The sequence below is a fragment of the Oreochromis niloticus genome, linkage group LG19 (genome assembly GCF_001858045.2).
Source record: "Oreochromis niloticus isolate F11D_XX linkage group LG19, O_niloticus_UMD_NMBU, whole genome shotgun sequence".
Lineage (NCBI taxonomy): Eukaryota > Metazoa > Chordata > Actinopteri > Cichliformes > Cichlidae > Oreochromis > Oreochromis niloticus.
This window is the reverse complement of record NC_031983.2, coordinates 1,901,857-2,462,620: the sequence shown is the minus strand read 5'-3', so window position 1 is coordinate 2,462,620 and position 560,764 is coordinate 1,901,857. Positions and strand designations below refer to the sequence as shown.

Below are 560,764 nucleotides of genomic sequence, written 5' to 3'. Positions count from 1 at the left end.
CTTATCGTGGAAACCGTGGTTGTCATGGTCTGGTGACTGGTGTCCTCAACTAAAACACAGACCTCTGCAGCATTTAATGGTCACGATTCAGGCCTGGCTAACAGCGGTTCATGGGGTTTTGCTTCCCACTTGTCCTGTGAGTACTGCAAGTACTGCGAGTTGTAAACATTCAGTTTGCCACTTAACAGCTCCTGTCAATGTATTTCTCTCTTGTCATACGTTGACTGATACAAAGACTGGTCTCCCTGGTGCACGTCATTGTTCTTGTCAGCCTGTCAAACAGAATGCCACCAAAAAAAGCCACAGACTTAGAAAAAGGAAGTAAAAGAAACGAAAAAGTCATTGTTCTGGATCTAAATCTTTAAATTGCAGATATCACCAAACAACAGAAACCACTACTAGACAAAAATGGGGCAGATCACAGAGCTACAGAAACCTAAAAGATAGCCCTTTGTAGTGGCAAGTGGCAGATCTGGACCAGTGTTCCTGCATTAATGATGTTATTATAAGCAGCCTGGAGAACAAACCCAAGTCGTGTGCTAGCAACGTAGCTACAGAGGAGGGCAGGGATCTTACTGAAGCTGACAGATTCACTGGAACAACAAAATATTCTAACTTAGATATTTTCATAGAAAGCAAATAGCCAGTGAAGACACTGAAAGGCCTGTAACCCTCTGCCTCGAAGAAATAAAGGTGACGAAACCCCTGATAACAACGAATTTCCTTAAAACTAAAGTGCCCTTTGTCACCGGTTCTGTTCATAATTTTTATGGACAGGATTTCTAGGCGCAGCCAAGTGGCGGAGGGCTTTCGCTTCGGTGGCCTCAGAATCTCATCTCTGCTTTTTGCGGATGATGTGGTTCTGTTGGCTTCATCAGGTGAAGGCCTCCAGCTCGCACTGGAACGGTTCGCAGCCGAGTGTGAAGCAGCGAGAATGAGGATCAGCACCTCCAAATCTGAGGCCATGGTTCTCAGCCGGAAAAGGGTGGAGTGCCCACTCCGGGTCGGGGATGAGTTCCTGCCCCAAGTGGAGGAGTTCAAGTATCTCGGGGTCTTGTTCGCGAGTGATGGGAGAAGGGAGCCGGAGATCGACAGACGGATTGGTGCTGCGGCTGCAGTGATGCGGACGCTGCACCAGTCCGTCATGGTGAAGAGGGAGCTGAGTGTAAAAGCGAAGCCACCTATGGCCACGAGCTGTGGGTAGTGACCGAAAGAACGAGATCGCGGATACAAGCGGCAGAAATGAGCTTCCTCCGAAGGGTGGCTGGCCTCTCCCTTAGAGATAGGGTGAGAAGTTCGGCCATCCGGGAGGGGCTCAGAGTAGAGCCGCTGCTCCTCCACATCGAAAGGAGCCAGTTGAGGTGGTTCAGGCATCTGACAAGGATGCCTCCTGGGCGCCTCCTGGGTGAGGTGTTCCGGGCATGTCCCACCGGGAGGAGGCCCCGGGGCAGACCCAGGACACGCTGGAGAGATTATATCTCTCGGCTGGCCTGGGAACGCCTTGGTGTTCCCCCGGAAAAGCTGGAGGAGGTGGCTGGGGAGAGGGAGGTCTGGGCTTCTCTGCTTAGGCTGCTGCCCCCGCGACCCGGCCTCGGATAAAGCGGATGAAGATGGATGGATGGATGGATGGATGGATAAACTGGAATAAAACTAAAATGAACCAGTCTGTATATCAGTGAACACCTGGACAAGAAAAATCCAGAAATAGCAAGACAAGCACATATATTGAGAAGGTAAACAAAGTTCATCATGGACAGCATACTGCAAAAACACTCAATAAGGATCACCATGGTCAAGAGTTATGATCATCAAAGAAATCACTGAATCTGACAAATTTAATCAATGACAGTAAATTCAGGAACATTTACTGAAATAAAGGCTAAAACTCCTCACCAGCTGCATAAATTGTAAGTCCATATAAGTCCACGACTGCTGGCTAAAATAGTCTTAACCCTTTAAGACCTACCATAGAACCAAGTCCGCCAGAGCTTATCTTTATATTTTTACATACTGTAGTGCCATTTCGGGAGCATTTCAAGTTGCTATACATCAATACAACCCTTATAGCCCAAATTTTAATAATATGTGTGCATTAATTCCAAAGTAACTACATAAATTGCAAAAAAGTGCAATAAACTGCAGCTGAAATGACAGACCTAGTCGACCATACAGACAATACATACAATATACAAACTTACATTGGGGAGACAGGTCAGGCTAGGCAGCAAAAAAAGAGATAGACAGTGAAATATGTAACAGATAGGGGCAAAGTCGGGAGAAAAAAAATGGTTTCTGCCCATGATGACTTCCAACAAGTGAGTCATCATGAGGAGAAAACATGAGTGTCCTGAGTTCAGCCTGAGAAAGTGTCCTTTCGCCTGTTAGGCAAAGATCAACAGTCCGCAGCCAACACAGGTGGCCTTGAGGAATAGGGCAGAGAGTCTGTTCGTTCTCGTTATCATATCTCCTGGAAGATTGTTGTTGTACTCCTCGGTGTCATATATTTCTAATTAGAGAAATTTAAGTTTATCCCTCAAAACTGTAAATACAAAAAAGTTGCACAAAATAGTTTCCAACAACAGGAAATTTATTTTGAGTGTCTTCATAATTTTATTTTTGAGATACACCAATTTTTATGTACTGCAGGAAAAACGAAAATAAATATTATAATCCAAATTAGCAAAAAAACAGCATGTGCATCAAAATAAACTATTTCCAGCAGTGCAATTTGAGTTCTAAGCATCCCAGAAACTATTCAGAAAAGCATAAAGTCAAACATAACTTTTAAAAACACCAGTACAGGCTTATAAGGCCCCGAAGGTTAAAAAAACTACATTTTCCGCGAAAATGACTCACTTCCGGTTTCGGGCAAGTAATGGCGGACATGCGATAGTTCACGCTGATGTCTGTTCCAACGTAGGAAGTGTTTTGAACAGCTGATCGGATCGGCAAAGTGTGTTTCTGGAATATTATGTTTTTGTTGCTGCAAGTACATTTTATGCAATTTTTGCAAAGCTATATGTGGAAGGAAACCATGACCTAGGACAAGCTGATGGCATAAGATGTAAGTACAACTCCCCCAGTTTCATATGCAAAAAAATGTATTGGTTCTGGTTGGTTACGTGGTTCCGGTTCTACAGGGATTTAAAAATAGTTACGCAAAATGGTGCGTGCCCGCTCCGACCGGTTTTAAAGGGTTAATAGAAGGTACCTGTACCCATCAGGAAACAAGACACAGCTAACAGGCCTCCTGCTGAGGTTGTTTTGTTTTTGCTGTCTCTCCTCGCCAGGATGGTACTCGTTGTGTAGGGCTCTAGAGTGCGACCAAATTTTTCAATGGTGCGACTAAAAAAATTATTTGGTCGCACCGGTGCAACCAACTGTTCGGGTAACAAAAAAAAAAAAAAAAAAATCTCTGCAACTCTCCGTGTGGTCAACAACAGACACACATTATGCCCCTATCGTGGACTAAACCAATCAGAGATAGTCAGGGGTGGGACCTCTCTGATTGGCCATGGTCCAGTTGAAAGTGCAGGTGGATAGAGGGAGGTGAGTAGCTTGAATAAAGCGATATCAATTCATTAAATCCTGAATTGACTTTTAAATATAACTGTGTTTTGCCAGAAACGCCAGATTCTCAGATTAAAGCTCACAAAACTATTTCAACAACCACCAAACAGCAAATGAGAGCAGGCACACGGACTCCACACAAAGACGCAAACACAGAGCGGACCGACGCATCAGAATCAGCTTTGTCTTTCTCGGCTTTCTCACCCCACGGCCCGAACACGGACACGCTGTCAGAGCTTAGCGATTCTGATGCGTCGGGTCCGCGCTGTGTTTACATCTTTTTTGCGCTGACTCTGAGCTGCAGGTTTTGTCTCTCCAACCAAAATTTGCCGAGCCAGCAGCAAAAGAAGCAGCAAACTACGCTTCACATTTGATCAATGTCGTCATGAATTCCCTCTGACTTTTGCTGTTTTGCTTCCACCACGATAAAAATCACACTTCATGCACAGCTCTCTCTCTCTCTCTCTCTCTCTCTCCCTCTGTACATCAAGAACAGTTTCCCGTCTCAAATCTCTGTTTTCTGCATTATCCATTCGCTTATTTCCCACCAGTCTACCGTTGTTTACAGTGCTGTCGGCCGCTGTCTTTTTCTTTTCTTTTTCCTTTTTCACTTAAATGACCTCGGACAAGAAAGCCTAATTTCTGCTGTTCAATACTGAAGAAATTTAAACTTCTTAAAATTATGCAAAATTGCAGAATATTTTTAAGGTTATCTGCTATAAAACGCCAGACCAGGAAAATCTCCTTCATGTTTCTGTGTTTTATTCTCAGTTACTTTGACACAAAGGCATCTGCTGTGATGTTCACAATTCTGATGAAGTCTCACATGTATCAGTGCTGATAAATGATCAGAATTATAATATTTCTGACTGTCTGAGCCTAAATTGAATCGAATCAGGACTTTGAGAACCGGAATCGAATGGATTATAGAAATCAGTGATGATGCCCAGCCCTAGTGAGCAGCCTAGGCCTGACAGAAGTGGATGTAGCTGTGGGTAATAAGAAAAGATGAAAAGAACTATTGATAACTTTTGTGTTAAGTTAAGGACTGATCCGTCTGAAATTCATAGCCAGCTCTGACACAGTGCCATCAATCTTTGAATGCTGAAAAAGCAGCAGTGTATCCAGAAAACACATTATATGCTGCAATAAATGCACTGCCCAAGTGTCCCCTCTCCCCACTGCCTTTCAGCAGCAGGCAGCAGCAAACAGGTCGTCAGAGGAGCCGAGATGATGATTAAGTTTAACATTTTCTACAATATTGACAAAGCACTTTAAGCACAAGATTGTTAGTTAATCATTTAGAAATGAATATTGTCTGTATGGACTGCAATTTCCCCCCCAAAGAAAGTGCACAGGTAAAACTGCGGTGTTAAGCGATGCAGTTGAAAAATTTGAGTGCGCCTAACTTTTGTGCCGGTGCGCCCATGGCAAAAAGTTAGTCTAGAGCCCTGTTGTGGGTTCCCACATTTGGCCCACACACCTATCAGCAATCCACTCACCTGTGACTCATGACTTAGTCAGGCCTCCACTACTTAAGGTGGTGGCTAAGCTGAGTGTTTGCTGGATTGTTTTATACTCTAATTAGTGAAGCCCTGGCTCTTGTGACTGTAGCTCTGCTATTGCTCTCATTATTCTTATCTTTGGATTTCTAATGTAGTTCCTTCTAAGAATGTAAGTAATAAGAGTTGTGGTGTAAAGCTGAGACAGAGGCGGTCATGAGGGCACAGAGAAGGACTACCTCCCCTGCACCTCAATGATGCACTTGCATGCTAAGGCCCTGCATGTGTGGTGGTATGATGGAGCAGAAGGGAAGTAATTAGGGATGAGAAAGAAAGGACGGGGGGCAAAATACCGCCCCTCCTGGACCCAACTCCCCAGCTGACCCCAACAGGCACCGCTGTTCCCTGAAATCCAACTTGGGCAAGGAGTCCCAGCCCCATCCAGCCCAGGGCCCATGGCCGCAGCACCACTGAGCCCAAGGCGGAGTTGACATCCAGTCAACTCCCAGACTACATAAGACAATAGACACCCAAGTTGAGATCATCCTCCACATCTGGGGGGGGGGGGGGGGGGAAATAAAAACTGAGGATGGTAAAAATCTTGCCATCCCACCAATGCACCAAAGGCTCCTGGCCCAGATCCAGACCTCATGCATGGACTTAACCCCAGTGACACACCAACCAGGACCCAAGCCCCCGAGGCCCAGTCCGAACCCCAGCCTGTGGGTGGAGCATCCAGAACCACAAGCCTCCAAACTTAGCCAGATCATTTTCTACTTTCTTGTGTTCCACTTTAACTACTGAATACATGTGTTTACTTTTTTCTTTCTTATGTGATGAAAATGAAATATTGTACCTCTCATTACAGCTTTCCCTGCCTCCCAGAGAGCAGATGCTGATGTTCCAGGCAGGTCATTATAGCCTAAATAAGAAGCCCATTCTTTTTAGAAATATTTAACATTCTTCATCTTTAAGCATTATTATTTACTAGAGTTAAATGATTGCTGACAGCTATAGGGTGTATCTCAGTGTCTGAATTGTCGCTCAACAGTGAGCTGCTGACTAGGAAATAATCGCTCATGCTTCAGGCCTGGAAATCCATCAGTCTTTTTTTATTTTATTTTGGCAACTGGAATTCCCGATGTCAACCAGAGACAACCTTGCATTGAAGCTGGACAATCGCTTACTGGTTAAGTCCAGGAAGTCTTTACTGGGCGGCCATGTTGTTCTGGGGGAGTCTGCTGGGCGAGTTCTCTTGGAAGACGGGGACTTGTTCTTGGCTGGGGAAAAGGAACTCTGGGCTTTCTCCACGACTATAGCGTCAAAGCACCAGTCAGTGTATTCCTAGAGAGCGTCCAAATTCTCCTCACTGTCCTAAAGGGTGCTAGAAATGAGTATGTAGATATGTTTTGTTGTTCGTCAATTGTTTGGTGTAATTTAAGCTTCAAAATGAAATGAACTAAGTGTAAATAAATGTGCACTAGCTGTGATAACTTTGAGTCCTCTCCAGCATACACGACAACAGACTGACTCGGTCTTATTACCGTTTTATTTATGTTTTATTGCTGATTTGACAGCTGCTCTTCCAGCCAATTTTAAGCCAGTTTTGACAAAAATAACCTTTGAAACTGCTCCCATTAACTTAAATTGCAAATTTACAGACTTTGGAACTACAGGGTGGGCCATTTATATGGATGCACCGTAATAAAATGGGAATGGTTGGTGATATTAAAGTCCTGTTTGTGGCACATTAGTATATGTGAGGGGGCAAACTCCTCAAGATGGGTGGTGACCATGGTGGCCATTTAGAAGTCGGCCATCTTGGATACAACTTTTGTTTTTTCAATAGGAAGAGGGCCATGTGACACATCAAACTTATTGGTAATGTCACAAGAAAAACAATGGTGTGCTTGGTTTCAACGTAACTTTATTCTTTCATGAGTTATTTACAAGTTTCTGACCACTTATAAAATGTGTTCAATGTGCTGCCCATTGTGTTGGATTGTCAATGCAACCCTCTTCTCCCACTCTTCACACACTGATAGCAACGCCGCAGGAGAAATGCCAGCACAAGCATCCAGTATCCGTAGTTTCAGGTGCTGCACATCTCGTATCTTCACACCATAGACAATTGCCTTCAGATGACCCCAAAGATAAAAGTCTAAGGGGATCAGATCGGGAGACCTTGGGGGCCATTCAACTGGCCCACGACAACCAATCCACTTTCCAGGAAACTGTTCATCTAGGAATGCTCGGACCTGGCACCCATAATGTGGTGGTGCACCATCTTGCTGGAAAAACTCAGGGAACGTGCCAGCTTCAGTGCATAAAGAGGGAAACACATCATCATGTAGCAATTTCAAATATCCAGTGGCCTTGAGGTTTCCATTGATGAAGAATGGACCCACTATCGTTGTACCCCATATACCACACCAAACCATCACTTTTGTTGTTCCAACAGTCTTGGAGGGATCCATCCAATGTGGGTTAGTGTCAGACCAATAGCGGTGCTTTTGTTTGTTAACGTCACCATTCACATAAAAGTTTGCCTCATCACTGAACAAAATCTTCTGCGTGAACTGAGGGTCCTGTTCCAATTTTTGTTTTGCCCATTCTGCAAATTCTGTGCGCCAATCTGGGTCATCCTCGTTGAGATGCTGCAGTAGCTGGAGTTTGTAAGGGTGCCATTTGTGAGTAGCTAATATCTGCTGAAGGGATGTTCGACTAATGCCACTCTCCAGTGACATGCGGCGAGTGCTACGCTGTGGGCTCTTGCTGAATGAAGCTAGGACAGCCACTGATGTTTCTTCATCGGTGACAGTTTTCTTGCGTCCACATTTTGGCGAATCCAACACTGAACCAGTTTCACGAAACTTAGCAAGCAGTTTGCTAACTGTAGCATGGGAGATGGGTGATCTCGTAGGGTGTCTTACATTGAAATCTGCTGCAACGACCCGGTTACTGCTTTCACCAGATATCAACACAATTTCGATCCGCTCCTCATGTGTTAACCTCTTCGACATGTCAATGGCTGTGAACAAAGAGAAACTTGCAAATAACTCATGAAAGAATAAAGTTACGTTGAAACCAAGCACACCATTGTTTTTCTTGTGACATTACCAATAAGTTTGATGTGTCACATGGCCCTCTTCCTATTGAAAAAACAAAAGTTGTATCCAAGATGGCCGACTTCTAAATGGTCACCACCCATCTTGAGGAGTATGCCCTCTCACATATACTAAAGTGCCACAAACAGGACTTTAATATCACCAACCATTCCCATGTTATTACGGTGTATCCATATAAATGGCCCACCCTGTAAATCCTAAAGAAAGAAGAGCCTTCAGATTTTTTTTTTATCTTAAAAAAAGGATTTAGAATATGCTTTGACAGACAAGCAAAACTCAAAAGGTATATGATTAACCATAATGAGACGGTGCAGCTTCCAAATAAGATAAAATTAAGGTAGAGTTATGAAACAAGAATAAAACATTAAAAAATGCAAGCATTTCTACCTATTTCTACTAGGGCTGCCACGATTAGTTGACTATTAAAATCGTCGATGACTAATTTAATAGTCGACGCGTCGTTTGAAGCTTAGTATGATCCCAAAAGACGCAGGAATAAGTAGTAGGATTAAGCGTGTAATAACGGACTGAAACAGAAGATGGCAGCACTGCATGCACAAGGATGCCAGCTGCCGTTAAACCCCGAAGGAGAAGGAGCTGTGTCCCAGAATTCATAGCACGACCCATCGCGGCCCTGCTCAGTTTCCAACAATGGCGGCAGCTAGTTAGTTTTAATATCACTCTTATTATTCTTTCTGGGTCACAAAATAAATGTTTAACATATTTTCAGGCGAGAATGTAGCTGTGTAAACCTCAAATATCTGCTTAGTTTATCAAGACACCACATATTTTCAAAAGCGCTCCGACGTTTTCGAAGACGTCTGTTACCCACCAGCTCGATAGCCGGGGTTCAAGGCTCACTAGAGTCGGTGAGAACACCGGACTCCCGGCAAATCGTTTTCAAACCCACCGCCGTCTTTCGCTACTCAGGTTAAACATGATATATTAGTCACTTAGATAACTTAAAAATGATATTGTTTGGCTTTTTTTAGTATTTTATTTGTTCCTGAGTAAATCGGTTTGGCTGAGATTAAAGTTATAGTTTTTACACAGCTGAATAAACGTCAAGCAGACAACTGATTATCAGAAGTGTGAGATGCTCGAGAATATACTCCGGTGTCTTGTTATATTTTAGATAGCAAGGAGCAGACGGCTGAGTTTATTAAACTCCACCGAAACAATCTGCAAATTTCATTAAAATTTAATAAACTATCATCTTGTCTTTATTTTTTGCTGGCAAATACCTTAAACACTTAAAGCTGTAAGCTAATGATAGTTATATAAGAGCAGATGCTGCTGGTGCAATAAGCTGTATGTTTTACGTCCAATGGATGCATGATCTGATTAGTCGACTAATTGCAAAAATAATCGGTGATTAGTCGACTATCAAAATAATCGTTTGTGGCAGCCCTAATTTCTACCTGTATAGGCCATTTATTTCTATAAGATAAGACAACATACAGGACGACATAACATAAATGCAATTAAATGTAGTGTTCTTGATGCCAACCCAGGTTCTGACATTTGTTTAAAATTGCATGATTACAAAAACTGTGCTTTGGTTTAAAGAATCTAATTTCTCCTCATTATCTCCATTCTTGTAGCCTGGTATAGACTCATACTTAACACACAAGACTTGACACAACATGTCCATCACTGTGTAAGGTTAACATTGTTGTCCAATATTCTGCTTCCGGAAGTTTGAAAAATTCTCACACACAGCCTTGAAACCGAAATATAGGACAGATTTCAGAAGCTCTGCTACACGAGAAAAGTCAAATAGGAAAATGAGGAAAAACTTGCAGTGATTTATTGAAGCATGTCCGTGATTGATGGTGTTCCATTCTGTGTTTTGTGTCAAGGTATGCTTTTACTGCATTAGGAAGTGTGTGAAATCAGACGTTTTCTATTGTACGGTGGATCAAATTCTAGCACTACCTTTTTTGTGTTCATAATTCTGTCAATTCTGATAAGATCCCAAAGAGCCTCCATCGTGTTTCACACACGGCTGCAGATGTTCACTGTTGTACTTTTCTCTGGACCTCCTTTGTCCATTCTGCCGATGATTTGAATTTATCTCTCTGTCAGATTTGTTGCCACTGGTTTTTAGTCCATGTCTTGTGTAATTTGGTGTACCCCAGCCTTTCCTCCCTGTTTCCCCTTACTTAAGACTACCTTCTTGACAGCTGAGGCATCGGTGTGTACATTACATGGATCAACTGAAGGGTCAAATGCATGTCTCAGGTCCTGTGTCAGGTCTTTGCTGCATTTTTGGACCTTGGTTCAGACATAGTTTCAGACATAGTTCATTTACTTTTAGTTTCCTCAGACTTTTAAAAGACACACTGCACGCCATGCAGAGGTATGGCAAGTTTTTGGCTGAAAGCCCTTGGGTATCAGCGTGTTAGTGAACACCTTTTCAGTCATATTTGGCTTTTTTTGTAGATTCAACTCATGAAATGGGAACCAATCATGTATTTTTGTGAAATGTGCCTCAAGATATAAATGATTCTCTTTTATGTACAAGCCGTGTTTCATCTTTTGAATTAGGTGCCTTTTTTATAAGTACACATTGGTTCAGTAAATTTAATTTACTTTATACAGTAGCAATTTGCTTGTGTACTCTGTAAGAATGACACTTGGTTTTGCTAAATCATATCTGACATTCTTCCCTTGTGTCTGTCTGTGGTATAAAATCAGCTGGTTAACTGTCTAATATACTGGAGAAAAAGAAAAATCGCCAGCACAGATTCCACCTCCCCCAAGATGAATTCCCTTTTCCTTTTGCTTGGCTTATTATTGCGCCACTCTCAATACAATATGTCCTTATTGAAGCTTTCAGATGCAAATGAGAGCCCTGTCACCTTCTCTGTGTCCCGCTGACAGCTGTGAGGCCTGCTACCCAACCTCCTATAATTACTACTAATTGTTATTCCCCAAGCAGGCATCAGCATAGCACTTCAGAACACCCAGCACCCTGTTATTTGGACTGGGGTGCTGTGATGTGGTATTATGCTGTAGGTTTATGTCTCTACCCTGTTAACGATTGGTTTTGATTTTTTTCAAAGTAAATAAAGAAAAAAACGTGAGATGTGAAGTAACTTATTTAGTGAACAAAGGAGAGTTTAGAGCGATTCACAGAAAATTATTCAGCAAAGAATTAGATTAGATTAAATTAGACTACAGTAAGTCTACTCAATATGGTACTTGCAGCTGTTCTGCATTTGCTAGTTATGTTTCAAGGGACCTACTTTACTAATTTCTTGCACTATTAGAATAGCTTTGTATGATTGATAACTAAAAATAATCCCTGTTTATCTTAAACAACAGTCCCTCTGTTCATCCTCCGTCTGAAACAAGTCATTTTAGCTTCCTGTCCTCTTCTTGTATGCCAGCTTTATTTTGATTGGGTACCCCTTGTAAATGAAAGGTTTTGAACTATACATGAGTGGAGCTTTGTGCTAGATACAATCACATTTAGGATATCTGGTTTCATTGATATTATCAAGAAAAAAAGAGTAGAAAAAAATTGTCACAATGTTTGGCTCACAGGGATCATTTGTACACATACTGACCTCAGGCGACCTTAAGTGAGATTTTGGCCATGTTTAATACAGTCCCTATCAAATGTTTAGGACCACACCTCCAAAAATCCCATAAACCCCCCGAAAACAGAAATCAAAGTTCCAAACATGAACTCCGTAATGAGCAGCTCCACTGTTATTGTTGATCACTTCAAAAATTCATTGCGGCATGCTTGATGCAAGCGCTGAGATGAGTGGTAACAAGTGGTGAAGACGGCCGCATGAAGTGCATCTAATGTCTGGAATTGTCCATTTTTGTAAACTTCCCTTGCCATCCATCCCCAAAGGTTCTCAGCTGGATTTAGATCAGGGGAACAAGCAGGATGGTCCAGAAGAGTGATGATATTCTCCTGGAAGAAGTCCCTTGTCCTGCAGGCATTGGGTACTGTAGCGTTGTCCTCTTGATAAATCCAGTGGTTACCGCACAGACAAGGGCCCTCAGTCATGAGGGGTGCTCTCTGCATCATCTGGACATAGCCAGCAGCTGTTTGACGCCCCTGCACCTCCTGAAGCTCCGTCGTTCCATTGAAGGAAAAAGCACCCCAGACCATTATGGAGCCCCCTCCACTGTGGAGTGTAGAAAACATGTCAGGTGGGATCTGCTTGTCATGCCAGTAATGTTGGAAACCATCAGGACTATCCTCATCAGAGAATAAAACTTTCTTCCACCTTTCAGTGTCCCATGTTTGGTTCTCTCTTGCAAAGTCCAAACGGTCAGTTCTGTGGCGTTCAAGGAGACGAGGCCTTTGAAGATGTTTTTGTTTTTGAAGCCCTTCAGTCTCAGATGCCGTCTGATGGATATGGGGCTGCAGTCGGCACCAGTAACGGCCTTAATTTGGGTCTGTTCCATAACCCTCAGGATCATTTAAGAATTTCCAAATGTCTCACTGCGTCCCACCTCAGCAGTGATGGCGCGCTGCGAGAGACCCTGCATATGCAGTTCAACAACCCGACCACGTTCAAAAAGGGAACATTTTTTTGCCTTTGCCATCAGAACATCATGACAGTGTGCCAACCTGACAGAAAATGAAATGAATCCACATTTTTGCACAGATTTGGCCTTTTAAAGGCATGTGGTCCTAAATGTTAGTTTGAAATAGTTAAATGTTGTCATTGTGTTACTTAAATTTGTAAGCCTTGAATTCAAACTGTATGATCAAAGACATTCTTTGTTTCTATCCTCCTCCCCAGCCTGTTGAATGGTGAGGGGGGCTATAGTGTAACTGTAGGCACATCCTATGTGAGGGTTCTGCTTTCTTATTTAGTGAGGATGTTTTACTTCCTGCCCTTTATGGCCTCACCTGTGTTTGTATATGGTAAACCGTTAGAGGAAGGTAAGTCATATACAGGGGTGAGGGGAGATGACCCTTTGTGAGCAGCAGGAAGTCACACAAATGCACCCACATTCACACACACTCGCTCACGTCCACATACATACACATACATACATACATACACACACATGCTCGCACATGCATACACACACACACACTCAGTGTTTTTAACTTTTATGACACACCACATGGGGTTTACAATGGGGGTTGTGTCGTTTCAATAAAAAGGCTGCAAGCGGGCATTGGGGTCGGAGTCAGTTGAGACCGAGGGGAGAGGTGCTGCCGAGTGGGCTCCCTTTGCTAGCAAGTAAAACCGGTTAAAGCTGTTCGTCTTGCTTTGTTCACGGGAATAAGTCTTTGAACTAGCGGGCCTGCTGAAGCGCAGACCCAACACTAAGCTTTTGATCAGCTGTAAAACAGCCTGTTTCAGTTTAAGTGTTGTTTTCAATAAATTGCATGCTCAAAAAATTTTGTCTCTCACTCCCATTTCTTCTTGTTGCATGTTGAAGTTCTACTTGAAACCTTGTTAAGATCCAACCATGCAAAATCCAATTTTTTTTTGCCATTTTTCAAAAAGTCTTAAACTTTTGATCGGGACTCTATCTGCCATTGTAGCAGCATATATACGACAGAAAACATAATAGGACCACTTTTAGTGACGTGCTTACTGTTAATAAAGGAAATGATGTATAGAGATTGAAAATGTGATGTCATTCAGGGGTAAAACCGCAAAGGATTCTGGGAACTCGTGGCAAGAGGTACTAGCGCACGCAGGCTTTCAATTGAAATCAGTTACACAGCGATAAAAAGAAACCCAAAAAATGGCAAGAAGCTGTTGTATTATTAACTGCAATAGCCGGTCGCATGACAGCCACAGGAAGCCGACGGGTAAAGAGATCGGCTGTTATCGGATTACGTCGTTGAAGAGAAATTGTTCAGCCATGTTTCCGAAGTAACAAAGAGCCGACGGATGGCCTGGATTGCAGCCATTCAAAGACCAAATATAACGTCTCACATGTTAGTCTGCTCCAAGCATTTCCACAAAGTTAAGTGTTTTGTAGTAGTTAATACGTCATTTTTCATAACATAATTGGTGATATAGGTTACAAGCAAGTCTGGCGCTGAACAGAAATTGTGGCGCTATGCTCCTTTGTTTATTGTGCATAAATAGTGAATTGTCCTGACAGAATATTGTGTTTCGCTTCTGTTATTACCACGGTACATTGACAAAAACATATACTTTAATTCACAGGATAAAACAGTTTTTTTGTATCACTAATTGCCCAGTACGATTACAGCATACAATATTATTGTCACTGCTACATTTCTGTAATGCCTACCAGAAATTATTTCCACTACTAATTAATTACCGTTGAGCTCAAAGGTCCTATTAATAAACGGTTAACAACTGTGTATTTATGAAGACGATTTGTGAGACTGGTAAACTTACCTTTGTTCGTACGATGGTCTTTCGTTCTACACGGTGCATTTCAAGGTCCTGTACCCATCCGTCGATAAACTGTACCCGGGCTTGTTGCAGTGACCTGAAGTTATAAAACTTCATGAGTGTATGCACTCACTCCAAGAACCGTATAATTATAAATATGAGCGTGGTGAAAGTTGGGCAGCACGCTAACGTCTTTTGTCCACTCTGTGTGCTCATAAGGGTCTGACCCTCTCACTCCTTTGAATTTTTCCTCGTGTCTTTTCTTTGACTTTTCATCAAGTTTGTCTTTGTACGGACCGGCATTGTTCTCCTTAGTTTTTGTACATACCTTTTTTGGGGGACAAAGAAAAAGCAAGAAGGTATTGGAACCGGAGAATGAACGTTTTGTGGTGCTGCAAATGCTTGCGTTTGATGCATTGCTTTGATTGTTTTGCCACGAGCGATCGTGGCTCAAGAGTTGGGAGTTTGCCTTGTAATCGGAAGGTTGCCGGTTCGAGCCCCGGCTCGGACAGTCTCGGTCGTTGTGTCCTTGGGCAAGACACTTCACCCGTTGCCTACTGGTGGTGGTCAGAGGGCCCGGTGGCGCCAGTGTCCGGCAGCCTCGCCTCTGTCAGTGCGCCCCAGGGTGGCTGTGGCTACAACGTAGCTTGCCATCACCAGTGTGTGAATGTGTGCGTGAATGGGTGAATGACTGGATATGTAAAGCGCTTTGGGGTCCTTAGGGACCATAAAAGCGCTATATAAATACAGGCCATTTACCATTTACCATTTACCATTTACGAGTACCCGGCATGCAATGCGCGAAAGTCACGTGGTCTGTCAATCTCTATACTGAACAGTTACTTAGTAAGTGGTTTGAGCAAATCCAGGAGTGACATAATTGCTATTACTGTTGTAATTACTTAATGCTGACTGAAACCAATTCAGGTTGTATTTGACCCCATTTCAGTCCGTTTTTGGACTAGTGATCGATTCAGGAATAAAAAATATATAAATCATATTAGTGTTGTATGACAGCTTTCATTACGTGCAGCTTTCCTTCTAGATGCTGCACCTCATATGTGGGCAGAAATGTTAATTTTCTTCTCACTGTAGCCAAGCATTTCCTTATTTATTTGCTTGCTGGTCTTTTTTGCATTTAATGGAATTGAGGAACTTTATGACAGTGCTGCATGAGGTGAAAGTAGACAGATCGCTTTACTTTGGTATGTCTTCATTTATGTCTATTTTTAGATTTGACAGGTAAAGCAGTGCTTGCCTTGCTTGTCCTGGCAGAACACCACTGGTTTCTGTTTTCTGCTGTCTTCCTGTGGTCTTCTTTTCTGTTTTTTTTCCCACGTCCCGCAAACCAGTCGCAGCGATGACTGTCCCTCCCGGAGCCTGGCTCTGCTGGATGTTTCTTCCTGTTGAAAGGGAGATTTTTTTTCCCGCTATCACCAAGTGATTGCTCACAGGAGGCTGTCTGTTGCTCTGAATTTGCACTACGTTAATAAACTGAATTGAATAAAATTGTGTGTGTGTGTGTGTGTGTGTGTGTGTTTGTTAGCAGGATTTTCAGGGCTGTCAGTCCAGATAAACATAGATTTGACATGCACAGAGACAGACAGACAGCCACCATTCTGACACAGATAAACTGCTCTCTGTCTCCGTCTAATGCCCACAGGAAATGATGTGAGAAAACAACTGCAATGCAGCAAACAGCATCTGATTCATCTACATTATCTCCCACCTACACACACACACGCACGCATGCACGCACGCACACACACACACACACACACACACACACACACACACACACTTCGATCAGAGTAGCATGCACATATAATTAGTCTGGAGAAGAATATATACAGGACTTGGGGCACCAATGTTTGTTATTCACACAGTGAAAAAAACATACTATTGGATTTTTATGAATGGCTTTATTAAATAAAATAAAAAATATTTAATATACAATATTAATTAAATACTCTCGGCTGTGTAAAACATTTGCCTTCAAGATATTAAAAATTACACATTACAGCACATAAAAGTAAATAATATTTGTGTAGCAAATGAAAATAAGGTTTATAAGATTCAGTTTAAACACCTGCTCTTATCTGTCTGTTTATATATGTTCATAGTCAGAACCTCACATACATCATTTCTGTATCTCAGAAGTTTAACTGCTGAGCTTCTAAATTGCCAGAAATCCAAATGCACAGTTCTTCACGGTTAATGGTATTTTCCTTCAAAATGCATTGAAAAGTAATTAGAGTTAACTTCCAGTGCAGTTTAAAAAGGTAAAAGCTTTACAGTCAGCACTGTAGAGTTGTCAGATATGTTTCTCTCATTATAATCTGGATAACAATATTTTTAGTATTAGAAGAATTGCATTAAATTATCAAAAGTTCATTGGTGCTCAAAGATTTCTCTGGATGTTTACTTAATTAGTGCTGACTTTGTAGATTGTACAGGTGTCATACTCTCCCTAACCTCTGTCATGGTTCTATGTGGTTTCTTTTGTTAAGTATAAAAATGTAGTTTCTTTTTTCCTTCAGCACCCTCTGGGCACAGCGATCCTTTCTTGGCATTCCTGCTGGTAGTATGAAATAAAGCATCGGTTAGAATCAGAAACTAGTTGGGTGTATGGAAAGCCCGTAACTTACATGAAACAAAGTGAGTTTGAAAACTCTCTTTCACTGCCACAGTGTATCACAGGCATACGTCAGCCATTAAAATCAAGGAACTACTGCCGATGGATCCAGTTAGATAATTCAAATTCTTCTCACAATAATATTTTTTCAAAGGAAAAAAAAGCCATTTGGTGCCATATTTTATTTTTTTTAATTAAAAACAGGGTCTACTTTCCATTTCTGGTGTAAGTGATGCAACAGCAACAGTTGATCTAATGTCTTTAGAAGCATACTGTTGTTATTTTTGATGGTAACTAATGAAATATAATAACTGTCCAACCAACAAAGGTTGGGCTACAAGCCTACAGCTGTAAGGCAAGCCTTATTCCACCAGCAAGTCAAGTGTGCCACTAGGGGTGACAAGATTCTGGACAAAGTTTATTCCAACATCAAAATGGGCTACAGGGCCAGACCTTTGCCACATCTGGGTCAGTCTGACCACTTGTCACTGTTTCTAATCCCTGCATATGCCCCCCTCAAGAAAACTGCTCCTACCATCACAAAGAATATTACCATATGGCCAGAGGGTGCCTCTCAGCAGCTGCAAGACTGTTTTGACAGGACTAACTGGGATATCTTTGAACATCAGGACTTGGAAATGTTCACAGACTGTGTTCTCTGCTATATAAAACACTGCATAGACACTGTTACAGCAGTCAAATGTATCCGGGCTTATCCCAACCAAAAGCCCTGGATGACCCGGGAGGTCAGGCAGCTGCTGAAGGAGAGGAACATTGCATTCAGGTCTGGCAACAGGGATCAGTACACCGCAGCCCGATCCAACCTGAAGAGATGCATCAGAGAGGCGAAGGGGGACTATAGGAGGAGGATTGAGGACCATCTGGAGAGTAACACCAGCCGGCAGGTGTGGCAAGGCATCCAGCACCTAACCAACTATAAGATCAATCTTGGAGCTGCGGACGGTGACCTGGAGCTGGCGGAGGAACTAAATATCTTCTTTGCCCGCTTTGAGACCATGGTACCGGAGGTATTGGAGCCACAGCAGCAACACGCCACCCATAGCAGCACCACCCTCACCCTGGAAGAGCACGAGGTGAGGCGCATGCTGCAGGCTGTTAACTCGAGGAAGGTGGCGGGTCCTGATGGTGTGCCAGGTCGAATATTGAGGGATTGTGCAGAACAGCTGGCTGGGATCTTCACCAGGATCTTCAACAAATCCCTTGCACAGGCGACTGTCCCACTCTGCCTGAAGTCCTCCACCATAGTCCCCTTGCCTAAGAAGCCCCACATCACCGGCCTGAATGACTACAGACCGGTGGCACTCACCCCAGTGGTACTGAAATTCTTTGAGAAGCTGGTCCGCAGACACATCACAGCAGCCCTGCCCCGCAGCCTGGATCCACACCAGTTTGCCTACAGAGCAAACCGGTCCACGGAAGACGCTGTAGCCACAGCACTCCATGCTGCAGTAACACACCTGGAAGAGCATGGGAGCTATGTGCGGATGCTCTTCGTGGATTACTGCTCAGCTTTTAACACCATCCTCCCACACAAACTGGTGGCCAAGCTACAAGACCTGGGGCTTCCATACAGCACCTGCACGTGGATCTATAGCTTCCTCTCGGGCCGTAGACAGAGAGTCAGAGTTGGCCATCACACATCCTCAGCCCTGAGTCTCAGCACTGGCTCACCCCAGGGCTGTGTGCTCAGTCCACTGCTCTACTCTCTCTATACACACGACTGCACTCCTCGCCACCACAGCAACATCTTTGTGAAATTTGCAGACGACACCACAGTGGTGGGGCTCATTTCCAAGGGAGACGAGTCGACATACAGAGACGAGGTGGAGCAGCTGACGTCATGGTGTAAGGCCAATAACCTCCTCCTAAACACTTCAAAAACCAAAGAACTCATAATAGACTTCAGAAGGAAAAAGGCAGAGATCCAACCACTATTCATTAATGGGGCCTGTGTAGAAAGGGTGGCAAGCTTCCGCTTCCTGGGAGTCAACATAGAGGAGAACCTTTCCTGGAGTGTGAACACCTCCGAGCTGCTGAAAAAGGCCCAACAGAGACTGTACTTCCTGAGAATTCTCAGCAGGAATAACATCACACAGAGACTGCTGGTGTCCTTCTACAGAGCCACCATTGAGAGTGTTCTAACCTACTGCATATGCATTTGGTACACTAGCTGCACAGGAGCCCAGAGGAAAGCACTCCAAGGGATCATTAACACCGCCCAAAAGATCACTGGCTGCCCTCTCCCCACACTGGAAGTTCTACACAACATCCACTGTCTTAAAAAGGCCCAAAACATCATAAAAGACACCTCACACCCTGGCCACTCCCTGTTTGAACTGTTGCCCTCAGGCAGATGGTACAGGGCAATCAGCGTAAGGACAAATAGACTCAAACACAGCTTTTATCCAACTGCAATAGCACATCTGAATACTACAAAAAAATATCCATCACGCCACTCTTGTGTTAATCTATGCACAGTCTGAAGTATGTATGTGGGAATGTATGTGAATGTTTACCGTTACGTCTTATTAGTATTTGAAGTATTCTATCTATTTTATTTATTGAATTTTATTGTTTTTATTTATATTTTGATATTGCTAGGGATGATGCAATGATCGGGGATCATTCTTAATTTCGTTGTACCTGTGACAACGACGATAAAGTTCTGATTCTGATTCTGATGATCGTAATCCTGTTAAAATAAAATGGAGAAGCTTTGTGTCATCGTGGTTACAATAATGAACACATAAGGCTGTGGAGCAATACAGTTTGAATGAAAGTTTATCCTGTAGTTTGGATGAACAGCAGTCCTTCATGCTGATGTTTGATATTTTGTCAGTTCATTCAACTCAGCCTGCGTGATGTCACTGTGTTGCCTTAGCGCACACTTTTATTCCTGGAAGGTGATTTATTTTATTTTATTGTATTTTACCTTCTAGAATCTACCGGCTCTCGGGCAGTTGAAGCCTTTGTAGTAAATCCTGCTCCCCTGTGATTTGAAGATGTTTGGATACGGGAGCACCACTGAGATGCTTTTGATGGTCCTTAATAATGTAGTTCTTTATGTATTTGACATTGTAGATTTATTATTTAGAAACATAAAGTAGCTATTAGGAGACTGACTCTGAAAACAGTCCCAAGGATGCAGTTAAAACTGCACTTTGTATTAGTCTGACCCCCCTGCTACATTCTTTCTCTTTTTACAACGACGCTTCCCCAAATCCACTCATTACCACTCCTAACCCTCACCTTGTTTTTCATTTATTGAAAAGGACTTCCTTCAGCTCTGTTGCTTATAACTATGAATTATTTGTACTGGAGCTGTAAAAAAAAAAAAAATGTGTATGAACAGAACCCTTTAAATCTTGCGGTATATGTAAAATGGTTTTTATTCCATCATCGTGTGCCAAATTTTTCTTTGTGATTGAAAACATCACTCATTTGTAATTTTAGAGCACTGATTGTAAGAATTTTAATGCAGCCAAGTTCTAGTTGAAAATATAACCAGCGCTAACCTTGACCAATAATTTGTGCATCTGTTTAGAGTTTCAGATGGTGTGAATAGGTATTTCTATATTGCGTATCCAATTAGTCTGCATTTATGCAGTTGTTCAGTTTACTTGTGTTTTGTCCAGCACTTGAACAGACTCACCTCTTGACATACTTACCATCTAAAGATTGCAAAATGACTAAGGCTTTGGAATCACTTTGTTCCATGACTAATGGTGTAATTTAGCTCCATTGATGTGCAGTAGGAAAAGTCCTTTGAAGTAGAGTAGAGCAAGACACTGATGCAGCAACTCAAGCAGCCATCTTCAACATCAAAGAGAACAAATAGTTGCCATGGAGGTAAACATCATCCCTCCGTCTCTTTATTCCTTTGTCATTACTTCTTTCTGTGTACCGTCATTTACTGTTTGTACTGAAGCAATACCCGAAAGCCTTTTTGTGTGAATCTACTCTTCCTTTTCCACTGGACACTTTATTAGGTATACATTCCAAGTACTGGGATTGACCCCCTTCTACCTATAGAACTACCTAAATTGATCATGGCAACAAGGTGTGAAAACATTCCTCCAACATTTTGATCTACATTGAAATGACACAATTGTTGTATTTGAATACAGTGAATTTATTGTCATGTTCAAGAAGCCAGTTTCAGATTATTTGAGCTTTGTGACATTGTGATGTAATTCTGATAGCAGCAGCCATCAGAAGATGAGTACACTTTGGTAATAAAGGGATGGACATGGTCATACAATGGTGTTTAAACGATGCTCTCATGGTACTAGAGGGCCCAAAGTGTGCCAATAATATATCCTCCGCACCATTGCACCACTACAACCAGCCTGAACCGTTGATACCAGACAGGATGAACATTTGCATGTTTTTATCCTTTAAACCAAATTCTGATCTTATCATTAGAATATTGCAGCAGAAATCCAAAATCCAAAAATCCAAAACCACCAAAGTAAAGAAAAAACGGCGATAATTCCCCCTAAATGTTTGAAGCACAGTGCATACTCAGGCAGGTTGACAAACTTGGTGGAGCTGGAGGGGAGAGTGAAAAGCAGGTCCAATATTATCTCAAAGTCTCAAAATCAGCCAACCAGTGAAGCTGTTGAAGGACAGGAGAAATATATTCTACAGAAGCAGTTCTGGTAGTTACACGAGCAGCTGCATTTTGGACCAGTTGACGTCTATGGAGAAGTAACCAAGAAAAGACAGAATTACAACAATCAACACGGGGTGTAACCAGAGCACGTACAAAAATAACAATACCATGAGGTAAGTACCAGTCACTTTGGGGGGATGATGATACAACAGGGTAAAACAATCTTTTCTTTATTTTATTTTATTATCAGTATTTGCACAGGTTCTTCACCAACAGTCCAATCCCCACATCACCAATAACTGTCTACTATCTAAGACAGGGAAAAGTTCCATCCAAAAAAGTCAAACGAGAAAAAGTCAAAGCAATCAAACACCCCAAGACCTCAAGCAGCCATGACCCACAGTGAAGATCAAGCCTCAGTGCACACCAGCTGGTAGGACTAGAAAACATGCAGAAAGTCCTCCACCAGAGCCCAAAAGTCCTCCTCCAAGATCCAACAGAGGCTAGACAGTTCATCCCAGACCCACCCCACCAACACAAACAGGAAAAGGAGCCCAAAGGACCGCAGGATCCAAGGGACTGCTAATGGACCCAGAGCCTAGGAAGGACACTAGCCGGCACCACCACGGCAGTGAGGCACAACCCCAGCAGCACTGGTGATGTTATTATAATTACATTACTACCGGCAGTGAAATTCTTAGACTCAGAGGCTCCTTAGAACATAGAAAGGTAAAATTGCACACAAGGATCCACAGAGAAAAATAAAATACACTGTAAAAGCACTGTGGTTGTATGACATAAATTAGAGAATGATGAAATTTTGTTTTACAATGACAATTTTTAAACAATTACACACTTACTTCCTGTGCATCAACATTTAATTAAACTGAGGATACCGCCAACTTAGAGTCACTGTTACGTTCCCCTGAGGGGTCTAGGCGGTGAGGGGGAAGTAACAAAAAGTGTCCGGGTCAGAAAAAGGAGGCAAAAGGGTTAAATTAAAAAGTTTTATTAAAGTAGCTCAACTAAAAGAGACGGACAAGCCGCTATCACCATTTAAGGAAAACAAAACTCAAACGTTGGTCAATAAAGTAAAAAGTAAGTCAAAAAGAGAGCAGCTCACTAGCTGCAACCACTCAAAAACACAGCTCACTAGCTGCAACCACACTAATGGCACTCTGGCCCAGAGCTCACCTTTCCCTGGGCTTAAATACTTTTAATTACTGATGTGAGTCAGCTGTGTAAAAGAGAAAGGTGGCACCTCAGGCAGAAGAGATTGAAGGACACGTCCACACAGGCACCTTCAGGAGGAGGCCCTGCTAGGGCCGTAACACCCCCTCCCATAAATACAAACCCGTGGTTTGTCAAATGATTACGATAATCAAAACAATTAAGTCCATAACCGTTTCATCACCAAACTGCAGGCTTTCCACCTACCAAAGCCCATAGCAACGGTTAGGCATCGCCTGTGGAAGCTGCCAACCCCATCTCAATGGATTCAAAATACTGACTGAGGGTGGCCGCAGACCCTCAAAACAATGTCCCATGTGATAGCCAGGGCTTTTTTGAGCCATCACATGTGGAGAACACAGCAGGCAGTCAGAAGACCTTACTGGAAAAGTTTTCAGACGATTGCTCAGGTCACGGGTACAGGCATGTTTGTTAGTCAGGGGTGCAGGTCTGAGTGGTGGTGTTATACATGATCTGTCCACCTGCAGGTCATTTTGAGGAACTGGGACATTGTCAACCAGCAGCAGCTCAGGGCTAGTTGACCTCTTACACTGACTACAGGGCACTACTGAGCAATTGTGCTCCAAGTTTAGCCTTTTAGTAGGCCTGGCAACCTTATCAGTTTGAGAACCACGACTGACTTTTCTCAAAGCAGGCCCTTTTTGCTTTGAGAGTGCTTTCTGTTTGAGTTTCAGCTTCAAACAGTTAGCAACAAGGTGTCCAGGTTTGTGGCAGAAGAAACAAAGCTTCGTTTTGGGTCTCGAAACCACAACTTTTTCAGCCTTGTTAGCTGGCCCACTCTTACCTCTCCAAGATGTACTATGGCACAGAGGGGTATCACATTCTACAGCATTTATTTTATGAGTTAGGGTAAACTCATCTGCCAGTATGGCAGCCTGCTGTAATGTGGAAACCCTTTGTTCACTTAAATAAAGAGCAATACACTCAGGAACAGAGTTTTTAAAATCCTGCACAAGCATAAGCTCACGTAACGACCCCAAATTGTTAACCTGGCTTTCAGAGCACCACCTATCAAAAAGCTTTGCCTTCTCCCGAGCGAAGTCAAGGTAGGACTGACCCTGTGCCAACTCCAAACCTCGAAAATGCTGCCTATAGGCCTCAGGTACAAGTTCATAGGCTTGGAGGACAGCACTTAATCTTTTCATAAACTAGGCCGTCCTGCCTAGACAGACCAGAACAAGCTTCCTGAGCCTTACCCGTGAATTTACACAGCAACATCACCCCCCACACGTCTTCAGGCCACTGTAATGCAGTTGCTATGCTTTCAAACACACTGAAGAAGCTCTCAACACTGGATTCACAGAAAACGGGAACCAGGTGGACGTTATTGCTCACAAACGAGCCTCTGGACACCTGTTCACCAACAGATGTAGGCCCAGCGCTTGTCAGCTCCAGCTGATTCAACTTGAACGCCATTTCAGCCTGAAGAAAACCACCACACACCTGTGCCAATTCTCTCACAGGCTAGCCAACCATTAACTGATTAATGGTGAACTACACAACTTACTTTAACTGACCAACTTACCTCTTGCAGCATACACATTAAACAAATACTACTTACCCAGTTCCTAATAACACCAAACTATACCTACCTATCTTCTGGAGCGTGCTGGGCTCGAGGCGACTTGAAAGGCAAAGTTTCAGCGACTGGAGCCCTGAATTGCCTACCCCCAACAGGGAACTTATTCCCGCCCAGGATTACTCCGAAAATAAGAAAGACAAAACAACAAAAGAGTGCCCGATGGAAGAACTTAAAAAGCTCAGCTGGACACTCACCTAACTTAACTGGGAAGTTGTGGTTCTCAAAAGGTGACAAAGCAAGATAATCAAAAACCAAATCCAACTTGAAACTCCCTTTTCAAAGATCCCGGACGAGCCCCCACTTGTTACGTTCCCCTGAGGGGTCTAGGCGGTGAGGGGGAAGTAACAAAAAGTGTCCGGGTCAGAAAAAGGAGTCAAGGAGGCAAAAGGGTTAAATTAAAAAGTTTTATTAAAGTAGCTCAACTAAAAGAGATGGACAAGCCGCTATCACCATTTAAGGAAAACAAAACTCAAGCGTTGGTCAATAAAGTAAAAAGTAACAGTCACACTGAACACAAGTTGTCCTGGTGCTGCAGACACCTAAAGATGTTTGGACCCATGGAGACAGGAAAGTTATGCTTTAATCTCGATGCTTCCTATGCCCTTTAAGAGCCCGTTCTCACTCCCGAAGCGTAACATCCCGACATTTTGTCACATCCCGCGGCGTTCCTGAGGAGCGCGAAAGGTGACCTTCCACGTTGTTATGGCCCTAAACCTAACCTTATCCCTAAGCCTAACCATAACCTTATTTGTAACCTGAACCATAACCTTATGGCTAACCATAACCTTATTCCTAACCTTAACCATAACCGTGTCCCTACGCCTAAACCTAACCTTATCCCTAAACCTAACCATAACCGTATCCCTAAGCCTAAACCTAACCTTATCCCTAAACCTAACCATGACCTTATTCCTAACCTTAACCAGCACTTTAATGACGTGAAATAGTGTGTTCCCAAGTGATTTTAAGGGAAAAAGCGAAGATGTGTAGATTGAGTCCAAACGGTTCTCATGTCTCCGCAGTTTTCCGATGTCGTCACGTAGGAACGCGTTGGGTGCCCGAAAACGTAATATGTTGACGATTTGTCACTTAGCGTAAAATGTTACGCTTTGGGAGTGAGAACGTGATGCCTTTAAAGCATAGTGGTTCTGTTCAGCCTCTCCTTGATTGTCTCAGTGAGATCAGGGGGTAGATGGCGCTAAATTTTCCTGATTTTAATGAAAAAAGGACTGAGGTCATGCTTTTTAAATCCAGCTCCTCCAGCTGTGTCCCTGCCTTTGACCTTTCTGATTTGGCGTGAAAATGGATCCCAGCCTAAAACTTGACAAACATATTTCAGTTGAGGCGGCTGTCAAAAAATTAAGCCCTGTTAACCTAGACACTCTGATCCATGCATTTATCACCTCTCGTCTGGATTATTGTAATTCTCTGTTAATTGGAATTAGCCAGGCCTCCCTCTCACATCTACGGCTGGTACAAAACACTACTGGATGAATTTTAACTGGTACAAGTAAACGAGAGCACATAACCCCATTTTTACCCCCGCTGTCCCTTCATTGGCTTCCTGTAAAGGTTCGAATCCATTTTAAAATTCTTTTACTTGTTTTTAAGTCTCTTAATTGTCTCAGCCCTTCTTATTTGTCTGAGCTGCTTCACCCTTATATGCCATCATGTGCACTTAGAGCAGCTAACCAGGTGCTTTTGACTGCTCCTGGGGGTCAGGCAGCTCTTGCTGTTTTTAAATCTCATTTAAAAACACACCTTTTCTCCTTGGCTTTTAACCCAGTGTGAGTTGTAATATGTGTTAAACGTCTTACCCTTTGTATGTACTTGTTCTTCTTGTTCTCTTATTGTTATTTTCCTTTGTGCACAGCACTTTGATCAGGTGTTATGTTGTTTTAAATAAGAATAAGAATAAGAACAACTTTATTTATCCCAAGGGAAATTCTTTTGTCATGTACATGCTCAAAGCAGCAGGAGAGACAGAGGAACAGATGAAATAGATATAAGATATACAATATATACAATAAGAATAGTGTACAGTAATATACAGTAGGATAGAGTTATCCGATATTATGTCTTGCACTAACAAAGTAATATATATAACTATATCCTGGTGAATAAATAACTTAACTATCAGTGCAGGCGGTTCTAGAAAGTGACAAAGTATTGTGCAATAGAATAAAGGGAGTAGCAGCGTATGATGGGGGGATGAAAACAAATATTCAATAAGTACTCTTGGGTAATATTGCACGGTCTGGGAGGGAACAGAATAACATTGGTAATAGTCTCAGGGGAATCACCTACAGAGTGAGGAAGAGTTATACAGTCTTATTGCCACCAGTACAAAGGATTTCCTGCGGCGGTCAGTTCTGCATTTCGGGGCAATGAGTCTTTTGCTGCGTTTGCTCCGATGGTCCATCATGGGGGCGTGCATGGGGTGGGAGGGGTTGTCCATGATAGAAAGAAGCTTTTTTAGCATTCTCCTCTCAGACACCTCCTCCAGGTTCTCAAGTCTGACACCCAGGACAGAACCAGCCTTTCTAATCAGTTTGTTCAGCCTGTTGGCATCAGCTGTCTTCAGCTGTCTTAAAGTGCTTTAGAAATAAAGTGAAAGCTGAGTTCCCGCCCCACACCTTTTTCCTGATTGGTTCCCAGATGTTCTATACTCATAAAAAACATTCATAGCTTTTGTCCGATCACTTTTGCATGTCATATTATAATAAGTGAGTCAAATTTTAGATATGTATTTACAGCATAACAACAAAATTTAACAGTTTAATCTTTTAAATAAACATATGTGTGAAATTATTTTAAACTTGTGACTGTTTTGCAGTTTTTTGTGTGTAGAAAGAATACACTTTACACTTTCTATAATTCAAATGTAAAAAGTTATTTTTATACAAAGGTACATTTTTATTCTTGTAATGTTACACATATATTTTATTTTATACATATATTTAAAAATAACAGAAAAATTCAGTAAAACTTGTTACTTAAATGTGTGTTAAACGTGTTACAGATATTTTTATAGTGTACTGCAAAAATAGATTTAAAATGTTGACGTCACTTTATAACTGGGATGTTTTGTTAATGTTCTTGATGACTTGATATTAAATAGAAAAGCCAACATGGCTGATGACATGTGGAAGAGTAATTTGTATTGACACATCGATTGCCTTAGACAGAACAATAGGAAACTGATCAGCCTAAACCGTCAGTGTCATCTGTCGTATGTAGCCACGAGCCATTAATAAGAGTAACAATATTTTGACCCGGCGGCCTGCTTAGTCTGATTATCTGAAAATATTACAGTTTGATAAGATCAGCCAATTCCTTCTCCTTGTTTTGTCCACTTCAAGTGTTTTATCTTTTTCACACTCACACTTGTGTCAGTGGATGCATGGGTATAAGCAGCCATTGATGGACTTACACATATACATGCAACCTGAGTTTTACTTTTCCTGTTGTGTGTCTTACTTGGCAGGACATTGAGATAAGGACCAATGCAGGCCTGTACCTGCCCCAGATCAGCGACTTGTTGAACAGAGTTCCCCGGCAGATGCTGTTGCTGCTGAAGACCAATGACCTACTGCGAGGCATTGAGACCACGCTACAGACCAGGGCCTCATCCTCATCTTTCATCAACATGTCCCGCTGCTGCATACGAGCCATAGCCAGGTAAGAAATATACTTTCAGAAAGAGGTGACATAAGACATGACATAAGAATCTGTTAACATATCAAAGTCTTGGCTGGTCTGTGAGTTTTGACACGTTTCACTGGTAACATAGAATTCACATGAGCGACTGCTCTTTAGAGGTTACCTTGTTTTCAAAATGCAAACTTTTTGCTTTATGGTAGGTGGAAAAAGAATCAAATATAATAACCAGGGCATTTTGTTTGCCGTATGCATGTTGCAAACATAGGCAGGTTACTTTGAGTGAAAGTTTGACCATGACTTTGATTTCAGACTCTACCGTACATATAATGGAGGTGAATGAAATATTCTTTGTGCTCTTTGGAGCACTGAAAAAACCTTTTGAGAAAATGTGGTAAGTATCACCTGTTCTAATTGCATCAGTTTTTAAAAATTGAAATAGGACATCTAAGAACCAAATGGACTCTCCAATGTGGACAGCACATCTGAGTTTGTGCAGCTTAAATGAACAGAGGATAGTGAGGGAAAAGTAAAGGTCCACTTGGGCTGCAGGTTGGTTCCATTTAGATGAACAATGTCAAGAATCCAAATATTCAATACCAAGTTATCCATGACTAATGGTATTAGAACCTGGGCTTGAAGTGAAGGGCTTCATGGGCTGCTGATGAAAGTAAATTCTCATTTGTGTGTTCATTAACATCATACCATTGTCATCCAAAAACAAAGAAACAACAAAACTTTACAAATAAATTTGGTTTCTTTTGATCCCACCATATTCTGTTTGTGTGGCTATTTTGGCTCCATGGGTCACTCTAATAGTGTGGATGCCTCAAAAGGCATCCACACTATTGAGTTCCTGTTTCTCTTTATTCTTTATTCCACTATATTCTAGTTGCTTCCATACGTTTTTTGGCACTTAACTACTCTCTCAGTTTTCAGCCGATTTTCTCCGTTCAAACTCTAAACTGTTCTGCTCTTTCTGCTAATGCCGGCTATGACTTTTGGTGTTTATTACTATTATACTTTTTAAAATATTACACTTTTTTCCTTTAATTTGTCCCATTGAAATGAATGGGAAACTTCCCCAATTCTGCTAAAACTTGCTTGTTTTTGAAACCTAACTACTTCCTCATACTTTCACGTAGAAACTCCATTCAAACTTTAAAACGTTCTCAACTTATTGGGCTATTCCTGTATTATTCAGCTTTTTCAGATCTTCTACCATTTTAATCTTATCCCTCTTTAAGTTTTCAGTTGCAAAATTGTGATTTTTCAGAAAATACATGCGTTGTTATGGTTGCTATGCAATTAACTCAGAGTGAGCGCTGGTCCTTTCTGAAGTTTGTCTTCATGTCCCAACAACTTCTTGCCACTCGCTCAATTTTCACTCAATTTCCACAAATTATACATCAAAACGTAGGTATTTTTGCTGGCTTTCAGAAAATGTCACTATCACTGTTGTGGAAGTTACAGATTTTTATGAAATCGCCTCAGAGCAACACAAAGTCTTAAAACTCTCCATAGAAAGTCAATGGAGAGTCTGTTCAAAATCAGCGCTGGAATTCTCTAATGAGAGGCATTTTCAAATCGTCATATCTCCTTAACAAAGCAAAGTTAAGACATGAGGCTTGTGCCAATATATCTTCAGACACTGCTGACACTCACGGTTGGAGCAGTTTTTACAGTCATCTTACCGTTGAGCCATAAATTATGTTTGTTTGAGGGGTGGAAATCTGTCCTCCTCTCAGTTTTCAAACTCCGAAAATGAAGTTGTTTCTTCTCTCGTCATATCTCTACGACGGAGGTACAAAGAGCTATGAAAATCGCAATCAAAGTACACCAAAGTCCGCTGATTCACCCAGTACAAGAATTATGCTTCTATCCCACCTAGTTTTCGAGTTACACGACGTCTTGTAACTCCAAAAAACGGCGTTTGTCGCCTCTCACCGCGATCTAATTCTGACTGCTCATCAATCTGTTTTCCAGGCACCCGCTCCCTTTCCAGTTGGCGCAATTGGTAATGACACGGGTCTGCAGCTCAAAGGTCGTGGGTTCAATCCCACCTTGTTCAACATTTTTTTTTCACTACAAATTTATACGCTATCACAGACCTGTAATTTATATTGCTAATTCATTACAATTCTGCAAAGTTTTATGATTTTAGCAGCTTTTCTAATATGGACCTCAGATTCTTGTTAACGCTCCATGGCAGAAATACATACAAGTACACAGCCTGATGAAGCAGACAGAAGCAGTACCTCTGATTGGTGAATTTGAGCAGAACCAGGTTGTTCTGCCTCTTTTCAGCAGAAAGTTTGCGTTTTCACCTCTTATCAGCACAAATCTCAGCCTCTTCTGCTGTTTTTATCAGAATTTTCAGCTTTTTCACCTTTTTTCAGTTATGTGAGAACCAGTTTGGCTCAATGAGTAGCTGAAAAATTTCAGCCTCTTCTGCTCTTTCAGAAGAATTTCAGCTTTTTCACTTCTTTTCAGCACTATTTCAGTGTTTTCACCTGTTTCTAGCATACAGTTTTGCTTCTTCACCTCTTTTCACAACAATTCAGCTTCTTCGGTCCCTCCTGCATATTTTTTCTCTGATCATATCTCTTGTTGGGACAAGAACTGCTTTGGCTCAGTGAGATGAACAGCTACCGTGATTGCTTCTTTCCATCTTTTCTGCAGAAATTCTGCTGATTCACCTCTTTTCTGCAAATTTTTCAGCATTTTAGTAGCTTTTCTAATATGGACCTCACATTCTTGTTAACGCTCCATGGCAGAAATACATACAAGTACACAGCCTGATGAAGCAGACAGAAGCAGTACCTCTGATTGGTGAAATTGAGCAGAACCAGGTTGTTTTCCCTCTTTTCACCAAAAAGTTCAGTGTTTTCACCTCTTATCAGCACAAATCCCAGCCTCTTCTGCTGTTTTTATCAGAATTTTCAGCTTTTCACCTTTTTTCAGTTACGTGAGAACCACTTTGGCTCAATGAGTAGCTGAAAAAGTTCAGCCTCTTTCTGCTAATGTGTGCTATGACTTTTGGTGCTCATAACTTCTATACTTTTTGAGATATTCAGATTCTTCACCCCTTTTCACCAGAATTTTCATTTTTTTCACCACTTTTCAGCACAAATCCCAGCTTTTTCAGCTGTTTTCAGCAAAAACCTCTTTTCAGCAGAATTCTGCTCATTCACCTCTTTTCAGCACAACGTTCTGCTTCTTTACCTCTTTTCAGCAGAAATTCTGCTGATTGACCTCTTTTCAGCAGAATTTTCACCTCTTTTTAGCCAAAATTCTGCTGATTGACCCCTTCTGCAAAATTTTCAGCCTTTTCACCTCTTATCAGCACAAATCTCAGCTGTTTTCAGAAAAAACCTTTTTTGAGCAGAAATTCTGCTGATTCATCTCTTTTCAGCGCAACTTTCTGCTTCTTTACCTCTTTTCTGCAGAAATTCTGCTGATTCACCTCTTTTTTGCAGAATTTTCAGCCTTTTCACCTCTTATCAACACAATTCTCAGCAGCTTCTGCTCATTTCAGCAGAATTGTCAGTCTCTCCACCTCTTCTGTGGGCGAATGAGTTTGGCTCAGTGAGATGAGCCTTGAGACCAGGAGGGTCAGGTTCGAATCCTGCTCAGGGCAACATTTTTTTTTTTCACCACTTTTCAGCAAAATTTCTCCGTCTTTACCCCTTTTCAATAGAATTTTTTTTGCTTTTCACCACTTTTAAGCAAAAATCTCTGCTTCTTCACTTGTTTTCAGCAGAATCTTCAGTTTCTTCACCACCATACAACTTTTTGCAACTTTTCATCTTTTTTCAGCTTTTCAGCAGACCGCTTCAGCGTTGAGGCACCCACACAGCATTTTCGCAGGAAATGCAAATTTTTCTAGTCTTACATTTTGGTTTTAAGGTACAAGACTGTAAAAAATGATAAAAATGGTATTTAGGTTGAGACAAACTGATAAGTTGGTAACCTTGTTCTTTAATCACAAAGTATAATGCATATTAAATAATAATAAAGCTATGAATCAGTTATTTACACATATTTTACCATGTTTGGCAACAACATTTTAAAATGTATTTTTCTAACACTTTGAACAGGTTTTATGTACAGGGCACATTGATTCATTCTTCTGTAAGAAAGTGTTCACTATTCTCACAGTGTGGTAAACAGATGATGGCTCATGCCATTGTCTGTGATTTTGTGTGATCATTAGAAAATCATGAGAAATGGCTTTTGAGAGAAATCTTGATTTTATGACCCAGATTGTTCCAAAGCCATAACCACTTCCTCCGTCTTCTGCTTTGTCTGACAGGCACAAGAGGACTAAAGCTCAGAGCAGGAGAAGGCGTGTGCAGATCACGCTGGCCGAGTCTCTCAGCCTGTGGAAACTCTACATGTATGAACTGTTTCTGTGGCTGAAAGGATCCATGACTATTCTGATGTCATTACTACACTGAGACATATTTGGATGTCAACCTTTTTTTTAAATTCATCTTTTACCTCAAGTGTCCACTCATTAGTGTTCAGATAATGATTGTTACATCGTCATCTGTAATTTACTCAGTATGCTGTACGTTGCATTTTCAGCAGGTCACTATTGTTAGGAATTTTATGACATGAAATTTAAAAAAAATCTCCTGTAGGTTCTGTAGTGCAGAGATGGACCCTAAAACATGAGCTCGGTAGGGACTAACACATACAAAATACAAACGGATTAGTTATTAGTTAGTATTAATTAGTTGTTAAAGGTGCATTATCTAAAATTGATGGTCAATAGAGCTGGAAAAATAGTAACTCTTACCAACATCTTATAAAACTCACCTGCAGATATCTACTGAGCAGCTAGCCTAAATGCATGTTTGGCCAACAGCAAATTTGTGTGCATTGTTGTCATCTTTTTACATGGTGGCACATACCAAACATGACATCATCATGAGGGTGGGTGTGGCTTAGGAGGTAGAGCGGGTTTGTTTGTCAGTGGGAAGGCTGATGGTTTGATCCCCTCTGAGAGGCACGTGAGACAGTATTTGTGAGAGAGAACATCAGATAAATGTTGCTGTATTAACTTTTATTCCTCTTGTCTTCATTGCTTACCTCCACCTCTGCAGGCTTTCTTCCACCTGCCCCCCACTCTCAGTACAGATAAAAGTTTTATCCACACACATCATAGCCAGGAGGACTCCTGCCTGAGCTCATATCTTTACCTGCCCATCACCATTGCAACCAACAGCTGATCCCTGGCGTAGTTCCACCCCCACCTTGATCCCATCTGTCACTCCTATGCACACCTCACCGCTGCCTTGCTGTTCTCATTTATGTCCTGTACAGCCCTCACCTGCTGCTCTGCCACTCCTAATTTCCTCATATAATATCCCAGTTCCTCTCTTGGAATGCTGTTGGGCTGCCAAGCGGAATGACACCAAAAAAACCGACAGACATAGAAAAAGAAAATGAAGGAAATGAATCATGACCCCTAGATCATGTGTAAAACATTTACCGAAACAATGTTAGGGTCATATGATCCTGGTTTATATTTGAATATCATTTTAATGTAGGTCTGATGTAGTACAGTTACAGATTTCCTACATACCGTATGCAGTATTGTATGCATCTATCCCTCAGTCACTCGTTCAATAGAAATCACCTCACACTGTCCTAAACTCATTATTTACAAATGTTCTTGGCAAGAATATCAAAAGTGGACAAATAAATGATGTAAGTGATCATTCACCATGTTTTATCACAAACTGGTTGAATCCCATTAAAAAATAATTAGTCAAAAACATATTTTTCCTGTAAGCAGCATCTCTGAAATCATTAGACTAAAATTTTTCTAGATGACTTAAATGAAGCGTGCTGTCTATAATAACTCTTCTTAACAGATACTGTCCAAACAATAAAACACAACTCTTACCTCACACCTCAGTGTTGTCTCACTGTCCTCATACATGTCCTGCACCACCCTCACATATGTCTCTGCCGCTCCTGAGTTCCTAACGTAGTACCACAGTTACTTTCTAGGCACCCTATCATATGTTTTCTCTAGATCCATAAAAAGACTTCTTGCATTTCCTTCTGACCTTCTGTATACTTCTCTATTAACAAAAGTCCACTACCATCTCTCCTGGACATTTTTATACCTCCACAGGTCATCGGACTATTTGCCTTCCCACTCTGCTTCGTAGCTACCCTTACTTTGTCCTTTCAAATCATCACTTCCTGATTCTCTCTCGTGTTCTTCATTCATTTAGTCCCTCAGAGTATTCCTTTTACTCCTCAACAGTGTGTTACGAAGATGAAACACACGTGTTAGTACTCTGCTGTCTATCCTTACTCTTAACCCACATCACATCATTACAGCTTCCTCTCTCTGCCTAGCCAATCAGTACATGTCCTTTTCTCTGTCTGGGATCACATATAACTCTATATTCATACAACTATAAGCCTTTTCATTTCCAGTTTATTTCGCTGTAAAACCTTGCTCTTTGCTGGTCACCTAGCATCCCGCCACTCCTGTCTGCTTTCTCCATTTCCCTGATTATTCCACTTTTCTTTGGGAATACCTTTCTATACTTTCTCATTCCACCACAAGAGAGGTCTCCTTGTCTTCTTTCCTCTGTCCACGAGATACACTAAATACCTTCTTGACTGTTTCACTCACCACTTTGGCTCAACTTTCCCAGTCATCTGGTAACTCTTCCCTAAAACCCAGAACCTGTCTCAGCTCCTCCTGGATAATATTCTTCTTTCTTTGGTTACTGCCATTTAGTACTTGCCTTCCCACACACCACCAGAATACCCTAACCCAGGGGTCAGCAACCTTTAAGACCCAAAGAGCCATTTGTACCCGGTTTCCACGCAAAAGAAAACACTGGGAGCCGCAAATACTTTTTGACTTCTAAAATGAAGATAACACTGTATATATTGTTTTTTACCTTTGTGTGAACAACTAAGGTGTGCTGCTTATGAAATCCATGAAGTGCTACAGAGAAAATTACATTTTATTTATGTAATCAACACATTTTGAACTCTTAAAGAAATATAACAAAAGCAAAGACACCAAGCTGAACTAAAATGATCCATGTAGCAAACAAAAACTGTTGTCACCCGCCATCCTTATGTCGCCTTTGGGCTTTTGGAGCCTTGACCTGACTTTTAAAAAATAATTGGAAAAAAAGCTCTATGCTGCTGAAAAATGAAAAATAGATATTTGCAAAATTCTGCCTAAATATGTATTTTACCTGGTTAATGTGTGTGGCGGGGCGTGGTCTGCAGCGCTGCTGCAGGGGAGGCGGACGCACCTGAGCGGCGCCCGCAATCACGCCTCGCCGCCTTAAAGTCTGTGCTCTCTGTGCTGTTGTGTTGTTGTTGGTATATGTCGGGCTGTGAGCTAAAAAGCTACAGCCGGCTGTATGCGTACTGCAACCGTGAGTGAAAAGTGGTCAATAAAGAGATGCTGAAAAGCGCGTTCATGGAAACATCGTCGGGTCCAGTAGCGGTTTTAGATACGGGCGACACAGGCGGTTGCCCGGGGCGGCATCGTGATGGGGGGCGGCATCACGGGCATCGGCAAAAAAAAAAAAAAAAAAAAAAAATGCTCGTACTCATGCTGCCCCGACGGCAGTCAGCGCATATTGGGAATGTCATAGGCACCGATCGGTTTTCTATCGCCCATTTGCTGGGAGTAAGGGCGCCCTCCGTTTGCGAGGTGCGTCTGCTGCTTGCGGCACAGGGAGGAGAGGGCGGGGCGGCGGGGGATTCTCTGGCTGGCTGGAGCAGCATCTAATAACCAACTCGCAAAATAAAACAAAATAAAAACAAACCAACAAACACGAAAACACCAGACATTATGACACAGACTTATAATTTGCACCGATGTTTTTTCAAAATTCTATACACGAAAAGTGAGCGCGAGAGCCCTCGGTGCGCCTGCGCGCTGCTGAAGTCAAAGTAAACTTTATTGTCATCTCCGCTATATACAGTCCAGCATATAGAGACGAGACGACGAGGCTCCAGTTACAGCAGTGCAAATAAACGAACAATAAATATAGTAGAGTAAGAAAATAAATATACACTTTAGGACTCGGGGTAAAGGGATCAATAACCATTTAAAATGTATAATTTACAGTTTGATGATTTAAAGTCTCACACATAACCCGTCGAAAGGGGAGGAGGCCCGGCTGCTTTCAAATAGAGCACATTTCATTCATAATGTTGTAAATCCAAGCCCATTATGTATTCATGATTTGAATCCTGGGTTGTGCGAAATCCCAGAAATGCACCCTAGACAAAGTGAATCTGTGAACTAAGGTGTAGGTCTGTTAGGTTATGTTGTGGTGATCCTCTGGTTGAGGGATGGGTGTTCATACTGGAGTGCAAAATTAAAACCAATGGAAGATGGACAAGAAAAGTTCAAAGCCATCAGGTGCTCAGTTTAGAAAAAAGAGAAAAGAAGAGGAGAAGAAACGAACAAAAGGGAGAGGGAGTGTTCGCCCAGGGCGCCAAACAGGCTAGGACCGCCACTGGTCGGGTCTGCCGTGGTACAATGGGACTTCTGCTTCTGATACTCTGCGCACAGCGTCTGCAAATCGGGGCTGTACGAAGTCACTTTTATCTTTACGCAGGACTGTAAGCTGTCATCTGTGAGGCGTGAGCGGTGTTTGTCTTTAACATAGTTCACGTTGGAGAACAGCTGCTGACATTATGTGGATCCGAAGATCCATAATTGGCCTACCTGGGGTTGAAAGTCTCGATAAATGCATGGCGTTAACGGCTTCCGCGAGTGTGACTCTTATTTTGAGCGATGAAAAAATAATAGAATATAATTTTATTTTTATATTTCAATATCACAATAATCTTCCAATTTAGAACTACAAGTTATAAAAGAACTAACATAAATAAAATACACTTCAGCTAAATACTTTTAATTTATTTTCCCAAACCACGCGGAGCCACACTATAAGGACTAAAGAGCCGCATGCGGCTCCGGAGCCGCAGGTTGCCGACCCCTGCCCTAACCCATGTCTACCCAACATCTGCTCATAAACTCTGTCTACTAACATCTGCTCCAGTTACCCCTCTGGGACTTTACCAGTCCCATAGTACATTTAAAGCCCCTACTTTCACCTCCACATTCCTGCCTTGTCTTCTTTCTCACTGCCTCCAAGGCTTTCACCCTCTCCTTCTATGTCTGGGGCAACAGCACACAGTTTCCTTGGACAGCATGCTTGCCAACACACCGGAGGTTGTAGTTGTGTTAACCCAAGCTCTGACTGACCCAATACAGAAATCTCATTCTTGTTGATGTTTGATTTGGCAGAATCCCACTGCTGACACAACCCTCCCCTTTTATTTGGGCTTAGGACTGGTACTATATTTTACATACTGCACCTTTAAAACACACGGTTCTAACTCTGGATGGCAGAGTTTCCGAATGAATGTAAGAATATTTAGCTCTTTCATTACCGGTCATGTTATGAAATTCAGTAGTCCTGATGTTGAGACATCATAAGCTGCCTTTTAGCCATGGCTTGGCCATGAGACTCATAACTTGTTTCATAAATACCGTCAAATATTTCGGTCTAAAATTTCAAAAAGGTCTGCTGGATTGAAACAACCATGTAAAGGAAATGACGTCAGAATAATAAAACAGTGAAGCAGCCCAGTGCCACATCTTTAAACCTGCCACAGATACAAATGCTGTTGTTTCGTGCTATGTGCCAACAAAGTGATGAAGGCTGCTGAGAACTAGAAGAACAACCTGTATGAAGTTCAGTCATGACAGTATTTCTCTCTGACTGATATCCGACTAATTCATTCCTGCTCCTCTACCTCAGAAAGATGTTTCCATCAGAACACAGAGGTTTCTGCTGATGGTGAATGGATCTGATGGATAAATAGCTTATGATAGAATTATTGTATGGTGATCGACCATGTTTACCATTTCAGAGTACTGTTCATCTTAGGTCAAACACTAGGCACTCATCCCTCAAGCGCACCAGTTTGTGTCTGAGCTGACAGGTAACAACTACAGCAATGACAGAGACTGAACTCCTGAGCCTGAGTCCAGCTTCAGAGAAAGCTCGTTTCTGCCCTTGTATCAACAATCTCATTCCAAAGCTGGGTGAGGGTAGGGATGCAGACTGACTGGTAAATCAACAGCTTCAGTTCTGAAGAGCATAGCAAATTTACATAAAAATTATGATATTAATATCCATCCATCCATCCATCCATCCATTCGCTTCCGCTTATCCTTTTCAGGGTCACGGGGGGCGCTGGAGCCTATCCCAGCTGTCACAGGGTGAGAGGCGGGGTACACCCTGGACAGGTCGCCAGTCTGTCGCAGGGCCAACACACAGGGACAGACAACCATTCACACCTAGTGACAATTTCGATTATCCAATTAACCTATCCCCACAAGCTGCATGTCTTTGGACGGTGGGAGGAAGCCGAAGTACCCGGAGGGAACCCACGCAAACACGGGGAGAACATGCAAACTCCACACAGAAAGACCCCGGCCTGATATGATATTAATATTTATTCATAATTTTTAAGAAACCAGACACTGGATGGTTTACAACAGACAAGAACTCAATATCTGTTTCTGTGACATTCATGTCTTTTATTGTTTTTTGCAGAAGTTTTGCTTCATCTTATTCAGTGGATGACTTTTGATTTATAAGCAGAAAATATTATTTTAGCATTTGGCATTTAAAAAAACTGATGTTCATTAAAGTTTTTCTATTTTTATTGTCATCTTTACTTCTGGATCCAAGTCAAATAGAAAAGGCTTTGGGTGTAGTGGAAGTTCAATGACATCTTCACAGTTCACCACCGTGTTAGAGGACACAGGCCACAGTGTTTGTACTTTGCACTTCATAGAATTAGCATGTGCAAATAATGAGGAAATCCCACACATCTTTGTAAAACAGCTGGTAGGACGGAGATTATCTGAGACTTTACTGATTTTTCTATTTAATGATCCAGCACTGATCCTTGTGCCATGGCTTGAAGTAATTATCATTTTAGTTAATGACTGCTTATTGTTATGTTATTATTATTATCTATTGAGCACAGTGTTTACTTTATTTGTTTTTATTTTATTTTATTTTATTCCTGTTAAAAATTAAATGATTTTGTGTTTTAAAAAACAACACTGCACGTTTTGACTTTATTATAGAAATACAATAACCATAGTTAATAAAACGCAAAAACGATAAAAAATTATTTCACTACAACAAAGAATGAAATGATCATAATGAATATCATGTTTGTTTAAAACATGTTATAATTAGCAAGTGGACTGTTTTAAATCAAGACTGTTAACCTGGAAACTGGTCTTATTTTTTCTTTGGTTATATTTAGACTCAAAATATGTCTGATTGTAAAATTAATGTTGCATCCAAAAAGTACACAGTAATCAGAGGATGTTAAACTGTGACATCGATGGATGTTGATAACGTTTTATTAACAAGATGTTAACAAAATTTCCACTCAAAATTTTGTGGATGTTGACAGCCTCAAAATGAGAGCAGGCTGTGGGTGGCTTTAGCTCAGGAGCTAGCTCAGTTACATTAGCTCTACTGATTGGATGGTGGTAAATGGAACCTGGGGGTTCAATTCCTGGGTGCCTCAGTCTGCATGCTTAAGTATCTTTGGGAAAGATACCGAACCCCAAGTTGTTCTCCAAAGCATCCATCAGTGTTTGAATGTTAGACAGAACAAAGGACTTGCATGAAAGAGTGTGAACAGGTAGATGAGGCATGTTTTATAAAGTGCTTTGAGTGCTAAAGTAAAGTAGAAACGGACCATTTACCATTTACTCACTGATCAGTAACAAACTATAAAAAATAACTTCAGTGTTACAAGCTAAATAAAGGTAAAATGTAGTCGACTCTAGTTATCATATAAATATATATCATAATTTTTTTTGATTTAACCATTAATTTTACGTTTTATGATTGGTGATTATTATTTATTTTGATAATTATCTCCGGCTGTTACTCTTAAATTGAGTCATATCATGTGCAGTTGCCACCAATCAAATGAAAATATAAAACACATACCTGTATCCCACTAATCAGTGTTTCTGAAGGCCTGACACTGTAATTCCTGTTTAATTCCTTCGGTGCCACAGAATGTTGTTGTTACTGATAAATGGGTAACAGTCACACTTCATTATCTTGGACACCTACACTGTAGTGTGTTTCCATTCATTTATGCAACAGTGTCTGAAATAATCAGCTGGCAAAAACAAACAAAACAATAAATAAACACCAAGCTTTGGACAGGCAGAACACTTTATCTTCTACAGCTTTTTGAATGCTGTTCATATGTATTTAGGATTGGTGTGTGCTTAATGATAATGTCATGTTCAGTGGGTTTTGGCTGAGTTCTGAGCAGACAGACTGCTCCTGCATTTATCTTTATGCTTCCAGTGACACGGTCAGTGAATGGCAGCCATGCATAATCAATCCATCATTCAATAAATTAAGTACTGTACTTCTTCCTAAGGGGGAAATGGTATTGCAGCAGTAACAGACACTGTAGAAGCCATATGTTTGATGGATCTACTCTGTTTCTTTTTCTACCACACATTCATCTTTTTCATCAGGGGACTTTGACACAGGTAGAAACTCTTCATTACAGAACTCTAAAGGTTCAGTTTTGGAATATTACAAGACTAATTTAGGACAAATATGAGTTAATGAATTTAAGTAAATATAATAAATAAATATAAGCAAACTTGAACTGAAACATCTACATCAAGTAACCTGGCTAGCCAACCCCAGGTAAAACTGTGTTTAGTTTTGCAGTTTTCACACTGAAGGAAGAGTTACTAAAGGTTGTATCTATGAAAATCTTCGTCTAACCCCGCTGTTAGGTGATGTGTTTGTGTTCCTCAAGCTTGAGTCCTCTACCAGGAGGTCCTGCACTGTAAGAAAATATACACCATACATATTCAATAATCATCCAAACATCCAGAAATCCTGGACTGAAAGACAGCACACTAATCATGGCAGCACAGGAAGAAGCTCTGAGCACAAGATCCATAGAGGCTGGGGTCTATCACACCAGGCAAGACCCCAGGTGCAGGCTGTGTAAAGATGCCCCTGAGACAATCCAGCACATAATAGCAGGTTGCAAGATGCTAGCAGGCAGACATACATGGAACGCCATAACAAGGGCCGGCATTGTGTACAGGAACATCTGTGCCGAGTATGGCCTGGAAGTCCCAAGGTCAAAATGGGAGATGCCCCCCAAGGGTGGTGGAGAATGACCGAGCTAAGATCCTGTGGAACTTCCAGATACAGACAGACAAAATGGTGGTGGACAAAAAGAAGGAGACTGCCGTAGTGATAGATGTAGCGACAAGAAATGACAGCAACATCAGGAAGAAGGAACACGAGAAGCTGGAGAAATACCAAGGGCTCAGAGAAGAGCTCGAGGGTGGGGGGTTGAGGGTAACAGTTCATCACCTAATAAAGTTGTTCTCTAATACTTTAAGTGTCACCAGATTTTAATCATGCCTCACTCTCTGATACACCAGTTTCACCAATGTTTTACCAGTTTGTCAGCTGCTCTACCAGAGAAAACAAGACACTGGATTTGTTTTATGCAAGTGTCAAGGATTCATATATCACCAGTTCAAGACCACCTCTGGGAAAATCTGATCACAATCTTGTTTTTCTCTGGTCGGAATATGTTTATACTCCCAGCAGGAGAGGAGATCAGTGCCATGACTGAGTGTGTGACTGACTATCTTAACTTCTGTGTGGACAACATCATTCCCATCAGAACAGGAGTACACAGAAGCAACTTAAAGTCAAGATTAGAGACAGCAAGTGTGACGCCTACAAGTGTATGGTCACAATTGTAACTTTTTTGGTAAAACATTTATTAATGTAAAAGGCCTTATTTCATGGTGGTATTGCACTTTTAACTTAAAGTTGTGAAGAGGTAATTGTGTGGCGTCGCCACAAGGGGGAGATAGCTGTGAGTGCGATAGGCCATTGCAACGCTTCTGTGCCTCAGGCGAGGAAGAGCCTGCAGACCAAACGCAAGTCATGTCTCCTGTCTCTGCTTTTCTGGTTAGTAGTTCGAGTTTGGTAACTGCAACGCACATATAAAGGCAAGAAACCTTTTTCTGAGTTTAAAGACCGCGAATGTTGTGAGAGAGTGTGTTTTCACAGATTGAGAAAAAGCTAACCTTCAATTCAATTCAATTTTATTTATATAGCGCCAAATCACAACAAAAGTCGCCTCAAGGCGCTTTATATTGTACAGTAGATCGCACAATAATAAATACAGAGAAAAACCCAACAATCATATGACCCCCTATGAACAAGCACTTGGCGACAGTGGGAAGGAAAAACTCCCTTTTAACAGGAAGAAACCTCCGGCAGAACCAGGCTCAGGGAGGGGCGGGGCCATCTGCTGCGACCGGTTGGGGTGAGAGAAGGAAAACAGGATAAAGACATGCTGTGGAAGAGAGACAGAGATTAATAACAGATATGATTCGATGCAGAGAGGTCTATTAACACATAGTGAGTGAGAAAGGTGACTGGAAAGGAAAAACTCAGTGCATCATGGGAATCCCCGGCAGCCTACGTCTATTGCAGCATAACTAAGGGAGGATTCAGGGTCACCTGGTCCAGCCCTAACTATATGCTTTAGCAAAAAGGAAAGTTTTCTTTTCCTTCCTGCCATTTGTAATGGAAGCCGCCATTCCACTTGTAGCTTAAAGAGGTAGCTGGTCTTATTACGTTTTATTTCAAATGCAACTCCTAGACACATCTCTTTTATCCTCACGTTATTGGAAGTTACAGTTGATTAAGATTATTCCAACCTACCCAGTTATTATGTGTCAAATGTAAATAGTCTGATGTATACTGTTTTTTGGACAATTGCAAACTGTTTGTGAGGAATGGTGGAATATTTTTGTTTATTGTTTACAAATGTAATATATTGTTTAAATCTGTTAAGATATAAAGACTGTTTAATGGTCATATAAGCGGGTTAATCGCAGTGTTAATGGTACTGCACAGAAATGTTGTTGATGCTAAACAGCAGTAGAATTTGGTTACAGATTTATTGTAAATAAGGATACTGAAATACAATAATTATTTTGTAAGTTAATACTTGTGAGAGAACAAGGTAACCAAAAGGGTTTAACATATGGACCTGATTGAATGTGTGTTTGTTGTTAAAAGAGAAACGTGTGTTTAAATGAAAAGAAAAGAATGCTGTTTAATTCTGTTAATAAATCAGACGAGGAAGAGCCTGCAGACCGAACGCAACTCATATCTCCTATCTCTGCTTTTCTGTTAAAAAAACAGACCCCATAGAAGGCCTGTAACACAAGAACAAGCAAACTTGAGATTAACAGTATCAAAGGTGTTTGGTCAGGGATGAAGAAGATCACAGGCATCAAACACAGGAAGGATTTGATATAGGGGCCCGGTGGCGCCAGTGTCCGGCAGCCTCGCCTCTGTCAGCGCGCCCCAGGGTGGCTGTGGCTACAATGTAGCTTGCCATCACCAGTGTGTGAATGGGTGGATGACTGGTTGTGTAAAGCGCTTTGGGGTCCTTAGGGACTAGTAAAGCGCTATACAAATACAGGCCATTTACCATTTATATATGGAAGTGTGGACAAAGCCAATGAACTGAACACATTCTTCAATGGGCTGAGTTCGGGAATGAGCTCAGCTTTCATGTCACACCTCAGATGTTTTATCTGTCACCTCAGACAGACTGCTCTGCTTCTACAAGTTTGTCTTCAACTATATCAGGAGATGCTGCTGCCTCCCCTTCTCACTTGTCTGTCCCTGAAAGCAGGGGCGGATCTAGAGAAATTTTTTTAGGGTGGCATGAGGGTGGCAAAGAAATCAAATGGGGTGGCAAAATCAAAGCCTTTTTTTCCCAAACACACATGCAGGTGGTTACATATGGTTAAAATGATTCAAATGCAGTAAGTATACACGTTTTTCATATAAATATAGTCTATAACTTAATTATTGTCTGTAGCCCACATAATTAAACACTTTAGTTACATAAAACATGTGAGTTTTGATCTTATGTACTGTATAGCCTGTATAATAAATAAATATGTAGCCCAATAAGTATAAAATCCAGAAAGCTACACAACATGGGGCGGTTCATTTACAAACACAAGTCTAACTTAAGTTTCACTGTTTTTTGTTAGAAAACAATCACATTGTTACAGCTTAAATTACACAAAATGTCAGAAATCTGCACTGTCATGAACAAAAATTTAAACCTAATTTTTCATGATTTGTTGGATTAACCCACTGAGGTCTGAAATACAACCGGCCGTTTTTGACTCCTTTTGAGTTTACGTTTGTATTTCACCCTCAAATTGTTTCATTTTATTTTTCCCCCTTGCCTTGTTTGGTATCATTATTTTCAGCTCAACTGAATTTAGTTGTTATTTTCACTGACATACTGCATTAGTATTACTGATCTGAAATCACACAAAGAACTTAAAATCCTAGTAGTATTTTTGTACTGTAAAAAAAACCACAGACATGTTGAGAAAATTTTTATAACTTGAAATGCAAATATAAATTGTACATTTTGTAAACATATACAACTATTTCTCTAAAAATGCAGCCAATACACCTGCCGTTTTTTTTCATTTTGTACAACCATTTAAAAATACTACTAAAACTAAAATGAGAGAACAATCACACTGTAAACCCGGATAAGTTCAATACACTTAAATCGTTTGAGGAAACCGATTCCCTTCAAATGATTTGAGTAATCAACCCAAAACAAAAAATCAACTGATTTAGTCAAGTAAACTTAAAAGTAAAATTGTCACAATTTACTATATTGAGTCATCGCTACCTAAAGTGTTTAAGTATTCAATATTTCAAAAATAATTTGTTTAAGTACAGTTAACTTAATACTAATAGAAAAAACTAAATTGTTTAAGTGGTGCTAATATTACAAAACTCACTTTTTTGCGTAGTGTTTAATTAAAAGCGTCTTTTAATTAAATGTATTATTATTACTAAAACTTAATATGTCAAGGCAAACACACTCAAAACCAAAGACCACTAAAGTGTTTTTTGTTTTGTTTTTTACTTTATTTATAACAAAACAAGACTTTTGTTTTCCTTTGAACAGTATTCCAATTTTTACACATGGCGCTTCTAAGCAGACATTTCTTTCAGAAACAAACACAATATTTCAGTTGTTCCTAGCCACTTTTTGACAAGAATTTATTTGTGGTCTCTGAGGTAGTTTTTTTTGAACAGTAAGTTTTTTGTTTGCACAATTGGACTTCCAATAAAACATTTTCTGTTTAAAACAATCCTTTTAAACAGATAAAACTGTGTATCACAAGTAAAGAACTTTGGTGCAACACTCTGGGTAACAAGTTGTAACAGTAAAACTTATTTTCACAAATATTTTAACTTGGAAAAATAAAAACTATGGAATAAGGAATGGCCCCAGCGAGACAATGAAATTAAAGGAATAGTTCACTGATTTTACATAATAAGATATGTTCTTACCTTAGCTTTGACGAGTTGATGTGTACCAGTCTTGTCTTTGTGCGTGCCCTCAGTCATGCAAATGGAGCAAAGCCTCTCCCATATATTCCAAATACCTCCACTTTTTGCTCCTTTTAGAAGCTACCGAGCTCCCCCACGTTTTCCCTATTTATGTAAAATTACATGAAAAGTGACACTCTCCAAGTTTAGTTTAACTAAATTTAACGTGTGGATTTTCTAAGCCGATAAGAAGGGGTACTATATTACAAGGTGTAATAACACTGTAGGAGCACTTCTTCATCCCCCCAGTAACTCAGTCTATGCTCCAGAGTGCACTAGGGTTACTGCGCGCTTGTAATATAGTGCCCCTTTTTATCGGCTTAAAAAATCTATACGTTAAATTTAGTGAAACTAAACTTAGATAGTGTAACTTTTCATGTAATTTTACATAAATAGGGAAAACGTGGAGGAGCTCGGTAGCTTCTAAAAGGAGCAAAAAGTGGAGGTAGTTGGAATATATGGGAGAGCCTTTCTCTCGCACAAAGACAAGACAGGTATGCATCAACTCTTCAAAGCTAAGGTAAGAACATATCTCAGTATGTAAAATCAGTGAACTACTCCTTTAAGCCCTGGTTTTGCCATCCACTAAAAACAAAAAAAGACAATTACAAACACAATAATGACTTCCTGAACTTGAGAAAAAGCTGCTCAATGAAGAGTGAACATTCAGTGTATCTATGCACACATTGAAAGCTCATTTTTTAGCCTTTGGAGTTTTGGAGGAGGATCGTTTCGTCCCAGATTCAGCATAATCTGCTGGATAAACAGGAATGTATTCTTCATGCACTTTGGGTACTCCAAGTGGAGTGCATAAGTCAGTCCAAACAGGAGACACATTGCCAAAGGAAGACTGCAGATGGAATCCATTACCACATTGCCCTCTAGAAGGATCCCCAGCTGGGAGGGGTTCAGTTCTTGCTCTGGACTTCCGTTTTCACCATTGAAGATGATTCCTATTGGGATTTCAAGGTCACCATCAGCAGCATTCTACAGAGAGAGGAAAAAACACGAGTTTTTCTGAAACACGAGTCCCGTTTGCAGAGTTCAGTACGATGTACCGCACGGAGCAGCGAGGGCCGAGGACGAGACGCTGCTCAGCTCTGTATGGCGCTGCAGCGGCGCACATGTTAATAAAGTAAACTTTACGAGAGGCCGTACAGGTGCAGAGGAGCGGTGTTCAGCCCCTCGAGCCTCAGCGAGGGGCAGAGCGTCAGAGCGCGGCTGTGCAGAGAATAATGACAGGTTTATTTGTCCGTGTGAACGGCTGGAGGTGCCCGGCCGTGCTCTGGTCTTCCTCCTCTGACCGGGGCCGGAGTCCGGACCCGGGCTAACCCTGAACACGGTTTGGATGTGCTCACATCACACAATGGAACCGCGCGGTTTGGATGGACGAGGAAGATGCTAGAACCATTACGCATGAGCAGGGGTTAAGGCGGTGAGGGTTACAGCCTTAAAACATTTATAATAAATACTTTTCACTACTTTGCGGATTTCACTTATTGCGGGTTGTTTTTGGGACGTAACCCCCGCGGTAAACGAGGGTTCACTGTAGATTGAATTAGCGTGCACATTTGCGTAATGTAACATGCAACTATTTTTGCTTAAAGTTGAAATACAAAGATTTAACTCACCAGTTTGCGTGGAGGTTTGAGGAAAAGTACTCCCTATCGACTGTAGACTGAAACAAACATGTCCAATCCCAGGCAAAACCACCAAAAACGACTTGTCTTAATTTTTTCTGACAAACAAGTCCAGACGTCTCTTCGGTTCCAGTGCTGGGAAAAATATGGGAGGGGCAACAAAAACTTCAAAATAGTGAAAGTGCTTTCAACTAAACATAATCAGTAAACATCAAATTTACTTTTATTATTTGAGTGTTGAGTTTAAAACTTATTCTCTTTTAAAAAATTGAACTTAAACTATTTATTAGAATAAACTTAAAATAGAAAGGACCATGTTAAATGTATTCATTTTAGTGCATCACATGCAAAACAATATAGGTTAAGTGCAAAAAGCTTCCACCAATGAGTTCTGTCTGACACAGTTATATGATTTTAGTTTTACAAAGAAAATTAATTACCATCAGTGATTATAGCTAAACCATTTGAATGCAAATAACTTTTGGGATTACAGTGCAGGTGTCGCAATAAGATGCCCCACAAATGATGTGTGCCAGTAAAAAAAAAAGTTTTTCCACCAAAAGACAGAGGAGAACAGCACAGGGACAAACCTGCAGGCCTGACAACAGCAGGTGTATCACTCCGCTGGTTTTCTACTTAGTGACAATGTTTACATCGCAAATGTGCCGTTGTCACATTCATTAGTGCCCTCACTGACACACAAAACAAAACAACGACTACACAACAGAACAACTACACAAGACAACACAACACACTAAGTATACACTCCACACTAAACGTCACAAATCTCCCACATCTACAAACTCTCTCTCTCTCTCACTCGCTCGCTCTGTCTCGCTGCTGTTACCGTCACTCCCAAAACTCTCCCCTCTCCCTAAACAACCAAATAACCAAATCCCACATGTTGACTTTTTTTTAAATTGGTTGACATGGTACATTTTTCCACCGATGGGAAAGAGGTGGCTTCTTTTCCTTTCTTTACTGTTTTCGCGCTGTCCTTAGAAAACGCTTAAAATACACACATAAAAAACATGACGACAGTATTTAGAAAAAAGAATGGATTATATATATTATCATAACTCTGGATTTACTGGCCTGTAATTAAAATTTAAAAACTTTGAAGTCTGAACTTTCAATGTGGGCTGAAATAGAAACTCAGCATGTCTGCAGCTTGTTGCTGTGTCAGCTTAAAATAGTCATGTGATTTGGAGGTGCAGCGTGTCCGTGGACCACAGAGGGTTAATAACACTCACCTTCCTTCCATTTCCAGAGTGTAACATCCAACCAAATGTGTAAAATCCGAAATTTCCGTGGTGTTGTTCAAAATGTGTTCTGGCACAATCATAAGCATCGCTTGCTACTGAAAACAAGAAAAAAGCCGGTCCTGCTATGGGCTGAACCATTTGTCAATGGTGGAGGGGGGAACACTATGCAATATATTCAGTTTTAGCATTTATATTCACTGTTGACTGTAACTACGCTTGAACTGCTATCTTATTTTAATAAACAACACTGTCATATGCAAAACTGGGGTGGCACTTGGGGTGGCAAGGGATCATTTTAGGGTGGCACTTGCCACCCCATGCCACCCTTCTAGATCCGCCCCTGCCTGAAAGTCTTGTGAAGAGGTAGCTGGAGAGGCTGAACCAGAATCAGGCTGCAGGTCCAGATGGTGTCAGCCCCAGAGTCCTGAAAGCTCTGTGGGATTCTGCAGCACCTCTTCAATCTTAGCCTGACCCAGGAGCAGGTTCCAGTGTTGTGGAAGACTTCCTGCCTTGTTCTGTTACCAAAGAAATCTCACTCATCAGCCATCAATGACTATAGACCTGTTGCCCTAACAACCCACATCATGAAGGTCCTGGAGAGACTCACTTTGGCCCACCTGAGTAAGCAAACAAGAACATATCAGGAGCCCCTGCAGTTTGCTTATCGCTGTGGAGTTGGATATGAAGATGCCATCATGCACTTGCTTCAACAAACCCCACTGTCAAAGCAGGCAGCAGTGTGAGGATCATGCTCTTTGATTTCTCCAGTGCATTTGACACAATTCAGCCTGATTTACTTTGTAAAAAAAAACTCCAGAAGACACAGGTGGACCAAAGACCACAGTTTGTGAGCCTGAAGGATTGCGTGTACTGTACTCACGCCATTCCTTTTTCCTCTATACGCTTCAGACCTCCAGTACAAGTCAGAGACCTGTCATCTGCAGAAATATTCCGATGACTCTGCAGTCGTCGGGTGGATAAGAGATGGACAAGAAACTGAGTACAGAGAGCTGGTGGACTGCTTTGTGTCACGGTGTAGAAACAATCATCTAATCTTGAATGTGAACAAAACAAAGGAAAACAAAAACCCAGGGTATTTCCATCATGGGAGAAGAAGTGGATGTAGCTGAGGAGTATAAATACCTCGGTGTCTGCCTGGACAACACACTGGACTGGAGACTGAAAAGTGAAGCCACCTACGTGAAGGGTCAGAGCAGACTGTACTTCTTGAGGAAGCTTAGATCCCTCAAGGTTTACAAGGTTTCTTTTATCACCTGGTAGGGCAGCAGCACCAGAGCCAAAAAGGCTCAACAACCTGATGAGGAAGGCTGGTTCTGTTCTGGGGACTACTGTGGAACCCCTGGAGATGATACAGGAGATCGTTCCTGCCCACGGACATCAGCATCTACAACAACTGAAGGATCTTGGATAAAATGAGTTACTACAACATTTAATTTCCCTTTGGGATCAATAAAGTATTTTTGAATTAAAATTAAAATCAAAACAAAAGATTTAAATTAAAATCTTTTGGTTTTAGTTCATTTAAATTAAATAGACCTTTTATAATTATGTATATATGTATATATTACCCTAACCCTAATGGAAAAACAAGGTTTAAAATAAAAGTGAAATATCACAGACAGGTACAATTACACACGTCTGCTGTAAACTTCTAAGTGTAATCAATATTCCAGTGAGAAGAATTATAATTCATTGTCCTTATGCCAAAAAGGCAATTTGGTATTTAGGAACTGGTCCTCAGACTTCAGTGTTTCAGCTTGAGCTATCTGGGAAAACAAATTTGAACATTTAACCAAAGCAAAGTTTAGTTGTGTGTAAAATATATATATTGTAAGGTCGTAGGCAAAGGAACAGGTCAAACCAGGAGGACACGGCCAGCCCACTATCGTAAGCCCACTCATGACTTCCACAGTGTCAGTTCCAAGTGTTCTTTGGTCTGTCTGCCTTTCAAGCTCCACCAAGTTCTGAGTGTCCTGCAACATTAAGCTGTAATCAGTGTCATAATATAAACTGTATATAGTTAGGATATCACATCGCTAAAGGACACGTGGCTCCTAGCAGAGTATTAAAACCAACTATAGGTTTGGTTATATCACTGCTGGCATGTCTTCACAAAATGAAACAAAAACACTTTGAGTCTTTCTCTAATTTAGAAATTTACAGATATTTTGTTTTCGTGCAACCTGGACTTTATTTTTGTTTATCATGTTGAAATGGATATCCATGTGTGATTAAGCTAATAATAAAACAGCATAAATTTAATGAGACGTGAAGAAAAGTATCTTCATGTAGTTACTGATAAATCATGTTAAAGTACAAGAGAAATGTAAAGAAATAATTTTAAAATTTAAACTTTATTTTAGGCCGTGCTGCAGTGAGATCACAGAGGATGATAGGGTGCGGCTGGACATCAGGTGATTCTCTGCTCATTTTTCTTGTGTTGGATTATAAATAAAAGAAGATTTGGATTTCCGTTGTTTTCCTGCCTGATTACAAGTTTCTGAGGCAGCAGGATCAATAAGCTCTGCTTTGCCTGCTGCGTAATACTAAACAAAAAGCCGGTTCACACCTTGTTGTATTGGAAGTGCCTGGTCAAGAGCCAACAACCTTGTAAACCTTCCCTTTCACTCTTGTTGTTATCCTGCCATAAATCACCCTGACACAGCCCACACACTGTGACACAGAGTTTATGTCACACTACTTGGGCTGCTTTAACCTGTGTTCAGTTGCTGTGGCGCTGCCAGCCACCTCCAGCTCTTCCTTTCATATTATCTCTGACTTAATCAAATGTCATATCTGTTGTCACCTTAAGTCATACACATAACTTAAGGTGGAATGATTAGTTATTTGACAACATTTGTTTTGACTGTTTTGACCACCTCAAATGTCTGAAATGGAAGTTTTCAGACCGTTTTCTATCCCTCCACTGCAAACATGTCATGGTCTCATTTATATACAACAGACAACTGGATATAATTGTATAAGCTGCACCATCAGCTGACGTGTCCTGGCATTCAGCTGATCTTCCAAGACTGCATGACTGAACTAACGTTATATTGCTACAAGTTACAAGCTTCAAGCTACAAATAGTATCTCTCAGAGAGCTGGGAGAAAATGTGAAGAGCCCAAAACAACCTAAGATTCAATTTTATTTCAATTTTATTTATATAGCGCCAAATCACAACAAAAGTCGCCTCAAGGCGCTTTATATTGTACAGTAGATAGCACAATAATAAATACAGAGAAAAACCCAACAATCATATGACCCCCTATGAGCAAGCACTTTGGCGACAGTGGGAAGGAAAAACTCCCTTTTAACAGGAAGAAACCTCCGGCAGAACCAGGCTCAGGGAGGGGCGGCCATCTGCTGCGACCGGGATGCTTGAACATGTTGAAAATAAAAAGTCAGAGCTACTTGATACACAGTTTTCCAAAAGATCCAGTTGGCATAATGGTGCTATATAATATGTACTATATTTAACCCTTAACACTAATATTGGTGGTGTTTGTGATACCTGCAGAACACCACTAAGGTATATCCACACAATTTCCCCACACTTTGAATTAGCATGTGCTGTAAATGGATGACCTCTCATACTCCTTCAGAGCTCTTCCACCACGGCAGGGCTCGTCTCTGCTCTCTCTCTCTTTCCATGAAAGAAAGACAGAGCTGCTCTTATTAGCCATGGCATCCCTGGGTGGCTCTGTGTGATAGAGATGGATGGTCCTCCTGTGGCAACTACACACACACACACTATACAATATATCTAGTGCAGTCATGCTGGTCTTTATCTCTCACAGACAAACACACACACACACACACACACACACTGGCCTGAGAAAACAGTGTAATGCTAAACAGTGGTGAGATGAGCACCTCTGCATCTTTTGTGTGTACAAGTAATCTGTGTGATTCTGGGCGAATCTAGATTGACACATTTGGAGAAAATCTGACCCCTGACATGCAGAGGATATGCCAAAAAATCAACACACATTTGAATTCACCTCACAGGGCACTGCAAATGAGCACAGCCACTGGATGTTCAGTGTCTGGTCCAGAAACACTGTTTCTCTTTTGCACATTTTTAGAGTTATGCAGTTTGGCTGGGTGAACTGCCCAGACAGACAAATTATCAGCACACTGAGTAGTGAGTGTGTCTCTGAGACTGGCTGGTGCAGGGATTATACCCTGGGAAATGACAGGCTGATGTTCAAAGTGTGGCCTGAATTTCAGAGGAAAATAATTTATATATAAGTTAAAAGCCAGTTATTCCATCTTGTCTTTGTTTGGAGTCTTTAGAGAATAAAACAAACTGGTGTGATGTGCTGCTTTTGCTGGTCCCTGAGGTTCCTTATCAGATTCTGGGAGGGCTGTGATGTTTGATATCTGGCATGGTGGCGCAGTGGAAGTGTCATGTGTAAGATCTCCTGGTCGAGTGGGGACTTCCTGTGTTGAGTTTGCATGTTCTAACTGTACCTTTGTGGGTGTCTTCCAACTTCCTCCCACGGTCCAACAGGATGCAAATTAAGCCAAGGTGTGAATCAACGGGTGTATCCCAAAAGGTGGATTCTGTTCATCTGGACGTAACGTTTTCAGTGCGAGAAACGTTTCATCACTCATCCAGGTGACTTCTTCAGTCTCACCTGACTGCAGGTTTCCAACCTTATAAAGAGTACATTTGACTGAAACTAGCACCACTGAGGGAACAATGGTTTCAGTCATTAATATTACTATAACATTATAATATATATAATATAATATATAATAATATATTATATATAATATGTATAAAACTGAGATCATTTTAAATACTTTATATTGTGTTTAATGTCCAGCATCAGATTCTATAATCATGCTTGTAGTGGCTGTCCTGGGAGAATCTCTGAAAAAAATCAGCTCTTCATGAGCTCAGAAACACGGGTCTAGTATGGTAAAATATTAATAGCAAAAAAATCATCTCAATTAAAAGGCTTGAGCAGTGTGTGACATGGTTAACTGCTAATATCTACATGGGAGATTAAAAATATTAATGAAAAATGAAGATGAAGCAAAATAGCTTAAACATATTAGATCCGCTCATTCTCATAGATGCTAATCTGAAAGTGTTGCTGAGCCTGCACCTAGTCAGCCCGCCTGTTTTATTAGAACAGCCACAGTCTGAGCTGCAGTCCCCTCCATCACTGTCATGGCTTTCCTTGTAATGTACTAAAGGACTTATTAACAACTTTTTTACACTCCATCTTCTCTACATGACACATGTTGGCCAAGATGAAACTTACCCGTTACAGTTCTCAATCACTTACGGTCAGTTACTTGCTATTGCTAGCTCTGTTTCCATACAAACTGAAGGTTGTAATTTATCTCAGGGCAGTGAAAGCAGTGCAGCTTGCCTCCTATGTTGCTCGGCCATCAGATTGTGGTCAGACTAGTGGTTTACCCACAATGCCCATGCACAAACCACCCGCCTCTCAGCTTTCCCAGCTGCAGTCATTGTTAACAGAAGACAGACTCGCCCTCAGACACAGAGAGAGCTGCACAATGACTATATAAAAGATGTGGCTACCCTTCCTCCTATTGTACAAACTTAGAGCCAAAATTTCCCATTTGCAGGGGCTGCTATGTGGCACTGTTGGAACCAGAGTCTGCCCAAAAATGGGGTGGAGTCGCTGCATCACACTCCCACCCACACATCCATTGGACATGGCCACGGATCACTCCCAGTGTTCCCCACAGAGGAGCTCTTCTCTGAGCCCTTGGTATTTCTCCAGCTTCTTTTTCCTGATGTTGCTGTCACTCAGTTAAGCTACACATATGACTACGGCTGTCTTCTGCTTGCCCACCACCATTTTGTCTGTCTGTATCTGGAAGTCCCACAGGATCTTAGCTCGGTCATTCTCCACCACCCCCAGGGGGCGTCTCCCATTTTGACCTCGGGACTTCTAGGCCATACTCAGCACAGATGTTCCTGTACACTATGCTGGCCACTTGGTTATGGCGTTCCATGTATGCCCTGCCTGCTAGCATCTTGCACCCTGCTGTTATGTGCTGGATTGTCTCAGGGGCCTGCACCTGGGATCTTGCCTGGTGTGGTAGACCCCAGCCTCTATGGATCTTGTGTTTCAAACTTGTTCCTGTGCTGTCTTTCAGTCCAGCTTTTTCAAGCCATTTGTAGGATTACTGGATGTCAGCCACTGGTTCTTCTCCTTGCTCCTCTTCTTTCTTGGGTTTCTGCTACCTGAGATATTCACTATGCACATGGTCTATTATGGCCATCTTGTTAATGTACTCATGGATGTTCATTGTCTCATGCTCGATGGGGGTTCTGGCACTCACTAGTTCTCAGCCTCCTTCTTTTCGCTTAGCATACAACACTCAGGGTGCTGGATTTGGGGAGAAACCCTCCATGCATGGTAAGGAGCTTCCTTGTCTTGATGTCAGTGGCTTCTATCTCCTCATTTGGCCAATTTATAATCCCAGCAGGGTATCTGACTACTGGCAGGGCATAGATACTGATTGCCCCAAATCTTGTTCTTCCATACTTGTATCCTCCGCAGGACTTGCCTGACTCTATCCAGGTATTTGGTGATTGCAGATTTCCTAGCAGCCTCTTCATGATTCCCATTTGCCTGTAGGATTACCAGGTACTTGTAGCTGCCCTCAATGTCTGCAATATTGCCTTTTGGTAGTTATTCCCCTCAGTTCTGACTACCTTCCCTCTCTTTGTTACCATCCAACTACACTTCTCCAGTCCGAATGACGTTCCAATGTTGCTGTCGATCCTAGTGGTATGGATCAGTTAATTGATGATTCACTCTTGGCATACAGCTTGATGTCATCCATGTGGAGGAGGTTGCTGACGATTGCGCCATTCTGTCGTCGGTATCTGTAGCCAGTCTTGCCAATGATCTCAGTGAGGGAGTTCAGGCCCATGTAGGACAGCAGTGGGGACAGAGCATCTCCTTGGTTGAGGCTGCACTTAATGGCGACTTCTGCAATTGGCTTGAAGTTGGCTTTTAGTGTTGTTTGTGTCATGTGCATTGAATTTCTGATTAAGGCTCTTGGGGTCCCGTTAATCTTGTACAGTTCTAGGCATTTCTACACGGCAAACTTTTTTTGCCAGGCCCCCCTTTTTTACAAGAAAAATGTTCGCGCCCCCCCACACACACACACACAAACAAACACATCCTCCAAACACACACACCCACATTTTGTTTACAAACTCCATTGCGGTTTATTTCACACCTCAAACATTTAGTAAACAATTAAGCAAATACAAGTAAACAGCAATAAATTACAGGTAGTAATAAAATATACTACTAACTCTTTTACGCTACGTCCACACCTACACGGGTATTTTTGAAAACTCAGCTGTTTCTATGCGTTTGGGCTTTTCGTCAACACGTAAACGGCGTTGCGATTCACCGAAAACTGAGATTATTTAAAACTCCTTTTTTGTGTTTACGTGTGGACGAGGATTACAGAGTTCGTCACGCAACGACAAAGGTATGTGCCTCTTTTCACGTCACGCTGTGCGCCACGTTATTGTTTACATGAGATGAATTGCAGAATGGCAGATAGAGACAAAATACTGTTAATCTGACTATCTTCAGGTTTTACACGCTTACATATACACACGCAGGATCAGCCTGATATTATTTGTATCCCGCTGTAACTTTACTGCATAAAGAGCTAACATCTCCAAAATGTCAGGAGTAGTTAGTTATTACAAGAAGTGTTTGTGAACTAAAAATCAAGAATGTGGGATACTGTTTGTCCGTGATTTGGAGAGCCCAGCGCTGCTCCTGACGCAGGGAAACTAATTTTGCAGGGGAGACCTACCTTGGCACTTGTGCAGGTGAAGCCAAAGGGAAGATATGCTTCACCATATTTTCTAGTCTTTGGCTTGGAAGGAAGTTGGTTTGGAAACATATTTGGCGATGCTTCATCTCCTGCTTTGCGTTTATGTGGGAGCCCCGTCATAAACCTGTCCACAGTGTCCAAGCGCTCTTTTTTTTTTTTCTTTTCATAACGCGCCCCCCTGCAATGGCTCTGCGCCCCCCCTAGGGGGCAGGCCCCACACTTTGGGAACTTCTGTGTTAAACTGTCAAAAGCTCAAAGCTTCGACTGTGTCTCATTTTCTGCACTAAATTCTGTTGCCAATTTGCAATTTTAGCCTATAAATCAAAAATTACTCTTAACATAATATTGCACTGTCACTCTATTCTGAAGTTTGGCTATATTTTGCAGTGTATTTTCCATTTTCTTGCAGTCACTTACATGCTACCTTAAGGTGACTAAATGATACATATCTAAGGACCCAGCAATATCAACAGTTTCACCCAACACTGCCTGGCAGAGCACCTGCAGCTGTGCCCAAAGTCATTCATACTGTGTGTGCTTGAGCTTTTGAAGAAGCAATGAGTATATGATGTAAAGAGCCATGTGATCTCTCCTTCCTCTAGCATCTGCAGAGCATTTCAGTAAACTGGCTGAGTATTAGAATTTGTCTGATTCAGCACATTAACTATTCAGGGGATGAAAGGGAGAAATACTGAGAAAAAATGTATCATTTTGAAAGGGAGTGTAGATTTTAGTAATTAAAAAAAGGAAATGCCAGAAAGGTGAGAAAAAAACTCACCACTAATAAGATATTTTGCCAAATGAAGATGAAATTAATAAACTTCCTAATTTATGAAGAAGCAGAAAGTAAAAAAGATCTTACAAGGAGAGGCCTTTGGGGATTATAGGACATTTAAAAAGGGACAACAATGAATTTTTCACTTTTCAGAAGAGAAGGTGATGACTTTTATTAAATGTTAGCAACAACGAGAAAATCGGGTTCGAAAAACAGGCCATTTATAATTTGAACCAGGTGAAGGAGAACTGGCGAGGGAAATTGTGAAGCTGTATCTACCGAAAGATAACCAGTGTTGGGCAAGTTACTTTGAAATAGTAATTCAATTATAGTTACTAGTTACTTCTTCAAAAAAGTAACTGAGTTAGTAACTGAGTTACAATATTGTAAAAGTAATTAATTACTTGGAAAAGTAACTATTGCGTTACTTAAAAAAAAAAACAAAGAACGTTTAACCCTCTGGCGTCCAGGGTATAATTGGCCATTGTTTTTACTACTCTTGATTTTCTCTCCACATTTTACCTTTAAAAACTATTTGCTTTGCCTTGTTTGGTATCATTCTTTTTAGCACAACCTCGCGTGCCTGAATTTACAGTTATGTTCTCATTTTGTCATACTGTACAACCAGAATTGATCTAAAATCAGACAAAAAACATAAAATCAGAGTAGAAAAAGTTATATTTTTACTGTAACAACCATAAACATGTTTAATGAATCATATTTCATAACTTCAAATGCAAATATTAATTGTCAATTTTAAAATTCTATGCACAAGTTTTGCAAACAACAAAGTTATTTGCATCCCTTTACCTTTTACCCTTTTTTAAAATAACCATTTCAAACTATTTACAGAACAATCAGCTGTTCTTCAATAAGATGCCACAAATTATTTGTGCCACTCCAAAAAAATCATTTCTGTCCACTATAAAGGAGAACATCACAGCCTGATACCTGCAGGTCTGACAGCAGCAGGTGTATCACTGCTGTTTCTACCTGGAGACAGCAGTCGCCTCATTGTTCTGACACACAACACAAAACTATCCACAACACTAAACACTAACTACACAAGACAACACATTAACTACACACTCCAAACACGCTAAACGTCACAAATCTCACATCTCAAAACTCTCTCTCTCTTTTCCTGCTCTCTCTCTCTTTCTCTTTCTCTCTCTCTCCGTCACTCCTAAAACTTTTTTTTGTTTTGTTTTTTTGCTCATAAGCAGAGAGTGCTTGCTAGCGCTAATGTGGCGAAACTATTGAGGAAAAAACGCCGCGTATATCTTGTTTATCACGACTCTGGTTTTACGTGGCCTATCAACACAATTTAAAAACTGGCACCTTGTTGCTTTGTCTTTAAGTGGTCACGTGATTGACTTACCACGACTACTTTATTCTTCCTCAGTCAAACAGCAGCACTCGATTGTTTTGCCCCCTGAGCTCCAGGTGTTGTGCTAGACAGCGATCGTGATTACCGTCCGCAGGAGCGCGCAGCTGCTTAAAGCTGTAGCGTCCAGATTACTTACAGCTACTTCCGTGCAACTGATATAAGATGCGGTAAGCTGAACACAGCTTCAATCGTCTGTTTGTTGAAAAATAGTAACGGACCGCGTTTCCTTGTTAGTAACTGTAATGCCGTTGTAACGATAGGAGGTCGGGGGTTCGATTCCCCTGAACAGCTACCCTGAGGTACCCCTGAGCAAGGTACCGTCCCTACACACTGCTCCCCGGGCGCCCAAAGGCTGACCACTGCTTCACTGAGTGAATGGGTTAAATGCAGAAAGGAATTTCCCCACGGGGATCAATAAAGTACACTTTCTTTCTTTCTGAATAGTAATTAGTTAGATTACTCGTTACTGAAAAAAGTAACGCCGTTATTCCCATCACTGAAGATAACTAGTACCTAGCTCGCAGGTAGGCTAAATTCTTGTGGTCTATCCACACAGAAAATTGTTCTTTGGCCCCTCTCTATTTCTGTCTCTATTTCTCAAAAGCTAGCTGTATAGCAAGCAATAGCAAGCACACATTTCTCAGAGGCATCAAACTCAACAATGAACTGTTAATGTAGGTCTGGTTGTATCAAGAAAGGTGCTGACATAAATCTCCTTTTCAGGTCCTGAAACACTACCTTCAGTAGAAACTGGTAAATCCAAGCTCTGGAGCAACTTCAGGGTTGTAGGGGTTAGTCAGCTGCAGCTTTTACCTTTTACATATCAGTCTTCACCTGCCGACTCTCAAACACATGTCCCAGCCAGGTTACAGATTTTACATGTAACTCAAAGTTTTCCATTTGGTAGTTTTGCCAGTTTGTCGATCTGTATTTGGACGTATACTCAAGGAGTGCTGCTGTGACTTGGTGTTCTCTCTGTGGTAGAGTATCACTTCCTGTTCCTGTTTAAACACACAGTGGTGTTATTGTGTAGCTTATCTGTGTAGCAATTTAATTTAATTAAAACTTTAATTAAAACCTTATAGATATAACTTCTTATTTCATAGTGTAATCTTCATGTGCTTCATCCAAGCACTCTCTTGGATACTCTTGGAGGGGACACTCTCTAGCTGTCCCCAGCAAACTGTCCCGAGTGGCTGGGGAAACAGGATGGCTGAGTAAAATTATAATTCACGTTGACAGTAATGACACCTGGTCACGTCAATTGGAGGTCACTAAAATCAATATTGAAGGAGTGGCATGTTTAGCCGCATGTTCTCCTTAAATTGCTGTCTGTCTGAGTGGTGTCCAAACAACGATGTGGGCTTTATAGATAATTGGGAAACCCTCTGTAGGAAACCTGGTCTTGTTAGGAGAGACGGCATCCATCCCACTTTGGATGGAGCAGCTCTCATTTCTAGAAATCTGGCCAAATTTATTAAACCCCCCAAAATGTGACTATCCAGAGTTGGGACCAGGAAGCAGAGTTGCAGTCTTACACGCCTCTCTGCAGCTTCTCTCCTTCTGTTATCCCCCCAAAAAACCCATCTCCTTAGAGACTGTGTCAGCTCCCAAACAGACAAAAAATTATCAGAATCCTTGATGCGCAGGCCGAGGGTGTTTCTTCTTCACTCACTATGTGTTAATAGACCTCTCTGCACTGAATCATACTTGTTATTAATCTCTGTCTCTCTTCCACAGCAACCGGTTGCAGCAGATGGCCCCGCCCCTCCCTGAGCCTGGTTCTGCCGGAGGTTTCTTCCTGTTAAAAAGGAGTTTTTCCTTCCCACTGTCGCCAAAGTGCTTGCTCATAGGGGGTCATATGGTAACCTCAACAAACGGGTATACAACAAAAGCTATCCGGGACTGGGAGGAAGACGGTTCGTTGCCGAGCACCCCGGAGTTTCATTCGGACAGTTAATCCGACGAGGAGCTGGAGAGAGAAACTAAACTCATTATTCACAGTTTTTTGGGAGACTTTACTGGACTTTCTCAGCCTCAACGAAAGGAAACCAAAGCACTAAAAATGATGAAAAGAGTTGTTGCGGACGTATTAGAAAAGCACAGATATGCTTACAACGGAATGATTAATAAATTGTCATTGGATGAAAGAGAAGAAGATATGTCATTTGTAGCGAAGAGCCTCTTTGGAGACCACACGACCAACTGGGGTCGTATTGTCAGCTTTGTGGCCTTCGGGGCAGTGGTGTCTCAGCACCTGAAGGAAAAGGGCAGGGACAACTGCGTGGTGCTAGTGAGTCAAGAGATTTCTGCATACTTGCTGTCTGAACAGCGAGACTGGATTATCAAAAACAATGCATGGGATGGCTTTGTGGCGTTCGTTCGAGTAGCAGACCCTGAGTCGATAGTCAGGAACACACTCATGGCCTTTGCTGGATTTGCTTGTATTGGGGCAACACTGGCACTGTTGATCAGGTGAATTTGTTGGACACTGAGCAACCTCCTCTTTTTTTTCCCTTCCCCATTGGACATTCAAATAAATTGAATTGAATTGTTGGGTTTTTCTCTGTATGTGTTATTGTAGGGTCTACCTTACAATATAACGCAGACCCTACCTTATATCAAGGCAACTGTTGTTGTGCTTGTTGTGATTTGTTGTGATTTGGCGCTGTATAAAATTGAACTGAACTGAATTGATCTTAGCTCATTCTCTCAGGTCATTCTCAACTACTTGGGGTATATCCTATTTTGACCTTGGGACTTCTAGCAGACTGTGTAAAGATGCCCCTGAGATATTCCAGCACATAACAGTAAGCTTCAAGATGCTAGCAGGAATGCTATAACAAAGTGGCTGGCATAGTATACAACAACATATGTGACAAGTATGGCCTTGAAGTCCCACGGTCAAAATGGGATTCACTAAGATCCTGCGGGACTTCCAGATAAACATCGACAAACTTCTGATGACTAATCAACCAGACATAGCAGTGGTGGGCAAGCAAAGGAAGAAGACTTAGTGATATATGTATCTATATCAACTGACAGGAACATCAGGAAGAAGGAACACGAGAAGCTTGAGAAATTCCAAAGTATGATAATGGAACTAGAGAAGTTACAGAGTGTGAAAGCAACAGTAGCCCCTGTGGTGCAATGATTCCCAAACTGGGCGAATCCCAGGGACGACATCTGAGATCTTTGTCCAGAAGAGCACAGTCCTAGGAACACCAAAAATATTGTGCAGGATAAATCCTTTACAGCCTATTTTTATGTCACTGTTGTAAAGCTTGTGACTATAGGGTAAGGGTTGGAATTACCAAATATAAAAATGTCTTCGCGACAATTTTGCATTACAATGCCCTGGTTACTGCTAATGTACTGTTTTTATCAGGATGTACGCCTCTTCACTGAGACACTGATTATTGGTAATAATTTACAGATTACCAATAGATCAGTGTTATAGAGTGTCGCTGGTCATATATTTGTGGTGCAACAACAAAAGTTTATCTAGTACTTATTTAAGCTACAGATGTTAACAAAAGCAATCAGTTTATTCTAATGTCAGGTGGTCTTATGTTTTTATGATTGATCTGCTTACTGGGAAACAGAGCCTTTGTAAGGATGCATCTGCTTATTCTGAGATAGTGTGAGCATATCAAGGGCTAGTATGGGGCTTACCAGAGTTAATGAATATTGCTGTTTAACACTCTGTATTATGGACCAGTTCAGTCACTTGACATTGCTGGTCACTGGCATGTCAACTTTCTTTTGTCAGTATGTGCGTCACCCCCCCGACAGAGGTATGCAGCAAATAACCACATATCTACACACACATACACACACCCTCCTTGCTCCTTGTGGGCAGGCATGATTTATATACTCTGAGGTGAAGGAGATAACAAAGTAGTGTGAACAATAGAGCTCTGTTCACAATCACTCCCTGTTCCCCATCCTTAGTATATATGCTGTTAGAGGGCAGTAAAAAGCGCCGTTCTCTTTCTATTTATTTCACTTTATCTTTATCACCATCGCTATCCCTCAGTACTAGACCCTCTGCAGTTAAATGTCTTTCTTTCTGTCTGTCTGTTTTTCTTGCACTATAATTATTTTTTGCGAAGAAGATGAATAAGTCCCCCAGAGGGATCACCTTGAAACTCAACAGAACCCCTATATATCACTCATTTGAGCGATTTGCAGCGATTCTTGTATTCAGTATTTATGCAAAATGCAGAGAAACTTGTTGTTCTCACTCTATCACAGAGTTCAGACAAACACATTAATGTTCTGTGTACTGTACTGGGTGAAACAACGTATGCTACTCTTATTTTGTTCCCATTGTAAATTCAAATCTATATACAGCCAGTGCTGTTAAAATCAAAATGTGTCGTATGTTGAAGTATGTATGTTCTTCAGGGATCATGAATATGCTCACCAAATGAGCATGAGACTGAGGATGGCACAAAAAAAGATCATGAAGTATCTAAATCAGAGAATCTTTAACCTGAGGCCAGGTTACATCCATGTCACGTACCGAAGCTACCTCTCTCCAAACAAGCAGACATGGAGAGAAATACTCAAGGAACTAATAAACTGTAATTATAAAGAGAAACTATAAGAACTAAAAGGCTCAAGACACTAAGGAAAGAACCAAACATGATATGTTACAGTAAACAAAAATCCCGTCATGAAATTTGTATCATTCATCATCCCACTTAAGTGTTTAAAATATCAATTTTATTTTGAGTGAACTTTTGGGTGTAGACTTTGGCCATAGTGCATTTGCTCTAAACACTCAATTTCCAACAGTTTCTTCTACGATTTACTCCATCAAGAGAGAAGAGAGACTGTGGCCTTGAAGAGGGCAGGGGTGTGGTCTCTAGCTCTGCTGCAGTGGAGTGCAGTACCATTTCTGCAGAGAGTGTGGCGCAGGTGCTGTTTCAGGTCATCTCCCGAGTTGGCATCCCGAAAGCGATACTGACTGACCAGGGCACGCTGTTCATGTCTCGCACACTAAGAGAACTGTACAAATTATTCAGCATTAAATCTAAATCTTAAATCTAAATCTTAAATCAGCATTTTTCCCCTTTTCAACTGCTGTTATCAGGAAGCCACGGGGGGTGTTGGACCTAATTAAGGAAAACTGGGAGGAAGGTCCAAGCCCGGCAAAAAATGAGAGTCAGTACGTCATGGACCTGAGAGCAAAGTTGAAACTGCTTCTCTGGTGAGCCTGGTTAAGGAAAGAGATGAGTTGGGGTTGGAGGTGCCAAATTCATGCCTACCCCATGCCCCGGGTCGACAAGCTCCTGGACCGGTTAGGCACCACTCAATTTTTCATGACGCTGGATTTAACCAAGGGCTACTGACAGATTCCCTTATCTGCAGACTCCAAGAAAAACAACAGCCTTCTCCACTCTGTACGGTTTAACCAATTCGTCACACTTCTCTTCGGCTTGTTCGGAACCCCGGCCACGTTCCAGCACCTCATGGACCGGGTGCTGAACACTGCGTGGGTCCTGATCATTTCACAATAAGCATTCCTTATTTTATACTGTGAATTATTCTAATTCAAGAATATAAATAGAGTTCAGTCCCTAAAGAGTTTGTTAAAGTAGACTTTATTTATTTTTATCTTTATATATCTTTATTAATTTTTCTGTCTTTAGTACTTTTGTATGACTCCAAACTTTTTTGATCCAAAGTTTGGACTGACTCTTGTTCACCTCAAGTCTAAATTAAAAGTCAAAATTACTGTCTTTAACCAGTTTTGAATGTCTAAATTCCAACTGTTACTCTGCCCCGTCACACTGATGAAAAACAGAGCATGTACAAAGGTATCCATTATAAAACCTTTAATGCAACGGTTATTGCTTAGGTTGTTGTTCAGTGAGCTGCTGGTGTTGCTCACTCACGTTTCCAATGAATATAGATGTTTAACCCTTTCATGCATGAATTATGACAACCTCAATCTCAAACTCAAGTATTTTTATTCATCCTTAGGCATGAAAAAAGGTTTTTGAACTTGACATGTACTCTTCAAAGAGTTTTTACATGTCCACCTAGGTAGACAACATACATTTTGACTTATGAATTTGACAAACGAATAAATAATATACACTGTGTGTTGTGTTTATGTGCAAGTATACCATCAACACTGACACAAATACAAGACAACAGCCTTTGAATAGCTGTCCACTGTAGTGACCACTATGTGTGAAAAGGTTAAGAAACTGAAATTTGTGTAAAAACCCCACTACTCTTGTATGCCTTTTTAGCCTTTGGAGCGAGAGCAAGGAGTCAGAAAAGATCTTCCTGCTTCATATTCAATTCAATTCAATTCAATTCAATTTTACTGAAATGAGTTGAACACACATTCACACATTTTATTTACCAGTGTGTGTGAATGGGTGGATGACTGGATGTGTAAAGCGCTTTGGGGTCCTTAGGGACTAGTAAAGCGCTATACAAATACAGGCCATTTATAGGCCATTTATTTATATAGCGCCAAATCACAACAAAAGTCGCCTCAAGGTGCTTCATAGATACAGAGAAAAACCCAACAATCATATGACCCCCTGTGAGCAAGCACTTTAGCGACAGTGGGAAGGAAAAACTCCCTTTTAACAGGAAGAAACCTCCGGCAGAACCAGGCTCAGGGAGGGGCGGAGCCATCTGCTGCGACCGGTTGGGGTGAGATACAAAGCTTCATACAAAGCTTGAACTAAGGGGCTGCATAACGGGTCACTACAAGTAAGAAGTTTTTTGAATTTTAAATCACAAATTTTAAGTCAACAGAATCCCTGTGATCTACAGAATGATCACCCTCACAGGAAAGAATTAACAATGAATCAAATGACATTTAGAGATATTGTAAGATTTGTAACACATTATTGAAATAGTAATTATATTTTAATAAAAGAAGATGTACATAATTACAAGTAATTGAAATTTATCAAACTTTTTGTACACTTAATTCAGAATTTATTGCTTCATTGTTTGTGATTAAACATCGAAGGACCTTTCTTTGTAACGTGGGTGGTGAAAAGGTGCTAATAGCTGCTCCAGTTCAATACAAATGCTCTCTACAGGTGTTAGAAAAGCTGTAATGTGGTACAGCCAATAAACACAAGGGACTCCTCAGATGCAGTTTGAGTACTAAGAGGATCATTGGATTCTCTTTTCTGTGCAGTGTCAGAAGAATCAAGGTGTAAAGCAATCACTTATTGAAAAGGACAGATTAAGTGGGATTAAATCCTGTTACTATAAAATACAGGTCAAGTTTGGGTACAATTGCTTATTCATGGATATTTCTGTATTTAATGTAAATATATTATAAAAACACTATGAAACTAAGACACATTAAACTGTAAAGCAATGTACTAATTGTTACATTGTTACAGTCACTGCTCAGCATTTACTTTAAGTAATACATCATAAAGCAGAATTAGAAACATTTCTTATTGAAAATGTGCTGCCTCTGCTATGGTTGGGCAGTCAGCTAAACTCCTTCCCCCATATCAAGACTCTGACTACACGATTCCCGGTTCACAGGTTTATTGACACAGGGAAAGGTGAAACTGTAACAAACAGTACGAGGCATAATCACTGTACTTATTCACCATGTACATATATAACGATGAAAATATATTAACCCAGTTTTTTAATATAAGTCAACATGCAATGTTCATATGAATTACTTCCCTTTTTAACTCAAATACAAACATCAAATTATGATTTTAACAACTCTTGCTGTAATGAATGCCTCTAATTTGTTTGTCGTTCCCCTTTAACTAGCTCCATAAGCGTAAACTGCATAAGATTGGTTTTATCATTAAACTTACAGAAAAATGAACTTACTTGAAAGAAAATGGTCTATACATGCACATAAAACATAAAACAAGTCTATACATACCCACAATGCTACCAAAGGCATAGGATGTATGTGGATGCCACTGGATTTATCTGGCTAAGGCCACCATGCTGCACATGCCTCCTCCTTAATTCACAGACTTACTTCCTGTTTACTGACGACATCATGTCCTTTTACCGACTACAGGTTTTAAGGTGGCACTAGAGAGTTACAATTGCATATTTAAACATTTACCAAATCCAAGAAAACAGTCTGCCTCAAAATAACTTTTGATATCAGAACAGAAAATAAGAGCTAAAATGGATTGTAAACATGTCGATAAATTATAAAAACAAATGTTCCACTGAGTATATTTATTTTAAGTTGTCTGTTCATCTTTACAGTTTATTTGTGACAACATTTTTATTTATACATTTGTTGTGTATGTGACACTCTTTTTAAAAACATATACCTCATTGCAGTCATTTCCTTGTTTTGCTTTTTCCAGCTTGAAAATGATTTGGTTTGAGATGTTGCCTTCTTATACTGAACAGCATGAGCCCATAAGGAATACATGACAGTTACATACATCCTGAATTACAGTGGCTTGCAAAAGTATTCGGCCCCCTTGAACTTTTCCACATTTTGTCACATTAAAGCCACAAACATGAATCAATGTTATTGGAATTCCACGTGAAAGACCAATACAAAGTGGTGTACACGTGAGAAGTGGAACGGAAATCATACATGATTCCAAACATTTTTTACAAATAAATAACTGCAAAGTGGGGTGTGCGTAATTATTCAGCCCCCTGAGTCAATACTTTGTAGAACCACCTTTTGCTGCAATTACAGCTGCCAGTCTTTTAGGGTATGTCTCTACCAGCTTTGCACATCTACAGACTGAAATCCTTGCCCATTCTTCTTTGCAAAAAAGCTCCACAACTGCCCTGTGACGGCCTCAGAGGTTGTCTAAGAGAATACTGGGAGCAACAACACCATGAAGTCCAAAGAACACAGCAGACAGGTCAGGGATAAAGTTATTGAGAAATTTAAAGCAGGCTTAGGCTACAAAAAGATTTCCCAAGCCTTGAACATCCCACGGAGCACTGTTCAAGCCATCATTCAGAAATGGAAGGAGTATGGCACAACTGTAAACCTACCAAGACAAGGCCGTCCACCTAAACTCACAGGCCGAACAAGGAGAGCGCTGATCAGAAATGCAGCCAAGAGGCCCATGGTGACTCTGGACGAGCTGCAGAGATCTACAGCTCAGGTGGGGGAATCTGTCCATAGGGTAACTATTAGTCGTGCACTGCACAAAGTTGGCCTTTATGGAAGAGTGGCAAGAAGAAAGCCATTGTTAACAGAAAACCATAAGAAGTCCCGTTTGCAGTTTGCCACAAGCCATGTGGGGGACACAGCAAACATGTGGAAGAAGGTGCTCTGGTCAGATGAGACCAAAATGGAACTTTTTGGCCAAAATGCAAAACGCTATGTGTGGTGGAAAACTAACACTGCACATCACTCTGAACACACCATCCCCACTGTCAAATATGGTGGTGGCAGCATCATGCTCTGGGGGTGCTTCTCTTCAGCAGGGACAGGGAAGCTGGTCAGAGTTGATGGGAAGATGGATGGAGCCAAATACAGGGCAATCTTGGAAGAAAACCTCTTGGAGTCTGCAAAAGACTTGAGACTGGGGCGGAGGTTCACCTTCCAGCAGGACAACCACCCTAAACATAAAGCCAGGGCAACAATGGATCGGTTTAAAACAAAACATATCCATGTGTTAGAATGGCCCAGTCAAAGTCCAGATCTGAATCCAATCGAGAATCTGTGGCAAGATCTGAAAACTGCTGTTCACAAACGCTGTCCATCTAATCTGACTGAGCTGGAGCTGTTTTGCAAAGAAGAATGGGCAAGAATCAGTCTGTAGATGTGCAAAGCTGGTAGAGACAGACCCTAAAAGACTGGCAGCTGTAACTGCAGCAAAAGGTGGTTCTACAAAGTATTGACTCAGGGGGCTGAATAATTACGCACACCCCACTTTTCAGTTATTTATTTGTAAAAAATGTTTGGAATCATGTATGATTTTCGTTCCACTTCTCACGTGTACACCACTTTGTATTGGTCTTTCACGTGGAATTCCAATAAAATTGATTCATATTTGTGGCTGTAATGTGACAAAATGTGGGAAAGTTCAAGGGGGCCGAGTACTTTTGCAAGCCACTGTATGAACTTGATATGATGTTAACTGTTTGGATGCACTTGGGAAAACAGACACTATTTTATTGAATAAAATAGCCCTGATTGCATTAGCTGATTGCGCTGCTCGGTACATCCAGCCACATGAGGAAGAATCATTTTCTGGTGGATTATGAAGACAACACAAAACCACTTACTGCTTAAGAGACAGACAGTGAAATATCCTCAGTTTCTTAACATAAAACTCATTGTTAGAGCCAGGGGTTCTAGTCAGCTAACAGTAACTACTGTAAGACCGCAACCAACAAACCAACCCGATGAGGTCATGCCCTGTACTGGCACAATGTCAATAAACATGCTATAAAAACTTTAACTTTAAGCACTAATTGTCACAGCTGCGGCGGCAGGGGTGTGGAGTTATGAGATGCAGGCACTGGCTTTGATGCGATGAGTAAGCTTTAATTACACGTAGTGAAAATACAGACAGAAGCGGAGGTGGCGAGGACAGGAACTAAGAAATAACCTAAAGTGGGAAAATCTAACAAATGAATCTGAAACCTAAACTCACAGGATGACATGCAGTGAGAAACACTGGATGACTCACAGAGGAACACAGGAAGCTACGCGGAGGAAATACAGAAGCACCAGTGACGAGCACAAGACAATACACACTATCGATACACACAGGAGGGAGGAGTGAGGACGCAAACTGAATACACTGACATCAGACACGGACCTTCAAAGTAAAACTGACAGAGAACAGAGGGAACACATGGGCAGGGTGACTAGACACTAAACCAAGGAAGCACAGAAACCAAAACCAAAGAACTAGAAAGTCTTAACCAGAATAAGCCCGAAATCAAAAGATAATAATAATCAAAACAAAACCACTGAGTCCACAGACTCAGGACCATGACACTAACGTCTTAAATCCAGCTACGCAGACAGTGTTACACCTATGTCAGGTTTTGAGAGCTGCATGGGCCCAATGGTGTAAATTTGCCTTTATACATAAAAACAACTCACCTTGTCTCCATTATTAGAGGCTCATATCAGCCTATGCCCTGCAAAGTTGATTGTATGTGTAATTTCAACGAGAATAGGAGAAAAGTTCTTATCACTGTATCATTTTTATATTTAAAATAAAAAGACTGTTGAACAGTGAAACATCCATTATGCACAAAATTACTTAAACAGTACTTACTTGCTCTACCTTACCTGCAGTACAGTTTGTGTCTCCTTCCCTGTAAATTACCTGGAAACGATTAGATCACTCTAAAATAATTGTTGGTTTTTCCTTAAAATTACTTACACTATACCTCAAGTTACTAACATCATATTTAAAATCACCTTGATTTCTGTAAGATTAAGTCACCCCGCCATACGGTCCACTCCTGTGCCCCAAAAAGTACAGCTTCCCCACCATGTAAGATGGGGAAAATAGTAGATGTGTGTGTGTGTGTGTGTGTGTGTGTGTGTGTGTGTGTGTGTGTGTGTGTAGGTGGTTACATAGGCATTTAGTTTCAGCAATATTCTTCAATGAGGAGAAAAGAATGCTTTGCTAAAGTATCATGTTAAGAAATCATGTGATCAATACTATCCTACTTACTAATGTGAGGTTTGAGATGACCTTGTATCTTACCACACTCACTCCAAAGCTGTGGGACATCCAGGTACCTGATGTTTACACTGGTTATACCCATCATCATGCTGTGTTTTAAAAGCATGGGAACAATTAAGAGTGAGGCACCTGGAAGTGTTTAAGGTGAAATAAAGGCCATCGAGTGCCACAACAATCTTATTAGCAGGCATGTCAGCTGGCAAGATAACAGGAGAAACTAATCACTGTAAGGATCCAGTGCAACATTTTATTATGGCATAATTATAAGTTACTTTTCAAAAGATATGAATAGACATTTGTAGATGATTGGTAGGTGGTATTTAAAAAAAAAATGTTCTAACTTGTTCATAAGCCTTTATTAAACCTTGAAGTTGGCCATAAAACTGTGTTGGTAAATGGTTAACAAATAACTTGAAAGTAGTGATGGGATTTCCGGCTCTTTTTAGAGAACCGGCTCTTTTGGTTGGGCTCACTAAAAAGAGCTGGCTCTTTCGGCTCCCAACCGGCTCTTCAGGTTGTTTTGTTGCTGTAATTAATTTATTATCAACAACAATATAAAATTATGCGCAAAAGGAACTACTAATGTAAAAAAACCTGTGGTTTTATCTATATATGTTCACATATAAATATATACGGTGGCCCCTAGAGATAAAGCATGTACAAACTCCAAAAAGCACGTACAAATTCCAAAGCATGTACAAACTCCAGCTATACTTTTATTTATTCACTCCACATAAAATGTAATAAATAAATCATATAATACAAAAAGTAACTATTTACATTTCAACTTTTAAATATTTAAATTTTCAGCTTTTTCTTTTCAAACAAATTTAAAGTGAAACAACACAAAACACTGCAAACCACAACACAATTAAATATAAATTAAAATATGCAAAACAAAAAGAAGATGCACATTCTCTGTCATATGGGCCTGCATGAATAAACTTTCTGAATCCTTTATCATCCGCAACTGAAAATAGTTGTGGATGATTACTATACCTTTCTAATGTGTTGTTGTTGTCCCTGGCTCTCTTTCTCTCTCTTTCCCTCCCGCTCTGTTCCTGTGCTACTGCGAGTGTAACTACCGCCCCTCCCCCTTCTGCCCAGAGCAAAGCACAAGGCTCGCGTTCAGAGTGAAGCGAAAGAAAGGGCGAGAGAGAGGGTGAGAGAAAGAAAAAAAAACCACGGCTCCCAATAAGGAGCCGGCTCGCGTCGTTCACTTCAAAGAGTCGGCTCTGAGAGCTGTTTCGTTCACGACCGACACATCACTACTTGAAAGTCAGTCATAAACTGAATGACTAATGATGTATGTAACTGTCATGTAATATGATAACATCTAGTGATCTATTAATTGCTTTCCTTAAGTGCTTATTTACATTATACCTGCTTCCCTTAAGCAATATTATTAGAAGGCATAACATATATGTAACCCTACTCATGACTCTTGACAGCTTGGTGAGGTTTATAATGATTTTTTTTTTTTTTTTTTTACAAAAGAGCATATTTGTCTTGCACGGTTGGCGCATCTCTGACTAGACAGCTTCCCAGCCGACACCACACAGTCACTGAAAAAGGGGGGAGATGTGATTACTCAATGAGGTGCAGCAGCCCACTAGCACTGCCCCTCGAGCCTGGCGCACCATCCCTCCCCGAGCATGAGGCCTATTGACCGCCTTGAATTTAAAGGGCTGTAAAGCCAAATACAACCTGGTGATCTGGGCGTCGGCATCATTCACATGGTAGAGTCACTGCAGTGGGGTGTGGTCTGAGCAGAGGGTGAATGAGTGTTCGAGGAGGTAATCCTGAAGGGAAATGAGCTCACGAATACCACCTGACAGTGTTCCGCCCACTGGATTAGATCTGGGGCACCCTTTCAGGTAAAATCAGTCAAGCGGATGGTCATGCCTGGCTTTTTATAGCAGATAACCTTAAAATATTCTGCAGTAGATCAAAAACTGAAGAAAACCATGAATCAACATATGAACATTACCTGATGCTGCTGAAGTGAAGCAGAGCAAAGTTGCAGAGGTTTGATTACAGACACAGCTAAGAGCTTTGTAATTTGGCAGAATTTAAAAAGTTTAAATTTCTTCAGTATTGAACAGCAGACATTAGGCTTTCTTGTTGGAGGTCATTTGAAAAAAACACACAAAAAACATTGGCCAACAGCACTGAACACAAGACATAGACTGATGCTGATAATAAGCAAGCGAATAATGCAGAAAACAGATTTTTTGATGGTAGACTGATAAATTCATGATAATGTTTTTTAAACCCTATCAGGGTTTTTTTGTGTGTCTGTAATCAAACCATGGCAAATTGGTCCTGGGTGAGGGACCGGACAAAGAGCGATTCAGAAAACCCCTATGAGAAGACCATCGAAGGAACAGTTCACCCTGCCCAGGATAGGGTTACCAGAGCCTACCCTGGAGCCAGGCGCGGGGAGGGTGCCCGAGGGTGAGTGTCTGGTGGCTGGACCTTAGTCCATGGGGCCCGTCGGGGCACAACCCAAAAAATGGACATGGGCCCATCTTCCTGCAGGTCCACCAACCGCAGGAGGCGCCGTAGGGGTTGGGTGCATTGTAAACCGGATGACGCCCAGGAGGGAAGGTCCTGGGGGACTGATCCCCAGCTACCAAGACTGGCAATTGGGACATGAAATGCCTCCTCTCTGGTGGGGAAGAAGCCTGAGTTAGTGCGTGAGGTTGAGAGGTACCGGCTAGATATAGCGTGGCTCATCTTGACGCACGGCTTGGGCTCTGGAACCAGTCTCCTGGAGAGGGACTGGAATCTGTCTCAGTCTGGTGTTGCTCCTGGTGAGACGTGGCGGGTAGGGGTGGGTATCCTGGTATCCCCTCAGCTTGCTGCCTGTATGTTGGGTTTTCTCCCAGTGGACGAGAGGATTTGTTCCCTTTGCCTCCGGCTCGCGGAACGGGTCCTGACCTTCGTTTGCACTTATGGGCTGAGTGGCGGTTCAGAGTACCCAGCCTTCTTGGAGTCCCTGGGTGGGGTACTGGAGGGTGCTCCACCTGGGGACTCTGTTGTCAAACTGGGAGACTTCAATGCTCACGTGGGCAATGACAGCGAGACCTGGAGGGGCGTGATTGGGAGGAACGGCCTCCCGGATCTGAACCCGAGCGGTGTTTCGTTATTGGACTTCTGTGCAAACCACAGTTTGTCCATAATGAACACCATGTTCGAACATAAGAGTGTCCACAAGTCTACGTGGCACCAGGATGCTCCAGGCCACAGGTCGATGATCGATTTTGTAATCGTATCACCAGACCTTAGGCCATATGTTCTGGACACTCGTAAAGAGGGGTGCTGAGCTGTCAACTGAGAATGCTGGACAGACCTGGCGTGCCTAAACGTACAGTGAAGGTGTGCTGGGAACGCCTAACAGAGGCCCCGGTCTGCGAGATCTTCAATCCACACCTCTAGCAGAGCTTCAACAGCATTCCGAGGGCGACTGGGGACACTGAGTCTGAATGGACCATGCTGCTGCACTGAGCTGTGGCCTCAAGGTGGTTGGTGCCTGTCGTGGTGGTAACCCCCGAACCAAATGGTGGACACCAGAGGTGAGGGGAGCCACCAAGCTGAAGAAGGAGTCCTATCTGCCTTGGTTAGCCTGTGTGACTCCGGGGGCAGCTGATAGGTACCGACAGGCCAAGCGGAACGCGGCTCGGGCAGTGGCTTAAGCAAAAACTCGGGTGTAGGAGGAGTTTGGAGAGGCCATGGAAAAAGATTTTCGGACTGCCTGGAAGAGATTCAAACTGTCAGGCAACTCAGGAGGGAAAACCTGTGTGCTACCAGCACTGTGTAAAGTGCGGGTGGAGTACTGCTGACTTCGACTGAGAAAACTGTCGGCACATGTTCACTCTCACCTCTTCTGTGGAGGAAGGAGAGTCTGGGGACGAAGGGGATGACCCGCCAATCTCCAGGCGCGAGGTCACTGAGGCAGTTAAACAATTCCTTGGTGGCAGAGCCCCTGGGTTGGATGAGGTTGGCCCCGAGTTCCTGAAGGCTCTGGAAGTTGTAGGGCTGTCTTGGTTGACAGGCCTCTACAATGTTGCATGGAGATCAGGGGTAGTACCCCCGGATAGGATGTGTTCAAACTACATGGGAATCACACTCCTCAGCCTCCCTGGAAAGGTCTATGCCAGGTTGCTGGAAAGGAGAGTCCGTCCGTTAGTTGAACCTCAGATACAGGAGGAACAATGTGGTTTTTGTCCTGGTCATGGAACACTGGATCAGCTCTTTATCCTCTCAAGGATACTTGATCCTTATACAACCATTGCAAGAGCTTGGCCCGCATAGCCGGCAATAAGTTGGATTCGTTCCTGGTGGGTGATGGGCTCTGCCAGGGCTGCCCTTTGTCATCGATTCTGTTCAGAATTTTTATGGACACAGCTTCTTGGTGTAGCCAAGTGGCGTAAGGCTTTCACTTGGTTGGTCTCAGAATCGCATCTCTGTTTTTCACGGATGATGTGGTTCTGTTGGCTTCATCAGGTGATGGCCTCCAGGTCACCTTGGAACAGTTTGCAGCTGAGTGTGAAGTGGTGGGAATGAGAATCAGCACCTCCAAATCTGAGGCCATGGTTCTCAGCCGGAAAAGGGTGCAGTGCCCACTCCGGGTTTGGGATGAGTTCCTGCCCCAAGTGGAAGAGTTTAAGATCTTGAGGTCTTGCTCACGAGTGATGGGAGTAGGGAGCGGAAGATCAACAGATGGATTGGTGCTGCGGCTGCAGTGATGCGGACGCTGTACTGGTCTGTTGTGGTGAAGAGAGAGCTGAGTGTAAAAGCGAAGCTCTCAATTTACCGCTCGATCTATGTCCCTACCCTCACCTATGGTCACGAGCTGTGGGTAGTGACCAAAAGAACGAGATTGCGGATATTAGCGGCAGGGCTTCCTCTGAAGGGTGGCTGGCCTCTCCCTTAGAGATAGGGTGAGAAGTTTGGCCATCCTGGAGGGGAGCTCCAAACAAGCTGAACAGAAGATGAATTGGTACAAAGAGTATGGAGTGGAGAAAGCCATTTTTCCTGAACTGCAGACAAAGGAATCTGCCAGTATCCCTTGGTTAAATCCAGTGTTGTGAAAAACTGAGCCATAAACCCAGGGCATGGGATAAGCATCGAACTATGACTCCTTGTTCACTTTGTTATAGTCGACACAGAACCACATAGACCCATGCTTCTTTACCACATGAACTATGGGGCTACACCAAGCGCTGTGCGACTCTTCTATTAGACCCATTTTCAGCATTTCAGCCAATTCTCTCTGAACAGTTTGTGTCTTATGCTCAGCTAAGCTGTAGGGCCATGAACCCAGCATCACACCACCCCGTGTGTCAAAACGGTGCTCTATGAGATTGGTATGGCCGGGCAGGGGGGGAGAACACATCTGAAAACTGCTGTTGCAATGCAGCAACATCTGCTCTTTGGGCCTGTGTGAGATGGTCATCACAATGGAGGGAGGCGGAAATTGTTGAATTTGGCACCTCCAGCACCAACTCATCTCTTTCATTAACCACGCTCACCAGAGAAGCAGTTTCAGCCTCTCTCCATGCTTTAAGGAGGTTGAGGTTATATACCTGTGTGGGTCCTCCCCTGTCCGACTGTACCACTTCATAGTCTACATCCCCCACTCGCAGTGTGACCACGAAGGGTCAAGTGAGTAATACAAGCACTTTATCTCCTAGTGAAAACTACCTGAGTCTAACCCCTCTGTTGTACAGGCACTGCTGACGTTCCTGGGCCTGGAGCAAATTTTCTTGTGACAATCTCCCCAAAGTGTGCAGCTTTGCTCTCAGGCCCAGAACATATTGACTCTCATTTTAGCCGGGCTTGGACATGGCCTGGGGCACCTCCCACACTGCAAACAACAGAGGGTCTAACTAGTGATCACAATTGCATTCAGCTGGTGCCCACCAAAGCCTGGCGTATACCTCCATTGCACCTTAGTGGAATGCTGTACATCCCTCCTGGACTGGGGGAGTGTGACCTGAGACACCGGAGACACTCCTGTCTTAGGTGTCTTTACAGTATAATGTACCTTGATGGGACTTTTGTTGTGATTGGGTGCTATGCAAATAAGATTGAATTAAACTGAAATGATGAACAAGTCAAAAGTAAATGATAAGTATCTGACTTGTTTGTTGATTTATTTACCAATTAAGAGTACAAAATGATCAAGATCGTTTTACATCTTTGAGCAAATGATATTAAATGTATAATTGATCTAAAGTCAAAGAACATTTTTTAATACTGTGCTCATCAAACACTTGGGTTTTATGTCAAGTGTGTGAGACCTTCCAGGAAAGCTCCTGAAATGTAAATAAATGACAGCTAAAAACTTCATGTGTGTCCTGAAGTTTGTAGCTGTCATTTGCTTGTCTGGGCTAACAAGTTTGTTCTCCTGTCTGTCACAGTTTATGACCAGTGACATTAAATTAATTTAGTTAATGTTTCAAAATATATTGTGAAATATTATGAAATTATATGTGATTAATTTTGAAAGTGCAGAGCCAAACAAATTATTTAATATGATTTTGAAAAGTTTGATAGCATGTTTTTTATTCCTCAGTTTTCTTTGTATTTGTACTTTTTGTTTTTTTATTGAAAAATAAAAGGAACAAGAATGTCTGCAAATGACAAGAAATTTCAATACTTAAATGTATTTGAGCAGATTAAGTTTAAAGGTGTTTACAGATAATTTGCAACACTTGCTTCAAGGACTTTGAAGAAAACATGTTTAATGTAAGGAAAGAAAATAGTGGAGAGAAAATCACTTGTTTTGCTGATGTCTTCATCGAGGTTGTTATCAGATAGTGACATCATTCTATTTCTTCTTTGGAACCACAAGAGGTCACTTGCCAAAAAACTGTAGTCCTGTTGTTTTCAGAGCTTGAAAAAACTGCTCTGAGGAAAGCTGTGGACGGCCCATTCAGCTCCATTTCACTGTGTTACAGAAAGAAAAGGGAAGACCTTCAAAAGGGTTAAAAAGAACATCTGGGAACCTGTGTAAGATACAGTGTGATGAACTGAAATGTAGAACATGCTATCTAATACCAGAGCTTTGATGTAGTTTAGTGTGAATGAAAAACAATAAGGTAAGCAGCATATGTTTCCCTGAGTAACTTTATCCAGGAGGAAAGCAGGTGCTTCACTGTGTGTGTGTGTGTGTGTGTGTGTGTGTGCGTGTGTGTGGAGGCGGTTACACAGGGAGATTAAACAAATGTCCATGTCATGCCTACCTCTGTTTATTCAAACCTATTCATGTAACAATAATGCATGCTTTTGCAGGCAGGTCTTCCCACAGTTGAAATGATTAGAACTTGCTGTTCAACTCATTTTTGGCTGGTTTGCTTTGTATTTCTGATAGCATTTTAGTATTTTACATAAATGTCAAGGTCATTTTATTCTTGTAGTAAGATGAAGAAAGTAAAATATAAACAGTGGGTCTGTTTGCTGCACTGACAGTGTTGGATGTCCATGAGTCTTAACAGGAACACAAATTTTGTTAAACGTGTGTTTTCTCTCACCAAATATATGTGCTACCACAATTATCTGCAGCATGTTATTATAAAGGTGAAGAATTAATTTCCCTCAGTGAGCACTGCAAAAGATACTAACAGTGAAATATTTTATGAGGTGTCTGCAGGCATTTCAGCACCTTGGATAGCAGCACTGTTAGCCTGCTGCTGACAGGCTCCTCCTCTAATAAAGCTTCTCTTTTTGTGAAGGTCCTCTGATTTCAACTGCAAAGAAAAGCCACAATAAAGGGAGTTATAAAAAAAAAAAGGTGATTTAAAGAAAACTGAACACATTTTAATTTTTTTGTCACATATTCTTCAATTATGGTTAAAACAAAAACAATGTAATGCATAATCAGTCAGGTTATCAGTGTAATATCGATTACACTGTAAACACAGCACAAATCAATGGCCGGGTGCAGCTACACCTTACATCATGCTCTTCTCCTCATGTGGAGCCTGAAAGATCTGGTATGCTGCTGACCCACGGTGATAAAGTGAAGCACCACACCTCCTGACAAAGCCTATTAAGAGCCTAAAGCGCAAAAGACCATATTTAGAGGTGTGTGAGTGCGAAAGAGCGGGCCGTTATTAACCAGTATGCCTTTAAATGGCGTGTACTGGTGCTTAGGAGAGGGCGGACCTGGGTGGCGCGCGCGTGTGCGCCTTTCGCCTGCAGCCGCTGCAAGTGGCACCGAGCTAACAGCGGCTTTTGTGCCCATGATGCACCGTGGTCGTCGCACCTGTGAGGAAGGATAAAGCTGTCACTGTACCGTCTCTACATCAGCACCACCGGCGCCGGAAACACTGCTGCTTAAAAAACAACAACACAAGTCTGGACTAAAAAAGGAAAAAAGATCTCTGTGGAGTTGGATTTTAGCAGTTGGATACTCTTGGTTGTCTGTTTAACTAAGGTCAGTAACGTCGTCTGTGTAGTCTAGTCTGTCCATATCATTTATTCGTGTATGACTTGAACTGAGACAGGAGCATGTTCCAGGGAAAATATGGGGCAGAGGCGGATCGAGTTTCCACTCCTGACGGACAGGTACCACGGGACTAGCCACTTTTACGGGAGTTTCCCCCTCACTCACAATTTGTACGCACCGAAACGGCGAACGTGCCGAGTCTCCTTGAAGGAAAAGTCGCGTATGAGGGGCTGAAAATGAGAATTTCTGCCATGTTGTCTTCTAAATTGGTCTGATGAAACAGACGCACAGTGACAGGCGGGTGTAGAATTACCCCCCCCCCCCCCCCCCTTCCCTCGCTCTCTCGTTGTTTACAACAGAAATGCTCAATTTTCGTTTCATTATATTTCACACATACACAAATAAACATGCTCGTGTTGAATATGAAGCGTACCATAAACAAGGCTTTGAGGGAAACCTGCAGAACTCGTTTTTAAAATGATGAATAATAGACGAGGTGAACGCCAGGTGTCCAGTGTCCGCGCATTGTTCTTGTCTGCAGCTTTTATGCTGGAATGTCAAACACACTGCGACGCCCTTTAGGCCCGACAAACCCAGCCTACAATCTTTACATTTAGCTTCATGTCATTTCGTGTCATTTGAGCAGTTTGATTCATGACCTTCCGGAGATGGACAGCGCGCGGCGGCAGGCTGCACGCTTCTTCACCATGAAATAACCATCACATTCCTCAATCATCCCTTTTTCTGATTTTTTTTTAAAACTAAGCGCAACTCAACGGAATTCTTTAAAAGCCTTCACATTACTCTATCTAGATCAATAATAGCCGGTTAAACAAGATCCTTCAGTTTTAGCATTTGCTGGGAAAACGAACGTGCTCCGCTGAAATGGAGCATGGCGATTATATGTGAGGAAAATTTCATTTCCGTAAAAGGAGTTTTTGGATGATTTGGATTTTTCCCCTGTGGATCAAATGGCGTCCGCAGTAACAGCAGGGAGGTTTGCTGACTGCTCTGCTCCTCTCAGTAAACTGCATTTCATGGCGCCTTCAAGCTTACAACTTTTTTCATCTGCATCAATCCACATTTGGTGAAGGGGCCTGCTTTAACTGGGCCCGATTATAAGATCAGCTCGAATTCATTTAACAAAAACAACAAAATAAATAAATAAATAAATAAAATGTAATTTTAATTGGACAGTCTTTATTCCTCTTTTACACCATTTTTTTTTTACACTGCGGCAAATACAGGATGTCTCATTAACATCAAATCTGACTGTTTTCCACTGGAGAAAAACAAAAGGGCCCGTGCTTGTATAAAAATCCACCGTCTGCCGCAAAATAACAATCAAGGCCTCGATCTGACGCCGTCTAACATCTGCAGCTCTACTTCCAACCCATGAAAAAGAGTGAAAATGAGTTCAGGCGGATGGCAGTTAGACGTTTTTTTTTCTTCGCCGCTGCAGTGCATATTTCGATGTGTCGGATTTGTAGAGTTAATAGGATTAGATTATTTTACTTTGTGCTTTTATGCACGGGGAATTCCTAATCTGGATTTTTTTTAACGCTTCTTTGGATGGGCGTAACCCAAACCTAGAGAATGCGTCTGTTTCCCCTGCAAAGGGCCCAATGATGTCTCGTCACCTACACATTAAATGGCTAATAATCTCCGAGGCTGACAGTTCTAGAAAGAAAAAAGAAATTCTTTCGTTTGATTATTTTTTAAATATTCCTCGGCAGGTTGTGTTAAATCTGATGGTAAATGTGTGTTTATTATTAACATGTGATCGAGTGTTGGATTGATATATACTGAAAAACGCCTCAGAGTACCACGCGTGTTTGATGCAGAAATATAAAACACCCCCTCCGACTTAATTTTCCTTCATCCTAATTTAAGGTTAGGGTGGTGGTGTTAGTGTGTAGGGTGGGGTGGGGGTGATTCGGGTAATTTGGCTGTCCTTTTTCCCCCGTGGTTGGCATCCGATTAACTACGCTGACAAATCAAGTGTAAAAAGCCAAGGGCTCTCAAGGTACCACTAATCCCACTGGGCGGGGAGAGTCAAATAATACGCAGGATTCTGGAGAATGCTCTTTTCTTTAGTTTGGTCGTTTTCTGCATTTTTTCGTTGAGTGTGTCATAGTTGGGCCATAAAATTTCTAAATTTTTTAACAACTGATCATTTAAAATTGTATATGTCAGCCTGAAAATACAAGTTATTTCAAATGAAGGTTTTAGGCTTAATGATGGGCAATTCAATAACCGAGTTTTTGGATAATATGGAAAATATAAGGTGATTAAAATACCTTCAATCAAATGAAAAAAAGTCCTCAGCTATGAGGCTGTCTGGTGTTACGTAAACGGGTGGTGGCGGTGTGTGTGTGTGTGTGTGTGTGTGTAGCTGAGAGGTGTATATCTTTGGCTGTAGCGTACACGTGCAGTCGTTTATTCTTTTTATTCGAACGTGCACACTCGTGATTATACTTACAGAGTGTATGCGTGCCCTCGCGCGCTCGCGTGTTGCGTGTACTGGCGTTGGTAAAGTATAGACGTCTGTGGTGTCGTTGAGCACACGTGCACGAGGCTGTGGGAGTTTGTGGGGTGCTGGGTGCTCTCTGACTGGGTGATGTAATGCCGTGAAGGGTGCTGCAGCAGAAATCACGGAGCCCAGAGAAGGCGTGTCCTGCCTGCTGAGAAGCTGGATAACAACACGGTGCCCACGCACAACCGCTGCCAAATACACCCCCCTCCCGCTCGCTCCCTTCCTTTGCTCCTTAAACTCACACCCACCGTCCCTCAGCTTAGCTTTCTTTTTATGTTGCTGTTATTTAATTTAATGAACTTTTTGTTTATTTTAGTAGATTAAAAACGAACAATCTGCACTAATAAAATATGGAAGCTTTTTACAGGTCAGCAAAGAAAATAAGGAGACTCAATGCTGACTCATTTCATGCTGAAGGTTTTAGGATTAGATTTTAATAATAAATATATTTGGTTTCCACAACGTTCCTCTGTTGATACATTGAATTGTATGATAATTGTATGAATAAAAATATAAAACCAAAAAACAAATAAACAACAGAAAGAAAAAACCCCAACAATGTTTTCAGTCAAACTAATGACAATTTCCACCTTAAAAAGATGAAATGATAGACTTATTTTAGTCAACTTGTAATAGAGATTCTGCACATTTTGCCAGTACCTTGGTACATATGATGGATTGTTAGGTTGTCGTCATATGAGATTTTCTTGGCATGATTATCATGTCTGATAGAATTATCAAAAAACATATTATTACTGTCTAAAAAAATTGAACAATGATCATTTTACCATCTCTAAATCTCATCTGTAATTTCGTGTTTCATTTCATGCCAAAGGAATAAACACATGAGTACAGAGAAGTAAAGAGACATTCTGTTGAGGAACAAATACACGCTATCTCAGCAGCTTGTCCAGAGGTTTCAGTCCATCACAGCATATTGTCACATCCAGTCTGTGTAGAAGAACTGAGCCCAAATCCATCTGCCTAAAATGGTGGATCAGTGCTGCTCTGTGTACCAGGAAAGGTCTGTTACAGACTTGAAGTATGTGTTTGCAGTGTGATGAAGAATAGTGTTAGGGTGTTTCGTGAAATGCATGAGTGGGAATGGATGAGGTGGAACATCCCTCCCTCCTCCCTCTCTGTTTCCACTCATCTTTCCTTCTGCTGTCTCTCCTCCTCTCCGCTGTCAGCATGCATGTGCTGCTCAAATGATTTTGTACCACTGCAGCAATAAAGCCAGGCAAAGAAAATGGCACTTCTTTGAATCCGCTGTGAGATGCAAAATGGCCAGTGTCTCTGTACGTATCTGGAGGCTTTACTCTCAGTGAGATAAGCACGTCCCAAAAATCGGTAGCCTGCCCTCTGAGATATTATCGTTAAGCTATGGAGGACATTTTGTCTCTGCATCTGGACAGCATTACCGCATGCATGTGTGTTTTTGTGCAACGGGTTACGTTTGTGATCAGGGCACCTGCTGTAAAATTACTGGCAAGTAGCATCAATTTAAGCACAAGAGGCCAGCCGATTGGCTGCTTTCATCTGCATTTGTACTCACACACACACACACACACACACACACACACACGCTTCACTCCAGTCCGTGTGGCTCTTAATAGGATTCAGTGTGCTGCTGCCTTTTGTCAGTGAGTGTATGTGGACTCGTCCCTGTGGGGTTCGTCAAAGGAGCCTTTTACCGAGAACAATGATCCATGCCGTTTAGCCTTTTAACCCCCAACACTTCTCACACAGCAACAAAAGACACACACGTGTGCACATGCGTCGTGCTGAGTGTACCAATCCTGAAACCAAAACTGCAAACTTGCACCCTCAATTTCTTACTGCCTGATACCCATGTGGGGCTGATAATATTAATTACGACTACAACCACAGAACATTTAAAAATCAAGATTTTACTAATTTGAACATTCATAGGCGATTTCAAAGGATTTGAAATATACCTGCAGCCTGTGCTGCTAGCTGGAAGTTCCTGTTTTCAGTAAATCAGCTAAACACCTCACCATCCTGCAGGTCTTTGAAATTTTGATAAATTTTTTTGGGATGTGTATTAAAGTGATGCATAGTGTTTTGTAGGCCGCTCCTCCAATAATATAAAATGCTCATTCTTAGTATGTGAGTAAATGAAATGATAAAGTTTGCTTCTAAATGCAACATTTAATAATCATCTTTGGCATTACTGAAGAAGAGAACTGTTTCCAAGAGTGGAGCAGCTGATAATCAAGGGGTTAGCATAGCACAGTGAGATAGTGCAGGTGTACTAATTGGAAGGTTGGTATTTTAAATCCTGGCTGCCCTAGTCAGCATGCTGAAGTACCCTTGGGCAATCTACTGAACCCTGAACTGATCCCGACGGACTCGCTGGAGTATGAATGCGCGCTCTGGGCATTCACTTAGATGGAGAACGTGCTTGTGTGAATGAAACATGTTTTATAAAGTAGTCTGAGTGAAAGGTGCTGTAAAAGAACCAGCCCACTGTAGACATTGTGTGTGCTGATAGAGTCATATGACACAATCATCACACAACACGTAAAAAGTCTTACGAGGATCGTTGTGGAGGTTCAGGGGTCAGTGATATGATGATGCAAACCTGACATCCACGGCTGTCTCGGGCATCTGCCCTGATTTGGTTTTGAATTCTGTTATTTTTGCTAAACAGTCACTACAGAGACTCGCTGCATCAAAAATGGCTTAATTTGTGTCAGTAATGTCAATTTGGCCTTTTTTGGCTGCTTTACTTTCCTGGGTTACATCGAGCCGTATTACCATGGTAACCCAAGCAAACAACCAAGTAATGATCAACAACATAAAACAAAATGTTATGTGTGTCCGTGTAAAACAATATATTAAAACATTTCTTGATTTCATTTCTCAGTTTATACTTGAAAACTGTCCAGTGATATTAACATGACTGCATTTCATGTTTATACTACAGAGGTGAACATTCCTGTGGAAATGGTTTACATATCTCGTACCATTGGGCACATACTAAGGCTGTATGAGTAGTTGACACAGTTTAGCCCAGAAAACAATTTGCAGTAACATCTGGTTAAGAATTCATAATTAATTATGATACACAGAATAACAAGCCCACATTTCAAAAGAGCTGAAAAATGAGTGGTGCAGATTTTTCACCCAAAGAGTTGTCACATGACATCTTGCTAGAGCTCCCACCCCGAGACACAGCAAAGGATTCGGGTGGTGTTTCAATAAACTCACTGAGAGTGTAAATATTCAAAGGGCTGATCTACGGTTTCATTTTTAAAAAGATGATTTATTATTATTGTAGACCGTGCACAGAAGAAGCCTTGTGAAATACTCTGGTCGGCTGATCTTCATACATTTAATAATAATTATCACATACAACAACAAAATACATCAGTACTGTGTGTACAAATAAAAAAACCCACATCATTGCTGTAAGTGTCAGTATTACATTTATGTTAGAACACTGTTTGAGATCAAAGTCATGAAGGTAACATTTTTGTATAATTTTTGTCAGTTTGTGACACCAAATTAAAAGTCTTTGAACATACAACTATCATATGAAAATGTATCAAATTTCTTCATCATGATCAACTATGAAGCTCAACTGATCCTAATGCTGTGCATGAGAAAAAGGAAAAAAAAGTGCTTAATTTTAGTTATGTCTTATTTATAATGGGGTTTTACACACACACACACACACACACACACACAGAGAGAAAATGTAGCAGTTGGGAAGTAATATTGTGCTCAAATATATATTAGAAAAATTGTATGTACGACAGAATATTGGAAACATTGCCAATTCCAACACTAATATTAATGACTTTTAGGTGCTGTTAAATGGATTTTGTTTGATGCAGGCCTGTAACAATCCCTGCTAAATATTACCCTTATTATTATATAACAGAAAGCAGTGTGCATGAACAGATCCAGAAAAAGTAGAACTAAATGTTGATTATTCAAAGATATTGTTTTCAATTATCACTCAGGACTGGAGGACGTACTTGTTGCAGTGGAGATATGGATTATTATTATGTATCAGTTTACATGCAGTTCCTCCACGCTCAGGTTGGCCTGTGTTGTTTGATTTTATAATTTCACTGTAATTTATCTGCTCTTACCCATGTTCACAATTTCATGGCTCCATGTCGGAATATGTTGGGAAACTTTGAATTCCAGAAAGATTTATTCTACTGTGATGGTGAAAAAACTGGGACATGAACTGCTGGTGAATTAAATTTCCTTATTTCCTCATCTGATTCATTATGTGCACAAAAATTACTCAGATTACTTTAGTAAGGCACCAAAAATGTTTACACATTTTAGTATTTAGAAACTAAAAAATGCAGTACAGTAAAAGAGCCACACCTCTGTATATTTCACTGAGAAAAGAGGTACAAAGGGAAATGTCACTGCTCCAAAAAGTTAAAGGAACACTTTTTATTCAGAGTGTAGCATCAAGTCAACTAAACCTCTGTGATCTTGATCCAGTCGTTTACAGTGCATCCAGAAAGTATCCCAAAATGGATTCAATTCATTTTTCAACTTAAATTCTACACACAATAACCCATAATGACAAAGTGAAAAATGTTTGCATGAAATTTTTGCAAATGTATTAAAAACTAAAAGGAATAAAAATGCATGTACATAAATATTCAGTCTCTGTCCTGATCTCAGAATTGGAAGAGGAGGATGAAAGTAAGAAGCAGGATCTTAAAATTGACAAAAGGCACCTCAAGGACTCCCAGACCATGAGAAACAAAATTCTCTATCCTACTATTGCTATTTCCCTACTAGGGTGAAACCCCCTCAAAAAACCCAGTAGGGTAGAGAATTTTAGGCCAATCCCAGCAGGAACTGTGAGACTAGTCAGGGTCAAGAGAAAGATGAATGCAGGAATTTACAGAGACATTAACCACTCTGTTAATGTCCTTAAGATGCAAGGCCAGAGCCCAGGCTTGAACCTGATTGAACATCTCTGGAGAGATATGAAAATGGCTGCGCACCAATGCTCCCCATCCAACCTGGTGGAGCAGTTGAGGTTCTGCAAAGATGAGTGGGAGAACTTCCCAAAGACAGGTGTGCCAAGCTTTTAGCATCACACTCATGAAGGCTAGAATTGCTGTCAGAGGTGGTTCAACATAATATTTAGCAAAAGCTGTGAATACTTATGTACGTGTTACATTTTTGTTCTTTATTTTTAATACATTTGCAGGAATTTAAGCTGTTTTTTCACCTTCTCATTAAGGGCTATAATGCAAAGAATTTTGAGGTGAAAACAAATTGAATCCACTTTGGAATAAGGCTGTGACGTGACAAAATGTGAATACTTTCCAGATGCACTGCAGGTAACAGGTGTTGCTAATCAGTTTGAGGTGCCTTGGTGTTAATGAAACAACAGAGGAGCAACAAAGAGACAACCCCACAACAAGAATGGTTTTACAGGCGGGGGCCTCTTACAACAGGATTAGGATTGGTAGAGCCCTACAAAAGGACCTCTGTCAGGCCACAGGTGTGAAGGTCTCTGACCAAACAATCAGAAACAGACTTCATGAGGTTGGCCGAGGACCCACCGTCCTCTAGTGGGGCTTGTGATCACCGCCCCACATTGTGGAATATGATTGGGATTTGCCATAAATATCAGAATCAGCAGGTCTACCACAGGTTCACCTCAAGCACATGTGACAGACACGGAGAAGGTTGTGCTGCCTGTAACATTTTTCAACATGACCAGTTTGGTGGTCATATGATGGTCTGAGCGATATAACCATAGAGGGACGCTCAGACCTCTACAGGTTACGCAGAGGCACCTGATAGGTATCGGGATGATAAACAGATCATCAGACCTGACACACTGTCGGGGTTCTTCCTTGTGCAGTGGCTGGTCTCTTGGGGCGTTCCTATAGGATCAAGGCCTCGGTACCATTGCCTGACCCTGACCCACGCCTGACCTAAATCCAAAAGAACATCTTTATGAACATCATTATGTTTCGGTCCATCTGACGCTGCCAGGTTGTATCTCAGACTGTCCAGGAGCTCAGTAAAACCCTGGTCCAGATCTGGGAGGAGTTCGCCAGGACACCATCCTGCTCTCTGTGAGCATGCCTTAATGTTGTCAGGCATGTATAAAAGCACATGAGGACCATACAAACTACTGGGTACTATTTTGAGTTGCTGCAATGAAATTTTCAGACTAGCCTACTGTATTTTTCATTTCTATCATTGCCCTGATGTGACATGTTTTAGTTCCTACCCAGTCCATATCAGTACAGATATCCAGTTTTTTTCCAAGTGTTCCTTTATTATTATTATTATTTTTTTTTAGCAGTGTGGTATAGAAAATATAATTCCATCAATTTTGAACACTTCCTCTGCAGCACTGGCTGAAATGAAGCCCCGAACCATAACAGAGCCTCCAGCTTACACATTGCTGTACACACTCACGTTTGTGCTGCTCTTCTGACAGTTTCACCTACAAATTTCAGTACTTGTGTTCATCATACTCTAAGTCTAGTTGCCACAGATGTTTGGCATACCTGAGCTTTTTTCTTCCTTAAGATCGGCTCCTTGACAGCTCCTGTGAGACCTTTCTGACGGCGCTCCAGTGAACACAAGCCGGATGAACTGAGGGTCCAGGAGCAAGTCTTAGCCTCTGTGTCATGTCTTTAAATGCTTGGCTGTTTCTTAAAGACGTGGTTTTCAGATATTATCTGCTTTGTGTAGTTTTTTAGGCCTGCCACTTCTTCTTTTGTCCTCCAGGTGTCCAGTTTCCTTCAGTTTTTAAAGGTCAGATGTGTTCTGAGATATGTCAAGTTATTGGTGCAAAAAGACCATTTGATGCCTATCATCGTGTTGTGTTTGTTTTTATAGATTGGACTAAAGACAATCTAGTTTAAAAGGAGTTCTTTTCTATGCTGTCCTCTCTTGAGTTTGGTGCTTTTTGATGCTTGAGTAGGTGAGTGTTAGGAAGCTAAACAAAGAACAAAAGCAAACGTCTCTGAAATTGGTCAGTTACAAGGACAGGATTGAAAATGCGTGAAAAGCAGCTATGATGGTCCAAAGACAAACTACAGAAAACTATTGAACCTCAGGCTCACTGTAAGCCCGTTGTTCTTTGTCCTTGGACATGAATAAATCAAGAAATAAGTAAAGCAACGAGAGGTGTCAAGACTTTTGGATAGTACTGTGGAAGGACTTGACAGTTCATACAGAAAGCATAAATATAATTTTTAGGAAGGTAAAAGACTGTACAATTTGTCTGTATTTAAAAAAAAGATTTTATTAAATAAAATAGTATGTAGCTAGTGGATATTGGATCAGTGCCTGCTTGTGTTTTTTCTGTGCTTCTTTTTATTCAGCTGAAAGCTGAAGCTGAAAGCTGTCTCTCCAGGCTGGTCATCAGATAAAGGCAGTGCGCCTGGCTGACTGATAGTCATGCACTGCCATGAGAATAATGAGACTAATTTCCCAAGCAGATGACCGATAACTCCCAACAACCTTTGTGGAGGAGGGAAAAATGCAGTGATTTCACAGGCACTGTTATTCAGGATTGTTTTCTGCAGCGTGCAGGTTAGAAAGAAGAGGTTGAATGTATTTTAGTGGACCATTCACAGCTGAGTGTGTAACCTGGTTTTCCCCTCTGATTATCTCTGCGATGATGTGCCCAATATTTTATGGAATTTTCAGGAATATGAAATAAAGATGATGAAATTCTAATAAACAAAACTGCATTTTTGTTTTCCTTGCTGCTATGTGTTAAATACAGATGCATTTTAATGCTCCACTTTGTGTGAGTACAGTTGGTATGAGGGTCTGCCTTTGTACCACTGAAACTGCATCCATGTGAACAGTATGGAACAAAGAGCTGCAGTGGTCTAGGATGTGTGTTGCATCGTGGATCATTGTAACCATGTGCCTTCTGTTTTGTGACAGGGATGTAACTGCAAAAGGCCAGCGGCTCCCCTGCCAGCTCCACATCCCAGCAGACAAAATGAAGGAGGAAATTCCACTCACATGACCTCGCACCACAAGTCTCCATCTTCATCCGGTCTGAAGAGCAGGACGACGTCTTAAAGCCCGGTCTCCTCCTTCTGTCAGCTTGCTCTGTAACATTTAAAAGGAAAACAATCACTGCCCTGCAACACCTGGACAATTTATTGCGATTTACCTTACGACTGTTAACTACAACGACTGTTCTCCTGCTATTGCCCTTTCCCTCTTTTAAAGACATATTTTTTTATAATAAATGTTTATCCAAATTTATCTATATTGTGGACTGAACTGTGGAACCCTGAAATTCAGTTCAGTCCCTGAGATTTGAATCTAACCGAATTCTCATCAGACATTTTTTTGGATTAAGAAATTATTTACAGCTATGGATCTTGTAGGTTTTTCTATCAGGCTGCATGTGTTCCTCAGCACATGCCTGGGACTGGAATTTTTAGGTACACCAGGTCAGTGGGCACGCTACCTCCGCTGGGATGCCAGCACCCGCGGTGACCTCAGCTTCCAGTTTAAGACAGAGGCCTCAGACGCACTGTTGCTGTACTTTGACGATGGAGGTTACTGTGACTTTCTACAGCTCTCAGTGGCGGAGGGACTACTGCAGCTGCGCTTCAGCATCGACTGTGCTGAGACCACTGTTGTGTCAGACAGACAGGTAGATGACAGCAGCTGGCACTTTGCCACCCTGAGCAGGTACAACCTGCGCACAGTGCTGGTGCTGGACGGCCAAGCCAAAGCAGGCGAGGTAAAGCCTCAGCGTCAGTTCATGAAAATAGTCAGTGACCTGTTCCTAGGTGGAGTGCCTCAGGATATCCGCAGCGGTGCACTTACACTGCCTACGGTGCGAAACATGCAGCCCTTCAGTGGCACAATCACAGACCTCAAATACGGCATCTCACAGCCCCTGTTCCTAGGAAGCCTTAACGTGCCGCTGGAGTCGGAAGGATGGTGCACCGTGAACCCGTGTGAGAATGGTGGGATGTGCACAGTGGTGGACGGAGAACCAGTTTGTGACTGCTCCAAAACAGAATACAAGGGCCGCTTCTGCAGAGAAGGTAATATAAACCTAGCAATCCTGCTGTTATTGATCCTGAAAGATTTTAACAGGACCTCTTCCAGGTTATGTTACCTTTTCAACTGTAATCAGACTTGATTTGATTGATTTGAAAGATCTTCTGACATCTTCTGTTTCTGAAACAGCGTTTGTGTTAGCATGTGGCTAATAAGCAGTATAACCCCACCTATATCCTTACTCCTACGTGGTTTGGCCCTAAGAGGGAAAGCTGAACTAGCTCAAATAAGAATGAGCTTTAGCTGGGACAGTATATAGCTGACTTCAGTGTAAATAGCTTCATAATAAGAACATTAAAACGTTGTCTTTTTGCATATAACTTAGCTGTTTTCCCTCCGATGTCACACCGGGAATCTGGGTGAGCGTGTGGATGTGTTTTTGTATGATTACACCATAAAATCAGAATCTAATCTAGCCACAGTTAGTCAGTGAAGTCCAGGTTAATGACATCGGCCCTGCAGGCAGTGATAAGGATGCCTTTGCAGAGAACGGGGCCCCCCGAGTCCCTTTTCTTCACCCAATCACACGATGGCAGGTGCTTTATATCACATCCTTTTGTGCTGAGAATTTTGCTAGAGCTGTGTTTCGATTGCTTTACAGATGTGTGTAGCCAGGGTGAAATTGATTTCTATTTAGAGAAACCTCCTTTACTTATTTCCTCCCTACAGGCCAAATAAAAGGCGCGTTGATTGACTTTACATAGAAACTTCTTGTCATTTGATAAATCATGAGATCTGAAAATTCTCTTCTTTCCTGTAGTAATTGTGAACAGTACCATTAGTACATGAAATAGATCCCAGCACCTCTCCTTCTTTTATGTGCGCTGAAAACTCTTTCCATGAATTTAATTATTCACAATCAATACACATTTGTCCAAACCACCATCCTTCAGCTGCTAAGTAGACACAATAATCTGACTCCTTATAAGATAATCAATACCACTTAGATGAAAAAGTCCCTGGACTCTTTTTTTGTTTAATTAATTTAGATCAGATGTCATTTAAATACATTTATTCTTCTATTTTCCCTGTTTTTCATAGACTTTGGCGTGCTTCTCTTAACCTTTCACAAATATAGAATTTCCATCCCATTTGGGCTGATGCCACATCCCCAGCACCCAGACAAAGGCCAGGGAATCTGGAGTTTAAAGATTAGACTCTTTTAATCTGTCTTGGAGGTAGGGGGAGGTATGAGGGCTTTCCTTTTCCTCTCTGTCTTGGTGGTAGCTCAGCTGCTTTGCCTTTGTACAGCTGATTGAAGGAAGGCATTTAACTCACATGGAGGGAAGAAGTGTTTGTGCATTGATTCGTGTCTTTTGGTTGCTTTTGAGAACTGGAGAAGACTAACGTTTAATATCATGTGCGGAGTGGAGGACTGTCTGCTTCAGAGGGGAAGCCACACTTTCTGTGTACTGACCGGTCTGCTCCCAGAGCCAGTCCAATATATAAGAACATTTTGTTATCCTGTTATCAGACCTGTTATTTGCCTTCACCATTTAGTATTTAGAAGATTTATAACATTTCTAAATGGGACATTTGGGCAGGGCTCGTTCAGAATCCATGTAGATTGCTGTTTTTTGTCTTAAGCCTGATCCTTTGGGATGCGTGTGCTGATGTTTCCTACAATATGATTTTTACATGAATAGAGTGAAACCTGTTAAGACATGTCTGTAGTCTCAGCTCATGGAAGCATTTGTCTAAGTTTGTTCTGTCTTCAGACTGACAGATTGAAAAAATGATGATAAATTAAGTTAATGAAAATGATAAAGGTGATTCAGAAGATTATATTGTTGCAAGAGAGAGAGAGAGAGCCCACTTTTGAATCTGTTACCATCCAACCATCTGTCAAAACTGGCACAGAAGCAGATCAACACAGGTACAAGTTTCTCTAGTTTTTCTTTTTACTCAAAATATTTTTATTGAACAATCGTGGACACAGTTAACAAAACAAGAGAGAAACAAGACAAAGCGACACATAAAAATTGGTTATAATACAAAACAGAACTTCACATGTTGGAACATAAAAAAAATAAAAATAACAAAACATTTCTCTAGTTTTTTAAACACATGAAGGTGGTGTAATAGGTGGTGTAATAGAGGGCAGGCAGGTGGGTTTACTTCTAGATGGGCGCAACATAACTGTTGTCTCTTTGTTAAGCCTGTTATTGTTGTATTATTATACAACAGACCATACTTAAGTATATGGACTGGTTCTTATATTGTGCTTTCCTACTCTGAGCACTCAAAGCTGTCCTCACATTGGTGGCTTGCATCTCCTTTGGAAACAGACTGAGGACTTCAGGTATTTGGGAGAGTAGAGCTGCTCCTCCTCCACATATTCTCTGTATGTATTGAATGTAATTTTAGCATGCTTAGCACTTTTATAGATTTGTATTCTCAAAAGTATGATTAATGGACTATAGAATAAATCCCTGGGACTAGTAGTCACCCATTATCAGTCATGTGGTGTGTGTACTGGTTAAAGAGAACTGTTTATGTATATCTTTGAGTGGTCAGAGTAGAAAAGCGCTTTATAAATACCAGTCCATTTACTGTTTACCTCATCCTTATGTAATATATTCTGATGCAGTGCTTCCAAAATAATGACACCGATGTCTGAACAGCTAATGTGAAGCCAAAAGCTCACGCTGCTCTGACACATAATGTGCAATGCAAGCAAACGGAAACAATAATAATAAAATGTAAGTAAAAATTTTACACAAACACACACACACACACACCTAACAACCTTTTATCTATTGACCCTTGTAGTTTGATAGGCTGCTTTCCCGACCTTGATTTGTAGCCTCCATGCTGGGACCCATTCCCATTGTTGATTTATGTCTGGCTCTCCCTCCTTTGCCGATCCGCCTGGCTGCCTTCTGCAGAGCAGTGATAGGTGAGGGATGCAGGGGCCTCTTCCAAACCAGAGAGAATTTAGATTAGTTTTTGTTAAGGCATAAATGACATGCTTAATGAGGCTGGCTGATATGGATTGGTCGATTGGCTGCTTTCTGAATACATTATGGAGAGAAACTGATATCTTACTGAAAGTCACAAATACAGCTTTTAGCATATATTCTAAATTTATTCTTCTAAAACGTGTAAATTATGTAGAGACAATGACCAATGTGATTAAAAAAATACAACTAAAAAGAATCTTATGTGTTTCAATATAAATATCAGAAACCAATTTCTGTCAAGTTTCTCATTTTTTTTTTGGCATTTTTCAGACAGATCAGTGACCAAACAACAGGAAAGCGGGGCAGACATGCGGCAAAGGGTCACAGGTCAGACTTGAACCCAGGCCGGCCGCTTTCAGCCATACAGCATGTAGCCACCTGCTCAATGCACTGAGCTAACCCGGTCCCCTAGTTCATCATTACTTTCATGTGTGCTTTAGCTTTTCATTCTCATTCTACTCTGTCTTTGTGTATTATGCATCATCCCAAGCAGAAGGAGACTCAAGGCAGGAGAGATGTACTGTAGTAGTCAGCAAACCAGTTTACTCACAAGCAATAGAGTAAATATCTATGAACAAGTGCCATGTGCAAAACATACAAGCCATCAGGTATGCAAGGAATACCACTGTGCACTTCACTTTGGATGGTAATATAATTAGACAAACATGTCTGTGGTCACATTTGCTGATTTTAGCAGCTGCCAGAGCAGGTTATCTGCTGTCTCCACTTCTGCCAGTGAGTTTTAAGAGCTGGATATGCCTACTTATCAACTTTACTAGCTCTTTCCACCTTTTCCAGCATATTGGGAACAGTAGGCTAACAGGATACATTAGATAGATACATGGTCGTGGTTTAAGTCTTCAATAAAAATTCTCTAACCTAAATATGATTTTTTTTGGCATGTCTGTTTAGGTTTGGCAGAAGATAAGCTGATTCTTTTCATTGTTGTGACAAATAATCTACATCTGATCGATGGTACTTTTAGAAGCGTGTGCACTTTGGCAGAGTTTTTAAAAAGAAAAACAAAGATACACCTTTGTGTTTTAAAGGTGTCTGAGGAATGTGCGCTGCAGTAAAACAGCGCTAATTGTTTAACCCCTTTAAGTCAACCAGGTTCCTGAGAAACCAGTAACTCAGAGGTCATGCCACATTTTAGCCACATACCAAACAAGCATTGTTTGAGAAACTAAAAGGGTAACAGTGATTTCACTATACTGAGCTACCAGCTGTATCATATTGAACCTGGACATGAGCAGGTGGCTTCGACTGCACATCTCAGCCGTATGTTCATATGAACATGAACCATGGCGGCCGGTGGAAACTTAGTTCTTTAGGTCCTTGAATGGTGAATGTGTGTGTAGATAACTGGTCAGTGTATTGGTTTACCTTTTGTGTTTCTAATTAACAGAAAAAAAATCAGTTAGCCAACAATGATGATAGAAAGTAGGTTTTGAATGCCTCATTAATCACTGCGCTCTCCCACTTTTTCCTGTACATCATGAATCATCCCTTTAAGTAATCCACTTTCAGCTCTAATCCTCTCCTATCCTCACGTCACCTTTCGGGTACTGAATTAAAAGCAGCATAACCTTACTGGTGGCTGTGTATCCACTGATGAATAAACAGATTTGTCCAAGTCCTCGTGAATCACCTCAAAGTGTTTAGTAAGTAATTTGTAAAAAGCAATTTCTGAGGTGAGCTGGAGAAAACAGAGAATGTTCAAAGGTTCCTGATTCGGTAATTGTATTGAATTAAATGCTACAAGGATCCCAGTGGACATCTGTGAGTGTTTGACTGGTTTGTTGACTGGAACCTTCATCAAAAATGTATGTGTTCACATCTTTCTCTGTGTCTCTCCTTTGCTCCAGACACACACACACGTGTGCGTGTGTGTTGACACTTCCAGGAACGACGTGTAACTGGAAAACACGTTGAACTAGAAGGTTGGCAGTTTAAATTTGTTTACTGCAACAAAATGGGCATATTTAGGATTATGAGAATGGCTGTTTCATCAGATGGTGACAGACCAGTGACAAAACATATATATATATATATATTAGGGGTGGGACTCATTTAAAAAAATAAATCTAATTAATTAGAGGTTTTGTAATTAATTAATCTCGATGAATCGCATTTAACCACACAAGAAAATTTGCCCAAAGTGCAAATGTTTTTTCAATTTAAAAGAGTTTTAGTGGGCGACAGAATCAAATAATAGACATGGACATGAATACTGTAAACTCAAGCTCTTTTAATTTCTGGAAAAAAAAGCATTTAAACTGCATTTCAGGAGGCTCTTTGTCTGTGGTGGCATCTTTGCACTGTTCCTGCAGCAGGGCCTCGAGGCTGCTCCAAACCTCTTCTATATGAGCAACATGGCCAAAAATTTGTGACAACAATATAACAGGCGATATAATTGATGCGAGACAAAATACTTTACAACTCCACAACTTTAGTGCAAAAACCCCCCATCATTGTATTTTCACTTAAACAAGCAGCTGTTTTTTTATGTGCATTAAAGCTATATAAAAATTTAACAGTGCAAATGCAAATTCCTTGCTGACAGTTTAACCAAAAGGCATTTCCAGTAGAAACTGGTCGACATATCCTGAGCATAACCATGTTTAATATCCACAAAACTTAAAAAGAGCTGCTTTGCAACATTAAACTGCAGTGTGCCAAATAAAAAGGTCAAATACATATGTTTTGGACCATAAGGTGCATTAAGTGAAACAAAACAGTCAGATAAGTCAAACTTTACTCATCTCATTCTCCTTGCTTCCTCCTCTTCCGTACCATTGATTCAATAATGTTGAATTCTCTCACAGCTGCTCTATTCTCATGTTATACTGCGCGACTGTTTAAAATGTGCTTCATACACATGTCTCTTAACAGGTGCCATTTTGGGGTACGGTAATAATACGGTAATATTATGTTGAAACAGTACGTATTACTCCACAAGGCTCCTGACTACGGTAGCCGTAATGCTCCGACAATCCATGAAGCGGTGTGGCTTCGTAGCTTAGCAAAGTCGTACCCAAAACATTTTTTGACAGATTTTTGAGCGCCGAGTACGACATAAAATCAGTTCAAGGTCAGTAAGCACAACCAGAGTTCATAAAGTGCACCGGATTATAACGGGGACTGTCGAGTTTTGAGAAAATGAAAGGATTTTAAGTGCGCCTTAAAGTCCGAAAAATACGGTAATAACGACGGCCCACTTGCATGTTCTACTGAAACAATGTGCTCTGACGGACAAAAGCCAAACCAGTTCCACACCACTCAAGTTGCACCATTTTTACAAACCAATTCTGGTTCATCTGTTTCATTCAACAATCCGCTTTTGCTCTTCTCATTCTCCATCGCCGCCATGCTTTTTCCGCCATGTGCATATGAAAACAAAGGCACTGCGCATGTGCGTTTTACCCATATCTTATTTTTCTTATCATTGCCTAACATTATACTGGTATTACCGTGAATGGTATGATATGGCCCAGCCCTAGTCCATGGTGGGATGCAGGTAGTAGAAAGCAGGTAAAACCACTGAACATGAGACATATGTTTCACCTCCAAGAAGCTCACTCACAAACCTGTGATAGACAGTTCAAGAAAGTCATTATTCATCTACACAATAACTGTCAACTATAGATCTTTTTGAAGAAACAGTAACAATAAGTTAAAAATAATTTTATTTACCTGCATGGCTCAAGAACAGTGGCCAGCTTTTGGAGTTTTGCCAGCTCTGATGGAGTTTAAATGACTTGCTTGTGCTTTTGTTTGTCTAAAGCAGCAAAAACAGCCTCTTGATTCTTTATTAGACGAGAAACTATATCCAGTGTTGAATTCCACCGTGTGGAAACCTCCTGCATGAGTGGCTCCTGGTGTAGTTCCTCCATATTAGCAGGGATGTCTGCAATGGATCTAACTTTGTTTTTCAGTGTAATAAAGCTGTTGAATTTTGCTTGAAATAGTCTTTCGGCACAGCAGTTGGAAAGTTGGATCACCTAACACTAACTGTAGCACATTTTCTAACCCCCTATCTTCTACAGTGGTCTACAGTCCAGATCAATCAATTTTGTGAGAGAATTTGTAAGTTTGTCTGATGTTGACTTACTAACTTTGGTCCTGAAGCCAGTCATTTCATCAAGTTTGGGCTGCCGACACTCTAACTGCTAGCGCTAACAGCTCCCACAGTTTCTGTGCTCGCTGCAACATGTTTTGCATTTAGGTGGTAACGTAAGGTTGAAGTGCTTCGGTGGTATGCAAACTCCTTTTTGCACAGTTTGCACAAAACCACGCATTTATCAAGGCTTCGGTCGGGCAGTCTTTTAAAATGAAATTTGCCTCAGATCAGTCCTAGCAACGCGCTTTCTTCTGATTCTTTGTAGCTCTGATGTCTGCATCAGTGTAATCGGTATACCAGGAAATCGTATATACACTATACACTACCATTTTAGAACACCAAAGTTTTCCAGTTTTTTATTGGAAAATTTTTATTTTTTAGTTTAATGTCTCATTGCACTCTAAAATGAAAGCATAGTACAAATAAGCTATAGACCTTCTAAACTTTTGACTCATTAGAGTAGCCCCCTTTGGCAGATATAACAGCTGAACACACCCGTGGCATTCTTTCTACAATAGAAATCAAATATTCTCCCATATCTGCTGCAGAAGTTCCTGTAAATGTGGACCTTGTAGGTTTCTTTGGTTTCACTCTTCTGTCCAGTTCATCCCAAACCGGCTCGATGGGGTTTAAGTCTGGAGACTGTCATGGCCACTCCATGTTTTCAAGCTTATCATCGTGTTGTTTTTTCCTGAGGTAGTTCTGGCAGAGCTTGGACTTATGTCTTGCTGTAGGATGAACCCCTGACCAACTAGGTCCATACCAGAGGGTGCTGCATGGAGCTGCAGAATGCTGTGGTAGCTGTTTTGGTTCAGGGTGTCTCTCACTCTGTACAAGCCACCGACCCTGGATCCAGCAAACAGCCCCAGACCATCACACTTCCTCCTCCATGTGTGACAGTTGATGCCACACACTGTGGAACCATCCTTTCACCTATTCAATGGTGTACAAAGATCCTGTGTGATGAACCGAGGATTTCACATTTGATTCATCAGTCCATAATACCTTCTTCTAGTCTTCAGTAGTCCAGTGTCAGTGTTTCATGGCCCAGCCAAGCCTGTTTGTCTTATTCTGACGTCTGGCTTTCTTGCTGCAACTTGTCCTGTCAAACCTGCAGCTTGAAGTCTTCTCCTCATAGTTGAAACTGAGACTTGCTCACTACGACCACTATTAAGCTGCTTTAAGCTGTTGTCCTGTGAGCCGCCATCACACGACCTGTTAACTCTCAGAAACTTGTCCTCTGATTCAGTTGTAGCTTTGGGTCTGCCAGACCTCTTCCTGTCACAGTTTGTTTCTGAGCAGTGTTGAGGGTTGTCTCCTGAAGTCCACTGTCATCTCTACAGTCTTAAGCGTATTTAGCTCTAGATTGTGCTGACTGCACCAGAGTACCAGCTGCTCAACTTCCTGCCAGTATGCAGAGTCCTCACCATCCTGAATGAGGCCAATGACGGAGGTGTCATCTGCAAACTTCAGGAGTTTACCAGCTTAGATAACCAGAACTTCTTACCTTGGGTGTAACATGGGGCTGGAGACCCTTTGTGATTTGTCAAGCAACAGTTTTGCACCACAGTGTGCTGGAATGCTGCAGTGGTTTGCTCTTAAGTTCCATGGTTTCTCTGCAGGTGATGTTGAACCAGGGGCACTGCTGGGTCTTGCTCTGGAGCGAACATGGGTGTTTGGTATCCCAGAGCAACCTTCAACAGTGAGAACCCTGTGGCAGAAGATGTTAAGGCATGTGGATACTAAATCTTTGGTAGCTCAGTACTCTGGGATAGAGGGATTTTGGCAGGCAATGCAGCGAAGGTTTAGTTTCTTGCTCAAACATGGTAAGATAAGATAAGATAAGATAAGCTATTAGTCTCACACGTGGGATATTTGTTTTGTCACAGCAGAAAGTGGACAGTGCACAGTTATATAGCAAAAATTAGAGAACACTGGAATACAACAAGGATAAGATACTGTACAGAATAGAATAGAATAAAATAAAATAAAATAATCTATACAATAGGATAAAAATAGGATACAAATGCTTTATAGAACTGAGTAAAAATACAACGATGCCAGAAAAGCTTATTGCACTTAGTCTTATTGCACGTGTGGGTGTGTGTGTTTGATCAGTTAAAGTCTTTGTTGTGGAGTCTGACAGCAGTGGGGAGGAAAGACCTGCGAAATCTCTCCGTCCCACACCGTGGGTGCCGCAGTCTCCCACTGAAGGAGCTGCTCAGTGCTGTCACAGTCTCCTGCATGGGGTGGGAGATGTTGTTCAACAGGGATGACAGCTTAGCCACCATTCTCCTGTCACTCACCACCTCCACTGGGTCCAGAGGGCAGCCTAGAACAGAGCTGGCCCTGCGGATCAGCCTGTTGATTGTGTTGGTGTGAGCGGAAGAACTGACATACTCATGGTTGAGGGGGCCATTCTCAGGACCAGGCTCATTTTGGAGAGCTTGTTGAATGATTTCCTCAATCTCCCAGGTGAGGGAGCCAATGAAGCATGTGGAGGGTGGGATGTTTTCTGGTTCGGTCGTTTCATCCTCTGAAGCGAACTGATGAGACAGGGCATCAGGTTTCATATTTCTGGACTCAGGGTGGTAGGAAATGGAAATCAAAATGTCCAAAAAGCAGTGACCATGGAGCCTGATGATAATTCAATCATTTAGCAGATAAACTAGATATTTCTGAACAGACTAAACAACAAATGGGTTTTCGGGTGTTGCCACAATCAATGTTGCTACTCCTCTAATGCTAACTCTACAGCTTGCAGCTCCCATTTTCCGACATTGTAATTGCACTCATCAACGGTTAGATGACAGGACAAAAAATGGAGCTAGGCTATAGTTTACCTTCTAGAGTGAACCGTTGGAAGAGGGGTGTATCAACACCAGAGGTAGAGGCGTCAACTTCAACAATAAAGTGGAAAATTCCTTATGAAGCTTTGCCATAAGTTTGCAAATCCTAGGAAGCGCTGAAACTGCTTCTGAGTCGTGGGGGTGTGCCATTTCACGACTGCTTTGACTTTCTCCAGGTTGTTCCTCATTTGGCCACCCTCAAATACAAAACCAAGTAAAGTGACCCAAAGGACTCACATTTCTCTGCTTTAACATATAACCAGTTCTCCAGTAGACTCTGTAGCACCTGCCACACACAGACATGGTGTTTCTTCAGACTTCTGGAAAAGATTAGGATATTGTAGAGATATACAAGCATTAAGAGATAAAGGTAATCACAGCATTAGTGCCTAAAATACTGCATGGTGTTTGTGAGTCCAAAGGCCATAACGAGAAACTTAAAATACTCAAGTGGGGTGTTGAAAGTTGTCTTCCATTAGTCCCTCTCACAGAGCCTAAGTTTGTAAGGTTTGCACAGCTCTGTGAAAACAGTGTCCCTTTGAAGGAATTAGAAAACTAAACTTTCAGAGGGAGTTGATATTTTTTTATTGGAATTTGGTCCAAAATGTGGTAATCAATGCATAGCCTGAGAATGTTGTCTTTCTAAGTGACAGAGAAGAATCCTGCAACCACAGGAGAAGAGGATTGTCTGATTATTTCAGTGTGATCCCCCATGTACTTTGCTGCTCAAGGTGATAGAAGTTACATAATCTGCTTTAGGCAACAGAGTACAAGAAGGAGATCTATGGAAGAATCATAGGGTCTAGGTGGTGGGAGAGAGTGTTTTATCTTTACTGAAGACTGTTGGAGAACATGATATGCTTGTGATACCAAGGAGAGGCGGGTGGCTCTGGATTCTGACTAGCAGGTGGAACAGCAGACTGGAGACAATGTGATGAACAAAACAGGCTCCAGCTCTCAGTGTGTCTCTCAGACTAGTTTATAGGAGGACTTTGTTTCTCTATACGTGGAAAACCAAGTATTTAAGACAGTGTTAGGTGCTGAAAAAATCTAAAAGGTTGCATACTCATGCAATCTTTTAGATTATTGTAGCGATAATGTGACCATGCTGGGAGTATGTGGGTGTTTTGTATGTTCTTCTGTGGGTACCCTCCATGTCTGAGTGGATGTGTGCTGTATGTTGGTAAACGTCTGTCTTGTATGGGTGTGTGTGTGTTTGAATTTGGAACAGGGCCATGTTTCTGCAGAATCTCCTGAGGAAGCTGGTCATTGAAGTCTGTCCTGTCAGTTTCTGGTCACGTCTCTTAACCAGTTCTCTTCATCTTAGTTTAGCTGTGTACACATTACAATGCTACTTTCAAAAGAAAGTTATTTGGATTTCAATATATTACAAGACCTTTACAATGGAGCTTTAGTTATTAAACATGAGGCAAAGGATCAAATGTGACAATCAGAACTTTCAAAAGTAAGTTAAAGAACTATTAAAGAACTATACAAGGTTATTGTGGTCTCCTAACCACATGGAGACAGTCCACCAAATCACCAAGCAACTAAAGCAGTTATTGCTTTCTACCCAGCTTCATTATTGGTCTATTTTCTCACCTTGTTCTCACTGCAGATGCACAGTTGATAACAGTATAACACACTGCTTTGTTATGTGAAATAACCAGTGATAACCAATAATCAGTGAACATACTCAAACAGGGGCTACTTTGGCATTACAGCATGGTGCTGTCTTTGACGACAAGTCCACTGCTGCTTGTTTCTTTTCCTCCTCTCCTTCACTATCGTCCTCTGTCACTCAAAAGGTAAAAGGAACAGTGAAACAGCCCAATAAGATTTATAGCAATATTTTAATTGTAATAAGGGCTGTTGGACAACAGCTAAAGTCCATCTAACTGTACTGTACTGTCAACAATCACCTAAGCCCAGTTTGACCACAATAAGAAATTGTAACAAACGAAGACATTAGCGAGACTATTGCTACTGTTCTGCTTGTTTTTAGGGATGCTGTGTTTAATTTAGGGCAGCTGGAGAGCTTCATAAAAGGGTTTAAAACCTACCAATGGTTCCTTTGACTTTCTTTGTCTTCTTCTGAGAGTCACGTCATTCCCTCGGTGAATGATTCTGCCAGTTCTCCAAAGGCCGTGCTCTGCTTCACTGAATTACGGAAAACTTGAAACTCTTTGTGGAGAATTTCAAGTAGTGACAGACATGCATCAAAACTGGATTGTTTTTTTTATCTATAGACTCCAGAACGTCCACCATAACGCTGGAAATGAAAAGTAACGAGTCAAATGTTGGTAGTCATTGGTGTGCCATCATATTCAATACTACTGAGACTTTCGTTGAAGGATCTCGTTATTACAGCTCGTTGTGTACACACACACACACACACACACACACACACACACACACACTTCCTCCCCCTGATTACCACTGCATCAGCTTGTTCGACATTTGAGCACAGTTGACAGTCTTCACTTTAAACTGAATTAATATTTAATGTATATCAGATTGACTTCCACATGCCTGCCTTCGTGTTAACTCCCTAACATGCCCAATTTGTCCATGCTAAGAGGATTTAATGGATCGCAAGTCAGTCACACCATTACTTAATTTCTGTGAGTGGCCAAAATGAATACAGGAACATATTCTTCACTAATCTAAGAACAGAATTGTTTTTTAATCAAGAACATTGTATCTTTTGCTGCTAACTAAACCTATGAGCTGCTCCAGAATTAACTCACTAATCTCTTTTTGACAAGATATCTTTTTAAACTGCAAATGTTTTGTCATAACTCACTTGCATGACTTTTTTTCTTTCTGTTTTTGTTTTTACCATTTTACCATTTTTACTATATTTTATATATTGTATTTGATAAATAAGAATTGACTGATGTGTCAGCAATAATGGATTAAAACTAAAGTTTGAGTTCAGTTAAATATTTAATTAAATGTAACCTAATTGAGTGTATTTAATTAGGTTAACATAACACTACTCCTTTACTAGTTTATAGTCTTTTATTTTTTCAAAATGTAGATAATAAAAAAATCAATCAAACTAGTTCATATACGTGTAAATGCTATCGCTTGAATTGGGCCTGTTAGAAACCTGATTAAAAAAACAAAGTGAATTAACACTAATTCAAACATCAACTCATTTTTCTTTTGAGACTACCACATTTCTCAGGACAATGTGTATGGCAGATCACATTTCAGCATTTCCCTACTTACCAGTAAATCACCGGGGCTAGAGGTCAACAAAAGTTAGATAGCTGTTCTGTTCAGTTTTATATACATAATGCCAGTTTACAACAACAGCGATCTCAAAGCAAGCCTTACCATATTAGAAAAGCTCAATGATCAGATGATCTCTTATCAGTAAGCACTTGGGAGAATTGACAAGGTAATGGAAGAATTTCAGTTTAACAAGAATAAACCAAACATAGCTGCAGGAGAGACAAAATGGAATGACTTGCAATAGTAACAAAGAGCAACAACTACCCAAATTGTACTTTATGTACAGAAGCCTGTTATCTTGCAGCAGTATTAATTCATGACTGCATACAAATCTGGATACTGTGGCTCTTCTGAAAAAGAAAGCAACCAAACAGAGACTCCCTGGCACAACCCACAAATATGAGTTCTTTAAGCAAAGAACTCATAAGTTGGAGAGGAAATGACACCTTGCTAATTTGGAGGATCTTCATTTGGCCTAGATAAATAATTGCTCTAAAAGAAAAAAAATTCTTTGTAAAGCTAGGGCATCTTACTATATGTAAGGAAGAGGAAGATGGGAATGGCTGACAGAGAGTTTGAGCTCAGTTGAGCTATTGCTTTAGCTTTAACTAGTGATGACTTCACTCATTTCTTTCAAAGTCGCCTTCCCACAGACGTGCCTGTAATGGTTGCTGATGTTTGCTGGTACTGTTTCTCTCCTATCCTTATTTACTTATTTTCATTTATGTTCTACTCTAAATCATCAATAAGTCTAATTCCTACAATTAATTAAGGCTTCAGTTTTAAATGTGATCAGTTTATCCTTATTAACAGACCTGTTTTACAGTTAGGACAATTAATTCATTACTTAAAAAACCCTTTACTGTCTTAGCAACTTACTGTATTGACCAATTTCTAACCTTCCTTTTATTAGAAACAAAAATCTTGTAAGAATAGTTGTAAAATAGCTGGACAAGTATCTGCAAAGAAATTGTTCATTTGAGGAGTTTCAGGCAGGATTCAGTATAGTATCTGCATTATAGTGCAGAAACAGCAGAAGTGAATGTTACCAATTATCTTTTTATTGCCTCAGAGAGTGGACTTATTCAATTCAGTTCAATTCAATTCAGTGTTATTTATATAGTGCCTTGAGGCAACTTATCCTGCTACACCTCAGTGCATCATTTGATATTGTCAACAATTATATTTTATTATATAGATTAGAGCACACAATTGGTATTAAAGGAATTGTGCTGCAATGGTGTGACTCAAATCTATCTGATAGAGTTCAATTTGTTGTTCATGTAGATGAGGAATCTTCTTAGTTATGGTTTTCCGTGACTAACACTACACCAACGCCAAGTAGCTGGTGGACCTAATATCAGACCACAGCAACCTCCCAACAAGAACCAGTCAACATAACAGTAAGTGTGGACAGATCCACACTTACTGACTGAACAAGCCAACAGCTCTCTATGCCTGATGACACAAATAAAGGGGATGCTAACAGCAGGTGTCCAGACTGGCTTACACAGGGCAGAATGGTCCCGAGCATGAAGAATCCCCACAACAACATCAAACTGCTATACAAAATAGAAAATGCTCTCAGGCATCATAGCAGCTAGTCAATACATGACTCATGTGCTGAGAAGTAAGCTAAATTGCAGGAAGAAGATCAAAGCCATCAATGCATATGCCCTACCAGTCATCAGATACCCAGCTGGAGTAATGACCTGGCCACAGACAGAGATAAATGCCACTGAAGTGACACTGCAAAACCCCCTCACAATCCATGGAGGACTCCACCCAGAGTCCATCATACTGAGGCTCTGTGAACACTTGGGTATGAGGGTGGGCTGGGATGCTCAGTGGCTATTGGATTTAAGAGCAGACCACAGCAACCTCTCTGGACAGGCAGACATCCAAGAACGGGTTTCCAGTATGAGGAGTTGGACACCACCAGGCCCTGACATGATTCACGCCTACTGGCTGAAGAAGCTGACTCTACTCCACAAGTGTCTGGCAGCACAAATGAACCAGCTGCTAGTTGACAAGAGACACCCAGAATGGCTAACCGAAGGCCGGACAGTCCTGATCATCAAGGACCCCCAGAAGGGACCGGTCCCATCCAACCACCGGCCTATAACCTGCCTCAGTACAGGATGGAAACTCCTTTCAGGCATCATAGTGGCTAAGATGAACAGGCACATGGCTCAATACATGAGTGGGGCACAGAAAGGAATTGGCAGGAATACCAGAGGAGGGAAACACCAGCTACTGGTAGACAGAGTGGTTGCCTGAGGCTGCAAGACTAGGCTGACCAACCTGTGCATTGCCTGGATTGACTACAAGAAGGCCTATGACTCAGTACCCCACACCTGGATCCTGAATTGCCTAGAACTAAAGTAAAGTAAAGTAAAGTAAAGTAAAATTTTATTTATACAGCACCTTTCAAGATAAAATCACAAAGTGCTTTACAGAGGCAGAACACATTAAAATCTAAAACAAAACAAAATCAACCAAAAGCGAGTTTAAACAGATACGTTTTTAACTGCTTTTTAAAAGACATGACTGAGTCCACAGATCTCAAACTCAAAGGGAGCGAGTTCCAGAGTCTGGGAGCCACTGATGCAAACGCTCTGTCACCTTTTGTTTGTAACCTTGTATGCTGGACAACCAGCAACCCCTGGTCACAAGACCTCAGGGACCTGCTGGGGTGATAAGAAAGAAGATCACTTATGTAAGTTGGAGCTACACCATGCAGGGCCCTATAAGTCATGATTATGATCTTAAATTGGACCCTGAACTTGACAGGGAGCCAGTGCAGTTGAATCAGCAGGGGAGTGGCATGGGAGTGTTTGGGATGCTTTGTCAGAAGCCTAGCAGCAGCATTTTGAACACCCTGCAGTCGTTCCATGGAGGCATTACTTAAGCAAGTAAACAAAGAATTACAATAGTCTAAACGAGATGAAACAAAAGCATGAATAATCATTTCCAATTCAGAACGTGACACAATGGCACTCAGCTTAGCGATATTTCTTAAATGGTAAAAACAAGAGCAAACCAAAGATTTAACGTGTGTGTCCAGCGTCAGAGCTGGATCAAATGTAACACCAAGGTTCCTAATGGATGATTTAATATAAGAAGCAAGAGGGCCTAGATTTTTAACCACGAGGGGAACAAATTTCTCAGGTGCAAAGACAATGACTTCCGTTTTATCAGCATTTAGTTGAAGGTAATTACTAGCCATCCAATCTCTAACGGAATCTAAGCAGGACTGCAAGATTTGTAAGCTTAGAAACATCAGGTGGCCTAAAAGAGATATATAGCTGAATATCATCTGCATAACAATGATATGAAATATCAGAGAAAGAGCTAAGAAGTTGCAGAAGAGGGAGTAAATACAACAAAAACAATAATGGTCCCAAGACAGAGTCCAGAGAACTATAACAAGATCAACAGGAGCCTAAGAGCCTTCATCAGGAACTCCATGGGGATGTGGCGAACAACACTAGAGGCCAACTTCAAGCCCATACCACAGGTCGCCATCAAGTACGGGATCTACCAAGGAGAGTCGGATGATAACATAAGAGATGGAAGGTACCATTTTTTTCTGTAGCTGGAAATCCCACAGGACCTTAAGTCTGTCATTGTTAAATGCTTGGGGTGGCTGTAGCTCAGGAGGTAGAGCAAGTCATCTACCTGATCAGAAGGTTGGTGGTTCAATTCCTGGCTCCTTCAGTCTGCATGCCAAATATCCTTGGGGAACATACTAACCCCAAGTTCCTTTCTGGTGCATCCTGGGGGTCCCACAGGCAATGGCAAATGTAGGCACTTGGTGCAACCACCAAGTGCCTACAGAGAGTAACGCAAATCTTGAGGAGTCGGTTGAATTGGAAGAACAAGATCCGAGCTATTAACACCTCCTCCCTGCCCATGATCAGGAAGGAGGCCGGGGACTAATAAGTGTCAGCACCACAGTCCAGGATGCGACAACAAACATCCACATCAGGAAGATGTGCTCAGTGAATACCTCAGGTAGCAGAAACCATCATGGAAGGATAGGCCCCTACTTCCAGAGCACTCTATACAACATGCCACATTCACTTTTTTCTAACAGCTTTCTACCTAACATTGACACGCATTCATACTGCGATGGTGATGGCTAACCAACTGGTTATAGTAATGGTGGACAATCAGAGGAAGACATCTGTAACTGATAGATGTCACAATACTGAATGACAGCAAGATCAGGAAGAAGGAACATGAGAAGCTCGAGAAATACCAAGGGCTCAGAGAAGAGCTTGAGAAGATGTGGAGGGTGAAGGTAACAGTGGTCCCCGTGGTAATCGGAGCACTCGGTGCGGTGACTCCCAAGCTAGGCGAGTGGCTCCAGCAGATCCCGGGAACAACATCGGAGATCTTTGTCCAGAAGAGCGCAGTCCTGGGAACAGCTAAGATACTGCGCAGGACTCTCAAGTTTTTCTGGTAGAGGACCCGGGCTTGAAGGATAGACCGCCCGCAGGGCTAGAGGGGATTTTATTTTGCGTGTGTGTGTGTTTTTGTGATTTACAATTTACAACAATAAATGGAAAATTCAGTATATAAGGCAAAAACAGTGTTTAAAGAGTTTATACAATGAGAGTATAATCAGGGTGAAAGGCAGTATTTTCAACCACTTTTATTTTTCAACACAGGCTGAACTCTCTTAGTCAAGTTTTCTTTCTGTCGTTACCATGAATAGTCCTGCAGTTTTCTTGAAGGGCATTTCAATGCTGATTTCTGGACTCTTTATAGCTTTTGCTTCATTTTCTGCTAAGATGGGAAGCTGAGCCTCCATCACTGATAAGGCTCTAACGTGTGTTTTTTTTTTTATTTATCCAGGTATACTTTTATTGCATTGGTGTGTTTGGGATTAATGACGTACTGAAAAATGAAGCAATACATGTGATGCTTTTGAGATGCTATAGCATGGTGGATCACAATCTCCTGGTACTGTTCTGCCTTTATCATTTTGACAAGATCCTCAGCACCACTGGTTGAAATGTAGCCCCAGTCTTTTTTGTCCTCTGGTTATCCATTTCAGGTTCTTTATTTACCATGATATGCTGAGTTATGCGTTTGGTTAATGGTCTTCTATGAAGTTTGTGTGAAGTTTGCATTTTCAAAGATTCAACTGGACACATGGAAAGATATTTCATGGTGTTGTGACCCAGGCTGTTGGCTCCCAGAAACAAAAATAGCAGAGAAATACACTCTCAAATTTGTTCTTTGCTAAGTTGTTCTGTATAGATTCCACACGTATTCATTACTTGAATTAAATGATTTATAGGTCAATGTTAACTGGATTTAGAAACAAGCAAGCAAACAAACAAAAAAAAACAACATTCCACCTAAAATTTGTTTCCAGTGGCTTTAAATCATTGATTTTGTTAGGTTTCTCTCCAAGCCTGTGTTCAAGGTAAATAAATATTAGTTGCAATGATAATTTGTACTGTTTTTAACAGCATACAGTATGAGTTCTTTGCAGCAAACTAGGTTACTCTGATTTTATACAGATATCTATTTTTTTGTTGTTGCCATCTTTCTCTTAGTGGGTTATTTTAATAATGTAAGTAAATTTGTGCATAAAAAATAGATTGAAACTCATATAGAAGCTAAAATGTCAGTTTTCTTGCATCTGTGACAAAAGCTCAAATAGTTCCATATTTCCACATTTGTATCTGTGGATATGCAAACATGCAGTTGTGATCACAACTTCACATCCAATCATCATCTAACCCACGCAGGGTCAAAGGCGCATATACAGGCTCAAATAAATAAAGTGTGTAAAATCTGACTGCAGTCAGCTGAATTTTGCATTATTATTGCTACTGTTTTATAACATGACAACGCCAAGGCCTGTTTAACTTTTTGTTAGTGATCATGATTGACTGCACCAGCTAGTTTCTTTCTGCCAGCATAAAAAGGATTTGTTTGGCACTCTTCTGATTGGCCTGAAAATCCAAGAGCTAAGAAGGAGAACTGTGGTCAGTTATCCAACCAGAGTTTTGTCACAAGCTTGTTGATGACTTACAAACGTATCCTGTTAAGGTGCAACTTGCTAAGTGTCAGGGTTCCTGGGTCGGTGACCCAGTGTTTTCAGTTCTGTTCATGTTCAGTTTAGTTTGCCACACTAATGTCCCCACTTCCTGTTTTTTCCCATGTCAGCTTGTGTCATTAGTCAGATTATGTTCAGCCCTGTACTCACTCGTTTCCAATCATTGTCATCATTCAACCTGTGTATTTAAGCTCCTCGGTTTCACCAGTTCTTTGTCGTGTCATTGATGTTAATGTCATCTCTCCGCATGTATGTTCAGATCAGTCAGCCAGCCAGCCAGCCAGCCATTCATTCAGTCAGTCAGTCAGTCAGTCAGTCGTCCACCCAGTCAGCCATTTCAGTTCATGTTCTGTTCATCCAACCTACCTACAATAAACCCCATTATCCTGCACCGTGAGTCCAGCGTTTGGGTCATCTCTTCCTCGCCTCCACACACGACACTCCTGACAGAATGACACGACCCGCTTTTGACCCAGCGGACTCGGACCTTTTTGAGCGGCAGGAGGCAGCGCTCTCCATTTGGGCGGAGAAGCTTAAGGAGAAACAACGGCTCTTCGCGGAGCAAGAGCACATCTTCGAGGGCACTCGCCTGGCTCTGGGCGGGCCTCGGAGACACCGCGTTCTCCCACCTGCTGCCCCACCTGCACCGGAGCATCTGCCGCGGAGAGTGGGCGTTTTGCGCCGCGCTTCGGCGGCTCCCTCTCTCGCGGGTCCGCTCCTCGCTCACACACCATCTGCCTCATTCACCGGACCTTCAACCTCGCCACGGCACAGCGGCTCCGCCTCCCACCTCGGCTCAACAGAGGCTCCCGCGCCAGAGGCTCGGATGTGTACCCCGCCCGCTTCCTCTTCCCGGAGAAAGCGGCGCATACGCCGCCATAAAATGGACTATTTCCAGCAATTCCCAGTGGTGAGTTCCAGTGACTGTTTTCCACCCTCATTCGATTCCTCATTTAAAACCACTGATAAACCCATCTCTGATTCATGGGATGTTTCCCTCCTGGAGGATTCTGTGGACTGGGAAGATTTTTTCTGCTCTGCTCCCCCAAAGACTGTAAATAGTGATGGCAGAAAGACCAGAACAATCCCTGATAAACCTGCCAGTATCACACACCCAGTCACTATTTCCACACCCATCACTCAGCCATTTCCTACCAGCACGGTGGCCCAGATTCGGCCTTCCTCTTCAGCCGTTTCACCTCCTCAGATGACTAGGGCCCAGCCTACACCCACACCAGTGCCAGCTCCCAGGAGGAGGGCAGCTGCGACCCAGTCTACCTCCACACCCGCTCCTGTTTCTCGGGTGGGGGTGACTGGTGTCCAGCCACCTCCCGTGCCTGTCCCAGCGCCCAGGCTGAGGGCAGCCAGAACTCAGCCTGACCTCCCTAAAGGCTCAGAAGAGTTAGCCTCTCCACCCGTCAGTCCACCACTTCAACCACCCCCTGATCCAGCCTTTCACACCCTTGCACTATCCCTTGTTAGGCTAGCTGAGGTTTCCCCTGCTCAGGCACCAGCTTTACTAGCCCAGGCTATAGCTTTGTCTCCGTCACTAGCTCAGTCTGTAGCTCAGCCATTAGCCACACCAACCACAGCTCCGTCGTCAGCTTGGCCTACCTCTGTTCATCCCTTAGCATCCCCAGTCCAGTCAGTTCCCTCTCCTGCTGTTCAGCTCCCAGTCCAGTCAGTTCCCTCTCCTGCTGTTCAGCTCCCAGTCCAGCCAGTTCCCTCTCCTGCTCTCCAGTCTGCTCCTGTCCAGTTCACTCACCTGCTCTCCAGTCTGCTCCTGTCCAGTCCCCTGTGGCTCAGGCTGCTCCTGTCCAGTCCCCTGTGGCTCAGGCTGCTCCTGTCCAGTCCCCTGTGGCTCAGGCTGCTCCTGTCCTCCAGTCCCCTGTGGCTCAGGCTGCCCCTGTGGCTCAGGCTGCTCCTGTCCTCCAGTCCCCTGTGGCTCAGGCTGCTCCTGTCCTCCAGTCCCCTGTGGCTCAGTCTCCTCCTGTCCTCCAGTCTCGTCGTCTCCAGTCTTTTCCTGTTCGCCAGTCGCCCGTCGTCCAGTCAGTTCAGTCTTTCGCCCAGCCTTCTGTCGCCCAGCCTTCTGTCGCCCAGCCTTCTGTCGCCCAGCCTTCTGTAGTCCAGTCACTCATTCACCATCTTGTTCAGTTCCCGGACCTGCAGCCACAGCATCCAGAGCCAGCTGTGAGCTCTCCCGCTCCTCAGCCAGGGGTTTCCGCACCCGCTGGCCCGGCCGCTCCTCAGCCAGGGGTTTCCGCACCCGCTGGCCCGGCCTGTCTCCAGCCAGGGGCTTCCGCGCCTCCTGGCCCGGCCTGTCTCCAGCCAGGGGCTTCCGCGCCTCCTGGCCCGGCCTGTCTCCAGCCAGGGGCTTCCGCGCCTCCTGGCCCGGCCTGTCTCCAGCCAGGGGCTTCCGCGCCTACTGGCCCGGCCTGTCTCAAGCCAGAGGCTTCCGCGCCTACTGGCCCAGCCTCCGAAGCTGTTGCTCCGTCAACGCCGGCTCCCATACCGTCGCCTGGTCCAGCCTCGGGTCCAGCTTCCGCTTCGCCTGGTCCAGCCTCGGGTCCAGCTTCCGCTTCGCCTGGTCCAGCCTCGGCTCCAGCTTCCGCTTCGCCTGGTCCAGCCTCGGCTCCAGCTTCCACTTCGCCTGGTCCAGCCTCGGCTCCAGCTTCCGCTTCGCCTGGTCCAGCCTCGGCTCCAGCTTCCGCTTCGCCTGGTCCAGCCTCGGCTTCAGCTTCCGCTTTGCCGGCTTCTGCTTCGCCTGGTCCAGCCTCGGCTCCAGCTCCTGCCTCTGCGTTAGCCTCGCCTGGTCCTGCGGCTGCCACGCCGTCGCCCAAGCCACGTTCTGGACGTCGCCGCCGTCTTCCTCGCGGCCGCCCACCGGACCTTCTCAGTGGCCGCCGCCGTCTTCCTCGCGGCCGCCCACCGGACCTTCTCAGTGGCCGCCGCCGTCTTCCTCGCAGCCGCCCACCGGATCACCTCCAGCGTCACAGCCAGCCACGTGGCCGTCCGCCTGAACTGTCTCTGTTTGGACTCCGTCCCTCCGTCCTGGGCCCCCTCCGCCCGCCCTGTTCTGGTCCTTCTCTCTTTCGGCCGTCGGGTGCCGGCCTTTGAAGGGGGGGAGGTACTGTCAGGGTTCCTGGGTCGGTGACCCAGTGTTTTCAGTTCTGTTCATGTTCAGTTTAGTGTGCCACACTAATGTTCCCACTTCCTGTTTTTTTTTTTTTTTTCCCATGTCAGCTTGTGTCATTAGTCAGATTATGTTCAGCCCTGTACTCACTCGTTTCCAATCATTGTCATCATTCAACCTGTGTATTTAAGCTCCTCGGTTTCACCAGTTCTTTGTCGTGTCATTGATGTTAATGTCGTCTCTCCGCATGTATGTTCAGATCAGTCAGCCAGCCATTCAGTCCTTCAGTCAGTCAGTCGTCCACCCAGTCAGCCATTTCAGTTCATGTTCTGTTCATCCAACCTACCTACAATAGACCCCATTATCCTGCACCGTGAGTCCAGCGTTTGGGTCATCTCTTCCTCGCCTCCACACACGACACTCCTGACACTAAGGGACATTTCACCAAATATTCGTGGGGATTAACGTAGATAAGTAGATCCTGTATTTATACTGAGGTTGGGGATTAGGAAAAATCAAAAATAAATTCAAATATATGCACCCAATACTTAATAAAGATCTATTCTGTACAGTTACTCCACCCTGAAAGATGCCCATAACACGTCTCAGACCACAACTGCAGATCTTTGACATTAGGGCCTTTCTGGCTTTAAAATTTGACAGTTTTATTTTTTCTTTGCATGTCTTCATGCTGTAGTAACAGTATACTAATACTGTATAAATGAGGTAACATGAACATTTCTCTTTGTATTTCCTGTCGTGACTGTGAATCAAAGTGCTGCTGCTTTAACTGCTCCTTGCTGAAACATTCTGCATTGTAAAAAAACATGCAAATGGCTGTGTGTACTGCCAGCCCTCTGTATGAACTATGTGTGTAATCATTTGCATGATAGTCAGCATGCAAGAAATAAGTGTGTTTCTAATACTGTCTTTGCTTGTTTTCTTTGTCTCCTTTTTTGCTCTAGAAATCAACAGCAACAACATGCCAGGTGAGTTTTTTTAGTGAATAATGTCAGATGGAAGCAGATATTCAGACAAGTTCAAACAGACGTGGTGACAACAAAATGAAGTTTCTGTTCCAGCTTAATGATTTACTGAATTGTCTGTGCTTTAACATAATGCACATTGCATTAGCTGAAATGGGATATTTCTTTTACAAAGGAGGGACAAATGACTAAGACTATTACTGTGACACATATGTTATTATTATTATTCAACCATGTGTAGATGTTAGGTTTATCTTTCAGTTACAAATGTCCATAATATTTCTGTTTATTTCTTTGGAATTTTTTATATTCAACACAGATTTTAGGATCCTGCCTCTAGGGTCATTTCGTCATACCAGTAGTTACAGATTACTTACCTGTAACAAGTTCTTTTGGGATATTTAAATATCTGATTGAAAACAAAGAATTTATTAAACTAGAGCATTGCAGTAATTGTTATCTAAAAAAATTCTCATTATTTTACACCGTCTTTGCACAAAATTAATGAAATCCAGTTCATGTGGACCAAAACTTCACAGGACATTTATGGTGTGTCAAATGCTTGGACAGATCACCAGCTAGCCTTCAGGAAATCATATTTAAAATATTATATATTCTGTCACGTTTAAACAATTCATTGTAAAGCAGCTGTAATACTAAAAATATGCTCAAGTACTAAATCGACATTATAAAGACTAAACCAAAAAATAGAACTGGACAATAACCAGAAACAGAAAAACAGAAATGTCACTCCCATTAACTGGATGTTTAAATAAGCAGCTGTGTGTTAGCGAGACAGAGACATAAACTAATAAACTGAAGAAATTTCAATAATGTGTTTATAATTTGTGTTTGCTGCCTCAAACGGCCAAAGAACAAAGAGCAGATATCGCATTTTTACGTCTATACAGCAGGTCAGTTGAGTTCTGCTACACAAACTTAAAAAGCACACACGAGCTTTTTATGTGTTATACTTGTTATGAGGAAGCCTCCTGCTCAGGCACAGGAAGCTTTGTGGCACCTGTGTGATCTGATGTTATGCTTTCACTATGAGTAAAAGCATGAATCATCACAATACCAGAGGGTATTGAAACTAAGTGTTCTCTTTGCTGAAATATTCTCTTTCACTCTTTTCCTCTCCTCTCTTTTATACCTTTCCTATTTTCTTAAGGCCTTGCACATATGATGGCAGAGCAAGGTATGCCTCTCTTTATGTCTTTGCTACAAGTCTATTTGTGGTTGTGACTCTGTTGTGCTGTGCTGTGCTGTGGTTGTTTTTCATGGTGTTCATGAAAGTGCATTGTTCATTATACAATGTTATTTTATTACCCCTCCCTCCTTCTTTTTACTGCCCTAAGAAAACTGTAACAAAAAAGCTTGATTTTTATCTGAAATCTGTTGTCCTGGAGAGACTGTAGCTACAGTGGGCAGCATCAGGCGTAGTCTATAGAGTGTTTCTGGGAATCGGGCAGAGCCAAGGGTTGGAAGGGTGGAAGTTAAAGGAGGAAGTTCAGAGAGGAAGTGAGACAGAAATAGCCAAGGAGGTGTATGATTTATACTGTGGACAGAGGAAAGAAGACAAGGACAATTGTCTTTTGGTGGAATGAGGATGCACAGGACAGAAAAGGCATATCACAAAGGAAGGAGTGGGAAAGGCAAAGAAAAAGGCTTTTATTGCATTGTATGTAAAGCTTGACACTAAGGAGAAAGGGACTTAGATGGATTGGCAGTGATTGAGCTAGAAACAATGTGAAGCAGGTCAGGGTAATTAAGGATAGAGATGGAAATGTAATAACAAGTTACAGGTGTGGTAAGAAGATGGGAGGAGTACTCTGAGAAGCAGATAAATGAAGAAAGATGAGAGCGAGATTAGGATGGATGGAGGAAAGTTAGTGATTCCGAAAGTGCAGAGAATTAATAAGGAGGAAGTGAGCAGCTTTAAAAAGGGATTGAGAGTGAAAGGAACTTGGTCCACATGACACACTGGTGCAGGTATGTAGATGTCTAGCAGAGAGGAACTGTGCTGGTACTGATGGCTACTGTGACCGCAGAGGGAGTGGAGCCAAACCATGAAGCTATGAGAAAGAGTTTTTAAGGTGACCTGATGATCAGTGAGCAGCAGAAAGAGAATTACAAATGTGCTTTGAGAATGTTGATGGAGAAGTATAGAGAAGGTCAGAAGGGCACTATTTCTGTCTCTAGTGAGAATAGGAAGCAGGCGGAGAAAGACCTGAGAGGTGAAAGTATGCAGTGGATAGAAGAGGAATGAATGTCAGTAGAAACATGACAAAATGCACAAGTATGAATGAAAGGGTAAATTAGTGAAATAGCTCTGCATGGTCATGTAATATACATTGTAAGTTTATTTTCATGCATGAATCTGTACTTTTAGATATTATATAAATTTCCTCATTTTCCTGATGAGTGTTCTATCCACCCCTTTTCCCCAGAAGTCCTCTATTTCAGTAGTTACTGCTCGTAGCTTTCATGTGTTTGAGATGTACGGTTGCATCAGAGATGGTGCTGTGCATTATTGAATTCTGTGGCATGATAAGGTTGGTGTCTGCTATAATTTGGACTAAATTTCCCTCTTCTTCTTCTCCCCTCTCTGGGCACACTTGGCTGTGGATTCTGTGCTGTCTCCGCCTCCCCCTGCTCTTCTAGCTAAAAGCAAAGGTACAGCTTTTTCAAAATCTTTCCTTTTCCACCTCTATGAAAAGCGCCGGTTGCTCTGTGAGTGTTTAAGAGCAGTGCAGTGTTATGTGTTTGATGTTTTTAAGGTGTTTATTTGTCTGTATTCACTTCTCTTGTGTAATGGCTTTCCACAGAGAGTGCTTGGCGTAAGCAAGTAATTAAGCCAACCTTAATTGAAGGAGAAGGAAAAAAACACACTGTGTTGCTTTCTGCTTGTTTATAAAAGTGTGCATGTGTTTTGTAATTTGATCTGAGTTGTATACAGTACACCTCTGAGAAAGCTGCATGATGTTAAAAGAACAACCGTCACTGTGGGGCAGTTTACAGAACAGCCAGGTGAAAATAAATGATCTTCTCCTGGCTGATGGAACCAGTGACAGAGCAGGTTGTCCTTAAACAATACTCAAAATGCTCAAAATGTAACCGGTGTGTTGTAATTTGAGAACAATGTAGGTGCATTTAGTTTGTTTATTTATGTTACTGATAATTCATCTTATCAAGCAAAATCATGCAAACAGACCATCGATACAGAACAGTAGATCATTTAAGCTTTCCAGTAATTTAGTTTTTAGATAGATGCTGTTGATGTTCAATACCCGATTCTGCATCTCTTAATATAAATGTGCTCTAGAGAAGGGAAACTGCTGTTGGTGGTCTTTTGGGCAGATTTCACCATTTTTGCAGCGCTGTCTTGTCAGCCTCAGAGCAGTTGCCGTAACAGACAATTATAGAAGAAGTCAGAACACTCTCCACCAGAACACAGTACACCAAGATCAGCTACTTCAGCCTCCTCATGAAAAACAGTCATTGTCAGCTTCCTTCATAATACTGGCTGAATTTGTGGCCCATGTGAGGTTGCCACCTCTTTCCTGTATGTAGAGATCAGAGATACTTTGCTGAGTAATCACATGAGAAGTATATACAGTAGAGGCCACCATACACACCCTTGTGGAGAGCTGGCTTTAAGTTTGATGGTGGAGGATGGCCTGCCTGTCAAGAAGTCCAGCATCAGAAATACAGAATCAGAGTCCAGAAAGAGCAGGCTGACACATGAGAGCAGAGTGGATGACAGACACAGACTGGTTCTTCCTGTATGCATGCTGCTGTGGACACACACTGATGTCAACTGACTCCCGAATGTGGCCAAAAGCAGCCATTCCAGCCACTTCATGACAACTGGGGTGAAAGCCACCAGGCAATAGTTATTCATGGCTTTCGCAGCTGGGTTTTTGGGCACTGGGAAAACAATGGACCAAAGCCAGAGAGGGAGATGTTAAAAATGTCTGTCAACACCATGGTGAGTTCCTGAGCACACTCTCTTAGAACCCGTCCTCGGATGTTGTCTGTACCTGCTGCTTTCCGAGGGTTGATCCCCTGTAATGTTCTTCTGACATCTACCACAGGCATACTGAAGAGCATCTCACCTGATGAGAGTTAGATCACTCAAAGTGAGCGTAGAAGGTATAAATGGCTCTTTAGGGCAGTCTACATGCCTCTGTTTGCACCCAGTGATGCTCTTTATACCCTTCCACATGCTTCAAGGGCCACTGGTGAAAAAATGACCATATTTTGGGCATAGGTTGCCTTTCCCATTTTAATATCTGCATCCAATTCCCTCCCTGCTCTTCTCAGTGCCACTGGATCTTCAGATGTAAAGGCTGAGCACTGTATCCTTACGACATCTCACTTCCACATTTAGCCAGGGTTTCTGATTAGGAGAGATGATTATAACCTTAGTGTTACACATTGCACTTGCTGATGTATCCACAAACTGAACAAGCATAAGCCCTCAAAGTCCATCCCACCCTCATGGATTGCTGCTTCTCTGAAAACCTGCCAATTGGTCTACTCAGAATAGTCCTGGAAGCATAGAAATAGTTCCACTAGACCATACATTGATGGTTTTCTGTGTGGCTGTGCTGCCTTTTCAAGACAGAACACAACACAACACAACACAACACAACTCAATTCAATTCAATTCAATTCAATTCAATTCAATTCAATTTTATTTATATAGCGCCAAATCACAACAAAAGTCGCCTCAAGGCGCTTCATAGGTACAGAGAAAAACCCAACAATCATATGACCCCCTATGAGCAAGCACTTTGGCGACAGTGGGAAGGAAAAACTCCCTTTTAACAGGAAGAAACCTCCGGCAGAACCAGGCTCAGGGAGGGGCGGGGCCATCTGCTGCAACCGGTTGGGGTGAAAGAAGGAAGACAGGATAAAGACATGCTGTGGAAGAGAGACAGAGATTAATAACAGATATGATTCGATGCAGAGAGGTCTGTTAACACATAGTGAGTGAGAAAGGTGACTGGAAAGGAAAAACTCAATGCATCATGGGAATCCCCGGCAGCCTACGTCTATTGCAGCATAACTAAGGGAGGATTCAGGGTCACCTGGTCCAGCCCTAACTATATGCTTTAGCAAAAAGGAAAGTTTGAAGCCTAATCTTGAAAGTAGAGATAGTGTCTGTCTCCTGAATCCAAACTGGAAGCTGGTTCCACAGAAGAGGGGCCTGAAAACTGAAGGCTCTGCCTCCCATTCTACTTTTAAATACTCTAGGAACAACAAGTAAGCCTGCAGTGTGAGAGCGAAGTGCTCTCATAGGGTGATATGGTACTACAAGGTCATTAAGATAAGATGGGGCCTGATTATTTAAGACCTTGTATGTGAGGAGCAGGATTTTGAATTCAATTCTGGATTTAACAGGAAGCCAATGAAGGGAAGCCAAAACAGGAGAAATATGCTCTCTCTTTCTAGTCCCTGTCAGGACTCTTGCTGCAGCATTTTGGATCAGCTGAAGACTTTTCAGAGAGTTTTTAGGACATCCTGATAATAAAGAATTACAGTAGTCCAGCCTGGAAGTAATAAATGCATGAACTAGTTTTTCAGCGTCACTCTGAGACAGGATATTTCTAATTTTAGAGATGTTGCACAAATGGAAGAAAGCAGTCTTACATATTTGTTTAATATGTGCATTGAAGGACATGTCCTGGTCAAAAATGACTCCAAGGTTCCTCACAGTGTTACTGGAGGCCAAGGTAATGCCATCCAGAGTAAGAATCTGCTTAGATACCATATTTCTAAGATTTTCAGGGCCGAGTACAATAACCTCAGTTTGATCTGAATTAAGAAGCAGAAAGTTAGCGGCCATCCAGGTCTTTATGTCTTTAAGACATTCCTGCAGTTTAACTAATTGGTGTGTGTTACCTGGCTTCATGGACAGATAGAGCTGGGTGTCATCTGCATAGCAGTGTAAATGTATGCTATGTCTTCTAATGATGCTGCCTAAGGGAAGCATGTATAATGTAAATAGAATTGGTCCTAGCACTGAACCCTGTGGAACACCATAATTGACCTTAGTGTGTGAAGAGGACTCTCCATTTACATGTACAAACTGGAGTCTATTAGATAGATATGATACAAACCACTGCAGTGCAGTACCTGTAATACCTATAGCATGTTCTAATCACTCTAATAGGATATTATGGTCGACAGTATCGAACGCAGCACTGAGGTCTAGCAGGACAAGCACAGAGATGAGTCCACTGTCAGAGGCCATAAGAAGATCATTTGTAACCTTCACTAAAGCTGTTTCTGTGCTGTGATGAGCTCTGAAACCTGACTGAAACTCTTCAAATAAGCCATTCCTCTGCAGATGATCTGTTACCTGTTTGACAGCTACTCTTTCAAGGATGTTTGATATGAAAGGAAGGTTGGAGATTGGCCTATAATTAGCTAAGACTGCTGGGTCTAGAGATCCTTTTTAAGTAAAGGTTTAACTACAGCCAGCTTGAAGGCCTGTGGTACATAGCCGATTATTAGAGATAGGTTGATCATATTTAAGATCGAAGAATTAATTAATGGCAGGACTTCAACACAACACAACACAACACAGTAACTTAAGGTGATTTTTTTAAGTGCAAGAAAGAAAAAGTAAAGGATTACACACACTCATTCTTTTTATTTTTATTGCACATTGTTATTATTGTCCAGGGAGGTAGCCAATCAGGTCAGCTGTTAGCATTGATTAGGTCTGTTGCCCTGTTGTAAAAGCTGTCCTTGAGTCTGTTTGTCTACAACCTCAGCAGCCTGAATCTCCTGCCAGATGGTAGGGCAGCTCTTTTGTCTTGGTGGTATTGAGGTCCAGGTTGTTGAGTGCACACCAATCCCACAGCCTTTTAACCTCAGCTCTGTATGCCATCTCATCTCCCCCAGAGATGAGCCCCACCACAGTGGGTACTGACACAGTCATGTGTGTACAGAGTGTACAGTGGGGGACTCAGTACACAGCCTTGTGGAGAGCCGGTGTTCAGGCTGAGGGCTGAGGAAAGATGAGGCCCCACTCTAACTCTCTGTACACGGTCTGACAGGAAGTCTCTGATCCAGCGGCAGATGGTAGAAGGAAGTCCGATATCCAGCAGTTTTACTATTAGTCTGTCCAGGAGTATCGTATTGAAGGCAGTCAACAAAGTCAACAAAGAGCAGCTTGGTGTAACACCCCTGTTGTTCCAGGTGAGAGATGGTGGTGTGGAGCGTTGTAACAATGGTATCTTCAGTTGATCTGTTAGCTCTGTATGCGAACTGGAGCGGGTCGAGTGTTGGTGGCAGGCAGGACAGGATATGACGTCGGACCAGTTTCTCGAAACACTTCATTATAACAGGTGTTAGAGCAACTGGTTTGTAGCCGTAGAGACTGCTAATGTTTGTCCGCTTAGGCAGTGAGACGTTTGTGGCCGACTTTAGGCACGGCGGGATGCAGGACTGATACAGAGAAGCATGAAGATCTTAGTGAAGACCCCAGCCAGCTGGTCTGCACATTCTTTTAGGACCCTTCCGGTTACCCCATCTGGACCGGCGGCCTTCCTGGGGTTCACTGCACTCAGTGTGCACCTCACCTCATATTCCTGCACCATGAAGCTTGGGGCTACCTCTGGTCCCTTCACCTCAAAGCAGTCTTGTTTTATCAACAAGTTCTGTAGCATCCAGGCATTACTAATGAACAAGTCACCCATTAATGTTGGTATTCAGGTGCACAGGCTGTGGCTAGATCAGCCATGGAAATATACCAAGCCTGCATTATGAGACTGGATGTTTAGTGCTGTAGACTTATGTTATAAGGGAACCTGATTTTTATAGTGGGGACATCAATGTGCTTTATACTTTTTTGGCTTCTGTTTTTCACTTACTTTTTGCTTTCATTTGCCGCTTCAGAGCAGAATGACTTACACTGAATGTGGCTACATAAGTAGAGGAAGCCTAGTTCTGGCTGTCAGGGACAACTTTAGTATGGAACTGATAACAACACTATCCATACAGCTGATGATAACATGTGAAATTGATGTAATTCAGACTGATTCTTATATAGCGCTTTTCTACTCTCCCGGAGTACTCAAAGTGCTGTATACAACATGCCTCATTCACGCAATCACACCCACTCATACAAGCACTTCCTTCTATACTTAAGTGCAATCTAACCAGCATTCATATACATTCACACTCTGATGGATGCATCACTCTTTGAGTGTTTTAGGTCTCAAAACATCAGACACCCTCACCTGGGTGATCTAGCCAAGGTTGGTGAGGCCCGACTTGCATCCCAGCAAGAAGCAACAAATCAGGCTCCTTAATCCAAAGTCACTTTATTGCTTTCTTTGTGACACACGGATTGAATGGCCCTCCTCTTAGCAACTCCTGTAATTTCCAAATTGAGCTTTCTGCAGAGCCTCTGCATCCTATTCTGTTGGCTCAAGTCCTATAGCCTCTGTTCCTGCACTCTTCCACCAGTTCTGGGTACCTAACATGTTTTCTCTCATTGGCTTCCTCAATAGGAGCTTCTGAGGGAACTTAGAGTTCCAGCATGAACAGATGTTTTGAGGCTTCAGAGATAACGAACAAGTCCGTTCTGAGTTAAGTTTTTAACAGTGTGGCCTGGGAACATCAGATGATTTCCCAGATGAACCTGCATCTGCCGGCCAAAGTCTGTGTGGAGTAGACCTGTATTTGTTTGTTGGTGTATAAAGGGCTTCTCTCTAGCTTTGACAGAAGATATTGTCTTCTTTGAAGAATGATGGTGTTTGCTGGTACTAATGGCTAAGGCTAAACTCTGAGCTACCTAGTTGTGGTGCCAGTGATAGTGGTAGTCTAAGCTTATGTGGACAACTTTGGCATCCCTACAACGTCAATTCTTGGAAGTAGGTGGAACCTAAAAAGGCTGGAAAAGCTCATCACATGCGCTAGGATAATTTTCAAGCCCTCCAAGTAATGGCCCATGGCACTGAAGAAAGGGAAGTTGAATTGGCTGATTTTAGGGACCGTCATCTCATCCATCATGGAGCAACCAGTCAAGAGTTTGGGTAAGCCTGAAAGACTGCCGCTATCCAGAAGCTAAACACAGGACACTGGTGGGCACCTTGGCCATAAGGAGACTGAGCCTGGGCTACTTACCAAAGACCGTAAGGGCTAGCAGTTTTTTTTTTTAACATTAGACTGTTAAAATATATTTTCTACTTTCAGCTTTATCACATCTTTAATATGTGTGATTGTAAATGTGCTACTGAAATTCTAGATATCATAGAGTGTACTGGATTTATAAAGCAGAAAGCCTACCTTTGGATTAAACCTCCCCTCTGTTATAATGTTATAAAGTGTTAATTGAACTTCAAACACTTGTTCCACTACATGTACAGCTGGTGCCACTGTTTGATGATCACACAATACTTCAGCATGCCAATTCATTTGGAAATTTAAGAGCTGCAGTAGGTGTTAGTACAAAGTCTTCAGTGCCGAAAGGTTGTCGGGTGTTTGTCCTGAGAAGCTGTGATTGGCTGAATCTGGCTGTGTACGCCTGTGATGGCTTCCCCCATTCACAGAAAAAGCTTGTGTAAGCTCCTGGAGATTCCTCTTCCCTCACCACCTGTGCTGTTTTTCTTGTTACTGTGTCTAATCCCTGAGCAAGATGTAGACATTATTAGGTATCACACGCATACACAGGCTCCCTGTTGTCTCGTGTTAGGCAGACAAGAGGCTCCGCTCTGGCTCCATTTGCATGGCAGCTCACTGGTGGCAGAATAGCAGAGCAAGAAAGGAATAATAAAATAAGGTACGTCTGCAGTTGTGGAGTCACATTTCTTGATGTCTTGGGCTGACATAAAGTGATTCTGTCCTGATCTTGTTCAGATATCTGGTCAGACTCTTTTTGTCTTTTTTTAATTTTTTGGGTCAGTCACCCTCTCTTCTCTACTTATCTGTCTTTGCTTTCTTACTCTGCTATCTTTTTACTCCTGTTTTATTGTCTTTCCTTCACTGCCTGCCCCTCTTTCTTTGGCTCATCAGTTTTTGTTAGCTTCGTTCTCTCTTTTTTTTTGTTTTTATTGCATTTTTGTGGACCTTCTGCTCGTTTACATAAGCCTGTGTTTTGATGAAGCAGTAGAGCCAATTAAGAGAGTGTGTGGAAAAATGCACAGTGGCAATAAAGCTGTCGCAATCGTTGCTGAAACTAGTTTGTAATGTGAACAGTATTTTGAGTTGAGTTGTAAAGTCTTTCCTGAGATAAAACTTTGTTCAGTTTTGTTGCCTGTGGGGATGCACTTTTCTGTTTTCACTGGTGTTTATGACGATGAGTGAACAATATTACTACCATGCATGCTATCTTGCTGTTGCTTCAGACATCACTTGATTCATACAAACAGTAAAAAATCTCTCTGATAGATATTACATGAGCCTATAGCTTGTTTGTCAAGATACTGTAATAAAGTATCAACCTAATATACAATTAAACCAAAATGTTAAAGCAGTTTCAATAGAGTGCAGTTTGTGAAAACAATACTGAAACATATCCATAACATTGTCTTTCTCTAATAAGTAGTTAAGCTGCTCTGCTGTTACTCTTTTTCAAAAACCTTTGACACAAAATTCTAGACTGGTCTGTAACTATTCGACAGAGGTGGGTCTACTGTGGTTTCTTTGGCCCAACAGCAGTTTGTTTGAGCTGGAAACTGAGCAATAATCATTTCCATGATACAGTGGCAAACAGTCAAACACAGTCAAACACGCTAATTAAAAACAAAGTAGGAAGGACATCGAGGGGGCTTAAAGTTGATGGACATTATATTGAGACAATTTTGGAGAAATACAAATGTCAGTGACCTAATTTACAAATTGTTCAAAAACTCATTGTACTCAGACTTTGTATCCACTGGTGCATGTGGAATAGTGGAAGAGACAATATTGTTGCATCAGGTGTGTTAGCCTGCGTCAGTTTGGCAACCTGTCCACTCTGTATCCCGCCTCTCGCCCTGTGGTAGCTGGGATTAGCTCTAGTCCTGACCATCATAAGTATAAGTGGAATAGGATGGATGGATGAACAGTATTGATAATTGTATCCAACAATAATATTCTGTTCTTAAATTTTTCAACATGTGATTTAGTAAAAAAAAATAAAAAAACCTACAAACCCCAAGCTTGGAGGCCTCCCATAAATGTCCTAACTTGTGACAATATCTCATAAAATGACAAATATTTATCCAAGGACAAACGTGTTACCATTGGACAATGTTTTGTTTCAGAGTTGCTCCTGTACCCGAAAAGTGTCATGAAATGTGGGGCCCATTATATGAAAGTTAAAATACTTTGTGATAATGATGAGATCAGCAGCTGTCCTACAAGAGTCCATCAATCAAGAGTTCATCAATATGAAGGTTAAAATCTCCCAGTGTTACATCCTTCTCCAATCTAATGATAAATGACAAAGGTCATTAAATTCAGTTAAAAAAGACTCCAGCAATGCCAGCAGGTAATAGATTAAAATAAAATAAAAGGTTTTCGGAGAACTGAACTTAATCATCTGTAACTCAAATGAAGAAAACCGGTTTGAGTTCATCAGGCAGCAAGTCCTCTGCTATGTCTCAATAGATATGACGTTCCATTGACGGAGCAGCCAGAGAAGAGAATATAATCTATATGTCGCTGCCATGTCTGAGTCAGCAACATAAACTCTAGAGAGTCCTTAATAAAGAGATTATTTAGAATAAATAATGTAAGTTAGAAAACATTAAGCAGGGGAAACTGGATTGGTGACCGTTGATTGGGACATTCAACAGCTCACTGGAATTCAACACCTGTACACATCTGTGAACCTGCATGGACTCCTAAAACAGATAAAACGATCACTGATGAGAGGACATCGCTGCTACCAGTAAAACAGACCCAGATGACCATTCTGCCATCGACCCGTGGACCCAGGGCCACAGACAGCAGGGCAGTGTACCTGCCAAATGACAGGAGAGGAACTGACCACAGGCGCTGGGAGTCTCCCCACAGCCAAGAAGCTCGCCTCCAATGCTGCCTGTTTACCCTCTATAATAACTCTGTGTGGTGTGTACAGTATCAAGCACTCCACTGACGAACACAGAAAGGAGGAAAGACTTTGCTGTAGTTGTTCCAGCTGTCACATTACCTCTCCAATGAGTCCGTAATGTACGTCAACCATGAATTCAAACAGCATACAGAAGAAAAACATAACACTGCAAATGGCGATGGCCGGCAATAAAAAACTTCACCAGCAGCGGCAACCAAACACGGGTGCCATCTTGAAGAAAGCCCATCAATACAAATATTCAGGTTCACACATTGATCCAGTACTGAGCAAAATTGGCCTCTAAAATAAATCTGAAAATCCTGTGAAGCTGTTAGATCAGGTCATGGACACAGTGAAGTGGGAGTGGGGGATGCTTGGACATTTGGGTTTTCTGTGCTTGACTGAGTTCTGGTAAGTGTGCCAGACTCTGAGACTAGCCAATAATATCGATGCATCAATGACAGCAGGTAGATGATGAGTAGGCCTATCAGTGTATCTAGGAATCAGGGTAAAATATGCTGTTAGTGCACCCTGGAAAGCAGTTATTTTATTGGCTTAGTTAAATTCATAACAACAAAGTAGCAATATTTCTGCTTGCTAATATCTTATATCAGTTACTTGGTATTGGATCAGTGTTAGTCCCAGTTTTATTTATTTTATCCACATCAGTATTCATTTCCCAATTCAGCACTGTAAGATGTATTTTTGTACTGATTTTCTGTAACACTGATAGCACCTCAGACCTGCTTTTCATCTGCTGAAACCAAAATATGATCCCTCGTATATTTGGATTATAGATTATCGATTTATTACTGCAGATAACACGATAACCCTCATCACTATGAATTTAGAAAAAAGCCTCTTTGTTTGTTTTTAAATGAATTTTGATCTTGAAGCATTTTGGGAGACTGATCACAGCAGATGGAAAAATGAATGCAGTGATGTACAGAGACATCTTTGATCTAAACCTGCTCCAGAGCGCTCTAGACCTTCGACAGGTTTGTCTTCCAAGAGGACAATGACCCGAAGCACACGGTGAAGATAACAAATGATTAACTTCAGGATCATGTGAACATCCTTGAGTGGTCAGAGCCCAGACCTGAACCCAATGGAACTTCTCTGAAGAGATCTGAAAATGGCTGTGCACTGACATTTTCCATCCAACCTGATGGAGCTTCTGCAAAGAAGAAACTTCGTCTAGTGTTATACTAAAAAATACTTGTCGCTGTAACTGCTGCCAAAGGGGCTTCGACAAAGTATTGAGCAAAAGCTGTGAATACTTATGTACATGTTACAATTTTTTTTTCACTCTTACTTTGGTGTTTTGTTTGTACCTGGATTGATGCGGATACAGGGAGAATATTCAAACTTCATACAGAAAGTTTCCATCAGGCTGGTGAGTTCAAACCCAGGTCCTCTTTGGAGGAAGGCGGGGAACGATGTTTACATGTTCCATGTTCTCCCCTTGTCTGTGTGGGTTCTTTCCAGGTTATTCCCAAAGGTTTAAAATGACCAAAATATGTGAATGGTTGTCTGTTATCTCTATGACAGACTGGCAGCAGCTGTGACAGGCTCTAGGACCCAGAGATCTTATGTACCATTCTACTTATTTGCTATTTGTAATATGTTTGTTGTTTTTGATGTAATTTTTAAATCATGTAACAAATAATTTCCCAAATCTGAAATGAAAACGCACGTCTCATCTTATTACCCTATGATCTTATATGTTACCACATTTTGAAAAATCACACGCACCATACAATGAAAAATACGTTTTCTAGGAACTACACGACTTACCATGTGATTCAAACTGGCGAGCTACTCACAGCCAAGCTGTTCATGCAGGGCCATACTGTGCCATGTACCTTACTAGCACAGGTCACGTGTCAGCAAACAGCAGTGGCAACAAAAATAGAGGCAAAACACACACTGAGAGAGAGAGAGAGAGAACACAAACACTGACAAACCACACTCTTAATTTTTTTGGGTTCTCTGGTACCAGCCCACACAATTTACCTGCAAAACTAAGCCAAAATGCACAAGCCGCGTATGAAAGTACACCCCATGATTCAACAGTTTAACTTTAGTGCTCTCTTGTTGTGCAGTTTTGGTCATATAATCGTTACAGTGTTGCTTCAGCGTTCCATTGAGGTTTGTGGACATTTGTTTATGAGCAGTTCTTTTCATGTCCTGTCAGAGCATTTCAGTACGGCTGACATCTGGACTTTTATCATTGTGAAACTGCAACACTTTTGTTTTTCCTTGTTTTGTTGTAAATTTGCTGATGTTCTTGGGATTATTGTCCTGTTGCATTTCCCTATTTGGGGCACAGTTTAGCGTTTAGATAGCCTTACATTTTAATCTAAAATACTTTGGCATGCAGAAGAGATCATGGAGTCAATGACTGCAGCGTGCCTGGGCCTGTGGCTGCAAAACAAAGCCAAACATTATCCTTCCACCATTGACAGTCGTATGAGGTATTTATGCTGACATGCTGTCGTTGGTTTTCTCCATTTGAAATAATGCAAACAAATGCAGATTTAGATGTTTTTTTTAGTCTTTAATTTAATATTTTAACCTAATTGTTTCAGTGTATTTGAGACAAGACACTGCCATAAGAATTCTAAAGCAGTCTATAACTTACAGCTTGGTATTGTACTAATAACACTATTAAGAGTAGAGTATGAAAGTCAGGAATTGTCTGTCTTTCATTTGCAGTTTTTTTATTTAGCTGCAGAATACATCTGCAAACAGTGAAGCAGAACACTGACACCGTCCCACAGACCAACACAGTGGATTGCAACCCGTTAAGATTTCAGTCCCAGTAGTCCATTTGCCGTAAAGCAAACATTTTTCCGCTGCAGAACACAACCTAGACAACATTTCAAAGAGGAGGTTATGGGGGTGGGTGAATGAAACATGCTTCAGGGGAAGAAAAACATAGTGTCGATCTGGGAAACGATTAAATCCAGATTCCTACCAACAACATTTCTCACCCCCCAGAGGGGACTGACACGAGCAGCAGCACAGGAAGAGAAATTGAGTGAGAGAAAGATGGAGGAGGAAAGAGAGAGATTATGAACGAGAATGTGCTAGTTATCTTAATTAAATGCAAGTGGATTTTATGCTCCTCCTATTGATTTCTGCCAGGGGCTTTGTGTGTATTTCAAAGGGAAAGTCTGCTCTGTAATGCTGGTTCAGAGGCATTTTCCTTTTTTTTTCTTTTTACTCATGGCTGATGAGACTATTGCACTCAACAGAATAGCGAGACATTAATTAAAAAGTGCAACCAAGCTAAGCTCTAAGAAACAATGTGCAGATGTCAGACTCAATTTGGCTTATACTTTAGGTACAGAGTTTGATAGAACAAACAAACATGTGATATGCATGGAAAGATAGAATAGTGCACATTTGGAAAGATATCTGTTTGCATGGATGCTTTTTATTGTGTGTGCACCCACCGCAGTAGTGTGTTTGCCAGTATAGATACCATCCCAGTTTCAGGAGTGAGGCTGCAGGTTGCAGACAAAAGCCGATATATTCTTTCCGGCTTCCCTTTCCTTCCCCTGTGTCATCCCTCCAGTTTTGATTTTGTAAGGTTAATGTTAACAGTTTTGTCAAGCTCACTGTGCCCCAGGCAACACTGCTTAAGTACTTCTTTTGCAGTTTAAGTGACCTGCTTTCTGGCATGGCCTTTTTCCCATTACTGGGAATAGCATTTCATTTATAAGGCATCAATCATCTTTCTTACCCCACAGTCCACCTTCCTTTGTCTTTTTTTCATCTGTTTAAAAAATATATATTTACTGCACTCTCTTTTTGCTTTCATAACCTGTTTTATGGCTCTTATTTTACTATACAGGGGGGAAAATAACACTTGGATTTGCTAGGTGCTATTAACATGAAGTTCTAGCCAGATGTTGGTAAAAACCTATTCAATCCACACACGTGAAGAAATTAAACCCTAGATGTTAATAAGCTTTGTGTAAGTTTTGTGTAATAATAATGTAGTACTAATTTACAGGGAAAACTTATTGAACACACTTACTGAAATTTATTTAATGCTTCATACAAAAACCTTTGATCGCGGGGTCCTCTCCTAAACTCCTCCCGAACAAATGCAGGTGTAGTCAGGAAGCATTCAGTGTGGATAGTTTATTCTGCCGGCCTCCCAGGTGCACAAAAGATTATTTACAAAGAAAATGGAAAACTAACTTAATTCAACACAAACCAAACATCTATATACAAAACACAGTCTGCATGTTACCCTCTCTGTCACATCTCACAGAATACTCAGGTAGGCCCTGACAGCCTTCTTTTATACCCCATTGCCCCTCCCACTAGGCATAATAGTCATCTCTTTATTATTTCTTTTCCCAAACACTCTTTTTCCCCTCAGCTTATTTCCAACTGTATTCCTACAATACATTTATATGTATATACAGACATTTATGGCCAATTCCAGGCAGCCTACAGTGTTTCACAATAACAAAAAAACCAAACAAAAATAATGCAGTTCACTTGACCTTTCAAGCGCACGTGAACCCACTATTTGAACCCCGGAACACCATACCATCGGCTTGCATAACCACTCGTATAATCGGTGATCACAGCGAGTCTACGTGACCGGCTTTATTAAAGGTAAGCGGGAAAAATATGTTGGCCACCCTCTGCGCCGCTCAAAATATACCTCTCACCCCTTTTTATCTGCCCGGTCGACGAAAAGACGCGCAGCCACGGTAATTGTAGAAACTAATGGTGGTGGTGCGTGTATGCGCCCAGATCAGCTGTCTGCGGCCCGGGACAGTGTAACTCCATCACATCATCCCCTTCCACCCGGAGGTTGGCGATGTGCGGCAACCTGGAAAGATAATCTGCCACTACATTGAGCTTGCCTGGTCTGTGACGGATGGTGAATCTGAAAGGCTGCAGTGAAAGGTACCAGCGTGTCAGCCGGCTGTTATGCTCCTTCATGGAATGGATCCAGGTGAGAGCTTGGTGGTCAGTTTCCAACTCAAGCTCCCTTCCTAGTAAATAATACCTGAGTTTCTCCAGTGCCCACTTAATGGCCAAGGCCTCCTTCTCCACAGTTGAGTAGTTGGTCTCTCGTGGCAGCAGCTTGCGGCTTAGGTATAGGACCGGATGCTCTTCTCCAGGGTCCCCTTGGGCCAGCACTGCTCTCAGGCCAATTGTGGAGGCATCCACCTGGACCAGAAATTTCTTCCTGAAGTCTGGGCTCCTGAGAACTGGGGTCGTACACAGGCAGGTTTTCAGCCTTTTGAAAGCTTGTTCACATTCCGCTGTCCATGTTACAGGATTCCGTTGGTCCTTGCTGGTCAAAGCAGTAAGAGGGGCCGCAATAGTTGCAAACTGGGGCACAAATCTTCGGTACCAACCAGCCCCAGGAAAGACCAGACTTCCTTTTTGGTGCGAGGCCGAGGGCAGTTCTGGATAGCTTCCACTTTATCCATCTGCAGGCGCACCTCACCTGTGCCCACTTGGTAGCCAAGGTAGCGGGTCTCCTGCCGTGCCCACTCACATTTAGAGGGGTTGAGGGTCAACCCTGCCTTATGGATTCTTCCCAGGACTTCGGACAAGTGCTGCAGATGCTCTTCCCAGGTGTTGCTGAAGATCACTACATCATCCAGGTAGGCAGCACTATAGGGGTCACACCCCTGTAGTAATTTGTCCATCAGCCTTTGGAAGGTGGTCGGTGCCCCATGTAGCCCAAATGGCATCACCGTGAACTGGAACAGGCCGGCAGGTGTCCTGAAGGCAGTGTACGGTCGAGAAGACTCCTCCAGTGGCACTTGCCAGTAACCTTTGCACAGATCCAGGGTGGTGATGTACCTGGCCGCTCCGATCTTCTCCAGCAAATCCTCAATTCAAGGCATGGGGTAGGCATCAAACTCTGAAATGGAATTAAGCTTCCGGAAATCAATGCAGATGCGTAGTGAGCCATCTTTCTTGAAGATGATGACCACCGGGCTACACCACTCTGAGCAGGACAGCTCTATCACCCCAAGCTCCAGCATCTTCTCCACCTCCTGTCGCAGTTTATCCACTAAGTGCTGTGGAACCCGGTATGGACGTTGGCGGATGGGATGTCCATCCTTTAGGCGTATCACATGTTCGACAGGGGTGGTCCTGCCGGGGTTAACTGAACACAGAGATGGAGTCTCCCGAAGGATTTGGAGTAGCTCAGCAGCCTGCTGTGGGGTAAGATGAGTCAGCACCGGAGACATTGGATCGGATCCCTGCTCGGGTTCTGTCTTCCCTTCTCTTGGCACTTCTCTTGCCATCAGAGCTTTTGCAGGGGCCTGGTGGGCACGCTCTTTCCATTCTTTCAGGAGATTCACATGGTAAGTCTGCTTTGGTTTCTTCTTTTCAGGATGATGAATCTCATAGGTCACTGGCCCCATTCTGCGAAGAACTGTGTATGGCCCTTGCCATTTCGCCAGAAGTTTACTGTTGGCTGAGGGGAGAAGTAACAACACCTTTTGACCAGGTTGAAATTCACGTTGCCGGGCCTGTTGGTCTTCTGACTTCTTTGAGCGTCTCGCAGGTTGACCTCGGCATCTTCATGGTATCTTCCCAACCGATCTCTCATTTCCAGCACAAATTGCACCACCCCTTTATCATTTGGAGCAGAAGCAGGAGACTCCCAACCCTTCCGGAGGAGATCCAATGGCCCCTGCACATCCCAACCATAGAGTAGCTCGAATGGTGAGAAACCAGTGGAAGCCTGGGGAACCTCTCTGTACGCAAACAGCAGGAAGGGCAGCCACTGGTCCCAGTCTTTCCCAGTGTCTGACACAAACTTCTGCAGCATCCTCTTCAAAGTTTGGTTGAACCTCTCCACCAACCCATCTGTCTGTGGATGGTAGGGTGACGTCCTGATGGCAGAGATGCCTAGCTGGTTGTGGAAGAGCTGCATCAACCTAGAGGTAAAGTTAGTCCCTTGGTCTGTCAAAATCTCATCTGGTATCCCCACCCGGGAGAACAGCTGTACCAGTGCACGCAGAACATTGGGTGCCGTGACCGCACGCAGAGGGAAAGCTTCTGGGAAACGAGTCGCATAATCACACACCACCAACATGTACTGATGACGCAGACTACTTTTTACCAGAGGACCCACAATGTCCATAGCTATTCTACGGAAGGGGGTGGAGATGACAGGAAGTGGCTGTAGCAGGGCCCTGTCAGACTTGCGGGCTGGACAAGTTTTCTGGCAAGTAGGGCAGGTACGGCAATATTTTTGTATGTCTGTGTACATTGACGACCAAAAGAAACGTGAGCTAACTCGCATATAGGTTTTTTGGCGACCCAGATGACCTGCCCAGGGAAGGGTATGTGCTAGGTGCATAATGAGGAGTCTACAACTAGAAGGTATCACAAGCCGTTGGTGGTCACCGTCAACTGCATACAACACATTTTTGTCAACAATGAACTTCTCTTTCCCTCCCCATTTTCCAGTTCCCCCTTCAGTCACATTAGCAAACAAAACTTTCAACGTTTCATACTCCCTTTGCAACAAAGTGATATTTTCTGGTACATCCCATTTTATGCTTTTAGTGTCTGGCCCCTTTGACCATAGCTGCTTCTCAAAGCGGCGTTGGCGACGGGATTTTCTTGGCCCATTAGTGCCACCCTCACACAGACTACTGTCAAAGTCTGGCAAGGGTTGGCATCCAGCCTTCGCCTGGGCTCTAGTGACCACTGGGCCAGACACATTTAATTTAGCATTCCCCTTATCCCCCACATCAGTCTCTTTCCACTGTTCTTCTTTTTCTTGCAGCAAGTCCATGAGTACAGGCAAGTCCATCCCCAGAATAACCTCTACAGGGAAGTTCTGTACCACCCCAACTGACAACAGGTAGGGCTGTTCATTAATAGTCACTGTTACCTCCACTTTTGGGTATGGATGTTTATCACCATGCACACATAAAACTTCTTCCTGTCTGCTATAGTCCACACTGTTCACTGGTACCAAACTATGCTTAATCAAAGACATAAAACTACCAGTGTCCAGCAAAGCAGTAGCCTGCTGACCATTGACCTTTACTTTTTTATAGCGTTGCACATCCACTAGCTGGACCCCTGTGGGCTCCATCTCCAGCCGGGGTGCATAGCAGGCACCAGTGACTTTAGCCTTCCGGATAGGGCATACCGAGGCTTTATGACCTGGATGCTGGCAATAATAACAAAGAAAGTCCTTACCCGCTGCTCGTAAGTTTGATGCCCTGGGGTTTTCTGGTGGCTCTGGGTTGCTCTCCCTCTTCAGAAGACCCGATGATGGAAGTGGTGGTCGCTGTGGCATCCCAGATGAGCGTGCAGGTGGGGCTCCTTTACGCGCATTGAAGTACTGTGACACCAGCTTAGCAGCGGTCAATCCATCTGCTGGCTCATGCTCCCTCACCCAGGTCCTCACCTCCCCTGGAAGTACCCGGATTAACTGCTCCAAGATGATAGCTTCTCCCATCTCTTCTTTAGTATGCTGCTCTGGTCGAATCCAGTGCTGATAGAGGCCCTTCAGGTGATAATAGTTCTCAGTGGGGCTCTCCCCAGGTGGAACTGTATTGGACCGGAACTTCTGCCGATACGTCTCAGGGGAAATGTCAAATTTGGTTAGCAACGCAGCTTTTAAATCTTCATAATGATGGGCTCTTTCTTCATCCATTGCAGTGTAGGCCTCCAACGCCTTCCCCGATAGCAGTGGAACCAGACGACAGGCCCATTCACTCACTGGCCATCTCCAGGTTTTGGCAACTCGCTCAAAACGCAATAAATAGTTCTCAATGTCTTCCCCCAACTGATAGGGTGGAATTTTTGGCCCAGCAGATCGCATCCACTCTGAGACTGGCTGGTCGAGTCTGTTGGTCACTACTTGTGACGGACGAGAGGGAACCTCCTCTGGGCGATCCCGGCATCCTCTTTGGCGTGCAGGAGTGGGCAGTACCATTCTGGGGCTGCTTGCGGTTGCGGTGCTTGGTGTGGCCGTTGCTGCTGTGGTGCTTGCTCCAGCTGGTGCTTGGGCTGGGCTTTCCTGACCAGCAAAATCTGAAGGCAGCTGAGCAGTGGGAGGAGAAACAGTCCTCAGCCTCGACTAGCCATCCCACTTCTGACACCATATGTCGCGGGGTCCTCTCCTAAACTCCTCCCGAACAAATGCAGGCGTAGTCAGGAAGCATTCACAAAATCAATGATTTATCTGTGACCTGTGGGGTGTCCTGGTGCCACGTGCACCTTTATGCTTGAAGTTGGTGTTTGTTAGGGACAGACTGTGGTTGACACTGAAGTCCAATCACACTGGGATACCACTGGGTTCAGATCGTGCAGGCTGTTCCTCCGAGTCACACATTTCTATGTTTAATGAGCATTGACTGGGTCCTGCCCACCATGCTTGGGCAGGGTGAAGCGGTTCCTCGTCTTTCCTTTCTTCATAGGGTCACCTGACTCATTCTTCCTTATCCAGGATCAATTTTCCATGAGGGACCAAACCAGCATACCCCCTTAGATCACTGGAAGACACAAATCCCTCCTTCGCAATAGGATGGTGATGAAGTCAGGTTTCAGCAATGCTTGGTGGATTATAACTTCAAAATGTAGAATTGACAGTAGGTCAGTATTGGCTGACATACACTGTTTAATAATTAAACCTTTAGTGATTATTCTGTTCTATTCCATGATTTCACTGCTGTTATTTAGATCAATTTATGCAGTTTTGCCCACAGACCCAATAAGAGATAGCTGACACAATGCACGCCAACCCTAAAAGGCCCTAGTGGACTAGTGACTTTGATGCTGAGTTTATTTGAGAGGACGAGATGAGTAATCCAGCCTACTGTCCCACACCTGTACCTGCTCCAGATCTAAATTACCCAAGTAATGTCTGCAGAAGAGATAAAATAGGAAAGAAAGATGAGAGAAAGAAGAAAAGAAAGAGTACAGCAGAAGTGCATTATTGTAGTGTATTATAATACATAAGAGTACCCTCGACCCCTTCCAGTATAGTGCATTATCAATAATATGTATGTAATATATGATGTAAATGTTATAAAATAAAATAAAAATAATTATTAAATATTTGCCCTGCCTGACAAAAGCCTATCAGACAAATGATGTACAAACTAGTTCATTAAATATGAGGACAACAATAATGGTGATAATGCAGCAACATAGAGAGAAGGAGAAGAAGGGCCATATGTGCAACTAGAAGTGATTATGATCAGTGAGCATGTGCTCTGAAAGATTTGCTATATTACGACTGGACACCATTAGGCTTAATGACAGTTTCATGATACAATTTATAAATGCCTCACAATTATAACTCATTATAATATATTCCTTTAATGTTTTTGAAAGTAATTTAAAGAAAAGTAATTACTGTGTCCATATATATAAAACTATATGTTATGTGTTGTTTGGAAATAACAGTTTAAGTACAAATGAAAGGATTCAAATAAATGGTGTTCATATTGAACGATTCAGTGAAAATACTTTTCTTGGGTTTATAATACAGGAAACCTCAACTAGAGAGCTCACATAAGATATGTTCATTACAAAGTATCACGAAGCATTGCAATACTAAACAAGACAAAGCAAGTGTTAGACTGGACATCGCTTCATAATCTCTACTGTTGACTGGTTTTTCATCTTACTTAAGCTATTGTGCAGAGGTCTGAGGCAATAACTATAAAAGTGCATTATATTCACTTTTTACTCTAAAAAAAAGCAGTTCGCATCATCCATAATGCAGGTTATCAGGATCATACAAACTCAATATTCTTGTAGTCTGAAATATTGAAATTTTCTTCCCGCTCCTTTTCAGCATTTTTTTTTTCTTTTTTTCTTTGCTAAATGAACTTCTGTATATTGTTACCATGATCTAAATAAATTGACAAACAAACAATTTGAAGTCATGTCTGTGGGTGTGTTTGTCTGCACTGAGACCTGGCTCACTATGTTTAAATGCTTCCATTATTTATCATTAGTTCTGAGTGTTACAGAGCCTTTTCACTACTGGAAGGTCTCCAGTTGCTTCAGGCAACAAAGTGAAGTTTGTAGTTGTAAAATGAAAACAACAAACTAATAGATCTTCAAATGCCATGGAGAGCTGAGAGAACTGTTTAGTGTCATTTGTTGATATTGAATAATGATTCAGTGTTTTGTTTACACACAAAAAATTAAATGTAGCGTTAGATGACTCTGAGGTGAAATAATACTACACCTACTCTATTCAGAAGGTTACTTTATAATGAACCTTTTTTTCTTTCAAAGGCTCAGTGGCTTTTATTCTAGCATCAGGCAAATGTTTAAAACAAGTGTCATCCTGTGACTATTATATCAGGGCAAGCAGGGAGAATTTACAAGCACTGCTTCCTTTGCTTGTCCTGACTATTTAAAACTTTCTATGGTTTTTGTGCTATATGTTTGTTGCAGTCAACACTTTCCATTAGGTTAGTGCTTTGAAGTGCATTTTCTGACATACAGTATACAAAAAGTATTAGAATAAAAGAAATTAATGGTTTGAAAAACCCTCATTTACTGCCTTTATGTTTGTTTCCCACCACTGGCAGTGACTTCTTGTCAGTCCTTAGGGCTGATATTTGTGCACTCCTGAGTCTGTTTGGGTGCCCATAGACTTTCTTTCTACTAGTCTTATTCTCTCAACAGTACAGAAGTGTGTGACAGGGCAATGCATCCAAGCAGCCAAGGCTGCTGCTGTATCATTGATACATATGTATGTATATATATTCACCTTTCACTGCCTCGCTGTTTTCGCAGATTTTTTTTTTGTGGCAATTTTGCATCCTTTTTCTTTTTTTTCTTTTTTTTGTTTTTTTTTTACAGCGCATTGTGTTCTGCGTCCTGGTTGGCTGTAGACTATTGTCACTCAATCTCATGCTGTGTCTCCTCTACAGTACAGAATGTGTTCAGCTTTTTATATTTACATAAATCTTTGATCACTAGCAGTGTGACAGCTGTACTGTATGTTTGTAAGTTTTCTCCCCAACAAACACAATGTCGATGAAACGTTTTGCACTGTCAAAGGCACCTGGAGTAGCACCCAAAGGCAAAGGAAGATGCTAACCATCGCATAAAAAGTTGGACTGGACATGCTAAAGGAAGGTAGAAGTTACTGTATTTTCCGGATTATAAGGTGCATTAAGTGAAACAAAACAGTCAGATAAAGTTTGACTTTACTTTGAGGTGGTTTGGGCATCAAATTAGAATAAGCGAATTATAGGAGATGATGTTCATAAAATGTTAACTGTCCTTGTATTTATATAGAGCTTCTAATACTTCTAATACTTTTTCAGTAAATATATCTTTTATTAGAAGCAAGTATCGCAGTTGTTACAAATTAGTAGAACTTATGCCTCCTTTTTTTCTCTAAACAAAACAAGACAAAACAAACAAATAAATTAAAAAAAAAAAAAAACCCTCTATGGGCCCCAATCCCCCGACTGCCAAAAATTTATATTTTCCCAAGATACGCAAGTAAAGGACACCAAATTAGTTCAAAATCTTTCACATTGCCATTCATGGTATATCTTATTTTTTCAAGGTGAAGAGTATTTGTAAGTTCTGCAAGCCACATCTTTAACACAGGAACCTCTTTGCCTTTCCAAAGCTGCAGGATCAATTTCTTTGCGATAATCAATGCATATGATATAAACCTTTTTTGAGAATGTTGTAAACTTTGTTTCTCTTTGGAGATCCCAAAGATAATTACTGTTGGATTTGGCTCAATCTTGTTTTTAAGAATATTAGACAGGTAAGTAAAAATGTCACACCAAAAACCCTGAAGCCTTGGACAAAGTGCAAAACTATGTAACAGATTTCCATAATGTGTCATACATTTTTCACAGAGAGGAGAGCAGTCCGGGTACATTTTGTGAAGTCTTTCCCTTGAATAATGTAACCTATGTACAATTTTATACTGAATTAAACAGTGACGGGAATTAATAAAAAGCGTATTTATATTGCGTAGCACCTCCTGCCAAAAATCTTCCGGTAGGGAAATCCCAAATTCCTTTTCCCACTCCTCTTTAATTGAGTGAGTTGAAGGTACACTCATCTCCTGTACTGAGTGATAGAATAATGAAATTCTCTGTTCGGACCCCCGGCTATCACTAAGGCATCTATCCAAGGTGTCAGACGACATGCTTTCAAACTGCGGCAGATGTGTGCGGATATAATTTCGTAGTTGAAGATATTTAAAAATATATATATTTTATTATTATTATATTATCTACAGCTACTTTTAGTACCATCGATGTTAAGTTAGACTCTTTTTCTCCAATTGATCTTTCTGAGTTAAGTTCAATAATTAATTCCTCCAAACCATCAACGTGTCTTTTAGACCCCATTCCTACAAAACTGCTCAAAGAAGTCCTGCCATTAATTAATGCTTCAATCTTAAATATGATCAACCTATCTCTAATAATCGGCTATGTACCACAGGCCTTCAAGCTGGCTGTAGTTAAACCTTTACTTAAAAAGCATCTCTAGACCCAGCTGTCTTAGCTAATTATAGGCCAATCTCCAACCTTCCTTTCATATCAAACATCCTTGAAAGAGTAGTTGTCAAACAGCTAACAGATCATCTGCAGAGGAATGGCTTATTTGAAGAGTTTCAGTCAGGTTTCAGAGCTCATCACAGCACAGAAACAGCTTTAGTGAAGGTTACAAATGATCTTCTTATGGCCTCTGACAGTGGACTCATCTCTGTGCTTGTCCTGCTAGACCTCAGTGCTGCGTTCGATACTGTTGACCATAATATCCTATTAGAGCGATTAGAACATGCTGTAGGTATTACAGGTACTGCACTGCAGTGGTTTGTATCATATCTATCTAATAGACTCCAGTTTGTACATGTAAATGGAGAGTCCTCTTCACACACTAAGGTCAATTATGGTGTTCCACAGGGTTCAGTGCTAGGACCAATTCTATTTACATTATACATGCTTCCCTTAGGCAGCATCATTAGAAGACATAGCATAAATTTTCACTGCTATGCAGATGACACGCAGCTCTATCTGTCCATGAAGCCAGGTAACACACACCAATTAGTGAAACTGCAGGAATGTCTTAAAGACATAAAGACCTGGATGGCCGCTAACTTTCTGCTTCTTAATTCAGATCAAACTGAGGTTATTGTACTCGGCCCTGAAAATCTTAGAAATATGGTATCTAAGCAGATTCTTACTCTGGATGGCATTACCTTGGCCTCCAGTAATGCTGTGAGGAACCTTGGAGTCATTTTTGACCAGGACATGTCCTTTAACGCACATATTAAACAAATATGTAAGACTGCTTTCTTCCATTTGCGCAACATCTCTAAAATTAGAAATATCCTGTCTCAGAGTGACGCTGAAAAACTAGTTCATGCATTCATTACTTCCAGGCTGGACTACTGTAATTCATTATTATCAGGATGTCCTAAAAACTCCCTGAAAAGTCTTCAGCTGATCCAAAATGCTGCAGCAAGAGTCCTGACAGGGACTAGAAAGAGAGAGCAGATTTCTCCTGTTTTGGCTTCCCTTCATTGGCTTCCTGTTAAATCCAGAATTGAATTCAAAATCCTGCTCCTCACATACAAGGTCTTAAATAATCAGGCCCCATCTTATCTTAATGACCTTGTAGTACCATATCACCCTATTAGAGCACTTCGCTCTCACACTGCAGGCCTACTTGTTGTTCCTAGAGTATTTAAAAGTAGAATGGGAGGCAGAGCCTTCAGTTTTCAGGCCCCTCTTCTGTGGAACCAGCTTCCAGTTTGGATTCGGGAGACAGACACTATCTCTACTTTCAAGATTAGGCTTCAAACTTTCCTTTTTGCTAAAGCATATAGTTAGGGCTGGACCAGGTGACCCTGAATCCTCCCTTAGTTATGCTGCAATAGACGTAGGCTGCCGGGGATTCCCATGATGCATTGAGTTTTTCCTTTCCAGTCACCTTTCTCACTCACTATGTGTTAACAGACCTCTCTGCATCGAATCATATCTGTTATTAATCTCTGTCTCTCTTCCACAGCATGTCTTTATCCTGTCTTCCTTCTTTCACCCCAACCAATCACAGCAGATGGCCCCGCCCCTCCCTGAGCCTGGTTCTGTCGGAGGTTTCTTCCTGTTAAAAGGGAGTTTTTCCTTCCCACTGTCACCAAAGTGCTTGCTCATAGGGGGTCATATGATTGTTGGGTTTTTCTCTGTATTTATTATTGTGCGATCTACTGTACAATATAAAGCGCCTTGAGGCGACTTTTGTTGTGATTTGGTGCTATATAAATAAAATTGAATTGAATTGAATTGAATTTAAAAAATGGCTGCGCGGTAGTCCAAATCTATCCATCTATTAATTGTTGAAATGACATGAAGGTGTCATTTGAATATAAGTCTTTTAATTTACGGATTCCCAATTCCTGCCACACGTTGAAGGCTCCGTCTGCACATGATGGAAGGAAAGAGGGGTTAGCTGTAACAGGCATACTCACTGATAATGGTTTCAGTTTAATGTGTTTAACTATTTGTTTCCAAATTCGCAAAGTGGTATGGATCACTGGGTTATAATTATAATATGCATTTGTCAAGGGAGTAGGAGAAAGTAATATTCCACCAACACAGTAAGGAAGGCAGTCCTCCCGCTCCATCTGCAAACCATGGGGGAGTAACGCTGTATCATCCAGTAGAAGGGAAATTATTCTTAAATTTGATGCCCAACAGTAATGCATAAAGTTAGGTAGTGCAAGTCCACCAAGGGATCCATGTTTACATAGATGTTCTTTTTTTATTCTATGTGTTTTGTAGTTCCATATAAACGGCATAATAATGGTATCCAACTTTTTGAAGAAAGATTTGGGCAGGAAAATTGGGATATTTTGGACCAAATACAGATATTGCGGGAGAAATACCATTCTTATTGAATTCACTCTCCCTATCAATGAGATAGGGAGTGTCCTCCAAAACTGGATGTTGTTTTTTAACTTCTCCAGTAGAGGGAGAAAGTTTTCTTTCACTGAGGAACTATATTTTCTTGTTATTGTGATGCCCAGATATGTAATTTTTTCATAAGTTATTTTAAATGGAAGAGATGCAAGCCACTCATTGCTTTCCAATTTGATGGGCAGTACTTCACTTTTTCCCCAGTTGATCTTGTAACCGGCAAAGGTGCCAAATTTGTCAATAACGGAGAGGATTGCTGGGATGGAAGTTTGGGGTTTTGTTATGTATAGTAAAATGTCATCAGCATAGAGCAATATAGTATTAGAAGTATCTCCAAAAGTTGAATCTGTTCATCTGGACGTAGCGTTTTGTGGGAGAAACGTTTCGTCACTCATCCAAGTGACTTCTTCAGTCTCAGCTGACTGCAGGTTTCCCCAATCTTAGAAACAGTACATTTGCATAATGACTGAAACCAGCCCACTGAAGTATTAGAAGTATATACTGTGTCATAACCATGTATATCAGGGTGAGTACGAATTGTCTGTGCCAGGGGTTCCAGAGCCAGAGTGAACAATAATGGACTGAGCACACATCCCTGTCGTGTCCCTCTGCTGAGCTTAAACTGAATGGATAATGTTTGGTTTGTGAGGATTCTGGCTGTGGGATTCTTGTAGAGTAATTTTATCCAGGAAATAAAATCTTGTCCCAGTTGAAATTTCTCTAAGACAGCAAAGAGATAGGGCCACTCCACATGATCAAATGCCTTTTCGGCATCTAAGCTAAGTACAAGTAGATCCTGGTGCACCTTGGAGGAGTAAATTATATTAAATAGACGCCTAAAATTATTAAAGGAACTCCTATCTGGTATGAAGCCTGTTTGATCTGAGTGTACCAGTTTATCTATTACCATACTGAGTCTACTCGCTAGTATTTTAGGCAGGATTTTTTGATCCGAATTTAATAAAGAAATAGGTCTGTATGATCCCACTTCCTTCAAGTCTTTACCTTTCTTTGGGAGTACTGTAATAATTGCTTCATTCAATGTTGGTGGTAGAGTGCCCACTTTGTATACATGATTGTACAGTTTAAATAGATATGGAACAAGTTTAGTCTTGAACTGTTTATAAAATTCATTCCCTAACCCATCTGGGCCTGGACTCTTACCATTTTTTAATAAACCAATAGATTTGATAATTTCTTCGGTTGTAATCTTGGCATTCAAAATCTTGCGATCCACCTGATCTAACATAGGGAGGTCACGCTTATCTAAAAAATCCTGCATATCTTTAGGCCCTGCAGTGGAATGAGAAGTATAGAGAGATTCATAAAACTGTCTAAAGTTATCATTAATGTCTTTATGTAATGTAACCAGGTTTCCATTGCATGATCTAATTTTGTGAATCATTCTGTCATTTTCTAACTTCTTTAGCTGTCTAGCTAACAACTTATGTGGCTTGTTCCCAAATTCGAAGTACTTCTGTCTTACAAAGGTGAACGCTCTATTAATGTTGCTGGTTAGTATTTGATTTAGTTTATATTTTAATGCACAAATAGTGTTGTACTTATCTAAAGAAGGAGCCCTTGCATTATTGGCATCCAAATCGTGGATCATTTTTTCTCATTTTAACTGTTCTGATTTATTATTTTTATACCGTGAGGCCTGATATGATATTATGCACCCCCTAATATAGGCTTTAAACGTTTCCCATAATATATCAGGTGAGGTTTCGGCATTATCGCTTATATCGAAAAATAAAGAGATCTGAGAATTTATATACTGTTGAAATTTTAAATCGCTCAGTAGTTGTGGGTTAAATCTCCAATTCCTATATGCTTTAGTGAAGTTGTTAAGTGTGAAGGAGCAGGTGACAGGGCAATGATCAGAGATAATAATATTGTGATAGGTTACGTTGCGAACAAGGGAGAGCATTTTTCCATCTACCAAAAAATAGTCAATCCTTGAATAAACGTTGTGTGCAGAAGAGTGGAAAGAATACTCTCTACCTGATGGATTTAAAGTTCTCCACACATCACAAATATTCATATTGTTCATATATGTTTTAATAAAGTTGCTACCTTTACACAATGTGTTTTTTTTTTAGAGAGGGATTTATCTAACTATGGGTCTAACACTAAGTTAAAATCACCACCAATTATTAAATTACCATTCGGTATATCCGGAATTAAACTGAAAACCTTTCTATAAAACTCTGGGTCATCATGGTTAGGTCCATAAATGTTCAGTAGAATAATCGGAATGGCGTGCAGCTCCCCGGTCACAAATACATATCTACCATTCTTATCAGCTATAGTGGAGGTATGCCTGAACGGAGTACCTTTCTTAATTAATATAGCTACCCCTCTAGTTTTAGCAGAAAATGTTGAGTAATACACCTGATTAATCCATCTACACCTAAGTTTATTATGAGCAGCATTTTTCAGATGAGTTTCTTGTAAAAAGATAATATCTGCTTTAAGAGATTTACAGGTCCATTTACACCTTTAACATTCCATGTACAAAAGGTCAGGTCCACATTCTTTTCATTTCCATTTTCATTGTCTTGCATTTGAATAAATTAAGGTGGCTTAGTTCTGGTACTCTCCATACTTATGCAGTCAAGATCAAGCAACAGCTTTGCCACAAAATCACTGACGTGCTGACCATTCTCTCTGCCTTCAGGTACCCCGGCTATCCTTATATTATTCCTCTTTGAATGCCCTTCCAGATCAATACATTTTTCAGTCAGTTGTTCCACTTTTCTAGAAAGTTGTTTAACTTTTTCTTCTAATTTCACCATGGAGTTTGACGTGCTTGTAGCCGCTTCTGATAAATCCTTTAGCTGGACATTGTGGTTTTCCATCACAGTTCTCAAAGCTGAAATGGCCTCATCATTTTCAGCCCTCAGCATTGCAATTTCCCCGCGCAGAGTATCACAAATGTCCACTTTTATTATCTTGGCGTCCAAAGAAGCAATCGCAGACAGCACTAGTTTATTGCCTTGTGTATACTCCTCATGTACAGAACTCGCCAGGGTGCTAGCTTTAGCGCCGTCATTTTCAGCCGAGGCCTCACCAAGATCGGTCGTTTCAGTCGCCACTTGCTTCGGGTTTGTCTTTTTTGGTGGCATCTCGAGAAAGAATGTACTCTTCACAACCACTGTATTGCTTTTTAAGAATAAAATATGTTACTTTGATGATTATCGTAATTTCGACAAGTCAAGTGCAGGAGCCACTGACACACGCGTCTTCACCTTCTCATGGCCTACCGGAAGTCCTGCCTTCTAATACTTTTTCAGTACAAGCCACATTCACATAAATTCTGTGCACTTTTATGCATTTATTTATGCATCCACTGAGGTAATTTGTGGTTCAGTGATTTGCCAAGCAACCCTGTGACATGCAGACAAAAGCAACTAAGCCAGCAAGCAGCAGTGTTCTAATTCGTGAACAGCCCATTTGACATGTTTAGGTGCATCACTCGAAGAATCACTTTATAAAATCTGCTCACTGTTGTGACATTAACTGCAAAAATCTTAAAGGTCATCACTCTTGTGGTCAACCTCAGTAAGAGCTCTGGACATGAGGTCATGAGTTTTTTTTAGGGTTTTTTTGAGTTTTTTTTTAAATATACCAAGAGAAATAATATGAACATTTCAGATTTTAACAAGGCTCAGTAGTGGAAGCTGAACAATGAACTGGTGCAGCTGTGACTCAGGAAGTAGAGCCGCTCAGCTACCACTGGAAGTCTGTCAGTCGGTACCTACTCTACTTTACATGTTGAAGTACCCTTGGGCAGGAAATGGAACACCAAATTTCTGTGTCCACACACTAAGTGTATGTATGTGAGGTATACAGCTGTATTTTAAACATAATGTAATGTTCTCTGTTTTCTGAAAAATTACCACTGAGTCACACTGGCCATTTGTTCTATTCTATTCTATTCTATCCTTACACATTTTATATTTTTTTATATGATGTTGGATTTGTACATGATGTGATAGTTCATAATAATTCCATGTTATAAGTTTATACTGGAGTGGAAAGGGGTTTAAACTGGAGTAAACTGGGTAGTTTGCAATGATTCATTTAACAGTGATAAACTACCGTATTTTCCGCACTATAAGGCGCACTTAAAATCCTTACGTTTTCTCAAAAATTGACAGTGCACCTTATAATCCGGTGCGCCTTATATATGAATTCTGGTTGTGCTTACTGACCTCAAATCGATTTTATGTGGTACACGGCGCTCAAAAATGTTTTAGTACGACTTTGGTAAGCTATGAAGCCGCACCGCTTGATGGATTCTCGGAGCATTACGGCTACCGTACTCAGGAGCCTCGCAGAGTAATCTGGGTCCTAAACTCCGACTGCTTCAGATCCCAAAGTCAAACGAACTGAGAGTTAAAATCTGTCTAAATTCTTTCATCTTTAATAAAATGATCAGTGTTGCTGCTTTAACAGGTGTAACAATTAAGTTTAACATCCAGGCATCCATGAAAACAGAATTTATTAAATTTAGCAGAGTTAGAAGTTAGCAGGAAGTTAGCTCGCTAGCTTCCACCTAAACATGGTGGTTAGAGACAAATGCAATCGCATGGCAGGATGCTGTAAACGGACCAAAATTCAATCAGGAGAACAACTGAGATAATCCATCCACAATACGAGGTTAGTCATTAATATACTGCAACAACATGGGAATAGAGCAGCTGCCAGAGAATTCAACATTAATGAATCAATAGTACGGAAGTGGAGGAAGCAAGAAGAATGAGTTGACTTATCTTTCTTATAATCCGGTGCACCTTATGTATGAAAACTAGTGCTGTCTAGATTAGAAAAATTAACTAATTAATCTCACAATTTTCTTTAATTAATCGTGATTAATCGCAATTACTTGATCAATAGCCTGGTTGCAATTACATTTTTTTCAACTTTATATTTAAGCTTGTAACTGACATTTATGTAATATAATGAAGTAAATGCAGAATAAACACAAAGAATGTATGCTTAAATTCAAAGAGAATTTGAATAGTTTTCTTCAGCCGTTTAGCACAGGTTCTCTCCTGTAAAAAAAAACCTTAAAAAAAACCAACTTATATACTACAGGGCTCTAGACTAACTTTTTGCTGCTGTTGCACTAGTGTGCCTAACTTTTTTTCTTAGGCGCACCAGCATAAAAGTTAGGCGCACCCAAATTTTTCAACCGCATCGCTTAACACCGCAGTTTTACGTGTGCCCTTTTTTTGGGGGAAATTGCTGTCCATAGAGACAATATTCATTTGTAAATGATTAACTAACAATCTTGTCAACACAAAGTTCTTTATTTGGAGCACATTTCTACAAGAAAGAGAAGTTACTGAAAAACTGCTTGTGCTTATAGTGCTTTGGCACTCTTTGTCAATATTGTAGAAAATGTTAAACTTAATCATCATCTTGGCTCCTCTGACGACCTGTTTGCTGCTGCCTGCTGCTGAAAGGCAGTGGGGAGAGGGGACACTTGGGCAGTGCATTTATCGCTGCATATAATGTGTTTTCTGGATAAACTGTGCTTTTTCAGCATTCAAAGTTTGATGGCACCGTGTCAGAGCACTGGCTATGAATTTCAGACGGATCAGGCCTTAACAAAAAAGTTATCAATCGTTCTTTTCATCTTTTCTTATTACCCACAGCTACATCCACTTCTGTTGGGCCTAGGCTGCTCACTAGGGCTGGGTATCAACATTCAATTCAATTTAGCCTCAGAAAGTCAGAAATATTATAATTCTGATCTTTTATCAGTACTGATACATGTGAGACTTCATCAGAGGTGTGAGCATCACAGCAGATGCCTTTGTGTCAAAGTAACTGAGGAGAAAACACAGAAAAACATAAAGGCGATTTTCCTGGCCTGGCTTTTTATAGCAGGTAACCTTAAAAATATTCTGCAATTTTACATAATTTTAAAAAGTTTACATTTCTTCAGTATTGAACAGCAGAAATGAGGCTTTCTTGTCCGAGGTAAACACTGTAAACAATGGTAGACTGGTGGGTAATAAGCCAATGAATAATGCAGAAAACGGAGATTTGAGACGGGAAACTGAGAGAGCTGTGCATGAAGTGTGATTTTTATTGTGGTGGAAGCAAAACAGCAAAAGTAAGAGTGAATTAATGACGACATTTAACAAATGTGAGTTTGGATTGTAGTTTGGAGCTTCTTTTGCTGCTGGTTCAGTGAATTTTGGTTGGAGAGAGACAAAACCTGCAGCTCAGAATTTAGCACAAAAAAGAGACAAACACAAAGCGCTGATTCGCCGACGCACCAAAATCAGTGAGCTGTCGGCTTTTAGCCCCAACGGCGTGTCCGTGTACGGGCCGTTGGGTGAGAAAGCCGAGAAAGAGAAGTTTGCGACCAAATTGGTTGCACTCTAGAGCCCTGTACTAATAGTTAATCACTAATATATAATATATATTAGTGTTGTCAAACAATTAAAATGTTTAATCAGATTCATCACAGGGTTATTGTGGATTCATTTTGATTAATCACGATTAAATATTCATTTTTATTCTGTATTAATCGCATTTCATTTTGCATGAGTAAACAGACTGGAGAAAAAAGTTGAAATATGTTTCTTGCACATTCATGTTAATAAAAAACTCTGTAAACATTTATCCTCTCTCTCTCTGTCACTCTTGGGGAGACACTTCAAGTCCTTGAAACGAGGAACCAAAGCTGTGTAAAGCGCGTGTTCTCAATGATATTAACAGGTCTGCAGTTTGTTGCAAATCATTTGGCAATTGTGTCAGTCAATATGTCCGAGGTAGACTTACTGAGTCCCCGATGCTCCGTGAGTGGTTTGTCGCAAGCTGGGTGACATGTTAGCCAAAGTGCTAGCTGCATGCATGGCTAACGTATGCTTCGCATCAATGTGATATTTTAAGCTGGAAGTGCTTCAGTGAAAAGAAAATTCCTTGTTGCACAATGTGCATAATACTTTCTGTCGGTCGACTGTTCCGTCTTGTTATTTTTTCAATACTCAAATTTCCCATCGAGAGGGCCGATGTGCGTTTATCATTTTCCATATTGAGTTGATTGGTTCAGCCATTAGCGCATGTGCGAAGGTAACTCTACTTGGACAAACTGCCCAAAATGTGTTGACAGAAACATTTCAGGGATTTTGAGTCATTCTGCACTCCGGATGTGTTAATTGTGTTAAAGATTTTAATGGCATTGACCGTGATGGCAGATTAATTTGCGTTAACGCGTTAATTTTGACAGCACTAATGAAAACAGACTCGTTCACTGACAGAACGTTCGCCTTATGGTCCGAAAAATACAGCATATTGCAGTAGTCCTATTAGGCTGTAGTATTTAGTGTTTTTTGTTAGTTTAGGTAATAGATAGCAGTATAGACGATAAAAGAGAGAGGGTTCCCCCACCCATCAATTCCCACTTTAACTAATAGTCAGCCTTGTGATAAAGGAGGATACTGGATGCTGGGGAAACTGGAGACCAAATTTGGCACCTTTCTGTAAAAGATTAATGATATGCTGGTGTATCCCTGAAGATACAATGAAGTAAAAGTGTATCAATTTGGCCGAAAAGCCAAGCAACAATATTACAAACCTGAATGTGGCCATTCTGCTCTGTGCAATGACTATATGGTCTCACAGCGGATGTCCGAATTATGACGTTAAAACAAGTCTTGTACATTTGAGAACCAGGTTTAGGTTGTGTAAAAAGGTAAGAAAACACTGTCTGTGTGTGTCTGTGGTTTTTGTGTTCTAGTTTTTCTCTTGTTTCGATTTCTTTCTCTTCTTTCAATGTAATTGCTTTCTAATGTTTTCACACCTACACACCTTACCAAGATGCAAAGAAGCTCGTCTCCTCAGTTTGTCCTGGATTACCATCGTCCCACTGTGCATGACAGTGTCAGCCATCATCACTACCACACAACCCCACTTTATTGTCCTGTCATTATTCAGTCCTCAGTGAGCCTCTGTGGGCTCTATCAGTGGCTTCATCTTGTGTTAAAGGCTGCAGCGACAGGATCCAGTGTTCTATAGATATTATCTTCATGTCACGATGCCTCCAGGCATAACTTGACATTTGTGTGTTTGTGTGTGGCAAAAGTGTCAGGGGTTTGCTGCCTGTGTTGACTTTGTGGTTCCGAGTGTGTACATACACAAAAATAGTATGAAACAGAGTGATAAATGATTGGAGAAAGCTTTGACAAAGTTTGTGTGTGTTGAACTATTCCCACATGTACAGCAGTGTCAGTGTCATGTTTTAAAAAGTCCATTGATTCTAGTCTGAGTTCATTACTGTTGTGTCTCACTGTAGTTAACCACACAACAGCTGATCTGTTCTGCGTCTCTGCTGTCAATACTGCTGGTCAAACCTATTAAAATCCTTATTCTACTTTAGAAAACACTATTGTATAAATAACAGCATAGTAATACACATGATAGTGGAGTAATAATTTGATGCTACTCACATACAAGGTCTTGAATAATCAGGCCCCATCTTGTCTTAATGACCCTGTAGTACCATATCACCCCACTGAATCATACCTGTTATTAATCTCTGTCTCTCTTCCACAGCATGTCTTTATCCTGTCTTCCTTCTCTCACCCCAACCAATCACAGCAGATGGCCCCGCCCCTCCCTGAGCCTGGTTCTGCCGGAGGTTTCTTCCTGTTAAAAGGGAGTTTTTCCTTCCCACTGTCGCCAAAGTGCTTGTTCATAGGGGGTCATATGATTGTTGGGTTTTTCTCTGTATTATTGTAGCGTCTACCTTACAATCTAAAGCACCTATAAATGATAACGATAATAATAATAATAATATAAATAGGTAATAATCAAGTAGTAAATTAATATAACCAATGGTATAGATGAGTAATAATAGCATGAAATTTATTTTGCAGGGTTACAAGAAACTTCACTGAAGAGAAATATTTCGACAGCATTTTACAAATAAATAAAAACAAATAAAAAATACATAAAATGACAAAAAAAGTGCAATATTTGCATTAAAACGTGTACTTGTTATGACTTGGTTAATATGCTGGTAATTAGATGCATTAAATAACTTAGTTACTGCAACTACAAAACCCCAAGTTTCGCTTTGATGTAATGAGAGCAGTGTGTTAATATGTGGAAATGTTCAATAGAAAGAAGTGAAGCATAGAAAACGCAGTGCTTGTATGCTCAGGTATAGTTGAATATATTATATAATAACTACATAAGAACCAATCCATTTATCATATTATTACTCTGTTGCCTCACACTTCCTGGTTCCAACTCATTCTGTAGAAAATGATGTCTCATTGGTTTTTCCGTCATATTACCCAAAAGTTTATTTTGGTTGTTGGTCTTTCCTGCAGGCGTCGTCATTATGTAAAGAACAACAACAAAACAAACAAACACTGATGGAAAGAATCATTGATGGTGATTTGTTGTAGTAATAGTGTACGTTTACTGAGTGTACAGGTTTTGATGAACACCTTACCGGACAACATTTAATCATGATAAAGTGTGTTTTCATGGATTCGCGTGCACATGTGATGTGTGCAGAGTAGATTACTGCAGTGGACCCTGCTATCTTTATCAACCAGATGCTTGCTGTGACACACTATTCACATGACAATTCAAAGAGAGAGAGAGCTGTTATCTCTTTCTGTCCAGATCCTACACTCTCACCTCCCCCACCCTGCTTCCTCCACCCCTGGTGCCCCTTTACATTTATTCCTTTCTGTCCCCACCCCCACCCCCCACCCTCGTTAATGCATGATTGCCTTCCTATTCATCTTTAGACTTGAAACCCTTTGCCTGATTTATGTAGAGTTAAAACTGCTCCTTTTATTTCAATTTAAATAAAAAAAAACATGTCCACTGAGACAAGTGTAACGTATTTATGATAAAGTTAACCATTAGTCCAGCAAGTTTTAAAAATTGCAAAACTAATACTAGATTTCTTTCTTTGAAATATTATCTATTTTATGCTATTAAAGCGAAACAAACCCCACTCTGATTTTTAAGCAGATAGCAGGATGATGATGGAAACGAGAGTAAAACAAAGTCAAAAAATGACCCAATCAAACAATGATGAGAAGGATCCACACGGTGCACAGGTAATGATACTGCAAGACTTCCAAAAAACTGTCAGATGAATGACATTAAGCTCAGCAGTCAAAGAACTGAGGAAGCAGAAGAACAGATTGGCGAGGTGGAAAACGGTGTGCAAACAGCTGAGCTCATATTTAAAAAATGATTAATGGTCCAAATGCAGCACATACTGACCAAAGAGCAAGGTCAAAGAGAGATTTTCCTCTTTCTTTCTATTAGAATATACAACATGCTGTAAAACGAGGAGGGAGACTTAGTGATGAGAGAGAAAGTGGATATTTGATCCAAAACACAACTCAGTATTGAGAGTGAACCATGGTGAAATTCCACCGATGCAACTAAGTGAGGTCTTATGTAAGGCCTGCGAAAAGAAGGAGAATATACTCAATAAACAGAGAATTTATTTTGACCTTGATTATCCAACCAGAGTATCAAGTAAACAAAAAGAATACAGTGAAACGAAACGAAATTAAAGTTATAAATAAAAGTTTCCCAGTTATAGCTATGTATCCACCAGAGCTCCCAGTCGAGTAGATGAATCAGCAAGCCAGGCATACAGCAAAAAGACAAAAAAAGACCAACAGTCTGAACAAGAGATCATTCAGAAAAGTTGAAATTAGAGAGACTTACAGAAGAAAATGTCCAACTTAGAAAAGATAACACATACTTTTTGGGGAAAGCTGTTATGGAGGGCACTGCCCCTACATCATCCTGTTTAGGAACTCACACTGAGAGAGAGAGTGAGCATGTTTAATTCTGACTGATTGGCTCACAGAGCAAATATCATACCGACCAAAGTTACGTACCAACACAGACAGGATGACAAGGGAAATGTCAAAAGCTGAGTTTTCTTTTGGGGAGCGAGTCTTCTGGAAAGATTTGTGGATAGGATCAGGTGAGACATTAAGTGACTCACAGACAGGATCAGACAGACAGACAGTAGTACCACTGAGGAGGAGGAGGCGTGTCCCAAGGCCAGCAGGCTGGGAGTTAACCTGGTGTTAGCAAAACAACAGAGATGTCATGTCTTTTTTTTCATTTGTCCTGATGATGAACAGAAAATAGAAAATTATTTTACAAAATAGATATTGTATAATCCTATACATACAGCACAAACAAACAGAGTAAAATAAGCAGGCCAGTGAACACTCAAATGATCTCATAATCTATTTTTTAACTGAGGATTTGGACATTATGTTATCTTGGATATTTTGATAATATTCATCCATTTTCTTTGTTTATCCAGTTCAAGGTTGTGATTTGGTCTGAGACTTTTCCAGCTGTCACAGGGTGAGAGAGAGGGCACGCTCTGGACAGGTTCCCAGTCTATCATGGGGACACATAGGGACAGACAACAATTCACACTTACATTCACACATTTGGCCAATTTAGAATCACCCATTAACCTATACTGCACGGACTATGGTAGTAAGAGGGAATATCTGGAGTAAACCCATGCAGGCACAGGGAGAACATACTGCACAGTGCTATGGTGGTTAGCACTGCTGCCTCACAGCAAGCAAGTTATGGGTTTGAACCAGCTGGTTGGCTGTGGCCTTTCTGTCTTTATTTTTTATAATCTTGCATTTTTAAAGATCCTGTGTTTCTGTGCTCATTACCCACAAGCTGAAAATTGCTTCTGAGCTACTTATGTGTGCTTTCTTGTTTATGGTTCTTTGGCCAATGAATCCCATAATCACTTCCCTTTGCAGTAAGAGCAGGTGTTGGCATACCCTGCAATAATGTCCTTTTGGACACAAAGTGACATGCACTTACAAAAACTCAGCTGTTTACCCAGCTTTACTGCATTCAGATGATTTACCTCCTGCTGGCTATAAAAAAGAATGCACGCTTAAGGCAGAAATGCCCCATCACTGTGGATGCTGCCCCATTCCACCTGTCAGTCTCACGCGGAATCTCCCCTCACTTCTGTACGGGACACCGGGATAGTTAAACTCCTCCACTTGGGGTAGCAACTAGTCCAAGACTTGGAGTGGGCACTCCACCATTGTCTCAGACTCATACTGCTTCACACTTGGGTGTGATCTGGGCCAGACCAAGCTGAAGGTGACCACCTGGTGAAGCCAACAGAAGCACATTATCTACAAAAAGATAACCAACTGGCTATGCCTACAAGTTCTGTTCATAGAATTGGTGACACAGGGCAGCCCTGTCAGAGTCCAACACCCACCAGAAACAAGTCTAACTTATCTAACATAGCCTAACTTCTACACAGGTGCCAAATGACCCATAACATTGGTCAATACTCCCAAAGCACCTTCCACAGGGTACCCTGAGGGTTGAATGCCTTTTTCAAGTCCACAAAATACATGTACACTGGTTGGGCTACCTCCCATGCACCCTCAAATATCCTGATGAGGTTAAAGAGCTGGTTTGGTGTTCTGCAAAGAATCACATTTTTCCTCCAGTATCTGAGGGGTTTTTTCTCTATTCTCTGTATTGCTGTAGGCTCTACCATTGAATTATACATGTATGATAGTAACACATTGATATTTTTTTCAAACCAGTATTTAACAAAACTGTTTAGGATTATTTTGTTCTGCATTTCAGTTTTGTGTTGAAATTTCCTTTTTGGTGGCGTGAAGCTCCGACGTGAGGAGAGCTGGTGTGTTGTAGGGGAGGAGGAGGGGCAGATAGCGATGTGATTATTAGCCCTCCTTGGGGGCTTTTGTCTGGGCCCCATGAGAGAAAGAGGTTAATGCCACTTAGCCTCAGGAAGGCTTGCAGAGGCCCATTGTGCGTGTTTGTGTGTGAGTGCACATGAGTGTGTGTGTGTGTGTGTGTGTGTGAGTGCACATGAGTGTGTGTGTGTGTGTGTGTGTGTACGGCTCTGAGAGTGAGCGATATGCTTCTCTGTGGCGAGCCAAAATCACTTACTGTTTTTGTCAAGTCGCACACACACACACACACACACACACACACACACACACACACAAAGGCCTGCATGTATGTTTTAAATACCAGCGTAAAATAGAGAAGGTTTGTGTTTATGGCATTATCCTTGAAAGAGTAGTTGTCAAACAGCTAACAGATCATCTGCAGAGGAATGGCTTATTTGAAGAGTTTCAGTCAGGTTTCAGAGCTCATCACAGCACAGAAACAGCTTTAGTGAAGGTTACAAATGATCTTCTTATGGCCTCTGACAGTGGACTCATCTCTGTGCTTGTCCTGCTAGACCTCAGTGCTGCGCAATATCTCATTATCCTTATCATTATTATTATTATTATTATTATTGTTATTTAATCACATCTAATGATCAGAGGGCCTAAATCAATCCACAGTGAGGTGCACTATATAGTATAGAAACAGCAATTTTCTTTGTACATTTAAAGTTATCAAAATATGTTTTTCTCAGAGTCTTTTTGTTCTGGGTCTTGCCGTGTATGGAAGAGATTAGCCATACTGTATGCCTTTAGACAACTCGGGTTTGGGTTAATAGATACAGATAGTATAGCATATCTATCTGTTACTGAAACGTTCTCGATAATTCCCAGAAGTTCCACATGCCTGAGGAGCTTTTTATTGAATTCAACACTGCAGTCCAGTCTGCAGTCTGCTCATCCAAGTCTGCATGGTGTGAATCAGCCACCAAAGAAGAACAGACTCGAAAGGACAACGAGCTCTACAGAAAAAAACATTGGTGCCCCCTTGCCCATGATTCAGAATTTGTAAAAATTCAGCGTCAGGAATCGAGCAGGCAACATCACAGCCTTCTCTAACCCTCGTCTCTGTACGGCACTGTACGCCAAAAACAGCTGACATCTGTACAGTTTCTTTCCACAGGACCTCACGGCGATGAACACTTCAGATCTTCACATACAAACATTCAAAGAGTGTCTGTAGTCCTGTATCAGAGCATATATACACACACTTATATTACTAAAAGGTGAACCAGCGAATATTTATTATAAATCAATAAATTTGTCACACAATCCAAATCAGTTACAAATTGCAAATATTGACATATTGCTGTAGTGAGATGATACAATATTTCTCATTATTTATTCTTTTAATTCAGAATAATCTTGACATGAGTTTACAAATTACTTTATTTAAAAGTCTGATTCATCCATCACGACCCAGACAGGCTGCCTGTTGCTGTTCACAGAGGCTGCAGTCCTCAGCTGAAGCTCGCAGGCATCTCATAATCCTGACTGGACTGTCTTTTCATTAGGTCAGAGTGAGCATGGAGTATTAGACCTGCCACATCTCATTGTTGCAGATTGCCTGTAGACAGTGTGTGGAATTGCCACCTTACAAGTGTCCTTCAGGAATGAGTTTAGGTTTTTGATTAATCTGGCCCTTGTGTCATCCGTCCCTCTCAAAATGCAATTATGTCTTTTAGTTAAAGGACAAACTGTCCATCAGCCGAGCATGATAACAAATATGAGAAAAATGATGAGTGGCAGTGGAAGTAGAGCGAGTGTATTGGGAATATATGTTTGTTGTATTTAGGAGCCAAAAAGGAATTCAGAAACAAGACTAAAGAAGAAGTGACCGAAAAAAGAAAAAGAGGAGGCCGAATAAACAGTTTCAGTTTTAGTGTTCAAGGTTTTCAAAACTAAGCGAGTGTTGCTACGGTAATGTTCATATCATACAGCATCGAGAGAATTCCAGAACATGTATGTTTTTCGAATTCCTTCTACCTTGCACGTCTGATCATTTGTCAATTTGAAATTTGACATAATTGGAAATAAAAGCTAAAATGCTTTTTTAAGCACCCTACATTCACACCTCTGGCTCATCTAGAATCACCAGTTAACCTAACCCCACTAACTGCACTGGGGTCAGAAAAAGAAAGGCCTTTTCAGTAAATATGAAACATACTATTGTGTTCCATTTCAACAATGACTTTTCTTTTTTCTGGTGTGGAATGGGATGAAAATGGTTTGCTTGTGTTCCAGAACAATGACTGAAAACAACTAAATCAAATCTGATTCTGCATTGAACTAGCTCTTGTTCTCATCCTTTATTCCTTACTCCCTGTAATAATCCCCCAACAAAACCACCCTCACCAGTGCCCCCTTTTCCCCCTACACTCCTGTTACCTTGGTGACCATCAGCTGAAAAATGGCAACCGTGGTCCTTCATTAGGTATCAACACAGGCTCCGACAGCCCAGATAATAGCCAATAAGAAGCTGTGTGTGATTGTGTGTTTGGACGGGGGTGGGGGTGGGTAGGGATGCGGCATTATGTTGGGCAGTAAATGAAAAGCCTGCAGGGACGAAGTCAACCTTGTTGTCATGCTTCAGTAAATTGTGTGTGTGTGTGTGTGTGTGTGTGTGTGTGTGTCTGCATGCGCATGTTTGTAAGCGTGGCTGGAGTCATCCTTCACTTCACTTATGTGAGAAGATATGCACATGCAGTTTTACACACATCTACACACCAACACTATGAGGAAGGACGCACAGAGACAAAGGCCGATGAAGACTAGTCACAAGTCAAAGCTTTGTTTGTCGCACATGCACAACCTCGCTGTCAGCAGTTGTTAACATCACCAGTTACTATACAAATACAATGATATATTAAAAAAATACACAAAGAAAGGTTAAAATTTTGCAAAATAAATACAACAAGAGCAAAATCAAATTGTAGACTAATGATCAAAGAAATAAAATGAGAGAAGTTTAAAATATTAATATCTGTTTTAGTGTTGTTTTAGTTATAACTAATAGTATAACAATGTTATTATAGATTTACTGTGGAATTAATAGATCACTGCACTTTAATAAATAGTTACTTTAAACAATAATAAAGTCATCATTAATAATATTTATATCTATTGCCAGGTGTTCACATTTTAGCCTAAAGAAAGTAGATGGTGAATAAAGTAGAATGCAGACTTTATATAAAGCGCCTTGAGGCGACTGCTGTTGTGATTTGGCGCTATATAAATAAAATTGAATTGAATTGAATTGAATTTATACTTGCAGCTGGCCTAACTTGCCACTTCAGCGTTGTTTCTGCTGATCGGGTATCTCTGGAGTTCTGTAATCTTACACACTGGTCAGTGCTGCTGCTGTTGCTGCTGCTCTTTTCATAATGCTGTGGATACACTGGCCTTGTAAGATCTTTAACATGAGGAAAAATAAAAAAAATAAATTACTGTATAATAACGCACAGCACAGATTTAAAAATATCAGGTTTAAAATGATCAGTTACAACTTTACAGATTATTGTTTACAAGCCCGTTATTAGCATATCAATTAGTTGTTTACCATTAAATTACAATAAGTTCAGTTTCAGTTAACTATGACTTTATAAAATATGTCTTTCTTCAACAATAATTCTGTTATTACTCTCAAATATACAAATGCATGTTATGAGTTTCTATAACCACTGAATCTACACATTCTGTTCACTACTGCACACATTGTTCACATGGTATTCACTTTTTTAAACTTTGGATGTATTTTTGGTACTTCTTTTTAAAAACTAAGGCACCAGTGCCTGCCCCTCTAACCTTCAATCATCATGCACGCACATGTATTTTATTTTATTTTATTTTATTTTATTTTATTTTACTCTGTTGGATTCTCTTAAAATGTTAAAGAGGCCACTTTAATCACCCTTTGGATCTTCACATATATCATAGAAACTAAACAGTCAGTAGCATTCCTTCTTTTACTAATCATGTTACAATAACATTAATATCTGCAGTAATGAATTACACAGCAGTGGGAAATACATTTCATTACAGTAGATGTATTTTGGAAAGTGCTGTAACTAAATAATTCCTCCACTGTTACTCTCTTCATTCCCATGTACCAACACAGTGCAGAGCAGTTGATTATCTCAGTAATAGTGTTACATCCTCACTGAAACAATCTTGGATACTGTGGCTCCTCTGAAAAAGAAAGCCTCAAAACTAAAGTACTTGAATCCTTGGTATAACTTTTAAACACTGACCTTAAAGCAGATAATCTGCAGGCTGGAGAGAAAATTGCATCTCACTAATTTAGAAGACCTTTATTTAGGAAAAAGAGTTTGCTTTATAAAAACTTAAAATGCTGTACAGACATGACTCAGTGTTCTGCTTAGATAAATAGACTTTTTTTAAAAAATTTTTGTGCAAGTTTGATGAGCTATGTGCAAGTCATTTTTTACATTTTAATATTTTTAATAATAATGTTATGACATTTAACCTGAAACTAAATACAAATAAAACAAATGTTAACTTTTGGAAATAAATTTAAACTCACATCAGTCTTTACTGCTTAAACATTTTTAATTTTAATAGTAATTATTGGCAGCGTTGGCAAATATAGTCCTTTGGATATCATTATTCAACCAAAGTGTAGCCGACTAAAATATGTCTCTATGCTGAGAGTACTAAAATCTCTCAGTACCTGCAACAGTCATAGGGACTGTGCAAAATGCATGCAGAGGAACATGTTTCTGTTTATGTGGGTTATACTGAGAATGTAATATTATTACAAAATAAATAGTGTGTAGAAAAACAAATACATTTCCCGAGGAGCCTCTTGCAATTAGACACATTTTTTTGACATAAAAAAACTCACCAGTGGAGCTGGTTCAGTGTCAGGAGTGTGGGTGCAGGGAGATGGGAGTGGGACGGGTAAGCTGGAGGTTTGATCCGTTTGGACTGGCACCAGGTCGGCAGACAAGTGATTTAGGATACATACACTACCTGTCAAAGGTTTGGACACAGCTTCTCATTTAATTGTTTTTCTTTATTTTTACTACTTTCAACATTGTAGATACCGATGACATCAAATATATGAAGCAAGATATATGGAACTATATAGCAAAGAAAAAATTGATAAATAACTCTAAATATGTTTTATATTTTAGATTCCCCCCTAGCTGTGTTGACACTGCTGCAAACATTTGGCCTTCTTTCAGTGAGCATCACCTGAAATGGTTCCTAGAGTATTTAAAAGTAGAATGGGAGGCAGAGCCTTCAGTTTTCAGGCCCCTCTTCTGTGGAACCAGCTTCCAGTTTGGATTCAGGAGACAGACACTATCTCTACTTTCAAGATTAGGCTTCAAACTTTCCTTTTTGCTAAAGCATATAGTTAGGGCTGGACCAGGTGACCCTGAATCCTCCCTTAGTTATGCTGCAATAGACGTAGGCTGCTGGGGGATTCCCTTATGGCACTGAGTATTTCTTTTGCACTATATAGTGTTTATATATAATCAGTTATTATTAATCCCTTTTATCCTGTGTTCCTTCCATCATCCTCCAACCAGTCGCAGCAGATGGCCCCGCCCCTCCCTAAGCCTAGTTCTGCTGGAGGCTTCTTGCTTTTAAAAATGAGTTTTTCTTTCCCACTGTCACCAAGTGCTTGCTCGTAGGGATTCATTTGATTTGGTTTGAATTTAGTTTTTCTTCCCCAAAAAGATTGTTATAACTGTTATAATATTTGTCATTAAGGTTTGTTCATTTTTATTATCACATTTCCTTCTAGTTAGACAAACAAAATTAACAAAGCTTTGGGTCTGGTGGAAGTTCCCTGGCCTTTTTCCTCTTACATATCATTCTATCCCCAAAAAGCGTCCCTATAAAGGTTGTTTGAGTTTGTACTGTGGACTTCTTAGAATTAGTATGCCGTAGTGATTGTGGATATAAGAAAGCAAATAAAATTGAGGATATTAAAAAGCAAAAAAAATGTTTGTCTTTTAAAATTTTATTTTAAAACAGCTTTTGGAGAAAGGTGATTTCTGAGACTTGACTGATTTATATGTGGAAGGATTGCTCCTTGGGACTAAAAAACAACAAAAAAGTCCAAAACCTAAAGCAGAAGACTGACCCAGGAGGAACAATCAGAGGGCAGGCTGAAGAGGGAAAGCAGTTCAGAAACTGCATTTTGATGCAATGTTTGAATTAAGTTTGCCTTTAATCTCACAGTATATAGTAAACTGACCTTAGAGAAGCGTTCTATCCAAGCAGTGTAAAGCCAACACAGATGTGCTTCTGGGTATGATGGCAATTATGTAACAAGGGCACTTATAGTAAATTAACTGATTCTTATATAGTGCTTTTCTACTCCACCAGAGCACTGAAAGTGCTTTATACAGTATATCTCATTGACATATGCCCACCCATTCACACTTTTGCTTTCTACCTAACAGTCACACATAACTTGGAGTTTGTATCTTGCCTAAAGATATTTGGCATGCAGGCTGGAGGAGCCAGGGAACCAGAAAACTTCCGATTCCCTTCGGCCCATCTGAGCCAGCGCCACCCCTCTGCATTTGTGAAGGAGTGCCAGTGGAGTACCAGGAGCTTTGATGTACTATAATATGGTTATTGTTAGGGCTGAATGAGTGAGAAATATGCTCCACAATTAGTGGTCTATTTCCAGTAGGCTGCTTGCCCTTCCAGGTCATTCTGCATATTACTGGATGGAATATTATCACCATTTCCTGTTGTCGCATAATGCATGCCATATATTTGCCATTCAGCCTCTTATTATAATATCAATCTCTGTGATTTTTGCCATACAGTTGCTCTAATTTTCTGTCTCTTTTTTTAAAGTAAACATCAGTTACAAACTGATGTTTAATCTTTAGCCACATGTGTTTCCTGTGTGTGTAAATATTGAAGACCGCATTGTCTGAGTAGCTCAGCCTCCACTCTCTGGACACCATCAAAATGGCAGTACTGACTTTTTTTTGTTGAGCTAATGCCTGACAGGCTCCATCCCCCCTTCCTGTCGCTTCTGTGTTTCAGTCCCACAATGCTGTTTGGTTCAGACATCCGAACGCACCACTGGTCAAGCTAACAAACAAATGGAAACCCACCAGCATGCTGAAATTACTGATGGTTATCTCCAAACCCTTCCCCCTTCATCTTCACTAACTCCCCTTCAGCCTGTTCTGTTTTGCCTCCTTCAGCCATCCTGCACCAATCAGCCTCCCCTCAGATAAGCTTTTTCAGCTCAGAGGGATGAGGATTTTCTTGCCTGTTTTTTTTTATTTATTCCCACCCCTATTGCTATTAATCTGTCATCCACATCCACTGTTGGTGATTCTGCTCCATTTAGTGAAGAAGTCAGCAGTAAAAGTATAGCAGTTATTGTAAAATATGTTGTGATATAATTAATAGAATAGAATAGAATAGAATGCCTTTATTGTCACTATACAGTTGTACAATGAGATACAGAGCATCTCCTACTCAGTGCAAACATGCTGGGGGGTGGGGGGCACAGTTATTAACAGAGGGGAAAATATATATATATATATATATATAAAATGTACAAATATACGAGCCGGTTTTAAAAATGTTATAGGTCATAAATAGTGTTATGTATATATAGTGGAGTTATTGCACATAGAATTTGGTATTGCACAGTGGTGGTTCATAGAGGAAATGGGAAGAAAACATTTGGGGGGGGCTGTGTTAACGGTGCATGTGTGAGTTCAGGGTGGTTATGGCTAAAAATAAATGTCCATCAGGGAGGGGAGAGGGAAGCTGATGGTCTTTTGTGCTGTCTTGACCACACTCTGAAGCCTCGCTCTATCCGCCTTGGTGCAGCTGCCGTACCATACCGTGATGCAGTAGGTTAGCAGGCTCTCAATAGACGAGCGGTAGAAGGTCAGCAGCAGGTTGGAGTTCAGCTTGTACTTCCTGAGGACTCTCAGGAAGTGCAGCCGCTGTTGGGCCTTCTTGACGACCGCTGAGATGTTTTCTGTCCAGGAGATGTCAGCAGAGATAAGGACACCAAGGAACCGGAAGGTGTGGACCTCGTTGATGTAGAGGGGGGCTAAGTCAGTGTTGTGTCTCCTGAAGTCAACAATGAGCTCTTTGGTTTTCTTGGTGTTCAGTGTCAGGTTGTTTTCTGAACACCATGCTGCCAGCTTCAGGACTTCCTCTCTGTAGTCTGCCTCGTCTCCCTTTGAGATGAGTCCGACTACCGTGGTGTCATCAGCAAACTTGATGATGAGAGTGTTGTTGTGGGTCGAACTGCAGTCGTGGGTGTAGAGAGAATACAGGAGGGGGCTCAGCACACAGCCCTGTGGGGAGCCGGTGCTCAGTGTGCGAGTGGAGGAGAGATGAGGGCGGAGCCTCACAGTCTGGGGCCGGTTTGTGAGAAAGTCCTTTATCCAGGCACATGTGAGAGGAGGGAGGCCAAGAGTGACCAGTTTGGTGATGAGGATGTCTGGGATGATAGTATTAAAGGCTGAGCTGTAGTCCACGAAGAGCATTTGGACGTAGCTCTGCCGCTGCTCTAGGTGACTCAGCACAGCGTGGAGGGCTGTGGCGATGGCGTCTTCTGTGGATCTGTTTGCGCGGTATGCAAACTGGTGGGGGTTGAATTCTGGGGGGAGGTAATCCTTGATGTGCTGAAGGACTAGTCTCTCAAAGCATTTCATGATTACCGGCGTGAGGGCCACAGGGCGATAATCATTCAGGCTGGAGATGGGAGACTTCTTCGGCACTGGGATGATTGTGGCTGATTTTAGACAGGATGGGATGGCTGCCTGATCCAGTGAGAGGCTGAAGAGTCTGGTGAAGATGAGGGTGAGCTGGTGTGCACATGCTCTTAGCACCTTGCCAGGTACTCCGTCTGGACCGGCCGCCTTCCTGGGGTTCACTGCTAGGAGCACACGTCTGACATTGTGCTCCGTTACAGTGAGTGGAGCGGTGCAGGAACCAGGTGAGGGTGAGGATGAGGATGGGAGCAGGGCTGAGGCAGAGGAGTGCTGCTGTTGTGGTGTTTCAAAGGGGGCGAAGAAGCTGTTTATTTCCTCTGCCAGCTGCACACTCAGGTTTTCTGTTTTCACAGTTCTGCCTCTGTGGTTGATGATGTCTATTATTCCCTGCCACACCTCCCGTGTGTTGTTGCTGGACAGGTGGGACTCGATGCTTCTTTTGTGGTCTGACTTGGCTTTTTTAATTCCTCTTTTCAGGTCAGCTCGAGCAGCTTATGTGGTGTGTCTGTTTGCTTGTTTGTCAAAGAAAATGCACAGATAGAACAATTAAAAATCTAAAAATAGGCTTAACCTACAGAAAAGAAGTGTTATACAAGGCTCGCAAAATTTCAAAATCTCTGGTAGCCCTTCGGGCAGGCACTCTTCAGTTTTTGGCAGCCCAAAATAATTTTAAGTAGCCCGAATAAAAAAGAGAGCAATTTTTTAATGTTCTGTTTCCTTTACAATATTATACATTAAAGTATAACATTGTAACGGAAACAAAAATTAATCAGAAAATTGTTAAAATACAAATCACAACAACTGTATAAAAATTACAATCATCAACTCAAATACTTGGTTCTAACTGAACAGAAATTTCTATGAACTTGTAAGAACTGTGTAGAACATGAATCAGTCTGTGTCAGATCCTGAATCTGAAATTTCCACTGAAGTCACGGGTAAGAGGTAAGTGGAACCAAGATCGAGGCCATTTGCTTTTTGAAGTTTGCAAAGACTGCTAAATTTTGACAATGGTAGTTCACTCTTTGCAACATAGTACGCTTTTGAAAGATTTTTCAGGACTTCTGCTTGTGCTTGGTTTATTTTTAGTATGTTTTTTTGCAATTGCTGTTTGTTCTGGGAAAGATACTGCAGACTGAGCAATAATGCATTTCTTGCATTTCTCATGGGTTCTGATGGGGTCTTTCTTAAAATTACTGGTCCCAGTAACAAAGGTGCTTGTTGACTCAGATATCGAGGGAAACTCACGACACACCCGGCAGAACATGATGTTATTTAGCTCGTCATATTCCAGCCACATAAATTCTTTTGTCCATGAAACCAAAAAAGCTGAGCTTTCTTTTTGTCTCGTAGTCTGATTTGTCATAACTTTTCCGTTTTGTGGTCGGCTTTTCTTTGGCTGTCCCTTCTTCACCCTGACCTGTCTTATTTGGCTCAGCAGAACTAAAATACCGGCGTAAATCCTGCTGCTTTTACACACGTACTCACATAACAGTCAGCGATTCTCTGCGCAATCAACCTCTCACATGTTTAAGCTTGCTGTGGGAGATTTCACTTGTCACGTTTGAATAGTAAGCTAATGAGTGATAAGACGATGTCAGAGGAATTGGTGCGCAATTAATCGTCACTCACCAATCAGTGCTGCCGCTCTCTATACACCGTTCGCGCGATCGCAAAGTGAAAGTGAAAGCAAAAAACAAGCACAAATTCAAACGCGATTTCAATATGTCACAGATTGACAGTGGCTCATCGATGCCAATGACATAATTACTCAGCTACATTTTCGAAAGAATGCAAAAGCATTGACATATATTTTTCCTTCCTATGATAGCCCGACGGGCAGGGCTGAGATAGATTTTGGTAGCCCGACTGGAAAAATCGCTAGCCCCGGGACGTCGGGCTAGCGATTTTGCGAGCCCTGTTATATGTCTAATCAAGTGTCGTCTATGCTCTTTGGCCTTGCTGTTATTCAGCCATTCCACTTGGGTGTACCAAATATGTGAAAATGTCTTTGTGTGAAAGTTGACAGCACAGATACACACAACATAGAACACATAGAAAGGATTTAGCCACCTACTGGCTTTGGACTCCATGTTAGACTGCATTATAAAGTCTCAACATTTGGGTCAGCACAAGTCAGAGATCACAGCGCTGACTTTTCCAATTAGTAGGCGACCCTTTGGAGTTTGGAAAAAAAAATCACCCACAATACATTTGCTGTGAAATGCAATACTATCCATACAATCCAAAAACTTTTTTTAAACTATGCTTTAAACATAACTCCAATTGCAAAAAAAGCTGCAACACTGGGTAAAAAGTAAATAAAAACAGAATGCAATGATTGGCAAATCTCTAAACTGTCATGTATGGCGCTGTGTGGCAGGCAGGATGAGGACCCAAATGCAGGACTCATAAACAATAGAGTAACAAAAGGACGCAGCCTTAATGTGCTATAGCCAAACTCAAATACAGGATATAAGAACACAAAACCTAAAAACTAGAAACCAAGAAACTATGAACTAATAAACTAAAAAACTAGAAGCTAGGAGTTGTGATGGACATGAGGTACAGGGAAAAAACAAACAGCAAATGGGACAACACAACAACAGACAGAGGGAAACACAGCTGGGACTACACTGTAAAATGTAATATTGTGTTTAATTAAAAATATTAAATAGGCTGAACTCAATTTTTATCAATTTGTTATTAGAACTCGATTTAAATAAGTTACCAGTACTTTTTATGCAAAAACGCTGATAAACTCAATTTATTTGAGTTGTCTTGACTTAGAAAAACTAAGTAAGCTGGAAGTTTTGCTTCTCAGTGCGGAAGGATGAAAGATGTGTTTTGAAAATGCCACGTGACTACCGTCCTCCTCCCTCTCGGATCAGTCCGCATGTTCATGGCGCATTTTTTATGGAATATGTTGAGCAAACCTGGAGAAGCGTCAGCTCAAGATATTATTGTTGTCATTGCTGTGGATCTTTACCTGATACACTGACTTGGTGAGTAAATGTTTACTCTTATTCAAACTGATTTTGTGGCTTCTCTTAGTTTAGCACCAGATTTATAATCTTGCTAGCTAGTTAGTGTTAGCCTAGTGTTGCTGCTGCCGCTGGGCTCATGTTACTTAAAAATTAACACCACAGCCTTAAAACCTTTATATAAAACTGTCTGTGAAATTTTCTGTTGATTGTTTGAAATAAAAAAGTGAGATAAGAGCCCAGACAAAATTCTTCGGGAGGTGCAGCCGTTAGGGGTAGGATGGGGTGTGGGGGGTATTTTCAATCCATAGCCATAACTAACTAACTATATATATCATGTTTAACCTGAGTAGCAAAAGACCGCAGGGGGGTTGAAAACAATACACCAGGAGTTGGCTGTGCTCGCAGACTCTATCAAGCCTTGACCTCCCGGTCAGCTATCACGCTGGTGGATAACAGAGCTCTCCGAAAACGTGGAAGCACTTTTGCAAATATGTGATATTTTGATAAATTAAGTAGATATTTGAGCATTACATAGCTACATTCTCGCCTGAAAATATCTTAAAAGGTTATTTTGTGACCCAGAAAGGGTAGTCTGGGGAAAAGGAGGATCGCATTTGTTGGCCGCGGTTGTCGGAGCCTGTGCGTACTTGTAAGCGCGGCAATGGTGGAGGAGCACCGCTGAAAAACTTATTACTTTTTCTGGGTCACAAAATAAACTTTTAAGATATTTTCAGGCGAGAATGTAGCTGTGTAAAGTTCAAGCATCTGCTCGATTTATCAAGACATCACATATTTGCAAAAATGCTCCAACATTTTCGGAGACCTCTATTTTTTTTTTTTTTTCATGCTTTGTGGCAGCTTTTGAACATCTGTGGCATCTATTAATGTCAAATCTAGCCTTTATTTAACAACATAAGCAAACTCTATGTTACAATGATTGCACAGCCATTAAGGATCAAATCAGCTCCTGAAAAATGTTTTTTCTCCCTCTGCTTGCTTCTTACTGTCTTTGAGGTTCGGGACCAGCACTCCTGTTGTTGGACAGAAAGACATCAGTAAGTGTTTTGGTTTTCCAATAGCAACTGTCAGTGACATTTATATTAATCAGGCTGAACTTTAATCATACTTTAGATCCGCCTGTTTTACTTATTGTTTTATTTGTGCTTTGGTTTGGGGAAGTTGTTTCTTTACTGATCTTTTCCTGTCTTCTGTTATTAGACTTATTGGCCATGTTTGCATAGCCCTTTTTTAAAATGATGCTTTCATGACATTATTGTATGTTGGGTGGTGGTCAGGACTATCCAGACTGACAATTGGGACATTGAATGTCACCTCTCCGGTGGGGAGGGGGCCTGAGATCGTCTAAATTGGAGTCTGTTCTATACCAAATGCAGAAAAAAATGTTTTAAGAAAGAAATTAAGTTCATGTTCCAAAAAATATGATTGTTTGCTTGCAGGACAACAGGAGAGATGAGTCCTCCATCACAGATGGTGTGGTCAGTGAAGATGGTCGCCTGCAGGTTCAAGCTCATTGCATCTCCAACCCACATCCACTGCCACTGTACTTAAGGGAAGTTAAAGACTTTCTTCTGCACCTACATTTGGATCACCTCGATCCATGACAGTCATTCACGCAGTGATGCCTGGACTGGAAACAAGCATCCTTAAAATATTACAACATTCCAGTCTGCCCCAGGGCAGCTGTGGCTACAACAGTAGCTTGCCTCCACCAGTGTGTGAATGTGAGAGTGAATGAATAGTGGCATTGTAAAGCGCTTTGGGTGCCTGGAAAAGCGCTATATGAAATCCAATCCATTATTATTATTATTATTATCATGTGTTGGAATGGAAAACAAATGTGTTGTTTAAATTAGAGACTGCACTTGTGACAGAACAACAAATATTTTATTTTGATTATATAAGTAATGTAAGTACAAAACAAACTGTGGTAGGCCTAAACTTATTTTCAGAATAATTACATCTGAGACTTTGTTTCATTGTAAGATTAAAACAGTGATGGCAATATAATTGTTTGTTGTTCAGCAGAACAGTGTCCAGTATGTTGGCTGTTATACTTTGTGTTTGAAAATAAAAGTTGGGCTCATTTTAACATCATTACAAAAAGTGTTGTTAATTATTTTTAATCATATTCAGGTTACCACAAATTGTTTTTTCATTTAGTTGAACTTGAAATGTTTGTCAGTAGGTAAACAATTAGTATTGTACAGTCAGAAATATCAAGTTATTGTTAATACTGCAGACTTGCAATGTATAAGTTGTCCTAACAGTCATCTTAAGTAAGCTTTACTTAGTTTTTTTGAGGCAACGAGTTTCCATAATTTTTTTTGAGTTCTGGGAACTAACAAGGCTGTACAGTGTACTCAAAATGAGTAAGTTGCCCTAACTTGGTCATCTTACGTAAACTTGATCCAATTTTTTTGAGTTCTGGGAACAAACTAGCTTGTACAGAGTACTCAAAATAAATAAGTTGTCCTAATTTAGTCATTTTTAGCTAAGCTTTACTCAATTTTTTTGAGGCAACGAGTTTCCTCAATTTTGTGAGTTCTGGGAACTAATTAGATTTTACAGTGTAATCAGAGACAATGAGACAGGGAGCAAAACTAAATACACTATAAACATGGGAGAATGGACTATCAAAATAAAGCAGAAAACACATAGAACTCAGATTCAAGACACGTAAACCTGACACAGTGACTGGGGAGACAGGAGCAAACAAGGAGAAAAAGACTGACTAAATATAGGAGATAAACACTGAGGGAGGGAGAACCAAGATCACTATGAACCTAAGAATCAAAATAGTTATTCAAAAAAAAAAAGCAAACACTTTCAAAAACTGAGGTCTAGCAGGACAAGCACAGAGATGAGTCCACTGTCAGAGGCCATAAGAAGATCATTTGTAACCTTCACTAAAGCTGTTTCTGTGCTGTGATGAGCTCTGAAACCTGACTGAAACTCTTCAAATAAGCCATTCCTCTGGGGATATTTATCCTTAGCCAGTAGTTTTAAATTTTCCTCAGTGTTACCTGCTCTTGCGATTAGAAGACAATTGACTATGGTTGCTGGTGTCTCTAGCTTCACATGTCTCAGAACAGAATCGCCAGTTACCAGAGTTTGATCCTCAGTGGGTGTGTCACCGAGTGGGGAGAAACAGTTAGGCACTTGAATGGGTTGGCGGTGAACTGGAGGCATCTTTTTAGCACTACACTTACTCCTCACTGTCAAGTATCATTACTGCTAAAGGAGGCAGAGGAATAACTAAACACCTGACACAAAGAGCAGGAAAGGACAGGTGAAGAGCCATGCTGCTAGTTTTGATCACATTAGTCTGGAGAGCATGTCTGCCTCTTTAAAAAACCAACTGGATAAATTTGTCTCTCTCTGGTCCCCATTGATCAATTCCATTGCTTAGTGAGAGGAGTCAGCTGTAGTCTTGTTTCCCTATTTGCCTTACAGGTGGATGGGGATGGTCTCTGGTATATGGTGGCCTACTGGGGGCTGGAGAGCTGCAGTTGCTGTTTTGGAGTGTCTGTGTGTCTGCCTTGGTTGGTGGCCATGGAGGATGTGGGGTCTGGGGTTTTATTGTGGTGGCGGGTGGCCTCATCTGGGTGGAGGCAGGTGCTGGGCCTGGTCTCTGACTGAGTCCCTCCTTGTGTGAGGGTGGTCTGGACCCCCCTGGCCACCTTGGCATGTTGGGTGGGGCATTCAGGTGAGATAGCAGCCGTGGCTGGGTGCAGCTTGTCTGACACCCAAATCAGTTTATATCATCCCTTTATATGTCTGTTATAGCTGAGTGGTGTTGTGACGCAGTGTGCAGGTGAGTCTTTGGACTCATTTGCAGGGGGGGGGTGCAGGGAATAGGGGTGCCTACTGAGCCAGTTGTTTGCTTGCTTGCTCCTTCCGGGAGTAGACCTGTACCTCCCGGTCTTACATGTTATTGTGTGTAAGGCCATTTATGTGCCGGGTGGTTCTTGGGCCTCAGGACCCTGTTCTTGACTCATACCAGGGGGGCCAGCCTCTAGCAGGGTTGACTCCCTATTGCCTCTGGTCCTCTGGGAGCCTCACTCTTTTGCCATTGACACCCCACCTAGGGCCTCCCTCCTTCTCCTGCTGGGATGGGCGTGTGGTTGTTGGCCAGATGTGGCTTCCCACCCTGGTTATCACGTACATTGGTGACAAAGACGCAGGCATTCTGACACTCACTCTCTCATATGAAAATATTTTTTCATACTGGTTCATACTGACCTATACATTTTAGACTTGAACTCGTGTTCCCAGAGTACCATCAGCCCTGCCTTTGGCTGTGGTTTTGTCTGTATCATTTACTCCTTAAGTCTGTCTCAGTTTGTGCCTTCACAAACAAACACAGGCAGTTTTCTCAGCCTTTTCCTTTACTGTTAATTTACAGCTTTGTGGGAACTGACTTCTTTTACTGATCTTAATGGAGACCTTTATTGTCATGTATGTGCTCAGTGTTTGAAGGAAGAGTCCATGAACAGTCTGAATGCCTTTTTAGTTATTGTTGTGAGATTGTGCCTTTGGCTCACCATGTGAGGCAGTTTGCAGGCTAAGCTGGTGGCCATTTTGGCTAACAGTTAGAATCCTGTTTTTGGTGAATTGTTTTTGATTAAAAAACCAAAAAAAAATCTTAATGATGAGTTCTATCTTCTAAATGTAAATGTTAGTGAAAGTCACCACTATGAGATCTCCATCTCTCACCTCTGACAGAGCTTCAACAGCAGGAAGACTGGGGACACTGAGTCTGAATGGACCATGTTCAGCTGCAACTAAAGACTATTTTGGTAGTTGACTAATCTTTTTTTTTTTTTTTAATTACTCGATTAGTCAACAATTATTTTTAATAACCCTTATCTCCACCTTCTGTGGGCAAACCTGCTGTTCTATGGTCCAGTACCCAACCGGCTCAAGTCTGCCCACCTGTGAATATCACCCTGTTGTCTCTTCCCAGAGCAAATTAAAATAATGGCCCAGGAAACATATGAACTTGAAAATAATCAAATGTGTTTTAACATTACTCAATAGGACTGTCAGATTAAAAATGAAATAAATACAAAGTTCTAATAGTATTTAAACAAAAAACCTAACTAAACTAAAAATGCCTTCTGTCCAGATGTTTAAATAAAGCTTCAAACTAAAATAAAAAGGTTTATATTTCCAGTCAGTTTACAGATGATTTAGTTCATGAATTTATGATTGCATTGGACATGCTCCGGTGAGAGGTTTACTATTCAGAATAAACAGTGAGAAAAAAAACTAGGAGACAGTGTAGCTCCTCCTGTTTACTGGTTTACTATTGTATTTCACTCACTAGCTAACAAAGATGAAATAGTGTTAGCTGAGCAAGCATCATCCATGAGAAGTTTCTGACAGGTAAGCTAACATAAACATTACTGTACAAACATTGACTTAAACGAGGTATCAACGTGACACACTAACTTAACTTAAGACTTACCCATTCAGAGTTGACATCACAGCATCCACACTGGTGGCAGGTGGGCAGCATTTACACCCAAACTCTTGAGAATGAGGCAATGTAGGATTTTGAAATTAATACCATAGGGGGATCTAATCAAAGTCTTGTAAGAGTTGAAGGGCTCATTGGAGGTGGTCATCAGGAGTGTCTCATTGCCCTCGCCCTCACCACCTAAGGGGTACCTTCCTCTCACATCATCTATAATTGACTGAGACTCTCCTCCAGACACTCAATTCCTTTAACTTTAAATATGTTTATATTGTCCATTCTGTAAAATAGTCAGATGTCTATTCATATTAATGTACAGAATTCACCTGCTTGCTGCTTCTACTGCACATTCACCCAGTGTATATACTATATATATATATATATATATATATATATATATATATATATATACATATATTTATAATGTTATTCCTCTACCCCCCCTTATTTTTTTGCACATGTCGAGGATCGTGTCAGGATACATTTCACTGTGTGTTATACTTGTATAACTATGCATGTGACTAATAAAGAACCTTGAACCTTGAACCTTGAACCTCTATTCCTCTGTCCAAGCCACCTTAGGGACTCCACTGCTCCACCTCCAGCCATGCCGGAGAGTCTTCATTGCCATCTTTGACCTCCTGTCAAAGGTGTCTTCCTCTCTATCAATGTTGACCCCCGCAGTTGCCACCTGAGTTGCACCATTGTCTCTGTCAACATTTGCCTTGAGTGAATCATCTCCACATCCCCTGACAGCCTCCTGCAAAGCCACTGGTTGTTCCATGGTTGATCCCCAGAACTGTTTTTCCCTGTCAGTCCCCTTAATTGCTACATGTCCTCCATTTTGCCCCTTGGCCAGGCCAACCCTCTGGACTGGTTTTCTATTCTATTTGGACTCTGTTTCTTTGGTTCTGTTGATGTTAATCTGAAAATGTTGGTTGAGCTTATACCTCTTATGAAACTGGAGATACTGTCACAGATCGCTGTGTGACAGGCAGAGGCAGGAGTTGGACTCAAATGGAGGACTCACACACAAGGGGAGTAAACTGAAAGAGGCAGCTTTATTGGCCGTTCAAAACTCAAACACTAGATACAAGAAAACATAACTTAAAACAGGAAACTAGGAACTACACGCTAGAAGCAGGGAGTGGCGAGGAAACTGAGGAGCACAGTGAAACTACACAGCAACGAGGGACAACGTGACAACAAGCAGAGGAAGACAGAGGACTAAACACACAAAGGATAACCAGGGAATGGGAAACGGGGGAATCACAGCTGGAACTAATCAGACTAACGGGACAGGAAAATAACTGAACATAATGCACACAGAACAGGAGACTATCAAAATGAAACAGGAAACAAACAGACACATACTAAGACATGGACTAAATGAATGCAGGGAGCAGACAGAACGAGAGATACGCATGGGAAACAGATGAATAAACATAGAGACAGAACCTAGCATACATGGTAGACATGACAAACTACACAGGGAGGCACAAATGACTAAAATGAACCTAAGAACTAGAAACTAAACTCAAAAATTCAAGAAACAGAAACACTGGGTCATACTCAATACCACGACAGTATCATCAATACTTCCCTTGTGCTAAAGGAGTTATTAAAAGAAAAAACGTTAAAAAACGGTTAAGATGATAAATCACAGAGTAAATTGCTTGTACTGTGTACTGCATGTTTACAATAAATGTAAGTGATATCAAAGCAGTGAAGGAAGAGCTATTAGCAACGTTTCTAGCACACCAGTCTCCTGTCAGTCTCCCACTGAAAACTAGAAGACTGTCCACAATGCATTCTGAAAAAGCTGCTCTCCTCCGCTCCAAACTTTGTTAATGGTTCATGGACACGCTCATGAAACTGACTTAAGATTCCAATTATTCTTAGGGGGGCGACTGTGGTTCACGGGGGTTGGGAAGCTCAACTTTTTAACCGGAAGGTTGCCAGTTCGATCCCCAGCTCTGTCTGTCTTGATCGTTGTGTCCTTGGGCAAGACACTTCACCTACCGCCTACTGGTGATGGCCAGAGGGGCCGATGGTGCGATATGGCAGCCTCGCTTCTGTCAGCCTGCCCCAGGGCAGCTGTGGCTACAACCGTAGCTGCCTCCACCAGTGTGAGAAGTGAATGAATAGTGGAATTGTAAAGCACTTTGGGTGTCTCGAAAAGCGCTATATAAATGCAATCCATTACTCTTAGTCAAACAGTCAAGCCTGCTTCCAGAGACAAATGCGAGCACATCCTGGACATTCAGTGCATCAGCACCAAAGCCCCTCAGCACTGTGCACGTTCTCCTCTCCTCTGTGTTTAAGCATTGTTTTCAATAAACTGCATGCTCAGAAAAATGTTTTGTCTCACTCCCATTTCTTCTTGTTGCATGTTGAAGCTCGACTTGGAACCTTAAGGTCCAACATTAAGGTCCAGCATTAAGGTCCAACCATGCAAAATATGATTTTTGTCATTTTTTCAAGTGGTCTTAAACCTTTGATTGGGACTGTATCACCAGTACTTTTTTTTTAATTTTATTTTTTTTACACCAAACGCAGTTTGTGGTGTCACAACACATTAGTAATCTATCCCAAATTCTTTTTAAAAAATTCCTTATTAACAGATTTCAGGTGTTCAGCAGGCTCATACTTCCTTTGTCATGTTCTAACTGTATCCTGTTTCATTGTCTAACCTATTCTTCTTCTTCTTATTGTTATTATTATTATTATTATTAGTAGTAGTAGTAGTAGTAGTATTGTTGTTGTTGTTGTTATTTTGATGATGATGATGATGAAATCAGTGTGCATACTGTTTCTAAACAACACCCCCAATGAAATAGATAAAATCTGTACTCATGCAGCTCCTTGTATTGGAGTCCTCTGGTAATATTGTTTGATCAGAGTGTCCAGCATTCTTGCTTTAGAGACAGTAAGTTAACACCTTACATGTGTTATCCATCAGCAGTCCAGTTCCTTTTTTTCTGTTCCTCTCAGCATCTGGTTTTGCAAGTTTTGCTTTTTGCTCTGTCATGTCCGATATTTTTGAAGGGTCATATTTATACAGTTATCACATGAATATTCCTTGTATTCACCTAAGAGTATGTCTTTGTTTAACTGACCTATCCTAATTTATTCAACCTGTTTTTTTCTTTCTTTTCTTTTATATTCACCCAATTGCTTAGTAAGCAAAAAAGAAAGAAAGAAAGAAGAAACCCTGTAAATACAAATATGATATGATAAAGTGCAAAGATATTATTCTCGAGGCATACTATTGTCTCAAGAACGCAAAATTAAAACACTTTTGTTCTGATTAAAAGAATGTTTATTGTCCATGTCAGATTATTCATGAAACATTATTTGCAGTGGAGTGGCAGCTGAAAACTAAAAATGTTGAATGTAAAAAAGATTAAAATGTTAACCATCATTGAAACATATTTTTCCCTACAATCTTTTTTTCTTACTATAGCAAGAGAAGAGAATGTGGCGACTTTCCGTGGCTCAGAGTACTTCTGCTACGATCTCTCCCAGAACCCAATCCAGAGCAGCAGCGATGAAATTACACTGTCCTTTAAGACGTGGCAGCGGAACGGCCTTATTCTTCACACTGGCAAGTCAGCTGACTATGTTAATCTAGCACTAAAGGACGGAGCTGTCTCCCTCGTTATCAACTTGGGGTCTGGAGCCTTTGAAGCCATTGTGGAGCCGGTCAAGGGGAAGTTCAACGACAACTCATGGCACGATGTCAAAGTGACCCGCAACCTCCGGCAGGTAAGGCACACAGGTGTACTTTATGATGTGAACATGTCAGTGTTTTGGTCAGCAGCAGGGGTTAGACTTATTTTACTAAATTGTATGGATTATTCAACAGCAGCTGAATTCTAGAATATGAGGACGATAGCACACCGACAGCTACAAACAGGCTGTCAGTCATCCTGCTGACTGCCACTAGAAAGCAACAAAGCTACTTATGGTGTTAATTTGACTCATGAATGCATCTGTGGGTAGTTTTTACACACTCATCCCTGATTCTGAACCCCCCCCCCCAAAAAAAAAGATCGATTCACACACCACTAAACTGCAGTTTAATGTTTCAAGGGAATGTTTTCTCCTAAATGCACCATCACTGTAAACCTGATCAAGGGGTCCATTTCACTGGGCCGAGGGGAAGTTTCGCAAACAGCTATCGATTAATGCTCCTTCTATAGGCTTGCCTGTCAATCAGTGCCTGTCAAAATCAATTTTTCATGGCTAAAGTTAAGCATTTTAAGAAAAGTCACTAAATGAAAAGCCACAAGCGGCTCTTAAAGGAACTTCTTTTGGCACTTCACTTCACTTTTTTTCTATTTTTTCTATTTGAGATGTGCTTTCATAAAATATTTTTTATGTTTTCAAACTGATTTGTGCATGGATTAAATGAATAAATAACCAAAACTACACACACATTTTTGTAGACAATTTAAAGTCTTATCTTATGTTTGTGGATCACTTCACATGTAATTTAACTCCGTATAGGGCAGTCCATTCAGTCTTGGTTTCTGCTGGAAGCTTCCATATTCCCCTACAAGCTGTTATTTTAGTTCTCAGTGTCTCTTGACTTTTTTTTTTAAAGCTGTATGTGTGCTTCCTTTGCCACTTTTTATCAATTGATGTACTTTGTATGAACAAAGCCACTGTTCAGTCATATAAACTTGTCTTACCCACCCCATCTTTCTGCAAAGCAAACAGGCATTGGATATGGTGTGATAAACAAACTCCATTGTATGGTAGATATCATTCTTATTATTGTCTTTTTGGTTTGCTGTGTACTTCGATCTTTCCTCCTTTCTGTCTTTTGTACCCTTAGATAGCACTCCTCTAAAAACAAGAGAGCAGGTTCTTTTGCTCTTCTGATCTAGGCCTTCTTTGGCTCCTTTGCTCACATTTTCACTTTTTCATTTTCCTTTTAGTCTCTTCTTACTTTTGTTTTAAATTAATTTCATGTTTTTAATTTTGGAATTTTTTGTTAACCTCTTAACATCAACCTGATTAAGATTAGGTTGACATCGATGAGATATAAGCTTCATGAAACAAAGAGAGACAAATTCCCATTACAACTCAGATAATAGTTTACTGTATACTGTTTATATACTGTAAAATTATATGGAAAATATGAAATAGAGCAGGATGCAGGAGAATAATAGATAAGTACCCGTTGCAGTAACAGTACTGCCTTTGAGGTAATTACACACTGATTGGACAGACTTTTAAATACGAGAAAAGAAGTCTTGTATGTCTCTGGAAACAGCAGTACCTGAGCTGGAGGTGAGCTTTAGCATGCTAATGAAGCAGCTGTAGGCTTGCCTAATCTAATACTATTTTCTTCAAATTCAGCACAAATGTTCTCTTTTGATGGCCGAAGATCAATGTGACCGTTGAAAACATGTTTTTGATCATATCTTAAGAATTGTTCTGCTAATTATGAAATAAGCTCATGCAAATAGGATTACAGATGATGATGATATTTTGGATTTACAAAGTCAAAGTTCATTGGTTTTCCTTTCATATATTACATGCTTTGGCAGTTGAGTTATTGGCATGCAAGACATTCAGCTGGATATTTTAAGTCTAGAGTTCTCTGGTAACATCTTTTACCAGTAGAACCAGAGGTCCTCACAGCAATATTACTTTATTCCTTATTATTACAATATTACTACATTTTCCCATGTCCTGCAATGTGGTCTGCACTCTGCTATTCTGTGTGCTCAGCATTTCTTTCCTGTTGTTGGTTTCATCTGATCTTGGTTGACACAATATCCTCATTATTTTCTTTTCTATATTTATTATATACATTTACATGCAACAGAAAATCAAAGCATCTGCTTGTTTGATTACTAGTGAGATATGAATGCATGTTTTTGTTGCTTGAAGCTAAATTCATTCAGTTTTGCACCTATTGTTTTGCTATTTTACTATTTTACACAGAAAGCATCTAAACTTAGCAGAAAAGGTGTTTGATCAATTATTTCTTTGTTTTAACAGTGCTTCTTACCAATAAACCTTAAACTGTTGATAAGCCTGTGTAAATGATGCCACATTTGTGGTGAAATTGGATTTGTGGGTTGAGCAGCAGAGTTGAATATCTGAGCTGCACCCAAGAAAATCTTCTCTGCCAATGTCAAACAGCTTTGTGCTATTGACTCTTGGTTGGTGTCATTGATGATTGAAGTCTGAAGAAACAAGACATATTGGGAATTTAACAATTGATCCATTTGACAAACAGGGCCTCAGTACCATGTGGAAGAATCATACATTGCTATCTCTCTGCATTGAAGTTGCCTCTCCTCCAATGATGACAAGCCTTTTTTACCAGTGAGGGAGGTGACGCCCGACACCATCACACTGCCTCCACTAAAAAGCAGTTATCTATTATCAGCGCAACAATCCCCATAGTGTTCTCTGCATCTTCTCCACACTTTGACCATATGATCCAACGGCTGTAGATAGAATCTGGACTCATTGCTGCACATAATTTTCCTCCACATGTTCAGGTTCCATAGTACATCCATATGTACATAGTACACAGTAAAGGACAGTAATGGCCGCTCTAGGAGTCTGGAGATTGACTGTGTTCAACCACTTTCTTCCTGTGTTTTCATTTTGGGACACCTCTGGCATCCTCTGCTATATGGATCTTGGCTTTCAATACACCAGCTTGATGATGCCCTGTGGCGCTGGCCCTCAGTCAGATGTGAGCAGATATCAACTGATCACTAGGCCCATGCTCATAGGTGCTCCTAATCAAGTGCCAATCAGGCATTGGATTGTCAGCACTGCAACAGGGTAACAGAAGCTCAGCACAAGAGTCAGTCACAGAATAAGCTGTTTGGCCTTGACAGAGAAGATTTGGCAAGTTTTTCTTGGGCTCAAACCACATTCTCAACTCTGATGCTCAATCCACAAATTAATTTTTCTTATAAATGTGGCACAATTTAGGGGAAAGAAACAGGCCTTCCAGTGATATAAGAAACATTGTTTCAACAAAGAAATATTCAATCAAACAGAAATTTACTAACTGAAAAAAAGAGGGAAATCAAATGGTCTGGCAGAATTTCCTCATCATCTGTCATCAGTAACACAGGTAAACCAGGTCTGGCATTTATAATTAAACACCTGAGTGTGCTCTTAAATAGCAGCATTTGTTCTATCTTAAACTCAAAACAAAAAGATTCTGCCTCACTTTCCTTTTACTCCTTTTTGCCAGGTGACAATATCAGTGGATGGGATTCTGACCACTACAGGCTACACCCAGGAAGATTACACCATGCTGGGCTCTGATGACTTCTTCTATGTGGGTGGGAGCCCCAGCACAGCTGACCTGCCTGGTTCTCCAGTTAGCAACAACTTCATGGGCTGTCTCAAGGAGGTAAATACTTCACTTACAGTTTAGTTTGATTACTATGCAAATACATTATTTAAAGCTGGACATCAGAAGAATACATTTTTTTAAGAACTTAAACAGTTTTGGCTTTTTGGAATGTTTATTGGATTCCATGTTCACATAATAATTCATTTCCATTTTGTTTGTTAGACTAAAGATTAGATTTCGGGGATCATTGAGTTTCATGACAAAAGAGACCAACATGTAGTCGTGGTGCATTCTTAAATCTGAATGCTGTTGAATTCAGCAAAAGTTGGTTTGAAGCTTTACTTTCATGTTATTAACATTTAGTTAATATCAGTTAGTTACAGATCGGATATATCTGACCTACAGAAAGCAGAGCACTAATGTTCTGTCACTAAATGAAATAGCAGTAACACTTTTAAGCAGGACACTTAATTGACTGCTATATTAGCCATAATTCTGATGACATCATTTCCTGCTTTTAATTAAGTCCAGTCTTCTTAAATGTGTTTGCATTGAAGGACCAGTGTGTACAAAATGCACTTTAACACCTATTTCTTCTTAATTTTTTTACATTTAGGAGTTTTTGTATTAAGAGGCTTTTTAAAGGTTGTAATAAATCAAAATCTTTCTTCCAGTTTTGTTGATTTCATTACACCAGGGGGACTAACATCTACATCTACTCCCATTTCTCTCTGTGTAAGCAACAAATCTTGTTTATAAACAGGATAATGAATTGCTTTTATTTCAAATATAAAGTTCAAGATAGAGAGCGCATCACCGCTACTTTTAGAAGGTTTTTGCTTGCATTTGCGCAATATCTCTAAATTTGAAAAATCCTGTCTCAGAGTGATGCTGAAAAACTACTTCATGCATGTATTACTTCTTGGCTGGAGTATTGTTATTCATTATTATCAGGTTAACTAAAAACTCCCCCCCCAACCCCTTTTTAGTTTAACACTTAGTTTAGCAGACCGTCAGCTGGTTTTCTTGTGGTTCCTCAGCTTTTAAAAGTAGAATGGGAGGCAGAGCCTTCAGCGTTTAAGTCCTTCTTCTATCTCTACCTTTAAGATTAAATTTGAAACTTTCCTTTTTGCTAAAGCATATAGTTAGTGCTGGATCAGGTGACCCTGAATCCTCCCTTAGTTCTGGTAAGCCTGGGCTGCCTGGAGTTCCCATGATGCACTGAGTGTTTTTTTTTTCAGTCATCTCAATTCACATTCTCTCACTTCCAAAGGATGTCTTTTGTACTGTCTCCCTCCCCTCACCCCTAACTGGTGCCGCAAATTGCAGCCCCTGCCTGAGCCTTATTGGGCTGTGGTAAAATGGAGTTTTTCCTTCCCACTGTTGCCAGATTCTTGCACATAGGCAGTTGCCTGATTGTTGGCGTGTTCTCTGTGTTACTGTGGGGTCTTCACCTTACAACAAGGTTTCTTGAGGCAAACGTTGTTGTGATTTGGTACTATATAAAAAATGAATTAAATTGTATATTACTGGCAAATTTTGCAGAATAGATAGAAGAAATGACACAAGAGCTTTGAATGGATGAAACAGTTTCAGTGATTTTAAACCAATTTTAAGGATGTAAATGCTGATTCGTTGATTTAAACAATACAGAAAAAACATACAGTGGACATGTGCTACACACAAACACACACACACACACACACACGTATTTGTCACACTTGCAAATACTGTTTGCTTAAGGTGATGTCATACCACAGCACTAACTGGAGGAAGAGTAATATGACAGTGGGGGCTTGGCTTTCTCTGCCACACACACACACACACACACACACACACACACACACACACACACACACACACACACACAGAATACACATATGGCTGCAAGGAGAAGGGGGGCACACAGTAGTTATTTAATCCCCTTCTGGCCTACTTCCTGCTCTGTGTCACGCTGGTCATGTTTGCAATTCCCTGTACTAACCACTCTTGACAAGTACACACAGGGACAGACACACATATTCACAAATAAACCAAATCGTCAAAACCTTTATTTCTCCATCAGAAGACACAGGATCAAGGCATAGCAGAACACAACCTGTAGTATTACAGTGTAAATGTTAGGACGTCCTCAGGTCGTCACATCAAACAGCCTGAGACATCACATCATAGACACAAAAATGAAACATGATGCTTGAGTGGGCATCACTCTAATGGTTTGACTCACTGGCCACAGACATGGAACAGGATGCACCTTATATGTAGATATGAAGCCTCATGTTGCACTAATAATAATAATAAATACCTTGGAAAGTCATAATTCAGCTCTACCTCCTTGAGTAGTCTGTCTGTGCTGACTGTTGGTGTGATAGCAACTGATTATACAGGAATGGAAATATAATTATGAATACTACAGTAAATTTCTGCTAATATGTCTACTTGTGTTTTACATACTAGTTCTTTTAAATAATTTTGAAGCCTTATTTTGTCTGCTGTGATTGCAGCCCTTCCCCAACTCTCTGTGAATGGTTCTCATGGCCATTGATCAAGGGTCTTACTAACTTTACCAGGTTTTACTAGCAATATAGATCAGTGCCTTTTGTGTGTGTATTTAAAATCAGTGCTGAGACATGTACACAGATAGAGCTCTGTCAGTGCTCTGTGGGTGGCTGTTTTATTGAGTGGCAGGAGAGCTTAAACATTTAACCACTCTTTATGTTCACTGTCGCCATCTTGGATTGTTAACTCAGTGTGGCTGCTTGTAGCTTTATAAGTCAAGTTTTACATGTAAACGATGTGGGATGCATATACAAGAAGCAAATAGTTTTAACTACAGTACATTTCTGTATTAGGGATGTAGGCAATTTCTGTTAAGTCACTTAACTGTAAGTTAACAGAAATTGGATGCCCACACAATATAAGGTATATATGTTGCAGTCTGTGTGTGTGTGTGTGTGTGTATTTTATAAGATTAGTCAGAAAGAAAAATGACATTACATACCTTAGACAATAATATGCCTTTTCAGTGTAACCATATGTCGACCACAGTGTATAAGAGTGGAGTGGATAAGCATCAGGTATGTCTTCAGTGTAAACTAAGGCAACCTCTTTATTAGGATATATATGGTCGACTCTTAAGTCATAAAGTGCTCATGATACTAAGCACACAATGCTCTCACCATAAAGCTGAAGCTGTTTTTAACAATATTTGAAGAATTTCTTGAAACAGGCAGATCAGCAGTTTAACCAAAAGCTGTTAGCACTGTGTGCTTGATTTATCTCTGAGCATCTCTGCCTGAGGTTTGCCGCTACTTTCCTTTTCAGTACATCCACAGGAAGTGTAGAAACATTAACTACTTCCAGTTTTGCTTTAGGGTGGGAAACACTGATATGGTACACAATCATTTGCTGGTGAGCGGTGTATTGGTCAACAGCAAGTTTGTTTTGTAAGCTGTAGTCAGGGGCCATGTTTTGCAAAGGCTTTAGCTGAAGGACCAGATTTGCACACATCTTGAGCAGGCTTTCCAACAACCGACTCTAAACTTGAACACTATGGCTTCTGAGAATGTAAGAATAGCTGTTATAGGTGATCAGAACAAATGGAATGGTCAACAAATAGTGTAACTCCTGCTGTAACTGATCGAGAGCTGTAACTGGCACAAATAAAATATACTCCAACTTTAATGTAACTGAAGCTATGTTTTGCTCTATAACTCTTGCTGGTAGAGTCATTTTACATTGTCTCTTCATATATATATATACTTAGTACTCCCACACGGAAATGTAAGGTCTCACAGACCCTACATTTCCATAGGTCCATTCACTACCTAGAGAGACAAGAAAACTTTGTTCCTGTGATATTATACATGAAAGTAACAGAAAAATATCACAGTCTTAGTTTCCAAGAAAATAAGACTTGGAGGAGTACACGTCATCAGTGTTCAGCTACATCAACAAGTGCACCGATGACATCACTGTCTCCAAGACCATCATTTCACGACCCAACCAGAAACCGTGGATTACTGCGGAAGTGCGTGCACTTCTGAGGACCCGAGACTCTGCCTTCAAAGCGGGAGATAAGGTGGCGCTTAGTAGAGCTAGGGCCGAACTTTCTCGGGCCATCAGAGAGGCGAAGCGCGCACACGCCCAGAGAATCCACAACCACTTCAAGGACAGCGGCGACACACGGCGCATGTGGCAGGGCTTACAACCCATCACTAACTACAGGACGACATCACCTGCCTGTGATGGTGACGGCTCCCTCCCAGATGCGCTGAACAACTTCTACGCTCGGTTCAACAGGCAGAACGACGTGGCGGCGAGGAAGACCACCCCTCCTCCGAACGACCAGGTGCTGTGTCTCACTACAGCTGAGGTGAGGAAAACTCTACGCAGAGTCAACCCACGTAAAGCTGCTGGACCAGACAACATCCCAGGCAGAGTGCTCAGAGAATGTGCTGAACAGCTGGCAGATGTTCTCACCGACATCTTCAACATCTCTCTGAGCAGTGCCGTCGTTCCCACGTGCTTCAAGGCCACCACCATCGTCCCCGTGCCCAAGAAGTCTTCTGTGTCCTGTCTCAATGACTACCGTCCTGTTGCACTTACACCCACCATCATGAAGTGCTTCGAGCGGCTCGTCATGAGACACATCAAGACCCTGCTGCCCCCCTCACTGGACCCACTGCAATTTGTGTACCGCCATAACCGCTCAACGGACAACGCCATCTCCACTGCACTCCATCTTGCCCTCACACACTTGGACAAGAAGGACACACACGTTCGAATGCTGTACATAGATTTCAGCTCAGCATTCAACACGATCATCCCCAAACAACTGATCGGAAAGCTGAGCCTGTTGGGCCTGAACACCTCCCTCTGCAATTGGATCCTGGACTTTCTGACCGGAAGGCCTCAGACAGTACGGATCGGGAACTGCACCTCCAGCACCACCACACTGAGCACTGGGGCCCCACAAGGCTGTGTGCTCAGTCCTCTGCTGTTCACACTGCTGACTCATGACTGTGTAGCAACACACAGTTCAAATCACATCATTAAGTTCGCTGATGACACGACCGTGGTGGGTCTCATTAGCAAGAACGACGAGTCAGCGTACAGAGAGGAAGTGCAGAGGCTAACGATCTGGTGTAAAGACAACAACCTGTCTCTGAATGTTGACAAGACAAAAGAGATGGTTGTTGACTTTAGGAGGACACGAGGCGACCACTCACTGCTGAGCATCAACAGCTCCTCTGTGGAGATCGTTGACAGCACCAAATTCCTGGGCGTCCACCTGGAGAAGGACCTCGGCTGGTCCCTCAACACCAGCTTCCTGCACAAGAAAGCCCAACAGCGTCTCTTCTTTCTGAGAAGACTGAGAAAGGCCCAGCTTCCACCACCGATCCTGACCACCTTCTATAGAGGCACTATCGAGAGCATCCTGAGCGGCTGCATCACTGTCTGGTTTGGGAACTGTGCCATATCGGACCGCAAGACCCTACAGCGGATAGTGGGAACAGCAGAGAAGATCATCGGGGTCTCTCTCCCCTCTATTGAGCACATCTACACCACACGCTGCATTCGCAAAGCCACCAGCATTGTGGCTCACCGGACACACCCCTCTCACACACTCTTCACACTCCTGCCATCTGGAAAAAGGTACCAAAGCATTCGGGCACACACATCCAGACTGTGCAACAGCTTCTTTCCACAAGCCATCCGTCTCCTCAACAGAAAGGGATTGGACTGATGAACACACACACACACACACACACACACACACACACACACACACACACTATCACTCAGCTTAACTCAACTACCTCAAAGCATTGAGACTGGACTGACTAATCAACACAAGCGCAAACACACTGACCTACACCACCAAACTATTGCACACACCAACCTGTAAATGCTCTTTTGCACAATATTATTACACTAACTTCTTTACTTCCTAATTTTTGCTGCTACACTAAGGAATGTTTACTGTTCCTTCACTACCTAGCTACTACCTACCAAGTTTTCCTTAGATAATTAGATAGTTAGTTTTTGTTAATTTATGTTGTAATTTATGTTAGGTCAGTCTGTCTTGTCTCTGCTAGCCAGCTAACTAGGCCTCTTAGTTAGCTAGTTTAGTGTTTTCTGTTAATTTATGTTGCATGTAGCACCTTGGTTCTGGAGGAACGTTGTTTCGTTTTAACTGTATATGGTTGAAGTGACAATAAAGCCAACTTGACTTGACTTGACTTGACATAAGAAGTGAAAGCAACCACTGAACATTGTTCAGCTTTCCCACTATAAGAAGAACCAACAAGAAAACTTAGAAGTGGAGCCTGAGGAGCCGGTGCTAGCCGTTTAAATTGATGGTGCCAAAAAGTGATCATCTGCCTAAAAATGATTTCTGGGTTTTGCCAAAAAGTTTTTGCCTTTATTTTATTTAAATGACTTGTTGTCCTATAACAAGTGAAACACTTGTCAAACATATCTTTCATGAAAGTCTCTGTAGCATTTTAAGTTATTTTAAGCCAGTAACATCATTCCTGCCATAATGCAGAAGCTGTAAACACTTTGTTGGCAAAGGGACTTTTATATATCTTGTCTTTATATGGGTAAAAAAGTGTAATTAAAAATGTCTTTTCCAAGAGAGGTTCTGGCCAAGAGGGCAGCAGAAATTACAACAAACAACACTTTACATTTCTATAAAAATACTTTAAGTAGCCAAAAAGAACTGCATTGAGTGTAATGTAGGTAAAACAACAAAAACACTTTCAAAACAGGTAATTTCTTTATTTTATATATATATAATCATTTCATAAATCCTGTTGACTACAGTTTATCAGAATCAGAATACTTAGTTAATCCCAGAGGAAGTGATGTGGTCACAGTTGCTCCCAGACAGTAACAACAGACCCTAAACTAAATTAAATATTACAATATATAAAAATGTTACAAATTATAACAAAATAGCTCTAATAAATACAAATGGCTCTAATTATAAATATCCCAGTATATTACACAAAATTAAATATATATAAGATTGACACTGAGGTGTCCTTTTTTTTATCGTATTAACTGTCACTTTCTCTGTAGAGGATGTGCAGATATTAACAGTGTAACTATTGCAGCGTGTACTTGTACTTTAAATGGATGAATTGTACAGAGAGATGGTCACAGGCAGGAATAATTTCCTGTGTCGTTCAGTGGTACATTTCTCACTGAATGTGCTCCTGTGACCGGCCAGCACGTCACAGAGTGGGTGCGAGGTATTATCCAGCATTGTCCTTATCTTGGATAACATCTGCCTCTGCAACACCACCTTTAGAGAGTCCAGCTCCATCCCCACAATTTTACTGACCTTGTGGGGCAGTTTAGTAAGCGAACTGAAGGGGGACTTTCACAGGACTTTAACCCCAAAATATGCTGAAGTGCAACAAGACTCACAGTATGCTACACAGCCAACACTGTTAGCAATTCATGGAGTCTGTGCCAGAGAAAATGAGTTGCTAGCTAGAATTAAGCCAGGCAGCAAGTCGCGCAAAAGCAACGTAAATGGTCCAACAAGCAGTTTTCTCCACCATGAGGCCTCTGTCTTTGAAGTAACATTGTGGCAAAACCAAGCTTATTTTATGACCAGTGACTAACTATGGCAAAACTATGCTACGTGCTACGAGTTGCTAAATCAGATAGCAGGTGCTAGCAAGACCTGCTTCAGCCAGACTCCAACACAAAAACAGTTACATTCATCGAGGTAAAAACAGAAAAACATTGTCAAATTATTATACTACAGTGATAACATTCCTAATCGCAGTAACACCACAGATGACACATAATTAAACTTTATTAATTCCACACCACATTTATCCCACTATTTAGTTCTGTACTACGGCTTCTTCTTCCAATTTTTGCCATCAACATATGTAATAAGCAATAACTTACATAACAAATCTGGATCTAAGCATTGCGCAGTGTGTCAGTCAGTCAGTGTACAGTACAAAATAACTGCATCGAAGATTCTTGACGTAAAAACATTCTTTCCAGAGAGTGTTACATAGCAAGCACTGATGCACGCCTGGCACAAACACACTACAGGAAAGACATAAAGTCACATGCATTCTGTATTCTGCCCACCTCTTAATCACAGACCCACCCACATATCTGTAGTACCCACCAGCTCTCCCTCTGTCTGCTGTCCAGCACCTTCTTGTCCTCCACTCCTTGCCATTAATGCTAATTTGCCTGTTCCCGATGCTCTTGTCCTCGCCATCCACTGAGCAGCATTATGGATAAATGCTTTGTTACCATGGTACCAGGTACTGGTTGCCTGTGGTAGCTCCTGCAACTGGCGGGACTATTATTATTATGCCTTTTATAAGCCAGCAATTACAAAGAAAGCCTACATCTCAAAACCTACAAAATACATAATGGCCTACAATAACACATAATTGCTATAATTGTCGTTGTCATTACACCTCCTCAACCACTCACACGGAGGCTTCTGGCTTTCCCGTGTCCTGTAGCCAAGAAAGAAACACAAAGGATGAGCTCACAGACTGAACACTGAATGTGATCAGCAGTGACAGTGTTTTCCAGTGGAAATATGTATTTGTTACTCTAATTAAGCATGTTATAACAGCTATGTTACACATTGCTATTATATTATTTCTGAACTTAAGTTTTTTTCCCCAATTTTATGTAGTTTAAAATAATAATTTTGTCTTTAATAATTGTAGACAATTCTACTGTGAGTGAGGACAAGCCAGATAATGCAGTGAATTAATCTGGTGTGTGTTCAAAAGCTAACCAATGTGCCAGACGCTAACCAGAGGTGGATAACACTGGTTGCAACTTTTTGAACAATTCGTGGGTCGTCTTTGGAAATCCTTGAATTCATTGCAGATTATTTCAGGAGGAAATGTTGGATATCAGAATCAAAAATACTTTATTAATCCCGAAGAAAATCATGGGTTACAGCAGGCAGCATGCTGGTTGGTGCATGCACACTAACAAAGGAAAAGGATATCTTAATCATATGAATTGCAGTGGTAGAATTTATAAAAGGGAAGTTATTACAAACTTTTCAGGATGTACTACAGTTGGTGATGTGCATGATTCACGGATCCAAATCACCCTTATTTACCTTCTTCGTGCAGCCCTTCAGTTCATCCTCTGCCTGGAAGAAGCCACTTTGATATACTGCCCCTCACAAATGTTAGAATATCAAGGGTTTTGAGTTTCAAGGCAAGTTTAAATTCACCTCTCACTGAATTCTTACAGAAAAAAAAGTCTAATCTTTTGGAGACGATACCCAAAAAGCAGCCCAATCGCCTATCAAGCACTTTTTAGCAGCACTTGGAATGCCATGAGGGATGTCCTGTGGTGTGCGCCATCTGTTGGCAGTGGATTTCGGGTCATGTGGGTTGCAGAGCGGGGCCTCCATACACTGGTATTGTTCCAGTGTACCCCACTGATGCTCTATTAAATTGAGTCCTGGGTAATTTGTACTATTTGTGATTTTTTCTCGGCTCCTCTGGCCTTTGTATCTGCATTGTAGTTCTTAGGGAATGGCATTGCTATGGGGGGATGTTCTTGGCGTGGAACCAAGGTTAGTTATACACACCAAGAACAAGTTCACTTAAATCCATCGTACTTTCTTATATTTACGTGCTGTGATCCAGTGGGACTCCTTCTCTCCCTCCCGTTTAGGATTTCTGTGACTGCAGTAAAAATTATCCCAGCTGAACTGGACTGAAATAAAACTTTTTTATATTTTTTTCATTAATTCACCAAGTAGTGCATACAAAACAAACAGTACAGACAGGCAGAGCTGTAGATTTACTAAATAACCAATAAATTAAGCAAAAGCAAAAAATGTATGGGTTACATATGTGGGTTATATGTTAGGTTACATTGTTTTCCCCTCTTGCCAGTTATTTCCTGGTTTGTTTGTTTGTTTGTTTGTTTGTTTGTTTGTTTGTTTGTTTGTCTGTTTGTTTGTTTGTGTGGGGATTTTTTAGGCCTGGGTGGGTTGGGGGTCCCAATATTCCTTGTTTTAGTTAATCTGGAGTCATGCATAGATATTTTATGCAGAAGTGGAGTAAGACAGAATAAGAATAGAAAACTAAATATATAAATAAAAAATAAGAAATGAGAATAACTTCAGAGCGTGTTTGTATTCTTATTGTTTTTGTCCCCCCTGTTTCCCTAATGTTGTGGCATCAGCTGACCAGCTTTGAGATGCCATGTAGAATTGTAGAATATATTTGAATGAAATGTTCAAATTGTTTTTTATGTATTGATGATTGTTGTTCCATTGATATCTGTTGTGTGAGGAGGTCTAGCTATCGTGATGTGGTGACCTTTGTCCTGTTTTTCCAGTTGGGCAGTATTGTTTTCTTGGTGATAGTCAGGGACACAAGCAGGGCTGTTTTGATCTGCGTTATGTTTAGTTCTTCCAGATTGCGAGGTAAACAGACAGAGGGGTATATCAGGTCTTTTTCCCATTTGTTGATTGGAGTGTGAGGTGCATTGTCATTAGAGGATATTAGTTTATTTAGTTTTAAGAGTGTATTTGTGTCTTTGCAGTTTTGTTGATGCTGTCCAGTAGTGGTGGTTGTCTTAGCTGAGTGTCAATGATACTCATTTTTGCTTTGATGGAGTGTTTTAGTTGGTTATATTGAAGAAATTGTTTCCTGTCAATGAGCTGTTGAAGTGTTAAGAAATGATTCTAATCAAAAATGTGGCAGAGGTGTGTGATGTCTTTTTCTTTCCATTTAATGCCTGTCATGGGTCATTTATTTGCAGTGAAGTCAGGGTTGTTGCATATGGGTGTTTGAGTTGTAGGTGAGAATATATTCTTTTGGATTTTACTCGTCTTCCACCAGGCTGTGAGAGTTGTTGCTATTGCTGGCTTTTTAAAGCAGTTGATGTCTGATTGTATTACTGATGAACGGTAAATCTTTGATTAATATGTCTTTACAATCAGATTGTTCGATGTCCAGCCATGGATGAAGGTGATGGGTTCAATGCATCCATTTGATGAGGTATTGTAGTTGGTTGACTAAGAAGTAGTGGTGTTGATTTGGTGCATCTAGGCCTCCTTAGAGTTTTGACTGGTGTAATGTTGTTAGTTTTATTCTGGGTTTTTTGTTTTTCCAGTCGAATGATGTTGTTATTGTGTCCACAGTAGTGAAAAAAAGCTGCTGTGGGTTGAACAAGGATCATTGTGAACAGGTAATTGATCTTTATGGTGTAAATATGTCCTACAATTGAAAGTTGTATTGTCATCCATCGGTTTAAGTCATGTTTTTGCGTTGTATTTGTCTTATTTTATTTTATTTTTTTTAATTTGTGAAGCACTTTGATCAAAGCTGTTGTTTTTAAATGTGCTATATAAATAAATTTTGATTTGATTTTTTGATTTTGATGGTTTATTGTTTTCAACAGAGGAGTGAAATTAAGGTGGAACAGACCAGTTTGGGGGAGAACTGTATGCCTATGTGATCGTGCCACTAGTCGGTGGTAGGTGAGGGATCTGTGATGTATAAGAATGGGTGTCTCCATTTATTGTTAAAGTGGTAGATTTATTCCAATTTACTGTATAAGACAGAGGTTCCCAAAGTGTATGACAATGCACCTCACACTCCAAATGAATAAAAAAAACGCTTGGACACTGCCAGCATAATGGACAGGTTTTTGACAGTGCTCCCATACAAACGCAAAGCAGAATATAAAGCATCGTCAAATATGTTTCCAAACCAACTTCCTTCCAAGCCAAATACTAAAAAATATGATGAAGCATATCTTTCCTTTGGATTCACCTGCACAAGTGCCAAGGTAGGTCTCCCCGGCAGAATTAGTTTCCCTGCGCTGGGAGCAGCGCTGGGCTCTCCAAATCACGGACAAACAGGATCCCACAGCTGTTTATGTTTTTGAACCCATTTTGCACAGAGAGGCATTTTTTGAAAAATGTATTGATAGCAATGTTGAAAATTATTACACAGGAAAAAAACAACTACAAGTAAAATAATGACACCGTGACGCCTCTGCCTTTCTAAATGCAGGGACAGTAACTGCGTGTGTATGTAAGCGTGTAAAAACTGCAGATAGTCAGATTAACAGTAACAGTATTTTGTCTCTATCTGCCATTGTAGAAATTCTTCCCATGTAAACAATAACGTGGCGCACAGCGTGACGTGAAAAAAGGCACACACCTTTGACGTTGCGTGACGAACTCTGTAATCCTCGTCCACACGTAAACGCAAAAAAGGAGTTTTTGAAAATCTCCAACCTGACAGGAGTTTTATAAAAAATCTCAGTTTACGTTTGGACGAAAGGCCCAAACGCATAGAAACAGCTGCGTTTTCCAAAATACCGGTGTAGGTTTGAAAACAAAATATGGGTGTGTGTGGTTGGAGGATGTGTTTGTGTGTGTGTGTGTGGGGGGCATTTTCTTGTAAAACAAAGGGGGGCCTAGCAAAAAAAGTTTGGGAACCACTGGTATAAGATTTTGGAGTGTGTATTAATGATTTGGATTAGTTCTTTAACTGATTTGTTGGGACATTGTAGGAACAAGAGTGCATCGTCTGCATATAAACTGAGTTTATGTGTTACATTATTGGTGTGAATGCCTGTGATGTTAATGTTCTGTCGGATTGCTGCTGCTAATAGTTCAATGTTTAATTGTAGAGTGTTTTGATCCATTGGATAAATGAGTGTTTCCATAAGAAATGTGCAGTTTACTTTGTCAAATGCTTGCTCTGTATTTGGGGGAGGATCGTTGTTTTATGGTTACTTTGGTGAGATAGATGTACGAGGTTGAAAAGTCTACATGCATTATTTGAAGAATGTCTGCCTTTAATGAGTCCTGTTTGGTCTGGGTGAATGAGAGATCAGATAACATCCGTGTTAATTAAGGAAATGGGCCTGCAAGTGGAGCAGTGAATAGGGTCTGAAATTAGTGCTGTATTCACATGATATGGAATGAACTGGTTATTTTTAATTTCATCTGGCATTTTAACAAAAAATGGAGACAGAAATTTCAGGGGGATATCCATCAGGAGCTTTATTGTTTGACATTATTTGTAGTGCTCTTTCATCTTCTGTGGATGTCAGTGGGGTGTCTCAGATGTCTGCCTCTTCCTTTGATAATGATGGTAGTGTGATGTTATTGATAAAGTTGTCTGTTTCTTTGAAATCATATATATCATCATATCTTTATATATTTCATAATAAAACTGTCTGAAGGTGTTATTTATGATGTGAGAGTCGTTGGTGATGTTTCCTGTCCAGTCTTTAATTGTTGTAATGAGAAATTTTTCCTTGTTCTGTTTAAGAATTGTCATTGTGTTTATATCGTAGTCTCTGTAAGATAAATTGTGGGTTTTTTTTTATTAATGATGCTGTCGAGTTGATGTTCTCTAATTTCTTTCAGTGTTTGTTTTGTGGGATTCTTTGTTGCATTGTGTAGCTGTTTTTTCAGGGTATTTTCTAAATTTGGTTCATTTTTCTTTTTGAATGAGGAATATGAAGTTATTTTCCCTCTTAGCACTGCTTTGGCTGTTTCCCAGGTGAGAGTTGTGTTTATGATATAATTTGTTTCCATGAGTAATGTCCATTGTTTTCAAAAATATAAATCAAATTCTTTATCTTGGAGTAGAGATATGTTGAATTGCCATCTTTGGCTGACTTTTGTTTTTATTTGTTGTGTAATAAAAACCTGATCAGGCATGATGATTGGATAAATGGTTAGGTTGGAAATATCTGTCATCAAAGAATTGCTGGTGAGAAAGTAGTCGACAGAAGAAAAGTAAGTGTATTCCCGTGTTGAATGCTTTTCATTACTTTGAATGAGAGAAATAGTCATGCCAATAATTTATGTATGAATATTTTCAATATTTTGAAATGATTTGTCTTAGTGTGGAATGAAATGTTTTAAGTGATCATCAGTTTAGTTCATTTTTGAGTAATGGCTGCCGTGGAAACGGCTGTTTTGATAATTTTATGTTTTTATTAGTGCTGTCTTGTTACATTTTTTATACTCAAATTTCCCATCGAGAGGGCCGATGTGCTTTTATCATCTTTCATATTGAGTTGATTGGTTCAGCTGCCCGTCACTACCAGATCAACTGCCCATTTGTGTATGTGTGAAGGTAACTCTACTTGGACAAACTGCCCAAAATGCGCTGACAGAACCATGTCAAGGATTTTGAGTCATTCTGCACTTCAGATAGGTTAAATGCGTTAAAAATGTTACTCGCGTTGACCGTGATGGTGGATTAATTTGCGTTAACGTGTTCATTTTGACAGCACTAGTTCTTATATATTTCATACGAGGGTTGCATGGATTCCACCCGTCCCTTTTTGTCAACACATTACAGTCTACCAATTAATATCTGCTACATAAGGACACTTTGATGAGTTAATATAGCTCATAATCATTAGAGAGCTTATATAAATCTATGTTCTTCATGCAGCAACAACTCAATAGAAAGTACTTTTTGTCCCAGCAGTGTGATGTTCAGAGTTCAGCTTTGATTTCAGAGTTGATCTATTCCACTTTTTTTACTATGTCGATTATTTTCATGGTCGGATGATCCATCCTACTGAATTGTGGGTTAGCATTTTCTCCTCCCCTTTCATAAAGGATCAACCAGTGTAACCTATGCTAAAGGAATCATTGGCAGTCCTTCCCTTAGTACTCGGAGAATTGGAACAGCTCCTATTATGGCTGCCACACAGATACCTCTGGGTCAGGTCTCTCAGTTAGGAACCTCCTGAGCAAAATGGACTATTGGAAGAGCACCCATAGAGTGTGTTTTCAATGATCTCAGGTGATCTAACATCTAAGGTGAAGCCTTCATTGCAGGCAGTCAGACATGCACTCTTAGTGGGGATAGATTAACTGGTAATTTCAAATTCCCTGCAGGTGTCAGTGTTAGTGTGAATGGTTGTCTCTCTCTGTGCCTGTGACAAGTTGGTGAACTATTCAAAGTATGCCCTGCCCCTCGCCCTATGGTAGCTAGGATAGGCTCCATCTCTCCATCTCGATCCTTGACCCCTTGCACACCATTTCCAACTCGATATCTCTGTGTAACCGATTGATACAAGTCATTTCCTTTGTCTTTACTGCTCAACCTCACATAAAAGCCTTTTTCTTCCCCACCTCTCTCCTTGCTGTAAGCCTTGTCCCTCAGCGCTCCTGTCCACTATTTCATTTTTTCTTTGAGTACTGTCCTGTACTTCATCACTATTCCACAGAGTCTCCTTGTGGAAATGCCAAACATCTGCTTTATCCTAGATCCAATCTAGTGAAGCAGTTACCCTCACCAGATTATATCAAGTACAAATTAAGATGTCGTGTCACATAAAATTGTGTATTTATTGGATGTAAACCTTGAAAAAGTTTAGATGATACACAGTTTGTTTGAAGGTGTACTTACAGTCTATTTGGCAGGAGTTTCATGTATTTTAAAAAATAGTTTAAAACTTATAGGAAACATACTGTAACATTACAGGTTTTTTTACAGTGAGTCTGTCATTATTGAAGCGGTCACTTCCAAGGGTTAACACAAACCTAAGCTTATGCTCCAATATGCTCCTACCAAAAAGATTTAAGCAGCTGGGCCTTTCCAACCTTTGCAGTGTATCTTTGCATCATTGCTGCTTTATTGTAAGCTCCTGAAAGCATACATAATGTTTTACTGTGATTTCTTTTCTTTTTTCTTGGAGAAAATGTTGTTACTTCCTGTCTTGTGGTATTTCTTAGTGAATGATACCAGAAAATGCTGGTAGCTATATTAGCGGGCAATCTAAAAGGTAAATTAAAAGGTAAAATAAATATTGTGTTATGCTGTGTGTGTGCATACACGTGTAATGATGTGCGTGGTGGAAGTCTGGTGGAGGGGATAATGCATTGATGGTTTCCTTTCATCTAACCATTGTCTAACATTTTTCATTATTTTCTGTCTGTCAAACTAAAACATACTGAAACATTTTTATATATGCTTGTGTGTGTATTATGTATTTATCACATGTCTGATATGATTAGGTATTCCTCGGTCTGCTATCAGTGTGTGCTTATGCTTCATTCTCGTGTTAACCTGCAGCCTGCATCTGCAGTGTGTTGATAAAGCTCCCTTTATATTTTCAAATGCCTTTTTGGTATTATTGTTCAGAGGTGGCAGGACCTGAAAGTAATTTGTCAAATTCTCAGCTATGCCTTCCATCCTTATCCCCTCCTCCCTGTTACACCCCCTTCTCCTCTACCTCTAAACCTACATGATCACATTTTTCACCAGCAAAGGTGCAACAGGAGAGGAAACATTAAGAGCTTGTTTACATATATGTGTGTGCAAGATACATTTTTGGATGCGCTGGGATGCATCATCAGCAGTGTTGGTCAAGTTACTTGAAAAAAGTAATCAGTTACTAATTACTGATTACTTCCCCCAAAAAGTAATCCCGTTACTTTACTGATTACTTATTTTCAAAAGTAATTAATTACTTAGTTACTTAGTTACTTTTTAAAAACACGATTTACAACCTGAATAGGTGATAAAGCGATAGATCTTTCAGCCCAATTCTACTTTTGCTGCATAATTCATCATACAAAATGTAATCAAATGGAAAAGTCTCTTTTTAAAACTTGTTTTATTAGTTTTAATCTTTTAACTTTATGCATCAAGCAAAAATTAAATTATATGCAACATTCTCTGACTGGAAGAAATTTGTTTAACATTTAAACCTATTTTCTGCACATTTCAGCACATAAAATAAAATATTTTTTTGTGTTTACACTCACTCTTTCAAATAGATGCAAGTAAAACACAGCAGAAAATAAATAAAATCAAAGACTAGCGGTCCTGTTGCTCTATTTTCACCTGTAAAGCAGGACTGGGGCAGGCGGAGGTTTACCCTGGTGCAGGTGTGCTGCAGCGGTCAGTGGAAGAATCCGCGAGTTTCTCTGTGAATTTCACATTACGTTGTAGTACACTCGGTGCTTGCTTGGAAGTTTAGGGGTTTTTCCGCTGTAAAAAGAAGTTTTCTTCCCACGCACAACGGACGCTAATGTTTTTGTCACTTTTTATGGAATCAAACTCAAAATAAGGTCAGTACTTCCACGCTTTAAACGCTGCATGCTACACTCTGTCCCGCACTCGATATATTATGATCTGCACACAGCTGTTGTCACGAACGTCGCACTCGCTTACGTCACTGTCATGAGACGTTCTCGCAAAAAATCACGGTTTTAGTAACGCAGTAACGCAGCGTTCCTACGTGAAAGTAACGGTAATCTAATTACCGTTTTTGCAATAGTAATCCCTTACATTACTCGTTACTTGAAAAAAGTAATCAGATTACAGTAACGCGTTACAAGTAACGCGTTACTGCCCATCTCTGATCATCAGTGACGTAACCTGGGCTCAATGGGGTGTGTCAGGTCTTTCAACATCAGACACTCTTGCCCAGACGACCCAGCTAAGGTTGATCAGACCCCAGCCTGTGTCCCAGCAGCAGCCACCCATGGATCAGCTCTCTTTATCCACAATCACCTTGTGGCTTTCTCTGTGGCTTCACATACAGACCAGATGGCCCTCTTCCTAGCCACTCCTGTTAGGTCCAGTTGGTTTAGGACTTTGCAGAGTGAGCATCAAGCAAAGGCCCTGCAGCCCACCTGTACTGGCTCATAGTACGCCTTCCAGCCCCTTCCCAGCACTTCTCTACCAGCTCCTGGTACTTGGCGCATTTCCTTTCATTTGCCTCTTCTATATGCTCTTCCCAGGACATGGTGAGTTTGAGGACAATAAGCTGTTTTGTTGCCTCTGAGACAATAATTATGTCTGGCCAAAGTGATGTTTCAGCGATGTGCTGAGGGAACTTCAACTGCTTCCTTAGGCCAGCTTGCAGCTGCCAGTCTGAGGCTGTATAGAGCAGACCTGACCTTATTCTTCGCTGCCGACAGGGCTCCTCTCCAGCTTTAACAAAGGCAATTCTTGTCTTTTGGCCAAGATGGTGTTTGCCAGGAGTGATGATGTTGCTTATGCTTTCTGAAACTGCCTTCAGCACCTGGTCATGGCGCCAGCGGTAGCGACTTTCTTCAGGGACTTTGGACTTTCAGCTACTTGTGTTGTAAGGATCCCCTTCCAGAGCATGGCTGACATGCTGGTGTCTCACTACTGACCCACACATGGAGGTTGGCTGGGATTGGTAAGGCATCATATGCAGCCTAAACAAGGAAATGGACGGACGTCGGCCTCAGTGATGTTTGTCCAGGTTACTTTATGCTGTAAGATGTTCTTCCACTTTGCCTGAGCCCCCACTGTCGTACTTACTCGCTTTTCCTCCACACCTGCTCGGACATCTTCCTGAATTAGCTGGTGTCTCTCCTTCCCTCGGGCCTTCCCCACTTGGGTCTTTGGGAAAAGACCCAAGCCAGCTGTCCCGGTGGCCAACGTCCCCACCAGCTCCTTCTGCCTGAGGTGTGACTTTGCCACCTCCACTTCTCTCTCTGCTCTCCACTTCCTCTCTGTTCTCACCTCAATACCCGCTGCTGACAGTTTCTGGTCCCTGGAGTCCCTATACTGAAGGACTTCTCTAGTGCATGCCACCTTAAATTCTTCTGTGAGGCTACTAAATGGTAGCTGCAAGGTGTTACTGGTTCCATAAAGCGCTGCACTGCTGAGGCAGTGGGGGAAGCCCAACCATTTGCGCAGAAAGCTAGTAATTTTCCTCCCGAGGGACTCCACAGTTGACACTGGTACTGAGTAAACAAGCTGAGGCCACAGGACACGCGGTAGGATGGAGTGCTGGTAAAGCCAGGCCTTGAATCTACTGGCAGGCCTAACTTGTCAACCTTAGTGAGCCAGCTATCCAGTTCTTTGGTGGACTTCTGGATGGCGGTGGAGTCGTTCAGAGATGCGTCAGAAAGCTTCCCCAAACTCTTCACTGGTTGGTCACTGATGGAAGGCATGATTGTGAGGTGCAACGAGTTATTATCCCTTTTTCCAGCTGATGGCAGTTGGATGTTACTTCCCAGACACTTCTGGGATTATTGTGACAATTTCAGACTGAGGGTCACTACCCTCAGTCTGAAATTGTCACAATAATCCAGGACGAGGTCCTTGATTTTACTGGGGACATGGTGACGGTGTAGTGCAAGATCAACCAACCTGTGTGGAATTAATCCATATTTTTCCAGAGGTGATGCCGGAGCTGAGGACAGTGTTTGTACGCACACCACTGGGGCCTGGAGCAATATGTGCTCAAAACATGCGGCATATACTGTTTTTCTTACCAGTACTGCAGTTTATAAATATTAGTAAAAAAACAAACACAATTTTTAAAGTCTTTTTTTCATCTTTAAACTCAGTGATCATATTGTACAGACACATATTATACCTGCTAACTAGAGCTAAGTAATTAGTTTGTGAAATGCAATCAGTTTCACTCACCAGAACAGGAGCACAGACGTCCTGGATGGGCTGCAAAATATTTGTCAGATGATTCTGTTAAAATCTTAACAGCCACTAGGTTACCAGCAAACAATTTAGAATTAGGGCGCATTTTAACAGCATGCTTATAGTTAGGCGCAAAAAAAGTGCTCATTTGGCCTTGTATTTATTTTGTTTAAAGCTGTCTATTTAGGTATTCAAGATGAATGAAAATTAAATGTCAAGGGAAGAAGGCCTAACTATGAATTTAATCTTAGACAAGTAATCTGGTGGATGGAAAAACAGTTCCATAAATAACAGTAATTTTGCTGTCCTTCTTTTCATGAGAAAATGATGCACAAAGTTTTGATACATTTTCAGATTTCATAAAAAATGTAACATAATTTAAATGCTTTGTATTGATTTAAAAAAAACAGTCTCTTTTCTGTTAGTGGGCTACGATAATAAAGTGCTTCAAAACTTTTTTTGTAATAATAAAAACAGTGAAAGTGAAACACCATCACAACAGTAAGACACTGATGCAGCAATGCAGGTTTTGTTCATATTTATGTGAAAATGCTGCGAGTTTTCTTAGTCACAGGGGACAAGTACATTTTCACTTGGCCTTTTCTTTCATGTTGTCAGTGACTTGAAGGGACTACTATTTTTATTGAAGCTTTTATTTTGGAGTGAATGATCAAGCTGTTCAGCGGCTCTAGGTATTTATACTCAGTCTGAGTGGGAGAAGAAATGGCTGCTTCTTGCTGAGAGATGGGGGAATGAGATAGATAGCTCGGGTGAGTAAGGGGAGGATAGATATAACAAAAAGAGGAGGAAAGGCAACAAAGAAAAAGAGAGACAGACGGTTTTCTATCTAGTCCCTATGCACCTTACGGGACAACTTGATATACTCTAATGTCTGTTTATGGATTAATGATAATGTCAGCCAGTCCCCTCAATCCACCCACTCAGCCATTTCTACACTCCAACAGAAGCCAAACAACTAGCAAGAGCAGAAGCATTAATATAGGAGAATGAAATGGAGGAGAGGGTGTGTTTGTTTAGTGTATGTATGTGGCCAAAATATAGACAGACAGAGGGTGTTTTTTTCTGCCCAGAGAATTAGAAGGAGAAAAAAGGCCTTCAATTTTCCACTTGAGCAGATTTCAATTTACGCACACACACACCCCTCTGTGATGCCGTCCTCCCATTGTTATTGACAGCATTTAGACTGGCTCATGGAAGAAACAGTGTATGTCGCACACACGCCTTATGGAGAAAGATGCACACTGTATGTCTGGTGGGTTGTTTTATTTTCTGTCTTTGGGACTGATAAAGTGAACTGCAGCTAGGCCATACATCATTAAATCATGTTGGTCCAACACGTCACTTTGTTTTTGTTTTGTTTTTTAAACAAAATGCACAGAGAAATAGTACCATTACATGTTTAAGCAATAGAATTTTAGTATTTCAATAACAAACTCAACAGATACTAAATATCCAGTACTGCTGTCAAAACTTGTTAATACAAACTTTATTCACTGATTTAGTCTATCAGCAGAGGAAAATCATATATATCCTTCCATCACATATATCAAACATTCATGAGTTCCATCATTTAAAATGTGATGATTTTGTGCATTTTTCTACTTCAGGACGTTTTCAATTAAGTGCAGCAAACTAAAGACGAAAACAAAATCTGCATTTTCCTGTTTTTTATGTGCTGTCACACTCTGTTTATTTTCTGATGCATTTCAAAGGTAAAAATCTCAATTTGCATTTGTGCTTTTACCTTTTTGTTGAATTTTTGCTCTATTTGCACTATTATGCAAACAAATAGAGATTGGAAGATGAGTAGCAAGAGCAAAGGTTGGAGTTATGCTTGTAAATGATTGATTGTGTCACCTCAGACATGTTACAGTGAACGATGTGATCTGCAGTCAGGATATTGAACTGCTGTTGTTCTTAGATGCACTATGTACCAAGGGAATTTTCACACATCATCACTAGAGGCCAGCTAGTCTTTCAGGGGCTGTTCTGAGCGCACAGACTGGACTGTGCTGGTTGTGACACCTTCACAACCTACATCAGCTTCTGTAGGGACACCATGATTCTAGTAAGGACTGTTTGCTGTTTTCCAAATAATAAGCCCTGGATCACCAGTAACATTAAAAAAGTCCTTCACCAGAAAAGCAGACATTCGGCGAAGGGAAAAAGAAGGTATTTTCAACACCAACTGAAAGGGCAATAGATGCAGCCAAAGATGGACTATAAAAGAAAAGCAGAAAGTAAATCAGGAGCATCAAGGGTTACTCAAAGAAGAGCAGCCCGGCCATCAATGAGTGCAAATCCAGTCAATTCAAACTGTTTTATAACTGGTTTGATGGGATGCCAGGCAGGAATGCCTGCTGTGCTTTAATATCTGTTCTCCCTCAGACTACTTCAACTGATGCTTCTGTTTCACTGACACTTCTATGCCCCCACCTCTTGAGAGGCTGCTCCAGCACCACTATCTTCTATCTCCTGCACACAACAACCCCAACACCACTGCAACTGCAACACCCACTACATTTGACTATCTGCCCCCATCCTTCTCAGCTAACAAAGCAAGGGCACAGCTCAGTGACTACGTCCAAGGAAAGAAGAAGGCCCAGATAGTGAGTGTCCAAGATTCCTGAAGGACTGTACAGCCCATCTAACTGAACCGCTTCAATGGGTCTTTGGCTTGAATCTATGATAAGGCAATGTCCTTGTGCAGTGTGCAGTGTACAGCTCAAAATCCTGTACATGCAAATATAGTTCTCCACCTCAACACTGCTAAAACAAAGGGGATTTCAGAAGATCTAGGCCATCCCGTCAGCCAGTCTCTATACACGGGTGAAGCATTGAGGTGGTGTACAAAATATCTACAAACTGGAATGGTCCCAGAACTGTTATGCATTCTACAAGAATGTGGTACAAAGTGGGGGACATTCAACACAGAGGTCATGAGAGCTCAACTGGATGGAAGATTCAAATACTCAACTAAAGGCGTCAACTCTACCGTGTAATAGAAACACCTGAACATTTGAACTTGTCAACCACTCATAGAAACGTACCCTTTAGAGAAACAAGATTTTATATGACTTGTATTAGAGTATTTAGTATTTATCCATCCATATAAGTGTAAAATGCTAGAAAGGTGACATCTATGATTTCTTTAGCCTGCCAATAAAATAGAGTTCTCTCCAATGAGTATACTGTACAATATAAAGCGCCTTGAGGCGACTTTTGTTGTGATTTGGCGCTATATAAATAAAATTGAATTGAATTGAATTGAATTGAATTGAATTGAATGAAGGTGGGAAAAAGAAGGTTAAATATGTGCAAAACACAGTTTATCACCATAGCTCTGTTTTTGAGAGAATTCTTCTGGAAAAACACTTTGAGGGTTTTTTAATAACTTTGCAGTTCTAGTGTAAAATACCTGAAACTGTGGTGTCTTCTTACTGGTTGGATGTGGTAACAAAGATAACTTGAATAATCATTCCACAGATTTTGATTTTAGCGTTGTTTATTTTGAGAATTAGTTAATTGAAAATACAACTAAAGACTTGTTGAATAAAGAATTTCCAACAATTCTGGATAAAAGTGGATAAAAACAGTTAAGGAAATCTGTTAAGTGGAACAATTGACCTTGTCTCTGAGACTTGAGAGTGTAAAGTATGAAACGCACTGGGAACATGGAGATGATCTCAGTCTGTGAAATGAAATATCTGACAAACTTGCAAAGTACCGTATCTAAAAACCTCAGCCTGTGTTGTTTTTTCAGAATAATCAGTAATTTTGGTTCCTGCATTTTATGTGAACTCATGAACATTTTCCTTTATAATTTGTTTTTAAATAACAACACGTCAAATAGGAATATGTGTATAGTATATAGTAACTCTCTGCATTCTATAATTTATCACACTAAGCTTTACTGAGATATGTAAAGCCAATAATGCCCTTCCTGACACAACATTGATGATTTTCTTATTTTAGTCTTTATTTTACTGAATTAATTTTATTAATTTAGTAATTGTTGGAAGTTATTTAATGTGTATCTTGTGTTATCCTAAATAAAAGAGTAATTAATGCTGCTCTTGGCTTATTGCAGGTAGTGTATAAGAACAATGACATCCGTCTTGAGTTGTCCCGTCTGGCTCGAATTGTGGACCCCAAGATGAAAATCCAGGGTGAGGTATCCTACAAGTGTGAAAATGTGGCTACCCTTGACCCAATTTCTTTCGAAACCCCTGAGGCCTATATCAGTCTCCCTAAGTGGAACACCAAGCGGATGGGATCCATCTCTTTCGATTTCCGTACCACTGAGCCCAATGGACTCATCCTCTTTACCCATGGCAAACCCCAAGAGCGCAAAGATGCTGCACGGAGCCAAAAGAACACCAAGGTCAGTTCATAACTTCCTCAGTCACTTGATAATTTCTGTTTTAAAAAATGCTTGATTGAAAACAGTTTGAAAGGACTGATCAGTCTTGACACCAAGGTCACCACCTGGTGAGAATGACAAACCAACAAAATTTACCTGTGTTTTAGAGGCTGTTGTAGGCCAGTGGTTCCCAAAGTGTGTTTGCTAGGCCCCTCTTTGTTTTACAAGAAAAATCCCCACTTTGGAAACCACTGTTGTAGACAATAAAATTATCTAGCTTCATGACGATTTGTTTAAGAGGAGTAGTTTGTTTAAAATTAGATTTGCTGTTTATCTTAATAGCACATTGCATATTAGATAATCACAGACCACTTTAACCATAGAAGGGTTCACTGGAGACAAAATGCCTCTTTTGTCAAAGGCTTCTCCTCCTTTGAAACACAGAAGGTGAAGTTGTCTGTCTCAAAATTCCAAATTAGACCTAGACTCCTCTGAAGAGGTAGTGATTCCATTCCTAAATCTAGATCTTTCAAATCCTTTCAGTCCTACAAGTCTTTGGGTGGAAATGCTTGCATAACGCTGTTGCTGTTCAGCGCAATCTCATGTAGCTTAATGTTTAATTTAGCTAGCATTGCTTGGGAAGTGCGCAGGACACCAATGGCTTTCGCTTCATTAGGAAAAGATGCAAGTCCATCATCCACATAAAAATTGCATGTGATGAACTTCCTTGTACTGGTAGTGGAGTCGTGCTTCCTGAGCATCTCGTCTGAGGCAGTAAATGACAACTGCTGGCAAAGGACTGTTGCCAAATGCATGTAAGGTCATTTGAAACTCTTTCACTGTTTTTTTGCAGATCATTGTTTTCATACCATAAGAACCTCAGAAAGTTTATATGCTCCTTCCACACTTTGAGGCAGTAGAACATCTGCTGCTCATCTGCTGTAACTGTTATTGGTTCCCCACAGAAGCAGATCAGAACTGTGAGAGTGAGAGTATTGTTCGAGTCACGTCCACTGAGGAGTATGTCATTGAGAGAAATTCCTTCATGTTTGGCACTTGAATTGAACACTACCCCTCTCTGGTCAGGTTTCTGTGGATGGTAAACCCCAAATATTTCCTTTCCTCACCTTCTTTTAAATGGGGTGCTGGCTCCGCTTGCTTTTCAACCAACATCCTTTGCATGAAAGCGATGAGGTGTTTCCTCATTTGTGTTTTTTTTCCTAATGAGTCAAAGACATGAAAGACACTTTAAAGCTTGAGGTCGGTTATTGATAAAGTGGTTTCGTGGTGACTGAAAAGGAAAAACCCAAGTGTTGCCACTATCTTTATAGACTTGTTCTTCTAACATCTTCAAGAAACTCTTGTCATCGGTTGACATGGCAGGGCTATCATCATGTTGTGTCCTTTGAAACACCTGACTGCCAACGTCTTGATGCATTCTCAATCATCCAGGTAAGTAAATCTCCAAAAGTTGAATCTGTTCATCTGGACGTAGCATTTTCAGTGGGAGAAACGTTTCGTCACTCATCCAAGTGACTTCTTCAGTCTCAGTTGACTGCAGGTTTCCCCAATCTTATAAACAGTACATTTGCATAATGACTGAAACCAGCCCACCAGTCAGTCATCCAAGTGAAGAAGTCACTTGAATGAGTGACGAAACGTTTCTCCCACTGAAAATGCTACATCCAGATGAACAGAATCAACTTTTGGAGATTTACTCACCTGGATGACTGAGAATGCATCAAGACGTTTTAACCCACTTTGGCCAGGACTGCCTAAAGCTTGTACGTCAGTATGAGCAAACAGCATGTAAGATGGCGGATTACAGGAACCACCTGAGGTTCAGTCTCAGATGCCGACAAAACAGGATTACTCCTAAAAGTCTGCAAATGAGCTCTTCAGTTAAAGGCTTCCAGGCAACAAAAATCCTCCAGAAGGTCACAGCACCAGCTGTTTAATGAACAGGTGAGGCAAACAAATTTTACCATCGACATGCTAAAATCTCAAGAGGAGCAGATCCAACAGAGACTTAAGATTAAATGAGAGTACTCCTAAAAAGGTGTTTGACTTCACTGAGAAGGCTCATCTAGCACAGCACAAGAAGTCTAAGACCAGGCAACAAAGTTTGACTTACTTGTTGTACGTCAGAAACTGCAGCAAAATATGGAGAGTGTCCTCACCGGCCAGAAGAGAGAAGGATGCGACACCGAGGATGTGGACAAGTGGGCGAAGAATTTGTCTGACAGACAGCTCACCCAAACAGAGAAAAACATCCTTGCTAATGGGTTGAATTTTGCTGTCACGCCGACACAAATCCCGCTAGTGGAGCTGATCACAGCCACAGAAGCAGCAATTCGAAACAACAATATTGCAGAAGTGGAAGCAGAGCAACTACGGACAAAAGTTTTGGCCTGTCTCAGCAATGCAAAGCCCCCAGCATCCAACATCACCATGGAGGAGAGGAAGGCACTCACATCACTTAGTAATGACAACAACATTATCATCCTCCCGGCAGACAAGGGTAGGTGCACAGTTTTGCTAAACCAGAAAGACTATCATGAGAGAATTTTGTCACTGCTTAGTGACAAAAATACTTATGAGCCCCTGAAACGACACCCAGGAAGTGGTTACAGGAAGAGGGTGATAGACCGTCTGAAGCGGTTAGAACAAGACAAGGCTATTGACTGGACCTCATACCACAGGCTATACCCAGGGTAATCTACACCAAGTCTGTATGGTTTACCGAAGATACATAAACAGGGTGCACCTTTAAGACTGATTGTCTGTATGATCAACTCGGTCACCTATAACATCTCCAAGTTTCTGGCTTCGATCCTCAACCCGCTGGTAGGCAGCTCTGAACACCACATCCAGAACACCCTGGATTTTGTTGAGAAGGTGAGAGAGGTCATTATGGAGGCAGATGAAACCATGGTCTTGCACGACGTTACATCTCTCTTCACTTGCATCCCAGTCACGGAAGCGTTGGAGGTAGTTCGTAAGAGATTACAGGATGACACCAACCTCAGCAACAGGACCACTCTCAGCATCGACCAAGTGTGTTTGCTTTTGGAACTGTCTTCATTCCACCTACTTCACATACAAGGGTCAGTTCTACAGGCAGAAACATGGGTGTGCCATGGGCTCCCCAGTTTCACCCATCGTGGCCAATTTGTACATGGGCTTTGTTATCCTACCCTGGAACACCACCAAGTCATTGGTTCAGATATGTGGATGACACCTGGGTGAAAATCTAATCTCAGGACGTACTACATTTCACGGATCACATTAACTCGGTGGACCGACGCATCAAATTCACCAGGGAGGATATGAAAAGTGGCAGGTTAGCCTTCTTAGACTGTAAGATTTCCATCAGTAATGGGGGACATCTAAAACTGATCTGTACCGGAAACCTACGCATACGGATCAGTATTTAAGGTTTGACTCTCATCATCCACTGGAGCACAAACTGGGTGTCATCAGGACGCTACAACACAGAGCGAACACCATCCCCACTGATACAGCGGCCAGGGAAGCAGAAGAACATGACATCAAGAAGGCCCTGAGTAAATGTGGTTATCCCAGCTGGACTTTTGTCAAAGCTGGGAAGGCGCCTAAAGAAAGCTCCAGACGATCCAGGAGAGAAGGACAACCGCTGCCAAAGCGAAAACCGAAAGACCCGTATGTGTCAGGAGTATCGGAACAGTTGAGATGCATTTTTTTCTAAGCATCGTGTCTCTGTGGCTTTTAAACCCCAAAACACGCTGACACAAAACTGGTCCACCCCAAGGATCAGGTCCCCCGACACAAACAGAGTAACATAGTGTACGCTGTTAAGTGCCAGGAGGATTGCCAGGATTTATACATCGGGGAAACCAAACAACCTCTGGATAAGAGGATGGCACAACACAGAAGAGCTACCTCATCAGGCCAGGACTCTGCAGTCTATTTACACCTACAGGCCAGTGGACACTCTTTCAATGATGAGGATGTGCACATCCTGGACAGGGAGGAACGCTGGTTTGAGGGCGGAGTCAAGGAGGCCATTTATGTGAAAAGAGATAGAGCAGGGGGCCTAAGGGTACATCTTTCGCCACCTTACAATGCTGTGACCGCAGCCATTCCCCAACTCTCTGTGAATGGTACTCATGGCCATTGATCTTTGATCAGTGGTTGTTGATCAATGGTCATGAGAATTTGCATAATCATGAGGACGGAACTGACCTCCCAGCCCATTGTTCCTTCAGTGGGCTGGTTTTAGTCATTATGCAAATGTACTGTTTATAAGTTTGGGGAAACCTGCAGTCAGCTGAGACTGAAGAAGTCACCTGGATGAGTGACGAAACGTTTCTCCCACAAAACGCTACGTCCAGATGAACAGAATCAACTTTTGGAGACCTGACTGCCAAGATCGCTTCTCTTACTTTCCAGGTGTTGTGCAGAGCTTTGAAGACTTAGGTTTGAGGTGCGAAAACCTTTGACTTGCATATTGTTTGGACATGCACTCAAGAGTGAAGCTCATCCATTTGGTAGAATGTTGGTTTTGCATACACTAATGTTGGCTGCCTTATGCACCTCTCCCAGACACACTTCTCCCACGATGACCCAACCAAGGTCGAGTCGCTGAGCATGTGGCTCATTATGGACACCATTATGCTGTTCTCTGACTTTGTGCTCATGCAGAATGTCTCTGCCAATGAGAAGGAGGAAACTGGCCTCTGGATAAATTTCTGGGATTTTACCTTTTGTCAGGTATCATGTCACACTCAGTAAGAGTAGGCAGAGGAAGCTGAGTGGTACCATCAAAGGGCAAATGAAATAGATGGGCTCGTCTCCTTGCTATCTAAACACAACACCTGAGCATGTTTTCAGTGAACACGGTTCAAGCTGTCCTTCAATGTCGAAAGTTTTAAAAAAGTATGTTTTTGCCAAGGAGCGGTTGCTTTGTTCATCTGGAACAGCAGACATCTTGACTTCTTTCTCTGGTTGTACAGCAGGATACTGCAATCGGGTTAAGGACCATGACCTTGAACTGATTGAGTCTCCTCATATTTCTGTACATTTTGGTGATACATCAGCTGCACTTGACTCTCTTTCCTCCCCAACATGCCCTTCACTAGCCCATGGCTCTCTGCTTTTTGAGGATGAGGATTGGGGTTTAGTGCGGTGATGTCTTTCACTACCACACTCTGTGCACTACACTGATTTAGGACAATCTTTGGTCGTGTCCTGAACAGAAGAACAACACTTGAAACAAATGTTCTTGTCTTTCAAGAAAGCTTTTCTTTTGTCCAAAGTCTTACTCTTTAAGAGACGACATTTCCTCAGAGGGCGAGGCTTGCAGTGTAGTGGACATTGTTCATCAGGGTCCAAGTTGTTCTTGCCTGTAGGAGTGTTTGGGCTCGCTCCCACATCACTTGAAATCTCCATCCTCTTAACAGAAACAGTGGGAGAGTACTTCTGTTGTACCATACTCTTGATTTTAGGGTTGCTGGTGTTGGCAGCGGTGACATAGGAGAAACTTATGAAAAGTTCAACAAAAAATAAAATATAGGGTAAGACACTGGATCTTTCTCTTGAACTTTGAGGCAGGTGTTACCCATTTCTCCTGAAGGTTGTATGGGAGTTTTTTCAGTATCAGATTTACCCCTCGGGCCATGTCGAGGTGTGCAAGGCCTGGGGAATGACCACTTGTCCTTGCAGCATGAAGTTCTAGCAGAAGATCCCCCCATTCTCTCAAATGCTGGTTGTCTCTGTTCGTCAGCTTAGGAAAATCCTGAATTTTCTTTAAAAGTGGATGTTCAATGACTTCTGGTGCAGCAGAACAGTCCTTGAGTCTCTGCCACACCATCTGAAGTCGTGAAGTGGGATTGTTTGTGTACGCAGCCCTGACTCTCTTGGCCTGTGCAGATCTGGAAAGAAGATCTAGCTCTTCTTGAGGCATTACATCCAGTGTATGTCTCTTGTTCTTAAGTGATTGTGAAGCACTTTGGTTAACTCTGTTGTTTTTAAATGTGCTATACAAATAAATTTTGAATTGAATTGAATTGAATGACTACCGCTTACAGGTGTGGGTGTCCATACCTTGGACTTAGTATGGTGAAACTGATCATTATTTGCTGGCTGTCCTCCATAACTCCAGTTGCAAGACTCTTTCTTTGGGCTCAAAGCACAGAAGACTGGCGAAGGTGTGGCAGGGCTGTTGTGGATGCTCACTTTCTTGCGCAGACGTTTCTCAAGCTTGAGCCTCAGCTAATGCTGCTGCAGCTGCTTTTTGCTTTTGCTCATGCTCTGTCGACAGCAGTAGATGATGATGTAAGCTGGCTGGAGAATAAAGAACTGGACACTTCCAGTGTTTCATCCATCCTTTCTTTTACAGAACTCACTACGATTCATGAGAATGAAGTGTTTTACTATTCTGCCCTTCCTGTATGTTGATCCCCAGTTTGGCAGATAGACAAAGAGTTCTGCAAAAGGAGAGTCAAAAGTGTCCAGCTGTCATTGCAGGGTTTATTTGTCTCCCTAATGTCTCCCTGTAAAACTACAAACATAACAAAAAAGTATGTTACAACATATATTTGGAACATAATATATTTCTCATCTTACACGGTATAGACTGACGCTAGTAACTGAAATTACAGCTGGTATAACTGAGAGAAATAAGTAAAAAATATTTAGTGTTAGGCTAATGCTAACATATAATGGAATTTCCCTTTGACCCGCTAACATAATTAGTATTGACAGAGCAACTACATGCTAGCTTCAAATATGAGAGTCTACAGAAGCATTTGGTATTACTTTTTTGACATAAACTCAGAATATACTCATACTTAGAGGCATATATATTTCATGCTCCGGTATAACCAACTTTGGGACTAGCAATGTGTGCGCTGATAGATGTTCCAAGTGGTTTAGATCAGTTGGGTTCAAACATTTGCACTAGGTATACCAAATACCCAACTAAATTTTCAAGATACTCAAGACAAATCAGGAGGGATGCTTTGTTTCCAAAGGGAGAAATATGCTCTCCTTCAAGTCCTCGTCAGTACTCTTGCTCCATCATTTTGGATCAACTGAAGGCCTTTCTGGTCGTGCTGCTGTCCTAGTAACCTTAGATCTGACAGCAGCCTTCGACACTGTCAATCACAACATACTGTTATCCTGCCTAGAACACTGTGTCAGTTTGAAAGGTACTGTTTTAAAGTTTTTCCAGTCCTACCTGGATAACAGGAGTTTCTCTGTTCACCTCGGTGAACTGTCATCTCCCAGAGCTTCTTTAACTTGTGGTGTACCTCAGGGGTCCATTCTAGGCCCCCTGCTGTTTATTCTGTATTTGCTCCCTCTGGGCGATGTGCTGCGCAAACATAATGTGTCCTTCCACTCTTTTGCTGATGACATTCAGATCTACCTCCCTCTGAGGTTAGACTGTAAGGACTCTCTGCAGCCGTTATTCTCCTGTCTGTCTGACGTTAAGACTTGGATGGCTCTTAACTTTCTACATCTAAATGAAAGTAAAACTGAAGTCATTGTGTTTGGGCTTCCTAAAGACCCCAACCCTTCCTTTGATTTTATGGGACCCCTAACTTCTGAATGTACTTCCTCCATTAAGAGCCTCGGTGTTACTTTTGACAGTGCTTTTAAATTTGATAAACAAATCAGCTCCGTAGTCAAGGGATCTTTTTATCACCTACAGATTTTAGCTAAAGTCAAGTCCTACCTGTGCAGGAACGATCTAGAAAGGGTGGTCCATGCTTTTATTACTTCACGGCTGGACTACTGTAACTCCCTTTATGCTGGTTTAGATCGTTCCTGTCTGCATCGCCTCCAACTGGTGCAGAACGCTGCTGCTCGCATGCTGACCGGTTCCAAAAAGAGAGACCACATCACTCCGGTCCTCTGCTCTCTCCACTGGCTCCCAGTTGCTTTTAGGATTGATTTTAAAATTTTACTGCTGGTTTTTAAGGTTCTTAACGGTACTGCACCTCCTTACCTGGCAGAGCTTCTTAGCATTTACTGCCCCAGGAGATCTTTGAGGTCAGCAGACTTGATGCTTTTAGATGTTCCCAGGTACAGATTAAAGACTAGGGGAGAGAGGGCTTTTGCTGTGGCTGCACCCAGACTGTGGAACAGTCTACCCCCTCACATCAGATTCTCCACAAGCCTAGGAACTTTTAAAACTGCTCTTAAAACTCACCTCTTTTCATTGGCTTTTAGCAAGGTTTAACCTATTGTTTTAATTTATTGTTTTATCAGTGAGGTATTTTATGTACCTGTGTTTTATAGTATTTTATATTTGTATTTTATTGTACAGCACTTTGGTCAGCCTTGGTTGTTTTTAAATGTGCTTTATAAATAAACTTGACTTGACTTGACTTGACTTTCAAGGCATTTTTAAGACAGGTTGATAAAAAAGAATTACAGTAGATCAGCCTAGAAGTAATAAATGCATGAACTAGTTTTCCAGCTTCACTCTGAGACAGGATGACAGGACACAGGCCTTAGCATGGAACCTTGTGTAACTCCATAATTAACCTTAGCTTCAATTTTCTGGTTGGAAGTTTTAAGTTAATTTTACCTGTCACTAAACATAACCTGGGTGTGGTAGAGCGTGGTTTAAAATGTACTTCTGTTGCACATGTGACCCCACTAAACAGTGATGCCACATTGTACTGACTGCAACAGGGTAAGAAAGAAAAACTAGTGTAGGAAATCTGATTTACGTAAAGTTGCTTCTTGGTATCACAAACTAAATTATGGTTTAATTATAGGCCAAACTTGGGAAGTACTTTCATGTTTTATCCATGCTTATCTATAAAACTGAGTGTTTTGTGTATTTGTCGTGATTAAAGTCTTTTATCAGATTATTGGACACACAAATTTTAGATTTTAGGAAAATGAAAAAGAAGCACCCATAGAAAAAAGTAACTGCCTTAATTTTTCAGATAAGGAGCTTCTTTTTCTCTTGCTCAGGTGGATTTCTTTGCTGTGGAGCTGTTGGATGGCAGCCTGTACCTGCTGCTGGATATGGGCTCTGGGACTATCAAGGTTAAGGCCACCCAGACAAAGGTGAATGATGGGGCCTGGTATCATGTCGACATCCAGAGGGATGGACGCTCAGGTCAGTGAGGCTAGATGTATGGGATATACAGATCTACTGGACTACAAATACAAAAACATTTTTTTGAAGTAATGTAAAGTTCAAATATCAGAATCGGAAAGAATTTGTTACTCCAGTAGTATGCCAGTGAGGGAACCTTCATAATGAAAGGCAAAATCAATAAAAATTGATGGCACATCTCATAAGATCAAAGAGTAGGAGCACTATGATGAAATTTGCAAATTTCTCTTCAGGCACCATCTCTGTAAACAGCAGAAGAACTCCGTTCACAGCCAGTGGTGAGAGTGAGATTCTGGACCTGGAGGGTGACATGTATTTGGGGGGGCTTCCAACTGACCGCACCAACCTCATCCTGCCCACGGAGCTCTGGACAGCAATGCTCAACTATGGCTATGTGGGCTGTATTCGTGACCTTTTCATTGATGGTCGAAGCAAGGACATCCGTCAGATTGCTGAGGCACAAAATGGGGCTGGCATTAAACCATCATGCAATAAACAACCTGGCAAGCAGTGTGAGAGCTACCCATGCAAGAACCGAGGAGTCTGCAAAGAAGGCTGGAATCGATTCATCTGTGACTGCACTGGTACTGGCTACTGGTCACGCACCTGTGAGAGAGGTAAGTGTGGATGTTTAGATGTGGACACGTTCGGTCCTCTTCCAAAAACCTTACATACTCATACTATCTCTAATACTGCAATCTGAACAGATGGAGCTAGCTGAAGCAGGACAATCATTGTGACAGCTATAAAGGAAGTACTGATTGCAAGATTTGCAAGCTGGTAGATTGGTAGATTCATACCATTCCATTTAATAAATCAATTGCATTAATAGATGTCTTATTAGGCTGGACCTGAACCAAGGCATAGCTTCACTTTCAACAACATAAGCAGGACTGAGTCCAGCTGAGTTTGACTTGAGTATTTCCATCTTTTGTCTCATCTGTACTGTATGACATATTTTTAGTATCTTATATTAAATAGATGAGAAAATAAACTGACATTCAATGTAAAGTAGATCACATAAAACCAGAAAGAGCAAACAAGACAGATTTATTTTAATATTTCCAGCAGAATTGGCCTTATTGATATACCATCAACAAAAATGTTGTTGATTTGACCAGTAAAAAGGACAACAGTCAGATAAACTTACATCTAAACTGAATATATTTGTAATATATACAAATATATTTGTATCATTAGCAGGATTCTTGCATTTAGCAGCTTTGAGCCTAGCATAAAAGAACAACATGCTCACTGAATTCCAAGAACCTTTAATATCCATAATTACTGTATGTTTAATTATTTAAACTGAATTAGTTACCATTTGATGCAGGGTGTTCAACTAACTTGGGGCTTTCCCCTTCTCCTTATCTCTTGTCTTGCTTCTTTTTGTGTGTGACAGACTGTCAAAATTCTTGTGACAGAAAAGGCAATTAACAATATTCAACTTTTATTCAGACAATATTCTATTGCCCTTCTGACCAGTTTCCATCATGGTGTTCAGACAGTTTAATAAAGACTAATTGGAGATGAAAACTAATTTCCACATCCCTAGCCAAATTGCTTGAACTGCTTTTTAGCATATCAATTAACAGTGTTCTGATTATATCTTTAGGTATAGAAGCGCTTGCAGGACATCAATGTGGAGTGTATATGCCTTGAATTATGATTCATATGATGATTGCTGTGAAATTTTGGCTTCATATATTAAATACTTTTCTAGATATTTTTAAGGGCCACTCAAATATAACATACACAAAGTTTTTCAGTTCATCAGCTCGTTTTATTTATATAGCACCAAATCAAAAGATCAGTTTATATGCTTCATCAAAAACGAAAGTATTAAGCCTAATGTTGAAAGTAAAGAGGGTGTCTGTCTCACAAATCCAAACTAGAAGCTGGTTCTATAGAAGAGGGGCCCCAAATTACTTTTAAATATCATAGGAACCACCAGTTAGCCAGAAGTCTGAGAGCAACGTACTCTATTAGGGTGATATGGTACTGTGACATCTTTAACATAGGTTGGGCATGGATTATTAAAGACATTTTATGTGAGTAAAAGCTTGCCACCTTTGCCACAAAACTCAAAGTTGAACTCAAGTTCATCCTGATCACTGATCATCTGTCACATGTTTTTAAAACTCGATTGGAGTCCATCTGTGGAAAATTCAGTTGAATGGACATGATTATGAAAGCTTCACACCTGTCTATAAGGTCCCATAGTTGCATAGTTGCAACAAACCAAGCCATGAAGCCCAAGGAAGTGTGTGTAAACATCTGAGAAGGGCAGAGGTCTTGGAAAGTGTACAGAAAAATGTCTGCAGCATTGAAGGTCTCCGTGAGTCCCCATCATCTGTACATGAAAGAAATTAAAAACCATTAATAGTATTCCTAGTGTCATTGGGGTGCTGTGTGGCAGACAGGATGAGAACCAGCTTTATTACTGTGAAAGAAACATACAACGGAAACAAAAGCCTAAAACCCTAAAACAAACTTAAACTGGAAACATGAGACACACACTAAGACGAGGACTGACAGAACAGAGGGAAAGGCACGACTGGGAAACAGAACTTAACATACATGATAGATATGTCAGACTAACAGGGAGCCACAAAAGGGAACAAACTAAATGAACAAGAACCTAAGAACTAGAAAGTAAAATGAAACTAAGGAGAAGGCCTACAGCAGCGAGCAGCGAGGACTGGGCCCTGTACAAGCAGGCCAGAAACAAACAGAGCACGGAGATCAGGGTAGGAAAGAGGAGCTACAGTGAAGAGCTATAAAATTGCATTTCAACAAATGGCCCTGAGTGATGACCTAAGCGCGTTTTAGTGCAGATTTGAAAGAGAACCATTCACACCTCCAATCTGCTTGCCCTCACTTCACTCCTAGGCAAAAATACCTGCAGCCTTCACCTCCGCCATCACAGGATTAAATGACTACAGACCTGTCACCCTGACGTCTGTGGTCATAAAGTGAAGGACTGGTGTTAAGCTACCTGTAGAACATCGCAGACCACCGTGTATGTCCCAGATTTTATCAATCTGGGACATACACAAAGATACTTGTGGACTTCAGCTTGGCCTTCAACACCATAATGCCAGACATCCTCCACCAGAAACTCACACAACGTACTGTACCCGGCTCCACCTATCAGTGGATCACCAGGTTCCTGATGGACAGGAAGCAGCAGGTGAGGCTGAGGAGCATCACATCCCACACATGGACAATCAGCACTGGCATCCCTCAGGGGTGCCGTCTCTCCCCACTGCTGTATGTAATGATACGATTACAATTACATCAAAATGTCATTCTGACTAGAGAAGTATACTCTGATGTTATCAAAGAGAAGGTAATCATAACTGAGGGGTTTGTGGTACATGGAGCCAATATTGCAGACACTGAGGACAGCTACAATTACCTATGAATCCCACAGGCAAATGGAAATCATGAGGCCACTAGAAAGTTGCAACCACCAAATACTAGCAGAGAATAAGGCAGGTTCTTAGGAGTCAGCTAAATTGGAAGAACAACATCCGGACAATCAACACCTATGCCCTGCCTGTCGTCAGTTATCCTGGTGGGGTAATAAGCTGGCCAAAGGAGGAGAGAGAAGCCACTGACATCAAGACAAGAAAGTGCCTTACCATGTATAGAGGGATTCACCCCAAATCCTGAGACTGTACATCAAATGGAGGGAAGGAGGCAGAGGACGAGTGAGTGTCAGAACCACTATCCAAGATGAAACAGCCAAGATCTGTGAGTAAATCATCAAGCTGGCAGCAACTGATAGTGTGCTTAGTGAATATCTCAGGCAGCAAAAACCTGAGAAATAGAAAGGCGCGTCCCTGCACAGGATGTACCAACAGCAGATAGAAGTGGCTAATATAGAGAAATCCTACCAGTTGCTGTACAATGCTGGACTAAAAGATAGCACAGAGCCACTTATCATGGCAGCACCGGAACAAGCCACAAAGGCTCAGGTCTACGCTACACCATCCAAGACCCAGGTGCAGGCTGTACAAAAATGCGTCTGAGACAGTCCAGCATATAACAGTAGGGTGCAAGATCCTAGCAAGCAGGGCATACACGGAAGGCCATAAGCAAGCAGCAGGCAAAGTGTACAGGAACATCCCAAAAAGTCTGTTCATCTGGTTGTTTTCAGTGGGAGAATTGTTTCGTCACTCATCCAAGTGACTTCTTCAGTCTCAGCTGACTGCAGGTTTCCCCAATCTTATAAACACTAGATTTGCATAATGTCTGAAACCAGCCCACTGAATGAACTGTGGCTGTGAGGTCAGATCCTTGATCATTAATCTGCAAATTGTCATGACCCTTGATCAACAACCGATGATCAATGGCCATTGCTCATTGATCAATGGTCATTGATGACTGGCCATGAGTACCATTCAAATGATCATAAGTATGAATGATCAACTCGGTCATCAAAACGGAACATAACTCATAAACACAGATGGAGAGTAAAACACACAAACATGGAGAAATAAAGAACTATATACAGGGAGTGCAGAATTATTAGGCAAATGAGTATTTTGTCCACATCATCCTCTTCATGCATGTTGTCTTACTCCAAGCTGTATAGGCTCGAAAGCCTACTACCAATTAAGCATATTAGGTGATGTGCATCTCTGTAATGAGAAGGGGTGTGGTCTAATGACATCAACACCCTATATCAGGTGTGCATAATTATTAGGCAACTTCCTTTCCTTTTGCAAAATGGGTCAAAAGAAGGACTTGACAGGCTCAGAAAAGTCAAAAATAGTGAGATATCTTGCAGAGGGATGCAGCAGTCTTAAAATTGCAAAGCTTCTGAAGCGTGATCATCGAACAATCAAGCGTTTCATTCAAAATAGTCAACAGGGTCGCAAGAAGCGTGTGGAAAAACCAAGGCGCAAAATAACTGCCCATGAACTGAGAAAAGTCAAGCGTGCAGCTGCCAAGATGCCACTTGCCACCAGTTTGGCCATATTTCAGAGCTGCAACATCACTGGAGTGCCCAAAAGCACAAGGTGTGCAATACTCAGAGACATGGCCGAGGTAAGAAAGGCTGAAAGACGACCACCACTGAACAAGACACACAAGCTGAAACGTCAAGACTGGGCCAAGAAATATCTCAAGACTGCTTTTTCTAAGGTTTTATGGACTGATGAAATGAGAGTGAGTCTTGATGGGCCAGATGGATGGGCCCGTGGCTGGATTGGTAAAGGGCAGAGAGCTCCAGTCCCACTCAGACGCCAGCAAGGTGGAGGTGGAGTACTGGTTTGGGCTGGTATCATCAAAGATGAGCTTGTGGGGCCTTTTCGGGTTGAGGATGGAGTCAAGCTCAACTCCCAGTCCTACTGCCAGTTTCTGGAAGACACCTTCTTCAAGCAGTGGTACAGGAAGAAGTCTGCATCCTTCAAGAAAAACATGATTTTCATGCAGGACAATGCTCCATCACACGCGTCCAAGTACTCCACAGCGTGGCTGGCAAGAAAGGGTAGAAAAGAAGAAAAACTAATGACATGGCCTCCTTGTTCACCTGATCTGAACCCCATTGAGAACCTGTGGTCCATCATCAAATGTGAGATTTACAAGGAGGGAAAACAGTACACCTCTCTGAACAGTGTCTGGGAGGCTGTGGTTGCTGCTGCACGCAATGTTGATGGTGAACAGATCAAAACACTGACAGAATCCATGGATGGCAGGCTTTTGAGTGTCCTTGCAAAGAAAGGTGGCTATATTGGTCGCTGATTTGTTTTTGTTTTGTTTTTGAATGTCAGAAATGTATATTTGTGAATGTGGAGATGTTATATTGGTTTCACTGGTAAAAATAAATCATTGAAATGGGTATATATTTGTTTTTTGTTAAGTTGCCTAATAATTATGCACAGTAATAGTCACCTGCACACACAGATATCCCCCTAAAATAGCTAAAACTAAAAACAAACTAAAAACTACTTCCAAAAACATTCAGCTTTGATATTAATGAGTTTTTTGGGTTCATTGAGAACATGGTTGTTGTTCAATAATAAAATTATTCCTCAAAAATACAACTTGCCTAATAATTCTGCACTCCCTGTACAGGGGAGCTTGAAAGGACACTATATAAACAGTGCTAAAAACAGGAATAAGGCCAAAGCAGGAACTACCTAAGAAAAGAGTCTTAGAACTAGAAACATGAATTACTAAACTAGGAAATACTGGAAACTACACAAGGACCAAGAAAGTAATCATAATAAGAACTGGATAAAGAACACAGAAACTCAGAACATAGGACAAAACTTAGGAACAGAAAATATGACACTGGAATTCATCCAACATCATTGTCTGACTTTACAAATGTGCTTCTGAAAGAAGAACCTATAAACACACTCCTAAACCTCGTGGAAAGCCTTCCCAGAAGAGTTCAAGCTGTTATATCTGCAAACGGTTGGTTGACCTCATATTTAACTCTATGAATTAAGAATCGGATGTCACTCAAGTTCACGTGAAGGTTGACGAGCAAATACTTTCGGCAGTAAAATGTATAAATATACATAAAAATATAGGAGGGGCGGGGCCACTTACTAGAAATTAAGTATATAACCTTAACTTTACTGTATTAAAAATCACTTAAAAGTGGTCAAATGTGTTATATTGTTGAATATAATTAAAGACAAAACTGCCTTCATCACAGCTTTCCATAAATGGATCTTTATTGATTTATTCAGAAAAAGCTTTGGTAGCTCATTCTCAGAACAGCAGCAGATTTCTTCTTGGACAGAAGATTTACAGCACAGAGAAAAAACAATAAAGGGGAAAATGGGACGGGGACATTTCAAGCTTGTTATTTAAGTTCTTAGGCTTAGCAACACACCTATTAACGTTCGTTTGAAACGGTTATCAACATTAACAGACTGAACTGGACTTAATAACAGGAGTGCATATAATAATTAGTAAATTATTCTGGTGAGTATCAGCTGCGCTGGGTATGTAAATCGGGCCATCCAGCCGCGGTGCTGATCCGACGCCACTCATGCCAAAAATCCGGACAAATGTCACTTGATCAAGGAGCAGATCTGCATCAGATGAGATCAGCTGACTTTGCGTGTGCGTGCACTGTGCACAGCGGTGTGTACTCTGTGTGTTAACAAGAAAAACGCATATAAGAAAGTGGTGCGCAAAAGCAGGGTGGTGACAGAATTGATGCGCATTATTGATATTTGAAGCATGTGTACCTGCACATTAACACACGGGTACTGTGGAATATATTTTTACTAACCTAAAGCGCTCGTGCTCTCGTCCACTCCCCGCAAAAAATTAGCAGCTGTGCGGTGTCTGTGGCATCGGTGCTCTCATCGCATGTGATGGAGTAAAAATCAAAAGCACAGCTTTATCAGACAGTTGCAGTTTAATGTTGGCTGACAGTCTTCAGTGCGTGGCACAACTGGATTTCTGGACATGCTGACGTTGTTGAAGTCCTGCACTTTTTCCGGGCACGTTATTTCGGTGACTTTAAGGAGGCCGTGTTTTATGAGGTCTCCATCTGAAAAAGGCTTGCCATGTCTTGCGATGAGTTGGGCGACCTCATAGCTGCTATTGGAGCCTTTTCCTGGACAATTTGAGCACGAAAAAAATACCGTTGCTGACCCCGCAGGAGAGCTACCCTTTGCTTTAATTTCTGCTCTCGCTCAGCACCAGTGTAGGATGCATAGGCCTGATGTTTGGTTTCATAATGACGTCGTACATTATACTCTTTCATAACTGCCACAGTTTCAGTGCAGATCAAACAGACACACTTCCCCTTGAATTCTTTGAAGAAATATTCACTCTCCCACCGTGTCTGAAATTTTCTGCACTCACTTTCGACCTTTCGCTTCTTTGGTTCTGCCATGTTTAGTAACTTGGGGTAAATTTCTTCTGTGATTGTCCTTTTTGGTGGAGCAACTGCCTTGATCAACAGTAGCTCCCCCTGGTGTTAAAGCTAAGAAGTGCAATACACTCAAGCAAAAGTTGAAGTGCGGGCCATTTTCTATTCTATTTACAAAATTACTTGCGGGCCTGTTGTAGGGCCTTTACCTTACAGTTTAAAGCGCCTTGAGGCAACTTTTGCTCTGATTTGGTGCCATAGAAATAAACTTAAATTGAACTTTATGTGGAACAACACAGGAAATGTTTTAGGCTTTAGAGACTCAACATTCTAACATAAACATAAAAATGTCAATAAAATAAGTATATGGGGGAAATGTAGCTGTTATTTCACTTGGTTACCCTGACCTATCTGCAAAAAGTAAGGTGGTACATGAGACTATTGGAGATGAGAAAGAAATTGATTTTTATCAGATCTTAGTAAGTGATGAGCAGATTTATTCAGACTCCATCAGGGTGGATGCACTTGCCTTTTACCTACCTACTCAAGCTTTACTTTTCCTCAGCTTAGCTTTATCCAATTATTATCCACATTTCAATTTACACATATGTTTCTCAGTGATCCACACCCACCCTAATTTACCTACAGGACTTTCCAGCAGATAGATGGACTGTGTCTTCACCTTGTGGCCATGTGATAGAACTACAGCTTCCAGTCATGCAGATAAACTGAACAAAGGGCATTTAGAGGACATGAAATGCTTCAGCATATTATCAGATCATTTATCAAATTAAGCTACTGTGACAGGCTAAATAATCACTGTAATCTGATTGATGCAATGAGGATGCAAGAAAATGGCAATCAGCCCTAGAGGGTTTAGGAAAGAGAGGTTTGACTACAGAAAGCAAGAGTGTAAAGTGAGCTCAATGAAATGGATTTTTCTTTAGGTACAGAAATAAAGAATAATATCACTGGTGACCCACTTAGATTAGGTTTAGAGTTGTGTGAATCTAGGCAATTTAAAGTATTTTTTGGGGGGGATTTACAGTTTTTCCATTTGGTTGTTTCAAACACTTTGACTCTGAAGTTAAATGTAATCTGACTGTGCAGTGACAAATTACTAAAAAAATTCAGTAATATTACTAATAAAGCAATCAAAGGGAACACATGTACGCAAAATATTAGATATTACAGTTGATTTTTGTAAAAATGATATATCTGTTATCTATAAGTAGAGGCAAACCATAAAGTGCAACACTGAACTTTGATAAACAACTCTGGCCTACAGCTTGATATCATCCATGAAGAGGAGGTCGCCAATTATTGCTCCATTCCATAATTGGTATCCATATCCAGTCTTGTTAATGATCTCACTGAGGGAGTTCAGACCTGTGCAAGACAGCAGTGGGGACAGAGTATCTCCTTTTGCGTCCTGCAGTTCATGGTGACTTGTGTTATTGGTTTGGACCTGGCCTGTCGACACATCCCCATCAAATTCCTCATTTCTTGTAAAGTTCTTGGTATTCCTAGAACTTTTTTATAGTCAATCTACGCAGTGCACAGGTTAGTCAGTCTGGTCTCACAGTTTTGAGTGACCAGTATATCTGGCAGTAGCTGTGTTTTGCCCCTCTGGTGTATTGAATGAATGAATGAATTGAACCATGTGCCTGTTCGTCTTAGCCTCTATGATGCCTGACAGGAGCTTCCATATGGTACTGAGGCAGGTTACTGGCCGATAGGTCAATGTTCCCATAGTTCTCATAGCTCCACAAGCAGGGTTGTCATGGTTTGCACTTGTCACATTAGCTCTTCCAGTATTGTTCCGTCTCCAGCCTTGGTGGGATTGTTCTCATATTGGTCCCCTGCCACTGAGAACACACCTTGGACGATTTGGTGGAGTACAGCTGGTTTATACTTGTGGTCTCTATCTGTCTGGTATAAATCTTCAAGTGGCTGGTCAACAGTTAGTTAGTTTTCTTTGCCAATACCAGAAGAATCTTAAACAGGTATTCGTCCTTTGGATGCACATTTCCTTTAAGATGAAACAAGTATAGGATCTGAAATGATCATGGAAATTGTATATTCATATATGTTAACAAGAGCTGAATGAATACCAATTTGGAAATGAGTTCATCCCATTTTTGTAATTTAATTTTTAGTGCTGCTATTGGCACTGATGAAAATAGGTTTCGTAATTGTGGCAGTATATTCATCTTTATCACCCTAATTCTATCATTTAATCTGAATTGTTAGGAAAACCATCTGTCAATGTCAAAGTTACTATCATTATAGTCATAGTTGGTTTGATATAGTTTTGTCAGGTTTTCATTTATAGCTACACCCAGATATTTAAGTTATTTAGCTCTCCAATTTACTTTAAATTAAAGGTTCTGATCTGGTAAGCAGTTGAACATGAAAATTTTCTGAATATGTATCTTACAGCCAGAGTACTTGCTAAATATATCAAATAGTTGCACCAACCGAGTAAAGGAGTTTGTTGGGTTTGACAGATAAATCATAACATCTTCTGAAAATAGGCTTATGGTATTTATCTCATTGTTAATTTCTTTTTCCTGTATTCTATTCACTTTGCCTACCCATTTGGGCCAGTGATTCAATATAGAGAGTGAAAAGCATAGGAGTCAGGTGACATCCCTGTTTGGTTCCCCTCTGCAGCTCAAATTCCTGTTAAAGCCAGAAGAGGGACTAACCTGTGCTCCCAAAGTTGTGCACGACTCTTTCCAAACACGAGTGGTGAATTGAGGCCCACAATCCAAAATAATGTCTAAGGGGATTCCATGAAGCCAGAGGATGTGATCAGTAAGCAGCGAGGCAATTTCTAGAGCTCAAGGAAGCTTGGGAAGAGCAACAAAATGGACAGCTTTGGAGAAGCGATTGATGATGGTTAAGATGACAGTGTTACCAAATGGGCCCAGTGTGTTACCTGGGAATAAACCTTAAACGGATGTAGAGACAGCTGGGTGGCCCATTTCTGGTGTCAGGCTTATCCCGCTGAGCATCCCAGACCAGGGACTCAATCTCCCAACTCAGGGAACCAATGATGCAGTCCAATGAAAGGATGGTTTCTTATTCTGTGGAGGACTAGGAGATGGAGAGTTTCTGGGATAGCACATCAGGTTTGATGTGACAGGACCTTGGTCGATAGGTAATGTTGAGGTTAAATATGGCAGAGGTGGATAATATCCACCTGGCCTGATGAGCATTGTAATACTTTGCAGTCCGGAGATATGCAAGGTTTTGTGATCTGTCCGTATGACAAAGGCATGCCCTGCTCCTTCCAGCCAGTGCCTTTTTCTTGTAGGACCAGTTTGATGGATTTACTTTCCTTTTGCTGGGCAAACAAAGCTCCCATCACAGAGTTTGAGGCATCCACCTCCATGAAGAACTGCCTAAATGGTTAAATGAGGACTGGGGCTGAGGCAAAGCATTCCCCGAGCATGTCAAAGATATCTTGCATGGCAGACTTCCACTGAAAATTTACTTTGGGAGAGGTCAAGTGGTTAGTGGTCACGCAATCTTGCTGAAATCTTGGATGAAACGGCAATAGAAATGTGCAAAACCTATAAAGCGTTGGAGCTCCTTTCAGTTATGGGAACTGGCCAATCTACCACTGCCTGTACTTTTTTTGTGTCTGGCTTAACTGTTCTTTGCAAATAATGAATCTAAGGAACAACATAGACTCTACATGAAACTCACATTCCTTATCCTTGACATAGAGCTTGTTCTTCAGAAGATGTTGAAACATGTTGCTGGACCTGGGACTTGTGTTCTAGAAGAGACTAGGACAAGATCAGGATGTCAGCAAGATAAACAAAGACAAAATGGTTGAGAAAATCACAGAGGAGTTTGAAGCCTAATCTTAAAAGTAGAGATAGTGTCTGTCTCCTGAATCCAAACTGGAAGCTGGTTCCACAGAAGAGGGGCCTGAAAACTGAAGGCTCTGCCTCCCATTCTACTTTTAAATACTCTAGGAACAACAAGTAGGCCTGCAGTGTGAGAGCGAAGTGCTCTAATAGGGTGATATGGTACTACAAGGTCATTAAGATAAGATGGGACCTGATTATTTAAGACCTTGTATGTGAGGAGCAGGATTTTGAATTCAATTCTGGATTTAACAGGAAGCCAATGTCACTATGTTCCTGACTTTCTCTTTCAGAGGCTTCTATCCTCTCCTATGATGGCAGCATGTATATGAAGGTTGTGATGCCGACCATCATGCATACTGAAGCTGAGGATGTGTCTTTGCGGTTTCGCTCCCAGCGGGCTTATGGTCTCCTCATGGCCACTACCTCCCGAGACTCAGCCGACACACTACGGCTGGAGTTGGACGGGAGTCGCGTCAAACTCACGGTCAATCTAGGTATCGTATGCCCCACCCACCCATCTGCCACTACACCTCCACCTTCACTGTGAGATGGTTTACCGTTGAGTGGTAACTTCTCCTTTTCTATTCTCTCTTTTTTTTCGTCTTTTCATTGGTTACTCATCACGGTGATCCCTCAAAGATTTCAACCATCTTTAGAACAGCTGTCAGTTCTCTTTTGCATGGGTGTTAATGTGTACATGAATCACCAGACAGCAATTACTGGAAAACATTTAAAAATATATACATTTTATTTCACTATTAAATATGTTTGGACAACCTTTGAATCAGAAACGTGTACTCACTTTTGTTTATAGAACCTTTGAGACAGTAAAAGCAAAATAAGTAGAATACACATCATAAAGAGATTCTATGTCTGGTTTCTATTTGTTCTTTTTATTTTATCTATTTTTTTAAAGAACAGACTGTGCTGAGATTTTCTCAGATGTAATTCGTAGTAAGAATGACCACTGATCCATCATTCAGCAGGATAGGATATAAAAGGAACAAGTGTTCTTTCCACTACCTTCATTTTTGTGTCTGACATTAGGTAATTTCTGTGTCACCCTGCTGTTGTTCTGGGTGTCTTTTTGTTTTTTGTTGCTCATGATAGTTTCTTTTTGTTATTAAATTTTGTGGTTTTTCAGCGTCTTCCTTTTGCTTGTTTTCCCATCAACTCCATTTCCCATCATGCTTTGTCAAAAGATGGTATTCACACCTTCAAAGGCCTTAAGCCTGCGGCCCGTCAGGTGAACAGCCCGAGAACAGAGCCCAGCAAAACCTACAGCTAGCTGCAACCCCAATGTTAAAAAGGAAAAAAAAAAACAAAGAAGAAGAAATGGCAAAGAAACACGAGATACAAACTGCATTTTGTCTATTCTATATCGTATATACAGTTTGTCTTGTTTGATTAACGGTGTTAAGTTGTATACCATTTAGATGAATTTGATGAGGCATACTCTTGTTTTTTAATTTCAAAAAATGAAGCGCCAATTGGTCAGTACTTTCTATGATTTTATATCCCATATTTATCCATAGTTTTGTACTAAACTGTGTCTTAATGTTAGTAGCCTGACCCTTTGATCGAGCTTAGCAACATGCGGGAATAGTATGGCAGGAGTTTTGATGATTGGGGTTCCTGTGCTTCTGCACGGTGCTGGTGCTGACTGGATCGTGGCTGTTTGCTCCCACTTTTCTGTTGCGGTTGACGACACATGAAACCACCAGCCACATGGTGACCAACCCTCGCTGTCGCAGTGTGCGGCAGTTATTCTGGCCTTAGTTCAGATAATGAACTTGCTTTTTCTCAGTTACAAATGTCTATTTTAAAAAATCTGTTTGAATATCAGATCCATTTATAATTATTTTTTGTTTTTATTAAGTAACTGAGACAATTTTATTGGTGCAGAGGCTTTGATTTAAATCCAAAGTCAAATAGTGTTGGGTCGGAAAACCCATGTAGCTGGTATTACAAGTGGCCATTTTTATGTAAATATAGCACTTAAACAATTATTAATTACAGCACTGTTGATTAATAAAAGAGCAGAAATTAATGTATTAAGTAATGACATGTTATATTTATAAATGATTGTTTGACTTAGAGATCATTCTAAAGATAGACCAAAGGAATGAAATGGCTGCCTTTACTGCATGTGTACGTCCCCGGAAGGGTGGATTTTTTGTTTTTGGATGTCTGCAGCAGTAACCTTGAAGGATGCAATTTCATCTGTCATTTATTCTTCCCCATCTAGACTGTATCAGGATAAACTGTAACTCCAGTAAGTTAACACTCAAGTTTCATTTTGTTTTGTTTGTTAATGATATCGATGTTTTTTATTTTTTAAAGAAGAAAGAAATGTAATTTTTCAAAATCCACCATCTTCTTATTTGAAGGGTGAGTTTGAGCAACATAAAGCATTAGAAACAGACTCAGTGAAATGAAATGGTGATGATGTAATTCCTCGTTTTAGGGTCATTTTATATATGCCAGAGGATCACAGATAAAATCAGTCTTGCATCCTGTTTCCTCTGTGTAATCTACATAACCAATATTTAAAGAAGGTTTGAGATGAGATTCAATTACTCTTACCTTCCTTGGGAGAAAAATACGTGAATATACAGTAAATACAGTATATTTCACTACATTTGCCACATTCTTTGGTACAGAGTGGGAAATAATAATTGAGAGCCAATACTAGCAGAGTACTACTGACATTTGTTTTCCAGTTTGGCGCTATGGCACCATATTGCCTCAGTAATGGAGACACTGGTACGGTAGATGAACAATCTTTTGGTGTTACCTCACAAGATGGCATTTAAAATTAGATGAAGATAAATATGAAATTTGGTAAGAATGTATGAAAAGGATGAGCAACTGTTATGTTCTGTGGTAGCAAACCAATAGAAATTAGTGGTGTAGAGCTTGTCCTTTAGCTATAAGTTAGTACATATTGTTCTCTAAAGAGTGCAATATTAGCTTGAAGTTAACACTGATGTAGGTAAATGACACTGACCAAGGTAAGTTATTATTAAACGATTATTATTAATCTGTCATTATTGGTTAGCACCAAAATGATGAACTTGACTATAAAAATCATACAAACCTTTGTCTTCAGTGGAATATGAGTGAAAGTAATCAGATTTAAACTTTGTCTAAAAGGACTAAAGTAATTACGTTTGTAAGCTTTCATGGCCAGTACAGGAGTGCTCATATCCTACCTTTGATTTTATGTAAGGAATTTATAAACACCAAATATTAAAGCCTTATTTAAGGGGAAAACTTGACAAGCTAAACGATGTAACCATAAAAATTGAATTTTTTGAATCATTTTGAATTTGAGTGTTTGTTAAAACATTGATAATATCCATAATAACGCTATGGTAAAGCCTATGTAGAACTAAGAGCTATCATTGCTTATTTTTCAAAGCACACTAATAGAGAAATATAAATCCAAGGAAAAATTCATATGTTGTTTCATCAGGTGGCGTTTTGAGTCCAGTACTTTTTCTGTACAATGAGACAGTTTTTTAAACTGAAATTTGTGTTTCCATAAGTAACATGCATACTAATGAGAACTAGCTGAGTACTGATTGTGTATTTTACACTCCTAAAAAAACCGAGATTCAAAAGACTGAAAAATCAAACAGTCTTTTAATTGAATTCAATATTTGACTATTTATTGAAGAAAGTGTGTTTTTCAGAGGAAACTAGCTCACAGGATAGTTTGTTACGTTAGGGAACTTTCTAAGCATTTTTCAGGCTAGCTGTGATGAATCATTAAGCTCTTTCTACTTATAGTGTGTCTGTTGCTGTTTTACAGTGATTTCCAAAATCACTACGATTGCTTTTACTCATAATGGGGTAATGGAGATTCAATTAGCTTAAAGTTGTAATTAAAATGATTTAACTCAATTTAGATTTTAATTTAAATACTCAAAGAATGTACAAGTTAAAAAAATAATATTAATATAAAGAATATTCCACATTATTGAGAATATACATTATCCTTTGAGCTTTTTGATATGAATAATTATAAATTTTAAAAAAACTTTTAAAATTATTTCCCACGTTTCAGAGAGCTTCTTGAAAATTGATGATGATCAATCTCATCAACTTCTCCCCAACTTGCCTACATAATCTGACTTTATGGGTTCAAAGTGTTGGTATCTGTATTACTCGTGTATTTACTTGGTATTGGATCAATACCAAAAGTTGTAGCACCGCACAGGACTGCAAGGAATAAGAGGCAGGAATGCATACATTAAACAAAAAGTTGGGATGTTAGCTATCCCCTTCCAGCCACTCAAATAAATAATTAATATATGAGGTCCACCAAATTCTTGGAGCTGCTTGTGCAAAGGATAGGTTGGTCCGGAAACCATGGAAAAATATAATTACATTTCTTGTCTACGGTGCCCGACAATATTTTCACGGACCGGCGTCGCGTATAAATACAACAAAATAAAACCAGTACTGGTACCAAAAAAAAAAAGATTTATTCATAACACACAGGAAAAGACCCAGTGAAACCAAGTTAACACTAAAAACGATTAAAAAAACGATTAAAAAAAGTAACGATTAAAAAAAGTAACGATTAAAAAAAGTAACGACAAAAACCACGAATTTCACACCTGAGTCTCAACTCTCGCAGCCTGGTACCAAACAACTCCGGTCCGTGGCCCGGGGATTGGGGACCACTGATATAAAGTCATTCTTAAAAGACACTAGAAGAATTATAGTTCATTGTATAGTTGATTTAACATCTTATCGCATTAGTATGTATTCAAATTGAGGCCTTTTTTTACAAGTAATAACATGGAATTTGATCAAGCCCTAATGTTTGATATACACAAACATAAACAACAGGTCATGGTAATAGCATTTTTTTTATTGGAGCAGGAGATTACGAAACGAAGATAAAAACGGAGTGCAGAAAATGGAAGGAATGACAGGAAGATTTCTTTAACTCTATGATGAGTAAAAGCAATTATTTCTACTGCTTAGCAGTCAGGTAAATGATATGAGCACAGACATCTGTGCTCATATCATTTACCCTGTGTAAATAAATGAATGACTATATCAAACCTTTGTTTCCCATCAGATCTAGTTTCAATCCAATTTTTACGTCATTTTCAAACTAACCAGGTTGTGGAAGACCTGTAAATGTTCCTAATGTCACTGGTGGGAAGCAAAGGTTTGGTTTTAGGCTCTCAGGATGTCCTTAACTTTGTGACTGACCATTGTTCTCAGGCAAGGGACCGGAGACCCTGTATGCTGGGCAAAAGCTCAATGATAATGAATGGCATACAGTGCGTGTGGTGCGTCGTGGCAAAACCTACAAGCTAACGGTTGACGATGATGTAGCAGAAGGTACTTGCCTCCATCAACTGGAAATATTCTTAGTATGTCTTTGTCAGTGTTATTCCACCATGCTACAGCACCTCGCCATAAACAGTAAAATCAGTGTGTAATTCTTCTCCAAAAAAGCAAGTACACATGTACCCATTAGTGTCAGTTTGCATTCATCTAATACTGTGTAATGTAATTTTCTCCTTAAATCAGCCCTTTTGTGTTAGTGTCAGACAGTGTTCTATTTTCTTTTCGTTTTTTTGTCTTTCTTTCAACCCTTCCCCTCCACCCTCCCCGTCTCCAGGCCAAATGGTGGGTGACCACACTCGTCTGGAGTTCCATAACATCGAAACAGGCATAATGACAGAGCGCCGATTTGTTTCTAGCATTCCATCCAGCTTCATTGGTCACCTCCAGAGCCTAAGGTATTTATACTTCTAAGATGAATATTCTGTAGATTTTTAAAAATGTTTCCTTATTTTTGACTACCTGTTCTTTTCTGTTTCTCAGATTTAACGGCATGCTATACATTGACTTATGCAAGAATGGTGACATTGATTACTGTGAGCTCAATGCCCGCTTTGGGATTCGCTCCATTATCGCTGACCCTGTCACCTTCAAATCCAAGAGCAGCTATCTCAGCCTGGCCACTTTACAGGCCTACACGTCCATGCACCTCTTCTTTCAGTTCAAGACCACTTCACCAGATGGCTTCATACTCTTCAACTCTGGAGATGGCAATGATTTCATTGCTGTGGAACTAGTTAAAGGGTAAACTTTCCTTTAGAGGATACCTGTTAAACTTTTCTTAATGGCTGTTGAATGGTTGATTTTATTGTGTTCCAATAAGAATAACAGACAAACACATTTTTATTGAAAGTCGGATATCCTAATCATGGCTGAACCTTCATTATAGGATAAAATTAATCTTTCTGCTATATTTTTACTAATTTGCAAATGGCAGATGTTTGTATTGCTATTTCAGACTTGTTTTCAGAATTGTTACATCCCATATAACTAGTGATTTTTCTCTTGTAGGTACATACACTATGTTTTTGACCTTGGAAATGGGCCCAACCTCATCAAGGGAAAAAGCGAAAGGGCACTAAATGACAATCAGTGGCACAATGTGGCTATTACCCGAGACAACAGCAACACCCATACGCTGAAAGTAGATGCTACAGCCACTAGTCAGAGTATCAATGGTGCCAAGAATCTGGACCTTAAAGGTATACTCAAGATATGACTCTTGTGACATGTCTCAGTTTTTCATTTAGATATAGTGGTTGTTTGCTGAACTGATAAGAAACGAGTGTTTAAGTTACACTCTGTGGTATACTGGTTAAGACATTTTACCTTACATGCAAAAGCTTCCTGGTTTCATTTTGGCAGGAGACACACAAATCATGCCTCAAGCCCTTTGAGGGTTTTAAAAGATGCCTATAAATAAATGTATTATTATTATTATTATTATTATTATTATTATTATTATTGTTATGAATAAACTTTAAAACTTTTTTTCTTAATGCTTTATTACAATCTATTCAAGCTGTTTTAATTTCAGGACTATAGATGCACAATCCTCTTAGCTGTGTTCTAACACAGAACTGTTTTTAGAGGTGGAGCTACACAAATTAATGTGTACACTTTGACAATACGGGAGATATAGATCACAGATACAGCTGCAGCACTCCATAGAGTGTACAGTGAGTACTGGATACATGGAATGCCATTCAGTATTGTTCTGTCTATTATACCCAGACACAGATATTACAGTGTTTCAAGTGTCATCGGCCTTACTGTTTACATCTGGAAGTTCTATCTGATCTATCCTGAAAACTTTTCAGTAGTCTTTGTATACCCGTACAACTTTTTTTAATGAGCACTATTTATGTGTAGCGTGCCTTCAAGCCCAGTTTTTGACACTTTGTGGTGCATGCTGTAACCTTGGGAATATAAATCAAATAATTTAACAATTCAGAAAGATGAATCACTGTTGACTTAATTGAATTTGAAGTTAAAGTTCAGGACTGCCAAATATAAATCACTAATTGTGTTGAGGCTGGGGTCATGGCAAACATCCTTTGATGCCAACTGGTCAGCCAGCTTACTACTTACTTCTAACTCAACTTTGAATCTTTTTTTTTCATGGATGCTAGGCTTGACTTTGACAGCAGGAAGTGTGGGTCAATATACTGACATTGAAATACTTCAAGACTATTCCCCAGTCATGCCTTGATGCTTGTTTGCATTTGTGAAATGAAGGAGTTGGTTTTTGAAGAGAATAACTACTACGGCTGGGTATCGATTTTGATTTCTATAACTGACTCGACGGTCCCGATTCAATTCGATTCGATTCGATTCAGTTTTGACTCAGACAGTCAGAAATATTATAATTCTGATCATTTATCAGTACATATCCATATTTTTATATCTATGTATAAAAACAAAGCTGGGACTTCATCAGAGGTGTGAGCATCACAGCAGAGGCCTTTGTGTCAAAGTAACTGAGGATAAAACAGAAAAACATGAAGCAGATTTTCCTGGCCTGACTTTTTATAGCAGATAAACTTAGAAATATTCTGCAGTAGAACACAAACTAAAGAAAACCATGATTCAACATGTGAACATGACCTGATGCTGCTGAAGTGAAGCAGAGCAAAGTTTGATTAGAGATACAGCTAAGTGTTTTGTAATTTGGCATCATTTGTAGAAGTTTACATTTCTTCAGTTATTTTTGAGAAAAAAAAAAAACAGTGGCCGGCAGCACTGTACACACTAGTAGACTTGTGCGTAATAAGCAAGCGAATAATGGAGATTTTTGATGGTAAACTGGTCTCTGAGTACACTGAAAGAAAGCTGAAGTGCGATTTTATCGTGGTGGAAGCAAAACAGCAAAAGTACGAGGAAATTCATGAAGCATAGTTTTGATCATTTTGTTTTGCTGCTGGTTCAGCAAATTTTGGTCAGAGCGTGATGAAACCTGCAGCTTCAGAATCTGTGAGATGTAGGCTTTCAGCACCGATGGCGTGTCCGTGTACGTGCCGTCGGGTGAACGATCCATGCTTTGTGCTTTACATCTTTGTGTGGAATCCATTTGCCTGCTCTCATTTACTGTTTTAGCTGTTTGGTGGTTGTTGAAATAGTTTTGTGAGCTTTAACCTGAGATTCTGGCATTTCTGACAAAATACTTTTATATTTAAACATTGATTCAGGATTTAATGAATCGATATCGCTTTATTCAAACTAAAATCAATTTGGATAGAGGACATTTTTTTAAAACCACCCCCAATAACTACATCAGACTTAACAAGACAGTACAGCTGGATTTTTCTGGTGTTCCCAGTAATGCAACAGTAAAATAGTATGTGGGCTCAAGTAATAAGAATGTGAATAATTAGCATACATTTGCAAATCAGCCAGCATTGTATTCAGACTTGTAGGTGAAAAGCAAGTATATCTTACCTCTTTTAACAATAACAAAACAACAATAAAAATCAAAGTACGTGTACAGCTGTCAAGAGGAAAACCCTGTGTGATATGTGGGCTCTCTTTAGTTCGGTTTCATAATTAATTAAAAGTTTTGTTTTCTTTCAAGTTTCACTGTCCTGATGTCATTTAGATCTGAAAATATTTCAACACAAATCTTTCTATAAATATCCACCTAGAATTTTCAGCTTTTTCTTTTTCTGTATACATTTTTTTAAAGATAATATTCTCCTGCACTTTTACATTTTTTCTGTGCCCCAGGTGATCTGTTCATTGCTGGACTGGGTCCAGGCATGTATGGCAACCTGCCTAAATTGGTGGCTTCCAGAGAAGGCTTCCAGGGCTGTTTGGCGTCAGTGGACCTCAATGGTCGCCTACCGGATCTCCTCAATGATGCATTGTTTCGCAGCGGGCAGATTGAGCGTGGATGTGAAGGTACACCGTCCCTCAGATCTCAGCCTGATTTAGACTACAACACAAACTTCAACTTCAACTCCAACTCCAGCAGCCCTTTCTTCCTGCTCAATGCAAACAGTAGCTCTTCATCCATGAATCCATATGGAAGGCGCTTCATCTTATTAACTGTATTTGTTGCCTCACTTATTCACTGTTAGAATTCTGATCAAATCAGTTCCTCTTACAAAACCAAGTTATCGGCCACATTGGTTGCCTCCTTACAGAGCCTTCATTATCACTATTTAAGCAGCCTTTGTTAATGCAGCCACAAAAAATTACCTCTCGGACTTTTTTTAAATCTATGATGCTTTTGTAAAGTTTTTTTTCTGAATGATATGAATATTAAGTTTTATAACTGATTCAAAACAAAAACACGGTTCTAATGGGTGCTGGCTCAGGTATATCAGTAAAAGGACAAAAGAGAGAGAGTCACTACATTTACATTCAGAGCAAAAGTTTTTTCCCTTGGACATACTCACATTATTCTTCACTTCCACTAACTCTGAGAGTTAACTAAAATGCTTCTGACTACGTATACTGAACAGAGTCATGTTAACACTGTCCTGTGTCACGATGCCAATGATATGTCAGTCCTGAGTGGATCATTGTTTACATCCATTCCAACCTTTAAAGCCCACAGAGTAATGTATTCAGATGATACAATGCTACACAGTAAATAAAGTTCTCTCTGGTCTCAGAGCACTTTCATAAATGGTGACAAAATGACAACTCTTTCTTTGTGTACGTCATTGTTGAGGTCATTAAGTATCATAATTTCTATTACTTTTTTAAAGTAATGCATTTCATTTTTTGTACTCTCTATAGATAATTCATTACAGTAACCATAACTATCATTACTTTTGTGTTTGCATTGGTTGTTGTTACATCAGTTATAACTTTTCAGATGGCCATACATCTGCAAAAATCTTTATCCTCACTGGGGCCACCAAACAAAATAGCACAACAGAAAGCTGCAGTAATGTATCCCATTACTGCACTAAAATGACTATGTTACAAGGAAATGTTATATTTGGAATAGCATTAGGCAAAACATTGGACATGGACCCAAGTAGATTTTTTTTATATGACAGTCGACATGCCTTTGAAACTTAAGCAACAAGAAAACATATTTTATGTCTGCACTGTGTATGCTCTGCCATGAACATGCAAATAGACTATATGAAGAAAAGTACAGGAGCTACTTGGTCATGGAAACCTATGCCATGAAGCGCCTTTGGTTTTGTGCCGATGTTGATGGGCAAGGCTTAAATTGTTAGTCAGTCAGCAAAGACTCTTACACACTCTGTACGTCGCAGCAATGCATTGCAACTTTACATGATCTGCCACTTTGTGGCTGAGTTGTTAGGATTCCTAAATGATTCCACTTTGGAATAATACCATCACAACACCACCCAGTTCATTATGGAATATCTAGGAGGGAAGAAATTTCACAAACTGACTTCCAAAGCTCGTATCCGATTACATTTCCATGCTTAAACTCGGCGAGCTCTCAGAATGACCCATTCTTTCACAGTCGTTTGTAAATACAGATCTGATGGTTGGTGCTTGATTTTATACACCTGTGGCAACTGGACTGAAAATATCTTGGCTGTGGTTACGTAGTAACAATGTCATGATTTTGGTTAAAACATTCTCATTAAGTTGTTTTTTCATGACTCTCACACTTTACCAAGAGATCAAGCTATTATATATCTATTATAAAAAAATCAAAGCTCAAAATTTATGTGACTCTTTTGAATAATATTTGGTACTTTCGATGGGAATCACTGTTTTTGTTACATTTTTTTTGTTAGACTACTGCTGTTTGAGGTAGCCGGGGTTTACAAATGGTAAGCTGCAGAAGTACAAAGCAAATAACAATGTAACTACTTCAAAAAATAGTTGATATCTTTATTTATAGGATGTGCAGTTTTACATCTTGCCATTATTTCTGCATCAGGCTATACTTGGTATTCAGTTCGCACAGACCTTTGTTCACAAAGAAAAACTTGCCAAAGGTTTTAACATGTTCTGTGTAGCTACACAAAAATGGGCTGTTGAAACATTTTGCACAAGAAAACAAATGTCATTGTGGACAAAATGTTTCCATCTTCCTGTAAAAGTTGTGCATTTTTATTATTCACTTATTTATTTTTGCTGTTTTATGGGCCATCTTCCACAATCTGTTTGCATGGACATCATTTTCTATACAGCAGTTTTTCTTATGCCTGCCATATCATTGAGTTGGAAATCTATGTATTGTATTTTTTTGTTTTTCATGGAACATTTATTTAAAGAGCCCCATGTTAAACCAGTAAATGTGCTAGCTGACATTTCATTTTAGTAGAAAAGAAACGGTATATGTACTCTACTGTCCTTGGTATAACAATCTGAATCAGAATGAAAACAATGTTATTTCATTGTACTGTATGCAGCGCAAGAAAGTATCGGTTGATTAATTTATTTTTCCAAATAAAATTTCATCAGTCGCAGTTTGTTGGTCTTGTCCATGGCATTTTTGTGTGTTTTTATAATTTTTGTATGGTTTTCTTTTTCTTTTGCAATACACCATGATCAGCTCAACAGTCTTTTAAACTGTTTTAAATTTCATTACAAGCCTTCATCACATTAAAAGGTTTTTGTTTGTTTGTTCGTTGCTTATTATCACTCCCTCCAGTTAATACACGACACCACGGTTCTTCATTCACTTAATGATTTATTCCTCCGTCACACTTCTCCTCCGAAACACCATAAAATCCACCGTCAAGCTGTCACTACATAAAAGTACAGAATGACCAAACATAAATATTACAAATAAACATTTAAACCCAAGTTAACAAATACGCGATAAACAAACACAGTTAACATACCTCGCTGGCTGCACGTAACCGTGAGGGAATGAGTCCGCTTCAGGAACAAAAACTTAATGAAAATAATTCCCAATTTCTTCTTCTTCTTCTTCACAGCTATCTTTTACTTTAAAACAGCTTATTTATTCCTTCTTGTGACTTAGTTAAGTTATAGCTTAGCTTCTTTGCACATGCTCTTTTGGCTTCCCTTTACGTCACTTAAAGGGGCCTGTGCGCAACACAGAATGAAACTTAGTTCCTACCCCAAAAGGAACAACAATAAATAAAGGAAATAAACATAAATGAACACAATAAATTAAACAAATTGACATAATTTACATTTATGGCAGTTAAACTCCCACCAAATCTCAACTTGAGATTTCTTCACAGATTTGAATCTTCAAGTTATAAGCATTTACAACAGTTTAACACATGCTTATTCTGCTTCAACAAGTAGAACTATTTTTTGCACTGGCCTTTCAAGATAAACTGGCTTAGTTGTACGTTTTCCCTGTTTGTCCAAAGTTGAGTCACTAACCAACAGCTTTACCTTTCTGACCCTTCCATCCGAGCTGGGGTACACCTCTGTGACTCTTGCTAGTCTCCAGTGATTTCGCGGGGCACTGTCTTCTTGGAGAATAACAATGTCATTGACCTTGGTGTTTCTTTTATCCCCATGCTATATCTGTCTTTGCTGGAGATTAAGGAGATACTCCCTCCTCCACCTTGTCCAAAACTCATTCGCCAAGAACTGCACCTGACACCATCTCTTACGCAGGTATAAATCTTGACTCACGAACTGACCCGGAGGTGGCGATATGATGTTAGACTTCATCAGAAGAATGTGATTTGGTGTGAGCGGTTCAAGACTTGTTGGATCATTCAGGTGCTCTGTTGTCAGCGGTCTGCTATTTATAATAGCCATCGCTTCATACAAAAATGTCCTAAGTGAGGCGGTGTCAAGTCTTTTAGCAGACTGATCAAGGATTGGTGTTAGAACACTTCTGATTGTCCTTATTTGCCTCTCCCAAATTCCTCCCATATAGCTGGATGATGGGGGATTCATTACAAACTCACAGCCATATTCCTTCAACTGCTCATGAGCCAAGTTCTTCATTGAGTCCATGAACTCTCTTTTTGCACCCACAAAGTTGGTACCTTGATCGCATCTCAACTGCCTTACATTCCCACGTATTGCAATGAATACGTGCAATGCATTGATGAAAGCATCTGAACTAAGGTCATCAAGCATTTCGATATGTACAGCTCTGCAACACATACAAGTGAAGAGAAGACCATACTTCTTCAGTTCCTTTCTTGCATCCCTCACATAGAATGGTCCAAAGCAATCTATGCCACAATATGTGAATGGAGGGGTCATTTCCATTCTGTCCTTTGGCAAATCTGCCATTTTTGGATCTTGTGTGTTCCTTCTATACTTTCTGCATGTGACGCACTTAAAGACACGTGAGGCAACTGCACTGCTGCATCCAATGACCCATATCCCATTAGATCGCAATTCATTTACAGTCATACCTCTTCCTTGATGCTGTACTTTCTCATGATAATACTTGATCAATAAAGAAGACACGTGACTTGTTTTTGGCAGAATAGCAGGATGTTTAACATGTGGATGAAGCTCACTTCTTGTCAAGCGGCCGCCTACTCTCAGCACACTCTGCTCATCCAAAAATGGACTTAATTTGCATAGCCTTTTTGCTTTGTCTTTGGATTTTACGTCCTTGCATTGCTGTAAATTCTTGATTTCACTGCTGAATACTTCTCTTTGGACCAATCTGATTATGAAAAGTTCAGCTTGTTGTCTTTCCTCAACACTTGTACTTCCATTGAGTTTGGGACTAAGACCCTTAACTTGCTTAGCATGATGTTTAAGACAAGCAATAGCCTTAACAACTCTTTTCCAGTCAGAAAACTTAGTCAGGCGGTCCAACAATGTTCTATTTGCCCTTGCACTGGTGTTGAGCACCTGAGCCCTTCGAAGTTCTGGATCATTGTCACTAACCTCTCCCACCTTAGCATCTCTTGTGGGTAGCTCCTTTTCCCACAGAAAGTCTGGGCCAGTGAACCAATTTGAAGCAACGAGCTAATCTGCCGATAACCCTCTCGAAGCATGGTCCGCCGGATTGTCTTCGGACTGCACATAATACCATTGGTTGGCATCTGTGGTGGTCTTGATTCTCTGGATCCTATTTGCCACGAAAACATGAAAGCGTCTGGCATCATTATTAATGTACCCGAGAACAACCTTTGAATCAGTCCAATAATATTCCTTAAGGTTGTCTATTTCGAGCTCATGTTTTAACACAGCACCCATCTTCGCAGCAACCACTGCTGCAGACAGCTCAAGCCTTGGAACTGTTGTGACCTTGGTGGGGGCAACACGCGCTTTCCCCATGACAAGTGAGCAGTATACGCTGCCATTAGAGTTGACTGCTCTTAGATAAGTGCACTCCCCATAACCTGTGAAGCTAGCATCTGAGAAGTGATGTAATTCGTACTGCTTGACATCTATGAAGCTTGCTGGCATGTAGCACCTCTTAATCTTTACTTGACACAAGTTATGGAGATCTTGTAACCATGACTGCCACTGTGATCTGCACTCCTCTGAAAGTGGTTCATCCCAACTAGCTTTCTCTCGACTCAACTGTTGCAAGATCAACTTCCCACGTAAAACAAATGGTGCTACGAAACCCAAAGGATCGTAGATGGAAGCTACTGTGGATAGCACTCCCCTTCTCGTCATTGGGTGTTTCTTGACAGTTACTCTGAACTGAAAGTCATCAGAGGATACACACCATTGCACGTCCAGTGCTCTTTCTAGGAGTGGCTCCCCTAAATCTATGTCCAGCTCTTTGACACTGGCAGCACACTCTTCCTTCGGTATTGACTCCAATACCTTCTTGCTGTTGGAATTGAACTTGTGTAGTCTAAGCTTGCCTGCACTGCAGAGCTCTCTCGCTTCCTTGATCAGCTCGATTGCCTCAGCATCAGACCTTACACTCACCAGTCCATCATCAACATAAAAATTTCTTCGGATGAACTTGACAGTGCTTTGATTAAATCGATCCTGACCTTCTGTGGCTAGATGTTTAAGTCCAAAATTGGCACAGCCAGGTGAGGAAGCTGCTCCAAACAAATGGACTTTCATCCGAAAAACTGATGGCGGAGACTCAAGATCACCATTCTCCCACCATAAGAACCTCAAGTAGTCTTGGTCTTCAGGCTTTACATGGAATTGATGAAACATTCGTTCCACATCACACATAATAGCGACTGGGCCCTTTCGAAATCTACAAAGAACTCCCACCAAGGTGTTTGTGAGCTCTGGCCCTGTAAGTAGGTGGTCATTCAATGACATGTCTTGAAATCTTGCCGAGCAATCAAAGACCACTCGCAGTTTCTCTGGCTTTTGAGGGTGGTATACGCCATTGTGGGGAATATACCAAGCTGATTGTTTATCAAGCTCTTCTTCTGGGACCTTTTCTGCTTCGCCACGACTGATAATGTCTTTCATAAAGTTCATGTAGTCTGTCCGATATTTCTGGTCTCTCTTGAGCTTCTTTTCCAAGCACATGAGGCGTTGAATAGCACATGGCTTGTTATTTGGGAGCTCTGGCCTGCTCTGTTTAAAAGGCAGAGGCATTTCGAGATGTCCGTCTTCTTTGTGCCTAATTTCTTCTTTCATTTTAGTCAAAAACCGGAGATCTTCTTGCGAGAGATTTGCCTCTTCTCCAAGCCTTTCACTGAAGTCAGATTCCAGCACCTTAAGTACGTCTTCTGGAGTAGTCATCTCCTTAATTCTTGTTTTACAAACATAATGAACTTCGCTTTTCAGCTTACTTGTTACTTTGGGTTCAGGGGTCACTTGCTTTACAATGATGTGGTGACTTAATCCAATTGCATCACTGTAGTGTTCGCTTGGATCACCATAGCTCACTATGCTCCAGCCTACGTCAGTTTTCTGTGCGAAGGGCTGGTTGTCCTCACCACATACAACTTCTCTAGGCATTAGTGCTTGTGGACAGTTATACCCAATCAGAAGACCGATTTCACATTTCTTCGGCGGGGCAATGTGTTCCGCAAGATGCTCTAAATGAGGCCATGCCCTTGCAGTCTCTGGCGTTGGAATGTGTGTACGATTGGCAGGTATGAACTCACGAGTGTAGACCGTTGGCACTGTGATCTTCTTAGAAGAAGATAACCCTCTTATTTGTAGACCTTTGAGTGTTTTGCATGGTACAACTGTCTCCTTGGAAGACATTGTGGACAGCTTCAACTTGACTGGCTCTGCATTAACATCAAGAGCATCTGCCACTTCTTCAAGAATGAATGAAGAGTCACTTTGTGAATCTAACAGAGCATAGACAAGGACTTCTTTGTTTGAATCACCTGGCATTGATGCATAAACAGGAACTATTGCTGAAGTCTGAGCACTGTTACCATCATGCACAACTCTATTGGATGTGGTTTCTTGAGTGGTGTCTTGCGGTGATTGTGGCTTTCTTTCCTTACTGCAACCTGTCTTGTCATTTTCTTGTTGTTTTGAGCGATCCTCATGTAAGCATGTGGGGTGGCGCTTTGAGCAGGTGTCGCAGACCATCCGGTTGCTGCAATTCTTGGATTGATGGCCAGGACTCAAACAGCCGAAGCACAGTTTCTCACCTTGAATGAACTTCACTCGGTCAGCAACTGGCCATGCAGTTAGTCTACGGCACTTGTGTAAGACATGCCCTGTTTTCTTACAAAACATACATGTGCTTACGTTCTTCTCAGTGGTGTTAGTTGTAAAAATCCTTGCACTTGCTGCTTGGTTCTTAGAGGTCACTACATTCTGAGGTTTAGATCTTGTCCTTTCCGGCTCCCCTTGCCACAAAGCATAGTAAGATGTAACAGGGTTACAAGCAATACTAGCCTCCAATGTCAGGAAAGTTACAAAATACTTGAAATCTGGGAACCTTCCATGCTCCAGCTGATACTGTGTGGCTTTTCGGTTCCATCTGCTGCTTAACCAATCAGGCAACTTGGCTGTCAGTTTTTGATTTTCAATGCCATCATCAAGAATACGCAGACTCTCATTGTGAGCCATGGCACATTCACAACTGTGTAAAAAGTCCACGAATTTCCTTAAGTCAGTGCTCTCTCTTGACACTATTTTTGGCCAGGCATGTAATTTGTCTCGGCAGGCTTTGGCAATCATAAAAGGCTGGCCGTATCGCTCATTGAGGAGTTCCCATGCAGCAACATATGCAGTATCTGAACCAATCAGAAAATAACCTTCTAATGCCTCTCTAGCTGCTCCTCCAACATATTTCTGGAGGAAGAATATTTTCTCTGAGCTTGGAATGTTTTTCTTTTCAATAAGAGTTTGGAAGGATGACTTCCAATGATTAAACTTGAGTGGATCACCACTAAAAACTGTGGGCTCTGGAATGGGTAGCCTATTTGCTGATATAGCCTCAGCTAAGACCTTCACAAGCTCTCCTGTGCTATCTTGAAGCACATGTGTTGGCACTGCATCCTTTGGTGGTTGTGAGTGCTGGTCCTCAGGCTTCACCTGATTGAGTGGCTGCATAACCTTATGTAGATCCAGGCTCTGTGGAGCATTCCCTTGGGCTGGACTGAGCTCATTCTCATCATACACTTGAAGCCTTGCTTTGGCTGCATTCAACCTTTCCAAATTCTCCAAACGTTCAAGTTCTCTCTTTAGGTTTTCTACAGACCTTCTTCTTGCAGAATTCTCTTCTTGCTGTTTCTTTAAGAGAGCAGCCTCTTGTTTCTCTCTTTCTAGCCTACATTCAGTTTCTTCTCTTTCTCCTTCAAGACGACGAGCTAATGCGGCTGCTTCTTGGTCTGCAATGATCAACCTCTCTTCAGCTTCAAGGTTTTGCAGTTTCTCTTGGTGGCCCTCTTGTTCAGCCATAATCTGCAGTACAGCCTGTGTAGCTGCATACTCGGCAGCAGCTTCTTGTCTTCTAAGTGAAGATACATTTGAGTGAATAGAAGAAGCTTTAGAACCATTAGAGGCAGGAAGTGAAACACTGGAAGCTGAGGATGAGAATACAGAACTATGATCTGGCCAAATCAACTCCTCAGCTGTACCCTGCATTTCAGATTGAGCGTTTTGCACTACAGTCTTGGTGATCGAGATGCAGTTATCCATCTTGCGACGCATGTCATGGCCTGGTTGATCAATTCTTCGGTAATCATCATAAGCAATGTTCAACTCAGATAATTCCCTTTGAATACTGGTGATGTGTTCTTGTAGGATGTCACTAGGATCCTGTTTTAACACAGATCTTTTAGCTACCTTAATCAGAGCTTTCCATCTTTCATATTTGCTGTCAAAGCGAAGCAATAGCCCTTTGATTTGCTCTTTCTGAAACTCCTTTCCCTTTTCTGTTAATGTCCGGGCTCTTTCACTTCTACGAGGCTCTTCAGGTGGTGCTATATTTTGCCCGATATTTGATTCATCTGTCTGCTCTAACTCTGTCTCTTCTTCCAGAGCAGCTGCTGCACCCTGAGCTTCTTTACTTGTATGTGACATTTTGATTACTTAGACACAGATATACACAGGCAGCATACAAGAGCAAGCTGCAACAACATTTGCAAATACTAAAAGAATGATCTTAACTAAATGAAGTCACTCTCCATCAAATTAGCCCATAGATGTAAAATATTACAGAGTAAGTACACTTAACGGAGTTCTTATTATAACCTTGTCACACACTGAACTTGTAAAAGACACTGAACCATAAATACAAACTGTGAGTTTCTATCAAAATGTACAAAGTTTACTTCTGCCCCTTAAGAGCCAACTATAATCATTCAACTGAACATGAATTTACATCTCTTACGTAAATGTACATTCATATACGTGAAACACCGTGGCTGCCAGGCTATACACAGTCCCTTTTAGCTTCCAACTCTTGTGTCACTTTTCAGACCAAAAACTTTAGAGTCTGACTTACAGACTTCTTCATGAAAACCTTATGAACTTGTGTGTCCTAAACAGTGGCTTATCTGTGTTCCCGTCTTGATGAGCTGTCGAATTTGCGCTGATAGGGCGGGTCTGGGCAGGTCCGAGTTTGACTATCACTCCCTCCAGTTAATACACGACACAACGGTTCTTCATTCGCTGATGGATTTATTCCTCCGTCACACTTCTCCTCCGAAACACCATAAAATCCACCGTCAAACTGTCATTACATAAAAGTACAGAATGACCAAACATAAATATTACAAATAAACATTTAAATCCAAGTTAACAAATACGCGATAAACAAACACAGTTAACATACCTCGCTGGCTTCTTCTTCTTCTTCTTCACAGTTATCTTTTACTTTAAAACAGCTTATTTATTCCTTCTTGTGACTTAGTTAAGTTATAGCTTAGCTTCTTTGCACATGCTCTTTTGGCTTCCCTTTACGTCACTTAAAGGGGCCTGTGCGCAACACAGAATGAAACTTAGTTCCTACCCCAAAAGGAACAACAATAAATAAAGGAAATAAACATAAATGAACACAATAAATTAAACAAATTGACATAATTTACATTTATGGCAGTTAAACTTATATCGAAGCCCATTTATAATTAGGGAGTTCAGACAGCAGCAATACATTTTGCCGTCACTAGATGGTGATGCTGCACTGCTAACAAACAGCAAATAAGCATCAAAACTGGCTGTAGGATTTTCTTATAATGAAGCTAAAGTTTAAAACGTCCCCCCTTGACGGTTAACGTGACTTTGTCCCGAATACCTCCTTTAACTGAGCACCATCTTTAACGAGGTAAGTCTCCGTACCATCACATGATTTGAGGTCGAATAACAATAAGTTTTTGTTCAGTATCATTGCAGACCAACCATTCAAGTTTGTTTAGCAATAAACAATAATTTCCCTAACAAATGAATGTGTGTGAGTAGCCAAAGTATACAAACAACAACATACAAAGCAGTTTAACAATCTCATCCCACTTTGTTGCTCTTTATTTTTCATTATCATCATAACATCCACAAAGTTATTGATGACACATTGTTATAGTGGCACAGTAGCGTTAGCGTTTCGACAGCACAAAGGTCCGAATCCAGTTGCTGGCTGGGCCTCTGCTCCTGCTCTGTGTACTCCACCTTCCTCTCACAGTCCAAAGACATGCATGCCTGTTTAATTAATGATTCTAAATTGGCTGTCAGTGTGAATGTGAGCATGAATGATTGTTTGTCTCTCCATGTTGGTCCAGTAGACTAATGACCTGTCTACACACTTCTACCATGACAGCTGGAATGGGCTTCAGCTCTCCTGTAAACATGAACTGGCACTGCATAGAGAATAGCCAAACAGAAAGTCTGAACAGAAATAACGCTGAAATGTACTCTGCTTCATTTCAAATATAAAATACTTTAAAAGAAACTACATTTTGCCACATTCCAATGAGAAAAAGAGAGATCTTTAGGGATAACTGTAGCAGTTGAATGATCTTTTACCAATTCAGTCCAATCAAAATTCAGTATTGAGTTTTATTCGATTTTATTTATATAATTCCAAATACAACAACAGTCACCACTTGGAATTTAACAGCCATAAGGCATTACATTATGATGGCTGACAGGTAACGTGAATAACGCTGATGATCACGTTATTCTGGCACATATTGAGTGAGAGATATATAGATAATATATTAGATATATTAAGGAGCAAGTGCAAGCTTAAGGACCAGATTGTGATGGTTAGATGATATAGTCAGAGCATCTCCTAAACTGCAGCTCTTGTAGGTTGTTCCCACTCTGCAGTGGTATCTATCAAAAGTTTTTCCAAGGAAGGAACAGCAGTGAACCAGTGACAGGTTGTTCACAGGTTCTTCATGGGCAGCTAAGACTTCAGTGATGCACATTCAATTTTAATTCAATTTTATTTATATAGCGCCAAATCACAACAACAGTCGCCTCAAGGCACTTTACATTGTAAGGTAGACCCTACAATGATAGATACAGAGATGACCCCCTATAAGCAAGCACTTTGGTGACAGTGGGAAGGAAAAACTCCCTTTTAACAGGAAGAAACCTCCGACAGAACCAGGCTCAGGGAGGGGCGGGGCCATCTGCTGCGACCAGTTGGGGTGAGAGAAGGAAGACAGGACAAAGACATGCTGTGGAAGAGAGACAGAGATTAATAACAGATATGATTCAATGCAGAGAGGTCTGTTAACACATAGTGAGTGAAGAAGAAACACCCAGTGCATCATGGGAATCCCCGGCAGCCTACGTCTATTGCAGCATAACTAAGGGAGGATTCAGGGTCACCTGGTCCAGCCCTAACTATATGCTTTAGCAAAAAGGAAAGTTTGAAGCCTAATCTTGAAAGTAGAGATAGTGTCTGTCTCCTGAATCCAAACTGGAAGCTGGTTCCACAGAAGAGGGGCCTGAAAACTGAAGGCTCTGCCTCCCATTCTACTTTTAAATACTCTAGGAACAACAAGTAGGCCTGCAGTGTGAGAGCGAAGTGCTCTAATAGGGTGATATGGTACTACAAGGTCATTAAGATAAGATGGGGCCTGATTATTTAAGACCTTGTATGTGAGGAGCAGGATTTTGAATTCAATTCTGGATTTGGATCTGGGGCAAATGAAGGGAAGCCAATATAGGATAAATTACAGTAGTCCAGCCTGGAAGTAATAAATGCATGAACTAGTTTTTCAGCATAACTCTGAGACATGATATTTCTAATGCGCATGAAAAATGAAGGCTGGCCTATGTGGTCCAGTCCAACCAATCAACTTCTGTAGCTCAAATTGCTGAAAAATGACACTGATTATTATACAAAGGTGTCAGAATACACAGTCCATTGCAGTTTGTTGTGTTTGGGGCTGCATAGTTGCAGACCCATGCCCATGCTGACCCCTGTCCACCGAGGGCACTAACAATGCTCACATGAGCATCAGAACAGTACCCCTAACTAATGGAAGAAGGTAGCCTGGTGTGATTAATCACGTTTCCTTTTACATTACATGGATGGCCGGGTCTGTGTTGCTTACCTGGGGAACACCTGACAGCAGAAGAAGACAAGCCAGCAGTCGCAGTGTGATACTTTGGGCAATGTTTTGGGAAACCTTGGGTCCTGCTAAGCATTGTTGCAGACCATGTACACCCTGTCATTGGACTGGGACCTAGACAATATTAGGCAGGTGATCACAATGGTATGCCTGATCCTTATATATTTTAAGATGAAGACCCAGCAATAATAGAGCTGGTGTCCCCCCCGACTACGAGTAGGCCAACGTATGTATCTTAAAAACCACATTTCTAAGATTTCAAGGGATTTTTAGGAAGGCTTATGAACTAGATAAGTATGGGAAACCAGACAACCATGGAGACAGAACAGGGAGGGACCAGAGAGACATGGGGACACAAATCACTTCCACAGGAGACACCGATGAGACAAAGACAAGAATGGGACAGACTGGACACGAAAAGAGAATCAAGAACTTAAAATATAAATGAAAAAACTATGGACTACTAAACTCAAAACTAACTGATACATAGCTTTAACATAAGTATTTCTTAAATTACCCAGGACCATAACACTGAGTAGCTCCATAATTAACCTTAGTGTGTGAAGACATCCATTTACATGTGTAACGGGGCAATGTGATTGTGATTTAACACAGGTGTTATTCTAGAAGGGAAACCCTCCTCAAAAACGGACGGAGCAGTGAGCAGCCAAGGGAATAGACTTGATTAAAAAAAACTGTATGACTAAAATATAATTTATTATATTTAAACAGTTAAAAATGTAAAATGAATTAAAACAACCCTGGCCAGGGAACAACACAATAAAAATCAATAAAACACAGCATTAAAAGTCCAGTGGCGTCCGCCACGATATAAAAGTCACTAAAAATAAAAAATCCAGGCAAGCGGTGCAGAAGGGGGAAACCCGGCGGCGTCCTCACCGTCCTATCAGTGTTCTCTGCTCCAGCGTGCTGGAAGAGAGGGGCAGCGACAGTCACTACTCTTATAGCGGCTACAGTTCATTAGAGTGGGATAAGTCAGGAGACTTACCCCGGGTGGGCAGAGCTCTTAACTCTGCCCGCTGCTTCCCTGCAACACGCCAATCGGCACCGGCCCATCTCGCCGCGGGAGGTAGAGCGCCGTCTCGCCGCCTCTAGTTCCCTGCAGTAGCGTGATCTGGCCTCCAGTTATTCCAGCAGCTGGACCGCTCCCTCCACGTCCCTGCTCGCTGGCGTCGTATCCTCGTTCACCGCTCCACGCCAACCTTCACCAGCCCTCCCGTGTCTCTGAGCACTCTCCCTAAGTGACCGCCCGCTGCTGTCTTCTCAGGTGTGTCAAATTAGTAAATGGGAAAAGGGCGGAGTCTCTCCAGGACAAATTGACAGATGTAACCAAAACATGCAATACAAAAAATAAATAAACACACTTCACATTAGAACACAGCAAAGCAAAACAACATCCGTCCTTCCCTGGATGACACATGTACAAAATGTAAACTATTTAATAGATTTGAGACAAACCGCAGCATGTTATAATCTCTGTACTAAAATATTGTGGTCAGTGGTAATGAATGCTGCATTGAGGCAGGACAAGCACAGAGGTGAGTCCACTGTCAGCGGCCATAAGAAGATGAGTCCTCTTCAGTACCACTGTTTCTGTACTCTGATCAGCTCTGAAAACACGACTAAAACTCTTCAAATAAACCATTCATCTCATTCTTCATATACATATTTTCAGCTTCAACACTGAACTGAAGCCAGTTTTGCCAGTTTTGTGCTTGCTTCTTCTGTCTTGATCCCCAGGACCCAGCACTACCTGCCAAGAGGATTCCTGTGCCAACATGGGCATTTGCATTCAACAATGGGAGAACTACACCTGCGACTGCTCCATGACTTCATACACCGGCACACAATGCAATGACCGTGAGTAATATCTAATGTCGCATTCATCACTCCTTTGGAAAAGCCTTTTTTGTCACCAGTGAGTGACAAAAGTGAGATTCAAGAAAAACATTTCAAATGGAGAACATTCAATGTGTTGACTCCATATTAATACACATGTTGCAAGTCAGTTTTATATTTTCAGAAATATGTAGCCTATACACTAAATATTAATTTAGCTGAACCTTTGTGGTGGTGACTGGCACTGATGTATGGTTAGTAGTAAGTCTTCCTAGCTATGGATTCCAATTACAAAGAAATATTTCCCAATAGATTTATCCATGGTGCTAAACCAAAATAATGTAACTCCAATGCTGAATACCCAAAGGTAATAGGGTACAGAACAAAACTCTCAAATATACTAGTGTATCTGACCCTGCCTGCAAACAAGCTAACATATCAGTATGAAACCAAATAGTCTGCTAGATGATTGTTTTAAAAGAATCTCATTGTAATTCTCATATCTTCCTCATAACAATATGGAAAAAATTATTAATCTTAAAACAGATTAGTGTGTTTACAATTGAAGTGTTCTCTCAAGTTTTATCATAAACATTTTGTATTTTTGTATGTCTCATATAAGCTTGTTCACAAAAATGCATTTTACAAGAAAAACATCACTCAGACCAGCAGGAGTCACTGTATTGAGCACTGAAGTCCAAAGCATCTCTCTATGAGAAATCAGCTTAGATGAACTGAGTTGCATTGAGTTAAAAAAAAAATTCAGAGTGGCAAAAGAACCATATTTAGCTTCATGATAGTGTTTGGCTGTCACATACTCCATGTTTCTAATATGAATGGCTTTTTTGTCTTCTCAAAGAGGTTGTTTAGGTGCTCTCTTTATTTGTCCAATATAACCTTGAGCACAGGGGCATTTGAGGTTGTAGATTATGATGTTGCACTGCAGTTTATGAACTGTTTAACAGGAAACTTCTTACCACTGTGTGGAAAAGTAAAAAAACTTATAGTAATAGTAGTAAATATAAAATTTTGTTATACCGGCTGCATTTGTCACATCTGTAGTTTCCCGTCAGATGATTCAGCCATTAGAATCTGCCATTGTCTTTTAACTATATCCTTAAGTTGCTGATCATTATGGTTAAATTCAGTGATGAAGGTTATTCTTTTTGTTTTTCAAATTGGAGTTTCAGTTTTTAGTACTTCAGATCTTGATTATATTAAAGTGTAGTTGTAAGCTCTGTCAGTTGTGTACGAGTGGCACTTTCTTTTTTAAATCTTGAATCTCTTCTCCTTAACCTGGTTTTTGTCACGGTCAGTGAGGCGAGCCGTGTGGAATTTATTAAAGGACCCAAGATGCAGGCATTAGTGATGGGAGTGGGCTTTTATTGAGGAGGAATACAAACAGAAAAGGCAAAGGTGTGGACGGAAACTAAGCAAAACCTAAACTGGAGAAAGCTAACAAAACACAGACCCGAAATGGCGAAGCAGGGAGACGCGGGTACACTCAGAAAAATTATGGTTCTTAAATGGTTCTTCAGATGTCTTCATGGTAATTTAAAGAACCATCATACGTCAAAGAACCTTTTTATTTTGTAGATGGTTCTTTAGGTATTACAAATGGTTCTTTAAAGAACACAAGGTTCTTCATCCTTAGCTATCTAAGTTTGATGGTGTAAAATGGCATAAATATTTATTCACTATAATGAGGCTGTGAATTATACTGTGTGTTTTGTTTGTGTGCATGTGTGTGCGAAGGGGGAGGGCGGGTTACCTGGCAATTACCCTTTAAGAGCAGATGGTAGGAAACTGAATATTCAAATAAAAGATAGAAATACTTGCTTAAAAATATACTGGTGGCAGGGGTGGGGGCCAAAGCCTAAAGACCCTACCCCCAACACCCCTAACCCCGCAAACCCACTGATCACAAATAATGTGATAATAGAATATGGAATTTATTATTAAGACGTTTATGATTATGGTGAGTTAACAAACAGTAGACACAATGCACACATTCAAATACTGTACTTCAGTTTTAAATTTTAATAAAGTATTACTATTTTCTGCTTCAAGGTAGAGCTGGGCGATATAAGATTTTTTCATATCACGATATGTTTTTTTCATTTCAGGCGATAACGATATATATCACGATATAAGCCAGATAACTATATTTGTAAGATTTAAATGTGCCGTTGCTCACAAGTAAAATGTGAAATAATTAGCAGCTTGTTTTGATTTAAATATTTATTTCCCATAATAAGTTCAACAGGGCAGATGTACTTAAAGAACATGAGACTTCAGTTTCAGATAAATAAAGGCAAATATTGCAAACTACACAAAAGGCAGCCGCTAAAGCGTTTAAGTTTCAAAATAGAACAAACAAAACAGACCACTAAATTGTCAATTCCACTTAGAAACAAAATATTAATTCTAAAAATAAATCTTAGTTTGTTTTACAGAAGAACAGACAAAATTGACTAACTTTTGTCAATATCAAATAAACTGAGAACTAAAAGGAAATTCTCAATCTCTCCTTGTTGTATAGCTTAGCTATTACCTCAATTAGCTGCTTGAATCCTTCATTTTCGACCGTGTTTATTGGTAGCATGTCTTTAGCAAGACAGTAGGCTATGGCATTTGTTATGTCGCTATGTCTCTTAGCTTTTTTGTCATATGGTAAGACGCTGGAGAAAGCCGACTCAATTGACTGTTGTTGCTTCGCAGGGATTCTCCTGGTTGTTTTCGATGACGAATTAGCGCTTTTAGTCTGCGGAACTTCTCTGGCCCTTCCTTTCAACAATCTCTCCGGCATTGGAACCGTCATCTGTGTTCTCTTCGGTAACCTGGTCACCCAAGCTCTCGGCTGATTTTTCTCTAGCGGGCAAACTCATCTCCTCCATTAACCGGCCGGCACGGCGGCTGGCTGCTTCCCAAACAAATACACGTGCGGCTTGGCACTTGTGCTATATGTAACAAGTCACGTGACGTGACGCTGCGGCTGTGATTGGTTCGGCTATGCGCTACTTAATTTGGATTGGCTGTTCTTTTTTTTTTAAGACAGGAAGAGAGAGAGAGATGAGGCCTATCGCAATAGTTTCATTTTTCTATTGAGAAAAAGTTATTTCGCAATACATATCGTTCTATCGCCCAGCTCTAGTTCAAGGCAATACTTTTGAGATTATTATATATATTAGAAAATATAGCATAATGAAAATACTAGTTATTGTAAACTTTACAAACCACCCAGCAGTATGTAAAGTAAAATTATAAAATACTAATAAATAACAACTTCACAACAGAATCTCAGTGTAATGAACATACTTATGTGTTCATTACCGACACACTTAGTTTTGACAAAGCACGCTGCTTAGGTAAATGATCTCAGTAGTTGTTTATCACTGAGCAATTTATGTGTTTCGAGCCAAATAAATGACAGTGAGAGAGAGAGAGAGAGAGAGAGTCAATCGTTGGGTTGCGCATGCGCAGACAGATTGCGCGACCGGCGGGCCTTGAACTTTTTAAGGGAAAAAACACTTTCTCACTGACGGTGACAGCGAAGCGGATAACAGTCTTCAGTACCTGCTGGTCTTTGAAGCTCTGGATTCTGGGACTGTTGGAAAAGGTAAAACATTTTCATTAAAACCTTTTTACTGTTTTGTTTTTGTTACTCCTCATTGTAGCTTGCTGTTAATGTGCTAACAATAACAGTTAGCTATGTTAGATACGTTAGCCGTTGATGTTAACGCAATTTAGTATCCGGTATACAGAAACTGTTTTCCTAACAAAACCACTGTTATAATTAAGTGAAGGCGCTCCCAACTAATTTGAACCTTTGGCTTCTAAAATATGTGGTTCTGTTGCGTGCGGCGTACATAACGTAATGTCAGCTAGACTGATTAAAATTTATAATATTGTTAATGTCACTAAAATGGCACCTGAAGCCTGTTGTGATGTGAGCTCTGTGTCTGCTCTAGAAACTCTGAAATTCAGTAGATCTGAGCCGTACATTAAATACTCACATCAGCCTGTACTTTGAATTCTGTAAGAGCTGTATAAAACACAGCAATGCATAAGTGTTTTGAATGAATAGAAATGTGACACATTAGAAGGTGTGTCTGTGACTGTTCCTGTGTAACTTATTTTCAGACTAGTTGACAAGTTATGCTCCGGCCATTTGATGTTACCAAGATAATGTCCTTTTGTAATATAGTTAAATTTTCTTTGTACGTTTCATTTATCCACCATCGTACATTAAGCCAAGAAGAGGTCATTATACTAACAAGAGGTATCAACGCTGGGCCAAAGTTCAGCACATGGTTAAAGTTTGTAATCCAGCCAGGCTGTGAATATCGCTCAGCAGCCAGTCATAGAGCTGAAGCAGGTAACATCAACACATAAATCTACTCTACCTGGCTTAAATCACAAGACTACCTCTGACCGAAAAGCTGTAGATTTTTCTTGTTTGCACAAATTAATTCAGATTCACACTAACTCTTTTCACAGCTCCAACAAAATGAGGAAGAGGAGGGAGAAAACCAATTAGATTGAATTACAATTGGATGGAAGTCGAGGACAAGGAGGAGGAAGCTTAGGATGAGGAGGAAGAAAAGCAGCAGGAGCATCTTTAGGGATCTCTATGACGTCATTGAGGTTTGTTTCATTAATATTGTCCTCTCACAAAGAAAGATGACTTCTTTTAGTTCACCTACTTCCTGTGTTAAATAGTTATTTGCAAAGCATTGTGGAAAACCACGGAGCAGGCACGTATAGTGCATCTGCAGGTAAATGAACATCAAATCTCTCAGACTAAAATCTGTATTATACTTTTAGTCTTAAGAACATATGTTGTATATTTATCACCCTTATGATAAAACCCATGTCAGCCATTGGTTTATGGACTTTGTATTTTGAAGCCTCAACATTTGCTTTATTGCTATTCCAATGTTTTTTGTGAGCCTTTTGGGACCATATTAGGACGAGGGATCAGAATCTGGAGTCGTGCACACTACTGTTTCATTTAGCGTGTATCTATAAGATTTGTACAGCAGATCCAAGTTGTGCCTTGAAAACAGGAAAGTCGTCTGCATAGAGGAGAACTTTAATAGCAGGCTTGTACAAAGTGAGGCTCACATTTGCTGCAAACTGTCGTTTTAATTCTGTTTTCCTGTTTTGATGCAGAATTCACTTGAAATCAGGGAAGAACTGGACTAGTTTTTTATAATTTGTTCTCGTGAATTGATTGTGTATTGCATACATTTGATTTGACTTTCTGCGAGACAACAGTCGTCCGCTGGCCAAAAAAGTTTTCCAAATACCTCCACCTGATCAAACCTGGATTTAGGAAACAATAGCAAAAAAATCTGCACCTCCTGCTTCACATGCAATTTCTGTTTTTGTGTTCAGAGGCAGCGGCGAGAGGGGAGACCTCGGCTCATCCAGCTGGACAGCCTGACCAGGAGGAGTCTACATTAACTCGGCTCTTCCAGGGCACCCTGCAGCTGGCAACACTGGGATGACGTGAACGCCAAACAGGAGTCCATCACAGGTCGACTGCAGGTATGCGAGTCAGACCTTCTGAGGAGGGTTTCACTTTTCTCTTTCTTTATAATTGACCCTTGTTTTCTCTCTCTCAGCTCCTTGTCTCAGAGTGGGAGGGCTTTGAAGCACAAAGGGAGGAGCTTGTCGTTTGGTTGGCTGATATGGATGTCCACCTGAGTGAGGTTGACCAGCTGACAGGAAACACCTGTGAAAAACTGAAACACCTGCAGGTGTGGGGTTGTTTTCATATGACATATATTTGATATGATACATACGTGAGAGACATTGTCCTAAACTGGACTAACAAAGAACCATGAGTCCAACTAGGGCTGCTCAATTAATCGAATTTTAATCTCGATTACGATCTGGGCTTTCAACGATCATTAAAAATGACTGAGCCGATTATTAGCACCTCCCTCGTGCTTTACTCTTGCGCTGCTCTGTGTGGCAAATCGAGCGCACCTCTCTGCGATTCGAACACACGTCATAACAATTAAGAGGACCCGAGGGAAGCTAAGCAGAAGTTATTTGGAGAGGAGAGGATAATGGCTGCTGAAGAGAGAATGCCGCTGGTTGAAAAGAGAGATAAAACAACTTCAGTGAAACATTATGGGTTCGCGGAGTCAGACGTGGATTAAGTAGATATAGTGTGTAAACTTTGCTACGGTGTCGTAGCTGCACCACAGAGCAACACTACAAATTTATTCAAACATTTAAAGACCGCTCACAAAGTGACGTACGATCAAACAATGAAGGAGCAGCAACTTTAGTCGACATACCTCAATGTCAATTTGATGCAATTGTGCATTGTGTGGCTACACAGCTTGCCTTGATGTTTGGTTATTTGTATGCATAAATATTATGCAGTATTTTGAAGTTCACTAAACATTAATGTTTACATTTTTCATTTATTTTTTTATATTGCAAACATTTGCACTGTTATCAGTATTTGCACACTATTTTATATTATTTTTTGACAATCTTTAAAGCCATTATTCAATACATTGTTATTGTTAAATAAATATCGTCAAATAATCGAGATCTCAATTTCAGTGAAAATAATCGTGATTATCATTTTTGCCATAATCGAGCAGCCCTAAGTCCAACATTAAACTTACCTTACATAATGTAAGGCTGAAGTTCATTGATAAATTTAATCGAAATATTTTTACTGAACATGCAAACATCTGCTGATGAAAATGTCTTGATTTATTGGTCTGTTTTGAAGCTATTGCTATTTCTAATGTGTTTATCACTTTTTGATGTTTTATTAATTAAACAATACATGTATTAATTGTTGTGTTATCTTTAGATATAGTATTTATATATATATTTATTTATTTATAGTATAGTAAAAATGTTATTACTGTTTAAATGACTAATATGTGACATGTATTAGTAGTGATGTGGTGCCTTTTTGTCTTTTGGTAAACTGCTAAATGGCAATAAACCATTAATATATGTCTATGCTGTGCTCGTATTTATTTTACCCTACTTAAATTCAATTTATGATACATTTTATTTTGAAAGATTTAAAATGGTTCTTTAAAGAACCATTTTTAAAAAGGTTCTTTGAAAAACCATTAAAGGTGCCCCAAAGAACCATTTCTTGATGGTTCTTTGGGGCACCTTTAAAGGTTCTTCAATGAACCACTGAAAGAAATGGTTCTTCAAAGAACCATTTCTTGATGGTTCTTTGGGGCACCTTTAAAGGTTCTTCAATGAACCACTGAAAGAAATGGTTCTTCAAAGAACCATTGTTTGAAAGGTTCTTTGTGGCACCAAAAAAGATTCTTCTATGGCATCAGTCTAAAGAACCACTTTTGGTTCCAGTTGGCACCTTTATTTTTCTGAGTGTAGATGACACAGAATGAAGCAGGGAATGAACACAGATGATGGAGGGAGATAACACAGACGAACCGGCAACAGGCAGGCAAACACACAGGGCTTAAATACACACAGCAGTAATCAAGGGATGAGACACAGGAGGGGAACACACCTGGGAGAAATCAAGCTGACGAGACAGGGGAAACGTAAACTGAACACACTCACATGAGACAGAGACCTTCAGAATAAAACAGGAAACTCACAGACACAGAGAACCAGACAAGACACTGAACTTAACAGACAGACCCACGAACAGACACAGTGACACCATGGACAGACAGAGGGAACACAGAGAAGTGGGAGCAGGCAGGTATAGAACAAAACCCTAAATGGTAAACCTTAACAAAAGACATAACAGAACAAACAAGAACATAGAATAATATAAAGAAACACAAAACACCAAGTCGTTAGACTCAGGACCATGACAGTGTTCCTTCTTCCTGATGTTGCTGTCATTCGGTATCACTACATCTATGAATACGGCCATCTTCTTTTGTTTGTCTACCACCACTATGTCCAGTTGGTTAGCCACCACCATTTTGTTCATCTGTATCTGGAAGTCCCACAAGATCTTAGCTCGGTCATTCTCCACCACCCTAGGGGGCGTCTGCTATTTTGACCTCAGGACATCCAGGCTATACTCAGCACAGATGTTTACTATACTGAAGAACTTGGTTATGGTGTTCCATGTATGCCCTGCCTGCTGGCATCTTGCACCCTGCTGCTGGATTCTCTCAGGGGCATCTTTACACAGCCTGCACCTGGGGTCTTGCCTGGTGTGATAGACCCCAGCCTCTATGGATCTTGTGCTCAGAGCTTGTTCCTGTGCTGCCATGATTAGTGAATCTGTGCTGTTTTTCAGTCGGCTTTGTCCAGCTGCTGGTGTGATTTCTGGATGTCAGCCACCTCCTCTATCTGCCGTTGGTACATACCATGCAGGGGTCTGTCCTTCCATGATGGTACCTCCTCTTCCTCCTCTTTCTTGGGTTTCTGCTGCCTGAGGTATTCCCTAAGCATGCACTCGATTGGAGCCATCTTCCTGATGTATTCATGGATGTTTGCTGCCTCATCCTGGACCGTGGTGCTGACACTCACTAGTCCCTGGCCTCCTTCCTTCCACTCAGGGTACTAGACTTGGGGTGAAACCCTCCATACATGGTCAGGTCATGGTCTTGATGTCAGTGGCTTCTATCTGCTCCTTTGGCCAGCTTATTATCCCAGCAGGGTACCTGATCACGGGCAGGGCGTAGGTGTTGATAGTCCGGATCTTGTTCTTACTGTTCAGCTGACTCCTCAGGACTTGCCTGACCCTTTGCAGGTACTTGGTGGTTGCAGCTTTCCTAGCAGCTTCTTCATAGTTCCTATTTGCCTGCGGGATCCCCAGGTACTTGTAACTGTGCTCTATGTCTACAATGTTGCCTTCTGGTAGTTTTGATCCCATCAGTTCTGACTATGTTCCCTCTCTTTGTTATCATCCGATACATTTCTCCAGTCCGAACAACATTTTGATGTCATTGCTGTATATCCTGGTGGTGTGAATCAGTGAATCGATGTCTTGTTCACTCTTGGCATACAGCTTGAGGTGGCTGACAACTGCTTCATTCCTCAGTCGGTTTCCGTAGCCAGTCTTGTCAACGATCTCACTGAGAGGATTCAGGCCAGTGCAGGCCTATGCAGAACAGCAGTGGGGACAAAGCATCTCTTTGGTAGATCCCGCACTTGATGGTCACTTGTGCTATTGGCTTGAAGTTGGCCTCTAGTGTTGTCCACCACATCCCCATTGAGTTCCTGATGAAGGAGATATCATCACCCCCACCCGAGATTGGGTACCAAACCCCAAGTGCAATAGAAGAAGGATCATTGAGTGTGGGAGGAACTGACCTGAAAGATAGAATCATGGCAAAGCTTGAAACCTGGATCCTCCGTAGCCTCGTTATCCTCCAGTTACCATGACTACGTGAAGTACCCTCAGAAGATCTACTAGATGATATGAATGCAGCATCCGTGTGCACTATGGACGCCGCCACCGTTACCGAGATTAACAAGCTGATCTACACCACGTGGTAATTTCCCATGGGGAAATTACTGTCTCTGCATTTAACCCATTCACTCAGTGAAGCAGTGGGCAGCCACTAATCAGGGAGCAGGGTGTAAGGATGGTACCTTGCTCAGGGGTACCTCAGGATAGCTGTTCAGTGGATTCGAACCCCCAACCTTCTGATCATGGGGCGACCATGCCACCTACTGAGCTATACCTGCCCCTAAAATGTTAATAGAATAATATTATTACATGATAATATAAATGTTATCAAATCTAAATTCCAGTTCCAGTGAACATACTCAGCTTGAACCTGTTATGTAGGACAAAGAGGAGAAAGGATATTAAAAAAATAAATAAATAAATTTCTGCGTCTTACATTACATCTTATACACTTCCGGCGCCCCCCGTGTGCGGCAGCCTGTTACAGCAGCTCTGCTCATTCTGAGTTTCTTTCTTTCTTATCTTTTTCTTCCTGTAATTTTTATAACTAACGTATTAGTAATTAGACTCTGCAACCATGTTCTACCGTTTTGTGTTAGTTCTGGTCATTTTTCTTAGTTTTTTTCTACTTTTTTCACCCGTGTCTGGGGACCCAGAGCAGGGATCCTTTGTTTACAGTAAGGATCAGCTGTTTGCGCTGCGTCCCGCAGCGGTACTGCCGGCGGACAGACCCGACATTCCCAGCGAGCTGAGGAGGAAAAGACGGGGGTGTCGTGCTGGGAAGGAGCGCCATCGCCCGAGAAGGAGACATTATCGACCATCTCTTCCTTCTGTAATTATTGGAAACGTAAGATCTTTGCCCAATAAGATGGATGAGCTCACGTTGCTAACCTGGTCACAGAGGGAGTACCGGCAATGTAGCATCATGATGCTAACGGAGTCATGGCTAACACCGCTAACTCCGGACACGAGCGGACAGGACGAGAGACAGCGGTAAGAGGAAAGGAGGGGGACTGACAGTGTTTGTGAATGACAGATGGTGTAACCCTGGGCACATCACTGTGAAAGAACAACTCTGCAGCAGAGACATTGAGCTGTTAGCCGTTAGCATGCGTCCGTACTACCTGCCCCGGGAATTCTCGCATGTTATCGCGATAACAGCGTATGTCCCCCCCCCTCGGCCAACGCAGATGCAGCCTGTGACTCTCTCCACTCTGTGGTCAGCAGACTGCAAACACAATCTCCGAGAGCCCTTCTCATAATATCAGGGGACTTCAATCATGCCTCACTGGACTCCACACTGCCCACCTTCACCCAGTATGTGACCTGCCCAACCAGAGACAATAAAACACTGGACTTACTGTATGCCAATGCTGAAGAGGCATACAGTTCATCACCTCTCCCTCCCCTGGGCAGATCTGACCACAACCTGGTGCACCTTGTCCCTGTGTATGAGCCCTTAGTGCGCAGGGAGCCACCAGCCACCCGCACAGTGCAGAGATGGTCGGAGGAGAGCGAGGAGGCTCTTAAGGATTGTTTTGAGTCGACTGTGTGGGAGGTGATCTGTGACGACCACGGAGAGGACATCGACAGCCTTACTACATGCATTACTGACTATATTAATTTCTGTGTGGATAACACCGTACCTACCAGGACTGTATGGTGTTTCTCCAACAACAAACCTTGGATTACCCCAGAAATTAAAGCAGAAGAGGAGGGCCTTCAAATCCAGAGACAAAGAGGAGTTGAAAAGGGTGCAGAGAGAGCTGAGGGGACTGATAAGAAATGGGAAGGATAGCTACAGGCAGAAGATGGAGAACCAGCTTCAGCAAAACAACGTTGGTGAAGTCTGGAGAGGCCTCAGAACCATCTCAGGCCACAAACATCAGAACTCTCTGCCTGGGAGGGATGTGAGGTGGGCAAATGAACTGAATCATTTCTTCAACAGATTTGATTCATCCATGAGGCAGTCTCCAACATCGGCTGCAGACTCACCCACGCCCACTGCTGCTGTTCCACCTCTGACACCTCAGACACTTCACACCTCCTCTATTCACCCTGCTCACACCTCCCCACCCCCAACAACAGCATCCAATACACACTCAACACAAGGCTCCAGCCTGTCTTTCTCAACCACCCAGGTTAGGAGGGAACTGAGGAGGATTAAAGCCAAGAAGGCAGCGGGCCCAGATGGCATCAGCTCGAGGGTCGTCAGGTCCTGCGCAGACCAACTGTGTGGGGTGATCGAGCACCTCTTCAACCTGAGCCTGAGGCTGGGACGAGTCCCACAGCTCTGGAAAACCTCCTGTGTTGTACCAGTGCCAAAGACTTCACGCCCCAAGGACCTCAACAGCTACAGGCCGGTGGCTCTGACATCCCACCTGATGAAGACCCTGGAGCGGTTGGTCCTGGCTCAGCTTTGGCGCCTGGTGAGCTCATCACTGGACCCACTTCAGTTTGCCTACCAACCTGGCATTGGAGCGGATGATGCCGTCATTCACCTCCTACATCGCTCCCTCGCTCACCTGGAGACCACTGGGAGCACTGTGAGAATCATGTTCTTTGATTTCTCCAGTGCCTTCAACACTATTCTTCCCACGGTCCTGAAGGACAAGCTGGAGAACTCTGGAGTGGACCATCACCTCACTACCTGGATTTTGGACTACCTCACCGACCGACCACAGTATGTGAGGACTCAGGGCTGTGTGTCGGACAGGGTCGTCTGCAGTACGGGGGCCCCACAGGGAACGGTTCTGGCTCCGTTCCTCTTCACCATCTACACTGCAGACTTCTCCCACAACTCCACCCAGTGCTTCCTGCAGAAGTTCTCTGATGACTCTGCAATAGTCGGCCTCATCACTGATGGGGACGACAAGGAGTACAGAGGACTGACCCAAGACTTTGTGGACTGGTGCCAGCTGAACTACCTCCAGATCAACACTAGTAAAACCACGGAGCTGGTGGTAGACTTCCGCAGGCACAAGCATCCTCCACTGCAACCACTGAACATCCAAGGTATGGACATTGAGGCTGTGGACAGCTACAGGTACCTTGGTGTTCATCTGAACAACAAACTGGACTGGACTCATAACTCAGACGCCCTCTACAGGAAAGGGCAGAGCAGGCTGTACCTGCTGCGGAGACTCAGGTCGTTTGGAGTGGAGGGCCCACTCCTGAAGACCTTCTATGACTCTGTGGTGGCCTCAGCCATCTTTTATGGTGTGGTATGCTGGGGCGGCAACATCTCTGCTGGGGACAGGAAGAGACTGAACAGGCTGATCCGAAGGGCCAGCTCTGTTCTAGGATGCCCTCTGGACCCAGTGGAGGTGGTGAGTGACAGGAGAATGGCGGCTAAGTTTTCATCCCTGTTGGACAACATCTCCCACCCCATGCATGAGACTCTGACAGCACTGAGCAGCTCCTTCAGTGGGAGACTGCGGCACCCACGGTGTGGGACGGAGAGATTTCGCAGGTCTTTCCTCCCCACTGCTGTCAGACTCCACAACAAAGACTTTAACTGATCAAACACACACATCCACACATGTGCAATAACACTAAGTGCAATAATGTTTTCTGGCATCGTTGTATTTTTACTCAGTTGTATAAAGCATTTGTATTCTATTTTTATCTTATTGTATATTTTATTCTATTTTATTCTGCTGTATATAGTATTTTATTTTATTTTATTCTATTCTGTACAGTTGTGTACTGTATTTATTCTTATTTTATTTTATTCTAATTTTTGCTTCATAACTTTTGCACTGTCCACTTCCTGCTGTGACAAAACAAATTTCCCACGTGTGGGACTAATAAAGGTTATCTTATCTTATCTTATAGTAGGTAACTTTAATTTCTAATGTGAGCTCCATGATTAAAAATGATTACATTACATGTAATCTTTAAATCCGAGTTTATCAGTGTCACTGAGGCACTATGACCGGTTGAGATTAGGGGATGAAGACAGGATAATTCTACCAACATACCAACTAACTATACCAATAAATATCTCATTAGCAGGGCCACTGCCTACTTACAGCATTATAGTATTTTATTTAGGTTCATTATTGCCTCACGAAGACTAATATAAAAAATTAATGTAAGGACTTGTCGAGTTGCTATCTTTCTGTTTGCTGAGTGCCTTGCTGAGCCACGAAAGCCTCCTGGAGTTAGCTGTGTATCCTGCATCCCATGTGTATCCTGTGTCACTTCAGCCCAAGCATGAGCCTGTGCCACCTGAGTGGCTGGTGGACTAAGTCAGTGTGCCTGTTGTTGCTTGAGGGTGAGGGTACCATGCTGTCTGAGCCTGAGGGTATCCACATCTTTTGCTCTAACCAGCCCCGAGCTACGTCACTGGAGGATCCTAGTCACTGTCATCGGCCCTCAGCCAAGAAATTTGAGGTGTCCTGTCATCTCCACCACCTCCAGTCACCAGAGGAACCTCATCTGGTCTGTTGATGTGTGCCTTCAGAAGAATCTTATCTCTAAGAGAGGATAGGTCAGGAGAATAAACCAGCTGTTCTCCACTGAACCGTCCAAGGTGTACTCTCAGTGGCAGGGGAAAAATATGAGGACTGCATCACCAAGGCAGGAGACGGAGCAATACTGGAAGAGCATATGGGAGAAGGATGCAACCCATAACAGCAATGCTCAGTGGCTAGTGGATCTAAGAGCAGACCAACCTCATTGAACAGGCTCCAGTAACCATCAAAGTGGCAGACATCCAAGAAAGAGTCTCAAGCATGAGAAATTGAACAGCACCAGGCCCTGACATGATTCATGTACTCTATGAGCAGCTCAAATGAACCAGCTGCTAATGGATGAGACACACCCAGAATGGATAACGGAAGGATCCAGAGGGGGGGACCTGTCCCAACCAACTACTGGCCAGCAACCTGCCTCATACCACAACATGGAAGCTGCTTTCAGGAATCATAGTGGCTAAGATGAACAGAAAAATGGCTCAGTACATGAGTGGGGGACATAAAGGACTAGGCAGGAACACCAGAGGGGCAAAACACAACCACTTCTTTGCATGCTTTGAGGTGAAGGGGCCAGAGGCAGCCGTGGCTAAAACATCGGACAACAGCAGCAGCCCAAGCTTCATGGTGCAGGAATATGAGGTGAGGTGCACACTGAGGGGATGGAACCCCAGGAAGGCCGCCGGTCCAGATGGGGTGACCGGAAGGGTCCTAAAAAATGTGCAGACCAGCTGGCTGGGGTCTTCACTAAGATCTTCATGCTTCACTGTCCCAGTCCTGCATCCCGCCGTGCCTAAAGTTGGCCACAAACGTCTCACTGCCTAAGCGTACTAACATTAGCAGCCTCAATGACTACCAACCAGTTGCTCTAACACCTGTTATAATGAAGTGCTTTGAGAAACTAGTCAGACGTCACATCCTGTCCTGCCTGCCACCCACACTCGACACGCAGTTTGCATACAGAGCTAACAGATCAACTGAAGATACCATTGTTAGAATGCTCTACACCACCATCTCTCACCTGGAACAACAGAGGCGTTACACCAGGCTGCTCTTTGTTGACTTTGTTGACTGCCTTCAATACGATACTCCTGGACAGACTAATAGTTAAACTGCTGGAAATCGGACTTCCTTCTACCATCTGCCGCTGGATCAGAGACTTCCTGTCAGACCGTGTACAGAGAGTTAGAGTGGGGCCTCATCTTTCCTCAGCCCTCAGCCTGAACACCGGCTCTCCACAAGGCTGTGTACTGAGTCCCCTACTGTACACTCTGTACACACATGACTGTGTCAGTACCCACTGTGGTGGGGCTCATCTCTGGGGGAGATGAGACGGCGTACAGAGCTGAGGTTAAAAGGCTGTGGGATTGGTGTGCACTCAACAAGCTGGACCTCAATACCACCAAGACCAAAGAGCTGGTAGTCGACTTCAGAAGGAGGAAGTCTGAGCTGCAGCCCGTCAGCATTAACGGGGAGTGTGCGGAAAGGGTGTCCAGTTTCAAGTTCCTGGGTGTGCACATAGACACAGACCTCCAACGGAGCTCAAACACCTTGGTGGTTTTAAAGAAGGCCCAACAGCGTCTCCATGTTGTATTCTCTCTCAAGGTATCCTAGAAATGACTTTCTCTGGGGCTGCTTGACACCACTTTTAGTCTGTATTTTTTCTGCGATGCGTCGGAATGATTCAGAGTCTACAGTGGAAATCGGCAACATGTCTTCGATGATATAGCCAGCAAAGAGCGTCCTCAATTCAGCAACACTAAGAGCTGTCGCTCTTCAGTCTATTTTCACCTGTTTAGCAGGAGTGGGGCCATTTGAGGTTTGCCCAGTAGAAGTGGATGTGGTAGCCGCAGCTGTTATGTCAGTGGGTTTTTCTGTGAATTTCACATTCCCGTGGCAGCGTGCTCGGTGCTTGCTCAGATTTGAAGTGGAATTTTTCACTGTAGAAAGAAAACGCTAATGTTTTGTCACTTTTTAGAGAATGAAACTCAAACTAATGTCAGCACTTCCAAGCTTTAAATGCTGCATGGTCATACTCTCTCCCATACTCCATATTATCAGTTGTTGATATTATACACGTGTCTATTGCTACCACAGACGTCACATGCTCCTACGTCATCGTCATGAGACACTCTCACAAACAAACTTATGGTTTAATAATGCAGTAACGCAGCGTGCTAATGGGAAAGTAGTAATCTAATTACAGTAATCTAATTACTTTATTGCAATAGTAATCCCTTACTTTAATCGTTACTTGAAATACAGTAATCAGATTACAGTAACACATTACTTAAAATGTTACTGCCCATCTCTGGTGCCGAGTATCGCCTGGAAGTATTGAGGTCAAAATGGGAGACGCCCCCTAGGGTGGTCGAGACTTACAGAGCTAAGATCCTGTGGGACTTCCAGATACAGACTGACAAATTCGTGACGGCCACCCAACCGGACTTAGTAATGAATGTGGCACTACAGTAGAATAATTTATTACTTTGCGTAGAGAAATGGAGCAGAATAAAGTCAAAATTTCAAGAATGAACTTGAAATAATATTTTGAGGAAAATTCAAAATACTATTTTAAGACTAAAGTTGAAATAATATTTTAAGAATAAAGTTGAACGGTGGAGATTAAAGCTGTTGTTTCACATTAAACAATAGTGTAGATAAGTTGTTGAAGACAACTTATCAAAAGACAAAAACCACACAAACTTGGAATAGTTGGCTGGATTTGTGCAAAATGAAATCGCTATCAATGGATTTAAGGATATCGATGGTTACACACTTAAAGAGGGTATATGCTGCATCACAAGACAGAATAAGGCAGCTGATCAAGTTGTTTCACTAACTCATCAACACCAAGCATTCTGTAAAGTTTATAGGAGACAGCTGGTTGACTTGAAACCAAAACTGTAATCTTGACATTTATTCTCAAAATTGTTTTTTTTTTTTTTTACTTTTTTTTCTCAAAATAGTATTTCAAGTTTAATCTTGAAATTTCAACTTTATTCGCAACATGAACCAAACTTTTTTTCTTAATGTGACCCTATATTCTATCGAAACTTTCAGATTAGCATCAACAGTATGAAAATACCTGAATGTAAAATGTTTAATCAGCTGTTTTGCCAAGTCTCTGCATTCATTTTTCATATTTTAATCCTGCCATAGATATCGACAGCTAACCATGTGACACAGTTCAAGCCTTTAATTCAACTGATTTTTTAAAATTGTATTTTAATATCATTTTTGAAAAATCAACATGTATGCCTTGAACAGTGTTTGATTCATAGATGTGCAGTTCTCTGCCGCTGCAAACATATGCTTTATTGAATATGGTGCTTATTATTACAAATATACATTAAACCGCATTCAATGCATTTAAAATGAGCTCAGTCTTAAATAGGGATGGGTATCGTTTAGGTTTTATCCGATACCAGTACCAAACCGGTACTTTTGAAACGGTGCCGGTGCTTAAACGGTGCTCAAACCGGTGCTTAAAGAATGGAGAACACAAACTTTGTCCAAAAACCTCTCATGTTCAGCTGTTTTTTTGTAAAAAGATAACAATGTTAGCCTTTTCTGCAGCTATAGGGCATATATGGTCTCACTCTTGGCTGGAAGCAGTGCTTAAACAATGGAAAAAACACAAACTTTGTCCAAAAACCTCTCATGTTTAACTGTTTCCCACTTTTTCTTTGGTCATTTTAGCCTTTTTGGCCAGGGTGAAGGGAGCATCTGCCATCAAACAAGAAGACAGCCGCATGTAACTACGACGGTGTTTGCTAGTTCACCTTACATGCATTAATGTAATAACGTGGTTAGCCTACTCAACGTAAATTACACACGAACAACATTAAAGAGAAGAACGGCTGCTGCTGCCATCATCATCCGCCATCATTTCTGCTACACTGACAGGGCTAGGGGCCAGGACTCTACTCTTCGGGTTTTGAGGGATGTTGCTAACTCCGGGTCCGATAACAGGCACCACACCCGCAGTAGATGTGCTTGGTGTGAGGTCTCGCAGCAAGCTATCAAACACGGCGCATTTCTCGGCTTTAAAAAAAAAACGCTATGCGTCGCCAGGTGTTTCATCGGATTTGAGGTGTTACCTCCTTTGACAGTATCACAGTATCAGCTTAAAGCACTTGTTGCAGGCTGCTGAGTTTGCATCTTTTGCTGTGAAGTACAGCCAGACTTTTGACCGCTTCGCCTTGGGCATTTTTAATCTTTAGCTCTGCTCTAAAAGAACGTACGTACCTGGGCCCGCCTACTATCCTCGGAAACGTAAAATGATTGGCTAGAATCTAAATTGTATCACAGCTCAGGAAAAAAAAAAGCACCGAAATGTGCGCTGCTTTTCGGTCTAGTTACTACCGTTTATGTCAGAACCGGTGCCATGATGGCACCGGATACCGGTACCCATCGCTCTTAAACATATGCAGCAGTTATATTAATCCATTTGAAACTCATGGGGAACATTTTTCTAATGAATACCTGTTTTTATTTTTAATATTTTTTTTTGCAATACTTTTGCAATTTTCCAATAATGCAGTTTCATATGTAGTGAGGTACATTCATTGTGTTTTGGTTTTGAGACATTCCTCCACCATTTGTCATTTTGGGCTAATAGTAAATAATTTTTGGTGACTTCACAGCACCCTGGTTTATAATATTATAGTATATAGAAGTACAATGCCTCTGTAATTTTTTTTAACCTATGTTACTTTTTATGGTAGGTTGTAGGTATTTCTGACATTATTTGCAGAATTAATCAATACAATGTAATTTCCATATCATATCATATCATTCTTTTCCTTATGGAACTTTTTTTTCCCGCACACAGTCTCTGTGTAGGGGAGCAGGGTGTCAGGAGATGTGTTGAGGATGAAAGTAAATAAGTCAATTAAATGTATTACAAGTTCAAGTGGAAAATCAAATACTAATGGGATATCTTAGAATGGATCCCTTTCAGGCAGGCTGTAAACTCGACTAATTATCATGGATGTTTTGTAGTCTTTGCTTTTTAGTTATTTAGTATTAAGTCAGCAAATATAATTAGATAGATATAAACAAAAGTTAAAGAGTGATGGCATGAATGATATTGATACTTAGTATCCACTCAGTATGCCATCAAACTGAAAATAGTGTTACTTCAAGTTTCAATGTGTATACAGTTGCTCTGCAATCCATCCATGCTTTTTTTGCCCCCATCTGCTCTTTCTGGTCTTTAGCTTCCCGTATATGCTCATGGAAGGACGGGGAGGTCCCATGACATATTGCTATTAAACCAAATATGAATTATTGCAGATGAATTTTTTTTTTCTTAACTAACATGACTCAGAAATCCAGCTTTTGGAGAATTCTGTCCACCAAAAGCTGTAATTTGGCAGGACAAAGATTTGGAATATACTGGTCAATGAATGAGAAACATAGGCTGTATATCTTTGCGGCAGATCCACTGGGGAAGGTTTCACAGGTGATCACTCTGCATGTATTTGCCAGCTGGTCACAACTGAGCAATCTGGTAGCAAATCAGAGGGGCTGAGAGAGACTCTATTTTTCCCTTCAGTGATCTTTACATCTATCTTGCTATGTGCTAGATCATTCCCATTGAATAGAATAGAATAGACTGCCACTTTCATAGACTGCCCGTCTATGAAAAGCGCTTAATAAATAAATGTTACTTACTTAACAACTTGTGACCGAAAAGTGAAATGCTGAACATAACATTGTTGAATAAACTCTTATATTTTGTGAGAATGTGATCTACCAGCCACATAGCAGACAGGTCTGGCCCAGATCTGGTGTCAAGCCGGCACTGCTGGCTGACTTCTGGCTTGGTAAGTGGTATGTCTTCCAGATATGTGCCAGGCCTGGCATAGATGGCACTGTCTATGTGATGGCATGCCACATCTGGCCTGATTGTGGTTTGGTTTATGTGGCCCAGGCTCATAGGTAACAGGTCTGGCCCGGACCCGGCATCAAGCTGGCACTTCTGACTGACTGGTGTCATGGCAGGGTGTATGTCAATGATGGCACTATTTATGTTCCTATTTTCCTATTTTAGTTAGAAGACCCAAATGCCATGTTGCAATACTATACTGCTATGGTAGCCAATGTTACAAATGCAGGTTTGACAGGGTTGTGAGTGTATACTTTATCCAAAACCTAGTAAGGTTTCCCACCCAGTGTTTCCCACCGGGTGGCTGTAGCTCAGGAGGTAGAGCAGATCACCTACTGATTCAAAGATTAGTGGTTCGATCCCTGGCTCCTCCAGTCTGCAGGTCAAGAGTGAGAATGTGTATGAATGCAGTTAGGAAGCACGCAGTTTAGAGCAAAGTATGAGTGGGTAAATGTAGCACTTTGAGTAATCCACGAGAGTAGAAAAGCGCTATATAAAAATCAGTCCATTCCCTGTCTGAACAGAGTTCCTTCATGTTACTTTTGCTCTGTTTTGCATGTTCCGGCACATGTTGTTATTACATGGCTTGATTAAGGTACACATTAGGCTGACATCTGGGGCCAGAGCTGAAACTGTTCTGGGTCAGCACAGGGCCAGCAGCGTGTCTGCAACTGGCCCGTGCCTGCACACAACTTACACATGGCCCACATACCGCAAAGAATGACGGCCCTTTGGTGGCCCAGCTCAGGCTTGCCAGAGGTGGCCCACACATGGGCCAGCACATGGCCAGTTGGAGAAACACTGGTGGTCCTGTGGGCCATGGGCCAGCACATGGCCAGTTGGAGAAACACTAATGGTCCTGTGCTGGCCCATGTGTGGGCCACCTCTGGCAAACCAGATCTGGGCCACCAAAGGGCCGTCATTCTTTGCGGTACGTGGGCCATATGTAAGCACATTGTGTGGGCCAGATCCGGGCCATACCAATTTTGCTATGTGGGCACATTGAATGCTGGGCAAAAATGCCACTGATACAGTCAGGGATACACACCAAGTGCAGAGACACGCCTGGCGGCGGTCAGGTGCTTAGCTGGCTTAAGGTAAGTTCTTATGATCGGTGAATATGGTGAATGGATGTTCAGCCCCGTCTTGCAGATGACGCCACTCCTCTAAGGCTAGTTTTATAGCTATCAGTTCTCTGTCTCCTACATCATAAAAAAAGTATCAACTTGGCACGGGAGTGTGACACAATGTTTAGGATGACAATAAATACAATTATGCTTAGCGTGAGATTCATAGGGACTCTAGCATGGCGGTCTAAGGGCAAGCACAAAGCATGGCTGGATACAAGAGTGGCTGCACTGAGGAGAGAGGAAAACAAGGGGTTAGTGTATTCCAGAACTCCTCCAGGTGTACATGGATTTAACAGAGGGGTATGGCTTATGTTGCAGGTGGAGTCAGAGGTGCATTGAGGGGAGAAGGTGAAGGTCCGAGTGAGATGAGTAGAGATATGACCTGAGTTCCAAGGCAGGGTGGCACCACTGTGTGCAGTGGTGGCAAGAGGGCAGGCAGGTGTAAGGTTGGAATCCTTCCCAGGAGATGGAGCGTGAACAGTAGTGAGTGTAGTCAGTAGTGAGTATAGCTCGGTGTCCGAGGGGCGAGCTGACCAGAGAACTGTAACATGAGAAAATGAGGTAAATACAAAGGCTTGGGATAACAACATGAAGCGTGAAAGCCTGTTACCAACGTGGGTAAGTTGACGAACTGGTGGTGAAGAGACTGCAACGGTGGTCTGAAAGATCCTTAGCAGATTGCTCCAGATTAGCTCCAGGTGAGGTGGTGACAGCTCCGTCCCGGGGCAGGGACAGGAGAACATGCACTCAGTGGAATATTCCAGCAGTTCGGATCTTTCCGCACTGTGACAAAGTGCTGCAAAGAGGAAAAATTTTGTTATGCCATATGGCATTCACTCACCCATACAACGTATGTATAAGTGAGTGAATACTTTTGGCAGTATAGTATATATATATATATATATATATATATATTTATATGACTATGTGAGTATCAACTTGCTAGTGGTGGTAAAAGTGACTCATAAATTTAAAGGTGAATGGGTTTCTTCGAATCTCGACAATCAGTCTCTCTTATTTTAACCCTGTCTATGTTTCTTCTGTCACGTCTGTCTTTCTTGCCTTCCTGGCGTTCTTTAATTTACATTCTGCCTCACTATAAACACACGCTGCCTTTTGCTGTTGTGTTTTTATCATTCCAACTCAACCCTCTATCTTTTTTTACAGCCTTTGTCAATATTTACAACAGGCTGTTCACTTCTATATTTACATTTGCTTCCACATTCTCTTGTCCTGACATCACTCTTTTATCTCTTTTAATTTTGCTATCTCTCTCAGCACCTCTAAAACACCCACCCCTCCAACACCTCCACCCCATTTCCTCTTTATCTCTTTCACTTACTCTCTCGCTCGCTCTCTCACTCTGGGATGCTCTGACACCTAGATTACAGATCATTGCTGGCGCCTTCACTGAAAGGCAAATATCAATGAAGGGTCCACACTAAGATGGACAATGGTAAACAGCAGAAAGGATTTTTTTCTTTAAATTGTAATTTAATGGACACGAAATCTTCGAGGAAAGGAAACTGAAACAAAATCAAGAGGACCACACATGACCAAATCTCTCTGCAAACTGGATAAGATCAAGAGGCAGGGAACAGTTCTCTTTCTCTCTGTGACTTTGAAATTCCTTTCCGAGAGAAAAAGCAGAGATGAAGGGATAGTCAGAGAGATGGGCAGTGACTAAAGTGTAGCGCATGAGGAGCAGGTGCTGAGTTGGAAAAGGGCTGCACAAGCTAATCTACAAGTTGTGTTCAGAAGAGGCTGCAAAAGATATTCATCTGCAAGTGAGTGACGAAACATTTCTCCCACTGAAAACGTTACGTCCAGATCAACAGAATCAACTTTTGGAGATTCATCTGCATTCGTTTGAGTCCTTATTGGCTGCATTTGAGGATTAAAACTGTTTCTTTGTGACTGTTTTTCTAAGGTCAACCAATTGCATCCCTCAGATGTGTTTTGAAATATCTGAGAGTGAGGTATCGTGTTTTATTTTTTTAAATTTTGTCAGTCATGACAGTTTTGCTGTCTAGAACCATGTTTCAGTTTATGTCTACGTGAACTGTTTGGAATCATGTGCCCCACTGACCTGTTACCGTCGTGGGGTCCCATTAAAAGGTTTTCATCCCAAGCCTCTGGACTAATTGCTCTCTATAAGAGTGCCTGGATAGGATGGCTCATTCTGGGATGTATTGCTGGATCTTCCAAACACAGTTCATCCCCATCAGGGAGGTTAGAGAACTCCAGGAGCACCACCAGACCTCGGGTGGAAAAAGACTTGATTGCTTACCCTGAGGAGCTACACTTAGAGGTGGCAAGACACCACTCCACTTCACCCGTCTCCATATATAGATCTCCACTATTGCTAAAGGGTGGTCACAGTGAGTATTAAAAAACAGCACAACAATAACATTCAAAGAACAGGGAATTCAATTTCAAATTTATTAGTAAAAATGTAAAACTCTAGTATGAATGGCTGCCATCAATTAGCAGTATGCTGACTAGTTCTTGTTCTCCTTCATGTTATCATGGACATACAGGTTTCCAGCCTACATGAGAAAAACTTCCTCATGCCTCACAATTAAAAACGTGTAAACACAATTCAAACATCTATAACAAGCTACACATTAGGTTGTTGCTTAGTTACTTAGTTGGGCTTAGTTTTGCACAAATGTTAAAAATAAATCTCTATCCACAAATACATACAAAGGTCATGTACATCATACAGAATATACTGTTAGGTCCAAGACTTCAGGATCCCCTGTCACAGAAGTCAGGCATCACAGAAAACGCTGCCAAATGGAAAACAAAGAAAGAGACAGACAAAGGTGTTTACACTTTATCATCATCTCTATTTTTCTGAGCAATATGTGATTTAGGAAGTTGTCTTCAATAAGTAAAAGTACTTGTTTTCCTCCTGTAGAATACCATGGTCAAATCACATTGTATAATTAACATCAGCATGAGAAGTGCTTTTTTGTGCTGAGGCATTTTTTTTTACTGTCATCAAACTGGTCTCCCAGTCAGGAGTCCAGTTTGAAAAGAGTTCTTTTTTTTCTCTTCTTGTCCCTGATGTATCTCCCTGTTCTTTTTGGCGCATATGCAGCCTGACAGGAGCTTCCATGTGGTACCGAGGCAGGTTACTGACTAGTAGTTGGATGGGACTGGTCCCTTCTGGGGATCCTTGGGAATCAGAAGTATCCAGCCTTCTGTTAGCCATTCTGGGTGTCTCTCATTGACTAGCAGCTGGTTCATGTGTACTGCCAGACAGTCGTGGAGTGCAGCCGCTTTCTTCAGCCAGTAGACGTGAACCATGTCAGGGCCTGGTGCTGTCCAGTTCTTGGACAATTGGATGTCTGCCACTGAGCTTTGCCGCTATGTGTTGCATGAAAGAAAAGCTTCTGGACTTCTTTAAGTTGCCTGAAGACGTTTCACCTCTCTTCTGAGAAGCTTCTTCTGTTCTAGGTGGAGAGTCAGAGATTTAAGCCCTGTGGGAGTTTCCCCCCCCAAGAGGGTCAATGGATCCCCTAATGATCCTCTATCTAATCACATGAGCCAAGGTGTGAAAACGGGTGTAGGTCACAATCAGCCAGGGTTTCGGGTGAGCTCATTGTGAAACCTAGCCCCACCCTATCATGTGATGTCCTGAGGTCAGATGGCCCAGGATGTGAGTGGGCATTAAGGCGTCTGCAAAGGGATCTCAAAACTGGATTATAGATGGCAGACAGTTGGTGTCGTAAACCACCACCTCTGTTTAAAGATGGTCGCTCACAGTGGACATAGATGGCTTCTTTCACTCCTCTTACAAACCAGCCACATAGAGATCTATAACATTTCCCATGTTTACATAGCATTAGCATTTTAATATGTACAAAGGTTCACATATACTTCATACCAGAACCAAGAAAAGTCAACATAGAACTTGAATGCATGCTGAGGTTGCAGTTCAGCCATTTGATTCATGTTACAGCAGCTCATGAGTGAATTAACACGGTGCGATAAAAGTACTTTTAGAAGTACATTTTCCCAAACACTTACATTTACTTACATCTATTTAAATTTACTTGAAGGGTTAGGGGTCGCCACTTCAGCATTCAGTCAACTTCTACAGAGTCTTGCTGATGACCTGCTAATTTTATTAAGGTGTGTTGCAGCAGGGACACATTTGAAGGTTTCAGGACACCGGCTCTCGAGGACTGGAGTTTGACACTCCTGCTCTACTGCTTCTGTCATGTCTAGTTCTTAGTTCATGTTTTATTATGTTAGTTTCCTTTCTTGTCCACCCTGTCACAGTCTCATCTGTGTGTCTTGTCTCTGTGTTTTGTTTCCTTTTCTTCTCTCTAGTCATGTCTCCATACCCGTCTGGTCTCTCTGTTTTGCTGTACTTAAGTAGAATTTTCGGGTATCTGTACTTTACTTGAGTAGTTATTTTTCTGACTTTACACTTTTACTCTCTAAATTTTTAAATAAATATCTGTACTTTCTACTCCTTACATTTTCAAAATAGGCTTGTTACTTTTGGTTTAACACATTTGAGGGGAGTTATTATTTAACGTCACTGTGGGCCTTCAAACATCAAACAGCCTAAATGGTAAAAGGCCTGTATTTATAAAGCGCTTTAATAGTCCCTAAGGACCCCAAAGCGCTTTACACATCCAGTCATCCACCCATTCACACACTGGTGATGGCAGCTACATTGTAGCCACAGCCACCCTGGGGCGCACTGACAGAGGTGAGGCTGCCGGACACTGGCGCCACCGGGCCCTCTGACCACCACCAGTAGGCAACGGGTGAAGTGTCTTGCCCAAGGACACAACGACCGAGACTGTCCAAGCCGGGGCTCGAACCGGCAACCTTCCGATTACAAGGCGAACTCCCAACTCTTGAGCCACAATCGCCCCTAAGCCTAAGCAGTAACACATAAGAGACAGTCCTATTGGTTATTCAATCACCAGGGATGTCACGTGGAAAGAGGCAAAACCATGTGCCACAGTCAGGGATTTGGGTTTTTTGGGGGTGTTTTTTTTAGCACAACATTGAAGTTGAGGATCTTCAGCATCTAGCTAGCCCTACAAAAGAGGAGCAAGCATAAAGTGAGTAACGTTTTTTAAGTGTCAGGTCATTTCAAATGCAGCATTTCTATCAGCTTAACAAACATCAGCAAACACACAAATTGAGTTTGTTGCAGTGTTTTGCAGCTAAAAGTCTATGGGCTCAAATTGTGGTCATAAATATTTTGTACTTGTAAATCAAATGCGACCAATCAAACCAAATGATTGGTCAATGTCATGTCAATCACAAATTCAACAATCCAATCAGAGAACAGATGGGTTTGGCTTTTGGAGGGGTGCGTTACTGTTAGCACAGTAGGTTAACTGTGTTATTTAAAGGTTGCATGAAAGTAACCTGCAGGTTAGTGCAGGATAGTGATGGATTTAAAATAAAGTGCTGTGTTGGACTGGTGCACAGTAGCTGTGGAGCTCATGGTCAGAGCTACTGTCTAGTATAAAGACAGCAGTCTTTATAAGCATACTAACAGTATCCTGTCAATGTAGAGTATGGAAACCATCCAGGGCAAGTCATGAAACCTCAGAGCCCAGATCACAGCCTGTACATTTAAATCTACTGGAGCTCTCGATAGAAATTATTGTGACTTGTGATCCTTTTCCACACGCTGAGCAGCAACCAGTTTTAGGATTCCACCATGTGCTGAATCCTATTTTAATCCCATTCCCTACTCGTTTTTTCCTTATTTTTCTCTGATCATCAGTGTTGGGAAGGTTACTTTTCATTTCATTTCATTTCATTTATTTATTTATTTCACACTTGGTACAACAGTTCAAACCAACCAACCACACTTTCTATCAAAAAAGCACTACAACCATGTGTGAAAAGGAGCAGGAAGAAGAAAATATTCTTATTAAACCCTGCCCCCTATCTACAATCCAACTTATATTACAAGTGGGCACCAAAAATCAAGGAACAAACTAACATTAACATTTATCTCCGGTCCTAACCCAAACCAAACAACAAATTTACAATCAAAATATACAAATTTACAATCAGAATATACCACTCCACATAGTAACAAGGAGAAAAATAAAATTAAAATAAATAAAACAAAAAATTATAATGGATCCTTTTTCAATGAACCCCAATTTCATTCACATTCTTCATATTGAGTTATCGTTTCAAGCATGTAACACTTTTTAAAACAATGTAAATTCATACAATTCTTTAAATTATAATGAAGAGAGTTCCACAGTCGTATACCCCTAACCGTTGGACTCATTAACCTTTGTGTAGTCCTAGCTAACTGATGCTTAAAATAAAATTTCCTTCTGCTATCTTCTCCCCCTGAACACAATAAAAATACTCTTTGTAACTTAAAGGGCAAAATATTATTTTTAGCCTTAAACATAATTAATAGTGTCCGTAATTTCACTAAATCTCCTAATTTTAATAATTTCGATTTTATAAATAATTTATTTGTATGTTCTCTATATTTAACATTATGAATCATTCGTATCACTTTCTTCTGTAATAAGTTTAAAGGTTTTATAGTGTTCTCATATGTGTTCCCCCAGATTTCAACACAATAACTAAAATATGAGAAAAACAATGAAAAATATAAAATGCGCATTGTTTTATAGTCTAATAAATCTCTTACATTTCCCAGAATATAAATGTTTTTAACCATCTTCTTTCTAATATACTCAATATGTGATTTCCACGTCAAATTTTCATCTACTATTACACCCAAAAAACAAAATTCAGTAACTCTTTCAATCAATTCTCCATCAATGGACATAATGACTTCATCCTCCTTTACACGATTGCCAAATATCATGAATTTCGTTTTTCTCAAATTCAAGAAAAATTTATTTACATCAAACCATATTTTTAATCTTAACATCTCAGAAGTCATAATTTTAACCAAATCTTTCAAATTCTCTCCAGAGCAATAAAAATTTGTGTCATCTGCAAATAAAATAGAATTTAAGCTTTTTGATACGTCACAGATATCATTAATATATAAATTAAAAAGTTTAGGTCCCAAAATAGAACCTTGAGGAACGCCACATACAATCTTCAATCTTTCAGAGGTGTTACCAAGATAATGTACATATTGCGATCTATTTTCTAAATAACTCCTTAACCAATTCAATGCCACTCCTCTCACACCATAATTATACAATTTAGAAATCAAAATAGAATGTTGTAAGGTATCAAAAGCTTTTTTTAAATCAACGAATACCCCAACTGTATATTTATTATTATGGGTGGCACATGAAATATCGTCAATGAAAGTCAACAATGCTAATGCCGTTGATCTATTTTTATGAAATCCAAATTGATTTTCATTTATTAGTTGATATTTTTCAATAAAACTATCAAGTCTTTGCGCAAAAAGTTTATCAAGCACCTTTGAAAACTGTGACAAAAGAGACACTGGCCTATAGTTGTTAAAACTATGCTTATCTCCAGATTTATATCAGGGTATCACTTTTGCCACTTTCATTCGATCAGGAAATACTCCTGATTGTAACAAAAGATTAAAAATATAGCACAGAGGAATAGTTATACAATCTAAAGTCTTTTTAATTACAACCATGTCTATACCATCACAGTCAGTTGATTTTTTATTTTTACCATTTTCTACAATTGCTACTATTTCTTTTATGGTAGTATCAGCCAAGAATATAGAATTAACCACTCTACTTTCTCCTTTCCAGGCTTCCTCATATTCTGGGTCGTCATTTTTTCTAATTAAATTTGCTAAAGTGGGTCCGACATTTACAAAAAAAGAATTGAATTCGTTTACTACTTCAGTCTTGTCTTCGACCACTTGATTATTCTTAATAAAATAATTATGCCGATATAAGGGTGTGTTCTTGTTACCCAATACCTCCTTAAAACTATTCCAAATGCCCTTAATATTATTCTTGTTTTCCTGAAAAAGTTTATTATAATAGTCTTTCTTGGCTTTCCTCAATATTACTACCAACTTATTTTTATAAACTTTATATTTCATTTCCGCATTCTTAGTTCTCTGTGTTATATAATCCCTATATAAATTATTTCTCTTTTTACACGCATTTGCAAGACCCTTAGTTATCCAAGGTTTCATATTCTTATTCTTTTTCTTATACTTAAACGATACCACTGGACAATGTTTATCATACAAGGCCAAGTAAGTATTTAAAAAAGCTCCATATGCAGCGTTGACCTCATTAACATAGAGTTCCTTCCAGTCCACTTCCATGAGATCTTGTCTAAACGTGTTAATTGCCTCGTTATTTCTTAACCTTCTAAGACTCACAACCAACTTCTTCCTTTCTTTTCATATTTAAATCAAAAGTAAAAAAGACTGGTAGATGATCGCTTATATCATTTATGATGAGGCCACTCATAATATTACTCTCCAAGCTATTAATGAAAATATGATCAATTAGTGTTTCTGATTTATCTGTTATTCTACTCGGCTTTATAATTAAAGGATAAAATCCTTTACCAAGTAATAATTCAAAAAAATCTGACGCAGCTGTATCATTTGCCTCTTTACAAAGATCAATATTGTAATCACCACACAAACATAAAGTCTTATTTCCCTTAGCCTTACTCAATAAGTCTTCTACTGCCTCTGTAAATAACTCAATCTCTGACCCCGGTTTCCTATATATACACGTAACAATTATATTCCTTCTTCTTTCTATGTCCAATTCCACTGTCACAGACTCCATTAAATCGTCGATAGCCACAGACATACATTCAACTTTTTTACATTTCAAATCACAATTAACAAAAAGTGCCACCCCTCCTGCCTTTTTCTTAATTCTATTTACAAAGTATAAATCGTACCCTTCGATACAAAAATGACAACCCCTCTTCTCATCTAACCATGTTTCAGACAGAGCAATTATTTGAAACCTGCCTCTCAAACTATACAGAAAATCTTTAATCGAAGCAAAACTTCTATAAAGACTTCTGCAATTAATATGAATTAATGAAAATGTATTAACTATTTCAACCGTATCCCTGAATTGCTCCTCTGTATAATATTCACATGTGACATTAATTGTATTAAGCACATTCCTTTCAGGGTCAATACCTACTTCAAAATCATGTGATTTATGATCTGAGTCGTCGAGCATTATGCATAATTATTCTAAAACTATCTATTAACCTCAAAAAAGAAAGGGATCCTTAGCAATCGCACATTCATTTATCGACATATTTTAAAGTCCGTTGATCTTCTTTTCTTCCATGTCCAATTTACAATTTCCTTTTGTCCTTTTCCACCCGAAGTAGCATCTGTTCTTGTAAAGGATGAACTAATTGTTTTTAGGCTTATAGCCATGATTGGTCGTAACCGTTTGCCTATCTTGATAATGTTATCTCGTATAAATGTCCAATTCCTCAAGGTCCTTAATCGTTATAACCTTGGCTTCTTCTGGTGTTCCATTCAGTTTAATCATCACTTTACAGTTCCTGGTCCAGGTTGCTTGAATCTTTTTCTCCTTCCGTAAAATGCGAGCTTGTCTAGCAATATCTGCATTTCTTTTTGTAAGATGTTCATTCAAATGTACTCCGCTTCCTTTCAAAAGGCTGGACCGCCTCAGCAAGTCAACTTTGTATGTTGACTTTAAAATGTATTCCACTACAGATTACAGAATACATGCCCCAAAACTTTGTAATGTATTCTGTTACATTACTCAATGAGAGTAATGTATTCTGGATACTTTGGATTACTTAATATATTATCATGCTTTTTACAACATGAATGTACTATTGCTGTGTGATTTATTACTATTACTGAAGGTAATAATCATGTGCAGTTCTGAAAGCAATACCACTAGATGTTTAAATCTTAATATAAATGTAAACATGTCCTACATTAAGTTACCTCAACTTCTTGTTCAGAGCTACCATAATACAATTTACAACACTTAGTGAAAATATGCAGATCTACAGTTAGCAGGTCTTTGTTTCATAATTCATGCTTTCTCCTTCTTTTGCTTAGCTGGGACAACATACATCTTTGGCAAAGGTGGGGGCCTCATTACATTCAATTGGCCAGCCAATGAGAGACCAAGCACCAGGACGGACAGGCTGACTGTCGGCTTCAGCACCTCCCTGAAAGATGGCATCTTAGTCAGAATTGACAGTGCACCTGGTCTAGGGGACTATCTCATGCTGCATATAGTAAGTTCAACTCAAAATATTGTCCTTGAATAATTTGTGATTTTTTTCCTTTTATTGAGTTTTTGGTTCCTTTTTTACAGTAAAGTAGATTTATAGTTTTATCCCCCAGCATGTTCCATGGGCTTCAGCTGTCACATTATGTGGATTTTAGAGAGAAGGACACAGGACTATATATACAAGAACTCATTACTTGTGAAAAAGAGAGGGACACAGGCGAAAACTTAAGAACACTTAAAGAGGACAATGAAACACTAAATATTTAAACTGATAGAAATTAACATCACTGAGCCCTGCTCTCAAAAACTGACATAGATCTAAGACTGTCTGTGAAGCTGGACCGGGAATCCCATCAGCAGTATGTCAGCAGGGAAAATAGGTCAATGTGTGCAATGGCCCAAAAACACAAGCCAAAAAAAAAAGAAGGCTCAGAGGAAGAGATGCCACACTTTTTCCCCCCTCACGTCATCTCACTGATTGGATTACTTCATATTACAATTTAAGAAATGCGAGGCCCGGACTGTAACGTGGAGGTTTTTTCCCCTGCAGACATGTTGATGGATGTTAGGATTTCCAGTCGTCTTTGGTAAGACGCAGTTATGCTTTTGGTGTGATATGCATGTAGTAACCTGCTATGTAGTACTGTTTGGTTATGTTGGGAAAAGAGAGAATATTTTATTGCATAAAATAGCACTGATCACATCATGCAAATATCTGCTTGTGTGTGGACTCGAGCTTGTCAGTCTGGTGGCTCAAACAGGCTCTCCTCCACACAGTCCTCATTCATAAAGTGCTTTACAAACCCAAATATTATGGCTAACAGGATGATTTTACTGTTGGAGTGCAGCTAGCCAAACAGTCAGATTTTGAGAGCAGGGCTCCATGATGTAAATTAGCCTTTATATGTTTAGTGTTTCACGTCCTGTTTATCCATCCATCCATCCATCTTCATCCGCTTTATCCGAGGCCGGGTCGCGGGGGCAGCAGCCTAAGCAGAGAAGCCCAGACCTCCCTCTCCCCAGCCACCTCCTCCAGCTTATCCGGGGGAATACCAAGGCGTTCCCAGGCCAGCCGAGAGATATAATCTCTCCAGCGTGTCCTGGGTCTGCCCTGGGGCCTCCTCCCGGTGGGACATGCCCGGAACACCTCACCCAGGAGGCGCCCAGGAGGCATCCTTGTCAGATGCCCGAACCACCTCAACTGGCTCCTTTCGATGCGGAGGAGCAGCGGCTCTACTCTGAGCCCCTCCCGGATGGCCGAACTTCTCACCCTATCTCTAAGGGAGAGGCCAGCCACCCTTCGGAGGAAGCTCATTTCTGCCGCTTGTATCCGCGATCTCGTTCTTTCGGTCACTACCCACAGCTCGTGGCCATAGGTGAGGGTAGGGACGTAGATCGACCGGTAAATTGAGAGCTTCGCTTTTACACTCAGCTCCCTCTTCACCACGACGGACCGGTGCAGCGTCCGCATCACTGCAGCCGCAGCACCAATCCGTCTGTCGATCTCCGGCTCCCTTCTCCCATCACTCGCGAACAAGACCCCGAGATACTTGAACTCCTCCACTTGGGGCAGGAACTCATCCCCGACCCGGAGTGGGCACTCCACCCTTTTCCGGCTGAGAACCATGGCCTCAGATTTGGAGGTGCTGATCCTCATTCCTGCTGCTTCACACTCGGCTGCGAACCGCTCCAGTGCGAGTTGGAGGCCTTCACCTGATGAAGCCAACAGAACCACATCATCCGCAAAAAGCAGAGATGAGATTCTGAGGCCACCGAAGTGAAAGCCCTCCGCCACTTGGCTGTGCCTAGAAATCCTGTCCATAAAAATTATGAACAGAACCGGTGACAAAGGGCAGCCCTGGCGGAGCCCATCACCCACCGGAAACGAGTCCGACTTATTGCCGGCAATGCGAACCAAACTCTTGCAACGGTTGTATAGGGATCAAATGGCCCGTAGCAATGGGCCAGACACCCCATACTCCCGCAACACCTCCCACAGGACACCCCGAGGGACACGGTCGAATGCCTTCTCCAAGTCCACAAAACACATGTAGACTGGTTGGGCAAACTCCCATGCACCCTCAAGTATCCTTGAGAGGATAAAGAGCTGGTCCAGTGTTCCGCGACCAGGATGAAAACCGCATTGTTCCTCCTGTATCCGAGGTTCGACTAGCGGACGAACTCTCCTTTCCAGCACCCTGGCATAGACTTTCCCAGGGAGGCTGAGGAGTGTGATCCCCCTGTAGTTGGAACACACCCTCCGGTCTCCCTTCTTAAAGATGGGGACCACCACCCCGGTCTGCCAGTCCAGGGGTACTGCCCCTGATCTCCACGCAACATTGTAGAGGCGTGTCAACCAGGACAGCCCTACAACATCCAGAGCCTTCAGGAACTCGGGGCGGACCTCATCAACACCAGGGGCTCTGCCACCAAGGAGTTGTTTAACTGCCTCAGTGACCTCGCCCCCGGAAATTGGCGGGTCATTCCCCTCATCCCCAGACTCTGCTTCCACCTCGGAAGACGTGTCAGTGGGATTAAGGAGGTCCTCGAAGTATTCCTTCCACCGCCTGACAATTTTCTCAGTCGACGTCAGTAGCGCGCCGCCAGCACTATACACAGTGCAGGTAGAGCACCACTTTCCCCTCCTGAGACGCCTGACGGTTTGCCAGAATCTCTTCGAGGCAGTCCGAAAGTCTTTTTCCATGGCCTCTCCGAACTCCTCCCACACCCGAGTTTTTGCTTCAGCCACTGCCCGAGCCGCATTCCGCTTGGCCTGTCGATACCTGTCGGCTGCCTCCGGAGTCCCACAGGCTAACCAAGCCCGATAGGACTCCTTCTTCAGCTTGGTGGCTCCCTTCACCTCTGGTGTCCACCATTTGGTTCGGGGATTACCACCACGGCAGGCACCAACCACCTTGCGGCTGCAGCTCAATGCAGCAGCTTCGGTGATGGAGATGCTGAACATGGTCCATTCGGACTCAATGTCCCCAGTCTCCCTCGGAATGCTGTTGAAGCTCTGCCGGAGGTGTGAGTTGAAGATCTCGCAGACTGGGGCCTCTGCTAGACGTTCCCAGCACACCCTCACTACGCGTTTAGGTGCACCGGGTCTGTCCAGCGTCCTCCCCCGCCACCTGATCCAACTCACCACCAGGTGGTGATCAGTTGACAGCTCAGCCCCTCTCTTTACCCGAGTGTCCAGAACATATGGTCGCAGGTCTGGTGATACGATTACAAAATCGATCATCGACCTGCGGCCTAGAGCGTCCTGGTGCCACGTGCACTTATGGACACTCTTATGTTCGAACAAGGTGTTCGTTATGGCCAAACTGTGATTTGCACAGAAGTCCAATAACAAAACACCGCTCGGATTCAGATCAGGGAGGCCGTTCCTCCCAATCACGCCCCTCCAGGTCTCGCTGTTGTTACCCACGTGAGCATTGAAGTCTCCCAGCAGGACAACAGAGTCTCCCGGTGGGGCACCTTCCAGCACCCCCCGAGGGACTCTAAGAAGGCTGGGTACTCTGAACTGCCACTCGGCGCATAAGCGCAGATGACAGTCAGGACCCTTTCCCCGACCCTAAGGCGCAGGGAACACACCCTCTCATCCATCGGGAAAAACCCCAACGTACCGGCAGCAAGCCGAGGGGATATTAGAATACCCACCCCAGCCCGCCGCCTCTCACCAGGGGCAACTCCAGACTGAGACAGAGTCCAGCCCCTCTCTAGGAGACTGGTTCCAGAGCCCAAGCCATGCGTAGAGGTGAGCCCGACTATATCTAGCCGGTACCTCTCAACCTCACGCACTAACTCAGGCTCCTTCCCCACCAGAGAGGTGACATTCCATGTCCCTATTGCCAGTCTTGGCAGCCGGCGATCAGTCCGCCAGGGCCTCTGCTCCTGGCCGCCGCCCAGCACACAATGCACCCGACCCCTATGGCGCCTCCTGCGGGTGGTGGGCCTGCGGGAGGATGGGCCCATGTCTCCTCTTCGGGCTGTGCCCGGCCGGGCCCCATGGACTAAGGCCCGGCCACCAGACGCTCGCCCTCGGGCACCCTCCCCGGGCCTGGCTCCAGGGCGGGGCCCCGGTAACCCTATCCCGGGCAGGGTAAACTGTTCCCTCGATGTTTTCTTCATAAGGGTCTTCTGAATCGCTCTTTGTCTGGTCCCTCACCCAGGACCAATTTGCCATGGGAGACCCTACCAGGGGGCAAAAGCCCCCAGACAACATAGCCCCTGGGATCCCTGGGACACACAAACCCCTCCACCACGATAAGGTAGCGATTCACGGAGAGGTGTCCTGTTTAATAACTCTTTATTCTCATTTCAGCAACAAGGCAAAATTGGAGTGACCTTCAACATCGGCACAGTGGATATCAGTGTGCAGGAAAGCAGCACCCCAGTGAATGATGGGAAGTATCACGTTGTCCGTTTCACCAGAAATGGTGGCAATGCTACACTGCAGGTGGATAACTGGTCTATCAATGAACATTTCCCACCAGGTACAGTATTAATAAATCAGTCAGCTATTAAAGTAAAACAACTGGTATTAACTAGTAATAATAATGCAGTGGGGTTGTGTCATTATGATACGAGATCACTGGGCAGCATGTGCTTCAGTAACATAAGATTTTAATTTCTAGCATAAAACAGGTGTCTAACATAGTGGGATGTATCTGTGAGGAGCGAAACACATTACGTACTTCCATACTGCATTACTGATTACTATGTAACTCTGTAGAATTTGGATGGACATGTTAGACGTGTTATCCTAAAAGTAAAGACAAAAAGAATGATGTTCCAAGCCTCCATCAGGATTTCAGAGGATTGCTGTATTAGTGCTAAAGTTCAGGGCCCCTGCTGCTGTGATGGTTTACAAAAATGCTTGAGTTCTCGTTTCATTTGTAACCCTTTTATACCCTTTTGAAGCACAGAACTCTGTTGCCAGTAGTGTTTTTTATTCCTGTGTTTGCTCCAACTGTCTGAGATAATTTGATATTCCAGATCGCATCCTTAACAGAAGTTGAACTTTGAAAAAGCACAGCTTGGCAAGTGATGATTGTTGTGATTCGCGCAGCCTGTCCAAACCCGGTACACACCCACATACTATGGGGTGGTATAATGGAACTATGGTGACTTCATCATACTGACACAATGAGGATGAAGGATATCTCTAAGTGTTTGTGGAAATACTGAGATGAAGGAGAAAGCTGTAAGAGTCAACATAAAGTCTTCTGACTTCTTGGCATCTACAGGTTTACCAGTGACCTGTTATGGATAGATTCAGGATAGCATGTTCTAGTTTCTGAAACTGTGCTTGTTTAGGATGTGGCAGAAACGCAACCTAACATTAATTGTACACCTATGTGGCTCACTAGTGACCTGGTGGAAGTTAAGGGGTTAAGTCTGTCAGCTGAAGAATTTTCAGTGTCTCTTCTATCCTGTAGTCAAAGTAGTTTGATTGCAGTAAGGAAGGTATATTATCAGTTGTGTTTTGAAAATCTGATATTTATTGAATCAATAAATAGTCTTTGCATGAACCACATCCACACCCGATGTGCCAGAGATATGAGGTAAATTCCATTTGTGTCCATACAGAATCTCATTTGTATGCCAGCTGAAAAGACTTGGGAGAAATTAAAATAATTACATAATTTAAAAAAAATTGCCCTCATCCCCTGGGTGTTGGTATTTGTTCCTCTAGCTTGGGTCCTCTGAGAGTTTGAGGGTTCTGCTGTATCTTAGCTGTTCCTCTGATGTGCCTGGAATCTGCTGGAGCCATTCTTCCAGTTATGGGGTCACAGCCCCTACTGGTCCTATTACCACGTGGTCATTTTAGACTTTACCTTCCATATTTGCTCCAGTTATTCCTTCAGGCCCTGGTACTTATGTATTTTTGTACTCCTTCTTCCTGAAGTTACTGTCCACTGGGATTTCCACATCTCAACTGTGGTATACCTTCTGTAGTTGAGGTCAGTCTGTAACTTGCATCCTGTCGCCTGTGGCAGACTTCAGCTGGAGTCTCAGTACCTGGCCTACCTTCTGGAGATATGTCTGGTATATCTGCCTTTTTTTGACACAATCTGACACAGCTAGACACACAGCTAGAAAAGCTAGAAAGTTCTGGGTTTGAATCTTAGTGGTGCCTGGTTTATGTCATTGCTCTGGTTTCTTCCCATAGTCAGAAGGTTAGGTTAACCCTAACATGGAGCACAGTTTCATGTGGGAACTAAATTAACACATGTAAAAGCATACAGTTATGTTTAGGGTCATCATTGATGATGACTTTGACTTCACAGGGTTAACTGGTGATAAGTGATGGTAAGGTGGAAACAGATGTAGATATAATACAGAGCTTTCATGTAGAGCTTTGAACATCAGATTTAAAATGTGTTATAGAAATGCCCATTAATTGTGTTTGGACCTTTGGACCTTGTTTAGTTCTGTGAGATCTAAGTCACTGACAATGACCCTAATCCTAACGCTTCCAGAATGTCGAAATGATCATTAATCACTTTAAAATATAAGTCTTGGCAATCAGGCAACAACAAAAGGAAATAAACTCGTCTTTACTTTGTTCCAAAACATAAGGCTAGGTTTGTCAGCTGGGGTTGTCACTGGATGATGACTGTTTTTGTGTGACATTATATTAAAGTACAAAATTGTCACTAGAGGCTTTAACCCAGAAACTACAGATTAAATCTAGACTCTAGAAAGCGTCTGGCTGCAGGGCCTTGTGCAGACTGCAGAACAATTTCCATCACGTTCATGTCCAAGACAAAATCCCTTAAGTCAAATAGAATCCACTCTGGCACCCTCCCCTACTAGCCTGCGCCATCATTTGCTTCAGTGCTTTCGATCATTGCATCAGTTTCCCATGGGTAACCAGCACCCTGGAGTCTTGGTAACAGTGTGTTTGAGGCAAGTGTAACGGACAAATTGTTCTGCTGTACTGGCCAACAACATTTCTGCCTCCAGGAAGGGTCTTTGAGTATAATGTTTTGCGATTCAGTGTGGCACTCTTTGTTAGACAAGCTTTCAAGTACTGAACTATTTGGCAGCGCTTCTTGGCACTTGCCCTGGATGGATACATGATGTACACAAGCCTTCCACAGTCTTTTCACAAGGCTGCAGTAATGGAGCAGTGAGGTGTTCAAAGAATGGTGCAGTGCTAAGGGATGGGCCTTCAGTGCCTGTTCCTATAAACTCATCTCTTCAAATTGTAATATTTTAAACTGTTAAACTTTGAAAATCATTTTTAGATTTATTATTCTATTAGATATAAGAATAAGATTTATGTAAGACAGTTTATATGAAGGGTACCATCTTATAATCTATGAAACTCTGCTGGTGGGTAATCTATGTGTAACCAGTGTCTGCAATGTTTCTCTGAGCTTATTGCTTTCTCCCTTTTCAGGAGACCTATTTGGTCATTTGTCCTCACACATATACGAACTTGAGGGACATTCCATGCTTAATCCATAGGGCCCACTATTTGAAGCTATAACAGTTTCAGCTCTACTGGAAAGCCTCTTCGCAAAATTTAGAAGTGTGTTAATGGGAATTCTTCACCCTTCCTCTAGAGACACATTTGTGGGATCAGATACTGATGTTGGAGGAGAAGGCCTGCCTTGCAGTCTCTGCTGTTTGTGATGATACTCTTATCACAAAGGTGTTCTATTGGGTTGATGACTTGCTCTTCCATGTCTTTATGGTTTGTGCACTAGTGCACAGTCATGTTGGAACCGGTAGGGGCCATCTCCAATCTGTTTCCACCAAGCATTAAGAGTTCCTTTAACTGAAACTTAAAGGAGCCCAACTCCTGTAAATGGTACATGTCTGACAGTACAGTCAGACCAGTACCATGTCATAACGGCCAAACCCAGACTCATCCATTCGATTCCCGGAGAAACAGACAAGCATGATTCATAACTCCAGAGACCATGTCTCCACTCTGCATCTGACGCTTCGCATCACACTTGGTGATGTTCGGCAGCGGTCCTGAAACCCGGGGCCACGGACCGGTCGTTTGGTACCGGGCCGCAAGAGTTGAGGCTCGGGTGTGAAATTTATGGTTTTCAGGGTTTTTATCGGTTTTTATTGTTATTTTTAAAATTGTTTTCATCATTAACTTGGTTTCCCTGGGTGTTTTCCCATGTTTTTTCAATAAAACTTCTTTTTTTCTTCAGTACCGGTACTGGTTTTATTTTGTTGTATTTATCCGCGACATCTTAAAGGCTGGTCCATAAAAATATTGTCGGACATAAACCGGTCCATGGCGCAAAAAAGGTTGGGGACCGCTGATGTATGGCTTGGATGCAGCTGCTTGGCCATGGAAACCCATTCCATGATCCTCTCTACGCACTGTTTTTGAGCTAATCTGAAGGCTACATGAAGTTTGGTTGTCTGTATTGACTGACTCTGCAACCTCTGTGCACTATGCCCCTCAGCATCTGCTGTCTCCACTCTCCAGTTTTACGTGACCTACCACTTTGTGACCGAGTTGCTATCATTCCCAATTGCTTCCACTTTGCCATATCACTAATAGTTCACTGTGGAATATTTAGTACTGAGGATATTTCACGTCTGGCCTTGTTGCAAAGGTGGTACCCTATCACATTACCATGCTAGCATTCACTGAGCTCTTAAAAGTTACCAATTTTTTCACAAATATTTGTAGACAAAGTCTGCGAGCACTTGATTTTATACACCTGTGGCCATAGAAGCAATTGTAATACCTAAATTCAATGATTTAGATGGGCGAGTGAATACTTCTGCTAATATAGTGCATGTCAAAGGGAAAGCCAGGCATCCTTACCAGTAAACCTATTGTTGCTGGTTGTGTCTTATTTCTCTTTCTTTCAGTCTCAAGACAGAGTTCATGGCCATAAGTGAAAGTAGACACAGAGCAATAGCTTTGCTTAACAGAAGCTGTACCAATCCATCTGTCCATGATCCATGTTGTTCTTCCCCCGATCATGGATAAGACCCATGATTTGATGTCATCTGCCAGAATCTAATTCCCACCCCACAGTGGGCAATTCACCCTTCACTTTTGAGAATGATAGCTTGTTTGTAAATGAACAAGATAGATTTGACATACCGCAAATCTTTCGTTAAGAGTCCTCATTTTAAACGGTCATTTACATAATTCTGTGTAGTTTTAAAATATGATGTCCATAATTGCACATGCTGCCCAGTGAACTACATATTATGTTTGGATCGGCCCTTTTTTGTGGTTTATGCTGTTTGACTTTGTTGTTTTTACATTAATGATAGCCCAGAAGTTTTTTTGAACAATTTTCATTTTACTCGGGCTCATCCTCTTTGGTATTGGCTGTATTGAAATATATGTTACCTTATACGGTGAAGATATATCTAATCATTTTGATTGTCACTAAAATTTAATTTTAGCATGATTGAATGAAGGCACTGTTGATATCAATTAAATAAGCTTGGTCTAGCCTCAGAGAGTTTGCATTTGATGTATCACACAAATTAAGGGGTTAAAATTGAGTCAAATCAAACTGAGATGTTGAACAACATTTGTAACAGATGGGTGAAGGGGAAAAAATAGAAACAATATTATCAAAGATAATTTCCAAAAGTCTGTTAAGTTTAGTTTTTCAGAAAGATCCAAGTGATGAAAAGATCAAAACAAATTATTTTAAAAAGTCTTCTGGTATCACAGCAACAAATACATGTGGAGAAAGTTGGAATAAACACAAACATGCACATCAGCTACTGAAGTGGGAAGGCAGTTTGAGGATTTCTCTGTGTAAACATCATATGTGCTGTATATTTAATGAAGATTTTGGGCAAGCTAATATTGTCAGAGAAGAGCGTGATCATTTTAAGAACTTTAAATGAGCTCTGCATAACCTAAGGGAACTCGTTTTCAATGATGACACACGGCTGTTGAGTGACGTAGTTTTTCGAAGCACAGAAATCAGTCCAACTAGTCTATGGTCATTCAGGCTCTTGGGAGCCTTTTTTTGAGATACAAATAAATGTAGCCTTTTTAACCTTAGATGGTACACTTGACTGAGTCAAAGCCTGAAAATGTCAGTCAAGATAAACATAATCTGTTAGCAATCTGCCAGGTATGCCATCAGGCTCCCTGGCTTTCTGAACACTGACAGCCTCTTGATTGTTTAAGATGAGACACTGCTTGCTGTCACCTGCAAGAAGCAGTGGAAAAGAAAGAGCAGCAGCACTAAGTCTTGTTCACATTTCCACACAGCTTGGTGTAATCTTAAATGTGCCTGAATTTGCATGGGCCTAAATAGTGTTGAGACTTTCATAAAATCCCACTTTTATGTTGCAATGGCGAACCAGAGTACTGTATATCTGAGTATCCATCATGACAACAGAGTAAACAGATGCTGTACATGCTGTGTAGCTAAGTGAGAGCAAGCTGGCTAGCTATTACATAACAGCTATCAGGTTAATCTTAACTTGCTTGCTTAACAACATTTTGATTTGCAAAATAACTTGCCAGTTTTTCCCCATTTAGTCTTTTATGTCTACAGATGACCATTTGTTGAATTTTAGTGATTGGTTGATTATTATCAATTTCTAATCTAATGTTTGGTAGCGTTACTTACTGTTGACGTTGTAAGTGAAAGAAAGGGATTAAGGCAAGGTGCTCTGGAGCAAGCCTGAATATTACATCCTTTGTAGGAAATTTTACCTGAGTTCTTCAAGTCACAGGCTGTTAAAAGAAATCTAGCGAGTCTTGAAAGATCTTATTTTTTAAGGTATGTGAAGATACATCCAGTAACAAAAAGTGATAATGAATGAATTTCATTGCATGAAAAAGTTACCCCTAAGAAGTTACCTACCAGGTAGGCAAACCTGACTGGTAGGAGGGATTGTACAGTTTCATTAGACTATAACTTGGTATTCGGAACACATAGGGTTAGGCAAGTTTTTAAAGTGTTTGTGATGATTTCCATAGTAAAAAAACTAATCTTGCATTAAATGTGACATCAGTGCATACTCTACACCAGGAGTCTCCAACTCCAGTCCTCAAGAGCTACTGTCCTGCAGCTTTTAGATGCATCCCTACTCCAACGCAGCTGAATCAAATGGTTAGATGACCTCTTTAGCATTCCATCAAGTTTGGCAAAGGCCTGATAACAAGCCAGTCATTTGATTCAGGTGTGTTGGAACAAGGATGCATCTAAAAGCTGCAGGACAGTAGCTCTCAAGGACTGGAGTTGGAGACACTGCTCTACACAATGTGAAGAAGAAAAGAGTCAGGATTCTATACAAAATGTTTGGTAACAGCCAAAGAGCCAAAGACGATGAGCCCTAGGCATCCTGTAACCAACAGCAGTTTCAACCAAAATGAATGTTTCTGCTAAATTCAGATTTACCATTTGTAAATGTAGCTAGAAATTGATATTTCCTTCATGATGTGACTCAATCTATGTTTAATACATGTGTTTTTAAACTTTAAAGGGAACAGCGACATTGAACGCTATCAGATGGCCAATAAGAAAATTCCTTTTAAATTTGCCAGGCCAGTAGAAGAATGGCTACAAGAGAAAGGTAATTTCAAATCAAACTGATGTGTATCTGATTGTGCTAATGTAATAACATGAAAATCTCTGAACGTGAATGTGAACCTACACACGTGGCTTAAAAATGAGAACTAACCAAAGAACTAGATAAGTGAATAAATTTGTACAAAAGGAATGTCACTGAAAGTTATAGAAACAGAGCAGCAATAACTGTGAAAAAGTTTGTTTTTTATTTAGCAACTGTGTACACAAACTTCATCCACAGAGGAGATGTCATCTCCCTACAACTTCTGCACTTATGCAGCTCACATCTGCCTTTCAGTGTCTCCACGACGCAGTAGTGAGATCAAGCACATCTGATTCATTCCTTATTAATTTATTTTAATCAAATGATGTGCTGTTAATAATCATGGTTCTTTTTATGTTTTGTTGGTAAAATTCATCATGCAGTTTTATGCCACTGTGTGAGAAATCTATGTTTCATTTTAGTACAATTCAGTTTTAATAGAGGAATACTGTGACGTCGGACCCCAACACACACACACCGTGGTTATGGTGACACACACACACCGTGGTTATGGTGACACACACACACCGTGGTTATGGTGACACACACACACCGTGGTTATGGTGACACACACACACCGTGGTTATGGTGACACACACTTCTTTTATTATAACTGTGGTTTCGGCTTAACGCACGGGACACAGACACTCCCGCTCAGTAGTCGCTCCGCTCTCTTCCTCAACTGTCACTGAAACATAAGAAAAGTCACAATCAGTCACTCGTCCCAAACACCTGTTTAGCCCCGCCTCCACGCCGCCCCGGGAGCTCACTGTGCCACCCCTCCTCTGCAGCGGGCCAGAGACCACACCCGCGCCACAAATACATTATGTATTATTCTTCACACTGTCAAGATAAATTCATTACTTTTGTCATTGTAAGGTGGAATAAACAGCTAAATATGTGTAGTGTAATTTTTGAGGTTGGCTACTGTGCGCACTGTTGCAGTTTGCTTAGTATTGGGTTCCTTGTTGCATTAGACTTAAAATGGACAAAAACTGGCACAACTATGCCGTTCACAGACTCGCAGACTGTTGTTCATGCAGTTAATTTTAATTATGTAATTACTTTTCTTTCAGTTTTCACAGGTTTTGTTTGTATTGAGGTTCTACATTGGATTCTATAGGGTTTTTAAAAAAAAAAAATCTAACTTGCTCTTAATTTACTGAATATGTAACATTTTAGTGGCACTGCACATGGGTGTTTGCATTTTTGTTTTATTCAAAGGTCCTTTCTTTGTTGACAATATCTTACTCTGGATGTCTTCTCTAGGGCGGCAGTTAACAATTTTCAACACACAAGCAACAGTGGCAATTGGTGGTAGTGATCGTGGCCGGCCCTTTCAGGGTCAACTCTCTGGCCTTTATTACAATGGCCTAAAGGTGTTGAACATGGCAGCTGAAGGCAACCCAAACATCAAGATTAATGGCAGTGTAAGGTTGGTAGGCGATGTACCTAGTGTGGCAGGTTCAGCAAGGACCACAGCCATGTCTCCAGAGATGACAACGACCTTCATTGAGACTACTACCATGATGTCCACTACAACCACACGGAAACACAGATCTTCCTCAACTGTACAGGTATGTATGTTCTTATGACTATACATACAGGAAACAATAGTCATAAGTGCAGCTACACATTTGTTGTTCTTCACCCTTCATAATTTGATACATTAGCATTTGGTTGCACTTTCTATTCTGGCTCAGTAATAAAGTGGTAATAGTAGTGTAACAAAGCAGAAACAAGAACGTAATAATGTGGTAATTTCTAAGTTATTACCATGCAATTGCCAAAGTAATAACCACTTAGTATCCAAGTAATATTAGTCTTGTAGCAACAGTGTTCACACTGAGTATTATTACATGCAAATTTATGTGATTGGATAATAAGAGCCCAAAAACTGAGGGTAATAATGTGGAAATACAGCTCGGTAATAAAGTGGTAATACTAAGGTATCAAGGAAGAAACAAGAATCCAATTATGTGGTAAGTTATTAACACTCAATTAACCATGGTAGTTTCTGTGTAATAAGCATGAAACAGCTGCAAAATGCAAATTACCTGTTTCCAATTAATTACATATGAATAACCCATTAAAGGTAACTTAAAGAAGTGTGATTATTACCTGGAAATATTGCTATTATTTTCTGTGTAAGAAGCAGGAAACAGCACTGCAAAATGCATAACTGCCTGTTTCCATTTAATAACATATTAATAACCATGTAATAACCTTTTAAAGCAAACTTAAAGAATAGTAATGACTACCAGGAAACCTCCAAAAGTTGATTCTGTTCATCTGGACGTAGCATTTTCAGTGGGAGAAACGTTTCGTCACTCATCCAAGTGACTTCTTCAGTCTCAGCTGACTGCAGGTTTCCCCAATCTTATAAACAGTACATTTGCATAATGACTGAAACCAGCCCACTGAAGGAACAATGGGCTGGGAGGTCAGTTCCTTCATCTTAATTATGCAAATTCTCATGACCATTGATCAACAACCACTGACCAAAACCCACTGCTCAATGGCCATGAGTCCCATTCACAGAGAGTTGGGGAATGGCTGCAATCACAGCATTGTAAGATGGCGAAAGATGTACCCTTAGGCCCCCTCCTCAATTCAGAGATGGTCTACTCCTAAAAGTCTGCAAATGAGCTCTTCAGTTAAAGGCTTCCGGGCAACAAAAATCCTCCAGAAGGTCACAGCACCAGTTGCTTAATGAACGGGTGAGGCAAACAAATTTTACCATCGACATGATAAAATCTCAAGAGGACCGGCTCTGACAGAGACTGACTATGCTTCTAGATGAGAATACTCTTAAAAAGGTGTTTGACTTTACTGAGAAGGCTCGTCAAGCACAGCACAAGAAGTCTAAGACGAGCCAACAAAGGAAGTTTGACTTACTTTTTGTACGTCAGAAACCACCACAAAATATGGAGAGTGTCCTCAACAGCCAGAAGAGAGAAGGATGCGACATGGAGGATGTGGACAAGTGGGTGAAGAATTTGTCTGACAGACAGCTCACCCAAACAGAGAAAAACATCCTTCCTAAAGGATTGAATGTTGCTGTGACACCGAGACAAATCCTACTCGTGGAGCTGATCACAGCCACAGAAACAGCAATTCAAAATAACAATATTGCAGACATGGAAGCAGAGCAACTACGGACAAAGATTTCAGCCTGTCTCAGCAATGCAAAGCCCCCAGCATCCAACATTACCATGGAGGAGAGGAAGGCACTCACATCACTTAGTAATGACAACAACATTATCATCCTCCCGGCAGACAAGGGTAGGTGCACAGTTTTGCTAAACCAGAAAGACTATCATGAGAAAATTTTGTCACTGCTTAGTGACAAAAATACTTATGAGCCCCTGAAATGAGACCCAGGAAGTGGCTACAGGAAGAGGGTGATAGACTGTCTGAAGCAGTTAGAACAAGACAAGGCTATCGACCGGACCTCATACCACAGGCTGTACCCAGGGGAGTCTACACCAAGTCTGTATGGTTTACCGAAAATACATAAGCAGGGTGCACCTTTAAGACCGATTGTCTGCATGATCAACTCGGTCACCTATAACATCTCCAAGTTTCTGGCTTCGATCCTCAACCCGCTGGTGGGCAGCTCTGAACACCACATCCAGAACACCCTGGATTTTGTTGAGAAGGTGAGAGATGTCATTATGGAGGCAGATGAAACCATGGTCTCGTACGACATTACATCTCTCTTCACTTGCATCTCAGTCACGGAAGCGTTGGAGGTAGTTCGTAAGAGATTACAGGATGACACCAACCTCAGCAACAGGACCACTCTCAGCATCGACCAAGTGTGTTTGCTTTTGGAACTGTCTTCAGTCCACCTACTTCACATACAAGGGTCAGTTCTACAGGCAGAAACATGGGTGTGCCATGGGCTCCCCAGTTTCACCCATCGTGGCCAATTTGTACATGGAAGAAGTGGAAAAGAGGGCTTTGCTATCCTACCCTGGAACACCACCAAGTCATTGGTTCAGATATGTCGATGACACCTGGGTGAAAATCAAATCTCAGGACGTACTACATTTCACGGATCACATTAACTTGGTGGACCGACACATCAAATTCACCAGGGAGGATATGAAAAGTGGCAGGTTAGCCTTCTTAGACTGTGAGATTTCCATCAGTAATGGGGGACATCTAAAAGCTGATGTGTACCGTAAACCTACACATACGGATCAGTATCTAAGGTTTGACTCTCATCATCCACTGGAGCACAAACTGGGTGTCATCAGGACGCTACAACACAGAGCGAACACCATCCCCACTGACACAGCGGCCAGGGAGGCAGAAGGACAGCACATCAAGAAGGCCCTGAGTAAATGTGGTTATCCCAGCTGGACTTTTGTCAAAGCTGGGAAGGCGCCAAAAGAAAGCTCCAGCTGATCCAGGAGAGAAGGACAACCGCTGCCTAAGAGAAAACCTGTAATGATCCCATATGTGTCAGGAGTATCGGAGCAGTTGAGACGCATTTTTTCTAAACACCGCGTCTCTGTGGCTTTTAAACCCCAAAATACGCTGCGCCAAAAATTGGTCCACCCCAAGGATCGGGTCCCCCGACACAAACAGAGTAACATAGTGTACGCTGTTAAGTGCCAGGAGGATTGCCAGGATTTATACATCGGGGAAACCAAACAACCTCTGGATAAGAGGATGGCACAACACAGAAGAGCAACCTCATCAGGCCAGGACTCTGCAGTCTATCTACACCTACAGGCCAGTGGACACTCTTTCAACGATGAGGATGTGCACATCCTGGACAGGGAGGAACGCTGGTTTGAGGGCGGAGTCAAGGAGGCCATTTACGTGAAAAGGGAAAGCCCATCTCTGAATCAAGGAGGGGGCCTAAGGGTACATCTGTCACCATCTTACAATGCTGTGATTGCAGCCATTCCCCAACTCTCTGTGAATGGGACTCATGGCCATTGATCAGTGTTCTTTGATCAGTGGGTTTTGGTCAGTGGTTGTTGGTCAATGGTCATGAGAATTTGCATAATTAAGATGAAGGAACTGACCTCACAGCCCATTGTTCCTTCAGTGGGCTGGTTTCAGTCATTATGCAAATGTACTGTTTATAAGGTTTGGGGAAACCTGCAGTCAGCTGAGACTGAAGAAGTCACTTGGATGAGTGACGAAACGTTTCTCCCACAAAACGCTACGTCCAGATGAACAGATTCAATTTTTGGAGATTTACTTAGCTGGATGATTGAGAATGCATCAAGATGACTATCAGGAACACCTGTGGAAGTTTTTGTGTAACAAGCAGGAATTTAATACCATGGTCTTAAATTAAAACAAGCATCAGGAAATATGTAATGAACTAGAAACACTTGTGCAAAATGCAAATAATTCAGTTCAGAATAACATATATGAATACATTAGATCCGTATTGGAGTTAAGAGAACGCTCTTTCACATGGATGACAACACATAATACGGTAAATCTATTTCAGGAAAGGAGGAAAGAAAGTGGAGCACGTTTTTAAAATGTCCAGTATACAAAAATAAGATGCCATCCATGTTCCCCTGCTTGTCCAATTCAGGGTGGGGGGCGCAACACCACCGTCCTGCACTGCCATCCAAAGATCTAGCTGGGGGTTGATAGCTATATTCTGAGTATACTAAACCTCCACCCTCCTCCCACTGTTGAAAACTGGAGTGCTTTATTTTTTGGTGACTATGTCTTATTTGAAAGTATAACTAACCGTATCTAGTTGTCTATCCATATTTACAATAATAATGATCAGCTTATTTCATGACAGCATTACTTTTACGCAACCTTAGTTTTTAGAACTACTCTAAGTATTATTAGCTAAGCTAACATTAGCTACTAACCTGATGTAAGCTACTCTGTTAGTGGTGTAAGTTGACTGTATGTGACATAGATTAATAACTACAAGCGACATAGTGCTAAATATAACTTAAGGAATAAAAAAAGGTTTTACTTACCTTGCAGTCCTACAGCAGTAGCTATAATATGGGTTTGATTCCAAATGTATTGGTATAATCCATTGGTTTATGCAAGCATGGATCTATGAGGCAAGCCAAAACAATGCAAATGGTGGCTGAAGTTAGCAGTTGGCGCCCCACTCCTTCTTTGTCTTTATCCAGGCATAAAATAGAATGTAGGCAGCAGTCTGCTACCTACTGGCAGCCAGCTCTTTGCAAGCTGCTTCTATTTATGCTTGTTAAAAAAATCGAATGCTTATTGACTAGTGACTATAGCAGTGTAGTCTTGTCTAACTCCAGTAATGACCATAATTTTTAAAAAGGTAGATTCAATATAACTATGAAACAGGCAGTTGAACACAAGATCCACTGTGGCAACCACTAAAAGGTGCAGCTGAAAGAAGAAAAATTGGAGTGCATAAGGAAAATATTAACTGAGGCCACAGAGCAAAAAAGTCAAAAGCCCGCCTCCCATAGATAGCATAAAACTATTAATGTTTTTGAAACTAGAAGAGTCAGCGCCTACTGGTCATTAAAAAGAATGTAGGTTTATTGCATTTCCACTGGCTTTACTTTACAGACTCGAATCTATAGTCATGCTTTATGTGCAGTTTATAGTCTGGATACAATTTCAAAGATTTTACAGGTTATCTGAACCTAATACAAAGCTAAAAAAAAGTATCAGCTAAAAGTGAATGTGTGATTGCTGTGTTGTAGTATCAGATTATCTTGCTTGTGTATCTGCTGTTCCCGTTTTAGGGAGAGAAGGGAAAGACAGACTCGAGTATGTTGACGCATTTTAGAATATAAAATATTTTTAAATATTGAATATTTTTAAAAGATTTTTCTTCTGACGAAAAAGAATTAATGATTTAATATGATTCTGAGTGACTGTTGTTAAGATGACTTGTGATGATTTAGCACTATATAAATAAAAGTAAAAACTGCATTAATGTAATGAGCTCATGCAGCATAAAGGTGTACTGTATGTGAGTCTATCTGTCAAGTAACCTATGTTAAAAGTATCTGTTTAACGTTACACAATATTAAAAGACATGGGCATTCACAGGTTGGCATGGTTTGATAGATTCCGTAGTCTTTTGTGCCAAATTTAGGTGTAAAGGATTAAAAAGAAACTGGGGCAAGGATTACAGCCAAACTACTCTTTGCTTGTTGCTCTTACTGCCATGCTTGAGTTTATGTCAGCTGATGCAAATGGAATAGCTGCTGTTTGATATTAAATGTCTTCCACTGTAAAACCACCTGAACGTATTTTTTAGGAACCCTTAGATAATATTGGTAGAACTAATATTTTTCAAATGTTTATATGAATTGGGTTTTGCTTATTAGTAAAAAACAAAAACAAAACCTTAACTCAAGGTTTTATTGCAGAGCCTTTCAGCTGAACTCAGATCATCTGTACATTACATCTCAGGATGATATCCTTAAGGGGTTTAACTGGTCTGAAATGAGGTAACAACCCGGTGCCTTCAAGTGCTGCAATGCAGTGCTTAACACAAGTTATATTACCCGGCAAGCAGGCAACAGAAGAAAGGTTCAAGTGTGGAACCACCAGCTGAGGCCATTCTGTGTATATGTAAGGTATGTAACACCCAGAGCCTGCAGAAAGTAAATAACATTTAGCAACTTTGCCTGACCTAATAGCAGAGGACTTTGCATCCAGTGTAGACTTAGCATAACTCCAAAGCATTCAATAGACAGGGCAAACCCTAAAGTCATCAAAAGTCCAAATAAATTTGGGAGACAGTAGATGTTTGGAGAAGTATGAAAGAGGGTATTTGCGTTTGACACCAAAGACCATCTTTAATTAGAACGCCACCAACAAAGTAGTGTAAATAACAGCTGGTCCATGGAAAAAACTATAACAAACTGAAAGCTCTGAAAAACTATGAACCTTGACTTAAGATCTTTTGGTCATTGTTGTGCTCCTGAGTTGATTGGCATTCACTTTCTAACTTGTCTTAAATATTCTTCTCCTCTCTTTATGCACTACTTTGTGTCTTCTGGTGGCTCTTTGCTATTTTGGTATATTTGCTATGGATATTGTGTCTCTGATGACCAACATTCTGGCCCTGAAGCACCAAGAGGACCCTGGGTCATCTGCCGAGTGTTCGAGTGATGATGAAGATGAGGAGGAGTGTGAAACTAGCCGTACAGGTGGGCTAGGTTAGTTTGCATTTGCTTGCTTTCTATGTGCTGTCACTCATCTGCAATAGAGGATCAAGGTATCCTTAAAGCATCACGCCCCCATGGTCAGTCAAAGTGTATCTTAATAAATGGCCAAGGTGGTAAGAGTAAGCTAAGCCCAATTCCTCAGCAATACTTAATGTAAGAAAACTGGGTATGCAAATGTATTTGTACATTCAGAGTCTTAATTTAGCACAGTAGTAATTTATCAAGGTCATGAGCTACACTTGCACATGGGGTTATACAAAGTAGTCAACATGGTCACCAATGTACATTCAATTGTTGTCTGCTAAGGGGAACAATGAGGGTTAGTACATGTCATCATCAATATGCTGAGTTTGTATAATGGTGAACCATGTTCTCTGTACTGATGCTGAAAACTTATAACATCATGTTTGAGTCCATTGCTTCTGCCATTCATTGCTCTGTTGATTTTAAGTTTCAAACAGTACATTTGAACAGTTTTTGGTTTTAAATTTTGTGTTCAGCTAAAGTGAGTGTTGTCTAGTTTACATCAATGTATTTTAATTTTTGTTTCTATTTGTGCTTTCCCAGATTTAGAGGCTTGCATTGGTACATGTGCTAGAGAACAGATATCATTGAATTTCTGTGTACAGGTTTTTCTTTTTTTGGGTTACACTTTTGCTTTTAGGTGTACTTGTTATTCTGTCTTTTTTGTACCTAAATATTTAAAATAAATACATAAATAAATAAATAAAATGTTGCGATAACTTAACACTCAAATTGAAAGAGTTTGGGAATTTCCATATTTCAGTTTTTGTAGTGGACAGTTAACAGATATATTTTTGCTATGGCACAAAAGCATAGACACATATTTCTTAGGTAGATAACTTCTGAAAGTTGTCAGTTTTAATATGATCACAGGAACATCCACCAGGTCACTCAGGAGTTGGGGTAAGCTACATCTTAGCCACACACCAAAAAGTATTTTCAAAAATGAAAAAGATGTTGCTTTTCAAATAAAGTTTTTCTGTGATAAGATTTATAGTAACACTAAACCTGACTCTACCTTTAACACCCAAACAGGTCATCTGGTGGATGTAAATAGGTTGAGGTTCTGTAGCTCATTTACAGCACAACCTTTGATGCAAAGGTTGATTTTCACCCAAATAGTAAACGTAATGCCACCAAAGTGGAGCTATGGGTGTGAATCGCATGTTAAAATATACAAATTCCTAAACAGTCGAGATATCTATCAAATCAAAAATTTTGGAGGTCATAGTGTGATAAAGAAACATCTACACCATTTCTGAAGTTCTCTTAAGGGAAATGGATATAGTGTGATTCCTAATCCGGAAAGATAATGTTCATCACAACATATGCCCTTACTGAAGGTCATTCCCAAATTTTTTCAGAGTATGTGAAATATTGTTGTTAAATGGGTTTAAAACAGTCAGGTCCAGGGTGAGATCCATGGGGATTTGTGAAGAAAGACAAAGACAGGGCCCCAGTCATCCAATCATATGTTTACACAGAAATTCACATCATTCTAACCCGGACATCACGTTGACGTTGACAGCTGCATGCTTTGATTTTAATTTTCTTTTGCTCCTTTTTCTAAGTAGATGCTTTTTTTCTGGTTGTTTTGCATTTTTTAAAGTTTTGTTGCCAAGACTTCATTCCCGCCTTTTCGCCAGTTGTCTAAAAATGCATTTTTGTATTTTGGCCTCATCATGTGTGGCATGACGTTTTGGTGGGTGACAACTGTTTCCAGCTGTTAAAAAAAAGAAAAAGAAAACACACACACATCACTTTATTATTATTTCAAAGCAGCTACAAGGGCAGAAAAAAGAAACTTTTCTTGCCATCAACATTTTAATCCTGAACATACCGAGTTCCACATGAGACTGACAGCAGAACCAGTCTACTGTCCTGCTTTAACTTCCTTTCTAAAGCTGCTTTACATTTGAACATGTTTTGGTGCTGATGGCAAAAAAGGACTTTTTGCCACAAACTCTGCTTTCTTCCATTTTTTTTCTTAAGCGATCATTGTTATCATGGTATGATAAACTCTAAAAAACATTGACTTCAGGAAGATCGTTTCTTGCATGTGTTTTGACTGATACCATGCGCCTGCAATTAGACAAACTTGGTTGTTTTGTTTGCATTTCTGTTGACGTTGGAAGCCATTTTTTGTGGTTGCATCATCATCAATGGTCATCTTTCTCACTCAACGCAGTATTTTTTCTTCTTTTTCTTTTCTTTTCTTTTTTTCGTGTGGCTGTTGTCTGTCTGGTTTGTTTAGAGAATTTATCAAGTGATTCTGTTCTCTGTTGTAAATTTTCCATTTTCCTTTTTTTCTTTCGGTTAATTTCATAAGATGGCAACTAAAAAGGCTTGTTAAATGGTTTTACTACAAACTATTAAAAACCTTCAGTGCGCAAATAAGCAGGTTATATTTTTTCCATGAAAAAGGCCACCAACCAGTAACAAATATTCTGCTAATCCTTCTTTTGAATTCTGTAAGATGCTAGCATCACTCACTAATGAGAGTGTTAGAGACGAACATAAACGTCTGACTCAACATGTCTAACTAGATAAAATCTGAGAAGCATTTTCACAGTTAATTGTCCAGTTGTTCTTATGAAAAATGCCAAAAATGTTGCAACAATATTTGTTTTATCAAATGGGATAGAGAAAAATAACTTGGATCATATAATATTAGTTTGTGATTGCAGCGTTAGGCTAAAGATGCGACATTTACATTCTGTCATAGGGGTCCTTATTCTTTTCTAGTTTTTACTGAACTATACAGAATAACATTTCTTAGACTCTTAAGTATTATTAAATAATATTAAATAAAATATTAAATAGTATTTTTGTTTGTACAACACATTTAGGAAAGTTTGGCTCAAAAATATGTTGTACTTTAATACCGTACATCCCAGCAAGTCTCGATGGGTTTTACCTTTGGAGACAGTATTTATCAATTTAAGCATATCATTTTCTTCTAATGTTTTGATTATCTGGGTGATCTTGGCTGCATCAAACTTGCTTTTGGAAGTCAATGTCTAGTTCTTCATATCTGGGGTCCTTCTTCTCTTTTATTTGATTCTCACAAAGTTTTGTCAGTTATTACCAGGATGAAGTCATCTTTGGCCTATGAACAGAAAAATATCTTTCCTTAGGGTAGTTGTTGCAGTATAATGTAGGATCTTCTGGAAATTCTCATGGTCTTCAGATAAGCAACCAATGCAATGGATTTCACCCATAATCTTATCCCAGAGCTGTTGATCAGTAGTTTAGAACGTCATCAATGTTCATCTTCCTTGGACGCTCAGAGTTTGTGTCCAGTTTGACCCGACTGAACACATCTGACCAGGTAGACTGTGATTGTGGGTTAAGGTGTGTAAGGTGTGATTAAAGGTTTGGGGTACCCCGAGTGATGACGTTGACCTTGCAGAGTTATCATCCATGAGGCCAAGTGTCCCAACATGCTTGCACGTATCCTTGCAAGTATAGAAGATTAATGAGTTGTCCACTAATTGCAGAGCTGCAGGTTCAGCCCTTGCCCCCTCAACATTCAGAAGTGACGTCAAGCAAGAAAGTGGACTCCAAGTTGTTTTTGATGGGAGACACCCAGTTACATGCAAACTGTGTTGTTATGATTGACATTTATAAACAGTTATAAATTATTTACATTTTACTATTTAGTGATTTAATTAGAAAAGCTCAAAAATAGTCAAAGTTTTGAGAACAAATAGAATTAGAATTTCACTTATAGAACCGCTTTATTTTATTCAGTTTAACTAATAATATGTCATTACTATATAAATATTTTAGCAAATGAAAAGGTGTGATAAAAATGAAAGCAACAGATAAAAGCTAAGCCATAAATTTAACAATAATAATAATAATAATTTCCTTTTTTAAAGGGTTCATTTTAAAGTAAATTATTATATATAAAGGAAGGGGTTTAGAGACTATATGCTGGATGTGCACTCAAATAAAAATCACACACAGAAAGGTGTTGACCATTTTCTGAAGCGTGACTCATGATAAGATTTTTATTATTATTATTATTTTACTACAACCTCTGACATTGTTTATTTAGTTCAGGCTAATCAGAGATTTGCCATCTTATGGAATTCATGTTGAATTCAATTTTGACCTACATGGAAAAACATGTAGTTATAATACTGACTCATATATCAGACGACACTACAGGTTTAAAGCTGATATCCTTATTTTTGGTATCATCAAATGATAATAATTTATATTTATGAGAATTGTAGTGTAACTTACAGTTAGATATGTTTAGATGCTGCAATTATTCAATTATTCAATGACAATAGGATGTTTCTGAACGTAAAACGATATGTAGAAGATATGTAGAAGTGAAAGACATAAATGTCATCAGATGACATATTACACTATTTCATTGTTTATTTTGTGCAAATTTAGCTAAAATGCAGAAGCAGTGTGTGAAAATGAAGTAGTCCTTCAACAGAATGGCTGAAAAAGATGGGAACAAAGGTGTCGCATCGGCCCAGCCTAACTCCATAACTCAACCTCACTGAAATGCTGTGCCAAGATCTTAAGAGATTTATGTATAAACTAATGTTCAAAAACTTCAATGGGCCAAAATTCCTCCATCACAATATGAGAGACTGATGAAGCTGTAGAGAAAGTTGTTACTGAAGGTGTATTGAATCATTGGGTGTACTTTTCACACACTGCTTCTGCACTTTGCTTAGTTTTTGATAAATAATAGCACAGTATAATATGTCATGTTTTGTTGTTCATCTGACTTTAAATAATTTTAGAATCTGCCGAGGACCGTATGATGATATATGGGGATAATTCAGAACAGTGACCTACGATAATAATGTCTTGATATATCAAACCTTAAAACTGAAACATATTGTACTTTGTTTCACTGTAATTATATAGACACAGGACAACAAACATTCTGACACTACAAAAACTATATCCCAATTAAAACAAGTGGTTTTTACATTGGTTTCGTTCATTAAATCAATAAAGATTTAAACCAAGATTGCAGTCATTGAAATGTTACTATTCTCAATAGTACAATTTACAGTTTTATGCCTTATTAAGGTTTAAAGTCACAGTTTCTAGGATTTTTATTTCAAGTCTCTAGAAGTAATACTACTGTAACTAAACCTTTAGCCCACTGATGAAACGATTGCTTTTTATATTTGCACCAGCACAATCTGTCTGTCAAAAGCAACACAACTAGAAACAATCAAATAAGTTACTGCTGACAGTAATGTAAACCAAAGAGTTCCTACTGCTACGTCTTCATCTTGAAAACATTAAAGCATTAAACATTAAAGCAGCGAAACATGCGCTGACTTTTCATAGAAAAGAGAACACAGTTGACCTCCCCTAAGAGTGAACTCTTGGCAAGAGTGGGAAGGAAAAACTCCCTTTTAACAGGAAGAAACCTCCAGCAGAACCAGGCTCAGGGAGGGGCAGCCATCTGCCCCAACCGATTTTGGGTGAGGGGAGGAAGATGGGACAAAAGACATCCTGTGGAAGAGAGACAGAGATTAATAATAACTAATGAATGAAGTTTTGTATAAACCCACATTAAAGTGTCTGTCTCCTGAATCCAAACTGGAAGCTAGTTCCACAGAAGAGGGGCCTGAAAACTGAAGGCTCTGCCTCCCATTCTACTTTTAAATACTCTAGGAACAACAAGTCAACTTTCATTATGCTCTACAGTTTAAACTCACAGTGAGTGCAGCAAAAAGTCGTGATGGAAGTTTTTCATATATTGATTTACCACGCTCATCAGGTCTGGGTCACAGAGGCACCAGTCTAATCAGAGATTTCCACACCTTACATTCTTGGCCACCCCCCAGCTCTTCTGGCGGTGGTGGTGGTGGGGGGGGAGTCATCCAGGAAGCATGCTAGTCAGATGCTTGGACCACGTCAACTGGCTCTTGCTTTAATGTAAAGGAGCTGTGTTTGCTTGAATGACCACACCTTTCAACATGCTTCTCGCACTTCTATAAAAAGCCAGATTCCTTTTCTGCCACATGTGTCCACAGTTACATTCTTTCAGTCACAGCTGGTGGACATAGGTGCGAGTATAACATGAATCTGTTCTAAATCAAAAACCGTGCAAAAGCTTGGCTCTCTCCTCACAACTGTCTGCTACAGTGTCCACATAAGCGCAGATGCTTTTTCTTCCTTTACACGCATCCCCCCCTCATGAAGCTAACCAAGACATATTTGAAGTCCTCCACTCGAGGCAGAATTCCTAAACTAGACTGAGGAATTCACCCGTTTTCTCACGAGAACATTTGGAGTGCTGACCCAGCGTGGACCAAAGATGTCCAGATTGCTACTTTAAGACCCTTGTTTGATCTGATAAGATAATTACTAAGTTTTGGCTTGGCAGCAATTTATCCCAAACTCCCACCTCTGGAGCACACCTTTGCAACACGCACAGTCTAATGGATATCAGCTTTATACTTGTCTTTTAAATTCTAATGAAATGCATTCCACATTTAATAAAACATTATTAATGTATGTTTTATGTTTCTTGTTTCTTGTTTCTGTTTCTCCCACTGCTGTTAGTTCAACGTGAGCTGTGTCCCAATTGCATACTATAGATACCTATTTGCTTTGGTGATTGGAGGGGGTGGGGCTATTGGGATTGTTTAAAAAGTGACAAACTCGTCATGTGAGTTTGCATCCTGGATACATTGGATGTTGAATAAACGGGCATCGGGGAACTGCTAATGGCTTTTCAAAGTTGCAGTTTGGCCTTGTGCAACTTTGCAGCACACGTTTCTTTTCAGCGTAAACTCCTGTTTAAACTTTACTGGTTATGAGATTGGGACACAGCGTCTGTCTCCTGTTCTTCTAACATCGGTCAGTCCTACCTGCGCCCAGTTTGCTGTGTCGTTTCTTTTCTACTTTCCCTAAATGCAACTTACTTTAAGCATGCATCAACATCCTGCAGTACAACTAAAACAAAACCAAAGGAGAGTTCTAATAACCCCATTTTCAGCCAGACCATCTCTCTCTGATGTACACCCAGACTGCACGGCCGGTTCATGTTTAAAAACTAACATTACAAATAGATTTGTCATCAAGAAACACACGAGAGAGGAGCCCGTCGTCCAGTCGAGCACCTTTCTCAGCAGTGTCTGTTTTCTATTGTGTGCATCTGGTTGTAGTGTGTGCAAAATTTTAAATGGCTTCGTTCTTCCATCTTAACATTTTTCATTTGATAGTTTTTAACTGGTCATATTTTTGGTAGTTTATCCAATTGGTTTTGAATATGTTTTTGGCTTTACAAGTCTGTTTTCTATTCTTTTATGGTTTTTCTTTTTGAAATCAGATAATACATAAATTACTATTTTGTGAACAATTTTCATATAATTTAACTTTTTGGGCTTTGGAACTCCTTCACAGCGACTAGCTTGTGTATTTTACTTTCAACACTAAGCTCTCCTCAGTCACAACGAAAGCAACATTCAAAAGATGACAAAAAAGTCCGACTTGTTTGAACATATTCAGAAACTCACAAATTAGTAGGTGAAGCAGTTCCACATCCACTTGTCACATTTCTTCCATTTTTTTTAGATTTTTTAAAAATCTTTTTCCACAAAAAAGAGGAAAAAAAGAAAGAAATGATCTTTTGACTGTAATGAAACAAACAAACAAACAAACGAATGAATTGCATGGCTAAGAAGTTGCAGTTTAGGGTTTGTGAGACATGTCAGTGTTAGAGTTTTTCTGTTCTTTTCTGTAGATGGGCATGTATATTGCTCATTGTTTGTATATCCCCATCCCTTCCTTACAGCCCAAAGCTCTAATGCCGCCCGACCGCTTCGTACTGCCTTTACATGGACATGGCAACTGACTTACACTGTCACCCTCATCATCCTCATTTCCTATGTAATATGTTCGTAGGTCCCAATCCCTCTTCACCTTTTCCCTTGTCTTTAGAGATTTTACAATATAAAGTCATCCATCCATTCTAAAGAACATATGTCAAATTAAGCAAAAACTATAACATGAATAGATTTTAGGTGTCACTGAAGTCTCTTGCAATGAAAAAAAAGATACACAGATTTTTTTGTACAAAACAACTTATTTACCAGGAAAAAACAAAAGATAAAAAACAGTATTATGGTGTTTATTTTTTTATGTTATGTGGTGTGGTTGTATGTGTTGTTGCCTCCCTGTACCGTCATGTTTTAAGATAGAACACAATCTACAGTGGATAAAAATGACCTTTAACAGTGGCTATCCAACAGTCTTACCCAACTTTTCCTTTGTAAATTCTTTTCCTCATGCCTAACTCACGTGGGCAATTTGTTGATGTAAGTTGACGATATCCAGTCTGTACGTTTTCTCCTTGCACTGATTTTCAAAGATGCAGTTTGTAAAATGTGAGGCTTTTCCCAATGTTTCATTTTAGGTGTGTCAGACTACTGGCAAGGTGACATTTTACATTAATATACTCGGAATTCGCTGCTTTCTTCCATCTGCATTAGTAGCTTACTGGCTCTTTCAAATTTCCCATGTGTGGGATTAATAAAGGTTATCCTATCTTTCTTAGTCATTTTAAAGAGTTTATTCATTTCTTATTCTGCATTACAGTATCGATCAGCTGTTATGCCGGCACTTGCTCTCAAAAACCTTTCGATATATATTCTTTAGGGATATAAGTAAATTAAACTATGACAATAGCCTTTTATATGTATCATACAGGTGTGAATAGTGTCTGTTCCAGAAAGCTGATGGTGTCCTATAAAAGCCACTTATACTTGTTAACATGCAACACACACACACACACACACTTAGTCTAATTGACATAACGCATGAAAGGACTGCCTTTCATTAACGGTTTAGGCTCACACCAGTTTGATGTTGGATGAAGTAAAGCCCTTCAAATGTCTTAAACAAAAAGTAACAAGCCTGTTTTGAAAATGTGGAAAGTGTTCAGAAGTAAAATGTTTCAGAGAAATAAATACTCAAGTACAGTAACAAAATTGTATACTTTATTACTTCTCACGTCTGGATAAAGGCAAAGCATTAGGTTCACATAAGTGTAAATTTCCCTTTTTTGTTAAGATCCTCCCAGTTGTAGAATACTTTCATGCAGAATAAGCATTAATAAATTTAAAATGACTTTTAAAATGCAGGTATTATACTACTACTCATCCAAAGAAATAACTGATTAGTGGTGAATATGTGTATGTAATATATATACAGTAGTACCACTTTTTAGAAGCTAATGATCTTAAGGACAGGTTTTGGTTTTAAAATCTTGCAAACTGCATCTCTTAACCCTGGAAATGTTTTATAGAAATGATCATCTTAAATTTTGTGCTCGTGGATGTTGTGTTTGTGATTATTTGTGAGTTGCATACTTGCTGCTTTGAGTTGACATCTAATTTGGTATGTGCATCAACAAGTGTATACAGGTGCTCTACTGCATGGATACTTTTTATGTCAGTGTAACAGTCACATTTTCAATGGTTACTCCGACTGTTGCCAGCTTGAGATTACAGACTATGATAAGTAAATCAAACTCTTTTATACAAAATGTCAAATGTTGGGATGCTATATAAAATGTAACTACAAACAGAATGCAATGATTTGCAAAACTCTGAAATCTGTATTTTATTCACCAGAGAAGATAGAAAACAACAACAATGAAAAATATAACAAATAACAAAAATACATTTTGTTTAAGCAGGCATTTTCCTTCTTCTTTCAGCTGCTCTTTTCCTAATACTAACACCTCGGATTAGTTTAAATAGCTCAGGTCTACTCACTGATCCTCACCCCACTTTGTAGCCGAGCTACATCAACTCTTTCCCACATCTTCATGGTATGGGTCATCAGCTGTCACCCTCTATAGTTACTATAGCTCTGCACATCACCCTGTTTCTTGAAAATTGGTACCAATAGACTGTTACACCATGTCACACGTGCAAGGTGTGGTTCGTCATTGACTTGTTGACATAAGTAAGACTTCCTGTCATACATATTGCCTGGTTGATGCCATACCTTGTATACATGTTTACAGTGCAAGTGACCAATACTCATGCCCCCCTGCACAATCACAGATGCTGGCTTTTAGCTGTTAGCTAGATGGCCTCTCTCTCCAAATAGAACTTTGAGTCAGGCCAGAGCACAGTTTTCCACTTTATTTCAAATGAGTGTGGGCCCAAGACAGTCATTTACATACACAGTCATAATAACCTGACTAGGTGTTTTTGTTTCGTTTTTTGTTGATTTCCAACAACTTTTCCAATCTTGAAACGTGCAAAGTGCATCAAATTCAAAGTGGATATTTTAATAAACTATAAATAATTTGCAAATCATTGTATTGTGTTTTTATTTAGATTTTTCAGGCTTTCCCAATGTTTTCAGGAGGAAATATGGTTGCATCATCTGTGTTATCAAAATTATTTTTACTGCATGTGTGAAAAAATGATTTTGGCTTGATATATCAGTTTATCTTACTTTCTTAAAGAAAAAATTGTATCTCATAAAACGACTCTGCTAAATATGATTTAAGTAATTTACATTTAGCACAATTTAGCGTGACAAAATGTAATGGATTACATTTGAGGACCAGACAGTTAGTTTAATGTGGTTAGTAAGTGAAAGCTTGTTGGATCATTTCTCTCCAGAGACATGAATCCCCTTTGGGGACCCATCATTAAAGCTATCTTCTATGTATATACGTCAAACAGCACCTACCTGCTCTTGTGGCAAAGATAACTTGTTCTTCAGTTTGTTAAACAAGGAGAATGAAATATAAGTCATGCATTTTTACTTCCTTTGGAATTTAGAACAGGATTCAAAGATAAATGTGCATCATTTCTGACTGACTTATTAGAAACCGATATGCCAAGTCATGATCATTGATTTGAGATGAGGTGTTGTGAGTCTAGGTGTGTCAAATGCATTGCATATTTAATAAAACGTTGCCCTCTAACGTGTCTACATGTGTGTCTCCAACCCCAGGAGATGAGTTAGTCGTCAAAATACTTGAGGATCCATTAGTGCACCCCTCTGTAGCTCCTTGTACACCCTTCATTCCCACTCCCTCAACCCACCACCCACTCCTCACCATTTTGAGACCACCAAAGAGTCCCTGTCCAAGGCCACTGAGGCGGGGCTACCTTGCTTGTCGGACCGAGGCAGCGATGATTGTGATGATGATGGCTTGGTGATATCGGGGTATGGCTCTGGGAAAGCGTTCAAGTCTAAGCTGCCACCCTACTGATGATGAAGATTTTTACTCAACCTTCTTCTTGGTAACAGATAAGACCTTGTCCACGTCAGGCTTTCAAGGTGACTACAAAGCAAATGCACCCAAGACTTTTATACGTAACAAACCTTCCATCTCCAGACGCAGTAGGACTACCACTATCACCATAGCACGAACCGCCGACCAGAGCCGCACCACCACCACCTCTGCCTCCACCGCAACCCTCCAAACAGCCAGCTGGCAAAACGAATAACCGCGAGCTAAAACCCCGGCCCGACCTAGCGTTGCTTCCATTGCCCACATCCTTTGAGGTAGACAGCACCAAGCTGAGGGGCCCATTAATAACCTCCCCAATGTTCCGTAATATACCCACAGCACTTCCCACAGAGCCAGGCGTCAGGCGAGTTCCAGGGCCCTCGGAAGTGGTCCGCGAATCTAGCAGCACCACCGGGATGGTCATCGGAATAGTGGCGGCCGCTGCCCTGTGCATCCTCATCCTTCTATATGCCATGTATAAGTACAGGAACAGGGATGAAGGCTCCTACCAGGTGGACGAGAGCAGGAACTACATAACCAACTCGGCTGTGCAGAGCAATGGCGCTGTCGTGAAGGACAAACAGCAAAGCTTGAAAGGCAGCAACAAGAGACAGAAAAATAAGGATAAGGAGTATTATGTGTGACTGTGAGACTTTCGTGTACACGAGAGAGCGAAGAAAGAGAGCACTAAGAGAACTTTTATTTATCAGTTTCCTCGTGAGGAGCTATGACAAATGATGGTATAATATGGAACTTGAAAATTCTTATACTGTGCTGAGTAGTTGAACTGATGATATGTACTGTAACATAAAGCACACTTACTATTAAGCAAAAGCTTAATGACAAGGTTAAATAGCAACTTTAGAGACCTTACTCTTCTATCTGGTCAGAGACATTATCGGTAGAGAAATACTTCACAGCATCATTCTCCTAAGTGACTTTTAGAGCTACGTGATCCTTGGCATTAAACAATTTTTTGTGAAATTGTTAATTACAAAAGGCTCATAAAATTACACCTTTTCAGCATGTAAACAACATAGTGCTTAACAAGAGGGGGTCAGGCACACAATGGTTGTAAAAATAAAGGACTCTTGTATCAAAATATTACCAATTTTTATGGTTTATAAATAAGTGCTGTGTCTTAACTATTTTTGCTCCAAGCAAACGAGAACCCAACAAAAGAACAGCAAGAAAAGAAAATGATTTCTGTGTATAAACTAATGGAGAGGGCAGACCTCATAACACAATTATTCTCATTGTCTGGCTGACACAGTGACTTGCTTTGTGGAGAGAGCTTGCCAGTTCTCTCGGTAAGAAACACGTGATTGTAAAATGCATGCCATCCTGATTCATATGGTATAGCACAAGTCCAGTATGCAGTGTTCGACTTGGACCACGTTCTCTTTAATGCACAAGCCAAAACGTCATCATTAGATTGGGACTTGCCCTTTTCTGAGCCCCTGAAAACTGCTGAAAAATCTGCAAAAGAAAAGGTCTAATATCGACGCATAGCTAGTGGTGGTCTTCTCTCTTTGCAAAATTGTGTGTTGGTTCATTGCGTATCATTCTCTTTTTTATGGAGGTGTCAGGAAGAAGACAAATGCAGTACTACAACACTGTTAACAAATGTGTATACAGAAATAAATCTAATGTTGAAAGTGTGAATTCTATCTGCTATCGCAGTCAACTGTGTCAAAAAAGAAGAAATTTGTTTACATATTTTATTACATGCTATCTGTTGTACTTTGTAGGTAGTAAATTGTACATATACCATGACAGTTGTAATTTTTAGTACCACTATTGTACAGACTAAACATATGGTTTATCAACAGATTTCATGAGAAATTTATTAACTGTTATTAATTTACATGGAGAAAGACTCTAACCAGAATGTGAAGAATCATATTGCTATTCATAAAGAATAAAAATGTATTGTTAGCCTAGAAATCTAAAAAGAGATGTTTCTAAAGTTGCATGAATATTTAATTACTGTCCGACAAATACAACGTGCCCTTTCTTCTGTACCATGACTTTCTTGTTCTGGGTGACGGTACTGATTCGTTTAGTTTCATTTGAAGTTTTTTGGAGAGAACAACATCAGATTTATGACAAAAAGACAGCAAAAGGATGGGCCTTGGAAAGGCAAATTCTGTGGGACCATTAATCATTGCTTAATTGTCCATTTATGTTTCCATTACCTGTCATTTTCATTAAGTCACAAGGTGCAGGCTTTTTCTTAGAAATCACGTTTTTGTTACAATTGTTACTTTTCATAACCTTTTTTCATCAGTTTGATAACAAATAAAACTTTTTTTTCCTCAGACGTTATACTGTACTCGTTGGGTAAATATGGTTAATCTTCAAGCCCAATAGAACAAGTAAGCTGTTCTAGTGGGCTAATGCAGTTCTATTCCGCTTAGACAAGACCTTGTATGGATGATGTACACTCTCTCTTTCTAGTTCCTGTCAGTGCTCTTGCTGCAGCATATTTCTATGATATTTCTAATTTTAGAGATGTTGCACAAATGGAAGAAAGCAGTCTTACATATTTGTTTAATATGTGCATTGAAGGACATGTCCTGGTCAAAAATGACTCCAAGGTTCCTCACAGTGTTACTGGAGGCCAAGGTAATGCCATCCAGAGTAAGAATCTGCTTAGATACCATATTTCTAAGATTTTCAGGGCCGAGTACAATAACCTCAGTTTGATCTGAATTAAGAAGCAGAAAGTTAGCGGCCATCCAGGTCTTTATGTCTTTAAGACATTCCTGCAGTTTAACTAATTGGTCTGTGATACCTGGCTTCATGGATAGATAGAGCTGCGTGTCATCTGCATAGCAGTGAAAATTTATGCTATGTCTTCTAATGATGCTGCCTAAGGGAAGCATGTATAATGTAAACAGAATTGGTCCTAGCACTGAACCCTGTGGAACTCCATAGTTGACCTTAGTGTGTGAAGAGGACTCTCCATTTACTTGTACAAATTGGAGTCTATTAGATAGATATGATACAAACCACTGCAGCGCAGTACCTGTAATACCTACAGCATGTTCTAATCGCTCTAATAGGATATTATGGTCAACAGTATCGAACGCAGCACTGAGGTCTAGCAGGACAAGCACAGAGATTAGTCCATCGTCAATAAGCATTTAACATTCTTCTGACGAATGGGAAATTAGAACTGAGACTGAGGTTGTGAAAGTGGCCTGGCAAAATAAGGAGACAACTCCTTTTGAGCATTCTATGTGAATCATCATCTATGTTGTATATTTGTTTTGTTTTTTTGTTTTGTTTCTTTTCCTTGACACTGAAATTGTCATGACAACAATACTGAAAGAAGTTATTGGCATTGAAAGCCTTTTTTAATTCATGTCATTTTTTTTCTGTAATCTTCTTTATTTGACAAGGATTCTATCTTTAATTTTTCTATTAGCTAAAATTAACACCTTCTGGTTACCTCTAAAAAACCCCACAGTTTAATTGATCATTAGTGATGACACTAAACCTTTAACTGTATGCTTACCAAATTCTTTTTGTGGTTCGTCTCTGAAAAAATTATAATTATCAGTACAGGCCCCAGGAGACCATGAGACAGGTACACAGTACAATATCCACACTTTGTAGATATATGAGCCTTTGGACAATTATAACCCAGTAAGTCTCAAGGCGGGCCCTCTAAAGGTGATCAGCCCTCGATGTGCTGGCCAACAGATACTCAACTGTGGCTTTAGGTCGAATTTTATTCAGCACACAGAAAACTCCATATTTATTATTTCATGGTGTCTTCAGTGTTGCAGGTTAATCACTATTTTGAGGGGGAATCTTCTTGGAGATATTGTTGGAGAATAGGTTGCTTGATTTTAACTTACCATTTTACCTGTTTAACCTTAACATTGGGTATGCGGTGCAGCATGGGGGAAAAATCCATCACATTTATTAAGTCATAACAACGTCTTTGTGAGATTAAGCAGAGTTTTGTGTACACGCTATGATCAGTTTGCTGTTACTCCCGTTTCACTGCTCTTTGTGGATTCAAGCAAGTGAATTCAACAAGATATAACCAGATGTTACATGAGTTGTATGACTGATTTCCAAGAGCATAAAGGTAGTATCAAAGGTAACATTTGGATAATCTTGGTCTTTACCTTAAGTATAAATTGATTTCTGTTATCCTTGATTTAACTTAAGATTGACCATGAACGCCACAGCCTGCTCCTGCACCAGTCCCAACATAGTATATCACTGTACAGTTCACCACAGTAATGCAAACTAACCACTTTAGCTTGCAGTAAATGTCCTGTCCTGTCTTTTTTCATCTCTCACTGTTGCACGTTATTTCTTTTTTTTCTAGCAGCACTAAACATTGGCTAACAGATACTTTATGTGCCAAACTGGCTGCATTTGTTGAGATGTTTGAAAAGTTACATTTGAAATTACCTGACACTCTAAAAATTGTTACTCTGCTTATGTTTATTCTTATTTTGTAGTACTAGCTAAATGCTGAAATACTCCGACTTCAACTTTATTTACATCTGCACCTCAGGGGGAAGAAAAAAGGGTGTATTGGAAGCGTAAGCTAACTGTGGGATGTCATTAGTTTCTTATTTACAGAGGATGTATCTCAATGCTGTCACTGGAAGGACTGCTAAGCTGCAGCACATGAAAAATTAATTCAATTGTAGTATGCATTCACCTGCCTATCAGATTTAATTTCTCATTACCTGAATCTGTTGGAAGGCTGTTCCAGATTGTGCTGGTCCACTTTAACCTCTACTTTTATGGAAATATAACATGCTAACAGTCATATTTTTAAGAAATGCATTCTTCATTATAAGAGAAAGCTAAGGTGTTTCTAAATCATTGCTATACTTGAGGCCTTCATAGCCTTCCTTTACTATAAATGAAGAGTTTGAGGTTGGGATGGGATGGGTACTTGAGTGTCAGTGCTCACTCTCTACTGCTTATCCAAAGCGTAGTATTTACTGGAGTGAGGTGGATAGCTGCAAGAACCACAAGGACTGGGTGTAGCAGTGAACAGAACTGCCATGGGATAAGGCAGGTAAGTTTCATAGTCAACCAGAGACCAGATGAAAACCAAGCAGAACATATGAAGGCAAACATCAAACAAGGAGAGCCGATTTACCACCATGGTGGAGGAAACAATCTACGGAGAATCACTGCCACAGCCAGTCCTTTCATACTTAAGACTTGATGGAGCTACAAAGAGTTGGTACAACAAAAGTTATCTATCCTCTTTGGCTGAACTAGGACGTCATTTTTCACTTGGAAGCCAAACATCGCTTCTGATAAAAACTTGGTGGATTTGATGGATTGTACAAAACCACAGTAGGTCGAGATGCTTCAAACGTGCTTGTCAAAGATGGCTTTGTGTTGTGTTCAATAGAATACCAATAGAAACATAGGTTAAATGTGAGCAAAGACTGACAGAATTTAGCGCAGGACAAAAGTCAGAGACATTGCCTGACTAACACAACATTCTGATGATGACTGAGAGGTTGTTTCAGCCTTAATTAGCTGGCATAACGACCCAATGAGGAGCAGGTGAGTTAATCAGCTAAATTTTGACAGGTGAGTAACTAATAAGGAGGTGGGAACGTTTGTAAACAAACACGTGTGCAACAACACAGACATGAGGGAGAAAAAGCAAGCCAGCAAGAGAAGATCTGGGACTGTGAAAGCCTTAATCTGGCAGCATCATTAAAAAGAATTTTAGATTTTTTCTTTTAGTTTTTTTTTGTACAAACTGTTTGAAAAGTATGAGTTGTATACAACTACATTCTTTTAGCAGTGTGCCCATAAATGTGTCCAATATATATATACAATATGTCCTGTATATAATCAGTATATATTCATTTGGACTTCGATGACATTATATGTAAGCTTTATCAGAATATTTGGGTCACTATAGATACAATGAAATGAGAAAAGAAAATAAGGAGCTCGGAGGGGGATGCTATTTAATAATACTGAATGAGTGATTAAGTACAAACTGAACAAAGAGGATCGTTAATATTTGATTTCATTTTATTCAACCAGGATGTGCTTTAATAGATGTGAGTGTACACACACAGAAGCTCATTGTAAGCAGTCAGTCTTCACTGCAGCTTTTGTCACCCGCCTGGAGTCCAGTCTTTGACATTTATCTAAACATGCTAACAACATTCTTAAAAGGCCCAAACAATGTGTGCTGGTCATGTTTGTATGTCCATCATACAAACTTTGAGTAAATCAAGAGCAGAAACAACCAAACTCCTAATTCTTGACACCTGGTTGTGCTCATCTATAGGTGTAAAACATTCTTTATAAGAAATAAAATTATAGTGTCAAATGGTGGCTGGATGGTGAAATGACAAAGATTAAAAAATGTTCTTATCAAACAAAAATAAAACAACCAGTTTTGTAAATGACCCCACTTGACCTCATGGTGTCAGTGTTGTAACAGAAAGACAATACCTGACCTAAAACACCAGAACTGCAGTATGTGGTGGAGCAGCTGTTAATAACAGCTTTATATGAAAGCATTTCTTATAATTATTATTTTAGGCTGTTGACGACAGCTGTACAAATGAAGACGTACTTTTGATGTTGAGAGGGACTCATTATCATCAGAAGAGAATATTATAGGTTGATTTGCACAGTGTTTTGAACTCAGAAGAACGTGGCTCAATAACTTCTCAAGATTGTGCTTTAATAGATCAGGTGAGTGTCCGCAAGATTTCACCTCATTTTGCAAACCTTCTGCATGTTACCAACATATCACACATCTACTTTTTAGTTTTAGTTAGTTAGTTTTAGTTAATAGGTTTGCTAAGATTCCTTAATAAATTAGGAAATAGAAGTTTGAAAAAAATCCCCTCTGTCTAACAACTTTCTTGGTGTTTGGACTTTTTAAATGGCTCCTGCATGGTTATTTATCTGCATGGCTGCACATAGCCAAAATATCTGTTCATAATTCACATTTACTTTTGGAGAGTAAAAAAAAAATGTCCCACTGAAAGTAAATAAAACATCAAATGGATGTCCTTTCTGGATTTCTGGAAAAGGAGAACTTAAATCCATCCCTGCGACAGACTGGCGACCCGTCCAGGGTGTACCCTGCCTGGGACATGCTCCCCACCCCCTGACCCTGACAAGGATAAGAGGAAAGTGATGGATGGATCTTCGATCCCTGGATGTAAACTACTCTATTATTTGAAGTTTTGCAGTAAACACATTATACTGTTTATTTGAAATGCTGAAGTAATGGACTTTTTTTGGCACTGGGTGCAGAGACAACATATAAAAGAATTCCACACGAACACATTCATGTTTATTTTCCACTTATTTTTCCTTTGACATATAAAAATATACATTACGCTTCAAATAATGGCAAAGTACAGTAAAGAGAATGGAAAATAGAGCTATTGATATCAGTCATTGAGACATTAGCAAAGTGACAATGAAAACAGATGCTTTGGATCTGTGTCACGTTGACCAGGTGCTGTTCTCTATCCAACCAGAGACTGAGCTGTGGACTCTTTCGTCAAAGGTTTTCATTTGCACACCTTTGTCACTGTGACCAGGACAAAGCATCTGTTCGAAGGAGCTTTCATTTAAAGAGAATCACCTGGACATGTTCCATACAGATTTTAAACACCCATAACCTCACAGTTACTGAACTTCAACTGTTCATATTTTGAGAAATATGGTTTCATGTTCAAAGTTCTAAATGATATGAATCTGAAATTACATCTACATTTAACTGTTAAACATGAATTTAAAAATGAAATCTTCTTCACAAGACATGGGAGAGAGAGAGAGCTGTATGCAGGATCCTGAGATCTGACGCTAAAACAAAACTGAACGACACACCAAAACATTTTGAGCCAATGTGATGAAATTGTATTTTATCAATGAATATTTGAAAAGATGTTAATGAAAAAACAAAAACAAAACAGAGCTTTTCTGTAAGTTGGGAGGTGTACTTTTGACCGAAGGTGCAGATCACTTGATAGTTCATGAACAAAGCTTCAGTGACTGATTTGTTTATAGCCACACACAGCTAAAAGCTCCCAGTGCATCTCACCTGTTGTCAGAGTAATAGCGAGATAACAGTCATTTTATCCACATTTGTAAGGTGCTCAAAGTCTGATGCATTTCCATTAATACTGCCAGTTATTTATTTTAACTTCAAATGAAATGCTCAACCAAAAGTTGATCACCCTTTCAAGCCTTTTTCTCAGAGTGTGCAAAGGAAGTGACACAGATGAAACAGCAGGTCTATTAACATCCACAGAGTCACCAGTGACAAATGTAGGGCTAGGGTTAGGTTTACTAGTACCACTTTATTTAACTGTTCATCTTTATTGCATATCTAAATGGATATCTTCTAACCGAGAGCCAAAAGCAAAGACTTGATTTGAAAGGTAATGACTTCCAGTTAAATGTGAAATTGTGAATGTTTAGCATGTAGCTAGCTGCAACTTAACCTTAACCCAAACCAGTTTACTCATGGCTTAAGAGTTTAACCAAACTATCACTTTACAAGACTTGGCCAAACCATTGAACATTCAGTACACAACATTCGGAACTCAAGATACAATCTTCATTTACTGACAACCAATTTTGCACTTGGATATACCCATCATCCACCCTGAGCGTCTGCCTAGAATTTTCCATGCAGTCCAGCCCATGAAACTTCCTGGAAAAATATCTGGTCATAAAGTCAACAAAAGTGCTTTTTCCTTTGCAAACAATGCAAGTCAACTGTAAATGTGATTTTTACAAGGGCTGGCTTTCTTCAGTCTCTGTCTACATGCAAAGTACATGTGCAGCTGTGATCAGATGCTTTTAACCATAACCTGTGTATGTACGTATCCACTGTGCCTACACAACATATTTTGGATTGTGTTCAGTGCTCATGATCAAACTAGACTTAATGTGGCTGTCTCACGCTGACCCTTAAGTGAGAACAGATCCTTCCAAAGTAATCTCACGTTTTGAAAGCAGTTGACTCACAGTCTTCTAGAGATTCAGTCTCAATAACACATTCATCAGGCGAGATGTAATAACATTTTTACCAAACTAAGAAATAATAAAACTCAGCATCTTTCCTCTCTGTGTAGCTGGAATAACATTATCCCAGCTACTGCTGTTGTTGTTTAACTGCTCCTGTCAGCTGTCTGGAGACCCCCTGGGTCGCATGTCTGATCTGCTGGCAGTAACTCTGACAAAATCTGAAATAAATACGCACGTTTATGCACATTTTTTTTATGCAAAAGACTTGACTTTAGTTCAGGAGGTAAGGCTTGAGGTGAGGAGGATGAGGTTGACTTTATTAAGATGCTGGTTGAGTTGTCTCTTGCCTTCGCCCTTTTCCCCCCTCTTTTGGTAAAAGGGACCCTTCGTTTGAAATTTTGGAAGATAATACGTTACAGCTTTATGGTAAAGAATATCATCACAACACATTCTTACAAAACCAAATAATCTCTGTTTTCAGAATTTTAAAAAGGCACTTTTAGTCCTCCTACCGTCTACCATAACTCTGTTCCAGCCACTGGCGCACATCCTTCAGATTGTAAAAAAATGGCCCTTTGCCCCCCAGGTAGGCAATCTTTTTTTGTTGCACTATACACACCCGTTCATTGGACACACCGTAAGCCACATTAGCATTGTTGTCCATGCAGTCAGCGACTAGTTGACACTGCGGCGGCAAAGAAAAGTGCTCAGTGAGTTGACGTGCCGCTCCCATCCTTTCCTCCAGATTCTGGTGTTTCCGGAAACTGAAGGAGCAAGAACCCATGGGAGGGGCCACCCAGCCATCAGATGGATGAGCCTCATCAATGTACACTAACAGGAAATCAGCCACATCGCTGAAGTCTTCCACTAACTGCCGGAAAGCCGGCAGGTGGCTGATGAAGGGGGGTCAGGTGGCTGAGCCAAAGTTGACCACCAGAGGGCGATCTGATGACTCAAAATCCAGAAGTCTGCACTCACCCCCATTTTGGATTCTGATGGTGCTGCTCCACCGAGGCCCATCAGGCACCTTCACCACTTTGGAATTGGGTGCCTCACAGCCAAGTTTCACCTAAAGAGGTAAAATAGAGATGAATAATGTAGACTGTGCACATGAAGAACAAGAACTGGGATTTGCATTTATGCTTTTTTTGGCATATTGGGCCTGGTATAGTTTAACTCTTGCTATTGCAAAGCATCTGGCATTGTGCTGGAATTTCAGTATGGGGTTGTTTTAGATTTGACAGTATGTATATAATTATGTCTACAACATAATTGTATACATACTGTTACACATTTATGCCATACAGTAACAATATGATCGTGCATGTTTAGAGGCGTAGTTTTCCCCCCAGTTTTATAGTTTGAATCCAGAATTCAAACATTTTTACATACATGAAAAAGTCCCCCATTCTGATTTTCCTCATTGAAAAACTAAAGTCAAAAAATATTTTCATGTCCATCAATATTTGAAAAAATATTGATGCATTGTTGTCCATGCAAACTTCAGTTCAAGAAAGTTGTAGGTATACTACGCCAAATCACAACAACAGTCACCTGAAAGTGCTTTATCGAGGTGAGCATGGGCCTACAGCAGTGTAACTAAGTGAGGGTTCAGGGTGATCCACTATCTATAAGCTAGAGAGGGTGTCACTCACTATGTCTTTATACAACACTTTGTATTTAATCATTAGCGTGTCTTTGTCCTGTCCTCCTCACCCGACCGGTTATGGCAGATGGCTGCCAGAGCCTGGTTCTGCTGGTCTCTTCCTGTTAAGATGTCAAAATGTTAGAATGGGAGGCAGAGCCTTCAGTTTTCAGGCCCCTCTTCTGTGGAACCAGCTTCCAGTTTGGATTCAGGAGACAGACACTATCTCTACTTTCAAGATTAGGCTTCAAACTTTCCTTTTTGCTAAAGCATATAGTTAGGGCTGGACCAGGTGACCCTGAATCCTCCCTTAGTTATGCTGCAATAGACGTAGGCTGCTGGGGATTCCCATGATGCATTGAGTTTTTCCTTTCCAGTCACCTTTCTCACTCACTATGTGTTAATAGACCTCTCTGCATCGAATCATATCTGTTATTAACCTCTGTCTCTCTTCCACAGCATGTCTTTATCCTGTTTTCCTTCTCTCACCCCAACCGGTCGCAGCAGATGGCCCCGCCCCTCCCTGAGCCTGGTTCTGCCGGAGGTTTCTTCCTGTTAAAAGGGAGTTTTTCCTTCCCACTGTCGCCAAAGTGCTTGCTCATAGGGGGTCATATGATTGTTGGGTTTTTCTCTGTATCTATTATTGTGCGATCTACTGTACAATATAAAGCACCTTGAGGCGACTGTCGTTGTGATTTGGCGCTGTGTAAATAACATTGAATTGAACTGAGTGTCTGTCCCTCGAATCCAAACGGTGAGCTGAAAGCTGAAGGCTCTGCCTCCTGTTCTACTTATAAATACCCTTAGAACCACGAGTAAGCCATCAGTCTGAGAGTGGCGTTTTATATTGGGGTGATATGGTACTATGAGGTCGATATCATAGTAAGAGGATTTTTTAAGTACTGTAAGTTTACAGACACAACAAAGACTTTTTGCTATATAAAGTATATTAATATGAATGATGAGCACATTAAATTACTGACTCTATGACGACTGAAAGCATTCTCGCTCTCTCTCACACACACACAGTTTACCTCAGCATCAGATGGCACTGATGTTGAGCACACGCAGCCAACCAGATGAGAAGCATATCCAAAAAGATATTTTTAACCAAAATCTCAAAACAAAGTCAGTTATGAGTATACAACTACTAATAAGTGTAATCAAAACAAAAGTGTTTCATATTTCAAGCAAATCAAGCAAGTTCATATTCACGCCCCAAATCTTTCACTTTTCCTAGTAGTGCGTTATTTATTTAAATATCAATAGAAAAGACATTTAAAGTTTGTGATCACATGGGGCAGATAATCCTTTGGCGAGGAGGAGAACAGCTGTTTCCAGCTGCCCACTATCACATACGACAACCTGGGGAGCTGTAGGTAGGAGAAGATGTAACGGACCAACATCAGAATGAGCCACGACTCAGGATAAAAGCAATGTTATTTTACATTTTGTTACATTACTTTCATGTTTCTCCCTAAAATGTCCCAAATACAAACAATAAAAACGTTCCCTATGCTAATGAGGACACACATAAGAGCTTTCTCTTAGTATTTAGGTCTGAACACAAAGACGGCAGCAAAAACCAAAGAGGAGCCTTTGAAGCTGTCACCACAGTGATTCTACTTTAGAACCATTAACACGTAGAAACTGAGGCGGCAGATGGGCTGGGTCTGCATTCACTCAGCTTTAACAACACTCTGGATTATTTCTGAACTAGAAAAAAATATCAAATCCTTAGAAAAAGCCTATGTGTCTCACCAAGATCAAGAAATATTGAATAAAATGCGCTAAACAAAACTAGAATTAAATGAAATTATTAATAAAAAGACTCAATTCTTAGTACAAAGACACAATATATGACCCTAAAAAACAATAAACAACATTTTCAGGGATTTCTATGAAACTTTATATACACCACAAATAAACCCATCTAAAAACGAAATTGATCAATTTCTCGACAACGTAACTCTTCCAAAATTATTAGATACCCAAGCAATGGCACTGGATTCGCCACTGACGCCAGGTGAACTCCAGGAAGCCCTGATAAGTATGCCTAATAATAAGGCTCCAGGTCCAGACGGCTTTCCTGCAGAATTCTACAAAGAATTCTGGACGATTCTAGCACCAGTTTTTCACAGAGTGTTGCAGGAAATCAAAGAAAAGGGCAGACTTCCATCAAATATGAACTCTGCAAATATCAGTCTCTTACTAAAACCAGGCAAAGACCCTGTATTTGCCTCAAGCTATTGTCCAATATCCCTTATTAATGTAGACCTTAAAATAATCTGCAAAGCTCTCTCAAAGAGATTAGAGAAAATAACCCCCCTCTTAATTCATCCTGACCAAACTGGTTTCATAAAAGGTAGGCACTCATCAACAAATACACGTAGATTACTTAATTTAACAGACTACTCATGCAGTAAAAACATTGAAACTACAATATTTTCTTTAGATGCAGAAAAAGCGTTTGACAGAGTTAACTGGAAATTTCTGTTTGCAACTTTACACAAATTTGGTTTTGGAACCTCTTTCATTAACTGGTTAAAAATATTATACAATTCCCCAACAGCTTGTGTCAGAACAAATGACCAAACATCCTCCAGCTTCTGTCTCCTGAGGGGCACCAGGCAGGGATGCCCACTCTCCCCTTCACTGTTTGCAATTTTTATTGAACCACTAGCAGCAGCAATTAGACAGAATTCAGTAATTAAGGGCATAAAATGTAAGAACGTGGAACATAAAATCAGCCTTTATGCGGATAATGTGTTACTTTTTCTCCAAAACTCAAAAACCAATATCTCTGGGGTGATTGCATTGATAAACTCTTTCTCAAGATTAGGGATGGGTATCAAAACTCGGTTCTTGTTGAGAACCGGTTCCCACTGTTTCAGTTCCTTGGAATCGTTTGCCATTTTTGCAATCGATTCCCTCATCGATTCCAGTCGCCCCGAATGACATCACCACGTTGCGGAGCGTCATTTACCTGGCAGGAAACATGACGCCTAAGCAGCTCAAACGCTCAAAAGTTTGGTTATACTTTACGAGAACGGATGACAACGGGGCAACTTGCAATACTTGCAAAGTAGATATTTCATTTAAGGGAGGAAACACTACGAATATGCAAAAGCATTTGCTCACAAAACAGGCGATGACCTTAAATGAATGTCGTGTTTTTAATTCCGCTCCGGACTCGTGAATCTTAACCCAGCAGCAGCGGTAACGTTTGCACGTCCTCTCCCGTTAATGCGGCAGGTAAATAATCAGCTAACAGTGCATATTATGTTAGCGCGATCTGCCTTATTACAAAACCTGCCATTACTGTGCATTTAGGTGACCATGATGAGACAGACAGAGTCTGGCTGGCAGTTCTCGCTGCAGTCTACCGTTAGCATCTCCTTTCAGGCCAGGATAGACGAATGTCACCGAGCAGTGACTAAGTTTGTGGTCAAAGGCTTGCACACATGTGCCACAGCAGATGCCCCCGATTTTCAGTAAGTGAATGTGTGTAATTGTAGGCAGGGACATTACTGGATATTCTTGTGTAATTGCTACAGAATAATTTATGTTATATTTTGTTATTGCTACAGAAGAATATTTATTTTATTATTTTACATTTACAACTTTTTTTTCCTGGGGACCCTGTGACACCCCATTGAAGAGCCGTAGGCTGTGGATCTCTTAAGATCTCACTGTTGGGTTTGTAAGGCCATGTTACTCCTAAATTTCTATCTTGTTCAAAGAGAAGATATAAAACAAAGTTCTAAGCTAATCGACCTTAGTGTTCTCCTTTTTTAAAAAGAATCGATAAGAGAATCGATAAAGAATCGAATCGTTAAACAGAATCGAAAATGGAATCGGAATCGTGAAAATCTTATCAATACCCATCCCTACCCAAGATTCTCAGATTATTCAATTAACTGGTCAAAAACTACAGTTCTTCTGATTAATTGCTCCTTCCATAATTCTTCATCTACCCGACTGCAATCTGGAAACATTAAATATTTAGGTATCAATATCTCTCCTAAGCTTGCAGAATTAACTAAATTAAACCTATCCCTTTCTTCCCTCCCCATCCTCAGCTGCCTCCCTCTTCCCGCTCCACCACGCCCACACACACGCAGGACTTGGGATGCAGGTGTCACCAGGGTGCAGGGGAGGCACTGCCCCTCTGTCCCCTTCTGGCTCGGTCCTCTCTGGCACAGCTGGCTGCCAGCAGAGCCCACGGGCACGTCACTGCAACTAGGGCTGTGCGATATGACCAAAATCTCATATCCCGATATTAAGACATCTACCGTCCGATAACGATATAAATCACAAAAATGTAACATTTTCTGTAAATTCTGTGAATGTCGGGCAGCTCGACTTGCGTGAAGTGTTTCCAGCTGGGCGTCGCGTACCTGGAGTCGAGTGTTTTAACTGATGCATGAAACGATACATTTTTAGACATAGGTTGTAACGGCCGCTGTTTTCTTTGTGAGTATTTATTACACGGCGTGCTGCGGGGAAAAGCCTGTTCTAACGTTTGAGTCTACGGTTTATTTTTTAGCACCTGACGGCTCTTTTTTGCTTCTCATCCGTAAATACTCTGCATCTTTCACGTGATTCAGTTTATTTTGAAAAGTCTCAACAGGATCTTGAGCTTTATTGTGAAAGGTTTATGTGGAAAATAAACAAGCGGACACGAGGTGGTTTTACCGTCGTTGTTGCTAACGACAACGCATACAAACAAGCGCTTGTCCGTCTGTAGTGTGGTTATATTAAACATAAGAGAAAGAGAGAACTTTAGGAAAGTAATATAGCCGCTACAGTGACCATCAAAATAATGAAAAAATATTGCCTTAAACAGTTTATTTTGCGACACCACGAAACAAACGATAGCGTAAAATGAAACAATAGACGTTTTTCTATCGTCATCCGATATATATCGTTATATCGAACAGCCCTAACTGCAACCCCCTCTGGCCTCTGCTCCGTGGCTGCTGGGTGACCTCTCGTTTGGGGCTCTCCTCAGCTTTTCCCAGGAGGGTGGCACGGTTACCCCCCCAGTGGTCCTCCTTGGGTCCTCGTACTCTGGTGCCTCTGAATGTCTGGGGCCTGGATCTCCTCCATACCTGCTTCATGCCCTGGGGGACGGGGCTATGGCTCCCCACACTCCCTAGCAGATCATTACATGGAGAAACCTTTTGAATACAAGCGTGCCGATCCACACAGGTGTGCACACGGGTGTTCACAGGCACAAACTACACCTTTCTTAGCTGCTACCTCAAAGCACATTGTGCACTGTCGGTCCTGCGTGCTGCACAATAACATTTAATATTTAGTATCTACTGTTATCTACTGTTAGCTAGTTTATTGTGATGGTGTTGTATTTATTATGTTGCTTTTGTTTGTTTGTTTGTTTTCTCTTCTGTTTTTTTTTCTCCTCTCGACAGGTGATCCAGGTGTTTTCTTTTCTTTTTTGTTTGTTTGTTTGCTTTTTTCTCTTCCCCCCTTTCTCACCATCTCTTCTCCCCTCTATTTTGTCTTTCTCTCCCTCTCTTTCTTTCATTCTTTCTTTCTCCCTGTCCTATCCCCCAGTCATGTCTGTCCCGTCTGTAACAACTGAAAATAAAATAAAATAAATACATAATTATAATAAAGGTGAATCAAATGGACCAATATGGCAAGGCCATAATGGTCCATTTGGTAAAGTAAATCTGCTAGGCATCTTTTTTGGCCTTCAGACAACAATTCTGATAGCTAAAGATCCAAACGGGACAGGCAAAAAAACAAAAACAAAAAAAACAAAAACATCACTCTGGGTTCTTGGCTAGCTTAGCGTTAGCATGCTGTTGGTGCAGATGCTTGCAAAGCGTTAGCAGCATAATGCAGTTGTTCTGTCCTCGAGTTTGCACTTGTCCATCGCACTCTTGTACATACTCTGCTTTTTACTCCAGAGTAATACTCATATTCACGCTGCAGCGTGCCCCACTATTGTCCTCCTCCCACACATGAACTGAAATCAGCTGATTGTAGCACCAATAAGCGTGATCAGGCAGGCAGAAGCAGTTTACATCAGTTCATGTGAAAATTTTTGAATGAATTATTGTCTCAAAATATTTGTTGAATTGTCTTTGATATATTTCGCGTATTTAGTGACATGATAATATAATATCTGCTGTTTTGTTTGTTAGGCGTTGTCTTTTTCGGCAAAGCGCAGTCTAGAGACAAGACAGACTGTCCCAACCCAGAAAGAGTTCCCTCTGCTGAATAGGACACGTTTTTTAGTTCCCAGACTCAGGATATGCAGCAGCTAGCAATATAGCTCACATCAGCAGCAGCAGACACATGTCAATATTAACTACTCGGATGTAACTCTGGGAATCAGGTCTTTAAAAACTGTTGCAAGAAAACACTAAAAAATCCAAGAAATAGAAGACGAGAACTGCTTGGCCTATGTTGGAATCAGAGTGATGTACAAGTCAACAGACAGATCTATCATGACCATAACACCACGCCCTGACTGATCTACTGACAGGTGGTGGCTACACTGTTAAGGAGACTCATATGTCCAAAACATCTGATCTCTCCACAGTTCCCTCAAACATAGTCAGCCTGCCCTAACAAATAACAGAAAGCTTCACCATTAGCAACACTAAAACAGATAAATAGCCATAGACTTACAATACTAACCTATTCAAAATCAATGGATTTATGTATTGCTAATATACACTACCAGTCATTGAATGGTTTTTCTTTATTTTTATTTTACTCATTTCTGAATTGTAGATACTAGAGCTGGGCGATATATCGAGTTTTTTAAAAATATCGATATATTTTTATACGAGATATAAGATGTGACAATATCCTTTATATCGATATAGTCTATGTTACGTTATAATTATAGTTGCGGAGCCGCAAGTTTGCCTCTCTTTCGTCCACTTTTGTCTTTACGCAACGTTACTCGACCTCGCCTCTCCTTCACTGAACACAACTCCCCCTCCTCCCCCATCGCTTCACCTGCAGGCAGCGACAAGATGGACACGGCAAATCTGCGTTAATGAGTTACTGCGCATCGCCCCGTGCGTGGGGCTGGACAGCGTCAACGTGTTAACGAGCTAACCACGCTAACGAGCTAACCACGCTAACGAGCTAGCCACGCTAACGCCATGCACGGCCTGAAATCCTTTCATTTTCTCAAAAGTTGACTGCTCGCCTTTTGTATGAATTCTGGTTGTGCTTGATGACCGCGAACCGATTTTATGTGGTACACGGCGCTCAGCAATCTGTCAAAAAATGTTTTAGTCCGACTTTGCTAAGCTACGGAGCTGCACCGCTTGATGGATTGTCGGAGCATTACGGCTACCGAGGAGCCTCGCGGAGTGATACGTACTGTGCTTCAACGTAATATTACCGTACTGTGTGTGTATAAGGACCATAAATGGCTCCTGTTCAGAGACATGGTTACGAAGCGGATTTCAAACTCCAGGCTGTCAGTCACGCAGTAGAAGTTGGGAACAGAGCAGCTGTGAAATCTGTCTGTTATTATGCTCAGCGTCTGTTAGTTTACATTTTGACTGCACAATTGTGAGCTCTTTGTTATGCACAAAACAACATAGTTTTCTTTTATTTATAGAGCATCATTATTTAATAAATGCTCATGATTTATTTTTGAGTAGTTTTTTTCATGTTCATCTATGCTGTATGTTAATAAAAGTGCCTGTGTGACATCTGGGACACAGCTTTGACTAAGAACTCTCTTTTTGTTCTTACTTTATGGCTTTAAAAAAATATCGAGATATATATCTTATATCGCCATCCAGCTAAAAAATATCGAGATATGAATTTTGGGTCATATCGCCCAGCTCTAGTAGATACTGAAGACACCAAATATATGAAGCAAGACATATGGAATTATGTAGCAAAAAAAAAGATAAATAACTAAAAATGTTTTATATTTGAGATTCCTGTAAGTAGCCTCCCTTTGCTTTGTTGACAGAGCTGCAACCCTCAGCCTTCTCTCAGTGAACTTCATGATGTCATCACCTGGTTTCACCTCACAGGTGAGCCTGTCAGGGTTCATTTGTGGAGTTTCTTGCCTTCTTAATGACGTTGGGACCATCAGCTGTGTTGTGCAGCAGTCAGGTTGGTACACAGCTGACAGCTCTATTTGACAACTGTTAGAATTCATATTATAGAAAGAACCAATCAGCTAAGAGAAACGACAACCCATCATTAATTTAAGAACTGAAGCTCAGTTGGTCCAGAAAATTGCTAAAACTTTGAAAGTGTCCCCAAGTGCAGTCACAAAAACTATCGAGTCCTACGATGAAACTGTCTCACATGAAGACCAAGAGTCACCTCTGCTGCTGAGGATAAATTCATCCGAGTCACCAGCCTCAGATTAGAGCCCAGATAAATGCCACACAGAGCTCCGGCAGCAGACGCATCTCTACATCAACTGTTCAGAGGAGACTGTGTGAAACCAAACTGTGTGAGGGCTCTGTGACCAAGAGAGTGCTGCACAGTCACCTGATCTAAACCCAATGGAGATGGTAATTTCACACTTTGTTGTTTACTACATAATTCCACTTGTGTTCATTCATAGTTTGACGCCTTCAGTGAGAATCTACAATGTAAATAGTCATGAAAATAAAGAAAAAACATTAAATGAGAAGGTGTGTCCAAACTTCTGACTGGTAGTGTATGAATGGGAGTGAATGTGTGACTGATGTAAGTTGTATAAAGCTCTTTGAGGCCTTCAGCAGAGGAGAAAAGTGCTACATAAGAAACAGTCCACTGGCCAGAGTGTAGTAGCTTTGACCACATTCACTGACGATGATTTCACATAACTAAGCAGTTTGTCATACTGTCATCAAACTAAAATATAGATTTATATAATTATAAATATTAAATAATAATAATGAATGAATTAAATGATTTTAACATCCATTTGACGGACACTTTGTGTAGCACCCTTCCAAATCTCAGTGGACATTCTCAGTAGAACATATGCAGTAATAAGACTGGTAGCATGTAGGATTGCATAACACTGAACTGTAAACATGGCTGAAACACAAGGTTCCACCATTGTAACTGTATGTATACAACAGAGAATTGAGAAAAGAATAAAACCCCATTTAGACATACACTTTGAACCTGTGGTGGCTGCTCAATGTCACCTCAAACTGCACGTGCACTATGCCGACCCTCGTTCACTGTGTGCTGCAGACCACATTCTCTCCCATAAAGTTTGGCCAGTTAGTTTTTACGTAATAATATTGAAAGAAACACTGACATGTAGGCAGACAGATAGACAGACTGTGATGTTTACATACTGGGTTCCTTCCTTGGCACAGGAAAAATACTTTACTTTTGTCTTTCCTGCAGGAACGAACCAGGCGCCATATCTGCCAAGAACTGCTTGGAGGTAAAACTGGCTTCGAGGTCTTATAGTGGGCTTTTGGCAGTTACAAGACGGAAAATGTGGGTACGGAGACAGACCCAAAGTTAATCTCTTGTGACATATTTCCCAGAATGAATACTGCCAATAGGAACTCCTCAATCATGACGTTCAGGCTGAAGCTGTCGTACTGTGCAGTATTCACATGTAAGTTTTATTAATTCCTTATCCTAAAGATTTAAAGGAGATCCCTGAACATTTTAAAGTTCACAGAAATGCTGACAGGTGCCAGTCAGGCGTAGACTGCGTAATCGTCAATAAAGGCCTGACAGGAAAAATAAAACTCCACACAGCCGTGGTACCTGGGTGTGCCATGGGTGTGCAGAGGCTTAACAGAACATGTTAATCTCCAGAGATTTGTCAGTGGGTTCTTTTTGAACTAATAGCATAGCGGACGCATAGAGGAACCTGGGTCCTCGCTAAGCCTCTTTCATATTTTACATTACAACAGCACAATAAGTTGTACACTTTGAAAAGTGTACAGTTAATTTCAGATACAGCGTTTTTTTTATGTGTGCTAGCATGAGAAGGGGCCCCTACATACCCACAGGCCCAGGCTGTTGTGCTAAAAAAGTGGGTCCAAGGCACAAAGCCAAGGGACACACACTACAGTCTGGCTATCACACACACACACACACACACCTGTGGACCTTTTTCACACATACTCATATAGACATATACGAATAGTTAATACAGTAACTATTGATTTTCCAGCAGAACTTTTTTGCTGAACCAGTTTTAGACCAGTGCTGTTGTTATAGTGTGAGCTTATTAATAACTGTAATATAAATTAATTCATAATAGTTGTTAATATATTATCTCTATTTACAATTAGAAAAAACAAAGGGTTACATTAGGGTTTAATTCCATGGTTGCAGACAATTTCTTATATAATCAAAGACTCCCACTCTGCGGTTTCCCCTTCCACAGGGGGCACTGGTGAGACACTGGGCACTATGGAGTTGCCCCCCACCCCCCCAAAAAATAAATAAAAATCACATTTTGTGGGTAAAATATTTGTCTTCTGATAACTTTGTCTGATCAAAGCAGCTGAGCAACAGATGTTGTTTCATTTTACAGGTTGTGATGTATCCACATATCTCTGTGTACGTATTATAAACGTCGAGGTATCACCAGGAGTAACAAAATCTGCTAGTTTGAAACGTTAGCAGAGCAGCCTCCTGATAGCAGAAAGTTACACTGCTGTGAGGGCGGGGGCCATCTGCTGCACCTCCACATGAACTGCAACCATTTTCTATCCAATGGGATTAACGTGATAACCTGTATTTGCTCTGATAATACTTGTGCGTGCACACAGTATTATAGTGATAAAACATTAACTATTTGGTCATGCGATTCTGTAACGCTTCTCATTCTGGCCAGCCCTTTGTGTAAACTGTATGCTCCGCACACACACACACACACACACACACACACACAGCTCCAAACACGAAAAACAAGTTCTGCTCAATATGCGCGAAGACAATGAAAAACCTCGACCAAGTTTTCCAAGGGCGTGCCGCAAACGTTCGTGCAGATGGGCCGTGTAGGCAGGTGAGCGAGCAGACGCTAAGAAACACTTTACGTCTTTTACACCACTTTGGAGTTCACTTGAATGACGTCACTGCATCGAGGCACTCGAAGCACTTAGACCCTACCCAAATAAAAAGTTTACCTGCTTGTAGGCGTCCAGGAGGAAGCTGTTCCAGATGGAGCGCAGTCCCGCCGAGGTCAGCATGCGGCGCCACTCTCCGCAGCCAGCGGACCGAGAGCAGCTGAGCAGCGAAACGACGCGCTTCAGCAGAACCACCGAGTCGTACAGGGCAAGGAAGAGGCAGTTGGAGAAGAAACCGGGTAGTATCTGGAGTGTCACCAGCAGATCCTCGCCCGCCGTTCCCATCTTCTGTTTGTGCGTTTACACGACCGCTGGCCAATTCCTCCACCACAGCTCTTATCTGCTCAGCTCATAGTTTGGGCTCTGTTTCGTGCACTGCGCCAGAGTCTGTGCGCAGAACGAGAAAAGTGTTTGGAATGCGTCTCGCAAAGCGTCTCTGTTCATCAGCTCGACAATCCCTAGGCGCGCTATCGCTCTTTTTGAAAGAAGTAACATTGTAGTTAATATTAAGCCTCGCGGCTTATCTCTGCGGCAAGATTCTGACGTCAGAAATAGTGCAATCGCTGTCTCCTCCTTTTCCTTCCTCCCCCCCAGCTTTGTGCGTAGCGGCTGCACTAAGCTCCAGATCTACGCTTTCACTGTTTTTACCATGTTAAATTGACTAAATATAAAAGGTTTATACTCTCCATACCCTTCCAGAGTATTACAATGATCCGGCTGTGACTATACTTTAAAAAAAGTGGGAACATTTTTTACTCAATATGTGCGTACACACACTACTCTGCATTTACTCATTAGTTATTATTAATCTCTCTTCTTAATCTGCTGCTCTCTTCTTTTGTCTCGTCTTCCTCCAGCCAGTCTGGTTCTGCCAGAGATTTCTTCCTGTCAAAAGGGAGTTTTCCTTCCCACTGTTGCTAAGTGCTTGCTGACTGTGGGGATTTCTCTGTGTTATTGTAGGATCTTTACCTTACAGTATAAAGTGCCCTATGGCGACTTTTGATATGATTTCGTGCTACATAAATACCATTAAAATAATGTTCTAATGTCTGTGTACCCATTCACCATCACACTGTTGCATTTCATAAGCTGGTTTCTGAAAACATAAAGACATTTTTGCACTAGCGATGTTGCAGCAGCCTCTAACCATGCAACAGTTTGATGTGTGCCAGAAGTGTAACGGTCAGGATCACACTGTCATAGTTCGTAAACTGTTTAAAAAAGAAAGAAACAAACACATCTAAATATTTTCGTTCATTCTATCTATGCTGCCACGTAGCTACAGTCAAGATAACTCCCACATCTAAGCTCTGTAACACAGCAACACCCATATGACATGTAATCTTAACGGTTAAATCTGCTGTAATGGTGGCATACCAGTAAAACTGCTGCGGTCACACAAACAGATTTTTCAAAATGTGGTTGAAAGTGATGTTTTTGCTTCTTCTTCCAACTTTTATCCAGGACATGCATTGTTGGCTGCACAATCTCATCTCCTCGTTGCTGCTTCCAAGCTGGAAATCACAAAAATCCCACCACATCCCCGAAAGGGCTTTTTTCCAGTTTTATGCATGGTTGTTTTCATTTTAGAACAGAGCAACTCACCATTCATTTCAAACCGCAAAGTAACCTCTATGTCTGTTTCATAATAAATGTGGGCTTGCATTGCAATTGTGACACCACAATCCTGAGCTCTTATGGAAAAAACATCCTCCCTCTTGTATGTCACATTGTTCCAGTTTATTATGGTTTTTGAGCATTTCAGTCATTGCCTTTGACAGGGCATTGCAACACCTGAATTCTTTTCATTCTGAATCACTTGCATGTGTGCTGTCAGTCCTACTGTATGATCCAGTTTCAGCCAAGTTTGATCAGTTTTACCCTGTGAAAAAATTAGTTTGCAAACTCACATTCACATTTATGAAACGTGTGTTCGGCCTATCTTGTTCTAACCACCACACACAAGTTAGTAAATCTGAGTCATTCTGAGGCAAGTCTTGTGCAAACAATTTGCATATTATCTGCATACTGCCCCGCCCCAATTTTTCTATATAAGGAGATACATCTACCTCCAGGTGGAGACAGAAAAAGACAGAAGCCTGCATCTCTACAGCAAAAAACAACATTAAAGTCTGACTGTAGTCTGTGTCTGAGGTCCAAGGAGGAAGCCAGAAGAGGCACAGCTTTCCAAAAATAACAGTCTAAAAAAATAAAGAAAAAGTGATATGGACGTGAATATCATTTCAACACGTAATCAAAGTTGATAAACTGAGAAGTACTAACAGACTACAAGAAAAAGGAGACAACAGGTGGAGGACAAGGCACACGTGATCTGTCAACCTCAGATGAGAAACTCACTACAAAAAACATCCAGACTCTCCAGCATCCACAGGAGAGTGCCAAGACATTACACTGTGAGTGATGACACAAGTCATTTTTAAAGAATGATAACATTTTAGATGTACCATATTCACCTATTGTCACGAGCTTTGGTTGGTGATGGAAAGAATGAGATTGCAAATACAAACAGCAGATTTGAGCTTCCTCTGTAGGGTGGCTGTACTTTCCCTTAGCGGTACTGTTTTGTTTTATTTGCATGAAAAGTGCAAAAAGAGAAAACTTGAAACAGTAATAAATTCTGGCCTCCCAAAACTACTGATGACAAAAAGTTGAACTTACATCTGGCATAAAACTAACACATTTCATAAGAACGTGGACATACATAGAGTTAAGGTAGTGCTAGGGTGATGGCATTGGGCTAACTTGTTGCTTCAGGACCTGGTTGACTTGGATGTCTTAGGAACAGATTTTGGAGCAGTCTAGTTAAAGTCCAGATTGAAATTGGTTTGAGATGCTTTGGGAAGACCTTAAATATACTGTTCATGCCACGGTCCTCTAGTCCTCCCAAGCTGGCTTGCCCTTTTTCTAGCTTTTCTCTCACTCTCTGTCCATATGAGTGTGTTTTTGTTTCTTAATGGCTTGTTTTCAGAAGGCGGCTCCTTCATTGTGGTTCTCCACTCTCCTGATGAGGCAGGATTGATTTACTGATTAGGCTGATTTACTCACCTGTGGCTCATGTGTAATCTATGAATTCTTTAGTCTTCTTAAGGCTGAAAGTTTTCCTCAGTTGCCACCAGGTCATTGCTTCAGCTGTGATAACGTCAGCAGTAGCCTTGCTGTCAGTTTCATGTTTGGTCCTTCCTGGATTATTTCTCTGTGTTTCTGTACAGGCTGCTTAGTGTAAAGGAGGCCTTCCAAGCCAGTGGTAGATGCCGTGTATGTGTCTAGTGAGCACCTGTGATCCAGCCTGCCTCAGCCCTGCTCACTAGCCTCCATTCAGTCTACTCACTTGTTTAATAAACTTTGATTCTTGTATGTCCTGCGAGTGAGTCCTCGCAAACTTGGTGTCATGACAGTTAACAATCAAAAATCCTTGAATGTGGTCAAATTAACTTAAAAGACAAATCAGTGCGCTCAAACTGGGTCACATTTTCTCCACAGCTATGTAAAAAGTTATTACCAATGCTTTATTGGCATTCTCGTTACCAAAGGGTGCACAACAAATTACTATTTTTAGGGGGCAGTTACTTTCCTACATAGGGCCAGGTAGGTTTTGATAGCTATTTTCCCTTAATAATGCAATCATCATTTAAAACAGCATTTTTTAATTTACTTTATTTCTTGTCTAATAATAAAAATTGTTTGATGATCTGAAATAAATGTTCTAAAAGTATAGGAAATGTGCAAAAACATCCCCAAAAAACAGGAAAGAAAAAATATAGGTAGATAGAGCTGAGCAAGGAGTATAGCCCTGCACACTTGAGAATTCAATTAAATATTGTTATGGTTTGCTTCTGGCAGGACCCAAAGAATAGATTTGGAGCAAAGTTCTACTGAAAAATTAAGAATTCTCAGTGAACCTGTAACTGGGAGTTACAATTGACCTCAACTGAGAAGGAATCACAATAGCTCTGCCAGAGAAGAGAGTTTAATTTAGTAAACATCCAAGAGGTAGCTATTGTAGTGTTTAGTTGTAGATTAACCTGATTTTGTCATACTTAATATATAAGGTCAGCTGAGTGTGGAGAAAGTACACATTCAGCAAGAGAGTTCCAGACAGCTGACAGGTGGAGAGCAGGTTATGAATAGGCAAGTGAATGTTCTTGCTGCAGCAGGTAGCTGAGTTAAAGGAGGCATCAACCGGGTACATGCAAGTGATGTTCCAAACAGACAAGTTAGGTTTTCAAGTGAAAAACTGAAAAAGGGCAATACAAGAATGCAAGAAGAAACACAAGGTGAGTATTAAGGGAGACCAGACACACAGCAAAAGGAGCGAGGATTTCACTACTTCACATGCAGGTTTGGAATTTTTTTCCCCTTAATAATAAACACCTTCATTTAGAAACTGCATTTTGTGTTTACTTGTGTTATCTTTGTCTAATAGTTAAATTGGTTTTATCTGAAACATTTCGTGCGATAAGCATGCGAAAAAGGAGGGAATCAAAAAGGGGGCAAACACTTTTTCACACCACTATATTTAACATGTAAGCTTTTCACATAGTGGTAGGCATGATAAGACAGCCATTTTCAGGTGGTGGAGAGCAGGGTTTCAATGACAGGAAGTGAAAAGACAGGATATAATTTTTTTTTCTGGAATGCAAAAACAAATTTGAATTGCTACCTTAACGTGGTGGAGGGGTTTGTGTGTCTGGGGTCTTTTGTCCCCTGGTAGGGCCTGCAATGGCAAATTGGTCATGGGTGAGAGACCAGACAAAAAGCAATTCAAAAAACCCCTATGAGCAAAAGACGGAGGGAATAGTTCTCCCTGCCTTGGATAGGGTTACCAAGGCACCGCCCTGGAGCCAGGCCTGGGGAGGGTGTCCGAAGCGAGCGTCTGGTGGCTGGGCCTCTGTCCATGGGGCCTGGACAGGCACACCCTCCTGTAGGCCCACCACCCACACAAGGCACTGTAGGGATTGTTTGTTGTCTGGACTGCCAGACTGGGGTGGTGGTCCCCATTTTTAAGAAGGGGGACAGCCTCCCTGGGAAAGTCTATGCCAGGGTGCTGGAAAGGAGAGTCCATCCATTAGTCGAACCTCAAATACAGGACGAACAATACGGTTTTCATCCTGGTCACGGAACACTGGACCAGCTCTTTATCCTCTCGAGGATACTTGACCATGGGAGTTTGCCCAACCAGTCTACATGTGTTTTGTGGACTTGGAGAAGGCATTTGACCGTGTCCCTGGGGGTGTCCTGTGGGAGGTGCTGCGGGAGTATGGGGTGTCTGGCCCATTGCTATGGGCCATTCAATTTCTATACAACTGTTGCAAGAGCTTGGTTCACATAGCCAATAATAAGTCAGACTCATTCCCGGTGGTTGATGGGCTCTGCCAGGGCTGCGCTTTGTCACCAATTCTGTTCATAACGTTTATGAAAAATAATTTCCCCTAGGGATCAATAAAGTATTCTGATTCTGATTCGATTTCTTTATGATTTCTAGGCACAGTCAAGTGGCGGAGGGCTTTCACTTAAGTGGCCTCCAGCTCGCACTGGAACGGTTCGCAGCCGAGTGTGAAGCGGCGGGAATGAGGATCAGCAGCTCCAAATCTGAGGCCATGGTTCTCAGCCCTAAAAGGGTGGAGTGCCCACTCCGGGTCAGGGACGAGTTCCTGCCCAAGTGGGGCAGAGCCAGGACACGCTGGAGAGATTATATCTCTCAGCTAGCCTGGGAACGCCTTGGTGTTCCCCCGGACAAGCTAGAGGAGGTGGCTGGGGGCATGAAGGTCTGGCCTTCTCTGCTTAGGCTGCTGCCCCTGCGATCTGGCCCCGGATAAGTGGGCGGAAGAAGATGGATGGATGGATGGATGGATGAATGGACGGATGGATGGATGGATGGATGGATGGATGAATGGATGGATGGATGGATCTATCTATGTCACTACCCTCATCTACGCAGCAAAAGACTCATTGCCCCGAAATGCAGAACTGACCGCCACAGTAAATCCTTTGTGCCGGTGGCAATAAGACTGTATAACTCTTCCTCACTCTGTAGGTGATTTTCCTGAGACTATTACCAATGTTATTCTGTTCCCTTTCAGACCGTGCAATATTACCCAACAGTACCTTATTGAATATTTCTTTCATCCCCCCATCATATGCTGCTACTCCCTTTATTCTATTGCACAATACTATGTCACTTTCTAGAATCGCCTGCACTGATAGTTATTTATTCTCCAGGATATAGTCATATATATTACTTCGTTAGAGTTATTTGATACTATGTCTTGCACTATCCTACTGTATATTACTGTATACTACTATTCTTATTGTATATATTGTATATCTTATTCATCTGTTCCTCTGTCTCTCCTGCTGCTTTGAGCATGTACATGACAAAAGAATTTCCCTCGGGATAAATAAAGTTATTCTTATTCTTATTCTTATTCTTATTGTCATGAGCTTTGGGTAGTGACCGAAAGAACAAGATCGCGGATACGAGAGGCAGAAATGAGCTTCCTCCGAAGGGTGGCTGGCCTCTCCCTTAGAGATAGGGTGAGGAGTTCGCCGATCTGGCAGGGGCTCAGAGTACAGCTGCTGCTCCTCCACATCAAAAGGAGTCAATTGAGGTGATTTGACCATCTGACAAGGATGCCTCCTGAGCGCCTCCTGGGTGAGGTGTTCCGGGCATGCCCCACCGGGAGTAGGCCCCAGGGCAGAGCCAGGACACGCTGGAGAGATTATATCTCTCGGCTGCCCTGGGAACACGTTGGTGTTCCCCCAGACAAGCTAGAGGAGGCGGCTGGGAAGAGGGAGGTTTGGGCCCCTCTCTGCTTGGGCTGCTGCCCCACGACGCAGCCCCAAGAAGTGGAACAAGATGGATGGATGGATGGATGAATACTAACAATTTTCTATGTTACAGAAAGGTGAAGAAACAAAAAAGGCCTAAAGAGAAAAATAGGCTAGCTGGAAAAACAACAGATTTGGAGAAATTCTTCATTCTAAACTGCAAGGTGTGTAGAGAGCCCTCTTATCAAGACTGACTAATTGCATTTGCACAGTGATTGTGCAGGGAAAAATGTTATATGGGTTGCAGGAGAGGGGAACTAATATCTCTAAAACAGGGATGTATAACACTTCTATAGACACTTCAGACTAAGATAAAGGGGAGGGGGTTTTTTAGGGTTTTTTTTATTACTCTTTGAAAGAAATGCTTGCCCTTGAATTTTCCTCCCTTTCTGAACTCCTTAGCAAGAACCTTTTTATACAAGTTACTGTATGTCAAGGTTGACAACTTGTGTTTCCTGCTTGGGTGGGTTGGCGATAAGGCATTTAAGAAATTTTGAAAGAGAATATATTCTCTCATCTGCAGGCATAATATTTGTCATAAGAGTCTCCCTTGCTAGGGTGAGTCGTCTACCAATCGGAAGGTCAGTGGTTTGCTTCCTGGCTACTCCATTCTGCATGTTAAAGTATACTTGGGCAAGATGCCTGTCATGGTCCCATGTCCCAGCATGTTCAGTTTTGTTTTGCTTTTGTAAGCCAATTGTCATCGTCACCAGCCTCCCCACTTAACTGTGTGGCTAAGGTTCAGTTGACCCTGGATCATTGAGTTTACTCGTTAGTACAACTCCGGTTTTCTAGTGAAAACCTCTTGTGTTTTTTCTCACTAGGAGTTGGGAACAGAGTTTGTCACGAGATTTGGAGTTGCTGTTTCACGATTGATGCCATGGACATGAGCACTATGTGGGATTTTGGGAAAATCGCCACAGGAGCCACAGTGCTGGGATTGTCACATTGTTGTTCACTTTTTACCACTGTAAATAAATTCACTGTCTTTGTTTGGAAGAGTCCGCTTTTTACCTCAGACATGACATTTTATTTCTGGGAGATCATCCGTAGTTATTGGTCTATTTAGGTATAGGAAAAAAAGAAATCAAATTTTACCTAACCTTGCACAAATGAAACACCCACGATCGTCTCTGCTGCTCTCACTACTCGTAGCTTTTTCTGGCAGGACCCAGTGGAGGAGCCATACCACACAGTGATGAAGCTGGTAAAGATCTTCTGAACAGTGCCTCTGTAGAAGGTGCTAATAATGGGGGTTGAGGCGCTTGCTCTCCTCAGTTTGCGGAAAAAGTAGAGTCGCTGTTGGGATTTCCTGACCCATGAAGCTGTGTTTTTTGACCAGGAGAGGTCTTCTGAGATATGCACACCCAGGAACTTGGTGCTGCTTACCCTCTACACACCAGCACCATTGATGGTTAGTGGGGTGTGCAGGGTGTGCTTTCTCCTGATGCCTATGATGATCTCCTTAGTCTTCTCCACATTCAGGGACAGGTTGTTGTTGCTGCACCACTCGGACAGATGTTTAACTTCACTGTAGTAGGTCTCATCATTGTTGCTGATGTGACCAACCACAGTTGTGGCATCTGCACATTTGATGAAAAGGTTGGGCCTGTACTGATCTCCTGGTGCTTAATCCCCAGCAGATCCAATTTGTGAATGAGCTGCTGGGGAATGATCGTGTTGAATGCTGAACTGAAGTATATGAACAACACTCTAACATATGAGTCTCTAGTGTCCAGATGTGTGAGGGCTGAGTGAAGTGCAGTTGAAATTGCAACATTGGTTGAGAGATTTGACCAGTATGTGAACTGAAATGGATCCAGGTTGGGGAGAAGAGATGAGGGTGGGCTCTTCTGCGCGAGCGAAGAATTCTTTTAGCTCATCCGGTAGAAAGGTGGAACTGATGGGGGTCTGTGGTGTGGGCTTGTAGATTCAATATTCAAGATTCAAGATTCTTTATTTGTCACATGCATGGTTATACAGATATAACACGCACTGAAATCTGACCTGATACGCTCCTTGACTGTGCAAATAAGAGAGACAGAACACAGTCTGCGATGTAATCTGTTATCTGTAATAGTTTGTATTCCTTACCACACCCTCCGAGTATCTCTGCTGTTGCTAAAGCTTTGCCAAATCCTCCTGGAGTATTGCCTATATGCCTCTGTGAAGTTTGGGAAGCACAGTCTTTGGGTCTGCATGAAAAGCATCTGGGTGGATTGTCTGCTGCTCACTGACATGCTGTGTTTCCTCTTGAACCACCTGAGACATTTCCACTGTGGTAAATGTCTCCGAAGCAGTTCACAGTTCCTTAGTGTAATTCGTAGCCCTTCCACGGATGAAAAGTTTGTGGATTTGCTTCTGGTGATTTTGAGCAGGAGCTCATGACTGTATGAGCGTTTTTGTGAAAAAGAACAAGAGAATGAGCAAAACAAAGACAGTGTTTTGTTGGGACAGAGAGAAGCTGTCACCATGTATCGCGAGTATTACAGCTTTTCTTGATTGATTAAACACATTTCTTGAAACTATGCCTCGTATTCTCAAAACAGTAAACACAAATCCATAACGTCTCACCCAATTTCCCAAACATCGTATTTTCAGGTCAAAATGAAGCTCTACATCCAAAACCATTCACTCTTTCTGAAAAACCGAACTTTGCCCACAGACAAGGCTTCAAAAACACACACACTACAACATAGTTGTACACATTGGTGCAATAAATTAAAAAAATTATTTCCAAAACTGGGAAGTTATGTTGCTTGTGGTTCTCCCCCTCAAAAACCTTTTCACATGATGAACACAAAAGATGCAACCAATTTACTTACAGTGGCACACTTTTATTCATGGACCATACAGTACAATACACACCAAAAACATTATTCCACCTCAGCATCCTGTCTTTGGTCAGGCCAGAGAATCTCATCCACATCACAGGCTATATTGGCCCGAGCCAGGCAGCAGGGGTAAAATCCTCTTGCATGCCTGATCCACCCCTGGCATGCATCTACTGATATGTGTAGGCGGGCCTCTTCCACAGCCTGGAGGAGATGAACATGGACATAAGGTTCTCTGTCGTACACTTTCCACCGCCATGCTGAAAATAACTCCTACTTCTATCGGGTTTAGAAAGGGAGTGTATGCAGGCAGAAAGATGTTAGACAACCTTGGGTTATTGGTAAACCAGTCATTAACCAGAGCAGCGGGTTGGAAGCTGATGTTACCCCAAACAACAAGGAAGTGAGGCTGCTCTGGCTGTGCTGGTTCTCTGTAGTCCCGCTGGAACATATGTTGTCTTAGACCATCAAGAAAAGCAAGGAGAAGCATGGTGTTATAGGGTCCTAGAATGGCATGGTGGTGGAGTACCCCTCGTTGGCTGATGGCTGCGGACATAGTGACATTCTCTCGACGCTGACCAACGACATTTACAATAGCCCAATGGCCAATTATGTTCCTCCCCCTTCTCCTCCTTTTGCTTCACACAATATCAAAACTCATACCTGAACATATTCCACTCGTGGTTTTTCACTCTGTCAGCGTTTCGTTCAAAAGAGGCGCGGTATGCCTGTTGCATCCGGAATTGGTTCTTTTGGAGGATGCGGTCAATTGTGGAGATGATCATCATTTATCCCTCAAAAATGATGATCATCCTCAGTCACTCTCCTTTGAATCTCCCGCAGGTGGATTATATTATTGGCAATTACCATGTTTACAAGCTCCGTCTCTTGCTCCTCCGACAAAAGCCTTAACATGCCTCTACCAGGTAGTGGTCTCTGTGTCCTACAAAAATAGAAACACTCATTTTCTGTAACTGTCAAACATTCTTTTTACAGGACAAAAATGGAAACATACTGAAACTCAAGAAACTTGAGTTTCTCCTCCTTATTGAGCTCAAGCTGTGTTGACTTAAGTTAACATTACTGAATGCTATTGCTTTCTAAATGACCACATGGTGTAAGCACTGAAAAATGTAGGGATTAGTGTGTAGAGTTTTGCAGTAACAGTTCACCACATCTGACTCATGTGTTAAAGCAGGGGAATAGTGTTTATAGATCAGGGAAATGGGTGTGCTGTCATGATCCTGGGTCCGTTTGACCCAGCGTTTTGTGTTTTTCTATTTAGTGTGATTTTTGGTTCTGTTCTTCCTCCATTTAGTGTTTACTCTGTTCGGCCCGTGTGTGTCCTTGTATGTGCAGTTCCTGTTTTATTGTGAAGGTCTGTGTCTTATGTCAGTGTGTTCTGTTTACGTTTTCCCCTGCCTCGTCAGTTGTGATGTCTTCCAGGTGTGTTCCCCTCCTGTTTCCCTTCCCCTGATTCCTGGCGTGTGTATTTATAGTGTGTGTTCACTCGTCCTCGTTGCTGGTTCGTCTGTGTTGTTTTCCCTCGGTCTCCCTGCGTCTCTCCATGTATATTTCCCCGGACCTCCCTGCATCTTCGTTTCTGGTTTGTTTTGTTAGTTTTACCCAGTTTAGGTTTTCCTGTTCATGTCACCTGCCATTTCTGTTGATTTGCACTCCCGTCAATAAATATTCACCTGCACCTGAGCTGCTGCTTCTGGTCCTAAATAATTCCCACACGGCTTGCACCTGCAAACCGTGACAGCACGAACCAGCCAGCATAGACCCAGCAGCTTGCGACCCTTCGGAGGAGCTACGGGATGACATCATTTTCTCCGTTGAGAATCTTCTCAGCCTGTGGTTGGAACATCCCCCGGAGGAGCTTCGTCGCGCTTTGGAAACACGCCTACAGCGGCTCTTCTCTGGTGTTCCGTGGCTGTTTGGCTCGCTCTCTCCGACCATTCAGGCCTTCCTTCAGCACACACCTCACCTGCTCTCTGCCACTCCTGCCTCGCTGCCCGACTCGCCGGATGTGATCTTGCCTGGCCCGTCGGAGCCGTCGGTGGGGAGGAAACGTCGATCGCGCCGCCGGCGCGCCACCCCACAGCCGGACATCCGGACTTTTAATTCGCCGGCTGTGGTGAGTGAGGACTCTTTTTCGGGCTGTGTGACTGTTCATTCTGGGGCTGTCTTCTGTGCGGCAGATGATTATGAGAACAGCTCATCGCCTGCTCAGCAGCCGCTCTCAGCTCAGTTTTCTGGTGTCACTCCACCGCTGCTTTCAGAAGTCAGGCCCTGCAGGAGGAGCAAGCAGTGGCGAAAGAAGGATTATGTGGTGGAAGACACTGGGCTTACTCCGCTGCAATCCTTTGCTTTGTTTTTGGGACTTCCACGTTCGGAGCTACACAAACTTCCCACCTCCTCGTCCCAGCCTCGCTCCGCCACTCCTCCCCAGCCTCCAGTAGCTGCCCAGCCTCCAGTAGCTCAGTTAGCTGCCCCGCAGCCGCTCTCAGCTCAGTTAGCTGCCCCGCAGCCGCCCTCAGCTCAGTTAGCTGCCCCGCAGCAGTCTCCAGTGCTCCCAGCTTCACCCTCAGTGCAGTCTCCAGTGCTCCCAGCTTCACCCTCAGTGCAGTCTCCAGTGCTCCCAGCTTCACCCTCAGTGCAGTCTCCAGTGCTCCCAGCTTCACCCTCAGTGCAGTCTCCAGTGCTCCCAGCTTCACCCTCAGTGCAGTCCCCAGTGCCGCCTGTAGTCCAGGCCCCAGTGCCGCCTGTAGTCCAGTCTCCAGTGCCTCCAGTGTCACTTTCTGTTCAGTCCCCAGTGCCTCCAGTGTCACTTTCTGTTCAGTCCCCAGTGCCTCCAGTGTCACTTTCAGTTCAGTCTCCAGTGCCGCCTGTAGGTCAGGCCCCTGTGCCTCCAGTGTCACCGTTACTTGCAGTTCAGGTTCCAGTATTACCAGATTCACCCGTTCACTCCATGCAGGGAGAAGGCTTTATGTCTACGCAGTGTACTTTTCAGGGTTTAGCCGCCGTTGGCACAGTTAGCCACTCCAGGGCTTCCCCAGAGGCTGGGTCTCAGTCCCCAGCCGATTCTGGACCCCTGAGGATTGAGCAGCCCCCTGGGAACCACTTCATGTCAGCGTTGCCTGGGGAGAGCCAGTGCTCAGTGCATTGTCAGTCGCCACTGTGTCAGCTAGTGGCCTCCATGACTGCTGGCTTGGTCATGGCTTCTGCTGGAGGGTCCGAGGGACCGCTCCGGCCTTCATCTCGTGTCTCCGCTGGAGGGTCCGAGGGACCGCTCCGGCCTTCATCTCGTGTCTCCGCTGGAGGGTCCGAGGGACCGCTCCGGCCTTCGTCTCGTGTCTCCGCTAGAGGGTCCGAGGGATCCGTCCAGCCTTCGTCTGCTGTTGTCGCTGGAGGGTCCGAGGGATCCGTCCAGCCTGCGGCACCTTCGTCTCCGGCTTCCACGCCGCCGCCTGCAGCGCCTCCGTCTCCGGCTTCCACGCCGCCGCCTGCAGCGCCTCCATCTCCAGCTTCCACGCCACCGCCTGCAGCACCACTGCCTCCGGCTTCCACGCCGCCGCCAGCTGCAGCCTCACCATCCACGCCAGCTGCAACCTCATCAGCTACGCCTGCAGCAGCCTCATCAGCCACGCCTGCGGCAGCCTCTGGGTCTTCACCCTTGCCTGCGGCAGCCTCCGGGTCTTCACCCTCGCCTGCGGCAGCCTCCGTGTCTTCACCCTCGCCTGCGGCAGCCTCCGTGTCTTCACCCTCGCCTGCGGCCGCCCCGTCTGGTCCAGCCTCCGAGTCTTCAGCGTCGTCTGGTCCAGCCTCCGAGTCTTCAGCCCCGTCTGGTCCAGCCTCCGAGTCTTCAGCCCCGTCTGGTCCAGCCTCCGAGTCTTCAGCCCCGTCTGGTCCAGCCTCCGTGTCTTCAGCCCCGTCTGGTCCAGCCTCCGTGTCTTCGCCTTCAGCTAAGTGTTTATAGATCCGGCCACTTTCCAGGCCACTGGCCAGGCGCCATCACCGTCGTGGGCGGCCCCCAGACTCCCTTCGCCTGAGTCGCCACCATTGCCTTCCGCACGGTCGGCCTCCGGACCAGCTCCATCACCTCGTTCGCCAACGACGACGCCATTGCCGTCCTCACGGTCGGCCCCTGAACTGCTTCCACGTGGCCGCCACTGCCTTCCGCACGGCCAGCCCCCTGAACTGTTTGGGCCCCGGTGCTGTCGGCCCCCTGGCCGGCCCCCTGAACTGCTTCCACGTGGCCGCCGCTGCCTTCCGCACGGCCGGCCCCCTGAACTGTCTGGGCTCCAGTGCTGTCGGCCCCCTGGCCGGCCCCCTGAACTGTGTCACGTTGCCGTCCTCACGGCCAGCCCCCTGAGGTGTTCTGTTTTCCTGTGCTCTGGTGTGTTTCTTTTCTTTTGGTTTTGGACTCGTGTTTTGTTTTTGGTTTTTTTGACTTTCTAGTGCTTCTGTTTTTTTTGTTTTTGTTTGCTTCGAGCCCTCCTTCCTGGGCCCCCGCCGCCCGCCCTGGTCGGGTTGTTTTCTGTTTTTCTGGCTGTTTTGTTTTCTTGTTGGGCTGTCTGGGGCCAGCCTTTGCCGGGGGGGTACTGTCATGATCCTGGGTCCGTTTGACCCAGCGTTTTGTGTTTTTCTATTTAGTGTGATTTTTGGTTCTGTTCTTCCTCCATTTAGTGTTTACTCTGTTCGGCCCGTGTGTGTCCTTGTATGTGTAGTTCCTGTTTTATTGTGAAGGTCTGTGTCTTATGTCAGTGTGTTCTGTTTACGTTTTCCCCTGCCTCGTCAGTTGTGATGTCTTCCAGGTGTGTTCCCCTCCTGTTTCCCTTCCCCTGATTCCTGGCGTGTGTATTTATAGTGTGTGTTACCTCATCCTCGTTGCTGGTTCGTCTGTGTTGTTTTCCCTCGGTCTCCCTGCGTTTCTCCATGTATATTTCCCCGGACCTCCCTGCATCTTCGTTTCTGGTTTGTTTTGTTAGTTTTACCCAGTTTAGGTTTTCCTGTTCATGTCACCTGCCATTTCTGTTGATTTGCACTCCCGTCAATAAATATTCACCTGCACCTGAGCTGCTGCTTCTGGTCCTAAATAATTCCCACACGGCTTGCACCTGCAAACCGTGACATGTGCTTTTTGAAAAATAGCATTATGGTTTTGAAATTTTAGTTCGAAAGATTGGTTATAGTGTTTAAGCAATCGAGAAAAAACTGTAATGTGTGTGAATGTTAGAAAGCACATAGAGCACAGAAAAAAGTATAAAAACGTATTTAGAATTTATTTATTTAAAAGGGACAGTGCAGTTTAACATAGTTCAAGTGCAAGACATGAAAGTGATGAAACGCACATAGGTTTATAGCTACTGCTAATTTTCAACAATTGTCCCGTGTTGGGCTTACAATCTAAATAGGTACATTTTACAATAAAACATACATTTTCATTTGTGTTAATGAAGCAATTTGTGTAAAGTGCTTTGAGTGCTCAGAGTAGAAAGGTGCTATATAAGAACCAGTCTGTTTACCTTTTAAAAGCACAGTATGACACGGACCTCCAAAATACATTGTTGTATATCTCAGGAACAAATTAACCTTACTAGTCAATGCACTGTTCTGCTATCGGCACTTACTTGTTGGACACATGATATCACCCACTGCTAGATTCAGACTCACAGTTCTGGCGTCAGCTTAAATTTGTAGTCTGTAATGTGTAACTTAGCTGAGCAGCTGTGTGTTTAACATTTATTCTATAAGCACATTAATACACACACTTCAAATCCACATCATGACGTTATACAATTCAAAAGCTCAGATGCTTCTCCATCTCTTGCTCCCTTACACTCACTCTAGTTATCTTTGGTGTAATACTTATTGGCCACTTTAATGATTCATTTTGTGTATGGCCCCATTTTGTGTTTGTTTTTTAAATAGTAAATGCTTGCATTTCATGTGTAATTTGAACCTGATGCGGCTTAAAAAAGACTTCCAGTCTTTTACTTCCAGTGAGGAACACAGCTTGTTAATTTCATACTGATATTGGATCAGTACTTGGTATAAGCATGTTTATCAACCATCAGATTTGAAAGTCACAGATTTCAATCATTACATCCTGTGTGACCATCAAAATGTGAACAAATCAAGATGAAAATTGTTGTGTCAACTTCCCATCCCTTGTATGGCTCAAGTTCCCAGTATTCCATGAATGCATTAACTAGAATGTTCTACAGCACAAACCTCCATATCAAAGCCAGATGTTTACTCAGTAAACAGGTCATAGGCCACTATTAGTGTAAAAACAGACATTGACTGACTGCGCTGGTCTATCAAGTACTCACCAAAATGTCTACCGTTGCATGTAACAATGTTTTTTTTATAATATACCACCAGGTACGATAATAATGTGAAAAACACACTCATCATCATATTAAGCAATGGGCTTTAGTGTTAGTCTTAATACCAAGAAATATAAAGGCAATGTTGCATGGACAGAATCTATAAAAAACAAAGTTTACTCAGCTGTTATTAGTTAACGTTTGACTGTCTTCCAAAAATATATTTAAAGCCAGACAAGATCAACCAACCACAACATCTCACTCCGTTTGTTTAACCCCTCAACATCATGTGTAGGGCTAGGTTGACTTCTACCCACCCACCCCCCACCCCACCCCCCAAAAAAAGTTGTTTAAAAGGCTGACGTAGCAATCATTATTAAATGAGGACCATGAAGTCTACATGAAGACCAAAGCTGTCGGATTAAAACTTCCAAAGAAAGAGGTCATTGCTATTTAGTGGCACCTCTACCTTCCCGAGTCAGGTACAACTGACTGGTCTTTGCTATTGGGAGGAGAAATATGCAGGATTTGTTTAGACAGCGTGGTTATGCAATGTTGAATAAAGTTATCCTTGAGCAACATGTGTTATGTGAACCCAGTGGTATATTTACAGGCTTTATTGGTGGGCTCCACTGAAGTAAAATTAAGGTAAAGTTCAACCAGTTCAACCATTTTTTTTTACATTTAATCTCTTGTGGAATAAGGTTAGTTAAAAAGGTTAATTACAAACAGCATATACTAACAATCCAGTGTATATTTAGAAAAATATTTTTTCCTGGTTATTTTATTTCATAATGAATCAGTGTGTTATGTATGCTTCTCTTTTTTCCACTGCCCAGATGGAAGCTATGAGGTCTCGGGCACATATAAAGGAATGCATGCATGGAGGAGAAGAGATCAATAGATGTGGCACAGTGTGCTGAACTCTATTACCAGAAACAGGATTTCAAACCTCAACTGGGCAAATATGTAACAATGTGTAAGTCTGGGCAAGTGGCGTAATCTTATATAATGTTACGAAAGACTGAGTTGGAGTTCATTCACATGTTTGGTTGTTTGGCTATTTTGTGACCTTGTCAATCATTCTTATCAATGTCATTTAACCCCTTTGCATCCACTCACTGGTGAAACACTTAGAGGTAGAGTTTGGGTTTTGTTGTCTTTTAGTCAAATGCTAAACAAGCTTCATTTTAAGAACTATGAGTTACCTTTCAAATCTCAAATCTTTTCTTTCCTTGTTTGTTTTGGCTGTCCTGCCCAGCACTTTAGCAATCATAACTATTATCTGAAGGCCAAGAAAAATTACCAACAGATTTATTTTTCCAAGTGGACCATTACAGCGTTTTCTGTACCGGTCCACTTGATTGTCTTAGTTTATTCGATTTTTTTTAGATTTTAAGTTATTACAATCAGGACGGATTGTAAAAGGAAAGAGAAGCTGGAAAGAGAGTTAACAGACAGAGACAGAAAGACAAATAGAGAAGAGGAGTGACACTGAAAATCTGCTTCAACACCTCCTGGAAAAAAAACAAGCAAAAAGAAATCTATCTAATATTTTTTGAAATCGTACTTGCATATGATTCGGCCTGTTGATTTACATATACTGCTACAACGTTTCCAGATGGATATGTAAATAGATAAAAATGAAACATAAAAGGTTAAGTATAAAGGTTGCCCATCACCCTAAACATGTCACTGGTGATTTAGTAGATACTGTAAAATCCAGTAGATTGCGGTTGATTCAAATTGAAAGTTATCATATATGAGACCAGAATGTAATCTACTGAGTTTTGGAGTAATTCTGTCTTTACATTTCCAGGTCTGCCTGTATGAACCTTTACCTCACCACCACATCTATTTAGGGTGGGCAAAGACTTTCCTGTCAGACAGTGGTGAACATGTGATAAATGATGAGAGTTAGAATAGATAAGAATGCCTTTATTTGTCATTGTGCAGGTGTACAATACAGTGTATTCTCCCCAGAACTAAGAAAGGATGTTAAAAATAAGAAGAAATCATGAAAATAAAAAAATGAAAAATAACTTTTAAAAAGGCAAAAGATTTTTTTTTCCCAGTTTCCCGTTCTTTAATGGTAAATGGACTGGTTCTTATTAAAGTGCTTTTCTACTTTATTAGAGCAAAAACTGCTTTATACAAAATGCCTTATTTACCAGTTCACACCAAATAATGCAAGCTCTTTTTCCTCACCTAAGTCCTTTTTGTCTAACATCACATTCATTCATTCACCAATGAATACCCTGGAGGGCAACTTGGGCTTCAGTATCTTGCAATACATCGAAAATTCAGTCGATACTCGAAAATATCAAGTCAGCGTTATTATTTATTGAATGTGAAGCATATTTGTGGTCTTCCTTTACGGCTGGTTCAGTTCGCTGAGGCCTAAACTGCAGCTTTGCCCAGGGTACCTGTGGCAAAGACATATCGCAATATATATATATATATATATTGTATCGTGATATAGCCAAAAAATATAGTGATATTAGATGTTCCTCATATTGCCGAGCCCTAGTATTAACTTGCTCTGTCCTTTCTTTTTTTCTAGAGAAAAGAAAAACTTTGTAGGAGCGTCCATCAATTAAAGATTTTGAAATCTGCACCAAACCAGGGTCCTCGTACTCTAAAGCCCAGCAGGTCAGCTAACAAGGCTTGTTTTTAGAATTTTTTTAATTTTCAGACACTGTGGAGGTATGTAAGAACGACCCGAGAGCTCGTCATATTGTAACTGGTTTACAGATTAGTTTGATTGCTGTGTTATTGTGTTCAGAACTGCAACTCACTTATTGCATACACTGTTCCAAAAAATAGTAATGTCAAAGTATATTACTGTAATTTTTTACAGTTTTGTACTGTCTTCCTAGGATATCATTCAATTTACATAAGCAGACTGTGATCTTACATGTCAAAGGTAAAACAACATAACATCACTGTAAATATAGTAAAACACAATTTACTTGTTTCTTAAATATATTTTTTTCGTACATATGCATATTTAGATCTTAAAAATACATCCAGAAACAGCTAGTTCTCTCCCATCATGCCTTGGGACATGTGCTGCTGTTTAGATGTTCTTGTTTTATTGTTTATGGTTAGTTACTTTTAACTGTTATCTTGAATGTTGTGTTTACGCCGTGGTGCAGAGTCACTGACAGTTGTTGTTTTGTAGCGGGATGTCACTCATGTACCATGAGTGACTTCTGTTCTGCTGTTGTTGAAGGTTGAGGCACATGGAAACACTGGAAAGTGTGTAAATAAAGAGCTCCCCCTACCAGCTTGGGGTGGAATAACAAGCTCAATCTCTTTGAGCTAATTAGTTAAGATTCTTTTACATGCCACAATGTAAATCAGTTCACGGCTACACTGTGCTAATTATATATTTTTTTAAATAAATGTAGAGGTGGGAATTGCAATTAATATAAATCTCAAAGTATTCACAACATTCCTGAACAGAAATAGGCCTCTGCACCTGGGGTGAGGGTGTGGCCATGAAAACAATGTGATATGCCATTGGATGTTGGGACACGTAATAACATGACGCTAAGCATCGGCCAATAAATGTGAACTAACAACAACAAGGTCGCGGGTATGGCTGCGACCGTAGGAAAGAATCGTGCATTTTACAGTTTTGTTCTGTTCTTCTAGAATATCATTAAAGTTACGTAAATAGACTTTGACTTCACATTTCAAATGTAAATTAACGTCAAATCACTGTAATGTAATGAAACATAATTGTCGTGATTACTAAATGTATCTATCTGTACATATGCATATTTAGATTGTTAAAATACATTCACAAATGTATCATGATTCCACAAATATCTGTCCGTTATTTGAAAGACTGAACTGTTGGATTCAAATGTAATGCTACGGTAAAGTATATAACATGAGCCCTATAAGCTTGTGTTACATCACATAAGTATTATTATCATTGCTAGTTAGGGCGATCGTGGCTCATGAGTTAGCAGTTCGCCTTGCGATCAGAAGGTTGGCGGCTCGAACACTCTCGGTCATTGTGTCCGTGGTCAAGACACTTCACCTACTGGCGATGGCCAGAGCGGCCGATGGTGCGATACGGCAGCCTCTCCTCTGTCAGTCTGTCCCAGAGCATGCAGTCCATTATTAGTTAAACCAACTGTTAACTGTATATTTCTGGACATTTACGTATTATGATTCATATTGCCACATTCATTGACTTTGTTTATAGGTAATTTCATTGTTTGATCACGTTACAATGTTCCTAATTTGATGTCTAAAAGCACTTGGAAAAGGCAGAATCCCATGTAACATTACCGCAACACACTCTATTTTCACTACTGAAAATGACCGTATTTTTATGGGACAGTTATTTTCTGTTATTTTACGGTCGTATTTTGGCGCCCCAGCTGCCGGAATATTACTGTTTTTTGGGGATGTTTTCTTTTCCTATTTATAGATGATTTCACTGTTTAATGACATTAACATGTTCCTAATTTAATGTTTAGCGGCACTTGAAACAGGCGAGATCCCATGTCAAATTAGCGCAACTAATTGTATTTTCATTACTGGAAATAACCGTATTTTTATGCGGGAGTTATTTTCTGTAATTATACGGTCGTATTTTGGCGCCCCAGCTGCCGGAATATCGCCGTTTTTTCAAGACGCTTTTTCTAACAGTGTAGTTACTCTACACCAGCGACAATGTTATTTACTTAGTGTCCTTGAATGTGTAATAGTCCAGAGGCCGTTAAGCCAGTCAATCATATCAGCTACCTATGACAGAGACTGTGGAGGAGAGCATGCTGGTGGTTGGCTGACAGTGTTTGGGGGGTGGGAGTTAGAGAGTGAGTTGTTGGTGTTTCTGGGAAAAAGGGGCGTTGAGTTGGGGAAGACAGAGAGAATGGGGGTTTGTTTTGATTCTAGAGAAAATGTTTCCGTGTTGTTTTGGCGTTGGCTACGGGCCACAGTAGCCTGTGTTACTGTTCTTAATAAACAGCCGGTAAACAGAATACCGATCGTATCTGTCTTCTGTCGAAGGGACGCTACAATATTTTACTCCAACTTTAGTCTCAGCTTCACTCAACTGACTTCACAAGGCGGCATAACATCTCCTAGAATCCAAAAACGTTATCCCTCCTAGTTACCTTCCCACTGGGAGTGAGTGTTGTCTCCCGGTGGTCCACCACACATAGAGGCTGACCGAAGACCAGTTTGGCTGGAAAGGCACCAAGACCCTCCCAGCAAAACCCATGGGAAGCGGTTAACCCAGCCGCCATCAGTTGAAGAAGCATGGTGTGCAGCCTTAAGCGATCTGTGAAACTCTCGCACATCCCGTTAGCCTGTGGGTGGTATGCAGTGATACAGTGGATCTTGACCCCAGGCTGTCAGCGATGGCAGACCAAGGCTTCAAAACAAACTGGGGCCCCTGTCGGACGTGATATCAGCAGGGAGACTGAAATGTGAAACCTAATCAACAAAAATGCCCTGGCCACCACCGCCGCAGTCGTGGATGCCAGGGGGACCACCTCTGGCCACTGGGTGGTGCGATCAACCACAGTCAAAAGGTGTGTGAAACCTTGTGACTGTGGTAGAGGGCCAACCAGATCAACGTGCACGTGATCAAAACGTTTGCCAGGGATGAGAAACGGCTGAAGAGGTGCCTTAGTGTGCTCATGGACCTTTGCACGCTCGCATGGAACGCATGCCGCAGCCCATTTCCTAACAGATTTGCAAAGACCCGGTCAAACAAAATTGGAGCTGACCATTTTTACAGAGGTCCGGACACTTGGATCCGATAATGCATGCACAGAGTAAAAAACGCAACGATGCCATGAAACGGAAACCATGGGGAGTGGCTGGTCGGTGGAAACGTCACAGACCAGGGGAGGACCACCATCCTACACCGGTCTGTCCTCCAGCATGAGGCCCATCGGTGCAGACTTAAGTGCAAGGATGTCCGATTCACCACGTTGGTCAGCAGCCATAGCAGAATGATCTATGCTGACATACAGAGGAGAAAGAGGAGTCACGTGGCTGACTGGATGTCAGTCATGAACTCGGAAATAGCTGCCAAATGGCACTGCTGGCGTGCACTCCAAGGATCAGAAACTTTGGACATTGCACATTTACGTTTGTTATCACGTAGTGTATGGCTGAAAAAGGCAAGCGGTTGCCAGACACCAGAGACCCGCTGTTCTAGCACGGCGCCCACCGCAACGTCCGAGGCATCAGTGGTCAACACGATCTGTGCTGACGGGGACAGGTGGGCCAGCAGGGCAGCGTTAGCCAGTAGGGAGCCTATTTCTTTCTCCAGATCTCTCATAGATTTGGCTAAGTCCGATGAGACAATGACACTGTACTGCTGACAAAATTCTTTGATTTCAGTTTTGCCACAATCCCACCACTGCCTTAAAGACATGAAATCATCTTTCCGAGATTTATACACGCTTTACAATCTGTCTTAAAATTTGTATCTAATAACAAAGCAGTGTTAAAACTCCAGTAAGTAGACTTGTGTTTAAGATTAGCAATAACAGCATTACAAGAAACAAGAGCATGATCGGGGGAAAAAACAGGATGTATGTTACACTCTTTAAAAATTCAGAAATTTTGACTGAAACAATATATATTCTGTCTAATCTAGCTGCAGAAAAAAAATGATCTCAATCCCTGGTCCATTTATATTGTCTTTCCTGATTATGTTTTTTCCTTCAATACATCAACTAAAGACTGTTTCTTTAGAAATGTTTGTGAGGGCACATGACGTTCTAAATGATTCTTGTCCAACTAATTATTTTCTGTACAGTTAAAATCTCTAGCCAAAAAACCCCAATTTGGAGTATTGGGAGCATACACATTCACCAAAAGACTCATACTTTGCCTTCACCACCATTAATCTGCCCTTTATCACCTCCTGAAATTCACAGTCAAATTCACAGGGCTCTGGTAGAAAGCTTTTTGTAAAAAGGAGCGCCAGTCCACCACTAGCTCTGCTTAAATATTCAAAATCACGTCTCCCGCCCATTCTCTCCTCCAGTCTCATGCGTTTCTTGGTCCATTACCACATGTATATGTTATATGCTTTTTCCTCACATCTCTGTCTCCATTCAGGTTTAAAGTAGAAACTCTGAAGTTGCCCAGAGATGCAAGGATAAATAACAACAGGAAACACAAAACCTTAGAAACCTTCATACTCTTCATCACTATTAAACTCCTGCTTAAGCTTTGCAACTATTTTTCTCATTCTGCAGACTTCTTTGTCAGTACAATGTCCCTTTCCTTTATTGCTCAGCTAGAGTCTCACATACAAACAGAAACAGTTTATTGTGTGGAAAATAATCCTCTATTTTCACATTTTTCTTCTTCTTTGTGACCTTCAGAAGATGTTTAACAGAAAATTTACAGGTTGAACTGGTCAGACTATCTTCAGTCCTTCATCCTCTTCTTCCATATCACTGTCAGATTCTGCCCTTTTCTTTCCTGAACTTTCCATCTCTGTTTTATCTGTGGCTTCATTTTCAATTTGAGAGCCAACTACACTCTCTGATTTTTGTTCTTTTTGACAGAAACTTTAAAGGAATCTTCCGTCAACATTTGACTGCCTTCTGTATCCCTTGTTTCATTTGTAGTCTTCTTCCTTTCCTGAGACTTCTGTGAACTCTGTTCCTCGACACTTGTGTTATTCTCCTGATTGTCTTGTGTATCCATCCCTGCTTGACTTTGAGTTTGGACAATTTGCTCTAATTATCTTCCTCTCCTTAGCCTCTTTTTCCTGGACTTTGGCTGCTTTCTGACCAAGCTTCTCAGCAATTTCTTCTTCTATCTCTTTTATTTTGGTGCTCCCTGAATCTAAAAAAATCTAATAAATCTAACTGTCACGTGGACCATTATCACAAAAGTCATAATGGTCCACATGGGAAAATAAAACTACTGGGCATTTTTTTAACCTTCTGATAACAGTTCTGATTGGCTTTAAAGGACAGGCAAAGGGGGAGAAAAGAAAGACATAAAGAAAGATTGAAAAAAGAAATGATAAACAGAAGGACAAAAGAACTAATTAGACATACAAAAATACAGAAAGAAAGAAGTCAGGAAGAAAGACAAAGACAGAAATCAGAGACGTGTCTGATTTTTGACATAATTTCAGTGTAAAAAAAACATTTGAATGACTCCTTTAGTATGTTAACAAAGAGAGCCTTGATGATGGAGAGGAGATGTAAAACCCAGATTAATAAAATGGGTCATTGTAAGAGCTGGACGCTCAGCTAGCATTTTGCAGATTAGCATTCCAGAAAAAACATCTGGTTGACCAAATGTGGAAAGTTCAACCTCCTGATGGACATGGAGGCTTATTTTCTGAGCTCATTAACTGCTGTTATTAATAGCATTATGGTTCATGCTTTTATAGAATATAATGTTGATCAAACAATATGAAATGTTTGAGCTGAGCCCTAAACATCTTCCACAGTAATGTTAATCTTGTAACACTGGTGGTGGACATTCTTCTGCAGAATAATCATTTTCAGTTTTCTGTGTAATGTGTCCTGAACCCTGGAGTTTTGGGCCAACAATAAAGGCTCATTTTATGTCTTGATGCATGCTCAATCATCCAGGTAAGTCAGTCTCAAAGAGCTGATTCTGTTCATGTGGATGTTTTCAGTGGGAGAAACGTTTCGTCACTCATCCGAGTGACTGAAGGAGTCTTCAAAGAGAGAAACAAAGCTTGATCAGTAACATAACAGCCAAGTAGAAAAGAGTTTGTCATGTCAGTCATTTGTCAAAATATGATTGTACAATACACACCAGCACAAAGCAGACTTTTTCTCTGTTCTCTAGTTTGGTGCTATGGTTTTACTGTAAGCTTATAAAAGTCCCAAGGATTGCAGAAATCAACCTTAAGGTGGCAGATGTACTGGTAACCTCCCTTAACGCACTGCAACAACACATCAGATATCACTGTTTCACCATTCACCATCAAAGCAGGCATTTTATTTCAAAGACAGAAATCTGGCCCATAGTGAAAGGAACTGACACATATCATGCGTTCCTTTGTTTGGCTAAGTGACTGGCAGAGAGTATGAAAGAAGTATTGATCTGTCTGAAAGGACAGACAGACAGCAAACATCCAAATAAACAGAGGCAACTGAAAAACAAACGAAAAATCAGCAGGACTGATCTGGTTATTTATTCTATGTGAATGAGATTTATTTGATTGTACGTCTGGTCAGCATGCCCCTCCAAGGTTGTCTTTTGCAATGGTTTGCTGTGGACTGGCAGAACTCATCTCAAATAACTTTAGTGATTTGATTTTTCTAGTTTCTCAACTCCAGACTCAACCCCTGGTTCCAGAGCCATGTGTTGACTATATCTAGCCAGTATCTCTCAACGTCCAGCGCTAACTTAGGCTCCCACTCCACCTGAGAGGTGACATTCATACCCCAAGTGACGTTCATACCAGGAAATCAACCAATTACAAACCAAAAACAAAGACTGAGCCAGAACTATGCCCAAAGCTTGCTGATGCTACGGGAAGCAAATATTAGTGGAGGTGTATGTATATGTTTGACCCTGCAAGTCCAATTTTGACTCTGTGTGGATCAAAGAAAATCCAAAACATATTTAATCTTATTCTCCCAGTTCTTGTGTTTTAAAGTCATTAAAGGTGTATGTTGGATATAAACGGTTAAATTAACTGTTAAATTAATGATTAAAAGCCTCCAAATTACCATGAGTGGACAGGTCTAGGTCCTTGAAAGAAAAATAATATGAAATGAGTGTCTGAAGGCTTGCACAGGACTGTATCGCAGCTGCAGTTCGACAACGGCAATATTTATTTTTTATAAAAGGTTATTTCTATACAGCAAAATTGTTATTATTGACATTTGGTTTTTTGTCAGTGTTGAAAGACTCACATTTCCATAAATATGTTCCTGAAGGGTTATTTTCTTCCTGCTGCCACTTCCTGCACACGATATGAGTAAGTCACAGCATAGATACAAATGTTTTTTTCTCCTAGTAGACTGAAACTGTTCCTGTAAGCACAAAATTAATACAGCTGCTTTAGATAATTCATTCATTCTTTTCTTCTGAATAAATGGTGTTTGTGCTTAAAAGATAAGATGAGAAATCCTCATCTGCAGTGACTGTTTTTTCCTTCCAACTGCCGCCAAGTACTTGCTCCGAGGGTCATCGGATTGTTGAGGTTCTCTCTGTATTATTGTGGAGCTTTTATCTTACTTTATAAAGCACCTTCAGGGAACTGTTGTTGTGATTTGGCGCTGTAGAAATAAAACTGAATTGAAAGAGGATGATAATAGAGTATTCTTTATATTTCTGTTACATGACTGGTGTCTGACCTTCTGTTACTGATCTATAGACAAGTGTCTTTTCTTTGGTTTAACCTGACAGTAAATATGGGACAGACGCCGATTTTATGGAAGTGGTAGCGGCAGATGAGTGTGACTATCAGCAGGTGTCAATGGCTCCAGAGCGGGAACCACTCCAAGGCCCAATGCTGCACAAAGACAAAAACACAGGCACACACAGAAGAGGGGAGAGGCAGAGAGCTCGGGATGATGGGAAAACAACTGGAAACGGCAGGTGAAGCCAGCGAGGACACAGAGCACGACAGAGCGCTCCGAAATAAAGACGTCAGCTCAGTATGGATTACCTGTGCCATGACTGGGACTGCACAATAACGTATCTCAATAAAGCTACGCGTTCTGTGCCGACATGATGTCCACTTAAAAATACCCACGTCTTTTTTTTTTTTTAAACCAAGTCAGACACAGTGTTACTGAATGATTAAACAGCTGTTTAAAAACATTCTCAGAGATCAGCCATTAATCAGACAAGTGGAGAGTTCATGGTGGTTCAACATTATCATGTGTGAAATTCTAATACACATTCAGGAGCACTGAGCACATTGTTACTACATAGTTACTACATTGGTTATTTATGTAATTGTATTTTATTTTTATAGCACCAAATTACAACAACAGTTGCCTCAGGGCGCTGTATAATATAAGTTAAAGACTACAATAATAATATTCATATGCACTGTACACACGTACTGATGCTGTGTCGTCTGTCCGTCTGTGTTAGATCTGTCCAGCCTGCCTCTCTCTATGACAGCTGGAACACGCTCCAGCCCCCCTGTGCCCCTAAAATTGGATGAGTGGAAGAGGATGAACGGATGGATGTTTAATAACTGAAAGAGTAATGCTGCCATCTAGAGACTGAAAGATGGACCTTCGAACAAAATGGAGTTGCAATGGTTTCAATTCATGAATGGTTTCCTAGACAAGTATTAAACCAGCTTTCTCAGTCATGGTTTGAAATGCATCCACGCTTGGCCTAGAACTGGATTCTATGAACTCATTTCCCAAAGGAAGATTAGGGCTATTCCAGGACTAAATGCAAGGTCAGATTAAACCTTCCAGGACCTGGTTTAGCTGCAGTTTCTTACACCTCACCCAGGAGGCATCCGAATCAGATACCTGAACCACCTCAACTGGCTCCTTTCAACATGAAGAAGTATTGGCTCTACTCTGAAATCCTCTCGGATGACTGAACTCTTCATCCTATTTCTAAGCGAGAGGTCAATAAATAAACTGAGTAGCAGTCAGCTGAATACTCAGGAGTGGCTGGCGGTGCTCGAAAAACCAAGAGAGAATAATTGTCAAGCAGGTTTTTGACAGGCAGCTGGGAAGTAGACAAACAAAGTTCGAGAACAAAATGCACAGGAGCCAGCAGCTTCAATCTGTCAGAAAGAGCAGAGCCATGAAGTCCTTAAATATCATGAGCCTGATGTGCCTCATTATTTAACCTGGAGTGATAGAAAGAGATGACAAAAGTCCCCTAAGACAAAAACAGACATCACAGGATTATCTCATTTGAAGAGGACATGTTTCTATTCCACATATAATTAATCAAATACCCATAAATTACACAAAAACATATTTCACATCAGATGACACAAGAACAGAAAAATGAGAAAGTAGAAAAAAATACAACAAGTTTCCATATATTCAGTACAAGCATGTGTGATTTCCATGCTCGTGGTCCATGGGCACAAATGTTTGGTGCGCCCTAGCCAACTTGTTTTTTTTTCAGTCATGTCATACAGGTATAAAATACCTTGGAGTCCACATTGACAATAAACTGGACTGGGCTAAAAACACCACAGCACTTTACAGAAAGGGCCAGAGTCGTCTCTATTTTTTGAGGCGGCTGAGGTCCTTCAACATCTGCCAGAAAATGCTCAGGATTTTCTGCGAGTCTGTTGTGGCCAGTGCGATCCTCTATGCCGTTGCATGCTGGGGGAGCAGGCTGAGGGTTGCAGATGCCAACAGACTCGATAAACTGATTCGTAAGGCCAGTAATGTTGTGGGGATGGAGCTGGACTCCCTCAAGGTGGTGTCGGAGAGGCGGATGTTGTCCAAGATAAAGACAATGTTGGATAACACCTCCCACCCACTCCATGACATGCTGGTCAGTCACAGGAGCACGTTGAGTGAGAGACTGAGATTACCGAAAAGCACCACTGAACGACACAGGAAATCATTCCTGCCTGTGGCCATCTCCCTGTACAACTTATCCATCTAACACACTGTTTACTGCAACAGCTACACCCTTCTTGCACATGTTCTTTTTCAGCTATTTATTAATAAGTGACTTTTATGTATATATATGCCTGTATATATTGTGCTATTCTTAGTTAGTGTATTGTCTGTCTCTGTTAATGTTTGTTTATAATGGAGCACTGTAACGAGAAATAATTTCCCCTAGGGATCAATAAAGGATTCTGATTCTGATTATGTGAACATACATGTACGTATCTTACTCATACTGATAAAATACAGCTTCACTGAACAGTCTAAAGTGCTTGACTGACTAGATTAACAAAAACATTAAGATGCCATAATATTACATTTAATGTAAGTTTTTGTAAATAAATCATTTCGACGCAGTTTCAGGTGTTTTGTACAAATATCAGGTGTTTCTTCACAGCTGCATGAAGAAGTCTTCTGAGTTGTACTCACCAAACTGAGGTCACACACAGAGCAGTCAAAGCAAACATCAGAACCTTTGACTGTAGAAATATCATAAATATATACATGCCAGTGCAAGGTTATATATTATATATATATAATATATAGTATTATATATTATAAATACTTACAGTTACCCAGATATCTCTTTAAGAATTCAATTAGACACATTAATATAATTAAAGAGCTGGATGATACTCACCATTGTACAGAACAGTACAGAAGCTGACTTTGAAGACTTTGGTGTATATAAGCCAACCATGACCCCGCTCTGCACACCTACAAAGTTTTATTAGAATTCATTCAAACATATCATGTTTACAGACAGAAAACATGACACGTATGCACACAAACACTACCAAGAACCAAACCTCTCTGGGAAGGTAATAACCAGTGTTTTTTTTCTTGCTTTAAAAAATAAATCTTTGAGTGTGCCTAGTGATCTGATAATGTCCTCCATGAAACTAGTGAACTAAAACTTACCTAGAACTGCTCCTATTTTAAAAAGAAAATAGACTGTATCATTTAGTTACCAGGGGCAGCTTGTTCCTCATTTTCATATAATACTAAACAAAGCTTTAGTTCTGTATGGTAAATATGCAGCACTTTTCTTTGTGAGAATTCAAAGCATGTGTCATTCACCCATTCATACAAGCAGTTTATTTCCCTATGCCTAAGTGCTTTCTACATAACAGTCACACTCTGATGAACACATCAGGAGCAACTCAAGGTTCAGTGCCTCGCCCAAGGATTTGGCACAGAGACTAAAGCAGCCAGGATCGAAACAGCAAATAGTAAATGACAAGAATGGAAATGCTGCATGTTTCAGTTTGACTGAACCAGGGACATTCACATCCTTAGCCTTAGCTTATTGTCATTGATTTGATTGCATGGTTTTAGTGTGACATTGCAGGTATTAATAAAATGTATGTAATCTGCTCCAGGATGCCTCACTGTAGATGGACTTCATCATTTACCCCTAACAAATCCACTCTATTATCAAAACCTTGGCACAATTAGACAGGCACAACTTTCAGCCAATCATTACAGTTTCAACATTACCATTTATGGTCGATTTAATCTTTCTAAAAGTAGGCGTCCAATTGCAGTGCGAGACAGGAGAGGTTCTTCTTAAATTTACATTATAAAACGTTCAACTTCCTGGATCATGGTCTCCATCAACCAATTACAACGCCAGAAACCAGCATTGTGATTGTGGGCGTGGACCGGGCGTGAGGCGTACTTCGCGACTGCTCAAACGCATGCGCCACAAAGTCAGGGTTGGTTTCAGTGCAGGGTCAGAGGGAACAGCTGCTGTCACTTCAGAAGGTATGAGTACCTGAGACAAAATGCGAATGTAGTTTGGTTTGATTCAGTGGAGCTTTTCTATAAACGCGCGTGTGGCGCGGAAGTGGTTGTGTTTATAACAGCCAAGGCTAAAATTAGCCAGCACTGCAAGTTAGCCCACGCTATAACTCCAACCTGACCCTTCATTAGTTGCCAGCTAAGCAGCTCGCAACTTGCTGGCTAGCCTTCAGAGAGAACAGCTAGTGGGAAATGAATGAGCTATTTTGCTGCCCCGCTCCAGTTACCTCTCTGTTCGTCTTGGCGTGATTAATTTATGGTTATAAGCTAGCTGCTGGCCTGGTGACACAGGCGAAACAACCCGAGACCCAGCTAGTCGTGTGTGCCAGTCATTTGGTAGGAGGGTTAACGCTTAGCTAGTACTCTACTTGTATCACGTTTAAACGAAGCCCCTAAACTTATTTTCTATTTCTAGCAGGGAAAGTGTCTGATATGTCGCTGTACGGCATAATATTCACGACAAGCCTCGACCGCTGTCACAACCGTTAGCTTACACAAGCCTCACGTTTTTTCATAGCTGAAAACCAAATAATTCGTGGGTGTTTCCTGCAGCTCACTCAGAAAGTGTCCTCAGCGAGGAAGCCGAGTTTTGATTTAGCAACAGATAATTCATTTGAAACAACTGCGTTCACTAACCGTTTTTACAGGTTTCAGTGTAGTTCCGGTGTTGTGCCAAAAAGTGATTTCCGGTGTTTCTTTGTGTTTATGTCTAAAGTCTTTGGTTCTATTGATACATAGTCTGTCAACAGGAAATAAAGAAATCACCCGTCTCTTTAATTGTTCTACATTATAGTCAATCCAGTATTGTTTTGGCACTTAAAATAGCTTTATATAACTGTCATGGTATATTTGTTACAATCTCTGTGTTGAAAATGGCAATTTTAATTTCAGTGACATTTTTAAATTAATAAATAATGGATATATAAAAATTGCTTTGCCTAAAACAGATTGCTGTCATAAGGTAGAAGCTACAAATGTTCTTTCTGGCTTAAAATGGTTTGATATTATTCACAAAAAATATGTCTGACACATTTCATAGATAATAGGCCAACAGGTAATTTACAAACATGCAAATACTGTGAATCACTTTGGCACAACATCGGTTTTCTTTCAAACACTCTTTTTCAGTATAGTGCTTTCTATTGCACCACCAGAGTTTAAGTAGGGATGCACAGAATGTGTATAATGTATACATAAAGGTGTCTGCAGGACTGAGATTTTTCACGGTTGGTGTCTGACGAGATGATTATTGATGGCTTGGTTTGACTTACAGTTGGAAAAGTGAAATTTGGCTGAGAGGCGATACTTTTTGGGTCAAGTCTTGACCCCATAATGCATTCTCTATTGTTTAAGAGTGTAGACTGTATATAAACGATGGTTATGAAAGACTTGGAAACCAGTTTCTCGACAATTTTATGGGCTCAATCACTAGCAGGGCTCGCAAAATTTCAAAATCTCTGGTAGCCCTTCGGACAGGCACTCTTCAGTTTTTGGTAGCCCAAAATAATTTTAAGTAGCCCGAATAAAAAAGAGAGCAATTTTTTAATGTTTTGTTTCCTTTACAATATTATACATTAAATTATAATATTATAACGGAAACAAAAATTAATCAGAAAATTGTTAAAATACAAATCACAACAACTGTATAAAAATTACAATCATCAACTCAAATACTTGGTTCTAACTGAACAGAAATTTCTATGAACTTGTAAGAACTGTGTAGAACATGAATCAGTCTGTGTCAGATCCTGAATCTGAAATTTCCACTGAAGTCACGGGTAAGGGGTAAGGGGAACCAAGATCGAGGCCATTTGCTTTTTGAAGTTTGCAAAGACTGCTAAATTTTGACAATGGTAGTTCACTCTTTGCAACATAGTACGCTTTGGAAAGATTTTTCAGGACTTCTTCTTGTGCTTGGTTTATTTTTAGTATGTTTTTTGCAATTGCTGTTTGTTCTGGGAAAGATACTGCAGACTGAGCAATAATACATTTCTTGCATTTCTCATGGGTTCTGATGGGGTCTTTCTTAAAATTACTGGTCCCAGTTACAAAGGCGCTTGGCGACTCAGATATCGAGGGAAACTCACGACACACCCGGCAGAACATGATGTTATTTAGCTCGTCATATTCCAGCCACATAAATTCTTTTGTCCATGAAACCAAAAAAGCTGAGCTTTCTTTTTGCCTCATAGTCTGATTTGTCGTAACTTTTCCGTTTTGTGGTCGGCTTTTCTTTGGCTGTCCCTTCTTCACCCTGACCTGTCTTATTTGGCTCAGCAGAACTAAAATACCGGCGTAAATCCTGCTGCTTTTACACACGTACTCACATAACGGTCAGCAATTCTCTGCCCAATCAACCTCTCACATGTTTAAGCTTGCTGTGGGAGATTTCACTTGTCACGTTTGAATAGTAAGCTAATGAGTGATAAGACGATGTCAGAGGAATTGGTGCGCAACTAATCGTCACTCACCAATCAGTGCTGCCGCTCTCTACACACCGTTCGTGCGATCGCAAAGTGAAAGCAAAAAACAAGCACAAATTCAAACGCGATTTCAGTTTGTCACAGATTGACAGAGGCTCATCGATGCCAATGACATAATTACTCAGCTACATTTTCGAAAGAATGCAAAAGCATTGACACATATTTTTCCTTCCTATGATAGCCCGACGGGCAGGGCTGAGATAGATTTTGGTAGCCCGACTGGAAAAACCGCTAGCCCCGGGACGTCGGGCTAGCAATTTTGCGAGCCCTGACTAGCTTCATATTTATTACAAGTTTAAGTTTATAAATATTTTTTTCATCCTCATTAGAGTCAAAAGGTAGAATAAATAGAATCACTAGGGTTGTCACGATACTATTGATACAATACCGTATTCAGTACCACTGGGAAGATTTCGACTGCTCCATCCTGCAACAATGGAAATAATAGTGAAGCAGTCAAAGTTAATTTTCCCAGTTATAAGTAAAATTTAACAAATAAGAATTTAAGATAAAGTTTAGACATTTGATTCATTTTACAAATTTAGAAAATTTCATTTCAGATGTGGCCGATGACAGGGAGGTCTGGGCTTCCCTGCTTAGGCTGCTGTCCGCGCAACCTGACTTCAGACGAGTGGAAGAAAATGCATGGATGATTTATCGTTTTAATTATGATTGAAGAAGAAGAAGTGGTTGTCATAAATGTTCGTCCAGCGTGATTCATTCTTGAAGATGGAGCCTCTGTTTAGAGTTTTTCACATTAAACAAATCTCAAAGTTAACGGTGATATCTGAGTGTTTCTTAGTGTCAGACTAGTCACCAGGAACGTCGCTCGTTGGAATGCACTTGAGGTTTTTGTAAAAGTATTTTCCAACTCCATTTGTTCATGGTGACAGCAGCACGCCCTTTATCAGCAGCTTTGGTAACAGATTTGTTGTATTCGCGTTCAGACACTGCTTTTTTGTCAACTTGTGTTTCTGATAAATTCCCGTTCTCCGACTCTACAGATTGTTTTTGTGCAATTTCTTCCGTTTTTGAGCAGAAAATAAAATTGCTTTAAATCCTAACTGATGCTCTATTGGTGGATAGATACACTGATATATTTACGAATCCTCAAGACAATAGTTAATTAATTTTTTTGCTTTAATGCTTCATTTAATGCACATTTAGTGCTCAGTTGTGAACCCATTATGAATGTGAGTATTGCACTGCGACTAAAAATAGGAGCAGCATGTGAATAAAAAGCATCACATTAAGCCCGCTCAGCCCGCAGGATTTAAACAAAAAGAAACATGACACGATAACAGCGAGATCAAGCCATTTTGGGACACACGGAGACTATTTTAATAAACGATTTAAACAAAGAGTATTTAAAAATAAAAAACAGTCTGGATTGAAGACATTCCCTGAATGATGGTGGTGGAAAACCCACTCTAACACACTGGTCTGAAATACTCCACTTGGTTTGGCTTCTGTTGACTGCATAATGTGGGACTGACATCATTTTAATCCCTACCACACCAGTCACTGAGCCCTCGCGTCCTAAGAATGGAGAAAAGAAATATGCCATCATAGAATGAAACTGATTACTTAGAACTCCAGGCCTCGAGGGCTGCTGTCCTGCTTGTTTTCCAACTAACCTGTCCTTATAGCTTCTTATTGGCAAATCACACCTGATCCAGGCAATCAGCAGCAGGTAGGGCAGGGATATCTCAAAAACGAGCAGAGGACTGGAGTTTGACACTCAGAACAACTGTGGACTGATTAACAATGACTCTCACTGGGAAAAGTAGACCCAAACCATGGAAGCTAAACTCCCCCCACAGCACTATAGAGTCCTTGCCCTGCAGGTTTAGGCTTTTCCTTGTCATTTGTCACCTGACTTTAGATTTGAAAAACCTAGACTGACCTACCAAGTTGATAACCACCATTACTTGCATATCGCAGTTGTTGGTTTACTGGAAGGCACGTAGCTCCAGGCTGTCCCATGTATGTTGAATTGGCCGTTGCAGGATGGCTCCCCCTGTCCTTTGTGAAAGTAAGAGGGAAACACTTTGTGGTGGATGAAGTGAAGGGCAGAAATGGAACCAGATTGGTAAAACCTCTCTTCTATTGTAATCAATTTGTATTGTGAAAACGAATGTCTATGTAATGGTTTGCTGAGGTACGAGCTTAGCTTGAAAACTGATTTGTAATGTGTTGATGTCTCACTGACAGGCCTCGATACTGTGGCGCAGAGTAACAGTGGTTAATGGTGTGCTTTCTCTCTCTGTCTCAGCCTGGTTGTCCATCCAGCATCATGGGAAAGAAGAGTCGAGTGAAGACTCAGAAGTCAGGCTCAGGAGCTATGGCTGTGGTTTCCCCCAAGGAGATGATGAACCTGATTGCTGAACTGTTGCAGAGTATGTCTCCATGCAAAGTGCAGAAATAGAACAGTTTGTGTGCACGTACACTGCTCTATTGTGAATACAACCAATATACCGATAACTGAGGCTATAATCAGTTACCTAACAATATAAATTATAATATTTTTGATTTACACACCAGTAAAATTACAAAAGAGGTCAGTGAGACTGATGTGTTGATGCTGAACACCGGATGATATTTAAAGTGTTAAATTTAACAGGCAAAACTATGAAATGCTCATTATGCCCAGGTGGGAAATGGTAAAATAAAGTAAAATGGAGACACAGTCCGTAAGCATCATCAGAGCTGCATTCTACACTGCAATGTTGGGACTTTTGAGGTGCCGTCGAAAATAAATACAGTAGCATACAGACAAGCTGTTTATGTAAGCTAATACTAGCTCAGTTGTGTGTTTTGTTCAGCTGTGCAGACTGCTCTAAGTCCTGATAGCTGAATGCAAAATGGTAGATACAGAAAGTGGCCCTGATCCTGCAGCATCAGCAGACGTTAGACCAGTGACTTTCTGCAGATGTTCAGCAGCCTTCATGTGCTGATTTCTGCTCTGTGCTTGAATATTTATTGTTCCTTCTGGTTTCTTGGTTAAGGTGGCTGTATAGTTGAAGTGTTGACAATGTGTTTTCCCAGAATGCAGCAGTGCAGCAGCGTCTGCTGGTAAAGAGTGGGAGGAGTACATCCAAATAAGAGGCTTGGTGGAGAGAATCCGCAAAAAGCAGAAGGGTAAGTACGTGTATAGTATTATGTTAACACATGATTGAGACTTACCATACCCATCCCATTGGACTAAATAAGTAAAAATAATAATATTTGTTTTGTGTGTATGTGTTCAGGCATGTCCATTGTGTTTGAGGGCAGCAGGGAGGACCACTTCCCTGAACTGATGTCTTGGGCTAAGGAAAATGGGGCCTCCTGTGAATGCTTCACTGTGGCCAACTTTGGGAAGGAAGGCTATGGCCTGAGGGCCACCAGAGACATCAAGGTTTCTACTTTGATTTTTGATTTTTAGAAAATATTTTCAAGTTACCTCCTACTTCACCATCACATGACCAAACATGTGATATTTGATAGAAGAATAGCTTTTTATACTAGAACTGCCAAAGAGTTCATTTTGAGTCCCAGAACTCGAAAGCAAAACTTCATAGTGTCTTATTTGAACACTTTTCCTAAAATGTATCATATAATTTTGGGTTGTGTGTAATTAAAATATAATGTTAAAATTTAAAAAAATTGTTGCAAACCTGTAGGTTTTTGCAACAATTGGGTCTACAAGGGTTCTCTAAAGGAACCAGTTCTTCTAGAGAACTGGTTCCCAGTAGTTCAGTTCCTTGGAATTGTTATTCCGCCCATCAATCCTGGTTATCCGTTCCACTTGCACAAAGGGCAAGAGCGCAGTGGTAAAGTGCAACTTGAGCCCTGAAAGCCCTGCACAGCCTGCATGCTAACGTTAAGCTGGTCAAGAGGCCAGAGTGATGTTAGGCGAGTGAGTGCCGACTCCAGCCCAGGAGACAAACCATTAACTTCAACAGGTGACAAACTGATGAGCAGTCAGGCTGCAGCCTCCGTTACCTGCTGCTCATGTTTCTAAAGTAGAATTGCTGTAAGGTCTGTTTGTGCTGGTTTTCATCTTTGTGTTCATATCTAAATACTGAGAGAAAGATGGTTTGTGTGTCCTCATTAGCATAGAGATTTGTGTTGGTGTGTGAGGCTGTAGCTGTAGGTTTATATCGTTAAGTGGTAATTATGAGACGATGTGCATGAGCAGCCAGAGATCGAACCATGAAACCATCAAACAGTTCTGATTAGTAATCATTACTCTACCTCCAAAGCTATACCCACCCCGAATCAGCATCGCTAAATTCATATCATTTCCCGTCCCTATACTGGTCGTAACATTTCATATTTACTCACAGCAGCTTTCATATCAAAATGTGTCATTATACAGGGGTCAGAATGGCTAATGTTAGACATGGAGATTGATGGATGAACATATAGGAGACTGTAGTTATTACATGGCTTATATTGAACCACATCAGAGGGGGTGGAGTGGTTGACAAATGAGTGGAGAGCTGGCTGCTGGTTCCTGGCTGTGCAGAGCAATGGGAGCGCGTTAGCTGTCCAGAGTGTGGAGAATGAATCTGAGCAAGTAAAGGTGAACTCCAGAGCACAGCAGTAGAGTCAGTTATGACAGTTTGCTGGTAATGGCTGTATTTGTTTTTAGCATGCCTTTACTGTTTCCTTTATCTGGGGCAAGTGTTGGCTATGCATCCATCATTTTTATGCAAAAGGTGTTTTTGGCATCATGGCTTCACATCTTTATGCCACACTTGGTTTGTTTAGCAAAGATGTATTACCTGAAACTACGGAAGCTACCAACTGCCCTAATCAGACCAATCAGTGCCAGGGAGATGCTACTTGGATAACTGTGCAGCAGACACAGATATCTCTGAAAGTAGCAGGTTAGTCCTACCTGTCTGCTCTGATGCTGCAGAATATATATGAATTGTGTTCTTGGGTGGTGGACCTGATTCACTGCATAAATGACCTCACTCAGCACTCCAAAAACTTTCAGTACATCAATGTTAAATCCATTTAAAAATCAGAAGTTGATAAATGCTCTGACCACTTGGAAGAGGCTGACCATGTGATCTGTTGTACTCAGTATTATTTACTGTGTGGTTTACAGGCAGAGGAACTATTCCTGTGGATTCCCAGGAAGATGCTGATGACAGTGGAATCGGCACAGAACTCAATATTGGGTAAGAAATTAACTTATTTACAATTCATAGCTCATTCCATACAGTTTTAATGTAAAGAGGGCATCGTAGCACCCAGATCTCTTCCTCTGAAAAGTATTCCAAGTCTGCAGAGTCAGCCTGTCGGCCTGCTGCAGGACACGTGCTGGGTCAGTACAACAGGAGAAAACAAACGGATTGTTGGACAGGTCCAGCAGTGGAGAGGAGACATGTCGCAGAGACGATGCATGTTTGATTTGCTGCAGTAAATACTTTTATATAATCTATAATCTGAAGACAGAACAACACAAAGGTTGTTTATTAGTCAGCTTTCATTTTTGGCACGTTCATAGCTCTCTTTTCGCACGTTTACTTTACTTATTCTAACATCAGCCAGCATATGTAGAAATAATTTTAATAATACTGTGATATGAAGGGTGTATCCTGTTTTAACTAAAGGCCATCAAAGCTGGCGGTGCATTTAAAACACAAGTTATATGCTGTGCCCCTCCAGACACATGGCACATGTCCATGTGACAGACTTGCATACTGTGGAGTCACTGCAGCCATTGCTGCTGTCGGCAGAGTGAAACGTCAGATTCCCTTTCTCACAGTGTTTTGGTCCTTACTGGTAAACTGAAGCAGTTTGAAACTAGCTCATTGTTTGAATGCACCTTAAAACACCATGAACAAGAAGTTTTTGCTCCTTGTATTCACTGGGATCAAACCCACCAAAGGACATTGCTGGGTGCTGCTCACTGGAGTTGTTGCCACCAGTTTAGCCACAGTTTCTTTTCTCAGTGGTCAGAATTGGGTTGACCTGGATCTTCACTGTAAAAGGAACTGGACTCCGTCAGGATGCAGCAATGTTTAAATCGTTGTTACGGAAGAGAAAAAAATCACAATGTAACGTGTTTTAATCTCACGGTAGTTTACTTATAATATTATAAACCTTCAAAAATGATGGAATTTTAAAAACTGAATAAATAAATGCATAAAAATATGATTTCTGGGCATATGACCCTGTGACCTCTTTATGGCAGGTCCTTTGTATAGCCAGGATCGGATCCTGCAGGCCATGGGGAATGTGACGCTGGCCCTCCACCTGCTATGTGAGCGAGCCAACCCTGCTTCCTTCTGGCTACCATACATCCGCAGTCTTCCTCAAGAATATGACATACCTCTGTACTACCAGCAAGAGGATGTGCAGCTCCTACTGGGCACACAGGCTGTGCAGGATGTCCTCAGCCAGTATAAAAACACTGCACGCCAGTATGCTTACTTCTACAAACTGGTACAGGTGGGCAGATACACAAAACAAAACACAGGTTGTCAGCATGACCCAAGTATCAGTGGGCACTGAACATAAAATGTATGAACACAATCTAATCTTAACCTGATATTAAAGCCTGAGGTCTGTTAAATGGTAAAGTTTGCTATCTTTTAAAGGAAGGTTGGAGGTTGATAACTAGGTCAACTGGCAGCTTTTTAAGTTGTGACTTCATTACTGCCAGCTTGAAGGCCCATCAATAGACAAAGACTGAAGATGTAGGACGACTTTGACCAATCCTATAGGAATGTGGTCCAATAGAGATGGAGAAGGAATTCTCAATCAGCTGGAGTCAATCTAAATGCCAGTAGTATTCCAAGTACCTGTACGTAATGTGTCTATGGTTATGAGTATTTTTTTTTTCTAGTGGTTAAAATGTTATTGTGAAAATGTATTCATTACTGATTAAGGATAAAGGGATGCTTGGCTCAGTAGAGCTCCGACTCTTTGCCAGCCTGACTCCAGTGATGGGAGGAAAGTTGTTTGATCAGTACGATGTTACTGAGAGCTTACTTAACAAATCATTTCTCAGGTTAAATGAAGATCTAAGTTAGTAAAACGGGCTTCACGTTTTCAGAGGAGTTACTCGACCTCTGTTGGAGCAGAGTTTGGGTAGCTGCTCTGTGTTGTGATGACACATGGAGTTCACCATATTTTCACCATATTTTCTAGTCTTTGGCTTGGAAGGAAGTCGGTTTGGAAACATATTTGGCCATGCTTCATCTCCTGCTTTGCGTTTATGTGGGAGCCCCGTCAAAAACCTGTCCACAGTGTCCAAGTGCTATTTTTTTTTTTTTTTTTTCTTTTGATACCGCGCCCCCCCTGCAATGGCTCTGCGCCCCCCCTAGGGGGCGGGCCCCACACTTTGGGACCCTCTGCCATAACAAGACAGATCAAGAGAACTATGGGAGACCTGCGATGTCCACGATACAGCCCAGTTATTTCATCTATAACAGCAGTTTGAAGTGTGGAGGCTGCAGTGCGTTTGTTGAAAGGGGCTGTGACAGGGATTGAGGTGATGCTTAGATAGGTGTGGGACTAGTTTAACAAACCCAGATACAGAGTCTGTAGTAATGATCCAATATCCACTGTCTTTTACATTGGGGGGGCTTTTACCGAGGTGTGCCCAGCGAAGTGCCAGTTGAGTATAGCAGGGTTGTCATGTTGCTGTCCCCACCATGACCAGGAGAGGGAGGCATTGTGTCAGGATTGACATGGAGAAGAAAACCAAACATCTAAAATTAGCAAAGGAGTTCCAGATGGGGCCGAACCACAGATGGGCTCCTGTCGTCACAGATGAACTACGGATTATGATCTGATATTTTCCCTTCTTTGGAATTCAATTGGCTTATGAGCTTCTAATCAGACTGTGATGGGTAGAGAAGGATTTTTTTGTTTTATAAATCAAAACCAGCACAATCTTTTTTTTTACAGTTAGGAGAAAGATTCAGTTTGTGAACTTGTGAAGATCACACACTGGCTTTTTCTGTCCAGTTTAATGTGCCAACAAATTGAGTGAGATGTAGAGAGTGATTATATGTTGAAATGTTGCTTCACAGCCTCAGACAACAGATAGTGGGATGCTAATCTGAAAATATGCTAATGTTCCATTATTAATCTCAATCATGGTGAAATGCCAGCTCAGCTTTGATCAGAACTTTCCACAGTTCTCTCTGAAGTCGGCCTCTTCTTCTTAAGAGGCGACAAAAGACCACTTTTTCAAACGTTTCTTTTAGGTGTGTTTTTAATTGGATGACAAACAGGAAGTACAGCTCATTTTGCATAATGACAGCAGGCATGAATGAGACCTGTGTGGCTGAATCATTTTTTTTTCAGATGCACATATAATGGAGTGTCCCTGTTTGAATGAATATATATCTATATTCTCATGGGATGGATGAAAGTTTGTTTGTTGTTGTTTTTTGTTTTGTTTTGTTTTTTGATGTGAAACCCAAACAAAGGTAAACACTTTGGTTGCTACTCTTTCATTGCACCTCCACCAGGGCCTGACATCGTTGTTTAAGCGTTTAGTTTAGATTGAAGAAGCATCCTGGTCCTGCTGGGACTTTGGTCACTTTTGGTTTCTTGACAGGTCGATGAATCGCTGATGTGAGTCTACAGTGTAGTGTTCAGCCACGGTACACACTGACACATTTGGTGAAAACCAAACCCTTTATTTTAATTGCACAGTATTCCCATACTGATTGTTGAGCAGTGATGGAGAGATGAAAACTCCTTCACATTGATGAGAGACTGATTAAAATCATTAAGAAATACGACTTCAGAGTAACTGCTGCTAAAGGTGATCGTTTAAGTTATTGAGTTTTGGGCGAACTTGGTTTGTCACACACTGCTTCTGTGTTTTAGTTTGGTTTCTGTTAAATAATGGCATGAAACTATAAGGTCCAATGTCATGTGTGGTTGATCTGAGCTTGTATCTCCCTAACTGTAGACTCTGGTAAGGACCTGCTGATCTTTTCCTGGCAGGTGAAAAGATCAGCAGGTCCTTTACACAGGGCCAGGTAGGCTTGAATAACCTTTTTCCATTTAATAAATGAAAACAGCATTTCTTATTTACTTAATTGTTTCTTTATTAGACAGGAAATGCCCCCTTGTTCTCCTCTCCTTCCCTCATACCCTACAGTCACGGGCAGATGGCTGCCCCTCTCTGATCTTGGTTTCTTCCTGTTCAAAGGGAGTCTTTCCTTCCCCCTGTCACCAGGTGCTCGGTCACAGGGGCTGGTCTAATTGTTGGGGTTTTTCCTCGGTTTTAGGGTTTTAAACCCTACAATACAAAGTGGCTTGACGCCATAGTTGTGTTGATTTGGTGCTAAATGAAAGAAAATGTATGGTATGGTTTTTCTGTGTACTGTAAGGTCAGAGCAATAGTGTACAACTGCAGGGTCTGTATTAAAAAAGAAAAGGGAAAAAATGCTGCAGCTACTCTGAACTTGACTTTATCAGGAGGAGAGGTTGTGCATGCACGCACGCCTGCCTCAGGGTAAAATGGTGTGTGGTCACACACCATTTTACCCTGCATGCAGTGACACTGATTCATCCCTACAGATGAATTCAGAGAGCCGTACTTGTTAAGTTAAAGAAAGTGACCAAGTTCTTCCCAGCCGCTCCTCATAAATCAGCCAGCTTGATAAATTGGCCAGTGTTAGCCATTTGCATATACATCAGTCTGAGTGTAGAGCTCAAACAGATATGTTCATAAATACTGTTAGTATCACAGTTTGTCAATAGAGTTTACCTCAGACAGCCCCCGTCCTGGGTCGGGTGGGCCAATGTCCCTCTATAAACAAGTCTTTAGCAGCCATTGTGAAGTGCTGCCCAGCTGTTGGTGGTTGTGTTGAAGCGTCACCTAAACCACCTTTATTTTTAGTGGTCACTGCAAGAAAGTACTACATGTGTAGAATCACAGCTGTAAGTAAGTGTTGAGTTAATTTCCCCCAAACTAAGATTTAAGAAGATGCTTTTGTTTGCAATGGGAAATTTATATCTATCGCTGTTGGTCCTGACACACATACAGGCACATACACACACTCTAATTATATTAGTGTGCCTGCATGTATACATGCTTAGATGTGTGTGTCTGTCTGTATACATATATAATAGTAAACACACACTGTCCAACTCTAGTTTTAAGATCATTCCAGCACATCTCTAATGAAAACTGTGGTTTTTACATCAAAAAAGCAAAGTTTAGAATATTGTCATTACCTTGCCAAGCAGGTTTGTGAATGCGATAACTCGAGAACAAAGGGACATAGAAGTTTTACATTGATACTACACGTCAGACGAGTTTGAATCTCAGTGACCTCGAGGTCAAGGTCAGAGGTCAAGTTGTCTGAAAATCTCATGAATGCAGTGACTTCAGAACAAGGCAACATAGGATTTTGAAATTGATACCGGGGTGTATTGATATCTCCCATGTTTTGAATTTGTTTCTGTTTATAATACACATGCTTTACTTATGTCTAGGCCTGCTCAGGGATACCCTCGACAAGGCCCAATGCTTTATTTGGTGATGTGTTAGCAGAGGTTTTTCTGACATTAGTTACTACATATGCACATGCATATATCCAACATGCGGGGCAGAGGGACGGTGGAATGAATGTGGGCGGTGTATGTGTTGTGGGGGATGGGGGTTTGGGATTGAGGAAGGTACATTCAGGTCAGTTCAAATCCAATGTGACAAGCTAATTTTCCAGCCCGGTCATCTGAGGAGGAGGAGGAGGAGGAGGAGGGAGTGCATGTGGTGCATGGTGTGCTAGGAAGGAGGATGGATCAGATGAGAGGACACATACCTCCATGAGCCATCCTAGCTCAATCGTCAAGCCAAATGGAACCCAGAGCTGTTGCTGTTTTAGTTGTGCTACAGAGACACTAACCTGTTTGCACTGCTACATCGAAGGACTTTATGTTTCCAAAGAAATTTAAGGCCCTAATTAATAAAAACTGGCCTTGGATTACACTATAGTTAGGCTGAGGTTTAAAGAACTGGGGCTGGTGTTGAGGGTAGTTATCAGAAAATGAGTGAAACTATGTAATGTTGGCTGCAGTGATGGAATCATGACTGTGTGTGGGGTTGATGTTGAGATCACGTGAATGTTGATCATCGTGAAAAATGGGAATGTTGTACAAAACTGTACTGTTTTAAGGAAATGTAAATCGTTCCATTTAAATGGAACAAATATTTATGTGACCAGGAACGAAAAGGAACAAAGATATACAGCAGTTTCATTATTCATTATTGTCAAGGATTTAAACTGTTTCATAAGTAAAAATATTTTCAAGGAACTTTTCAGCATTAAGGCTAACCGGTGGATTCTTCTGTATCAGTGCAGGTAGCCAACGATAGTAAAACTACTGACTGCTTAAGAGATGCAGTGAAAGTGGACAGTATACTTTGTTTTTTGTGTTTTTGTGTTGTTGTTTTTTTAAAGATAAAAGTCATGCCTGCTGCCCGGGGCGTTCCAAAGTGATCCCTGTTAGACCGATCTTTAGGTCCTAATTTTCCACCAAGTCATCGGTTCTGTTACCTGTCAGAAAACTGGTGTAGTACCATCTGTACTGCAGTACACATCCTGTAAAAACTTCATTTATTCAACTTCAGACAGCATTAAAGTAAAGTAAAATTTTATTTATATAGCACCTTTCAAGATAAAATCACAAAGTGCTTTACAGAGGCAGAACACATTAAAATCTAAAACAAAACAAAATCAACCAAAAGCGAGTTTAAACAGATACGTTTTTAACTGCTTTTTAAAAGACATGACTGAGTCCACAGATCTCAAACTCAAAGGGAGCGAGTTCCAGAGTCTGGGAGCCACTGATGCAAACGCTCTGTCACCTTTTGTTTGTAACCTTGTATGCTGGACAACCAGCAACCCCTGGTCACAAGACCTCAGGGACCTGCTGGGGTGATAAGAAAGAAGATCACTTATGTAAGTTGGAGCTACACCATGCAGGGCCCTATAAGTCATGATTATGATCTTAAATTGGACCCTGAACTTGACAGGGAGCCAGTGCAGTTGAATCAGCAGGGGAGTGGCATGGGAGTGTTTGGGATGCTTTGTCAGAAGCCTAGCAGCAGCATTTTGAACACCCTGCAGTCGTTCCAGGGAGGCATTACTTAAGCAAGTAAACAAAGAATTACAATAGTCTAAACGAGATGAAACAAAAGCATGAATAATCATTTCCAATTCAGAACGTGACACAATGGCACTCAGCTTAGCGATATTTCTTAAATGGTAAAAACAAGAGCAAACCAAAGATTTAACGTGTGTGTCCAGCGTCAGAGCTGGATCAAATGTAACACCAAGGTTCCTAATGGATGATTTAATATAAGAAGCAAGAGGGCCTAGATTTTTAACCACGAGGGGAACAAAGTCTATGACAGTTTGTAAAGCCATGCTCCATGCTTTACAATGGCTTTAATGCATGTAGTGTTTCATGTCCACTTTAACAAGATCCAAATGGACCAACTTGTTAAGGAAAAGATCATCATCAACGATGATGAAAACTTGCTTTTTAATGTCACGTTGGACCTTTTTAACATGTGAGTCTGTAGAAACTGACTCTTTTTTGGGGGGGAGCCAGCCTAAAGTGGACAATCGATAATTTACTCACTTTTAGTTTTATGTTATCTCTTGTTTAATACTACGAAAAAGTATACTGTATGTTGGTGTCACTTAGCTTCCTGGTTGAGCAGGTGACTATATGTCACAAGGCCTCAATACAGTGGCCTGGGTTCAGCTTTGACCCAGAGACCTTTGCTGTCTCCCCTCACCGTCTCACCACACTTTCCTTTCTTAAAATAAATAAAAAATGGTGTTAAAAATGCCCCAAAAGTGTTGACGTAGTGTTTTCAATATTCAAATGGATATTTGAATAATCACATTGGACGACAGCAGGGTGCTGCGTGCTGAGTCACGTGCTTGGTCCATTCTTCAGCAGCACTGTAAACTGTGGTAACTGATTAGAATTTGTTACTTTGTAACCTCAAACTGTGTTTCTTCGGACTGTAAGCTACACTGTTGGTGGTTAGAACATCAGAGCTGTTACACCGAGGAATCGGCAGAGCTACCCCTCACTGAGCAGCTCTTTGGTCTTTGTGTTGTTCTTACTCTTTGGCCTTTTGTTCATATTCCTTCATTTTCGTCATGAACTCCACTGAATTGAACAGTTTGCAGCCGATGCAGGTGGTGCAGGTGGTGCCTGTGGCTTTGGTGGAGGAATCTGTGGCATCCATGGACACAGACACTTAGACAGGCACTGATTCAGATTACCCAAATTGATGAGACAGTCTTACGATGGCTGCTGGCCACACCAAATTAGGCTGACAGTGATATATGTGTGGGGTCAAGTGTCATGCTGCACTAAGAGACCACACACTGACACACACCCCTGTTTGTAGCCATGTATTGTTTGACAGACCTCTTAAGCAAAACCCCACACACACACACACACACACACACACACACACACACACACACACACACACACACACACACACACACACACACACACACACACACACACACACACACACTGTTTTGTGATTATTTTGTTCTTATTCCCATCGTGTCCACCTTCCCTAGACTCATCCCACTGCCAGCAAGCTGCCCTTGAAGGACTGCTTCACATTTGATGACTACAGGTCAGTGCGTAGCAGTACAGGGTGGGCCATTTATATGGATACACCGTAATAAAATGGGAATGGTTGGTGATATTAAAGTCCTGTTTGTGGCACATTAGTATATGTGAGGGGGCAAACTCCTCAAGATGGGTGGTGACCATGGTGGCCATTTAGAAGTCGGCCATCTTGGATACAACTTTTGTTTTTTCAATAGGAAGAGGGACACATCAAACTTATTGGTAATGTCACAAGAAAAACAATGGTGTGCTTGGTTTCAACGCAACTTTAATATCACCAACCATTCCCATTTTATTACGGTGTATCCATATAAATGGCCCACCCTGTAGTTTACATGTTTGTTTATCTTCTCCAAACTCTAGCCTGTGAATTACAAGCTTTATTACAGCTCTGTTGTGACTTTTACATACTTACCTTCATTTCGGTGGTAGATAATCACTCTGCAGTGAGAGCCACAGGCAGGCTTGTAACATAACTACACTCACAGTCAAGATGGACATGTTTTATACTAATGGGCTGTATGTAGTGCTTTTATAATCTTACTGACCATTTAAAATGCTTGACCTAGCTCACATTAAATTTAGAATTACAGTCATTAAGCTAATATGTATTTCTTTTGACAATGGGAGGGAGGTAGAGTACCCAGAGAGAACCTATGTATACAAAGGGATGGAAACCTCACACAGAGAGGACCCAGCTAACTGTATTTTGAACCAGTGATCTCCTTGCTGTGAAGCCACAGTCCTAACCACTTGTAACCCTAAACACTACTTCTGGACAACTGTAATTAATTATTATCAGGTTGATTCAAAATGCTGCAGCAAGAGTACTGACAGGGACCAGAAAGATAGCGCTTGTTTGTCTTATATTGGCTTCTGTCTTCATTGGCTCCCTGTTGAATCCAAATTTAAAGTCCTTCTCCTCACATACAGGGTCTTGAATAATCAGGCCCCATCTTAAAGACCTCATAGTCCCATATCACCCCAATAGAGCACTTCACTATGAATGCTGACTTACGTCTGGAGCCTAGGATATTTATAAGGAAGAGCCTTCAGTTTTCAGGCCCCTCTTCTGTGGAACCAGCTTCCAGTTTGGATTCGGGAGACAGACACTATCTCTACTTTCAAGATTAGGCTTCAAACTTTCCTTTTTGCTAAAGCATATAGTTAGGGCTGGACCAGGTGACCCTGAATCCTCCCTTAGTTATGCTGCAATAGACGTAGGCTGCCGGGGATTCCCATGATGCACTGGGTGTTTCTTCTTCACTCACTATGTGTTTATACAACACTCTGCATTTTATCATGAGTGATTTTTAATCTCTGGCTCTGTCTTTACCTTACAATATAAAGTGCCTTGAGGTGACTGTTGTTGTGACTTGGCTTCATATAAATAAACTAAAAATAAAAATCGAATCCACTACTGGGCTTAATTTAATGTCATATAACCTTTTTAAGGTTCTCTCCTGCCAATTTTCAAAGTACTTTGTGGCAAATAGGATGGCTGTAACTAAGGAAGTAGATCAGGCCAGTTACTAATCAGAAGGTTGGTGGTTAGATCCCGGGCTACTCCAGTCTGCGTGCTAAAGTTTCCTTGGGAAAGACCCTGAATTGGAGTGTGGATGTATGTAGAAAAACGTGTTTGTATAAATGGATGGATGAGGCGTGTTGTATGTAAATCACTTTAATTGTTCTAGTAGAGTAGTAAAGCACTATGTAACTGGCAGTCTGACTGATCAACATATTAGTTCTATACAGTCTGGTCGATCTACTATTGGACAGTCCCCTCACTCCTATTTGAGAGAGCAGTTGTTGCTAACTAGCCGGCCTCCACCCTTGGTCTTGTTTTCAAAGACCTACAGTTTACCCGTCCTCTCTCTGCTGCAGTGTCTAGTTAGCGACCCTCCAGCTCACAACAGAGCTCCATATTAGAACAAGAAATATGTTGATGGTGTTTGTTTGATTAACAGGTGGGCCGTATCGTCTGTGATGACCCGTCAGAATCAAATCCCTACTGAGGATGGCAGCAGAGTCACCCTGGCCCTCATTCCTCTCTGGGACATGTGCAACCACACAAATGGACTGGTGAGCCCACACAAACACACACTTGTATACTTTCCAGGAAATTGATTCTGTCCATTGGATGTTACCGTTTATGTGAAAAGGGAGATGCCATCTCTGAATCGCAGAGTGTCTTTCACCATTGTTTGATGCTTTAAGTGCAGCCATTCCCCAATTCTGTGTGAATGGTGCTCATAGCCATTGATCAGTGGCTATGAGTGCCACTCTGCATTTAAGTTTTATTGTAGGGTCTTTACCTTAAAATATAAAGCATCTCTCAGCAATTCAATTTTATATACATGGAATCAAACTGAATAATCTGCATATTAATAATTGTGAAGTTGACCTCAGTCAGTGGTGCTATTTTTGCAAATGTACCGTCGATAAGGTTGGGGACAGCTGCAGTCAGCTGAGACTGAAGAAGTTACTGAAAATGCATCCAGATAAACAGAATCAACTTTCTGGGATTTCTTACCTGGATGATTGAGGATGCATCAACACACTTGTATACAGTGTTGTAACCTGATTGTTTAGCACAAGGTAAATATTCTGACAGGAAACACTCTGTGCTCTTCCCTCATGTGATAAAATTATAAGCAGTATGTGGTTTCATTTTCAGCAAGTTGGAAAACATTCTGTTGAAATGGAAAAACTAGAGATGCAGTGTTTAAAGCATTTGTCCTCTTCCTGATTTCTTTTTTTCATTTCTTTACATTTAAGGTCATCAAACAAACATTAATATTATTGGAAAAAGATAATCCAAATAAATACAAAACAGTAAAAACTGGTGATTTATATAATTTTATTAAGGGGAAATGTTATTTAGACCTATCTGGCTTTATATGAAAAAGGAATTGCACCTTAAACCTAACTGCTGGTACCACCCTTGGCTGCAATACTTGTAAACGAGTATTTGCCAAAACGGGTCTTTCCCATCGCTGGGAAGTAATTTTGACCCATTTTGCTTTGCAGAATTGTTTTAATTCAGACAAACTGGAAGGATTTTGAGGATGATTTGATATGATTTGAAACAAGACTTTTACTACACCACTCCAAAACCTTAAATTTGTTCAGTGTTTGTCTGACTGGACATCAGCACGTGAGAAGGGCACGAACTGTTGGCCAGACATTGTCCTTCAGGATTATCTGGTATTGAGCAGAATTCATGGTTCCATCAATTACAGCAAGTCGTCCAGGTCCTCAAGCAGACCCAGACCACCACACTGCCATGTTTGACTGTTAGGATTTTTTTTTAATGCAATACTGTTTGTTTTATGATGAAGGAATCAACAGTGTTTAGGGCAAATGTGAGACAAGCCTTTGTGTTCTTTTAGTTCAGCAATGATTTTCGCATAGGAGCTCTGCCATGGATACCATGTTTGTTTTAGTCTTTCTTAGTGTTAAACCATGAACACTGAACTGAACTGGGGCAAGTGAGGCCTGCAGTTCTTTAGATGATGTTGTGGTTCTTTTGCGACCTACTGAATGAGTCGCTGATGGGCTCTTGGAGTAATTTCAGTTGACTGACCTTTTAGTAGGTTCATCACAAGTTTCCAAGTTTTTTTCCATTTGTGGATAATACCTGTCAGTATGGTTTATTGGAGTCCTCAGGCCTTAGAAATGGCTTTGTAACACTTGGAGACTGATAGATGAACACCCATCCATTTAAACATTTCCTACCACATATCTTGATCTGGTTCACAGAAGTCTGGGCAAAGAAGCCCAGACTTCTCTCACCACAGCCACCTCTTCTAGCTCATACTCCAGTGAGTCCTGGGTCTGCTCCAGGACCTCATCCCAGTAGGACATGCCCACATCAAGTCACCTAGCAGGCATCCTAGTCATCTGCATCATTGTGGACGCTGGCCCAGACTGTCTGTGAATCTACCATTTCACTCTCCCCTTACTCATCAAAGACCCTGAGATACTTGAACTCCTATACCTGGGGCAAGAAATGATCCCTGACCCAGAGTGGGCACTCGGCCTTTTCCGCTTGGAAACCATGATCTCGGACTTGGAGGTGCTAATTCTGATTCCGCATACTTCTCACTCAGCTGCAAACCACTCTGGTGCAAGCTGCAGGTCACCACCTGAGCCAGCAGAAGCGTGTCATCTGCAATGAAGAAAAATGAAATCCCGAGGCCAACAAAGTAAAGACGATGCACCGCCTGGCCACGCCTAGATATTCTGTCCATTAAAAGCTATGAACAGAACGTGAAGCCCTGGCGTCCACCACCCTCCGCAAATGAGTCTGACTTACTGCCGACAATATGAAGCTTTGTTTGTCCAGGACCTGAATAAGTACGTACGTACTCTGGCATAGACTTGCCCAGGTTGGCTGAGGACTGTGAAAGATTTTTATTTCTTTTGTTTCTTTTCCCCCTACAGTTGGAGCACACACTCTGGACCCCTTCTTAAATAGAGTATCCTTAAGGACTTAAACACACCTCCATGTAATATTGCAGAGGCGTGCCAGCCAGGGTAGCCCTACAACATCCAAAGGCTTCAGGGACTCGGAGTGAATCTCAAACAGCTGCACAGTGGCAGGGCCCCTGGGATGGCTAAGTACGTTACTGATTTCAGCCCCGTGATAGGCAAGTTGTCCCCTCCTCCTCAGACTCTACTTACATTATGGAAGGCCTGACTGTGGGATTGAGGAGATCCTCAAAGTGTTCCTTCCACGGCCCGACTACATCAGTGGAGCGTCCCACTACTACTGAAAACAGTGTGTAAAATACCGCCTCCCCCTCTCGACTTGTCTGAAGTTTGCCAGAATCACTTTGAGGCCAGCTGAAGTCTTGTTTCATAGTTCCACTGAACTCCTCCCACACCCGAGTGTTGTGGAAAATACTTTCTCATTTCACTGTTTATTCAGTCTTGGATGGCAGTTTATTGGGGTATTGTCTCTTAAGTTGTATTTATAAATGAACATTTGAGCAAGTTACCTTGAAGGACCTCTGGTTACATTCATCTAGTTCATGAGAAGCAACCCAATAGCATGATGTTAATATAATCATATTTTACTGAAGGTTTTTCTTTATATTTACCTTTAAATGCAAATTGGCAAACTCCAGTTTCAGTATCATGTCCCCTTTCCTACATTTGTCTACGACCTATAAATTAGCATTACAGCGTGTGGTGATAGTGTAACATCACAGTGTGGGAAGCCAGAGTGTGGACTGTGGGACCTCGCATGTCGAACTTGCCTCTCTAAACTGTGTCCAGCCAGCTTCTTGATTCAGCTCAGAGGTTATTAAGTCAAATATGTTGCAGCTGACTGACATTTGGAGCCACAGCAGAAGGTCTGACTGGATACGTCCTGCTGCAAATCCATTTGGTAAGGGCTGCATTGATAACATTACTTTTAAACTTGCAGATCACCACCGGATACAACCTAGAGGATGATCGCTGCGAGTGTGTGGCACTGCAGGACTATAAGGAGAACGAACAGGTGACGAGATCATCACTTTGGTCTTTATGTGTCTCATCTCTATTTACACAAGAAAGCCTCAGTTATAGAATCTAATTAAGGTGACTGTTTTAAGCTTTAAGTTAGGCTCACTAAAAACTCTGTGTGCCTTTTTTTTATATATAGCTGTGCTGCCATTTTATCTTCCATCAGCATAAATTTTAACCACTTTGGTAACTCTTTGGTATAATATTTGAGTTGTTTTCTTGCCACTGTGTAGTGACAGCACCTGAAGTCTGGAAATGAACGCTAACAATATGGGACTGAGAGTTGTCAATAATTAGGATTAGGATGTCAGTGATGCAGCCATAATCCTGTGTGCACATTGTTTCAATATTCTGAAAATAGTATGTTAACAGCATATTTTATGTTTGGATTCTCTGTTATGAAATTCAGTTCAGCACCAAATTACAACAACACTTGCTTCAAGGCGCTTTATATTGTAAGTTAATGACCAGAGAACACTCCAACAAATGCATGAGCCCGAATGAGGAAGCGCTTTGCTCTGCAGATGATCAGTTAGCAGTTTTACAACTACTCTTTAATGAATTCTTAAAGTAAAAGGAAAGTTGGAAATTAACCTGTAATTAGCTAAGACAGGTCAGGTGAAGTGATGGCTTAATTACCACCAGGCTGAATGAGCTGTCACTCAATAACAGAGATGGGTTGACCATATTTAAGGTTGAAGCAAGTGCCATGCTTCAGTCTTAGTCTTCAGCCAATGTCTGTCTCTGTGTTAGCCCTGCGACACACCTGCCCAGGGTGTACTCTGCCTGTCACCCTATGGTAGCTGGAATAGGCTCCACCTCCCCGCGACCCTGGCTGAGGGGTGAGCAGGCGGGCGGGCAGCATGGAGGCCCAATAGTGTGAATGCAAAAACGAGGTGACATAGTCATTTGAAATTCATGCCCTCTACCGAAAGTCTCGGGCGAGTTTGAATCTCGGTGACCTTGAACTGAAAATGGCAATTTTCTGAATAAACCTAGGACTTTGACATTTATAACATAGGTGCATCAGTGTTTGGTTTTCCTATCATTGTAGCATTCATATAAAGCATCTTGACGCGGCTGTTGTTGTGATTTGGGGCAATACAAATGAAACTGAATTAAATTTTAAGAATTACAAGCAAACAAGTAGCTCATATCAGCAACATATTTCTAAGGGGCTTTAAAACAAACTGAGTTCCTTAAGATATATACCAAGTTGGATATATATACTGATACTGCGTTCATACTGCTAGTATGTATGGATCCTGCTCACTGCGGGCAGGACTCCAAGTATTTTGTAGAATCTGATGACATGTTCTTTCCACAGATCTACATCTTTTATGGCACAAGATCCAATGCCGAGTTTGTAATCCACAATGGCTTCTTCTTCCAAGACGACGCCCACGACCGGGTGAAGATCAAGCTTGGTGTTAGTAAAAGTGAACGCCTGTATGCCATGAAGGCTGAAGTTCTGGCGAGAGCTGGCATCCCAGCGTAGGTTCAACCACTCGATCAGCAGATCTCTGCACGCTTTAATATGGGTCAAGAAGAGCTCAAGGCTCACTATGAACTCTGTGTTCATGCAGCTGCACTCCTGTCTTCCAGCAGTAGATATTTCAACCAATTAGGCTCCTCTTTGGTATAATTAAAGCACATAATGTAAATGTTGCAGCCCCCCCCCCTTCAATTTACTATCCACCCCAACACTTTCATCACCAAGAAGCTTAATCAGTTTATCATTAGCTTGTTAATTTTATGCAGCATTCTCAGTGCAGCATTTTTAATCAGACGGCTTTAATCTCTTATTGATGACAGCCTAAATCTCAAAAGTGGAAATTAAGTGAAACAATCCACGTTGTTGCTGGGGTGATATGCTCGTAGATGATTTTCAAAGGGACGAGTCACAGATTTTGTGTTGGACCTTGGTGACATGTGGAGTCGCTGCTATCGTCACTCTTTTTCCTACAACATGAAGATCAGTCAGTGCGGATATTTTAAGTGGCAATAACAACCTTTAAACACGCTGCAGGGCGTAGACTCAACCTTCCTCAGCTGGCTGCACTCCTTCTTCTGCAACGTTGGACAAAGGGATAATTTAATTGGAAGAGTAGGGAGGCAGCTGTAATGCATTTGTTGGTTGTAATAATGCTGACCCTGTGCTGCTCTGATCGCCACATCGATCACTTTGCTGAGGCAGGAAAATATTGTCACTTAAGGTCTAATATATCCCGTGTTTTCTGGCCTCCTGCTGACTTTCACAATCCACAGGAATACTGGAAATTGCAGTTATTAACATTACTGTTCAGAGGCCAAAGGAAAAATTAGATCTGCGAGTACGAGGTGGACTGCAGGCAGATGTCAGGCTCGTGGGATTTTTGTAAAAGACATCCATTAGTTTTTAAAGGGACCTGTTCTGCTTTTCCCTTTCTGTCAAACTGTGTTCTAACGGTGGTTTGTGTTAAACATGGCTGAAGATTCAAAGAGTGAGGTCGGTGTATGGTGAAGCCACCAAGAGTTCAGGTTACAGAATGGTAAATGGCCTGTATTTGTATAGCGCTTTACTTAGTCCGTAAGGACCCCACTGCTGTAAATACTCAGTTTATCCCTGATGTGGTCCCATCAGGTGCTCAACAACAGGTAGCCCAGCCCACCTGTTGTTGGAAACCTTTGGTTTACATTTGTCTCAAAGGGAGGGGAGCTAACGGGACGTCTTTCACACAGTGGATGAATTAAAAGGCTGGATCAATACATCAGTGCTTGGTATGAGATACAAATCTTTAGCTGTGCACTCCTGAGTCTGAACGAGCCACCGTTGGTCATTTTTACATAAGCTGTCTTACCAGGTGTGTGTGCATAGCACTCACTTTCAACACTGACAGCCATGCACAGAATATTTTCTCACATTTATAACAGGCTGGCTCTGTGGTTTGCACTATTATTAGGACAGCTTCAGATGTTCAGATGGATATTTGTCTGAAGTGTCAAATACAAAGCATCAGGAAATGGTTAGCCAAGGTTAATTCTGATCATATGTGAACACGAAACACATGACCTATGGTTTTCAAATTGATACCATAAGTGTGTCTAAGTTTCCTGAATGTCTTGTAAGTGAGATGGATGTTAAAACTTAGACCACAGGTGAATCTGCTGGAAGGCTCAGAGGTAGCTCTGCCATCCGACTGTTTTTGATGAACAGTTTTTGGCACTTCCACGTTGGTTTTATGTTTTTCAGCCCAAGAAGATGCTGCTTCATTCACTTTCTTGTTAATGACATTGATGTGGATGAGATCAATATTGGTTCTAAAAATCTTTTTTACTAGTTCAGTGCAACTTTGTTGGATTTGTGTGTTGGTGTAATTTTTTAGTTTTGTTTCATTGCAGTGAAGTTACGTGATGTATAGCTCAGTACCTCTTTGACTGCACCATCCAGGTCATGTGCTCTCTTCTTGTAGTTGATGTTGTTTCATACAGGAATTTATAGATATAGCTGCGTTTTTTTAAAATGTAATTAAAAATACTTTTCATGAACCAATTTGCCAGTTAAATTGTGGAATATAAGAATCAGGATTCTGACAGTTTTTTTCCCTTGTTTTTTCATCACCTACCACTGCATGAAATGGTATTTTGTACTGTGGAAGTTGTCCCATATTCTGGGAAACAAATAGTACATTCCCAAACTGGCGAAGCGTTGCTTTAAGAACTTGTGTGCAGAGCTGTGGTGTTGGTATGGTTTAATAACTCTTTATTGTGCTGTCCTTTAGCTCCTATGTTTTTGCTCTGCACTGCAATGAACCCCCAATTTCAGCCCAGCTCCTCGCCTTCCTACGAGTCTTCTGCATGACAGAGGGTAAGGCGCCGACACATTCCCAAAGTGAGATCTTTTGTTTCTTAAAGTTGAGATGAACCCAGACACCCTTTGACCTTTGGAGCCTGCCTCTTACTACTTGTCTTCTGTGGTCCTACATATACTAACATGTATTTAATTTCAGATGAACTAAAGTACTACCTGCTCGGAGATCGTGCCATCAATAAGATCTTCACCCTGGGCAACAGCGAGTTCCCTGTGAGCTGGGAGAACGAGATCAAGTTGTGGACATTCCTCGAGACTCGGGCTGCTCTTCTGCTCAAGACCTACAAGACCACGTCAGAGGTCAGTGTGCTGGAGGTTTAGGTTCTGCTAAAGGTGAAAGTGTCTATCCAAAGTCAATTTAAAGCTTCTCCGTATTTCAAAGGCAAAAATATTTCCTGTTTAGCCTTCTGAATAGCAGACGTCACTTACAGGTCATTGATTGCATAAACCTTTCGGGCACTGTTAAATTTTAATTTTATGCTCTCCTGTTTTTCAGGAGGACCGCTCCATGCTGGAGAAGCCTGATCTGTCTCTTCATTCCCGCATGGCTATCCAACTCCGCCTGGCTGAGAAGCAGATCCTAGAGAAGGCGCTGGCTTGTGGCCGGGCCAAACGTCTGTATTTCCAGAAAAAGCTGGAGGAGGGGGCGTCGCTGCCTTGTTATGAGGAAAGTGATATCGCTTTGCTGGAGAATACTGAAGCGGATGCAAAACTTCCAGTTATCCTGCGTAAGGTGGAGGAAGGCCAGGAGATCCAGGTGGATGAGGACAGTCCTCTCCTGAATGGGATGAAGGTGGTGTACGGGACTAACGCAGAGGCTAATGGAGAACGAGATCAGGACAATAATGTCAGCACAGATGTTAACTCTGCTTTGGCCTCGATGGAATGTTCGAGCCAAAGGGAAGAAGCTAACCTAAGTGCCAGTCGAACTGAAGACGAACCCAAAGAGAACACTGTTTAAATAATTCCAGCAACTGCCACACTCCATGCTATTTATTTATTTTTGTGTCTCTTCAATGACTCAGAAAAATAGCTGAAACAAGAAATTGAATTAAAAGTCATGGAACTTGTGTGTGTGTTCATCTAGTGTGGCTTTTGTTAGTGCTTGATTGCTGAATTGCCTTCCAGGCTTCTATGCAGAAGATGTTTTTTATTACAGTGGAGTTTAGTTACCTTTGAAACACAGGTGTAAACTGAAAGTGCATGGGAGGAAACCAAAGGAAGGTACCACAGAACAGCACCTCGAGGCGACTGTTGATTTGGCACTATTTAAAATTGAACAGGTTCTAGAAAAAGGAGGAAAAGGTTTTAGCTGAATATCTCTACAAAGCCAAAATCTCCCTGTGATGTGAATGTGTTGGTTTGTGTGTGCACTACTCTGGTTAATGGAAGAACGCAGAGTGCTCTGTAGGCAAAGGTGTTCAAAATAACACGCTGATCTGGAAGATTTTGTTTTTGCATTGGAATATTATTATTTAGCATTTTAAGAAGTAACTAGGTAATCTGTAGTGTAAGCTGCACTGATTAGGAGTAGTTGTGGCTACAGTGAGACCTACGCGATGAAGCCGTACAGCAGCAGCGACTCGGTGAGGCAGGGAACGCCTTTGGAAGCTTTTTCTTCACCCGCCTTAAAAATGTGCTCGTCCAATCACTGACATGTGACACGTGGAAACAAAGAAGTGTCGTTCTCTAGGTCGGCATTGATTGAAGGAGTGGCCTCAGTAACTGTGTCTGTGCTGATCGCGACTGAAAATCTGACAGGCCTGCAATGTAACAGTTTACCTGCGGCAGACTGTGGGTGTCAGGGCTTACCACACTGGTGATTTCAAACTAAGTGAATGTGGCAGCTTTGTAGGTCTTATAGGGATGCAGACCGAGGCCTCAGAACCTGTTTGAATGAGTCCGTTCTGACGCTGCACCAAAGATGTTGGACATTACCTAGGAACTAATTTGCATAAAGCTCTGGCAATTGTATCTTCTTTTCAACATGTCTTCCTCAGTACATTTCTTGGTTCCTATTAAAATTTAAAGCACGTACAGTTTTTCTCAGTCATTTCTTTGGAAGTGGAAAGAGATAAAATGCTGTTAGAGTTAACAGAGCTATTATAGTTGGAGACTAAACATAGCTTGTCAGTGTTTACCACAGGATTGGATTGTATTTATACCTGTGATGGAGAGACCAACAGGACACGCCCACTTTGTTAAAGAAATAAATGCTACTACATACAGTTTTGGAACGATATTGGCTCCTCTCTGATCCAGATTAGCCTCAGGTTCTGCTGTTAAAGTCAGCAGAGCTAAAAAGAGGATCAGCCTGATACTGGAGAAACAGACGAGCTGGTTAGTGGCAAATTTCAAAAAGCAAAGGCACCATTCTCCCAGAACGCCAAAAAAACCCCCTGCAAAACATGCAGGGGGTTTTTTTTTCTTCCAATTTTGCTATGTAATTTTGCACTGTCCACTTTCTGCTGTAACAAAACAAATTTCCCATGTGTGCGACTAATAAAGGTTCTTATCTTCTATACATTCATATACTCGGGGATCCCACCCAAGTTTATATTTAGCAAGCAAACGCAGTTCAGGGAGCAGATGATGCCATCCTGGGAGGCTTTGTGCCATTAAAGCCTAAATAAATTCAAACCCTTTTTTATTTTTTTGAAGTCATTAAAGATGTTCGATGTATGATCATACCACCCCTGCAAAAAAAACACAGCTCAAATATAACTATGACATTCACGCCCATGATGGATATATGTAACCTGCTGACCACAGCTGTGTCTGAAAGTTCATCCTCTGACTGAGACGAGCCTTAAAGCCTCTCCCCGAGCCTTTCCTTTGAAATATGTTGATTGGGCATTTCCATCTTTTTTTTTCTAACCCTAACCCTTGGACTAATCATCTCAGACAGATGGACGTAGCCATCATGATGTTGCCCACTGGTTGGGGAACTCTGCATTTAGAGTTCTTTAGCTTTGTTTGTTTCCATCATAATTTTCTAGAAACTGAAGTGAAAATGCTGCCATAGGGTGGAGTGCTGAGTTATCGCCTTTAGTTGGTTAGTTTAGTCTCCTGCGGTCATTAATTGTACGGGTTCAAGACACAAATGTCTGCTAATCAGTGCTAAACAGCTAAAATTGTAGAATGTAACTTTCAGAAACTGAAACAATCCTTTTGGATTTTTTTTTTGTAAAAAATGCTCCAACAGCAGAAACACTGTGGAGAGGTCCAGTTCAGTGAATGATATTAGTGGAGGTGAAGCAATTGGTATATGGACTGGCCCTCAAAGCGCTTCACACAACTTGCCTCATGCTCCAATGGACGCATCGTAGAGCAGCTTAGGGTTGAGATCTTGCCCAAGGATATTTGGTATGCAGAATGGAGCAGCCAGGGATCGAACCACCAACGCTCCGATTAGTAGGTGACTGCCAGCCTGATTCTATCAGTCAAACTGGCCACGCTCCTAACTTGTTGAATCCTAACCTTTGGAGCAGCTTCAAGTGTCCAGAAGCGTATCATCACCAAGTCTGGTGGTGAGGTCCAGTTCAGTCGATCTAATGAACTGTAACAGTTATGAAGAGTGAAATTTGCTATAAAACAGCTGTTTAAGCTATAAACACATTTCAAAGAAGATACCTCTAGGGTCTGCGAGAGCAGGGCTGGAAGAAGACCCTTTTCGGACGGATTTAATGGCAATGAACCACGGAACGGTACCAACAATGAATAGATCAACCAGCATTGCAAATAATGGACCATCAATGATAGTAGGAAAGAAGCTGCAGAACTGCATTTGTGGCTGGTCAAAACTAACAACTGATATGGGCCTTAAAATCCACAAAGGCAGGAAGAAGTGCCTCAGCGAGCTGAGAAAGGGGCCTCGCATTGACACATACTTTTTAAGAAGTAAGTCAAATCAGTTGAGTGAAGCCCAGAGGCAGGAGAATCCCCATAGTCCTCAGGGTATCAGCACCCCAATCGAAGTTCATTGTTGTTAGACTCCCCCATAGTCTCCAAATCGGAACTCAGTCAAATCCAGCCAGTAGCAGTTCCCAGTCTAGAGCTTAGTCAGCCACACCCGACATTAGGTTCTAGCCGAGGGCCCGGCCATTTAAAATCAGCCCCTAGCTTGGAGTTTAGCCGCCAACAGCTAGCAACACATTTGCATACAGATGTAAGCCAGCCACAATCAACACCATCAACCAGCCCAGAGCTCATCCAGAAACAGCTAACAGAAGCTTCCAACACTGAGTCTAGCCAACCACTACCAGCAAGGGAAAGGAAGATGGAAGGTAGGACAGATCAGATTCTGTGGCCCAGATCCAGTGAGAAAAGAGAGTAGCAAACCATTGACACGGAACTGGCTCTTATACTACAGGGTGGGCCATTTATATGGATACACCGTAATAAAATGGGAATGGTTGGTGATATTAAAGTCCTGTTTGTGGCACATTAGTATATGTGAGGGGGCAAACTCCTCAAGATGGGTGGTGACCATGGTGGCAATTTAGAAGTCGGCCATCTTGGATACAACTTTTGTTTTTTCAATAGGAAGAGGGCCATGTGACACATCACACTTATTGGTAATGTCACAAGAAAAACAATGGTATGCTTGGTTTCAACGTCACTTTATTCTTTCTTAAGAAGCTGCGGTATGCCAACTTGGCAGCTGAGGAAAAGGACAGAGGCTGGAAGATCAAGGTGCACCCGGTGGAAGTGGGGTGCAGGGGATCAGAGGACAGGCACAACGGTAGGCTATAAGAGAATTAGCTAACACTGCTGAGAGGAGCAGTCACTGGCTATGGCTAAAAAGGGCTGACATCACTTGGCCAGCTAAAGCAGTCAGCTAACCACGAGAGAAAGCAAATATTCTGCTCTTCTCCCCTCTGCTCTTCTTCCCTTTTCTGGGAGGCAGTGGGGAGGTAGAGCGTACAGCCCAATTCGGCGGGGAGGTGTGGGAAGCCAGATTGGGCGCCCCCCCTTCCGGCTCTCCTCTCTCCTCTCTCCTATCTTGTCCCTTTTGTCTTTCTTCTCTCTATCACCTTTTCTATCCCTTTGAAGAAGTTAGGCTCCATAAATGCTAAAGAGGTAAGTATTATCTCTCAGTTGCAGTGAATAGATAGAAGAAAATAAACTGTAGAAAACTAAACAGAAGAAAGAAGAAGAGAAATAACAATTTAACATAAACCAGTGACACACTCCGGGGCCTGATCAACCCTGGCAGGGCCTCCTTGGATGAGGGTGTCTAGTGATAATGGCCCAAACACCTGATGAATCCAAGGTCCACTACTGACGATGTGTCCCAAATCTTAATATGATAACCTAGATCAGATCTCTAATCTCCCCCAAAAATGACAGATTAGCCTGGGTAAAAGACCGAAAGTTGAGGCACACAACGATGTGTGCTGCTAGTAAAGTTTCTGGGCTGCTTTTCCTCATAACAGCCATCCCTCAAGATTCTCGCAATTTAAAGCAATGCATTGTCAGGGACTACAACATCTAGTCCTTTTACTGAATCAAATTTTCTTTGCTGTAGCTGAATATTTGATGCAAGCACCAACCTTCAACACTTCCACAACACTTTGAAAACCTCCTTAGAATCCTGTGTTTAAATGGCCAACTTTACAATAAAATAAAAATCATATTCATAGCATGGTACAAAAACTGAGTTTGGTCTCTGTGGAACCAGCTTCCAGTTTGGATTCGGGAGACAGACACTATCTCCACTTTTAAGATTAGGCTTAAAACTTTCCTTTTTGCTAAAGCATATAGTTAGGGCTGCACCAGGTGACCCTGAATCCTCCCTTAGTTATGCTGCAATAGACGTAGGCTGCCGGGGATTCCCATGATGCATTGAGTTTTTCCTTTCCAGTCACCTTTCTCACTCACTATGTGTTAATAGACCTCTCTGCATCGAATCATATCTGTTATTAATCTCTGTCTCTCTTCCACAGCATGTCTTTCATCCTGTCTTCCTTCTCTCACCCCAACCGGTCGCAGCAGATGGCCCCGCCCCTCCCTGAGCCTGGTTCTGCCGGAGGTTTCTTCCTGTTAAAAAGGAGTTTTTCCTTCCCACTGTCGCCAAAGTGCTTGCTCATAGGGGGTCATATGATTGTTGGGTTTTTCTCTGTACCTATGAAGCGCCTTGAGGCGACTTTTGTTGTGATTTGGCGCTATATAAATAAAATTGAATTGAATTGAATTGAATTTGCCTCTTCAAACCAACTGTGTGGTTGGTGAATGCATTGATTTTTATGAATAATGGGATAAATACACTGTAATGAAAAATGAAGCCAACGTGTTCATGTCAAAAACTCCAGTAATGCCCAGTCATTAAACCAAGACACACCTGTGTGTCTGCTGCTGTGTTGAGCTTCATTTAATGGTACAGAATGTAAGAGACACTTTTGCAACTGGTGCAGTTTATATTTTATTGGTGTGCTTTTGAGCACTGATTGAATTTACATATGAATATGCATTGCACTTGTACAGTGTATGAAACCTTTGCTACAGAAACCACAGCTTATAAAATGTTAACACTGATCCAGAGACCAGTGATTGCCACGTCACTTCACTAACAGTGGGTGGTTTTAACACTGGTGTCTATAAGGATACAAGCTTGTGGAGACGGTAGAGGACCAGGAGTTTTTGAGCTTGACTGAACTTGTTAGCTAAGATATAAAATGAACAGAACATTCATATTTACAGCTATTAATATGTACTGTGAACTACTGGTTTAAGCTTGACCATTTTGGGGGAAAGAAAGTGAACTGGCGTCACTCCTTGTTACATACTGAAATACAAATCTTTATTTTTATGAAACTGTGTACATTTACCAGCCTCAGTGTGAACCTCCTGCTTTTGTACTGATCTGTAGTGGCTGGGTGAGGGTGAGAGTGAGACAGTCTCGGCTTTAACCATAGGCTCAAGTAATCGTCTCCTGCCTGCGTATGTTGTTTTCAATCTGAGCCACACTGCTCATCATCTCACTTTACGCAGAAAGGAAAACTTATCCTAACACCATCGTCATCATTCAGGAATCAGAAATTAAACTTCCATTTCTCACCTCTTGTGTGGAATAGTGTTCTTCCTCTAACATCATCTTCTCCTCCACAGACACGGTCAGCGACTCCTCAGTTTGTTTGTGTTGTTTCCCTTTCCTTGTCCCCTACATATAATAATGGATTGGATTTCATATAGCGCTTTTCAAGGCACCCAAAGCGCTTTACAATGCCACTATTCATTCACTCTCACATTCACACACTGGTGGAGGCAAGCTACTGTTGTAACCACAGCTGCTTTATAAATTCCAAATATATATTTGGAATTTATAAAAGTAGCATTATCTTGAATCATTACATTTGAGGCAATGACAATTTGAAGTGCTTCATTCATAATTCATGTCTGTCTAAGATTAAAAACCTTTTAATCTCTGGTTATATTATTATTATGGGCACTGGTTTGGTTGGTACTGTGTAAATGCTGGGAGCTGACCTGGGAACAGCACTCCCAACTAATCTGGGCCTGTGAAATATGTAATACCATGCCTATTAATCCAGAGTGTCTGCAGCAGATAGGACACTTTCTGTGCAGGTGTTTACGAGCTCTTTGACTGCTTTACTTCCTTTTTCCTTTAGACAGAGCCGGTCCACGTCCTGTGATCACAAAGTACAGAAACTGTAAAATTATTAGAAGTGGTTTGTTGTGGATTTGTGGTGGTTGGAGTTAACTGCTGTCAGGGGGATGCTGCTTTAAACTGCTTTCTGATTATTTCACTACTAATAAGAAAAAAAAGCAAACATATTGAAAACCCCCCAAAATGACCAGAAATCCATAGGCTGTGGGTTTTTGATTGTAAGTTCACTTTAATACAAGACAGAAGTGCAATTTGAACACAAATGCAAAGGCACCCTTCTGATATAAACAGCATTTTAATTTTCTCAGCCTTGTGGGCTATTTAACTCACTGAGCCACTGACCAAGGCTCTGTCTTTTCAACCCTCAGGAAGACAGTTGTGGTAACAAGTGAGTCAAATATATTCGTACATCGAGCTTATCTCAACCCCCTGGAAAGACCAGGGCATCGAGTGTGCTCCTAAATGTAGCCACGCTACTGTACACACTACAATGTGCTCACACCTTGTGGTTGTACGCTGAGCCTCTTTGAAACAGCTGTCCACAAATAGAAAATGTGAGCATGAACTTCATATTTACTCTGTGGTTGAGACCTTAGTTGATGGCCAGCGCTGAATATAACTATTCTAAATGAGTTTTTCCTCACCGTGTCTGAGAGTTTTGGTCATATTAAGCCTTTCGGTTGGCAGCTGCCGGGCCTTTTCTTAGAGGTCCAAATTTACTCGTCTAATGTTTTCACGAACTTTGTAAAATCTCAATCACAAGAGTTTAAAGTGTTGTCTGTATATAGGCTGTCTTTTAGTCTCCATATGATGAGGGGAGTGGATAAGAGGGGAAGTCTGTGTCCTGCTTGAAAAGTAAAAGCACATGAGCTGAGGAAGAACATTTTTCTGAACAAGCTCCTCATGTTGGTGCTGGTTATATTTGAATGGCACTCGCTGAGGAGGAAAAAGGAACTTAGCCTGAAATGATTAACTGCAAGGACAGGTAGTTTAAAATGACTGCGAGCAAGGCTATCTTTAAACTAGCACAGGATTTAGATGAGGTTGTCAGGGTGAGGGTGGTCTGGACGTGTCTGCTGAGAGAATAAAGAAAAGAAAGAGAGGCTGTTTTCTTTCTTTTTCAACCAAATGACTGAACCCTACACCTTTAGAGGGACATTTCCATACACATTATGTCTTTGTCAATGTGTCTATTCATAGAAACATAACATAGTTTCTTCTAAAGCAGCAGTTTTAGAAAGAACAACTTAGACAAAACTAACATTAACATGTTATAAAAGTCTCTTTGCACTTGAGATACCACCAAGTTTTTTATGGCAGCTAGGGAAAGAAAGAAGAATACTGTTACAATGACCATGAATGTTACAGTGTAACACTGGCTGTGAACTGTTTGCTGTTGAAGGAAGTGGATTCACTGTGTTTGTGGCCCTTATTCAGTCTGACCACACTACACTATAAAAAAAGACAGTATTTTATTCACAATGTACACAACATGCAGTAAACATACAGACATACATCATATTTCATTTTGATAAAAACATACTCACACTTGCAGCCCTTCCTGTTGACCTTGAAATTTGAATGCATCAGCTTATGAAAGAACAGCCTGCACAGTGTAAGCACTGTAGTGGCAATCTTACTAGACCTGACCTACCAGACGTGTCTCTCCTGCAGCTCGGGTTGTTTGGATTGTGTTCAGTATAAGCCAGAACACAGGCTAAATCGAAGGTACTCTAAAGCAGTGGTCCCCAACCATTTTTCCACTACGGTCCGTCAATATTTTAATGGACCGGCCTTTAATGTGTTGCGGATAAATACAACAAAATAAAACTAGTACTGGTACCAAAAAAAGATTTATTCATAACACACGGGAAAAGACCCAGTGAAACCGAGTAAAGGATAAAAACGCTAAAAAAACCCCAAAACGATAAAAACCCTGAAAACCATAAACTTCACACCCGAGCCTCAACTCTCGCGGCCCGGTACCAAATGACTCACGGACCGGTACTGGGCTGTGGCCCGGGGGTTGGGGACCGCTGCTCTAAAGTACTCCTAAATAAATAAATACTGATATTCAGGGACCTTGATTACATCTAAAAGCAGGATAGTAAGAGAGACTATATGACGCAGAGACAAAGCAGGCATGTGTGAACAGAAGTGAGGGTGGAAATGAAAGAAGACTGAAGGAGGATAAAAGGTTATAGATGGAATTCTTTTAAGGGCTCATGAGTCATGTTTGTGGTCGTTTTGAGTAAGCAGGCCTTTAAAATACATTTACTGCAGTGGATAGGCTGGACTGCTTATCTTTCCTATTCTTCTCTCCTTGTCTCCTTTTCTTTTCCTTTCTGCTTTTGTCCTCCTCTCATGTGACCTAGAAACAGAAAATATGACTGCACAAACCAAGATTAGCTTTCTTTTTTCCTTTCTTTATCCATTTCTCCTCTCATGAAGAGGGGAACATCATTCTCTATTCTCCAGGTCAGAGAGGGAACAATTAAGTGTGGAGGGCACTGGGAGTCAGTGACAGGTGATGAATGGCTGAGCTGGCTGCAACTGACAATATGCAGACAAGCTAGATCATTTGCAAATGGATGCGGGGAGATGGAGGATGGATGGGGGAGTGTTTGGTGGTGGATGGAAGTGAATAAAGTCAGGGGCAAGAGAAGGAGAGGTGATGGTGGTGAGGGGGGTTAACCCTTCCAGGATCATTTCTCATCAGTGGGAGGAGGGAGGCGAGCCACCTGCCCAGCAGAGAGGCTCATTTGTTAGAGGTGATCGAGGCTTCCAGACAGCGTGCTGCCCTGGGGAATACAGTGCAGGTTAGTTAGCGTGGTAGCATCATCACATCACTGTGCTGACCAACAGCCTCGTGCAGCAGTGAGGTCAGCACCAGGGCTCAACTCAGTTCTCGTCAATCACAAATTATGACAGATGTGTTTTAACACCAACACTGCTGTTCATTTTGAAATGTAGAATTTTAAGCAATAGACAAGAAGACTTTGAATTATTGGATTATTCCCCCTTTTAGATCGCTTCTGCTTTCATAACAAATGATGTTGACTATGAATTATGTTGTTTATGTTGAAATGGTTAAAGTTAGTCTCAGCGCAGGCTCCATAGCCCCATAGTAGGCCTCATATACACCATAAAAATAATAAGAATACGAACTTCCCTGTTCAATATCAATATGATTACAAAAAATGAAAAACTTGATTTTTTTTTTTAATAGAAAATGTTTCCACATAAATACTTTAAAATACAGTTGTAGATGTAATGTGATATATAACTTAAAATTTTGGTAATAAATCCATATCTACCATTTAAAATACTTCACATTAAAAGCATACAGTTCCTACATTTGTTTGTTAATTAATAGATGTTGCTTATTTATGGGAGTTTTCTCCACAAAAATGATTTAAGTAATAGTGTGTGATCTCTCCAAACATCATACGTGTGTATGTAGCATCTGCAAGTATTCCCATATGGAAAAGATATATATAAATCTTAAAAAGTTTGTATCTGCCTTGTGTGAAACTTGTATGAAAAGCATACAAGAGTGAAAACAGATATAAGATCCCTTGAAAAATTATATAAATGAAACTTGTATGTTTTGGATACTTACTAAAACAATGTATGAAAGTAATGAGAAAGTGGCCACTTTCATGAGTAAATCATATAAGCCTTATATGATTTACTATATGAAGTAGGCCACATCTTATGCAAGTCTTTTATAAGTTTTGACTATTTCTTTTCCATATGGGTTAGACTGATTTACACTCTTGTGAGATTGGAGAGCAGTCTGGGATTAGTTTCTTACCCAAGGATATCTGACATGCAGACCAGAGCAGCCAGGGATAAAAAAAACAACTTTCCAACTAGGATATGCCTGACGTACATCATTAAAATGTATCACTCAATACCATTTTACATACCGTATTTTCGGCACTATAAGGCGCACTTAAAATCCTTTAATTTTCTCAAAAATCGACAGTGCGCCTTATGTATGAATTCTGGTTGTGCTTACTGACCTCAAATCGATTTTATGTGGTACACAGTGCGCAGGAATCTGTCAAAAAATGTTTTAGTACGATTTTGGTAAGCTACGAAGCCTCACCGCTTGATGGACTGTTGAGGCATTATGGTTACCGTAGTCAGGAGTAATAAAATGATCAGCGTTGCTGCTTTACCAGGTGTAACAATTAAGTTTAACATCCAGGCATCCATGAAAACAGAATTTATTCAATTTAATGGCGTTAGAAGTTAGCAGGATGTTAACTCGCTAGTTTCCACCTAAACATGATATAGTATGTTCTGACTGAGAGATTTCTGTGAAAATTAAAGCGTACAGCTCTGCTGTCACTTCTGACATAAATGAAGACAGAAAACTAAACGTTTGTAGGGTTACTGAAGTTGGGCTAGCTGGTATATAATGATGTGCTACGTGATCGCTATCGACACAGCTATGTTAGCATAGCATAAACACAGTGAAGCTGGAGGACGAACGCTTGTGATGGACCACTGGAGGGCTCCACTCACACCCAGTTCTCAGGAAGTGTTGTTGCTGTGTTTTGGAGGGGAAAGTATTCAGTTGTGTGGTGATGAGTAATAAACGAGGAGTGGTAATCGAGAGCTCTCGTGTCGTCTATGTTTACCTCCACATTGGTGACCCCTGACTCGAACATCCTGCAGCCTTGCTGGCACCGGCTCCGCTCTGGATGCATCAGTGGCCGCCAGCCCTCTGCCTCCTGCTGCAGCTGCGTGGCGCTTGAACTGCCGGACTTTTGGCTTCACGATCCCCCATCGTAGTTCGTGCACGTGGAGGCTCAGTTCGCCCTTCATGGCATCTCGGCTGACAACATGAAATATCACCATGTGGTGGCCTCGCTCAAGCCACTAGCCACCCGTCGCGCATTGACTCTCCTCCGGGACCCACCCAACCAAGGGAAATACGCCACCTCTAAGGAGCTGCTTCTTTGGCGCTATGCCCTCTCTGATGCAGAGTGAGCCGAAAAGCTCCTCTCCCTCTTAGGCCTGGGTGGCAGTACAGCTCTCAAATTGATGGAGCACATTCTATCCCTTGCTCGGACCGGACGATGGGGGATTCCTCTTCGCCCACATCTTCCTCTGACAATTGCCAGCAGCCGTGAGAGCCGGCCTCACCAGCTCTCCGCTTCTGGGTGCGAAGGATTATCGCTCACTGGCTGAGGAAGCGGATCGTATTCTCCTGGCTACCTGCACTTTACACGATCACGACCTAGTTCCAGACTCGCCAGCGGCACCTTCCACTTCAGCGCCGACCTGCCCCAGAGTATCCCACCCTTCGCTGACAGCAAAGATTGTGGCACTGCGGTACTGCGGACGAGACCTCTGTTTCTACCATCAACATTTTGGCGCCGGAGTGCACCGCTGCCTGCTGCCTTGTGCTTTTCGGGCCCTGGCACACGGACCCCGCCAGCGCGCAGTAGCGGCCGCAAGCGCTGGCGACAAAGAAAAACTGCTCTTCACAGAAGACTCGCGCTCCGGGAGACATTTCCCGGTCGACTCCGGCTCCCAGAAGAGCCTCCTTCCCCCGACCGGCGCTGACAGTTTAGCAGCGGGCTGCAGGCCGCAGCTCATCGCAGCTAATGGCTCTCTCATCACGACGTTCAGGGAAAGCTTGGTGACTGTTTGTTTTCATGGTTGGGATTTCCAGTGGAACTTTGTTGTTGCTGCTAGCTCTATGCCTATTTTGGGCACCGGTTTTCTTTGTGCCCACGGACTGCTGGTCGATGTTGCTAACAGATGCTTAATCGATGCCCTGTCCTTTTCTTCAATACCCTGTTTCACTTGGGTCATCGATCCCCTGAATCGGGCTAATTTAGTGACTTCAGGGAATGTTTTTCAGCATTTGCTTTTCGAGTTCCCTTAATTGACTGTTCCTAATTTCTCGAACACGGAAACGAAGCACGGGGTTGAAGATTACATCCCGACGGTCGGTCCCCCCAGTGTTCACGCGTGTGCGGCACCTCGACCCCACAAAACTCTCCGGCGCTCGGGAAGAGTTTGCACCCATGGAGCGCCTCGGCATTGTACACCGCTTGAATAGTGCCTGGGCCTCTCCGTTACACATGGTGCCCAAATCAGATGGTCGGTGGGGCCGTGCGGGGATTTTCGCCGTTTGAATAACAACGACCGTTACCCCATTCCCCACATCCAGGATTTTTCCGCCCACCTTGCCGGCACCTGGATTTTTTCCTAAATTGACTTGGTGCAGGGGTATCACCAGGTTCCCGTGCATGCCGAAGACGTTCCCAAAACTGCTGTAATTACCCCATTTGGCCTGTTTGAGTTTTTGCGCCGCCCAGACTTTTCAACGGTTGATGGACTCTGTCTTGCACGGGCTGCGAGTTGGCAGCCATTTCCGAGTTTACAACAGACATTCAGCACGTGGCTGGTAAGTCCAACTGCGTGACTGACTGTCTGTCCCGCGCGCTGGTTTCTCCTGTTTATGTTGGCATAGACTTTGACGCTATGGCTGCTGACCAGCGTGCCGACCCGGATGTCCTTGCCCTTTGATCTGCACAAACGGGCCTTGTGGACCCGTGTGGAACGGCGGGCCTAGCCTACTTTGCAATGTTTCCACCGGCCGTCCACGTCCTGTAGTTCCCCTTTTGTGGCATCGTCACGTTTTCGACTCAGTACACGCCCTCTCTCATCCAGGCATCCAGGCCTCGGTCAAGCTGGTCAGCTCTAGGTTCGTTTGGCCAGGCCTTCGTAAATCGGTGAAAGACCGGGCAGCGGCGTGCATCCTGTGCCAACGTGCTAAGATCCATAGGCAACAACAGGATGGTCAAGGTTCATCAAACCACTGCGTACCACCTGCAGGCCAACGGGATGTGCAAGCGTTTCCACCGGTCGCTTAAGGCCACGCTCCGTGCTTCTGTTACGGATGGTAACTGGGTCGACCGCCTTCCGTGGGTTTTATTGGGGTTGTGCTGTGCGCTTAAAGAAGACCTCAGGGTTTCCCGGGCTGAACTTGTCCTCGGCCAGCCCTTCCAGGTCCCCGGGGAATTCTTGCCCGAGAGCCCGCCCCCGTGCTTCGTTCCTTCTGTGCTGTCTCCCTGTCCCCCAAGAGATTTGTTTTCTGTTGCTGGCCCAGTGCACCATTGTCTGCCCGACACTTTTGTTCTGAGGCTGTTGGACTCTTCGCAGTTTGTTTTCATCAGGCATGACGCTCATAAGCCTCCGCTGCGTCCACTGTATGACGGCCCCTTTAGGGTTATTCAACCGGGCCAGAAGCATTTCCTTTTGGACTTTGGGGATCGGCAGGAAGTTGTTTCCATTGACAGAAACCGGCACATTTTCTTCTGGATGATCAGGTGGTGCCAGCCCAGGCCCCCGCCATAGCCGTCCGCCGTCCGCCTTCCACTGGACTGGATGACTCTGCTTCCTCCTCTGGGAACGCCCCCCACCTGGCGGGGCCCGAGCTATCTTCAGCTTTTCCTGACCGCCCATGGCAGCCTGGTCCTCAGTCTCGTTTCCCCTCAGCCAGTTCTCCAGCTCCCCGGTTCAGCCGTTCAGGACGTTTGATTAAAGCAAGGGTTCTGGACTAGGGGATGACCCTACTGGGTGTTCGGGGGGGGCATGTGTGGTGGACCACTGGAGGGCTCCACTCACACCCAGTTCTCATGAAGTGTTGTTGCTGTGTTTTGGAGGGAAAAGTATTCAGTTGTGTGGTGATGAGTAATAAACGACGAGTGTTAATCGAGAGCTCTCGTGTCATCTGTGTTTACCTCCACACGCTAACTTTTTTCCACTCGATAAAAGTTAATGTGAAGGTTCCTGATGGTTATGGACAAATGCAATTGCATAGCAGAATGCTGTAAATGGACCAAACTTCAGTCAGGAGAACAACGATAATCCATCCACAATACGAGGTTAGTCATTAATATACTGCAACAACATGGGAATAGAGCAGCTGTGAGAAGATTCAACATTAATGAATCAATGGTACGGAAGTGGAGGAAGCAAGAAGAATGAGATGAGTAAAGTTTGACTTATCCGACTGTTTTGTTTCACTTAATGCGCCTTATAATCTGGTGCGCCTTATGGTCCGAAAAATACAGTATAACTACTTTATTAATAAAGTTTGTAACAGTAAAAACAGTAGTTAATTTAATATATACTGTAAATGTGTGTGTGTCTGTGTGTGTGTGTGTTTGTAGATCTACACAAAAAATTTCATGTCAATTTAAAGACACAACAACTTTATGTTCTGGAAGGATACAAAAATGTAATATAATTACAGAAAACATCTGTCACATTGTTGTACATTTCTATTATTTTACAGCATTTTTCTGGTACCTAAGCTACTTACAAATTACAATTTTTTTCTGGATGATTTTTTTTTTTAAATATTTATTTGTTTGGACAGTGTAGGGATAATTGGAACACAACCTGGACCTCTCAGGTGTGTTGATGGTGTTGGTGCCTTTTAGACCCCTTTAATTTAATCTAATAATGTTATATAATAAATAACCTTTTGCTGTGGGCTTCTCCCTCCAAGGCTTTTGTGCTTCAGAGTCAATTATTGACTGTGCACGTGTGTTGCATACACAGAGGGACTGTGTAATTGCAGAATGCAGCTTGCTAACCAAACTTGCAAACCGCATCAAGCAAGCTTAGATAGCACTCCACTCCACTTTCATTGAAAAACAAACATAGATGTGACAGCTGCCAAACACCAACTTTCTGCTTTTAAAATGCCCGAAACCAGTGGCAACAATAATTATTCCCACCTTCTATATACAATCTGTTTTTAATCCTAAGAAACTAGGATTAAAATCAGAATGTGATTTTATGAACCAGTGATGTCGCTAAATCCATCTTCTCTACCTACACTTTCATATCACTTGGATAACAACCGGATCAGTTGATTCATATTGATATATACTCATGGGCATGAATGTCATGTATATAATGACTTCTTTTAACTGTTCTTTTCTACTGTGGGATGATTGTACACCATGCATCTTTAATGACTTTAAAAAACAAGAACTTGGTACAAAGGTTTTTATTCATTTTGGATGTCCTTGGATATATATACACACACACCATAACATTTGGTTAAATGTCTCTTAACATGTTGCACCTCAAACAGATGTTTTTGGTAGCTATCATCAAGCTTCTGGCATGATTCTGGCTGCATGTTTGACCACTCTTCTTTGCAATACTTGGCAATTCACATGAATTCTACCAGAATTGGTAGAATTCATGTGAATTGGCTTCCTGTGTAGTTGGGTTGGAGAATGGGTCCTGAGTGTTGTTTGTGCTTATGTGCTGAATGGTAGTTCAGAGTACCCACACACACCCCTCGGCCTGTGCTTCGAGGATTCAGATATTTATATAACTCAGAGGTGTTGATTCGTTTAAGAGAAGGTGCAGGGAGGCATGTAAAACTGCAACTCTGCTTCCTGGTCCCAACTCTGGAAGGTCACACTTTGTGGGGTTTAAATTTGACCAGATTTCTAGAAATTAGAGCTATAAAGTGGAGTGGATACCATCTCTCCTAACAAGACCAGGTTTCCCCCAGAAAGTTTCCCAATTTTTTATAAAGCCCACTTCAGAATACCAAGATTGGTAGCACTCTTCCACACCAGCCTATCAATCAACCAAAGACCCAGACAGACTTTTAATTATTTAATTGTCCACCCCAGCTGTAAAACTCAGAAACCAGTCTTACTTGTTATCATCTATCGTCCACCTGGGCCTTACACAGAGTTTCTCTCTGATTTCTCAGACTTTTTATCTGATTTAGTGCTCAGCTCAGATAAAATAATTATTGTGGGTGATTTTAACATTCATGTAGATGCTAAAAATGACAGCCTCAACATGGCATTTAATCTGTTATTAGACTCAATTGGCTTCTGTCAAAATGTAAAAGAACCCACCCACCACTTTAATCACACTCTAGATCTTGTTTTAACATATGGCATAGAAACTGAACATTTAACAGTGTTTCCTGAAAACCCTCTGCTGTCTGATCATTTCCTGATAACATTTACATTTACAATAATTGATTACACAGCAGTGGAGAGTAGACTTTATCACAGTAGATGTCTTTCTGAAAGTGCTGTAACTAAGTTTAAGAATATAATCCACCCACTGTTATCATCTTCAATGCCCTGTACCAACATAGAGCAGAGCAGCTATCTGAACGCTACTCCAACAGAGGTCGATTATCTTGTTAATAATTTTACCTCCTCACTACGTATGTGTCACGGTCCTGGGTCAGTGACCCAGTGTTTTGTGTATTGTTTTTGTAATTTGTTATTTCTAATGTTTAATATAAGTTTAGTTCAGTGCCTTTGAGTTTTGGTCTATGGATTTCCTGTTTTACTCTGAAACTCTGTGTCTCATGTCAGTGTTTCTAGTTTTGTGTCTCTGTTATGGCCCTGGCCAGATTCTGTTTTGGTGGCTGTGTTTTCTTTGTCTGTGTCTTTAAATCTTTGCAGGCCCTGATTGGATGAGCTGACGGCTCCTGATTGGTCCGCGGATCATGTGGCCGCATTCAAAATCCATTACCAGCAGTTGTCCCGGGGCAGCCACTGACAGCAGCAGCAGACCTGACCCTGGCCTCCAAAACCCATGAGATTTGTGCCTGTGACTTTTTGCGGTTTTCTCAGTTTTGTATATAGTGTGTACATTAGTTTTCATTGTAAATAGCACTTTGTAAATAGCACTGGAACAGAAGGGGTGAGCTGCCTATTGTTTTTCCTTGCACTGTTTTCTCCTGTTTATCACGGTCAGGGAGTAAGGTGTAGCGCTTGTCTTTTGTTTGGTTTTTGGTTTCACATAGGGTTTAGACAGCACCTCCTCCTGACTTAGCTTGTTTTGTTTGTTATTTTGGCCTTTGTTCACCCCTGAGCTTCTTTATTCCAGTGTAGCAAAAATAAACCACCATTCATTAAGAAATTGGTTTTCTCTGTGTATGGTTTTGGGGACCAGGGGTCCGTTCTTTGTACCTCGCTTACTACATCCAAGATCAAATGACACATCCAAGATCAAATCATCGCGCTAACCTTGAGCTCGCTAATCCGGTTCTCCGAACACACCTGTTGTTGACGATTAGTATAGCTGGATGAAGTAATCTGAGATCACTGGGTGGCTTAAAAGGGGCTACGCATCGATAGTAGAAACATTGATCGGCAACCCTGTGATTGGTCGGCGAAGATGTCGAAGGAGCGCGCACAGTATTTGACGGCAGCAGACCAAGAACTCTTGATTGAGGGATATCAGGAGTTTCAGAGTTTAATTAAAACGCAAGGGAACACTGCAAAGGCTGCAAAAGCAAGGAGAGAGGGCTGGCAGAAAGTTGCTGACAAATTAAACTCGTAAGTGATCCATGATATTACATTATATCATGTGATATTATATTATACCACATTATATTATATTACATCATATCCTCTTCCACATTAGAGCCACAACAGGACCCACTAGAACATGGGAACAAGTAAAAGTGAAATATAAGAATATTCCACAGAATGGTAATATTTATCACTTATATTTCTTTTAGTCTCTTGAAAAGAGACCCTGAAATAATCTGTTTGTTTGTTTATAACAGCAACCAAGAAAAGGGCAGAGCAAATAAAGACAGGTGGTGGTCCTGCACCCCCTCGTCACACCCCGGCTTTTTGTACTGTGACATTTATTGACATTGTGGGTTTTTTTGTGTGTAGTTTGACATAATCACTTTTACCTGTTCCCATGCAAGGGGTGACTGAAGCATGCACACTAAGTTGGGAAACATATATATATATATATATATATATATATATATATTTATCTATAGAGAGAGAGAGAGAGAGAGAGAGAGAGAGAGTGTTAAGTAAATAATACCCTCACGGGAGAATCGATATCTCTCTATGAGCACACCGTCGCGCCGAGCTAAAGGATCCCGTCTATCCCGCAATATCCGCTGAATTCTGTAAACTCTCCTTATCAATCTTGCACCTTCCTTGCTCGCGTACAAACGGACAGGACATGGCTGCGACAGACTTCCCAAATCCACCTTCGCTTTTATAGCCGTGGTCTCTCATCTTGATTGCACGTAGTAATTTACTATTACTACTCTAAAATATGAATTACATCTGACATAATCTACTACATGTAATAGAATGATTAATAGTACATTTCCCTTTTTTTAGGAAATGACCTGTATGTATCTGTATGAAATCAATAAAAGAATCAAATGCTGCATTATCTTTAGTTACATTGATAATATTTATTTATGGAAAAACAGTGGAGAAATATCGCTGTTGCTTTCGTATAAATGCAGCGGACATACCTGAGTGGCCGCAATCTAATCCTGTTTACATAAAGTAAGCCTGCTCCCGAGCAGGTTTACGCTTACGGATCTGTTGCTATGACAGCAAGTCCCGGATGAACTTCGGAGAACCGAACGATCCAAGATCACGCGAAATCGTCAACAATCAAATCCGGCTAACTTACTTAGCGAGGTACGAAGAACGGACCCCAGGGCGGGGCCGTCTTTTCAAACTTATGTTGCGTTCCTGTACCCCTAGACTGGGGCGTAACAGTCTCCCTGTTAATTTGTATCAGCTGTGTACCTCATCTGGTCCTCATTCCCTCGTTTTCCTCCGGTATTTATTGTCTGTGTTTTATTCTGTTCAGCGTTGCATCGTTAACGTCAGTTCTCCCTCGTGCTGTGTCTCTCCTGATGTTTTCTTGTGTATTTTGGTTCTAGCTTTCCAGTTTAGGTTTTCTGTTTGGTTTTCCTTGGTCAGCAATGAAGCTGCTTTCAAGTTCACGTTTTGCCTCAATGAGTCCAGCGTTTGGGTTCTCTTCTCCTGCCTTCACAGCACACACCATGACAGAACGACGTGACCATAAAATGGACCCAGTGGACTCAGGTTTTGTCATGGAGGAAGAAATGCTTGAGCAGCTGCGGGATTACTGCAGGAGCGTAATCCAGGCCACGGAAAATTGTAAGAGACTTAAACAGGTAGTGTTTTTCAATCACTTCCTGTCTTTCACTACCTGTACCGTCAGTCTTTTGGACATTAAATTAATAAAACTAAATATAACGGATCTGAGAGCGAGGCTCTGTTTTGAACTCTTTTGCATGGGCAGTCCAGGCAAAGAGGACTCAGCCACACTTTTACAAACCCTCACTGCTTGGTCTGTGCAGTCACTAGCTCAGGCCCCTGTGCAGTCAGCCACTCAACCACCTGCTCTGCTTCCACCACAACCACCACTTCAGCCCATAGGGCTGAAGGCCGGGCGCCCGACTGGGTCTCCTGCTCAGTCGTATCTAGTTCAGTCTCCTGCCTCGTCGCCATGCCACCGCCTCGTCCACGTCCGGCTCAGCCTGCTCAACCTCGTCCACATCTGGCTAGGCAGCAGGGCCACCTTCCAGGCTGCTGACTGGACTTCTTCGCCGGCGCAGACAGCCTTTGGACCTGCTCTATCGCCGCCATCTTCCACGTGTCCTCTGGATCTGTTGTCTGTTTTGTTCTGGACTTCTGCTGCTGGGATTTTGATTTATTGGACTTTGTTTTCCTGAGCCCCAGCATTTTTTTGTTTGTTTGTTTGTTTGTTTTTGTTTTTTTGTTTTTGTTTGGGGGGGGGGGGTTGTTTCTGGTATCTCTGTGCTTGTCCTGCTAGATTCAACCAATTCATCAAGTGTTAAAGTGTGTGTAAAATTGACATTTCTGTCAGTTGCCATCAGCTCCTCCACTTGTCTGTCTGTGGCCTACGGCCTGCCTGCTGTAGTCTTTCTTCTCCTGTTTTATCTTATTCAGCTCTGCCATTGTCCCCATCCCAACACACACAGATAAAGATGTCTTAACTGACCTAAGGTGTGGATAAAGCACTACTTAGTCACCTGACATGTAGATCGGTCACTTACTTGAACCCTAATACCTTTAACAAGGTAAGTCCGTAGTGGAGGATGTGTGAGTCACCAAAAATGTGGTGTCTGAGTTAATCCTTACATTGAGAGATCGAGATCTGTTGTCCTGCTGATGATCACAGCCAGGAGCACTCCACTCTGCTTCATGTACTCTGTTTGCATGTATGTGTACACAAACGCACACATGCTGACTGTATGTAATAGAAAGCATACATGCATTTGCCACTCTTTTGCAGCTGCTCTAATAACTGATCCATAGATTACAATCAATCTTATTTAGTCTCTATTTGATTCAGCAATAGATCCTGACAATGTCAGTGCTGCACAGAAAATATTTAAATAATGGAAACTGCCAACATTTACTCGAGCATTCAGTAGAATAACATTTTTGGAAAATTGTAAATATCTTTGTTACTGTGTCTGGATATTGTTCCCAAGGTTCTCATTTTTGTAATCCTTGTATTTTAGGTTATCTCTTGGCTTTTTAGTCTTTCGTTCGGATCACTTTTGTAATCTGTGTTCTGTTTCTATCGCGAGTCTATTGTTTCAGTTTAATATAGCGTCTCCAGTGCCTTTTTGTTTCTTTGCTTTTTGTACACTGTTGTGCCTTGTATTTGTTTTACATCCTTTGTCTCATCATTGGCCTGCCTGTCAGAACTCTGGCACAGGTTTTCAGCCAACAGGCCCTTAGACAGGCAGCCAAAATCATCAATGACCCCTCTCACATTCTTCACCCCGCATTTGACTGAACGAACATACACACACCCACAACCACTAGCACTTTACCACTACTGTATAGTTCTGTGTAAATAATCATTCTGTACATACGATAATTTTTAATCCTACAACTGTTTATAACTTGCATAGTTCACATTTCTGTATAACTGTATATCTCAGATTTCTGTATAGTTTTTATTTCATATTTATATCCTGTTCATAGCCTGTACATACTTATAGTTATAGAATATTCATAACATACTTCATACCGTGTACATTATAACATACCATAATAGACCCATTTCTGTAACATACTTACATATCTATATTATTGCTAATATATATTGTAATATATCTATATCACGGCTAAAGCACTTCTGGATGGATGCAAACTGCATTTCGTTGCCCTGTACCTGTGACATGTGCAATGACAATAAAGTTGAATTCTATTCTATTCTATTCTATTCTATTTCAATGGCTCCCCTCTGGGCGACACCTCCGCTGCATTTCCTGCAGGACTGAGAGGAGCAGAGCCACCTTTGTCCCCAAAGCCACTCTGGTTTTTAACTCCAGCCGATAAGACCATTTCCCACAAACATAAACTACACTCTTTTTATACTGCCGACTCTTTACTCACTTTTAGTCACTTTAATTTTAAAACTGTGTAATTTTAAAAACTGTGTATATACTGTATATTCTGTGTATTTATTATCTCACTCTTATTGCCTGTTTATGCCCTGTCCTTATCTTCAACGTCATGCTGCTCTTAATTGCCCCTTGGGGATAAATAAAGTTATTCTGATTGTTCTTGATTAGTTTCAGCTGTTCTTGTTTCCTAGGTGTTTTCACTTCTCACGACTGCCCTCTTGTATGCATACAGTTTTCCACTCAGTGTTTGTCTCAGCATCTTTTTATCTACCCTTAAACTTTGGATTCTGTTTTCCTCTGGCTTTGTGGAGTTTTGTATTGCATGTTGTTTCAGTAAACCTATCAAAAGGTGCATCTTGTGTTAACACCAGCCTGTTTCAGAGTCCTCCATTGGGTCCTAATTCCATGCTTCATGAGACTACACTAAGGACCAGCAACCAAGCCTTGTCACGGCTGCCTGGTCCACAAACTTACAACCTAGCACTCAAACCTCATCGTGATTATGTGGTTTGCAAACCAGGAACTCAGCATCCAAGCACCCAAGCTATGTCAGCCTCCAGCACATAACTGAACAACTGATGCTTGGTTGTTGCCTGGAGGATTTCTCATCTCAGCTTCTCCTCCTCTTCTGGGTCAACCCCCTGAACTGTCCCTGTGCTCTGCCCACACTCTAACTTGCGCTGTATGGCTCCTGTAAGTGTCTCTCTACTTTGCTCTACCTCTGGGTCGAGTAGAAATAATGTTTTCTTCTACTATTATTAGTTTCCCCAAAATAGCAAAACATTTCACAGCACCACACTCCCACCTCCATGCTAGAGTGGGAGTGTAGTGACATTTTTTATCATCCATCATATCACCCCTTAGAGGTAGGGTTAGCATTAGGTTACATTTTGAACACAAGCATAATTTTGATCTTCAATCTTCCCATCAGAGCCAAGTGCTTCCTTAGAGGGCATCATCTGATTGGTTCCTCTTTCTAAAATTGTCAGATCTTAACCATAGACAGTATAAAGAAACCATTTGTGATAAGAGAAACTGCCCATTCATTAGCTAAAGACTTGTGTTTGGCCTTAGCTAATAATCCTAATTTATTACACTTAGAATTACTATAATTTTTAAAATAAATTCTATATCACCTGAATATAACAACAGAACCTATAAACTTATCAATAAAGTGTTTACAGAAGTGACAGTGAAAAGAAGCTAAGGGAAGTTTTCCCATACACTTTGATACAACAGAAAGTTTGCCTGGTTGTGGCTGTTAAAAAGAATCCAAGTTTAAGGCACTCCCATGTTGACTTCATTTTTCAGACCCGTGAGTTACAGCCATCTTTTATGCTGTCTGTGTTTTTTATCTTATAATACATAAAGGACAATGAGACAGCTGTTACCGTGAATTGGTAAAAAAAAATACCCTGAACAGATGATGTTAGCTTTCAAATGAAAATTCCTAAAATTGTGGTCTCACAGTACCTGTGTCACAGTTTCCCCCCTTCAGGACAAGGAAGGCAAGCAGTGCTTGCCTAAAAAAATCCAAAAAGTAGACAAAACAGCAAAGTCAAAGTAATCTCGCTTTGTTTATCTTAAAGGCACTGTGTCATTAAGCTTCTTGCTTGTTTTCAATCATCAAACATCCAACGCTGCAATCTTGTAGCTCAATTGGTCATTGTCACTGAAAGCATGCTTGCCTTGGATTCCTGGAAACTGGTTCCTTGGAACCTGTGGTGTCTCTGCATTTCACAAGCCTCTCCATCTTCAGTTAACAATGGCTTAAGCTTGTCAAGCTGAGAGGCCATACGTTTTTTTCTGGCTTTTTATGCTTGCATTATGTCGATCGACTGGTCTTTGACGGCAGACTCAGCATGCTAGACAAGCTGTTACTGGTTCTGCTTTCACTGCTCTAAGGTTAGTTACTGGTAGAACTAGAGCTAGTATTAGAAAATGGTGATTTATTGTTGCAATACACAAGTTTTCTCCAACTGATTAACTTGGCTAATATGATTAGCACTGGTGCTTCACAGCAAAAAGGTCCTGTGTGGAGTTTGCATGTTCTCCCTCTGTTTGCATGGGTTCTCTCTGGTACTCTGGATTCCTCCCCACAGTTCAAAGACATGTAGTTAGAGGGGCAGGGTAATTGGTGATTCTAAATTGCCCATAGGTGTGAATGTCTCAGTGTGTTCGCCCTGCGTCGGGTTGGTGAGCTGTTCTGTGTGTACCCCACCTCTTGCTCTATGATAGCTGGGATAGGCTCCAGCCACCCTGCAACCCTGATAAGGATAAGTGGAAGAGAACGGAGGGATGGATATACAAGATATGTTACAGGAATGAGTGCAGAAAGGTGAAAACAACTGTCAAGAGTGCAGCAAGCTGCAAGAGACTAACAGCCAGTAGACCATAGAACAGAATAGAACAGAATAGAATAGAATAGAATAGAATAGAACAGAATTTCTACACTGAATTCTCTGGCTGCAAGCCTAAATGACCCCCAACTGCACTGAATTTTTCTAGATTAGGTCTCCTGAAAATTTCCCAATATTACATTTTTATTTAGAACTGAAAAGAGGTTTATAGGTCAACATGAAATAAAAGGAAGTTTCTGGATACTAGGCAAGTCCTCTATTACTGACCACTGTATATATGAATCTCTGAATATGATACAATTAAGTGCAACACAGCACAGAAATGTTTTGTAGCTTCTAGGTTAAGTTTAGACTCCAAACATGAAGGATGTTTCATCTAGGGATGGACCAATCTGATATACAGTATCGACCTGACCTAAATTACTGGATCGGATATTGGGGAGAAAAAAAAGTGTAACCCGATCCATTAAATATCACAAAAGCACCTCACAAAACTTGCGACATGGCGTAACCCAGGTTAGCATGTCGGAGCAGTATGCGTCACATGATAGAGCAGCTGTTGTGTGCGAGACCTGTCGGCGGTCTGGAGTTCACACTGAAAGCATCTGGAGCCTCGCTACGCGCTGCCAAACCGGCATTTCATCTCTGAGTAGGCTATTCCAGAGAAGTAAAGCAAGTGTGTAAGTTTATCTCTGAATGTTGGTAAAGCATTCCCACGTTAAGCTTAACAACCGATATATGGAGCTCACACATCTGTGTTGTCATTGCTAAGTCTGATCGTACGATGGACAGACTCAAGTTTTACTGTTGCAGGCTAAACAGTTTCATTTTCATACTTGTGTTAAGTTTTGTATAGAAATGACACAAAATTCAGTCTGAGGATAAATGTGATAGAAACAGCTCACACTGACATCCATCCTGATCAAAGGTAAGTGTCATGAAGCATGTTTGCATTTATTTGCACTGCTTTCCACTCTGGATGTCTGTTTATGTTCAGCTTTAAGTATAAAAGGCTCCATTATACAACATGTTATTTTTTTAAGCTGTTGAATAGAAACATTATTTTGTGCTGATATTGCACTTTTTTTTAAGAACCGAGTTTTTGAAATCTGCACAAAATTGCATTTTAAATTACTTTTTGAATATTACTTTAAATACTTCAGTTCTGCTAAAAGTTTCAGTAAAAACATCAGTATTGTTGAACTCTGAAATATTTTGGGTGCAGTGTATTTTTGCGTACAAGTGTAACAGAATAGCTTTTGTGTTTTGTTTTTTAAAATTTGAGTATGAACAAAAAAAACAGTTTTATTGATTATAAAAATAGATTCTATCGGATTTATATGGGTATTGGCAAGTTCAAGATATCTGACATAAAAAGGTGGTATCGTCCCATCTCTAGTTTTATCCCAAATCTTTGACATTAAGGGTTTAGAACTCCGATATGTCTCTGCTGTCTAGAAAATACTAATGGGAAAAAAGAGTTTTCTTCAGGGTATAAATGGTATCCTTAAAGGCAAAATTTGAAATATGAATGAAAATGTTACATTGACTGTAACTGGCTACATTTTAAATGAAGCCATACCAAAAATTGTAGTATTTATTCTGTGAGTTTATTAGCAGGCCACACAGGTGCTCGGAGTGATTTCTCTCTCCCTTTGTTCTGCTCTTTCCCCCTCTCTGGTCTTTGTCCTGGTTATGGTGTGACGGCCTGTCAGGAGATGCCGCTGAGGGGACCGAGAGTCGACAAAATCAGCTCAGATCAGACCTGATCCCCTCACACGCACACACGGCCAGGCACAGCAGTGTGCTGACCAGTGAGCGGTGAAGAGGCCCAGTATTGGTGTCCCACCTTATCTTCATCAGACCTCCCAGGTCTGACCCAGAATCCTCCAGACCTGCCACTCCAGCTCCCTTTGCCTGTGTGTGTGTGTGTATGTGTGTGTGTGTGTGTGTGTGTGTGTGTGAGTGCACGCGTGCTTCCTCTGACCACATCAATGATCACCGCAGCTGTGGCCTCAGTTGCTCAGGTGGACGGAGGGGGTGTGACATGATGGTTTTTGGCACTGTGGGCTCTTCTGCCCAAGTACATGAAGAGGAGAAAAGAAGGATGGGACAGGGAGGAAGACAGAAGTAAGGATAAGAAAGTAAAAGGAGGTAAATGAACTCAGTACTCAGTATTGATACATTTAATCCAGAGTTTATCAAATAACTGGTGAAAAAACAAAACAACAAACAAAATTGACCAAAATAAACAAACACACAAAAAACTACAGATTAGTAATAATTAAGTAGGAATGTGGAAATCTACATTTTAGTTAGCTATTTTATCCTGAAGGTTAAGAAACAGAAGCTGAAAAGCAGACGAGCTGAAGAGCCTGGAGGCAGCACACGTCCAATGAGAGGACAGAACAGGAGAGGGCAGTGGAGGACAGCAAACCAAGCAGAGCTCCAACAGAGAGACTGGCAAGGAGATAAAGAAACATCATATTTACCCAGCATCTTTTTTAGGCAAAGCTTTAACAGATGCACCATTAGAATAGAGCTCTGTGGGCAATATTGTCTATTTAGTCAGTGTTTAATCCTAATAAAACATCTGCAACAAATTAAAGGAAAAATAAACAGAGCTTGTATCAGGATTTAGCCAGTGGTGTGGCACATAAGGAAGACTAGAACTAAGTGTGTCTATCATTATATTATATAGATTTCATTATATCATTATTTTAATACTTAATACTATATATCTATATGTGTGAATGTATAGACCCTTTACATAGGAGTCTATTTCTATGTAAAAAATGTTTTTACATCAAAATACACGTAAGTTAAATAAAAATATAGTTATGTAGAATCATAGCTGATAGGATTGTACGATAATTATTGAGTCATTATTGTATAAATTACTTTAATGCTGCAGATTGTGTTGATGATAATTAATTTAAAAAATGGTACAGTATTTATAAACTAAAAGTAAAACACTATACTGCCAAATGTATTCGCTCATCTGCCTTCACGTGCACATGAACTCGACTGACATCTCTTTGTTAATCCAAAGGGTTTAATATACTGTCACACACCCTTTGGAGCTACAGTGGATTCAACTGTTCTGGAAAGGTTTTCCACAAAGATTTGGAGAGTTTATGGGAATTTCTGACCATTCCAGGAGAGCGTTTGTGTGCTCAGACACTGATGCTGGATGAGAAGGCCGGGCTTGTAATCTCTGTAAGGTGTTCTGTGGGGTAGAGGTCAGGACTGTGCAGCCCAGTCAGGTTCTTCCACATCAAATTCGCTCATCCATGTCATTATGGACCTTGATGTGGCCGAGTCCAACTCCTGAAAACCAACCCCACACCATAATTCCCCCTTCGTCAAATTTTACACTTGACTGCACAGTGCAGTCAGATGAGCACCGCTGTCCGGGCAACTTCCAAGCCCAGACTCGTACAACAGATTTCCAGACAGAAAAGCGCGAGACAGCCTGAAGTGAATCTTAAAAATAAAAGTTCAACAGTTTTATGTCATTTACAACAGCTGCAGGAACGTGTAGTCGGACTACAAGTTCAAACCCAGGGCAGCGACGTCTGTGTGTTAATGTGTAACAACAGCAGCCAGGCACAGTCACATTGTTGCATTTCATAAGCTGGCTTGCCGAACACAGAAGCAAAAAGATATTGTTGTTGCTATGCTGCAACAGCCGTGCAGTCTGTAACCATGTAACAGTTAGATGTGTGACACTGATGCTTCCCAAAAGCTGTTAAAAAACAAAAGTCCAAAGACTGTTTGATTCTGGCTATGCTGCCATGTAGCTACAGCCAAGATAAGCCTCGCATCTGAGGTGTGCAACAGCCCTGTGACGTGTAGAATTAGAAGTGTAACTTATGACAATTTTCCAAAATGATGTTAACGTTGATATTTTTCCTTCTTCCAGCTCAAGCCATGCAGTGTTGGCTCCATGACCTCTGGTCCTTGTTGCCACTGGAAAGCACAAAAATCTGACTTCATTCCATAAATGTTTCCATTTTGATCATTTTACACAGAGCAGTTCACCATTCTGACTGTCCCCAGTTCAGCTTTCAAACTCAACAGCAGCATGTGTGTCTGTATTATCAACATAGACTTGAGAAAACAACAGTCCAATAATGCAATGTGTTGATGCTCTTTTGCAAAATCCCTCATGAACATTTTTCCCATCTACAAACTGTAACTCACATTTTTACTCATGCACCACTCAGTGCTCGGTACCCTGCCTTTGAGTGCTTCAGAAAATAGCAACCAGGCTTCCAACCTAAACTACAGGCGACCACAGTTTTGTTGTGAGTCATTTAAAAAAATCTTCTGAAACTCTTTTATGATGCTAAACTTTTATTTAACATAGTTGTTTTTGTTTTTTTCTGGGTATGCGCTCATAATTTGACTGTTGTTCACACGAGTGTTTGTGTACAGGGATGCATGTGAGGAGCTTGTATATGTATGTACATGTGCTGTATGCTGGGATATGCTTTGATTTGTGCATTGTATTCAAATTATAATACACTTTGTAACACCATGTTTTAAAAAAGCTAACAAATTCTCTGATAATTAAACTTTTCAGCCACAATGAGAAATAATTATCCACATTTCTAGATGGCTTTTCAACATTTTTTAAAGCAAACTCTTCCTTACAGTGTCTTCTTCTTGGAGATGGTCAGCATGACCTTCATCTTGTCCTGTGCTTACTGTTTGTGTGCAAGCTTATGGTTTTGTTTTAAAGCCAGTTCTTCAGTACTCGATTACTTTTAAAAGAAGATGTCTTTGTCTTTCTCTAATGCATCGTGGTGATGGACCGGCTCCGCTCTGCCTGGCACAGGAGTCAGCCACAGTTCAACCTGATAACAGTTGAACTTTGGCTTCATGTACATGGACTCACACAGTTACACTGTTACCATTGTGTATTTATGTGTGTGAGTTGTCTAACATTTGGAGAACTGCTTTTCTTCAGTATTGATCATTTCAGCTCATCAGTATCTCACACCCTGACTTGATGCTGAGGAAGACTTACTGCCAAGTATATCTGCACGTTTTCACACTGACAAACTTGAGTCATTACATCTTATTATGTTTTCTAATGGAACCCCAAACTCCTGCAGTGTTTGGGGTCCAAGCACTAAACCTGTGCTGCTTTCCTTGTTTCAGTCTGTCACAGGTTCCGCATTTTTGGTGAGTTTATAAAGAGAGCTAGCCTCACACTGTTTTCATTGTCTTTTTAAAAAAGGAAGACGACCTGTGTGATTTGGCTTTGTATGTTCAACATATTGTTCTTTTTTATCCACATCAGGGCAGAGTGTGGGTCACACAGGCAAAAGTCATGTCAGCACTGGAGAAGGAAAAGGACACGAGAGGTTCTCCAACACAAAAGCAGGGACTTGGCTCAGCAGTGCTGGGTATAGGATAAACGTCTGAGAATGGAGCTAATTGTGGTGAATACAAAGCTTTGGCAATGCAGGGATCCTCTATCAGATGCCAAGGCTTGTGTGTGTGTTTGTGTCTGTGTGTGCATTCCCTCACTCATTTGTTTGCTTTGTCTCCCATCTTTCTCTAGAGACTCTTGTGGAAGTAGGCCTGTCAACTGGCTGCCAAACAAACCTGATTTAGCCATTTTTCTGCAGACAAACAATCATGTTTGGTCCAACAGCTGGTGAATGGTGGCTGGTGAACATCGGCTGAATGGCTTTGGTTTCAGAGGTCCTGAAGTGGTCTAGGTGGACAGCCTGCTTTAGATCTCAATTAGCCTCAATATACAACACAGTGTTCTCCGCTGGAGGGCTCGGCCGCGATTTACATGCACAAGATGGTGCTTTGACTTTATAGTGTGTGTGTATGACTTCCTTTCACTTTATACCCTTTACATCCACCTATAAGAGACAGGAGAACATGTCATTTTAAGGCCTCAGGCCCATAAAGACTGGGCTGTGGTGCACATAGTTATCGTAAGGTTAAATAATTATTCATGTAGAAATAGAAACGCACACTTTCCTTCAGCTTGAAGAGATTATGCTGAAATGCTGTTTTATAAAATGTTCGAGGCTGATGCAGAGATGACTGGAGAAACAAAGACACAGATTACACACATTTCTGTCAGTCATATGTGCACATTATGAAACTCAGAGCGCATACTGGTATTTAAAATAACAGTTATGATAGTCGTTTCTAAGAAGTTTCTATGATGAAATCCGCCAGTTCAGCTTCATCCATCAGCACACCACCCTGCCATCTATGGTTTCGGGTAGGAGTTGGATTTGATTCATTGTTTCACCCCCCAAAATATTTTTAGCATAACATTGTGTGTGTATAGCTCCAGGTTTGACTCAGTATATACAGCCTAAGTGGGCTGGTCCACTCAAATAGCTTCTAATTGAAGGCAAAGCTTATTAGGACAGAACATGTTGGGCTGAGAGCACATCCTTTTTCTTGTTTCCTCATTATATGAGAATGAATAATGACAAACATATACATTAACCACTGCCATAATTGTGCTGGAATTAATGATTCTGAAAATAAACCTCTCTGAAAACAGAGGAGGGAAGAATAAAAGAGAGAAAATAGGTCTTGAAGTGCGAGTGCGCACGTTTGTGTGAAAACGTGCGCACTCGTAATGAGGGTTCAGCGGCGTTAACTTGCTCTAAATAAATCCATCATTAGCATTTTCTCTTTAAACGGAATAATTTCAACTTTGATATTGGTAATTGTGCTTAAGGCCTTTTGCGCTCCTCCGCGAGCCCTCAAACACTCACTCCTCAGCCCATGCAGAGACTATCAGAGTCGAGCTTTATTCACTTAGTACTTCATTCTGAAGCAATAATAACGAGGCTCGCTCAGCACCGTGAGAATAAACCAAGGCAACACCCAAAGAGGGCGTGAATCCAAGTAGGTATAGTATAATATATATGAAGGCAGAGCCACAGAACACATGTTCAAAGTCATCAATAACACTTTCAAACAGGCTCAGACAGCAAGAACAAAAGAGTCTACTGTCTGCACACACACACACACACACACACACACACACACACACACACACACTTTCAGTGCCACAGAGGGGCTTGTGGTTTGCATGTGGCAGTGGATAACCAATAGAGGGTGGTGTTGCATTGCTGGTCTGAGCTCAAAGGGTCATCGTGCTGAGCTGTGAGGGAGCGAGAGCGGAGCTCATCACCAGCACTTCTAATCTGCTTTTTCATCACCAACGAACGGATTTTAAAAAAACTGGAAAATGCTGATGTTAACAGTGGATAGGTCAGCTGCTCTTTGATAAACTGGATTTATAAATATGAAGTGCGGTTAATGTGTGTCTTTAGCATTGGTCTATCTTAAATCAACAATAAAATAAATGTAGAATTTAACCTCTTGTAACATGTAGAAGTAGTTCAGGCTCAGGGTTAGGCTGGACAAGCACAATGTGAAAAACTAGAAGATGTTAGAGACATGACCATTTCACTTTACAGTTCTCCATAAGGAGATTAAAAAGGTTTCTAAATAAAAAAAATGGAATATAAAGACACAGACCAAGCTAACCGATCGCCTAAACAGGTCACTGATATGTGAAATCTTTGTGTGATTATTCTTTTTAAAGGGTTCATTGGAGCTTTTTACCAAATCTCAAAGAATGATCTTCATTTTTTCCATCCAGGTCCAGATGGAAAAAAAGGGTGTGCTTATTGTGCTTATAACTCCATGATAAAAAACAGCATTTACTGGGTGTATCTAGCTTTAGTATAGAAGCTTCTGATTGGCTTCTCTCAGTGAGCTCTCCATGTTTGATCTCACATTGTTTCTCTCCACACTCTGTTTTATCTGCCAGCCAGCATCTGAACAGATCAACATCAATATTAGCAGCGAACAGTTGTTGGCAAAGTGATCTTAAAACTCTAAAGGACATCTCCATGTCCCTCTAATTAAAATTTAACCACCCAACCGAGGTGATGGGCGATAGGAGGAGTGGTTGAGAGGATGGGGGTGGGGTGGGGGCTTATTTAGCATTAACATAAAAACAAACAGCCTCATATATATATGCAAATGAAGGAAGGGCAAAAGCAGGATGCCAGGAGCCATTCGCCATAACTCACACTGATGGCCTTTAAGTGAGAAATCGCCTTCCAAAAATGTCCAATAAGAAAGTGGAATGATGCACCTGTCGCCCATCTGACTAATGAGCCAATCAGGTTGCAAGGACAAGGAGGCACATCAGATTGTGATGTTGGCCTGGAGTGTCACTTCATGCTGAAGGTGCTCATGATTCCAAAACAGTGAGTATTACACTGCTTTTGATGATGGCAAAAAAATGGCCTAAAAAGTCAACACGGCATCTTAAACCTGCAATTAGAACAGATTTATTACTCGCAGGCTTTTCCGAGTAGGAACCTGAGAACCAAAGGCATCTCTGAAGTTTTTGTGCACGTGTGGACTGAATTTGAGCAACAATGCAGACGGCGTCTTCTTCTTTTCCGCTCCTACATCCACGAGGTGCTTAAAGCAGCTTTAAACACACATCTTCATTTTAAAAAAAAGGTGCTGGCACCGAGTGGTGCCTTAAAACTGACAATGATTTACATTTCAACATAATGCTCTCTGTCGCCTGTTATTGTGACAAAGTGCTGCACGTATCCCTCCCAAATGAAAGTGGGTGTTCTGTTGTGTGAGCGACAAAGGCATTTGGACAAACCTGCCATCTTCTTCTTTTTCTCGTAAATGAGCATGGGAAATCTATTTATGTCCTCCTACAGTATACTGGTGAAATAGGCAGAGGCTGGTTGGGAGACAGCCCGAGCCGCAGTCGAGATGAGCCCCGTGAAGATATATTTGAGAAAGAGAAGAAGAAGGACAGACGAGGGAAAAAGTCCAAATAGATGGGGAGAGGCATTCTCGCTGAAATATGTGGTACTGACAACACCTGGCCCAGGAACAAGCTACAGGCTACAGGCGAGGAGGGAGGAATGAAAAGAAGCCCGAGGCCTTCGCCGCGACCATTCCTACTGTGAGGCTTGAGGAGAGAGATTGAGCAACCAAGTTGACGCGTGGGGGGATGTGTTTGCAGGATGAAGGATTCTCAGCTGCAGTTTCTACTCGAGGCTAAACGGCCTCTGCTTTAAAACTACAATAATAATAATAACACTGATATTTTTGTCAGGTGGTGTTTCATCAGGAAGACTGACACCTTTTACACACATTCACCTCCAGGTTTCTCCAAATTTCACTTGCGCCTCTTTTCGTATCCTCGTATCCTCTCCCACCGACGACGTGTGGAAATCACAGGCTTTTCTGCTGTGCCCACCTCTCTGTTTAACGGTGGGTGCTGCAGCAAACCGTTTATCTGTCATCAGCCTGGAAACTAAAATACACACACACACACTCTAACTGTATTTTTTAAAATAACAACAACAAGAAAATAATCCATTTCTCCAAGTTCTTCTTTAAATTATCCAATTATATCAAAATATTGTTCACTTGAAATCCGCTTAAATCCTTACCATCATTTTTTCTTTCCTCCAGTTTGGCACTGGAGTCACCGTGAGGTCACAAACCTGCCCAATTTTTGAAAGTCTCGATCTGAGCGCCTGAATTAAATCCCCCGACGTTCATATCGCTTACATAACTGATTAATGCTGTAATGCCATCAAACAGTTCCGACAGAATGAGGCGTGTATTTACAAACTAGAAGCTACCCACGCGGGTTATTATTAACTAATTTGGATGTGAATGAAAAACGCGTCAAACATGTGCGTGTGATCGATACGTTTGTGCGTAAATTTAGGCCACAGCGACGCACTGATCTGACTCCAAGTCGGAGTGAAATAAATGTGAAATGACATTTCAGGCGGTCTGCTAATAAACGGTGTGCATCATAAAATATTTAAGGAGTACTTTTGTTTTTACACATGTGCACGTTGAAAGGGGAGAGGAGCTGTACAGTTAGCGGGAAGGCCTCTGATGCGGTAAAAAGTCACCATATTTAGGATGGTCAAATAAAAATGTGAATTTAGGACAAGTGGATCCGACAAAGTGAAGTAGCGCAACGTTAAGACATTATGTCTGTTAAGACATTATGGAAGTGCGTGGATTTTAAATGTGAGCGCAAAGAGTCCAGCATCATGTGGACAGCAGGTACGGAAGCCCCTCGGGTCACTCTTTAACAGAAATAAATGCGGCAGTGAGGCTTTATTGGCGGAGATTACCTGAGCGACTCTGACCACTGCTGCCGTGCGTACCACAGACCCACGTGTGTGTGTGTGTGTGTGTGTGTGTACGTGTGTGTGAAAGCTACCACTAGTCGCCCCCAGTGCTCTTCAGTCTCCACTTTCCCTTCTCACCGCAGACTGAACGTCACGTCCGCACTTGAACTTGAGTTTTCTCCCATCGTAGAAGCCAGAGAGCCACACAGAGCCGCTCAGAGCCGCACGCACAGTCCGGGGGATGCGGGACTCACAGAGAGCAAACACAGTGGCTTTGCTTTGACTCGAACAGTTAAAGTCTCACCCGCCCGGCCGCTGCTGTCAGTGCAGTAGAAGTGCCAGCCACTTGGCCACATTTCGAGAAGTGCCGGGAAGAAAACTGGATTCCTTTTTTACGCACGCCTCCACCGGGCAGGAGCGGGTAGTGTCCGGCGTGGCCGGATAGTGGACACAGTTAGAGACTGACCATCAGGAGGTGACCTCTCGCCTCCTTCCGTCTCTCCATCCTTCGCTCTCCGCTCCTCTCTCGGCTCGCCGCTGACAGATGGTGTAAAAGCGACGGAGAGAACAGCGACCCCCTCCCTCACCTCAGATCGAAGAAAGGAGGCGCACAGACACTTTGGCACCGAACTCCGAACGAGCGCCCGGCGCTGCGCCACGGCCGGCCACCGCGGAACGCAGGAGCCACTGCCCGCTGAAGAGATCACCTCCAGGGCGATATTCGGCCCAGCATCTAGTGGTCAGCTCGGGGGACCAACAAGCAGGCTGTTTGTGGGCGGATTGGTCGGTTATAGGAGCCGGAGCGGGAAGAGGAGGAGGAGAAGGAGAGCCGACCCTTCCAGCGCCGCTCTCCGGGCGATGCCAGTGTAAATGCCAGGGCGATGTCCCGACGCAAGCAGGGGAATCCGCAGCACCTGTCCCAGAGAGAAATAACGCGTAAGTGTTGACACGTTCACAGCTTTTCACGTGTGACTGTGCAGAGGAGCTGATTTATTGAAGTACTTTTTCCGGGTGATAAAATGAACATTTTCAGAGCTGGAACAGAAAGTTTGCTTCCCCGAGGCCATCCTCTCCTCTCTCTCAGTTTACGGAAAAAAATAGACAAACGCTTTATTTTGCTTATCCGATGATTACTCTCTATAAATAATTACAGTGAATTTAGAGTAAAAAAAAAAGAAGTCCACAAGCACGTGTCGGACTTTTACTGTAAAAATCGCTCGTGGAGAAATTGTACTTTATTCAAACTTTATTCTTCCACCTCTTGTTTGAAATGAGGGGCGAGCAGCGTGATCACTGCGGGGATAATTACACTTTATTTTTAAAATTTTTTCAGCTTCACGCGCTCCCCGGAACACATTAAACAACGCTTAAAAAACAAACAAACAACGCACCTCATATTAGAAAAATACACTCGAGCTAATTCTGCTAATTTCTTTTTCACGAAGACAGCGTGGATCCTTCACGCTGAAGCGTCAGAAAACTTTACACGTTTTCAACAAACAGTATTGTCAAATAAATCGTAATTTTATTTCCTCGCGCACATTTTAAAGCGGCTCAGTTTTACAATCTCTTACAATCTTTTATCGCCGTCTTCTGAATTTTGCACGTTACGGTTTCCCGTCCGTCCTGTTCGTCTGTTTAATTGGCCCATCTCTTTCATGCTGTTTTCTGCCGCACGCATGCAAAGCTCATTCCTCCCGTGGCTGTAATATTAATGCCAGGTTTGGATTATTTAATAGGTCTGCAAAAAAAAAAAAGAAAGAAAGAAAGAAAGAAAAAGGGTTTCAGGGTTTCCCTCACGGCACTTTAATGCGGAACACAGTGAGTGACGGCGTCTCGGAGATAATTTTATGGAAGATTAATTTCCAACACCTCCAAGAGTCCGCAGCTTATTGTTGATTTATTTTTAAACAAACTTATGCGACACATTTAACGTCTTAATTACTCAAATTAATTTCCAATGATAGGATCACGTTGCCACTAAACTTCTCAGCGTCAAATAATATTTTCTGGCCTCAGATCAGTTTTGTTGATGAACGAAGACAAACAGTAAATCTTCACTGTTGTGGCTGAGCTCCTTTTTCATCAAAGCAGTGGTTTTATTTATTTTATTTTTTAAGATCTGTATGTTTGGTACCTTACTCACCTCTGTGCTCCAGCTGCAGGTTATTTGGGGAGACTTCTCCTGTGTGAATGCTGCCAGATCAGATCAACTTACACTACAGTGTATCAGTGTTCACCTCAGTGTGTGTAACATTTACCTCTCGGACTCAGCCTGAGTGCATGCAGGGGTTTGAGGCCACACAGGCATCTGTTTGCTGCAAGGCCATCGTGGTGTCAGCCCAAACAGAGACAAACACCTGAAGTCACTAAGTTAGACTGAAAAATGTGCCCTCACATTAGGAGCAGACAGAGGCAGCACTGGTGCAGGCCCAGGCACTGTTTCTAATGGTATCAGCCTTTGCTGCTCAGAGCAGACGGACAGACTCGAAATATGAAGGTGGAGGTTAATAAATGAGCAACAACGCATGCTTCTGCACATTCTGTAATTTATGATTTACACACACACACACACATGCATTTATTTATGTGAGCGTAGACGTCAACAGACACACACACATATGCAAATGAACACATGTGAGTGAATCCTCCACTCGTGCCAAAATCTTCAAAGAATTCTTCTGGAGCTGTCAGGTGATCAAATCCCTCTGACCTGGCTCTGAGTGCCGTGTATTTATAATCTGGATTTTGCAACATGACACACTCTACAAAATAATAGTTGTGCACTTTTGAAGAAGATTTGCTTCTTAGTATATATGCAGGAAGAGCGAGGAACGGCGAGGTAGATTTTTGTGGGCTTATTTGTCAGTGCACTTTGAGAGGCCTCAGTCACAAAGTGTGTTCCGATGCTCCCAGTTTTCTGCAAATCTTCCTGATTCTGATCACAGATCATTCACACAGTTTTAAAAATCCTCCATTTCTTTCCTTTTCCCAATTGATTAAATCAACAAGCAATCACAGTTTGGATCAGCTGATCGTTGTTGCCCTCACTGAACACGGAAGAACCACTTGCATGTTTATTGTCTTCTTCTACACTAAATATGCACCAAACCCAGCTCTTCCCTATCACAGTAAAATCAAACAAGAAGCCACCCAGAGCGGAATTTGGTGCAACTTTTCCCTCAGGGGCATGAGCTTCATCAGTGGGACTTTATATTGTTGTGTTTGTCTCACAGATTTGGGTGCATTTTTTCTTCTCGCAGCAGCAGCAGCAGCAGCAGCAGCAGCAGCAGCAGACAGTTTACACCTGAAGGTGCCTTCTGCTTCTCATTCACTCCAAATAAGCCTGGCTTTGCTCTGAGAGGCTGATTTAAGCATGAAAAGACACAAACAGGACGAGAGCTGCCATTGTAGTCTCTCTCTCTCTCTCTCACACACACACACACGCACACACACACACACACACACACAGAGACACACAGAGGGCTGTGTGTAAATTGCACTTGCCCACTTGAGATGCATGTTTCCTTTCGGCTTGTCAAATAGCCACGCACCCTGCTGGGGCTATGTCTTTGTTAGAGAGAGAGGCGAAGAAAGAAGTCAGCATCTCCTTCTTTTAAGTGTTCTCTGGATGAGGTGTGGTTCAAATGGCACAAATGAAAATGCACTGCTTCACTGTGGCTCATTAAGGATCACATTTGTGAATGATACGTAATGAAAATCCAAATAGTTTAATGCTCATTATTTTCATAAACGTCTCCCGACTTAAAGGGTAAACAACAAACAAACAGAAAAAAACGTATTATCATATTATTTCCACGGTAAACTGACATAAATAACGTCCGTGGTGGCGCGGCGTGGCGTGTTTTTTCTAAAGAGACATAATTTGCGCAGCTGCCGGGTTTTAAACCATCAACCAAATTTTTAGTGGTTAAAAATAAAAATGTGTGTTTCCTTAAATTTCACACAATTTTTCTTCCCTGTAAATTATGATTTAAGAGCTTTTTATTCTTGTTGGAAATTAGAAAACATTTATGTTAAAAAACATAAATGCAACCTTAAAGGTGGAGTGTGTGTGCGGATGAGCAGCAAGTTTTCCCCAAAGCATGCCTGAACGTGCACACAGTTTCACACAACTACATAACACACGCACATGCACACACACGCACACGCACACACACACACTCCAACATATCCTGCATACCAGAGTGCTGGTTTTCTCAGCTGAGGCTTTGTAAGCTGTCTGTCTTCTTCTGTCTCTGCGTCTCTTCCTGCTAGGGGGAGCTCTCAGGCTGTCAGAGCCACAGTGCACTGCCAATGAGAGAAGTGGAAATGTGCTCTGTGTGTGTGTGTGTGTGTGTGTGTGAGTGTGTGTGAGTGTGTGTGCGTGTTAATCAGATGACATCAGCGCTGAAAGACCACATTCACCTCTCTTAACTGTCAACAGCTGCACACTCGACTGTCTGCCTCTCCGTGGCACTTCTTATTTAGAGCATACATGTCAATTCACAGCAATGAGTGACTGACACATTTCGTGTGTGTGTGTGTGTGTGTGTGTGTGTGTGTGCGTGTGTGTGTGTGTGTGTGTGCGCGTGTGTGCGTGCACCATTGCGTATGACTGGAGCCACATTTTAAAGTTGTAGTAAATTCCTGTGTGTAAATATTTCTGCATGTATTTTTGTCCTGTGGGTTCTTATTCAAACTGTTTTAAAACATATTTCATAATATTTCGTTTTTCATTAGAAATCTACAAATGCAAGTTTATTTGATTGTTTTTTAATTTCTGTGTATTTTTATCTATTTGGAACATTTAAATTTAAATGAGTAAAAGAATAATTGTAGGATTAAAATGAATGCATGTGCTGTCATTTTGGCGATTCTGAAAATTTTTTGCATGTCCCCCCAAAAAATTAAACAAACAAACAAACAAACAAAAAAAACATTAGTCACCATCTTCACCTTACAGAGGTTAAAGCTGAGATGTTGAAATACACCTCACACTCAGTTATGCTCTTTGGATGATGAGCCTCTGACACAGTTGCTCTGCTTATTTGTGAGTAGCACTTGTTTTCCGCTGCAGCACCTCCTGGGCAGGTGGCTCTGCTCTCATGTCTCTGTAACTCGCTGTGGCTGCTGTGGCAGTGGACTCAAATACACCATTACAATCCTACAATCCACTTAAGCTTAAATTGGTCTTTATTTCAACCTCGACTGAATCTGAAAACAGGTTGTGAGTAAAAACACGTTCTCGCATGTTTTTAATCGCTTAAACACTGAAAATGATCCTTTGAAGTTTCAGCTAAAAGAAAACAAAAGCCAAACATTTCTGAGGCATTTTTAGTCTCATAGGTAGAAGAAGAGAGGTGACAGGAAGTGAGTGAAGATTGAAACTGGGGGGGACGTGATACCGTTTGCTTCCTTTAACACCTGCTAACAAAGCACTCCCGTACAGCGTCGACATATTTACAGCCAAAGTATAGAGTGAAGTTTAAAATGTTACAATAAATGTTGAAAATTCATTTTTTTATAAAAAGAACAAGAGGCTGGATTATCTACAAAAGTAAATTAAATGACTTTTAGTCGTCAGCGTACAATAAATATACGTCACAAACGCGACTGAAGTTTTAAAAACTGTATTCTCAATACTGACTTTGTATGGAAAGCCACTTCCTGTTTAGACGAAAGTGTTCTGAGGGCACATCTTAACATTGACAGTCTCTGCGGTGGCAGATTATTTTCATCAGTTTGAGTCTTCCTTTCACTCGTCTGCTATCACCGACATCTACGGTCCATCACGTACGAGCTGCATCGGACCGTGTGTGCGAGTCACGTCCAGGACCAACCTCGGCTTTGTTCACAAATAAAAGTCACTCTTGCAAAACAATAAAAAGCTCATAATTTTAGATAAATAAAGTGGACGGTGCGGCAGTGTGTACACGTGTGTGTGTGTAACAGTACATAGTGACAGTGCGGGTAAATAAATAGTTTATCAGTCGACGAGTAAGCGAGCCGCTGTCAGCTTTGAGTGCGTGCAGTGAGGGAGTGTGTTACACCTCTGTGTGTGTGTGTGTGTGTGTGTGTGTGTGAGTGTAATGTGCAGTCTCAGCCACAAACATTATATCTTGATTTAAGTGTGTGTGTGTGTGTGTGTGTGTGTGTGTGTGTACGAGGTAATGGTAAAAAAACACAGAAGCCAAGTCGAGTTGTGATCATTTTAGTCAAGACCCACACACACACACACTCACACACACACACACACACACACTCACACACACACACACCATTATCACTGGTCTCAACAGGCAGAATCTTTCTGGTTCTGGGAGCAATTTGGGTGCTTTTCCCATCAGCCTAACTGTGGCGGCAGATAAAAGTAAAATCGTGAAAACAGCTCTCGAGGAGAGGCGGAAACAAATATTTGATTGGCATGTGGCCAGGAATGTGCTCTCCCGTTTGTGTGAAGGATACGTGTGTGAAAGATTTCCATGGATGTACAGCACGTGTGGTGAAAGGTGGTGAAACGAAGGGAACCAAACCCCAGTGATGATCACCTGCTGAGGGAAAACATTTGCTCTGAATTCAAAACTAAGAGAACCTACAAACACTGAATTTCCAAAACCTTCTGCTTCAACTTCTTCAGATCCGTCGGGTCGCTGGTGATTTGTGTAGGTTGGGGTCTTGTTAATGCACACCTCTTTGTAAAGACATTTAGCAGAAGAACAATGAAATAAATTCATCTATTTTAGCGCACAGCTAAAACGAGACTCTCTGGTCGATGTGGAGAGAGTAAACCTGCTGTGTTATAGTAGTCATTGATATTCAAATGTTCCCTTTCCGCTGTCTCTTGCTAAACGATATCTGCGTATCGCTCTAACCTGACTCACCGAAGCCTCATTAGGCTGAATCAGGCTAAAACCAGGTTTTTGCACACACATTCGGGGGTTTGCCGCAGACTGTGACAAAGTTTTGATGCAGACTTTAGCGGATGTGCTATTTACAGTATAGTTATGAGAACTGAGTGTTTGTGCTTTCTCAGTGTGAATCTGTAGTAAAACAAAACAAATCAAATTCTGCAGCAGCTGATCGGCGTCACAGACACAGGAAGTCAGCTGTGCATTTAAGACTAGCTCTTTAAAAAAAATCATATTAGTAATAATTCTAATATGAAGTGAGATTTGCATGGGGGGGGTCACCATACATGTAGATTGGATTTGTTCCAGGTCAGCTCACTGGTTTTATTCTCTCTAATGTTTAGTACTGGGAAACATGCTACCACTGTACAGGACAGATGGCTGCAGCCTGCAGGCCACACACACACACACACACACACACACACACACTGTGAGTCTTAGAGGTGCACAGACTGATATTTTCTAACATATAATGAGTGCAGCACATACACTCCAGTGCAGATGAATATCAGCGGGACAGAGACTGAAACAACTATGAATACAGAAATGAATTTGTATATTTGTACTGTGTTATATATGATACGATACAAGTACAATATGGTCTTTGTATGTTTAACAGCAGACCTAAAACAGGTATATGGTAGCGAGGGGTGGGGTGTTCCATCTGGAGCCTTCATCCACGTTTGACATCCCAAATCTGTTTGCATTTCTAATGTGGAGGCTGAGACAAATGGCCAGCCTGCTGCTAATCCATCATCTTGTATTAGAGACAGAGAGAGGTGATGGTGATGAGTTTGCTCTTCATCATCATCAGCATTCCTGCTTCGTTTTACCTCAGAGGGTCAGTTGTTCCTCCACCCTCGTTCAGACCTTCTCGTTGCTTTTGGAGGCAGCCCTCACTTACAGAGCTCGTTCCCTCGTGAGGCTGTTGGCCTTTGCAAACACCACACATGTGCTCTCCTACTGCTGTTTTACAGCAACATTCAGAATACTGCACAAAACCCATCTGCTCATTCACAAACACTGAAAAAACATGTACGAGGACTACGGCAACCCACTTTGGGTCATAACCACATACTAAACAAGCACATTCTCAGAAATGACAAGTTTCAACTGAACTCTCATACATGCGGTTTTTCCATTGGAGTATGTGAGATTAGCAAAGACTCCATTGAAAGATGTGGAGAGTGACGTAACCCAGCGTTAGATCTAGTCAATGTAGAGCTTCTCACTTACACCTTTGCTGAGTTCTCATTTTCCTTCCTTCCTCAGAGGTGTGAGACTAAATAAAAGTGTGTGTGCAGTGCAGCAGTATGTGGTGTATATTATCCGCACTTTGGTCTTTCAGATTGAAAAATTCTAAAATATATAGTTTGTGACGTGTTTGAGATGGTGGCTGAAAATTCAGCTTCTTGGACTTTTAGATGTCTTGAAAAAGCTTCAAAGCGTGATGCAGGTGTGACTGCACACATATGAAGCTGCACTGCTGTGTCGGAGCCACCACACAATGACCATTAAGCCTTATGTTAAGTGAGTGAAGTGCCGCCTGGTCTAAATGGTACTTTAATGCTATTTTGCTTGTTGGTCACGATTCTGATCGTTCTGTGTCTGCACAGCAGCTCTTTTACTGTGTCGCTCAGGCACGTGGTAACCTAATTACACGTTTGCGTCATGTATAGATTTCAGCATGTGATGAGCAAACATACACCCAGATTAACTCTGACATGTCTCCTCTGTTTTGTTTCTCATGCAGCGGAGGTGGAGCATCCAGATGGCGCTTTGCTCTCCGAATCCCTACCCTCCAACCCACTCACCCTGCCCTCCAATCCACTTGGCCTACGTCCCCATCCTTTGGACCCCAGCTTGGCTCACACCCTGCCACCTGGCCTCCACTCTGACCACGACCTGCTCACTTGTGGCCAGTGCCAGATGACTTTCCCGTTGGGCGACATACTCCTCTTCATTGAGCACAAGAAGAAGCAGTGCCAAACACCGCTGCTGGCCAACGGCTGTTATGACAAGATGAACGACCGAGGAGGAGGAGGACAGGGAGACAGTCCAACTCTGCAGAGCCTTCATCACTACGTGCAGAGGGTGGAGCTAAGAAAGGTGTTGGAGCCAGTAGAGGTCGGCATCCAGGTGACACCAGAGGAGGAAGATGAGGTGGGAGGAAGAGGGGAACGAGGTGAGAAGACACCAACCAAAGGAATTTGCCCGAAGCAGGAAAACACGCTATCAGGTAGACGTGACATACGCAGCATTTTGGGAAACACACTAAAGCGTCTTCTTTCTAAGCAGTGCACAAATACATAAATGTCACTTTTATGTCTAATTAAATTCATGAAGTCAGCTCAGCTTCAGCTGCGTTTATTACTTTTTCACATAAGGGCAGGCCAGGTAGGTCTAAATAAATATTTTTCATGAATAATTGAACCCACAGTTTAAAAAGTCTGGTTTTCTTTGGCTAACATGAACATTTTTGGATGATTTAAAGAGAATTTAAGTGAGACAAATATGCAAAAAGAAAAACCATCAGGAACGGAGCAAATCATTTTTGAGAGCACCGTATTTTCACTTTCTGATGAACGTTGCTGTGCAGACTCGTCAGCATGTTGCCAGATTCAGATTGAGGTTTGGTTTCTTTAAGAAGGGGGAAAAGCTCAAATCCTCCCGCTGACGCTTCAGTCTGAGCCTCAAAAACCAACCACAACTTTTGCTTTTTCTTTGTCGCATCGGCAGCTGTAGCATATTTATCTGTGACCTTTAGAGGTGTGAGCAGGTTCGTCCCAGGCTAGTCCCTCTGACTCAGAAAGTTCAAGCTCATTTCATCTGAATCAACTCGTATTCTGTTACAATGCACACACATGGACACGAGGCACCTCTGACAACAGCTTACAGACGAGGATCTGTACTTTCATTTATCACCTGGATGCATCGAAGGATATCAGCTGATGTGGTCTGGCACTGAAATCAGCTGCTGGGATAAGCTTGAGTTTGTGGCCTGCCAGAACCTGGAATAAACTATCATTGTTATCCGGATGTGTTATAGGTAATGATCAGTTTTCCGAAAATGCTGAACCATTTAATCCCAAAGAAAAATCTTTAGGTAGTAACAAACCAGCCATTTTTTAATCAGTCTAAATATATTCCTGTTTTAGTTTTCGTTTGTGTGGTGGCGTCCTCTCGTTCAGCAGAGGAAGAGAGACGTTCATTTCATTAGAGGACATGGACAGCAGAGGGACAGACGAGGAAGAGGGGTGAGACAGGCAAATTAGGGAGGCAAATCTCTAAACCCCCTCAAGGACTCGGTTGAAACAAATTGAGCAAAACATGACAGAGAGACTCACCCCGACTTTCATGGAGAAATCCAGTCTAAGCCATCTGCTTAAAAAGGTGAAAAGCTCATTAAAATTCAAATAAGCAAAGGCAGAAAAAAACAGCACGAGAGGAGAAGAAAAAGTGGGAAAAGACAGAAAGAGGGATTAAAAAGAGGCTAGTTTCATCCCCATTCAGTGAAGTAAAGAGGCAGTTTAGCAGGAGAGCATCTGTCTGTGTGTGTGTGTGTGTGTGTGTGTGTGTGTGTGTGTGTGTGTGTGTGGGACCAGCGGTTATCGCTCAAACCAGTCAAGACACTTGTAAAGAAGCCTGTGACAATAACACTGTGGTGCTTTTCTAGAGGTCAGTTTGAGCAGCACTGAGGATCGCAGCCTCGGTCTGCAGACTAACAGTCTGTTAGCACAGGCAGCATGGTTAGCATCGCTACTTCAAATCCTTCGGGCATTATTCAGAATGAATAAATAATAAAAGACCGATTTCCTGTGAACCTACACATTCCTCAATATTCTCACCAATTATATGTAGGCCTACATATCAACTGAGCTGATTAGTGGAATCAGCTTAAATGCTCCATGAACGAGAGCTAAACAAATACAAATGCAACGTTTAGGGACGTTTTAGTGCCGGCTCACCTGACTGAAACAGTTCTGAAAGCTTTGAAATGATCTATAATATTTTATTTTTATTTTGAACTTGAATAAGAAATCTCATCACATGTGATCAGCATTCATTATGCATTGAATCAAGTCGTACATTAGAAATCAGCACATGAACTATGTCAGAGAACATGTGACTATCACACAGGGTTAGGCTATTTCCTACAACACCACTGACATCACGTCTGTAATGTATGTGTAAAATGTTTGTGACATTTGGATGGAAACATGAATCTCATTCTAAATTTATTGGCCTAAAGCCACGTGAGGAAGCTCACAGGTGACCCTCTCAGTGTGCAGAGCAGCGGTTTTGCCTACATTGTAAACACTGTGTTTGGGCCTGAACTTCATCAATATTTTACCAGGCTGTTACAGCTCTGCTGGGCAGCTGTGCATTGCTGCTGTGGACGGCGCAGCCGCCTGTGCTCGTGAAGCTCGTGGAATGACGCTCCAGCTTTGCATTTAATGCAACTGTCTGAATTGTAAGGTGCAAAAAGCTTGAGCGCAGTCCCCGAGTGTGTGCAGAGCTGTGCTCAGGCATGTCTGCTAATTGAGTGGCACTGGCCATGCTATTGGCTCGGCATTATTACGTTTATGTGCATAAATATATATAAATATATATCCACCCTGTGTTTAAATGCTTGCAATATATCGAACTGCCATCCTCCCATGAAATCAACCCCACGTGCGCTGCGTTGGAAGACTGGAAAATATAATTGCACAATATTTTTTATAACAGAAACTGCAATAATTTTCACATTAAAAGCAAAAACATATTAGCGACTCAATTGGACGTGCACTGCGGCAACTGTAAACTATATTGCTCCAATAACATTTTATGTTTGAAAATTACCCACGGTGTTTCCACATGAAATATGTCCAACTAGCACCTTATTAACACGAGCAGGAGACAGAACAATTTATTAATCAAGCTGGAGTTTAATTTGGAGAGCGCACTCTCAGCCCCTCTCGTCATTACTGGGGGATTGAAATGCGGCAGGTGGAATTTTCTCTTTGTAACTCAGACCGGCTTTTTCTTCACCGTATTTTTTTTTAGCACCTTTCATTACCTGGTGAAAGAGAGAGGGAAAGAAGCACAGGGAGGAAGCGAGAGAGAGAGAGAGAGATGGGGGAAGCGATCAGGGACATGACGGACGACACTTCTTTGTAATTGGCTCCCAGCAGGTCAAACTACTCGTTTATTGTTAAGCTTTTACACTTTCATTTGTTCTCCATGTGAAATGGAACACACACACGTTTGCACACGTATATGAGCATCATGCCAAGTTTCTTTTAACCCCTAAATTAGAAGAAGTGTTTGTGCTCTGCGAGAGCTGCTGGGTTTTTCCTTTTCCTCTCTCCGTCTGTCAGGTAGCAGCGCACAGAGAAATAACAGAGCACCTAGCTTTTCCATTCAGGCTGTGAAACTCGTGGCTGCTATTGTGCTGAAGGATTACGAACAACGGCTTTAGTTTGTATACACAGTGTTGTTCTGTTTCAACTATTGTTTTTTTCCCCACAAGAAGCTCTGTTTAAAAAAACTCATGATACAGTTTGGAAACACTCTGTGATCAAAAGGAAAAACTGCAACATTGTAAACGTGTCAGAGTTTGTTTTTACCAGAATATGAATGAATAAGAGTTTTCCGGTCACACCCATCTCTTCTCTGTCTGTAGCTGAAACTCACCCAGACTTATAAAAAGACCGTTCCTCCAGTTTAAAGGATAAAAAAATAATCGTTTTTGTTTTTGCTTAAATGACACAAATCTTCTCTCATTTTTTGGGTTCACGTAGTAATCAGCCTGAAGCTTCGTCAGGACGACTGCTCGTGTCTGATTTTATAACCATGAGGAGAATCACCATCATGCCTTGCAGTTAAAGACTGGATGTGCTGTGATGGTGACATATAAAACAATCATGCAGAGAGAAATTTGAAAGCTTACTTTTTGCTCTCTCTGCTCTCGTCACCCACCCAACACAGCAGAGAGAGAACACGCGGCTTCCTTCCACTACAGACCAACAGACACGGCTCGGAGGAAGCATCATCTAAACCTTCCTAACAAGGAGTAAATATTCACAAACATAAAGTAAAGCAAAAACACCCCCAAAAACACAATAAGCCCGGCGTTCTAACTAACAAAGGCATTCAATAACTAACCAGGCCGAGTTTTCATACGTTAGCAGAGATACATTCAAACAGCTGAACCAACCTTTTGTCAGCGTTGGAGAAGCAGGTGCACGCTGACAGGATACCTCAGCTTTTAGGAGGATTTAGGATTTTAACTGGCAACCCTGAAGTCCAAAGCCCTCTAGACTTTCCCGGATGACCAGGCGCGAGGTTTCTTGTCGGCTTCACGGAGGTGCCGCACTGACAGTTTGGATTAGAGAAGGAAGTCTGTCATTTTTACTATGAGGCGTTCACACTTAGCCGTCATGCTGCGTACACTTATCACTGACGAGTGTTTAACACCCCGACACAGCGCCGGGCCGAAAGCCTCGTTAGCTGGGCTTAATTCAGACATTTAACCAAGTCCAGTTGGAGTGGTCACACACACACACACACACACACACACACACACACACACACATAGGAGGGAGTGGTCTTGACAACCTCAAATTTGATGACACCTTTTTTAATCAAAGAGCACCATTTGACAGGCTATGTGTGCACGTGTGTGTGCACGTGTGTGTGCACGTGTGTGTGTGTGTGTGTGTGTGTGTGTGTGTGTGAGAGAGTACCAGCTGTCCGGCTCTACCTCTGCTTTTTTTGTCCTTTTTTCTCTGTTTCTTCCAGTTTCTGCTGTCTTTCACACACAGTCAGTTACGACCCATCTTAAAGGGATTTCTCTTTACTCACACACACACACACACACACACACACACACACACACACACACACACACACACACACACACACAGAGATTAAGAAAACAGAATAATAATGCACTTTATTTCCATTGGGGATGTGCAATTTTTCACATATTGAAAAAACACATTTTTAGGAGTGTTTGTGTTTGAATTTCATGTAAATATTCTTCACATGGACACACATGCTCACACACACACACACACACACACACACACACACACACACACACACACACACACATCTTCAATAAATAATGACTGAGCACAGTGGCATGTCCCTAAAATATTTACCATATGCTTATTTATCTTCCAAATGAAACTGTATAAAGACTTAACAAAGAGCTACGGTGCAGTGTGTGTGTGTGTGTGTGTGTGTGTGTGTGTGTGTTTGATATAACAGCCTGTACTTTAGAGGCATTGCGGTCCCTGCTGCTCTTGTTTTTTCACATTGTTTCAATAAAGCTGGGAGGCCTCTCGGATGGAGCGACGGCCTTTTTGAAGTGGTAATCACTCTGGTTTGTACTGCTGCTCGCTCTCTCCCTCACTCTCGTTCTTCTCCTGCCCACTGTGTGTGTGTGCTTTGGCTAGTTCGGGTTTGTGTACGTGAATGCGGCTGTTTTCACATCGCACAGGCCTGACGCATCTTTAATAGGCTCAAAGAGGTGTGGAATCACACAACTGAAGAAGTAAAGAAAGTGCATTTAATGAGTCACACAGTGCCGGCCATCACTGATTATGACTCATTTCCATGAGAGAAGATTGTAGCTGGGCTGTGAGTGGGTGAGGAGGTCCACTGTGGACAGCTCACCAGTCGCACAACAATCAGTTTCACTTAAAGCTTCCACCCTGAAACATCCACACAAGACGGGTGGAAGTTTGATGATAAACTTCTTCATATTTTTTTGTGTCTTCATAAATTTGGAAGTAGCATCAACACTGGCACACACACGTCGAACAACACGCTCTATTTAACCTGTGTAACAAACCAACCAATGCGACTGTCAAGCAGCTAGCAGTACTTACTGTTTACAGCTCACTTACCTCTGGATGCTGCATGCTAGCAGGAAACTCATATGGTGCTAAAAGCCTCCAAACACCCACAATTCATGCATCCAACAAGCTCTGAGTGACATCATTATGAATCTCAGTGGGATTCAAAGCTGTGCAGTGAACATGGTATAGAGTGGGGACGCTCGTCATATTCAAATATTAGTACAGTACAGATTTTAACATCATGAATGATGTTAAAATCATTTTTAAACATTTAATTTTTCCCTTATTTTTACTGACAGCTGGTCGGGTGTAACACAGCACTGCTACCTCAAAGTGGCCGTAATCGACATAAAAGCAGCGTTAAAAACAAAAAGAGCCAACGATGACCGGATCATGCCAGCGCTCTGAGTCTGACTGAATTTGTCCTGATACCGTTTTGGACAACAGACCAATAAGAATCCAGATGAAGCAGCGTGTCGCTGGTCTTACTGTGTGTACCGCGTTTAAGGAACTCAAGCCTCCATCGGCCCTGCTGAACTTTAAACCTGCTCGTGTTTCTCTTTGAAGCATCAAATCCACTTCTTGTAAAGAAACTGCGGTGGACACTGTGTGAGGCCGACAGACCTGCAGACGGAGGAAGAACGAGCATATTTATCATTAATAGAGCATCTCGTCCTTCTCTGCCTGCTCAAAATCCCTTTTTGTGAGTTTTGCCTTGTTGCCTCGCTCTGCTGTTAATCACTTTGCATGCACTCATTTAAATATTAAAATTTTCTTTAATCATCAAAGCCAGTATGCATCATGCATATTCATACCCCCACCCCACCCCCCATTCCCTGGATCTCAGGTTCATTACTCTGCTGCTAGCCATTAGCCACTTCCCTAATCACACAGTTTACACACACACACACACACACACACACACACACACACAGGTAGCCACCAGCACTAACCAGTGGTAATCCGCTAACTAGACTTAAACACACAGGCATCCCTGCAGTCTAAACTGAGCGAGCAGACTTGTCATCCATCCCGGCTGAGATGGCTGGAGTATTTGTCAAGAGGCTCGGCAAAACCTTCATTTGCATAATGACTTTGTAGTTCTGCATTAATAAAATTTGCATATGAAGCCATGTTAATTACTCCTGATCAGCCTTTTTTGCATTCATGCATGGTAATTTTGGGCGACTTGCAAAAATTGATGTCCTGGCGCCTGCGATGAGATTGGTGGAGGAGGCGCTCTGTATCGTGTGTAAGTGAGGCTGAAGGGATGTGGAGACGATGAAGGTGGAGCGTGGAGCGTGAGGCTGTGTTTGGGGCTTTATCAAAGCAGAATAGATGGCAGATTGGTGTGGTTTGCTTTTCGGGCGCCATTTCTCTTTCAGCTTATAACTTTTTTCTTTTTTTTAATCTTAGTGAAAAGAGCTTTCCAGTAAAATCCTCTCCTAGTTCTACTGTACAGTACATACGCACACACACACACACACACAGCCTGGCAGGCAGCCATTTGTGAGTCTATTGTTTACTCTGGGTTCTACATTTCAAACAGCAGACTCCTCAGACTCTGCTGGGTTTGATCGGGACTTGATGCTTTTTTATATATGATGTAATTTGATTTAATTTGAATTGCAGTTTTACATTTTATCTGTAAATATAATTGTGATAAAACTCTACCTGTAATAAAGCCACGGCATGTCCTCAGCTTTCCTGGGTAACTGTGTCTGTCGAGGCTGTAACGACGACACAGATGTGATGTCAGCTTTTTCTTTACTGAAAACAGCATCTTCATAAGTGAACAAAGGCTGATTTTAGAAGCTTTCTTGGCTCATCTGAATTCCCCACAGACCTGATCAGGTTCAACAAACCTCACAGTTGCAGTTTCTTCATGGTCCCTCTACATTTCAGGCATTCATTTATTGTTATTTTTGCATCTTTGCTAAGATTTTCATATTGAGCTTTTAATGTATGCATCATGTTTTTCTTCAAAAATCAAGCAAAAGTGCAAGGAGAGAAACTTTATGTTTTCCATGATTCATTCAAACGCAACAACAAAATTAAAGCCGGACACCGTTAGTGTCGACCAGCAGCCTGGGTGCTTCACGCTCATCAGCCAGCAGCATCCATTACAGATTTTTAAAGACAGTCATTTCTAGTTGTTCTCCACTGTTGCTCATTCCTGGCTATTACTAAAAAAAATTAATATAATTTTCCTCCTGTGCCTTTAAGCTGTAGGCAAGAATGGTGTCAAATATATGACTTTTTTATTAGTCTCCATGTCAAACACTCTTTATGTTTTTTATTGAGTGCACAAGTCCTGAAATCTGAAATCATGTGTGGAGTTTCTGAAAACACAAATATGTGTCCTCTTGGTGCGTCACAGCTCTGACAGTGTGCGAGTGACACAAGATCAATTTACACAAGGCTGAAAGCCACAGACATGCTATAGTGGACAGTGACGTCTCTCATTCCATGTTCATAATAACATACAACAATACAATTACACAGATACTCATAATATTATCACATAATAACAGTACTTTACTTTTAAATATATGTGGTTACTGTGAAAACTGTGGCAGGTCACAGGTAACAGAAGCATGTGAGGACATGCAGACCATTCACTGCATGTGTCGTCAGAGCCGTGAGGATCACTTTGCACAGAACGGATCGTCTGTGTAAAGTCTTAGTTTCTCAGTGAATAAGCCCTCATTTAATGGGAGAGTCTCTCTTATAGCGTGTTGGCTTCTTTGACAATGGCAGATCAGATCAGGGTGGCGATAAAGCACTTGGTATCATTTTGTTTCCTGTTGTGTGCCTGAGCTGTTGTCACAGGTAGTCTGTGAAGAGACGTGAATAGAGAGATGAGAAAGGCGAAGGAGGTGGACTGGAAGGCTTTGTGGAGGTGACAATGACGGGATGCAAAGCTATACGTGCGTGTGCATTCACTGACACTGACTGACTGATGATATTTGAGCACCGAGCCCCTCAAGGAAGGGATACAGTGGCATTCTCTGTCGTTGCAATGTGTGTGTGTGTGTGTGTGTGTGTCCAATTTTATAAACATATAACCTCTGTAATCTTATCAAATGCAGCAGTTTATTATCAGTATTATTACAGCAACAGTAATTTCGCTGTCACTATCAACTTTGTGTTTTTGTCTCTTTTTTTAACAAATAAGTTAAAGTTAAATTACGAGTGGAGGAAGGTGTAGTGACACTGGTCAGAATTATTTATCTGTAATTTTTCCAATGTTAAGAAACTCTCACAGTGGCGATAAAGTCTTTAATCATGTGTACGAGGGCGCACTGCAGAGGGCTCGGAGATAAACTGCCAGGTTCATAAAGAGTTCACAGCAGCGTGAAACATATTAATGTCACACAGATGCTTTTGTTTTCTTCATATGTGCAATGCTATGTGTTCAGTACCTTAAAATGTATTTAGCCTTTGTAACATCGAAATATGCCGACAATGCTTTAAAATTTTGCAAGCCTGAAATATACGAGAATCACTTCAACGCTGGAACCATAATTAAAATTTAAATACAGCAAAGTGGGATAAGTGTGCTGGGATTCATGCACTTGTAGAGAGGAAGTGCATCCCTGCAGTGTAAAAATAGAAAGAATAGCACTAGAGCACCACACTCACCTATTTGTCAAGCTCTATTTCTGGTATCTGGAAAGTGTTCCACACAAACGCACTTTGTACAGGAAATTCCTCTTGGGCTGAAATAAATAAAAGAACTTGGTGGTTAGCATGAGTCGCTGGATTTTTGCATCTAATTTGCAGCAACAAAGATGAAGAAAAGACACATTTTAGCATTTGGAAAGCATATGCCTGGATGAACTGTGTCGCCCTGCCACCGTGCAAAGACTCATCTGGGCTGACACTGGTCATAGAAAATGATCAAGCTAGTCACCGTCAGTTTAGTCTAACAGAACTTTATCATTATTTATATTTGGTGTTTGAATATGTCTTCCAGCTTTGTCATAACACCCGTAATCCCAAACTTCTCTGAATTAACTGCTCAACTTTGCTCGGACTGAGACCAAGTTGAGGGATTTCTCCCTGCTGTGTCTCACAGACAGCGCTGTGCTTTGTCTTGTCTGCACCGCCACAACAGCCTACTTTATCTCACCAGCTTTGAGGATCTGAATCTCCACCAGTGTCACATTCACACTGCTGGTTTTTGCTGCAACTCTGCATCCAAGATTTGATTTTGTGAAGTCGGATGGTAGCAGCAAGAGGCCTTTGGAGGATTGGGGAAGCATGTACATGCTGCAAAACAGACACAACACCTCAAAGACAGGTAACATATACAGCAGGCTTTTCTACCTAAGCTGACACAGTGATGCTTCAAACCTTTCTACACCAAACAGGGAGAGGTGTAGCTCTTGACTAAAAATAATTTGACAGCACTGTCACTGCTCACTAGCAGGCAGCAGCATTTCCAGTCTAGCCGCACGGACACGATGGGATTATCCAAGTATTTTGCTGAGTTTGAGGGAGACTCATGACTGCCCCTCTCCTCTACAATAGCCTGTCGGCATTTAACACTGGCCAAATCACCACTTAACAAAAGCTAATTTCTCACTTGGTTAAACTGGGAAGGATTAGGGGCCCTGTGTTGGTGCAGTCCATGTTTGGTGAAGAGTGAAGGATGGAAGGATGTTAGCAAAAGATTTAAACCTCAATTACAAGCAAGCGAGGACTTTAGTGCATCCGTGGCGGAGGTGGGACGCTGAGGTTTAGCCACTTTGCTGGAAATGTTTGCTGCCTCATTGTGTGTGCATGTAGGTGTGTGTGTGTGCAGAGCTGAGGGTGACATAGCCTGACAAATACATGATGATCCCCTTGTTTAGAAGGCTTTAAATCTCTCCAGTTTCACATACTTACTGCCTGGGCTTTACATGAGGAGGTAGGACACATAATCCAAGCAATTTAAACCTTTCCTGTTTGTGTTTTATGACAGAAACTAAAGTGCTTGCTGTTTTGTTGTGTGGCTGCTGCATTTTCCTGTAACTCTCTGAGGTTAGGGGCTAACCCTAATCCTAACCTACACTTTGGAAATATGGAAAAATGCATTTGATGTGTATCAGCTAGGAGAAGTATTTCTTAAAAACTACAACTACAGCTTTAGGTGCAGGCTGAGATCTTCATCAGTGGTGACCTAAACCTGGATCTACTCCTTTATGTGAATTTGCACCTGTGTTTCCAAACAGAGACAGAAGATCTGTGAGGCTAAAATAGTAAATGGACTGTTTCTTATCTAACTCTTTTCTACGTTGCTTAAAGCACTTTGTGCAACATGCCTCATTCACTCATTCACACTGTGATGGATGAACCACAGAGGACATTTGTCATGCAGGCAGGGATCAAACCAACAACCTTCCAACTGCTCTTCCTCCTGAGCTGCAGCCAGTTAGACCAGTGTGCCTAAAATTCACCAAGTATAAACCAGCTCAAGCTCCTAGCATCACTTTTCATCTCCTTTAAAACTGCCAAACAAAGTTCACAACAGAAGCTTTAGAGCACTTTTTTTCTCCCTTTGTGTTTTTTAAAATCCTGTAAAACCCTTAAAACCAGTTAGTGCACCTCCTCTGCCACAGTAACACGTTCTCCTTTGTGGTGTTGTTCTTACACCGTCCAGTGTTTCAGCCTTCAGTGCTCACACTCACTTATTTTGTGTGAGGGACATTCTTGTGCTGCAGAATCAGAGCGGTGGTCTCTCTCAGTCTTTGGACCCTTTAGCTGCTCTCAGTCTCTCGTCTCCTCCAGACTTTTGGGGGGATAAAGAGAGAGTTAGATTTCCCCCTCCCAGAAACAGCAAACCCTTTCGTTTGTATCAAAGCTTCGCCTCACCCCTGCTGACACCCCTGAATTATTCACTTAGAGGAAAGGATAAACAAAGCTTGCTAGCTACAGTTGTTCTATTGATTTCTCTGGGCAACATCACAGATAACAAAAAGAGGGCTGGAGGAGAGAATCTCGGCTGCTGCCATCTCTCATGCTCACTCTCCTTAAAAAAAATCTGTAAATAAATCAATAACGTGGAGTTTTTCTTTGGAGAAAACAGCCCACGTCCCGTTTCACAGGAACGCGAGTAATGCAGTCATAAATATTTGTTGTTATTTAGGCAGCAAGAGCACATGTGAGCATCTCCCCCCGTGGGAACGGCCTTTCTTACCTGTGGGTTAGACTAAAATTGCCAATTGTTGGGATAATTTGCTGTTAAGAGCGAGGCTGAGGGGGCCGGCCAAGTAAACAATGCTGGCTGTAGGCCAATAACTGGCAGCAGCCCTCTGATGAGAAACAGGCACATCTTTTCTTCAGCGTTTCTCTCTGGCCCTTCTGCACTGGCACTTCAAAATAAAAGCCCACCAACTCTTTTAGGTATATTACTTAAATCGCTCTTGTGCACTCTGTTACTGGGATCGTTAATTTTAGGATGCACTCCTGTGTTTGTGTTCCTGCAGGATCCTTAAATTCCCCCTTTTTCACCACTGAATGTTTGGCAAATTAAAGGCATACCTGCGAGATAATTTTAATTTGGCAGGTGTTCCCTCACACCCCGTCTAATAATCAAAGGACTTCTCCACTGCATTTGCTGCCCCTGCCCCACAGCACACTGTTAGGTCATTTAGATGCTATTTGACCCCCACTGACAAAAACTGCAGTGTCTGAGGGATGTTTTCAGCTGTGAGTGGTCAGTGGATAAAGTGTGACAGGTGGGCCTTAACCTGTGTGGACTTCCCAAACTGGCTGCGATGAGGAGCTTCAGTGGTGTGGGAAATGTGATGAGTGAATCCTGATGTGATCCTGCTAGCAAAACCAAGATAAAGCCCTCACATGCACAAAAACACTCCCAAGCAGAGCAGAACCAGCAGCAGACGCCTTGACCTAAATGGTCGGTACTTCAGTCTAATGAGGATGGCTGGGATCTCACACCAACCAACTCTCTAACCACACAGTTTTCTGATTCTCTGTGCTGTATAATTCTATTGCTATTCCAGCTGAAGGATGAATAACAGGGTCTAAGGTTTGTATGAACGAAAGGTTTGTTAATGTGGGGGTAAAATCAGTGGACGTTGGAAATGGCAGGAGGAATAATTCTTCACAGTTTCTGAGGTAATGATGATCTTTGTCAGTGAGTGGTAGTTTTCCTCAGTTTGCTTTTCCTTCTGTAAGTTAGCTGATGTTCAAACTTCTCTTCATGCTAACCTGCAGTGAAAAACAGAGTAAATGAGAGCTGGCTTTGGTACAATACTAACTACTAAAATCCATGTATATGGTTTGGCTGTAGTACATTCCTCCTACAAAACACTTGAGCTAACAAGCTGCTGTACTTTAGCACTTAACCAGTGTTGATGGTAACAACCAGTCACACCATGTCAGCTGTTCACAGATGGCCGACCAGTTTACTATCTGTTGAAACTGGTTCTCTGTAAGTCACGTGGTGATTGTTAGATTTTCTAAGCTGCAGTTAAACTGGTTTTCATGTGCTTTTGATACAGACATGTCCACCCAGTCACCACTTGGGGGCATTTCAGCCACAAACTAAAGTTGTTATCTTTCAAAGCTCAGCTCACTCTTTTAGCCTTTTTTCTGTTATAACATTTCACTCGGGGCATGCCACCAGTAGCTGTAAGTGTAACCTAGAAGGGCTCAGTGCTAACTCGGTGGATGAAATTGAAATCACTGCATCCTATGAATCAGTATGACTCTGCTACATTATATAATATGACGATTGCTGGATGGGCCCCCCTGCCTGCAGGTATATACTTGAGCATTAACAACGCAGCCTTTCCAGAGCTCTCCAGTCATGTAGCCCTTATAAGGGCCTCCAGCACAGACCTGTCTCATCATCCCTCCATCCATGTCCTCCCCTAACCCCCTTCTGGTCTGGATCTGCTCTCGACCTGCCCCACTTTCCTTCCTGCTTCTACTTCTCACTGCTGTTTCTGTATAAACAAGTGGAGTCTGACCAAAACATTCAAAGCCCAGTCTACACTCCTTCACTGCCCCCCCTCCACCATTCACCCCCTATTGTACTTCTGCTTCTGCGTCCACAGATAAAGTTGGTCAAGTCAAATATGTCTCCTTTTTCCTGTTTTGCAGTTTTAGGGGAGAAGACATTTAAATAGTTGCTAAAGATTACACTCAGATGCTTCGCTGTGGTGGGTGAAAAGGTGAAGCTGATCACGGGGAACAGTGTTAAAGTCATGAACCTGGTTTGTGATGAAATGAGGGAGAAAGGCACCAGAACAACAGAGAGAGAGAAATTCTTTTCTTGATGCTGGTGTCAGGCAAAGCTGTAATATGTCTTATTCAAACAGGAGGTGCGCCGCTACATCATAGTCTTGGACGGAGCTGCAAGCATATGTGTGTGTTGTGTGTTCCAGGAGACTCCCACTTGGCAGTGTGCAAGAGGAGGAGGAGGAGGTGGAGGATGGGTGGGGAGGGATTTGGACGGGACAGGTGACAGGGAGACATAGAGGAGATGGCGAGGGGTTCCAAAAATGTGTTGGACTGCCGTCTTAGTCGAATCAAGCTCGTGGCAGCGTTTCTTTATTGTGGCTACAGAAACCAAACCAAGTCTTCACCTGACAAGATGTCGATGACTTCACCTCCACAGACAAAAGCCAGACTCTCCACGATCCTGAGCGCTGGGCATTTTTTTAAGTGATGCAAACATGTTTGTTCTTGTTTCTCCGTTTAGCAGAAGCAGCACAGACACGGACGTATCAGCTGTTGTCCTGGAGAGTTGGGCTGGATTGACCTTTTATGTGCCACATCTGTACTCACTCTGTAATCACTTATCTAAGTGCACCGCCCACTTCCCAGATCATCTTTGCTCCTGTAAGGCTAATGGTCCCGGCTTACTTTCAACTGTAAACACAAAGTCCACACACACTGAAAGAGTGACAGGTATCAGGTGCTGCTCCATGCCATGTGCATATGTGTGTGTCCAGGATTAGGCACCCCCCCCCCCCCCAGGCTTCAGAGGCTGTGTTTGGGCAGGATGAAGCCTTGTGTAGAGCCTATTGGTGACAGCAAGAGCTTTTTCCTCACACACACACACACACACACACACACACAGAGCTTCACACGCGCTCCCCAGGTGCAGTGGTGCGGGCCAGTGTGTGGGATTAGCTGGTATGCTCTGGCACTCTCCTCTGGTAATCCCTCTAATTTGTTAACAGGGCACAGAGACAGGGATACACACACACACACACACACACAGCTTGCTGCAGCAGTTTGTTTTGGATTGCATCTCACCCCCTCATTTTGACTACAGGACCACTTGTCATGTGGCGAGAGGGACGGAGAATCTCGTCTTTGTCCTCTTCTTTCTCTCACTGCTGCTCCGCTTCCCTAATGAGCTAAATGCATTCTAATTTGGCTATGATGAGCTAAGCCTTCCTTTAACATTCCAAGAATGTCAAAGCCCCCCCCCCTCCCTCCCCCTTCTTGATTTGTCATGAGTGCACGGCTTGTATACACATTTGTGTGCGCACACCTTGCACAACCATAATCCTTTGTTGGCTGGATAACGTGCAGAGAAGATGGGGTAATGCTAAAGTTCAGCACATGCTGAGAGAGTGAGGGAACAATGTCTAAATAATGTTGATTCTGGATGTCGATGCACTTTGTTCCAACTGTCAGGTTGGACTTTTGAGGTGTTGCTGTTTAACCAAAACAAGGCTCCTCCAGCTACTTACAGCAGTAATCTCCTGTAGTATTTGGTAAAAACACAACCCAGCTATCGAGACCTGAGTACAGTCTTTGAAACAGTGATACAGTAAAAGTCATGGTTTGCCTCTTCAAATATACATAAGTGTAAATGTGTCACGCATCATCTTTGTCTTCTGCAGTCAAAGGCTGCGTCATACGTACACTGTGCGTTTGGGCCTTTCGTCCACACGTAAACAGAGATTTTTAAAAACTCCTGCCAGGATGGAGATTTTCGAAAACTCTGTTTTTGCGTTTATGTGTGGACGAGGAAAACAGAGATTTACTCACGTAGCATCATAGGTGTGTGCCACGTTATTGTTTACATGAGATGGATTTCTACAATGGCGGATAGAGAGAAAATACTGTTGCTGTTACTGTGACTCCATTTACAAAGACAGAGGTGTCAGAGTGAACTTTGGATGTGGCTTCTACAACACACAAGCCAAATCCCGACGTCAGTTTTGAATGAATGTAATTGTTTTAAAAATTAAATGCATGTACACTGTATGCATTTTATTCATCCCTAAGTTCCTAAGACAGCCAAATGCTGTCTTTTGTTATTAACATTTGTAATGATGAAGGTACTTGAAAAGTAACACAAAATTAGCTGCCTTTGCAGAAAAACACAAACTTTTCAGAAGTCCTTCAGGTTTTATGAACATACAAAGCCCTGTTTAGTCTTTCCCTCCCAGGCTTCCAGACTTCTGATTGGCCAACATTTCGTTTTTAGCATTTACGTCTGGACGGAGATATTTTTCCAAAACTACACGTGTGAACGGGATTAAAAAAAAAACGAAAATGGAAAATCTCCGTTTTCAAAAATACCCGTGTACATGAGGACGTAGCCAAAGTGTTGTTACTGAAAACAGTTGGTTATAAGCAGCTTGTACAAATAAGCTGAAAAAATAGTTTCTGAGAACATTCACGCTGTCTTCAAAGAAAATTACATTTTTATCACCAGTTTATGAACTTCTCTGACTAAGCCCATCACTTCTTATTATTAAATTAGCACAAAATCCAAACCAAGCAGTAAAATTTCCATTTAGTGTTTCACTTTGGACAAATCGAATCACCCAGCTGAGGTTGTAGCGTGTAGGCTGACAGTAACAGTCTGTAGAGCAGTAAGAGTTAAGACTTTGGGTCTGTAGGCAACAGCATCTGTGGTGAGTCAGTCCAACAAAGTCACTAAAGTTTGATGCTGGAGAAAAGAACAGGTCCTCATATTTGCACAGCTAAAGTGATTTAATTACAGCTGCTGCTGTGGTGTTGTTGTGATTTTAGTTATGGACACATGGTGGACGGCTTTAAAAAGCTGCACTCGGCACACGTCATTAAAATTAACAGAATACTTTAACTCTGCACCAAATGAACTTGAAATGATCTCATTGGCTGGAGACACACACACCAAATAAACAACTGTTTAGAGAAAAAAAGTGTCCTCTACCGTGACAGTGATGTCCACACATGTAAGAGTGGGTAAACACGGTGCCTGATTTGCTTTGCTGCCATGCTATGATAGTGAATCGGCCGTGCAGGATGAGAAACTCTGTGTGTATACCTGGGTGTGAGGTCAGGGGGCACCATGGAAGAATAATAACGCAGCTTAAGTATGCAAAAAAATGTCAGGAAACTTTTTACAAGTGGGACAAAAGGCCAAGAGGAGAACATGTACACACAGATGTACACAGAGTCGCTGCGCTCCTGACTCGTCACAGCTTTCTTGTTTTTTGGTGTGGAAATGCCTCACAAAGGTAAAACAAACGTGTTAAACGGCTGCTTAACCTCATAAAGTTAAAATCAACCAGGTTGTTCTAAACTGCCGGGTCAGAGTTCGTGGTTGGATTTGGTTAATGTGTAATTTTTTCCTGCTAACACTTAAACAGAAAAGCTTTTACGAGAAAAAACATCAAACTATTCGGACCTTTATTGAAATGGCACGTTTTCTGCTGGTGAGCAGCATGTGGCTCGAACAAAAACATGTTTAGGTGCTGAAACATTCAAACATGATGGCAAAGAAGACATCGGGAGGACCGTCACCTCTGTGTTGGTGTCTTTATAATGGAACAGTGTTTTTTTTCCCCTGATGATGGTTTAAGTAAACTAGCTAAAGATTTAATGATGAATCACACTTTATGAAGGGAGCTTTTTCCCCTCAGATCAACCTTCTTTTTCCTTCTTTTTAGGTTATCGCAGAAATTGCTATTGCAACAAATAACATTAGGTGTTTAAGTTAGCATGAAGTAAAATGGAGTGGAAACTTTTTAGGCCTAAAATTACTTTATTTTTGTAAAGCTGCCTAATTTGCATTAGTTTTATCGATGAGCAAAATTAAGACTGGCCTGATGCTGCATACCAGTCTACTCTATCTTTGTGAAACCTGCCTCGGGTTATTTCAGTAACTCACTGTGTGTAAATATATGCAGGGTGCAGTTTGCAAGAACATCAAAGGCTAGATTTGGTCTTTCACAATAAAACAAAAAAGAAACAGCATGCATTGATTGTTTCTGCTTTGCTGCAGAACATCATCTCTTTCACCCTCATCTGCAAATCTGTGGACAGAATCTTTTGGATTTGAGCTCTGTAATGTGTTTTACAGCATCGTGGCCCTCAGGTTCTAACTTTGAGTAATGCAGTGAATTAAGTCGAGGATGGGGAAGCTCTTTTCATACTGTGGCTGCTCAATCACTTGCAAAGTCAACAAACTGTGTGTATAAAATTTCTTCAGAAACCTTCATAGCGACGTTTCTACCTGTGAGCTGTGAGACAGACGCCTCGGTGCATAACTGCAGCTCAATAAGCTGAAGTTAGAAGCTACAGATCTCATCTTTGTAAGTGATGTAGATGATCCAACATGCAGTTTAGACTCATAAGGAATATTTCCAGCACTTTTCTGTCAGGCTCTGAATCCTTTGCGTTTCTACATACATTGAAACAGCGATGCTTGACGGCACAGTGCAAAGTCAGAACGTGATCTCCGAGTCTCCTCTCCTGAGCTCAGAAATTCAATTTGAAATTCAATTTAAAGTCAATTTCTGATTTGATTATTGTTTGTGCTGCAGTGTAAAAATCAGAGGGTGGGGACAGAAATGTAACCCCACTGAGGATAAAAATAATTTAGCAGAAGCAGGGGTGGGTGGAGCCCCCCGGGAATTTGCTCCAGGAATTTTACTTTGATCTTATAAAGTTCCGGGGCGACTGGAGCTGGTATTGTTGACATTTAACTGTAGTTGTAGTAAAATTCATCTGATATTTTTCTATATATAAGAAAGGCAAAGGAACAGCTGCAGCTTGAGAGGATAGAAAACACTGGAAAGACGAGTATGACTCTGTGTCGTTTCCTCGGCCATAAAGAAAAAGGATCTTTGTAAGAAGTTGACACAATAATCCTCACAGCACTCGGCTGACACTCACTGCATTTATCGCACACATTTGTGTTGATCCGTGCGTCTGCTTTAATTGTACATCTCTTCCTCCCTCCTTCAACTGTAATAGCTGTGATTTAATTTGGCTATTTAACCTGTAATTCCAGCAATATTTATTGAGGACCGAGGAGGAGAAAATTGGGCCATTAGCCGCCCCAGATGAATACACTGAGATGAAAATGAATGCTGCTAACTGCCAGTTGACCTTTGCACCTTTGCTTTTCTAGACATTCCCACTCTTCCCTTTTTTTTTTATTAGCGGCAGCAACAGTAATTACGGCAAATTGAATCATAGTGAAAATTGGAATCTGACAGTAATGAGAGTTTTATACTGTGTGAAACTGAACCCGGGAAGTGAAATGAAGAAGAGAGATTACTTAAAACATGGGCTGCTGTATATGTGCCGCTGGACACACACACACACACACACACACACACACACAAACCAGACACCATTATCACTGGTTTCAACTGGGAGAATCCTTCTAGTCCAGACGACCTGATTGCTGCGTATTTGTTTGAGAGGAAATAAATCATATTAAAATTCATCTTCCTTATTTCTCATCACACTGGGTCGATGATATTTGGTGTCGGTAGGGTTGTGTCTAATAATGTGACATTATACATAGTGAAGGTGTGTGTGTGTGAGCCAAACTAAACACAGGCAGAGAGCCAGACTGCACAGAACGTCGTAGAGTTTATGGGTCTGAATAGAGAGTTTAAGTTGCTTAGTTTTGTCAGCACCTCTGTGTGTTACGCATTTAAAAATAATTATTTCTGTTTCTGCCTTTCCTGTGATAGAAACATGAACTGATTCCAGAGCATATATATGAGCTCTTATTATCTGTCAGTTAGAACCAACTATAATCGATTTTAAAACTTAGATTAAGGTTTATTATTTATTTATTTCAACAAACAAGTCATGTATTTGATGCAGCTGCCACTGCTGCACAGTAAGGCGAATGGCCAATTGTGGCTCTGATGTAATAGTACACTTTCCTGCTTTTGACCTCATTTGGTGATTTTTGAAAGAAAATGGCACATTAGCCTACATCATGTGATTAAACATCTGATCACAAATAGAGCAAAGCTGCAAGTTAGCTCAGCAGGCGACTCAAACTGCACCGTCACTCGTCCAATCTGGTGAACGATGAGCTGCATAATTTCCAGGGGGGATATTTGGGATCACTCCCCAATTTTATTTGCAGCATATCTGCAGAGAGTGACAAGCTGGGAGCCTGGATACCAAACTCCAGCTGTAATTATTTCATCATGAATCGTTTCAAATGGGAGTTTTCACTAAAATAAAGCCAGTTCAGACAGGAAACACGAACATCCCTCATTCTCGTCACATCACAGACCAAACACATCCTCTCGATCTGGAAGTCTATTTAAGCCACAAAATATACTATCTTCTCCTCTGACGTGTCAGCGCTGCTGTTGCCCCGCATCTCTGCGGTAAGAGCAGTCAGAGGATTTTCACATAGTTTTTGCTTTTGTCTGGCAGCTGAAGAGGGCATTTTAACAGCAGGAGCACATTTAGGTAGTGTTGTCTTGACAGATGGACACTGAACAGTGAGACGTAAAACCAGCAAAGTCAAGTTAAATAACAGCAAAGTAAGCAAACGGTTGTTTTTACATGGCAACATAATTGACTAAGTTAAACTTTATCTGTCATGGAAAATAATGTATTCTATAAAGGACAAAACTAGGTGCTCAAAATCAACTACTATAACCTTTACTGAAGCACGCGGTCCACACTTACTGTAAACAGACGTACAGTGGGTCGTAACTCAAGCCGTGTGTGTGCGCGCTCGACACAAACACACAGGCACAGTGTATCTGTGCAGATGCTGAGGAGGGGAGTGTGTTTTCTCATCCCCTCCATAAAGCACGGCCCTCTGCATTCTACCAAATAAAGTGATGAGCAGCTCCCTCGCTCTCCCTCGCTCGTTCTGTTTTTTCATATGGAAATAGGAAATAATGGGGTGATTAAATAGAGTCGTATATTAAAGTACAGCTGACATTAGAATTAGCATAATGTGCTCTCGCCTCAGGCTGCATACTTTATTTGCCATCTGCGTTAGACTCCTTTCCCCTGGGAGGGCGCACACACACACACACACACACACAGACACACACACAAACACACACTTCCCCCAAGCAAAAACCATGACCCGCTCCCTCCACTGCGGCCAGAGTGAAATGGCGCGTTCTCTATTACACGCTCCCTGTTTGGTTTGCTCACGCACACACACACACACACACACACACACACACACACATTCCAATGACTTCTGTCAGCAGAAGAGAAGAGGGTCAAGCTAACAGAGACGGTGAGGTTGGAGGTGGTGTTTTTTTTTTTAGTGTTAAGGGTCTTAAGATTTACTTAAGATTCAGCACTAAAACAGCTTGTGTGTGTGTGTGTGCGCGCGCGCGCGTGTGTGCATGTGTGTGTCTGTGAGAGAAACTTGCCAACAAAAGCTGAGACACGGGGAGCTGTTATTTTTATTGTGTGTGTGTGTGTGTGTGTGTGTGTGTGTGTGTGCGGTCTGCTATAATTAAGTCAAAAGGCTATACAGGACTGTGGAGCTAAACAGCTGTTCCACCTCTAGCCACTTCTCCTTAACGCACACACACACACACACACACACACACACAACCTTTTGCAAGCAAGAGATGGTGAGCAGTATTTATGGAATCTTTAATATAAATGAATAAATTAATTATTGAATTGATTAATGCTAACAAAGCATTATTTTCTTTCTGTAGATTTTTATATAAGATTAAATATTGTGTGTTTCACAGAAATTTTAAAAATGTAGACTAACAATACATTTCATACATTCCTAAAATATATATTTTTAAACAGGCAGATAGAGAAAACTGTATTTATACTGGAGATATGTGAAATTAAAAAATATTAGCTTCTCTGTGACGTCTGATAAAAACATCTACATTAGAACCAGTATTTATATATATATATCTATATATATATATATAGATATATATATGTGTGTGTGTGTGTGTGTGTATGATTTTGTGCGCGTGTGTTTGGCTGCAAAAAGAGTCATGGCCACACACACACACACACACACACACACACACACACACACACACACACACACACACAGCCAAATAAGGCTAACAGGGCAACAATTAGAGCAGCATATGTTTTGCCCAGTATCTGAAATGAGTGTACTAGGTCAACACTTCACTGAATACAAGAACAAGAGTATAATTACCATTATCTCTGTGTGTGTTTATACTTGTGTGTAAGGTTTGCTGTTTGGATTTAGTCATACGGCGCATCGGTGGTTCTCTAATATTTGAAACTCAAATCTGTTAAAAAATTGAAAAACAAGGTTTCTTCTGAAAATCGGTTGATTTTAACGTGTGTGTTTCTCTTTTGTGGTTTTCTGTCATTGTTTTTTCACTTAATTTCTGCTGCATGACTGACAGATTTGTCATTCAGCTAACACTTATAATAAATATAATTAATGAATTATACAATTTCACCTACTTAATTATCAATTTACCATTTATTAACTATGATTATTATAAAATAATTTTAAGAAAAAGTGTTATCATCAGCTATCGCTGCTCACGCCCAACTACAGAGTCAATATATAAGGTTCAGCCCTAAATAGGGTTTAACAAATCTTGGACTGCTCAGTGTTGCAGGAAATCACAACTTAGTGTTTTCTGCTCCACGTTATAAAACACTGAGGATTTAGATTTGTTTATTCAGATAAAGACAGATTTTTATTTGTTTGTCTATGAGTATTCTTGTCTTAACTAATATGACTTTAGCCAATTTAATTCTCTCAACCTTGGAGAAAAACCATCTAGCCTGCTTACACACATCTATATACACATATCTATCAAACACACAGCAGCCACATATAGTACACTGTAATAGCAGTTGTTAGCGAGAGAGTCCCTAAGACCTAAGACTAAGTGAGCACCTCTTGGTACATGGATTGAGTGTGTGCTGATCTAATGTGACTGTGGAAATGCACTTGTCAAAACATGATTAGTATTAGAATTTATGTGACAAGCTGACTACCCATAGTCTTTCCAGCTAGTAGCAGTCCGAAGCAGAATATAAAACACCTCCAGCACCTCACTGCCTCCGGCCAAGAAAATTTTACACAATGTAGACAGGTTGTTAAAAAGTTATTGTTAAAATCCATTAAAATCATGAATGAGGTCACATTAATGTAGCCTATCTCAGAAAAAAGAATCTGTGCTCAGATATTTAATTTATTGTTTCTGTGTCTGTTGCAGGTGGAAGGGATGAGCCCTCCAGCTATACATGTACCACCTGTAAGCAACCCTTTCCCAGCGCCTGGTTCCTGCTGCAGCATGCCCAGAACACCCACGGCATTCGCATTTACCTGGAGTCCAGCCCCTCCAGCGCAACCCTCACCCCACGCCTCACTATGCCTCCACCCATTGGCAACGACTCCATCCCACAGTCCCCCCTCACCAACTTTCTAGGGGATAACAACCCTTTCCACCTACTGAGGATGACAGCACCCCTGCTCCGTGAACCTCCCCCAGGCTTTGTAGAGAACCGTCTCCCCAGTACGCCTCCATTTGTCACTCCACCTCCCCGCCATCACCTGGACCCCCATCGCCTGGAACGCCTTAGTGCAGAGGAAATGGGCCTCATCTCCCAGCACCCCAGTGCCTTTGAAAGGGTGATGCGGCTAACACCTATGGCCATGGAGTCCCAGTCTATGGACTTCTCCAGGCGGTTACGAGAGTTAGCAGGGAACACTAACAGCACCACACCACCATTATCACCCAACAGGCCTAACCCTATGCATCGACTACTAAACCCTAATCCCTTCCACTCTGGGCCGAAATCGCCATTTCTGAGTACTCCTCCATTGCCACCAATGCCCCCAAACAGCACCACCCCTCCCCAGACGCAGAACAAGATCAAGTCCTGTGAGTTCTGTGGTAAAACCTTCAAGTTTCAGAGCAACTTGGTGGTACATCGGCGCAGCCATACTGGAGAAAAACCATACAAGTGCCAGTTGTGTGACCACGCTTGCTCTCAGGCAAGCAAGCTGAAGCGCCACATGAAGACCCACATGCACAAGGCTGGATCCCTGACGGGGCGTTCAGATGATGGCTTGTCCACCACGAGCTCCCCAGAGCCAGGCACCAGTGACGTGCCAGGTGAGGGCATGAAAAACCGTGATGGGGATTTCCAGGGGGAAGGCAACGAGGAGGAAGAAGAGGAGGAAGAGGAAGAGGAGCTTGAGAATGAGAGTCGACCAGAATCAAATTTCAGCATGGAGTCTGAGTTCTACCGGAACAGGGAGAATGGTTCTAAACCTCAGTCAGAGGAGAAGTCGGCCCTTGGCCTTGAGAAGATAGTGGAAGGTGGGGGGCTCAACTCTATACAGCAGTACAATAATTTGATAGTTGACAATCGTAAAAGGATGCCCTTCTCTAAGAGGGCCCTGGATGGCCAGCGGGACACTGGAGATGAGGATTCAGTGGCTGGGGAAATAGACGACCACCAACAGGAAGAGAGGACAACCATTAATGGCCGGAACTGTGGCTCCGGTGATTCTTTCTCAGGTCTGTTCCCCCGTAAGCCCACCCCCATTACCAGCCCAACCCTGTCCAACTCATCAAATAAGAGGATCAAGATAGAAAAGGACTTGGACATTCCCCCTGTACCCCACATTCCTTCTGAGAATGTGTACTCCCAGTGGTTGGTTGGCTATGCTGCCTCACGCCACTTCATCAAAGACCCTTTTCTAGGCTTCAGTGACTCTAGACAATCGCCCTTTGCCACCTCCTCTGAGCACTCTTCAGAGAATGGCAGCCTGCGCTTCTCAACCCCTCCAGGTGACTTGCTAGATGGGGGTTTGTCTGGCCGCAGCGGCACTGCCAGCGGGGGCAGCACACCTCATCTAGGTGGTGGCCCTGGTCCAGGTCGACCTAGTTCCAAGGACGGCAGGAGGTGTGACACCTGCGAATTCTGTGGTAAGGTGTTCAAGAACTGTAGCAACCTGACGGTGCATCGGCGTAGTCACACTGGTGAAAGGCCCTACAAGTGTGAGCTGTGCAACTATGCCTGTGCCCAGAGCTCCAAGCTCACGCGCCACATGAAGACACATGGCCAGCTTGGTAAGGAGGTCTATCGCTGTGACATTTGCCAAATGCCCTTCAGCGTGTACAGCACCCTGGAGAAACATATGAAAAAGTGGCATGGAGAACATTTGATGACCAGTGAGGTCAAACTTGAACAAACAGAGAGGGCCTAAAGCTAATTCCCTGTTTCCGTACTCTTTGACTTCAAAATAACAAAAAGGGGTAGCTGGATACTTTTTTATAAGATATTAATTTTGGGTTAATTTTAATTGCGTCTTTGATTAAATAAACTGCCAACTGAGAAAAAAAAACATGAAAACAGAGATCAACTGAAGCTGTCTAAACTGCCTTATGTGGCATTCGTTTTTAAACAATCCATCAGTTGAGTTATAAAATATATGGAGCCTTTAACTGTGCAATAATTTCTGTATTTATTGGATTTTGTATTTTGGCATGTGCAGGTACATTTTTATTAGAATTTTTTTTTATTGTTTTCTTTTGCATTACTGTTTTTTTAAAACCCACATGATATCCTGAGAGTTCCTTAGAGGACAGAAATCCATTTGTCTCTTTATTTTTTGGCCACTTCTTGTAGGAAATTGTATATTAAGCTAAATGTGTAATTTCTTGAAAAGATGCTGAATCAATCTTCAATTTGAAAGTGGCGTAAACTGAGAATGCTAGAATTAGTCTATTTTATGTGATACGCGAACAACAATCCTTTGGCATTGTAGCATGAACTGACTCTAAAACATGTCAATATAATTGGATATGTAGCACCAAGTGTCATATTTGACGATAAATGTAAAATGAAAGAGGATCCCAAGGTTCGTAAACCCTGTCTCCTCATGGAAACACCCTAACCGGCCACAAGAAGCTGATGATAGGTAAGGCAGCTGCTGACTGGTACATAGTGCCGAGCTCCGACAACGCTACTACATCTTTCCCTTTGTTTTGTTTTAATACCATCTCATCTACATTCATACACCCATGCACTCTTTTGCATGAAGCCATATGATCTGTATTATTTATTAGGAGAGAGCACGAAGCCATGACGAGTATGTGTAGCAAGAAATAGAACAAAGAGACCGAGAGAACACAGGGACATCTCAGGGTAAACTGTACTACTTTCCTTTATTTACCTGTTCACTCCTGTGTTGCCCCTTGGCAAACAACTTGCAAAGCATTTTTTTCATCATAGGTTGTAATCATTAGAGACAGTTTTACCCCTCACATGGCTAAAGTTTTAGCCTTAACATCCACCAGCTCACAAGTGTCCTCTTTAATCTTATGATTAGGTTCAATTCTTCCACTTTGTATGGAATCTGTATGTATTTGGCACACATGGATGGCAGTCTTGTAATGGAAGGGTCATGCTGAAATTTACATTTAGATTTACATAAGCAAAAATTACATAGAAACAGTACATGTGAAGCCTAAACAGGTCACTGGCAACCTAGTGGATGTTAAGACCTCAAAGTTTTATTTCTAAAGTAATAATAATAATAATAATGATAATGATAATAGCCAGATCCCTATGCATTTTGTGCTAAAATACATGACAATTTGTTAAAATTGCATTAGTAGTAAATTTGGACTTACTGCATTCTAGTGCTTGTACAGTCTGATTGATGAAGCCACCTCTCTAGAAATTTAAATTATTGATTGTTAGTTGAGTGCTGAAATAATAAAATTAATTTATCAGTTTGACTCATGTCCTGTTGTTATTTTAAAAACCATGAATCAGTTTTCTTTAAGCCCTTTTCACCTTCATAATGGCACTTTTGTCAGTGTACGAACTCGCAGCTCTGAACAACAGCACACGTACAGAGCTGTACTAAAGGGCCTGGAGCTTGGGATCACCTGGTACTAAAGTGCCCAAGGTTGCTAGGTTTGTCTTTCCCAATGTTGGCACTGTAAATTAAGAATAATAATAATTTATTTGGGACAGTTTTTGTACTGCCATTCAATTTGACATGAGTGTGCCTTGACCAATGACCTTCCTATTTATTATCTTTGACAAATGCAACATTTGTTATGAAGTAACAAATTTAACGAAAACTAAAACGTATCAACTTTACTGTGTAATGTGACCGTTAAAAACAGAAAAATCTAAATTAATACAAATGTAACAATGCTGAGTTTACAATGACGAGTACCCAGCACAACATCAATGTCTGTGTGTGTATATATGTATTCATATGTACATATAAAGGCACAAACCTATATATAGAGTTATATGAAACGAGTCTGTCCCTCAATAGAAAAGTCAAGAAGAGGACAAAAAGCCACACAAAGAGTTAGGGAAGAGACTGGACGAAAATCAGGAAAAGCAGAAACTAAGAAGATCAGAATTTAGTGCACTCTGTCTTAAAATAAGTTTACAGTATTGATACAAGGATAAAAATAATATGTGTGTGTATGTGAGTTTGAAACATTTCTTTCAGGTTTGCTTTGAAACTTTCTCTGAATGCCAAAGTGGCAACGTGTACATTGTTTTTCCTTTCTTGTGTTCTTTTTTCTTTTTTTTGGTGATGGGGTTTTAGTATATAAATATATATGAATATATATTACATTTTTGTTGTTTACTGTAAAAGTATACCAGTATTTGTAATATTGGAGAATGCCTGGGCATTTTACAAGACTATAAAAAGGTTGTTTTTTTAATTCTTTTTACGTTACAGTCCAGTTTAAATTGTGGGTCTCTTAAACTGTTTTTGTCACTGTAATTGTAAAAGTCTTAAGTTTTAGTAACTTTTATTCTGCCTTGGGTGTAATTAAATTTAAAAAATAATAAAATAAATGAATTAAAAAAATACTGAGCTGTAACACACTTGGATTTGATAGTGGGGGGTGGTGAGGGTGGGTCACGTTTTTTTCAGGAAAAACACACTGAGAATCCTGACTTGTATCTATTTTTCTTCTTCTGGAACGGAGTATTCTTCATGGATGGTTTGAAATACATGTGTAGGCACTTGCTGTCATTCCTAAGGAGCTTGTCTTTTAAAAAAACAAACTGAAAAAAAAAAAACCTTGTAGACTATGTGCATCCTTTGTGAATAGGGTACTGTGAGTACCTCGAGATGTCTTGATCTTATATTGGGATGCAGAGGGGCCGGTGAATTTAATGACACATCCCAATCCAACGACGGGCTGTCACAGCCTGTTTCTCCTCTCGCTGTGTGGGACAAACAGAACCTGATGAATTTGTACTGATGTAATGAATCATGTTGTACAGAATGGGATCAAATAAAGGTTGTTAAGCAGCCTTTTCGCGACAAAAACACACACTGATGTTTTGTTTACCGCTCCATTGGTTGTACATAGTTTTTTATGATGATGCTGTTTTTCATTTTCTTTGACTTTTTGTGATTTCTAACTGGCACTGGCAGTGAATTCCCTGTGTTTTGGGGAAGAGGGTGGACGTGGCTGTTCTGTTTGACCTTTGTGACCTCCATGTCAGTTTTCAGGCACACGCCTCCCACGTTGATATTTCTCGGCATGAGAACAGAGCACAAATACAAGCTGTTACGTTTCTTTATCCTTTGGTTGTTTGTCTCAGTTTGTTCTTTGAGCTGGTTAAACACAAAGTGACCACAGGAAAAAGTCAAACAAATAACAACAACACCAACAGAAAAACACAATAAAGTCATCAGCCTCTCATGAATTCTTAACCAATTTACTAAAGCTCTGAAAACATCGAGTCTAAATTACAACTACGCACAATTAGCACTGCAGCAGCGGACCTCAGAAACCACAATCCCAGGAACACCTGCCAGCGAGCACAGTGCTAAAGCAAACACTTGGAGCTGTGATAGCACACATTTCCTTAGATGCTGTTTGTATTCACAATCAATCAAAAATGCCATACTGGCAGCTTTCCACGTTTGTGTTGAAATACACTGATAAATATAGTTGTGAAAATACAATGCAGAATGAAGTGGGATGAAGTGAGACACTGTCACTGTTGGTATGTAATAATGTCTGAAAGCAGAGGGGAGGGGCTTATTTGGAGTAGGGTTGTAATGCTGTTTTTAAAGGTCCTTTATTTAAATACACAAACTCAAAGGCTGAGGTCCGGCCTGTGGATGCCATTGGCTGATTACAGTAAACGTGACTTTCAGACTTCCTCTGTCTGCTTCTCCTTTTTTAATCAAGACCACTGAAACCAGTCAACTCATCAAAGTTTGTTTGTTTGCTATTTTCCACACTGAGTCATTATAGAATATTTAAAGTGTAATTATGCAACATAATAAAAATAATGTCAGTGCAACTCATAAATAACTTTAATATTTTACCTAATTTAAGTGTTAAACAAGATACTTTATTACTCTGTCGACATGATTACACTGGACAATCACAGCATATAAAGTAGTAATTTAAATAAATAATAATGTATTTAAAAATGAAATGAAAATTATGTCAATAATGAAAAATTATAATATCATAAATAACGTAACTGTTATAGACTCTCATCTCCTTTCACTTCTATTTTCATTCTCTCTATTTTCACTTTAATTTGACAAAACACACACACACACACAACAACTGAAAGCATAGATGCTCTGATTTATTTTCTTGGACCAAGAAAATCAATAAGTAAAAATCGTATATTGTGATTTAGGGTAGTTGTGTTTTCAAGTGTATTTTTTGCATCTGTAGTTAAAACTACAGTGGTAACAGTACAAACAGGCCTTCATAGATAAACTATACATACATACAACATTTTAAGCCTAAAATCTTTAGAGAAAACATTTTAAGCACTACATTTATTTATCAGACACGTGGACAAAACATATTACCTTATTGCTAATATGTAGTCTTGGAAACAGAATCACTGAACACGGGAGCATACTTCAATCCCCATTTTAATTACTATAAGTACACCTGGAACCTGAAAATATAACATCCAGTTTATTCATCGAATTTGACAATAACCATATTTTTTCTCGCTGCTGACTCACATCCTTTGTCAAAGAGTGTGCCACACAAGAGGTGGCACTGCTGCCTGTTAAAATGTTGAACCCTGCAATCAATCACAGAGGCTCAATATTTTTCAGATACGACAGTGAACAAATGACAAGTCAGAATAATTAAATCGCATTCAAAGACACAGAGGAAGTGTTGTTTTTCTATTAAAAGAAGCGCAAACCAGACAAGAGGAGATCGTTTTGTTGTTTCCATCTCTCAAAGCCCTGCACTCCTGCGACTCTGAGTGACAGCGTTTACAATGAAAATACAAAAATCTACACGATAGCAGCTAAGATAATACATCTGTGCATCAGCCTTTCCGTCTTCTTAGAAAGGCAACACACGGGGAAAATCAGTCCCTAAAATGAGGCCATTAATTCTCTCATCACCTGCTTCAAAATTTTTACATTGTCGCTCTTATTTTGATTTAATTTCTTCTTTCCAATTCCACAGCAGAGAAGAGGGTGAAAAAGAAATCCAGACCCACAATTAGACCGAGGGAGGTAGGAATGCGGCATTGGACAGACCCAAGCGAGTTGTGATTTGGCTTGAGTTTCAAGGCAAATGGGTAATTAAGGCTTTTCCCTGGCCGGCCTGCACTTTGAAGTCCCCTACAGGGGGGATTATCCCAGCCAAGAGAAAGACAGTGAAAGCAAAGTAATGAGACCCAATAAGAGGGGAAGAAACAGAGAAAAGGAAGGAGTGAAGGCTTGCTGAGGAAAGAGATTAAAAATCAAATCATTCATTTTAACACAGGCATGCATTGCAGGCAAAATAATGCCTAAATTCCAAGGCCTCCCAAGCAAAAATTGAACAATCGTGATTTAATTAATGCTTTAATTGACATAAAATTAATCGAGGATGATCGAGTGGATGTTACTGACATATCTGTGTTTGACGTGAATAGTTTGTCCTGGAACTTCTGGTCAGAAAGAAAAGGAGAAAAAATGGAAAAAACAAACTTTTTTGACAAAATGTGACTAACACACACACACATACATATTCACTGTTTTTCTATTGTTCATTTCATTGTAGTATATCGGCTCTCTTAACATCTAGCAGGTCACTGGCGTGGTTACGTTTGGCTTTGATGTAGCCACACAGGAACAGAACGTAGAAAATGTTACATTTATTTTAATTTGACAGTTTTTTCAATTTACAATGAAAATACAATGAATGTGGAGGATCATAACCAAGCCTTACCTCTAGCCCTAGATGGGTCACCGATGACCTGGAGAATGTTAAGAGGATATTATGTTATCACAAATCCTAACAACTGGGTTACACTATTGTTTTAATTTGAGTTAGCGAATGTCAAGTTCTGCTGGACTACAAAACTACAGACCAGGCTGCTCCCCTCTGCCATTATCAACCCCTTAACCTGCTTTTAGAACTACCTAAAAGTGTGTGAGCAGTGGTGGAGGATTAAGGCAGACAGACACCTCTGGTTATTCAGAGGGATGGAATTATTTCAAGACCCTGACTGGCTGTCAGCACACGCAGCGCCTCCTCCCTTCTCGTTATAAAAAAGCAACTTCAAATGACTTAAGCTGCTGGTCGTCAGCACCAAAGCCACACTGTTGACAGGTACAGTAGGGTCTTAAGCCTTTAAGATCAACGGTGCTATTCTCCCTGACAAAATCCCCCCGAGGGCTCCTCCCTGATTGGATGGCAGAGGAATGAAGCATGGAAGTAGAGAGGTGTGGCGGAGACTGAAAAAGAAGGGGTCAGATGAGAAGTTGTCACAAAGCTGTGAGGAAAGGGGCAGAGAACCTGGGCCCGTCTGTTTAATTATGGCAGAGGTTTAATAGCCAATCGAGGAGGATTTTCTCAACGCGTCTGCTAATTATTAACATTATCATTCACCGGCCTCGTCCCTTGTCCAATCGGTTGTCGTGCCTATTTCACAGCTCTTTCCAAAAACACAGCTTTCTGTGCCGCACTTTCACTGTCAGTTTCTGCCCTCGAGACTTTTCCTGGGTTCACAAATAAGAGGAAGAAGCACTGTTGCCTCATCTTCACATTGCAAACAAAGGACGAGAAGTTAGCTAATTGTTAGCTACGTGCTTTATACGTGCAGAGGCTTGACTCAGCGTGTTGCTGCAGTCATTTGTTTCTTATTGTATCTGTGCATTGTTCCGACACAAAGCCTTACATCGTTGTCTCTGAAATCAATAAATCTTAGTGACAAAGGAGAAGCTATCGATTTATTTCAGCTCACAATCACAGCCACTTAGGTGATTACCCAGATAGTGTGTCATTATCTGACTGAATCAAATCTCCATATGTGGGAAAACCAGCTAAATGTGATGAGGATTTATGCTCTGTAACATCTTATATATTTGAGTCCTTGTTCTGAATGCTAGGAAAGTGATCGGCAGGGTGACTTCTTTAAGAAAAAATGGCAGAGAAGGAAAAAGAGGGAGTTAGCGCTGCAAGTCCTGAAGGCGCAGTATAAGAGGTGCACTGTGTCTTTTTGATATTCAGATTTGCCTGCCTACACACAGCATTATGACACATTTGGATGATCGCATTGTAGGATTAACGGGCCTGCCTTGTCATTTTCAACAACAATGCCACGATTTAGGGATGCTATTTCACACACGGCGCTCCGCATTAACGCTGGCCCAAAGATTTACATAAATCTTTGTCTTAAGATGAAAGCAGAGAGGGGCTTGAGACAATGAAGTTAAGCTTTAGAAATGAGAGATGAGAGGAAGGAGAGCCGTCACCAGGCATCGGTGGCGGAGGGAAGGAGGGAGGAAAGTTTGAGGATAAATCAACCAGTAGTTATGTTGATTTGACGAAGACTGTGCCTCTTCCCATTCTAGTTGGTGTCCATGTGGTAGAAGTAGAAATAGGAAATTTGCATTTCCATATCTAAAAAGGGGTCGAAAGGAGGTTAGATAAATGGAGGTGAAGGTGATGAATGAGTGTGTGATTTAGTGTTGTGTGGCTGAACGAAAGCCTTCTTCTTCCACATAGGAACTCTGTCTTTTAACCCCCCCCCACTCCTTCTGTCCTCTAATCTCCTGGCCTGCAGCAGTCATTGGAAAAAGTAGCCTAGATTGTTGCGCCTCCCCCCTTCTCCTTGATTGGATTCATCGTGGCTGATTGAGAATCTGCTTACATTAAAGCCAGTGAGAAAAGCGATAGGATCAGATAGATCTGACCACTGAAGGCAATTTTTTTCCCTTTGAAATTCAGAGGAGGTTCTGGTGGTAGGGAAGGATGGGGAATGGGGACCAGATTATGGGGCAAGTGAGACAGTGACAGAGAGGTGAAGCATGAGTGACGCTATCAGTAGCATTATCGCTGTGCTCCAACCTTGTTTCATTGCCTTTATTTCACAGACTGGCCCTGTTGAAGCTTTTCAGGAAAAATACGAGCAGGGAGTGAGCCACAGTGTTCTCTGAACCGTATACACACTGACAATAAATGATCAATATCATATCAAATACAAGAATATATGTGGAGTGGGTACATTATAATTTAGACAAGCAATGTAACAACGCAGCCGCTCACAAAACATATGAAATCCACATGTTTAGTTATCAGTGCTGAGTCTCAGTGGAAGCGGAAGCTGTAAAAGCCTTTAGTGTTTTATATAAATATATATATACCTGGTGGTTCAGCAGCTGATTTAACCAAAAAATCTGTGAGATAGATTTTCTTGGTAAGTGAAGACTGATGTAAAAATATTTGATCACGTCTGGAGGAAGCCATGCTTTCACATTATTCACTGTCACAGTGACAATGCAGTCAAGGCCAGCACACACACACATACAGATGGACACACCTTCCCATGTCAGCCGTGTCCCTCCTTTTCTGTTTTCATGCCCATCTGTCTCCTTTAGATTGCTTCTCTCTGTCATTCGGCATTATTTCTCTCTCACTCTTCCTCTATCTTTCCTAATCGCTCTTGGTCATCTCCATTTTTCCTACCTCATTCTCAGTGTGGTAGACATCCTCTCTCCTTACCCATACCCCAACACCCCCAGTTCTACTCTATGTCCTCCTTACAGACCCCCACTTCTATCCCCCATTCATGTGATAATAAAATACACTAATGGAGCTGGAGTGACGTACCACCTTGAACCAGCAGGGAGGTTATTTACATCATGGAAGCGGGCTGGTGGCAATTGTGATGGGCTGCTTCGATCAGTCAGCCATGACAGGGTAGGCGAGACTCATCTGATAACGGAGAGAGTGAGGAAGCTAAGGAATGGAGGCGAGCTGATGTTCTGGAATCTTTTCTCTTGTTTGGTTGAGTCCTTTCGTGCGCCTCTTTATTTTCTCCTTTGTCATCTTCCCTTCATGTTAGTCTTACCTCGACCTGGTTTTTTTTTCATCATGTCTTTTTGTCTCACCTTCTATCCTGTGTGTCTTCCTCCTCATATTTCTTCTTTATATTTCCTGTACATACTATAAAGTTTATGGAACTGCAATTTCTCAAGGTAGACACCTAACCCTAAACAGGTCACTCACGCATGTTAGGAGAATAATAAAAAGTATGCGGTGGTAACAAAACAATCCCTGGACCCCTGGAGCACTATTTTCCCTTTTTGCGCCTTGTTATTTTAGATATATATCCAAATGGACTCAACTTTGATCTCCAGAGTCCTGTGCTTGAGTTCATCCTGCCTATTGGCCTTGACAGAATCAGTGTCCAATGTTGGGTCATGTCAAATGACTTGACTACAACCACAGAACTAGGAAACTTAGAAACAAGTGCAGCAATTTCTTGAAATGTGTAAACATACATGGAAATACAGTAGGCTATGTAAGGCAAGAACACAGTTTATGTAATTCTAACAAGCTTGAAAGTCAGTATTTGGTATGACCACCTTTGTTCTTCAACATAACCTGAACTCTCTGAGACAAGACAGTGTTCTTGTAATTTCTTTAAGTTGTCAGGTATACTTCTTCAGGCTTCTTGAAGAACATTTTAAAACTCTCCTTTGACGTTGGCTGTTTTTGTTCCATTCTTTGTCAAGATAATCCCACACGCATTCAATAATATTGAGGTCCAGGCTTTGAGTGTGTTTTCTATTTAGTGATGCCAGAAAGCACATTTTCTTTGCAGTAGGAGAAATGTTTCGTTACTCATCCGAGTGACTTCAGTGCAGACTGACTGCAGGTTTCCCCACTGTTGGAACATCTCATTTGCATAATGACCAAAACTAACAATGGGCCATGAGTTCATCTCATTACTGCTGTTATGCAAATTGTCACGACCATTGATCAATAACCTAGAGTACCAATCACAGAGAGTTGGGGAATGGCTGAAATCACAAAACTGTGAGATGGTGAAAGATGTACCCTTAGTTCTGAGATGGTTATTCCCTTTCCACATAAATGGCCTTCTTGACTCCGTGCTCAAACCAGCGTTCCTCCCTGTCCAGGATTTGCACATCTTCATCATTGAAAGAGTGTCCACTGGCCTGTAGGTGTAGATAAACTGCAGAGTTCTGGCCTGATGAGGAAGCTCTTCTGTGTCGTGCCATCCCCTTAGCCAGAGGTTGTTTAGTTTCCCCGATGTATAATACATCAAGGGCGTAGATTTGGCATGGACGGAAGGGACATGTCCCCACCAATATCCAGCGATTATTGATTTGTCCCCACCAATAATTTGATCTCTTCGAGTAAAGAAAAACAAAATAGAAAGAAAAAAAACGATCTGTCAACGTCTCATTCACCCAGCGGTGCAGAAAGAGTTAAATCATGTTCTCTACTGGAGTTCTACCTCCTGTGACAAATATGGCCAATGTGATTGGCTGTGCCTATCAGGGAGCTCTGTTTAGTTTTAGCAGCGGCAAGCCTGCGCTGCCTGCAAGGAGGAGAGGAGGATGGCAGCAAAAAGGAAGAACCTGGATATAACAAAGTATTTTTCAAAGAAACCTGTAAGTCACTTAAAGTCAAGTTCACTCATAAAATGTGTCCGTCATAATAACGTTACAGGCTATGCTAGGCCATACATGCCAACACTCCTGATTTTTCCAGGAGAATCCCAAATTTCAGTGCCCCTCCCGAAAATCTCCCGGAGCCACCATTCTCGAGAATTTCTCCCGTTTTTCCACCCGGACAACAAAATTGAAAAACCATATCCCAGACTGGCCCAGCCAATTCCAGTTTCCAACAACTACACTGCAGCTACTTAGTTTTAATATTAGTCTTATTACTCTTTCTGGGTCGCAAAATAAACTTTTAACATATTTTCAGGCGAGAATGTAGCTGTGTAAACTACAAATATCTGAGCCGGGGAGAACAGCAAACTCCCGGCACATCGTTTTAGCCTTTGGCCCACATCAGTCTAAAATTGTATGTAACCATGAATAACGTTTTGCCATGTCCACCAGGAGAGACTGGACAGTATAGATGTAAAACCAATATGCCAGCAGTTTATCTCAGTTAACGAGAGGAGAAGGCATGTGTTTGGCTCCTTCACATAGTGGACATTGAGTTGTTGTGTGGGGCACCAGTAGTCCATGTCTGTTGCTGTAACAGTAGTTCATGTTTAGAATAAAAAATCCCAGCTCATTGATTTGATCGGGGCAATAGTGCCTAAAATGTTGCATAATTTTGCTGAGAGATCTTTTACTTTGTGGTTATCTTAGGTGAGTAGTTTTATGGACAAAAACCAGCAGGTCGTTCAGTGTTCCCTTAGTGCTAATGTATCAGAGATGTTGGTGTAGTATAACTGAAGTAATGTTGTTAAGTCCTTAAAGTCATATTCTTTTATTGTCATGACTGTATTTGAAGCTATTTTTATTTTTGTATGATACCTGATTTATATGGAATATAGCTGAAGTAAACTAAAGTCTAAAATACTTTGTCATTTGTTTAATAGTAATTTAACATTATATAATTCACATATGAATTGTAATTTTAAATGGTTTAAAAGCATGTAGAATAGCATATGTAGGCAAGTATATTTCTGCTTTTTTTATCAAAAAGCAAAGACAAAAAAAGAAAAAAAAAGGAGCCGTGCAGGGTTCGGTGGTTGTATCATCCGTCCCCACCAAAACCAAAACCAAATCTACGCCCTTGTAATACATGGAAATTAATATTCCCCAATAGCGATGGCAATATTAAAGTCTAAGAAACTAGCCTGTCATTTTTTGTATCCTCTCTGGTTTATTTGATGTTTGTCCACTGAGTATGTGTAATTCTGTAAATTGCAGTACTCACTCAGATTGGATTTTTACCCAGGTCTCCCTTTTATTTCTGTAGGGTAAAGACCATACAATATAAAGCACATCGAGGCGACTGTTGTTGTGGTTTAGTGCTAAGTAAGTAAAGTGAACTGTATTCAGTTGCAGAACCCTTTGCTCAGTAGTGTCCTAGGATAGGATGACAGAGCCCTCTTTTCCAACTTGGCCACAATAGGTGAAACTAGAAGACCCAGGGCAGATACGATTCTGCCTGCAGTACAAGCTCTGCATGTGAAATCTGTGGATTCAAGGCACAGTTCTAAGAGCAGACACACTTGGTCAGTGTTGAGTGTGGTCCTGTTGGTGGGGGTGGTTCCTCCTATAATCTCTTATTAACTCCACTCCTTTAGTTACTGGAACACAAGTGAAGAAAGGTGTGATATCATAGCCTAAGGAGCTTGGAAAGAAAAGCATCTGGACTTCTTTAAGTTGCTTGAAGATGTTGCCACATATCATAGGTGACCAGTGTTTCATAATGATCACGTTATATCACCTTCTCCACTAAATCCAAATTCAGAACATTGTTTTTGCCTACCAATGGGGTGAGGACCAGAGATGAGCAGTAACGCGTTACTTGTAACGCGTTACTTGTAACGCGTTACTGTAATCTGATTACTTTTTTCAAGTAACGAGTAATGTAAGGGATTACTATTGCAAAAACGGTAATTAGATTACCGTTACTTTCACGTAGGAACGCTGCGTTACTGCGTTACTAAAACCGTGATTTTTTGCGAGAATGTCTCATGACAGTGACGTAAGCAAGTGCGACGTTCGTGACAACAGCTGTGTGCACATCATAATATATCAAGTGCGGGAGAGAGTATGAGCATGCAGCGTTCAAAGCGTGGAAGTACTGACCTTATTTTGAGTTTGATTCCATAAAAAGTGACGAAAACATTAGTGTCCACTGTTCACTGCGTGGGAAGAAAACTTCTTTTTACAGCGAAAAACCCCTAAACTTCCAAGCAAGCAGCGAGTGCGCTACGACGTAATGTGAAACTCACAGAGAAACTCGCGGATTCTTCCACTGACCGCTGCGGCACACCTGCACCAGGGTAAACCTCCGCCTACCCCAGTCCTGCTTTACAGGTGAAAATAGAGCAACAGGACTGCTAGTCTTTGATTTTATTTATTTTCTGCTGTGTTTTACTTGCATCTATTTGAAAGAGTGAGTGTAAACACAAAAACATATTTTATTTTATGTGCTGGAATGTGCAGAAAATAGGTTTAAATGTTAAACAAATTTCTTCCAGTCAGAGAATGTTGCAGATAATTTAATTTTTGCTTGATGCATAAAGTTAAAAGATTTAAAGTTTAAAGTTTTAAAAAGAGACGTTTCCATTTGATTACATTTTGTATGATGGATTATGCAGAAAAAGTAGAATTGGGCTGAAAGATCTATCGCTTTATCACCTATTCAGGTTGTAAATCGTCTTTTTAAAAAGTAACTAAGTAACTAAGTAATTAATTACTTTTGAAAATAAGTAATCAGTAAAGTAACGGGATTACTTTTTTGGGGAAGTAATCAGTAATTAGTAACTGATTACTTTTTTCAAGTAACTTGACCAACACTGGTGAGGACTGAAGGCAAAAACTATTGTATTGTATGATACTGTATGTACTTTAACAAAATTAATACACAGGTACACCTTGTTCATGAATCTTAGGTAAATCATATTGACCTTGTATAGCGCTTCCTGGGTGTAATCTGGTATGAGTTGTGGTCAGTAGCATAGTCCTGTTCTACCTGTTTCAGACAATCACCCTTTTCTTGTAGCCACCACCTGGTCTTGCTTCAGGGGTTCAACTATTGTTGTCACTATGCAGTGGCAAAATTTTCTCATGATACTCAATATGGTTTAACAAAACCGTGCACCTACCCTTATCTGCTGGAACGATGATGGCACTGCCCTAATAACACAAGTGCCTTTTTTATGTTATGTTGGATGCTTTGCATTGCTGAGACAGACCAAAACTTTTTTGCTTTAGCTGATTCTGTGACTGTGATCAGTTCCACTAGCAGAATTTATCTCAGGATGACAGTAAAGTTCAATTCTTTTGTAAAGATGTCTTTCTCTGCCTGAGCAAGTTGCGTGTATGTACTGTTTATGCAAATGTACTGTTTTATAAAGTTGGGGAAACCTGCAGTCATCTGAGACTGAAGAAGTAACTTGCATGAGTGACGAAATGTTTCTCCAGCTGAAAATGCTACGTCCAGATGAACAGAATCAACTTTCTGGGGTTTTCTTACCTGGATGATTGAGGATGCATCTACACGCTATCCAAGTATGCTTTAATACACTGACAGTGTGAGTCAGATCACTGCCACACTGAAAAATGAAGCCATTTCCAATCCAATCCTTTCCAGATGGTATTGCACAGTACATCCAAATCTGATGGCACTTTTTCATAACTCCATCAGTTTTGACAAGATCCCCAACACCACTGGGTGAAATGGAGCCCCAAACTGTGACAGGGCTTGCAGTGTGTTTTACAGATGGCTGTGGACACTCGCTCTTGCATCTTTCTCCTTATCTCCTCCGTATATACTGATGATAATTTTAACCAGAGTTTTCAAATTTAGATTCATCACTCCATAAGATCTGTTTCCTCTGATTTCGGTCCAGTCCTCGTGTAATTTGGCAAGCCTCAGTCTTTTCTCATTTCCTTAACAATGGCTTCTTGACAGCCATGCTTAGACTTACACCATTTGTGGATAAACCTCAGCATATGGTTAGATGGATCAACCTAGTGACTCTCAAGAACAGCAGTGTAAATCACAACAGTATGTAAACGACACAATACACACACACACACACACACACACACACGTACACACACACACACACACGTACACACACACACACGTGTATATATCTATATATAGGTATATACATACACGTACACATGCACATATGCATACATACATACACAAAGGTGTATAAACCAACTGTAAATAACCAATATAAATCTTATATACATAAAATACAGGATGACAGAAGTGAAATCTATTAAAAATTACAACAAAAAGCCCTGTTAGATGAAATATTTTTAACTGCTCTAAAAAAAAAAAAGTCGACAGAGTCATGGGACAGGAGACTGTTTCACCGTCTTGGTCCTTTCCAGCAAAGCCTTCCCACAAGAGATGAAGCTCTTATAAGTACACAGGTTGGGCAGACATCACATTACCACTTTGGATTAAGAATGGTCTGTCACTCATGTTAATAAGCCTATGAAGGTAGACAAGCAAATACTTGCTCCTCCACACGCTCCTCAGGTGCTGTTTCTGTTGGCCAACCTTGGAAAAAGATATGAGAGAATATGTAACTGCCTGTTCCAGATGTGTGAGTAACAAGAGTACTGCACAGCGTTCTTCTGGTCTGTTACAACCTCACAGTTCCCCATAGACACAAGTTATATGTTCAGCTCATGTACTTCCAAGCTTCCAAGTAATGCCATACTGTGGAGCAGAATCTATTTTACATTGTTATGAAACCACTAACTGGAATTAATGTACTTTCAGACAGAGTTGGTGTGTCTTCATGATTTTGTTCCAGATAATGTTGAAAAAATACAATGATTAGTCTAATCTTAAAAACTCTTAGAAGACAAAATGTGCTACTTAACAAAACAAAAACCAAAAAAACAAAACTGCACTGAGAGACCTAATGAGGGCGCTCTGATTAAATGTCAGCATTTTAACCTAAATGATATCAGGCTGCTGCTTCTATTATGACAAAACTAGGACTGATAGTATATTTGCTCTATTTCCCACATTTCACTGATTGACCTGGCAGGAGGTGCTTTTTAATTAAAGGTCAAAATTTCAAACTTTAAGAGGCCAGAAATGCTATGGCAAAAGACTTGGAGAAACTTAAAGAGGTAATGTATCCCGCTCTGATTGGCCTGCAGGGTGTCTACAGCATTCGGGAAAATGTAATTCTTTAAACTGACCTAGAAAGAATATTAAAGGACCAAAATGTTTATTGAAGTTGGGAAAGAAACACGAAGCGCTGACCTACAAGATGTATGACGTCTTCAGAGAGAAACGCTTTGGTTTCTTATCGCTTTAAGCACTGACTTTGTTTGCTTTGTCAAACGAACTGGAGCTTTTAGTGCTATTCTACTCTAACTGAGCACTCACAAACACACTCTTATGATACGTATGTGCCAATTGGGATTCAGTATCTTGCCCAGCAACACTTAGACAGGTAAACTTGAGAAGCTGGAGAATAAACATTAACTTTCAGATTAATAGATGACCCTCTCTAACTACTATAATTTAGCTGGAGACCATGAGCCATGTAAGTTGCCTTTAATGTTGTGGTCAATTGGTGCATTGTCCTTTTAATTAATGTTAAATATTTTCAGTGGTCTGTGGAAAAAGGAATGTGATAATTATCCAAGGTGATGACTGTTAACTTTTGGCGAGCTCTTGGTGAAAAGTGTTAAACAGAATACAGAGATATTACTAATGCCAACAATACAAACCAATGTGGGTATTTGTTCTCACTGTAATTTGTTGATGTGTTTTTCATGTTAGTGTTTCTGGAAGATGACGGGCACCTTCTAATTAGTTGCTAATTTACAACCAAATGGTTTTGCATCCAGGAGGTTAATGCTGCCTGATTCCACAGGAAATAACTGGCCCGACTCCAAATAGGAGCACTGGCTGAGGCATCACATCTTCCCTCCCTAAGGAAGAGTGGTAACATTAGTAATTACCTTGTGGACTACAGGCCCAGCTATCTGTCCACCTTTTTATGAAGTCCACAAATTGAGGTCAGGTGGGAAGGGAGAAGCATAAAAGGTGTATGCCACTGGTTAGAGGGAGTTTTATTGTTGAAAATGCAGATGCGCCTGGTAAATGTCCTCGATTAAAATACTGCATTTCAATCTCACTGTCTCTCCATTTGTAATCTTGGCTATTTTTATCATGTGGTGAAACTGTTGCAATTATCCAAAAGAGGCCTGAGGGTTGGAGATGGGTGACAGGATCACACTTGGTCTGATGGGAAAGACAGAATAGCAACATTAAAAATCCAGCTCCATGACTGCTATTGCTGCAGGTGTGATGCTGACAAAGACCACTGCAGTCAAAACAACACAGCAGCAGCAAACATGTTCCATCTCTCCTCTATCATCCTGTCTACCCAGCAAGTCTACACACACACACGCGCGCGCGCGCACACACACACACACACACACACACACACACACACACAAACTTTAAAGCTGCAGCTCAACTTCTGACCTTCTGACTGCTGCATGCATTTTTGAAATGCAATGGTATCCCCCAGAAGTTGCAATCTGTTGCTTCCAGTTGGATAAATGGTAGTAAATGAATGAGCAGACTGTATAAAAAGATTCTCGTATTATGTCAATTTGTTTTAAGCCTTAGGTTTGTGGTTCAGTTTAAGGATACTAAATTGTGGTACTGTGGTGTGTGGTCCATGTCTAGATGGGTTTTTCAAAACTTCTATCACAAATTATGCTGGAAACACTGGACTGCCCTCCTGTCTGGATAAATATATATTAGAAAACCGGACTGCCCTGTAACAAAATGGGCACAGCATTGCATATATAAAATATAGATATGCTTTACTCTGCTGAGTGGTACAAGTAAAGAACAATGCTTCAACAATGTCTGTCTTAGGTTCACCTTAGGAAACTAAAAAAACAAGGGCAGTGGCTCAAATCACTATATAAAGCAGATACCATGTTTCAGAACTTTAAAATAAAGAAAATAAAGAAACAAAGAACATTAAAGAAACACTGTAATCAGAGTATAGGATCAGGCCAGTTAAACCTCTAAGATACTCATCTGGTCAGTTAAGTAGCAGAGGGGGTTGTTAATCAGTTTCAGCAGCTTTGGTCTTAATGTCTTACACGGCTCTCTGCAGCTTCTCTCCTCCTGTTATCCCCTCAAAACCCCATCCCTTTAACGACTGTGTCAGCTCCCAAACAGACAAAATCAAAAATCAGGAAAAACAAGTTAAACATTAAAAAAAAATTCACAAAGAAAGAACAATACAGTATCCACATCTGTACCAAAGAGTAAAACAGTGAAATGTGGATTATTAAACATTATGTTCATCTCTTCCAAGTCTCTGTTAGCACAAGAATTAATAATTGATCAGCAAATCAATTTACTCTGCCTTACAGAAACCTGGTTACAGCACGATGATTATGTTAGTTTAAATGAATCAACACCCCCGAGTCATTCTAACTACCAGAAACCTCGATAGTCAACCAAAGACCCAGACAGACTTTTAATTCGTTTGAAAGCCTGATGCTTAGCCTTGTCAAACCTAGGTGGAAAGCTTCAACAATTAAAACTCTAAACCATTCTTCTTTGTTATCATCACTTGACAGAGTTTCTGATTTCTCAGACTTTTTATCTGATTTAGTGCTCAGCTCAGAAAAAATAATTATTGTCGGTGATTTTAAACGTCCATGTAGATGCTAAAAATGACAGCCTCAACACTGAATTTAAACTGTTATTAGACTCAATTGGCTGTTGTATTATTGTAGGGTCTATCTTACAAAATAAAGCACCTTGAGGTGACTGTTGTTGATTTGGTGCTATTTAAATAAAACTGAAATTGATTTGAATTGAAATTGTGTACTAGATTGGCATCAATGAGACGGCGCCCAAAACAGAAATTATTTTATAGGTGATTTTATAGGCCACATATATTTTTTGTCATTCTCATCTTTCCTGACTGATCTACCAATGTTTTGCATATGGCTAGGGTCAGTGTCCCTACTGGTTGCATTATGTGATATCTGGACCCTACAGCGGTTGCAAAGGTTTTCTGTGTTTCCCAGCATAATCTCAATGGCATAGAAGATATTCCAAGAAATGGGGAATTCATCCAGAAGAGCTCGATCATGCCATAGAAGGTCCTTAACCCATCAGCATGACTGGTATCTGCTCCTTTGTTAAAGGAGGAACATGATTAGCACTGCTAAGCCCTACAGCTCTCCAGCAGGCCACTGGTGTGAATATCTCAAAGCAAACCAACCAAACAATTAGACTTCATGAGTTTGGCCTGAGGACCTGATATTCACTAGTTGGCCTTGTTTTTGATGGAGATAAAGAAAACATTACTTTTCTTACCATACTTCAGAGATTGTATTAGTTTTTTTTTCCTTAAAAAGCTATGATTTGATTTTACATACTGCCACAGAGACCAGAGAGCTTGCAATCACTGATTTGCCTATGAATTTGGATCACATCAACGGCTGCACAAAGCTGGCAGTATATGTGTCTTCTGCCTTCTTTACTGACAGAAGAGGTTACCTTTATGCAAACTCTGGGGTGGGGTTTAGATTTAGTGCCTATTGTGATATGCATGTGTTGCAAGATCAAAAGAAAAATGGAAGTCTGGAAAATGCAAAGTGGTATTTCTATATACCGATCATGCTATCAAATGAAAATTAGTTATCTTTCAAATTCTCTACCAAAGAGAGGGAAAGATGGGAACGTCTTCATGTTGAAGTATTAGGAGCTGGTGGTGTGTGGTGTTTTTGTTTTTGTTTCCCTTTTTCGGCACAGGTAGGCAGGGCGGTGCTTTGTGGGATTCTGGCACACCTGCGGCGTATCAGACCTCATCAGAGGGAGCGTTTAAAGAGCTGTGCGACGGACGTCTGGTGTCGTTTGTTCGTATTGTCGCTTCCACAAGTGGTAACGTGTTTTGCAAGACCCATTCTCTAGATTAACGCTACTTGAGCTTCATGTTCAAGATTCGTTTCCCTGCCTGTTTTTCCCTTGCACTAGCCTGTCCCGCTGCCTGCCTGTTCTTCTGGAGTTTGTCTTCCTGGATCTATGACGGAGATTTACCTTGCCTCTGCCTGTGATCACCGCCTGCGTCTGTATTTTCTGTGTATCAAGTAGGGCTGCCACAAACGATTATTTTGATAGTCGACTAGTCACCGATTATTTTTGCGATTAGTCGACTAATCAGATCATGCATCCATTGGACGTAAAACATACAGCTTATTGCACCAGCATGCATCTGCTCTTATATAACTATCATTATCTTACAGCTTTAAGTGTTTAAGGTATGTGCTAACTAAAAATAAAGACAAGATGATAGTTTATTGAATTGAAATTTGCAGATTGTTTCGGAGGAGTTTAGTAAACTCAGCCGTCTGCTCCTTGCTATCTAAAATATAACAGGACACCGGAGTATATTCTCGAGCATCTCACACTTCTGATAATCAGTCGTCTTCTTGACGTTTATTCAGCTGTGTAAAAACTATAACTTTAATCTCAGCCAAACCGATTTACTCAGGAACAAATAAAATACTAAAAAAGCCAAACAATATCATTTTTAAGTTATCTAAGTGACTAATATATCATGTTTAACCTGAGTAGCGAAAGACGGCGGTGGGTTTGAAAACGATTTGCCGGGAGTCCGGTGTTCTCACCGGCTCTAGTGAGCCTTGAACCCCGGCTCGCTATCGAGCTGGTGGGTAACAGATGTCTCTGAAAACGTCGGAGCGCTTTTGAAAATATGTGGTGTCTGGATAAACCGAGCAGATATTTGAGGTTTACACAGCTACATTCTCGCCTGAAAATATGTTAAACATTTATTTTGTGACCCAGAAAGAACAATAAGAGTGATATTAAAACTAACTAGCTGCCGCCATTGTTGGAAACTGAGCAGGGCCGCGATGGGTCGTGCTATGAATTCTGGGACAGTTTCTTCTTCTTCGGGGTTTAACGGCAGCTGGCATCCTTGTGCATGCAGTGCTGCCATCTTCTGTTTCAGTCCGTTATTACACTCTTAAATCCTACTACTTATTCCTGCGTCTTTTGCGATCTTACAAAGCTTCAAACAACGTGTTGACTATTAAATTAGTCGTCGACGATTTTGATAGTCGACGTAATCGTGACTAGTCGACTAATCGTGGTAGCCCTAGTATCAAGTAAGCTTTCCAACTGTCCCCGTTTACATATGTTTGACCCTCGCCTTTCCGCGCGATCCCCTAACTCTGTTTTGTCCCTCATCCTCACGTCACTCCAGTGTGCCACCCATGCTCCCGCATGCCGTGGCTCTGTTTCATTCCCTCTCAGTCCTTGCACGTTTACCCGATCACTGTAAATAGCCCTGTACCTTGTAAATATCCCCTATCACTGTAAATAAAACAGCATTCACCACAAACCCCGAGCCTGTGTGTGTTTCTGCTACTGAGTCTACCCGTTATAGTCACCTAACACTAAGACCCCCTTCCTAACCCAGGGGGTCAAATATCTGCTACCAGTGCTAGGATTTTGTGTCCAATTCACTTATTCACTTGTTTTTCTTTGTTTTTTATTCAGTCATAACAACACAAATGCAATGTGTTTCTCCTCTATATTTTTCCCATTTCTTCGAAAGATACACTGAGTTTTAAAAGGTACATCAGTTTGTAAAATAATTACGGGTGGGAATTTAACGAGTTAATTGTGATTAATTAATTTGAAAAAAAAAAGTTAAAAAAAATAACGCATTCAATAGCACTTTGCATTCCAACAGGGAACTTTTGTCAATGCACGATTTCCTGATATACCGATTACACTGATGCACAAAGCTTCAAAAATGGAAGAATCAGATGACAGCGTGTTGCTAGGACTGAAAAGGAGCAAAAAGGAGTTTGCATACCACCGAAGCACTTCAACCTTACGGTATCATCTAAATGCAAAACATGTTGCAGCAAGCACAAAAACTGTGGTAGCTGTTAGCACTAGCACTCCCAGTTTGAGTGCCAACAAAAGGTGTCGGCAGCCCAAATAACTGGCTTCAGGACCAAAATTAGTAAGTCAACATCAGAAAAACGTACAAATTCTCTCGCAAAATGGATTGCTCTGGACTGTAGACCACTATCAGTGGTAGAAGACAGGGGTTAGAAAATGTGCTACAGTTAGCGTCAGGTGATCCAACTTTCCAACTGCCAAGTAAAATTCAACAGCTTTATTACACTGAAAAGCAAGCAAAATTAGATGCATTGCAGACAGCCCTGCTAATATGGAGGGACTACACCGGGAGCAAACAAGACTGGGGCAACAGAAAGAGCCACCTATACTGGATGTTTCCACACGGTGGAATTCAACGCTGATTCAGTAAAAGCAATGCATTATCAATCCCTGATAATGCATTGCTTCAAATGTCGAAAGTCTTGAGATATGGCTGCTATGAGGAAAGACAGCTCAGAAACTTTACCAGTGGGACACGTGGTGTGCCTCAACTTCACAGAGTGTTTTGGTGTTTCTGCCATTTTTTCACCTTCCTTGGTTAGGTTAGGTTTAGGGATTAGAGATCTGATCTAGATTATAATATTAAAATTTTGGGACACATCATCAGTAGTGGACTTGGGTTCATTGGGTGTTTTGGCCATTATCACTAGACACCCTCATCCAAGGAGGCCCTGCCAGGGTTGATCAGGCTCCGGAGTGTGTCAATGGTTTATGTTAAATTGTTATTTTTCTTCTTCTTTCTTGTGTTTAGTTTTCTACAATTTATTTATCAATTCACTGCAAAATGAAGTAATGCTTACCTCTTTAATATTTAAGGAGCCTCACTTCTTCAAAGGGATAGAAAAGGTGATAGAGAGAAGTAAGACAAAAGAGACAAGATAGGAGAGAGCAGAGAGGAGAGCCAGAAGGGGGGGGCGCCTGATCTGGCATCCCACACCTCCCCGTCGGATCAGGCTGTACCCTCTACCTTCCCACTGCCTCCCAGAAAAGGGAAAAAGAGCAGAGGGGGGAACATTTTTTCATTCCTCTGTTAAGTTTCACTACCATGAGGTTAGCTGCACAGCCCCCAGGAGGCCCTGAGAAAGCTGTATCAGTGAACCAGTAAAATCTCTAGAGTTAGGTCTTCTACCCATTGATGCTCTCTACTGAGGTAGGCCCACCACGGTTTGGCAACCTTCAGCGGCCCAGGTCCGGGGTTGAAGGGCTATTCCTCGGCTTGTCCCCCTCCTGGACAAATGCTGATGGATACTGACACTCCTCTTGGTTCATGAAAGGTTGAGCATTGATGGATTTCCTCTTGCACTCAACTTTCTCAGCCAGACACCTGAGGACCTGGTTGTGTCTCCATGTGTATCTGCCTTGAGTAAGGCTATTCCTACAACCAACCAAGGTGTGGCTGGGACTGTACACAGGGGGCAGCATGGGTCCTTTCCAAACCACAGCTGCAGATTTATGGGGGAAGGCAGATCAGGCACGTCAGATGTGGCTCGGATGATGAAACTTCCCCAGATTTCACTCCATGTGAGTTTCCTCTTTTCCACACTCTCCCAATTCATAAAACGACCCTGCTTGGCCAGTGCTATGGCTCTGGCACGTCTGGCTGTCGACGCACCTCCTCCACCACCATTTTCCAATGTTCGGTTACAGATGCCTGTTGCCACCAAGGTGTTACTGCTCCAAGACCAAATCCTTCTCTGCCCTGTTGGACTTGACCCACCACGTCACGATGGCGAAGAGCAGATTTGGCCTATAGCACAGTTGTGGCTGGGGTCCACTTCCTCCCCGTTGCTAGGGTGGGAGCAGCGCCTCTCACTATGGGGTCTCGGGAGTTCGTGAGTGACATCTCAAGCCTCACTTTTGCACATTTAAACTCCACTACCAGGCTAGTGATAGGCAATGACAGTATCCCGCCGCTGTAGAGTCCAACGCTGCTGAGGCATTTGGGAAGTCCGAGCCACTTTTAAACGTAGGAGCTCACTAGCCTCTCTAGTCGATTGGTATGATTGAGCGAGACCTCGTACATTGTCAACGGCCACAGTAGTCTAGGTAACAACCCAAACAACCTAAGCACCAGAGCTTCAGTTTCCCTGGGAGTGCAGTGTTGTTACACTGCTTGAGGTCATTAGCCATGTTTTGCGTTAGCTGCTCAAATTGCCAGGTATCACTGAGGTCTGCATTAAACCACCTTCCCAGGCTCTTGATGGACTTCTCTAAGGCTGTTGGGATTGGTTCTCAACTAATGTGGAGCTCGGCTGTCAGTTTTTCCTTTTATGATAAAGATGCTGTGAGATTTACTCGGTTTGAACTCAATTCTTGCCCATTCTATGTTTTCCTGGAGCTTCTGTAGCAATCTCCTACTACATGGTTTTGTTGTCGTAATGATGGTCATGCCGTCCATGTACACTCTCATGGGAGGAAGATGAAGGCCACTCTTGAGTCACTCTTGACCAACTCCACTGCCATGACAAATGCCAGAGGGGAAATTGTGCAGCCTGCCATAACTCCAATTTCCAGGTGCTGCCAGGCTGTGGTGATGTTCTCAGATGTAAATCCTTAAAGTAGGTCTTGACCAGTCCTGTGATGTGGTTTGGTTGATCTCAAGACCTCATGCAGAACTGACCCAAAAGCACTGGTAAGATCTAAAAAGACCACATAAAGGTCTCTTCGTTCTTTCTTGGCAGTTTGAATCTGGTGCCAGATGACACATGACATGCTCCAGACATCCCGAGAAGCCCCGGATGCTGGCCTTCTGTACTGATGTGTCAACATAGTTGTTTCTTTGCAAGAAAGTAGATAGTCTTTGGGCCAAGGCACTGAAGATCTTTCCCTCTACGTTCAGTAGGCTAATCTGGCGAAACTGGCTGATGGATGAGGAGTTTTTCTCCTTAGGGATCAGAATACCTTCTGCTCTTCACCAAGCCCTTGGAATCACTCCTTTCTGGCATGCTGCCTTCATCAGCTTCCACAGGTATTTGAGGTGTTTTTATATTGCCTATGTGAAATGCCATTGGGTCCTGCGGCCGATGCTGCTCTTGCCTGCTTCACTACCTTCTCCACCTCACTCCATGTGGGTGGTCTTATGTCCATTTGGTTTTCAGGTGCCTGGATAGGCGGCATGTCACTCGGAATGGTAACTGGCTCATGCCTCCGATCCCCAGAGCAAGTTTTCCTCAGATGTTCTTCCAGGTCTTTTATGGGCATTTTGAGGCACCCGCTCTTCTCTTTAACAAAAAGGCCCCTAACAAAGTGGTATGGGCTGCTGTAGAAAAGGGTCCTTCTCGGTCCTTTCTTCTTACTTTGTCGTCTGAGGCTACGTCCATACGTACTAGAGATGGCACGATAACACTTTTTTATGTCCGATACCGATATCATAAATTTGGATATCTGCTGATACCGATATGAATCCGATATAGTGTTTTTTAATCAATAAAAATGTTTCTTTTAATATCTTGCTGCATTTTGTATAAGTTTATACTCAAGTTTAAATAAACAACAACACTAAAGCTATTCTGTTATACCTGTATGTAAAAAAATACACTGCACCCAAAATATTTCATAGTTCAGGAATACTGATCAATCTTATAAACTTAAACCTGCTCCATCCTTCCTATTCTGGTATTTTAAAGAGTACTTAGCAGAAATATTAAGCAACCTAACTAATAGGGTTGCAAACTCCCAGCAAAAAAAATAGGGAACCACCCCCCACCCTCCACCTCATGATGCTTAATCGACGTAATCAACTTTAATTTGATGCAGTGTGAAAAAAAATTGCACAGAAATAAATTATTTTTCAAGAATAATTAAATAGATTCAACATCTTTCTTCAACAGAATTGCAGACTGCGTAGATGGTACCTTCCCAAAGGAAAAAGTAGTATAGCTTACTAGGGTATATTAGACTTAACAGTTACTATATACAGTAATGGACTTCTATATGTTTTACATCAGATTAAAACTTTGGGTGTAAGATTCAGATAATTATTTAATAAAAGCTAGACATTTTAAATGAGAATAAGAAAGAAAAGTATGTCTTTGTGTGCCCCTTTTCCCTGTTCATGCCCTATCGGCCCCCCTGGCTAAACTTTGTTAGATCCGCCCCTGCACAGTTACCAGCCGTCAGCTACGTAGAAAAGGATCCTGGTGTAGAAGGCAAGGCAAGGCAAGTTTATTTATATAGCACAATTCAACAACAAGGTGATTCAAAGTGCTTTACAGAGACATTAAAAACAAAAACAAATAAAAAGCATGATTTAAATTGGATTAAAACAAGCAAACAAACAAACAAACAAACAAAACAGTATATAAAATCAAATATCAAAACAGTAGATAAAATCAGAACAGTAGATAAAATCAGTAGTTAAAAAGTAGTTTTTGAAATTTAAACTTAAGTGTGGATTTGGTGCTTTATTCAAATGCAGCTGAGAATAGGTGAGTCTTCAACCTGGATTTAAATAAACTGAGTGTTTCAGCTGATCTGAGGCTTTCTGGGAGTTTGTTCCAGATATACGGAGCATAAAAGCTGAATGCAGCTTCTCCGTGTCTGGTTCTGACTCTGGGGACTGATAACAGACTGGATCCAGATGACCTGAGGGATCTGGAAGGTTCATACTGGGTCAGGAGGTCACTGATGTATTTCGGTCCTAAACCATTCAGAGCTTTATAGACCAGCATCAGAACTTTAAAGTCTATCCTCTGACGGACAGGCAGCCAGTGTAAAGACCTCAGAGCTGGACTGATGTGGTCCACTTTTTTGGTCTTAGTGAGGACTCTAGCAGCAGAGTTCTGAATGAGCTGTAGTTGTCTGACTGATTTTTTAGGTAGACCTGTAAAGATGCTGTTACAGTAATCAAGCCTACTAAAGATGAATGCATGGACTAGTTTTTCCAGGTCCTGTTGAGACATCAGATCTTTTATCCTTGAAATATTCTTGAGGTAATAGTAAGCTGATTTTGTTATTGTCTTAATGTGTTTTTCTAAGTTTAGGTCTGCATCCATCACTACACCCAAATTTCTCGCCTGGTTTGTGGTTTTTAGGTGTATAGATTGAAGTTCTCTGGTGACCTGTAATCGTTTTTCTTTTGCACCAAAGACTATTACCTCAGTTTTATTTTTGTTTAGCTGGAGAAAATTGTGGCACAACCAGTCATTAATTTCCTCAATGCATTTACCAAGAGCCTGTACAGGGCCTCGGTCTCCTGGTGACATTGTGATATATATTTGTGTGTCATCTGCGTAGCTATGATAGTTTATTTTGTTGTTCTTTATAATCTGTGCCAGTGGGAGCATGTAAATGTTAAACAGAAGGGGTCCCAAGATGGAACCTTGGGGAACTCCACATGTGATACTTGTCTGCTCAGATGTGAAGTTGCCTATTGATACAAAGTATTTCCTGTTTTCTAAGTATGTTTTGAACCAGTTTAGTACAGTTCCTGAAAGACCTGCCCAGCTCTCCAGTCGTTTGAGTAATATGTTGTGGTCAACTGTATCAAATGCTGCACTGAGATCCAGTAAAACTAAGACTGACATTTTTCCACTGTCTGTGTTCAGACATATGTCATTAAACAATTTGGTCAGAGCAGTTTCAGTGCTGTGGTTCTGTCTAAAACCTGACTGGAAGGCATCATAGCAGTTATTCTGTTTTAAGAAGTAATTGAGCTGTTGAGAAACTGCTTTTTCAATAATCTTACTTAAAAATGGGAGATTTGAGATCGGTCTGTAGTTATTCATTTGTGTCTTGTCAAGATTGTCCTTTTTCAGTATAGGTTTAATTACAGCAGTTTTTAGTGGTTCTGGAAACACACCTGATATTAAAGAAAAGTTGACGATCTGTAACAGGTCTGACTCCAAAGTCTTTGTGACCTTTTTGAAAAAACTTGTTGGCAGGACATCTAAACAGCAAGAGGAGGAGTTCAGTTGACCTAAGATGTCCTCCAGGTCTTTGCTGTTAATGGGGTAAAACTGTTTCATGGTGTTTAAACAGTTTTTCGGTGGACACAGTACATTTCCTGGATCTGCTGTTGATGTATTAATTGCTTGTCTAATCTTTTGGATTTTTTCTGTGAAGAATTTGGCAAAGTCATTGCAGGCCATGGTCGAATGAAGTTCAGCTGCCACTGACACAGGAGGGTTTGTTAGCCTGTCAACTGTAGAAAATAAGACCCGAGCGTTATGACTGTTTTTGGTGATGATGTCAGAGGAGTAGGACCTCCTTGCACTCCTCAGTTGTAAGTTATAATTGTGAAGTTTCTCTTTATAGATGTCATAATGAACCTGGAGGTTTGTTTTTCTCCATCTGCGCTCAGCTTTCCTACACTCTCTTTTTTCATTTTTCACCAGTGTGGAGTTTCTCCATGGAGACTTCTTCCTTCCAGAGATAACCTTCACCTTAATGGGAGCAATAGTGTCCATTACATTTAACATTTTAGCATTGAAGCTATTGACGAGCTCATTGACTGAACCTTTGGACAGGTCAGGTGTTAATGGGAAGACCTGGTTAAAGATCTCACTACTGTGTTCAGTTATACACCGTTTTGTGATTACTGCTGTTGATATATTTGTGTGGGCTGAGATTTTACTTTCAAAGAAAACACAGTAATGATCAGACAGGCCCACATCAGACACAGTAACGTTTGAAATGCTCAGGCCCTTGGAGATCAGTAGGTCAAGAGTGTGTCCTCTAGAAAGTAATATTAAATAAATTCTAACAACAGCTTATCAAGCTTAAACGTGCTGCTGTTGTTCAGCCGCTGGTTTCCTCTTTCTGGTGCAAAGTGGGCCAAAAACAAAGAAGAGAGACGGACTCGCGACAGAAAAGCCGATCAGCTGATCATTAAGCAGTTTCATGATTGAAGTAGCAGCAGGAGAGGGAGAGAGAGAGAAGAGGCACTCGCTCCATATATCAGTTGTTAAGCTTAACGTGGGAACGCTTTACAAACATTCAGAGATGAACTTACACACTTGCTTTACTTCTCTCTGCGATAACTTCCTCGGAGATGAAATGCCGGTTTGGTAGCGAGGCTACAAATACACACAGCCGCTCTATCACGTGAGCACACTGCTCCGACGTGCTACGGTTATGAGCCGTGTCGCAAGTTTTGTGAGGTGCTTTTTTGATATTTAATGAATCGGATTACATTTTTTATTTCTCTCCGATATCCGATCCAGTAATTTACGTCAGTATCGGACCGATACCGATACGTAATATCGGATCGGTCCATCTCTAATATGTACACAGGTATTTTTGATAAGGGAGATTTTCCATTTTCATTTAAAAAAAATTCAGTTCACACGTGCAGTTTTGAAAAAATATCTCCATCCACATGTAAACGTTAAAAATGAAATGTTGGCCAATCAGAAGTCTAGAAGCCTGGGAGGGAAAGACTAAACAGGGCTTTGTGCCCTCACAAAACCTTAAGTACTTCTGAAAAGTTTTTGTTTTTCTGGAAAGGCAGCTAATTTTGTGTTATTTTCAAGTGCCATTTTCAAGTGCCTTCATCATTTCAAATGTTAATAACTAAAGACAGTATTTTAGTTGGTGTAGACTCACAACTTAGGAATGAATAAAATATATACAGCGTGAATAAATGTAATTTATAAAAAAAAAAGTAAATTTATTGAAAACCGATGTCGGGATTTGAGTTGTGAGAGCATCTGTGTTGAATGTAGAAGCCATGTTCACTCTGACGCCTTTGTCTTTCTAAATGGAGGGACAGTAACTGTGTGTGTATATGTAAGAGTGGAAAACTGCAGACTGTAAGATTAACAGCAACAATATTTTCTCTCTATCGGTCATTGTAGAAATTTATCTCATGTAAACAATAACGTGGCGCACAGTGTGACGTAAAAAATGGTGCACACCTTTGACGTTACGTGAGTAAATCTCAGTTTTCCTCATCAATACCTAAACCCAAAAACGAAAACCGAAAATCTCCACCCTGGCAGGAGTTTTTTAAAATCTCAGTTTTCAGTGACCCAAAACACCATTTACTTGTGGACAAAATGCCCAAACACATATGTCTCATGTTCAGTGGTTTTACCTGCTTTCTGCCACCTGCATCATACTATGGAGGTCTCTAATGATGACTCAAACTACATGGTGAAATTCAGTGTAGGGACTAACGCGTTATTAAGTAATGCGTTACAGAAACTACGTTATTATTTTGGTAACGAGCACGATAACTAGTTATTATGCCAAAATCAGGAATGCGTTAATTGTTACTGGGATTTAGATAGGGTCGTTATTCTTTACTTGGTGTGTAGCGTTCCACTTACCTCGGAAATCGGAACACGGACCTGGGAATGACGTCACACTCGAGTAAAGTAGTGATGTGTCGGTGGCAAACGAAACGGCCCTTTGAAGTGAACGACGGAGCTGTGTTTTTTTTTTCTTTCTCTCACCCTCTCTGTCTCGCACTTTTTTCCGCTTCACTCCGCACGCCAGCCTTGTGCTTGCGCTGAGCAGAGGGGGTGGGGCGGTAGTTACACTCACAGTAGCACAGGAACAGAGCGGGAGGGAAAGAGAGAGAAAGAGAGCCAGGGACAACAACAAGAGACAACATTGTCACATTAGAAAGGTATAGTAATCATCCACAACTATTTTCAGTTGCGGATGATAAAGAATTCAGAAAGTTTATTCATGCAGGCCCATATGACAGAGAATGTGCATCTTCTTTTTGTTTTGCATATTTTAATTTATATTTAATTGTGCTGTGGTTTGCAGTGTTTTGTGTTATTTCACTTTAATTTTGTTTAAAAGGAAAAAGCTGAAAATTTAAATGGTTAAAAGTTGAAATGTAAATAGTTCGTTTTTATATTATATGATTTATTTATTACATTTTATGTGGAGAGAGTAAATAAAAGTATATTTACAAACTCCAAAACACGTAAAAACTCAGAAGCACGAACAAATTCCGAAGCACGTACAAACTCCAAAACACAACGGAAGTGCTCCAGGATGCTAGGGGCAGTGATCTAGGTAGCTCTGTTTTGGAAGGTCAGTTAACGCTAGCAATGTGTTTTAGTTTGTACGTGCTTTGGAGTTTGCATGTGCTTTTTCTATATATAAACATATATAAATAAAACCACGTTTTTTTTTTTTTACATTAGTAATTCCTTTTGTGCATAATTTTATATTGTTGTTGATAATACATTAAATAAATCAACAAAACAACCTGAAGAGCCGGTTGGGAGCCAAAAGATCCGGCTCTTTTTAGTGAGCCGAGCCGAAAGAGCCGGTTCTCTAAAAAGAGCCAGAATTCCCATCACTAGAGTAAACGGCGTTCTGGTTAGCCTCGTCAGAGAAGTCGGGATTCCAATATGGCAACGCCCTCGAAAACGGTTGTTTTGCTAGCCCTCTACAAAAACAAATTATTACTAAACACATATGCAGCCATAGCTGGACTTAATCGGCCGATGGTGATTTTTCGTTTTTATGGGCATTGGTTTTTTTTCCTTTTTTTCTGTAACGGTATAAACAATGAAAGGTGGTGGATTGGCCAGATGCTGGCAGATGTGTAAAAATAACTTAATTATTTGGTGGTGGCTATGGCGGAGCTTCCACAGATTCAGTAACATTAGCAAGTGGTGGAGGCCAGCAGGTGGATGAGGGAAATGGGAGGTAGGAGCAGTGTTGCCAACTTAGTGACTTTGTCGCTATATTTAGCTAGTTTTCAGACCCCCTTAGCGACTTTTTTTCTAAAAAGCGACTAGCGACAAATATGGCGACTTTTTCTGGTGTTATTGGAGACTTATTTATGATGACTTTTTGACATCAAAGCACGTATCGCTCTTACTCTTAACAAGCAGCGGGTGCTGCCGTGGGCAACTCGCTCGTTCTAAAGCGCTCACGGGCGGAGGATAGTCCTCCCCCAGCTGTTATCAGGGTAGATGTTCACACCTATGCGACCAAACTGCAAATGAATCGCGCATGACCGAAGCCGCTGCTCCCGCACTGATTGTAACACAGTCAGTTCTTCTTTTACTGTTATGCTGTTTTGTGGATCACAAGGTTTAAAACTACTTATAAACACACACACACACACACACACACACACACACAAAATAACTCCACCAGAGTGCCTATTTCGGGTCACTTTTGCCGGTCCAAGCCCGGATAAAGGAGCAGGGTTGGAATTGTGACATTACAAAAAACAATAATTGCTAAAAGAAATTTAATTTGTAGTTCTAAATAAATTCTAAATGCATTTAGGACGTTTTTTACTCACTTTATGTCTCTTCCACGATGTTATTTCTCTCTCCAACAACGTAGGTTACAATTACATTAGCATGACCAAATATGCAAATTAGGTGATGACGTCATTTAGCGACTTCTAGCGAATTTTAGGACAGCCAATAGCGATTTTCCTTACTGAAGAGTTGGCAACACTTGGCAGGAGGTTATTGTAAAACTGAAGTTATTGTACTCGGCCCTGAAAATCTTAGAAATATGGTATCTAACCAGATTCTTACACAGTAAAAAACCAAGTGTCAATTTTACACTTAGAGAGTTGATTTTAACTCTGCTTCAGATAACATTTGGTCCCACTCAAAATTAGAGTTAAATTTACTCTATGACCAGTGTTAACTTTTCAGTGTTAATTGTACTCAATTTAGTGTTAAAATTAACAACAAAATGTGTAAAAATATTTAACACTGAGGGTTACTCACACTGTTCAGAGTAATTTGATTACACTTTATAGAGCTATTTTTACTCCAAATTTAGTTTAATAATAACACTCTGATGTGTAATAATATATCATTTTTATTTCTCTGTAGTGTTATTTTTTCATATTCATCTTATGATGCTATATTACTAAATAACTGTGATCTATCCTATATTATGGAAATGACAACAAACATACAGGTTAAAGTAACAGCATTTATTATGTTTCTCATTTCAGTGTCATTTAATTAACGTAACAAGCCCTTACAATTCACATTAGCATACAGTTCTATGATGCTCACTACAGAAAGCAATATGGCGTTTCCCCAATGTCACAGTTGTTTGCAGAAAAGGGAAAAAAGTTGGTCAGCAATGAACTGTATGATGTACCAAAGACATAATGGGCCCTAAAGAGTTCATCAAGGGCTCCTACTGAACCTGTCGCTTTACGTGGAAGTGCATGCTTGTCAATCACAATGAAGGTGTGAATGCTGCTTCTTGTGGATCCCTGAGCAAGAAGGTAGGGCTGACTGCTGTTGTCTAGATGCTGCTGTACACTGGTTCCAGCCTACAACAACACATTAAACAACAGTATTAAGTGACTATCCTCTGACAGTAGATTAGCTCACCTCACTGTCCATGAAAATAGAGGTGATGGAATGTATATTTTAAACAACATACCTTTGGGAATTTGATGAGGTTATCGACAGCTTGAGATGCAGACATCTTTCCTGGTCTCTTTCACCCTTGTGCAAATGGTGGTAGCAGATGTAGCAGCAGCAAGATAGTAGACATGTCACTGTCCCAGCCTACAGACGAATAAACAAAGAATTATTTCAAAAATACATTCAATTGTCAGAATTACCTATATAACCAACAATGGCAAATAAAATGAGTCACAATCATACCATTCTCAACTTCAGTACCTGACTCAGCATTGCACATTAACTCCAAGAGCTCTGAGGTGGAGACAAGTCCATGACTTTTCAACCTTTGCTTTGAGATTGATGGGCCACCTCTCCAAGGATTTGCTGGCAGTGACCTCACAAAACAGGAGTCGGAAATCTTGTTCTATCTGTAATGCAAAAATACAGAACATAGCGAGGTGTAATCATTGACACTACAAGCTCCATGGAATATTTCAGTGATTCAACAAATGAAGATGTCTTACCAGTCCTGGTGTGTCCAGAAACCACATCAGGCCTATGAAGACATCTGCTGCATTCTTTTCATCGTTGACCATTGAATGCCAATAAATGAAGGTAGCTTTCATCTTTTCACGGATGTCTTCATCAGCAGAGTGTCTCAAAAGAGCAATAGCTGCTCTTACATCCTCATCTGATAACACTGTCTGAGTGGTGAGTGGTCTGGATTGACCATGGCCTGGCCCACCAACTTAAGAAAAAACAATTTGATTGAATCCTGCCTACAAATTACATCAGTATCATTTAAATGACAAGTGAACTTACTTTTGGGAGATTTGCAAACTGAGACGCTTCTTTCCTCCGCAGCTTTTCTTTACATGGCGGTTGAAGACCATTCAAGGTATCCTGAACCGCTCTCTGGATCGTAGTAATGTTCCTATGTAATTAAATAAATGCAGAAGGACTATGTTATCAACATTTCTGAGGGCAATTATGTATTTAATGTTGAAAAGTCCTCTTTACTTACATATCCATGTTGTGAATATGGGTCTTCCAGATATGGAGACAGAGCAACAATGCCCTGCGCATACATCACTCTTACGCTTTTAGGGGGAGATGTCTTAATGTATAAATTCAATAAATGGCATTGAATTGAAAAATTTAATTGAAAAGGAGGAGGAGAGACCCGCGGCGGCCGCCGGTCCGAGTGTCAGGTGAACTACACTTCAGGTAAGAAGTTATGAACTGCAGTCTATCTGGGTCAGATATAAACCAAGTTTATGTGTAGTTAATTTTCATTGTGCTAACTCTCCAAAAGTTGATTCTGTTCATCTGGACGTAGCGTTTTGTGGCAGAAATGTTTTGTCACTCATCCAAGTGACTTCAGTCTCAGCTGACTGCAGGTTTCCCCAATCTTATAAACAGTACATTTGCATGACCTCCCAGCCCATTGTTCCTTCAGGGGGCTGGTTTCAGTCATTATTCGCTCTAACCCCCTAACCCTAACCCCGCTGCAGTGGTGGTCCAGTCAAGCAGCTGTCTGTCCTGAGCTGCAAGTATTTGATTGCAGCTCAGGACAGACAGACACTTCTGTCCCATGTGAGAGACTGTTCTCACTTACAGGTCACATAGTAACAAAAAAGAGAGCTGCCCTGAAAATGTGAACAGGCTAGTTTGTCTAAGTAACTGGCTGAAAGAGACGGACAGTAAATAAGTATGGAGGTATTGTGAGTCCAATGGGTTTGTTATTTTTTCCACTAAAATGTTCAATGATCACACTGTTTTAGCCTAATGTACAAAATAATGTTGGCTAAAGAGTTTAAAGGTGAAGCTGCTCAAATAACCTTTTATGTTTCTACCTTATTTTTTTAAGAAGAAAAACTGCACTTTATGTTGACATTTGTATTATTAAGTGTGCCTATGCCAAGAGGCACACTTATTACTATTCGTCAGATTTATGCTGCTTATTGTGTGGATGCCTTCAAAGGCATCCACACTATTGAGTTCCTGTTTCTCTTTATTCTTTATCTTTATTGTGTGGATGCCTCAGGCATCCACACTATTGTTTTCCTGTTTCTCTTTATTGTGTGGATGCCCTAAAAGGGCTTCCACACTATTGAGTTCCTGTTTCTCTTTATTGTGTGGATGCCCTCAAAGGCATCCACACTATTGAGTTCCTGTTTCTCTTTAAACTTTATTCTTCAAGTTGCTCCCCCGTTTTTCGGCACTTAACTACTCCCTCAGTTTTCAGCCGATTTTCTCCGTTCAAACTCTAAACTGTTCTGCTATTTCTGCTAATTCCAGCTATATCTTTTGGTGTTTATTACTATTATACTTTTTAAAATATTACACTTTTTTCCTTTTTTTTTTTGTCCCATTGAAATAAATGGAGAACTTCCACAATTCTGCCACAATTCTGCTAAAACTTGCTTGTTTTTTGAAACTTAACTACATGCTCATACTTTCACCTAGAAACTCCATTCAAACTTTAAAATGTTCTCAAAGTATTGGGCTATTCCTGTGTGATTCAGCTTTTTCAGACCTTCTACCGTTTTAATCTTATCTCTCTTTAAGTTTTCAGTTGCAAAATTGTGATTTTTCAGAAAATACATGCGTTGCTATGGCTGCTATGCAATTAACTCACAGTGAGCGCTGGTCTGTTCTGAATTTTCTCTTCATGTCTGAACAACTTCTTGCTACTCGCTCAATTTCCACTCAACCCCCACAAATTATACATCAAAACGTAGGTACTTTTGCTGGCTTTCAGAAAATGTTACTATCACTGTTGTGGAAGTTACAGATTTTTATCAAATCGCCTCAGAGCAACACAAAGTCTTAAAACTCTCCATAGAAAGTCAATGGAGAGTCTGTTCAAAATCAGCGCTGGGACTCTCTAATGAGAGGCATTTTCAAATCGTCATATCTCTTAAACAAAGCAAAGTTAGGACATGAGGCTTGTGCCAATGTATCTTCAGACACTGCTGACACTCACAGTGGAAGCAGTTTTTACAATTATCTTACCGTTGAGCAATGAATTACGTTTGTTTGAGGGGTGGAAATCTGTCCTCCTCTCAGTTTTCAAACTCCGAAAATGAAGCCGTTTCTTCTCTCGTCATATCTCCGCGACGGAGGTACAAAGAGCAATGGAAATCGCAGTCAAAGTACACCAAAGTCCGCTGATTCACCCAGTGCAAGAATTATGCTGCTAGCCCTCCTAGTTTTCGAGTTACACGACGTTTTGTAACTTCAAAAAACGGCATTTTTTGCCTCTCACCGCGATCTAATTGTGACTGCTTAAGTCTCTGTTTTTCAGAGGCCGCCCCCTTTCCAGGTGGCGCAATCGGTAATGACACGGCTCTGCAGCTCAAAGGTCGTGGGTTCAATTCCACCTTGGTCCATATGTTTTTTTTTTCATTACAAATTTATACCCTATCACAGACCTGTAATTTATATTGCTAATTTATTACAATTCTGCAAAGTTTTATGATTTCAGCAGCTTTTCTAATATGGACCTCAGATTCTTGTTAACGCTCCATGGCAGAAATGCATACAAGTACACAGCCTGATGAAGCAGACAAAAGCAGTACCTCTGATTGGTGAAATTGAGTAGAACCAGGTTGTTCTGCCCTCTTTTCACCAGAAAGTTCAGTGTTTTCACCTCTTATCAGCACAAATCTCAGTCTCTTCTGCTGTTTTTATCAGAATTTTCAGCTGTTCACCTTTTTTTCAGTTACGTGAGAACCACTTAGGCACAATGAGTAGCTGAAAAATTTCAGCCTCTTTCTGCTACTGTGTGCTATGACTTTTGGTGCTCATAACTTCTATACTTTTTGAGATATTCAGATTCTTCACCCCTTTTCACCAGAATTTTCAGTTTTTTCACCACTTTTCAGCACAAATGTCAATTTTTCAGCTATTTTCAGCAAAAACCTCTTTTCAGCAGAATTCTGCTCATTCACCTCTTTTCAGCACAACGTTCTGCTTCTTTACCTCTTTTCAGCCAAAATTCTGCTAATTCACCTCTTCTGCAAAATTTTCAGCCTTTTCACCTCTTATCAGCACAAATCTCAGCTGTTTTCAGAAAAAAACTCTTTTGAGCAGAAATTCTGCTCATTCATCTCTTTTCAGCGCAACTTTCTGCTTCTTTACCTCTTTTGAGCAGAAATTCTGCTGATTCACCTCTGTTCTGCAAAATTTTCAGCCTTTTCACCTCTTATCAGCACAAATCTCAGCTGTTTTCAGAAAAAAACTCTTTTGAGCAGAAATTCTGCTCATTCATCTCTTTTCAGCGCAACTTTCTGCTTCTTTACCTCTTTTGAGCAGAAATTCTGCTGATTCACCTCTGTTCTGCAAAATTTTCAGCCTTTTTACCTCTTATCAGCACAATTCTCAGCAACCTCTGCTCATTTCAGCAGAATGGTCAGTCTCCCCACCTCTTCTTTCGGAGAATGAGCTTGGCTCAGTGAGATAAGTAACTGCCTTGAGACCAGGAGGGCCATGTTCGAATCCTCCTCAGGGCAACATTTTTTTTTTCCACCACCATACAACTTTTTGCAACTTTTCATCTTTTTTAGCATTTCAGCAGACAGCTTCAGCGTTAAGGCATCCACACAGCATTTTCGCAGGAAATGCAAATTTTTCTAGTTCTTTATTCCACTATTTACTAGTTGCTTCTGTACGTTTTTCGGCACTTAACTACTTCCTCAGTTTTCAGCCGATTTTCTCAGTTCAAACTCTATACTGTTCTGCTCTTTCTGCTAATTCCTGCTATGACTTTTGGTGTTTATTACTATTATACTTTTTAAAATATTACACTTTTTTCCTTTAATTTGTCCCATTGAAATGAATGGAAAACTTTCCCAATTCTGCTAAAACTTGCTTGTTTTTGAAACTTAACTACTTCCTCATACTTTCACCTAGAAACTCCATTCAAACTTTAAAACGTTCTCAAAGTATTGGGCTATTCCTGTGTGATTCAGCTTTTTCAGACCTTCTACCGTTTTAATCTTATCTCTCTTTAAGTTTTCAGTTGCAAAATTGTGATTTTTCAGAAAATACATGGGTTGTTATGGTTGCTATGCAATTAACTCAGAGTGGACAGTGAAACTTTCTGAATTTTCACCACTTGTCCGAACAACTTCTTGCTACTCGCTCAATTTTCACTCAACCCCCACAAATTATACATCAAAACGTAGGAATTTTTGCTGGCTTTCAGACAATGTCACTATCTTTATTGTGAGATTTACCGTTTTTTCGCAAATTGCCTCGAAGTGACACAAGGTCTGAAAACTCCCCGTTCAAAGTCTATGGGGAGGTTGTTCAAAATCAGCGCTGGATTTCTCTAATGAGAGGCATTTTCAAATCGTCATATCTCCGTAACGAAACAAAGTTGAGACATGAGGCTTGTGCCAATATATCTTCAGACATCCCTGATGCTCACAATTCAAGAATTTTTTCCTCACCTATTACCGTTTGGCCATGAATTACACTTGTATGAGGATAGGAAATTTGTCCCTCGCTCAGATTTCTTCAGATTTCAAACTCTGGAAATGAGGCACTTTTTTCTCTCGTCATATCTTTTTGATGGATTTCAACAGAGACCTGAAAATTTCCATGACTGTTCACCAAAGCCTGCTGTTTCTTACGGTGAAAGAATGATTTTGATACTCCATATAGATTTAGAGTTACAAAACGTTGTTTGAGGGCAAGTCAGGGCAGTTTTGCTTTGCCTCTACTCAGTTGCAGTGTATTACAAGTCATATATCTTCAATAATTTATATTTTATCTCTGAATTATGAAGACCTGCAGATTCCCCCATCTCTTCTGAACAAAACAGTGTCAGAATGAGCGTTCTAGCCCCTACGGTTAGGAAATTATGGCCATTTGTTCGAGGGGAATCCTGAATGTGAGAAGTACACTGCAGAAAACTTATACCTCTCTCTGTGTCTGTGTGTGTAAGTGCTGATTACAGCAGGTGCAGCTAATTTAGCTGACGTAGGTATACCAAGCCCAGACTCTTAACAGCCACTGTTCCCTTTAGGCTCTGTGTATGTGTATGTTTGTGTGTCTGTATCAATATTTCTCCCATGTTAAAGTATTACTCCTCAATAATAGTATTTCTGTTAAATCAAAGTACTTCTACTACATCTTAGTACTTCTGCTCAATCATAGTATTTCTGCTATGCTGAAGTGCTTTTTGCTGGATTATAGAATTTCTGCTAAGTCAAAGTATTTCATCTAAATCAAAGTATTTATACCAAGTCCCAGTGAAATGAAGCCGTTTCTTCTCTCGTCATATCTCCGCGACGGAGGTACAAAGAGCAATGAAAATTGCAGTCAAAATTCACCAAGGTCTGCTGATTCGCCCAGTACAAGAATTGTGCTTCTATCCCACCTAGTTTTGGAGTTACACGACGTTTTGTAACTTCAAAAAATGGCGTCTTTCGCCTCTCACCGCAATCTAGATCTGACAGGTCATCTGCCTGTTTTCCAAGGTGCCGCCACTCTCTTTCCCAGTGGCGTAGTTGGTAATGACACCGGTCAGCAGCCCAAAGATCGCGGGTTCAATTCCACCTTGGTCAACATGTTTTTTTTCCCCCTACAACTTAATACACCATCACAGACCAGTAATTCATATTGGTCATTTATTACAATTCTGCAAAGTTTATGATTTTAGCAGCTTTTCTAATATGGACCTCAGATTCTTGTTAACACTCCATGGCACAAATACTGTTCCCTTTAGGCTCTGTGTATGTGTGTGTGTATCAATATTTTTCGCATTTTAAAGTATTACTCCTCCATAATTGTATTTCTGTTAAATCAAAGTACTTTTACTACATCTTAGTACTTCTGCTCAATCACAGTATTTTTGCCAAATCATGGTTTTTGTGCCAAAACATAACATTTCTGTTATGTTAAAGTTTTACTAATAAGTGGAGGAATTTCTGTCATGTTATAGTATATGTGCTGAATATAGTATATCTGCCAAATCATAGTATTTATCCCGATTCATAGTATTTATGCCAAATTACAGTATTTCTGCTAAAAAGCAGAAATAGTACCTTTTAGCAGAAATTTCTGTCAAAAGATATTAGTTATGTTAAAACAGTATTTCTGCTAAGTCATAGTATTTGTGCCAAATCATAGTATTTGTACTAAATCATAGTACTTCTGCCTGTTCATAGTATTTGTACCCAATCATAGTATTTCTGCCATATCATCGTATTTGTGCCAAATTACGGTATATTTTTGCCAAATCATGGTATTTGTGCCCAATTAGAGTATTTGTGGCCAATTAAAATTTCTGTTATGTTATAGTATTACTACTAAGTCGTAGAATTTCTGTTATGTTATAGTATATCTGCTGAATGTAGTATATGTGCCAAATCATAGTATTTATAGCAAATCATTGTATTTGTGCCTCAATATAGTATTTCTGCCCAATTGTAGTATTTGTGCAAAAACATAGAATGTCTGCAAAATCACAGTATATCTGTTATGTTATAGTATTACTACTAAGGCATAGTATTTCTATCAAATCATAGTATTCCTTCAAAATCATAGTATTACTGCAATTTCATAGTATTTGAGCGAAATCGTAGTATTTGTGAAAAAACATACTATGTCTGCAAAATCACAGTATATCTGTTATGTTATAGTATTACTACTAAGGCATAGTATTTCTGCCAATAAGAGTATTTGTACTAAATCATAGTACTTGTGCCAAATCATAGTATTTCTGCCATATTGTGCTAGTTGTGCAAAAACATAGACTGTCTGCAAAATCACAGTATATCTATTATGTTATAGTATTACTACTAAGTCGTAGACTTTCTTTTTTGTTATAGTATATGTGCTGAATATAGTATATGTGCCAAATCATAGTATTTCTTCAAAATCATAGTATTTTTGCAGAAACATTGTACTTCTGGTAAATCATAGTATTTCTGCCAAATCATAGTATTTGTGCCAAAATATTGTATTTGTACAAAGTCATAATATTTCTTCTAAATCATAGTATTTCAATCAAATCTCAGGCGTTGTGCTAAAACGCAGTATTATTGGCAAATCATAGTACTTGTACCCAAACATATCAGTTCAACTTATTTAACTCTTCTCAACAGCCCAACACCTCTTCTTCACCCCGTTTCAGCAGAATTGTGAGTTTTTTCACCCCTTTTCAGCACAAATCCCAGCTTTTTCAGGTGTTTTCAACAGAAATCTCTTTTTTAGCAGACATTCTGCTGATTCACCTGTTTTCAGTGCAACGTTCTACTTCTTTACCTCTTTTCAGTAGAAATTCTGCTGATTCGCCTATTTTAAGCAGAATTTTCAGCCTTTCACCTCTTATCAATACAAATCTCAGTATCTTCTGCTCATTTCAGAGGAAACCTTTTCACCTCTCCTCTTTTCAGTACAAATTTGAACTTCTGTACCCCTTTTAAGCAGAATTTTGCCTTTTCACGTCTTTTCAGCAAAAGATTCTGCTTCCTTACTTGTTTTCAGCATAATTTTTCAGTTTCTTTACTGCCATACAATTTTTGCAGCTTTTCATCTTTTTCAGTCATTTTCAGCAGACAGCTTCAGCGTTCCGGCATCCACACAGCATTTTCGCAGGAAATGCAAACTTTTTCTAGTTCTTTATTATTCTGGTTGCTTCCGTACGTTTTTCGGCACTTAACTACTCCCTCAGTTTTCAGCCGATTTTCTCAGTTCAAACTCTAAACTGTTCTGCTCTTTCTGCTAATTCCTGCTATGACTTTTGGTGTTTATTACTATTACACTTTTTAAAATATTACACTTTTTTCCTTTAATTTGTCCCATTGAAATGAATGGAAAACTTCCACAATTCTGCTAAAACTTGCTTGGTTTTGAAACTTAACTACTTCCTCATACTTTCACCTAGAAACTCCATTCAAACTTTAAAATGTTCTCAAAGTATTGGGCTATTCCTGTGTGATTCAGCTTTTTCAGACCTTCTACCGTTTTAATCTTATCTCTCTTTAAGTTTTCAGTTGCAAAATTGTGATTTTTCAGAAAATACATGAGTTGCTATGGCTGCTATGCAATTAACTCACAGTGAGCGCTGGTCTGTTCTGAATTTTCTCTTCATGTCTGAACAACTTCTTGCTACTCGCTCAATTTTCACTCAACCCCCACAAATTATACATCAAAACGTAGGTATTTTTGCTGGCTTTCAGACAATGTCACTATCACTGTTGTGGAAGTTACAGATTTTTATCAAATCGCCTCAGACCAACACAAGGTCTGAAAACGCTCCATTGAAAGTCAATGGAGAGTGTGTTCAAAATCACCGCTGGATTTCTCTAATGAGAGGCATTTTCAAATCGTCATATCTCTTTAACAAAACAAAGTTAGGACATGAGGCTTGTGCCAATATATCTTCAGACACTGCTGACACTCACAGTGGAAGCAGTTTTTACAATTATCTTACCGTTGAGCAATGAATTACGTTTGCTTGAGGGGTGGAAATCTGTCCTCCTCTCAGTTTTCAAACTCCGAAAATGAAGCCGTTTCTTCTCTCGTCATATCTCCGCGACGGAGGTACAAAGAGCAATGAAAATCGCAGTCAAAGTACACCAAAGTCCGCTGATTCACCCAGTGCAAGAATTATGCTGCTAGCCCTCCTAGTTTTTGAGTTACACGACGTTTTGTAACTCCAAAAAACGGCGTTTTTCGCCTCTCACCACGATCTAATTCTGACTGCTCAAGTCTCTGTCTTTCAGACGCCCGCCCCCTTTCCAGGTGGCGCAATCAGTAATGACACGGCTCTGCAGCTCAAAGGTCGTGGGTTCAATCCCACCTTGGTCCAATCCCACCTTGGTCCACATGTTTGTTTGTTTTTCACTACAAATTTATACACTATCACAGACCCGTAATTTATATTGCTAATTTATTACAATTCTGCAAAGTTTCATGATTTTAGCAGCTTTTCTAATATGGACCTCAGATTCTTGTTAACGTTCCATGGCAGAAATACATACAAGTACACAGCCTGATGAAGCAGACAGAGGCAGTACCTCTGATTGGTGAATTTGAGCAGAACCAGGTTGTTCTGCCTCTTTTCTGCAGAAATTCTGCTGATTCACCTCTTTTCTGCAAAATGTTCAGCCTTTTTACCTCTTATCAGCACAATTCTCAGCAGCTTCTGCTAATTTCAGCAGAATTGTCAGTCTGTCCACCTCTTCTTTGTGAGAATGAGTTTGGGTCAGTGAGAAGAGTAGCTGCCTTGAGCCCATGAGGGCCAGGTTTGAATCCTGCTCAGGGTGACATTTTTTTTTCACCACCATACAACTTTTTGCAACTTTTCATCTTTTTCAGCTTTTCAGCAGACAGCTTCAGTGTTAAGGCATCCACACAGCATTTTCGCAGGAAATGCAAATTTTTCTAGTTATTCTCCTTTTTCCGCCTAAAATTTCGCCGCGGAACTCACCCCACAGTTTTGAGACAAGCTTCACATATGTTATATCATTTTGTGCGGCTGGATCTGGAATGGTGTGCTATGACTTTTGGTGTTTATGACTTGTATACTTTTTAAAATATTAATATTTTAGTGCAAATTTTGGCCCATGACATGGTGGAAAACCCCATATCCCACAATTCATAGCACACCTCTGCCGCACACCTCAAACAATGGCGGCCACCTCTTCGTTTTATATATTGCTTTTATTAGTGTTTCTAGGTCACAAAATAAACTTTTAAGATATTTTCAGGTGAGAATGTAGCTGTGTAAACTTCAAATATCTCCTCGTTTTATCAAGACATCCCATATTAGCAACAGTGCTCTGACGACGATGTTGCTGCCGCATGGCAGCTAGCGCGGCTAGCGGACTAGCTAGCGCCGCTTGGCTGGAAAGCGACCTGGCATGCGTTACAGTGAGGCGGGTCACACTCGTTTCACCCCCCGGTCTCTCGCACCGAGTCGGTCTCTCAGCTGGACTTATTTTTCGTTTATATGGGCCGATGATTCATTTTAGTAACGGTATAAACAGTGAAAGGTGGTGGATTGTCCAGATGCTGGTCGATGTGGAAAAATAACTGAGTTGTTTGGTGGTGGCTAACGCGGAGCTCAAACAGAGGGCATGTGGGAAAAAGAGAGATACGAGGCGGCGAGGCGGCCGCCGATCGACCGGTGGTGGCTAACGCGGAGCTCAAACAGAGGCAGCCGTGGATCAGGGAAACCGAAGGCAGGAGAAGCAGACTCAAGGCGGCTGCCGGTCGGAGCGTGAGGTGAACTGAATTTCAGGTAAGAGGTTATGAACTGCAGTCTATCTGGGTCAGATATAAACCGAGTTTAGGTGTAGTTTATTTTCGTTGTGCTGACTTTTTACAATCAGTTACAATAACTCATACTGCGTGCTAGCTAGCACGATGGAGTTTCTATACAGCTGAGTGCGCGCTAAGTTACTGATGTTGAACTTTATTTTATTCATAAGGGTTAGTTCGTAGAGTTGCTAACCGTTCCGTACAAACGGAATTGTCCGGCATTCAGAGAAAATATTACGCGTTTCGTATTGAGCTGAAAAGGAACACAGTTTGTCCTGGACTTCAGCTAGAATGGAAAAAGACACAAAGCTGGATTTATTCTGTCGTTACGCTGCACAGCGGAGTCTTCCCCTGTCATTCTCTCTCCTGTTGCAACTTCAATCATGAAACTGATCAATGATCGGCTTTTCTCTCTTGTTTGTTTATCGCGCTAAACAACAGCAGCACGTTTAAGCTTGATCAGCTGTTGTTAGAATTCATTTGATTTTAATTTCTAGTATCAGCTGATGTTTGCTGGAGCCACAGCTGTAAAAACGGCTGGTCCAAACCAGATGTCCTTACTGAATCATCAGAGCTGAACTGGTGATGGAGAAACAGGTTTACCTTTTATGTGACATGAATGAGTTGAAGGGAAGTTATGAACTGTTTCTGAGAGACAAATAACACCAAGCTCCTTTTCTGTGCAGCTGACAGCTGGTAACTGTGCAGGGGCGGATCTAGCAAAGCTTTTGCCAGGGGGCCAGGTAGGGCATTAACAGGGAAAGGGGGGGCACAAAGATATACTTTTCTTTCTTACTCTCATATAAAATATTTAGCTTTTATTAAATAGTTATCTGAATCTTACAACCAAAGTTTGTATAACAATACACAAGATTGGCTGTAGACCATTGTTATTCATTCAGAACACTGTGTAAAAATAACAAAAAGTGAATACGAAAGTGCATAAATATTTATTTTACGTGTTTGATGTGTGTGGCGGGGCGTGGTCTGCAGTGCCGCTGTAGGGGAGGTGGACCCACCTGAGCGGCATCTGCAGTCACACCTCTCGGGCGTAAAGTCTGTGCTCTCTCGGCTGTTTTTTGGGTGTGTGTCAGGCTGTGAGTTGAAAAGCTACAGCCGGCTGTGTGGGTAAACCAACCATGTGTGAAAAGTGGTCAATAAAGTAATGCTACAAAGCGTGTTCATGCAAACATTGTCGGGTCTGCCGTGGTACAATGGGACTTCTGCTCATGAACCTAATGGCTGTTCTGCTGAGTTTTGCTCTCTGTAGCCGTATAAATGGCAAACTACACTGAGTAGCAGCGGCATAGGCACACTTAAAATTTCCTCTGAAATTTTCACTTTCTAGTTATTATTATTATTATTATTTAAAGACAATACCATTAGGACTTTATGCTGACTTTATTTTAGGGGACTTTATTTTAAAGTCTGCCCACGTTGCCAGGGATATTATTTTTGTTTCTCTGTTTTGAATTGAAATGCAGTTTAAATGCTTTTTTCCCCCAGAAATTAAAAGAGCTTGAGTTTACAGCAGTCATGTCCATGTCTATTATTCGATTCTGTCCCACTAAAACCCTTTTAAATTTCAAAAACATTTGCGCTTTGGGACAAATTTTCTCGTGCGATTAATCGAGATTAATTAATGCAGTGGTTCCCAAACTTTTTTTGCCAGGCCCCCCTTTTTTACAAGAAAACTGTTCGCGACCCCCCACCACCTAACCCCCCCCACAAACACATCCTCCAAACACACACACCCATATTTTGTTTACAAACTCCATTGCGGTTTATTTCACACCTCAAACATTTAGTAAACAATTAAGCAAATACAAGTAAACAGCAATAAATTACAGGTAGTAATAAAATAAACTACTAACTCTTTTACGCTGCGTCCACACCTACACGGGTATTTTTGAAAACTCAGCTGTTTCTATGCGTTTGGGCTTTTCGCCAACACGTAAACGGCGTTGCGATTCACCGAAAACGGAGATTATTTAAAACTCCTTTTTTGCGTTTACGTGTGGACAAGGATTACAGAGTTTGTCACGCAACGTCAAAGGTATGTGCCTCTTTTCACGTCACGCTGTGCGCCACGTTATTGTTTACATGAGATGAATTGCAGAATGGCAGATAGAGACAAAATACTGTTACTGTTAATCTGACTATCTTCAGGTTTTACACGCTTACATATACACACGCAGTTACTGTCCCTCCATTTAGAAAGGCAGAGGCATCACGGTGTGATTATTTTACGTGTAGTTGTTTTTTTTCCTGTGTAATAATATTCAACATTGCTGTCAATACATTTTTCAAAAAATTGCCTCTCTGTGCAAAATGGGTTTAAACACATAAACAGCTGTGGGATACTGTTTGTCCGTGATTTGAACCGGGGGAACAAATTACGGCAGGATCAGCCTGATATTATTTGTATCCCACTGTAACTTTACCGCATAAAGAGCTAACACGTTCAATTCAATTCAATTCAATTTTATTTATATAGCGCCAAATCATAACAAATGTCGCCTCAAGGCGCTTGTGTCCAAAATGTCCAAAATGTCAGGAGTAGTTAGCTATTACAAGAAGTGTTTGTGAACTAAAAATCAAGAATGTGGGATACTGTTTGTCCGTGATTTGGAGAGCCCAGCGCTGCACCCGACGCAGGGAAACTAATTTTGCAGGGGAGACCTACCTTGGCACTTGTGCAGGTGAAGCCAAAGGGAAGATATGCTTCACCATATTTTCTAGTCTTTGGCTTGGAAGGAAGTTGGTTTGGAAACATATTTGGCGATGCTTCATCTCCTGCTTTGCGTTTATGTGGGAGCCCCGTCAAAAACCTGTCTACAGTGTCCAAGCGCTCTTTTTTTCTTTTCTTTTCATACCGCGCCCCCCCTGCAGTGGCTCTGCGGGCCCCCCTAGGGGGCGGGCCCCACACTTTGGGAACCTCTGAATTAATGAATTAATCAAGATTAAGAAGTCTACATACAGCTGATATCTTTTCATGGTTGGACAGCAAATCAAAGGATTCTTCACATCTCAAGTTTTCTTTTATAGGAAATATTATTCAAACTGCATTCAGCCCCAGTCTTTCGTCATATTCTCCTCGGTGGAACACAGTGGGCTAAAATCTTATGTCTGATATGGAAATCTGAGAAGACTCTATTCAAAAAAGGCCACAGACATGTCAGAGATGTCAGAGAAACCCAAATACTGGGAAAGTTTACTTACATCCACCATTAGTCCTGTTGATAAAATGCCTTCCCCTTTCTCATCTCTTTGTATTAATATTCTGTGTGACCAGCAAGAGTTTTTTCCCTGACTCAAAGCACCCCACTATGCACTGGGGTCTCTGATTGGTATTTCCTAAATAGACTGATAAATAGGCCTCTTCCTTTCATTATTTTTCTTTAGCACCATTTCCATCCTTTTCTTGTAGATTTGCTTTCTGTTCTTCTCTTATTCGCTTACTTCTCTCAGTGAGTCTTCTCTCACGCAGTCATCAGAATACTGGCTTAGATGGTTGTTTATCTGAAGATGTGTATCTGCCTGGAAAATTAGAGAGTGTCAGGTTTCTTTTGGACTTCATTTATCAAGTTAAGATACAGTTTAACTTAATCAAACAGGTTTTATTATGCACATAACTTCCCTGCCAAATTATTGTCGCTGGACCACAGTGTAAGGTTGGGTGATTGGATGAGTATATTGACGATGGGCTGAGGCTATTGATTGTTTTTACAAGGGCGATTTACTTATTTATTTGTCCATGAGTAAGGTTGCTAGTAATGTTGGTTGAATCTAACAGAAGCAGTCAACAGAAATAAATAATAGCAGTGTTTTAACGGCACCCTCCTTCAGCTTCGAGCAAATGCACCCTCCTCAGAGTGCAGCAGCAATTCATTCACTTAAACTCATAACAGAAAGGCTACTGCCGTTCTTTCCATGCTCAGAAAAAACCTAAAAACATTTTATTTAAATAAAAAACCCACAATGGAGGGGGTGGGCCATTTATATGGATACACCGTAATAAAATGGGAATGGTTGGTGATATTAAAGTCCTGTTTGTGGCACATTAGTATATGTGAGGGGGCAAACTCATCAAGATGGGTGGTGACCATGGTGGCCATTTAGAAGTCGGCCATCTTGGATACAACTTTTGTTTTTTTCAATAGGAAGAGGGCCATGTGACACATCAAACCTATTGGTAATGTCACAAGAAAAACAATGGTGTGCTTGGTTTCAACGTAACTTTATTCTTTCATGAGTTATTTACAAGTTTCTGACCACTTATAAAATGTGTTCAATGTGCTGCCCATTGTGTTGGATTGTCAATGCAACCCTCTTCTCCCACTATTCACACACTGATAGCAACACCGCAGGAGAAATGCCAGCACAGGCATCCAGTATCCGTAGTTTCAGGTGCTGCACATCTCGTATCTTCACACCATAGACAATTGCCTTCAGATGACCCCAAAGATAAAAGTCTAAAGGGGTCAGATCGGGAGACCTTGGGGGCCATTCGACTGGCCCACGACGACCAATCCACTTTCCAGGAAACTGTTCATCTAGGAATGCTCGCACCTGGCACCCATAATGTGGTGGTTCACCATCTTGCTGGAAAAACTCATGGAACGTGCCAGCTTCAGTGCATAAAGAGGGAAACACATCATCATGTAGCAATTTCAAATATCCAGTGGCCTTGAGGTTTCCATTGATGAAGAATGGACCCACTATCGTTGTACCCCATATACCACACCAAACCATCACTTTTGTTGTTCTAACAGTCTTGGAGGGATCCATCCAATGTGGGTTAGTGTCAGACCAATAGCGGTGCTTTTGTTTGTTAACTTCACCATTCACATAAAAGTTTGCCTCATAACTGAAGAAAATCTTCTGCGTGAACTGAGGGTCCTGTTCCAATTTTTGTTTTGCCCATTCTGCAAATTCTGTGCGCCGATCTGGGTCATCCTCGTTGAGATGCTGCAGTAGCTGGAGTTTGTAAGGGTGCCATTTGTGAGTAGCTAATATCCGCCGAAGGGATGTTCGACTAATGCCACTCTCCAGTGACATGCGACGAGTGCTACGCTGTGGGCTCTTGCTGAATGAAGCTAGGACAGCCACTGATGTTTCTTCATTAGTGACAGTTTTCTTGCGTCCACATTTTGGCAAATCCAACACTGAACCAGTTTCACGAAACTTAGCAAGCAGTTTGCTAACTGTAGCATGGGAGATGGGTGGTCTCGTAGGGTGTCTTGCATTGAAATCTGCTGCAATGACCCGGTTACTGCTTTCACCAGATATCAACACAATTTTGATCCGCTCCTCATGTGTTAACCTCTTCGACATGTCAATGGCTGTGAACAAAGAGAAACTTGTAAATAACTCATGAAGAATAAAGTTATGTTGAAACCAAGCACACCATTGAAGATACGAGATGTGCAGCACCTGAAACTACGGATACTGGATGCCTGTGCTGGCATTTCTCCTGCGGTGTTGCTATCAGTGTGTGAAGAGTGGGAGAAGAGGGTTGCATTGACAATCCAACACAATGGGCAGCACATTGAACACATTTTATAAGTGGTCAGAAACTTGTAAATAACTCATGAAAGAATAAAGTTACGTTGAAACCAAGCACACCATTTTTTTTCTTGTGACATTACCAATAAGTTTGATGTGTCACATGGCCCTCTTCCTATTCAAAAAACAAAAGTTGTATCCAAGATGGCCGACTTCTAAATGGCCACCATGGTCACCACCCATCTTGATGAGTTTTCCCCCTCACATATACTAATGTGCCACAAACAGGACTTTAATATCACCAACCATTCCCATTTTATTACGGTGTATCCATATAAATGGCCCACTCTGTACAACCGTGTTTACAGGCCGTTCCAGTGTTTATGCCTTACACCAGGGGTCGGCAACCCTAGGCATGCGTGCCACAGTTGGCACGCGAAGGGTTAACTGATGGCACGACCATAGCTGGACTGGCCATCGGGCATACCAATGGTATGCCCGATGGCCATTTGCTCGGTGACTTTTTTTTTTCTTTGTAACGGTATAAACAATGAAAGATGGTGGATTGGCAGATGCTGGTCGGTGTGTAAAAATAACTCAGTTGTTTGGTGGTGGCTATGGCGGTGCTTCTTCAGCAGGTGGATGAGAGAAAGGGGAGGCAAGAGGAGAGACCCGAGGCAGCCGCCGGTCCGAGTGTCAGGTGAACTGAACTTCAGGTAAGAAGTTATGACCTGCAGTCTATCTGGGTCAGATATAAACCAAGTTTAGGTGGAGTTTATTTTCGTTGTGCTGAGTTTTTACAGTCAGTTACAATAACTCGTACTGGGTGCTAGCTAGCATGACGGAGTTTCTATACAGCTGAGTGGGTGCTATGATGTTACTGATGTTGAACTTTATTTAATTCATAAGGTTAGTTAGTAGAGTTGCCAACTGTCCCATAAAAAGACGGAACTGTCCCGCATTGAGAGAAAATATTACGCGTTTCATATTGAGCTGAAAAGGAACAGTTTGTCCGGTACTTCAGCTAGAATGGGAAAAGACACAAAGCTGGAGTTATTCTGTCGTTACGCTGCACAGCTGCCTCTTCTTCTCTCATTCTCTCCCCCTCTCTCTCCTGTTGTTACTTCAATCATGAAACTGATCAATGATCAGCTGATCGGCTTTTCTCTCTGGTTTGTTTATTGCCCAATTTGCGCCAGAAAGAGGAAACCGGTGGATGTCGCGTTAAACAACAGCAGCACGTTTAAGCTTGATCAGCTGTTGTTAGAATGTATTTAATATTACTTTCTAGTATCAGCTGATGTTTGCTGGAGCTACAGCTGTAAAAGCTGCTGGTCATGATATCAGTTTGGATATGTGGTGAGAGGGAAACATGAAGATGAAACCAGGAGATGTCCTTACTGAATCATCAGAGCTGAACAGGTGATGGAGAAACAGGTTTACCTTTTAGGTGACATCAATGAGTTGAAGTTATGAACTGTTTCTGAGAGACAAATAACACCAGGATCCTCTTCTAAGTAGCTGACAGCTGGTAACTGTGCAGGGGCGGGTCTAGCAAAGTTTTGCCAGGGGGCCAGGTAGGGCATTAACAGGGAAAGGGGGGCACAAAGAAATAGTTTCTTATTCTCATTTAAAATGTCTAGCTTTTATTAAATAATTATCTGAAGTAGAGCTGGGCGATAGAACGATAACGATATGTATTGCGAAATAACTTTTTCTCGATAGAAAAATTAAACTATTGCGATAGGCCTCATCTCTCTTGCGCTCTTAAAAAAAAAAAAAGGAACAGCCAATCCAAATTAAGTAGCGCAGAGCCGAACCAATCACAGCCGCAGCGGCACGTCACGTGACTTGTTATGTACAGCACAAGTGCCAAGCCGCACGTGTGTATTTGTTTGGGAAGCAGCCAGCCGCCGTGCCGCCCGGGTAATGGAGGAAATGAGTGTGCCGACTAGAGAAAAATCAACCGAGAGCGTGAGCGAAGGTTATCGAAGAGAAAACAGATGATGGTTCCAATGCCGGAGAGCTTGTCGAACGGAAGGGCCACAGAAGTTCCGTAGTGTGAAGGTATTTCGGCTATTTCAAGTCTGACAAAAAACAGAGTAGCGCGCACTGTAAATTGTGCCGAAAGCAAGTCTGGAAATACAATAAAGCGGTGCATGCTCAATCTCTGACTGAAAGTGCTGATTCGTCATTCGGCTTTTGTCAGACTAAAGTAACTGTTAAAACTGTTTGAAAAGCTAAGCTATATAACAAGGAGAGATTGAGAATTTCCTTTTAGTTCTCAGTTTATTTGATATTGACAAAAGTTAGTCAATTTTGTCTGTTCTTCTGTAAAACAAACTAAGATTTATTTTTTTAGAATTAATATTTTGTTTCTAAGTGGAATTGACAATTTAGTGGTCTGTTTTGTTTGTTCTATTTTGAAACTTAAACGCTTTAGCGGCTGCCCTTTGTGTAGTTTGCAATATTTGCCTTTATTTATCTGAAAAAGTCTCATGTTCCTTAAGTGCATCTACCCTGTTGAACTTATTATGGGAAATAAATATTTAAATCAAAACAAGCTGCTGATTATTTCAAATATAGTTATTTGGCTTATATCGTGATATATATCGTTATCGCCCGAAATGAAAAAACATATCGTGATATGAAAAAATCTTATATTGCCCAGCTCTAATCTGAAGCTTACAACCAAAGTTTTTATCTGACGTAAAATGTATAGAAATCATACATATAACATCGAAGCAGCTAGAATCCACAGCTGTGCGTGTTCATGGAGCTTGCATTTTCACCTGCTGGACATCACTACCTGACAAGTTTAACTGTCTTCAGAACATTGCAGAGGCCTTATTGACAGTATTTGGCTCTACATATCTGTGCTAGCAGATTTTCTCTCACATGAGTGTCCTCAGGTAGCCGTCTGAATGCTGGACACTCGGAGACCTGTGTCTCTGCAGAGCATTCTCACTCCCGGGGCGTAGCATACCGACGTTTTGTCATGTCTCGCAGCGTTCGTGAGGAACGTGAAAGGTGACCTTCTGCGTTCTGATGGTACGCCCCGGGTTATGGCTGAATTCCAGTGGTATGACGGTCCTGTGGTAATATACGTTCCAGCCATGTATTCCAGTGCTAAACCTAACCTAACCCTAACCATAACCCTATTCCTAACCTTAACCAGCACAGAAATGGCATGAAATAGTGTTTTCTAAAGCGATTTGAAGAAAGTGAACGAACATGTGTAGATTGAGTCCAAATGGTTCTCATGTTTTCCATTTTTCCGATCTCGTCATTTAGGAACGTGTTGGGTACCCGAAAGCGTAAAATGTTAACGATTTGTCACATAGCGTAAAATATTATGCTTAGGGAGTGAGAACGTGTTGGTCTCTGAGTGGGAGACCAGAGATCACATTAACATGTGTGTCTTTGTATTAACAGAGCAATATTGGCCCAGTTTATTTTTCTTATCATTGTTGTGAGGAGACCATAAATAGCATTTGCATTTTCTGTTGTACAGTCCATTTGCTGTTATGGAGTTCTTGTTATGGATAAAAAGTGCCTTTTTTTTTTTGTTTCAAAATAGCTGATAACTATTCGCTGATAGCTGCCAACATCTGCGAACAAATATAATGCTATAAAGGAGTTCTGTATAGTGTGTAACTGTTAATATAGAGCGTTATAAAATTTATTGCTAATGCAATCATATGGCACTCCGACCTCTGACGAAATTTTAAATGGCACTCATCATCAAAAAGGTTGCCTGCCCCTGCCTTACACACTCGACCAAACAACAAATAAGTTAAAATTCAAAATGTCTTTTTCAGTGAACATTAAAAAAAACTCTCCAACATAAAGTCTTTTGTGCGATTTGGCACACCTCAAATAAATAAGTAAATCAATGAATAATCCAAAAAGTTTTTATTAATTAATACTGAAACAAACAAGAAAAGGAGGTCAAATATTTCCTCCAAACAAAACTTCTAAATTCTCAGACAGGAAAACCAGCATGTTTACTTTATCAGGTGTTAGCAGTGTGTGCAGGTGGTTAACAACATCACCAGCGGTGCTGAAGATGTGTTCTGAAGGCGTGCTCATGGCTGGTATACACAGATACTTCCGTGCCATGTGTGACATCAATGGGAAACATTTTTAATGGATTTTCCATTGATCTTCTTCTCTGTCTACGACCTCCTCACTGAGGTAACAGTCCATTTCTATCTGTGCCTTCCCTCCATTGTGCAATTTGGCAATTAGCTTGTGCATGTTTGGACTTCTTCTGTGTTCTAAATGCCAAATCAGTCCGTGCATGATTACATTGCTCCGCCCATCAAAATGTCTGCGCATGTGTGAATATATCGCCTATCATCGGTTATTGGACTGGCAATTGTCGATTGGAAAGTTTTTACATATCGCCCAACCTTACCACAGTGTAAGTCTAAAAAACATTTGACCACTCTATTAGGTAGTTGTTGGGATCATCTTTCCAGCTTGGCTTTATAACAGTTGTTTATCAACTTCTTAACATCCATCAGGAGATCAATGACCCATCGGAAGTCAGGGTCAGGGGTAGTGTTTGGTTAACATCTATATGTTCAGATTTTTTTTTTTTGAATATTCACCTTTTAACAAAATACTGTAATTGCAAAATGTACTTTATTTGAATCTTCTACTTTCTCAAAACTTGCCCATTTGGCTAAAGAACAAACAAAGAGCCCCCTCTAAAAACCAATCTTAAAAAACACCCAGGGCGGAAATTAATGCTTTGTTTAAGAATATGCTTAGTTTACAGTTATGTTCACGTCTACACGGGCAAAATGCACAAAACAGATTTGATTTGAAAGGTAACATCTTCAAGTTTCTAAAACTGTGGTTGTTTGTTAGAATGCAACCTTACTCTGTCACTACCCCCAACATGGTAACATAGTGGATTATATAACATTAATATAATGTACCTGTATTTATATTGCACTTTTCTAGTCCTGTTATCCACTCAAAGCTCTCCATACTACAATCTACATTTAACCATACATCAAACCACCAATTTGCAATCACAAATTAAACTAACATACTTTTTACAGTGCATTCTTTGGATGTGGGTAAAGGCCAGAACACAAAAAGCACCACACTGAAAGGTACCAGGCACCTTCTTTTTTCAAAATCAGTAGTGGAACAACATACTACGTCAAGCAGAATAAGGTTCACTCTCAGCAAATTTGATGTCCATGGTGAAATCACAAAGTACATGTTGAAGTTGCCAGAATGAGACTTCCATTGAGTGATCTACACATAATAACAGGCTTCTAAGGACAGCCCTGAAGAGGGAAAGCGAAGTAACACTACTTCACATTGATGGAGCTTTAGAGTTAAACAGATCTTTTATGGTTTGCACTAGCTTATCCAAAATAAATAAAAAGTAAACATAAATGTAATATTACATTAAGAACTTTTAATTGTGCTTTATGTTGTGAAACTCACCTGAAAATCTAACATGTTCTGCTTCTAGCCAATGTAAGTATTTGGGTAAATCAGTCAAAATCAAGAAATAAAACAGAAAACAAGCTAGCAGTGTCCAAATTGCAAATGCAACTGATGACTTTATATTTATAACTTAGTAATTCAAGGCCTCTCATTGACTGAGTGGCCCTTAGATACAGTTGCTTAAACTGTTTTTGCCTTGGGCTATTTGGGCTTCTTTGCTGCTTTTATAAGATTATCTTATATAGTTTGATAAAATCTGGTTTCTATCCAGTGAAAACTAGTTTGATCGCTGCTCCAAATCTCTCCAGTAGAATTGTTAGAATTGTTGTGTACTAAAAAAATATGGAGTGGGGCTAACCATTGAGGAATATTACTGGTTTCTTCAGGTGGTGTAACACACTGAGAGCACACCCTGGGCAGGAGAATAGCTTCCCTTCTTTATTCATTTCCTTTAAATCCAGTTTGGGAAGCCTCACATCCTTTGCAGCAGATCTGATAACCGCCATACCGGATAACATCGAACTGCACTAGCCTCTAAGAAGTCCTTCCCTGGGGTGCAATTGCCATTGCCGATCTCAGCATTAAAATAGACCTTTGATGGTCATTATTAAGATAAGCATCATGTTAGTCTAGCAGAAGATTAAACTGATAGTGTCAGAACTTTGAACAACTGTCTTTTTGTTGGAGGCTTGAAAAAGCAGAGATATTAGATAAAAAGAGCCCCTCTTACTTACTGGGACGAGGTAGCCCTCGAACAAGAATTTCAGATTTCAGTCGTCGTTTAATGCTACTTGTTAATTTTGTTTAGCATATTAACTATCAATCAGACAGCATGCTTTGAGGGTTTTTTTCCAAGTTCAAGTTTCTGCATCCACTCTCTTTTTCATCTCCTTCTGAAAGAACAGCACAGGTAAGATCCTACACTTCGCATGATCCTTTTCCTTAATAGAACCACGTCCGTATCTCTTATCAACTAATCTAAAACAATATATAAAATAAATTGTAACATGTGTAACCCAGCTGGAGAAATCGGTTAAAAGATGAAATAATTTGTAAATGATTTGTGTAGTTGTGGAATTGTTATTTTGTTTTCATTTTATTGTTGCACACAAAAAGTGGTCTGAAAGAATTTGTTTTGGTTTCTGCACTTCTTGCTGGGTCGAGCAGGACCTTTAATTTTGAAGATCTACAGAAAGTCATTGATTGATTTGTTGTGTTGGTATGAGTAACGCAAAAAACAAAATCTCAATGCAGTCTTGACTAGTGGGAGAAACTGACATTTGTGCTGAAGCTCAGCTTCATAAAAGTTTTAAAAAAACTGTAAGTTTGGACTACTGCACAACTTACACATACCACTTACACACTTACATAATAACAGTGAGAGGAATAGATACATCTTCTGAAGTCGACAGAAGTGTCAGTTAATGTAATGTTGCTCAGTAAGCTAAAAAGCTGAGAGGTCATGCATTTGATGAAGAGTATTATTTTACTGCCATATTTGCCAAATGAATAAGGAGATTCTCCCGTACATTAGTCACTCCCTTGTTATTTTAAGAGTCATTACATTATTTTTGTCTGTGAAGGTTCTCAGTCATCCTTGAAGGTTCTGGACTTCTGGACTTCTTTAAGTTGCTTGAAGACGTTTCCCCTCTCATCCGAGAAGCTTCTTCAGTTCTAGGGTCAAATGGTGGAAAGTCCCAGATATAAGCCCTGTGGGAGTGTCCCCCCAAGAGGGACAATGCACCCCCTAATGATCCTCTACCTAATCACACTAGCCAAGGTGTGAAAACGGGTGTAGGTCACAATCAGCCAAGGTTTCGGGTGACCCGCTGTGAAACCTAGCCCCACCCTATCATTTGATTTCCTGAGGTCAGAAGGCCCAGGATGTGAGTGGGCGTTAAGGCGCCTGGGAAGGGATCTCAAAACTGGATTATAGATGGCAGACAGTTGGTGTCGTTCAGCCTCTGTTTAAAGAATATGGTTTCTGACCCAGTCTCTACAGGGAGTGCAGAATTTTTAGGCAAGTTGTATTTTTGAGGAATAATTTTATTATTGAACAACAACCATGTTCTCAATGAACCCAAAAAACTCATTAATATCAAAGCTGAATGTTTTTGGAAGTAGTTTTTAGTTTGTTTTTAGTTTGAGCTATTTTAGGGGGATATCTGTGTGTGCAGGTGACTATTACTGTGCATAATTATTAGGCAACGTAACAAAAAACAAATATATACCCATTTCAATTATTTATTTTTACCAGTGAAACCAATATAACATCTCCACATTCACAAATATACATTTCTGACATTCAAAAACAAAACAAAAACAAATCAGCGACCAATATAGCCACCTTTCTTTGCAAGGACACTCAAAAGCCTGCCATCCATGGATTCTGTCAGTGATTTGATCTGTTCACCATCAACATTGCGTGCAGCAGCAACCACAGCCTCCCAGACACTGTTCAGAGAGGTGTACTGTTTTCCCTCCTTGTAAATCTCACATTTGATGATGGACCACAGGTTCTCAATGGGGTTCAGATCAGGTGAACAAGGAGACCATGTCATTAGTTTTTCTTCTTTTATACCCTTTCTTGCCAGCCACGCTGTGGAGTACTTGGACGCGTGTGATGGAGCATTGTCCTGCATGAAAATCATGTTTTTCTTGAAGGATGCAGACTTCTTCCTGTACCACTGCTTGAAGAAGGTGTCTTCCAGAAACTGGCAGTAGGACTGGGAGTTGAGCTTGACTCCATCCTCAACCCGAAAAGGCCCCACAAGCTCATCTTTGATGATACCAGCCCAAACCAGTACTCCACCTCCACCTTGCTGGCGTCTGAGTCGGACTGGAGCTCTCTGCCCTTTACCAATCCAGCCACGGGCCCATCCATCTGGCCCATCAAGACTCACTCTCATTTCATCAGTCCATAAAACCTTAGAAAAATCAGTCTTGAGATATTTCTTGGCCCAGTCTTGACGTTTCAGCTTGTGTGTCTTGTTCAGTGGTGGTCGTCTTTCAGCCTTTCTTACCTTGGCCATGTCTCTGAGTATTGCACACCTTGTGCTTTTGGGCACTCCAGTGATGTTGCAGCTCTGAAATATGGCCAAACTGGTGGCAAGTGGCATCTTGGCAGCTGCACGCTTGACTTTTCTCAGTTCATGGGCAGTTATTTTGCGCCTTGGTTTTTCCACACGCTTCTTGCGACCCTGTTGACTATTTTGAATGAAACACTTGATTGTTCGGTGATCACGCTTCAGAAGCTTTGCAATTTTAAGACTGCTGCATCCCTCTGCAAGATATCTCACTATTTTTGACTTTTCTGAGCCTGTCAAGTCCTTCTTTTGACCCATTTTGCCAAAGGAAAGGAAGTTGCCCAATAATTATGCACACCTGATATAGGGTGTTGATGTCATTAGACCACACCCCTTCTCATTACAGAGATGCACATCACCTAATATGCTTAATTGGTAGTAGGCTTTCGAGCCTATACAGCTTGGAGTAAGACAACATGCATGAAGAGGATGATGTGGACAAAATACTCATTTGCCTAATAATTCTGCACTCCCTGTATTAGTGGCATTTTTAAGAGATTTTACTGCAATCTCTACAGCTCTGAATCACATGCAGTTTTAGATGAGATGCTTGCCATGCTCTAGAATTACACTGTATACACGACTATACATTGCTAAACACATTTTTTTCTTCTCATTGCCCCATATCTGAGGTGATTATGTCTCTCGATGCAGAGAAGGCCTTTGATCGGGTCGAATGGGATTACCTCTTTGCTGTCCTGAATAGGTTTGGGTTTGGAGAAAGGTTTGTGTCTTGGATCAAATTTCTTTATACTCAGGCTTGTGTCATCACCAAGTCTGTTCAATCTGATTATTTTCCACTATGCCGTGGCATTACCTCTTTCTCCCCTCCTGTTTGCTTTAGCCATCAAACCTCTTCCTGTTGCGCTGAGATCCCTCTCTTCTTTCCTTGGAATTATCCGTGCAGGTGTTGAACTTAAGGTATCCTTGTACACAGATGACCTTCTTTTTTATGTTGCTGACCCCATATGTAGTCTTCCTCTGATTTTATCTGTCCTAGAAAAATGTAGCTCTTTCTCTGGCCATAGAATTAATTTACTCAAAAGTGAACGTTACCCTGTAAACTCTTTAGCATTAGCACTTGAGCAATCTGACATTCCTTTTAAAGTCAGCCCCTTGGGTACTTGGGAATTAATATCACACATACTTTGCCTTCACTGTTTTCTGAGAATTTTGCCCCCTTAGTTTCACAATTTACATCAGACTTCCAGAGGGGGAACTCTCTCCCCCTGTCACTAATAGGCAGGATTAATGTTATCAAAATGAATGTGCTACTCAGATTTCTCTTTTTCTGTCAGTGTATCTCCCTATTTCTGCCCAAACAGTTTTTTAAGTTCCGAGACCAGACGGTTTCTTCTTTTTTGTGGAGTGGGCGGACTCCTAGACCGAGGCTCTCTCTACTGCAACAGTTCACCTCTAACGGGGGTCTTTCCCTATCCAATTTTTTAATGTATTACTGCTCTTCACATATCCATAAACTGACTTATGGATAAATTCACCTAACTTGATTTAGTATAAACTTGAAATCCAATCAATTTCTCCACATTTTTCACCCGCCTCTCTCATCTATTCATCATGGCCTATTAAAACATCTTCTGTTACTTCAAATCCCATAGTGCTCTCTACACTTAAGATATGTTCTCAGTTCAGATCTCATTTTAAATTCATATCCCCCTCTACCAGATTGCCGTTGTTAAGAAATCATCTATTTCATCTACCAACGCCGCCAATTTGATTTGGCATGAAAGAGGCATAAAAACCATGAGAGCCCTTTACAAAGATGATGCCCTACTTAGCCCTTTAGTGCTTTCCTCAAAATTTAACCTACCTCCTTCTCAGCTGTTTCTCTACTTTCAAATTAGACACTGTCTCTCATCCCTGTTTCCAAATTTCCCAATTCTCCCTGCTGACCCACCATGGGTTGACCTTCTGGTTCTTAGGCCTAATCAAAAAATTCACCTCTATCTAATATATATCGTACACTTATGGCGACCGATTCCGACTCATCGGGTAAAATTAGAACCACCTAGGAGCGTGAATTAGCTCCTGAATTAGGTCCTTATCCCAACATGTTTGACTCATGGTGGGATAAGGTGAATCTCACCATATGTTCAAGTACACCACGTGCTAGGCTACAGCTTTTACAGTTTAAAGTAATAAACAGAGTTCATTTTTCAAAATCCCATTTATCCTTCAATTCTAGACCAATGTGACAGATCTCAAACCTCCCCTTGCAACCTAAGCCATATGTTTTTCTTATGTCCAAGTTTTGGAGCGATTTATTTTCTGTAGTTTCAGTTTTTTTTGGAATCTAGATCCAAAAAGACCCTCTAATTGCCATATTTGGAGTTCCACTGACCCCTCTTAATCTATCTCCCCAGCAAAGTGAGATCTTAGCTTTCTGTTCTCTTCTTGCTAGAAACTGTATTTTAGTTCTCTGGAAATCTCCCACACCTCCATCTGAATCACTATGGCTTAATACTGACATTTTTGAGGGTGGAAAAGATTTCACTGACAGTGAAGGGTAGTTCCGAAAAATTTACCCACAGGTTGACAGTGTTGGGGAGTAACGGAATACATGTACCACCGTTACGTATTTAGAATACAAAATATGAGTAACTGTATTCCGTTACAGTTACCGTTTAAAAAGGTGGTATTCAGAATACAGTTACTTTGTTGAAATAAATGGATTACACGGCGGTACTTTCCTGTTTCATATTGTCGCGGGTCAGGACTGTTTGGGTTTGTTTGACAGCTATGTTCTGTTGTTCCAGGCAGCAGCGTTACGGTTGCCATGGTTACAGGGTGACGCTCTCTCTCTCTGCGTGTTTCCTGGGTGAGAGAGCGCTTTTTTGTTGTTGTTGTTGTGCTAAGCTAATAGGCAGAATGCTACAGGCATGGCCCTAAAGAATGTAGCCTCATGGGCAGTGTAGTCCGTGCTGCAGCGAGAATGGACTACCATACACGTTATGTGTCTGTGAGCAAGGGACTGCACTTTATTGTTGTCAATGTTTACGCATGGGACAGTGTGAAACGTAATTTCAATTCCTTTGTATGGCAAGTACATTTGAAGAAATTGACAAATAAAATTGACTTTGACTTTGACTTTGAAAGGAAAAGTCCGAGCTGTCACGGAGCAAAAACGGGAGCTGGAAGCATGTAAATATAATAATAACCACTGCAGCCAAGAAGAGTGCCTGACGAGCCCAGCTGTAAGTAAGCTATTAAGACTCAACTGTACACTGTGTTCGTGTTTTCCTCCGGAAACAATAAGTTCCATTGGAGCAGCCTTTCAACGCCTCTCTCTGTCTCTGGCAAGCAAAGTTGACCCAGACAACAAAGTAAAGCTATTTTTCGGCTATGAGCCCGACACGGAACCCACCGTATTAGCCAGAGGTCCCTTTACTACGGTTCGCAGCCGCGGACCTTCAGTAACAGTAATAAATCACAGCAATAGTACATTCACGTAGTTGTAAACAGCATGATAATATATTAAGTAATCCAAAGTACTCAGAATACGTTACTCTCATTGAGTAACGTAACGGAATACGTTACGGAATACATTTTGGGGCATGTATTCAGTATTCTGTAATGGAATACATTTTAAAAGTAACCTTCCCAACACTGCAGGTTGACAACCTTTGTGGAATATCCCAAATTTTTACCTTCTCAGTGTTTAGAACAATGCAGTTTACCCACACTGGGACTGGGTTGAAAAGATTTGTAATTTGCTCTTATTTAATTTAGAAATAGAATTTTGCTGGCTGAAGTCTGAATCCGGTTTCAAGCAATTATTCAGCCACCGAGTTGGAATGTTTAGGAAAGTAAAGGATCTGAAAAGCCACTTATTTACAGTAGTAATGATCATGCTGCACTACGATGGGTAGGGATGGGAACTGATAAAACTTTAGCAATTCCATTCCATAAACCTGAGGCTACAACCCCACACCGGCATAAAGAGACTTTAAAGTGATCGTGACAGTGATTCTACGGTAGAAACATGAACAGGTAGAAATGAAGGCTGCAGCCTGACTACTAATCAGTTTGTTACCTGTTGAAGTTAGTCTTGGCTCTTGACAGAGGCGGTCGCACTTTCTCCTTCTCCCTCTCTCTCTCCCTTGTCTTTCCTGCTTGGCTTCTAATGTCTTTTGTATAGTCTCGCTTATTCTCTAACCCTAAGAGAATCTCCCATACTTGTTCTCTAAAAACCTAAAGAAAAGTTATGGATTTGATCAACTGGTCCCTTAACAAAACTGACAACTCCTGGGCTTGGGAGAGCCTGATTGTTCTGCAGAGACGTTTGCTGCTGGATACTCGATGGTCGGTTGTGTCGTGTGTCTGGCGACACTCTCGATGGAGGACATTGAATGAGATCTACCAATTCGGAACCATGATAACAGAGTTCTGGCTGATTGGAGCTGGCTCAGACCTGGCTTATCAAAAAACAAGAAGCGGCTACAGCTGTTCAAAATCCCACAAGGCTGGCCGACTTGATAGACGATGGGCAGGGCTGTGTGTACTCAGACTGTGTTTGTTTGGAACACAAAATAGATAATTTGTGTTCCAAAGACAAAGACAGGGTTGATCAAAGAGTCTGTTATAAAGGGACAAATGTAACTGGGGTTGAGTTTCCTTGATATAAATCTGAGTGGAGATATGTCTGGTGGAGAGTCAAACCTTTTGACTTGGAAGGTAGTTAGGAGAAGGGATGCTAGCTGCTTGTTTTGCTGCTTTGTCTGCAACAAGGCAGCCTGGGAATCTCTCCAGATCCTGTGACAGATGAAACAAAAAATCTCACCTTCGGTAGCAGAAAGGAGTAGTGGTTGATGAGATGCTCAAAAGGTTAACGACTAGTTGCAGTAGATGTCTTAAAATTCTAATGGTATTCAAGCCAGGTAAGTTGTCGGCTCCACATGGACTGGTTCAAAGAAGCTACACACCAAAGGGCTGCCTCCCACTCTTTGTTTGCTCTCTCAGCTTGACCACTGGTTTACGGGTGAAAACCAGAAATAAGGCTCACCTGTGTTCCAGGATAGAACAAAACTACCATACCCAACATGTCATCTGTGGCCCGCTGTCAGTAATGGTGTCCAGTGGGAGTTCATGGAGGTGGAAAATATTGTCCACAAGGAGCCGAGCAATCTCTAAAGCAGAAAAACAAAATGTGGAGCCTTAGAAAAATGAGAATGAGAATGATGGTGTTAATAGCTGACAAGTGACAAAATCCACCGCTTTGTGGGACCATGGTTGTCCAGAAGTCAGAAGAAGGTGAAGCAGACCAGAAGAAAACCAGAACAAGATGCTCTATTGCATCTCAAAAAAAGTTGATCTCAAAACCTTTTCCTCCAGACTCGCTTCCTCTGCCAGAATCTAGAAATCAATGAAATACCTGCAACACTCTGCTTACCTTGCCATATGGTGAGGAGCCTGTCCTAGTGTGTTGGGACTTTACCATTTATCAACAACTGATTTCAAAATAAAAAAAAAATCAAATCACTTTTATTGTCACGTCACATGTGCAGGTACACTGGTACAGTACATGCGAGTGAAATTCTTGTGTGCGAGCTTCACAAGCAACAGAGTTGTGCAAAAATACAATAACGTAAAACAAGCAAAATATAAGAATGGCTAAATCTGAAAGTAATAAGTATATGTACAATATAAGAGTGTATGCATTACTGGATGTGTATACTAAATATGTTTTTGTTTTTTTGTTTTTTTACGTGTGTGTGTGTGTGTGTGTGTGTATACATATTTTACAAATTAAATAGATTAAACAATAAAATAAAGGTTGGTAGTTGAGACATGTACAAAACAAGTGGCATTTATATACAGTGTGGAGTGCATAATGTTGTTGAATGTGGGTGAGGTGTCTATGACGTGTTCAGCAGTCTGATGGCCTGGTGGAAAAAGCTCTCTCAGTCTGCTGGTACGGGACCGGATGCTGCAGAACCTCCTTCCTGATGGAAGTAGTCTGAACAGTTTGTGGCTGGGGTGACTGGAGTCCTTGATGATCCTCCCCGCTTTCCTCAGGCACCTCTTCCTGTAGATGTCCTGGAGGGAGGGAAGCTCACCTCCAATTATCCGTTCAGAGCACCGCACTACTCTCTGGAGAGCTTTGCGGTTGTAAGCGGTGCTGTTGCCGTACCAGGTGGTGATGCATCCAGTGAGGATGCTCTCAATGGCACAGCAATAGAAGGTCCTGAGGATGCGGGGGCTCATGCCGAATCTTTTCAGTCTCCTGAGAAAGAAGAGGCGCTGCTGCGCCTTCTTCACTGTTTTGTTTGTGTGTACCGACCACGTGAGATCCTCGCCCAGATGTACACCAAGGAAGCGGAAGCTGCTCACTCTCTCCACAGCAGCGCCGTTGATGGTGATGGGGGTGTGTACTTCTCTGCACCTCCGGAAGTCCACTATCAACTCCTTTGTCTTTGCGACGTTGAGGGTGAGATGGTTGTCTTGACACCAGTGGGTCAGGGCGCTGACCTCCTCCCTGTAGGCCGTCTCATCACCGTTGGTGATAAGACCCACCACTGTAGTGTCATCCGCAAACTTCACAATGATGTTGGAGTTTCTAGTGGCCGTGCAGTTGTAGGTGTAGAGTGAGTACAGGAGAGGGCTCAGTACACACCCCTGTGGAGCACCAGTGTTCAGTGTGATGGGGGATGAGGTGATGCTGCCCAGTCTGACCACTTGGCGTCTGTCAGACAGGAAGTTAAGGATCCAGCTGCAGAGGGAGCTGCTCAGTCCTAGATCCTGCAGTTTCCTGTCCAGCTTTGAGGGAACGATGGTGTTGAATGCTGAGCTGTAATCTACAAACAGCATTCTCACATACGTGTCTCTCTTCTCCAGGTGTGACAGGGCAGCATGGAGTGTCAGGGCTATGGCACCATCAGTGGACCTGTTGTGGCGGTATGTGAATTGTAGAGGGTCCAGTGAGTTGGGTAGCGCAGAGCAAACGAAGTCCCTGATCAGCTTCTCGAAGCATTTGCTCACGATGGAGGTCAGGGCTACAGGTCGCCAGTCATTCAATGAGGAGATGGTGGAGGATTTGGGCACAGGGACGATGGCGACCATTTTGAAGCAGGCTGGGACTACAGACAGAGAGAGGGAAAGGTTGAAGATTTGTGTAAACACTCCAGCCAGCTGAGCTGCGCATGACTTGAGGAATCCCGTCCGGACCAGTAGCTTTGCGCGCGTTCACCTTCCTGAAGCACTTCCACACATCCTCCTCAGACACAGTGTGTGCACTGACGTCATCCGGGGTGCACACACTGTCCGGTCTCATGGTGTTCGCTGTGTCGAATCTAGCGTAGAATACGTTTAGATCCTCACACAGAGAGGCCGTGGTCTGCGGTGTGCTGGTTTTCCCTCTAAAGTCTGCGATCGTGTTTAATCCCTGCCACATACTCCGAGGGTTGTCAAACTGTTGCTCCACCCTGTCCCTGTACTCACGTTTGGCTGCTTTGATCGTCTTCCGGAGTTGGTAATGTGCGTGTTTGTAGTCCGATGTGTTCGCGGAGGCAAAAGCGGTGCTCCGTGCCGCCAGTGCCGTGCGAACATCTCCGTTAATCCAGGGTTTTTGATTTGGGAAGGATTTAACTGTTCTGGATGGGACGACATCTTCCACGCATTTTCTGATAAATCCGCAGACTGAGTCCGTGTACTCATCAATGTCATTAGCAGCCACGTGAAACATTTCCCAGTCCGCGTGATCAAAACAGTCCCGCAGCGTAGACTCCGATTGGTCTGACCAACGATGCACCGCCCTCAGGGTTGGAGCTTCCTGTTTCAGCTTCTGCCTGTAGGCGGGTAGAAGCAGGATGGAGCGGTGATCTGATTGGCCGAATGGGGCGCGGGGGAGGGCTTTGTATGCATCCCGGAAAGGGGTGTAGCAGTGGTCAAGAAGCCGGTCTCCACAAGTGTTGAAATGGATGTGTTGGTGTAGTTTTGGTGAGACTTTCTTCAGGTTACCCTTATTAAAGTCCCCGGTCGTGATAAATGCCGCCTCTGGGTGTGCAGTTTCCTCACTGCTGATCGCGCTGTACAGTTCCCTGAGTGCTCGGTCAGTGTCGGCTTGTGGGGGAATGTAAACAGCCGTAATAATCACTGCTGTAAATTCCCTCTGTAGCCAGAATGGCCGGCACTTAATCATCAGGTACTCCAGGTCCGGTGAGCAGAAGGATTTGACCGGGTGCACGTTCGCATAATCACACCAGCTGTTGTTGATCATGAAACACACACCACCGCCTCTGCTTTTCCCAGTAAGATCCTGTGACCTGTCCGCGCGGTGCACAGAGAACCCCAATAGTTGTATTGCGGAGTCCGGTACCTTGTCCGATAGCCAGGTTTCTGTGAGGCAGATCACGCAGCATTCCCGCATCTCTCGCTGGAATGAGATCCGTGCCCGAAGCTCGCACAGCTTGTTCTCCAGTGACTGCACATTAGCCAGTAATAAACTGGGTAGCGGTGGTCTGTTAGTGCGCCGTCTCAGGCGAACCAGAATGCCAGATCTTCTCCCTCTGCGTCGGCGTTTGCGGCCTCCAGGGCCAGAGAACAAAGGCATCTCAGGTGAGATGAATGGGGGGTCTGCAAACGGAGGGTCCGTGTTGCAAAACTTGAACTCCGGAAAGTGATGAGAAAGTCCGTCTTTTATGTCCAGTAAGGTTTGTCGGTCGTACACAAGGAGACATGTGCTACTCGTGAAAAAACAAAGGAAAAGTAAAATTAAACACAAAAAACAGCTGTTGCTTGGGGGAGCTCGCGACGAGGCTGCCATACTCGGCACCATCACAATGATTTCAATTTGCTTAAAATACAAACAAACAAAAAAAAAAACCAACAACATGAAACGACATGTTAGGGTGAGTTTTCAAAACAGCTTGTGCCTATTTTAAAGCTCGATCCCGCAGTAGCTGTATAAGGAAAGCTATCTTGGTGCCATTAGATGAATATGTGCGGCATTGCTGTCTAAACGGTAGCATGCCCTGGGCACTCGGATAAAACTGGTGAAGAAAATGGGTTATAGACTGGCATAGATGAGGAAGTAGGAGAAGTCAACCCATTTCCTAGCTCAGCTATTTTTTTTATATACCTAAACACCCCCATAACTTAGTGGAGGCAAGAGTGTGGCTGACCTGAGCTGAATCTGCTGAGTCTGCAGTCCAATTCAGGCCGGATTGTTTTCAGATGGACTCAAAATACAAACTGGATCTTTCTATTGTCAATGACAACAGAAAGATCCAGTTAACTAGAGCTCCAGAGCAGTCTGATCCACATCCTAGTTACAGTCACAAGAAGGCATCGATATAATCGGATCTTCAGTCCTCCTTTCCACAAGATCACTTTCACTCAGGACTACTCACACAGTGTGCAGATATTCTGTGCAGAAGGTTAGTTGGAATCCACTAACAGGTCTTAGTTAACAGTTCAGTATTGAATGGACAGCCTCCTCCAGCAAGTAGGAGACAGCTGATCACTGAATCAGACACAGGTGAGGTACTGTTCCCAGGCAAGGCGCACAGGTATTGGCAGATGGGAGCTGGAGGAAGACCTGCCTCGAAAACACAAGGTGTGTTTATAGGACACACACAAACACACACACACACACACAGGGAGAGAGAATGATAAATAAGAGGGAGAAAAAGAGCGTCAAGTGAGCCAGGAGGACTGGGAGACCATGACAATGTCATTTATTTTCAATATGTAATATAAAATAAATGCAAAATTTAAACAGCACAAAATGCAGGCAATGCAAAAAGAATGAAATAACATAAATATTCCCATATAACAGATGCCCAATCAAAAATAGTCTTAATAACAGACTTTTTCTGCTTTCCTGCAGCACGTTGCCCTCTTTTACCCACATCTGCAAATCTCCAGACAAGCAGCTCTGATCATTTACTGAGATCAACAACAGACTTTCGAGTTTGAGAGTTAATAAATATGTTTATATTGCAAAGCCAGCAAACCCTGTAAGTAATTTTTCAGAGATGGCCTTCACGGCAAGAGTTTCTGTAGGATGCGGCAGACAGCATCCTCATAGTTGCACTTCAATAACTTACAAAAAGAATCTGCACAGTTACCCTTTCCAGAGAATTCTAAAGTCAACAACCAGCCGAGTGGTTGACGCAGTATTTCTAGGATCGTTTTGAGTCTTCTAACACTCAGAAATTGGTTATTTTCTCTTGTATTTAGTTAACATAGTTTTCATTCTGAAACAGTGGTGCTTTTTGAGTCCATGAAAATGGAACAGATCCAGATAATCTCTCTGTATATAGTGTCACTGTGGCGGGCGTGGTCTGCGGTGCCGTGCGGACGCACCTGCACTGCATCCACAATCACACCCGCCTGTTAAAACACAGGGACTTAGGGGTTGTTGTTGTTGTGGTGTGATGTGCGGCTGGCAGCTTAAGAGCTGCAGCCGATGACAATAAATGGCTCTAAATGATGATTTGTGGTCCCGCCGTGCCTTATTCACACCACAGTCACCTTTGGTGAAAGTCAAGTTTCAGATTTGAGTGACGTTTGCACGGCATTGTCTACTGTATATACTGTGCAGCGCTAAAGGAGTATGTGTCTTTGTGTGTGTGTGTGTGTGTGTGTGTGTGTGTGTGTGTGCTAGTCCTAATCAGGAATGAAAAATTCAGCTGTGGCAGGGACATACAGACCAGAGGGTGGGAAACACCCTGCATCCCAGCAAATCACACCTTGGATACACCAATCGGATTATCTTTTTTATTGTTCCCTTCATTTAACAGTTTGATATATGGAAGGTGGGCAGTGACATGAAATAATAACTCACATGCATAACCCCAAAGTAACAAGTCTGTTTTGAAACTATAAGTGTAGAAAGAGAGATTTTATATTGTGTTGTATATTTGACTTCTGCACACATTGTACACATTTTATTCTGCATAGATGTTATTTATTGTGACTTGCTTTCTTTTAGCCCTGATGTGGGGCAGAACTGCAACTTCATTGTACTATTGTACAAAGTATGCCCGTGCAATGACAAGAGAGAGTTAAAGTGTAGAGAGTAAAAAGTAATAAAGTACTTGTACTTCATACTTCCCACCTCTACTCTTAAACTGTGAGATAGCGACAGATTGCAATTAGCATGCAGCACCAACCGGTGTGAAGAATCCAGCTCACGTGAATGAGCGCCTTATTAATTGTTCTCTTTATGTTAGCATACCTGTACCTGTCTGTCTTGTGACTAATCCTAAAACACCAATTAGTATTTATGATGCTAAAGTGTTTCCAATCTAAACACGTTAGCATGGTAGCTGGCCCGTCTTTTTCAACCCTTGTTATAAATGATTAGTAGGGGTTTTAACTTAGATGTGCATTGTGCTAACATCCAGGGATTTAAAAGACTTGTTCCTAAAGAACCGCATTAATGTTGTGTGAGTGCAAACTGCATGAAATTTTCTCGCACCATTTGCTCACTCAACCCTATAAACTCCAGTGGTAATTGACAGCACATTCCCTATGACTCCACATCTCATCAAATCATTCTTAATACATGTTAACACACCATAGGGGGAGAAATAGTCAAAGGCAGCATTATCCAAATTGGTCTCATGAATAATGTAGATACATGTAACGGTGCTTGGTTATCATGTTAAAAGGTCCTTTTTATGGCAAGCATTCGCTCTGATTAATCTGAGGTGTCTTTGAATTAATTCTCAATGCAAATTCACCATGACACAGTTTTAGAGAAGGAAAGAGAGCACAGGTCATTTGAATACTGGTGACACTTGATGATACATTGTTATGCTTTTTAAATAGCAATTAAATCAATTATTCCCTTAGGTTCTTCCTGCCAACACCCACATAACACTTAATGGACCCGAGCTTTAGTGAACCCAGAACAAGTAATGTGATCATGACAGTATGTGTTTAATGCAACCCAGTGCTGCAGCAAGGAACAAAGGGGGTTGCAATAAGGATTAATCCACATGTTTAAACACTGTCCCTGTTCAGCTCTGAATGTAAACAGACCATGAATCACAATACATTGTTGTTCTATTTTCAAAGTAAGGGAAATAACAATTGGAAAGGGGGTTTACCTGTGTGAGTCAGCAATTCTAGGGTACCCTTAAAATTGTACATGACTTACACCTGTGTGGGGTGTATGTATCTGTGTTTTGTTATGTACACGGGGACACAGAGACACACATATGTGTGGAAAAGAGAAAGAAATCATTTAATCCCCCACAACCAACTCCTTCAGTTTCACCAGACAAAGGGAAGTAAGAATAAAAAGATCAGCAGACAGCTCAGTCCAACAACAGGACCAGTGTAACTGAAGGCATAGTCAGCATACTTGGATCTGATTCTACAAACACTTAACATTTTACACCCGATTCCCTGAGGCATCTGACTGGGTTATAAACAGCAAGTCAAAGACATACTTCGGTATATCTGGGATATAAAGTTATACTTTTCTGTCTTAGAGGTGCAGACTCCTCGTTTACCATATCATCACTACCTTTTCTGCTTCACCTGGAGGGAAATGTGTTTCTATATATTGAAAAACTGGAACAAGGCAGTATGCAGATAGTATACAAAATATGGAGATCCTACAAGACTGGTTGGTTCTTAACAATTCTGATTCACTAACATATCCATGCTGGTAAGGCCTGGAAGCATGTTTCATAAATCTGAAAGTAATTTTGCGTGGGAACAATTTTTTTGCACAGGGTAAAAACAATTCCACGCAAATTCTTGAAAATGAGGTCCAATACTATTGTTGTTGATGTTGTCATGACTTTGGACAAAGGTCCAACACCAAGCTAAACTTTTCACATAGCATGTCAGTAAGTCAAAGCTGATAAATTACTGGATGATGATCCTAGACAAAACGTTGACTCAACCATTAACCTGGCTGGAGATCAAAGATGAAAGCTCTTAGTTGGCTGCTACGTACAAAGAGATGAAATACTTATGATTTCTTTTAACAGCCTAGAGTAAGAAAAAGAGAGAGAGAGAGAAAGACCCAAATGGAAAAAGAGAGAGGGAGAAAACCTCACATGGAAGACCTAATATGTATAAAAGAGAGAACATTTAACTTCTTAAACCCCAACACTAGTGATGGGAATTCCGGCTCTTTTTAGAGAACCGGCTCTTTCGGCTCGGCTCACTAAAAAGAGCCGTCTCTTTCGGCTCCCAACCGGCTCTTCAGGTTGTTTTGTTGCTTTAATTAATTTATTATCAACAACAATATAAAATTATGCACAAAAGGAATTACTAATGTAAAAAATTTGTTTTTTAAATATATGTTTATATATAAATATATACGGTGGCCCCTAGAGACAAAGCATGTTCAAACTCCAAAACACGTACAAACTCTAAAGCACATTGCTAGTGTTAACAGAGCTACCTAGATCACTTAAATTACACAATTGAAAGCATATGTGTGTATAAATACACAAACAATACAAACACTCATATATATTCAAATAATAATAAAAAAAAAGTTCATTTACCTGTTACTACCCAAATCCAGTCGTTGGTACTTCCTGGCTTTTGCAGCCACTAGGTAACAAAAGCTCAACACTGCCCATAGCATCCTGGAGCACTTCTGTTGTGTTTTGGAGTTTGTTCGTGCTTCTGAGTTTGTATGTGCTTTGTCTCTAGGGGCCACCGTAAATATACTTTTATTTATTCACTCCACATAAAATGTAATAAATTATATAATACAAAAACCAACTATTTACATTTCAACTTTTAACTATTTAAATTTTCAGCTTTTTCCTTTTAAACAAATTTAAAGTGAAACAACACAAAACACTGCAAACCACAACACAATTAAATATAAATTAAAATATGCAAAACAAAAAGAAGATGCACATTCTCTGTCATATGGGCCTGGGATGATTTTTTGGGGAGTTTTCCTGCTTGGAACTGCATGCATAGGATTCACTGCACAAGGCTCATGTGCAGAATGAAACAGAAAAAAAGAGCGAGAGAAAGGGTGAGAGGAAGAAAAAATCCAAACACGGCTCCAAATAAGGAGCCGGCTCGCATCGTTCACTTCAAAGAGCCAGCTCTAAGAGCCGTTTCGTTCGCGACCGACACATCACTACCCAACACTCCCTGTACCGGGGACCTTGAGGCGACTTTTGTTGTGATTTGGCGCTATATAAATAAAATTGAATTGAATTGAATTGAAGAGCGAGAACATCAGGTTTCACGGGCTCTGACCTAAGGTCTGTTATGCAAATACAGACACGGTATCCAAAAGAATTTTAGAATCTGTCACGTCTGCAAAGGCAGACGGCATGGAGAGAAGAGAATGTGGACCCAAATGCAGACAAAAGGAGATGGAGGTGGATGTTAACAAAAAGTGAGCCTTTATTTAGGGTTGCACCAAATATTAAAAACAAAAAGCAGGAAAGGAACTAATAAAACCTAAACTGGAAAAGGAAATGGAGACGACCCGACGAGGAACAAAAGAAAACACACACAATATATACACGGAGGGAAACAAGTTGAACTTAATCTGACGAGATGGGTGTTATGCCCCACTTAAAAGCAAAGTGTTGTCTGGGATGGGGGGTAACACAAAGTGAAAAAGAAATGATAAACTGCCGTGAGGTAGATGTCATTAAAACATGATTTATTACACAAAACTAAGCCAAAGCCAAAACAACAAACAAAACACCCCCTTTCTAACTAAAAACAAACTGAGATCTCTCTATCGACAAACAAAAATACATTGGCTGAGCTCCCTGTCCAGCCACAAAACAGGAGAAAATGATTGAAACAAAAATGGCAGAGAACCCCTACCTGTTTCCACTGTGGTTCACAGTTAACTTAGTAAAGGCGTGCCCTTACTCACGAGATTAGAAAAAAACCACCAAGGTTCCACCAAATTTGTAAATTCACACACACACAGCTACAGCCTGCTGCCTAAACCACTGCAGCTCACAGCTTAGGCAAAAGGGGGAAGAAGAAGAGGCGTAGCCATTTGAGATGGCAGTATATATGCCATGGCTGACGAGCTGGAACACACCTCAACTGCGGCTCCTGAGGCAGACCTGGAACACAGGAGAGGGAGAAAAGGCTATCTCACACGTAGGGAGCGCCACTAGAGGTCAGCGACCGTAACACCCCCCCACATAAAATATTACATAAAGTAAAACAGACATACTTTTAAAACTTGCCACCAAGTTCATTAGGGAGTTCAACACTGCGTCCTGGACAGTGCATTAACTACCTAATTCTCCATACCTCTCTTATGTCTGATGTCTATGTTGTCCTCTTGAGCAAGCACTGCCTACCTCATCAATTTCTGGTTGTGATTGTACATGTGTTTTAGAAATACCAGAGGGTTATGGTCGGTAATAACCATAACAGGAGTGGTGGTTGATCCCACGTACACATTGAAATACTGCAAAGCAAGCAACATGGCCAGCGTTTCCTTCTCAATGGTGGAGTAGTTGAGTTGATGAGGCTTGAACTTAGCCTAGAAGTAGGAAAATGGGTGACTGATGCCATCAACTCCATCCTGTAGCAGTACTGCCCCAGTGCCAGTAGCGCTTGCGTCCACTTCTAGCTTGAAGGCCTTGCTGAAGTCCGGAGCAGCCAGTACAGGGGCACTGCAAAGGACAGACTTGGTGCAGTCAAGTGCATATTGACACTCGGCAGTCCATACGAAGGGTTCCTTTGGACTGAACAAACGAGTCAGAGGAGCCGCTACTGTCAAAAAATTCCGGCAGAAACATCTGTAGTAGCCCACTAGACCCAAGAAGCGCCTGAGCTCCTGTCTTGTGGTGGGCACAGGGTAGCTCAGGACAGCTTCCACCTTCGCATTTAAGTGGCACACCTGGCCGTGTCCCACTTGCTTGCCGAGGTATGTCACTACCGCCTTGGCAAATTCACATTTTGCCAGGTTCAGGGTTAGGGAAACCTGGGCTAAATTAGCAAAAACATCCCTCAGTGTGCTAATGTGCTCAGTCTAGCGCGACGAATATATCACGATGTCATCCAAATACATGTTACAGTTTTTAATGCCTGTTAACACAGAGTTCATAAGCCTTTGGAAAGTGGCTGGTGCATTTCTCATAAGAAATGCCATTACTGTGTACTGCAGGAAGTGGTCTGGAGTAACAAAAGCTGGAATATCAGAGACCCTATTAGTGAGAGGAACTTCCCAGTTCCCTTTTAACAAATCTGATTTTGTTATGTAGGTGGCTGCTCCGATGCTGTCTATGCAGTCATACATGGGAGGCAATGGATATGAATCTGGGACTGTGACTGCATTTACTCTCCGACAATCAGTGCAAAAACAAGGAGAAGCATCTGACTTTGGTGTCAGCAGACATGGAGAGCGCCAAGAGCATGGCTAGGTACTGCCAAACCATTTTCAAGAAGGTACTGTACCTCTTTTTTCATCAACTCCCTCTTGAGCGGGGGGCACCGGTATGCGTGTTGCTTAATAGGGGATGCATCACCCACGTCAATGTCGTGCTTTAACACTGAGGTTCTAGAGGGTACATCCCCAAACAGACTAGGGTGCGCTTGGATCAGGTTTTTCACATCATCTTTCTCATCATGGGGAAGATAGGAAAGGTAAATGTCTAAGGCATCAAGAACCTCCGAGTTCACAAGTCTATCACTTTCCTGACATTCACTACACTTTTCCAAACCATCATCTTGGTCTATGGGCACAGACATGAGAGAGATGGATGCAGATTTTGGAAACTCCTCACTATACAAGCCGTCACAATCGTCTTCCCTGGAGTGAAAGAGTTTCAAAATATTTATATGGCAGAGATGTATTTTGCGAACAATGTAGTCCGTGTCATTGACTTTACTCTCAACCACATATGGACCCGCAAATTGGGCTGACAGAGATGGACCAGACGTGGGCACTAACATCAGCACCTGATATCCAGGTTTAAAAGAACGCTGCACTGCCTTCATGTCATACTGCTGTTTAATTTTCCCTTGGGCTGCCGACAAAGATTTCTTGGCTATAGCACAAGCATGGTACAGACGTTCCCATAGCATAGCATAGGAAGCTAGAAACACGAAAGACTAAACCCTAGAAAACACTAAACCAAAGCATATTAAATAATAGCCAAAACATAGCCACTAGGTCACCAGACCGAGGACCATGACAGAACCACCCCCTTAACCCTCAAGGGACGGCTTCCAGACGTCCATAACAAAACACAAACTCCAACCCACCTCGGGTGGGTGGTGGGGGTTCCACGACAGACAGCTCAGGACAGTAGGCAAAGAAACATAACTGTTCAGGAGGTCGACAGCACAAGAGTCCAAAACACAGTTCAGGGCTCCTGGCCGCATGGGAAGCAGCAGCAACAAAATAGTTCAAGGGGCTGGCCGTCTGGGAAGTGATGGCAACAAAACAGTTCAAGGGGCATGAGGAAGTGCTGGACTGGCTCTCCTGAGACACCAGCGGAAACAGTCAGCGGCGTCAGAGCTGCGGATGGCAGTGCAGATGGCAGCGTGGAAGCCGCAGGTGGCTGAACTGGTTCTCCTGAGCCTCCAACAGACAAGGAAGGTGGCTGGACGGGCTCGAAAGCAGGAATGAGTGCAGGTACCTGCTGGACACTGTGCTACGTTTGTGCTGGTTTGTGCTGCAAAAATTGTTGTTTGTGCTGCTTCTGTTTTAAAGATATTAATGAAAATGTAAAGGTCAAAAGGTCAACCCCCCCACATTACCCAAATCCAACAAAAGTGGTATCAAACGTTTGTGCTACGTTTGTGCTGGTTTGTGCTGCAAAAATTTTCATTTGTGCCGCTATCATTTTAAAGATATTAATAAAAATTTCTAGAGGTCATCAGAGGTCAACCAGCCCCCCCACATTAATGGAATCAAACAAAATTGATGTCAAACGTTTGTGCTGGTTTGTGCTGCAAAAATTTTTGTTTGTGCTGCTATCATTTTAAAAATTTTAATAAAATAACATCTTGATGCGTGCTTAATCATCCAGGTAAGTAAATCCCAAAAGGTTGATTCTGTTCATCTGAACATTTTCAGTTGGAGAAACGTTTCGTCACTCATCCAAGTGACTTCTTCAGTCTCAGCTGACTGCAGGTTTCCCCAACCTGATAAACACATGTGAGTGAAGTTGGCCCCCCTACCTTCTTCAAATCGAACAAAATTGATGTCAAACATTTGTCCTACAAATTATTTTGTTTGTGCAGGTTATGTTTCCCTAATTTTATGAACAGTACATGTACAGTGAGAGAGAGATGTTACATCTGTCTTCACTTGGATCCCAGTCATAGAAGCGTTGGAGGTAGTTCATAAGAGATTACAGGATCACCCCAACCTCAGCAACAGGACCACTCTCAGCACTGATCAGCTGTGTTAATTCCACCTATTTTGCATAAGGGTCAGTACTACAGGCAGAAACCTAGGTGTGCCATGGGTTCCCACAGGCCCTTGGTCAAAGTCACCAAACCAGTTCGTAAGCAGGTACAGGTGTGGCCAGAGACTTCCTGGCATTTGTTGGAGTTGTGAAAGAAACGGTCCAGGAACAGGTCACACAGGTTAATCTTGTGTGAACACATGTAAATAGCTGCAAATATTGTAGTCTTCAAATACTGCTGATGCATTACACATTCTTTTTTTTGTTGTTCTTGATATGTTCTCTGTTTTTGACTGAATATCCATTTGTAATCATGACTTAGCATTATGTCAATACATGTTAATAAAATGGGTTCAGTGACAATTACTGTTTGATTCCATTTATTGCGCACATAAGACTTTTAACTTCCAACACAAATAGCACAATGTAACAAAATAATTTAAAGGAAAGTATCTGCAATTCAGGAAATAAAAGGTGTCTGGTGCCTGGAAAATTAACTCAACACACAAATGTCACACGGTTCAAATGTAAAAAAAAATTAAAGGGACGCAGCTGTCGTTTTGGGATCAAACTTTCCAGAATGGAAAAAAGTCTATCCATATGCTCCCTGCTCTCCTGCACCCCTCTCTCCTCGGCCTCCCTTTGTTGCTGCATGTCCTCTCTGATGAGGTTGAGCAACTCGTCGTCCTGATTCTGTTTCCTCTTCCTTCCTGTTGTCGGTGCCTACTGTCTTCCTCAGCAGTGTCAGATCCCACTAAGTTTTGGTCACCCACTGCTGAACTTGGCCCTGGAGTGTCCTCAGGGAGAGTGGAAAGTAGGACAGGAGGCCTAATGGAAGGCCTTTGTCCTATCACCTCATCCATGAGAGCAAACCAGGGCCAAGTAGCAGCAGTGGGCTTCCCACTGACCCCCTCTCCTGACCCTGGATACTTGCAATCCTAAAGGCAGAGGAAATAAAAAAAGGACAGTTGAAAAATGATAACACCACAACAACTCTTAGTAGGTGTACATTTACTAACTTGTGTCCTCATGACTTATCTTCTTGAGAACAACATACTTTGTATTTTGCCTTTAGGTTATCCCAATTTTTTCTTGCCTGCAAGGGTTGAGTGTCCCCTGCAGGCCCATCTTCTCCAGGATTGTCCTGATCACACCCGAAAAATAAGAGAAGACAGAAATCTTGGCAACTATGTTAATCCCTACATCCAAACGTTTTCAGAGCAGTACACCAGAGAAATACCGTCTGGACATCACAGGTTCTGGACAGCATGAGGGTTAATGTAACCGTACTCATAAATAGGTGTAAATTGATTTGTTCTTGTACCTCCATGCCACACTGGCAGAATTCTTCACCCCAGTAAAGAGGTGGTCATTTTCGCCTCGCAATGTGATGAGGAGAGTCGTTTGCTCATTGTTCCCTAAGACATATCACAAAACGATTATTTGGCAAAATATAACTTAACTGTATATAAGCGGCAATGCATGACAAACTGCTGGAGCCACCATACTAGTTCACGTGCAATCTTTTACGGCGATTATAAGCTAACCATAGGCATATGCCCAGAGTCTACCAACAGAACCGCTACGAAGGTTCAAATTTTGTAACACCAGATTTTCAAATACTTACATTTGAATGTGAATTCCTCTCCCGCTGTCACGTCCGATTCACCCGCCATTGTTCTGCTCAAAAATTCTTCTTCTGGTTCGGAATTTATGCGACAGATGGCCCGCAATGAATCCTCAGACATCTTTGCAAATAGTAAATGTATTTTAAATTTGTTTTTCAAGTTAATGCAGAGTTCCTGAGGCTCATGGCTCTTCCCCTTGAGCAGACTCTCATGGCCCAGTTAGGCAGGCACTCAAGTCAACTGATCAAAGTCATCCAGGCCAAAGGAGGAGCAACACATTCAAAAATGGCTGGCATCATGAAATATGATGAGGTATGCATATTATCAGTGGGTGCACTTATTGAAATAAGCTATGGCCATTTACTTTTTTCCTTTTAAACAAAGACATGAAGATAACTAGTTACTTTCAGATGACCTTTTCTTTTAATTATCGATACTTTTTTGATACACTTTTGTATAAAGCTGGCATCATTCAAAGAAAAACATTTTTGCCTGTCTCTTGCATTTCCACTGCATTAAGCTGTGTTATAGTAAGCCTGTATTGTGACTCATTTATAAATTCAATAAAATACACTGTTACAGCCAACTTGCAAGATGAACAGATGTAATGTCGCCAGATTTAATTGTCCTTCTGTTACACCTACATTTTTAACTTTTAAATGTTAGACTAATAGCAATAAATATGCTGTAAGATGTCTTTAATGAAAAATGATCACTAGATCTGGTAGATTGTGCTAAGACAAAGCCTTAACTTCAGCAATACAGTCTAGTTAGGCAAATTGAGCCTTGAGGGATAAACATGGCAGAGGAGGAAATGATGTAATTTGGAAGTGCAGTATTCAGACCCAGTGGACATGTGCACTGCCTATTATGGCATCCGATTGTCTTCTGCCAGAATACATTACTTTTACTTCATGAATCTCTTCAGAGATTTGGAATATTAGTAAAAACTTTTCCCCAGGTTGAAGACCTTGACATTCAGAGAGTGTCATCACCTTTCTTGGAGAAGATGCAGAAGACCTTATTAAGGAATACTGCAAGTTTTAAAAAAGGTTTAAAGGTGGATGTTATCGCATTTAGGCAAATGGACACATTCAAGGAATGTCAATTGTTTGCAGCTTTTAATTCTTTCTCGCCTGCCTGTATAAAATGTGAACATCTGTTTAAATGCAGCTGTATCCTGTTTAAATCCAAACTTAATTTGAGATGATGTGCTTTTCATTATCAGCTAATCTGCTGTTCACCAATAAGTCTAACAAATCAATAAAAATTGAGAATGCATGTTTTAGAGGAATCATGCTAATTGGATGCTAATATCTGTTCAACCCCACGAAAACCATTGGCTAAATTTGTTAAAGTTATTCTGCATTGATGTAAAATCTAAGGACTCAATCTGTCGTCTGTGGCAAAATATATAAAGCTATATATATAACTGTTACCATGACAAAACCATTAGAAAACACCCTTTGGGGTATTCAGTTATTTGTAGTGCAATTTTTAACTTTATCAAGGAAATTTCAAATGTCTTAAAACATTCACAAGCTTTGCATCTTGAAGTAGATTCTTAGCATTTACATGGTTTTTGTTTTCCAGATTCTGCAGTCAAAGATTAGTTACTGTCTTAAAGTTTGAACACATTATTTACCTCACTACAGGGCAGCAGTGGAGATGATGCTCAGACAGAACTCAAACAATCCACCATGGCACTGTTTGTTATTCATAAGGAGTGAATGATGAGGGAGGGTGAAGGGCCTCCAGAAGACACTGGCAGAGTCACTGAGGGAGTGGAGCTGTTGCATGACCTGACTTCAGTTGCCTCAGCATGTGCCCTGCTGGGTGTGATACATGCTCTTAACCTGGCTTATCCAAAGCCTCTGCACTTCACATTTAAAGTCTTCGAAAAAGTTTTCATGCAACTTGAGCAGCACAAGATGTCTCCCAAAGTTCAGAGTTTGTTTGGAAGACTTCAGTGTCTTTATTGTAAGCACTGATGTACTGTGCCAAAGGACAGATTTGTTTTTGATTGAACAGAAGAGCTCCATGTCTCGGAAGCTTAACAAGGATTTGACCTGGACTTTCTGATCTTCTTTTGGACATTGTGCACCGTATGCACAAAGTAAAATGTACAACAAATTTTTTGGCCGGTTACAGAGATTTCATTGGATGATGGCAAGTGTCATACATCTGCTCAACGTATGTTTGTCGCCTCGCAATTTGTGATTGACATAAACACAGTGATGTTACATGATTCGATTGGAAAAATTATTATAAGGAGGAGTCAATCATGCAAATTGGCCAATAGAAGAGAAAGTTACTGCTCGGGAGAATTCAAAGAGGACATGAAACACTGCACATATAAAAGTTCATTTACATCATGGAGCCCTGCAATCAAACACTGACAGAGATGTAACTCTGTCTGTGAAGCTGGACTTAAGAACGTGCTTAAAGTTAGTTTTAAAAACATGTTTAGTGCCATCTTCTGTTATTGCAGAACATGATGTCATCTAGTTTGTTGGTTGCAGCTAATAGTTTATCTGAGCTAACTAGTGAGAGAATTGATAACTCAAAGGAAAATAAGGACACTAGAACTAAAATCAGTTTCAGAGGATCACATCTGTGCTGCCACTGGCTGCAACAATGAGTTTTATGTTCATACTCTCCACTTTCACTGTCTGTCTCTTTAGCAGTAAGTAGCTGTTGATGACTCACCCATTTAACAAAATTATTTTCTAAGTTTTATCTATCCATCTAGAAACTTTTTTTGGATTAGAGTTACACTGTGGATAGTTTTTTTTTCTGTTGTTGAATTTGCTCAGTCCAGTTGAATGATTTCATTCATTCATTTTTGTGACTCAGAATTTCATGTTACAAATTATTCTGCAACCTTTATTTTACAGCATTGTGCAGTATATAACTATATATGACTCAGACATCATCACTAGTTATCTTTTGCAGTTTAAAGTGTTTTATTGTGTACTTAAATATGTACTTAAATAGGAGTGTTGGACTTTTTTTTAATGTGTCCATCTCAACTTACAGATCCTGATTCATTTTGATGGTAAAAAAGAACAGTACATTTCTGCCCCTAATTTCAATATGCGGAAACAAAAGAAGCCACAAAGTGGGTTGACGGACGCACACACAAAGAAAAACCTTGAACTAAAATTTCACAACACTGATTTGCATGAACCTTTCATGCATGAACCTTTCATGCAAATTGGAGATGTTTGAGTAGGAAATGTTCTAAATTGGCTGATTTGAGATGGTCCATGAGATTTGTACCTGTACATCCGTTGGTTTCCTTCCAACCTGCACCACTGGTAAGACATCAGATTCTCCAGCTGGGTTCAGGCTTTATTAAGATTTTACAGTGTTGGCATGCAGTGAGGACAGAAGCCCCTAGATGGGAGAGCTTGCATGAAAAATGGAGATCCAGCACTGTCACCAAGTCACAGGATGTGGCTTATCAACCCATATTTAAATGTCTTCTGTTGGTGGATTGGATGCATGTATTCTTGTAGTCTTTTCATTTGTCTGAACTAAACATCCTGTGTTGGCAAACCGCAACTCATAGTAACACGTTGGCAGAAGAGCACCTGTGCTAACGGTTGACTGCTGGCTTTGCTTATACAATGTTTTTCAGTGACAGATACAGCGGCTTCATTTGAGCGAGAGTGTATATACTGCTGTGTCACAACTAACACACAAAAGGAATTGATAGTACATTTTAATAGAGCATTTTTTGTTTTAGAATAAATTATTCCTTTGCGGCACAACAATATGAGAACTATTATCTGAATCTCTCAGGAGTTCACTGCTGAAGTCACATTATTTATTGTACTGAAGTTAGAGTGAACTGTGCTCGAAATCATCATAGTTTAGTTTCTATATCTGTACATAAAAATATCTTTTTAAGGGTAGGGTCATAAACAATAACAGCTCCTTTGGTATCTGAATGAATACACAGCATGAACACAGTCTGTAAGTGATTGTCTTTGTTTTGTATTACATGTATTTGATACATTTTTGTATTATTTGCATTAAATATTTGACAAGCGATTATATTTTAGCTCATGATGAGTAAAACAGAACAACGCAACTCAAATAAGGCATGCTCTGGTGAACACAAGTTTCAAAATTGCTGCTAGGGAGTGTGTGTGTGTGTGTGTGAGAGAGAGAGAAAGTGTGTGGTGGGGGGGTTAACCTATACACTCTTTTCTTTATGTCTAGTCATACTGATGACTCAGTGAAGACCAAATCTTTCCAGATTTTTCCTGTAACCATTTCAGAAACCTTTCATTGGATGCAAAGGGGAAGTTTAACACAAGAATTTGTGTTGCTGCAAGAAATCGTGTGGGTTTTTTTTTTTTGTTCTTTTGAGCTTGGTGTAGGCACCAGATGTCTACTTTATATTTTGGGTTAAACATTAAGTTCAGATTTGATGATTGATTAAAGATGTTTATCATCATTTAAAGCATTTTCCTTATGTTTAGATCAGGTTAACCAGCTAAGTAAATGACATTGCACAAATAACACAGCATATCTGTGTTATGTGCTGCAACAAGAGCATTAAGTGTGGGTCAGCTGCTTCCTCAGGGTGCCTCAGAGTTGAAATGGTATGTAATGTTACATTGAGAGCTCTCGCCTGTGCAAACAAGCAAAAGCAAGACCTTCAACAACAGGATGTTAAATTAAGGGTTTTACCATGAAGCCACACAGCTGCTTAAAAAGCATTTGGAAATGACTACAAAATTGCCCTATCCTACCTACATGAACAAAGTCTTGAGCAGGACACCGATCAAGTCAGAGGATGCAGAAGCTTTAAATGCATTTTCACTCTTTCTGACAACTTGCCTGTAACACCATGGTTGAAGTGAGCAACACCAGTACCGGTACCAAAAAAAGACTTATTCATAACACATGGAAAAGACCCAGGGAAACCAAGTTAACGATAAAAACGATAAAAAATACATTTCACACCCGAGGCTCAACTCTCGCGGCCCGGTACCACATGACTCACGGATCGGTACTGGTCCGTTGCCCGGGGGTTGGGGACCACTGGTGTAAAGGATGGCACAACTGAAGGAAACAATAACAAAGAGCAGAAAAGGTCATAATGAAGAAGCCATTCACCCCAAATATCATACACTTGGACAATCAGGAGACACAAAGCCAATGGAGAGAACACTCTGTCAAACCAACTACACAGACTATGTCTGTTTTGTAAGCACATCATAGACTTGTGTAGTAAACTTCAATTCAATTCAATTCAATTCAATTTTATTTATATAGCGCCAAATCACAACAAAAGTCGCCTCAAGGCGCTTTATATTGTACAGTAGATAGCACAATAATAAATACAGAGAAAAACCCAACAATCATATGACCCCCTATGAGCAAGCACTTTGGCGACAGTGGGAAGGAAAGTAGGGTGACCATATTTTGATTTCCAAAAAAGAGGACACTTGGCTCAGTCATGAAGAACTTACTTAAAGAAACATATTTAACATATTTAAACGATGCCTTCTCTGCGCAGTTAATGAATTGTGAAATAAAATATGTCATACAGGCTACAAGTCAACAAGTACAAAAAAATAACTTTTAATTAAATAATGGTACAGAAATAATGCCTCATCTGCATAAGAAAAATTAACAGTACTGGGTCGGTACCAGGTCTGGACTGGGACAAAAATATCAGCCCGGGCATTTTGACTAGAGACCGGCCCACCAGGTATTATAGGAAAAGACATAAAGTGTCACGGGTTGCTTAGAGGATCCACTCGCAGGACTCCTGGGTAGCGTTCACACAGAGATAGTTTATTACAAATCTTCACCGAGTGTATGTACAGACAGTGCGGGGTTAGTGCTATATACAAGACGTGAGGGGCAGGGGTCCAGGGCTCCAGGGAAAATGGGGAAACCACACTCGCGCTCCAAACAGCCTCTCTCCTCTCCACTAGCGACCTGTCACTCCTTCCACACACCACACGGGGAAACACGGGAACGGGTCCGGGGAATCTAGGAACAAAGGAACACGTTAAGTCTCAGAGACAGAGGCACGGGAAACTTGAGCTGGGTGTGTACTGACAGAAGCCTTCACAACAATCCAGCGTTGAACAGCTGATCTCCTCCTTCTGATATACCAGCTGGTCTGATGAGGCCCAGGTGTGCACAATCCGAGAAGGCGTGGACCAAGGGCGTGAACCCGCCATGAGTTCGGCCCCGGCAAAAAAGGGGGAGAGAGAGGAAAAAGGAGAGAAGGGGGGCTAGGAGTAGAGTGATGCTGTTCAGCGCCTTGCTGATCCCGCAGGCCGTGACATAAAGCCTTTGAATGAAAACAAACGCTGTTGTGACAGTGATGTACAGTCTTGTTGGTATATGTATGATTTCTATACATTTTAGATCAGATAAAAACTTTGGTTGTAAGATTCAGATAATTATTTATTAAAGTTAGACATTTTAAATGAGAATAAGCAAGAAAAGTATTTTTTTGTGCCCCCCTTTCCCTGTTAATGCCCTACCTGGCCCCCTGACAAAACTTTGCTAGACCCGCCCCTGCACAGTTACCAGCTGTCAGCTACTTAGAAAAGGATCCTGGTGTTATTTGTCTCTCAGAAACAGTTCGTAACTTCGAGGCGGCCGCCGGTTTCTCGGACCGGCAGCCGCCTTGGGTCTCTCCTCCTCCTGCCTCCCTTTTCTCTCATCAACCTGCTGGCCTCTGTGGAAGCTCCCCCATAGTCACCACCAAACAACTGAGTTATTTTTACACATCGGCCAGCATCTGGCCAATCTACCACCTTTCACTGTTTATACCGTTACAAAAAAACCCAACCCATCGGCCCATAAAAACGAAAATCGGGCATACAGAGATGGCCAGTCCAGTACTGGGTCGGTACGAGGGAAATTTCTTTTGCTGTTCATCTAAAAGATGCACTTGCACTTTGGGATCTTTCAAACATCATTAGGCGCGCGTTGCTGCGCGCTGTCAGTCCCGTCTGTGAGCGCTTGTACTGCGCTCACAAAACAGCAGTTTGGGGATGAGGTCTCACACATGGGTCCTCTGTCGAAATATAGGAAAACCTGGACATTTTTATCAATCTCGAAAATCCCCCTGGATGCCACGGACAGAATGTGAAAATTGGACATGTCCGGGGAAAAGAGGACGGTTGGTCACCCTACTTAAAGGTAAGCCAAACAATGAAAAACTGGAATTCTTGAAAGGCAAAGGACTTAACATTGAAAGTCAAACAATTTTTAGTGCCCTTGTTTGTACAGAGTTTAAGGATCGTGGGCCAACTCGGGTGAAAAAGATGTGTGCACACCTGCAATAGTTCCTGTCCAGGTCATTGGTGTTTTTGTGTAGCTTATCTACATGGCAGTTTGTTTAAAAACTTATAGATAACTTCTTATTTTATAGTGTAATCTTCACATGCTTCATTCCAAGCACACTCTCTGTGTATTCACTCACTCAGGGTGGGTTTGGCTAGCTTAGCCGACTCTAGCAGCATGGCCTCCTCACCTGTCCCTCCGGCACTTTCCTGCCGAGGGGCGGTGTGGCAGCACTCATCCACACCAGCCTATTAATCAACCAAAGACCCAGACAGAGTTTTAATTCATTTGAAAGCCTGATGCTTAGCCTCGTCCACCCCAGCTGTAAAACTCAGAAACCAGTCTTACTTGTTATCATCTATCGTCCACCTGGGCCTTACACAGAGTTTCTCTCTGATTTCTCAGACTTTTTATCTGATTTAGTGCTCAGCTCAGATAAAATAATTATTGTGGGTGATTTTAACATCCATGTAGATGCTAAAAATGACAGCCTCAACATGGCATTTAATCTGTTATTAGACTCAATTGGCTTCTCTCAAAATGTAAAAGAACCCACCCACCACTTTAATCACACTCTAGATCTTGTTTTAACATATGGCATAGAAACTGAACATTTAACAGTGTTTCCTGAAAACCCTCTGCTGTCTGATCATTTCCTGATAACATTTACATTTACAATAATTGATTACACAGCAGTGGAGAGTAGACTTTATCAAAGTAGATGTCTTTCTGAAAGTGCTGTAACTAAGTTTAAGAATATAATCCACCCACTGTTATCATCTTCAATGCCCTGTACCAACATAGAGCAGAGCAGCTATCTGAACGCTACTCCAACAGAGGTCGATTATCTTGTTAATAATGTTACCTCCTCACTACGTACGACTCTGGATACTGTAGCTCCTGTGAAAACTAAGGTCTCAAATCAGAAGTACCTGACTCCGTGGTATAATTCTCAAACACGTAGCCTAAAGCAGATAACTTGTGAGCTGGAGAGGAAATGGCGTGTCACAAATTTAGAAGGTTATCATTTAGCCTGGAGAAATAGTTTGTTGCTTTATAAGAAAGCCCTCCGCAAAGCCAGAACATCTTACTATTCATCACTGATTGAAGAAAATAAGAACAACCCCAGGTTTCTCTTCAGCACTGTAGCCAGGCTGACAAACAGTCAGAGCTCTACTGAGCCAACCATCCCTTTAACGTTAACTAGTAATGACTTCATGAACTTCTTCACAAATAAAATTTTAACCATTATAGAAAAGATTACCAATAATCATCCCACAGATGTAATATTATCTACAGCTACTTTTAGTACCATTGATGTTAAGTTTGACTCTTTTTCTCCAATTGATCTTTCTGAGTTAACTTCAATAATTACTTCCTCCAAACCATCAACGTGTCTTTTAGACCCCATTCCTACAAAACTGCTCAAAGAAGTCCTGCCATTAATTAATTCTTCGATCTTAAATATGATCAACCTATCTCTAATAATCGGCTATGTACCACAGGCCTTCAAGCTGGCTGTAGTTAAACCTTTAATTAAAAAGCATCTCTAGACCCAGCTGTCTTAGCTAATTATAGGCCAATCTCCAACCTTCCTTTCATATCAAACATCCTTGAAAGAGTAGTTGTCAAACAGCTAACAGATCATCTGCAGAGGAATGGCTTATTTGAAGAGTTTCAGTCAGGTTTCAGAGCTCATCACAGCACAGAAACAGCTTTAGTGAAGGTTACAAATGATCTTCTTATGGCCTCTGACAGTGGACTCATCTCTGTGCTTGTCCTGCTAGACCTCAGTGCTGCGTTCGATACTGTTGACCATAATATCCTATTAGAGCGATTAGAACATGCTGTAGGTATTACAGGTACTGCACTGCAGTGGTTTGTATCATATCTATCTAATAGACTCCAATTTGTGCATGTAAATGGAGAGTCCTCTTCACACACTAAGGTCAATTATGGTGTTCCACAGGGTTCAGTGCTAGGACCAATTCTATTTACATTATACATGCTTCCCTTAGGCAGCATCATTAGAAGACATAGCATAAATTTTCACTGCTATGCAGATGACACGCAGCTCTATCTGTCCATGAAGCCAGGTAACACACACCAATTAGTTAAACTGCAGGAATGTCTTAAAGACATAAAGACCTGGATGGCCGCTAACTTTCTGCTTCTTCATTCAGATCAAACTGAGGTTATTGTACTCGGCCCTGAAAATCTTAGAAATATGGTATCTAAGCAGATTCTTACTCTGGATGGCATTACCTTGGCCTCCAGTAACACTGTGAGGAACCTTGGAGTCATTTTTGACCAGGACATGTCCTTCAACGCACATATTAAACAAATATGTAAGACTGCTTTCTTCCATTTGTGCAACATCTCTAAAGTTAGAAATATCCTGTCTCAGAGTGATGCTGAAAAACTAGTTCATGTATTTATTACTTCCAGGCTGGACTACTGTAATTCTTTATTATCAGGAAGTTTTAAAAACTCTCTGAAAAGCCTTCAGTTAATGCAAAATGCTGCAGCAAGATTACTGACAGGGACTAGAAAGAGAGAGCAGACACTGTCGCCAAAGTGCTTGCTCACAGGTGTCATATGATTGTTGGGTTTTTAATCTGTATGTATTATTGTAGGGTCTACCTTACAGTATAAAGCACCTCAAGGCGAGTGTTGTTGTGATTTGGTGCTCTTTAAACAAAACTGAAATTGATTTGAATTGAATTAAATCTTCCACAATAGTGAGTGTTGCCAGATGATCTACCCTTCAGACAGGATTGTGTGGACACATTTGAGGTGAGACATGGTGAGTTTGTGGAGTGCACACTGAGCTGACCTCACCATTAGACACGGATTGGATAAATGGAATCTGGTGCTTCATAGCACAAAGAATAGTTTGATGAATATTGTTGCTGCCAATTATGAGCTGAAGGCAGCCACTGCTGACTGGAACACCTAACTGGTTCAGCACTCAACATGGAATTAAGTGGACATTCAACCCTCCCACTGCTTCAGATCATGGAGAGGTTGATAAGATCAATAAGAAAAGTGTTGAATTCCATCATGAGGGAACAAATCATTGATGAAGCAAAACTTCATACCATCTTTTGTGAGTTAGAGTCAATCATCAACAGCTGACCAATCAACCAGATGTCCAGAGACACGAGGGTCTAACACATAATCACCTTCTGTGGTTGAAAACAAAACCAGCATTGCCTCCAGAACTTTTAGAACTCTACTTTTGGATGTTTGCAGATGGAGATGGAGTACCGGCCTCAAGTCCAGGAATGTTACTAATGGGCCACAGCAAGAAGATGCCTTTCTTGTTCTTGTGGCTTTATTTTGAACCTATTAAAATAACAACAAAAACAAAGTCAGAAAGCAAGAACAACAAACAAACAAACATAAGAAAAAAATTATAATAAATAATGTGTTCAAAAAGGAGTAGGAAGAAGCATAAGCTTAATCATTCCCACCCCCTTTCCACTATTTACCAAATAATCCTAATTATTTCTTTCAATTTTTACCCCATCCTATTATAAATCCTCCCTTACAGTTTGTTGTATTTGGTTTTGTTAGACCACCAACACACCGAGAGACATACACATTTGCAAATATGTATACATCTACACACATATTCACACACATACACATGTGCACACACATAAATGCATATAAACACACACATACAGTGGGTAAATAGTGGGTGAGAACAATCAACCATAGTGCTACCTCCTCTCTACACTTTGCAAAAACATATTTTTAAAAGCTTATTAAACAGAGTTATACTGGGACATTGTTTCAGTTCCTCTGTTTCACAGCTTCTCTCCACATACAGAGATTTTTCGTGTCGTTTGGATGCAGGGATGTTTGAAATTGAATTCCCGCCTCCTACTGCAACCCACATCTCTTTTAGAAAACAGTTTTACAACATTATCAGGATGGAGTTGTGTATGCTTTAAACATAATTTGTGCGGTGTGACATGAACCAGATTGCTGAATTGTAGAATTTTTTTATTTTAAGGTTATTCTATATATTGTATATATTATTAAAAATGTTATCAATTAAGGCGCCACAGTGAGGTGTAACTCTGCTTGGCCTAGTAATTTTAGGATATAAACCAAAAGTGAATTAAGAAATTCACTGGCCATTTTTTGCTTATTCAGATTCAGCAGCAGGCCAATATTAAAATCATCACTGACAAAAAAAAACCTTTTTCAATTGTTTTCTTTTATAAAGTCCTTAAATACTTGAATGCTAGGGTGTGGTGCGTACATATACAGCTGATTATTATATTTCTCATTTTTTCCTTGCAAAGTTCAATTGTTTATACATTCTAATAAGTTATCAGACACAGTTGTCATACTTTCCACCAACGTATAATAATAATTAATAATTGTAATAATAAATAAGTTTTTATCGACATTCACAGCTATCCCTCCTCCATTTTTGTTCCTTCTATTTAAAACCTTCATACCCATCCAAAGTCCATGTCTTTTTCTCCATGTTTCAGAAATCACAACAATTTCGAAAGGTTTTGTGAACTGATTCCTTGATGTCATCGACATTAGAATACAGACTCGTGCTATTAAAAATAATACTGATCATTTTTATCCATATTAAATGTGTAATTAAACTGTTCATCACTGCAGAGCAAGAGTTGTCACTGATGTTGGAGTAGAAATTATTCCCCAGGTCTGTGTTGATTTCCTAGTCCAGATCGTAAAGTATTCGTTCAAGTGTTGTTCATCAGAAGCTTGGAGGAACTGAACAGTGTATTGAAATGTTCTGAGCTCCAGTTTATCATAAACTGAATTATATTGTTGCCAGATGCAGTTGAAGTTCTTTCACCCTGTACCATGTGGTGTGCTGTGTGCCATGTCACATACATATTCATAGGTCCAGTGTATCATCATCTGTTACTGAAGGTCGTAACAGATGAACATCAGCAACTGTTCAGTTCCTCCATGCTTCTGATGAACAACACTTGAACGAATACTTTACAGTTTGTGGTCCATGTTTGGAATTTGTCTCTGTTTTTTCAAGTAACGTGCTTTCCTGGCAATATCAGAATTTTTTTTGTTTTGTCAGCAGTTTATTTATTACATTGGATCCCTTTAGTTTCTTCCTTTGTTTTATCAGTTTCACAAATCTTATTTTGCTGACTCGTTTGTCTTTTTTTCGGGGCAGTTGTAGTCTACTTCAACACCTTTGGTCTATAGAAAGGTAACCACCTGTTGGTCTGTGGAGCTAACATCGTCCTCGCCATGCTCCTCCCTGCTATCATAGCTCCATCTACTAGTGTGCTTCAAGAACTTTTTATCATCATACATTTTCTACCTTATTTGGTTATTTACACACAGGCGCATTACGCACCAGTGTGGCTGTCCACTATCTTTTTTGTCTTTCCAAAAATGACTTCTGATAAGCAAGACTAATTTCTGCTATTCAGTACCTAAAAAACTTTCACAGATGGTGCCAAATTGAAAGATGCTTAGCTGTGTCGCTGATAAAACCTCTGTAACTTTGCTCTGCTTCAATTCACCATCATCAGTCTTTCTACAGATAATCTCCATATGTTAATTCATGGTTTTCTTCAGTTTTTGGTCTATTTTAGCATATTTTCAAAGAGATTATATGTCATTAAAAAAAGACACCAGGAAAAAAAATCCTTCATGTTTTGCTGTGTTCCATCCTACACCCATGATTAAGTGTCACCTCTGCTAGCTTTTTTTTGATACCAAGATGGTTTATACAGAATTTTTAATTGTAGAGAAATAATCTATTCATGTTGGCCATGTCATTTTCAAGTAGGAACCTCAGAAAGCCCCTGGGGCTTAAAAGGTTCCAGGTCCAGGATGACTTTCTGCTGCAGTTTGACAGCAAAAATCTGATATCACTGCTTTCCTCGGCTGTCAGTCACATCTTTGGGCCCAGAGACGATTTCATACCGTTACCCTGGAAACCCACTAGCTAGTTTGCCACTAGCGTCCTTCTTCCAAAACATTCCTGGCAGAGATAATTTAAACCAATCAATGTTGGTAATAAATAGTCCACTGGTTGTACTCCAAAATCAAAAACTCAGAAAACAGAAAAAGTAGTCAAAGTGAGGATGGTGAGCAATATGTACAACAACAGTGCATACAACAATGATCACTGAAGATACATCATTGAAGCAGGTCCAGACAAAAAGGCTCTTGTCTGCTGAGTCAGGATAAAGACAAAGACCAATGTCTTTGACAGACCCATTGCAAAGATGTATAATGAGAATCTGAGGGGTAAAGGGATAAAGCCTGACAGCTATGATGAGCCATGTACCTCCGTTCTTTCTTGCTCTCTCTTCATCTTTTAAAGAAATTGACAACCAAAGAACTTGTTATCATTTTCAATGCTGATGACACAAGTATTGGAAAAATAAAATTTTTCCTGTCATGCGTTGGGACATATGGTATATCTAAATGTGTATATTGGTTCTTATTATATTTTAAAGTTAATAGAAATATGGTAATTGTCAGTAAATTATTAGAACAATTAGGAGACGGTAACGTAGGCAGCAGAAGTCCACTTCATATTTTGGGTTTAATATTAAGTTCATCTTTGATAAATAATTCATAGATGTTTATGATCTGAATAACTGGAAATTTCAAGATTAATAATTTGACCATTTGAGTTCTGTTTACATAAAGTTAATCATCTACGGGAATCATATTGGACATAAGTGCTTACTGCTTTAAGCACAGAGGTGCAATTGTTGCATGGTTGAGAGAGTCTTTCTGAATGTGTACACATGTCAGATTTTCACAATGCCTTATATTATGTTAATACTTGTCTCTATAATGACTTCATTGTTATCTCTTTAATTTATAATAAATAAATAAATCTTTAAAGTGTAACTATGTGCACCCCTTTTGCACACAGTGGATGATATTTCTTTTTAAGCGTTATCCATAGACTCCTTTTTGAACTTGGTTTATTGGAAATTACCCAACGTTTGTTCAGTTCAGTTAAAATGATACTGACCGACTCATATGTTCTTTGGACACGTGGGATGAAAGCTCAGAATTTTGGCCTTAATGCAAAGTGTTGGTAAAAATGAAACAGCATATCATAACAAAAGGCTTACTATCAGCTGTCAAGCACATTGGTGGAGAGGTGATGATTTGGAGTTTTTTGCAGCCAAAGGACCTGGCCACCTTACAGTCATTTGAGTAGACCATAAATGTTTCTGTATTCTATTTAAGTATTGTAGAGTCAGATATGAGGACAGCTGTCTGACAGCTAATGATTGGCTGAGACTGGGTCATGCAAAAGGACAATACTCACAAACTTACCAGCAAATCTACAACAGAGGAATAAGAAAAGAATCAATATTATTGTAAGGTCTTTAAGTTACAATATATGAGGCAACTATTGTTGTGATTTGGGGCTATATAAATAAAACCTTGATGAACTCAAGCAATGTTATAAAGAAGCGTGAACTAAAATCTCCACAATGTGACACACTAAAAATATACAGAAACTGCTAAAGGTAGTTCTACAGCAGTGGTCTCAAACTCACGACCCGGGGGCCAGTTGTGGCCCACGTCACCCCCACTTGTGGCCCGTATACCGACGTGAAGAAATCTAATGCAGTTTTGCCCTTGAGATTTTGTTAGGGAGGATTTGTTTGTTGTTGAGTGCAATGTTAAAATAAGTTCTTTACATTATTTAATATGAAGGCAATATTATGAAGTTTCTTGCTTTATGAATCATTCCTGGTAGTGTTACAACTCTCTGTGTCACGTATCTAAATTAATCCACGTGTTTGTCGCCTTAACCTCACAGTTCCTACAAGAAAACCACATGCCCATTCAATAAAGTGAACTGAGATTATGCTGTTTGCATACTTCATTTTCCTGGCAATTCCTGACAAGTTCACAACATTAAAAATCAAACAAAGTGAAGGGAAGAAGTTATCGAGGAGACAGTGCTGCTTTCATTTAGAATGTGGACTCTAAAGCTGGAAACACTTGTATATGTTGCCGGAGCATTGCCTTTAGGGTCCAATACGGCCACATAATGCAAATTGAACACAATGAATCTAAATGTGATTTATATTGTAAATCCTTGTATATCCAATGACTGCATTAATCAGCTGACTGTTTTGTTACTCTGTACTTTGCTTTGGGAATTCAGTTTTCAGTGTATCTTAACTTTGTCTAAGTGTTAACTGGAGAAAAAAAGCCAACTGGCTTCTGTGTGTGTGTGTGTGTGTGTGTGTGTGTGTGTGTGTGTGTGTGTGTGTGTGTGTGAATGAATATCTTGATAAAGCTTCACTAATCTCCCATTCTAATCTGATTCTCAGTGGGATATATGTCTTATGTCTATACTTAGGTGACCCACGCAGCTTCTGTTGTGCATGTTTGGTTCCATGAGATCAGTGGGAAATTGGAAAAAGATGTAGCATCTTTGTGCCACCTCAAATTGGATTGCATGGTTTCTTAAATGAAAGCAAATAATTTCATGGCTAATGGGCTTAATTTCAGGAAATTATTACAGATTTCCACAGTCTGCTTTTTTGCATGTGATTTCCTCAGAAACCTTACCACTTTTGGAGATATTGTTATTGTGTGTGCGTGTTCACTGAATGTACTGGAATTAGAGAACAGTGCAACGCTGTTAGGCAGATCGCATTTAGCACATTAAGAGTTGATCAAATGTGTGACACTCTGCTTTGACCACTTTCTTCTGATGCTGCAGTAGTTGTCGTAGGTATTGACAGGACCAGCACTGCTATTCTCTAAGCTTTCATCCACTAGGGACAGAACAGAAGAACAAAGTTATAGCCACAAAATTTAAATAAAAGAAATAAAGGAAAAATAACTGACATAAACAAGAAATAAAGATGTGATTGCTAACAAAGAAGTGATTAAGCCTCACAAAAAGTCTTCAGTTGTTAAATAAATAAAAAAAATAGCTGTAATTAAATAATGAATGAAGGAATCAGTCCATAAAGCTTTGATTGATGTCCAGGAAAGGGGGTCTCTCTAATGGAGGCTGGCTGACAGTGATTGCGAAGGCCCATTTACCAGCTGATGTTTTGTTATGATTGGACATGTCAGTCTTCCTCCTCTGATTAAAAAGAGAGGGGGGAGAAAGCCCAAATGCGCCCCACACCCTTTTCTTCATTTTTTTCTATTCTCTTTCCATCCGCTGGCATAAAGCAGTGGGTGCATATTATTTTGTCAATCCACAAGAACAAGTGACATTCTGGGGTTTGTAAAGATGCCAACTGCCCTTTACAACTACCTTGAAGATGTTGCATTCTCCTATGACATTAGCTGGAAACAGGTGTTTGTGGTATTCTTGACACAAAGGTTTCAAATTGATTGCTTTGTTTTCATAAACAAAATATGGTACATTTACATTTCAAATGTTTTTAACAGTAATAAAGAACAGAAAACACTTAAGATCATCGGCCTGAATAACATACAGTACTACCATGGTTCCAAACACAGGTAGTTTCATCCTGTTCTTTATTTTTCCGTGTATTTATTTATATCATTGCTTTCTAGAATTGGCTGATAACATATTAGCATTGCCTTGCTAATGTTTTAGGGAATATTGGGGGTTACATGACATCGAAAGTAGTTTGCATTTTATTGTGAGAGAGCACAGCAATCTGCCAATCTGACTCTGTTTTTTCTTTAAGTAACTGTTCAGCTCATGCCCACATCACACCTTGTTGTTGACGGTCTTGCTTCCTTTCTTGGGCATATGGCATTAAAAACAGGCAAGTCCTTCTCCCCAGGCTCTTAAAGCAACTGTTAGTCCAAAGCCTATGCTTGGCCCATGGTCAGTCCTTGGCAGCAATATATTTAGGGAAATGCTATCGTCACTGGCTTCAAATCCCCTGGAATCACTGTTATCTCCAACAGTATCTGAAGTTTTCTTAGAGAGATCCTGTGTTGATTTGTTTTGAGTAGAGGAATTACTGCTTGTGAAAAAAAGCCGTCACCCCATGCCACCCATTCATTACCCTGTGACACCTTCTATTGTTTGATTTTGGGACGAGGGTTTGCTCTGGAGGGAAATCTGAACACCTTGATGAGTTAGTTGAAATAAGAGGGCTTATTTTTCTTTTTTTTTCACCATTTCAACTGACTGTATTGAATTCAGTTGAACTAGGTTGAACTGACAAAGAACTGAATTTAACTGAATTGCTGGTCTATTTGCAAACAGACTGTTGTTTGTGGCGCTCTCACTTGGTGTTGGCTCTTTCTGCGGTGTCATTATCACACAGGGGTGTTTTGTGTACCTTATCTATTTTAAAACCTAAACATAATAGCTTCTCTCATAGTGTTATCTTCATGTGCTTTATCCAAAGCACACTCTTTGCTGAATCACCTGTTATATATTTTCACAGTATTCATTTGTCTTTAGGGATTCACTAGCTTAGCTTAGCTCTTAGCTGAGTGACAAGCCACATACCGTCTTCACCTGTCCCGCCTGCACTTTCCTGTTCAGTGTATCAGATGTTTAGCTATTTCTTATCCTCCTTTGGTAATTTTATTTATTTTTTATATATTATGTTTTTAGCATTTTGCCTTCAATGGATAGTCAAGATAGACAGGAATGTAGAGGGAGAGAGGAAGATGCGCAGCAAAGGACCATGGGATTCGACTCAAACTCATGTGGCCACCTGCTCACCTAATAAGTTAAACTGGCACCCTGCCACTTTTAGTAAAATGACACTTGTAACAATTGTACAGGGATCGAACCAGATACCTTCCAATTAGTAGAGGACTATGCTACTTCCTAAGCTACAGCCATCCTCGCTATGAGTTCTTACAACATTCTGAACTAAATCATTAGGTATCATTAATCTCTGGTTCTCCTACACAGTGTGTCTTTTCTCCTATTTTCTTCCACTCGCTCCAAACTGGTCAGGGCAAATGGTTACTCCTCCCTGAGCTGGTTCTGTCAGAGATTTCTTCCAGTTACAATTTCTCCTTCTCACTGTTGCCAAGTGCTTGCTCATAGGGGGTTGCTCGATAATTCAGGTTTTCTCTGTATTATTGTGCGGTCTTTACCTCACAATATAAAGTGCCTTGAGGCGATTGCTGTTATAATATGCCACTATAAATAAAACTGACTTTTTTAACCTTGGGTTTCTTTGTTGTTTTGTGTGTTTATTTATAGGGTTAGGGTTAGTGTTAGGGTTAACCCTTACCCAGCAGCAGCAACGGTGCAGAACCCACAGGAGGCTGCGGTGACGTGTCCGCAGGCTCTGCCGACAGCCGGCTATGCCAGAGCGGACTGAGCCCCCGGCCTAGAGACCCGAGGGCCCTCCACACCCCGGAAGGGGCCTGACCGAGCCACGGGGGCCAGGATCCACCAAGCAGCCACTGGAAGTGAGCCAGTACACACCTGAGCACCCAGCCCCTTTCAAGAAAACACATGGCAAAGGGATGTGCACCTAGATAGATTTACATGCTGAATAAACCTTAAATGTCGACCTATCCAGCAGTTACTACAGGAATTTCAAAACATCTACAGTGGGGCACTGGAACGGAATGGAATCATTTGGAATACCTTCCACAAAGTGCAGAAGCAAGTTTCACACTGGGATGCCAGGTTCTTCTCTATCCGTCATCCAGAAAATGCAGCAAGCTTGCTACCACCGAGTTGCCACTGTCTCTGTATCTATCATCGCAAAAAGCAGCAGTGAACCCTTCTGACACAGGGATGTCATCTCTCTGCCATCTGTCTGTCTTTTGAAAAAAATAAAATATCTATCCCTCTTTCGCAAAATGTAGCAGCATGCTTTTATGGCACCGGGATGCCAGGTTCTCTTTCTGTATCCCTCCTTTGCAAATGCAACAGCATGCTTTTATGGCATCGGGACACCAGGTTCTCTTTTCTCACTCGCAAACGCAGCAGCAAGCTTTTCTACTAACAAGTTGCCAGTTTCCAGTCCCTCTGTGCCTCTTCTGCAAAATGCAGCAGCATTTTTTGGCACCAGGATGCCAGGTTCTATTTCTCTATTCCTCTTTGGCAAAAAAAAAGCTATGGGCGATCGTGGCTCAAGAGTTGGGAGTTCGCCTTGTAATCGGAAGGTTGCCGGTTCGAGCCCCGTCTCGGACAGTCTCGGTCGTTGTGTCCTTGGGCAAGACACTTCACCCGTTGCCTACTGGTGGTGGTCAGAGGGCCCGGTGGCGCCAGTGTCCGGCAGCCTCGCCTCTGTCAGTGCGCCCCAGGGTGGCTGTGGCTACAACGTAGCTTGCCATCACCAGTGTGTGAATGTGTGTGTGAATGGGTGAATGACTGGATATGTAAAGCGCTTTGGGGTCCTTAGGGACTAGAAAGCGCTATATAAATACAGGCCATTTACCAAAATGCAGGAACAAGCCTTTGACACCGGGATGCCAGGTTTTCTTCCCTCTTTCTCTCTTTTGCAAAATGCAGCAGCATGCTTTTTGGCACCCGGATGTCAGGTTCTCTTTTTCTATCCCTCCTTTGCAAATGCACCAGCAAGCTTTTGGCACTGGGATGCCAGGTTCTCTTCTCTCACTCACAAACTCAACAGCAAGCTTTTCTACCAACATGTTCCTTCTATCCCCTTTGCAAAATTGTAACTGGAAGAAAGTTCTCTTTCTCTAACCCGCCTTTGCAAATTTTTCTACCACTGGGATGGTTGTTTTTCCACATCGATCCTTCATATGCAAAGCAGCAGTGAACACTTCCAGCACTGGGATGCCAGATTCTTTCTCTATCCCTCATTCGCATGCAGCAACAAGCTTCTCTGCATGTATCATTGCAAAAAGCAGCAGGGAACCCTTCTTCCTTCAGGATGTCAGTTCTGTGCCTTCTAGCAGGGAACCCTTCTTCCTTCAGGATGTCAGTTCTGTGCCTTCTATCATTTTCACAAAAAAAGAAAACAATCTGATCTACTGTCCTTCCTTTGCAATATGCAGCAGCAAAATTCCTGACACTGGGATGGCAGGTTCTCATTTGCAAAATGCAGAACAATTTTTTCTGCCGATAGACTGCCAGTTTCTCCGCATCTAGCCTTCATATGCTAAGCAGCAGCGATTCCTTTCGGCACTAAGGCACCAGGTTTTCTGTCTTTGTCCCACATTTGCAAAGGCAGCAGAAAGCTTTTTAGACTGGGATGCCAGGTTCCCTCTTCCCTAATCTTCCTTCGCAAAATACAGCTGCTCATTTTTCCGGCATCGCATTGGCAGATTCTGCCATCTATCATTTGACAAAAAATAATAATAATAATAATAATAATAATAATTTGGCACCGGGTAGCCAGTTTATTGCTCTACTATCCCTCCTTTGCAATTTGTAGGAGCTAAATTTTTTGGCTTTGGGATGCCATTTTCTCTTCCCTCTATCCCACTTTCACAAATGTTGTAGCAAGAATCCACTGGGATGCCAGTTTCCCTGCATCTATCCATCTTTCACAAAATATAACAGTGCACGTTACTGCCAGTTCTTCTCCATGTCAGTCATTTGCAAACACAGCAGTAAACATTCCTTATACCGAGATGCCAGTTTCTCTGTTTTGTTCCCTCTTCTGCAAAATGCAGCAGTAAACCCTTCTGGCACCGGGATGCAAGTTTCTTTGCCAACTATCCTGCCTTTGGAAAGCACCAGCCACCCCTCATAATAAACTTAATAATAAACTTTATTTATAAAGCACACTTAAAAAAACTTTGGGGCGACCGTGGCTCAGGGGATTGGGAAGCTCATCTGTAACCGGAAGGTTGCCGGTTCGATCCCCCTGCTCTCTTTCTCCTGGTCATTGTGTCCTTGGGCAAGTCACGTTACCCCTCTGGCCAACACCAGTAGGCCAGAGGGGTAACGTGACTTGCCGATGGCGCGATATGGCAGCCTCGCTTCTGTCAATCTGCCCAGGGCAGCTGTGGCTACAACTGTAGCTTGCCTCCACCAGTGTGTGAATGAATAGTGGAATTGAAAAGCGCTATATAAATGCAATCCATTATTATTATTAAAAGCCAAGGTGCTTAACAAGTAACATAGAGAATAGAAGGAAGATAACAGAAATAGGACCAAAGCAAGTACTAGGTATGCAAGCAGGTAGCTGTCACTGATACATAGGAAAGCAACAGTTACAGAGCAAACAAGAAATTAAATGAGCATAAAAGTGCATAATATAAAATCATTAAAGAAATATTAACTAGAGGGAAAGGCAAGATTGAATAAGTGGGTTTTTAGTCGTGATTTAAACAGTGCAATGGAATCAGATGCGCGGATGTCGAGAGGGTATTCCACAGTACCGGGCCAGCCAGAGCAAACGCACAGTCACCCCGGGACTTCAGCCGAGATCTAGGTTGCATCAGAAGTAGTTGAATGGCAGATCTAAGTGTTCTAGCAGGAGTATGTGGCTTGAGAAGTTCACTAAGATAACTCGGCACTAATTTATTAATAGTTTTGAATGTAAGGAGTAATATTTTAAATTGAATACAGTACTTTATGGGCAGCCAATGCAAGCTAGCTAGAACAGGAGTAATAGGGCAAAATTTCCTGGTACCAGTCAAGAGGCGGGCTGCTGCATTTTGGACTGTTTGCAGTCTAAGAAGTAGAGAAGAGGGAAGACCGTAGTACAAGGAGTTACAATAATCCAACCTGGAGGTCACAAAAGCGTGAATAAGCTTCTCCAGGTCCTCATGTGGAACATAATGCCTAGCCTTAGAGATAAGGTGCAGTTGGTGAAAGCTAGATCTCACTACAGCAGACACTTGCTTATCGAGTTTGAGCGAGCTATCCAGCAGTACACCCAAGTTACTGACATAGTCACAGGAAGAGCTAGCAAAGGAACCCAGGGCAGCACAGAGTTGGGCACGAGGGATTTTACTGTTGAACACCACAATCTCAGTCTTCTTATCATTTAACACAAGAGAATTACTCAGGAACCAGTCTTTGACCTCCCGCATGCATTCTTGAAAGTAGTGTAGGGACACAGCCAGGTCGTCAGTAAGTTCAAAATAGATCTGTATGTCATGGGTGTAACAGTGGAAGGCGATATTGTATTTTTCAAAGATTGCGCCTAGGGGGAGCAAATACAATGAAAAGAGAATAGGGCCTAAAACTGATCCTTGAGGCACACCACAACAGACCGGAGCGGAGGAAGAGGAGAAGGTGCTTAAGTTAACCGAAAAGGATCTATCAGGGAGATATGATTTAAACCAGTCGAGGGCAGTGCCTCTAATACCCACAGTGTGCTCAAGTCTTAATAATAAGATGTTATGGTCCACCATATCAAAGGCCGAAGAGAGGTCCAGTAAAACTAGGACCATAGAGCGTCCAGTATCAGTGATTACAAGAATATCATTAAGAACCCTAACCAACACCGTTTCAGTGCTATGCAATGGCATAAAAGCAGATTGAAATTTCTCAGCAATATTGTTCGTGTCCAAGTATGCCTGGAGCTGGGAGAGAACTAGTGTCTCCAGGACCTTGGACAAGAACAAAAGCTTAGAGATCGATCTGTAGTTTGAAAGGTCATAAGAGTCAAAGTTTCTTTTTTTAAGAATCGGGTGGACTACAGCATGCTTAAAAGCCAAAGGAACAAAGCCTGAGAGCAAGGAAAAGTTCATAAGAAATAGGATACTAGGTCCAATTACATCAAAACAGTCCTTAGCTATGCGAGATGGAAGAATGTCAAGCACAGTATTGGTGTTATTCATTTGAACAACTAGCCGCTTAAGAGACAAAAGTGACACAGGCTCAAACTGGTGGAAAGTTGAAATGCACTCAGGAATGGGGAGAGGACATAAAACAGGGGGAAGGGAGGACTTAAGAGATGTGATCTTATCTAAAAAGTGAATTTGAAATCGCTCACAAAGAGCCTGAGAATAAATTAAAGGCATGTCCGGGGAATGGTTAACCACAGAATTAAAAATTTTAAATAAGGTACGGGGGTTATGGTCATTGGCCAGGATGAATTTGGACAAGAAAGACACTTTGGCCGTTTTAGCAGCACTTTGGAATTTTAAGCGGCTAGTCCGTAGCATGTCGTGAGAAACCTGAAGTTTATCTTTTTTCCACCTTCTCTCAGCGCGCCGACACGCGACGTAAAGCGCGTAGTGTCATTAAGCCAACACTGAGAGTAGGTTCTAGGGCGCTTCATTTTAATGGGGGCAACAGTATCAAGGATTGAAGAAAGTAGCGATAACAAGGTATTAGCACAGTCATCAACCGAGCGAAAAGAACAATAGTTGAGAGTGACAGATGCAGAATCCAAGAAAGACATAGAGAAGTTTGACACCGCTTCGGCATTAATTACACGTAGCGGGCGAAGGGGAGCCGCAGGATGTAGTTCATTAGTGCATAAGCCAGTATCAAATATAACTGGGAAATGATCCGAGATCCCAGCGTCACTTATATCCTCAATACAACTGTCCAGAACATGTGAGAAAACCAAGTCCAAAGTATGTCCTTTAACATGGGTTGGGTCATTAACCCACTGAGCCAGGTTAAAAGAGTCTGTTAAAGCAAGGAAGTCTTTAGCAAATGGGTCATCCTTACAGCAAGTGTGTATATTAAAATCACCGACAATGAGAACACAACCATACTTAAAAAGAACGGAGCCTAGGAGTTCAGCAAAGTCTGTGATAAAATATTTGCTATACATAGCCTAAAGCAGATAACTCGTAAGCTGGAGAGGAAATGGCGTGTCACAAATTTAGAGGATCATCATTTAGCCTGGAGAAATAGTTTGCTGCTTTATAAGAAAGCCCTCCGCAAAGCCAGAACATCTTACTATTCATCACTGATTGAAGAAAATAAGAACAACCCCAGGTTTCTCTTCAGCACTGTAGCCAGGCTGACAAACAGTCAGAGCTCTACTGAGCCAACAATCCCTTTAACGTTAACTAGTAATGACTTCATGAACTTCTTCACAAATAAAATTTTTATCATTAGAGAAAAAATTACCAATAATCATCTCACAGATGTAATATTATCTACAGTTACTTTTAGTACCATTGATGTTAAGTTAGACTCTTTTTCTCCAATTGATCGTTCTGAGTTAACTTCAATAATTACTTCCTCCAAACCATCAACGTGTCTTTTAGACCCCATTCCTACAAAACTGCTCAAAGAAGTCCTGCCATTAATTAATTCTTCGATCTTAAATATGATCAACCTATCTCTAATAATCGACTATGTACCACAGGCCTTCAAGGTGGCTGTAGTTAAACCTTTACTTAAAAAGCATCTCTAGACCCAGCTGTCTTAGCTAATTATAGGCCAATCTCCAACCTTCCTTTCATATCAAACATCCTTGAAAGAGTAGTTGTCAAACAGCTAACAGATCATCTGCAGAGGAATGGCTTATTTGAAGAGTTTCAGTCAGGTTTCAGAGCTCATCACAGCACAGAAACAGCTTTAGTGAAGGTTACAAATGATCTTCTTATGGCCTCTGACAG

The 560,764-nt window shown here is 41.3% G+C and overlaps 8 protein-coding genes and 5 long non-coding RNA genes across 22 annotated transcripts in view; 8 read left to right on the top strand and 5 right to left on the bottom strand.

Moving 5' to 3' along the window:
• Positions 1-35,236, top strand: part of adck1 (aarF domain containing kinase 1) — a 115,221-nt gene extending 79,985 nt beyond the window's left edge. For 2 of the 5 annotated variants that reach the window (XM_005477718.4, XM_019349057.2), the window contains 2 exons: positions 28,157-28,350; positions 32,645-35,236. In XM_005477718.4, coding sequence (XP_005477775.1) covers positions 28,157-28,350; positions 32,645-32,789 — 339 coding nt within the window. In that variant the 3' untranslated portion in view covers positions 32,790-35,236. Of the gene's footprint in view, positions 814-5,940; positions 6,749-28,156; positions 28,351-32,644 lie in introns of those variants that run through there. The other 3 variants (XM_013264686.3, XM_019349058.2, XM_005477719.4) reach the window with 2 other exon arrangements.
• A 25,488-nt stretch (positions 35,237-60,724) lies between these two features.
• LOC100696306 (induced myeloid leukemia cell differentiation protein Mcl-1 homolog) lies at positions 60,725-61,546 on the top strand. Its single transcript, XM_013264682.2, is given in 1 exon segment — positions 60,725-61,546. A coding segment is annotated over 1 exon segment (618 nt). The 3' UTR covers positions 61,343-61,546.
• Positions 61,547-77,222: 15,676 nt separating this feature from the next.
• Positions 77,223-79,638, bottom strand: LOC112843036 (uncharacterized). Of its 2 annotated transcripts, none has more exons than XR_003215124.1 (3): positions 79,427-79,638; positions 78,208-78,292; positions 77,223-77,492 (listed from the first exon to the last, which is right to left on the bottom strand). It is a non-coding gene; the product is annotated as an uncharacterized LOC112843036 (long non-coding RNA). The 2 variants fall into 2 exon arrangements; XR_003215123.1 differs by lacking the exon at positions 79,427-79,638 and adding an exon at positions 78,501-78,640.
• Positions 78,777-312,586, top strand: nrxn3a (neurexin 3a). The gene is given in 27 exon segments (XM_013264683.3): positions 78,777-78,981; positions 89,465-90,591; positions 113,963-113,986; positions 115,155-115,181; positions 116,648-116,659; positions 175,465-175,766; positions 179,239-179,400; positions 202,909-203,202; positions 212,152-212,299; positions 212,533-212,916; positions 224,329-224,532; positions 226,287-226,313; positions 229,286-229,405; positions 229,689-229,809; positions 229,895-230,155; positions 230,423-230,613; positions 233,135-233,308; positions 248,005-248,124; positions 279,035-279,216; positions 283,540-283,711; positions 290,676-290,765; positions 292,074-292,381; positions 298,882-298,960; positions 309,983-310,090; positions 310,093-310,235; positions 310,237-310,449; positions 310,451-312,586. Coding segments are annotated over 26 exon segments (5,010 nt in total). The 5' UTR covers positions 78,777-78,981; positions 89,465-89,906; the 3' UTR covers positions 310,910-312,586.
• On the bottom strand, positions 125,705-138,139 carry LOC112843035 (uncharacterized). The gene has a single exon (XM_025900720.1). The coding sequence runs from the start codon at positions 135,001-135,003 to the stop codon at positions 132,451-132,453; it is 2,553 nt and encodes an 850-aa protein (XP_025756505.1). The 5' UTR covers positions 135,004-138,139; the 3' UTR covers positions 125,705-132,450.
• LOC106096603 (uncharacterized) lies at positions 236,376-245,203 on the bottom strand. The gene is made up of 2 exons (XM_019348975.2): positions 243,498-245,203; positions 236,376-243,395 (listed from the first exon to the last, which is right to left on the bottom strand). The coding sequence occupies exon 2, from the start codon at positions 242,741-242,743 to the stop codon at positions 238,283-238,285; it is 4,461 nt and encodes a 1,486-aa protein (XP_019204520.1). The 5' UTR covers positions 242,744-243,395; positions 243,498-245,203; the 3' UTR covers positions 236,376-238,282.
• LOC102082609 (uncharacterized) lies at positions 251,186-253,848 on the top strand. 2 transcript variants are annotated; one of them, XR_270189.3, is made up of 4 exons: positions 251,186-252,481; positions 252,604-252,750; positions 253,504-253,656; positions 253,734-253,848. It is a non-coding gene; the product is annotated as an uncharacterized LOC102082609 (long non-coding RNA). The 2 variants fall into 2 exon arrangements; XR_003215122.1 differs by having other exon boundaries at positions 251,186-252,750.
• Positions 312,587-317,573: 4,987 nt separating the features above from the next.
• On the bottom strand, positions 317,574-332,312 carry dio2 (iodothyronine deiodinase 2). Its single transcript, XM_005477716.4, has 2 exons — positions 332,049-332,312; positions 317,574-320,352 (listed from the first exon to the last, which is right to left on the bottom strand). The coding sequence occupies exons 1-2, from the start codon at positions 332,271-332,273 to the stop codon at positions 319,792-319,794; spliced, it is 786 nt and encodes a 261-aa protein (XP_005477773.2). The 5' UTR covers positions 332,274-332,312; the 3' UTR covers positions 317,574-319,791.
• Positions 329,870-332,443, top strand: LOC112843126 (uncharacterized). Its single transcript, XR_003215270.1, has 2 exons — positions 329,870-331,927; positions 332,059-332,443. It is a non-coding gene; the product is annotated as an uncharacterized LOC112843126 (long non-coding RNA).
• A 15,924-nt stretch (positions 332,444-348,367) lies between these two features.
• Positions 348,368-360,209, top strand: LOC112843105 (uncharacterized). 2 transcript variants are annotated; one of them, XR_003215233.1, is made up of 4 exons: positions 348,368-348,657; positions 348,849-348,988; positions 350,573-350,661; positions 359,107-360,209. It is a non-coding gene; the product is annotated as an uncharacterized LOC112843105 (long non-coding RNA). The 2 variants fall into 2 exon arrangements; XR_003215232.1 differs by having other exon boundaries at positions 358,411-360,209.
• On the bottom strand, positions 351,495-363,949 carry LOC106096604 (uncharacterized). Of its 2 annotated transcripts, none has more exons than XR_001222984.3 (3): positions 363,057-363,949; positions 361,258-361,334; positions 351,495-359,165 (listed from the first exon to the last, which is right to left on the bottom strand). It is a non-coding gene; the product is annotated as an uncharacterized LOC106096604 (long non-coding RNA). The 2 variants fall into 2 exon arrangements; XR_003215231.1 differs by lacking the exon at positions 363,057-363,949 and adding an exon at positions 362,118-362,236.
• On the top strand, positions 362,244-389,951 carry setd3 (SET domain containing 3, actin histidine methyltransferase). Its single transcript, XM_019349013.2, has 13 exons — positions 362,244-362,384; positions 367,179-367,302; positions 367,952-368,044; positions 368,155-368,303; positions 370,008-370,080; positions 371,100-371,356; positions 378,496-378,554; positions 380,518-380,632; positions 383,985-384,059; positions 385,392-385,558; positions 387,826-387,911; positions 388,054-388,214; positions 388,411-389,951. Exons 2-13 carry the CDS (start codon positions 367,200-367,202, stop codon positions 388,873-388,875), a joined length of 1,803 nt encoding a protein of 600 aa, XP_019204558.1. The 5' UTR covers positions 362,244-362,384; positions 367,179-367,199; the 3' UTR covers positions 388,876-389,951.
• A 33,268-nt stretch (positions 389,952-423,219) lies between these two features.
• On the top strand, positions 423,220-460,965 carry bcl11ba (BCL11 transcription factor B a). 2 transcript variants are annotated; one of them, XM_005477715.4, is made up of 3 exons: positions 423,220-424,322; positions 432,051-432,482; positions 455,595-460,965. In XM_005477715.4, the coding sequence occupies exons 1-3, from the start codon at positions 424,268-424,270 to the stop codon at positions 457,595-457,597; spliced, it is 2,490 nt and encodes an 829-aa protein (XP_005477772.1). In that variant the 5' UTR covers positions 423,220-424,267; the 3' UTR covers positions 457,598-460,965. The 2 variants fall into 2 exon arrangements, with proteins under 2 accessions (XP_005477772.1, XP_003456246.1); XM_003456198.5 differs by having other exon boundaries at positions 423,227-424,322; positions 432,051-432,536.
• Positions 460,966-560,764: the final 99,799 nt, after the last annotated feature.

Coding starts and splice junctions, on each gene's coding strand:
- LOC112843035 (XM_025900720.1), bottom strand. CDS start 135,003: ATGGTACTGCCCACTCCTGCACGCCAAAGAGGATGCCGGGATCGCCCA.
- LOC106096603 (XM_019348975.2), bottom strand. CDS start 242,743: ATGTCACATACAAGTAAAGAAGCTCAGGGTGCAGCAGCTGCTCTGGAA.
- setd3 (XM_019349013.2), top strand. CDS start 367,200: ATGGGAAAGAAGAGTCGAGTGAAGACTCAGAAGTCAGGCTCAGGAGCT. Junction 370,081..371,099: donor GGCACAGAACTCAATATTGG/GTAAGAAATTAA, acceptor TCTTTATGGCAG/GTCCTTTGTATAGCCAGGAT. Junction 387,912..388,053: donor AGTCTTCTGCATGACAGAGG/GTAAGGCGCCGA, acceptor ATTTAATTTCAG/ATGAACTAAAGTACTACCTG.
- bcl11ba (XM_003456198.5), top strand. CDS start 424,268: ATGTCCCGACGCAAGCAGGGGAATCCGCAGCACCTGTCCCAGAGAGAA. Junction 424,323..432,050: donor GTCCCAGAGAGAAATAACGC/GTAAGTGTTGAC, acceptor TTTCTCATGCAG/CGGAGGTGGAGCATCCAGAT. Junction 432,537..455,594: donor GCAGGAAAACACGCTATCAG/GTAGACGTGACA, acceptor TGTCTGTTGCAG/GTGGAAGGGATGAGCCCTCC.